Below are 576,716 nucleotides of genomic sequence, written 5' to 3'. Positions count from 1 at the left end.
TGTTGTTGTAATCATTTTTCAAATTTTAAACACTAAACTTCTAAGAGCAGAATAGAGAAAATGATAAAAAAGAAGCACAAAGAGACCAAAAAGTGTCAAAGAGCAGAATGAGGCAGACTGCGGGCTTGCACTCTGTAACAGCTTTCGGAAGATTTTTTAAATGGAGCCATCCGCAGGCCGAATGCATCTCAATGAACAACGAACAAAAAAGAAAAAAAATCCTCTTTTTGAAGCACAGGTGCAGGAGCTGCACTGCACATAACGGGATTGCATTAGGGTGATGAATTCTTATTAGATAAGGTGGTAGATTGTACTTTTCCTCTATTACTGCCAAGGCTATAAAATAATTATCTCTGCAGTTGATGCTCCACTTGGTATTTAACATTCTAATCAATTCAAGCGTGAGGCTTTCAGCCTAGTCTTTATATCCATTAAGAAAATTGATTGAATTATCTCAACCAGGTGGCTGTGGCTCAGGAGGCAGAGCGGGTCATCTACCCAATATATGATCACTGGTTTGATCCTGGATCCCAATCTCTGCAGCTCGGGAAGTTTCTTTGGGCAAAATACTGAATCACGATGCATCTGTGTGTGTGAGTGAGTGTGTGTGAGTGTTAGGTAAAGGACTTGGAATGTGTGTGTCAATGTGCGAATGAGGCTTGTGGTAAGAAAACTGCTTTGAGTGCTCAAATTGAGTGGAGATGTGCTATATAAGTACCAGCCCCCTTTAACATATCTAATTTGCTAATGCACTAAAATGATACTCAATTATTTAACAATGAATGTAAAAGGAGTAGCTTGTAATGACAACTCCCCTCATAATTTTACCAGATCTGCTCAGCGCTTCAGAGAGCTTTACCACCCATGAACTAAATCTTGAAGTGTTATTTAAATTCTCACTAATCTTTTTCAGAACACTGCACGCTGATCAGCACCACACAGCAGCCAGGCAAAGTTAACATCCAGCTATTGTAGTTTGCGAGTGCGTAGGAGATAGCTTAGGATGTTTTACATGGAAAAATTATAAGCGCTCATTTATGGGATGTTAATAGGACTTCACTGAGTCAGCCCCCATGCCTGAAACCATCTTACTGAAATATAAAAACATAAAAATTCTTATGATCCATAAATGTTCCTTCAGGTATTCTTTCAGGGGATCCTGTTGGATTCAGTCATTAAGCCTCACCCAAACAATCAGCAGATTTTAGCACAATGTTGGCGTTTCATGGCAAAAACTAAACATCGTTACTATTCTCTCATAACAAGTCTGACCGATTGTTCGCATTTTGCAAAAGATAAAATAAAGGTTGAGGTTTTTGTCTTAAAGTGGGTTTAAATAGTTTAGTTTCAGACAATTTTGGTACCATGAAGTTAAACTGAACAGTCTCGCAACAACTGGCTCTGGTTGCTGTCATCAAACTCAAGCACCATGGGTGTTTTTCAGCTTCTTAACCAATGGGACTGTTATAAGTTTATATGGGATTAGAAGCCATAGTAAAAAAGTAATAGGTTACATATGCTTGACATTGAGACACTGTTTGTGTAGATGCACCTCTAGTTTATTACTAACTTTCTCTTATATTAAAGAAGCTGCTAGGACGGCCTCCCATGCAGTGGCTGGTAAACATAGTCAGACATTAGAAAATGAAGAGCCAGATTTTTCCTTTAGACGATTTCTCAAATCAAATGTTCATAAGAAAGAATAATGATCAAACTTTAAATGGATATTTAAACTTAACCATCAACCAATCACCCAGTGGTTATTATCTATAACAGGTTTACAAGTTGACAGTATTTAAGAGTACACAACTCTTTCTGCCACTTCAGACACACTTTTGCATATTATATTTGTGCACAGTCATGTGGGACTCTTTTTTTGCCCCTGTATTGCTGCACTGTCGTTCGTGCACACTGCAGAAAGAAAACAGCCAATCAAAGGAGGTGGGTGGCTCAGGCTTTCAGCAGCTCATTCCCCAGCATGCACCAGGCATATTTCCCATCAGCCATCAGTCAGTGAGGCAATCTATTACTGACAGACGGGAAGCACCCACATCTAGGTCTTGGCCTTGAAGAAGAAGCTGTGGGACACAGGTGTAGTGTGTGAAGTTTTGTCTGCTCGGTAGTAATTTCAACACTTCATCCATGTGTCTAGGTGTGTATTTGTGTCTCTGTGTTGATGTTTTGTCTCTTTTACCAACTCTCTATGTGTGACTGTTTATGAATCCTTTACAAACACAGTGTGGTTTTCCAGATTTAAACCAGCTTTCACTGAATTTCTCAGTATCATTTAGTTGGAGTTATGCGTCTGTTCCAGCAACATACTCGACATAACCTGACATGCAAATGCACCTACACATCATGCTGCTGTGATTGGAAAACTTTCTTGTTCCTGTGCATTTCTGGCTGTTTTTCACAGCAGTTGAATATAAAATAAAAAAGTCACTGTCATAGGGAATAATAATCATAACATTGTGGAGGTATGTAAAGACGACAGGAGAGGTCTCAGTGTCTCACTCCAACTTTATTAACGGATTCACCAGAACTCCACATACAAAAAGTGCCAGAATCTCCAACCCAACACTTCCCTTAAACTTGGGTGTGAGTGGAGCCACCTGGTGGTCCGCCACAATGTCAATATAAGGACTCACAAATGTCAGCAAATTCCTGGGCGGGGGTAGATTGTTAGAACTATCCAAAGAAGAAAAGTTTGAGAGACAAACATGTTTGGCCCTGAAAAATGACACATTCACAACAAAGAGCGACGACCCAGAAGAGAAAGAGTCCCAGTTTTTATTTTTTCTATCAGCTGGCAACGAATATAAAAACTGGGACATAAGCACACAGTAATTAGCACATAGTGCACCAGCACAAGCATAAATATCAGCAATGATGTTGTCCACTAACATAGGTTGTGCTAGGTTACGTCGGTCATAGGCTCTACAGAGATTCACCGTTTCTTGTTGGACTTTGTTTCTCATGGCAGTTTCATTTTAAGGACGTGACCAGTACCCACGATGTACAGAGTCCCCCTAATGTGAAAAAACCTCAATTATGTAACACTTCAACACCTGATACCTCATGACAGCTGCTCGTGCACAGATTATAGATTATAGATCATCTGCTGTGTTGTCAGGTTGTCACAGTTAATCTGAGTGTGACTGATAGAAGTGACGACGAGAAGTAACAGTGAAAAAGTAAGTTTGATATTTTATAAATAAAATATTTAAGCGTAAACACGATGTCATTGAACAATAAGACACCAAAAAGTGTGGCTAATTCATTCGCCAAAAAAAGAGCTAAAAAGAGGTCCTGCACACACACACACATGAATAATTTTTATAGCTATCCCAACAACACAGTTGCTGTTAATTCTGTTTAAAGCCACGATTGTGCATTAAAACCTAATACTGTGTCCCCCCCCCACCCAAGGAGAGCAAAATAAAAACAGCTGTTCATCACGATTTCCTTTTTTCATATTCAGCTCATGCAGTAAGCAGATCCTTCTCATGCTCAGGCTGATACTGCAGGACTTAATAACTGTGACAGTGCAGCTGTAGAGTGCACATACTTGGACTACATGTTTCATGAATGGGCCAAAATGAACCAGGAAAGGCAAATTTTGAAATGAAAAGGGCAACACGAGCGTCTTGGCTGCTTTGAAAGGGTTGTTTGTTTATTCAGTTATTGTTTTCATTTAAAAAGTTAATATTAATTGATCACTTTGGCACCACTGCTGATGCAACTGCTGTGACTCCAGCTGCCATCTCGCGTCATCTGCTTGTAGCCTTTTCGATAAGCTGTCTGATTATTCTCTGCAGTTGTGGATTCTTTGGAAGGTTCTTCTATCCTCGCTGTGATCCCAGTGTGAGTTTGAAGCTGCCAATTTCTGTGCCGATAAAGCTTCAAGTGCCCCATATTCTGTACGTGTTGCTTAAATAACAGTTCAAAGTTTGTTTGTATACCAGTGGCAGATGGTCTGTGGAGGCTATTTATATAGTTCCAAATCACAACAACAGTCGTCTCAAGGCGCTTTATATTGTATAGTAGATTGTACAATATTAGCTACAGAGAAAAACCCAATAATCATATGACCCGCTATGAGCAAGCACTTTGGCGACAGTGGGAAGGAAAAACTCCCTTTTAACAGGAAGAAACCTCCAGCAGAACCAGGCTCAGGAAGGGGCGGGGCCATCTGCTGCAACCGGTTGGGGTGAAAGAAGGAAGACAGGATAAAGACATGCTATGGAAGAGAGCCAGAGATTGATAACAGATATGATTCAATGCAGAGAGGTCTATTAACACATAGTGAGTGAGAAAGGTGACTGGAAAGGAAAGACTCAATGCATCATGGGAATCCCCCGGCAGCCTACGCCTATTGCAGCATAACTAAGGGAGGATTCAGGATCACCTGGTCCAGCCCTAACTATATGCTTTAGCAAAAAGGAAAGTTTTAATCTAATCTTAAAATTAGAGATAGTGTCTGTCTCCCGAATCCAAACTGGAAGCTGGTTCCACAGAAGAGGGGCCTGAAAACTGAAGGCTCTGCCTCACATTCTACTTTTAAATACTCTAGGAACAACAAGTAGGCCTGCAGAGCGAGAGCGAAGTGCTCTAATAGGGTGATATGGTACTACAAGGTCATTAAGATAAGATGGGGCCTGATTATTTAAGACCTTGTACGTGAGGAGCAGGATTTTGAATTCAATTCTGGATTTAACAGGAAGCCAATGAAGGGAAGCCAAAACAGGAGAAATATGCTCTCTCTTTCTCTAGTCCCTGTCAGCACTCTTGCTGCAGCATTTTGGATTAACTGAAGGCTTTTCAGGGAGTTTTTTGGACATCTTACATATTTGTTTAATATGTGCGTTGAAGGACATGTCCTGGTCAAAAACTACTCCAAGGTTCCTCACAGCGTTACTGGAGGCCAAGGTAATGCCATCCAGAGTAAGAATCTTGTTAGATACCATATTTCTAAGCTTTTCAGGGCAGAGTACAATAACCTCAGTTTTATCTGAATTAAGAAGCAGAAAGTTAGCGGCCATCCAGGTCTTTATGTCTTTAAGACATTCCTGCAGTTTAACTAATTGGTGTGTGTTATCTGGCTTCATGGACAGAGAGTTGGGTGTCATCTGCATAGCAGTGAAAATGTATGCTATGTCTTCTAATGATGCTGCCTAAGGGAAGCATGTATAGTGTAAACAGAATTGGTCCTAGCACCGAACCCTGTGGAACACCATAACTGACCTTAGTGTGTGAAGAGGACTCTCGATTTACATGAACATATTGGAGTCTTTTAGATAGACATGATTCAAACCACTGCAGTGCAGTACCTGTAATACCTACAGCATGTTCTAATTGGTCTAATAGAATATTATGGTCGACAGTATCGAGTCCACTGTCAGAGGCCATAAGAAGATCATTTGTAACCTTTATTAAAGCTGTTTCTGTGCTGTGATGAGCTCTGAAACCTGACTGAAACTCTTCAAATAAGCCGTTCCTCTTCAGATGATCAGTTAACTGTTTGACAACTACTCTTTCAAGAATTTTTGATATGAAAGGAAGGTTAAGGTTAAGGAAGGTGAAGAAGTTCATGAAGTCATTACTAGTTAACGTTAAAGGGATGGTTGGCTCAACAGTGCTCTGACTTTTTGTCAGCCTGGCTACAGTGCTGAAGAGAAACCTGGGGTTGTTCTTATTTTCTTCAATCAGTGATGAATAGTAAGATGGCTTTGCGGAGGGCTTTCTTATAAAGCATCACACTATTTCTCCAGGCAAAATGATGATCTTCTAAATTTGTGACACACCATTTCCTGTCCAGCTTACGAGTTATCTGCTTTAGGCTACGTGTTTGAGAATTATACCACGGAGTCAGGTACTTCTGATTTGAGGCCTTAGTTTTCACAGGAGCTACAGTATCCAGAGTCGTACGTAGTGAGGAGGTAAAATTATTAACAAGATAATCGACCTCTGTTGGAGTAGCGTTCAGATACCTGCTCTGCTCTGTGTTGGTACAGGGCATTGAAGATGATAACAGTGGGTGGATTATATTCTTAAACTTAGTTACAGCGCTTTCAGAAAGACATCTACTGTGATAAAGTCTACTCTCCACCGCTGTGTAATCAATTATTGTAAATGTAAGTGTTATCAGGAAATGATCAGACAGGAGAGGGTTTTCAGGAAACGCTGTTAAATGTTCAGTTTTTATGCCACATGTTAAAACAAGCTCTATAGTGTGATTAAAGTGGTGGGTGGGTTCTTTTACATTTTGAGAGAAGCCAATTGAGTCTAATACCAGATTAAATGCCATGTTGAGGCTGTCATTTTTAGCATCTACATGAATGTTAAAATCACCCACAATAATTATTTTATCTGAGCTGAGCACTAAATCAAATAAAAAGTCTGAGAAATCAGACAGAGACTCTGTGTAAGGCCCAGGTGGACGATAGATGATAGCAAGTAAGACTGGTTTCTGAGTTTTACAGCTGGGGTGGACAAGGCTAAGCATCAGGCTTTCAAATGAATTAAAAGTCTGACTTGGTCTAGGCTTCACGGAAATTATACAGTGTCATCTCTCCTTCTGCTTTATTTAAAGGGGCAGTTCATCCAAATTACTCAAGCTGGCTGAGGTTTTGCAGACATGTGACTGCTTGCCATGTGACAATAACTTGTCCACATCATGGTGTATTCCCCAACCAGCTGGTAAGTGGTTGCTGGAGGTTGATAGAAGTTGCTGGGAAATCAATTTGCCTCTTCCTGCAGATGGTTACATTGTGGTTGAGTCATGACCACTTTGATTGTTCCTTGCACGAGTTTTGGTTGCTTGCAGACTGCTGCAGTCTCCTGTAGTTTGCATGGACAGGCCAACTTGTCAACAAACATTCCCCAGCTGCTCTCTAAGCATAGTGAAACTGTGCGTGACACAAAGGAGTTTGCCTTCAAAGTAAAAGCTACCCCTTTTTGAAATGTGTTGGCTTTTTTTTAAGGTAAATATTCTTTGTTTCCGGTTTCTGGCACATTTTTTTTCAGGTTTTACTACAGCTCGGCTGGTGGTTGGCAAGTGTTTGCAGACAAGTTGACGTCTTCCAGTCAAACTACAGGTGACTGTGGCAATCTTCCAGCGACCAAAGCAATAACAAGAAAGGTTTGTAGTGCAGCACCCTCTTTGTGACTTTGTTTCACTCAGTGATAGCCAGAAACTTTCGGCAACCGCTCGCCAGCCAGCTGGAGAATACACATTTTCCCGTTGGTTGTATCCTGTCAAATATGGGAGGCAACTCTCAATGTGCGCATGACATCACGTGAGAAATCTCTATTTACAGTCAGGCCTCTTTTTCTTGAGATTTCTCAGCCATCTACTGCAGGTGGCTGGGTGGTCGCGTTACAACCCCCCTGACAGTACACACACTTTCTCTCTCTCAACCACACACACTCGCACACAAACAGAGTAGCTTTTCCTCCTTTCAGAGGACATTATGTAAATAATCAGTGATTGGTATTATGGGAACATTCTTTTTGTTCCAATATGGTGACTCAGTAAACAGATTCATATCTCCACAAGAAGACACATATATGCAAACACACACACACACCAACCCTCTCTCCCTCTATGGCATCAGAAAATTCCTGTGGATTAGATCTAATTCTTGTGACAGATGGACAAATGGTGGTGGTAGTTTGTGTGTGCATGAGAGAGCAGCTGGGAGCACGAGGTAAAACCTGCATCCAACAGGCTGCTGGGGCTGTCAGCAGACACCTGTTTGAACCCCGACCCCCTGCTCCTCCTCCTCCTCTTCGCCCAATTCTTCCCCCCCGGATACTTGATATGTGGGGTAGAGAGAGGGAGAAGGGTGTAAGACAGATGTAGATAGAGGAGGAGGAAGGGGAGCTAGGGAGAAAACAGCTGGATCAACTGAATGTTTCCGTTTTCTGTTTCCTGTCTCAGATTTGTCAGGACTGTTTCTAGGAGGGAGAGACGAGTTTTGCTAACTTCTGTCCACCACAGGATGGTTGATGATTAACACTGACATGCCGTGCTACATTCTACCAGATGTTGAGGTTTCTGACTTAGATTTAGAGCCTTTTATAGCCAGAATTGAAGTTATCTGCTGAATATGTACATGCCGAATATGTAAATTTTGAAATCTGAAGCAAAAATGTGTGTTTGAAAGTTTTAGCCTGCAGACTATAACTTTTCAAAAGATGTTTAGGTCCCAAAAATGATACTATGTTGCTAAAATAAGCATTTAATAGACATCTCTCAGCTTAAATCACCTATATTTGATTTAAAGGTTAAATAGGTACATTTTATTTGAACAAAATGACTAAACAGTGCAGCTCCTCTAACAGCCACTTGTGTCATGGTTGATGGTGTTAAAATGCCTCTGTATTAAAACATGTTTTGGAACTTGTGGTAAAGGAGAAAAATGCCATAGCAACCGTACATCATACAATAACTCACTGATTTGAATTTTGTTAAGACTTAAGTATGCTGACAAAAGCAGCTGTGGTTGGCAGCTGTCTGCTTCGTCTGACCTCGTCTAACTAAAATCACTGAACCACTACATTTGTGCTTTTGTTCCCTCATTGGGAATATCTGACAAATACGAAATAAAATAGGATTCTAGTCTAAGAAGCTTGTATTTTAGTTTTAGCGAGTAAAATTCTAACTAACCTTTAGTGACTTTGTTAGCAGTAATTAGCAAATATTTGTGTCAGTGCAATATTGTAATGTATCTGAATAACCAAGTTAGCGCGCATCAGTGGATATCTTTTTTTATTATCACTTTTTGCTACAAAACTTGGTAACAGCCAAAATGTTTTTTATTTGTAAAAAACATTATTTGAAATAGTAATTGCTTCAACTAATGTCAATTTAAAAGCAGTTTAAAAACATCAGTGTTTAACTGTAGTTGCTTTTATTTACACAATGTGTGTTTTAATCATTTTAATTTTCCAATAAATTGTTAATTAATTAAATAATTGACACCACTTTATGTACTAACTGACTGTGTATAGTTGGGGACTGTTTTTAATTATCTGCTTCTCTTTCTTCTTGTAGACATTAATAACATGATCTGCCTTCCCTAAGATACACTTTGCTCCACTTGTTCAGTCAGTTCAGTCCCTGTTTTCATGATTTATTCAGTGTCAAAACTGTTTGCCGGGAAACACGGGGCAGACAAAGTCAAGAGGAAACTGAGGCGCCCTCCTGACCGCAGAGAAACAGTGCCAAAGCCGCAGTCAGACAACAGGTGAGCGGTTACGCTCTCGGGCACGTCTCATTGATATTCTAACCTATTGCACTTTCCCAGAGAGAGGACTCCCCTGTGGAAACATATTACTGCCTTACAGCTCTCCCCCCCAACTGCAGGCTTTGATCTTCTCAATGTGAAGCAGATCCCAGGCGAGGCTGAACGGCAGTTAATATGACCAGTGAGGCTCTGAGGATAAATACGTGAAAATATATGTCCATTCCTGTGAGTGAGTGAGTGAGTGAGTGAGTGAGTGAGTGCATGAAGAGTGAAAAAGAGAACAGCATTAAAATGTGTTCACCAAAAAAACAAAAGACAAAGTATGCTTTCCAGCAGCATACCGATATTATTTCTGTACCCTAAGCAACTTCCCGGATTCCAGTAATTTACTTTAAAATCTTTTTACAGTATATATATATATATATATATATATATATATATATATATATATATATATATATATATATATATATATATATATAATTATATATATAATATATGTATATATAATTGTACTTATAGTAAATTTACTGTAACTGGATTTTACAGTAATTTTGTTTTTTTTAACTTCACTTTACTTAGTTTGTAGATCAAACTTAAAATACAGACTCTTTTGTATTAAAGAAGGGTAATTTATATTACAGAGTTGTAACTTTGGGTTTTCAAAATCGGCATGTTTTATCATCCTACTGATTAGTACTAGATGAAAGTGAAAACAATCACAAGGAGAGGCAGGCAGGTTTCTCGAGTCATACAGTACAATGGCTTTCTTTCAGGAGGCAGCAGCTCAGAGTTTAGTCAAGCCCTAAACATGCTGTGGTGAAATGAAGCCTCACCTGAATACAACACCTTTGTTTTGTCTGACCTCTGCGTGTTTAAAGACCCATGGTTCACTTCCCTCCCCGCTTTCAGGTCGATGGTCTGCGGACATCCGCTCACTGCACAAGGCATCTTTGCCTCACCTGTGGGTGGAGATATTTTCCTGGAAGAGGGATTAAATGCCGGCGAAATACCTGGAGATGCCACTTATGAATCAAATCCTCAGTTCAACAAGACTTAGATTGTGGAAAGTAACATAAGCAGGTTGTTTTGTCTTGTAGAAGAAGTATTTAAACTGTTCAAATGAGAGAAAAAGACTCCTATCTAAATAAATAGGTTTTTTTTAGTGAAAGCAGGACTTCACAGTTTATAGCTAACACATGAAAATGTAATTTAGAGATTTGGAACTTTTAAATATATGAAAAGGACTGCACAGTCCTTCATGTGTAGTCCTGTAAAATGATTTTAAAGTCATCTGGTGAATATGTCTAAAAAACAAACAAAGCAAGTTCTCCTTTGTGAAAAACTTTACAGATGCAGAGATTTCTGCAGGTTCTCAACTCAAGTTTGTGAAAACGTTTCCCGTCTCATTCAAGGGGCGTCTTCAGTTCTAAAAACAAAGGGTGGAGAATCCCAGGTATTTAACCCCTAGTGGGGGTCGTCCCCTTGGATGTCGTCCTGAGGGTTGTTGACCCAGTATTGATCATGTGCGTCATCACATGAGCCAAGTGTGAAAAAAGGCATGGGTCATTACCATCACCAGGGGTTAAGGGTGAAAGCACTGTGAGACATCGCCCCACTCCATCATATGGCCTCCTGAGGTCACTTGAGGCAAGGTATGAGTGGGGGGTTGAAGCACCTGGGAACTGATCACAAGACTGCATTGTAGGTGGCTGATAGGTGGTGTCATAAGCCGCCTCTTCTCTTCAACACAGTGGATGTAGATGGTCTCCTTTACTCCTCTTTCAAATCTGTTTTTCTTAGTGCATAATGTGAACATTCCCCTCCATAGAGTGACCCTTGTTCTTTAAATGCAGATGTTTTGCTTTTTTCCCCTTACATAAATGGATACCTATGATACCGCAGATATCGAATATCCCATATTAGAGATGAATGGATTCTTAGTGCAAGTAAACCTGCAGAGTCTTTTCAGGAACTCAAAAACACAGTTTGGAAAGAATGATGAAGGTAAACAGTCATTTTAAAGTCGCAGGAGTGTTTTTGAATTCTTGAAGTTGAGCTGTAATGATATGCTACAGGATGTTTAGTCCAGTGATTGAAAAGTGGCATGTCCAGGCTGTATCCCACCATTCGCCTCAAGACAGCTGGGATGCCTTCTATCCAACACCCCCCATGACCTTTAATTTAAGTGGTTAAAAAGATGGATGAATGGATGGAAACCCAGTGGTCCCGATCAGGTTATGTCTTCAACATATGTTGCCATGGTGAAGTAGGATGTGAAAAAAGAGCCACCTTCATGATACTGAAAACTGTGACTTTATGCTAAATTTACCTTGTTAACCCATTAATCTGGCTTAGTAATAGAAAGAAAACAGGTCCACTCGATGCCTCAGCTTTCACTCTGGTTGGTTAGAGTCGGATTTTTCTCCGTCCTCCTGCCAGATTTGACTTTTTATATTGTCAGACCTGTTTGATCACCTGCAGACTCGATGATTAAACTACGTCTGAAAGAGTTTTCAAATCCCAGAACAACAAGCGAGTCAACTTGAATTCCTGCATTTATCTTTAACACTGAATTCCCGTTATCACTCAACAAAAAGTCTCTATGAAGGTAGGGGGGAAAAAGGAAAACACTCAACTGTACTTTGAGAAATTAAGAGCGAGAATAGGATTTTTTTTTTTCACAATATACCTCTCCACATCTCCAGCTCTCCCTCGGAGTCACACTCATGAGACGCTTTTGTGTTTCAAATCAGGAGGGATAAAAGAGCATGGTAGACTTCAGAGCCTTGTTTGAGGGTTTTAGGAATGAAGGGATCTTTTTGCCTTTGGTGCTGATAATCGGCGGCTTCTCTCGTTTCCCTTCAGCACAAAAACCTCCCCTGTCTGCCTCCTTATTCTCAGAGGAGAGTTTTCACCTCCCCGGGGTGAGACTGAGCCACCTGTAAGCTTGGATTTATACTCTAGGAGGAAGAAGCTGCTCTGGTCTTTTCAGCTTTTACCAGTGCCGGTCAGCTGTCATGTGGTTCAGCAGTTCTTTGGTTACTCACTCCTTCCTTTATCTGCAACATTATTTTAAAAAAGTGGGGAAAAAAAACAGTATCAGGTTTTGGAGGAAAGAACTTTGGATTTCTTTATAGTTTAGACACGAGAAAAGAGAAAATCCTCCAGACTTTTGGCAGATTTGTTGTTTCCTTCTCAGACACAAACTTTTTTTTTTAAAGCAGTATGTTGTAAACAGTTTGTGGGCCACTCAAATTCCCTAAACCCCCTCAATAAGAGGCTTATCTTCCCCTGCAAAGACAAGAAGGAAGTAAAGGATAAGGGGCTGGAGAGAGAGAGAATGAGAGGGCAGGAAGGATGAGGGAATCCCAATGTCATGCTCATCAGGAGATCACAGGACTTTACAGGAAAAGAAAGGTGATTGCAGCAGTGAGTATAAGTTTTGTCAGAGGAAAATATGTAGTTGGAAGCACCTGAAGAGGAAGGCAATCAGCGCATTTTTACAATCGTGTCATCCTTAAAATGACCATCAACTAATCTTACAGACTGACCGGATTCTAAAGTTAGTGGGGGGTGACCCATCTACGGCTAAAATCGGGCTTAATCGGCAAAGTGTCTGCGCAGCTTAAGTCTTGATCAAATGCTCAAAAAAGGCTTGTAATCTTACTAGTGCAATGAAGTGCAAATGCAAATGACCTCATAGTAAATTCTTCAAATGCCAAACCCAGTCATACAGATGTGCTAGTACGGTTTTAAGATTTTAAGATGACATTGCTGGCTAATGTGCTCTAATCTGTTCTGGGACAAACTGATAATCTATGCTTGGTCCCTTCCCCTCATCCCCGCTCCAGCCTCCCTCATGCTGACATTTGCGCTCCAGAAACTTCAGGGACAAGATGCGTGCACAGAAAACTGGTACCAGACAGTCAGACGGCTGGGACGGCAGACAGACTGGCGGTGGGTGTCCCTCCATTAACGAGGCCTGACAGCTTCCATGCAGGCTCATGCGACAGTGAAAGCGAGGATCGGGTCAGACTCAAAGCGTTTGATGTTGGGGTGGCGCTTGAGTTTGAAGTCACCGCTCATTTCAGCTCTGTTTGGATTTTTTAAGCCCTGTTGTGTCAGACGGCCCTATCTGACCGGCGCTGGGGCAGGCAAACCGATCCAGTAACTCACAGTGACAGTCAAAAACAAACTACCTACGATATCTGCCCCGCTAACTGCCCATTTAAACCCCCCAAGCAGATAGGAACACCACTTCCCTGGATTGTGGGGATTACCCAACATGCTCGTTTTTCTGGTACATACAAGAGTTTCATTCTTTTTTTTTCTGCAGCCGGAAAAGTCTGATTTTTTTTGTGGTTTAAGCCAGGAAATCCTGGGCTGGCGTGCTGGCCTGGACGCGGTGTCCATTGTCTGGCTGCTCACTCACTGCACCCATTGATACTCTTCATCCAGCTGTAAAATCTGGTGTGGTGGTTAAGTGTGCATGTTTGTGTGTGTGTGTCTATGAGCGGTGTGGGTGTTATGAGGGCGGATGCAATTCACTCTGAAAACAAGATGTAACCCCCCCTCGGATGGGTCAGAGTGGGTAAGAGTATAGAAGCATTGGCACTGAAGGGATAAAAACACGCCGCGTTTGCTTCCTGTGTGCTTCCAGTGCTCTGTGTCCTCTCCCCCCCCCCTCTCTCTCTCTGTGGGCCGCAGCTGTAGGTTTTCATAGTGCATTTCCCCTCTTCCATAGGAGACGTTCTGCAGTGTTTAACAAGGGGGTCAGATTAGCATAACAGCCTCCACAGGAACCCTGTCAGCATTAAAACACACTTCCTCTGGAAGTGGTTTTCTGCATAATCTGGTCCTCCCACCATCACCACCACCACCTTCAACCCTTCACCCTCCCCAGTTCCAGTAAAAAAAAAAATAGAAACAGCAATCCCTCTGCTCGCTGTCCCTCATTATCTACCCCTCTTTGTCTGAAAGCCCTGCAATATCTTTCTTTACACATAAACCTTTCTTCAAAAATAGAGCTTATATAGCTGTAACTGGAAATCACAGTTAGCAGCTGTGTGGCGTTTGCATGTTCTCCCCTTTGTTTGTGTGGGTTCTCTCCGGCTACTCCAATTTCCTCCCACATACCAAAGACATGCAGTTAGTGGGGTTAATTGGTGATTCTAAATTGCCCATAGGTGTGAATCCAAATGGTTCTGCAAATTGTCCAGGCCATGACCCTGATAAGGATGGATGTTTTGATGGATAACTGTGCAGCTTTGGACATATAATATCTTACAGTATTTTTACATTTAATTGCAGCTGATGATGACATTCCTAACAGCCCCTCATCGCACTCCAATATCAAAAGTTACATCCCAAAAAATTGAATATTTCATAGAAAGTTTATGTAGAACCTTTTATTATAATCATTTTTGCCTTTTCTCTGCATTGTTTGATACATTTTTGTTATAGACTTATTTGTTCTTCAGAAACTGGTAATTTATGAGGTCTACTTTATGTCCTCGAAACAGGAAGCCCAAAACTGCATTTGACAGCAAAACACACAAGAAAATACAAGCCAACAAAAACACAAAAAGCGAGCACACGCTTTGTTCTGGGATATTAGAGGCATAGCAAGTCTTTTCATAATTTCAGCTCTGCTGCATTCCACCACAAAACCCATCCGGAGAATAATAAGAGAGACTCCACACATTAAAAAAACTGAACTTGTTTTCCTTGCAGAGTCATCCATATTCTCACGTTCCCACATCCGGATCAGGAAGCAGCTCTGTGCACGAGGAACAGGTGGAAGGCCTGGGAAGGCCTTTGCAGAGGGCTGTGATTTATTCTTTACTCCACTAACTTCTTAGTTTTTCTGCTCTGATATACTTGTCTCTAACCAGCTCTACTCAGTTATAGTCATTGCTTCTTCTTCTTCGTTGCTTTTGGTGTACTCCAGTCTTCACCCAAGATAATAATAATTATTCTATAATAAAAAAAAACTACATATATACTGGATGTATTACTATTGGATGCATTACTGTGCCTTGCACACTGAACTGCTCTAGTCTGTAAAAGGAAACACTGCAGAACATAAACCTCTGTCTGACAAAGAAGTCTGTCTTTTATCAAATGACTAGGAAGAGGAAAGTACAAAGTAAACTGTCACTCTCTATTGCTGCCTGTTGAATCTGCGGCCAACGGGGACAATTCAAAGTCCCCAATAAGAGACTGCAGATTTTTATCGAAGATGATTAAAACTACCTTAATGAAGAGGAAATGCGTGTTCGCTTAAGACTGAGAAACTACTTCTAAATGAGTGAAAACAGCAACTTGTTCTAATGTAAAAGAAAAATGGAAACTGGTTAGAGAAATGGAATGCATGCATGTGAGCTGAGCGTAAGGCTATAGAAGAAACTTTAAGAAACTTTGGAGGAGGGTTGGACAGAGACACAGACAGATAGTTGTTGATAGTTGTAACCTTTATATTTTGTGTCTATTAAACCAAGACATATTAAAATTTGAGTCCACCTTTAAGCATTAGTATAGTTCCAAAGTTCTCTCTGATAAACTCTTTCACGTTCAATATAAATTAGTTTATTGGGAACTGATTAACATATTCATGGCTAACAAAGTACAACACAGTAGTATTTTTCCACAGTACACATGAATAAAACTCTCTACTTATAAACCAACCCCCCCAAATAGTCCCCATACGCTCACAATAACAGATACGTGTGTATAGTATTCTTGCACATACACACTTGCAGTGGGAATTAAGTGCAGCATGCCAGAAGCCGAGAGGGAACAGACTGAAGAAACAGTCCGAGTGCATATTTTGGACTTGAGATTAAGTTTCAGCCTCTCGGCCCGCAGCACCGGATAGATTTGATTACGGCAACAACCAGAGGCTAAATCTAATTAGCACCATTATTCATAGCAGGATGTCAGCCTCGAGTTTCAGTACAAGCCACAGTATCGGTCATCGGGGAAAAAACTGATGGTCTCTTGGCATCACGCGTCAGTGTTTGTATTGTCTTGGATGATTCTAAAGTCTGTAACAAAAACCAGAAGGACACAGTACTGAAATCTAAACAACTTCAATTTATTTTGAAAGTAAACACAATAACATTTTGAGAAAACCGGAGGTACGTCACATTCATTTTAGTCTAAAGTCTAAAGTTGTTTTACAGTAAGAGCTTTGAATTCAAATTCCCTCATAATATAACTGAATTTCTCCTGCAGGAATTATAATCTGAAATTCCCAGTCACATTCTGACAGCTACATTACTCCACTGCTAGCAGCTTGGTAGGATATTTGTGTGTTATTCAGCTAACGTAGCACAGTAGTACAGAAGTCTGGTGAGACATTTTTCACACTGTTAGCCTGAACACTTCTGGAATATCCAGATTGATATAAGAGACAATACAAAGCAAAACAAAAACCAAAAACGAGGAAACCAGATGTACGGCTGGAGAAATCAAAACAGACTAACAAAGAAACATTAGTGTTAGTTGTTCTTTAGTTGCAGCAGCTAATGCAGTGGAGTTGTAGATGTTTAACTTGTCTGTACAACAGTTAATAGTTGTCTGAGTGTTGCTTGTGGAATGACTAAACTTTGTAATAAATGAAGCCAAAATATGTCAGTGGTGGCGCCACCAGGTGCAAGTCTGTGCACCTGAGACTGGAATTGTGGCATCAGTACCATGTCTATTCTTCCATGACATCAGTCTAAGACGTCAAGGCAATTAAGCCTATTAGGAATTACCCTACAGTCATAAAACATACAGGGGGATGTGGGTACAGCCAGGACAGGCTTGTCTCTCTGACAGACAAGCATTTACACTCAAATTAGCAAATTTAGAATTACCGTTTAATTTAACATGCAGGAAACCAGAATACCTGGAGTTACTCACACAGGCACAAGGAGCACAAACACCCCAGCCGACCCTTTTGCTGTCAGATGATGGTGCACTACAGGAAACAAGTTAAATTAGCCAGCAGGTTTCTCTGCAGAAAGGTTTCCTGAAAAATGCGTCTCCTCCTGCGGGATATTCATTTTGTAAATACACCAGATAGAGGCTTTCTGACAACTACATGATGGCATATATCTATCTGAATGCAAAACCATGGCAACTACAAAAAGCTGAACTGCTCAGTGTGTTATCAGTTCTGCTTACCTCCATCTGCTGCGACCTTACACATCAGGGTGTCATTTTGTCGCAGCATCCGCTTTAAAGCCTCGTGACTCAGTTGGCCTATTTAACTGGTCGTATTGGGCAGCTAATCTTATAACACTAGTGTCATAAAGGTTAAGCTGAAATCTACAACCTTCTTTAAATTAGCTGCAGCCTCTTTATGTAGCTAAATGAGCTCAGAGTGCATTTATAACAGCTACTTTCAGCACATGTCGAAGATTGTTCAAGCAATCGATCAATTTCTTCCATTCAACCTTCAACCGAGACCATTTGCAACAAACTTGGTGACAAGGTGACAACTGTTGGTGCAGCATGCCAACAGTTATGGAAGAAAATGACCATCAATCGGCCTCACTCTGGAGCTCAAAGCAAAATCTTCCCTCATGGTGTGAAGATGATCGTGAGAAAGGTGGTGGATGTGCCCAAAACTACACAGGAGAAGCTTAATTCTAAATAAACAGCTCTTATTTATTGCTGTCATGATAGAAATAATAGAATGATCGAAATAAACAATGGCAACATCCAGTGATTTGTTTTTGTTTTGTTTTTGTGTGCAGCGTTAGCTCTGGTGAACTTTAGCGCTCTCCATGTGATCCTGTCTTTCTTGAAGTATAGATTAAAGCCCGAGCTGCACTGATGATGAGGTCATTCTGTCAGACAAAGGGAGCTAAGCCTTGACCTTTAACCCCGTCTTAGCCTAGAAGTCACATGCATTTATATGCTAAGGTCTTCTGACAAACATTTCTTTGTCTGGTGATATCTGCATTAAAAAAAGGAATTTATATTCATTTTGAAAATGTCAAAGTGTGACTGGACCAACAGAAGACAAAATAATTTTGACTTTGCCTGTTTATCTAAAAGGGAAATCAGAGGCAATTAAACATAATCAATCGAATGCCTGGGTGGTCCAATAACCAGTGGAAGGAAGTGACGAGAAAAAGTTCAATTCAAGCTGTTAAGTCAAGCCACGGGGCCCAGAGTGAACAATGAACAAAAAGAAATCCCTCCCAGATCCCCATAATGTTTTGATTCTGTCATGCCTTTTTCCTAGCAGTCTTTGCGTCAGGATATGGCCAAGTCAAGCAGCAAAGCCATACCACTGTGCTCAGTGACTTAAGTCTAAGCCCCATTCAGAACTCTCAGGCTGTGGTCATTATAGTGAAGGCTTCTGGGTCGTGTGTTGGAAGCTTCCTCTTTCATTGCATCTATGTAATGGCCGAATTAAAGGGGACCTAGTACGCTCATTTCCAGCTCCACGTTTTCACTCGTGGACTCTGGCTTTCTGTCATATACTGTCCCTTGGTGCAGCATCTCAGTTCAATCCTCCATCATTTCAGATTCTCACCATTTAAGGCCACTATTTGTCTTTCTGAGTTGTCATAGCTTACCTGATATCCATCCATCCAGCCATCCTCCATCCATCTCACCAGCCAGCCAACCAAAGCAGAGAAGCCGCGATGTCCCTCTCCTCTTTCAGCTCATCTGGGGGGACACGGAGACATCAAAGTGCAGATGCTCCACCGCCTAAAATTCTGCCTATAAAAATTATAAACAGAATCGTGACAAACACCCACTGGGGATGAGTCAGACTTTTCACCAGTTTATCTGTTAGGTTATGACAAATACTCAAATACTCAATGTGTCACAGTCACAGTTTTCAAGATATGCCAGTGTTACATTAAAATCATGCCTCTGCTGTTCTGAACTTACCACTAATTTTAGGCAGATGTATTTGGTCAAGTACATAAAATGTTCAAATAGTGAGGAAGACATTTTTTCAGTCTGGATGGAAACTTTTCTTAATGTTTTGTTTCTTAGTTCTTATAATTCTGCCTTTTAAAGTGCTGTAAGCTCAGGACTTTCAGTTACAATGCCATATCTTGGGTCTCAATAGCAACTGTGACCTCTCCAAAGAAGAAGAAAGCATCGAGCAGAGGCCGGATGGATGGGAAAATTGGGACCATGTCAAACTAAAATGCTATTAAGGGGAAACACATTATTGTTCTGTTCACCTTTGGGGTTAGACCTCCAAGGAATAACTTTCACAAAAGTTCTGTACTCTTACTGTTTTTTGACATGGAGACCTTCCAGCTGCTATATGTTGATTTGGGCCTCCAAATAGCTTCAAGGGACATGTGACCCTAGGTTCAAAGTTCAATGTTCAGACAGGCCAGGCTCACCTTTTCTACCCTGATGCTGAGGACAAAGCTCACATTGAGAGTCAGATAGTGCCTTTTCAGGCTATAGTGATTTTCTGTTGGGACAATTCACCTTTAGCTTAAAAAAACATCACTACAGAAAAAATAGGACTATATGCAATCCTGAAAAACACTAAGTACAAATTCAAAAGGTCAGACTGTGCAATGCTCAGAAAAACTGTACAGAGACCTAAATACTACATCTCAGACTCCACAGGCCTCAATTAGCATGTTAAATGTTAAAGTTAATGACAGTACAATTAGACAAAGACTGAGCAAGTATGGCTTGGCAGACGGAATTCTCCGCTCTCTAAAAAGAGCAGAGTGGTTTAGGTTTGCTAAGCTGCAGCGGAATAAACCATAAAACTTCTGGAACAATGTTCTTTGAAATGACGATATTAAAGTGGACCAAGTGTTTAGAGAAAATCAGACATGACATATCAGCACAAACATCTCAAAGCAACTGTCTTCACAGTATTGGAGGGGTAATGGTTTGGGTTTGTTTTGCAACCACAGGATATGACCATGTTGCTGTCATTAAATCGACTATGAACTCCTCTGTATATCAAAGTATTGTCATGTAACGTGGTGGACTACTATCTCCTGTACACCAACACGTCTTCCTTTCTCCTGAGAGAAATTGGCGCATATTTGTTGTGTAGTGGTTTGTATGTGTGTTTCACAGTTGAGTTGATTGAAGGCAGTTGTATTTGATTGTAGTTACAGTCTTGTCTTGTTAGTTATACACTGTAAACACTGCTCCTTTTTCAGTGCTTCCCTACCTCCCTGCCTTTCAAACTGTTAAGGTAGCAGCATATGATGTAAAAGCTGTCCAGAAAACAGCAGGTATCAGCAGCAGCAGCATTATCTCTGGGACGGAGGAGGGTTGCAATGTGGCTTGCAGATATACAGTAACTGTATACTGTAACCTTAAATAGTATGGAGTATGTGAACATTGCCAATTGGAAGTACAGAACAATATCATCTAAGCCATAAGCAGATGTTGGAAGCTAATCAGAGGGTTTGCAGCTGAATTTCACCTTCTGGCATACCTGCACTAATGCTATGCTTGATTAATGGTAGTATATTTAATAAAATGCTTTCTAAATTGCTTTCTAAAAAAAACAAAAAACCCAAACCTTAAAACATACACCACCTGAATCACAACATACCTTTAGTCCCTTTTTAGAATGTGTAAAACACCCTCAAAAGAAAATCAGAATAATCAGAATGCAATATAAATTAAAAAAACAAAAAACAACAACAACAACATCAACAACAAGTAATCTTTTAGAATGACTCATGCACTTTCTGTTCCTCTTACAATGGCTGCTTATATCCAGGCTGATGACTGTAGAGGTCCTGCCCAGGTCCTGACCTACAGACCTTCTACTCACAGCCTTCAAAACAACAGCTGGCATGGAGGAAGCGTGGGAGATAAGGGAGGGCAGGACGGAAGGAGAGAGAGGGACTGTGAAGAAGTGAAGAAGAGATGTAGATAGGAGAGGAGGAAAGGTTCGGGAATGGAAAGTGGGAAGGGGGGATTATGCAACTATGAATTGTGAAAGAGTGGATGACAGAGATTTTTCTGACCAGCTGAAGTGTTCCCCTATAGACATGTTTTAAAGACATACAATGTACATTCTTAAAGATCACATTTACTCAGTCTTCCTAATTCAAAGACTTTTATCCATTTTCTTCAGCTTATCTGATTTCAGGTTCCGGGCTAAGGAGGGTATTCCAGACATCTGTCTCACTGCCAGCTCTCCTAGGGGAGGTATTCTCAGGCCAGATGAGATACATAATTGTTCCAGCAGCTTCTTGGTCTACTCCAAGGTCTCCTCCCAACTGGACATGCTGTAAACCCTCCAAAGAAAGGCACCCTGGAGATTTCCAAGTCATATACATGAACCAGCTATGTTGGTTGCTTTCAAAACAAAGAAATAGCAGCTCTACTACAAGCTTCCCATGAATATCTGAGCTCTTCACGGTATATGATCCATGTGTTTGCTACATCATACCATCGGTTCTACACATGATCCTGACATTGCTTATGACGCCAACTTTCTGTTTCACACTTGGATGCAGAATGCTCCCACTGTGTGCTCAGGGTCACATTACATATTGACTTTGAGTCAGCTGCATTGAGTTTGTTGAGTGAAAAAATATAAATACACATATTTTAATGTATTCTTTGTCTCCACAGGACAAATTCTACTGTTGTTTACTTCCTCTGAACAACTGCTTTAGTTTTACCCTCAATAGATAAACGTCTTGAATTAGTCACGGAATTTACTACTTATATTTATAGTAATCCCATGACATTAAAGCCTTTCCATATGGCAACTTTGTGAGCTTTCCTATTGGATCACTGTGAAGCTAACAGATCAGGTTGCACAGAAGATACTTTTTTGAATTTGACAGGTTAATTGTCATAAAAATTTGCTATCTCTCTCTCTTTTGTTAATTGGTTGCATATTTGTCTAAGACTTCAGAAAGTTGCATTTCCTAAATTAAAATCAGGAGTGCTGCCAACGCACGCTCCAAGTGCAACACTGAAATCAGTGCAGGTTCAAGACTTCCACACACCCCCACACACACTCACAAACAGACCAAACTCTCAGCTTAGCCCAGCTTAAAGATGTTTTCAGCTGTTGCTGCATGCTGTATAAGTGCCTCTTTGTTCCCTAAGAGTTTTTGAGCTTTTCGTCCTTCCCCTTTTCCTCCCCTATTACCTCCCTCTACCATCTCTCTATCTCCATTTTTAACAACCCCCGCCTATGCCCTAACCAGTGTACCTAACCCTTCCAAACACCACCCCTCCTGCTTGATGATGTCGAAATTTTTTTAGATTGAAAATTTATTAACTTGAAAATTCCACACCAAATGCTAAAGTTGCAAAATGAAAAATATCTGTGTTTACGATACAAGAACAAATGAATCCTCTGTTACTTTTCGTGACACTGAAATGTCAGTAAAAGTGAAACGAAATCTCCTACCTGTTTATAATTTTTTTACTTATCCATTTCAGGGTTGCAGGGAGGCTAGTGCCTACCTTAGCTGCCATAGTTTGGTACTGGGCTGTGAGAGTTGAGACTCGGATGTGAAATTTATGATTTTGAGGGGTTTTATCGGTTTTTCTCGTTATTTTTTAAATTGTTTTTATCATTAACTCTGTTTCCTTGGGTCTTTTCCCGTGTGTTCTGAATAAATCTCCTTTTTTTTTTTTGATACTGGTACTGGTTTTATTTTGTTGTATTTAGCCATGACACCTTAAACGCTGGTCCGTGAAAATATTGTCGGACATAAACCGGTCCATGGCACAAAAAAGGTTGGGGACCGCTGCTATAGGCTATTAGCTACTTATCATCTATCCACTGCATCAGCAGTGAATGCTGCATCCCATGTATTCCCTTCGCTGCAAGAGTGGATGACTGAAGGTAGAAAAACAGTAGCAATCCTTAGATCACTGGTTTGACTCCAGATTACTCAGATTATAAATCAGGAACAAAACTGCAGCAATGTGGTGTAAGGTGCCAACAGCAAAGTCTTCAAAGCATAAATTAAATGGATAATCTTGATCATCATCCATCACTTCCTCCGGTAGCTGTTTCTTCTTTTTTTGTACATTTTAATTTTGTCCGCAAAAAAAGAAAGAAAAAAATATCAAAACTAGCTTTGGCTGTAGATCTCGTTCCCAGTAATCCTAAGAATAAAAAACAATATAGCTTTATCCAAACAAAGGCAAAATTTCTTCCCACAAAATGACTCTAAGTACTGAACTTAGATTTTAAAAAGATTATGTTTTGGGTTATTCATTGTGATCATAAGGTTTTGACCAACATAGCAACAATAAATAAACATACAGTTTGGGTTATGTAATGGTCATGGTTAAAAGAAACAGCGATCGTCTATTGGTTTGAAACAGTAAATATCTCCCATGTTAAAATCCTGTATTTTTCCAAACCCACATATCCACTCCACCCTCCTCCCTCCATGAAGTCTTAGGGGCCTGGCTTACTTTTTTTGGTCTATGAACACTAGAGGGCGATGTCACTTTAATGTAAAGTTTTGGGCCTCTGCTAGACGTCATTTAAAAAAAAGTTACGTTTTTTAAAACTAAGCTGCTTGCGAAAATGCATTGTGGATTATTTTTCACAAAATCATGGGGTGAAAACAATAGTTAGTCATCATCACGTTAGCGTACGATTAACCACAAGCTAAAATGGTTTACAGCGTATCTGTTAACTTATTTCACAGAAACTGAATCAGACATATATGTAGGGTGCTGTGCAAAAGTTTAGAACCACTCCTGATTTCTTTATATTTTGCTAAGAACATGGGAAATGCCTGTTTTGACATCCACTCGTGCACTGAGACCATTTCTGGTTACGCTTCAGTGAACAGTAGATGGATCGGCTGAAGGGCCAGAACCATCCCTCTGGTGCTGTCAGGTCCTTGCTGGATTTTTTTTTCCGTATTTGTTGAGGACATGGCTTTCATATACAGAACATACATCTTGCTGTGATATTCCAAGATTGTGGCTAATACTAGCTCTTTGGGAATCCCCATCATGGTGAAAAGCAGTTTGTACCTATCAAACCATCATATCATTTTTTATAGATTCAACTAAAGAAATTGCAACAGATCTTTCATTTTTCAACAGGCAAGTCACTACATTTACAATTTAAAATGGTAAAACATATGTATTATTATTATGCATATATTTTTTTAAAGTACAAAATAAAAAAACAACAACGTGTTAAATTGTGTCCCAACATTTCAGAAATATAAGCGCTATTTTAACATAAGTCAGAATTTAGCCCTTCATCCTCCTAGTTTTAATTTGGAAAATTATCAAGCCACACTTCCTTATAAATGTGAATATGAATGCTTTCTGTGAGGCGGCGTTCCAGCAGTCATATTTAAAGAAACCTCTGGTGTACTCACACATTGGAATAACTCCAAATCTTTTGTATAGCTGTCCATGTTTCACTCCAAGCCTCCACCGCAGCCTGAGCCAAGTAGGAGGTTTGAGGCTGTGCAATCAGATCCTTGGATCCCTCCTGGCGTTTGTTCGCCGGGCTTGTTTTCACTGTCAACACACCACTTGAGAGAATTAAGGGAAGCCAAGTACCTGGAGCTCAGGAGGTAATAAAACAGTCAAAGCACAATTAAACTTTCAGAAACAAGTTTGGTCAAGATTTCATTCCAATTTGCAAAACAGACATTCAGTTATAATGGATGAATGTGTGCACTTATAAAGCTATCTGATTAAAAGCAGTTATGTTTTCAAGCTCATTAACTTTGCTAGAATGTGATTAGTTGGTTTAATGTCTACAATGAAGGGGCTGTGTTGCAGAGGGGTCTTATTCATTATGCATTTTGCTTATGTTTAAATTTTTTGGCTTTTTTTTTCTCATCTTGCTTTCCTAAAGTGTTTTATTCTTTTACAGATACACACCAACTTTTGCAAGTCATGCAGGTTAATGTACCATTGATTTATTTGCTGACGTCCGTCCGAGAGCCAAAGTGATGCCCTAAATTTTGCAATGCTCCATCAAATTCTCACATGTCAGAGGCAAAAACAAACACGTCATAGCTAGTTTGTGTAGGCACTGTGTTGTAGGGCTTATTTAACTCAATCCCTCCTGAGTGATATTTTTCATTCGATGTTAAACCTCACACTGCGACTTTCACAGTCCTGTTAAATTCCTAAAAGGCTGAGTGTATCTGGGTGGGATCAGTTTACACCACCCGACGATTTACCATGAATGACGGTTTTGTGTATGCAATTGTGTGTAGATGTGTGTTTGTCTGCATGCAAAAGGAGCTGAAGGCCACACATAGAATATATAACTTGTGAAAAAAGGTCAAATTAAATTTCATATGTTTAGATTAAAATGACATTTTCATTATCCAGGATACAGGAAACAGTCAAAGTTTTAACCATTAACAAGTTTAAATAGGAACAAAATCAACACTCCTATGTTACCAGATGGTCTTCAGTATATTAAATAAAAAACAACTATTAAGAGCTGATTATCATGTGGCCAATTTGGATTTTTTGTAAATATTCTGAGGTGAGATTTTGATACCTGGTTGAAATTGCATTTAAGTCCTCATTATTAGATGACAAATAAAGCAGATAAAAGCTGATAGTAAAAATGTTAGAAGTGACCAAATAAAAAATCTGGTACATTCTTTAAAATGCACCGCCCAACTCAGCAACATCAAAAGGCCTAAAAGACTACTGAAGGCATATGACCAAAGTGGATGATGACAGAATTGTTTCCATGGTGAAGAAAACCGCTTTCTAAACATCCTGGTAAATCAAGAATGCTCTAATGTCTAAAGAAGAAAATTGCTGTAATTCCAAAATAGTTCATGTGAAAATTTTGTTAAAGCCCTTTGATTAAAGCTGATTACATTTCAACCACATCTCGACTGGTTGATTTAAAACGTATTGTGGTGTACAGAGGCAAAATGACAAAACAACATGTCATTGTGCAAAACCTTATTAACCTAACTGTATGCTTTTTTTGTGTGTAAAGGCTAGCATTTTAGTTTGTGGGAATTTGTGGGAAGCCTCAAGAGGTCAATAGATGAAGATAGATAGTTTTTCTTTTTCAAGCCACAAGGCTTCCACTTGTTTTTTAGTGCTGTCAAAAGAATAATAAAAAAAACCTAATTAATTGCACATGTTTCTGTAATTAATCGCAATTAACTGATCAAAAGCCTGGTTGCAATTGCAGTTTTTCAACTTTGTATTTAAGCTTGTAACTGAGATTTATGCAATATAATGAAGTAAATGCAGAATAAACACAAAGAATGTGTGCTTAAATTCAAAGAGCATTTGAATAGTTTTCTTCCATCTTTTAGCACAGGTTCTCTCCTGTGAAATACAAGTTTTTATAAAACCTATATACTAATAGGTACATATACACTAATATATAATATATATTAGTGCTGTCAAACAATTAAAATGTTTAATCAGATTTATTGTTCAGTCTTGTTATTTTTTTAATACTCAAATTTCCCATCGAGAGGACCAATGTGCATTTATCATCTTCCATATTGAGTGGATTGGTTCAGCTCCCTGTCACTACCAGATCAACTGCCCATTTGCGCAAGTGCGAAGGTAACTACTTGGACAAACTGCCCGAAATGAGTTGACGGAAAAATTTCAGGGATTTTGAGTCATTCTGCTCCAGATGCATTAATAGCATTAAAAATTTTAATTGCGTTGACCGTGATGGTGGATTAATTTGTGCTAACGTGTTAATTTTGACAGCACTAGTTTTTTTGTTTTTAAAGTAAAACATATAGTCATCCTAGTGTCTTAATGGAAACTAACCAAAGCTGTCACTGTAATATCTGTTTCATGGCATGTGGCTATTTAGATAGATTAGACAGTATTCAGTGTAGAAATTGTGCATTGTTATTGTTTTTTGATATAAATTTACTGTAGATAGTCATTAAAATGACTATCTACAGTAAATTTACAAGGCCAAAATTGAACATATGGAGTTCAGGGTATCTAGAAATATCTTCAGTAATAGCTAAAATTTAAGACTGCTCTAAATCTGGTTTCTGGTAGTTTTTTCTACTCTTGGGTTTGATTTACAAAAACTGGCAGTGGTTTCTTTATATAGTCACACAGCTATAACTGTGGGGCCACCTGCTCCTTCAGATTCAAATGTCTCCACAGCTATCCATAAGTGTGGTCTGCAGAATTTTAGAGGTTGCTAAAAAAAAAGAAGCTAGCTAGCCAAAAAAAGTTTGGGGGGGGGGGGGTTGTGAAGAAAAAGTTAAAACTGGTTTCCTAAAGACAACAGCACAAAATACAAACAACAGTAGATCAAATTTCTTTCTTTTCTAAAGTGTTTGTTTGTTCATGCAGCTCATAGAGAACGTTTTTTGATGAAAGCCCAATATAAGGCTGTATTTTTGGCTAGGCTAATGCTAAAAGATAAAGCTTGTAAAGTCAGAAACACATGTGTTTTAGATTACATTGTTCCAATTATTTTTGCCTAGTATTAAAAATGGGACCAAATAACCTTTGAGCAGAGTTTAGGTGAAGAAAGTTATCCTCATACAGTATTTTTGCATTTAGTTATTGCCAAAGTAGGCAAATGAGGCCATGTTAGTTTCCTTAATGACTGCATTTTATGCGACTATATATGTAAACAGCCTATATCACTAATGGAACCTTGACTGAGGTGTAAATAGTGTAATGACTGCAATTTGTGCTTCCCTGTATGAATTTTGATTTGATGACGAGACAAACTAGTCACTTAGCAGGTTTACACTTACATGATTGGAGGCGCTAGAATAGCTTTTAGCAACAAGTCATTAAACAGACTTACTCTAAACTTACTCTAGTGCAGTCACACAATAAAAATGTGGAACTTTTCATGAAAATAATAGTCCCATTTAATGTTTTCTTCCTGAAGAACACCATCAGGAAAAGCTAAAGAGCGTAAACTCTGGCTGCTCTCCAGTTTTCTATTTTGCTCCACATCTGTCAGTCCATCATTCACTCATTGCACTCACTTTCTCCATGGTTTCCTGTCTCACTCTCTCTTAAAATCATTATCGCAGTTTGTGTTCACTGCGGTTCTTGGATGGCATGAAAACATCCAAACAGGCACGCATGCATTGCATACATTCCACATTTAACCTTTACGAGGCAAATTAAAGCTCGTTTCTAAGTTTGCAGGAAATGAGCAACAAGTGTTGTTGGGGAGTAAATGAGAGGGTGAAATATGAAGCCAAGTAGGTCTGGATTTATAATCTTTAAAGATGGCAGGAGACAGAGAGGGAAGTGAAGTTTTTCTGATGAAGAAAACACCAGTGGCACTACCCACAGAAATAGAAAACAAAGTTAAACATACAACAAAAAAAATTAAGAAATAATCATGTGTTTCTGTTTTATATTACATCAGTATTGATACCAAATAATTAACACTGACTTTAGCTTAAGTTTGGCTAAGCTGGTGACATTTCCATTCTTTTCAAAAGGCATTTTAGCATTATAACTTTGTGGAGTGATAATATAAAAACACTGCACGTCTGTACTAACTAGATGTATAGTGTATGTATTGCGCTATGCCAAGGATGTCAAATTCATTTTACATTGTGGGCCACAGACAGCCCAGTTTGATCTTGAGTGTGCCAGACCACTGTGTCTCCCCCTTCTACCAGTTTAAAGGCGTTTAACTGCACTTTTCATCACTAAGTTTTCTTAATATTTGAAAAGTTCAAAGTCAGCAGTAACAAAGAAATCAAAAAACTGTATTTTTCCTTCTGTTCTCTTGTGCTACAGCCAGCTAATTTCAGTTGGTGAGCAAGAGGATGGCGTGGTCTACAGCTTTTGAGGAGTGACGTTGAGGACATTACTATTTGATTGAAGGTGAAATGCAAACTGCATCCAATGACAGAAACAACTTTGGCTCTTTGCAAGCCTCTGCACAGACAGCATGCTAACACAAACCTAGCCAAGGACCCAGAACCCATGCTGATCCCAGTCAAACAGCCAGATCGTGACCTTCAACAGGTAACAAAGGCTGTAGTCAGGCTACAGCCTCAGTTCATGTTTTTAAAACAAAATCACTGTCTCTTTAGACTGGTTTTCAACATTGTTTTATGGTCATACCTAAAAACTAAAATAAATATTGTATGTGTCCTCATTAGGATAGGAATTTGTGGGGCTGTAGCCTCAGATTTACATTGTTAAGTGGTAATTATGTGACAAAAAAGGTAAAAAGGAGCAGTGTAATAAAAAGCTTTCTCTGGTGAGTAATGTACTACATTCATTTCAAGAGAAACAACAAGTAATGTGTAATATATTTAAAAATAAAATCAACCCCAACACTGGGAGCAGTAAGGGTATAATTAGTTTTTCATGGGACTGAACTGTTCGTAGTCTGTTCATTAATTCTAGTTTTGCATATAGGATTAGAATTTATGTTTCCTATTTAAAACAAAGCCTCATGAAAGCATGCTTGTGAGCGCCAAAAAAGCCTGTTAATAAAAAAAGGGGAAGAATCTGCAAAATAGGTGTTAAAAAAGATGTAGAGAGCCTTAACGTGAACATACTTGTCTATGAATACAACAACTGAGATGTGGAGCAAGAGAGATGCTGAGCTCAAGTTTCAATGTGGTACTTTTCTTTTTAGGGATTTTTCTTATTATATAACATTTCTACAGAACATATTATATAACAATATAATAAATTATTTTAACAACAGCAGTTCTCAGAGAAATTATCACAAAGATGATCAGTTACATGTACAGTTGCATTTACTCATTATGTATTCTCTATGTTGGTACCACACCTGTTTCTTTGAAATGTGTTACGTCCTCATGTTTACCCTCCACCTCAAGTCATTAATATCTAAACTCTGACATGCTAACAAAGAGCCTCTCTTGGGTCGGTTGGTGTCATCCGAAAACTTGCCCAACAAAGTGATGCTTCAAAACCTACATGAGTCAGTGAGTCATGACCCTGGGGGATGCTGGGTAAACCATAAGTGCTGACAAACACAAACTGAGCGTGAATGTCAGAAGCGAGAAAGTTTATTCATTACAGAAATATCTGGGAAATGGGAGGGAATAGGGGGGGATCTGACCACTGAGTACATTCAGCGGTTAGGCAGAGACACTGGATATTTGTTCTGATGAGAGAGCAGAGGCAAAGCCAGAAAAGACACCACGGCCTGCTGCATTAAATTTAAAGATGTATACACATAAATAACACAAAGATTTTGCATGTTGCACTTAAAATCCCTTCAAAGTTTGACATGAAAAGTGGACAAAGATGGAAACGAAATACCAAAAATTCGACTAAAGAGCAATGCAGCATCGTGACTCTAGCATAGTAGTAAAGAAATACCATTTTAATGAAACTAAAATTAACTGACTTGCACTACAAATAGTTGAACTATTAACCAGTGTGCACCTTTTCAAAGTTTAACTTTTCACCCCTTAATGCCTTCTTGGGATAATCCTTGTCTCTCTTTTCTAAACTGAGTGGTTTCTACCATATTTCAGATCTGCTTGCAGGACAAATTGGCCGATTGTGCATCTGAAGTTATAGAGGTGATTGCTGCCTTTAGAGCTTGCTAGGTATACCTTCAGAAAAATCTGAAACCTATTCAAATTGTTGTCAGACTGCATCTTTATTAATATATATACTGTCAAACTCATCATTAAGGGCAGGTGGGGGGGGGGGCAAAGACGTCAAATGTCATCTATATGGAGGAGAGAGCCAGGATTGACAGATTGTGCCACATTTGGGAATTTCATAGCATGATATGCATGTAACCATGGTAACCAGAGAGCATGTGAGAGGTTTGCTGCAATTGGAGAGAATTTTGCTGTTTAATGTGTGCATTTAATGCACAATTTGAATTTCTACTTTCAGTGCCTAAACCTGCAGATTTTTTTTTTATCTACAGGTTCCAACCCTCACCTCTGGCCACGAGCTCCGGCTGAGTGATTGAAAGAATGTGATCAAAATACAAAAGAGATTCCTCTAAAGGGTGTCTTGGCTCTCTCTCCTTCATAGTAGAGCCTCTTCTCGTTCACGCTGTTGAAAGTTGAGGTGGTTTGGGTATCTGACTAGGATCCCTCCTGGGTAACTCTTGCTGAGGTTGTAGCGGGAATCTAAGTGCTAATGGATGGATATTAAAATTTTATAAAATACAGTTCCTAACCAAATGTCAGTATTTCACAGTTGTTGAATACCACATGAGTTTCATTTGCTAATCATAGTCCCACCTAATACAGAATATGGTACTGTTAGTGTAAAGTACAAGAGGCAAGTGGCTACCATATGAACTTGCAGCGTCCTTGGGTTTCACAGCTAGATTCACCTCTCTCTTCACCTTCAGTTTCAAAACATCAAGATGGCGAGCGGCAGCTCAAGGTTGCAAGACGGGAGTCACCAACCAATGAGTGACTTCACGCATTTTATACACACTCTGTGGGTCTCAGAGAAAGCCCCAATAGCCAGACTAAATGTCACCACCCACAGTGCCAAGCGGAACACCTTAACACAGAACTCTGAGTTCATAGCTGTAATATTTTTATTTTGACTGCTGCGTGTGCTGTGATACAATGAATCTCATGATAATCCACAAGGGTTTATAGTCACCGAGTCCAGAAGTCCCCCGGAAATCCCTGGAGCTGTTGATGCAAACTTTTCTAAAGGGCCCACGTGAGAAAAGGAATCCCTTACAGTGTTTTTTAGGAACTTCTCTGCAGAAACGTCATCCCTCACTGAATTTAGTGACATCATTATCCAGGACTAATCTGTAGCTTCCTGCTCACTGTTTTCACTTTGCAGTCAGTGTAAAGAAATGGCACAGAAAACACCTGCACGGGGATGAGGTCATGTGAATTTCTTATTAGCTGCCCATGGACGTGGTGGTCATAGCTTTGAATGGTATCCATGACAACAAGCGTCACAAGGGCCCCCCGTGAAGTAGGTGGCTGTGAACATGGAGAGTGGAGGGGTTGCACTTGTGGCTTTATTTTACTATTATTTTTGAACATATATAGAAAGATATGTTCTTATTAATCAAAATATAATAAAAACATTATAAACCAAAATCTCAACTGCAAAAAAGCCACTTTAAATGTGGGTGCAAAGAAGAGTGCAGAAAAGTGTAAGGCTGTATCTTGTGGGTGTGTGTGTGGATCCCACCACCTCACCCTCAGTAATGTCTTTTGACGCGCAGTTTTGCCATAATTTGCCGATTAATGTGAGGCAGATGCACGTAATGCTTCTGTGTGCAGAGCTGGCCGGCCTCAGAGGAGCGGGAGTGCTCAGGCTATGAGATAATGCCAGACAGAGGCCAGCTTGGGACTAACACTATTGCCACTGCTGTTCTGTGTGTGCGTGTGTGTGTGGCTGTGTGTGTCTGTGTATGTGTACACAGTCTCACTAAACCCCACCAGCGGATGTTTTACATCCCCCTTTCCGCTCAATTACCGTGCTCAAGGTCACAGATATCTGTCCAAGATAACTTTGCGTGTTTTCTCGGCCAACTGCGGCCACAACTTTTTTTACACTTTGTTTTGCATCTTTGCATTTCAACTAAAATGTGAGTCACAGGAGACTATTTGTTTCCTCCCATAAAGGGCCATAATGAGTACCTCTTCTTTATAATGACTGGGTCTGAACCCTAATGCAGGTCGTAAACATTACTGCGGTGCTCTTGGCTGCAAACTCAGGTCCTTATTGTTTCTTGGCTCTCTCTTTGTCCTCCTCACCCCATGATTTTTATTAGATTCACAGTCCTTCAGAGTTTTCCTCGAGCTGTTTGTCCTATTTGTTTGTTCATGAACACTTAATGGATTTAATGAGGGTGTGCGGTAGATTGAGAGAGATTGCATTTGATAGCAATTGTTTAGACTGTTAATCAAGTGATTAAAAGTCTCTCTTTTTCCGTGTGTGTGTGTGTGTGAATGAAAGAGAGAGTGAGCACATTCCACTCGGGGACTCGTCCGGCCTCTCCGGATCTCAGCGCAGCGCGTCGCTCTAATCCTGCCTTCCTGTTTTCCTGCAGGAGTAGTGAGGTGGAGAGGAAGATCAGATCTGATAATTAGCCTGATAACAGTCACAGTCGCTTTACCTGAGAGAGAGCGATTAAGGAGAACGCACAGAGCAGGGTTCAAATCACACTATGTAACATTTTCACTTTTATTAACACTACTGAGAAAGCACGTGTGCTCCATTTCACTAGAAATTACAACATGGATTCATTTAATTGAGCCAAGTCAATAGGAAAAATGATGTCTCCTGCTCAAGTTGGAGTGGTCGGTGCCTTGTTATAGATCTTGGCTTTTTGTAAACCATAAACACAATCCGTAAGGAGCAAAGAGCTCTACAGATGGGATGTTTGTTTTGAGAGTGTTGATGGAGAAGTATAGAGAAGGTCAGAACAAGATGCACCGTTTTCCTGAATCTAGAGGAAGCATATGAGAGAGGAAGGAGTGCGCAGAGAGGGGATAGTGGATATATTGGACAAAAGATGTTGAATATGGAGCTGTCAGGGAAAAGAGAAAGACCAGAGAGAAGATTCACAGATGTAGTGAAGGAGGGCATGCAAGTTGGTGTGTGTCATGGTCCTGGGTCGTGCGACCCAGTGTTTTGAGTTTCATTGTATTTTGTTGTTCATTTATGTTCTAGTTTCATTTTAGCTTATCTAGTTCATTTCTATTATGCCTAGGTTGCTGTTATAGTTCATTGTTCATTAAATTCCCTTGTGTCTTCACCCCTGTGTTTAAGTCTCCCTTCATGTGTTTCATGTCTACATGTCTTATGTTATCTAGCTTGTGTTGTCATGTCTGCATCTCGTCATGTTTCCTGTTTTATTTTGAAAGTCTTATTTCTATGTTCATTGTGCATAATTGTCACTTTTCCCTGTGGCGTCATGATGTTCATTTTTGTCAGCTGTTTCTCCATGTGTTTCCACTTCCCCTGATCACCTCCTGTGTGTATTTAGTCTGTCTTTGTCAGGTCTAGTTTTGCCTTCTTGTAATCAGCCATAATAAAGGCCCATTTTCCGTTTGAAACTTAAGTCGAGCTCCGCTTCTCTTTGTGTCTGTGTTTGGGTCCACAATTCACAGCTCACACAGTCTGCTCATGCAGATTGTAACTGTGTGACAGAGGAGGATTCAAGGGATAGGATGAGATGGAGGCAGATGACCTCCTGAAGACATCAAATATTTAAAGCAAGATATATGGAATTATGTAGCAAAGAAAAAAAATATAAATATAAATAAATATGTCTTTACATTATTTTAGATTGTCTTCTCTCAGTGAGCTTCATGATGTAGTTACCTGAAATGGCAAGAACCAATCAGCTAAGTAAAGAGAAACAACAGTCCATCATTACTTTAAGAACTGAAGATCAATCAGTCTGGAAAATTGCTAAAAATTTTAATATGTCCCCAAGTGTAGTTGCAAAAACCATCAAGCGCTAAGATGAAACTGGTTCACATGAGGACCGCCCCAGAAAAGAAATATCAAGAGTCACCTCTGCTGCTGAGGATAAATTCATCTGAGTCACCAGCCTCAGAAACCACAAGTTAACAGCACCTCAGATTAGAGCCCAGATAAATGCCACAAAGAGTTTGAGTGGCAGACATGTGTCTACATAAACTGTTCAGAGGAGACTACATGAATCAGGCCTTTATGGTCAAATAGCTACTAAGAAATCACTACTAAGGAAAAGCAGTGCTTGGGTCCAATGAGTCCAAATTGAAAGATCGCAGAATGCAGAAAAGGTGAATGGATGGTCTCTACATGCATGTTTTCCACCGTGAAGCATGGAGGAGGTGTGATGGTGTGGGGATGCTTTGCTAGTGACACTGTTGGGAATTTATTCAAAATTGAATTCACACTGAACCAGCATGGCTACCACAGCATCCTGCAGCTTCATGCCAGCCCATCTGATTTGCGTTTAGTTGGACCATCATTTATTTTTCAACAGGGCAATGACCCAAAACACACCTCCAGGGCTATTTGACCAAGAAGGAGAGTGATGGAGTGCTGGGCCAGCTGGCCTGGCCTCCACAGTCACTTAACCAAAACCCATTGTTTGGGATGAGATGGACCGTGGAATGAAAGCAAAAGGGCCAACAAGTGCTCAGCATCTCTGGGAATTCCTTCAAGACTGTTGGAAAACCATTTCAGGTGACAACCTCATGAAGCTCACGGAGAGAATGCCAAGAGTGTGTAAAGCAGTAATCAAAGCAAAGGGTGGCTATTTTGAAGAATCTAAAATATAACATGTTTTGATTTGATTTCACTCTTTCACATCATTACACCACCACTAGCCTGAACCACTGACACAAGGCAGGATGGATTCAAGCTTTTATGTTGTTTACTCCAAAGTCTTTGTTAGCTCACAGGAACGGTACCCCATGTGGTCATCTGATGTGCTTATTACCTTGTATTTGCTATGCACAGGATTTAAATGAAGGGGTTTTTGAGAGTCACACTTTGCTTTGAGCACAATGCTATTGCTTTAAAACATAAGCATGTGAAAATCTTCATCTGTTGAGGAAGACAATCCATAATAATTGAGGGGAAAACTCTGACATGGGAATTTCAGTCAGCAAAAAAAATGACACTAAGGCTTGCTTGAACAAATGTGTAAGTCTGCGGAGACGTAACCCAAGAGCACTGTGTAATTTTTAGACTGAAAGCCACTTAATGTTGAAATACTGATGCTGTGTTTCCTGCCTTGAATTACAGAAAATATTTTGGCACATTGTAATCTACCTCTAAACTTTATTGACTGAATTATAGTGAATTAGGAAAGGGTGAAAGGGATACCAGACGTCAATATTCAGTTTCCTCAATCCCTCAAACATGCCTGTGAGTAACAGAGGTATGTATCCAGAGGTCAAAGCAATGTATTTATCGAATAAATTATTTTGACTTTGCGTGATCTGACTGACAAGCGATTCGGTTGAATCGCAAAATAACCCTACAGCGGTTCTGGATTTCCTGCAAGCTGAAATATCTATCCACCACAAACTGCTCACCCGCTGTGCTTCCCATGTCCACAGAGCGCTGCGGCTGAATCACTTCTTAGCGATGGATTAAAATGTTGCCAAGTTCATTCCTTTGTTTCCACTTTTGGCCAAAAATGATCAGTTCATGAAAGATCCACAAACACGAGGAGAGTGGTTAAACCCGCTGAGAGGCTCGATATAGATATGAAGGAGATGATTTACTGAACAGAGTGCTAAAGAAAGTAAGCTATGTTTATTTATTTTTTTTTAATTTTTTAGCAAGTTGCTGAAATAATATTACAAATATCTAGTGGATGTAAATGAAAGCTGGAAAGGATATTTGATACTGGTCACATTTTCAATGACTACAAAGTAGATTGCCAGCACAGCGTGCAGCAGGAATCGTGTTACTTTTTCTTCTGGCACCACCAAAAAGTGACACTTCTGAGTTCAACAGCTATCAGATTGATTTTAATGAAATTTGTTGTACAAATTCATATCCTCAAGAAGACGAGATTCCGTCAAAATGTATTATCAAGTTCATCAAGTTCATCACCAAATTCCTGTAAATAGTGAGTAAATCTTATCTAAGAGAGTTAAGTAAGATACTAAACCCCAGCTGCTGGTGAATTAAGGCTGTGACTGACTGGATGTTAGCATGTTAAAGTTGCCACAACTTAACTTTAAAGCTGCACTAGTTTTTTCAGCACATTTCAGCACTAACAAGAAAATAGTGAGTAAAACAGGCAAGTCATAAAAAGACAAAAAGAGATTTAAAGCTGCAAAAAAAACCCCAAAACTTTTATAATCCATAAAAGTCTTTTTTCAAACTCAATGGATCTGCAGGGGTTGGTTAGCTGGTTTGCACAGCCACAAAACTAGTGCGCAAATAAGAGATGGAAAATACTACAAGTTTTGTAAAATAACCTCCCTATCATATGCCTCCCGGTCCCTACTATGTCCTTAATACCTTTACTTTGCAAAGGTTATATTACTCTTTTACTACTACTTTTCTAACAAATTTTCCAGTGCAACAAGACTGCATTTTTAAACCTCCACTGAAACTTTTGCTTCAGAGTGGCTGTGAGCAGCCAGTCCATGTTGATTTGGCAAAAGGTCTGTCCACAATTAAAATTGTTATGATCAGATAAAGGTCAGCCAGCAAGATGGTTAGCACTGTTGCCTCAAACCAAGAATAACCAATTAATCTAAACCCACTAATGTGCATGCAGAGCATGTTAGCATTCATTTATTGGGGTTAGATTAATTGATTATTCTAAATTGCCCATAGGTGTGAATGAGAGTGTCTTTCTGTCTGTGCTAACTAATAATAATAAATTATATTTGTATAGCAAATATAGCAGACGCTTTACAGAAGAGTAGAAAAAAAAGAGGCTACAGTTGAAGGTTTTTGCTGAAACTTTAACTTTAACCTAAATGATTGGTACTGCAACTCAGAAAATATCTCCCTATCAGTGCTGTTATAGGAGAAGAACAAGTGAGAAGAGGGCGAAAAGAAATTGCAGAGGTTTTTCAATTTTTTCTCCAGAAGGTGTCATCTTTTGCTGCTGCAGGATCTCATTTAAATGGCGGTAAAGACGATGATACGCTAGTATCGTCTACCTGACCGCGTCACGTGTACCAGGTGACAAAAATCAAAAACAGTGTTTTTTTTGCCTTTCTTGAATTGTGACACAGTGGAGAGAGAGAGAGGACATGCAGGAAAGGGCTACAGGACAGACTCAATCCCAGGGCGCTGCGTTTCAGCCATGTGATTTCCTGCTCACCACTGAGCCAAACGCCCTGTACCAGTGGTTCAGATGCCACTTTTGGTTTGCATTCATTGGTTGACAACAGCACAGATAAACCCAGTGTTATACCTTGCTGAATTTTTAATTAGTTTTTACACAGCTTTTGTGTACACACTGACTTTTGGTGACTTTGTGCTACTTATTTAAGAACAATCTTAAAACTCTCACTCCTCACCTCATAAAAAGTGGGAGACATGCCAGAGGTCTTGATTTTCCCAACCACACATTCATATTGTCACTACAGTATTTTGAAAATTATAATAACATGATTTCTGCTCATCCTACCGTTAATGTTCCACATATACTACAATCATGATCACACTTAGTAACCATCTCCTTTGCCTTTCCCCTGCTGATGTTGTAATAAATTTATAGATGTTCACTTATGAGAGAGAGAGAGCACGTGCAGGATGAATTGTTTTTCCTCCTCTGACAGTTATGAAGTGTCAAATGGAGACCTGTCAGCAGCCTGGAGAGGCTGAAGACCTCGAGACGCTGTGGAGACACAGCACAGACACACATGCACAAATGTCCTTTATACACACACGCACGCCTGTTCGGTGACGCCTGGGCAATTACCACCCACCGCCAATTATTGCAGCTCACACATGGTCGTGGCTCTGAAACCTTTCAAGCATGTGTGGCTCAACCTGTGATGTGGTCACTGGAGCACTAACAGACACGAAGCAAAGTTCCTAAAAACCGCTCGTTGGGGCGTTGCAATAAGTCACCAAAGAGCCATGTGCAAACATATCCTGAAGCTGTAATTTTTTAATCATTTTTAATCATCTTTATATTAATAATACAGTGCCGTAAAATGGATAGAAAGTCATCTGCTCTTTACATTTTTCAGGAGGTTTTTAAAAGTTTTATTCATTACAGAATTCATCATTCAGATTTTAATTCCTCTTGAGGATGATGTTGGTCCACCAGCACTGATTTGGTCTTGGGTCTTGGATTGGTTTCTTATTTTAAGAAGGCTTAAAAAAAGGTCTTGCTTCATGGCCTCTCGGTTAAAAACATCAAAAGCTTCTGTTCTTCTGTCATGCAAGCTCTTCTTCCACATTTTCCAAGCCTTTAGGAGCTAGCATGAGAAAGGAGAATCAGCGGAGTCATCTGGAGGGGGAGGGATGAGACGGACCCCTGTCTGGTTGACATCTGCTGTCTGTTTATCCTTCACACCTTCTCTGCTTCTGCTGCTGCATTATACATGGCTGTTAGCTTGAACATTTTTTTGGTTTATCCAGTTATGGAAAGCTTTTGTAAGCCAGAGGGGAGATGGAAGTTTGTCAAACCACAGAAGTCAATTTGATTGTGGAATTTATCTTGGGGCGCCACTGAGGTTAAAAGGTTTTCAAATCAAAAATGACACAATGATTTATTTTGCATTTATTTGATGCTGATTGCAAAATTAAAAAGAGAGAAAGGGGGTGATGGGCTGACACGCAAAAAAGGTCACTGGTCAGAAATTACGTGAGGAAGCTGCAGTTCTGTGGGGTGTATACTAACCACCTACCAGACTACCAGATAGCTATAAAAACACTGCACATTTCAGGGTGATCTGGAAAACTAAAGTTAAAGGAATATACCTTCAGTGGTACACAAGTGGCCAAGAGGCAAAACATTTGTCTGCTTACTAAAGCACGGTCCAGCCAGTGTTAGCATTTCAAAAGGGATGCACTGTAAGGTGTAATGAAAAGAGTCATGTCAGTAAGAAAAAGAGATGGAAATAAACCGAGACCTTGGTGCAGCTCCAGCTAGAGGTTATTAAATATGCTGCATTCAGTTTTATGCCTTATTATTGATTTCTTTAGATGAAAAACAAAAAAAAACTAAAGTTACAACCTAGTGAGAGTTTAGTTGTATGAGAAGCGCAGAATTTGCAAATTGATGAGGATCCGTCTCATAAATCACGAGACATCGCTAAATAAAATATATCATTAATGTTACAATAATTTTTTCTGATTTATATTGTTTCTTCATAGGGTTATGTGATGATGACTGTAAGAATGGATTGCTGTGTTGACATGATAAATGAGATTACACGTAGTAATACATATTAAACTCAAAAAAATGTGTGACAGTTTTTACCGACCAAACAAATGTACTGAAATGAAAAATCTGTAAAAAAAAAATAAAAATAAAAAATTGAAAAAAAATTGTATTTTAAGAAAAAGTAATTAGTATTGAGTAATAGTAATGAGATACTTGACAGTTGTTGTTTATCAACCCAACATCAAAGCAAAGTCCCGCATAGAGTAGCCCATACAGCTGTAACGTGTAGTTGCACAATCGATATCCCCGTGTTCAGCTTGTTCCTACAACATCATAACAATTTTGGTCCAGGAGCCACATCGCAACTCACCAATCACGTCACCTGACCGTTCAGCTAGCATTAGCCAAGAAGTTAGCTAATGCTATTAACAATTTAACAAGCAAACCAACATGAGTAGCCAAAATTGGCAAGCAGGAAAACCAGCTTGATATTATATTTATTATACTGCATAAATTGATAAAGAAAAAACTTGAAACACAATTTGTTCCATTTTTTTCCTTTCTCTGCCACATTCCTAAACTGTGATGGATGGATGAGAAGCCATCATGATATTTATGATGTTCACTACTACAGGCTGCAGTACAAGGTCTCAAAGTGTCTCTTGTCCCAGAGTAGGCGTGGCTTCCTCAGGCAGGTGCACCCCTGTTACATTAGAACTCACCCGCAGTTTTAAACTCCGGTTCACCTCTTTACTCACTGCCAGATTATTGTCCTACTCCATGCAGTAGACTCGCTTCTCTAGTTACTTTGATACTTACCTTGGCTTGTCTGCCTCAATCTTGGGAAACAAATCTGCCCGCCAGCTTGCTAACATCATTGCCTACGTGTCTCCAGCCCCCTGCAGAGGTAAACAGAGAGAATCTGGGAAATAAAGCTGTGTTAGTGACTGTGGAAATCCAGAAAACGTCCCTGCCTTTGGGCCTTTGCAAACCTGGACTGAAAGGAGAAACTGAAGAGACCACAATTGAATTAGTCATTCTTTGATCTTGACCTGTTGTACTTACCTCATTTGTTTTATTAAGACCTTTAATGAACCTTTCTCAGTGCAAATGCTTCTTTTGAGCTTCATCTTTGGGATTTTATTTATCTTCTGTAATGCTTCAAATCAAGCACCCATATTTTTTACAAGGCTCCAGAAACTTTGTGAAACTTTCATTCACAAAATCACACACTTCATCAACCACCATCGTAACCACCATTTTACTAAAGCTTTCATATTACCGAGGTTGGCTAGATAGCTGGTAAGCCTCCAGCCTTGCACCAGTGGGTTCAGCGCCAGAAATATTTCTTCATTAAACGGTGGCGTTTAGTTTTGGATTGGATTAGATTATTCACACATTCTTCTGCCACTTTCAGGCTTTCTCCCTCTGGAGGAAACAAATCATTTTTCTCTCCCTCCTGTAACACTATATCACAGCACACACGAAACAGACACTGACGCTCTTTTTAACAAATGAGTGTGTGTTTTTATAATTAAACTCGATAAAGTTCTGCAAAACAAAACAAACAACCTCACAGGAAAAGAAATGTTGAAAGAAAGTAAAATAATTTAAATAAAACGTTCTGCTTTCTCGTTAAGTGCTCAGCTGCTGGAGTTAGCTTAACCATAAAGACAGGAATAAGGGAAAGCAGCTCATTATGCCCAAAGGTTAAAATAATTAAATCCGCCTTTCAGCTCCTTTCAGAATCACTATTGTTTAATCCGTGCAAAAGACAAATTGGATTAGTGTTGGATTATATCCTCAGCTGCTGCAGTTATTTCCTGGATTCATTGCTGTGAAGAGATTTTTACTGTCAGAGATAAAGGGTCACATTACTCCTATGTCTATTGTTTGTAGCAGCTAAACACCAGTAAAGATATGTTTTAGTGAAGCTCCTTCAAGGCACTCACTAAAGAAATCACTGCACATGTTAGAATTAATCATAAATGCCTCTTTAAATTGTAATTTTTGACTTTGTGTTGCTTAAACAAGGCTGAAGTCTTGTATTTAGATTTTAAAATAGTTTTATTGCAGCGGATTGATCAAATAAGAACTGAAGATCAATATAAATGTGTCTTTATTGTCTTGATCAAACACAAGCTAGACTAATGCTAATGGGTTTTTTTTTTTTAAGGACATAGGGTTGCGGTAGAGGTGGCGCTTTTCCATCCATCTGCTGTCTGTAGAGTCTCAGGCTAAAATGAGGCCATAGGGTGCAGTTTAACCTGCAGGGTGTGGCAGTGCCCTCTGAAAGCCTTCTGTTGATTTAATTTCACTGGCTGAGTGGGGTAGCTGTTGGCTGATTCTCGGTTGGACAGCAGTTCATTGATGCCTTACTTATTGAGCAGACTGATCTCAGAGAGCTCCTGACCTTTGCTAAGTGCAGTCTGCGGGACAATTTAATTGAATCTCTGACGTGAAGCCACTTAACACGGGGCTATAAATTGCAGCAATCTAATGTCGACCTAATGCACAAACCAAAAGGTTGCTCAGTTTTACTTGTGTCTTGTAAGCTTTATCCCATTTAGTACTAATTACATATAATTAATGTTTACATGGACTAGCTTCAAATTCTTCAACTTCACCTTAAATCAACAGCTGGATGGTTGAAACTTGAACTCAGTTGGGTGTTCTGGCAGGATGATCAGAATTGGCTTTGGAATGGATAAAGCAGGCTATCATTAAGTTTCTGGAACTGACATTTAACCAAATACTAGTGGAGTTGGACGTGTATATATATCAGTGTATACTTTTGACCCTGTGTGAATTACACAAAATGCAAAACAAATCATTTAAAACCAGAAAATACCCATGATATTCATGATGAGTGGATCCTAACCTCTGATAACAACTGTGTGTTTTCACTGGTATTTCCCAGTTACAGAAAATGAAATGAAGCCCTTATAACATTATTGTTGTGAATCAATTTGTCCATTTCTAGCTTTATGTGATAAAAATAACATGCTAGTGAGCTCTGGTGCTGTGGAGGAGTATTAATAATCACCACAGTGATACAGTGGTGGTATGCATGGTATTACATATGCAGCAATTTGAGGGCTGAGATCAGACACAATAAATACTTCTGCAAACATTTATTTCCTTTATTTATAGATCAAACACACGTTGTGTGTCTCTCATCCATCTATTTCATAGCCTGTAAACTCATCTTCTCTTCTTCTACTGTGTTCTCACATGCAAGCCTTTCGTTTTCTTTCTTCTGACCAACTCATTCAATCTATCCCTCTCTACACATGCACACACAAACCCCTTTCTCTTTTTTAACCTCTTGGATGCCTGGTTTCCTGTCTCCCTGCAGCCTGAAAGCCGTGCCAAATCAATTAGTCTGTAGAAATTACAGAGCAATAAATAACGAGGGCCAGTCGGCAGCAACGGAGACGGGCGGAGGGAAATCCAGAGTTATGGGACCCCTCCTGTCTGCATGTTCAGCTCAGGATGCTGCCTCTCACCACCACCACCCCCACATCTCTAACAATGTCACTATGTAAGCTTTTTATGTGCATAGCCACATTAAGTCTACATGGTGACCCAATCTGTTGGGAGTATTTTATTTAATGACAGAAAGAAGAGACAAAGGAGCAGCATTTTATGTGTTTTATGCTTGTATTTAGCGCTGCTGCAAATTTTAAACACACTAAGACTCTGTGTAACTGTAGACGTGGAACTGTATCACGGGGGGGCTTCTACAGTTTAGGGCTGTCTCTGACCTTGGGCTCTTCTGATGTTACCTGATCTGCTCTGTTGCAAACTGTTCCAGTCCAATCATTGCTCTGTCTCCAACGTACTCTATGTTTTGAACATAGATGGCGAAAAGTATTGTTTTTACGCCTTACATAATCCAGGTCAGATCTGATCCATCTTGACATTAAAAAGCAGTAAAAACACCTTAAATGACATTCCTTCAGCTGGAAATTTTTTTACCTTAAATGAAAAAAAACTGAGAAACTGAGGTATTTCCAGCTGCTGCGCTTTTCATATGTAGACACTGTCACGTGTTTATGTATTTTTCAGGTCATCAGATGGGTCAAAGTAAGGTTCATGCTGTACTTTAGCACTTGTGTGTAATTTTATTATTTACTGAAGTAGTGGGAATTGGGTTTAAGGGGTTTAATGAGTTTCTGTGTCTGGCCATAATGTTACTTTTGTATTGCCTTCCATTGGGGAACTATTACTGTAAGAAAACAGAAAACCCCCGGACTGCAAAACAAACACAACTTCTCCCATTTGTCAAAAAGCCAGAGACTATTTTGTATTTTGTACTTTGGTTTTTGTTGCAAACTATAAAGTTAATGTTTTATGTTGTACAAATATTTTTGTACTAAAAGAAAAAAAAGCAATTTTTGTACAACGCAATTAGAGCTAAAGGATAGAAAGCGTGGTACACTGAGCACTAAGGACATTTTTGCCAGGCCTGGAGCACTTGTTTTAATCACTCATACATGAAAACATAGATGTGTATGTTATCTTATCATGTTATTATTTTTATCCTTATTATGTCATTGGCTCCCTGTTAAATCCAGAATTGAATTCAAAATCCTGCTCCTCACACAGGGAGGCAGAGCCTTCAGCTTTCAGGCCCCTCTTCTATGGAACCAGCTTCCAGTTTGGATTCTGGAGACAGACACTATCTCTACTTTTAAGATTAGGCTTAAAACTTTATTTTTTGTTAAAGCATATAGTTTGGGCTGGATCAGGTGACCCTGAATCCTCCCTTAGTTATGCTGCAATAGGTGTAGGCTTCTGGGGGATTCCCATGATGCATTGTGTCTGTGAAGGTTCTCAGTCATCCAGGTCATCGTAGTCAAAGGAGCTTGTAAAGAAAAGCGTCTGGACTTCTTTAAGTTGCTTGAAGACGTTTCACCTCTCATCCGAGAAGCTTCTTCATTTCAGTTCAGTTCAGTTCAGAACTGAAGAAGCTTCTCGGATGAGAGGTGAAACGTCTTCAAGCAACTTACAGAAGCCCAGACGCTTTTCTTTACAAGCTCCTTTGACCCCCATGATGCATTGAGTATTTCTTCTTCAGTCACCTTTCTTATGTGTTAATAGACCTCTCTGCATTGAATCAAACTTGTTATTATCTCTGTCTCTCTTCCACAGCTTTTTTTAATCCTGTCTTCCTCCTCTGTCCCCAACCAGTGACAGATGGCCGCCCCTCCCTGAGCCTGGTTTTGCTGGAAGATTCTTCCTGTTAAAAGGGAGTTTTTCCTTCCCACTGTCGCCAAAGTGCTTGCTCACAGGGGTCGTATGATTGATGGCTTTTTCTCTGTATGTATTATTGTAGGATCTACGCCACAATATAAAGCACCTTGATGTGACTGTTGTTGTTATTTGGCGCTGTATGAATAAAACTGAATCGAACTGAATATACATATTGATAGGTAGGTAGTATTAGCAGCACTGTTTAATAAATACTTACTTAAAGAAATGCAAGGCAGCAGATTCCAGTGATGCCAAAGTGCCACTTCACTAAAATGCATTTAGCAAAATGTATTTACAACGCACATGTAACGTACACGTAAACCTGACACCTTACACGTAACGTAAGCGTAATGTCACTGTTCATTTTGAGATCAGCTGTTACACATAATATATATAATTTGTGAGGAAGTGAGTGTTATAAAATAATTCCCGAAAGCTGTATAGATGTTGATAACCCCTGGTGCTCTTGGCAGTATATATAGTAAGTTTTATCCAGATTGAAAATATGTGTAGGAGGAATTAGGGAGCAGACATACAACATATGCAACAATCATTATAGTACAATAACGATCTCTTTCTTTTTATATACTCGTTTCTTTCATCATGTGACCGTATAAATCTGAATGCACGTCAATGTCATGTTTAAATGGATCCAGTTTAAAGTTTAACAGTTTATGCAGTTGTCATGCTGTTAACCATCTGAGGTGTAAATCATCATGGGAGATAAACTTTACTCTAAATCAACCCTAACTGTGTATATACTGGAAAAAGGGAAAGCAAAATTATTGGAAAAAATGTGAATATTTTTTGATGTATGTCAATTAGAAAGATTATTTTTGTTGTTCCCTGGTTGCCAAGACTTGGGAGAACAATGTAATAAAAACAAAAATGACATATTCTGATTTCTCAATGCAGTTGCTGACAGAAACGGACAAAATTTGATGGCAATATAATGACAGGTTTGCAAAATACGTGGTTTTGTTAAACTCAACTTGCACAACTGGGGGAAAAAAAACAATTTGACCATCTGAAATAAATGTCACCACGACCTCCCAGAAAGGACACGTTTCCACTGCGTGTACTTACAAATATCTACTGTGGCTACTGGGCTTAACCTCCTAGGACCTGGCGTTCACATATGTGGACATCACATTTTGGGTTATTTAGACCAAAATATTCAATTTTGCTCTACAAGGGTCTAATATCCACTTACGAGGACATTGTACTGCTACTGTTCTATCGAAATGTAAAACGAACATCCTCATATGTGGCTCTCATTTTTCTTAGAAACAAAAATAGGGTAAAAAAAAAAAAAATCTGGTGATTCTTTGTTTTTACATTCATCAGGTCCCAATCAGCCCAAATATCAAAGAGAAACTAGAAAAATTTGCATTTCCTGCGAAAATGCTGTGTGGATGCTTTAAAGCTGAAGCTGTCTGCAAAAACTAGCTGAAAAAGCTGAAAAGTTGCAGAAATTGTAAAAACTTTGCAGAAGCAAAGGAACTTTGCTAAAATGGAATAACTTAGCAGAACTGCAATATCTTAGAGGAAACATAATACTTGGCAGAAATACAATAGCATAGCAGAACTTGTTGTAACTTACCAGAAACATGATAACTTCTCAAAAATACAATAATTTAGGAGAAATAGTATAAGATAACAGAAAGAATATATTTAGCCAAAAATACTTAAGCATTACAGAAACACTATGATTTAGAAAAATAGTACAACAGAGCAGAAATACTGTGATTTACCAGAGACACTGTGATGAACTATGAATATTGTAATTTTAAATCAATACTATGTTTTAGCACAAATACTCTGGTTTAGCACAAATATTATAACATAGCAGAAATACAATTATATAGCAGAAATGCTGTATTTAGAAAGAAAAATATAATATAGTAGAAATAGTGTGATTTAGCAGAAATACTCCAATATAGCATAATAACAATGATTTAGAACAAATACTATGATTGAGCAGAATAGTAATAACTTAAGTGAAAATACTAGAAAAGTAAGATGACAAGCTGAAAAAAAAAAACGGAACATGGTTAAGTTCCCTCAAAACTAATTATTGTTCACCTGTGAAAAAAAAAAAAAGAAATAAAAATAAATTTAAAAAACAAGAAGGAACAGCCAACAGATACACACAAAATCAAATATGTGTACACAAATGCACAGAGAGAGAGACACACGTATGGGCAGAAATCTGTGCCATCAGAAACTGAATTTGAATAAGTTCAATTTGAATTTGAATTGCTCAGATTGAATCTGAATTGTAACTTGAATAAATGCTTTTGAAAACTGAATTTGAATTAGTCTAAATTGAAATTGAATTTATATTTTGAAAATGAATTGATTTGCTTTGAAACTGAATTTTATCCTTTAAAAATTCAGCTCTCGAATAATTTCAGTTTCACTTCTCACCATTCAGTTTCAGTTCTACAATTCAATTTCAGTTCCAAAATTCAGTTTTTTGGAACTTACATCCGGTTCCGGTTCAAGCACTGATTAATAGAACTACGTTTTACTAGCGGACCGAAAGTGTTACTGACGGGAATCTACAGCATGTTGAGCTGAATTAAGACTTCAGAAGTCATTCGTCATGTCGAATGACCAGCAGATAAACTCTCAGGTTGGTAATAAATGTATTACATGTATAAGAACAAGCGTCATGTTAACAAATGATGGCCGTAAGGTAACTTTTGTGCTTATTGTAGCTGCTAGCTAAAAACGGTAATTTAGCGTAGTTTGCCCTGAATTCAGCTTTGACAAACAAATATGATCGACTGTTTCTAGTAGAATTCCAAGGTTGTCATCTTGTACCCTCTCAGAGTACCCCCTCTGTATGCTTGCAGAGACCCCTACAGTAGGGAAACATGCAAAACAGTGTCCAAACCTTTGTGTTTTAGCTTTATTTATGTCTTGCACAGCATCCCAACTCTGTAGCTAACTTAATAACTTTAGCTAAAGTGAATAGTTAGTCTAATTCATTAGTGCAGCATTACTGGATCACCTCTGTTTGAAGTGATATACAACTATCACTGTGTTTAACTACCATAATAATTCTTAGGGTACTGAATGCATGCTTAATTTGATTTTTTTAAATTTTTTTTTTAAAGCATACTGCTCCATTAATATGTTTGACAGGCTGAAGTTGTCGGGTCACCTCCTAAATCGACCATCTTTTACAGGTGTTTTGTGCCAGAAATGGAGTGTCCACTGAAGACTGAAGATACTGAATCTCTACGCCTTGCCATTGATCCGTGTTGTGCCTTCATCTAGACAAGAGACATTAACTTAACCACTCTCATATGCTCTGTACCTACACCACCTTCCCTGACAGTTGTAGCTTGGCTCATCTGAGGGTGAAATTATAAGAATGTGTTATTTTGCAAAGTGCTCTCTCGGGTTCCTAAATAAAATATGGCATTGTGGTCATTTCTTTTGAATTAATCCCTTCTTCTGAAATATAAGAACCTCTCCTGGTTTTAATGGCACTTTGGATTTCTTTACTTTCTGTTCCACTTCCAAACCCAAATAGATCCTGACAAGCTGACACAGTAACATGGAAGAGGGAAAGACGTTGGAAAGGACTACTACAAATAAACCTAATGCCTAACAATGAAAAGTGTAAAATAAGAACAATAATAATAATAAAGATAAAAGATGAAGTAACAAGTTTTTTGTTTATTCCAAATGATCATCCAGATGTCTGTGACATGTGATGACAAACACCATAATGGAAGGCCTTAGTCATCACATGCTTAAACTCATCATATATTTTGCATATGCTGAACAGGCAGTCAGACATGCTGTAACTGTGTGGTAGAAAACAGCATGAACACCATACGGCAGGGGTCTCAAACTCCAGTCCTCGAGGGCATGGAAAAGTTGCATGACACCGGCCCTCGAGGACTGGAGTTTGAGACCCCTGTCATATGGAATATGACAGGTGTGGTTGAACTGCATGAAGACTCTGAAGTTTCTCTTCTCTTCTGGCAGGACAAGAATGTGGCCTTGTCCTGAGATCCACTGTAAGGATGTACTTAGAGTAGAACTGGACTGTCACCGGCCTCAGGCTCTTCACCCTTTTTAAAAGACAAAGCAGTCATTTAGATAAAATATTAGATATTGTTTACCTGTAAATGCACAAAGAGAATTTAGAAATGTAATTATTGTCAAGAGTGAACAAGCACTAATAGTGTAATCTACAGCTGTGGCCAAACGTTTAGAGAATGAGAAGTGTTGTTTGCTTATTTACAAAGTTTGCTGTTTCAGTGATAGTTGTATATCACATTATATCACTTCAAACAGAGGTGATCCAGTAATGCTGCACTAATGAATTAGACTAACTATTCACTTTAGCTAAAGTTATTAAGTTAGCTACAGAGTTGGGATGCTGTGTAAGACATAAATAGAGCTAAAATACAAAGGTTTGGACACCGTTTTGCATGTTTCCCTACTGTAGGGGTCTCTGCAAGCATACAGAGGGGGTACTCTGAGAGGGTACAAGATGACAACCTTGGAATTCTACTAGAAACAGTCGATCATATTTGTTTGTCAAAGCTGAATTCAGGGCAAACTACGCTAAATTACCGTTTTTAGCTAACAGCTACAATAAGCACAAAAGTTACCTTACGGCTATCATTTGTTAACATGACGCTTGTTCTTATACATGTAATACATTTATTACCAACCTGAGAGTTTATCCGCTGGTCATTCGACATGACGAATGACTTCTGAAGTCTTAATTCAGCTCAACATGCTGTAGATTCCCGTCAGTAACACTTTCGGTCCGCTAGTAAAACGTAGTTCTATTAATCAGTGCTTGAACCGGAACCGGATGTAAGTTCCAAAAAACTGAATTTTGGAACTGAAATTGAATTGTAGAACTGAAACTGAATGGTGAGAAGTGAAACTGAAATTATTCGAGAGCTGAATTTTTAAAGGATAAAATGCCGTTTCAAAGCAAATTCAGTTTCTGATGGCACAGATTTCTGCCCATACACACAGAGGGTCTATGCCAGTCAACCAGTCTGAATATATTATATTTTTTTCCAACAATGAGATGCTGCCCTAAAGAGGGTCTCTCTCTCTCTCTCTCTCTCTCTCTCTCTCTCTCTCTCTCTCTCTCTCTCTCATGCATGCACACACACACACACACACACACACACACACACACACACACAGGAGAGAGAAGCAAGCTGCTGAATTTGAATCCACCAATCAGAGAGGCTGTGCACTTTTTCCCGCCAAAACAGGTGCACGCAGCACAGAGAGAGACAGGATTTTTGCAGTCTATTTCTCATAATGACGACTCCCCTCAAACAAATGACCATAATTTCCTAACCGTAGGGGCTAGAACGGTCATTCTTACACCGTTTTGTTCAGAAGAGATGGGGGAATCTTAAAGTGTTGACAATTTATCATTAAAATATGAATTATTAAAGATATTTGACTTCTAATGCACCATAACTGAGTAGAGCAAAGCAAAAACTGCCTTGACTTGCCCTCAAACAACGCTTTCTAACTCTAAATCTATTTGGAGTATCAATATCATTCTTTCACCATAAGAGACAGCAGGCTTTGGTAAACAATCATGGAAATTTTCCGGTCTCTGTGGAAATCCATTAAAAAGACATGACGAGAGAAAAAAGTGGTTCATTTCCAGAGTTTGAAATCTGAAGAAATCTGAGCGAAGGACGAATTTCCTACCCTCAAACAAGTCTAACTCATTTCAGAACGGTAATAGGTGAGAAAGAAATTCTTGAATTGTGAGCGTCAGGAGTGTCTGAAGATATACTGGGACAAGCCTCATGTCTTAACTTCGCTTCGTTAAGGAGATATGACGATTCGAAAATGCCTCTCATTACAGAAATCAAGCGGTGATTTTGAACAAACTCTCCATTGACTTTCTATGGAGAGTTTTCCGACTTTCTGTTGGTCTGAGGAGATTTGCCAAAATTCTATAAATTCCACAACAATGATAGTGACATTTTCAGAAAGCCAGCAAAAATACCTACGTTTTGATGTATAATATGTGGAAGTTGAGTGAAATTTGAGCAAGTAGCAAGAAGTTGTTCGGACATGAAGAGAAGACTGCGAAACCTTCAGTGGCACACTGGAAGCCAAGTGCATAGCAACCATAACAACGCATGTATTTTGTGAAAAATCACAATTTTGCAACTCAAAACTTTAGGAGGCATAAAAGTAAAACGGTAAAAGATTTGAAAAAGCTGAATCATACCTGAATAGCCCAATAATTTGAGAACATTTTAAAGTTTGAATGGTTGTTCTACGTGAAAATATGAGGAAGTAGTTAAGTTTCAAAAACAAGCAAATTTTAGCAGAATTGCAGAAGTTTCCCATTCATTTCGAATTAAAGGAAAAAAGCTTAATATTTTAAAAAGTATAATAGTGAAAAATACCAAAAGACATAGCCATCATTAGCAGAAATAGCAGAATAGTTTAAAATTTGAACGGTGAAAATCGGCTGAAAATTGTGGAAGTAGATCCACGGTGAAAAGTGTACGGAAACACCAAGAAGGAACTCAATAGTGTGGATGCTTAAAGCATCCACACAATTAAAAATGCATGCAGTGGAAGAGTTTGGGTCTTATGAGGTTAAGTGCAGTATATTTCAAAATATAGATATTTCATCATATTACCACAAACCATCCAGCTTTACTGTTATGTTTGACCATAACCATGAAGGTCCTATTTCTTAACCAAGCTTCTTTTGTGTAAGTGAATTGTTTTATTCCTGTGAGTATTATTCAAAAGTCCAACACCATAAACAGGCTTGCTCAGAAGACTCACTCATCATTTGGTTTAATGTCCCTTAGCAAGTTGCACCTTGGCCAGATGCTTTTGGTATCTATCACCAAGATTCTGGCATAATTCTGGATCAATATTTGATCACTACTCTTGGCAGAATTGGGTGCTTTTAAGCACAGTTCACAAATTTTTAATAGGGTTGATGTCAGGGGTTTGGAAAGCACCAAACTATGTTCGAGTTCCAACCGTCTAGCTCACTGGTGTCGAACTCCAGGCCTCGAGGGCCGGTGTCCTGCAGGTTTTAGATGTGTCTTGATCCAACACAGCTGATTTAAATGGATAAATTACCTCCTCAACATGTCTTGAAGTTCTCCAGACCCCTGGTAATGAACTAATCATTTGATTCAGGTGTTTTGACCCAGGGTGAGATCTAAAACCTGCAGGACAGTTCGACACCCCTGGTCTAGCTGGTTTAGCTGTTGCTGGTCTAGCTGTTGATTTGAGTAGGTGAAGTTGAGGAATTTAGAGGTAGTTATCTTCCTTCATTATTCCATCTACTGTGTGCAATGTACCGCTGACAGCAAAACAGCTCCAGAGCATGACGCTACTACCAGCGTGCTTGGCAGCTGGTACTGTGTTCTTAGGTTTAAAAGCCCCGCCTTAATTCCTCCAAGCATAGCTCTTGTGTGGTCAAATAGCTCAATCTCTGTCTTGTCTGACCATAAAACATAAAGCAAATGTTAGTTGAGCTTGAAGGTGTTGATTTTGGAGCAGGGGCTTCTTTCTTGGTGGTATAAAACTGGCTTTACTGTGGACGGTGATGCTGTTGTTCCTGCAGTTTACAGGAGCTTGAGCTTCAGTAATTCCTGTGTTGTTCCTAAACATCCTAACAAATTTCCTCTAATGTGACAATTTGGCTTTTTTCAAGACCTCTGCAAAGTTGTGACACATCTGAATGACTTGTACTTGCACACAGTTTGAATCTGGAGTTGTTTAGAAATGGCTCCAAGAGACCTTCTCAGTTTGTGTAAATTTGCAGTTCTCCTTCTTAGAGCTTCACTGAGTTCCTTGGATTTTCCCATTGTTCTGAGTATTTGTCAGTCCAATAGGTGCCGTCAAACAAATCCTTTTTATACTGCAAAGAGAAACTGCCAGCTGCAGTCCATTATGATCACTAACTAGCGGTTAATAGACTTCAGCCTTGTCAAGTTAAAAGACATTGTTTTGAGCAGCACTTATTGAGTGCATGTATATATTTGAGCCTGTAAGTATAATTTTGACCCTGTTTGAATGAGAGAAAATCCAAAATAAATTAAAACTCAATTCTTGTTGTTTGAAGCCATTAAAGATGTATGCTGTGCAATTATTTCACTCTGGAAAAATAACAGTCCAAAGAAGTCATTTAAAAGCCCCAAATGACCATGACTTTCATGCCCATGATGAGTGTATGCAAATTTCAGACAGCTGTTCAACAAACTTCAGACACCACTGTGGATCCACGTGGCTGGCTGTTGTATTGCGGCTGCTTCTCTGTGCGATAAGCAGCTCTGCTGTTGTCCCAGTGTTAACTCAACATCCTGTGTCCACACTCTCTTCCTGGCCTTATCGTACACTGTGTATCTAGACGGAATTACAAATACTTCCGGAGGTCAGTAGATAAAGTAGATAAAGTCGACCAACAAACACTGAACTAAACATAAAATGACAACAGCCAGTTACATGTAGTCCAGGGTTCAGTGCTGCTGCAAACAGTTAAACTTTAACCCGTGATAAACGGAGGATTTGCTCCATGACTCTTGTGTGTTTATTGATCAGAGTGTTACTGCAGAAGTCCCATAAAGAAGTCCAAGTTTTGTCCCATTTAAGGTTTAAGACACTAAAGGCACAAGAAGGAAGACGTAGATCATAAACGGCCTACCTGCAGAGCGCTTAAAACTAATGACCACAAAGTGCTGCAGACTATTAAAAACTACTACAATAAAAAACAGAGACAGCATTATTCAAACTAAAAGCAGCAGCATTCAAATTGCAAATGGTTTACAGCCCTGACACTTGAGCTTTGAGCTGAGCTCCTCTGTCAGTGCATCATATTGTACTGTTTTAGTGTGTCAGATGCATTAAACACAGGTCTGCCTGGAGTTCCACGTTGTTCAGATATACTCAACCTATTGTCTTTCAGAGAGCATCAAACACTGCTCTGCTCTCCAAGGTGTTGTTTGGTCACTCTGTGAAGTAGCAAGATGTGGCAATAGCTAAACAAGCCTCTCACGATCTGTTGGCATCACGTTTAAATGCTAATTCGAAGTACTTTTGGCAAAGGGCACCTTCTGCGAGTAAACATCTGTTAGCCATAAAGATTAATCCAGTCAATTAAATGAAATATTTATGTTTATATTTCCAGTTTTAATTTTACAACAGATTTGGGGCATTAGGATTTAAACAATTTGGGACTGCTGTCGCCGAAGCTTTCCCGAACCAAATAGAAAGCAGGCGATAACAGAGACACAACTCCTCAAACTAAACCAAACGTTGAAAAACTTAGTCAAACATTTCTCTCTTCTTCTTTGAATTTCTGCCCGTCAAAAAAAATTCTTTATCCCATTGAGAATTTGTTAGTTTATATCTCTCAGGTAACCAGGAGACTTTGAAAACTGGGAGGCTGTTTGGAGTTGATATGATACCATTTTTGGGACTGACAGCCTTAAATATTTAGGCTGCTCGAGATGAGAGAAGGTTATACAGATGACGAGTAAAGAAGGGCGAGACAGATGTTGACAACAGTGTAGTTTATTTTGCCGATGAGACTTTTTTTGTCTCCTTGTGGAGTCTTAGTCCCTTCATAACAAATATGATCCTTTGATTATTGAACTTTGCCAACCGATGATAGCTGCTGTTTATTTAACAAATACAGACCGGAATTTGCTGAAAATGTATCCTGAAGATGTTGTGCTTTCTGTTTAAAACGCAGTAACAGATGAGGATGTGGGTCACAGTTGGCACGGTGGAGCACAATCACAGCTGGTCTCTTCAAACGTATGATTTTCCTTACTTGAACAGAAGATCTCTGACATTTCAGGAAAACTGTGGTTTGTGAGGCGTGTGAAACTGGAGAAAACAATAAGAAATAAAGGAGAAGAAAAGAAATTGCTCTGTTTATAAACCACAGAAGAAAAGCTGATGCAAGCTCGACATCCTGTTGAGATAAAATTACAGAAAATTACTGACTGGAATCAGATAATGCGTTAGATACTCAAGTACATTGGGAACAACAGTTGGCAGGAACAATAAACTTCTGTTTGGTTTCCTCTGTCCTTATTTTTTTATATTGCTTATTCATCAACTGACTTCAGGAAACTTCATCTTTCATCTGAGCTGAACTGGTTTCACATACTGAGTAGAATAACAACCCGACTGCTTTTAAAAGTTTGCATGTTAAGTTTTATTGACTGAACTTTCTTGAGTTCAGTTAATTGACTTGGTTTTATATTTCCACGTCATGCAGGGCAACTTTAAATATTGTTTTCTAGTTCACTTACCCAGAGAAAAATAAGACAATAGAAAAGTTTTGCAAGAAAGAAAAATGAACTTTGTAATACATTTCAGTAGCAGGAAGGTCATTCTTTATGAAAGGTTCTCGGCTCTGCAAGCTGATGCTGTGAGCACTGTGTTAGCACAGCAACACTCTCAAAGTTGACTGATGCTGGTTGCTCAAGCAACTAAAATCTCTTGAAAAAAAAGTGACATTTTTGCAAACAATCCTTTCTCTGTTACTAACAAGCAGCGCTAAAGCTGATGGCACATTCTTACCCTTCTGAAACTTCCTAAAGGAAGTCTTTCTACAGCTGCAGCCATTACTTAGGGTAAAAAATTCCTTCATTGGGAGACAGTTATAAAAAATGTTGATTTTATGTAAATAGCTTCAGAACGAGCTTACTGGAATGGAGAATATGTGCTTTAGGGAAAGATGGATGATTTAGAGAAATTTAAACAGCTCTTTTAAAAAGACCCATAATTGCTGGTCTGACACATTCACCTCATGGGAAACAACATGTCCATTGCCCAAAAAATAAAGGGAACACTTGATCATCACAGTATAACACAAAGCCCGTTAAACCTAATGGATATCAGTCTGTCCTTTTAGGAAGCAGAAACTATTGTGAATACATTTTAGCTGTTTTGATGCAAATTAAAGCAATAACAGTGTCCTGGAGAGACAACAACGAGACAATCCGATGGGTTGGCACATCCCTATGTTCCATCAAATTGTTTGCTGTGTCTTCCAGTACACTATAAAGAGTGTGGTAAGCTGGACAGGGACATAGAAGGACACAAACCCAACAGCAGGACTGACCTCTGCTCCTTTTTGCAAGGACGAACATAAGGAGTACCGTCCTACAAAATGACCTCCAGTGGGCTACTCATTTGCACGTTCTTGTCCAAAGTGTCAGAAACAGTCTCCATGAGGGTTGCGTGAGGTCCAAAAGTCCGTTAGCTGCTTGTTGAGCTGCATGGTATTGGCCTGCGTTCACACATCCTGATGAAGTCTCTCCACAGGTTGAGAAAGAACACGCTGAAAAGGGTAACATGTGCTGTAGGGAAAACATGGAATTATAGAAATCTGAACAACTCTTGATAGCACATACACAACAGCTGATCTTTTAAGTTGTTATAAGCTGTTACACGCCTCTTTAAAAACAGGTGAAATGGATTCATAATTGTTTACATAACATGATCTGTGTAATATCCCTGAAATATAACTGACCTGGCGTATAGTGCACCGATCAAGTGTTCCCCTAATTTCTTTTCGAGCAGAGTAGACCTCCAAGCATCCTGCATCTTGCCTTCTTATGTGTTCATAAAGTTAAGCATTTGCTTATTGTAATGAGAAGCCAAGTAACACTGGCCTTGCTTAGCAGCACCTAAAAACATGATTGTCAGTAAAGCTGGAGCCTGGAGCTTTCGCATTAGCAGCATCAACAGTTTATGTGGCTGAATGGAAGCTGGATTTGCTGTCAGAGTAACACAGCGCAAGCTGGACCCTTGCTGACTAATCAGACAAATGGAGAAGGAAGTCAGTCAGCAGATATGCTGCCCGCTGAGTCTAACGCTGCACTCACACCCAGTAGAAAAACCCACCAGCACCTCTATTTCAAATCCATAGTGTTGGTCATGTGGAAAGTTAGACAAGGTGATGACACCACAGATGCCAAAATTATCCATCTGCTCTTTCTGCACTCTTCTAACACACGCTCACCAGGGAACCCCTGAGCAGCAGTGTCGCATATTTTAACTCTAATGTAAATACAGTTGTTGTTTTTTTGTTTTTTTAGATTCAAACGTGATAAACAAACATTCAGTGACCCCAACAGTTTTCCATTGATGCCAGGTCAATGAAGGTTACACTGAAACACGTGTACACACACACACACACACACACACACACACACACACACACACACACACACACACACACACACACACACTCAGATATCAGGAGTTAAGCAACCACAAACCACAAATTGAACAGATTGTACTGCAGTGATAAGGAGTTTCTGTTTGTTTGTAGCAGACATGTAGACGTGTTTGCCTGAGTGTGTTTATAGTTTATGTGAACCCAAACGTGTCACATTGAAGATATTAATGTAGGAACATAATTCAAGAAGTCCTTAACACACCCAGAAAGCCTGAAATGCTGACTTTAAGAAATTTGATTGCATGTAAAAAATTTTGTCATTTTGTTGCACAAAATGTTAAATTTAATGCAGTCTGGTCAAATCAAATGTATACATTTACATCATGTTTGGAGTTCATCTTTGTCCCTAATATTGTGACAAAGAAATAGAGCTAATTGTGCCTTTGCGCATTTGTGCGGTCATATCAAGCAAGCTGCTAAACTGTAACTGTAACCCGATGCACTTTGTGCAGGTCTCAGGCCTGTGTGATGATAAATCTGATGAGATGCTCTAAAAGGCCTCAGCTGTCTTAATTTCTTTCTAGAAGATAAAAATGTGTCATTAGATACAAAGAGGATGAGCTTGACCGCATTTTCTACTATAATGCAATTCTGACTCATCCATTGTTTCCTCCAGCAAAGCAACACATAGATACAATAGTGCTACTTACAGTGGATGAATTTTTATATCTTAATACTATGATGTAGATAAACCTTACACCACAGTGTATTCAGCCCCCTTGAACTTTTCCACATTTTGTCACATTACAGCCACAAACATGAATCAATTTTATTGGAATTCCACGTGAAAGATCAATATAAAGTGGTGTATACGTGAGAAGTGGAATGAAAAGTTCAAGGGGGCCAAATACTTTTGCAAGCCACTGTATGGTAACTTGACCTGCATCTTCATGGAAATGTCACTACAGCTGAAAAGAAGTATAATTCATTGTTATTGGTTCACATGTCTGAGGTGCTTCTGCTGCTTCCGTTTCAGGAACTTTTTTGCAGCCTAAATTTTCTCGTTCATTTGTCTCAGAGATTCATACACAAGCGCTCGCCAGCACTGGCGCCAGGCTCACAGAGCGCAGCAATGGTGAAATGGGTGTAAATTCCAAGTCATTACATAAAGACACTCTTTTATGATCCCTTAGTGTTGCATTTAAATAGACTGGGTATTCTTAAGTGGTAAAGGGGTGTATTTGAATCTAAACCACAATGTTTTCAGAACCCGAACCAAGCACTTTAGATGCCTGAACCTAACCAGCAAGTGAAAAAGCACAAAGCAAGCTCCCAAAATATGTCTCCTGGTTGAAAAAGAAAAAATTTCTAATTCATCTCCTTTAAACAGCTAGAGGACCTTAAGATGACAAAAATAATTTCCACTAACAAATTCCCAATGACTGTTGTCTTTGAAAATATACTAAACAAAGCTTGACTTTGTTCTTGTGAACCAACCACAAACAAGCAAAATAATGCGTCTGTAGTTGGATATATGTTTAAATGCTAGCAATAAGCCTTCAAATCAGATGTGTTCAGTGGAGGAAATGAAACCCCTAAAGACTCTGAACCTTCACAAAGTACTACCCGCTTTGGAGGACATTTGTGGAACAAGGATCTAAACATTATTTAGGTTTGTCCTGTGAAGGTCCTTCAAACCAAGGAGATCCACTAGAAGTGAAAAGAATAGTGAAATAATGCCTCGTTGCTCATAACAGAGCAAACAAATTAATAGTTGCTGTCTAAAGACAGTTTATGCTTTATTTCTTAATATTTTATATGCTAGTATTATATTTATATAAATATATAGGTGGTACATAGCACACCAGACCCTCAACACAGAAAATTTGCTATTTTCTTGTTCTTTGCTTCAAAAACACACATGAAAACCAAATTCTCTTCACAACTAATATCACACATGGATAACAGCCCTTCAGCCAGAGACGCTTATCCTGCAGACTGAGACCTTTATCAGCCGGAGCAGGAATGGAGCTCAGAGATTACAAGAGACTCAACGGGCGATCGCGATTTATTGTACACAGGAGATAAGACGCACAAACACGACTGCATACATGCACGGACCACACACAGTGTACACAGCAGATATCGCACACACTGACACATAATCATGTTCACACTCACAGACACAGGAATCACACACACACACACACACATGCACACTTCAAAAGCCGTGGCTGGATGGGATCAGCGCTGCCCTCGCCTCCCTCCTCTTAACCTTTAACCTCCATCTCTTCATTCTTCTGTCTCGCCGTCTATGTTCCCGTCTCTGTCTTTCATCTTTCTCACATTTGTTTCAATTTGCTGTCGTTTTTGCTTTTCTCAGTGTCTATAGCATATTCCACACCCAATTTTTTTGTCAAAGTTATTACTTTATTTTTTAGTTTAATGAGAATCGCCAACTCCTACAATGATGAGATCAAGACACTCTTACCCCTTTCAAGTTTGCAACAAATTGCACAAATTCATATGGGGATTTGGTGGAAAGTTCTACTTTCATATCAAGGATCTTGATTTAGTCTGAACTAATAAATGTAACAAGTTTATTTCTTTCACCCAGGAATGCAGTGACATCAGTAAAACCAAGCACTTTGGGTTTTCATATAACAAGTACAGCCTTCATCAGAACCAAAAGGACATGAGGATAAAGAGACAAATTTGCATCCAACTGTAGGGAAAAAATGTAACTTTAAAGCAAATGCAGAAAGTCTTGAAAAGAAAATAGTTTTTACAAATGAATGAATTTTATGATTCTGAATCTTCAACACTATTAACGCACTGCACAAGACGAGTGGAAAAACGTGTTTTTTAAAGAATTTATTTAATGCAATGGTTAATACTGACATATTTTGGGTCTCTATGATGTGTTGATGACCCAGACCCAGTTTTACAGTGACTGTTTGAAGTTTTCTTGATTCATTCCACCTTGACGATATTCATGGTTTCAGATGCCCTGAGGCATTCCCACAGCATAATAGTCCCATCACTGTGTTTCACTCTGGGGACAATGTTCTTTATACGCCTCTGGCTTCTTTCTCCAAACATAAGCTGCGTCTCTGACACCAAAGACCCCGAATTTTGTCTCATCTTTCCAAAGGCCACACTTCCAGTATTCATAATCTTTTTCCAGGTTGTCCCTCACATACTTCAGTCTGGCATGAAGGTGTCTCTTCTGCAGAGGTTTTTCTTGAACCTCACAATCCCTTCATGTGCAGGATTCTGGTGACTCTCTTTATTAACCAGTGTCTCTGCATTTTGTTGTGGAGTATTTAGACACATCTAAAGGCCTGGTATGAGACAACAAAATACATCTGCAACTTAAAGCGGGGACAAATGTTCCCTCTTCCCTGAAATCATCTCCAACTCTAAATCAAAGAACTAAACCATTTCTTTATACTCAAACATCTTAAGCACAGTGCTAAATACCAAACATACCAGTGATTAAGCTGTGGGGTAATAGGATTAAAATGGTCAGACTAAATCACTAAATCCCATATAAGATCCAGTTTGTCACACCAAAGGGGCCTTTACTTAAATGTAATTTATTACAATTAAAGTTCTTCCTAAAATGAGATGTGGGAATCAGCCACGTTAGGAATGAGTGAGTGTAATGCGTGGATTTTAAGGGTGTGTCTTGGTGCTATGGCACATGCTACAGAGAAAGCGCTGCACAGCTATCACAAGAATGGAAAAAAACTCATCAGAGCATGGGTCAGCCTTCCTTTGCTCGACCAATTATCCTCCGAAACACTGGTTTTCAGCATTTCTGGTTTTGTTTTCAGTCTAAACCGATAAAATGAGGTTTAGGTATAGTTTGAACTTCCTTTCTGTATATAGTTCCTGTGATTGCATGGATTTCCTCCACTGTCCAAAGACATGTCTTTTAGATCCAAACTGGTAGCAGGTGTGAATGTGAGGCTGTTTGGTTGTCTTTCTCTTTAGCCCTGTGATACACATACTGTCTGGGATAATATCTGCCTTCACCCTGGTGTCAGCTAAGCTCCTTTTTCACCAAAGGAAAGTGATGAATGTCAAACCTAAAATCCTTAATGGAGTTCTTTAAAGTTAAATAAAGAAACGAGCACACAGAGCTGCTTTATTTTAAATTATACTTTATTTCATATAAAAACAAAACAATAAACAAATAAATTAGATATTTCTAAAATAATTCTCTTGAGGAAATGTTTAAGAATGCCATGATTGTTTACAATTGGTATTTGAGAGAAGAGCAGGTAACAGGAATGTAAAAATATCAATGCTTTTTGAACACTTTGTGGATAAAACGTCTTTTCAAAATGACGTAGAAGCTGAGCGATAGCTTAACATGAGAAGAGGCCATACATGAATCCTTTGCTGACAAGATGGTTGTTTTTCTTCAAAGACAATAAAATGATTGATGAATTTACAGCATCTTTTTAAAGTAAAACCCTCCTTTTTTCTATTTGAACATATTAAAGATATGAAGGTTTTGGGCTGGCGATGCAAATATTGTTTAGGTTTGTCTGCAGTCAGCTCCAGGAGGTGGGTTGAGAATCAGTTGGCATTTTAGCCCACAGGGGAATTGTCTACAGCTGGTCCTGGTGGCAGTGGTGGGGCTGCAAATCTGAATTAAGATTTGTAATTTAAAAGATGGAGGCTTTGTGGATAAAGATAGGGAGAGAAGAGGAGATATTACCATAATAAGAGCCTCTTCATTTGCACACAAGCCCAAGCTATGCCCACAACACCACCCCCAAACTCCCTCTGGTCTGTAGTCACACCCATTAAGCCTGCAAAGCTTTCATTGTCCAGCCAGGCTGCGGACCTGAGGACCTATTGCCAACAGATCTGGCTGGGTGAAGGGTTACACGGAGACAATAGGTGTCCCTCCCCCTCCTCCCTTATTTGAAATCAATCACACAGGCTTTCACATTCAGTGTCCCCCACCCTCCCCATGCTGCTCAGCAGTGACACTGGGCTTGGGCCAGCTCCCAACAGAGTCCTCATGCTAAAATCGTCAGTGCTCCTTTCAGAACGAGTCCCACCCTGGACACACTGTCCCTCACGGAGCATTCATGTAAGAGTAGAGCTGTTGTTAAAGGAGCACCACGTAATGTCGCCTCAAAGGTCATGTGGTAGCTTGTATGAGTAAACAAGCCACACTCGCAACCTCTGCTTCTTTGAGACACGTTCAAAACTTATCTCAACTGTCTTCTTGTGGTTTTGAACCTTGTCTTCGACTTGAGATTAAAAACAAAAAGAAAAATTCTGGGAGGGGGGGGGCGGACTTTGTTCCCAAATTTCCCAAGCTGAGGTCATGCTTAAAGGCCCAAGCTATCTATTTTTTTTCTTGCCACAAAAGCACTTAAGGCTTTAATTGTTAATGGATTTTTCATGTCTCAGTCAATCAGTCATAATTCAAAATAAGATCTGCTTTTTTAGATTTAGGGATGCTGTTGGAGATAAATATGAATAAGCTGGTATTTTGGAAAGAAATAGATAGCCCATGACATGACAGGTTTGGCACTTGATTAAATTCCTCTCTTCTTTTGCCCCCAATAGCCTTCACTTGTTGTGTCATTCAGAATAATTTATAAAAGGCAATTGTCTTTCTGTTGTTGATATGTACATAACAATAGTTTAATATTCTAATATATTCACAGGAAATCATCGATTCAGGCACTTTGCTGCCACTACAGCAACTTCTTAGCATGAGAGATCCTGAGATTTAAGACTGTTTTCTCCTTAAATAAGCAACACAAAAGTAATATAATCTTATATAAACAGATTTATATTTAACAATCAGTTTCTTATCTTCTATCATAGCAAAATAAATCTTTTGTTTTTTTGTTTTTGTCAAAATGTCTTTATGACCGAGGTTTTCCAGCCCTGGTTGTGGGTCGAGTTTGTGGAGGAGATCTTTGTCTGCTGCCTTAAAAGAGAGAAAGCACTTAAAGGCATTTCAAGTACCAGGGTCACTTCTGTTGAGCTTTATGCCTCCAAAGCTAAAACTGTTCTTGGGCACTGTTCCACAACTGATAGTCCAAAGTACCGTGATTGGTTTGTCTTCCTTTCTTCTGTCCATGATGTAACACTTCAAAACTCCACCTTGGTGTCAAGCGTAGTGTCCTTGGTGCTCCATGTGCAGAGGTGTGTGGCTGTGCATGTATTTGTGTGTGTACGTGTGTTTACAAATGCTATCTATATTCCAGGGCTTTGTCGGATGCCATAGTGGAGGTCCAATGAACAACATCGCATGAATAAATCTTTAATTTACCTTTAGAAAGGAGCAGCAGTCCTTCAGTTTGGGAGCCAGAGGATGTTACTTCATTCAAAAGCCCAAAGTAGTGTTTCCCAACTGTAGTGTTGTGTTTGTACGTGTGTGGTGTTCGTGCGCCTATCGAAGAGCCGTCTTCGTGTCTATCCGAGAGTGCACGTCCTGGTAGCCCAAGAGGCAGGGGTCGGTGGATAAGGCATCATGGGTAAAAACTGAGTCGTTGTCAGAGGAGCAGGAGCTGGATGTGTCCTCGCATGAAGGAGAGTATTGTTCAAAAGGCGTTGACAGATCCAAGTACTGAGGGGAAGAGGAAGTTGAATTAATAAAAAGAAATTCTAGAGAAATGCACAAATAAATGTTTTTGAAAATTTTCAGTAAAAATCAATAAAGATTGAACTTGACTGGCTATCACACTGCTATTGAACACATTTTGGAGAGTTGTTTTCATCATAGTTTTGGACCACCAGGTCAGCACAGACTGGTTTTGGATTGGTTGCTTTAAAGATTGTTATGAATGTATCTAAGCTCATGAACACCTAAAAGCAAACAAATCAAACATGTTAACTTCTGGCACATCTGCAAAGGAATAACAAAAAGTGCTGCAATTTCAGCAGCCAAACACTGTTTGATTTTGTGTTTATTGCTTTGAGTTTATAGGATCAGAAATCTGCTCAGCTCAAGCAGTCTGCGTGCTGAACATCTGGGCTGCAGATTGTTGGTGTCAATGAAAATGTGTGCACACATCTTTATGGTTGCAGACGTTACTGTGTGTTTGTGAATGAGTCTGAAACCTATAGGACTACCATGAGTTTTATAAAGTGAACAGAAGGATAAATTGTACAACAGCAGACTTACACATAACACAGGAACATTTACAGGTGGATAGATTGGTATATATGTTTGAAACCTACCTCGTCAGAAATGGACAGGAGCACCCTGTCCAGTTCCTCAACCAGCTGTTTGAAGGTTGGTCTCTGGGTGGGAACAGCATGCCAGCATTCACGCATCATCATATAGCTGCAGGAAAAAAAATAGAAGGATTGTTTAAAAATCCACATAATTTACCATAGGGCACATGTTACCACTGCATTCTTTAGAAAAGATCTGGACAAAAATGTGCTACACTAAAGATATGTAGTTACTGGTGGTAGCTTTAGTGGATCCAGTTTATTTACTGCTCTTTACTTGTCTGCTACAATGTTTCTTAGAATAGATAGGCATGTTTGCTAACAGTTGAGAGTAAAGTTTAAAAAGAAAAGAGGGCTTGCTTACAGTTCGTGTGTGCAGTTTGATGGTTTGTCCATGCGATGTCCTTCCTTCAGCAGCTTAAAAAGTTCCTCAACAGGGATACCAGGGTACGGTGAACCGCCCAGTGTGAATATTTCCCACATCAATACACCAAATGACCACCTGAACACAGAAAGGACGCATCGGTGATTTCTTTAGTATGAAGCAATTGTTCTCAACTGGATTCGTTCAGCAGTAACCATGGGATAAGTAGAAAGATTAACTCCACTATTAAACAACTGGGCTCATTTGAAGAGTTAAATATATATTTAGTTTTGGCTGCTCCCTTATTTCCCAAGGGCTCGCCACAGATGGATCTTCGCATTTTGTTTGGTGCAGATTTGATGCCAGATTCCTTTTTGAAACAACCCTCCACTTTATCCAGGCTTGGGATAGGCAATAGGGGTATTGAGGTTTTGCAGACACGTGAGCAGTAACCACATGTGTGAATTGTGACAGCTATGGTGACAATATAGGATCAAGTGAATAAAGCCACAGCCATACATACTTAGAGGCTGATCCATGGCTACCTGTCAGCAACTTGTCTTGAGGGAAAAACAAAGATTCCCAAACTTGTTGCAAGATGTTGCTGGAGGTTGATGGCAGTTGCTGGGAAAATAATTGCTAAAGGCCCAGTTTGTGCCTATTCCCAGAGTCAAAGTAGAGATCTTTCATAGGTAAAGTGAACAGGTTAGCCACTATACCGTGGGCTCACTATAATGCTGAGGAGTTAAAAGTAGAAAAAAGCAGTTGAAACAGCTCACTAAAGCTAGAGATAATGATAAACTGTGAAGACACAGTAGCTAACTACATTTTTAAATAAAAAAATCTTTAGTTAACATTTTTGCTAGCAGTTACATTACTAGCTAAAAATACGTATTTAAAGATGAACAGTTGAAATGGCTGACTAAAGGTACAAACAACATTTTTAAATTAACAGTGAATACAGTTAAATTGGTTGCTTATAGATCATAAATAAAGTAGCAGCTAAAAGTGGCATATAAATAATAAGCTAAAACTTTAATAATTAAAAAGAAAATGTTCTAACTACAACTAAGAAACTTGTAGTTGTGGGCGATCGTGGCTCAAGAGTTGGCAGTTTGTGTCCTTGGGCAAGACACTTCACCCGTTGCCTACTGGTGGTGGTCAGAGGGCCCGGTGGCGCCAATGTCCGGCAGCCTCGCCTCTGTCAGTGCGCCCCAGGGCAGCTGTGGCTACAATGTAGCTTGCCATCACCAGTGTGTGAATGGGTGGATGACTGAATGTAATGTAAAGCGCTTTGGGGTCCATAGGGACTAAGTAAAGCGCTATACAAATACAGGGCATTTACCATTTAGTTGTCCAGATCTAAAATGATTTTAACTGAACACATTTGAAAATGAAAGGTTTTCTTGATGTTGCTGTAAAAACATTGGATATCACTCGTTAGCCTTACGGAGAAAAGGTTTCAAGGAGTTTGAGTACAAGTTTAGACAAGATGTGAGAAGGAAGGTATAACACTGATATTTTTGAGACTTTACTGTGATGAGTTGAACTTACACATCACTCTGGTGAGTGTAGACTCTGTCAAACAAAGCTTCTGGTGCCATCCACTTCACTGGTAGTCGTCCCTGAAGAGCAGACACGAACACGTTAGAGCCTCTCACTACCCAAACTTAACCAGAATCTCATCCTAGTTAGTTGCGCCATGCTCCTGCATGTCTCTCATATGATCTTTCCCCTACTCGCTCTTCATCAACTCTTTTCTAATTAAGTCCCATTAAGCCTGCTGCCAGTCAGAGGAAAACATCAAACATCTGGTTTCAGGAGTATTAAAACTGTAAAGGAAACCAGTCAGTAATAAAATGACTAAGGGGCAGATAGGTTTATAAGCAGCCGTAGATATATATGTACCTACCATGTACAGTACTAACGGGAAAGGGTTGTACAAACTGATTGCTAACAATACTGCAGTAGTATTTCTGAGCAAAAAGACATTAGATCGAGGCACTTAAAAATAGTATTTTTCCTTTGAAACTTGATTTGAGATGTCAATATTTTAGCTAGCTATGCTGGAAAATTTAAAAGAATAACGACAGCTTAGCTGCACCCTAGTCTGGGTGTTAGAGGCGCAAATTCCTAAAACAAATGCTCCTTAGAAATGTTACTCACATTGGTGGTTTTCTTGTAGTAGTCAATCTGGTGGACTCCTCTGGCCAGGCCAAAGTCAGCAATCTTCATCACATTGTCCTCGGTCACCAGAACATTCCTGGCTGCCAAATCTCTGTGGATGCACTGCAAAGAGAAAAGAAGGGGATGAAAAATTCCCAACACGAGCTGTTGAGTCTCCAGATTAAATAAACAGATTTTAAAAATTTGGATAAAAAAAACACACACACACAATATCAGAATCAGAATCAGAATACTTTAATATATATATAGTTTCTAAATATATTGCATGTTTCTTTTGATTTTTAGATAACTGTACGACTTATTTCTCCCAATGCATGACAAGCTCTCAGATTTGTGGCGTGACATTTCCCTGTCTGAAAATGCTGAGGTAGGGGAGGTAAAAATGACTGACTGCAGATTTCCCAAAAAGTTAAAAGACGCGGGAGCCTAAAATCAACACACGGTGCCTCAGTTTGGTGAGGTCCACAAAAATATAATGTCTTTATATAGAAATCCTGGAGTTTTAAGAAAAACAACCCTTTGCGAGGAAAAAAGAAAGCAGTGTTTGCCCACATTGAATGGATGTCATTAAGTTTATTTTGGTTTTCATTTGAAATAGACGTGGGATTTGTGGGGACGTGCGAAATGAGCCAGTCTTGGTTTGTGGGTCTCCCCATAATGGAGGGTTAGATTCAGGCTCCTGCATTCTTCGGAGGCCTTATAGCCAGAAACCTGATGCCTACACCCAGACGAAGGCTCTGCCGGCCTGTTTGCTAACAGATTTATGGCAGCGCTAAAACGGACAAAGCCATGCAATGAAGGGACGGACAGATGGATGGAGAAGAGTAAACAGGACTGAAGCTGCAGCAGCTCTCTGCTGAGGAATGCCTGTCTGGGAAAGTGACTGGCAGACAAGGAGACATGTTGATATGAAGCACGCAAACATGGTGCATGCTGGGAAATTGAAAGGACAAGAAACATGTGGATGGGGGTAGAAAAAGGAGAACCGACAGGAAGGACAAAGAGAGGAAGAACAGCTGGTGCTGCCTCAACCAGACTAATCAATTTGAAGGCCAAGTCCCAAAATACGATGAATTACATGAAGGAACCTGATCCTTTCAATCAAAACCACATTTCTTATATTACAGCCTCTTTGGGGCATATATAACTCTGAAGACCTAAAGAAGTTTAGTTCTGCCCTCATGCCCTCATTTTATGTCTGCATTACTCTGTGGGGATTCAGACACACTCCAATAGACAGGCAACCTGTCCAGGTTATCAGGGGTTAGGAAAATAGATGGATCAATATGGATACACATCAGTTGGCCCTGTCTCATAAAAAAAGATGTTCCAGTACAGCTAAACTGGATTTTCAATCACATTTTGAGGGAAGTCTGTTTTCTCCCGGACTATGACTGCTTGTATTGTTTAACTAATATGTCTGTATTAGCATATCTTTGCATATCGTTACTTTGCGTTCCTACTGTTGCTGTACTTGTGATACTAATCTGGTTAGTGTCACGAAAGTTTCTACTTTAAGGTGAACAAATGTTTTTTTTTAGAAACCTAAACAAACAGCCAGTAGAAATATTACTGAAAAGTTGGGGAAAAAATCCAGAACTACAAAAGAAATAAGCTATAGTTACTACTTCTAGTACATTTCAACTCTTTATAGAGAGCTTACTCTTTTAGAGGCCAGGTACTCCATCCCTCTAGCCACCTGGTAGGCACAGGACAGCAGGTCTTTAAAGGTGAGCTGCTCTTCAGGCACCTTAGTCACATCAAAGGTGTAATCCATGCCTGGAGGTCGTCGGGCTCGCAGGTACTCCCTCAGACTTCCTTTGGAAGCATACTCCACCAGCACATACAGAGGGCCTGGGTGGGGGCAAGCAAAAACAGGATGAAGGGCTGCAACCACCACAGCTGAAACAATCCCTAAATCAGGCAGATCTTCATTAGATTAATGATAACAAAATGACTTGGGAGGAAAATGAGGAAATGTGTTGGTTCTTATCCAAAATAAAGGTTAGACACTCACCATCCTGTGTACAGACTCCCAGCAGGTTGATAATGTTCTTGTGCTTGTCCATCACCTTCATCAACTCCATCTCTGAGATGAGGTCTGCCAGATCTTTGTCTGTGGCGTCATCTGAGAGAGACATGTAGTTTTATTTAGTTGACATGCTGTTATAAGTAAGATCTGCCAAGTTAATCTCAGGAATTATTTCGCTGGTAGTATTCCTTTCTTACCTTTGAGCATCTTGACTGCTACAGTAGTGGCTTGTTCTGGACAGTCCTTGTTGATGCCGTAGGCTTCAGCTCTGACCACCTGACCAAAGCAGCCTTCTCCTAGAGGTTTACCCAATGTTAGGCTAGAAAGAGAAAGGGAGTCTTAGTGAAAATAAGTATGTCCAAAAGAAAACTGTACAAATCCATAATTTGAAGCTCCGGTTTCGAAAACTATAGGTTTGATGGAGCCAAAAATGTCTTGCGGGCTTGTTTCTTTTTTGGTTCACACATGATGCGAGCGCTACAATGTTTAAATGAGTACAGATCCCGGCAGCCAAACTAAACTCAGTGAAGAAATACTTTTAGCAAGGAGCAGACGCTTTAAATGTTGTTGAGACTTAACAGTTCAGATTATATATATATATATATATATATATATATATATATATATATATATATATATATATATATACAGTGTTGGGGAGTAACGGAATACATGTACCGCCGTTACGTATTTAAAATACAAAATATGAGTAACTGTATTCCGTTACCTTTACCGTTTAAAAAGGTGGTATTCAGAGTACAGTTACTTTGTTGAAATAAATGGATTACACTGTGGTACTTTCCTGTTTCATTTTGTCGCGGGTCAGGACTGTTTGGGTTTTGTTTGACAGCTACGTTCTGTTGTTCCAGGCGGCAGCGCTACGGTTGCCATGGTTACAGGGCGACGCTCTCTCTCTCTCTCTCTCTGCGACTGTGTGTTTCCTGGGTGAGAGAGCGCCTTTTCGTTGTTGTTGTTGTTGTTGTTGTTGTTGTTGTTGTGCTAAGCTAACAGGCAGAATGCTACAAGCATAGCTCTAAAGAATGTAGCATCATGGGCAGTGTAGTCCGTGTTGCAGGGAGAATGGACTGCCATACACGTTATGGGTCTGTGAGCGCGAGGAGGGAGAAAAAGGGGAGTGGAAAGGTACGAGTTGTCATCGAGGAAAAATGGGAGCTGGAAGCATCTAAATATAATAATAACCACTTCAGCCAAGAAGAGTGCCTGACGAGCCCAGTTGTAAGTAAGCTATTAAGACTCACTGTACACCGTGTTCGTGTTTTCCTCCGAAAACAATAAGTTCCGTTGGAGCAGTCTTTCAACGCCTCTCTCTGTCTCTCGCAAGAAAAGTTGACCCACACAACAAAGTAAAGCTATTTTTCGGCTACGAGCCAACAGGGACCCCGCCGTTTTAGTCAGAGGTCCCTTTACTACAGTTCGGAGTCGCGGACCTTCAGTAATAGTAATAAATCACACAGCAATAGTACATTCACGTTGTTGTAAAAAGCATGATAATATATTAAGTAATCCAAAGTATTCAGAATACGTTACTCTCATTGAGTAACGTAACGGAATACGTTACAGAATACATTTTGGGGCATGTATTCTGTATTCTGTAATGGAATACATTTTAAAAGTAACCTTCCCAACACTGTATATATATATATATGATACAAAGCATTTGTGATTGATTATCATCCACAGCTCAATAAATAATGACAGATGACTTACTTCTCCCTGGGGAACTCCCAGTCTGGGTCATAGGGCAACTCAAACTCCATGACTCCAGCCAACATTGGTGAACAGCTGGAAGACAGGCGAGCCACCCTCATCAGAGATGCGCTGGACTTCCCTGACGAGTTGGACTCCACTGAGTACTGAAGAAAGAGATAAAGATGTCAGGTTTTAAGAGGTTTGCCTTCAGATGCAGTTGGATCATCCATTGTGTCATAGCAGGTTATGAGACGTACCTGTCTGCGAAGAGGGAACTTGGAAAGCTTCTGCACTGGGAGTGCATCAAATGGCTCCCTTCTGGGGTTGACCTGCATTCGGCACAACACCACGATGACAATGGCCATGATCAGAGCCAGGAATCCACAAGCATAGATAATTATGTCACTATATTTGGTCTCCATTGTTTCCATAGCATCTGCTGCTTCTTCCTCTGCAGGTACAAGACGAAAAATTAGAGGAAAAAAATGTAATTCAATAGGAGAGGGAACTCAAAACAAGAAATGATTAGTTGAAGGTTTGTGGAGTATTTGATGGAAAAAGTGCTATATATCAATGATTAGCTGACCAAAGCAATGCTAAAATATTTTGAAAAGACCATGCAAAGTAGTGTAGAGTGACTTTTTTTATATAGTTACGTTGCTTCGTTCTTACCTGAAATGACAGTGAGCCAGGCAGACTGGTGGGCATAGCCAATTGAATTTCCAGCCAGACAGGTGTACTCTCCAGCATCCTCCATGGTAACTTTGGACAGGTAGAGGACCTCCACCTCGGACATGTTCAGACTGCCAGTCTGCATGACACAAAATGCAATGATGGGGCATGATAAGAGAGCTAGGAAGAAGTTAGGTTTGGAAGCTACCAGAGGAGTTGCTGTTAACAACACGTGAAAGGATAGCATCTCGTTGTATTACCAACCTTGAGGACCTGAACGTAGGGGGTCCCGTCAGGACCATAGCGTCTGCCGTTCCTTTCGATGTGCTTGAGCCACTGAATGTGAGGTTGGGCGTCACTGTAGACCTTGCAGTGGAACTGGACATCACTGCCTACCACTGCTGTGGTGTTGGCTGGCAAACCTGCCTGCAGGATCGGCCTGTGGGGTGAACGCTCTGTTTTTGGAGGAAATCACACGGAAGAGGTAAGCAAAGGGAGCAAAGATTCAGACTGAAAAATTGTTCAAAGATCAAGAGAAACCACTCAATGCCTTTTCTCATCTCAAATAAACAGCAGAGCATATGGAGACAAAGGTTAATTTATCTGTTAAGCATGTATGAAGTTTTAGGCAGGTAATGGGTAATCACCTGACTGCCTCTTAAAGACATTCATTTATTTAGTCATTTAAAGCCCACAAAAATGCATGCTTTGCAAATAAGCTCCTTAAAATAGCCAGCAATTGTCATTGTCACCCTCAATATGTTTCTATGCTGGCAAAAGACCAGGAAATGTCATTTTGGAATGAAAATTGGTTCCATTAGCATGCCTATTTGCCGCTAGTCTCTTTGATCTGTGGTCACTCTCTCTCTCTGATCTTGTTAGCTGCCTCGTTAGTCTTTTCCCCCTGTCAGCAGGGACGGAAACTGACCCTGCGGTGGAGAGATAGCGAACAAACGAACAAACAAACCGCAGCACTGCTCGATCTCTTGTCACAAGTCAGGTAGAAAACTGGAGTGGAAGTCTGACCATCCACATCCTGCCCGCCGCAGCCTGACACCAGGCACCCCTGTCACCATTTGCTCACTCGCTCAGTTATCTCCTCTCTCAGACTGGAGCCTTAAATTTGAAGGAATTCTGCTTTTTTGTGCTGACCAATGCTTTTCAGCCAGATTGTATAATCCAACCAATAAAGATTTTCTGTTATTTATGGCTTTAGTTTAGTGCTTACTCGTGTAAGGGTTGTGTTCTTCACTCTAGATGTCACAAGATATGCTTTTTTGTTTATTTTACTTTTTAAATATGAACATTAAATATGAGAAGCATGATCTTTCATGTCTTACCCAGAACATCAAGAACATAGCTGTGACTGATGGAGCCATACTTGTTCTCTACCACACAGGTATAGTTTCCTCTGTCTGAGGGCACAACACTTTCCATCACCAGGCTCCAGTGCTGGTGTCGTAGCTGGCAGACAAAGTACAAAATGATATGAATAACAGAGCAAATAAAAACACAATCTGTTTATGTCGCACGAGATGACAAACTGAAACCTTCGTCACCTTGATGCCTCCAATGCGATGCTCTCCTCTAAATTCGCGTCCATTTTTGAGCCAGCGGATGCTCGGCATGGGGCTACCCATAGCTGGACAACGAAACTTCACTGTGTTTCCTGCAGGAACAGCATAGAGTTTCTTCTCCATACGCTGGGGATGTGTCCAATACGGTCCTGCACAGACAAAGAACCGCAAATAAGCCGTTAAAGCACAAAATTCAAGAAATGCAGCTGCTAAATAAACAGCAATTTTACCTCTGTAGAAGTAAACTTGGTCATTTTCAATCTCAGCTGAAGAATCCTCCAAGTCGTTGTCCTCATCGTCGTCCCCAGATCCCAGCGAGTCTGAGACGAAGACATGTCAAAAACCATTTACGGCTGCCTCTAATCCTCATTACTTAAAAGCTTTTTTTTAAAACCAGTGACTTTATATATAAAAAAAATCCAGTAAAGCATCAAAACTGCACTGCGGGTGCTCTTACCTGCCACAGTGATAGTGAAGTTCCTCACAGGCTCTTTGGATCCCCGGAGAACACAAACATAAACACCTGAATCTTCATATGTTACGTCTGTGATTTCCATGATGGCGCCTCGCATCTGGATCCGGGGTGTGGGCAGAACACGTGCACCCTCCTTGTACCAGTTTACAGCCATGCCGGGCCGGGTGCTCATGTCACAGCGCAGTTTTAGGACGTTGCCTGGCTCTAACAGGAGATGCTCTGTGGTGTCCTCACTCAAGTCCTCGAGAACATCTGCTAAAAGCAGGCATGGTATTAGCTTGCGGTGCTGAAGGCTCTTCTCAAGTTTTTATGATCAGTCTGAACACCCTTTTCGAGCTCTCCTTCTCCTTCTCTTTATTTCTTTTGTAGCTCTGATTATCTTACCACAGAGCCCAGTCTAATCGCTATTCCTTCAGTTATGACCTTCAGCTCCTCAAACTCCATTATCTCCAGTCCCCACATACACACAAGCACAATGACATTGCCATGGAGACAGGGCCTTACTGACCCGAGCCACCTCCACTCCCCCTTCCCCTCTTCATCTTTTTGTTCCCCTGTGAATTGTTATGAGACTGAGAGCGATCTGGCTAGCTCTGCAAACTCCCTCAAAAAGAAGCAAAGAAAAGAAACAAGAAGGAAGGGAGACTGAAGCTGATGAACATGTCGCAATGTGACAGCGGTCGCAGAGTGAATATAAGGGGTGGTAAAGGCTCACTAATGATCTAAGAGACCAAAGAGAAGCAAAATCTGTGGAGGTGGATGCCAAGTTTAGAGCTCTCACGGTTGGCAAACATACCACTGTATGGTAAATGTATACTTTCACTTCTCACACCCAAATAGATTTTATTTATTTTTAAAAAGCTCTAAGTGTAAAAGCTCCAGAGTGAGGTTACCTGAGGGGATTTTAGTAGCAGGCATGTCCTCAGTTTGGGAAATGATAATCCCTGTGAAAGGGAAAAGTTGTCATTTAAAAAAAGTAAAGATGTGGGATGTTAAAAATTGACACTAAGCATTTCTATCTAAACAACATAAAAAAATCATATGCCTATAAATCCGAAATATTCATATAATGATAAGTCTGCCTTACCAGGCAGGACCTCCAGCCATGCTGACTGCATGGCCTGCACTGTCTGTCCCGCATGGGTGTTCTCAGCCATGCAGATGTACTCGCCAGCATCCTCCAAAGTGATGTTGGACAGATGGAGAGTATTCACCTTGGATGATATGTTCTGCAGGGGCTGCGTGACAGATTATTTTAGAGTGATGAGAAGAGAACACAGTGCAGAGGACAATAAAACTGCTGACGTTAGCAGATCTGTTCTCACCGTCAGAGCCCTGAGGCCAGGGGGTCCTCCCTGGTTCTGACCTGGTTCGCTGACATTCACCTTCAGCCACTGCACCTTTGTGCTTCCTGGTCTGTGGACTTTACACATCAACTTTGCCTGACCACCAACCACTGCTGTGGTGTTTTCTGGGTAACCTGGAACTATCAGAGGCCTAGTGACCCGAAGATCTGGAAACCAAATGTGGAGATGGAGGAGAGAAACTCAGAAAAGACAGATGATCAGTCATATCTTTTTCCTGTTATTGAGATTTGTTTCATTGTTATATTTCAGATCAGTGACAGCCTCCTTATTTACTCTTTCTTTCAATCTTGAACCTATTTCAGGCTTCACAGTACAGCTATTTTGCAGAATAAAGGAATCAGTAAACTGCTACAAGTCGTCGTAGTCTCAATAACCAAGTGAACAAGGCAAAAATTGTCAAAACACATCCTGGCGGTTTCATTTTACCTCTGAAAGGTCCGGCAACAGAAGCACACCATGTTCCTAAACAACCACAGACATTTAATGCTACCAGGAACCGGTGATAGAGTGCCCTGATAACCCAGCCACTATGGTGTCACCCTCAGCTACAGTGCCATCCATTCAGTGGATCACTCACCCACTCACTTGCTGGAGCATATGTGCGCCCTGGCTAGGGACCTCGCTTTCTGCTCAGTCACTCAGAACGAGCAATTTTCCAGGGCAATTTTCTGTCTGATTGCTTCCTGCGAGCGCTTAGTGAAAGGCAATCTGTTTCCCTGTCGGAGTGAAGTGCTATCTCTTTTTCCAAACACCAGAGTACACGCAGGTAATCCTTTCAGGAACAAATATACAGTCACTACCTTCTGAGTGGAAAATGAGAAATGGCAGTTGGTCAAAAGCAAATGAAAGAAACACCTTGGAGGCAAACAAACTCAACACTTCGTTTGTTTACAGGGAGTCAGAAACGTGAAATCCCAACAAGTCACAATTTTATCTAGTTAAAAAAAAGTTAGGAAAAAAACCTGTAAATCAGAGAGCTGAAGCACACACACTATACCCACGCTAATGAACTTGCAGAGACAGCGACGGTGCCCCAGAGATGAACTCGCAGCAGAGTGTGAATTGCCACCCAGAGGCGAGGGGGCAAACAAAACACAACACAACACAAACAAACCTGCTCAGCTGGTGCGAGCCAGCCAGCCAGCCAGCCGGTCGGCCGGCCGGCCGGGCTGGCAGCAGAGCCTCATATGGTACAATGAAGAGGCATTTGTGGCCCAATGCAGGAACGTACAGCAGCAGAGCCCTCAAATATGTACTTTTATCCAATTAGGTTTACTTCCAGCAGGCTAAAGAACTTCCCAGAATTATCCAGTTTCTGATTAACCTTCAAGGAAAATTGCTGGAATTCATTACATTGTCAGTTTGCAGCTCCCACTTATAATTACAAAGCTATAATGGTTTGGGGGCACACATGCATGTAGCATACGCCACCACAGGAAGTATGCATTCAGCATTATTTTATACAAAAGCTGCATTATAGCTACTTCTTATGATGTATAAAATTAATGTCGCTAACAACTGCTGCATTTCCATTTCATAGACATTTGATATATATATATATATATATATATATATATATATATATATATATATATATATATATACATTTTATTTTTAAACAAAATTGATCATCCAGTCATCCTCTAATCTGTGACATGTGTGGTTGAATTATGTCTTATGTTTTATTTTTGGTGATTTACAGTCAAGTACAGAGTTTATAGACAAAAATCTTAACTTAGACTTTTATATAATCTAATGATGTAGCAGGGAAAAAAATCTGGACTGAAAATGAGTTTTCCTTTTGCTGCAGCATACAATTAGCAACATTAGATATATAATTATATTTGACATGCGCTCGGAGCGGGTTTCAAATTAGTAACTGAACATAAAATACCCACAGAATTGTTTCAGGTGATTATTAAAAGCTTAGTTAAAGTTTGTTTATAGCCTACTACAAGATTTAGTTTGGATAAATAAATAAAGTTGGCAGCTTGGAAGGTGTAGATTCTATTATATACCAGAAGTTAGGAAAATGCCGGTCACTGTTTCAAGGCCAGTTGCTGCTTTTACAGCTCTTGTTTTTCTTGACTTTGGACATTATGGTGACCATCAATCAAAGCACCAGTACATGAACTGGTGCAGACAATTTATGCATGTAAAATACAAACCCTGATATCCGGTGCATGCTATTAAAATCTAACTGCTTTTATAACTGTTTGACTATTTACTCACATCTCTTGAGGGGCTTTTTTTGAAGCCCCCTCTTGCACACTGTCGTCGGAACAACAAGTCCCGGCTGGCCTCGACAGCCCTGCAGTCTAAACTGGAGCCACAGAGACGGCTTCTGTTCTCTGTGCCTCAGGGACAACCATCCACCTCGACTTTCATCAATCTACACACATCCTCAAAAAGAATGTCACCCCAAAGTCCTCTAATCTTAAGTATTAAGCCAGTTTATTTTGCAGCAGAAGATAAAATTATTATCACACATAATAGTTTCGTTTTTGAAAGCTGGCTGTATAAAAGGCTGATTGTGGCTTACCTCAGTAGAAACATTTTAATGGCACCTTAAACTAACAGTGCCTGGTGCACTGCATTGGCTTCTGTTTATAAAGCATCAGTGAGAAGGCCCTGCCACCCCCCCCCCTCCCCATCCTCTACAGCTGGCACGCAGCCAGGCAGATTTACACTTCCGTGCCTCAGGGCCCCGGACAGATCGGGTAGCGCCGTTTACAAACGCTGAGAGCTTCCGACTTCTTCGCTCTTTCTGACTCTCGCCTACAAGCTCTCGTAATCATTTTTCTGTCACCCTGCCTCCCTCTGGACTAAACTTTCTAAGGAGGGAAGGTGGACTGGTCCACACAATTCCAGATACATAACATATTTTTAAGAATTTAAAGCAGCTTCACTCCTAGTCAACAGATGAATAAAAATGAGACCTGCTATCTGGCTGTGATCAACCCCCCCCCCTCCCCAGCCATATGCTTAATCTAAGGTTTATGCAAAGACAAACCCCAAGTGATCAAGTTAATACTAACTGTGTGATATCAGAGCAGAATTTCCTGACTTACCTTTTATTCTTAAGCCATCGGTGGTTCTGGCCGTGACTCTGACCACCAAACAGAGCAGCAGAATACAGAACAAGCAGACCCGCATCATCTTCTGTGGGTGACGTGCGTGTTTTGTGGGCTAAAAGGGAAAATTAAACGTTGGAAGCCTATTCCGGGCCTCACACTCCACTCGCTGGCATTGGCAACTTCAGAGACCCCCAAAGTCTGTAAACGTGGAGCCTGCTGGGAAAAACAAACACATGGCAGACAGTTATCTGCTGATCAGAAACCTGATTCTCTGAGGAGATCTAGCAGGGGAGCAGCTAAAGACACAAACTTTTCTGTTCACTTTTAAGCCAGATGGCAAAAACACAAACAATTGTCAGGCCAAATAGTTAAAGAGAGAGCCTGTATTGACTGTGAGCAGCTGTATTCTTAACCAGATGTCCTGCTATCTGTCCCACTCGTATGCCTCACATTGTCCAGGCTCTCCTGCGTGATGAATAAGGAGCAGGGCTGTTACTGCCTGTTGTTTGTCAGTGGATGGTGCTTGGTCTGTCCCGGGATAATGGGCCCTTACTAGGAAAACACTTGAAACTTGCCAGGAAGCTACAGAATCTGAAGGAGCAGCAGAGAGATTGGACTAAAAGTTGATGAGACTTCAGGTTCAGGAGGTGGAAACCCAAAGACAGGAGGAAAACAGTGAAATGGGTGATGGTAGTGGGTTTTCAAAATCTGAAATGCACTGGTGTTCTTACCTAGACCCAGATCTGGTAACAGGGCCAGCTACAAAGGCAGTTTTATGATTGGTCATTGTATTTTCCCTACTTAATCTGTGAATCTATAAAATGCTATGGTGCCTTGAAATGTTTTTTTTAATCTAACAAACAGTCCAGAACCACAGTGATATCCAGCTTACTATTAAAGAAGTCAATGAAAAGCAGCAACTCCTCAGAAATAATGGGGGGAAACAGAAAAAGCAGAAAGTTGATTACTAATGAATTAATAATATTGACTGAAGTTTCAACTCAAATAAACAATTGCAACTATTTTTCAGCTCAAAATAATTTTCACAGTATTGTTAGCTGTGAGTTTTACCTCCAGATGTTGTTATACGTTAGGAATGATCGATAAACCTGTTTCAAACATTTTGACTCGCATAGAAAGTGATATTGAAGTACAGAGGTTATTAAAGCGGTCTAAGCATCTGAATGCGGACAAACAGTAAACTGACAGTCTGTAGGAACGCTAAAGGAATAATACACTGGTTTTCTTTTTTCTGCTGCAAGCACAGCAAACTGAGCACAGGCGCCAGATCCTGGTGCGTGCGCTCCATGTAGGCAGGCCGCGCCCACACACACACAGATACGCACGCACGAACACATACACACACTGTTTAAAGAACCAGCTTGCTGAATGAAACGTATTCTTTCTCAATTAAGGACTGGAAAACATTTTTCTCCTGCTGCTGCTAATTCCGCTGGCACGCAGCCTTCCCGTATTCAGCTGGAGCCAAAACACTTCTGCTGTATTGTACTTCTATATTTCAGTACCATAATCCACGCTCAATAAAGCACCTAAGAGCTGTATTAATGTCACACCGTGCGTGTAGTTTACAATCAACTCAAGAACCGACGAATGAGAATCGTTGTTTGTTTCACAGTTAAACCTAGAAGTTTGTAATTTTGGAGCCCGCACGTGAGCCCCCCCTCAGTCAAAAACTTTGATCTGCAGAATAAAGGAGCTGATAGTGTTTAGATAATGTTCCTGAAAAATACTTTAATTAAATGTTAAAAAGGATGATCAATCTTTCTTTCACGCGTTAATGGCACTTGTGGTCTGATGAAGTTCAAACTCCGCTTTGGGCGATATAAACAATCTTTTCTCCTGACAAGTGGAAAGTTCAGTGTCTACTAATTGATCTGTTTTGCTTTCATTGGGAAACACACATAAAATTATAAATCTTTCGTCTCTAAACCCCCCGATTAACTTAAAATTAACTCGTTGGTGGGTGAAATTACACTGTGTGTTCTATCAGTCCTATTCGGTTTTTTTCATGATGGATGGTGGCATTATATGATCTATAACTCTCTGGTAATCTAGCCCCCGGTCCGCCGTGCCTGCTGATAGGACAAAAATGAATGAAACTCAAAGAAGCTCCAGCTGTCTCTGTCTGTTTTCACCCACCTTTGCTTTGGGTCTGTCCTCGCAGTGATAATTGGCACCGGTGTGGAAATCACTCCTTGTCCCGGTTGATCCGAGCGAATATTGAAATCCTCATTTGGAGAGCCACTTTTCCCGGTGTATCCTTCCCAAAAATCAGTCTGTGAGCGTGTTTCAGCTTATGTGTATCCGACTAAAATCGAAGCTGAGCCTTAAATCCATCAAAAAACAGTGGCCTGTTACACGAACGACAGCTGTCGGGCTCTTCCAGTGACCCGGGGGAAAGCGTTGCGATCCCCGGGGCAAAGTCCACTGCAGGCTGCCGCTCAGAAGGCTAAATCCACGGAGATAAAGAAAAACAGTCAGGGAGCGAGGAACTTACGAGTAAGAGTTGTATGAAAATGCTGAAAATGATCCGATTTATAGAGACGGGTACAAAACAAAAACAAACAAAAAAAACCCGTGCCCCGTAGTTCAGAGTCCCTTCTTGGTTACACTACAACACCGTTTTGGATACGCGCGTCTTTACGCAGCGCTTCTTCAAGTTCCACTGCTCAGTGTGTTTATCCCAATAAGCTCTGCTGATCAAATGTGGGGCTCAGCCTCCCTCCACAGTCCTGTTTCGTTCAACTGCTGAGAGAGAGAGGAGCGAGCGACTGCGACCTTCGCACACCAGCCCTCGTACAGCACCCTGCTGCTCTCTGGACGGCAGTCACAACAACAATGGTCTGAGAGCGGCCAGGGGAGCAGGAGGAGGAGAGAGGAGGGGAGAGGATAAGGGAGGGAGAGAGAGTGAGAGAGGGGAGGGGTACATCCCTGCCACCCCCTCACAAAACAGCCCCATGCTACCAAAGAGCTGGCAAATAAAACCCAAGACTCTCTCCCCCTCTCTCTCCTCTCTGCAGAGTTGAAATCTAAGTCTAACGGTATTCGGTATTAAAATTGCTAGAAGCATTTTTCTCTCATACAGTAATTAGCCACATAAATCACGCCACTGATGAGTTTTTTTTAAGGTGTCATAATTTATTTATTGGGGGTTAATTGCCCTTTTGAAGACACAAATTCAAATTAAGTCGTTTTTGTGAGTGAATGTGTGAGAACTGCCTCCCTGTTTAATTGCCTCAATGAAAAAAAGCTAAACAACACAAAACAAGACAATGGCATTTAAATAAATACAGGCCCTGCTTTAAAAAAAATCTGGTTGTCACACTTTGTCTTAATGTTTCCCCTCATTTGGAAGTTTTGATGCATTTTAGTAAAACATATGTGGTAAATTCTCAGAGTTATTAGACTACAGGTCCCACAACTCTTTAATCTTGTGAAGTAAAATGAAGTATTAGCATGCAGCAAAGAAATAGGGTTTCTCCAGGATCAGCATAACATCAGAATTCATGCAGAGATAAGGATAACAACTGATATGACAACAAAGTCAGAAGATGGGAACATAAATCACACAAGTACGCTAATTAAATCATTCCTTCTTCCAGATGCAGTTCAGTCTTCAGCCTCCGTGTCCTATAAAATGTCTTGTGTGCCCTTGGCAGGATATCATCTGCAAACTTTAAAGTAAAGGACAGTGCGTCACTTGAAGCTTTTTATCTCACTAGCAGCTACATATTCTGGTAAAGTCTAATAAATGTCCAGGTTCTTGGGTGTTAGATCCCCATCACCCTCAGAAAGTTAATGTCAGAGGTTTATAAAGAGGTTTTATCCATCTATTCTCACTTAGAAATGTTAGGATAAGATTTGGAATCCTCTCATCAGGTTTCTTTTTTCTGTTGATGTTGAGTCTGTTCTTTCACCTTTGTGTTTCACTTTTTCCCTGCCATGCCTTTACTACTTATAGCAATCTGTGAGAGGCTCTGATCAACAGGACAAGAAACATGTAACCTGCAGCCCATTCCGATTTGTTTTAGTTTCTTTTGGCCAGTTTATTAAATATATCAGATGCTGACCAACATGCTTTACAGAAAGCAGTTAAAACAATCCTTTAACCTAGTGGAGAAAAATAAGGTGTATGCTAATAACATCAATTTCTAGGAGTAATTTTGTGTGTAATCACAGTGCATTTTTTGCTTTTCACACACCATTGTACACAATATGTTCTAGAGTAAGAAAAGCCTAGCCCTGTCACTAACCCTTGCCATTTTGGATGTCATGCAACAGCCATACCCTATCCTACCCTTATGTGTTAAATCTGGAATTTCAACTATGAGCCAGTAAGTAAAATTTGATGGAAGGACTGGATCAGCAGCAGATTAGACCCCATGGCTTTGGATAATACATATGGGAGCAAAGTTCAGCTGTCTGCATATTTTTAACCTTGCGGAACATGAAAAACTCAAGGAAGAGCCTTCAAAACTCAGTTATGTCTTATCACAATATGCTGTACATTTATCATAACTGGTTTTGCATGATCAGACTTGCAAGCTAGCTAACCTGTTATCCTATAAATCCCCAAAGCACTTAAACTCCACCAATAAATTCATTTCAGCCTCGGAGAAATCCTTTAGAATTACTGTTTTTTTTTTTCCTCTGCTGCACAGTTTTTATTGTGAAGAAAGACAGGAAGGGCAAAAGAATAAGGGGGCAATCGCAAGCTGCGAAGGTCCTGGCCCGATTCAAACATGGTTACATGATACCTGCTTCAGCCAGCAGGATGATTAAAGAAATCTAAGACTTTAGCTGTGCCTCCAAGAAAGCTCTGCCACCTTCAAAATATGAGATCCAAATAAATCACAAACACAAGGAAAGGATCAAGCAGCACACTCCGTTTACTTTTATTCGCAGGTCAAACTCTTCCAGTGGCCCAAATATGAGCGTGTTTAGCTGAAATTTATGTGTCGAAATAAATTCCAGATTTGACCTTTGACACTGCATGCTGCTACGTCAGGTCAGACTCAGCTTTACAGCGAAAGGCAAAGTACACAAATAAACGAGCTAGTGTGGAAGTCATAAAGCAGATAAGAGCTGTGCTAATGCCAACTATGTGGTCAACTGGTGGGACAGCCTCAAAATGTGTGTGTGCGTGTGTGGGGACATAAATCAGTTTACACGGGTACACTGGGTGGGAAGTTTGGGGCACCTTGTTTGGTTTTTGTGAACCAGTAGCAAGTCGGCATGACATAAATCTTTAAATCTAAGTGTAAAGATGTGATAGGATAAGAAGGGATCATGCAAGATCATGAAGGTAGACCTTGAGATAACAAATAAAAGCCAATATAATGTTCTCTGAGGTAGAGGAAACACAACTTTGTTTGTGTAACTGTTAGCTTGCAAAGTACAGCAGCACAGCCCAGATCCCACAAATGATTAATTCGAGGTCGCCCTCCAAGTTTGGCTTGATCTGGGGTCAGAAAGTGAGGTGTGTATGTGTGTGTTTAGGCCTGTGATACCTGTGTTTTGGGAGGGAATAGCAGCGTTAATGATAATGCTCCTTGTTGTTGTGCTAATGAGATACAGTTGGTATTGCTGCCACTTCAATTGCTTCACACACTCACCACACAGTTCTTACAATGAAACCCATTGACACGCCCCTAACTTAGACGCTTTAAGCAAATGCACCGAGTTTGGAGGAGCTAACGTCCGTTTGCTTGGCCGAGCTGCTTCACTTTGAACACAGCACAGTTATCAGTGTCCCCCACAGAAGAAAGAGAATTTGTGGCAAAAGAATTGAGGACTGTTAAATTATAAATAAGACTGCCAGCAGTACACAGACCAAACATTTCAGCCACGTGTATTCTATTTACACTAAAAGTCATTTAAAAGGAATTTAAGTTCTCTCTCAGTTGGCTGTTCTACAGTCAAAATTAAAGTGGTTCAGGTCAAAATAAGAGGCACCATTTAGATTTTAATTGGAATATTTATTATGCTTATATGATTATTCCAACCATTTAAAATGTGCTATATAATTAGGTCAGTGATTGTGGATGTTATTTACAATACATGTGACCTTTGAGTTTGTGGGTCTTTTCCACTTCCACTACAAGAATTAAAATATCTGTGACCTGCAGTTTCCAAAGAAAGATATAATCTTTTGTAATTGTTATATTTTACGTATTGTGTCTTAAGCCAACTTGTATTTCTTCATACTTGAAAACTGAAGCTTTAAAGTCAGTATTTGGTATGACCACCATTATTCTTCATCACAGATTGAACTCTCTTAGGCAAACTTTCTAGCAATTTCTTTAAGCAGTTTTAGGGAATGGTCCTCTGGGGTTCTCCAAGGGCATGCACAACTTTACTCTGGATGTTGGCTGGTTTTGTTCTGTTCTCTGTCAAAATGATCCCACACTGCATCTCTGTGCTTGTCCTGCTCTCACTGCAGTGCTCAGTACTGTTGACCATAATTTTGTACTACAGAGATTAGAGTATGCTGTAGTTATTAAAGGTACTGTGCTGAAGGGATTTGAATAATATCTAATAGACACAGTTTTGCTCATGTAAATGCAGAGTTCTCTTCACACACTTTGATTAATTATGGAGTTCCACAGGGTTATGTGCTAGGAACAACTCTGTTTACATTATACATGCTATGCATCTTCTATGCAGATGATACGCAACACAAGTCAAATGACACACACCAATTAGTTAAACTGTAGGGATGTCTTAAGCACAAAGAACTGGATGACCTCTGATTTCCTATTTCTAAATTTAAGTAAACTGAACACTTTGCATTTAATTTTTAATTAGTGTATCTTTAGTTCTGTCTTCCTCACCTCCTCAGCCGGTCACAGCAGATGGCTGCCCTCCCCTGAGCCTGGTTCTGCTGAAGGTTTCTGCTTGCTCATAGGGGGTCATCTGATTGTGGGGTTTTCTTTGTATCATTTTAGGGTCATTGTGGCCAAATAGTTCAATATTTGTTGTGTGTAGACTCTGAAGCAGGGCTGCTTCATCGTAGTCCCTCACAGTCCATGCGATGTAAAACTGGCTTCACTGTGGACGCGGGCATTGGTGTTCCAGCAGTTTCCAGTTCAAGGTTTGAGCCTTTGTTGTTCCTGGGTTGTTCTTGAAGATCTTAACTAATTTCTCATCTGAGGATGACAGTTTGGGTCTCCTTCCAGACCTTGACAAAATGGCTTGTACTTACGTACAATTGTTTGAACAGATGAACTTGGGATCTGCAGTTGTTTAGAAATGGCTCCACGAGACCTTCCCCACTTATCTTAATCTACAGTTCTCCTTCTTACATTTTTACTGAGTTCGTTGGACTTTCCCATTGTTCTGAGTATTGGTCAATACATTGAGTGCTTTCAAACAAGCCCCCTTTATAATGACAAAGAAAAACTGCTAGTTGTAGTCAATTATGATCACTAATGAGAATTTAATAGCCCTTGGCATTGTCAAGTTAAATGACACTGTAAAACCTTCATCGCCATAAACGATTTAAGTGAGTGTATGGATGTATTGAGCCTGTATGTATACATTTGAAAGGTCGTGTGCAGAGAAAACCCAAAATAAATTCAAACTTCTACACCCAATTCTTATTTTTAAAGTCATTAAAGAAGTATGCTGTGCAATCATTCTACCCAGGGAAAATAACAGCTCAAAGAAATCTTTAAAAGACAAAGTTACCAGGACATTCATGACCATATTGAGTATATGTAAACATCTGACTACAATGCACGCATGTCCTCTCAGGACAACTTTGCACTTAGCATCATATTCAATTGTTTATGTCTACTTTAATTTCTAGACATAAACAAATGTAATGTAACACATTACTCTGAGTTTTTAGTATGCGAATACTCATCAGCTGATAGAATTGGATACCTCAGATAAGGACTCCATCCCCCTACACAAGGAACCTGACCTTCCATACCACCTCTTTATCTGATGACATCAGTGATACAGCAGATCCCTCCCGACTCTCATGGAGCCTCCAGGTTCAGATAACTTTGATAGCCTGTTGCCTGAAGATGTTAATACCAGAGCTGGTTGGTGCCTGACAACTGATAACAGATTGGAAAGGAGGAGGGGCCATGTTGGGGTGAATGCTAATCACTTGGGTGAGGTTAAGTTAGGAGGGTGCATGCGTGTATGGAGGGAAAGTGAGGTGGAATAGAGGTCAGGAGGAATGTGCGAGGTGTGGCTGGTGGCTCATTAGGCTGTTTCACCCAAAAGGGACTCATCATAGGAACATCAGGTCCCATTTAGATTTAAATTTTGGACTATTTAACTGATGCTTCTCTTAAAAAACGACACTCTTAAAAAGATAGTTAACCTTAAAATCAAATTTACATATTTTTCCTTGCAGTGGCGTTTACCCATTTCAATTGTTTTGAGTGAAATGGTCAGCTTTAGAGATGAAAAATGTTTGCCTTCTTTTGAATATAACTGGGATTAGATGCCACTTACCAAAAATACATTTTAAAAGGTCAAAAGAAATCATAGCATAGCTACCCAAGGAAAAGAAGAATCCACAAATTTTGTTGTGAGCATTTCCACAAAACGATACCCACCAAACGCATCACAGTGATGAGACTTTACAGTGCCAAGATGTAAACATTAATGAGGTGTAATAATTGGTAGCTGCATGTTTCCTTCTTCTACATGCCCGTTGAAAAACCATGTATTTGACTCTGGAGTGAACTGCCTCTTTAAGTTGAAAAGCATATCTTTTACTTCTAGGCCCTGCATTCAAATTAAAGGCTGGATCATAATTTCAGGTTAAAAGTTGCTGTTTTGAGGAAAAGTGGAGCAAGAAGCCAGAGGCTGAAAAAGTGTTGACTCAAAGGATAAAAAGATTCGCCCACATATCTGGTCACTGAAGGCTCAAAGTATAAAGTGTGTGTTTACAGTGGAGAAAAACACATTGATGCTTTCTTTTCTTTTAGAACATTTCATAAGAACTTCATATTTTGAAGTCTTTAAACTGTTGAAATGGCAAATATGTTGACTTGTTTCACGATGGTAGTAGAGTGCTGTCATTCTGAAATCTCCCATAGGTGTTGTCATAGGTGACTGCCATGTAGGTTTTCTATTTGCTTAGTGTCTTCAAAAAGAGCCTTGAATATAAAGCTAGAAACACAATAGATGTGAACCACATAGAGAGGATTTCGTTTTTCATTTCACATAGTCTTCAACTAAACAAAGGACTAAATCATACAGAACTGTCGGCTTGCGGCTTCAGTACAGGTCAGCTCCTCTCACTAACTCCCACACTCGTAGACTGCTGAAGCTTTCATTGTTGTGTATTTTTGTTAATCATTACCTGCGATGTTTGCAACACAATGGAACGAGCTGAGAATATGGGCTTTGTGATGCAGGGGGAACGTTGCTTCCAAAACACAGAGCTGAAAGGGAGAGAGAGCAGAGAAGCAGAGAGGGAGGGAGGGAGAAGAGGGGAAGAAGAAGAAGAGAGTGGGCAAAGACGAGAGTCTCTACAGCTTAATACATGCCATCTGACATATTGGTATTCTTTGCAGTTTAAACACATGCTTTGCATCAAAACTTTATGTTGAAAGTGAAGATTAAAAAGTTTATAAAGACACAAAGCTGTGTTGGTTTTGGTGAATCACATGTAGAGTGCTGTGCAAAAGTTTCTTTATATTTTGTGTCCAAGGCGCCTGACGTTCTTGTAATATTTTTAAGGCGTTATTGTGCAATACAGGACAGATATAAATAAATACAGAGATAATAAATTGATCCATTAGAAAATATTTTACATAGTGACAAGGGAAAAGCTAAGCTTAAAAAAAAAGATTGTGGCTGTAGTTCTTAAAACAATAAGATGGACATTTATGCAGCTAAAAACACATGAATGTTCATGCTAATCTGTGCAATATATATGGTGGTCCGAGCGGAAGGTGGCTAGAAATTCACACGTCGCTAAGTCTGTGGTTTCAAGCAAAAGTCATAGTCTGACTTACAATGTGAGAAACACAGTAATCTCATTACTTAAACACAACTGAATGTCTGAATCATATTTCGGGCATTTGATTAGCTGATTGTAAAAAAAGGGGGTAATTTCTGAACAGATTTGAGCTCATTCAAACCAGTTTCCAGACTTTAGCTAAATATAAGTCTTTCTTTAATTAAAAAAAAGAGTGACCAAAACAGCTGCAGTGGCATTAACCTCTTCACCTTATTCTTATTTGAAGCTCAATAGAAGGCTACTCAATGAAGAGCTTTCCTCCTACTCCCCAGCCCCACACTACATACACCCAGCTGTTTACATGAAGATGGATATCAATGACAGCCACTGTTTTCCCTTGCTTCTTCTCCCTTTCTTCTTGGGTTCCCTAATCGCATCCAGCAGGGAACTTCTGTCCTCCCCTCACACACACACAGAAGGCTGAACCCTGCCTGAACCCCGCTGCTTTAATTAATCTCACTGACTTTGTTAATTATTTGTTTGGCTGGCTGACTGCCTCTCTCTTTCTCTGTGTGCGCGCGCCCCTCTTTGAAGTATTTGGGACGTATGCCACAACTGAGAATAGCCTAACCCCGCCGGCCCACCACTGATAACCTCCAGCAGAGGAGGATAGTTTCCACTTTTTCTTCCCTCTGCTCAGGGCCAGAAACAATTGAAACAATTCAATTCAAGCTGGGAATTTGACGTCATCTCAGGCTGCTCTGTCCTAGAGTATTTTAATATGAGAGGAAAGCTATTATAAAATATATTAATCTGGACCAAGAAGCTTATCTGATTCCAGAGTTTTCATGGATTGTTATTACTATGAGTGCACCAGCAAAAAGGGAGCAAGTCATATACTAATGTCACAAAAACACTGAGCATCAAATTAACATGAATGCTTCCTGTAGTCACACAGCACTTGGCCATGTGCACATCTATGACTAGAACAATTTTAGAATCACCACTTAATCCAAACTGCATGTCTTTGGGCTGTGGGAGGAAGCCAGAGCATCCGGAAAGAAACCACCAGGAGAACGTAGAAACTCCCCACAGAAAGGCACCATTAAAAGTCTCTTAAGTTTAACAGAAAAAAAATCCTACCAACGAGAAAATTAACTGCATTTAATCCAGCCTCACCCTCTGTTCCACCGTTTTTCACAAAGCGACGTGTTCAGCGTTACCTTAAGAGATGCATAAGTGGCAGCCTTATTCCCACTCGTCACATCGCTGCCGGTTTCCCACCTTGGAGCCGTCATGAAGGATGTCAAGTGTCTCGGGGTGTTGTGATCTCACAGCATGTGTTATTCTATTAGGTGTAAATTTTGGCACACTGCTAGTCAATCAGGTGACTGAAGAAGCTCATTAAACACACTCTGTATTGTTCCTGTGTTAGAGCTCTCGTTCTCACATCAGGCTGCGACATCGTGAACCTTATAAACACATCGAAGCCTTGCTAACAAGAATACATGAGAAGGGAGGGTTTTCTTATTTAAAAATCATTCTTTGTGGAGGTTGTCTTGATTATTCTCCTCAAGTATTAGAAATATTAACCTTATCTAGCATACTCATTACTCCAGCATTTTAAGACCTCTAAAAGAAGGTTTCTGAAATCAAAGCTGTTTTCATTTTGAAACCTCTAGGTGACTTACTTGCTGCCTAACAAAAGTTAACATTAAATGATTGCTTTAACAGTGTGAATGTTGCCTCACTATCAGGCTTCTCAGCAGCAATCAATCTAGTTATAGTGACATGGAGAAGCAACTACAGAAATTAATTGTTGGTGCAGTTTCTCTTTGTGTTAGGGACTATAGTGTAGTGGTTTACACATTCACCTAACAGGCAAAACATTGCTAGTCTGGTTCTGGGAGGAGGAGACACAAGTCAAACTGCTTGGTTGGTATTGTATAATACACAAACCCCTTTGGCATCTACTGTATCATATTTGTGCAAATTAATATATATATTTTATAAAGTATTACTAAGTTAATGAGGAACTGTTTTATTTCTACTGCAGTGCAGTACAATATTAACTATAAGCATGTCAAATCTGTAAAAACAAACAAATAAAAAACACTTAGGACTGATTAAATTAATAAAATTAATTATTCAATATAAGCAATAAATCACACAGAGGAAGTGCATTATTGAAAATTATATTTTAAGAACAACTCAAGTTATCACGAGCAATTTTTTTCTCGGTGCAGGCTTTAAAGGATTAATGCATTAGCTTACATGATAAGTGCCAGACTGCAGATCTCTGCCAATATTCCCTCCACATGAAGTGACATCTGGATTTGGAAAAGTTCAATATGACATGAAATGTCCAATTACGTCCTGTATTCAGGGCCTGCTCGACACCAAAGCATGATTGCTTCTAAGTTTTGTGCACTGAAAATATTTTTTATATAAATCTTTTAACTTTTTGAATGAACTTAATAAACCGTTAACTTGTTTACTACTTTCAGCAGCTTCCTTATTTACTTGGGGTCACCACAGCAGGTTGTACCACGTGTTTGATTTGGCTGATTTTTTACGCATGATGCAACGCCAAAGGGATCTTTCACTTGTTAGGCAACTATGTAAGCCACTACACTATGAAACCACTGAACTGCTAACCTAGAGGATGTAATTCTTACCATAATAACTCAAATTATTTGAGTTATTAATACCTTCATCCTCATCCAGCCCCAGCACAACGATATCAAATTATAGGCTAACATCTCCACACAGTACTGACGCAGAGCCAGTTCTGACTGGGTTACTAGAGATCCAACATTTCCCACATTTCCGTAGGAAGAAAATCGTGGTGAGCAAAAATGTCCGAGCTACATCTGCAAATCATCTGTGAAGTTCTTCCCTTCTCATTTCCACAACTTTGAGCCCATCAGTTTTATGGTGCCATGCTGGTGCTACTGGTAATTTCTGTACTTTTCATTCCCATCATCCAAAACAACCATCGTCCAAAAACTTTTATGAGGAACAAATGTGACACGCAGCACTTTAACATTTCCCTTCTGTAAATACATGTATTACAGCATTGCTAAAGGCTTGCACACACTATATATGGCTTACTTTATAAAGAGAAATATGCATGTGTGTGTATGTGTTCATATAAAGACATATTTTTATGTAATTAATAGACTGTGTTGTTACTGTTTGGCTGGCAACAGATGGATTACTGTCGCCCCAAACACACACAGTGTGATATACCCAGGATGTACGTGCAGAGACATGTTTGGTTAACCTCAACACTCGGGCTTGAGTGAACGCAGACCCCTGGCTGCTGTATTCTAGAGGAAATCCGGTAACGTGTTACATATGGGAGGTATTATTCATGATTACAGTTCAATAAACAGAAAGAGAGGATGGAAACGGATCTGTGGTCTGGCTCTTCCTCCTGACCTCACTTAACTGGAAATCATTTACTGTCTCTTCTTCTTCTCCTCTCTTTTTCTGACATCCGAATCTTTTTTCTTTAGCAGCCATTTTTCAAAAATATCAAATCATTTTTGTGTCTGTAAGGCACGAAGACATGTTTGAATTATAAGGTGCCCACATCTCAGCTTTACTCAAACTTTAAAGTTAATAAAGCTTATACATTAGGTCCCATTAAACTAAAAACAAGCCTTGCTTTTTGAACCTTTTGTCATGCATGAAGACAGAATCTCCTGTTTTCTGACAGATAATGCTGTGAATTAAAGACACACCAGGTTTCCTCTTTGAAACCTTGCAGGTCTTTTCTCCTGCACCACTGCAGCCTGCTGCTATGAAGACATCAAAGGTGTTGAACACTCGGTGTCACAGTAGCTTTTGCTAATGGGTCCGCCCTCTCCATTGGACCAAGAAGCGAGACGCCCCCTGTTTCACATTAAGAGGCACGCTCTCCAGCCCTCCAGTGAATGACCCTCACACACCATGCAGTCCACGTTGGCCTCCATTGACCTAAAGCCTCAATTTAATACCCAGGATTCATTATTCAAGGAATTTATTTAACTGGTCAGAAAAAAACCTAAAAAAAAATACTTGTAACCAAAGATGCACAGATTCAATTATATCGTTTTAGTATTTGGAGTAACCTTTTGATGAATTCTGTTAAGTCGAACATTATCTTTATAGTTTTATACTGGTTTAAGATCTGTGGATTGCTGCACACTTCCAAAGTATCGAATAGGATGACAAGAATGGGGGGGGGGGGGGGGCAAAATGGCATTTTTGTGTAAAGATGGATGGTTTTAATTGTTGGGAAGAAAAGGTTTGAAACTGAGAGGCTCTGAGAAGAAAAAGGAGAAAAAAAGAGTTGTAGCAGTGGGACATCTGTAACTATTAGGACTTCTTTGTTTTGCCTTCGTGCTTGATACTTCATGCGTGGCTGGCATGATTCATCCTTTGCTCAGTACTCAGAGGCCAAAGCATGCAAAGCACAGAGCTTTTGCAACTTTTTGCAGTTGCTTTTTTTAATGCTTTTGTGCAGAGAAAACTCATCCACGGACATGTAAACACCTGTTAAAGTATTTAAGTGCCTTTGCACTGTAACACTAGGTGTCTTAAAAAACACATTTTGCCATTGTGACACATACACGTATAAACACACTGACTAACAAGGTGAAAACAATACTAGCCACACAGTTGCAACTTATAAAAAACATTAATGCTTATTTTTAATGGTTACACATGCAACCCCAGTAGCAACAAAAACTCTGTATGTCTCCTCACCTTTCTCCTACCTTCATGCACAAGTTAATGACCTCCTGTTAGTTCTAGACAGGTGTTTTCATCCCTGTGCATTTTTTTTACACTGCTAACGCACACATTGTTCTCCGAGAGTAACCTTACACTGCAGCAGGAGACTTAAAACAGCTCTGTTCAACATCAGGTTTGGCAGGTGGTCGTTTCTGCTGCATGCATTTGATAAGTGAAGAGAACAGTAGCCGTTATAATATTTGTTGCACTCCACCAGGAATATTACAGATTTACAGAGCACTAGAAATTAACTCTACAAGTTACCAGGAGCTGTTCTCCGTCTACATGAGTAAGTGTGCGCAGCCAAGTGTCACAGTAAGATAAACTGATTCTAAACATTTTACGTGTTTGTCTAATGGGTGCCCCAAAAGTCCCATGTCATGTTTGGAGTGTGTTAAAGTGTGGACACAAAAGCAGAGACAGATAGAGGCAGATTGCAAACTACAGAGAAAACTAAAACCATAAGGCAGAGACAGGGAACTCCAGAAAAACTGAAACAGTACAGGCATTAACACACTAAGCAGACTCACGGTTTAAATAGACACTCGAGGAACTCAGGGAGATGCGAAATGCCTGGGTAACAAATCCATGATGACAACACAGAGGAAGTGAAACTAAAAACTTGACACAAAAGACACAAGCTACCAAGATAAACCAGGCAATAATCAAAACACTGAGACAATGACACTAACATATTGAACTTGACACCGGGGGGATACCTAAGTAAAGTAATAAAAGATATATCTAAAACTAATCCCTAAGCAAAATATTAAGTGAAACCAATTCACTGAAACTAAGAACTCAAACTAAAGACAGCGTTCAAGAATAGACAAACAAACCAAGAAGCCCAATGGAGCATTAAATAATAAAGAATTCAAAAGTCCAAAACTGAAGGCAGACCAGCAGGTGTTCCTACAACACATCCAGGTGTGGCTCTGCACCGAATCTCTTATTAGATAAGAAGAAATACTGCAGCAGCACAAAGTCGAATACAGGCATGCATAAAATGTGCATTTCATTTAATTTTTAAATTAAAAATTAAATTAATTTTTTCATTTAATTTCATGATTGTAAGAAACTGTTGCTCTGTATATGTGAAAGATTTAAGGCTTAACTTTTTCTTAGCTGGAACTGCTATATATAGTATATTAACTAACTTTAGTAAATAGTTATGTTAAAAAGTATGTATTTTATTTTACAGCACAGCATAGAAAAGGTAAACATTGCTAAAAAAAAAAAAAAAGTATAAAATAGTGCTGAGCAGAATAACATATACAGTGAAAAAATTCTAAAGTAACAGGCTTATGTCATGTATAAATATCGTGGATGTCCATAAAGTACTGCAACTAAAGAATTAATGTGTCTATTTGGGCATAAGATATTTATATGTCTGAATAAAGTTGATGTGATATACCCAATAAGCACACGAAAATTGTAAAAAAAAAAAAAAAAAAAAAAAAGAATAATAATAATAAAAAAAACACTTAGAACTGACTTAGCAACCTAAAAGAGGAGTAAAATTATTTATTCAAAATAAGCAATCAACCACACTCATTAAGTGCTTTACTTAAAAGTACATTTTAATAACAACTCTCAAGCTCTCAAAAGCGAGCACACGTATGCTCTTAGTGATCAGCTTGCTATATTGTGCCATCTTTTAAACATTATTGATCTCCTCTGTGTTCATTTGCAAACGTACATATATAACAATAACTTAATAATAATAACTTAATAATTATTATTATTACCATTTAAAAATTTACATAACAGATCTACCATACCTGAAATGCAAACTGTTATTAGGCTATGACAGATCGGTGAAGCCAACAATACCAAGTGTCCCATGTAAGAAAAGAGCTATTTGTTAACACTTATATCGCTGATACTCTGCTCATTGGCTTCATAACATAGCTGTTTTGAAGAATCTGTAGAGCATGGTTTTGCTAAATCAAAAAGTAATAAGCACCGAGCATGAGGCCCAAGGCAGCTCAGATTCTTGATTTTCTGCAAAACAAACTGCACGATCAAAGAAATTCATCAAACATGGCCTTTTCTTGCATTCTGTGTAATGTACTTCTTTTGTTACAACACATATATCCACCATCACTTCACCTTCTCACACCCTAACACCCCCAACCACCTTCTACACTATTCAGAAGCCCCTCTACAGCATAGATCCTTCTCAGTAATCCCTTGGATCAGTCCATCCACCCCCCTCATCTCAGCCATCCTTTGCTTATTAGATCAGGCCCTCTGTCAAAAAGCAGGGATCTGGGGCCTCATTGTTTGGCCCCTGATTAAGAGCTTCTCACACTGGAGGATCAGGCCTTTACACTGAGTGAAGTAGAAGGAGTTGGGGGTAAGAAAGAGAGAGGATCTTTCTTTCTTAACGTCTTGGGGCGGTCTTACGGGTCACATTGTTGCAGGGCTCAGAAGGCTTCTTTTAAAGGTAGGCTGGATTTAAAGCACAATGGGATGTTAGACGATGAGGGATTTAAAACTTAAGCTTATATTTTTTCGGCCCGAGGCCTTACACTTGTCCAGAGATTGGAGATGTCCCTGTTCATAAATGTGAAGTGAGCTGCTTTGGCAGAAACTGAAGGCAACATCTTAATACAAAGTGATTAATTATGTAAAATCCCGCAAACCGCATTGTTACATATAAAGAATGTAACAACATGGACCACCAACTGCAAAGTATTCATTAAACTCAACAGAACACCGGAACAAGCCAAAGTGTTGGTCATCAGAAATATGGAAGTGCTGGACAAATACTGAGGTCAACTTACTCTGGAGGTATGAATACACATGTGACGTGACACACAACACAACACATGGCACAGTCCAAAAGAACTTCATCTGCATCCGGCAACAATATCAACATAACTCATTGGAATTCTCTTTATGATAATCTGGAACTGAGAACATTTCGATACACAGACCATAATGTTCTAGACTTAGAAAAGGATATAGACCCGGAAAATAATTTCTTCTACAACATCAGCTGTAACTGCTGCTACTTCACTGATGAACAGTTTAAGCACACCATCAACACGGAAAATAAATTATCAATAATCCATTTTAATAGCAGAAGTCTGTATGCCAACTTCAACAATATAAAGGAATATCTAAATGAGTTGACAAATCCATTTGGAATTATTGCCATTTCTGAAACATGGATCAATGCGGAGAAAGGAATGGACTTTGGACTGGAGGGATATGAAGTGAATTTTGTAAATAGAAGGAACAAGAGTGGAGGGGGAGTAGCTGTGTATGTGGATAAAAACCTAAACTACAAGGTGGTAGAAAGTATGACAACTGTAATTGATAATTTACTAGAATGTATAACAATTGAAATTTATAAGGAAAAAGAAAAAAATGTAATAATTAGCTGTATATATAGAACACCTGGCTCTAGTATTCAAGTATTTAATGACTTCATAGAGGAAATATTCTCTAAAACAAATCAAAAAGTTATGTTTATCTGTGGTGATTTTAATATTGACCTGTTGAATCCAAAAAAGCATAAAATGACCGACGAATTCCTAAACACTATGTACAGTTTGAGTTTACATCCTAAAATAACCAGGCCTAGCAGAATTACACCACATTGTGCCACCTTACTTGACAATATTTTCACTAACAATATGGAAAACAACATTGTGAGCGGAGTATTAATTAATGACATCAGTGATCACCTACCAGTTTTTGCAGTTTATGACACTAATTATAAGAAAAATCATCATGAAGAACAACTGAGATACAGACGTGTAAGGACGGAAGAAACTATGACTGCATTTAAGAACGATCTATTAAATCAGGACTGGGACAATGTGTACAAAGAAGCTGATATTGATATTGCATATGGCATATTTTTAAGAATATTCATGGAGTTGTACGATAAAAACTGTCCAACAATAAAATACAACAGAAAGCACAAATATTCAGATAGACCATGGCTCACTAAGGGTTTACAAAATGCATGTAAAAAGAAAAATACACTCTATAGGGAATACCTAAAACAAAGAACAAAAGATGCTGAAAATAAATATAAAAAATACAAAAATAAGTTGACCAATATTATACGTGTATGTAGAAAGGAGTATTATAGTAAAATATTGAACAACAATAAACATAATATGAAAGGAATATGGGATGTTTTAAACGGTATCATTAAAAATAATTCTGGACAACAAAGTTATCCACAATACTTTATCGATAATGGCAATATTATGGAAAACACTGCTGATAAGGTCAACAGCTTTAATCATTATTTTGTAAATATTGGACCAAAACTGGCAGAACAAATTCCTGAGTCACTGCCATCAGTAGAATGTAGTGAAAACCTGATTGATAGGAACCCTAACTCAATGTTCCTCACATCAGTGCAGGAAAAAGAAATAATTGACATTGTACACATGTGTAAATATAAAACATCTACTGATTGTAATGATATTGACATGAAAATCGTCAAGAAGGTCATTGAAGGAATTGTAGGACCTCTAACATATATTTGCAACTTATCATTTCAGACGGGAAAAGTGCCAAACAAAATGAAAATAGCTAAAGTTGTGCCGCTGTATAAAACCGGGGATAGACACCACTTCACAAATTACAGGCCTGTTTCTTTACTACCACAATTCTCCAAAATCCTAGAAAACCTGTTTAATAAACGATTAGACAAATTCTTAGATAAATATAAATTACTCTCTGACAGTCAATATGGATTCAGATCAAAAAGATCAACATCTCTGGCATTAATCGAATCAATTGAGGAGATTACGAATGCTATAGATCAGAAACAGTATGCAGCTGGAGTATTTCTGGATCTCAAGAAAGCATTCGACACAATCAATCATGACATATTAATTAATAAACTGGAACGGTATGGGATTAGGGGGGTTGTACTGCAATGGGTGAAAAATTATTTAAGTGACCGGAAACAATTTGTGAAGCTGGGTGTCCATTCCTCATCATGCTTGGACATTGCTTGTGGTGTTCCACAAGGCTCTGTACTGGGTCCAAAATTATTTATTATTTATATAAATGATATTTGTAAGGCATCTGATATATTAAAATTAGTATTATTTGCAGATGACACAAATATTTTTTGTTCTGGGGGGAATCTAAAGGAGCTGCTGGATACAATTACTTCAGAAATGTGCAAAATTAAAAAATGGTTTAACAGGAACAAACTATCGCTAAATCTAAGTAAAACTAAAATTATCTTATTTGGGAATTCCCTTAGAAATGCACAAGTGCAGATTCATGTAGATGGTGTGGAAATTGAAAGAGTACTTGAACATAAGTTTCTAGGTGTGATTATAGATGATAAATTAAACTGGAAGTCTCATATAAATCATATACATAACAAAATTTCAAGAAGTGTCTCAATCTTGAGTAAAGTAAAACACATTCTGGACCACAAATCACTCCACATTCTCTATTGTTCCCTGATTGCACCGTATTTGAATTACTGTGCAGAGGTTTGGGGCAATACTTACAAATGTTCGCTATCATCAATCTTTATATTTTTTTTTTTTTTTTTTTTTTTTTGCCTGTCCCATTTGGTTCTTTAGCCATCAGAATTGTTGTCTGAAGACCAACAAGGATACCCAATGGATTTACTTTGCCAAATGGATCATCGTGGCATTGCCGTATTGGTCCATTTGGTCGATCTTTGTTTTTATTATTTATTATATTTTATTTTCAGATGTTACAGACGGGACAGACATGAGTGAGGGATAGGAAAGGGAGAAAGAAAGAGGAAGGAAAGGAAAAACAGAAGGGGAGAGGGACAGTGAGAAAGGGGGGGAGAAAAAAAAATCTCCTGGATCACCTGTTGAGAGAAGAATAGAAAACAAGCAAAAAAAACAAAGCAACATACTAAACACAACACCATCGCATTAATCTAGCTAAGTGTAAACAGCAGTAAATACTAAATATTCAATGTTGTTGTGCAGCACGCAGGACAGATGTGCTTCGAAGTAGCAGCCAAGAAAGGTGTAATTTGGGTCTACGAGCAGTGAACACCCGTGTGTATACCTGTGTGGATCAGCGCGCTTGTATTCCAAAGGTTTCTCCATGTAACGATCTGCTAGGGAGTGTGGGGGGGCCACAGCCCCGTCCTCCAGGGTGTGAAGCGGGTATGGAGGAGATCAAAACTCCAGACATCCAGAGGTCCCCAGAACACAAGAGACCAAGGAAGACCAACAGAGGGGCAGCCGCGCCACTGTTCCAGTAAGAGCTGAGGAGAGTCCCAGATGAGGGCTCACTCAGCAGCCGTGGAGCAGAAGCCAGGGGGAGTTGCAGTGACGCGCCCGTGAGCTCCGCCGGCCGCCAGCTGTGCCTGAGTGACCGAGCCCCAGGCCGAGAGGCCGGGGGCACCCCACCTCCGAAGGGGCCCAAGCGAGCCCCAGGCTCCAGGCCCCGACAAGCGGCCGCCAAGGAGTGAGCCGGTGTGTACCTGGATGCCCACCCCCAGACACAAAGAACCACCAACGCACCGACACCTGAGGGAGTCCGCCACTGGCAGGGGAAGTGGTGGTGGGTGGAGATAGTCCTCCAAACCTTGGAGGCCTGAGATGTCCCCAGAGAGGTGGCGTCTGATACCCAACCTGACATATAGACACAGACATACAGGCACACACAGACACAAACATCCATTCCCCCCCTCATGCTCTCATATGCACTCACTCCACACTCAACCAACGTGGAGACAGACATAAAGAGACGCTGTACACACGATCACACTCCCCAAGCGTACTCTACAAACCGGGTCTAGGTACCCTCGCCCCTGGAGGGGGGAACTGCACCCAGACCCAGGTGGTGTTACCCTTTTCCCTGCGGTGGGGAGAGGCAGACCACCCCGACTCCGTAGCAGCAGGGAGGCCCCACACTCCAGACCGCAGTCGGACGGCCAACTCCTCCTAGCCCCCCACTCCAGCAGGCCGCAGAGAATGGGGGTGGGAGAAGACTCCAAACCTCCCTCCACCCGCTCATTGTAGTGTTGATGCATGTGTGTTCTAAGGTGCAATTAAAACCCAGGAGGGCATGGAGCTACCTGCCAGAGAGCAGCAGGTAAGCGCATAGTCCCTCCTGATAGCCCTCAATGTCTAAGTGTATTTAAAATTGAGAGGCGGGCAACGACGCCAGGGGTGAGGTGTACACCCTGATGGTAATTTGGACTCCGTAATTGTGCCCACCCCCAAGATCCTATATGTATGTGTAATGAGAGTGTGAGTAATGTGAATGTCTAAGTTGTGGGATAAAATTGAGGCAGAGGCAGCCAGAAGGGGACAGAGGGGGGGGAGGGTAGCCTCCTCTGCACCCTGGTGACATACCCCTACTCCAAGGCCCTGCATGTGTGGGTGGTTGTGGTGGAGCGGGAAGAGGGAGGCAGCTGGAGATGGGGAGGGAAGGAAGGGAGGGGCAGGTAACCCCTCCCTGGGGCCAGCTCCCCCGCTGACCCCAGTAGGCACTCCCATACTCCGCGACCCGCCAGGGAAAGGGTGCCCAGGCCCATCCAGACCGGGGCCCAGTGCAGCAGCGCCCCCCGGCCCCACAGAGCCCGGGACAGTCCACCCAACCCCACCACAGAGAAAACTGCACCCACCCCACCATCCACTCATCTTCCAGACTACATAAGACAGTAAACGCCCAGGCTGAGATCTTCCTCCACCTCTCCTGTATCTCCCCCTCCTGCAGAGAGAGTTCCTGAAGAGAGGAAAGCTCCTGCAAGATGTGACCATCTCCCCCACCAGTTGAAGAGCCCCCCCAGGTGGCTCGACGCACCGGTGGCACCCTGCTCCAGGGCCGGGCCCCCATGCACCCACCCGCCCACAACCCCGGCAACACACCAACCAGGACCCAAGCCCCCAAGGCCCGGCCCGGGCCCCAGCCCAGAGACGGAGCACTCCCAGAACCTCACGCCCATCCCGGACCCACCCAGGGCCAGCCAGGCTACCAGGTCAGTAACCCACGTCCGTCAGCACAGACCCTCCCCTAGCCCCGCTGCACGCAGCCGCGAGGAAACAGTCACCTGAGAGCCAACAGAGCCCCCAACCGGACATGACCGCTACCCCGGGTTCAATCTTTATATTACAAAAAAGGGCCATAAGGATAATCCATAAAACTGGTTACAGAGATCATACAAATCCACTATTCTTAAAATCAAAAATTCTAAAATTCACAGATCTGGTTCATTTTCTCACAGCACAAATTATATATAAAGCAATAAATAACCTGCTTCCTGACAATATTCTAAAAATGTTTTCTAAAAGGGAACGGGGATACAATTTGAGGGGGGAATTAAATTTAAAACATCCTCGTATCCGTACAACATTAAAAAGTTTTTGCATCTCTGTGTGTGGAGTGAAGCTGTGGAACAGACTAAGTAAAGATATGAAGCAATGTCCAAGCATGGCGCAGTTTAAAAAGCGGTTTAAGGATATGGTTTTTACAGGGTACAGGGAAAAGGTAGAGATTTGATAGGGTGTTCTTGTCTAATATTTTCATGTGTGCGCATGCACGGGTTTGTTGGTATGGGTATATTATATATACATACATATATACATACATATATATATATATATATATATATATATATATATACATATATATATATAATTGTAGGTTGTGTATCCTTGAGGTGTTAATGGGGTTATTGAAAATGTGTATATGTGCGTATGTGTATATACGTATGTATGGATAGATAGAAACATATATGTGTATATATTTAAAAAAAAATTACACATAACATATAATGTAATTGCAAGGAGGTATTTCTGTAGTCTATTGATACTAGATAGTGGAAAAGGGGTGGGATTAAATAAGCTTATGCTTCTTCCTGCTACTTTTTGAACATGGACGTTATTTGGAGTTGTGGTTGCTCGTTTTCCTTTTGTTTGCTTTGTTCATTTGTCTCTTTTAATTCTATTTTTTTTATACTTTTTCAACATGTTCAAAATAAAGATTCAATCAATCAATCAAAGAAGGGAGCTGAAGGCTGGCTTGTGCGTACCATGATCTGCTTTTTCTAATCAAGGCCATGACTTGAAGTATGTCCAAAAAAAACTATAACTTCATAAAAGAGTCAAACAACTAAGTATCGGATTTCTCGTGGTTTTTTATCAGCTCCTTAAACTTTTCCTTAAAATGAAGAGATGACAATCAGGAAGTCACAATGGCGGGAACGTTGTTATCACCAGAGTTTTCTCTCAGAATGGGGACTGTAACACGATTTTTGCTCCTCTTTTTAATACGTCTAAGAATAAAAATACCCTAAAAAAATTCTGCACTTTATATGGACTCATTATTCTGCACAACAATAAACGTGATACAGTTTTAAACCATCAAAGTATAAAGACCAGAGCATAAAGAAAAATGAACATTCAACTAGAAGCCCTGTAGATACCACATATACCATATTGACTTTGTGTTTGCTGTTCAGTAAAGTGAAACTTTACCAATCAATAGCTTGTCTTATGAGGATAGAGGCAAACCCATGATCTTATTGGGGATTAGACCCATATACTAATTATTCTTGAGTGTAAAGAAAGACATTAGTTTGGAGGGACAGTGATGCAGCATTCCAGAGGGATTGGGAGGCTATGTGGGAAAAGCAAACCAAGGTGTTGCACTCAACAGTCTGTCTTCCCTTTATGTTCCTTCAGGGGGATATTCTTAATCTCACAGTCTCTCCCACATATTCTTAAATGACCGAGCCTTCTTTGCTATCACCAGATTTATAAAAGGGTTCATTAAAGCTGGTTATTGTGGAATGATAGTGGATGTTAGTGTTATTCTTAAAGGCTTATAAAGCTGGACTCAAGTCATGAGAAGTGTCTGGTGACATCCCTCCACAGTGTCCAGACTCAAGGTGGCACATCAAGTAGAAAGCACTGCTGGTGAGCACGCATGTCGGGGCACCATAAATTCATCATCCAGGGTGACATCATGGTGGAACTCTTCTGGAATAGATAGAAGGATCTGAGGACCTTTATCTGCCACCCTGCCGTTGATCCCTTCTTACATCACACTGAAAAGGCTGAAGGTTTTGTCAGGTTTATAATTGTAATGTAAAAATAATGATATTCTATTAAAACAGTCAATTTAAATATTTTATTTATTTATTTATTTATTTTTACTTCAGTTTTTTTTTCCAGTTCAGATCACCAACTGATCCTTTGGATGACACGAGTTAGTTGGCCTTGCATTGTTTCTCCTCCATGTCCTAAACAGCTCAGGGCTTACCTCGGGACAATTTTAGGCTAAATTTGCATTACAAAGGCCTTTGTTTGTCTGACTTCTACATTTGTTTTGCAGTTAAACTAATCAGCAAAGGAGTGGATTAAAGAGCAATACAGTCAGTAGCCTTTGTCTTTTGCCTTGTTGCTGTCATGGTACTGGGTTGTTGACCCAGTGTTCATGTTTTGGACCTTTTTAATCTTGTTAATTCATTTTTGATTTTGAGAAGTGAACCTGTTTTCTCTGTCGCTGTTCTTCTCCCTGTGTTTCATCCTTTCTCTCCCCCAGTCTGTTGTGTTTCCATGTTTGTTTTTCCAAGTCTTAGTGCCAAGCCTGCATGTCCTTATCTGAGACTTGGTGTGCATGCTACTTCCTGTTTTATTTTGACAGTCCCTCGTCTCATGTGCATTGCGTTCAGTTTTGCTTCCCCTGTCTCTTTATGCCTAATTTGACCCTCCTGTGTTCCCATGTGTCTCCACTTTCCCTAATCACCCTCATATGTATATATTGTGTCCGTTCCCCTTTGTGTTTTGCCGGAACGTCAGTTTCAGTTCACCTCACGCCATGGTCCATGCTTTATGAGCCATGTTCTGTTCTTAGTTGCATGTTAGGAAAGTCTTCTTTTTGCCTTTTTTTGTGTTTTGTGCAGCCATAAATAAACGGCTCGCCTTTTGTTAAGATCAATTCTGACTTCAAGCATCTACTTTTGGGTCCAAACACACGATCTGCACACGCAGATCATGACAGTTGCCTTTGTTATACTGCATACTAAATGTGTGGCATGATTACAGGGCATATGTCTGTATCTTTCTCTGTTTGTGAGGACGTTCCAAACCATCATAGGGAGGACATTTGTGCATTGTAAGGTCATTTTAGATCTTTGTCACAAGTTCAAAAGGGTTAAAACTACCTGTAAGGCTGAGGTTAGACCCAAGATCAGCTAAGAATGAGAGCATGGTACAGGTCTGAATAAAGCATTGTGTTCTCAAAGTAAAGGTTAAAAGAAGGGAGGTTGTGAACGCATAATGTCAATGAATGTCTTTACAAGAATAGAAGGTCTGTATATCTGTGTAATTGCATTTCTTTAAAACACACACAGACACAGGTGGATTCCCGCTCACTGACAGACAAAGAGTGGGTGACAGAGACAGTAACTCATACAAAGAGAGATAAACACGAAGCAGGATTTCTGTGGATGTTTAGATTCTGCTGCTCAACCAACCATAGATAAATACAGTCCAGAGACACCTGGGAGGGTATCAGAGCCTCCATCAGGTCTCCAGGAGCTACGCTCAGAATCACCTCATTCTCTCCTCATATAACCATAAAGCATGGTTGTAAATACGGTGGTCAGATGGTCAGATTATTGTGACAAATATCACACAGTCTACTAGAATCGCAGCTTACCTGTCTATCTTAGGCCTCAGTTACACAGGCCTAGAGACCAGTTGGTGACCACCTGGCAACAACCAGTTACTAGGGAAAAATGAGTATTCACCAATTGGTTGTGAGTGGGCGCTGGCAATAACTTGAAATTGATTCATAAGTCCCAGCTACACAGGCCTAAAGACTTATCAGTGACCGCATGGTAACCACTGGTCGTTAAGGAAAATGTGTATTTCCCATCTATTTGGCAAGTAGTTGTTGTTGCTGCTAGGTGAAATTGGTTGTAGGTTCCCTTAGAAACTCCTGTAGTTTGTATGGAAGACATTGGCGTGTCTGAAAACTACTTACTAAGTGATTCTTGAATGTTTACAGGTAACTGCAGGTTTGATTTTGATTTTTTGATTTTTGATTTTATTGATTAGCATTCAAATTCAAATCTCAGTGAAAACAGTGAAAAAAAAAAAACAGTGAAAACAGAACAAAAATCTACCATAAAGAAAGAAAGCATGAGACAAGGCTAATCAAAAGGTATTGGCTGAAGCATTTGCTTATTACGCCAACCCTTTTCACAAAATATCTTTTTGTATGCAGCTCCTGTACACAGGGCTTGAAGAAAATAATAAAACAAAGCAAAAACCAAACAAACAAACAAACAAACAAACAAACAAACAAACAAAAAAAAAAAAAAAAACCAAAGAAAAAAAAAACTTTCCACCTTAGATAAGTAACTACATCAAAGCAAAAGAATCAAGAGGTTGTTTTTTTTTCTCCTTTTTGCTCTTTTCATTCTTGATTTATATATTTTTCTAATACTCTATTTTTAAACATGTTTTTAAACAAGGAAAATGAACTACACCTTTTTAAATCACTGTCATTGACTGTGGCCTGATAGTGATTAAAACAACGGTTAGCGCCGTCTTCTGTCTGTACAGAGCGTATTGTCATGTGGTTGGTTGCAGCTAAAAGACTTAGCATAAGCTAGCTGTCACTAGCTAGTGACAGAATCGATAACTCAGAGCAGAATAAGGACATTAAATCTAAAAGTCAGTTCAAGGGATTCACCTCTGGGCTGCCTTGTGTGTGCTTTTGCAGCATTTTTCTTATTGCTGGTGTTTTCTTAAGTTGCAGTCCATTTCGCGTCTAAGGGCCACCGTACCAATAGCTTGTTGATAACACAGAACTCATGGAGCGAGACTGCAAATGGACAAAAGTGCCGTAACAGTTCAAGTGGAAAGTGGATGCGGCTTTGTGACGACGTCATGTCAGTGTGTGAGGTGACCTATGCGGTGAGCATAGACAGACCATAAAGAAGAAAATATCTACTCTCTCGCTTCATCATTCCACGCCAGTACACAACGCATAGCACACACACAAGGGTTACACTATCATGATAAATTAAATTTGTTTAACATATTATACATATACTATATTCTCATAGAGGAGCTAGAATGAATGTCTTTAGGTCCAGTTCACTAACAAATGTGACCTATAGTAGTCCTGTGAGTCCATTTTAACAGATATTTGCAAACTTTTCACTTCCAGATACTTAATGTTCAACTGGACAGCATGAATACAGTATTTCTGTAATTGTAGCCACAGTGAAGCTCCACATGAGCAGTAGGGAGTAAAATACTTTATTCATTTTTTCCCACTTTTCCCTCAATCTATTCTTCTCATGGCTCACCAGGGTATCCAAGCTTGAGAATCATCATTTCTTTCCCATCCCTGACAAAAGAAACCCGTCGCTTCCCTCCACACCACCATCATAAATATCTCAGTTCAGAGGTTGACAGCTCAAGCTTGATTCATTTTCACGCATGTACATATTTGGACTGGATCCCTGTCAAAAACAATTATAATGGTCCCACCAGGATTTCAAACCAACCCCCTCCCTCCTGAGAGGCGTCTGCTGTCAAGACTCCTTGGATGATTTTCCGGAGTCGGGGTGTCCACATCTGTGCCTGATTAGCACAACAATAAGGCCCAGCACCCCCGACTTAATGAGAAGGCATCTTCAGCTTGGACTCGAGAACCCCTCTGACAAAGATGCCATGCAACCACTACACACAAGTGTTTTCCTCCAGATCCATTAGGCAGAAACCTGCCATCGCGGGAAAACAGACATGTAACCGAAGCAAAACACCCTCGAAGTATGAGGCTGTAGTAAATCTCCAGAAAAAAAAAGGTTCTTTGTGCTCTCACCGGACAATAATGTAAACTGGAAAATAAAATTAGGCTACACGTGGGACCAAGTGAAAAATGAAAACATCACCCATCGCCAAAATTAGAGGGGAAACCTGGCTCTGCATTGTGCTACCCTCGGCCTTTTCATTTAAACAGCAGCTTGTGATGCTCTGTTTTTCTAAAACGAAATTACCAAAAAACTTTCCCATCTGTGCAGCGTGTAGTTAAGGCTGCCTGAAATGCCTTTTGTGTAAAAGAGAAATAAAATTACACAGGAGATGCTCGCAGACTCACAAATATACAGACACGTAATGTATGTTTAAATTCATGGTGTTCCACTGAAGCTGTGAGAGCAGCTCACTCAGTGGTAGACACAGACAACAAAGGCCTCTTTTGTGTGTGTGTGTGTGTGTGTGTGTGTGTGTGTGTGTGTGTGTGTGTGTGTGTGTGTGTGTGTGTGTTTGTATTACTCATGTTTGGGAGACATGAATCTTTTTATGGCGTAACAATGCTTTCCTTTTGGGAAAAAGAAAATAACATTAAGGATGAAGATTTGTTTAAGGTTGCAGTTAGAGTCGGAGTATCGGTGGCATGTGTGTGCTGTGGTGTGAGTGTGCGTGGTGGTGAGGGGGTCTCTTTATTTTGGGAGTAAGGCTGCTTTATTTCCTAAAAATTAAATTTCCATTCAGTAAAGCTGAAAAAAGAAGCAAATGAGAGGAAAATGAAGTGCCTAATAAAACCTTCATTCTTTCTAATGACCAGCTGGGGGCAGCTCCTCTTGTTTTCAAAAGATATCAGATTGCATAAAGGTCTATGGGAAAACAATCCTTGACCTGTGACCTCTGCAGAGTATCTTGGTTTGACAAGCAACTCCCACGTAACTGTGCTGTGTCCCTTACTTTCTCCTTCGAACCCATCTCATGCTCATGACAAAAGTTTCAAAAATGTGACTTAACAGTTTAACTTGTGATGTCACTTTAATATGTCATCTTTAATATACAGTTCATGGTTTGAAGGAAAACCTGAAATACGGGGGTTACCTGGGAAAGGCTCCAGCCCTGTCCACAATCCTAAATGGATGGATGGATAGATTCAAGGAAAACATTTTCATTCCCACCAAAAAATCTTACAAGAAGAGCACTTAGAGCAAGGGTTACACAAAGACACTAAAACTTTGAGGTTTATGTTGTTTTTATTACAGTGTGATGACGTAAAAAGATGCATTGCACAGCTTTCTCCATGCTGTTTCATATGTATGTTTTTTGTTTTTAAATTCCAACTTTGCCATTGGGTGCTAACAATGAAGGTCAAGGTCAAATGCTTAGCCAACCATAGGTACTCATGTACCCCCAAGACTTCATATATTCTGAAGTTTGAAGACGATCCATATCGTCAGGTGCAGGCTGTGTAAAGATGCCCCTGAGACAATCCAGTACATAACAGCAGAGTGCGAGATGCTACCAGCGGAGCATACATGTAATGCCATAATCAAGTGGCCGGCATAGCATACAGGAACATCTATGCCGAGTACGGCCTGGAAGTCCCGAGGTCAAAACGGGAGACGCCCCCTAAGGCGGTCGAGAATGCCTGTGCTAAGATCCTGTGGGACTTCCAGATACAGACTGGTGATGGCTAACTAACCGGACATAGTAGTGGTGGACAAGCAGCTGTAGTGATAGACGTAGCGATACCGAATAACAGCAACATGAGGACGAAGGAACCCGAGAAGCCGGAGAAGTACCAAGGGCTCAAAGAAAAGATATACATTATATGCAGACTGTTTTTACATTTGGTGTGGCCTTGACTTGATGAGACTTTCACCAAAATTAAATCAGCTCAATATATGTAGACAAACAGACTAACAAATGGAACCGATTACATACTCTTTCCCTTTGGGGGAACAATTAAAATTATATGTTTTATTTAGTTTTGTGACATCAAGTTAAGTTTAAGACTTAAGCTTAATCTATACTTCTTTGTTTAATCTATGCAGAGTGTGCAATGTAGCCTATACAAGAGGCCAATGCCATTGCCAGTATTTATACATATATGGACAATAGTAGCAACAGTCTCTTAATGTCTGAATTCAGGTGGTTTGAGTCCCATGAGAGTCCCTTGAGAACGGATCTTTGTAAAGAGCTCGGTGAATATAAGCTTGGTACTGTAATAACATACCACTGTGGTAACAAGTTAGTTTGTGAAATATCTTCCCTCCTAAATATTCCACGATCAACTGTGCTGGGTGTTATTGCAAAGTGGAAGCACTGATGAAACACAGCAACTCAGCCACAAAGTGAAGAGGCAGGGTCACAGAGTGCTGAGGCGCACAGAGCGTAAACATCGCCAGTGCTCTACTAACTCAATAACTACAGAACGCCAAACCTCCTCTTCTAGAGCAGGGGTCTCCAACTCCAGGCCTCGAGGGTCGGTGTCCTACAGATTTTAGACGTGTCCTTGATCCAACACAACTGATTCAAATGGCTAAATTACCTCCTCAACATGTCTTGTAGTTCTCCAGAGGCTGGTAATGAACTAATCATTTGATTCAGGTGTGTTGACTCAGGGTGAGATCTAAAACCTGCAGGACACTGGCCCTCGAGGCCTGGAGTTGGAGACCCCTGCTCTAGAATCTCACATAAAGATTAAGAAATACCTCAAAAAGGTTTAGTTATAGTTTGGGTTTAAAATGAGGGTTTGGTCATTTAGGAGGAGGAGCGTTTGCTTCTTTGTTAGTGAATATTTTACAAGGAGATAGCTTTAGAAATCCTCTTTTATAATTTTCCCAGTCTCCTCTGTCTCTGTGTTTCCTAAAAGAAAAGAAAAGAAGAAGAAGAAAGTTGGTACTCCTACTCAAATGAGTACGAGCACAAATATCAAAGGAATAAGGTTGATAAAAAAATTGACAACAGTAACAGTGTATAAGGCTTAATCAGGAAAAGGTAAGTGTGTAGCTCTCTTTTTAAATGACAAATGTAAGAAATGTGTGAATTTGATTTCTCCATCAGGACTGTTTTAAATTATTGGATTCCAGTCATGTTGCATATCAGGTAGACCAAATGTCTCCTGAAAGTAATCTTTCAAAGCTGTAGAGTGTCTGCCTTTACGTCTTCAACTGTACTGACATTCACTGACATGGCAGAAAAGGTTTAGAAAGTGATACATCATGTAATTCTGTATAATAGTACAAACTTCAAATTAGGCTTAAACAATGATACCCTAAATGAAAAGGTACTGGGTAGGTTTGTATGGTGGCAAGTTTGTTTCTGAGGGAACGCACCAAAACAAACCAAAACATCTTTACACAATGAATGTGCACAACCTGCTTTGAATGTTTGTGAAGAGGAAAAGTAAGCTCTGACATCTGTGGTGAATGTGCGAAGGCAAATCGTAAAGAATGGAGACGAGACAAAACGTAAACATGAGTATTATCCCTTAAACTTCCACAAGACGATAAGACATGGAGCAGATTTAATATCTCTGCACTCTCACTTCTGTAACAGGACACTGAATGAATGAATGAATAAGCCATCAAGTGAGCAATGCTTAAGAAGTGAGTTTAATATCTACTATAAAAAATAAAGGTATGAAATTCTTTTTATTGGATCCTTTCACTTTTGTCCCTCTTGGCTTGTAGTATTTTGACATGGTATTTTAGAGGTGAGGAGCAGGGAGCTCAAGTCATCCCAGCTGATTTAGTGAGCAGTGTTTACCCAGCCTGCCTCCTCCCTTGGTTGTAAATGGTTAATTAATCTTACTCTCTCTGTGTTTATTGGTCTCTGTTGGCTAAATGAGACTAGACTTCTCCTCCCTATTTGGGGCTGTAAAATGAAAAAAAAAATGGTGTTAAAAACGAGACTTGCTGATTGGCACTGGCGCCCTGTGTGGCCATGGAGGAATGAAGGGAGGTGTGTGTGTGTGTGTGTGTATGTGTATGAGAGGTGGTGGGGGGGAGGGGGCTTCCCTGTCATAAGGGATTTTTATAAGCCCTTGTAATCACCAGGCGTTAAACTCAACAATTAGGAGCTGCTATTTTGTCGCAGGTTTATGGCAAGAGGCTAGTTAATGGCTCCACCAGTTCAGCAGGAAGGTGGGAGGACTGTCTGAGCTGTAGATGTGCAAGAGGTGAAAACACTCCACTTAATTAATCAAATCTTAGAATCCATTTTAGGCTGTGGTCTTATAAATACACCGATGCACTGATGCAGCACATGCACACCTATTGTTTACTTTAAGATAAATAATAGGGAAATTATTTACTAAAAAATTCCTCCATCACCAACTCTCAACATTAAGACCGGTACTATGTCTAGTCTTACTTATTAGGAAAAATCCTGCAGACAGAGAGGGTTTTATACTTGTTGAAGCTACACTAATCTAGATTTGTATTCATATAGATCCATATGTAATATAAAAAGTGTTATTTATCTCCTAGCTACACATAAATACCACCCTCAGAAAACCCTACGTGAATTTCTAGTGCATTGATTTTGGCTGCCAGGTTCCTCTTCCACTTTCATCAGTGTCATCTGCACACTACCAACGAGGGAGAAAGGTAGCAGTTAGCCTCACCTTACGGTAAAATCATGATTTAGTCCTTCTTAGGACACCAGTCATGCATACACCTTGCCTACTACCCAGTTGCCTTCAGACCTGCCTTAATTCTTTGTTGTGTCAATCCAACAAGGAGCTGAAAACATATCTTAGACACTTTGCTGACTGGTCGTGGACTAATTTTGATTGAGCCGGTGACTGTGGAGACCATTTTGAGAAAAATGAACTCACTGTCATGTTCAAGAAACCAGTTTGAGATGATCTGAGCTTGGTGTCATGGTGTGTTATCCTGCTGCAGCCATCGGAAGATGGGTACACTTTGATCTAAGTCCACAAAGGGATGGACACGATCAGCAACAATACTCAGTTAGGCTGTGGCATTTAAAGAATGCTGAGTTGGTACTAAGCGCCCCAAAGAGTTCCAAGAAAACGTCCTCACACAATTCCACCACAGTCAGCAGACTGAATGGTTGATACAAGGCAGGATGGATCCACGCTTTCATGTTGGTCACACAAAGTTCCGACACTGTTGCCCAAATATTACAAGAAATCAAGACTCGTGCAACATTTACATAATCTTCTATTGTCTCAGTTCCCAGTTCTTAGCCAAGTAGCACCTTGTGGATCTTCTGCTGCTGTAGCTGCTTTAAGGCTCAATATGTTGCATGTTGAGAGATCATTGATTATAAAGACTGGTTAAAAGGGTTATTGCTGCCTTCCTATCATCTCCATGCAGTTTGGCCATTCTCCTTTGACATCAACAAGGTTTTTTCACAGAGAGAACGGCTGCCCACTCAATATTTTATTCTTTTTTTTTATCTCCTGTTAATCCTACAGCTTCAGTCACTTTTCCTTCCTATTCTGCTGCTCAACTTGAACATCAACAGGTTGTCTTGTATACCTAAATGCATTGAGTTGCTGCCGTGTGATTGGCTGATTATATAATTTTGGTTGATTAGCAATTCAGCAGGTATTAAAAAGGACCAAAACGGGCAGTGAAAGTGTGTTAGATGAGATTTATCCATCTAGTAATGAAGGAAAACTGAAATTCTTCTAATGTGTAGTTGTTAGTAACGTTCTTTTGTTTTCCCTAAATTACATTACATGGATTTTGTACCAAACAAAGGCAAATTTAGAACTTTACAACATTTTTAGCTTTTTTATTTATTTGTTTTTGGAGTTTTCTTTATCCAACTTTCTTCAGATTGGCTGCGCCTCAAAAGCAGAAGATTTGAAAAGCAGATGGGTTGGACATGAACATATTAAGGATATCCCCCTTCTCTGACATCACACATGTGAAAAGAAGCAGTACAAGCCTGAAGCCTGAACTTCTGGCTAATATGGATCGCTCGACAGTTGCTTGATTATTTGTTAAATTTTTTAGTGTTCGCATTCACCAAGAAACTAAAGAAAACCATAACAGGCCCCCATTAAAGATAATGCCAGTGTCAGTCTGAGCCACACAGAGGGTGGTGTTATTTAAAGGAATAGTCCCCATTTAAACAGTTAATTACAGGTGTAGTTACCTGGGTTCACTGAGGCCTCGGAGGCAGGAATGTTGGATAATTAGATCTGTCATCGTGAAGGGAGACAATTACACGCAGCAGCTCATCAGGATCAGCTGACTGCCTTTTTAACTTGCACAACTTTCAGATCACCTGACTTCACTTTCAACTTCTAAAGGAAGTCGGTCCGTTTTTACAGATATAAAAGTACAAGGGTTACTGCAACGTTTAAAACAACAAACCATAACTATTTAGACCACAGTGAGAATTTTCCATTGTCTTCAGACTGAGTAGCTGTAGATGCCTCGAAAAGCATGAACAATGCCATGTTGTCCTGCACATACAACCCCCGAACAGAAGCTTCTGTCATCATATTGTTTCCTATTAGCTCTTTTCAAAGCTGAAAAGTGCTTGAATGAAACTCCCATGATGTGCCAGTATTGCGTGGTTGTTTCTGTTGACATCCATCACTGGCTGCCACGCCTTATGTCACCATTCTTCAAATAAAAGTCTTAGTACTGTCTGAACATGCAAAGTGCTGCCAAACAAAAGTAGCATCCAGTATGCAAATTATACTCAACTTTAGTGGAGCACCAACAAATAGGCAAACATGAGTAAGGTGCTTGTGACTTATTTTGTTAGCCTGTAGCTAAACAGGTGCAATATTTCTATACAGAGCAGAGTGCAAACATCTATTAAATATTGTTGTCGGTGTCACTGTCAAATTAATCCGGACACACTGATATCTGTTTTTCATACCTGTCAAATATGTGAAAGGCAAGCTTTCATTATTTGACTAAAAACAGAGTACGAGTTAGCTTTCACATCTTAAATTATTGTTGTTTTGTCTTTTGGTATGGCAGTAATGCAATTCCACAGAAAAATGTTCCTACCTGACCTTTGCTTATCTAACTTGGCCTCACCCTGCCCTGCCCTAGCCCTGCTCACCTGCCTCCCTCAGGTGACACAGCTCATACATCTGTCACCAAAGGGTGCTCTGAGTTAAAGCTAGCTCAGAACTACACCTTTCTTCCTCCCAATAGTCTTGATGAGAGATGAACAGCTGTTGGATTTGTATTTCTGAGGTTTTTCAATACAGAGTCATATGCTCGATGCTGTGTGTTAGCTGCACTGCTGAACTGCGTTTCTGTCGTATTCTCTGGTATGTTTTTAGCAGCTTAAAAGCATGTTGAGCGCATGTTTGCTTCTCATTTGAATGTGTCAATCGCTGTTCTGCCCCACAGTCTTGTTTCTGCATGTGCTTAGTAGTCCATATAAACGGGGACAACACATATGGGTAACACTTTTAACTGAGGAATCAAATTACTTCATTATTGTGAACTGTCAAAAAGTACATCTCCATTAAAGTCAGTGATGTATGATGGAACAGTTAAGAATGATAGTCTGCTAGAAAAAAGGACTAGGAGATACTATTTTGATGACAGTGATCAGGTCCTGGATACCTATGAATCGATCATAGTGATCATTTCTTTTCATATGTGCTTCCTGATCGTTCATCATAAGCAGTGGCTACTGAATTTGAACTATTCTGTTTCTATTTCAGTAATTCTAATTCTGTTTATACCCATCTGCTTCTTAGTGTTATCCTTTGTTTTCAAATATATCTAAAAGCTATAAGTATGTATTAATTATCCAGTACAAAACCTCTTTTCACCAAGAAATCAGGAACACATGAAAAAGAACAATTACGCTGTGAATCACCATGCTATTGGTCAGTGTGTGTGTGTGTGTAGTTGATTGGCTAGAAATGGGAGGCAGGTGCTCCAGGCTGACCAGCTGAACTCTCCCAGGAGGCCCTCTGGTCAAAGAGGTCAGGGGTCAGTGTGCTCTTGTTTGCACATGTGCACTATTCCACGTATTCCACGTATTTTGGGCCATAGTTAGGTGTGTGTGTGGATAAGTGACGTGTTGTCATCAATGTGCGGAGACAGCACAGCTGCAATGCGGCTGATTGGTCCTCTGGGAGAACAACAGGGGAACCTTTTGTTCTGTTAAACAGAGCACACACACACACACACACACACACACACACTCCTCTTGTACATAAAAAAGTCACACACGCTGAGATTTTGCTGGACCACCATTAGCTATGACGACAGTCCACATCCATCAATAAGCTTAAGCAATGTCGCAACATTAGTTTTCATCCAGATATGCATTAACTTTTTGTATTGATGATAGGAGAGGTGGATAGTCTCCTCCAACACATCCCAGACATTCTCAATAAGGTTAAGCCCTCGCTGGTGGCCAGTCCATCAGTGAAAATGATGTCTTTCACAGTTTGAGCTCAATAAATCCTGGTATTGTCATTTTGGAATATGCCTGCACCATCAGGGAATAAGAAATCTATTGATGGAAAAACTTCAGTAAATTCAGGTATTCAGATGACCTCATCCTTTGGACCTCCGTCTCCAGTCCAGTGAAAGACTTACATATTTTGCTTAGTTAAATCCAGGTGGAGACTCTGGATTGGGAGTGTTTTTGTCTTTGAAATAACATATTGACTGCAGTTGGAAGGTGAGTAGCAGCGTCCCATTCAGAGACAGGAAGTGAAAGGATTTTTAGGAAATGTGGTTTTGGTTTGGAAACATCTGAGTGTAAGTTAAGAAGCTATTTTTATATCAGTATCTAAAAATAGACAATCGTGAAACTGAACAGGAAAGGCAAACCTGCACTGTTATATTAATATTAATATTACAGAGACCTGTTGAGGAAGAGATGACGCTCGAAAAATCCTAAATATAAATCTGTGGTATAATTCTGTAACTCCCACTGTCTGAGCTTTGAGTGTCAGTACGGCACATCTGTAGCCCCAAAACATTTTGGATAACACACATACTTGATTTTTTTTATTTATTTAATTTGTCACAGAACCAGAAGCTCCTTTAAACCATTTAGATTTCTAAATTTCTGTCCTGTTATAAATCCTTTCTTAACCATTAGCTTTTTTGGAGGAGGAGTTATTGGCTTTATAATGCTTCAGACACACTTAGGAAAACAGTGAAGACTGCAGCATGACCAAAACGATGACAGAATTATGGGACTGCGTGCAAAGAACAAAGGCAATGAGCCACGTCATTGCCTTTGAAATGCCCGCTTCGAAGATGAGAAGCGTGTCTGCAACCACTCACAGTCAGCTGCCATCTTCAAAGTGAATTTGATGTATCGACAGTGATAAAATGGCAATAACAGAAAGTCAGAGTGCTGTCAGTTTGCGATATAAAGGGTCAGGGCATCAGTTACATGCGATCCATTTGTGATAATATGGCGATCAACTAATAAATAGGCTAAAATACAAATCTGTTGCTGTCCAGCCATAAACCTCATAGATTTGAAGCAGAAATTCCCCCATAAATAGTGATGTAGTTGTTGCAGTATGGTTACACAGGAGTATAACCAGAACACAACCAGTTGGTAACTAGTTTAGTCGCTGTTCTAAAGAGTCACATCACAGATCAGTTGTGCTCATCTGTGCATTCTGACTCAGACTGAATGCCACATGTTGTCATTCTGTGCATTTATAAATTGGCGCCATACGATCAACCTCTTGAAAAAAATCTGATTTTTCCTACTCTAAATCATCCCATTATTACACTAATGTGACTGGTGAAACATGGGAAAAGTTCAACGATATACATAAGTGTGTTTTTATTTCAGGTAGGATAAACTATCAGTACCGCATTTGCAAAAACATGTAGCATGTGTGAATAATTCATTTCAACCATTTACATCCATTCACTGCTCAATTTCACTGGAATGTATTAAGTTACTACACAGTGGAATTGATAGTAACTAGAGTGGCTCTGGTAACATTCAAGTTGGTGGTCGTCCTGCCCTTTCCTCTCAGAGATAATTATAATGGGCAAGTTGGTACGTTTTTGTTGCACTCATGCATGTGCACAGTAGAGTTTCAGTTGTGTTTTTAATGACACCATAATGATGTGAAACTTTGTGCAAATGAAGTAGAAGTTCAACTTAAGAATAAAGCTTTTCAAACATTTATCTGGTGCAAAATCACCCAGAAATGTAAGATGTTTTTATCAGATTTCTCTGATCTACCTACAGCGTTGATGACTTAATGATCACTAAAATGATATTTACAGGGTCATCATTATGTTTTTAATATCTTTGAATGTATATAAACGACTGGTAATAAAAGACTTTCAATACTAAAAATGTTAAGATACAAACAAGAAGTCTGTGTTTGGGGACTTTACCATCAGAAATAACATGAAGTCTCAAAGGTAGCAAGCAACATAATCCTCCTTTTTAAAAACACACTGACAGAGCTGATTTGCAGCTTTCAGTATGGAAGCGGTTTGAGCTCTTGGCCTGAGTGTTGAACCGTGTAGTTTCGTGGTGCCACGCGTCTTTCCTGTGTTGGTTTATGGATGTGTGGCGACATAAGTGATTCCAGGTCTGTGTGGTAGTGCCGTGACGCAGATGCAGCCAAGGAAAACCCTTCAGACAGAAGGTGTGTGTGTGTGTGTGTGTGTGTGTGTGTGTGTGTGTGTGTGTGTGTGTGTGTGTGTGTGTGTGTGTGTGTGTGTGTGTGCTGTGCAGCAAAAAGGAAAACACTGTAGGCAGTGTTCCAGATTGTGAAAGTAAGAACATTTTCTTTGTGTATTACTGTTTAAACAAGGAGGATTTTGTGAGAGGGTCTATTTTTAAAAGTCTTAACATTAATATTATATTTTCAGTTGTTTTCTTATTTTTTGTAATGTTTTAAGGGCTGCAAATGTCACATTTTGGTCAGATGTGCAGAGTGATATAACTGTATAGTGGAGGGATAATTGAAAATCATATCCTGGCTTTATCCTTGCCTTTGTGTGTGGATCACTGTGTTTGTGCATTTACAAGAGCAGTCCACGCTCTCCTTTTTTCCCCCTGGAATTGCAGTCATTATGTCCATTAATTACCTGTGAAATGGCTCTCAGGCAGAGGCAGGCCTTCTGCATTCAGGCTGCCAGCAGGCGATTTGGGTTGGCATTGAGCCACTAGGCCAGATATCCAGGGCAACACATGCATTCACATTAACATTTTAAATTTCAGCCCGTTACCACATAACCCACATTGATATATTTTGACAACGAGAAAAGGGCAAGTTGCTTTTGACTAGGGCGGCACAGAATACGTGTCGAGTAATAAAAAGTGAATGTATTAGGTAACATGTTTATATATAATAGGTTTTTATGCTCAAATGTTTAATTTTATTACATTTGTCACTCATTGTTCTACATTTTGTCCATCTGTGAGTGCAGTTCCTATAATATTGATGCTGAACTTAGTCTTTTCCACACTGAATGCTTGAAACCGAGAACAACAAAATTATTTTTTAACAGAAAATATGTCTAAAAGTTTGTATTGTTAACACTTCATATGATTTTGGGGGGGGGAAGCACAATAACTGCTGCTGTGAAATGCACTTTTGGGGGATCACGACACTGCGATGTGTTGGAGCAAAAATGAAATCTCTTTTAAAGAAGGAAGAAGAAGAAGCCCATAGTCTGCCTGCTGAGATCCAGACATCACGAGAAGAGTTCAAAAAAAATATTTATTATCATTACTATTAGTAGGAGAAGTAGTAGTATTAGGCCTGCGGCACTTTTTAAAATTCTTTATTCTGTATTTAGTAGTAACTCAAATAAAAAATATATTGCTACCCCAGTCCCGATCAAAAGTTTAAGACCACTTGGAAGTAGAGATGGACCGATCCGATATTACGTATCGGTATCGGTCTGATACTGACCTAAATTACTGGATCGGATATCGGAGAAAAATAAAAAATGTAATCCGATCCATTAAATATCACGAAAGCACCTCACAAAACTTGCAACACGCCGTAACTCACCTCAGAACGTTAGCAGTCGGAGCAGTATGCATCACGTGATAGAGCGGCTGTGGCATGCGGGACCTGTCGGTGGTCTGGATAGCATTTGGAGCTTCGCTAGCAACCCGGCATTTCATCTCCGACAAAGTTATCCCGAGAGAAGTAAAGCAAGTGTGTAAGTCCATCTCTGAATGTTTGTAAAGCATTCCTGCGTTAAGCTTACCAAACGATATATGGAGCGACTGCCTCTCCTGCTGCTACTTCAATCATGAAACTGCTTAACGATCAGCTGATCGGCTTTTCTGTCGCGAGTCGTGTCTCTAGTTTGCTTTTGGCCCACTTTGCACCAGAAAGAGGAAACCAGCGGCTGAACAACAGCAGCACGTTTAAGCTTGATCAGCTGTTGTTAGAATGTATTTAATATTACTTTCTACTCCAGGATCTTTTTCTACGTAGCTGACGCTGGTAACTGTGCAGGGGCGGATCTAGCAAAGTTTAGCCAGGGGGGCCGATAGGGCATTAACAGGGAAAAGGGGGCACAAAGACATACTTTTCTTTCTTATTCTCATTTAAAATGTCTAGCTTTTAATAAATAATTATCTGACACCCAAAGTTTTAATTTGATGTAAAATGAATAGAAGTCAATTACTGTATATAGTAACTATTAAGTCTAATATATATATATATACCCTAGTAAGCTATAGTACTTTTTCCTTTGGGAAGGTACCATCTGTGCAGTCTGCAATTTTGTTGAAGAAAGATGTTGAATCTATTTAATATTTCTTGAAAAATAATTGATTTCTGTGCATTTTTTGTCACACTGCATCAAATTAAGGTTGATTACGTCGATTAAGCATCATGAGGTGGCGCGTGAGGGGTGGTTCCCTATTTTTTATTTATTTATTTTTGTTGTTGCTGGGAGTTGGAACCCTATTAGTTAGGTTGCTTAATATTTATGCTAAGTACTCTTTAAAATACCAGAATAGGGAGGATGGTGTAGGTTTAAGTTTATTAGATTGATCAGTATTGCTGAACTATGAAATATTTTTTTTGCATACAGGTATAACAGAATAGCTTTAGTGTAGTTGTTGTTTTAAACTTGAGTATGAACTTATACAAAATGCAGCAAGATATTTAAAAAACAGTTTTGTTGATTAAAAAACACTATATCGGATTCATATCGGTATCGGCAGATATCCAAATTTATGATATCGGTATCGGACATAAAAAAGTGGTATCGTGCCATCTCTACTTGGAAGCATGGAAAAAAAAATCATATTTTGCATGGTTGGATCTTAACAAGGTTCCAAGTAGAGCTTCAACATGCAACAAGAGGAAATGTGAGTGAGGCAAAACATTTTTTTGAGCACAAAGCTTAAAATGAAACAGGCTGTTTTACAGCTGATCAAAAGTTTAGGCCCACACCTCCAAAAAAAAGCCTGCAATACGCCCAAAACAGATATCAAAGTTCCAAACATTAAGTCAGTGATGAGTAGCTCCACGCTTATTGTTGATCACTTCAAAAATGCCTTGCAGCATGCTTGATATAAGCGTTTCCATGAGGTGAGTGGGAAGATTTCTCCAAGTGGTGAAGACAGCCGCACGAAGGGCATCTACTGTGTCAAACTGTTGTTCATTTTTGTAAACGTCCCTTGCCATCCATCCCAAAGGTTCTCAATTGGATTTAGATCAGGGGAACACGTAGGATGGTCCAAAAGAGTGATGTTATTCACTTCAAAGAAGTCCCTTGTGTACTGTAGAATTGTCCTGTTTAAAAACCCAGTCGTTACCACACAGGCGAGGGCCCTCAGTCATGAATGATGCTCTCTGCAACATCTGGACACAGCCAGCAGTCGTTTGACGCCCCTGCACCTCCTGAGGCTCCGTTGTTCACTGTGGCGTGTAGAAAACATCTCAGGTGGGATCTGCTTGTCATGCCAGTAACATTGGAAACCATCATCAAGGTTATTTTTTTCTCATCAGAGAATACAACTTTTTTCCACCTTTCAATGTCATATGTTTGGTGCTCTCTTGCAAAGTCCAAACGGTTAGTTCTGTGGCGTTCAAGGAGACGAGGTCTTTGAGGACGTTTTTTGTTTTTGAAGCCCTTCAGTCTCAGATGCCGTCTGATAGTTATGGAGCTGCAGTCAGCACCAGTAACAGCCTTAATTTGGGTCAAGGATCGTCCAGTGTCTTGACAGACAGCCAACTGAATCCTCCCGCTCAGTTCTGGTGAAATTTTTTGGGTCTTCAACTTGACTTTTTTGTTCCATGACCCTCAGGGTCATTTAAGAAATTTCAAATGACTGTCTTAGTGTCAGTGTTGGGGAGTAACGGAATACATGTACCGCCGTTACGTATTTAAAATACAAAATATGAGTAACTGTATTCCGTTACAGTTACCATTTAAAAAGGTGGTATTTAGAATACAGTTACTTTGTTGAAATAAATGGATTACACTGCGGTACTTTCCTGTTTCATTTTGTCACGGGTCAGGACTGTTTGGGTTTTGTTTGACAGCTACGTTCTGGCAGAATGCTACAAGCATAGCTCTAAAGAATGTAGCATCATGGGCAGTGTAGTTCGTGTTGCAGGGAGAATGGACTGCCATACACGTTATGGGTCTGTGAGCGAGGAGGGAGAAAAAGGGGAGTGGAAAGGTACCAGTTGTCATCGAGGAAAAACGGGAGCTGGAAGCATCTAAATATAATAATAACCACTTCAGCCAAGAAGAGTGCCTGACGAGCCCAGTTGTAAGTAAACTATTAAGACTCGACTGTACACCGTGTTCGTGTTTTCCTCCGAAAACAATAAGTTCCGTTGGAGCAGTCTTTCAACGCCTCTCTCTGTCAAGAAAAGTTGACCCACACAACAAAGTAAAGCTATTTTTCGGCTACGAGCCGACAGGGTCGTAGTTCGGACCTTTACTACAGTTCGGAGTCGCGGACCTTCAGTAATAGTAATAAATCACACAGCAATAGTACATTCACGTTGTTGTAAATAGGGTTGCCAACTCCCTGAAAAATAAATAAGGGACACCTCTGGCCAGGGCCGGGCAACCCAGTTGTCTTCACCCTTCCCATTGTGGTAGCTCTTTTTTGTGTGTGTGAAATTATTTTTTAACCATTTGACTTGAATTTGATGTAAGCAGATGCATATTCTTTGTGATATGACCATATGGTAAACAAATGATCATTTAGCCATTTATTTTTAGCTCAGAATGACAACATTAACACAGTAAAACAGGTCTCTTTCTTAAACAGAAGCCTGTCATGCTTAACTTTTGAGAATATAAGTAAATCTTTCTTTAAAAGAACTCTGTCCTGCTTAACTTAAAATTATATAAATTAATAGAAAGCAATAGAACGAAAAATATTCTTGTAACAGTGCACATATAGTGCATTTAGTACAATTGGCTTCAGTTGAGGTATTATTTCAGCTTTTCTAATGCTAATCAGCTGCTCCTGTTTGTAAACCCACTTGTTCCCATGATTACGCATCTTAACTCATCATCATTACTCATCTATGTATTACTTTTATGTATTAGTCATCTATTTATTGTAATCATCTATCCTTGCAGTTGTTTATTACACAAAATAAATTATATTATCACACTTCTGGCCACATAGCGCTGATATTCACCGCACATGCCCATATTAACCTTAACCAGAGGGTTTAAAAAAAACAAACCAGTGTTTACATACCATATCTGCTTCTGCCGTGGCCTGGCGGACAAAAAATTGGTAAAGGGTTCCCCGAGCTTTCATGCCCCTCGTGTTCTTCATGTGCCCACCATTAGAAGCATGCCTATGGAAAAAGTGCGCCGGCACACAGTGCAGTGCACGTTATAGGTGTTATCGTGCACTTTTCCAGCCAGGTGTTTTCCTTTTCCCATTCCTCCCTGTACTTTTGCAGCCTTTTTTCTTTCTTTCTCTGAGCGAACAAACATTGCTGCTCTAATTCTGGGCTTACACTGTGCGATTTTTGGCCCATTTTGAGCCGATTTTTGAGTCGTGCGACCGATTTGGTGATCGGCCCGATTTTGGCCTTCATCGTGCGTCGTGTAGTATACGTGGGGTAACGAGAAGCGATTAACACCTCACGACCAGCTCCCGATCATCAATCGCTCGTGAGGGTGTCACTCATTTTGTAGCTCAACACTTAATGTATGTATATTCATATTAATCAAGATTCCTGCAATGAAATAACAGCTTCACGTTGTTTAAGCTCTTCTAATCAGTGAAGGAGACATCCATTTCATTCGTGAGGGTGTCACCGCAGCCGCTCACACTGCTCACGCGCAAACACGTAAACGTCGGTGAAAAAGATGATCTGGACACAAGCGATGGAGGCACAACTTGTAGAACTTTGGAAAGCTCATCCGAGCCTTTTCGATGTGGCATCACAAAATGATCACGACCACAACAACCGTGAAAATAGTTGGATCTACACTGCTGCTTAATCACAGCTGCCTGATCATTGTTTTTCATTAGCAATTTAGCAAAGTTGATGGTGGTGGTGTGTCTGTGTGAGTGAAAGACAGAGAGAGCGAGCGACAGATTTTCTGTTATAACCTTCATTTTATGGAGGCACAGTGTGAGCACTCAGGTCGCATCAGAGCATCGGGCGGTATAGTGTGAGACCTGCATCGTGACCTACCAACTTCTAACCCCTGTGAGTCAATCGTGCAGTTTGAGCAGGAGCTGAATAACGTGACTGAAAAAATCGCACAGTGTCTGCCCAGCTTTAGGTGTACTGTCGTCCGAGACTTGCACCGCAGTGTCGGCGTTTGTTTCCCTGTTGGCCATGCTTCTTGTTGTGGTCATCTGTTGTCTTCCGGTATTTTCTCCGCAAGCGACCTTTCCTCGACCAATGAGATAAGCGGTAATCTGAATTGTCATACTCAAATTGTCATAAGTGTGCTGTCAGCTCATTGGTCACAAAGCAGGAGAGGGGCTGGGAATTATGTTTTCAAACAAAGCGTTAATTCCATTAACATTTATAGACTACTTTTGATTCTCACTGTGTTACGGGACAAAGTGCGTCCCTTATTAGCTCAATACGGGACGTGTACTTTTGTTTCTAAATACGGGACGATTCCGTTTTTTAAGGGACGGTTGGAGACCCTAGTTGTAAAAAGCATGATAATATATTAAGTAATCCAAAGTATTCAGAATACGTTACTGTCATTGAGTAACGTAACGGAATACGTTACAGAATACATTTTGGGGCATGTATTCTGTATTCTGTAATGGAATACATTTTAAAAGTAACCTTCTCAACACTGCTTAGTGTATCCCACCTCAGCGCGCTGTGAGAGACCCTACTTATGCAGTTCAACAATCTGACTACGTTCAAAAAGGAAAGTTTTTTTTGCCTTGCCATCAGAATGTCATGACAGTGTGACTATCTGACAGAAAATGACAATGAATCCACCTTTTTGAACAGATTTGACCTTTCAAAGGCATGCGATCCTAAACTTTTGATCAGCTGTAAGTTGAATGTTGAAGCTCTACTTGGAAGCTTGTTAAGACCCAACCATGCAAAATGGGGGGGGGGGCATGTTTCAAGGGGTCTTAAACTTTTGATTGGGACTGTACTAGAACTACAACTACTACAACTACTACTACTAATAATAATAATAATAACAGACTAAACAAGGCATTTTCATCCAAAGAACTGCCACTCACACACTGGATAGTTTCTCTTTTTCCAACCTCTCTGTAAACCTTAGAGATGGTTGTGTGGGATAATTCCAGCAGATCATCAGTGTCTGAATTACTCAGACCAGCAATCATGCCACATTAAAGTGCCATATGGCACCAAACAACTATGCCGTGTTCAAAGTCACACCTTTATTACCGAGTTTGATGCTCACTTGACCATGTCTACATGCTTAAAAGCATTAAGCTGCTGCCATGTGATGCACAGGAGTTATTTTTGACTTGTTAAATCATGTAAAGCTTCTCTAGAAGAGTCAAAACATTCAAAACTGAGCTAAAAATGAACTAAATGCACATAACTACAACACACACATCTGTAGCTCATATTCATGGGTTGGTTAAAAATCACTTTACGTGACTCATTCATGAACAAACACACACACACATACACAAACAGATACACTAGAAAATGACCACAAGTGTTGATTCATCTCTACACAGTAGCCAGCAGCAAATATGTCTTTGATAGTGTGACCACACATGGAGAAACACTGTGGCCCGGGCTACTTGTGTTTGAAGTATCACACACAAACAAAGAGCCACACAGAGACTTGGAGTTTCTCCGTAAAACAATTCAGTCCACCCAAATATAATAATGTAGTTCAAACGCACTGAACCCACAACAAAAGTCAGTGCTTATTTTCTATTTTTAACAGAGTACATGATCTCTCTGTGACAGCTAACAAAATTTAAGTCTTAAATCTGCTCCAGCCGGCTTTAAAAGGCAAATGAGACTGTAACAGTTGAATCAATGAGTCTGACTGTGTTTGGAGGCAAATGAATAAGTAGTGAGGAAGAGCATCTAAAGGGCTGCAACTATTTCTTTTTTGACTTTGTGCATTAAAGAGTGGACTGATTTGAGCTGCAGGCTCTGTGCTCCTCATTTGGACCTAAAGTTGTTCACATTTTGAGTGATATGAAGCTAACTCGCTGCTAACTCGTGTGGCCATTAGGTGTTCTTGTCTCTGCTGGTGTTCCCAAATTTGTCTGAAAATGTTTTCTGCCCAGTTTGTAATTTGTCTCATGCATGCACTTTGGACAAATGCTGCATTTGTGCATTTTGCATCAACCAAAAACAAAGTGGGAAGATGTGATTGCTGAAGGTTTAAGAAAATGCAGGCTGTATGAACATTTTCTATAATGTTGCAGTCTTTTTGATAGGCTTATCATTCTGAAGATAGACAAAAGACCAAAACATATAAAATATATACATACCATAATATTTATTAATAGATATTTTACCTCTCTATTTGGTATGTTGTTAGTGTTCAAATCCAATTAAAGTCCAGCGTTTTTTATTGAAAAGCAGATTATCCCTCCTTTTGTAGAAGTGATGTTTCTGTAAACATGAATCCATGTTAGTTCTTTTTGCTCAAAATCATGCAACACAGATTTTACCACTGTCTGTGTATTTCTAGCTTTGTATATACACTGTACATCACCCAGCATCATAGAGGACATAAGTACATACAGCATCTTTCCAAAGCTATGATGTTCACATATAACTATTTGTCTGTTTCTGTAAATGATCGATTTCTTCAGTTTAATTGATTTTATTTATATAGCACCAAATCACAAATAAAATCACCCGAAGTTGCTTTATATTACAAGTACATAGCCTTACCATATTTGAGGGAAAATTCCAAAAATCAGTTGATCCCTTGTGACAGCCACTTGGCAACAGCAGGAAGGAAAAACTCTGTTTTATCAGGCGGAAGTCTCCGGGGGCAGCAGGCTAAGGGAGGGGCAGCCATCCACCACCACTTGTTCAGGGTGAACGGAACAAGAAAAGAAAAAGAAGAAGAGAACAAAGTGCACTCTATTGGGAAGAGAAGGTGAAAGGTAATGACATCCAGTAGTGATGTACAAACACCTGGAGGGTGAAAAGGGAGAATGAGAAGGAAAACTCCACTGGCAGCCCGAGGCTGTTGCACCATAACTAAGTGATGGTTCAGGATCTCCTGATCCAGCCTTAACTATAAGATAATGACAGCTGAAGGCTCTGCCTCCCGTTCTACTTTAAGAAGCTCCATGAACCACAACTACACCTGCAGTGTGAGAGGAAAGTGCTCTCTTAGGATAGTATGAGGTGGATTCAACAGGTATTTCTAGCCCCTGTTAGTTCTTTTTCTGCAGCATCTTGAAACATCTTCCACAGCTCTTCCTTCTGGGAGGATGCCAAAGCATTCTCAAGGCCAGATTGCACTGTGTCTGCACCACCCAGTATGGCCGCCCTCTTAAACATACCTGAAACACCTTTCAGAGGACACTTGAGGCAAATGAATATCTATGGGAGCCTCCTGAATGACTGAGTTCACACACTGTTTAGAATAACCTAATTCCTATCGTTTCGGTCCCTATCCAATATTTGTGGATTAAGTTGAGGATAAAGTATATGGACCAGGAAATCAACCTTTCCTTCCTACTCAAAGATAATATCTAAATACAACTACACCATACGGTTTTAAAGACATGTAGTGACTATGTCATGAAGTTATAAAGAAAGAAAGACTGAAGTAAAACTGAGGGTAGATTTAAATGCAGTGACAAATCAGACTGATTTTCTGGCCCCTACAGAGTTGCTATCATAGGTTACATATTAGTTTTCCTAATTTCTCATTAAATGTAAACTGATGTAGACTTTTGTCTCAGTTGCTGTCTTGTGAGTGGCCAAGTTCCTCCCAGCATGCAGTTCAATGAGGCCCCCAGCATCATGCATCCTCTCACTGAAAGAGCAGCCAGGTGGAGGGGCCTATTCACAGCAAACTGACCTTGACAGGGTCTGATTGAATCCCGCTTCCTCTGGCTGCTTCCCTCACTGCTGCACAGACGGCAGGAGTTTCTCAGTCCCCTTCACCCCTCCTCCAACTTTCATTCACCTCCACTGACATGTCCGATCAATGTGCTTTTTGTTCCGGGCGGAGAAATCTCTGTCTCTCTATTTCATTTGCTTCTCTGTCTGTCCTGTTTATCTCTTTTCACAGCCTCCCCCTTCTTTCCCTCTCCATCTCACCACTTTCTCTTCCACAACAGGACGAAGATATTTGTTGCGCTTCACTGATTCCTGTCTGATTCCTCTTTTTCTCCCCCCTAAACCTATCTCTGCTTCCTGTTTCGACGTATCCCTGCCTCTCCCTCCTCTGACGAATGAAGACATCTGTGATTCTCAAAGTTCTACTTTTTTAGTTTTCCGTAGAACAGGAAGAAAAAAGCAAATTCAAATTTTATGTTTGTTTGATGTCTACCTTTCTATTCGCTGAGCGTTTAGATAATGGAAGAACTGTTGTAATGCAAGTAACAACATAATTGCAACTAATGTGATTACTAAATTCATTCATATCTTGATTTTGATTTTGGGCCAAGTCTGTAATTGTATGTGTGGAGAAAATTAAAAGGTTTTTAGAGATTGCAAAACCAGCAGATTTGTTGTTTTAAGCTTTAAAAAAGAGGGCCGTTCACCATTTTACACATGAATTAGATTAAAAATTAAGACTGCGATTTGTGGTCTTTTTCCTTTACCAGTGCACTTTCCTGGTGACTCATAACCAATTTTCACACATGCCCTGCAGTCCTGAACGTTTCTACACATTACCCAACAGAGCTGCTTGTTAGAGTGTAAATCTCTCATGCAGTCAGATGGGACATTAGTTGGTCTTTACCCTGCCAGCTCTCTATTATACAGTCTGTGAGAAGTCTGATTGCACCACTGTACGAATAGTTCAGCAAACTGTATGGTGCGTTTAGTAATTGTAGCATGTAGGCGTCATGTGTGCTGCCCCCTAGTGGCTCCATCCAGGCAGCTCATTTACTTGCACGATCACGATCGAGTACCGTAGTTTCTGCTACAAGTGAGAAAGAAAATCTGTGGAAACTCTCCCTGCTCGGGGTACTTTAAGTCTAGGTTTAGAAAACTGGAACATGCCCAGGTTTTTCAGGGAGTGTGTGAACTCTCAGTTGGGTCAGTGTTTGCAAAATCACATGATCTACCAAAGTCCCATTTGTTTTTATGATGTAAGCAGACCAAAAGCAGAGTCTCCAAAAAAGACGAAGTATTTCACATGGACATTGGGAAAGTTTGGGTTCTTTATGCCTCCCTACAGGCCTCTCTGCTGGCTCTGTGTTATCATTCTAAGGAAGCCTTAAAGTTAGACTTTCATTACATTTATCTGCGTTTCTCAGTATCTGCAGTCATGATACAGAGAATGATAAATAGCACTGTATCTCATGACTGCTTATGCTGGTAACGAGTGATGTCATCGCTTTGTTTTCTTTCTTTTTTTTGGCCAAGATAAATCTGCTACGTAATGAAGCAAATAGGTATGGATGTCTATTTCTAGTATCGCAAAAGAAAGTTTGTATATGCACATAGTTACAGTTCCAAAATAAACATATATAGGGATTTTTTTGGATAGTCCATGCTACATGTCAGCATTTACACGGCCAATTTATATGCAATAAAAATTGCACTCCCTCTTTTTATCCTAATATAGATGCAAATACAAAAACTTTTAACATCTAGATCTACAGGTCAAAGTGAAAGGAGAACTTCATATAAGGAACTAAATCTGTTTTTCCATGTTTGCATGGAAGGAATATCCTGAAAAACAAGTGACAACACATATTTTTCATCACGCATTGCTTTTTTTTTTGTTTACCTAACCTAAGCTGCCCTGGCAACTTGCTGCGTATTTAAGTTTGACCAGGACCTATTAGAGTCATAATTGAAGCTCCATTAGTGCCTTTAATGTTATTTTTGTAGTATATTTGGAGCATATTTAATCCAAATCCCAATCTTTTCATAAACCTGACCAAATAGTTGTTGGTATTTAACCTCCTAGGACCTGGCATCCACATATATGGACATCATATTTTGGGTTGTCTAGACCAAAATAATAAATTTTGCTCTACAAGGGTCTAATATCCACTTTCGAGGTTGTACTGCCACTGTCCTCTCATTTTTCTCAGAAACAAAAATCCGGTAAAAAAATAATAATCTGGTAAGTCTTTGTTTTTACATTCATCGGGTCCCAATATGCACAAATATCGAAGAGAAATTAAAAATGAATACCATGGAAGAGTTCAGGTCTTAGGAAGTTAAGTCATCAGTCACACAAGCCAAGAGACTGGTTGGCAACCAGTTGCTAATGGTTGATGGGAGTCATCGCTAAATTGCCAAGGCCTGTGTGACTGCGGCATAAATCTAAGCAAAGAGTGAGTGAGACTAAAGGAAACACTGATTGAAATCAAATCAAAAATTTAGTACAAATACAAAACCAAGAAGACAAACCATTGTCCTGGTTTGCTTGTGTGCCTTTTATTGTCACTGTACACATGTAGAATGAGGTACAGAAATAGTAGATTTCTCAATGCACTGACAACAAAAGTGCATTTTGTGTGTTTCTTTTACTGAGGAAATATGAGAAATCAAGGTCTGACTGGTAATCAGTGTTGGGAAGGTTACTTTTAAAATGTATTCCACTACAGATTACAGAATACATGCCCCAAAATGTATTTTGTAACGTATTCCGTTACGTTACTCAATGACAGTAACGTATTCTGAATACTTTGGATTACTTAATATATCATCATGCTTTTTACAACTACATGAATGTACTGTAGTCAGACTTTTCTAACACATGTATTCAACATTACATGTCATTTTCAGATATTTATTTGAATGTGTTTACATGCAGTATCATTGCTCTAGACTCAGTTATGTTAGTGAGGATCGCTGATGACAAATGTAGGTACGTGTTGTGTTTGAGTTCTCTATCTGCACTCCTGTTATTTTAAGAGTGTGTGTTTGTGGCCCAGCAGTTGTTATCAGCCCTGCCTGTGGTCAGTGATGGTCTGCAGCTGCTTCAACAAGCCTGCTTATCAAAGAGGGCTCGTGTTCCTGTGATGTAGCCCTTCAGGCAGCTATCAGAAGAGCAGATGCCCCCCGCCTCACACACACACACACACCTCCTAAGCCCCCAGCCAAGATGTCCTCAAGGTGGGCAGCTTTATCAAGCAGCATAGAGGTGTGGATGGAGCGCAGCCACTGTGGTGCTAAAATTTGTTCCCTCAAATAATTTCATGTATCTACTTCACATTCCTTTTTGCAGAAACAGAGGTCTCTGGCATTTGGAGAATTTTAAGGATGCTCTAACAAGTCACCCATCACTATCAATGAACTGCAGGACAATAAGCTACTGACATGTTTGGTTTTGTCAGATGTCTTTATTCCAGGAAGAGGCAAAAAAGTTTTGCTTTTGATTCAATATCCTGCAAAATCACAGTCACGTGCAACCAGTGAATAAACTCTATATGTCACTAAAACCAACCAAATCTTCTTCCTACTGCAAGAGAAACTTTAATATGTCATTATGTAGTTTTGTTCCATTTATGCTACAAACTGTGCAAACAATGCCTAATAGGCCTTTGTAATTCCTTCAAAAGCCGGTGGGCAGATTACATAAAACCAAATAACATAATGAGATGGGTTTTGTGCAAATGAAAGATTCTGCAGTGCAATATCTGCTAATAACCTTAATACAGAAAAAGATCACAAGTAAAGGCAAAGCTATGATATTATCAGCATCTACCATCTTCACCAGTATTACATAAAGTGTTTTTGCTGGTTATAGGTAACACAGATGGGTCTCAAAGTGACAATCCCAGTCTGAGTCTGAAGAAACTGGGTTGGTTTTTTTTGGAAACTGGGAAAAAAGGCCGTTAACCCTTACAGCCAATCCACATACAATAGGATCGTAGGACATAGATACAAGCAAGAAAAAAACAATAAAGCAATAATTCAATATGAATGCATCTAATATTTTAGCAACACTTTTTAAAACTATAGTCATGACAAAAACAAAGTTTTCTCAGGAGCCTATGCAGCCATGTGAAAACTAATTATGCCTCATGATTCAGTAGCTTGTAGAACTGCCTTTATCAGCAATAATTTAAGGTAATGGTTTTCCCTCTGACTTTATCAGTCTCCAACATGTTATGAAATAATTTTGGCCCACTCTTCTTTTCAGTATTGCTTCAGTTCTTTGAGATTTGCATGCTTTTGTTAATGCACAGCCCTCCCTAATGTCCCACCACAGCATTTCAATCAAACTAAATCCTGATTTGTTTGTGTTTAATCTGTCCAGCAAAATCATGGTCTCAGTGCTTTGGTGTGCTAAACTAATTTGCTTTGCCTCGAGGATCACTGTTTTATATTTTATTTTATTATTCATACTATTATCTGTGTTGATGTGGTGAAGGCCAGATTGGCAAAAGATAGGAGAAGAAAGCGAGGAGGAGATCATGGTTGACTTAATGAGTCAGATTTATCAAGTAGCATCAGTGCCCAGGTCCTGTGGCTGCAGGACAAGCCCCAACTATCACCCTGCAACCATTAATAGCTGCTATGAGGTGTTTGTGCTCATATGCTGCCTGTCGTCTGTCCAAAGGACATTGTTCCCGAAGTCATGTGATTTGTTCAGATGCAACTTTGCAAACCTAAGACGTGACTTTGGGATGAATTTGTCGAGACATTTATTCTTGTGAAGATGGAGGTAAAATTCCACTTTTATAGCTCTTTCCAGCCCTGCGACAGACTGGCAACCTGTCCAGGGTGTACCCCGCCTCTCGCACTATGGCAGCTGGGATAGGCTCCTGCACCTCCGTGACCCTGAACAGGATAAGCGGATGGATGGATGGATGGATGGATGGATGGATGGTTCTTTCCATGATATTTGTACAAGTGATGATTCACAAGTATCCCTCTCCTTATTGCCACCTTCATGTGTCCCTGTAAGTCTACAGGGACACTAAGAAAGCAATGAAAATGGGAAAAAAAAAAGTAATGAATGCAAACTCTCACTCAGCTGTGATATGTAGTGATGGTCAGCCTGAAGAACATACAGCTGGTTTTTTGAGCTTCCCCTCGAGAAGAAGAACAAAGAGCGATCGTATCTCTCACTCTTCTTTTTGCCAAACAGTTAAGATGCTCAACAAGTGGCCGTTTCCTCTCTGGAACATCTGTAAACAAGTGAATAGCTTAACCTTTAATATCAGATCCATGCTAATCAAAAACACACTGTAGCTGCACCATTTCCTGCTCCTGAGTGTGTAAGTATCAGCCTGGACATGAGCTACTTTTGGCCGTGACCCTAGAGGTAAAAAGAAATACTCCACAGGAGGAAAATCCTAATATTTAGCACCAGCGTTGATTTAGATTTGCTCTTTGTTGGGCTAGATGAGTTTTGTTCTTACATTATTTTCCTTTTTTTTTTTAAATGGCGACAGATAAACCAGGAAGAGGTCTGCTTCACACAGAGATAAGCTGTGGTATGTCCAGCACGCACACACAGAGCTCACAGCGCTGATAGCCCTCTGCTCTTTGATGTGACTCTTGGAGGGAAGACAGAGTTATTGAGAAGGGAACAAGAGAAAAGGATGATTGAGTGTGAGGGAAATTGAGAGAGATTACAGGAATGGCTTCAGGGTTGTTGTTTTGTCCTATGTTAGAGACACACGCAATTTTAATCCTTATCAGCCTCCATTCCTTTCAGGTGGAAATAGACAAAGGAGCTGCTTTAGACAAATTTCAACACTGATGGTGTTTTGTGGCCAAAGGACAGAAATGAGGCTGGAGTCATGCCCTGTCTTAATTTATCCACTAATTTTCCTTCCTCCTCTCTGTCTCTCTCTTTGTCTACTGAAGTGCTACGTTTCGAAACAGATGCAGGAGTTATTGCATTTGTATAAATTAAAATGAGAAAACACAAACTGTTTTCTTAGTTTAGGTCACATTTACCATTTCAGAAGCTCTAAAGGTAAAAAGTATGTATTGCTACTTTTTTGTGTTTTTACATCTAGCAAAGGTAAAGATATGAGGCACCATTTGAAGGAAGACAGATGGGATGTTACTCTCCAGAATAACCAAGCAATCTCTAAAGGAGAGATCTGACACCCTTCAGAGGAAGCAGCTTTGCACGGTTTCTATGTGCAGTCTTATTATTTCATTAACTATGTACAGCGTGTAGCCATAGATGAGGGCAGATCGACCAATAAATCAGCAATCTAAGTTCTCTGTCACCACAGAGGACCTGCTGCGCCATTCAGTTTGTCTTTAATGCTCAGTGTTTCTAAATATCTGCTAAACGCTGGTAAGTAAAGGAGTGATGAAACACACGGTGTCCTGAGCTGTCTGGAAACAGAGCTGTAGTTTAACACTGTGATGTGCTACATTCCCATGAGTCTTCCTTCAGGATGTTATGCTGTGAAATTTGAGCGTAGACATGAGAAGGAAGGGGAAAAGGTGTGTGTGTGTGTGTGTGTGTGTGTGTGTGTGTGTGTGTGTGTGTGTGTGTGTGTGTGTGTGTGTGTGTGTGTGTGTGTGTGTGTGTGAGTACTTCCTGTAGGATGTTATACTGTGACCTCTGAGGATAACCCTGGGGTTAGGGTGGAGGCTATTCACCGCATCCTGACACTAATAAGATGCCTCAGTTTGTATTGTGTGTGGATGAAAAAGCTAAAGCAAGTCTGTGCGTCTGTGTATGAGTGGAGTGTGTATCAGAAGTATCCTGATAAACCTCTGAAACTCAAGGGCCTTTGTGCCTGAGTGGAAGGAAGTCCTTCAGCAGACAGATAGCATCCGTGTGTTTGAGCCCCCCCCCACACACACACACACCTCCGCCTGTATATTGATGTTAAGCACTGCACACTATAGGGTAAACGTGTGCAGCACTTTGCTTTTGCACTGTTGTGCACCCATCTGAGCCCAACCCAGACTACTGACGATCAAAGATTTGGAAATGATGAGCTGGAAAATGGTAGCTAACTCAAACACTATCTAACACAGTGAACACATAAAAGGACTGCATACAGATGCTTCACAATTTAAAGATAGTCAGATTTCAGGAGTCATTAACAGCAGCACTTGAGTCGCTATCAATCACAACTGCTTCTAAGTTGCCTTTAGAACTCATTAACTGAGCAATAAATCAGACAATTTCAGGACAATGAGATTGTTTTCCCTAACATGTAGGACACAGTGGGAGCTACAACCACCTTAGATGCATGTCCAAATACTCTGGCGTTTAGAATATCAAATGTTATAGCACCAAATCACAACAACAGTCATCTCAAGGCACTTTATATTATAAGGTAAAGACCCTACAATAATGCAGTGAAAAACCATAACAATCAGACAACACCCTCTGAGCAAGCACTTGGCGACAGTGGGAAGGAAAAACTCCCTTTTAACAGGAAGAAACATCTGGCAGAACCAGGCTCAATTTGCCACAGTCAATTGGGGATGAGGGAGACAGAACAAAAGACACACCGTGAAAGAGTAAAAAGAGAAAAAGTCAGAATTCTGAGATTAAAGTCAGAATTCTGACTTTTTTTCTCAGAATTCCCACTTTGATCTCGGGATTCCCACTTTAATCTCAGAATTCCGACTTTTTTCTCAGAATTCTGAGATTAAAGTCAGAATTCTTACTTTTTTCTCAGATTTTTTTTCCAGTGGCCCTAATCCTCTTCCGTAGGGTTCAAATCTCTTCTGTGATGAAAATAATTATTTTGACATGAATGGCCCTTACTTCAGAAATAAGATGGCATATCAACAAATTCAAATGTCATTTAATGAAATATTGGATTTTTACATGTTGTTAATATTTTAAATTCTAAACGGTCATTGGAATATTTCAATTTTTATCTTGTTTGTTTGATTTTAAATCCACTGTGGTGGTGTGCGGAGGCAAAACTACAAAAACTGTGTCCAAAGACTTATGAACCTAACTCTAAATACATTTTAGGAGCCTGAGCCACAGTCAAAACAAATATAATACTCTTACATCTAATTTAAATAAGATAACTAAGCAATGAGATATACATAACTCCTTAATATGTTAAAGAGATTGGTATGATCCATATTATTAAGGAGATTTTTTTTTTTTGCTTGACCCTCTTCCTTCCCTTTCCTCTGCAGGAAAAATAAACTTGACCCCTGCATCCTGGCGAGATGTGACCTCTGCACCTCAGCAACCCCTAAAAACACACACACTCACCAATACATAAACACCAGCTTTCCTTTCACCCCCCTTCATTGGCTGCTTCATTTTAGCCTGGATGTTCTCTCCTCTCCTCTGTCAGCAATCTCTGCCACCATAATATTCCTATCTCTATATTCCAAGTGATTTTTTTAAACTGATCTCTCAAAGGGAACAGAAAAGCAGGAGTCAGAAATTTCTAAGCCACTCAAATCGAGGCATTTGAGCCTTAAGCCTTAAGACTTGAGCCTTAAGACACTTTATATTATAAGGCAAAGACACTACAATAATACAATACAATACAATAAGGGGTATAATAATACCCTTGTGGGTAAGCACTTGGTGACAGTGGGAAGGAAAAACTCTTTTTTACAGGAAGAACCAGGGAGGGACAGCCGTCCTCTGTGATCAGATGGGGGTGAAGGGACAGCAACAGCACAGGTGTGGGGAGGTTGAAAAACTGAATTTTAATCCCTGTGTTTTGTACAGAGTGAGTATAAAGTGAGGAAACACCTGAAGAACAAGGTGAGCATGAGACTGAGAAGCAGTGCTTCTTAATCTGAGGGATGCTGATAAAACCCAATTTAGGAAGATGGCAAAAAAAAAAAGGAGTCCAGAAAGGAGAAGGAGGACTGCAGCAACAACACATGGTCCCAATTTCACAGTTGTGGACGGAGGAGTGCCGGCGGATGCGGGGGCAGGAACAAGGCTTGCAATCTGGAGACATTAAAAGCCCAGTAATAGTCACATTCACTTCCACAACCAGGAAACTACTGCTCTGCTCCTAGTATGCACGCATGTGCCTGTGTAAAAATAATCTTCTGCCTTTTTGAGGACCAATTAAGGCTTTCATGCTTGCAATGACGTGCATTTTGACTGGTGGTCATTTCAAGTGTTAGAATTGGGAGTAGGTTTGTTTCGGGGTTAGGGGTTTAGGTGGTATTGTTGAGTTTAGAGTGTGTATGTGTTTTCTCTCACACACTCAATCTCCTTCAGCATCTACACACACAGGCTGAGACAGAGCAGACCATGGCATGAAGCAGGGCAGAGCAGGGCACTACAACAGAACCAACTTCCTGTTGCCTCATATTCTTCCAGAGCTCTTAATGAGACCTGTACAGTAAACCACCACCTCCACTTTCAGTCTGATCTGTCAAGCCCTCCTCTAACCTGTGAATATGATGAGGCTTCCACACTTTTAATGATTCATTTAAAAAGTAAGATTAGTTTGCCGCTGTCACAACTTTTCATTCAATCCATAATGTTCAGCATAAATGGGGGAAAAGAAATACATCCTGCTCCTCTAAAAGTCGAACAATCGGACTTTTATTCCAAATATATATAACATCAAATTGCATTTGGCAGCTATCTGGAAAAATGTTTTCTCCAAGTGCAAGTGTGGATTCAAAGTTTCATGCATCAAATAGGCCTCTGTTTGCCAAACGACTCTTGAAAAACTACTTAGTCATAAACACAGAGACACACACATAGATTCATGGTCTCAGTCAGCACTCTCACTGCGGTGTGTTTAACTACAGCTCCTGGACTCTACCGAGGTGTTTCATCAATGTCAGAGCTGGTTTGAAAACGTCCTCTGTCAGGCCACACTCGCTGGAGACGCAGGCTGCTAAAAAGAGCCACAGACATGAAGGCACGCTGAAAGCGGCCCTTGGTATGTCAATGGGCCACTCACTGGGAGAGCAGGGGGGGGCTTTTGCTGAGGGAAGGAAGCAGAGAGTGGACTGTCTGTAAGTGGGGAGACATCAGTGGATCGCTTTGATAACACTAATAAACAGGCTCTGTTTTATTTTCTACTGCGCTTCTCTGAATTTCTGGTGTTTTCATTTACAAAATCTTGAAGAAAATCACTCGATACAACCATCTAATGATAAATTATTCTAACAATCTTATACGTTTTTAAGTTAATTCACCATTAGCTTTATGAAAGAGTTGGTGTGGTGTTTGTTTTTTGTTTCTTTTTAATGTTTTAATTTTTTCTGAATTCTTATAAATCAAATGATCACTTAGAAATATAAAAATCAAAAATGCACAATTCATTTAATCATATTACAACCTTAGCCTCAGACTTACAGGACATATAGATATTGCCAGGAGATGAATCTTGAATTTTATTTATGCTGGACGGCAACAGAAACAGCAGAGAAGCACAGACCTTTACTTGAACCTTTTTTTAACCTCACACTTTGACTGCCTTCTTCTATCTTTAATAGTAATATTTTAAATCCCCAGGGTTAATAAAGCATGCCGATGGATATATAGATCGATAGATAAATTAACACAAAATACATCCGATTACATTATACTGTCTACTTAAGTAATATGTTTGATGCAGAAATGTTACTTATTGTATGTTTTGAGCATGGTTTTAACTATCAAACTTCTTTCCTTACTGCACAGATTCAGTTATTAATTTTTAATGTAGTTAAAAGAATCATGAATAAATGTAAATGCATTTTTGATTATGTTTTAAACTCAGTTTTTAAGTGTCTAAAGCAGGCAGTGTTTTCTTTTTTGTGGTTATATAATATATATAATTTTTTGCTATTGAAAGCATATGACTATCTCAGGTTGTGTCACTTCTAATTTTTAATTTTCAGCTTAATATATTTGCATTTATGTAGCGCTTTGCTAGTCCTGTACTGACCACTCAAGTCATATCTTACAACCATATCTTGACAGAGCATCTTATTCTATGCCACAATAATTACTTAACACAATTCACCTTTCACCTTTTTATATATTGAAAGCAGTTTCTTTGAAGACTTGTAATGTAAATGTCCCAGTTTCCAAATCACTTTGGGTCAATTTAGGTTGATTAAATGTTCTACAGTCTCTAGACAAAAGTGACAGCCAACAAAAAAATGGGTCCAGACATTTTTCATAGTGGATGTTTGAGGTCTACATTTTCATTTCCAGAAGAAAAATCTATAGGATAGAAACAAAGTATCGATCCTATGGCACTGGTATTGATCTGACGGCATTACCGGCAATATTTGGATTGATCTACACACCCCTGAGGTTCACTGATTAGACTAAAGCGCCTGTCTTTGGACTGTGCAGGGAAGCCAGAATACCTGAAAAAAACATGAAACACCTGAAGGAACCAGACAAACTCCATCCAGAAAGTCTCCAATCTGTGTTCAAACCTTTAATAACCACTTTATAATGTGACAAAACACACTTTCCTTGACAAACAAGATTTATTTACCCTCTTCCTGTGATTGTTGACATGAGGTTCAAGCATAAAATTCTGTGACTGAGCCCATAAAAAAAGAAAAAAACAAATAAAAAATTGGCCAGTCTGCTCTCTGAGGTTGTCTCTCTGGGCAGCGCCACACTGCCTCTAGTGTGGGTCCTGTTTTTTTGTTTGTTTGTTTGTTTGTTTGTTTTTTTGGGGGGGGTAGCTTTGCTCTGTGAAAGTGCAACAATTATATTCCCTTTATAACAACAATAATGGGGATCTGGTCGATCCATTCCTACGACATGTGAGCCTTTTCCAGTAAAGGCACAGGCTCCCTGCATCACTGACATTTTCTGAGAAGGAAAAATGACCACATGACTAAATTTTATTTGACCATTCCCTTGAAAATTACCCCTTACTGATATTTAATAATCGTTCACGACGATAAAGACAAAGTCTTAGGAAGAAAACAGATTAGACATCTATTAGACCATGGAGCAGGCATAAAAGAAAGGCAGGCCAAATTTAAGTCGAGTATCGTTTAAGGCTTCTAGGTTTAGAGTCAAAGAACTTTACACTCGCACCTATTTGCAATACTGATGTTTGTCAAGACATTGCAGTGTCTCCAGTTCTGAAAGTCCGAAAGTTTTATGGTATTTTTCTGTAAGAAAAAAAGATGACAAATTAGATCCAAAGGAAAATGAGGGTGCCTCTTTGTTTTTCCTTTGAGTTGACTACAGCACAGACCATACTGGGCAGTTCTCAGTCCCAGTGAGAACTGTTAAATTAAGAATTTGAATTAGGGTTAATCTACATACTATAATGTGATGCTTTAACATCCCCTTACCCAAAAGCTGCTTCTCCATCTCCACAACCTCCACTCCCCACACCCACCCATTAACCACATGCGCTATGATCTTGGTGTGGTGCAGCTGTGTCAGCCCAGGCCTGTATGGCATCCTGCATACTGTTAGTCCAGACCACGAAACCATACTCTTCAATGGCTGCCCTTCAATCAGAGCACCAACACACACACACCCACAGCACTCCTGAGCCTTTAATGATTAAAATAGCCTCTGAACACTGAGAGGACAGAAGAGGCCGGTGATGGAAGAGGAGCTCTGAAGATTTGTTTTTCACTGTCTAGTTTGGTCTGTCAAAACATTTTCCTTTTTTTTTTAAACACTTTTATGGGTTTGATTTAGGCATTTACAAACAAGCCAATCAGCACAGATGAAATGAAACACAGGATAGAATAAGCCAGTACATTAAAATCACATCAATACTAATCAAGTTGTTTAAATCAAGAGCAATAGAAGAATAAGATAACAGTCATCAGACAGCAGCTCCAGACTCGGTGGCAACCTCCGGGACTGAAAAATGACGCCGGCGTAAAACTGCAGATCTTCTAATGGCCTTTTTTTGTAGTCTGCCGCCAGAAATCATCATAAAATACTCGACTTTAGAGAAGAAATAAACACATTTACAGTCTGGTTGAAAAACAAAAACAGTTCTGGGCCCATAGCCAATTAACCTCTTCATGGCAATTGTAGAGGAGTTGCGTTTTTATATGGTAAAATTATTTTACATTTATGTTTATTAAGGCTCAAAATCATCTGTATAGGGAAATCTTTGAAATGCAGGCAATGCAGGCATTCAGTGAGGCAAACAAACCAGGTGAGCAGCAGGCGATGAGCAAAGCCAAAAGAAAAACTGTATAAAAGTTAATAACTATGTAACAAAATCTATAAAGAAAACTAGAATGAAAAGAAAACCAGGAGAATGCAATCTACGTAGGACAACACAGGAAAAACCGACTGGAAAAGTGTCTCAGTTGATAAGTACATAGGTGAGAATGTACAGTGTTGTCATAAAGTATCTGCCCCCTTCCTGAATTTTTACTTTTTTTGCACATTTTTCAGACTTAAGTGTTTCCGATCAGCAAACAAATTTTATTGTTAGACCAAGATAACCTGAGTAAATACAAAGAGCAGGTTTTTTAAATGATGATTTCATTTATTAAGAGAAAAAAGGTTTCAGAAAAACATCCACTTTACCAATATTATATTAAGGATGCAAATTCATGCAAAGATATTAGTTAGGCTCCATGCAATGCTGTTTGATGAGCAGCAATAATTGGAAACAGAAACGCTAAGATTTGCTTTCACTAGATGGAAATGTTGGCAGTGCTGGACAAATTTACTTCAAAGTGTCTCAACCTATAAATCATTTTGTTAATTCTGTGATTTGTTTTAAACCAGTGCTGCAGTTAGATCTCATCAGTCCTGGATATTTACGCAAAATCTTTATTGGCATTAAACAGAATTATGGCATAAAAACACTCATCCTCACCCACAATGATGAAGAAGCTAAGAAGTAAGCTTAAGTCTACATCAAGTTCAAGTTGGGTATCTTTTCCCTGCATCCTGCAACTGAAGGAGGACCTCTGTACTGACTGACTGACCGTCCCTGTTTCCTATTAAACCAAAGAGGTGTTGGGGTCCTTAAGGACAGTTTGGAGTACAGTTGAACCTCTGTGGAGCTGACACGTTCACAAACATCAGAGGAAGATTTGTGCGTCAGAACTGAAAGCCTCAGTGTGTGTGAGGTAACAGTTTTTTAAACATCTATCTATCCATTTATCTATCTATGCATGAAAGACTTTTTTTTTTTAAAGAGGGGGCGTTACGGAGGAGGGATGTCGGGAAAGAGGTCTGTGTTTGATTTATGGCCCTAATAAATCCCAACTCTTTACCCTCTAACCCCTGAACCAGCCAGGCAGCTCCCTAAAACCTTAATTACTCCCCTGCCGACCCCCTCTATATCCTCATGGGGCGCGAGAGAAAGGAAAGAGAGCGAACAGTGGCCATATTATTCTGCTGTAAAACCGAATGGCGTCCTTGTAATCACCTGACTGCCTCATCAGCCAGAAAGCCAGTGCGGCAGTTGGCCAGTGAGACAGTTCGTTATTCAGTGACTTCTATGGCCGGTGGCCTGGCTGAATGAATTATAGAGGCCCTTCTAGCTTCACCACCAAAACACACACTGATTCATTCTCGGTCCAGACTTAATGGGACATATCTAAAAAGTATTTTTACGTTTACAACCCAAGAACCAGGGCTTTTTATTGTGGGTAAATTGGGCTTCCATTGTGAAGACAGACACAGAAAGTCTGTGCCTTTCTTCAGATTTGCATCCAATTTCAAAAACAGTATTTCCAGACCAGGTTATTTTCTGGCTTTTTGCACAGCTGATTTGAAAGTGGTGTTAAAAAGTTAGCTTATAGTCAAATAAACCATCTTCTCTCATATATGTGGACATGTAACTCTGAAATAATGATAGAAGAGCTGAACAAATGTCAGCTTTATGGCTCACACATCAAGATTTTAACCATTTTCTTTTATTTTAGTGACTTTTATTTTCACACATGGGTGGATAATTTGTTCTTCTTCATCTTGACATTGATTTCAGGTCACTCAAAAACAAAACTTTTCAAGGAATCCTGTCGAGAAATTTGACAGATTGACTGATTTGCAGCAAAAAAGTAGTGTTGTGGTTTTTTTCACCACCAAAGAAGGAGCAAACCAACCACAAACACAACGTTAGCGCAACAATGGAGAAATATTTTTATCGTTCCCAGAAATTGTACAAATACATCGCATACTGAGCTGGATCAATTCAAGATGTCTTGAGGAAAAAACATACCTTTAAATCTGATGTAGTTCAGTTATAGTATATTTTGTGCATCACATATTGTTGAGAATCTATAAAAAAGGAGATTTAGAAACTAATGTAGCTTTCCGAAAAAGAAACAACATCAACAGCCTTTGAGGATTAACAGGCCAGTTATAAGAAAAAAGATTAAAATGATTTAAAATGCAAGTTTCTTGGTGCCTAAATCTAAAAATAAAAGTGACTTAAAATTATGATAAAATAGCACCAGAGAAATAAAAAAAAACACTTGGCACTATGGGGGATTTAACCTACACTCTCCTCTGTAAATGATGAGTGACTCCTATTACCACCACCATCTTTTTCTTAAAGCACTCTTTATTGCTGCATGTAAGCAGAGGGAAATTTGAGTCTGTAAGCATAAAACTCTGTGACCGTCATTGCAAACTTCCTACATAAAAACGTCACAAACTGCCATTTAGAAATGAGGCAGCCATTTTTTTTGTCTATGTGCATGCAAAGAGAGAAAATTGGGATTTTTTTAATGAGTTTATCACACTGCTGGGAGATGTGATTAACTGACTGTAAGTCTGATCAGGGTGATCCTTTTTCCACTGTGCAAAGCAGCACCGTCCAGAAATGCACTGTGCTGGTCTGTCAGATATTAAACAGGTAAAATACCCTGTAGCATGTGCGCTGTAATACTGTGTTACTTTAGATTTATTTATGTTTAAATACTTAGTCCAGATTTAATTTGAGAAAAACAAAATCGTATTCATACAAATAAAACTTGACTAAGATGTTTTTTAGTCTTTTAGATCAGAATCTGTACTTTTTATGTTTAAGTAGAGCTCAGTCACTCACCTTTTCTTCTAAGTATAATGTGGTAAAACTATACAGTCAGCACAGAAGACAGTCCAGCAATTCCCAGGTTGGTCTTCCTGCACCTCAAAACTTGGAGTGCTGTGGAAAAGTATGTGAGCCCTTCCTGATTTCTTAGTTTTTAGAAATCAGTCATGAATCAACCACATTTTTTGGGAAAACTGGGTTCAATTTCACACCCAGACCTATCCAATCAAGAAATCATTTAAATAACATGTCTGACAAAGTGAAGTAGGCCAAAAGAACTAAAGATACAGATGAGCAATAAAGTCATTGACATCTATCAGTCTGGACAGGGTTACAAAGCCAATAACTGAATAATGTCACTCCTTCATTAGCACTTGCTGGTTTTCATCTCAGCTCTAACTTAACCGGCGTCCCAAATCCTGCTCGTCTGGCTGCCCAGTTGTCCAATCAGTCCATTCAGCTGTCAGCTTTGCTGACACACTGGACTCACTCACTGACTGACTCGTTTCCTGGCCAGCAGAGTTGTTGTGTCAGACTAGATTTATGTCTGTGGTGATAACTCATTTCAGACATACTGCTTTCCCCATGGGGGAGCAATAAAACCACTCACTGTGCTAACCTGTTTTACCCTGAATTCAGTGGAAACACTCCGAGCCTTTGTTGCTGTTTACATTTTCATTTTTGGACCCTGGCTGCTGTTTACCGAATACAACATTCCCATAAGCCCAAATTAATCACTGCTGACGCTACAGCAGATATCGGATTCTTATAAGAAGATGGGAATTAATCAATTCTAGCATTACTGGAATTTACACGACTGACTTCCAAGATACAAAATCAGTGACCGCTGAAGCCGAAACACATCTTAAAATATTATATAGCATGTTATAACTTTTAATGTCTCCTGGAAACCTTGTTATCCAACTCTCTGGCCTGTTTTAATAAAATGATAACAAGCAGTATTTCATCTTCTGTTCTCTAATAAATCTCACACATAGTTGGATCCAGCAACAGTTGGAATTTGTTTTACTAAATTTAAAGCAATTTAAAGATCATGACTGAAGACAAGCAGTATTAGAAGCAGGTGAGAGGATAATCAGTGGGACTGCAGTTGCTTTTTCCAGGATCAGACGGCCCGAGTTCTCGACTTTCAAGGACAGAAAGACAAAGGATGCAGCCTTTTAAGTGTTTAAGAGACACTCAGTCGAGACGAAACCACAGCTGTAAAGACAAAAGAAGAACCCAGAGGTCTCATAAATCACTTTTGTTTTTAAAAATGCAGCATTCACACCCGCTTTCAGCAACGACGACAACCACTTCCTTCAAGACGACCACATGAACCAATAACAAGCTGGAAGGAGGCTTCTTTAAAAGAAAGAAACAGATGTTTATGTCAGTTGTCCACAGAGGGTAAACCGAAGCAGGAACACTGGAGAAGTTGGAAGTTTCATAACTTTAAGTGTCAAGAATCCAAAATCATAATAACTGCATGCACAGACACAGAGTCCATGTGACGTGCTTTGGTGCCACCAAAAGTACAACACATAGGCTCATTGGGCACAAACCAATGACAGTTTCTCAGTACGTCAATGTGGGAGGCGCTCCTAGATGCCACATTTCTTCTGACCACCAACACCTATCATTAAGTCAAGAATTTCTCAAATGTAAGCATTAACTGTTGTGTTGACGTAACGTTTTGGATAAGCACTGACCAAATCATCAACCATAACCACAGTTTTAACCTCTGAGGGTAACAACAGCTTCCACTGTTGGTAGAAAATATGCTCGCTAAGACTTCCACTAGTCACTGTTTACAAAAACAGACTAATTAAAGAATAAAAACCTAAAGATGGTTTCAAGCTGGTGTTTATGCAAATGCAGTCCACCTTTTGCTACACACATGAATGGTTTGTTGTCATCCACCAAAGCCTGCTCAAACATTATTAACCAGCTAAACTCTGACAAGAAGTAAAATACCCAAAATCCTTTTACAGCTTTCACATGTTTATATTCAGATATTTATTTATTGAGATAAGTGTGAGATTTGTTTATTTGCTCCCAGCTGATTCACCACATCTTCTCCCAGAACTTTTCTTGCATATTAGTCAAGCACTTATCTGCAGTATCTTTCTCTCTCACACACACACACACACACACACACACACACACACACACACACACACACACACCAAGTTACTTTTTGACACAACACTCAGTATTTTGCACATTTCGATTGCACTGTCTTGTGTTTGTATCGTCCTGTTCTGGCAAGTGTTGCACTGTCTTGTCTTGTTTTTTTGCAATTTTTGTACATTGCACTTTATGTAGTCCTGTGTTGATTGTCTGTTATATGTCATATGTAGCACCAGAGTCTGAGAGAAACGTTATCTTGTTTCACTCTGTACTGTACCACTGCACATGGCTGAAATGACAATAAAAGCCACTTGACTTAACTTGAAGTGTCAACTTTTCCAACTGTTGAAAATTTTGTTGAAATATCTTTTAGTGGAGCGTTTGCAGTTGGAAAGAGTTATTCTGGGACAGTAACATTAACAGATCCTTAAAAAAAATTATATAATTGTACCAGGCTACTTTCCACCTCAGTTACTTACGTATAGCGTAACCACTTTTGAGTGATGTGCTGTTGGACTTTTGCACAGCCTCAGGGCTACTCGAATGGACACTAGTAGGTCATAAATTCCACTTAAATTGTACATATTCACTCTTATGTCCAGCCTCAAGAACTGGAAGCGCTGCAGCTTTGACAGACACACCAAAATACATCTACAATATTTAGAATGCTTCACATTTTAAAAGGCTGTTGGTTTTTTGTTCCTCTTTAGTCTTATTAGCTGCACTACACTTCAGCATTAGTCTGAAACTTTCTTGGATTTATTTTATTTCTTTTCCAACACAGGGCTCGTGTTTACTCTGAATATACTGTATGCTCTCACCTCAGGACAGTCAAACATTTCAAATCTGTGTTTATGAAGGACAACGTTATTGTTCATGTGGGTTTTAAAGTTTAATCACATTAAGAATAATTATACTCATGACATAAGCTTAGGAAAAGTCTCCAAGGGGTTTATCATTGTGAGTTGATGACTAATATATCCTTATAAGGAAGGATATGGGTAAAATTGACCTAATATTACAGCTCATAAAGACTTGGAGCACTTTGGTAATTTGTTTCACTTGGCTTGTTTGGGTGCATATTTTACAACATGAATAAAATATGGCTAAATTCTGGTTCAAGGTTAGAGTAAGACATGAGAAACTGTGCTTTTATAACAGACTCTGACCCACTTCAAACCATACAAAAACAGCACAGTAAGACAAACAAAACTAACTCGCTGATTGAGGAAAAAGGTTTTCAGGCCTCTGAATGCAAGTTGATTTTCACATCAGCAAGTTAATGTATGCGCACTAATTTTACAGTAAATTGTCCAGAAAAAAACTATAAAAGCTGTGTCAACTAGAGCCATGCACCTAGTTTTAAAGCAACCACTTCTTTTAATAATATGAAAAACTGTCATTTGATAACAGGTTGTTGGGGCTTTTTACAGAGTCATTACCCAGCTGATGTGAACGATTACCATCGAGCGCAACCAAGCAGGCCTCTAATTGTTCATGTATGGAGCCCCGAGGATGTGACTGATGGATGTCATTAAGTCGAATTTGCGTCAACGGACGTGTAGCGAGCATATTACAGTCCATCTCCCTCAACCCTGCACTTTCTCCTCAGAAGGCAGCTAATGGCCCAGAAGGTCCAGGTAGCAATTTAGGCCTCTTAAGTTTTAAATGCTTCCTACTGTAAAGCTGAGCTACACACACACACACACACACACACACACACACACACACTCAACGGAATGCTAAAAACCATTTATGATCTTTGTAGGTTACATTTCGACTCAAAGACAACGAGGAAAATTGGAAGCACAAAATTTTTTTATTTTTTCTTCCAGTTTCTGACTCACATTTGTCGATTTAACAACACTTTTTAAAGCAGTTTTTAATCAAATAAGTAGATGTGTAGTTTAAACGAACAAACACAAAAATGAATTTTTTCTGCTCACAGTCTGGTGTGACGCTACTTTCAGCTTCCCTTTTGCCACCAGGGGTTGGCACAGCTTGTACGGCATGTTTCATTTTACACCAAATAGCCTTCCTGATGCGAGCCCAACTGGGATTTTTGCCACAGATGAAATTCTTAAAGGATGCCTATGGTGCTATTCTTTTTTCCTGTCATATCTATACTGGTGTAATGGTGGAAAGATTGAAAATAATGAAGTTGACATATACTCGGGGAACACTTGTGAGCACGTCTGAATCAAGTTACAGACACCTTGCCACAAATTTGTCGTGGGCCTAAAGCAAATTGTATTGATGATCAGTTTTGTCCTTTTTTAATAAATAGATACAATTAGGCAGAAAATGTCACCTCTGATCTTGATCTTGAGATGAAGGTCACCAGTCTTCAAACTCATCTGAGATTTTGCCTTGTTCTCAAGTTATTGCACTCAAGATTTTTAGAAAACTTGACCTCTGTCCTTGAGGCCAAAGTCAGAGATTCAAACTCATCTTCAATTTTTTGTAGATACACCTATGTTACCAGTTTAAAAATCCTGCATTCCCTCAGTCTTCGTGTTATTGCCTTCACAAATCTAGGTGTCCTCAACATCACTTCACTTTTACCCCTCAGAATAATCATCACAATGCACCTTTACTAAAACGTCAAGTCTCTGGTATTAATGGAAACAATGATACTGTGTTTCATGTGTGTCTCCTTGTCTGTTCTCCTTCTCTCCTTCTATCTGATGCACTTGTTCACAGTCCCACTCCCAGATGAGTGATGAGTGAGAGATCTTTCCCTGGGACAAGCGCACTTTTGGGATGTGTCCACTTAGAACAGGAATAAACACATTTTTGTTTCCATCCATCCATTTTCTTATCCAATTCAGGGTCGCCAGGGGGCTAGAGCCTATCCCAGCTACCGTCAGGCAAAAGGCAGGGTACACCCTGGACAGGTCACCAGTCTGTTGCAGGGCTAACAAGGAGACACAGAACCACTTGCACATATGAGCAAATTAGAAGTTGTGCATCCTTGTTGCCAGTTTCATTAATTTTGCATAGCTAGCTGAGCCTAGGTGACATATGGACCGCTGTATTCTACCAATGATAATTTTTCATGAAAGCAAATACACATCCATGTTTTGATAATATATAGTTTCAAGAGTTCTCTCTTGGATGGGCTGCGACTGTGAGCGGACCCCCAACACAGGTTGTTCCTAATGCTTGGATTAATACAGTTTTTTGCAGTGTTTTTAACTGACTGTCCAAACCTGCTGTTTGTGAGGAGAAGCCAGTGCTGACTTAAAGGGAAAGAGGCTATGAGGGCTTCTTTCAGACAATCAGAAGTAATGAGGGGCCCAGTATGAAAAATAAGGATTATTCTTTAAATTGTGAATTTGTGGGCAAAGCTACTCTATTAGAGTCAAAGAACAAAAACAGCATCCAATCGAACTAAAAGAAAAGTATGAATACAGAGGTGGCAGAATTTTTAAAAACTTGAAGCGTTAAACTCCACAATGGTGGAAATGGACTTTTCTGTGAAAACTTTTTATCCTAAATCATTACTTTAGAAATTCCTCAAGAAAAAGCCGCAGAATTGCGATGTCATGCTCATTTATTTCACAGTACAGAGTCCCAAGAAAGAAATACAGAGGTCAAAAAACACATGAGAAGGATGATATTGCGGCCGATGTTAAACTATTAAATGAACGAATATTGGATGAGGTGCCACAATTTATCTTAAAAATGAATCTGTTCAATTGAGTGTTTCCTATGCACACAGATAAGAAAAGAGGAGGACTTTGAAACCTGCGCACTGGAGCGAAGAAGGTAACCGAAGCATTAATCATGAACAGGTCATTTGGTTCACAAACAAATCTAGTTTTACAACCGAGAGCGTTCTGGAAAATATATAATAACATTTTGTCTTGATAGCTGCTGGAAATTGGTCTGTAATTTTCCTTAACAACCTGCACTGAGCAACATCTGTGCGCCTTCGGCTGTTCAGAAATGTGTAAGATAAAATCTCAGCCATTTGCCTCATTGAGTATCAGAGCAGTTGGATGATTTTCAGAAAGATTGCAGCTGCAGGGATCATGCAGTGCTGCGTTCAGGTGCTGTGGTGCGTGGAGAGTTCTCACAGTCAGACCTGAAAGTCTTCGTTCCCAATAAAAATATCCTGTAGACCAGAAAAATGACTTCGAGGCTCCAAACACAAATGATCCATATAAACCTTAAAACACTCAAAAACAATCAAGATATTCAGCAGAGTTTGAATTACTTTTAGCGCAGTAATATTCTTTGCTTCTTTCCTCCTTCACACCCTTTTGGTCCCACATTATAAAAATGGGCTCCACTTCTTAGTGGTGGAATTTATTTGAAAACCATTTGGAAAACCCCGTTAAACTAGCTCGAGCTCCGAGACATCTTGTCTGTGTGTCTGCGTGTGTGATTCGCGAGTGCGGTCATGTTTGCGGGTTATCGCTCATGTATTTGAATTAAATATATGTTCAAAGACAACTGACTTTTGCAGGGGTTTTATAGCACCGTGATTGCATGAGACGGGTTTTATGGGTGAACTTTACAACATGAACAGAACACAGCAAAGAGCAGCTGCCGGTGAGCACTTTGTTCCTTATGAATGACAAGATTACTCAGCTTTTATTGTCATAACAAGACAAAGCATGTGTAACAACACTGTGAAGATTTACTGCTCTGTGGCCGTGCTTTGATCAAAATGCTGACTGCATGTTCAGTACGTAATGTTCAAACTCTGGTGTGAATGAAGGCACAGATAGTTGAAATCACACAGTGACATGGAGGGGATTTCTCATCCAGCAGGCTCCTAAGTAAAAGTAATTATGGGGAAAAGTGCTTAAGCTTCTTTTAAAAATTCATCTTTCTTTCATGTTAGCTTCAAACATAAAAGACAAAAGGCAAGGGAGGTAAATCTGTCAGAGTTGGGAAAAACAAAGTTTTGGTTTATTGTTATATTTCATATACATTTCATATATCTTGAGTCTTTAGAATTTTTTCTGCATTTTAATTATGGTTGGTGTGTTTGGTATGGTTGCTCATGTTATTTCCATGTCAAAGTTGTGCATTAGGGTCTTCTCTTCAAGTAATTACACATACGGAACACCTGCGAAAAGATAAACCAAAATTTAAAAATCTTTTTGGAGGTTTCTTCCAGTTCAAAGGGCGTTTTTCTGTCACACTGTCACCAAAGCGCTTACTCATAGAGAGTCATATGATTGTTGTGGTTTTCTGTGTTTATTTTTGTGGTTTTCTGTGTTTATTTTTGTATTATTGTAGGGTCTTTACCTTACAGTGTAAAGTGCTTTGAGGTGTTGTTGTGATTTGATGCTATATAAATTGAATTGAAAATTAAGTTAAAGTCTATGCATACCAGCAGCATTGCACCTTTGTGGAAAATCCATCCTCAAAAAAACTCGCTCTGTCATAGTTTAAGTGGAAGACACCAACTTGTCTGCAAGCAATCACCATTTGCCCTTAACAAGTGCAACAAACTAGAATTGGAGAACATTTCCCTTAAATGTAAAAGTTATGCCTTAATGCTACCAGCTAACATGTTTGAAAAGGTGCAACTTTTACACATAAGACCAGTATTCTCCATCTTTGGTTGGTGTCAGATAATCCGCCCTCAATCCGTGTCATAGTCAGCAGGTATGAGATCCAAACAGAAAACTACCTTTATTAAAGGCAAGATTCTCCCCCCCAAAAAAATCCCACAGACATACTACAGGTAGGAAGACGAAGCAGACACAACACAGGACAAAGGGACAATTTATACTGACTGACACACTATAGGCTAATCATTGGAATAGGGAACAGGTGGGGTGCAAGGGACAGCTGAAGACAATTAAGGTAATGAAATAAAGGGATGTAAAACTAAACACACAAAACAAAGAGCAAAAGGCTTCAAAATAAAACAGGAAATGAATAACTGACAGGCTGAATACAAGGAAACAGGATGAACAACAGAAAATAAACACATAGAGGCGGGAAACCATAAAACTCATAAATCAAAAGAAATCCAAGATGTTCAAGTTAAAGGCATAAAAATATAAATTTATGATTATAAATACAAACAAAAAATGTGGAAAAAAAATAACAATAACCATGCAGTACTGCAACAATATCAGGCAACAGTTAGTATGAAAACAAAGAATTCCCAGCAGCATGCCCAAAATTTACCCATAAATTATATTTTCCAGTCATTTGTATGAGTAAACACGGATTCCCATCACCTCAGAAACAGAAACAGCTCAGTCTGAATCTTACAAGCGAAAAGAAAATAAACATTTACTTACCATAAATAAAAAAAAATGTGATATCAAAATCCCCTGAGGGTGTTTTAGGATAATTAGCATGAGAACAAGCCATAATTATGTTGAACTAAAAATAGCGTAAAACAAACTTCATTTGTTTCCTCCACTGGCAAATGTCGACTCTATAACTCAATCAAATCATCATCCATGCACGTCAGTTCACAGGTGAATGAGGGGTATTACCCAACTAAACGGCTTGTCAAACACTCCAGTCATCGCCCCAAACATAATAAACAATATTTCTTTAATTGTCAACACGACCCCCCACGTAGCAGAAGTGAATTTTGGCTAATTTGTTATTGCAGCAAATCGCAATGGGGGGGAAAACCTACTGACTTACATTTCTTGGGAGACTTTGGAGTCACATTATTGCACATTTCTCCGTCCTCAAACTCCGTACTCGGAACTGTGCTCCCCACGTGTTTATGTTTATACTGATGTGGGCTTTGGTAACGATTTTAAAATCCTTCAACCAGACTGTTACATTGGATGTTCCAGTTGACATGATTTACAGCTATTAATTAAACACAATATGTCAGCATTGTTTATACAGTAATTCTGAGGGCAACACTGGCGATATATTACAAAACGCAGTGTATGATTATAGTTTCAAGTTAATTAAACACCCGCGGCAGACAAAAGTGCTCATCAAGACTTGAATTTAAACCAAAACATAACAATCAGGCCTCCAACTGCACATGGAAAATGCTTTTTTGTTGTTGTTTTTTGTATTTGCAATGCAAGTTGGGACAGTTAAGAAGAGTTACTGCATGACTGAAATGCCCCTTAAATCCCCAAGAGTGTCTGTGGGCATGTGGACTACATGGAAAAATAAGAAAGAATGTAAAGGGAAAACAAAGAAGAATAATAAGGCTGTCATCACGCGCTTTTCATCTATCATCGGTAAAATATGTAATTATCAGTCCGGAAGAGCGGCACTCCTCCTAGTCTCCTCTTTTCCTCTGTGAATGTGTGTGTGTTTGTTTTCTCAGCCGCCTTAAAACCTCTCTTTCACACACACACAAGGACACAAGTTCATAAACAGACAACTGTGATCCTCGGATCCTCTGCTGAGCTCCGCGCTTTGTCAGAGGCATTTTATTTGTAGGGCAAAAAAAAAAGAGTTGCTTCTTCTTTTCCACCTCCCACAATATCCTAAATCCAGTTTTCCTTTTTTCTACCTCCCACATTTAACATTTTTTTTCTATGCAGTTATTGACTTTCACATCTGCCAGTAGCTGGAAATACCTGGTACAGAAGTATTTAAACCCTCATTTAAGCACATGGGTGTTTTCATGGACTAAAAACATCCTGGCATCATGAAATTGTGTCTGAACATCTTATCACTAAGAGGTTTTTGCTTTTCATGCAACATTTCAGATCATCTCACCATTTGGATTTCCGGGAATAATTTTAATTTGGATTGTATTAAATTACATAACAACCTAAAAACGTGCCATGAAACCAATTTAAATTTTCAGGTCTCAGGGTCAAGCTAATCTACAGTTTCTTAATGGGAAAAGTTCATTTATGGTTCAGTATTTAAGCTAATTCAGCCTACACAATAATGGTGTGCATTTGAAAGCTGTCAGCATCTATCCAATAGATGCTCTATTGCAGGGGTAGGGAACTCAAGGCCTTGAGAGCCGGTGTCCTGCAGATTTTAGATGTGTTGCTGATCCAACACAGCTGATTTAAATGGCTAAATTACCTCCTCAACATGTCTTGAAGTTCTACAGAGGCCTGGTAATGAACTAATCATTTGATTCAGGTGTGTTGACCCAGGGTGACCCAGGTTTCTTGTCATCTTCAAGAAACCACTCTGCAATGATTTGAGCTTTTTGACTTTGTGCTGGAAACAGCCATCAGAAGATGGGCACACTAGGCTGTGGCGTTGAACCATGCTCAGGTGGTACTAACCACCACTGCTAGCTGCCTGAATTGTCAATACGAGACAGGATGGATGCATGTTTTCATGTTTATACCAGTTTCTGATCTCCTGTTGTCCAGTTTTGGTGAGCTAGTGCAAACTGTAGCCTCAGTTTTTTGTTCTTAGCTGAGTTGCTGCCACGTGATTGGCTGATTAGATATTTATGTTAAAGAGCAGTGGAACAGATATACCTAATAACAGTTACTAATTTGCATACAGTCAAGATTGTAAGTTACACCTGTTGTTTTACGCTGCTGTCTGCACTGATACGCTTGGGTGCTCCTGTGTCTAATTTACAGGTATCAACACGTGAGCTTTATCTGGATAGACGGTCTACGTCATGAGATTTCCATACGCCAATTTGTCACAACATCTAACCCAGGTCATGGGAAGTAATGGCAACTTCAAAACTGAGTCAGTCTGTTACTCAGCAGGCAAAAATATGATGCTAAGGCGACCTGCCCAGGGTGTACCCTGCCTCTCGCCCTAAGACAGCTGGGATAGGCACCAGCCCACGAGCGACCCTGAAAAGGATAAGCAGAAGCGAATGGATGGCTAGATGGAGGTTTCAAAATACAAAGTACAAAAACGGTGTAGTGATGTCACAGCAGCTAACAGTGACTTTTTTCTTTTTTAGCATTTTCTTTATTCAGACATATCCAGAAACAGAGATGTTAAATCCATATATGGTTTTCTTTTGTCTCCAGCTTAAAGTAAATAAAAGTATTGTTTGATTTCTTTAAACAGGTGGAGGATGCCAGCAGTGTTTTTTGGAAAACACTGTGAACTTGTTACACAAACATCACCTGATCCAAATCTTCCAAACTGATAGGAAACTCCTTGGAAATCTTGTTTGCTAGAGAGCTAAACAAATAAAGTTAACAGCTATCCATTGTCAAATCAAAAGACTTCAAATCAACATTTTGTTTACATGCCCTCAGTAAGTCAAACACATTGTAACAGAATCACCTCTCCTCCAGCATCCATGAGATAAGGATTTTCCCGGGTGGCCCGACTCCTGCCGGGAACAGAGCTAATCCGTTAAGATGAACAGCAGCGTTTTGTAAACAGGGAACAATGCATAAAAATGGCTGTAATTCCTAAATGGTTAATTTTTTTTAAAAAATTGTAAATCACCTTAAATTAAAGCTGAAATTCTGCACTTCATTCACATATTGATTGGTTTTAAATCTACAACAAAATAATGTGGTTTGGCCCCAAAAATGTATGCATCTGTGCTGCAGATGACGTCTGTGTCCCCTTCTTTATCAGGGTAAAAGTAGAGGACATTTTGAAACTAGGATCCAGGCTCCCCTCTTCAATCCGCGGAGCAGAAACGAGCAGCAGCAGCAGCTCCAACATTCGAGACTAGAGAGGTTCACAGCAGGAGCTTAATTAAAACAAACTGGCAGTGCTGTCGTACACACAGATGTGGGTGAAACAACCGGAGCCGCTAAGTCTCCCGAACGAAATAAACTGGTGCCGCCAAATAAGACCGTGTCCAGACAAATGTGAGGAAAACGCTTGCAATCACTGTTTATGTGGTTTGTGATGTAAAATACACTCATTTTCGGTCTGTCTCAAAAATACACAAAAAGACATCAACACATCTAAAGCTCATAATATTTTGTTTAAAAAACAGGGATGAGTGGAAAAAACTGTTTGTGAGTTTGTATGACAAAGTCTTGAAGACCCCACGACCCCCGTTCCCACCGTTTATGATAAGCCGAGGTAACTCCTTGGCTGTACTCCAAAGTCAGGCATGCCAGGTGAACTGGTGATTCTAAACTGGCCGTGGATGACAAAGTGTTTACAGTTTATAAGTCCTGGATGGATGGATGGATGGTTAAATGTGGCTAAAGTGCTGTTACTCGTCACCAAGTTAGCAAGTGGTTGCTGAAATTGATCACAAAGTTTACCAGTGATTTGCTCTGTTTGTCTTGCTGTTGTTTAGTGAATGGTGAACGCTCGTGAAAATGGTTTAACAGAGGAAACAAAATAAAAACTAACTGAAAGACAATAGAATGAAAATTGAATATGGGGCCAGTTTCTCCCTCAGCCTCAGTTGAAGAAGACATTTTAATCTCAAGGGTCTTACTGGGCAAATAATAGTAATTGGATGATCTTCTGTTTTTAAGACGCCCTTTCCATTAGACATACTGTTTTGACCCACTGTTGACGTGAGATTTTTATGTTAAGTTTAGTGAAAATAAGCATTTTCTGACTTCTTTGAGGCCTTTATTAGTCAGCCAGTTTAGATATATAAAGGGATACAAATTAAGCTGTGGATGTTGCAGATGTGTTATCCAGTTCTGTTTTCAGCTTTGTGAAGCACATTATACATCGCAAAGATCTGCTATGGAAGGTGTTACTTAAAAAAAAAGAAAAAAAAAGACCAGTTAAATGAGAAGAGAAGAACAACGCAGAGAGACACAGACTTTAAATTAATCACTGTGAGCGTAAACATGCACTATCTGTGATAACATACAATATTTGTTTGACTGTGATCTCTCTGGTATGTCAGCGAATGCTGTGTTTGTACCACCAATGACAAATCTGTGCTCCTCCCTCTGTTTGTTTGGCTTTGTTTTGCTTTCATCTACAAACCTCCAGAACAAGACAAGGGCCAGCTGTTCTTACCAGAGGACGAGGAGGAGGAGGAGGGCAGAGAAAGTGACCTCCTGCTCTCACCCAGAGGTCAGCAGGGAGGTTGTGTTTGTCCGAAAGTGATGGAAAATGGTCAGTTTGTTTAAGAAAAGTCATACTGAAGAAAACAGTGTGGGCATATTTCTAGGTTATTATTAGAATGGGAGAGGTTTAATGTAATCCGCGCCTCTTTCACTTGTTTTTATTTGAAAACTGACCTACAAATTGTGTAAAATCTCAAATATTCCTAATTTCACATAAGAACGTCTTGTTTTTTTTAACGTTTCTATATCATCAGTATTTGCGATTATTTACAGATGACAATATGGCAGATTGTTGGTGTGGTCACAAACTAAACTGTTGCACAATTAGCAGAAAAGCAGCATGTTTCCACCCAAACATGAGTTTCTGATCCGTGAGCTGCAGAAACGGTCTGTCTCAAAGCTGTAGTGAGCGCCGTGGGGTGATAGACAGTCTGGCGAGAGCCCCGGTGACCGGGAGGCTCAAACTGTGACCAGCATCTGACCACACAGCTACGGGTCAGTCTACACAGAGACAGACAGGGCGACGGCGGCCGGGGTTTCCTCCAGAAGACGTTAATGATCCAGAGACAAAGAAACGGTCGAGAGAAAAGCACTCTGTCTGCCATTAGAGGCACCGCTGTTACATTTAATTTAACCCAATAACAGACAGTGCAAACACACTATCAGTTAATCAGTGGTGACCTGCTGAGCAGAATCACAGAGATTATAAGGTAGCTGGTCTCATAACCAAAAGATACTCATTCACTTGTTTTCTCAGGAATCTTAGTATTTAATAATATAATTGCATTTCTATTTGACCTAATTAACACTTGTGTATGAGCATCATACATTCTCCTACACAACGACAATGCATGTGAACAATATTGAAAAATATTATTTTTCAAATGCAAGCATGGAGAAAAGTTACCAGCCTTTTCTTAATGTCTCGTTGATTAGGTGATAGTGAGATATTTTATGAGCTATGTGCTGGAAACTACAGCAAATCTCTTAGAAAATGGCGTACTGGAGCTAAAATTATACACTTTTGGCCGATGTCCACATTTACAAACCCATAACTCACGACAGAAATGAGCAGAACAGGTAAGCGCCTGCTCGGTGCTGCTAAGCATGGAAACTACTGCAGACAGAGGCCTTTCTGTCTAAACTGAGGAGGAAACGCAGGCGTCATGCAGCACCAGGACGTCCTGACAGGCAGGCGGCCGCTCCGACCAATTAAAAGGTGAGAGCAGAGGAAGAGCAGGATGTCAGGAGCTGTGCCCGAGCCGTCTGGGCTTCCCTGTAACATTGGGATTACTGTAATTCTCTATTTCAGGCAGTTCTACTACAGCTTATTTCAACTGTCTGAGATTTTCCTCAACCACTTTCAAATGTAAACCTTCACTCAGCATGAAATCTAAACTGTGTCATGAAAAGTCATGAAAGGGAAAATTCAAGAGTTAGCTCGACATCGAAGAGAGAAAAAGACAATGAAACACTCTGAGCCATATATCATAGAGAATAATAGTGCAATATAAAAGTCACATGAGCGGATGTGCTGATGTTTTGCCTTTTTAACTCTTCTTCAGCAGCTGATTATAACAGGGTGTAGCTGAGATTGATGGGTTTGGATATAAAAAAGAATCAAATGACATATCAGTGATATAATGTTCATCATCATGGGGAAAAGACGGCAATTCCTAATTCCTCAGCCAGAGTAATAGACAGACCAGCACTGAGGCAAACAGCAAATGCCTCTGAAAAAACAGAGTGTAGATATCCACAATCTGCTGGAAGTAAACGTGTCATCGCTGAATACAATAAATGTACAGTTTCCTACTTTTACCTGTCTATGTAACTCTACTTTTAACAAAAATATCTAAGAGGAACATTTCTCAGCTGCTCCAACTTTTGGAAAGTCAAACTGAAAAACCTAACAGTGACATACACAAGTTGTTACTTTATGAGGATCATCCTTCTCTTTTCTGAGAAATGCACTTTACATACACTCTCCTCCCTGTGCCACAAGCAGCAGGCGCACCTCGCAAACGGAGGGCGCCCTTACTCCCAGCAAATGGGCGATAGAAAACCAATCGGTGCCTATGCCATTCCCAATATGCGTTGGTTGATGTCGGGGCAGCATGAGTACGAGCAATTTTTTGTTTTGATTTTTTTTGCCGATGCCCATGATGCTGCCCCCCCACCACGATGCCGCCCCGGGCAACCACCCGTGTCGCCCGTATCAAAAACCGCTACTGGATCTAGTGTTGCACTGTGCTGTAGTGCAAAGTTTGCAATGAGATTTTTGTAACTGTGAGTACAAACAGTTCTACCATAGCTATGTGATGGACTGGTTAAGTGCATTTATAAGTAGCTCTGGAATGAAACTGTCTCTGAGCCCTGGAGGTCGGCATCTGAAAGGCTCTGTTTGCAGGCTGTGGCATGGGTGTGGGGGGTTCGTCCTTTAAGACTGGAAGCTGCACCATCATCTCTGTAAATGTACCCAATCACTGCTGTGTCATCCAATTTTATGACAATGACAAAAGCAGGTGAATGCAGAAGTTGTGGCAGAGTCAGTGTAGGGAATTTCGCCAGGTAACAGGTGTGTTTTAATTAAGTAATCACTGAGTATACTAAAAAATAATAAAGATGGTCTAAATTGAGAGTCAAATGCTACTAATGTTTGCACATCTGTGCAACAATGACAGATATATAACCTCTGAGGACATTTGCATGAGCAGGTTTATCATTTCCCATATCCGGTCCAGAACGCAATTAAAACTAGAGTAAGACTATTAAGGATCTTACACAGATTAAAAGCTCATCTTAAATATCATTAAATGATGAGAAAACACTGAACACAGAGATCAGTGGCAGAAAAGTGGATTATGCTGTGAGAAAAGGAACTTATTAAAAACTCTCCTTTCTCCAGTTAGTGGACTTCAAACAGCACGGTGCTGTGAGGTCTGGCATGTCCAGCAGTAATCTCAGTGTTGATGGTGTGCGTTTTTTTGACGGAGGAGACAACAGAGAGGCTCGCGGTCGTCTTTTGATGAGGCCAGATGAGACCTTCAGCCACATTCCTCGTCAGTCTCCCGGGCTGCCGCTCGCCACATTACTGTCTGCAGTCCAAACAAACAAGGCCAGCCTCAGAGGGCCTCCTGAGCCGTGCCAAGCCCAGCCGGGACAAACCGCCCACCTCTGACGGTCTGAAAATATAGATTCTCCATTTTTAACTCCAGTAACAAGAAGTTTTTTCAATAATAAAACAAAGTCGTTCCACACAGTCTGACACAAGCTGTTGTCACTTATGATGTCTAGACGTCAACAACCTGTCACTGGAAATTTGTGTGTTCCTGAACAACATGCATTTAAAAGTTCCCAGTCACTAATTATTTGTTTTTGTATTACACAAAATGTGGACCAGTTGCTAAGGACCAGTTGCCAACAAGTGGCCTGCCAAAGCAGTAGAAATACTCTAGTTTCACAAGCTGTGTCATCTGAAACCAAAACTTGGATACAAATGGCTAACTAGCTCTAATCTCAAAGCCGATTTATTAGCCATAATCTGAGAAAAAGTGAACAAAAGAAAACTAGGTGCTAACCTAAGGATAGCTGTGACACAACTGAACCAAAGTGAATGAAAATCAACTTGAGTACTTGAAAAGCACCAGCCTTCCAGGATAAGAGAGAGCGCCATCTCACAAGGCAACCAGCTTATATAGACTCCCAAGCAGGTGAAGTCACTCCTTTATTTAGGAGAAACCGTTAATTAGGACCTGAAAAATAGTACACGGTAGACATGAGCTCTCTCTGAAGTGTGGCTCTGGCCTCTGTCGTTTGAGAGGTGCTCAGAGCTGCTACTCCACCACATCAAAGGGAGCCCGTTGAGATGGTTCGGGCACCTATGCCTTCTAGGTGAGCTGATCCGGTCATGTCCTTTCAGGAGGAGGTCCCAGGGTAGACCCAGGGCGTCGCTGGAGAGGATTTATCTCTCATCTGGCCTGGGAACGACTCAGTGTTCCCATAGATGAGGTGAAGGAGGTGAATCGGAAGAAGGCAAGTCTGGGCTTCTCTGCTTAGACTGCAGAGCAAGCCCCAAATAAATGGAAGAAGATGGATGGATGGATCGGTTTGGCAAATAAATGCACCAACCCAATCCTACACATACTGTTATACAGCTAGCAGGTAGCTAAAGTTACTTTAAGCCACTGAAAATCTTGATGACTTGCTCTTATTAATGGGATCAATATTCTACATTCAGTGACAGCATTCACCCACCAGGTGACATTTCTTTTTTTCAATGCCTAATTAAGTATATGTGTATATGACAGGTGATGGTGATACATGGTTTGTGCTATTTTGCACCAATGGATAAATCTATTTATGTAAACGGACTATTGTGGGTTTGAGTTAGAGCTTATTTAGCCTCAATATGGACATTTTTCTTCATACATGGCATAAATACAACTGAGAATATGGTTTTTTATGGCTGCTCCACAGTGGCAATTTAAAACAGGTTTTTAAAAGCCAAGTAAAACTTAAATTCAGCTCCTAAAATATATATCTAACAGAAAACAGGTGGTGTTTTTGCATGCAGGTCTGTGTGTGGGCTGTTGTTTTATACTGTACCTCTAACAGAGGCTGAACACAGCTCATAAACACAAGCCACAGGATCCTGATTCAACACAAAGCTTCACCCGAGCAGTTTTTCGTGGTGTCCTGTCAGCCACTTCTTTAAAAAGCAACAGTAAAGTCAGATCTGAGAAGTGAAAACTGAAAGTTTTGGACTTGAAGAATTCAATCATGAGAGAGGAGTTTAGGATATCCGCTGCTGGAATTGAAATATAAAGAAATCTGTCCATAGTAGAGTCTGTGGAAGTCACCCGATTGCTGTTGACTTTTCCTTTTACAGTGCAAACTGTATCCTTCCTCATGCAAATGAACCTCTCCTTCTTTCTTTCTAGCCCTTCTCTTTAGCTAGCTTTGAATCTCAAATGACTGAATTTTACATGTTATACAAATTATGACATTTACATGTAACCAGGCACAGGCTGGACAAACATATATACATTAAATCAGAGTCCTATTGAAAAAGAGACAAAACAGGTATGGGTAAAATATACTTTATGTTATCAGAGCCAGTCTGAGCTGATAATAAAATGTCTAAGAATCACAGTGTCTGCTGTCCTTCCATTAATGCCACAGTTTTAATCTATAGACAAAAGACAAAAAAATATTTTTAGACTTTTTTCAAGCTTTCACTTTGACTGAAAATGTTTTATCTACTCCAATCTAGTCATCTTTTGTAAGTTAACACGATAACTAAATAAAAGTAGCGTTGCATGATGAAGTTTAGCCCGTATGATGAAGAAAACTGAACCAGTCAGGAACTTCTGCCGCCTGCTTTGTCAGGAGGAGGCAGCCTGGGCAAACAGTAAGTTAGATAATGAAGTAATAAGTTAATTTGTTCTGTGTGTCATTAAAACCCATGTGGGGTGGACATTAAATAAATACAAATCGGCTCAGCTCCTGGCATTTGCGTAACACGATGCAGTCTCACAACATTTATTTGACATTGGATTCCTTCTTGTCTCCTGAGTGGGCCTGAATCTGTAAGACTTTATCATGGCTGTCAGAGCAGATTGACACATAACCTTTAAAAGAATCTGTCAGGATGCCAGGCTGCGACCGCTGTATGTTATTATGTGTGCGTGCCTTTGAATTTGCATCCCTGTGACAGACAGACACATCAAGTCGTCAAAGAGGACAATGCGTCTGGTGCGGAGCTGAACTCGGGGAGATGGAGACAAAGAGATAGTGTGACAGGTTGGAGGAGGTGACAGAGAACTAAAGGCCAATGGGTGAATCTGTTTATGCCGCCACCTGCCCCCTCGCTGTCTGAAAAAATGACCATTAAGTCAAGGAAGGGAATTCCAGGAGATGCAGGCCTTCCCTTTTGTCTTCATATTCATTCTCCTGGTGATTTTCACTGAACTATGAGCCAGACTGCACAATGCCTTCCCGTTGAGATTAGGTTAAAGCTCAGACACAGATACCTGCTGATTGGTGTAACGTAATCTACAATACAACAACACTCAGCAGAACTTATTAGGCAAACTATTAGTTAGATTAGCCCCAAAATTGCCAAAATATTTTCCACAAGGCACCAACACCACAAACAAAGAGATTCTGATTAGCCTGAAACTCACAGTCTCCCTTCGTGGTGCCAATCATTTTATGGCAAAGTTATATAAACTATACCTTCGTACACTTCTCGTGAAAGGAGCTGTGAGCTACACAGACCGAGCTGTAAACAAGTTTATTTCTGCTTTATGTTCGGGTGTGTTAAATATCGCAAACCGCTTGTTCAGCAGACGTTATTAGTTGCTAATCAACTTTGAATGAGCCACATGTCTCTCTTGACTGTCTTCCAGTGCTTTGTCCTCACCATCATCCAGTGATCCAGTGTCCAGCCCGCCACAGGGGTTGTATTATGGGCCGGTGGGGGTGTCACTCAACCCTCTGAGAGGAGAAAGCGGAGGGAGGTGATTTAGCATTAGGTCATCCCTACCCCTCCTGCTCGCTCTCTGAGGCTCGCTGACAGGTCTCATCATACAGGGGGACCTGCCGGGCAGATTGACAACTCAATGAGCCGACCAGCGCGAGGCTTTCACAAGCACTATTTCATGGCCTCTGTCTTTGTTTAACAAACCCCCTACACCACCCATATACCCTCCACTACTGCCCCCAATCTTTGCTTTTCTCCCTGGTTTTCTTGCAAACTGTCTTCCGTCTGCTTTGCTCATTAAAGATAGGCTAGAGCAGCTCCACTCGTCTTAATCATTAGTGACAGTGAAACAACAACCATTAATAGTAAATATCAAAAATTAGCAGTATATATCAGAAATTAACAGTTTATTTCAGCGCCAAAATGTGCTCAAATTCTTTAAAATATCTTAATTTCGGGGATCAAGTGTTGAATCAAAGTGCAGGATGCAGAAAAAAATTACTTATTATACACAAAATCTCAGCAAACTACACAATCAAGAGTTGAGCTACCAAAATTTGCAAACTGGTACATCTTAGGCCCTTTAAAGGTTCTTATCTATCTCATATAAATTAGCTATATCATGTTGCCTAGCAACCATCTACTAACATGCTACAATGACCCACTTCTAACATCTATCTACCGATAACACATTATTAAAGCATCATATCATTTTAATATCTTGAAAATAACGTCTAATTTCAGTCCATAAAACTTCATCATGCATGCTGCCGAGCAACCACCTAGCAACGGACCAAAATCACAGATCAAACAATACCGTAACGTGGTGTGTACTACAAAAGAAGGTACACTTGTTTAGCTGCTGGCACAAAAAAATGGATATGCATCCAACAGAAGATAATTGAAACATAAATCAACATAAATCAAGGTAGGATTGTTTTCTCATGCATTTCAATAAAGGCTTCATTTGGTGACAGAGGAGTCGCCCCCTGTTGGCCAGCTCAGTAACTATATTGAATGCTAAAGTCTTCAGGTTTTCTCTAAATTGCTTTAAATCTCCTCTATCTTTAGAGAATTAATGAATGGTAATGAGAGCACAGGTATTTCCTACATGCTGGGCATGAATGTCTCACCTACTACACATCCAGCCACTACCTTGTGGTTCTTGCGAAACACTGAGATGCAGGATTGACTGAAGTACACATGACTGCTCAGGACACCAGGCTGAGCAGTGGATGCAAGGTGAGGCTTGAGCAAAGGAAGCATGCAGGGAGAGGAGGGAGTGAAGAAAGGAGGAAAAGTGGGAGGCTTGGAGGGGAGGGGATACCGTTCCGCTTTGGTGCCTTTCAATATACCGGCCACAAAAACCGGCTCGCTCCATATACCTCATCTTTGCATGTGAAAGGACGGCTCCATTGTCCAGGCCTAACTGCACATTTAACCTGTCTGGAATGAAAGAAAGGGGAAATTTCTCCCCCTGTCTCTCCCCTCAAACCCACTCTCGTCTTAACAAACCAATTAGCCGTACATTTCTCCCGCAAAGACGACTTATTTACACTTGGGCTAAATAGTGAGTGAACAACCAGCTCACGGATGTTTAATTTTTAGCCAGAGGGAAGAACCAAGGCTGTTTTCCCTTTTTTCCCCCTCGTATTTGTGCTTAATTTGGGCCTTGAGGAAAGATGCAGATTTGGTGTCTTTATCAGGGACTGAATGCCGAGTTTGATAGTGATGTCTGTCTTTTCATCAAATTTGGGCCTTTTCAGTTTGCAATAAGTTGTTTTTAACTCTGTGAAAAAGAAACGCTTATATTTTCATTTTGCTGTTATCACTTTTTGAAGCTCTTCTGTATAGTGCTGTATGATACTGCAAATTATGGTATCAATCTAATACCAAGTACTGCCAATACCGTTACCGATACCTTTCACTCATAAAGGCAGCTTATGTATTAAAGATCAGTGTGTCATGATTTATGAGATGAATCATCAGTTTTCAAATTCTAAACACACTTTAATGACCACTAAATCACTGTGATTTTTTTTAACTTTCCACAATAAGGAGTTAACACAACAAAGCACACTTTTCAGCTCTTCATGTATTGTGAAACTGGGTTGGGGGTTTTTTGGACACCTGGAATGTAAATATACAGCTTCTGATGTTATCAATCTCTTTATTTTCAAAATAAAATTAGCCAGCCAGCTACATACTGAACTTCGAGGATAGTAACAAAGTATCGATCTCATCCCACTAGTATCGATCTAATACCGATACCAGCATTGGTATTGATACTTTTGATATTTTGTATTGTTAATGCTAGTATTGAAGTTGCAAACTATTTTGATAGACAGTACCATTTTTAAAACATTACAAGTTACCAATATGTGCATAAGTTTTGATGTGAATGTGCACATTATTTTGTAGACCCAGCCATAAATTTCATTTACATCTGAATAAATCTGATATTTAAAAAAAACACAGAAAAATAGATGTTGTTGTTCAATGTGGTCTAATGACACATTTGTTGTCTAAACCTTAAGGCTCTTATAGTTTTCATCCAAACACTGGTATAATAAATTGATCAATTTCTGTCCTTAAATAGGGGCTCAATTTTGTTTGGTTTTTTTTTTTCACTAGAGGAGGCAAAATGATCCCAAGCTACTCTGCAGCCGTGCCCACTGAGAGTCCCAGCTCATGCTGAGGGGCAGAGTGGGGATCATTTTTTCTGCCAAAGCCCCTGGCTGTGTTTTGAGTTTTAAAAAGGAGGGTTGTTTGGCTCTGAAAGCACACTGACGCAATCCGACTCCAAGCCAGGCAGGCTGTGTGTGTCTTACAGGTGCCACATTAAGCAGTTATTAAGGAGCTGATGGCTTATCATTAAACATCTTTAAATCACTTGTTAATGCTTTATAGATCAGCATTGTCATTTTGCAAGGTTCTAAAAGAAAAAATCCACTCAGATAATGTATTTTTGTCTTATTCCAATATTATTGCATGTTTGAAAGTAATGTATTTACAGTCTTTAATATTAACAGTTGTTATAACACTTAGTAGAAGACTTTGTTCCGGGGACACAAAAATGATCAAGTGAGACGTTAATAATGCCTCAGTGGAAGCCTGTACTGTGTGCAAAACTACTGCGCATAGTTGTTAGAGCAGGGGTGTCAAACATAAGGCCCGGGGACCAGAATCAACATAGCAAAAACAAAGTTCAGCCCACTAGTTGGCTTTGGAAAACGTGAGGAAGGGCACAAAATGTAGGTTTTATAGATTTTCCTACTGATCAAGACTTTCCCCATGGCCGTTCCTACTACACCAAAGTAATTAAGTAATAGATGCACAATGTCTTAAAGAAAATTAAAATGTCACAAAATGGGATTTAAGCAAGTTTTTTTCCCTAAATAATAAAGAGTAATGGAAAGGAATGGGTTGGTTTTTTTTTTTGTTTAAAGGAAACTTTAAAAAGCAGCTTTTTGATAAATGTATCAAGTTACCTACTTACCCAAACCCCTCATTACCCTTTAATTTGCCCACATTTGGATTTAGACAAAAAAATATTTGTAATGACTATATTCAAAAGGATTACCTTATACTTAGTTTATGTCACAATACTGCAGTAAGCTACTCACTTTGGTTGCCTCAATAAAAAATTATTATAAAAAATTTTTTTTAAATTGCCTTAAACTTCACAGTTGGGATGTGGTGGTTCTGTTAATGTTCCTGAACAGCCCTCAGACTTATTTGAGAGAATCTTACATGGACTATATTTCCACTACTTGCTTTCACCATCGCCAAATTATGAAGCAGATTGTCATATATTGCACTAGTCCACCAAACCAGAGGTCAGTTGAGGTTAAGACGCGGTGAGTAGCCGTGGATGTGATTGTCAGTGAGATGCCAGGGATGTGAATGCAGTCCTGAATGGGGAGGCTGCTGCTCCCCTAATGCTCTATCATGAATACGGCTTCCTGAAGAGACCTGGTGAGAGGACGCCGTCTCTGTACCTGTGAAGCCGTCAAGCGGCCGACTGGGGTTTGTTTGTGTCTTCAGTTGAGTCGGACCTCAGCAAGGGTTCTCCCAACACAATGTCCAGTACGCGGGCCCTCTGCCTCTGAAGCTCAGCCGAGGGGCCAGCTGTAAGAGCGTCTCAGCCGGGGTCCCGGGGCCAGAGTGGGTCCAAAGGCCTGGTGCTGGGAGTCTCCGACAGGGGCAGCTGCTTCCCAGCGGCCCCTCAACGCCCAGCTCATTCTTTTAATTAGACACTTGGAGAATTAACTCCCGCGTAGACGAGATCAGCCTCCACTCCCCTGCAGCCTGAGCAAAGTGGACTGGAAGGAAAATAAGGTACACTTGATAAGCTCTTCAGCTTTAAACTGTTCATTTCAATAAAAAGTGGTGGTGAGTGGTTTTAACTACTTTTAGCGTTCTGCAGCCAATGGGGTTCATTTTCTCTGGTCAGAGCAGCATGCTGGAACAGGTTTAATTTGATTTGGGGTTTATTTAGCAATGCCTGTGTTTGTTGAATTGTCTATAGAGCTGGTTGGAAAAATTAAGAGTTCATTCTGTCCTCTATCTACAGTAGTGCTATCATCCCCTATGTATGGAGAGGAGGGTTGCTCAGATCTAATACAACCATGCTTCTGGCAATCCTGTCACAACCTGACCTAACTGAACTCACCTGGTAAAGCCAAATTTACCAACCTTAAACACAAAGTTTTATGCTTGCTACTTCACCAGTACAAAACAAAGTACAGCACATGTACTCCAGTACTAAACAAATATCTCAAGGTTGAGCAATCTTCAGATGACTTCTAATCACAAATTGAAAGTGAAAGTTGTGCAAGTTCCCAGAATTTTTTAATATTTTCTTTTAATCAACTAGAACTAAACTAAATTTTAAAAATTTTGTTGCTAGAAGAATGTTGACAAAAAGCATACAACACAAGGAAGATTTATCTCCTGACCCGTCCGGGGCCAGGTTCCTATGCTGCTGAACAATCCCCACACTGCAGCACACGTGCTGTCCCAGGGACGTACATAAAAACTAATGGTTTGAAGTTCTGTTTTTTTTTTAAAATGAAATATATGTAATTTCTTTATATGATCTTTTTTTTTTTTCTCTAGTGATGGGACATTTGTTGCACATGGAAACATATAACATCAAATATAACTCTGTTGTTTTCACTGTGTTTGCTGCAGTTTATCCACTGTGATGCTTCCCACTAGTTAATACAGTTTACAACGGTGGGTTATACAGTAATTGGGATACTTACCTACATAGAGCAAAATGATTTTTTTGCACCTGTCAGTAACTACGTTGGGTATTTTACCATTGGAGTCCGGGGGGACTGTGTCCTTTTTGGAGACATTTCTGCTTTGGTTTCATTTTCTGCTAATTAATAAAGAACTTGAAAACAGTCCACACAGATTTATTCCCAAACAAAGCTTCACTATGCTGAGCTGTGGAGGGAGTTTTATCTGCTGTCACAACAAGGTCATAATGCTTCCGCAGAGCTACACCTTTCCCAGGATCATTAGAGATTTAAGAAGCGCCGCTTTTGCAAGCTATCTGCAAACTTGTGAGACTACTGCAACACAATGGCTACACTGTTTGTCATGAAGCTGTGCCTCAGGTGTAAAATATTGTTTTTCTTGAAATAATACAGTGTGTCTATGAGTTTCACTGTTTTCCTGTGGGATGTTGAATTTTTCAATTTGGTTACTGTAATTAAAATTGTATTCAATGGTTTTATTATAAAACTACTGCCGTATGGAAGACTGTATGCCCCCTCCCCCACTCCTGCTTTGAGGCTGAAAAGTGACATCATTGTCAAAGTGTCTAAACTCAATTGCTGTCTGTACCGCTTCTTCAGTATAGGATGATTTTCATTGTTTTAAATCACCATCCCAAACATGTACCTGGAAAAATATATCATTTAGAAAAACTTGCATGCTTGAAAATAACTATCTTGCTATCTTGGCCTGGAGGATTAAATGTAAATGTTGGCTCATGCCTTGTGTTTTTTTTTTTCTAGACTTATTGTGTGTGGAATTTCATCCGCTGCTGTTCCTGCCTCACAATCATTACTGTGAATACAGCATCTTAATTAGCGGAGACGGGATGCTGCTTATGGGGGCAGGTGCAGCTTTTAAATGACTTGACATTTTTTGCAGTGTGCAGGAGGTGGCAGGTTGTGATCTTGCAACCCACATCTCATATACATAATCCAGGAGGCAGGCAGGCAGGCAGGCCCTGCTCGTGTTGAATGGGGGGATTCTCCCTTCCTCTGGGGACGTTTCAGGGCTGAAAGAGAAACCTCACCACCCGGCTACCGGGGGACGGTGGGCGCAGTGAGAAAATGAAGACCTCTGCGCCCCTCTAAATCCCCAGGAATTTCTCATTAAGCATAGGTCCCGGTCTGCTGAGGGCCCTCTGGGCCCTCACCCACCCCCCGTGAGGGGTCTCCCTCTCTGGCAAGGAGAATGAAGCTCTCCACTCCACTTTGTGCTGGCTGCCGGCTACCAGGAGCTGTTATTCACCTTTTCTATTCTAACCAGCACAAGGGCTTTCTCCCAATCATGCTTTCAAAGCCCTCAGGACTTCCTCTTCTTTTCATTCAGTTTTTACATAAGTGTGTGTGTGTGTGTGTGTGTGTGTGTGTGTGTGTGTGTGTGTGTGTGTGTGTGTGTGTGTGTGTGGTGTCCCAAAAGAGAGAAAGGCATAATTGAATTTGACATTTTTTAATGGTCTCCTGAGATATTTTTGTCTGGCGGCACCAAAGCTGGAATGAAGCGGACTCTCATTTCAAAGAGTTTTTTTTTCTTTTTTTTTCACACGTTGTTCATGAGTACAAGTAGGATTAATGAGGATTATGTATATGAGGAGAGGTAATGAGTTTTGATGAGAGTAGAGAGGATATTTAGTGTAAGATTTCAAAACATCCCAGTGAGTCGGGATTTGGCAACATTAGCTCATGGCTTTTCCTGTTTTTTGTTTTGAAGTGACTTTCTCCTCATATTTTTCTGACAATATTTGGCCTGAATTTTACAAAATAGCGGGCTGACTGGAATGACAGTGCCGTGTTTTTCACATCATAAAGAGCACAATTAAGTTTAAGAAAAAAAACATGCCGTTTGTTCTTCTGAAAGAGATGCTGTTGCCTCCCCTTTGTGGAGAACAGCTGCCGTTACAACCACAAAACATTCCCAAAAGCACATGCAGCGGACACTCACAAGCCACTTGATTAGGTACTGCAGTTCACGGAATATTTTTAGACCCTTCTATAAAAACTCCTCGAAATGATTGTGTGTGTGTGTGTGTGTGGGGGGGGGGGGGGGGTCCTATTATTTCAGCAGTTTATGAAAGACATTAATAGTCACCTAATTCCCCTTTTTTCCCCATTCTGATGCTCAGTTTCAACTTCAGCAGGTTTTCCTCATCGTGTCTACTTGCTTAAATCCCCTGTGTTGCTTCTATAGGATTGGCTGACTAGATATTTGCACCAACAAGCACTTAAGTGGTACTTAATAAACTATTAGCTGAGTTTATTCAATGTGTCATCTGTTTATTTGGTTAGCCTTCCCAAAGTGTAACATAAATAAGAATTTAAGAAACATACCTAGATATATTGAATACAGTATATCTTCGATTCATATAGAAAATGCTCTGTGGTTTCTAAAATGCATTTATGTAGCATCATTTCTGGGCTTGTTTATTCCTGTTTTAATCTTTTCATAGTCCTTTTATACTGTGCATAGATCATTTTATTGACCCATCACGAGTCGCTCTGCTCAATTTCCTGAGCCACTAATTTTGTGTGTATGTGCTATTGATATCGATAGCGGACTTTTAATGCATGTAAATCCCAGCTATATAAAGTTAAAACATCTAATTATGATATTTAAGAGTACTGAAAACATAAGCTGTCTCTTCAGAATTTCATTTTAGGACACCAGGAAACAAGAGTCCACTAATGTTTTCTGCTGGACGGCTCATCTGGTCACTGCAGTTCATCCATCAGCTGTGCGTGTTTGTGAGTCCGTGGGGAGGTGTTGGAACGATCGACAGAGACTCATTACCTCGACTGTGTCAACATGTGCAGCAGGAGAAAAACTCCATATGGTTCCCTCGTTGATGGAGAGCCTGTGATGGACTTGAAGGGTGACCCTTCTGGGCTGGTGTCCATATCTGTGGTGAAAAGATGATTCAGCATCTGGGGCTGTTGGTTAGCACTGACTCAACTCCAGGTGCTGAGCTTTCTGACAGTTTTCATTCTTTAAAAAGAAATGTTTCCTCTGGTGTGGTGTCCTCAATTTGTCCTCAATGTGTGTTGCTGTTTGGGATGTTTACATAAAGGTTGTGTAGATAATTTATCATTTTGAAAGTGTAAAAATTTGTTTTATCTACCTATTAATTGGTGCTTGTAACAGGTGTTAAATGCTTGGGAGACAATAAAAACAATGGGAGAAAAGAAATTACGAAACATCAAAGTCAACCTCAAAGGACATTTTCTGCTCTTTTTTTTTTTCAGGGAAAAAATTGGCAACTGTGAGGATGTACTTACATGCAGTATGTAGTATAGACAATGGCTTTTGTTATTTAGTTAACACATATTAGTTTATGGCTTTCATCTGGGGTCATCATCAAACATGTTACAGACACTGTTTTAATTAGTGCTCACTGAGTTTTAACCCTGCAATCTTTTAATGGTCACCAGGGGGCGATGGCCGTGGTTGCTGAAAGACTTTCAAGATTCAAGATTCTTTATTTGTCACATGCATAGTCATACAAGTACAACACACAGTGAAATGTGTTAATAAATAAATAAATAAATAAATAAATAAGAGCATAGTCTGTGCTGAGCGGTTAGGAAGGCATCTGGACGTGGGCACGCCAACTGCTAACTTTGTGTCCTATAAAAGTCTCTGTGGGGGAAAAGGCCAGCTGCCAACATTTTCGTACGTAGTTGGTGGGCTGAGTCAATTGTTTCAAGTGATTTTGATTAAAGAGTTCAAGTGAAGTCCACCAAAGATTGTTGGTCATCTTTGGAAAATACTAAAACTCCAAGAATTGAAGCACATAGTGGTTCACTGGGGAATGAATACAGGACATTCTGTGCGTAAAGCAGATGTAATTGCCACTACACTACAGATCCACCACAGAACACAGGAAACCAACTACTGAATGACCTAAAAACTATCAATTACTCAGTCTTTATTGACAGACTTTACATCCATTGTTAAAAAACAAAACAAAAAACACACAACATATAAACCTTAATAAAATAATTTAAAATATTTGTAAAGATTCAAAGAAATCTTAAAAGAAATCAATAAATACACAAACACTTCAACCAGTGCTTCCTCAGACTAGATGAGTAACGGGAGCCATTGACTGTCAGATCTGTGCTAAAATTTAGTGATATCTGATACAAGTGATTTCTCAGGGTGGTATCGACGATACTGATTCGATACCAATACTTTGTACGCACACCCCACTTTTCAGTTATTTATTTGTAAAAAATGTTTGGAATCATGCATGATTTTCGTTCCATTTTGCATTGGTCTTTCAGGTGGAATTCCAATAAAATTGATTCATGTTTGTGGCTGTAATGTGGGAAAGTTCAAGGGGGCCGAATACTTTTGCAAGCCACTGTATATCTTGTCATTTAACATATATATAGCTGCCTGGACATTTCAACAAAAACATTCAACATTCGCACTTTCCCTCATTCATAGTGCTGCTGTGTCACACTACAAATTTTGGTATCGATCCAATAGCAAGTAAATATTGGGCCAGTATTGCCGATATCAGTACCAATAATTGTAAGTTATTCAGGCAGCTAATTGGGAAGAGTAGTGTGCCATGACTTATGAGATGAATTCTCAATTTTCAAATTCTGAAACAGCACCAATCCGTCTGTCGATCTCCGGCTCCCTTCTCCCATCACTCGCGAACAAGACCCCAAGATACTTGAACTCCTCCACTTGGGGCAGGAACTCATCCCCGACCCGAAGTGGGCACTCCACCCTTTTCCGGCTGAGAACCATGGCTTCAGATTTGGAGGTGCTGATCCTCATTCCCGCTGATTTCACACTCAGCTGCGAACCGTTCCAGTGCAAGATGGAAGCCATCACCCGATGAAGCCAACAGAACCACATCATATGCGAAAAGCAGAGATGAGATTCTGAGGCCACCTAAGTGAAAGCCCTCCGCCACTTGGCTGCGCCTGGAAATCCTGTCCATAAAAATTATAAACAGAATCGGATTACAAAGGGCAGCCCTGGCGGAGCCCATCACCCACCAGGAACGAGTCCAACTTATTGCCGGTAATGCGAACCAAGCTCTTGCAACGGTTGTATAGGGATCGAATGGCCCGTAGCAATGGGACAGACACCCCATACTCCCATAGCACCTCCCACAGGACACCCCGAGGGACACGGTCAAATGCCTTCTCTAAGTCCACAAAACACATGTAGACTGGTTGGGCAAACTCCCACTTTAAACTTTATGGATGCACTTATTATGTGGCAGACATCTGAAACAGCATGGTTCCACTGGAGAGTGAACCCAGGACCTCCTACGTGTACGGTAAATCAGACGTGACGACCACAACACTATGGAACCACTACAGCTGACAAATCACTGAATGAATGGCTTTAAAAATCTGTACATGGCTCAATACACATAATTTAAAGGTGGTTTGGTCGTATTGAATAACACTTGAGGTCCTTGTTTTTTAATTAATGTGTAAGCACATTACACATCCTCGAGGAACAATCCTTTCCATCCAATATACATATCCACCAATGAAGTAAACAAAGACTGGATGCCTAAATAGAGTCCTAAAGTCCTAAACGCCTAAATAGATGGGCGTCGATTTGTGTGTAGTTTTGGATACAAAGCTTGTGTTTTTAATGTTTAGAACAAACCAATATTTTGGACTGGAGAAGATGTACAGGGAACAGATTGTCAGTGGTACTAGGTCAAAGATACACCATTTGGTATTGTCTAAAACACTGGTTCCACTGGGGATTGAACCCAGGACCTTCTGCGTGTAAAGCAGACGTGATGACCACTACACTATGGAAACCTCACGCCTTTGTGTAGACACAGTGCTGGGCTTTACCACCAACTTGCACTTTAGACGAGTGGGTTTGGAAACTTCATGAAACATATATGTCTAACATATAATCAGACAGTAAATAATTGTCACATATAAAGCAGACGTGATACCCACAACACTGTGGAACCACGACATATCCTGCCACTAAATGAATGACCAGTGAGCATGTGACAGATGAAGGTGGCCTGGTCTCATGATTAACGGTCATGTCTGATGTTAGGTGATGGCAGCAGGATGCACTATGGGAAACTTTGGATTATGGTATTATTTTGATATCAGTGCTCCATAATGTGATTTTTTTTAAGTCTTGAACAGGAGATTTTTTTCATGTTCCCACCTTGTGTTGGTGTAGGTCACATACACCCTTACATTGAAACAGGTGGCCTCTTTTAGCAGGAAAACACATCCTATCACAGACATCTGGGCTGTGGAGGGTCCAATAAAGGATGGTACAGCCCCGCATTACACCTTCAGAGCTGCTATGGCTGGACTAAGGACGCCTAAGTGATCTTAAGCAGGTGCTGATTGGTGTAACCTTTTATTACACTCTGCTCCGCGTTAATGTGGCAAGAGGATCGTATGTTTCTGTGAGCACTTGTCTAAAAGAAACAGAGATCTGCTTTCTGTCAGTGACCTGCCCACAGCCGTTTTCCTTGACCCCTGGGACAAATTAGCAGCCAGGCTGAGTGGTGGAGCCACATCTAACCTTCTTATTAGATCCATGAGATAGATAGTCCCATGCAGGCCAGGACAGCTGACAGCTGGGTTCAGCTGGGGTCAGAGGTCATGGATTGGCAGCAGTGGGGGAGTGAAGTGGAATCTGAAACAACAGGAAGAAACACACACACACACAGTTCCGGGAGGGAGACAGTCGTGGGCCTCCGGATCTCTCTCTTTTGCTCAGTCAGTTCACTAAAATCTCATATTTGAAATCAAGAGGCTTTGCTCTGTGTGTGTGTGTGTGTGTGTGTGTGTGTGTGTGTGTGTGTGTGTGTGTGTGTGTGTGTGTGTGTGTGTGTGTTTTACAGGAATCTAATGTTATGTAATTTGTAATTTATTTCTCTCCTTTATAAAGGGGGGGCATCTGAATCCTGTCATAAAAATTGCTTTTTCAATGATAAAATATTATTACAGATTGATACATAGTCTGATTTTCCTGACTTGCTTGTTTATGTCTGTATCCTTGTGTGCTCTGTATGTCAGTAACAACTTTGTAACAACTACTGAAGGAATTATTTGAATAAAAAGTATCCATAACGAAAAGGTTCCGGTGGCGATTGAACACAGGCAGAATAAATGGTATTAAATAACAATATACTTTTGTGGGCTAACTGTGAAACACGCAGTTAATTAAATGCACAAACGTAATTTTAAAGCAACTAAATTTTGTGTGTTAAGTATTACATTTTACATAAAGGTTTGTGTGTAACTGATATAAAGCGGGCAGGAAGGGTTAAAACATTTGTATAGTTCAAAACCTAAGGAGATATAGCAAACATTAAACAGAGATTGGGTTGGTTGGTTTGGCCTTACTTTGTGCACAGGTAAAAGTTGCTCATATAGTCATGATCTCATCCGGGATCTGACACTGTTTAGTCGCTTTAGTCACTTAAGACCTCTTTTCTGCGTTGGTGAAACTGTGTGAGCTCTGAGTGTTGGATCCGTCAACACTGGGCGCTGTTTTGCTGCCCCCTGGTGGATTTCTGAAGTCTTTACACTTTTTGTTTGGTTTGTTTTAATGATTATAAAGAAATGTGTTCTGAGGTGATAATTAAAAACATGTATGATATGATAATGTGATGCTTGTTAGGAAAATATGAATAATTCTTATAGCAAGCACAAAGGTGCATGTGTGTGCACACACATACACACACACACACACGCACATATTCAGTATTGTGAATACACTCCTATACTTTTAAGTTGAAGCAGTCAGTAAGATTGTGGGATTTCTGTCTTTGATTTTTGTAATATTTTGTATAAAAACCTTTTAGTGACAAATTTGATCGACGTGGACATGGATGACATTTGTGTTGTATGAGTCTGTGGAAAGATGTTGTTCCAGGTTAATGAATGTACTTGTCGAGATCACAGCATCCACTTTTATTCTCTAAAAACATTAGCAGAGTACTGTCCAAAAATCCTGAATCACTCTTCTTTTCTTTGCATTTGGCTTTCGCAGAACCAAACTTTATTATAATATTTTATCTATAACACTGATCAAACAAATAAAATTGTATTTAATTATAATGTAATAATAATGCTTTATTTAAACTGATATCTATAATACTATTTATTGCATCCCATATAATAATTTTGGGTGTTTGTTTTTGTCTAAAAGAAGTGATGGGCATATGTTAATGTTTATGACCTTTATTGGGAAGCTGACATTTTTCACTTCTATGCTTGGTAGGTTCTCGGGGCCAAATCCAACTCATTTCAGCTACAGGCTAACACTGCAGTTTGCTCAGGTCTATACCGAGCTTCTGTTTCTCTGCTCCAGCCATAGAGTACGTATGAGATGGACACAACCACAGTAGGCAACTAAAATGTATCTTTGTTTATTATGTCTTTTGTCACTTTTTGCCAAAATCTTACTTACAGATGGTAAACTCAACTGTAACGGTGCCAGGCTGTGACTTATTTTTCATCCTTTAACTGCCTCTGTGGTAACAGCCTTTGTCCTGATTGTCCAGGTCACTAGACGTTACGGGTAGAAAAGCAGGAAGACATTGCATGACTTCCTGCGAGATAACGGCTGCATACACACATCTTTGTGTCTCTTTAGAATGCCTCGTAGCGAGACTATGCAGTGGTGAGACTATGCTCAGAGTCCATGCTTGATGGATGTTTGGTGCATGGACTCTGAGAACTCACTGCTGTTGACCTGCGATATCACTGTTTAATTTGACTGTTCAAAGCAGGCCACAGGGAGATGCTCCAGTGTTTCTAACTGGCTCTCTGCCACTAGGTCTGACTGAAACACCAAGAACACTGCTGCCTGTTGTAACTTCTCACAGGACAAGCTTACTCTAACAATGTATCCTTTTTTACTCTAATCTTGACAGTAATCTAAAAAATCATCATCCAGTACCATTTAATGAGACTTGAAACTCAAGAATGAGGCCATAAACTCATCAAGAAAAGTCATAAATTAAGTTAGCAAAAGGATGTTTTCCCATAAACTTCTATACAATCTAACTTGCATCTAAATAAGTCACCCCCTACTGGCTATTAAGAAGAATTCATGGTTTTCCTTCACCTTCCATCTCTTATGCACCGACTATGGATAAAGCCAGGGGTTAAAGTGGACTGGAACCGTTTTCCAGCACCATCAGTTAATGAGTAATCAAATCTGTTAAATAAAAAAAAAAAGTTTTATAAAATAATAAAATGATGTCATCCCACAGGTTCTTACAACCTCAATGTATCCTTTTTTTTCGATATCACCATGATGTGTTCATGCTGCTGATGTCAATAAAGTTGTTGCCAGACTTCAGCATCTGAGGGCTCTGGCTAGCATGTCAAACCATGAGTCAGTGTAAATGGAATAACATTCATAATTGGCAGGTAATTTCAAAAATTTCAAACAGCTCAACAAATATCATCAAATACAATCTAAAGTTTGGAGCACAAAATTATTGATTCATATTTATTGAAAATGAAAAGTTACTTTTAAGTCCACATGTAATTAAAAATTCCAATAAAAAAATAAAGGGGTATGTTAGCTGCCCCATACATCCCAATCTACTACATGTCTTTCTTTTCAGGGTAAGCAGTACCCTGGTAAGCAGGTCAGCAGCCATCAAGTTGTGTGTTATTACTGAGAACTTCCATTCAGCAAAATTCTTCCCTGTTAGGAGCAAGTTTTCCAAATCTGAAGGGAGATATTCTGAAAAGACTGACCAGATCCTCTCATCATTTTCTTTTATACTAGCATCTAATCTATCATGTGGCAGGGTGTTAAATTTCCAGTATCAAAGAGTAACGCTAGTTGGAGAAACTTTGATCCAACTATGTAGATAAACTTTCTGGAGATGAGAAGGAGCTTATAAATATTCCACTAGGTTCCCTGGAGATAAATGTCCAGAACCTGGAAATTAATTTCCACTCCCAGAAGGAGTGCAAATATGTTCCTTAATCAAAAAGCACTAAAAAAAATAGAGGAATTTATCTTGTGCAAAGTCTTGTACAATCAGTGTGATGCATGTAAAGGGGGATTTGATCAGCCTGATTACTGCCAGACCTGATCACTTAAAATTAAATAGAGCCTGTCTGATAAAGTAAAGATCGCTACAAGAGTTCAAAGAGGGACACAACAACTTAAGACCAGTCGAGAAATAAAGTCACTGACATCTATCAGTCTGGGAAGGGTTACGAAGCCAGTTCTAAGATTTCGGGATTCCAATGAACCGCAGTGAGAGCCATTATCTACAAATGGAGAAAACCTGGAACAGTTCTGAATCTTCCCAGAAGTGTCCAGCCTACCAAAATTACTCCAATGTTTCATTCAGGAGGTCACAAAAGACCCCAGAGCAACATCTAAAGTACTGCAGGCCTTGCTTTCCTCAGTTAAGGTCAGAGTTGATGATTCAAGGATGAGATGGCATCCTTGAATCAGAGTTCAAGGAGGAAAAGGAGGAAACCACTGCTTATCAAAAAGAACACAAAGGCTCATCTCACATTTGCAAAAAAGATCTTGATGTTCCTCAAGACTTTTGGGAAAATTTTCTGCGGACTGATGAGATAAAAGCTGAACTTTTAGTAAGGGTTAAGTCCCATTACATCTGGTGTACAACTAGCACGACCTTTCATAAAACGATCATAACAACACTGAATCATGGTGGTGGTAGTTTGATCGCCTGGGGCTCCTTTGCTGATTCAAGAACTGGACGACTTGCGGTTATTGATCAACCAGATCTACCAGAAAATCCTCCAGGAGAATGTCCGGCTATTACTGTGCTCTGAAGCTCAAACTGACTTGGGTTATGTAGCAGGACAGTGATCCAAAACACACCACTAAGTCCACCTCTGAATGACTGAAAGAAAAAAAAACAACAAAATGAAGGTTTTCAAGTGGAGTGGCCTGGTCAAAGTCTGGACTTAAATCAGATTGTAATGCTTGGGTATGACCTTAATCAGGCTCGAAAACCCTCCAGCGCTGCTGAATTAAAATAATTCTGCAAAAAAAGAGTGGGCCATCTATTATTAAAGTTTGGTTGAGGATCTGAAACATGTAACAAATATGCAAAAATAATAATATGTTGTCTTATAATAATAAGAGGGAGGGACTAAATGCTTCTGCACCACATTGTATGTATTTAGTAATTTCGTCCCAGACTTTGATACTAAAGTATGCATTAAAAAACTTATTTTTGATCTTCCCAGAGGCCCAACATTGGCAGAGGACAGCCTCCCTTTGCAGCCCACCACGTCAGCTGTCAGAGTATGCAGGCAGTAATGTCAGCAAAAAAAAAAAAGGAGGGAGGAAGAGGGGGAAATACAGAGATCCCTCCCTCTGCTGTACAGGAAGAACAAAGTCCTGTGCTCAGCCCTGCAGGAAAAAAAGGAAAGGAAGGGCATTTGTTTTATTGTAAACACACAATTTATCAACAATTACTTCATGAGCCTCATATCCTGAAACTTCGATTGCAGATCCCAGTTGAGAGCAGAAAAAAATCCACCAAACCAAATGAAGAGAGTGGAGATAGGCAGACAAAATGCTCCTGATACAGACATCTAACTTTTCCTTGTGAAAAGTAAGATGTCTGTATCTGCCAACGACTGCCAGCGAGGTGAAAAGCAAGCCTGGCTAAGTTTAATCAGCCAATACTGGCACAAGTACAAAAGTATCAAAACAAAAAGTAAAGGAGTCAGGTTGGGGTTTCAGATGCTATCAGCGTGGACAAGAATATCTGTTATTTTATACGTATTAAATAAAAAAAAGAAAAAGTCAATTATGAGCATCACTCCCCATACAAATCTATCCAGCTTGTATACCGGTTTAAGTTCTGTTCCTTGAGCTTCAGAATTCAAGACCAATACTGAAAGAAGTTAAAAGCAGGTGAAACCCATTAAACCTAAAGAAGTTCATTCGGGTCAGCTGACGTGTTTGGAAAAAACTGCGATGACTGTGTGAACTCTTTTATTAGCAGAACAGAAACCACAGAGTCTTTCAGCTGAGTCATGTGAAGGCAGGGAAAATAAATATCTGTAACACACTAAATTGCTCATCACTATTAATCTGCATGTATAGTGAAACTCGAAAACCTCGTGGTGCTCTGCAGGAGAAGCACCCACTCTGGTTGATGCATGATGAACTGCAAATCCTTTACATAAGAGATGATACGTTTAATAGGGGGAAAAAGTGAAGGGAAAGTCTAACAGTCAATCAAATGAAAAAAACAAGAAGAGAAGTTCAAAGGGAAACCATATCATGGCACAGATAAGAACTCATAGGGTTGACAAATGTGCAGACCCATCGGTTTGATTCTTAACAGTGTATCTTAATTACGTGTATACCGTTTTTATAGTTCCCGCTCATTGCACTCATATCTAGCACTAGTTTTTGTGGTTTGTTTTCAGAGAATGAACTACTAAAGCTGTACTTTTGATAACTCACCAAGCACCAACCAGCAGACACACAAAGTCTGAAACTAGCATTTAGTTTTTATTAAGAAGGTGGTGGAGACCAGTAAATGTTGGACTTATTCTCACTGACTACTATATTAGACACACATTGCTAGTATGCCGTAAGACCTTCTTTTCCCTTCAGAGTTGTCCTAATTTCTAATGGCATAGATTCAACAAGTTTTAATATTCATAAGAGATTTTGGTCCAGCATCACACAGTTGTTGCAGATTTGTTGGCTGCACATCCATAACTTGGATCTCCTGCTCCACCCCATCTGAAAGGTGCTCTAGTAGGTTGTAGGTTGTGGTGTTTAAATGATGCTCAGCTGGTACTTAAAAACATAAAACGACCCAAGAAAATGTTTGCATCATCATTGATGAGTCTGTTTGAATTGTAGCCTCGGTTTCCTGTTTTTAGCTGACAGCAGAGGCATCCAGTGTGGCCTTTTGCAGCTGCACCCTGTCTGCTTCAAGGTTCGATTGTGTTGTGTTCAGAGATGCTCTTCTGCAAACCTGTGTTTGTAACAAGTGGTTATTTGAGTTACTGTTGTCTTCTTTGCCTTCAGCTTAAGGGAGTCTGACCATTCTCATCTGAACTCTGGCATCAAGAAAGCATTTTCATCCAGACAACTGCTGATCTGTTCTCTGTAAGCCCTACAGATGATTGTGTGGGAAAATCCCAGTAGACCATTCCATTTAGCACCAACAACCATGTGACATTCAAAATCAATCAAATCACCTTTCGTCTTTATTTTTTTTTAGCTCTATTTGAATGTCAGGAGGTCATCCTGACTATGTCTACATTTTTAAATGTTCTGACCTTCTGCCATATTAATGGCTGATTAGATATTCACATTCAAACTGGTGCACCAAATGAGGTAGCCAGAGAGTTTACATCAATTGACTTTAAATGATTATATAATTTTTCCGTGTACATCCTGCTCCATGAGCTGGAGAGAACACGGCTGGAAGAATATTATTAGATACTTCAAGACACCATATCAAGAGAGATATAAAGGCGCTCATATGCCATGCTGGAGACAATGTGGCTTGACTGTTGCTAATCATTTCCATGTCTTTTGGGACCGTCCCAGGTTAAAAGATTTCTGGATGGGTGTCCAGGCCTCCTTAAGCGCAGTCTTTAACGCTCAAATACCTCTAGATTTTAAGGTTCTATACATGGGTCTGGTGCCTTTTCTGGAACGTAGGAGTGAGATTAAGTTGGTGCAACTACTCTTGGTGGCAAGTAAGAAAACAGTTACAAGAAGATGTTAAGCCCAGTTCAGCCTACCCTGGATGACTGGTTTGGGCTTTAGAGATATTTAGAATGGAAAAACTGACATATCAGTTAAGAAATCAAATTGTTCCAAATTTGGAACAAGTGGATCGTATTCATTACCCCCACAAGAGCTGACTTTACTTGATCTCAGTGGTACTTGTACCTTTGTAACCTACTTATCTAACTGTTGACCATTCTTAATTCATTTATTTTATTTACTTATTTTTCTACTTTTTTTTCTCCCTGGCAGCAGAACGGGCAACCCCCCAGTTAATGATTATAGTTCCATATAATTTGTTCTACCTTTATGTAATATGAATCCCCTCCTAGAGAACATGTGAACCTTTTAGAACTTTATTTATCAGGCTATTCTCCTAGTAATATCCATTAGAGGATAATATGCACCTGTCGATCACTGTGTTTGTCATTTGCTTCTCCAGGATTAACTCCAAAAACCTGGAAGGACTCTGTTTTCATGTCATTCACATATTGCTATGTTGATAGATTTTTCTATCAACATAACACAGAGCACACAGAAAATATTTCTGTGTAACTGTGTCATCTAGTAACTGTTTGATAACAGGCTTTTGTATTAAATTGGTTCTCATCTCTCTCTAACTCTCTGGAATACCCTCAAGGAAGGTAGTGTGAGGATATAATGACAGAGGCGTGTAAAATCAGCCAAACAAACAAATATTTTACTCCCTCTTCATATAAGCAAATCAAAATAATGATTAAATGGCAGCTACGGACACCACAGTGGTGTCATAGCTGCCATAGGAATTCCCCTTTGGGATAAAAACAAGAAGTATATCTTACTAGTAAGTTGCTGTTTAAAATTTGTCTAATTTGTAGTTTAGTTTATGTTTTGTTTGATAATCTCACTATCATATATAATACATGACATCTATGTCTGCTAATAGTGTTCAACTCCTCCTACATGATCATGAGTTAAGCAAACAAACTTGGGACACAGATACATCGAAGTACATCTACTAAAGGTTCTCATCTACCATATCACATATTGTAGCGTTATTGCATTGCCTAGCAACCAACTACCAATCGTGTATGAGTTTATGCACCCACAATATCTTATAAAAGCAGAGTAGCATTTTAATTTCACGAGAGAGGCATCTAATCTATATCCACAAAAGCTGACGTACGCATTGTTACTTCGTAATGCCATCGAGTTGCCCAGCAACCACTTAACAACAGACTAAAACGACAGTGGAGGAGGATCTCAGCAGTGCGTGGAATCCACAAAAATGTGCTAATTCCTCTAATTCATCATAATATATACAGCACAAACAGACCAAACCATACTGTATTGTGACATCGTAATCGTAAAATATTATGTAGTGCTTTACAGTTGTGAAATTGGCTACAGGTTAGCAACATTTAGCACTAATATAACTTGTCAAAAATAATCACAGAACATTTTAAATAAGATAAGATAAGATAAGATAACCTTTATTAGTCCCACACGTGGGAAATTTGTTTTGTCACAGCAGGAAGTGGACAGTGCAAAAGTTATGACGCAAAAATTAGAATACAATAAGAATAAATACAGTACACAGCTGTACAGAATAGAATAAAATAATATACTATATACAGTAGAATAAAATTGAATAAAAATATACAATAAGATAAAAATAGAAATGCAGGACTGAGACTAATGAAATAGTTTTTCTCATTTAAGATGGACAAAATAACAGAAGCACAAAATCCTTCTGATGATTCAATTTCAATGAACTGTAACTGTGCGTATATTAATTCCAGTCTTTTTGAATCACTGAATCGTTTTTCCACGTCTTGCATCTACTGAGTTCATGGGTGTGTTAAATGAGTATTGACAACTTTTTCACACTTTAAATCATTTGCAAACGGAAGCTCTGACTCATAAAGCACCTGAACCTGCAATGATGCAGCGGTGGAAAGTCCGGGAAGCGGAGACTGACCGTGAAACCGAGTTGAGTGACGCCAACAGCGGCTCGCCGGGAGTTGCGCGACCGTGCCGATCCGCGGCGCTATTCTGCGCTGCGCAAACCCCTTAGCAGGCCCTGTCCTTTTTGCCCGTCTCTCCCCTCGCCTTTCTCCTGTCTGTCTCTACAAGTCTGTTTTTCTTTCTCAGCAGACCACTCCTGCCAAGATCGAGGCAGAAAAGCAAAACGCATCCTAAATCGTCCGGGTTTCCCCCTCCCTCTCAAACGGAAAGAGGAGCTCACACCAAGTGTGTGTGACGGCAGAAAGCGTACATTAATCTGACTCTTCTTTGTTCTGCTGGCTCAGAAATGATCTTATCGGACTAAAGGGTGTATTTATTTAACATCAATAGTTGACCCACCCAATGTTTTTTTGACAGAGGAGGGGTTGCGAGTGCTTTTTTGCGGCATGTCGGTTGTAAATGCCGTTTCTCACATCGCCACCCGGTGACTGTGGAGAGGTGTGTGTATGTGTGTGTGTGTCTTTGTGGTTGGGGGGGGGTATTTTTTCGTTTACACCTGAAACAATCCCCCGACCATCCTCCGTGTCCCCAGTCACACATCCTCCCCACAAATCTTCAAATCTGGAGATTTCCTCAGCCATAAAAAACAAACACACCACGGCAGAAATCTCGTATGTCTCCCCGGCCGAGTGAGCTGCAGTTGTTTTCAGCTCTCAACCCCTCCGTGTGACAGAGAAGAAAAGCCTTCCCTTCAGACGTGCACACAAAAAGAAAAACTGGAAGCAAAGCAGCACGGTCGACGGTTAAAGTGCCATTAAATGTTGTGGTTTTTGCTGTCAAGACGTACGTTTGGCACACACACACACACACACACACCAGAGGATAAGAGAGCCTCAGTCCCCCTCCTGTCGTGGCAGAAACGCTCATAAGACAGTGACTTTGGGAGGCACAACATGTTACAGAAAATGTTACTGCCGTGACAAGACCCAAAGCAGCCTGCAGAAACCCCATCAGAGCACGGCAGAGGTGCGCTTTGTGGTTCAGTTTCTCCGTGACTGGGTGAACTTTATATCGAACATATATTAACACTTTGTGGCCTGTTTTTTTTCCCTCCTCTCAGGCTGGAGGACTCCATTTTGAAGGGACCGGGTGTGCAGCCAGAGAGACTACACAGCAACTCGTCTCAGGAAAGGAAACCCTTCTGTTTTTCCGGGTAGACTGCTGCACCATTTCACAGCCTCTCAGACGTGGTGGTGGACATTTTTGTTGATTTATTTATTTTTATTACTACTCGTCTTATCTCCAGGAGCATGTGAGCTTGCCCTCACATGCGGGGGTTGTGGTGGTGGTGGTGGTGATGAAGAAGATGTCAGTTGTTGGCACAAGTTTGGCATATGGCATGTCATTGATGAAGGCAGCCCGCTTTGGGTTAATAATTGATGCTTGTAATTAAGAAGAGGGGCGGGGCGATTTTTTCTGAAGGTGTCGCGTGGTCGTCCGGTGCATTTTTTTGTTTTGTTTTGTTATGGGGTTTTTTGATGGCTGACAGCTCAGATTTTTCTCCTCTCTTTGTGTCTTTTTATATATATTTTTTATTAAGGAGAAATTTACGGCCCCCTTCTGTGCTCCATGCTTTGGACCGGCTGGGGAGGGAGGCAGTGGTGACGACTGGCAGTGCGCACAGTAGAGATACTGACTTTCAAGGGGCAAGGCAGAGTCTGCGGGCAGGAAATAACCATGCAACAGAGCAAACATCCATAGACTGAGGAGGTGAGGGGGGATTATAAAGTTGTAGTTATAACAAAGCAAAGGGGGAGTGTCGCTGGAGGAGCACAACACGCCTGAATTTCTATTCCGGGGGCCGCTGGACCAGGCTTTTTAGCGCATGTTGAGAGGAGGAGGAGGGAGGAGGAGGAGGTGGAGGGAGGCTGTGGAGGGGGGGTAGAGAGTGAGTACGTTTCACAGGATCCAGGCCTAGTAGTATTGCCGCTGGGACTCTCCTCATCCGCTTTCAAAAAATTGGAAATTGACACATTTAAACGCCAAAATGAGCGGGGCGGGGGTCATTTTTGCGCTGGCCGACAGTGGAATGGTAAGATTCTCGCGACACATCCCGTGTCATGTGGCGTTTTCTGCGTGATTTTGCTGTTTGATGCACATAGCCTGCATCTGTCGGAGGGAAGCCCGTGGAAGTGTGTGTGAGTGTGTGTGTTCGTGAACTTGTGTGTGTCGTGGTCTTCGCATGTTATGTATGTATGTGTCTTGTCTCTCGTGCATTCACTGAGCCACTGGAGAGCAGCGAACGACACGACACACACACACTCATGCAGCTGCACACAGACATACAAAAACACACAGATATATGTAGATGCAAACGCGCACACGCCTTTTGGGCACGCGCACGAACGGGTCCATTTTAATTCGCGTTTTCAGCGCCGGCGCGTGAACGCGGGCTTGATTTTCTTTTTTATTAATTATTTTTCCCCCCAACACGACGGGATGTGATAATGTCACCGGGTTTATTGATACTGTAGCCATGCGTGCGAGTTTACAGGCTGACCTTATCGCGCTTGATGTCATTTTCATCATATCGCGATAACATTCCTAAAAGGATTTTGCAGCTCGACGGCGGTGTTTGCGCAGAATCCCCTCTTACAATGACACGTTATTATTTCGACCTTCCCGTCGTCAGTGAGTCTGTTTACGTTTTTTTTTTTTTTTTTTTCCCAAATTTTGACACCACGGGAAGGCAGGCTGTGTTGTCTTTTGCGGATCTCGCCTCTGTGAGCTGTGCCCTTTCTCTGCCACTTTTTTTTTTCAAATATCTCATTACTCATTACTGCTTGGAATAACTTCAGATAAGCTCTTAAGACGTTTAAGTGACTGAAAGATGTGCCGAAACAAAATTTTAAAAAATGTCACAAATAAATCAAAGAAAATAACAGCCTTGAAGAATCAGAATGGATTTTAATGTACAAGGCATCTCCCAAAGTCTTTATGTTTTGGTTTTCCATTTAATGAAAGAAGGCCCTTCATTGATTATTTTGTCTTCATGTTTCAGGGAGGAGTCATGCCAGCATGAGTGGGCCTTACACAGGCCCAGGAAGGGAGAGTCATCAGACCAGCTGCCCTTTGACCCCTGGGTGTGACCTCACCGTCCTCTCCTGCCCCTCCAGACGCCAGGATCACAGGCTTGGGCTAACCATGTCAGGAGGCACCTCCTCACTCAAACATGCTTCCTCTATCTATGGGTTCACGACGCAAAGGGACCACTCCTCCTCATCCTCCTCATCTTCGTACAGTCCTCTCAGGAGGCTCCAGCATCTCACCACCATGGTGAGCCAGCCTGACCTGGTCTTGCCGCTGCGGGAGCCAGAGAGGGGATGGGAGTGGGGGACACATAAGAAGAATAGGGAGAATATGGAGAGGGACTCCTGGGCTGATTGCACTGGCAGGGATCACTCTGGAACCCAGGTTACAAGCCGAGAGGCAACCGTTGTTAACATTGCTTCCAAAAAGAAACAACCTGAGGTCCAGACGGGAAGTAGAGACACACCGGCGCCTAATTATACTGATTCTGTCACTTCGGAGAAAAAGACAGAAAACTGTTTCTCCGGCCCACCCAGTCCGGCCTTCTCCCTCGACAGTAACAGTCCCTTTGCGAACAACTTACTCCACTTTGAATCCTCTTTGTTTGAGGATGACGACAATGACATGGAGCGGAGGACCGTGCCACCTCTCAGTGGCATTCAGGAGAAACGGGAGAAGGTGGGGAATGTACTTCAGTCCGCCTCCGGAGACGTAAACTTGCACTCCAAAGACTCTTCTCTGACGACAGCCAAAGTCGTCACCCGCTCCCAGTCCTCCGGTCAGCGCAGGAGATACTGGGATGGCTCAGAGGACGAGTGGGACAGCGACACCGAGTTACTGCTATTTGAGGATAGCCCCTCAAGGCATTCAATGGCAAGTTTTTCCCCTTCTAAGTTATCTCGTCATGAAACAGCAGCAGTTCAGAGGTTTTTAGAAGTAGCAACGGCTTTTGGGTCTAGCCAAAGGATTGCTGGCATTCACCTGGCTGGGAAATACTTTCTCCGGAGCTGGATTACAAAACTTTTTCCACACACAAACCTTGACCATGACATGCAGTGGCTCACTGCTTGTAACCTGTCATAACAAATCACTGGTTATTTTAAATGCTGGCCTGATGCAGACAAACGCACAGCTCCACGGCTGTTGCCCTGCCTTTAACAAACCGCAGCTGTCTGTTTTTAAAAAGCAGCAAAGGATAATTTTCACCTCCGCCATAGGTGTTCAAGCTGAGGGCAGAACTGAAGGGAGGGCGTGGAGGGTGAAATATGATGCCAGCGGTGCCGATGGCTTACTGACGGCATGCTTAGCTACAGGGCCTGCAGTTTGAGCTGTAGCAGAGGACACACAACAAAGGCTATGGAGGCAAATTACTCAAAAGCTCTTATTTAGTTTTTTTTGCGATTTATAGTAAAAAGTGACAGTTCTTTTACAAATCCGATTTTAAAATACTCCTTAAAACTGCAGAACCTTTCTAAGAAGTTGCCTTTACCATCTCAGCAGTCCAGTTGTACTCATCAGTATCAGTGTGAATTTTACATACTTCTACGATGCATATTTCCAAAGTGCTAAACAAACACTGAATAAATAGTCCACAGTTAACCCACTAAATCCCCGGTACCATTATAACCATCCTATAAAGCACACGATTGACTGTAGGTACCAGTTATCCTAAAATCTATGACAAAATGTCAAATTTCATATTCATATTAATATTAACTTTACTGTTTGCACTGTTTTACATGTTTTTATGATGGAAAGCCTCTGTGGGCTGCCTTCTTTAGGACACCGATAGGCTCACATAACAATCGATATAAATACAACACAGCGGATGTTTTCACTCAGTACAGTATATTTAAAGTAGGATACAAACAAAGTCCATACCATCCTTTCACATGCACAAGTTCAAAAGCATGACCACAAAATCCATTTGAAGGCACCGTCTGACCATCAACCAGCATCTGGACCCTGAAACTGAAGCATCTAAATGAAATGCAGGCATCATTCAAGGAGGTTCCTTCCTGCTATAAGGGAGTTTTTTCTTCCCACTGTCGCCAAGTGCCTGCTGATAGGGGGTTGTCTGACTTTTGGTGTTTTCTCTCTGTTATTCTAGCATCTTTACCTTTAGAGTATAAAGCACCACGAAAACAGCTATTGTTGTCATTTGGTGCTTTATAAATAAAATGTTATTTAATTCCTACAGTGACCTATCAGAATGTCTTAAAAACCCATAAAAGCTTTTTGTTTGTAGACATGATGGGACATTGATGGCAGCCTCACAGGAAAGCCGTGTTCGTGAAAAATTCAGTTTAGTTTCCTGTAGTTTAAAGAGTTTTCCTCAACTCAAAGGAGGTATTTGAATTAAATAAATTATATAGTACATCATGTGTTGTTACCTTTAGAAGTGCTGGTAAAAGGATTAAAAGGCTACTTTGGACAGAGCTGGGCTAGCTGTTATCAGTAGGCTTAGCTCTCATGTCCTGGCTTTACCCCTGTGAAACTGTGTCAGACATGTTGGATGGTTATTTAACTAATAAAATATTTGGCTAGTTGTAGTTATGGTATCTTAACCTTTTAGTAAAGTGACAATCTTAGGGGTTTTCATTTAAGTAGCAGTGGTTATTGAGCCTCTGAAGCTATTCCCATATTTTATATATTTGCAGCGATGTGAACTAGGTGTCAACAAAAACAAATAAACAAAAAATGCCATATTGAGTTCATGCTAATTTAAGCCAAGCCAAATCCTTCAGCTTCAAATTAAAAGCATTTAACGGTTAAAAAACACATGATGTCAATGAGTTGAGCTTTTAAAGTGGTCACTTTCTGCATTTCAGAAGAAACATTGGAGTATTTTGAAATTGAGATGCCATATCCATCTGCGGTGGTGAAGAGAGAGCTGAGTGTGAAAGCAATGCTGTTCATTTACTGGTCAGTTGTCGTTCCTACCCTTATTTACGCCCATCAGGTCAGGGTAATGACCGGAAGGCTGAGATCCCGGATTCAAGTGATGGGAATGAGTTTCCTCCAAACAATGTCTGGGCTTAACCTTAAAGATAGGGTAGGGAGTTCAGTCATTTAGGAGAAGAGCCAACAATCTGCAGCAGTGGCTTGGGTAGCTGACGAGGATCCCTTCTGGACACCTTCTAGGTGAGGCGTTCCAGTCATGTCCTAATGGGAGGAAGCCTCAAGGCAGGCCCAGGACACAGAGATTACATCTCTTGGCTGGTCTGGGAACATCTCTGTGTCACCCTGGTTGGAGACTGTGGCTGGGCACAGAGAGGGCTGAGCATCTCAGCTCATACTGATGTCCCAGATAACTTGCAGAAAATGGATGGATGTGTTTTGAAATATTGCAGGGAGTAATAAAACAAGAACAGCCACAATGACCACAGTGTGGTTGGTTATCTCCACCAGGTAACCAAGTATTACTTTCACTATTCCCTGTTGTTCAAACTCATGCTGCATGCAGCTTAAAATCAGGTCACAGTTGGACTGCAGAATGATGGCAAAAGACAGGCTGCCTGTCAGCTTTATTCAAATGCCAGTAGTTTGTTTTTGCTGGCCAAGAAATCTGTGATCTATAGCGTAAAATCTGCATTTGCTGTTCCTACTATCACCCGCTGCAGTGATTCTCACACTGTGAGGTGTAGCGCCACGGCCGGATGGATGGGGATGACCAGGGGAGGGAAATATGACAAGAAATTCGATTCTTTTTCATTTTCAGTGATTTTTTTGTTTTTTGTTTTTCTCTCTTAGTCTAAAGTATGTCATGCCAGAAAAAGGTTGAGAACTAACACCCAGGCTTTTAGATTGACACCTTAAGTGAGCTTGTCTCCAGTGCTAACAGCTTTTCTGGTCACACAGCTCTCTCTGGAGCCCATAAAGCTTTATGAGACTTTATAGCCATACATCCTATAAAGTCTCATATGTGAGCACAGACTAATAAAAAAACAACTTTGCAAACATTGCAAAATACAACTAGTGACAATTTCTGAATGCTATATCATTTTATTTCACAATAATCCAAAATAAAATGCGTAGAATACTTTTTAAAGTGAAATTCTTGGTCACAGAAATGAAGAAAATAACTTTTTCATTCAACACTCATTTTGAATTGAGTAAGATATGAAAAGTTGTATCAGAAAAACAAAAATCAGTAGATGGAAGCAGAAACGTAAAATTTAATATAGTTATATTACAGGTCTTGCAGTCTCCCGTAGCAGTCGTAGCATTAAAGTGTTAGGCTTGTATCGGACTACTGATCATGCAATGTGGACACGGCGTCTTGGCCTTACAAGACACTCACGTGAAATGAGGCACTAATCTCATTTTTATTACCCCGAATTATTTTGTTGTGGTTATTTTTATTTATAAAAAGATTTGCATTGGTGCTTGTTGCATTTTGAATGCCTCTCGGTATATTTTAGGCTTAACCTGAATCATTAGACTCATCCGGGGCAGTAGGTCTAAAAAATGAGAAATATGCTCATGTTTTTAATTTTGTGGTACAACTTGTGATATTTGCTCAATCCAGCATAAAAGGTTGAATGATAATAGCATTTTGTTTAATTTTTGTGATAAAGAAAATCAAATATGGGACTTTGCAGAAGTCCTTCATTTTTTTTTTTTTTTTACTTTCTTTTTATTTCAACTAGCTTATACTGAGAGCTTTTTTAGTGCACCTGTCCCAAACTGCAGATACTGATTTAATTTTGTGATAAGAGAAGGGCAGTGAACATTTCAGGCTTTAATCTTTAATAATTTCTTATATATTCATGTTCAAACGTGGACTCAGATTGTAAAAAAATTATATCTATTTATAAAAAATACATGTTTTATATAAGCTAAATTATGTCTAAATTTCAAACTGTGACATTTTCAAGAAAAATCAGAGCTGATTAAGCAGAAAAAATTGATGACTTGAGATGCAATGACCCTTTATTTTTACACAGGGTTAAATCATAGCAGCTCCCAATGTCAGCCCTCTGGTCAGGCCTGCTACATGCCAGTCATAATTCAGGCCTGCTCATGTATCTCCAAGTTCAGCCTGGTTACATTTACACAAACAATCCAGCAGCTACAATTGGTACTGGGTTTTGGTGTTTCCATGCTGAGGTTTGTGTCACGGTTTGAACTGGGCATGATGACAAGTTAAAATTAGACCACAGAAAAGGTTTTTGGAGGCCGTGAAACTGAAACTTTTGGTTAAAATATAAAATGATAGTAAATCCTTTTCATATCTGTTTGTGTGAAATATTTGTACACTTACACAAGGTCATATTTTATCTTTGCTCTTGTCTGTTATATCTTCTGTACTGTTCTGTTAAGTGAAAATAATTCTTTTACTTATATTTCCCTCTTCATTTTTCTGTTGTCAGCCTCAGAGCAGCCTCAAGAAAAAGTCTTTGCCACCTGTGAAGTTTGTTGAGGGTGAAGTCGTTTGGGCAAAGTTCAGCCGGAGACCATGGTGGCCCTGCGAGGTGATTGTTGACCCCGTACAAGGAGTCTATCACAGAGCGAAAGGTGGGCCTGGAACATTGTTGACTTACTGTGATAACCCAAGCCGGTGCTTGGTAAATGAGTAGCTTTTAATTGTTCTGTGCAATGGTTTGGTCTCTTAACTTCAGCTGGTGGTTACAGAATGAATCCGTGAGTCAATTAACGGTGATTAACAGCACATACACAGCCTGACGTTGAGGCTGTTTGAGATATATTTGATTATTTTAACTTCTTATACTGGGGTTGCCAACTTAAAGTACAGGTTGCAGTGAGTGTGGGGATTTTGGGAGAAAATTATGAGGTGTGGTAATTTGGCTACACTGCAACTATGTGCTTCAGGAGAAAACTTTGCCACTTCTGTAAAGCCTGAACAATAATACCCTTAATAAATAGTGAAAGCCCAAATCTGCAGGTGGTGTTCTTTACAGAACAATTATACTGGTTTATGTTTTAATGGTTTCTAAACACAGTTTAGCTAGGTTCCCCAGTCATACACGGTAGGTTAACTGGTGAATGTGACTGTGAATGATTGTCTCTCTGTTATATGGCCTGTTTATGCCCGCCGTTCTCACAATGACGACAAAAGTGACGTCACATCAACTGGCGCCGCTGCTGTCATGTCTGTTATTACTGCCACTTGAATCAGATATCAGTGCAGGAGCTCAGACGTTCCCAGATTAAATAGAGATGAAAAGGGGGGAAAATGTCGTGACTTCTCCTCATAAACCAGCACTGATGTGGGGATTTTGGCTGAGTGGCGACACTTATCGTTCGGGAGTAAACTGTAACAAGTGGTGATGTAAATGGGTTGGAGATATGCTGACGTTACTGTTCAAAGTGACCAATGTGGTGAGCATAAATTGGCCATTAGTCCTATAACAAACTGGCAGCCTGTCCAGGGTATATCCCGACTCTTTCCTAGTGACAAGCGGGTTAGGCTGCAGCTACAGCCACGACCCTGAATTGGTGAAGTGGAAGAAAATTGATGGATGTACACAGAACATTATCTCCTTATGTGATGCCAGGATGATGCCTTCCTGCTTTCTCTGGACAAAATATGTGTTTTTCACATGAAGTACACTTAAAAGATTACTCTCAAATTCATGCTCTCTGACATGAAAAGACAATTGTATGTATGTGTGTAGTTCTGTACAGTTTCATAAAATGTGTTTTCAGAGTTACTAGGCTACCCGTTTCCATATCAGAGGCATTCAAGCGGCAATAATAATTGGTGAATAAAAGCAACTGCTGTGTTTACTTACAGTAAAATAAAGATATCTGACATTATAAAGTTCAGGAATGAATTCGAGGGCTATGCGACTATGTATCGAGTGATGACTGCCTGAGGGTTTAGGGATATTGTCTTATTCTGTTATGTCCTTACTGTCCCTTACTGTAATTCTGTGTCTGGAATAATTGGTTTACAAATAATTAAAGAAGCTATCATTGTGCCAAGTGCATGCTCTCACTTTTGGGACGCTCATATGGATCCTGCTGCCAAATGTTATCTTAAGTGACGGATGACAGTCCTTTTCTACACTATGTTATCATTGGCTAGTTTTTCTTCACCTTTCACCATTTTATCAATGATGAACTATGATTGTATGCAGCTTTCTTAAAAGCTGTCATATATTGAGAACCTAAATGATTATGTTGGCTATGTGTTAGCCGCACATTAGTCTTTGTATACAAAGAATTGTTATTCACAAACAGTAACAATAACATTTCAAATTGCTCATTTATAGCAAATTACAATGAGTTTTTTTTATTTATTTGGCGCGTTTCATTTCACGTAAACATAATGTGCCTAACATTAAAGATATAAATTAAAAACCTATGTAGGTGTCCTATGTCTTAAGGGAATAAAAACAAAAAAAACAAAGAAAAAAAGCATGATTATTGAATTTTTTTAATGGTTCTTGGAGTGTTTTTATGATTCTAAAGTCACAGCGGGCCTCCTGCTGCGCCTGTTGCACATTTTCTTTTAATTTTACAGTACCTCCATAATCTGCAGCATATATGGTACTTTCCTTTCCCACAAAGAAGAAGTTCCATATAGAGCCATTTTTTTTCAGTTGATAGCATTGTGGTCATTTAGCAATATGTCATGCTCATAGTTCTGACATAAAGACATCATGTATTTCCATCAGTTATGGGTTGTTAAGACTGCTGTCTTCTTATATTTTCAAGTTCCCTTTTCTTCAGGTGATGCACTGATCTGACTGGACTGAGAGTAATTTTTGTTGTTGTCTCAGAGCCTAGCGACCGGCCCTGTCGGCTCTACCATGTCAGGACGTTTGGGGAGCCCCAGGAGCTGGTTTGGGTGGAGGAAAAATCAACTCATACTTTCCATGGAGGCTTTGAATTTGAACAGCTCCTCCTACTACGGCGGAGGGGGAAACAAAGGGAGCAGAACAGCAAATACACCGTAAATACCATTTTATTAATAGCAGGACAACACTTGCATGCCTTGAGTTAAAAAAAGAACCTTCCTGGTAGATAACAAAGGAAAGCTTGCACGTCCAGAAATAAAAGACTTGCTAAGGCCAAACAGGTTATTTCTGTAAGCTGAAATATGCGCAAAGATTGAGGAGTCTTTGCTTATCTTTCTCTAGATTGCTAAGCGGTTTAAGGAATCCTGGAAGTCCAGTGTGGCAGAAGCTGAATCCATTCTTCCTGAGAGACCCAAAATGGCGTCTTCCGTGTCTTTGTCCATAGCTGATGCCTTCCATGATGCTTCCCCACTGGAAAGAGAGAATAAGACCCATCAAAACTTTCTTCCTGTCACTTCATCTGTCTCCACCCATACTGAGACGTCACACATAACCAATGGATCCATTCCATCCCCAGTAATTACACCCCCTGTTACAACTCCAACAAAGCCAAGCACTTTAAAGAAATCTTCTGGAAAGAAGAAACAGAATGAAGCATCAAAGGATACAAAAAGTAAACACTCTAAAAAGACATTGAATAATAGTCCTGACAAATCGGATAGAGACAGTGAGGAGTGCCCGTACTCTGACCTTGAGTCAGTCCCTAAAATTTTGTGTCCTAAAGCACTTGAACGTCAGCCTAAGCTAGTTCCAACTCAGCCGTCTGTTGTGGTTGTCAAAGAGGTAAAGAAGCAGCCTGAGATTCAAAGTGGTCTTTGGTTTAGCAAATCGAGCAAAGACAGGCGACCTAAAACAACCAGTCCAATGCCAGACCGCAGTCTCTTCAGTAAGGTCCCCTGTAAGAAAAAGAGCTCATCTGTTATTAGTAAAAAGACACCAGCTTCTTGTGCCTCCTCCTCTGTCAGTGCCGCCGCCAACGAGCAGTCAGGATTGTCGGACAAGCAGAAGACCACTGAAACGAATCTGCCTCCTGAACAGTCAGGAAATCTAAAGTGTAAAAACACTGTTGCTGCTAATGGGCACTTTGGTACAGCTGGTGGTGTGGGTGAGCAGAAGTCTCTAGACTCTGAGGATAGTGGTTGTTCAAAGGGTAGAAAGTCATTTGCCAGTTCAGTGGATACCATCAGTGGCACATGTGGCCAGTTAAGTCTTTCAGACATTAAGAAGTCCTTAGAGGCCACCGTGAAAGATAATTTGAGTGATCTATCCAGGTTTTCAGAGAGTGCAAAGATTGTCAGTCAAACTGAACATTCTGATGCGACATCTACTAAAAAACATTATACAACTGAAAACATTGCTGAGGAGGAAAAAGAGAGCAAAAATGCTTCAGCATCCTGTTTACAAGATAAAACTACGGACCCATTAGGGTGGCTAGAAACTCAAACGAGTCTGGTCTCTAAATGTAGGCTACCCTTTGTCAAATTAATACGCAAGGACATAAAAGATAAGAAGATCTCAAACTCCAATACAACTATTCATTCCAAAGACCAACCTGGAAGCACAAAGAAAGAGAGAAGATCGGATACTAACATGACTACATTGTCATCCAAACAATCAAACTGGATGGATGGTCAGGGAAGAGCCTCAAAAGACGAGGTAGTCGCCTCCAAAATAAAAGTCTCAGTTAAGAAATTAAAAGCACGCGGCAAGTCAAGTATGGTTAATTTCTCATCAGAATCATCACATGAGAATATCATGACCTCAAATGTTTCCACTGAGGAGTTTGGTAGCCCAGAAACAGAGGGAATACCAGTTTCAAATGGAAGTCTGAGTACTGTGAGTTACTCATCCTCGAACCAGTCAGATCAGTTTGAAGGTAAAAAGACACCCGACTCTAATGTAACAAGCAAGTCTTCTGAACAACTGGTCAGACCAGACCAAGCAACCACATCTGTCACATCACATAGAACGACCGTTCCACCTTCTCACCAGCGTGCAAGGTTAGCATGTAGAAGAGCTTATTTTCCAGGACGTCCTTCCTCTGAGAAAACCAAGAAAGTGGCCTATAAATTAAAGCGTGGCCTAGATGAAGTGAATAAAGTCATGCAAGAGCAGCCTGCCCACCTCCCGGCCAGCAGTCGGCTGATGACTAGAGCGCTGAAGGCCATGCAAGAGGCTGAGGAAAAAAAGCGTGAAAAAGTCAAAAAGGAGGCTGAACAGAAACAACCCTTGAATAATTTTAGAAAATCTGAGGACCTGAGCTGCAGTCCCAAGGCCAAATCGGACTTTTGCACTAGTAAAAAATCTCCAAAATCACATTCTAATGACAGTGTTGAGTATGCGCCTGACAGTTTTTCCAGTTGTAGCAGCCCCCATTTGATTTTTTCTGATTCCAATGACTATGACACAGATGTTAAGAGTGAAGATGAAGACCTCTCAATTCCCTCAACTCCACCGATGGACTTTATACCTCTTACTTCTAAAGCAAAGGCAAAGAAGGAGGATTGCTCCTCAGATGCATGGTTATCGCATTCACCGTCTTCGTCATTTGCTTTTATAAATGCCTTTAAAAATGTTGAAGAGGTCTCTTTTCAGTCCCTGACAAATGAAAGCAATGGTAAACCAGTTTCTTTCAAGCCGGACACCAACTACAAGTTTAGCACCTTCCTTATGATGCTGAAGGACTTGCATGACACTAGAGAGCGAGACGGTGCGCCCTTAGAACTGGAGATTGGGCCACCAAGTGCACATGTTAAGGAAGAGCCTTTAGTGATGCCAGGGGAGGCTACGCCTGCAGGACAAGATCAACAATTAGATTTTGTTCATAGCATCTCAAACTCAAGTCCAGATAAAACCATAGTCGCACATAATGAGGAAGGTCCGTATCAGATGTCCAAGAGGCCCTACAACAGACGGGGTAGCTCATCCAGGTGGAAAAAGAAAGCCAATCGCAAAGTGCCTTGTCGTCGCGCCAGGTCTGGGCCTGGTTTCCCAGGACTTGAGTCAGGAATGTCGTCCATGCCAGCAAAGGACTCTTCATCAACAGAGGATTGCTCATCAAAAATGCCGGGCATATGGGAGCAGCCTGGAGGTGGTGAAGGAGCAGTTGTGGTGACCGAGGAGGACAGTTGGAGCAGAGTAAAGGAGAATCTACAGATCATGGTGCCTTTGGAGCAGAAGGGTCGTGACATTGCACTGTCTTTGGAAAAGCCTAATGGGCTTGTGGACTGCACTAAGAAGAAGGCGAGCTTGACGCACAACACTGGAGAAGGTGACAAGGATCCGACAGGTAAGGAGAATTTAGTGTAGAGGCCCCCCACGGAGAGACTAAGCTGATGGGTGTAATGTAGAAGAAAGATAATGAGAAAAACTGAATAGAAGCCAGGGAGGCAAGGGAGAGCTAAAAGCAATTGTTTTTAAAGAGGTTTTTGTGTGTCTCAAGTGCTCCCACACTAGCACCGGCTTTTTCAAGTGTATAAATGCATTCATATTAGTGTGTTTACATAAACTGCTAGAACAAGCAGAATGGTCAAAAGGTTAAGAGTAAAACCCTGAACTCTTCTCTCCCTCAGTGGTTGCCATCTTGGCTTAGTAGCAGAAACATAAGGATAATTTCAGCCAGTTGAAGGCTACATCATCAGCGTTAATTTTGATTAATGACAATTAATGACAGTCACACCATGTTTAGAGGCCATTTCTCCATCTCTTGTTTATTTTTTAGAATTTTGTTTTATTCGTTGTTATAAATGCCAGTACAGATAAACCGGCTAATCACTAAAATCCTCAATGCAAATAACCAAAATATAGATGATGTTTGTCATGTCTTTGCTGTTTTTTTTGTTTGTTTGTGGGGGTTGTTGTTGTAAAGGTTGTGTCGATCGGATTAGCTTCATAACCGTGTGTACTCGTTACCCTTTGATTACTCAATTACAGAAGTACCTCATTCTGTTTAGATTAAATATTAAGCACTCTGGCAAATACCTCCTTAAAAAATAAATACTTCAGCCATTTTCAACTGCAAATTGCTAAACGTGGCCAATATCAGTTTTATACAATACGATTACGTCAAGTAAAACAACACTGTAACTAAAACCTGCCATAAATGTTGCCATGAGACAGAGTCAGACTGATATCAGTGTGTGAGGCAATTACATGCAGACGGTTTCTGATAATACAACAATTAATTGTGATAAATCACACATCTGTCACTGACTACATAGGTAGGAATTTCTGTTTATTACATTTGTTCTCAGCAATAATCAGAATACATCCAGTTCATTTGAGTCCCCTCAAGTTGTGCTGATTGGGAAAGACTCCTTCAGACTGATGGCAACATGTTGGCAATGTGTCTGCTTTTATAAAGTAGGTGGTGAGTCAGTCCAAATTGGATTGTGACTGTTTGCAGAAAAGTTGCCTCCCATCGGGCAACCTGTGCAATCGCCTTGTGATTAGAAGTGGCCATTGGTGTGCAACAGCCTTAACGCTGGGACAACCATTTAGTCGCCACTAGTTGCAATTAGTCACAGAATATGAAAAAATTTCAATTAAAAAAAAATCAGTACAATTATCAGGCAGCTGGAGATGATAATCTTATTTATTTGGTTATTTGTTATGATACATGGATACATGCTGTCCTATTTTTACTTGCACAACTGAGCCATTAGCTTTCACTGAATTAGGGGGTTGTTTTGTCAAGCTGAGTCTTGGTTGATTTTTTTTTTTAGGTTGAGCCAATTCACAAGTTTGGTCGGCTAACATTATCTGCATGTGATGAGCCCTCTTGTTCGTAGTATTCCCAGCAGGGGCGAGTCTACAGAGGGGGAGACAAGGGAGGGCAACTGCCCTCCCTGCTGTAGTGCCTTGCCCCCCTAGCTTTTGTTAACTCCATTTACACATAGGGGATTTTCAAATACTTCACTGAAGAGTGAAGTATTTGAAAATACTTACGCCTCTTTTGTGTCCCTGTAATGGTACAGTATCATCACGCAAAATATCGTGATGCTTTTCTGCATCTGTTGTTTTATTTTTCCCCAACCCTAGTTTATACAATAATGTGTATGAAATGAAAAATCTGTGTTTCTGAATAGTAAATCCTTTAACCACAGGTGTAAATCTGTGTGCACATTAAACTGCAGGTATAAAAGTAACAGTACTTTAAACTGTTATGTTCAGTTCTGAATTCTGACTTGCCATTGAGGAATTTAAAAAAAAAATAGCAGTCTGTTTCTGCTCATGTAATGGGTAGACTACTAACATAGTTAGTCTACCAGTTGTACAAATACTAGTGCTCTCAGTGTTAATGTCGTTAAAATGACGTTGACGCCATAACCGCATTAACACGGCAAATCTCCGTTAGTGAGTTAGCGCGAATCGCCCCGTGCGTGGGGCTGCACGGCGTCAATGCATTAGCGCGGTTAGCTCGTTAACGTGTTAGCGCAGTCCAGCCACACACACGAGGTGATCCGTTAACGACATTAACGCTGACAGCACTAACAAATACTGATGCTGTCAAAGGGCTAAATAGGTCAAAAATAAATGTATATCTATAATCTTTTTAAAAATAAAATAAAATTTGTCCCCTTAGCACATAAACGAATAAGAAAACCAAGCAAGAGGATGCTTGAATGGACTGAAGAGTACGACCAGATTTTCTCCGTGAGGAAGAAAACGAGAAAGCCTCTCCAGTTGATTGGAAAGGTAAAAATCACACAAAGTAAGCTCTTTTGTAAGTACACATTATTATATGAGCATAACAGTTTAGTATTAACCAGCCAGTGTAACTTTATACTGCTTCACACAACTCATGCAATCTGCTCTCTCAGGCCTCTCAACCCATTACCTCCATATCTGAACCCTCGGAGTGTGACAAGAGCATGCAAGTCCAGCCATCCTTGAACTTACTTCCCGAAATACAGACACCACCCCCTGAGGAAATCTGTGCAACGACGCCCTCTGACCTACAAATTCCCTGCACTGAAAACACACCTTCACAAGATGCACCTGTTCTTTCCATCGACACGTTAACCCCTCCTCCTGAAGCAGAACCTTCGCTACCAGAAAGCATCGTCAAAGACAATGGTAGGACTATGTTTGTGTGCTTTTCTTTCTGAGGACACAAGTTCAGGTCAAGTCTCTGTGTAGACTGTGGTTGAAATATTATACGGTTAACTTTAAGATTTTCCTGCATTGGCGCTAAGAAGCCTGAACCATGACCAGAAATATGCAAATGTGTTGTAGACAGCGTTGTGGCCATAGGCACGGGTATCGACGTGCTCCTCTGCCATTTCAGTACTCATACCTTTCACACAGGGTCAACTTATACATGAACTCTTTTAATAAGTGCTGCTGAAGGTTCTACAAGTTAAAAGGTTCTTTCACTTGATAAGGGCAAGGCTTTTAAACTTCTCATTAGTGGTCATGATTGCCTTCAAATGGTAGTTTCTATTTGCCAGCATAAAAATAAATGTTTGACATCAGACAGAAAAGTCCTAGGAACTCAGTGAAGCTGTAAGAAGGATAATTGTAGATTTATAGAAGCTGTGGAGATCTATTGGAGTCCTTTCAAAACAACTGCAGATTCCATCATCAGTTCAAACAATTGTACATAAGTACACCTTATTTGGTTAAGTCACCACTTTGGATCTTCTGCTAGACCTTGTCAAACTGTCAGCCTCAGATGAGAGGAAGTTGGTTAGGACGTTCAGGAACAACCTAGGAACCATCAAAGGCTCAAGGCTGCTGTGAACTGGCAACTGGTGGAACACCAGTGTCGCTGTTCACAGTGAAGCCAGTTTTACATTGACACGGAGTGAGAGGATGCCGATCAAGAAAGAAGACTGGTGCATGCATGGTGGCGGTATCATTGTGCTCTGGGGCGATTTTGCTGCCTGTAGTACATTGCACAAAGTGGATGGAATAATGAAGGAGGAGGACTTCGTCTTCACCATCAACAGCTAGACGCTTGAACACACTTGGACACAGTTTGGTGTTCCAACAGGACAATAAACCCAAACACACATAAAAACTGGTTTTAAATGGATAAAGAAGGCTAACATTAGGCTTCTGGAATAGCCTTCTGAAAGTCCCGCCCTCAACCATGTTGAAAATTTGTGGACTTAAACAAATATTAGTGGAGACGTATTTATATATTTGACCCTGTGTGGATTAAAGAAAATTAAAAATAAATTCAAAGCCCAAAATTACCGCGACATTCATGCCGCTGATAAGCAGTAATAAACCTGTAAGCACAACTGCACTTAAAGAAAGGCAAACAGAAATGATACAAGAACTTAGAGCTGGGCGATAGAACGATAACGATATGTATCGCGATATAACTTTTACTCGATAGAGAAATTAAGCTATCGCGATAGACCTCGCCGCTCTTGTCCTCTTAAAATAAAAAAAATAAAAAATAAAAAAAAGGTCAGCCAATCCAAATTAAGTAGCGCAGAGCCGAACCAATCACAGCCGCAGCGTCACGTCGCGTGACTTGTTACGTACAGCACAAGTGCCAAGCCGCACGTGTGTTTGTTTGGGAAGCAGCCAGCGGGTAATGGAGGAAATGAGTGTGCCAACTAGAAAAATCAACCGAGCGTGACCGAAGAGAAAACAGATGATGGTTCCAATGCCGGAGAGATTGTCGAACGGAAGAGCCATAGAAGTTCCGTAGTGTGAAGGTATTTCGGCTATTTCAAGTCTGACAAAAAACAGAGTAGTGTGCACTGTAAATTGTGCCGAAAGCAAGTCTGGAAATACAATAAACTGGTGCATGCGTCACACTGCGCCACGTTATTGTTTCGGTGAAATGAATTTCTACAATACTGTTACTGTTAATTCTACTCTCTGCAGTGTTTAAATGCTTACATATACACACAGTTACTGTCCCTCCACACATACGACTCGGTTCTGCTTCTATGCCGCAGCTTTGTTTACTTTTTCCCACCGAGGCTTCTAGACTTCTGATTGGCCAACATTTCTGCACGGTTAGGAATCTAGCGCCACCTGCTGCTTTGGCATGTTCATAGCAGCGTTTTCCTTCATTTCTGCCTTTATGTGTGGACGGGATTATTTTTTAAAACGAAAACGGAAAATCTCCGTTTTCAAAAATACCCGTGTACGTGTGGACGTAGCCTCAGTCTCTGACTGGAAGCGCTAATTCGTCATTCGGCTTTTGTCAGACTAAAGTAACTGTTAAAACTGTTTGAAAAGCTCAGCTATACAACAAGGAGAGATTGAGAATTTCCTTTTAGTTCTCAGTTTATTTGATATTGACAAAAGTTAGTCAGTTTTGTCTGTTCTTCTGTAAAACAAACTAAGATTTATTTTTAGAATTAATATTTTGTTTCTAAGTGGAATTGACAATTTAGTAGTCTGTTTCGTTTGTTCTCTTTTGAAACTTAAACGCTTTAGCGGCTGCCTTTTGTGTAGTTTGCAATATTTGCCTTTATTTATCTGAAAAAGTCTCATGTTCCTTGAGTACATCTACCCTGTTGAACTTATTATGGGAAATAAATATTTAAATAAAAACAAGCTGCTGATTATTTCACATTTTACTTGTGAGCAACGGCACATTTAAATCTTACAAATATAGTTATTTGGCTTATATCGTGATAGATATCGTTATCGCCTGAAATGAAAAAAACATATCGTGATATGAAAAAATCTCATATCGCCCAGCTCTACAAGAACTGGAACATGACAGGAATTCCCAAGAATTTGTAAGAATGAAGTTTGTGTTTTGTTTTAACAGGTTACAGTTCAGCGTGCAGTAAGTTAAGTGCTTAAAGTAAATACTGTCAGTAACACTGTAAAATGAGACCAGCTTAAGATGACTGGTTAAACAGGAGCTTTAACCAAATGAAGAGTAAATATTGTATTAAGCTTTATTCTTGTGCCAGTGATCTCATTACTGTAAACTATCAGTTATTATTAATAAAGCACTAGTTATTCACATATTTACACATACACAAGTATTTTAAGCACTTCCTGTCGAGCACACATAGATACAGTCAGAAGAAATGTGGGTTCATGCAGACCAGGGGAATAAACCACTGATGACCTAACCTACCTCCTGAGCCACACATAGCTGCTGCAAATGGCTTTTTAATGTAGGAAAAACCTTGAGAGTATTCCACAGAGAACCAGTCACTTTCTGTTTTGTAGCAGGCTGATAATAGTCAGTTTTTATCATCACTTATGTTATTTGGTTTGTATCCACTGCTCCTACAAATGTGTGACGGAGCAAACAAAGTCTAATGCAGGCTGTCAGTGTTTCCACACATGGACTTAAAAATTTTCTAAAGCCACATAAAACTTTGATTTACGGGTGTGTTGAAAACTTGTGATGGTTAATGCTAATCTGGCTGTGACACTTGTTTTTCCAGGAAGCGCTCCTGTGCTGGAGAAGAAGCGCAAAAGAAAACCCACTCAGAAGATCCTGGAATACTGCCTGGAGGCCGAGGCATCAACAGGCCTCAAGAAGAAGGTACAGCATGTTTAATGAGTGTACATTTATTCGTTTGGTGTAATGTATTTGTACTGTGATGTGCCAGCTTATAAGATAGAGCTGTACATTTTATTTAGCGCAAAAAAATCCATTTACCTTCATAAAAGCATTACATCAGATTAGATTTTACTGAGTTAGCAATTATAATTAGAAAGAAAATCTTAGTTTCCTCCTATAGTATCAGTAGTACAGTGCCATGAAAAAGTATTTGCACATTTGTCATACTTAAATGTTTCAGATCATCAAACAGATTTTAATATTAGACAAAGATTGACATCTGTCAGTCTGGAAAGGATTACAGAGATATTTCCGAGGCTTTGGGACTCTGGCAAACCACAGTGAGAGCCACAGATGAAGGAAACTTGGAACAGTAATGAACCTTCCCGGAGGTGGTCTACCAAGACACTAATGACTCCCCACGGATGTCACAAAAGAACCTGGAACATCATCTAAGGAACTGCGGGACTAACTTGGCTCAGTTAACCCTTTAAAGCCGGTCGGAGCGGGCACGCTCCGTTTTGCCTATTTTTAAATCCCTGTAGAACCGGAACTAGCGCAATAATTTTTTTTGCATATGAAACCGGAGGAGTTGTACTTACATCTTATGCCATCAGCTTGTCCTAGGTCACGGTTTCCTTCCACATATAGCTTTGCAAATATTGCATAAAAAGCGCTTGCAGGAACAAAAACATAATATTCCAGAAACACGCTTTGCCGATCCGATCAGCTGTTCGTAACACTTCCCACATTGAAACAGACGTCAGCGCGAACGATCGCATGTCCGCTATTTCCTGCCCGAAATCGGAAGTGACGTCATTTTCGTGGAAAATGTAGTTTTTTACTTGTAAGCCTTAAAAGCCTATACTGGTGTTTTTAGAAGTCATGTTTGACTTTATGCTTTTCTGAATAGTTTCTGGGATGCTTAGAACTCGAATTGCACTGCTGGAAATAGTTTATTTTGATACACATGCTGTTTTCTTTGCAAATTTGCATCATAGGATTGTTTTTTCGTTTTTCCTGCAGTATATAAAAATTGCTGTATCTCAAAAATAAAACTATGAAGACACTCAAAATAAATTTCCTGTTGTTGTAAACTATTTTTTGCAACTTTTTTGTATTTAAAATTTTGAGGGATAAACCTCTTAAATTTCTCCAAGTAGAAATATATGTAAAAAACAAAAAACAAAAAGATTTTCAATTTTTTTGTAGTTTATTGCACTTTTTTGCAATTAATGTAGTTACTATGGACTTAATGCATACATATTATTAAAATATGGGCTATAACAGTTGTATTGATGTATAGCAACTTGAAATGCTCCCAAAAATGGCTCTACAACATGTTAAAATATAAAGTAAGCTCTGGCAGACTTGGTTCTATGGTAGGTCTTAAAGGGTTAAGGTCAAAGATCTTATGCAAATATAAGAAAGAGACTGGGTAAAAATGGCATCAATGGGAGAGTTCAAGAGACACAGAAAACCACTGCTGACTAAACGGAACATAAAAGCTTATGACTCATTAAAAGTACTCTTATTATACAGGAGGATGATCCAAAACATGGCAGCAAGAAATCCTCTGAATGGCCAAAAAAGAAATAAAATGAAGGTTTTGGAGTACCTGAGTGAGTTCAGACTTTTATCCGATTGAGATACTTTGGCCTGACCTTAAACAGACCATTCATGGAATTGGAATTAAAATTCTGCAAAGAAGAGTGGACCAAAACTCCACAGTGATCTGAAAGACTGATTGATAGTTATCACAAAGTACTTTACAAAGTAGTTCTTGCTGCCAAGAGTGGCACAACCACTTGTTACGGGTTATTACTTTTTCACACAGGACTTAGCAGGTTTGGATAACTTTTTCTCCTTAATAAAAGAAATAATCATTTAAAAACTGTTACTCCATGACTCCAAGACAAAATTAGTAGTCAAAGCTCTCATTATGTTATCCACGGTCAGATTTAGTCACTCCTGCACCAGCAAGACATTGTTTTTATTGCAAGCTGTAAAGCAAATAAGTATAAGGAAAATTTTCAAAAATGCACCAGTGGGAATGGAAAGTTCCTTGGGTGATCTACTAACACTAACACTTTGTGTATGAACACTAATTCATACACAAAGATGCAGTCGGTTTATTGCGATAATTGTGAGCAGCATGGATTAGTGACTTGGAAACAAGCGCACCTGATGAGGGAGTGCAAGGGAGCGTTTAAAGCCCTAACAAAAATGAATCGTTGTAAGTTTGGATTTTACAGGTTTTTCTCTCTGAAAACAGTGTGGCAGTTACGATAAATGAGAGGAGGCTGAAGGAGAGAATGCTTTACTATAACCGTGAACTCATTTGTTAGAAATAGGTGGGAACTGTGTGAGGTCCTGAGGCCTGAATCTCAGTTTGGAGTATAAGATTTTTCTGCACACCATTCAGGTCAGCTGTAGCGCAGATTTCAGGTTTATAGGGTGGAATAGTTTCTCCTCTGGATCAATCCTGCCTCCACCTGAGCTGTGAGAGATATCTCTGATAATACAAAGTGGAGAGAGTTGTAAGCAGCATGTAAGAACTGATGATCTGATGGTCAGACAGATGTCTTTACCTTCCTAAATTCAGTCTGATGCTTGGTCATAGTTGATGTTCAGTTATAGTCAAATAATAGAAACTTGCCACTGTGTTGAAAAAACCTTAGAAACACCAATGTGCATGTAGGCAAATGCATGACCGATGCACTGTGCTACTTAAATAAACAGCACTGCACCACGGGCATTAGAAACATTAGAATCCTTTTTCAGTCCAATAAAAACAACGTAGGGATGTTTGATTGGCCTCCGGTCACAAACATAAGCACCGGTTGAGTGTTTCCAGTCATTCCAGCATTTAAGAGATGATGGAGGGTTAATCCTCCCACACGTGTTTAGTTAAGATGTTTAGTTAAGCGCATCTAAACACGCATTATGTTAAGAGCTTCTTAAAGTCTGGGGCTTTCAAATAATGAAGTGTATTTCATTTTATGTAAGCTTTGCTTTGAGTTATAAATAACAAACATAAGTATAAATAATACAAGTAAAGGATTTATGCTGTGGAGATGAAGCTGAGACTATGAGATGATCAGATTATTTCAGATTATTGTGTAGTTAAAAAACAAACAAACAGATAAACAATTTTATAGAGCCAAAAGTGCCTTTAAAGATTAAAAGTGTTTGTTTTTAATTGAATTTATTTGTTTTTAAATATTTTATTTTAAACATCACTCACCTTACATTCAATCTCAGCTAAGAAAAGAAGTCAGTGACTTTCAAAAACAAAATAAAACTTTGACAGCGTGTAGTTCTTCCCTGATCCTCTGTGTATCACTCCTAAGAATGTCTTTAGAACTGATATCGTGTAGATGAGCACCCCCAGTTTCCCCAGCAAGAGATGCGTGGAGCCTCTACTTGAGGTTGAAGTTTCTCTCAGAGCTCCCTCGTGGTCTTGTTCACAAGTGAGACAAGACGGAGATGGAGATCAACAGATGGACTGGTGTATAAATCCAGTTTTCTGTGGTGAAGCGAGAGCAGATTAAGATCACAAATACAAGTGTTGAAAAGGCTCTGAAGAGAGGCTGGGCTCACCTTTAGAGACAGGACTCAATCACTCAGGAGGGGCTCAGGGTACAGCTGTTGATTCCTCCACATCGAAATGAGCCAGTTGAGTTGGATCAGCCATGTGACTAGGATGCCTCCAGGACATCTCCTAGATTAAGTGTTTTGGGCTTGTCCTACATGCTGGAGGGATTATGTCTCTCCACTGGCTTGGAATCTTTGTGTCCCCCGAGAAGAGCTGGAGGAGGTGTGGGCATTTCATCTCAGACTGATGCCCTTTCCAACCTGGCTGGAATAAACGATGGATGGATGGGCATGGATGGAGGATTCTAGCCTTAAAATGCTTTTGAGAATTGCAGATAAGAGCTACAAACAAAGCAAAAAAAGAAACTTTTTTTTGTTTGATAGACTAAAACAATGTTGGTTTAACTGCAGTCATTTTTGAAAGTGTTCCTCTTTGTTCCAGGTCAAAACACTGAAGACTAATCCACCTCCAACTCCTCAATCTGGTCAGTGAGTTTTCGTAAAGCCTTCTAAATTACACTGTAGTGTGCGGTATCTCATCCAGGACTACTTTTATTTAACTTAACAGTAGGTAGCAGGCCTATATCTGTATTAGAGGCAGGCTTATAAAGACATGCTTGATCAGAGGATTTTTACTCATCTGCCACTTTTTCTTCTTCTCCTCCACTTGCCCAGTTTTCAACTCTTTGGGAATCACATTAATAGTGTAAAAATACAATTTTATGTCTGTGTTATCTTTGGTATTTTCCATAGTTTTTATTAAAGAAATGAGAACAAATAGTGTTTTTGTGACAGACCGCTAGTAACAAAGTGTCCAGAAATACAATTTAGAATTAGTGCTTTACTAAATTATCTGTTATATGTCGACACGACACACATCATCCCTTGAGTTTTGTATATTTATGCTTGACTGACTCATAGGTCAGTGTTAGTGATGGCTTAGAAAACAAAACAAACAAAACATGAGTGGAAAAGCAGCAGATTTAGAAAGGAGAAAATATAATAGGTAATTAAATGTTGTAAATGAAATAAAATAATCATTGTGTACATGTTAAATCTATAAAGTGTAATTACATTATTTGTTCAGTGGGTTTCAAACATTTTATGACACAGAAGAAGAAGAAGTTAACATAAAAAAAAAATCCAAGTCACCAGATTTTCTTTTTTCCTTGTAAATTAAATTTGGGAAAGCAGCCAACTAAAATACGCTCTGAGGAGTCCAGATGAATTTACAGCCAAGCGTATTTAATCTGCACAGTTAATGTAATTTAATATGATGCTAAGAGGAAGTCCTTGTTGTTATGAGTTGAAAATCTTGAAAAGCTAGTTTTTCTGTCTTACTGTTTCAAATATGGTTTTCTTCCACATAGACTGCTCAGCACCACCCCTAAAATCAAAGAGTAAGCCACTTCCAGCATCAGAGTCCACACCGGCAACGACCTCTGACCTCTGTACACCCACACCTTTGGTTCAGACCAGCACTCCTGCACCTTCTGCTCCAGAGCAGTCTTCGCCAGAACCCGGACAGGAGGAGACGGCACCAGCCGATGTCGACGATCCTCAACCGGACGACGGTAAAGCCGAGGACATCAAAAAGGACGGAGCAGAGTCAGAGGTTGGTCAGCTTTACTTTTTTACGTACAGCAATAATTAAAATTGTTGCTATGCAACAGCAAAGTCCTGCTTTGTCTCCTCAGGGTGAACCATCCAGCCTGGACAACAGTTTCTGCTCCATGAAGGACGACTTGTCACTGTGTGACGACTCACTTTTACCTACGAGGAAGATCATAGGGGACCGAGGAGGCCCGGCTTCCATGAAGGAGAACATATGTCAGGTGAGCTTTCAGCAGTTTAGTGACAAAAAGATCCCTAGAAATGTGTCCAGAAGCTCCATAAGAAAAGGTTTCATTTTAGCAGTGATAGATTAGAACGCTACTTGTGTCTTTACAAGAAGCTCTACAGCGACTTCTCTGCTGCTGTATTCAAACATTTTATCACAGCTTCCATTTCTGTTCAGTTCATTACTTTATGGTCAGATCTAAACAACAGTTAGCAGACATTAGATGTTTTCCTCTAAAAACTCTGAAGCCTTCATATCCACCTCGCAAACCATGCATACATGAGACGTAAAGTTCCCTCTCTCTGAGTCATTCTAGTTATGCTATGATCTCTGCTCAGGTGTGTGAGAAGACCGGGGAGCTGCTGCTCTGTGAGGGTCAGTGTTGTGGCGCTTTCCACCTGCCCTGCATATCTCTGGCCGAAGCACCGAAGGGGAAGTTTGTCTGTCCAGAGTGCAAATCAGGTAAAAACTAAACAGCTGTTCCCTGATGTCAGTAGAGCCTATAATTTAATTCTTGATGTGTGAATTTTCCAAATGTAAAAATCACTACAAAAGGTCAGACTGTAAAGTCTAAAGATGTTCTAGCATAAGAAATATCCAAGCGTTTGGATTTTTCTTCACTCCCCATGTTGCCTTAATCCACAACGGGTCACCGCAGTGGGTGGACTTTTATTTTTTATTTTTTGTGTCTGCTCCCAGGATCAAACTGGGAATCTATGTAAACCACTACACATAGACCACTACGCAAATTTATTTATTGTTATTATTTATTTATTATTTTTAGTTTTCAAAAATTTTCTTTATTTTTGGTTTCAATTTTATTTCTGTTTGTAAGACTTTTTAGTCTGTTTTAGCAATCATTAAATAATTTTTTTTTTAAATAATTTTTAAAAAAAATGCCTGTCATGTTTGCCATTTTATTTATTTTTGTTCATACAATGGAAAAACATGTTTAGTATTGAAATCATGTCTAGCATGGGAAGTTTTAAACAAATAGTTCACGATTAAAAACAGATTTAAAATGAATTGTTAAAATAATCATAGTTTTATTAGGAATTATAGTTTTATTTATATATATTTTCCCAGTCATTTGTGTTCATTGCATTCTGGAAGCGATTAGAGGGAGAATTGAGGCCACTTATTATCTGCTGTTTTCATTTTGTTAAATTAATATGAAAATATATTTTTTTAGGTGATCATTTAAACCTGTGACTTTTCCTGTGTCCAGGACTCCACACCTGCTTTGTGTGTAAAAAGCGCGGTGAGGATGTGCGGCGCTGCATGATCCCTGTGTGCGGGAAGTTTTATCATGGCGAGTGCATCGCCAACTACGCCCCGACCGTACCCGTGAACAGAGGTTTCCGCTGCTCCATCCACGTTTGCCTCACCTGCTTCATCGCTAATCCCAACAGCTCCAACATCTCTAAAGGTAATCAGAGACCGCACCTTCGCTGTAATCACCCGTCTTGCGCCGTGGCATTTACTCTCCTCTTTACGTCTACAGGTCGGCTGGTACGTTGCGTGCGCTGCCCGGTTGCCTATCACGCTACAGATCTTTGTATGGCAGCGGGCAGTGTTGTACTCTCCAACAACAGCATTGTCTGTCCTAACCATTTCACCCCCCGCCGCGGCGTCAAGAATCACGAACACGTGAACGTCAGCTGGTGCTTCGTCTGCACTGAAGGTACAGATGCGAAAGGAAACTCCAGACCAGACTAAACTGGTTTTGTTGCTGAGCTGTTTTCTTCACCTCAGATTTATATTTTATTTCACCTTACGGTTACGAATTACAGTCAGGTGGAAAATAAAGTACCGGTAAGGTTTTATGTCAGGATATTAATAAATCATCTGGTTCTCACAAAGTATTTTACGATCACCAACACGTGGCATATGTCACTGTCATTATTTATTTAACAAAAACTGAACCAAAATCCAGAATTACTGTATGAAAAACTTAAGAATACCTTTTATTGTTTCCACAAGAACTAAGATTTTTGTTTAATTCATCATCATCGTTGTTTCAAAGGCTAGAGCTGAAGACCAAATTTCTGCTCTAAGGTAAACTTTCAAACTGGTCCAAAAACATGCAAAATCCACTGGAGATGCAGCCTCAACAGGCAGAAAAGCGTTTAGTGAAATACAGTTTTAATACATTTAAAAACATGGACAAAATTGAAGTAAAATAGACATAAAGCACCCAGAAAGGGTTAGGCCATAGACTCATTTGGACATAATCAAAGACCCAAGGCTCTTGGGAGCTCCCACTTTTTTAGGAATGGAAGTTTCCAGTTTTGGTCTGCTCTGGCAGGTGTTCTGGAAAATTTGGTATTTTCCAGTGTCTCATTGTTTACTATACCCAGTGGGATAGTGCCACAGAGTCCAACGGACTCCCACAAAATCACCACAGAGTCCCGCAGACTCTGTGGCAGCCAAGCCAAGTAATGATCTTAGAGAAGCAGTTGTTACTGCCTATCTGTCTGGGAAGGGTTACAAGTAGATTTCCAAACAATTTAAAGACCATCATTCTACCGTGAGAACGATCATTCACAAGTAGAAACTGAACACAGCTGCCAAACTTCCCAGAAGTGGACATTCCAGCAAATTTACCCCAACGTTGTTTAGCAAAACTGCAAAAAGCCCAAGAGCTGCATGTCAGACTCTCAAGGCCTCACCTGAAGTTCTTGATGGTACAATTTGAAAAAAAGAATGAACAAGTATGGCTTGTTTTGAGAGGTTTGTAGGAGAAAGAACATGGCACTACAGCTCAGTTTTCGCACAAGTCGGATCTGAACAAACCACAAGACTACTGGAATAAAGACCTTTGGATAGATGAGACCAAAGGGGAGATGTTTGACTGTAATGCGAAAAACGAAACAAGCCAATCAGCTGGAACATCTTATACCAGCTGCTGATGGTGGAAGTGTGATGATTTGGGCTTGTTTTACAGCAACAGGACCTTAAAGTCATTGAGCCAACCATAAACTCCTCTGTATACATACAGAGTACATATAGGACTAAATGTGAGACCAGCCGTCTGACAAGCTTTAGCTGTCAGACGGCTGGCTTCATGATTCATTGATGAGAGGTTAATGCAATGCTGTCCCTCCTCCTGTGCTCCAGGGGGCAGCCTACTCTGCTGTGAGTCCTGTCCTGCTGCATTTCATCGGGAGTGTCTGAACATCGAGATGCCCAAAGGCAGCTGGTACTGCAACGACTGCAAGGCCGGGAAGAAGCCTCGCTATAAAGACATTGTATGGGTCAAAGTTGGGCGCTACAGGTCAGCTATGACCCACAGAGTCTTTTAAATCTGAAAAGTCAGACGCACGTCATCAAATCCTTTATTCTCCCATTTTCTGCTCCATAAGGTGGTGGCCGGCAGAGGTCAGCCATCCCAAAACAATCCCAGAAAACATCCAGAGAATGAGGCACGATGTCGGCGAGTTCCCCGTTCATTTCTTCGGCTCCAACGACTACCTGTGGACCTACCAGGCCAGAGTCTTCCCTTACATGGACGTGGACGCCAACAGCAAGGAAAAGATGGGTAAAGGGGTTGATGCGACCTACAAAAAAGGTAGGCAAAAGTAAAATTTGTCCTTTGATCGGTTTGATATCATGGTTTGTGTTTGCGATCGCTGACTTTTGACGTCCTTCCTCAGCTTTGGAGGAGGCGGCTGTGCGGTTCCGTGAGCTGCAGGCAGAGAAGGAGCTTCGGCAGCTTCAAGAGGACAGGAAGAACGACAGGAAGCCTCCTCCATACAAACACATTAAGGTAATGGAGGTGCCTTTACTTTGAAATCAAGCTGCTTAAATCACAAAGAAACTGTAAAAAGCTTTCTTCATAAGTTGACTTAAAAAATGAGGTTTGATTGTAATGCTCGGTGATGAGTGATACACACCTTTCTGACTCATTCAGGTTAATCGACCAATAGGAAAGGTTCAGATCTTCACTGCCGACCTCTCAGAGATCCCCCGCTGTAACTGCAAGAAGACAGATGATAGTCCATGTGGGATGGACTCCGAGTGTATCAACCGCATGCTGCTCTACGAATGCCATCCACAGGTACCGAAACACCTTCATCACGCTCATGCACAGCTACAGATGGATTCACTGACTGATCCAAATCATTGAATTCAGGTGTTCCAGTCACTTCGATGGCCACAGGTGTATTAAATCATACAGACTGCTTCTACAAGTATTTTAATCCAGTTAGTTTGGTTTCATTTTTTTCTAGAATTTTATTGTACAAGGTGCATGATCTAAGTGTTTTTAGTTATTTAGTGAAATTTTCTACTTTCAGGATGTTAAGAAATGCGTTTAAAAATCTACTATGCTGCCACCAATAGCTGTGCTTGACCAATTGGAGTTTAGTGGGGCTAAGACGTAATAGTTGTATTGCTCCAGATCTTCTAAAGTTGAATCGGGAACTTTAGCGGCTGCCTGCCCTGGACTTTGCAGCCAGGTGTCGAGTATCTGACCGAGGCCGCTTCTTTACTTGCAGGTTTGCCCGGCGGCCGAGCGGTGCCTCAACCAGGCGTTCACCAAGCGTCAGTACAGCCAAGTAGAGATCTTTAGGACGCTGTCTCGAGGCTGGGGGCTCCGCTGTGTCCATGACATTAAGAAGGTAACCGCAGTGCTGCTGCTGTTGCTGCTGGAATTCCCATCATAAGCCAGGAGTGAATGATCCACGTTTCCCGTATGTGTTTGTTCTCTCAGGGTCAGTTTGTGAGCGAGTATGTCGGGGAGGTGATCGATGAGGAGGAGTGCAGGTCGAGGATCAGACACGCTCAGGACAACAACATCTGTAACTTCTACATGTTAACTCTTGACAAGGTACGACTCAGAGCCACGTGTGTTTTTAGGGTGTTTTCACATTAGCCTGTTACGTTCAGTTCACTTATGCAGGTGTGTACACATTAATCGCAAAACAACTGCACCAAGACCCTTCGGAGGAGGAGGTCTCATTCAGTTCCTAACCGATTCGTTTATGGTGTGAAAGTGATCAGACCTCAACCAACTATCAGGTGAACGTTGGAAGTTTAAATTAACATCTTCCCGTAGCCACATATATTTTGCATTCTGGGATGCAACAGGGTAACTTCGATGTACAAAGGTCTGTATGGGCTGGCAACCAGCTGTAAAATGTAAATTATCGTTTCATCATATCTTCCCTAATAACTAAGTGGAAAGAAACCAAACCACAGGAAAATACTTCAAGTTTACAAACCCATTAACTAGGGCTGTGCGATATGACCAAAATCTCATATCCCGATATAAGACATCTATCGTCCGATAACGATATAAATCACAAAAATTTAACATTTTCTGTAAATTCTGTGAATCTCGCGCAGCTCGACTTGCGGGAAGTGTTTCCAGCTGGGCGTCATGTACCTGGAGTCGAGTGTTGTAACCGATGCATGAAACGATACATTTTTAGACATAAGTTGTAACAGCCGCCGTTTTCTTTGTGAGTATTTATTACACAGCGTGCTGCGTTTGAGTCTAAGGTTTATTTTTTTTAGCACCTGACGGCTCTATGTTGCTTTTCATCGGAAAACACTCTGCATCGTCTTTCATATGATTCAGTTTATTTTGAAAAGTCTCAACAGGATCTTGAGCTTTATTGTGAAAGGTTTATGTGGAAAATAAACAAGCGGACACGTGATGCTGTTACCTTGTTACTAACGACAAGGCATTAAAACAAGCGCTTGTCTGTCTGTAGTGTGGTTATATTAAATATAAGAGAAAGAGAGAACTTTAAGAAAATAATATAGCCACTACAGTGACCATCAAAACGATGAAAAAATATTGCCATAAACAGTTTATTTTGCGACACCACGAAACAAATGATAGCGTAAAATGAAACATTAGACGTCATCCGATACATATCATTATATCGAAAAGCCCTACCATTAACTGATTTGGACCAGAGTAAATGAACTATAACTGTGAAAACGCTGCTAACCTCAAGAGCAATCCTATTCAAGACTACAGAATGCACTAACTGAGGTTTTGCAGCTACGTGGCCGCTTACTACATGACATTAACTTGTCAGTTATTATGAATGTGTGACAATCATGGTGGCCATGTTGGATCAAGTGAATAAGGCCCCAGTCACATTGGGTCAGAGCTCAGTTAGTGGCCTCCCCAACTTTGTCTAGTAACTGGTAGTGTCGTTTTTCTTTTTGAGCGAGTATAGAGGATAAAGTGGTCAATGTAGTTCTGAGGAGAAATAACAAGTGCATCAACATTAACCAAGGACTTGAGCCTTAACAGGGAACACAGAAGAGTGTTTAAAGCAGTCCAAATTATGGTTTAAGAAAAAAAAACAGTAGCAAACTGCCACATGGTTAGATTAAATCTAATTAAGATCTAAAATTATTCACTTACACAGAACAGCTTTGGAGTAAAGCCTCTGAACATGAATGGCTTTCCTACATCTCTTGTTTCCTGCCGTCTCTTTTTTTCAATCAATACCTCCTGATAGGTATGAATGCACTTCTAACAGAATCGTGTGTTTGGTAGTTTTAACCTTGTTACCAGCAGTAGATGCTTTCTTGGCACTTTGGAAATTTCATGGCCAGACCTGTGTTTGAGTACAGGTTATAGCTACAACTTCAAACTAGAGACCTATACAGTAATTAAGTTTAATTTAATTTCTTGTTGGATGACTTTGTGTTTTAGGATCGGATCATTGATGCTGGGCCGAAGGGGAACGAGGCACGCTTCATGAACCACAGCTGTCAGCCAAACTGTGAGACGCAGAAGTGGACGGTGAACGGTGACACCCGGGTGGGACTGTTCGCTCTCATCGACATTGCCGCAGGTTCGCCGCCTCTTACAGATCAGAAGATAGAAGTTGTTTCTATCTTGATGTTTGGTGATGCCAGCAAGCCACTCTCACTCATTTGTGTTTATCCTTTCAGGCACAGAGCTCACCTTCAACTACAACCTGGAGTGTTTGGGCAACAGGAAGACAGTGTGTAAATGTGGAGCATCAAACTGCAGCGGCTTCTTAGGCCTCAGGCCAAAGGTGAGAGGAGGGACACGCCACAAAAATTAATAACCACCTGTGTTTGTTTGGGAATAACCTACTCCTCTGCTCTCTGAACCAGAACAACCCCCCGCCTGATGATAAAGATCGCAAGCTGAAGAGGAGAGGTCACGGCAAGAGGAAGAAAAAGGTGGTGTTGACCAAAGAAAGGGAGGACGAGTGTTTCATCTGCGGAGACGGAGGACAGATGGTGTCATGTAAAAAACCTGGATGTCCCAAGGTTTACCATGCAGACTGCCTGAACCTCACCAAGAGGCCTGCAGGTCAGTGACTTAATTTATTTAGGATTTTCTCTAATCCACACAATATCACCCAGTTTTTATGAAAATAAAATGTAGGATGGTCCCAAAACAGATCTATGCCACCAAATGTTTATTACAGCTGGTGGAAATGTTGTTGTGGTCCTCAGTGAAATAAAGATTCCTTAATGTTCTTGCATTTGTTGTAGGTCGGTGGGAATGTCCGTGGCACCAGTGTGACATATGCAGTAAGGAGGCTGCGTCCTTCTGCGAACTGTGCGTCAGTTCCTACTGCTGCCAGCACCGTGACGGCCTGCTCTTCATCTCCAAACTGGACGGCAAGCTGTCCTGTAGTGCCCATGACCCCTGCGGGGAACCGCTAGAAGCAGGCGAGATCCGAGAGTACACACCCGAACCCACAGCCCTCACCTCAGGGCTGGGCATGGCGGTCATTCCCTCCTCTGCTACTAACACTACCTGCAACGTTAACCCGACTGCCAGGAGGGCCTGGGACGTAAGCACCGGTGCCGGCATGTGCGCGTCAGAGTCCTTTCCTGCTTTTTCCATCCCAGTACCTATCACTATTCCCGTCGCAGCTCCTGCAACGTCGCCTCCTCCCAGTAGTTCTGATGCTCCCAGCAGCCCGCACGTGTTCGACCTCCCCCACTACTCGCCCATCTCCTCATATGAGGAGGAGAGGGATGTCTTGGAGGAAGACCTGTTGGCTGAAGAAGAGGAGGAGGAGGAGGAGCTGTTGGAAGAGGGTGATGCAGAGAGGCATAAATCAGACACTAGTGAAGACGACAGAGAGACGGTAATGGAGGAGGAGGGGGTCGAATACCTGGAGCTCAAAGATGAAGAAGAAGAAGAGGAGGAGGAGGATGAAGAAGAGGAGTGACGCACAGAGGATCATTATTTACAGAGTCACTACAGTGAGGAAGCACATGGAGGTTACTCAGTTACAGTCACTGTTAATGTTCAGTATTCAGTTGGATGTATGGAGGGGCTTTTAGGAGAAAACTACATTTAAAAAAATAAACAAATTGTGAGGTTTATAAATAAATAATATAATATAATATAATTTATGTATACACTGACACACATCCAACAATTTTGCAGTTTATTTATGCTTGCATTACATGTAGTTTTACCCTGGTAATCACTCCCTACCTCCATCTACACACCTGCTACGAGTGCACAAAAACTATCCGGACCCGGGACATCAATCATGAGACTTGGAAACACATTTCATCTTTTTTTGTTTTGTTTTCTCACATGTTTGTTGGAGGTGTAGGTCAGGTGTCCTATCAAGCTTTGTGCGGTTAGAGGCAGATGTTTTATGCTAGAAAAGAGAGTCACAGCTGGGCTCGGTTTGTGACTTCTACTGAGTTAAATCGGGATTATGTTTACATCCGTGCAGTTTGAGGCCGTGTCAGAAAAACGTTGTATTTGTCTAGAATTAAACTAGCTGAAGTTCTCTGTGTCCTTTTTAAAGCTTTTCTTTCTAATCTGAACACTGTTGAACCACCACAACCAACTCGCCCTTGTGGTCCAGTTGTCGGGACGCACGATGCTGGCAACACCTGCCACAAAGGCCCGAGTCAACGTACACGCAGGACTCCATATCCTGGGAATATTAATTGTTGCTTATATTAAATCCACTCTCCTCTCCATTTCCAGTTCTTCATGATGACTCACATCAATTAGTTGGTGCTTCAAGATCCAGGACTACCAGTGAAGATATGACAGGCTGCCTGGAGTAGTCTTAACCATGCCAACTTTGTCTTTCCTGGTGTTGTTGGGAAAAACAAAATGCAGTATAATGGAATCAACTGTTTTTTTAATACATGTAGATTTGGTTTGCAGCTACAAATAGACTCTAGATTCGAACATTTCATGCCAAAAAAAAAGATTAACTGTTTGAAAGTTAAAGTGTGAAAGATTTCGTGCCATCCTGGGACATTCAGCTCCACTGTTGTTGGACTGCAGGCTCACGTCGTCCAACAACTAATGGTGTGCAACGCGAAATGAACGCTCAGCCTTGCCCTTGCAGTCGGAAAGAAAAGGTAGCACTCAGTTGGCTCCAGTGTGTGTGCTGTGCTCTGTAGTCATTATTTATTCGCTGGTCTGTGACGCACAAACGGTGACGAGGGAGGGAGGGAGAGTGGCGGGGTCGATGCCCTCCTCCCTCGTTCTTGACCCCCGCACTTCTCGGGGAAACAAAAGTCTTTCGGAGGGAGCAAAAACGTTTGAAACGGCGGACTCCTGTCACCACGCTTGCACTTGGGTATGTGTTCTTGCCACGTTTCGCTCTGTCTTCAAGCTTAATATTGTCTGTGTGTTATCTGCCAATGCCTTAGAGTGTATTTCTTTGGAGATATTTTTAAGGAACAATGTCGCCCCTGTGAGAGCCAAGTTTCCCTACTAATGCCTTTTTACAGTTGCCCAACAAGAAATGTCTCATTCCAGTGTAATTATGTTAGATCTCAACCACTGACCTGTCAAAACAACTGCTATATAAATATATAAGAAGACATGAAATAAGCATCTTGTGGCTCGTATCTTTTTTTTTTGTTTTGAGATTAATAATTATAAATCTGAAAAGAGATCTGTGAGATACTTGGATGCTTTTTAAAGCCAATAATGTCAATTTTTAAAATAATTACATTATACCACATTATTATTTAATTAAAATAAATCACACAAGTCAAGGATCCAAATTAGTATGTTTTCACTACTATAGATATATAGAAATAAATTTTTTTTTAATGATATTTTGTGAATTATCAAAATTTTCTTTTTTATAACGACAGGACAGTCTGGGCAATAAGTTACAACTTTTTCCATTATTTTCCATTTATTTCTTACAATTTATGCCCAAAGAGTCATGGTGACAGATTTCCTTCATTGCAGCATTTTTTTATGCTTTTGAAATTGCACTTATTTTTCTAATACTAAAATATGTCATGGATTAAGTGTGTAGTTAAAACTTATTTATATCAAGAAAAAGGAGTTTCACTGGTCCGATCCACTAAAGTGGGCTGTAAGTGTGGGATAAAAAGCCAAACATACCAACCTGAATCAAAAAGGTTTTTAGTATTCCTCGAATTCACTTCTGTAGGCAAACGTGCAAAGATTTATGCTGATATGTAATCCAATGCCAAAATTGCGCATATACAGTATTTTTGTCAGTCTTTGCCAAATATTACACACAAGCAAAATACTGTGGATCAATTCAAACTTACAATCTATCTGCGTTCTGAAACATTCTTGGAATGAGCCTTTTATTTTTCAGAACAGATGTGGACATCAGTTGTTTTTTAAAAAATATTTGCATCAATATTGAACATCAACACATCAAAGCAGCAACCTACAAGTCCATTGCGCAGTACAACTTAAAAGGCAATAAATTAGTGACTCGAATCTTAAATATAGCTTTAAATGTTTGTGGGACATTACAATGTTAGCCCACGAGGCTTTTCGCTGATCGTCCTTCTGCAGAAGAGCTTCTTCCTGAAATCATTTGAACATTCCAAGATTTTCCTGCTAGAAATCTGTCAGATATATTTCTTTCTTTGAGAGATGCATTCAAACTTAGAAAAACAGTAGATTATTTGTAGAAAAGTAACATTCCCTAAAAATGTTCTTTTAGGCAGCTCAGGCCATGCAATTTAATTACAGATATGTGGGCGTGTTGTTAGTCACCTCCTTAAAACCAGCTTATTTTTCGGACATTTTTACAGAAATTGTAGCTTATGATGCAAAACAGATCTGTTTTAGCAGCATTTAGTGTTCTTGCTGTGTTGGACACAGCAATTGGACTTCATACTGGATTTTTTTTTGGGGGGGGGGGGAATTTATACCCAATTCAGGCATTATTATTTAAATTATTTTGTCTTTGGGAATTATGCTTTTTGGGCCACAGTTTTTGGGGGGTTTTGTGGGTGTTGGTGCACTACCTTGAGTGGCAACTAGGACAAATGCACAACAAGTCTGAGTAGTGGCAGCGTACGGCGCTTTCGTGGCTGACACATGGCAAAAGATGTACTGTTACTGTAAAGGCCTCTATAAAGAAAAATGTCGTGTGTTTTGCCAGTTTTTCAAGTATTTCACTTAAAAATGCAGCGGGTAGAAAACTAGAAAAGACAAACCAAGATTGTGCCAGAATCTACAACCTTCATCCTGAAGCATGAGCTTAGTTTGGTCTCCACACAGGATTCAAACCCTACTCTTCTGGGTAAAAATTCTTCTGCAAAACCCAATAAGCTACCACATATGAATTCTTACTCAGGCTTTTTCTTTTTTTTAAACTTAACTGATTGATTTCTTTTAAAGCCTAAAATCAGAGCGTAGAGGAGTTGCATGAGTCTAGCGCCCTCTTGAAAGGTTATTATGGGTCATGTTGCCTACCCCGGCTTTAATTAAGAGCAGGAACACAAGTAGTTTTCTGACACACTTCATCCTAGCTGGCTTCTCCATCTGTGTAGCCTTGACTGAACATGAGCAGGACTGACAGATGTGTTTCCACAACAATGTTAAATACAGTTGGAGGTAAACAAAATCAGCATTTGCAAACAAACAACTCCCCCTCCCAAAACACAGCAACCGCTAAAACACACAGCATCAATCGAGTTCTCTTTCAGTCTGGCTTCAGTGAGGATCCCACACCCTTACCACTGCAGGCTGTTGTCCAACCACAGTGTTGCTTCTGATTGTTTAACACTGTGAACTTGGGGAGGCTTATCGCCCTGTGGGCTGCAGGAAAGTCACAAGTTGATATGGTGATAAATATGAATAACTTGGTGAAAAAAGTGGGCGTGGTGGTCTTTAAGTCCCTCACCACCCAGCAGTTGAGGATCCTCTTCCCCAAAGTCTTGCAGCTCTCAGTTCATTATGGCACAAAAGAAAAAAAGAAACATATCCAACAAAGTATAAAGAGTTTTGTTTGATTTTCCTTTTTGTGATTTGGTACCACATTCATAGATGAGTTACAGCTTTCCAGCATTTCCAGGTTTGACTCCAGCTGAGGGAATGCAAACACTTCCTGTCCTGCTCCTCAGCATCAGTTGTTGTGACAACAGGAGTAGAAATAAGAGTCCTTCTTCTGGCCTAAGTCGACGCCCGTTTCCTCTGCTATGAAACAAAAGTGATAGGACTTTAAATTAGTTTGAGATCATTTCCAGGAGATAAACACATTGCATATTGCTTTTACATTTTGATAGTTTGTATAGATTAGAGAAAGTCCTGCCAAACCTAAGGAAACCTGTTTCACCCATTTCCCATTTAAGTTAATTAGCTGAAAGCTCTAACTTTATATTCACATCTAAAAGACTGGTACTGGTCTTTTTTCCCCAAAATTTTAGCAACAAAGATAATAGATATATTTCTCCAAAGTCTAAACTTTTCTACAAGGTCCCGCGTCTACTATATTATAGGTCAGTAATTTGTAACTTACTCCATTTTATGATGGTGTTCCTCAGGGATCATTTCTGGGACCACTGATATTTTCTAAGTATGAATGGCTACTTCATATCACTTGTGTCACAGTTAATTTCTGCTTTTTTATTTTGGATTAATACTATTTAAAAGCCCAAAATGTGATCCCTCATGCACCATCCCATCTGAGCACTAATACTGTAGTGTCTAAATCTCAGCTATACATTTACCAAACAGAAATTCTTGGACCCAAAAAAAAAGAAAAAAAAGAAAGAACAATTGGTCTCAGCATTGTTTATTTATTACATATTCTGAAAGGATTTTTATTAATTTCTGTGCAAAAAAGTTTTGTTTTTTTTAAATCCATGAATTTTGTTTGTGAAATGTTATAACTTGGTTTCTTATTTTTTTTATTTTAAAAAGTATTTGTTTTAATACTACTAGAAAAAAATCTTTAGATATAAAGTATGTTGACTTGTATTCCATATAACTATATGCTAGTTTAACATCATAATATAGATGAACTATTGATTTTGATGGAGTAACAACAAATTGCAATAAAGTAAATTAAATATAAAGTCATTAAATAAAAGTCAAGGGCTTTTATTTGTAATCCTTTGTTACTTCCATGCTTTTCTTTAATTCAAACACGTTTGTGGATGTGTAACATTTTTAATATTTTCTGCACAGATGCTAAACCTTTAACTTTAAAAAATTAGATTTTCCTGAAAGTTCTGCAGTAAATTCTGCTACGGATAACATAACTTCAAACAAATTTCCATTACCCTTGCCACATGAATTGATATAAAGATAACAAAAACAATCTGTGTACATGAACGACACGCTTACCTGTCATATACTGGAAAGCAGTGCTGTTGTAATCCTCTGCAACTTTCTGGAATAACTCATCTGGAAAGCAGAGGAAGAATGAGGCCTGTCAGTTTCCATCAGTTCGTATCTGTCATGGCCAACAAAAACAAGCCAACTCACATTCCTAAAACCTGGTGTACAGCACGCAATAGCTTCTTTTAGTGTAAGCAGGCTGATAAGGGATGCTCCAAAACCTGCATCCAGCGAGAGAATGCTAAAAGCCACAAAGGAGACAACGCTCTTGTTCTAATTAGACTTTAATCATCAGATTCAGCCATGGCCTCACACTAGAATACTGGCAATAATCTACCAATTAATTAATCCATTCATTAAGCTTCTTAGATTAAATATTTTCTCTTGTCAGGAAGTAAATTAAATATGTCTGGCTGTGATTAGCGGAAAATTATGGTAACACTCTTTGATCACACTCGCATAAAAAAAGAGAAACACTCTTAAGTGCACAAAATTTATCAGTACATATTAAAACTATGTGCTAATAAGTAACTTAAAAATAACATTTGTCCAGTTCATGTCAGCTGTTTTGTTTGAAGAAGGGTGTGAAAATATGCAGAGATTCTCTTGGGTAAACAAAAATAAAAGGTGGACTTGGGTGAATCAGTAACCTACTTTTTATGCCATTTTGGTGGATTTTGTCATGTCAGTTTGTCCCTGTTTGATTCTGGCTACACACACCAATTCGAAAACCTCATGATGCACTACTCAGATCTTAAGCGGTCACCCTGTGTAACCTTCCTTCTGCCTCCTGTTTTTGTGAAGAAATGTGTCTAAGTTTGACCCCTGTGTTGCATTTTTACAGACAGAAAAGCTGCCAAAGAGCAACAGTTTTGATACTCTTGAAATGTTTCCAATCAAAAACTGAAAGGCTTTCATTTGCACATACAACACTGCTAAGAATACATTTAATCCAAAACTGAGTGGGTATCTGCAGCAGCTTCAAGCGTCTTTTATGAGGAGCCAACTTGTATCTGCCATGCTGTGTTCTGACCATCCTCTGATCATCCTGCATGTTAACGAAAACATACCCATATTTTTAATGCTACAGCTCACTTCCTCACTCATCAAAACCACGAATGAATGAATGAGGCTGCGGTCAGAGCCAACAACCTGTGTTACATGAAGTCTTCCGGTGACTCGAGGTCGAACTCACCTACATTATTCCCCGTTTTACTGGAGGTCTCAAAGTGCTGTGCACCAATCTCTGTGAATATTAACCAGAACATTCAGGTTAAACATCAGTCAGTCTGAAGGACAAACTTATGTAAGTGAAGAGAAATTGTGTTTGTGTTGCAACTCGGGCTGATCACACAGAGAAAGCAGACAGAAGTTAGAGATTTCTTAACATCCTTTTAACAACATCCAGAGTGTTCACAAGCTCTTCAGTATACAGTCTTTCCCCCAGTTTCAAACATGACAGCGCACGTGGAAAATCCTGTTTCTAAGGTTAAATGATCAACTTTGTCAACACATCTGACTGGTCTCTTAAAGCTGTCTCGGATACAATTTTCAAGAAAAAGACAAGAAAATATCAGAAACATTCAAGGAATCAACTATAAATCATTTTTCCACAGCTGAAGAGCATTTATAGAGTTCAAACACATATTTACAGTATATAAAGTAAGGAAAATGACTCATGTACTAAACACTCAGGGTATTTTTAAGTGACACTGTGGATACAACTGAAACTGTCTGTGATCGTCTATAAATTTGTTCACATATAAAAGACAAAGTTGACTAGCTTTATATCAATAAACAACCAAACTAGGTTTTTTTATTCTTCCATGTTTTATGTATTTATGTTTACATTTTAGAAAATTATGAATGCCTCAACTTTAGGAATTTGAAAATTTCGAAAATCAGAAATCAGTAACCTGAAAGAAACCACAAGACTATTGCTCAACTGTTTTCATAAGTAATGCATACTGTTAAGCATACTGATGTTAATTCACTTCTGACCAGGCCACCGTCTCAGAAAGAAAACATGTTACAGCGTAATCTTTCTGCATGTCTACACTCCACTGGGCTCACCTTCAGCAAAGTCCTGAGCGTCGTGGTAGTCGATTTTGCGAAGACTCCGGTCTTCCTGGATCAGGTCGCTCTTGGTGCCACACAGGTAGATCTTACAGTGCTGCAGTGCACAACACACCAGAATAAAACACAATGTCCATTACTGACATGATGGAAATGTCAGAAATCCAATGTGGGACTTCAGCTTCAAGTAAACCTCGCTGACAGCAGACTGTGCGGCCACAGATAGTAATAACACATACATTTATCTGGATCAATAAAACAATCAAATAAAATAAAAACAATCTTCCATAAGGTTGTGGACTGAACTCTTATATTTTTTTTACTACAAACTGAACCATCTGATCACATCCATCAAGCTGAGTCTTATTTGATTAGATATTGCCTGCTTTAAATATATGGTACTTTCAGCTGTGTAAAGGACTGAAATAGAGTTCAGAATGAGACAGTGTTTTTTCAGTGCTTCATTATCCTAACAGATGCATATAAACTGACTGCTTTACAAAATGGAGGCCGGATTACCTCAGAGGCAATTACACTGAAACCCCAATTTAGCAACCAACACAGCCAACTAGCAGAGTTACACCATCATAATATAATTTTATTGTATAAATCGGCTATTGTATAAACGCAATTTGCTAACTTTACTTATGGTGTAAAACTGAATGCCCCCAAAACCCTTTTGAGCTTCCATATTAAGATGACTGTTGGGCGTGTGAAGAAAAAAAAAAAAAAAAAAAAAAAAAAAAAAATCACATATCAAATGACGTGCAATCATTTCAATGAAAGAAACCATCTTACCTCCTCGTAGTTTTGCAGCTCTTTGACCCAGAAGCGAGCTCGCTGGAAGCTGCTGCTGTCAGTCAGATCTGAAAGCCAAAAATATACAGCAGACTTTTCAGTATTCAACATCCTTGTCTAGACACACACACTAGGGCTGCCACGATTAGTCGACTAGTCACGATTACGTCGACTATCAAAATCGTCGACGACTGATTTAATAGTCGACGCGTCGTTTGAAGCTTTGTAAGATCACAAAAGACGCAGGAATAAGTGGCAGGATTTAAGAGTGTAATAACGGACTGAAACAGAAGATGGCAGCATTGCATGTACAAGGATGTCAGCTACCGTTAAACCCCGAAGAAGAAGAAGAAGAAGAAGAAGCAGCTGTGTCCCAGAATTCATAGCGCGGCCCAGCGCAGTTTCCAACAATGGCGGCAGCTAGTTAGTTTTAATGTTACTCTTATTATTCTTTCTGGGTCACAAAATAAACGTTTAACATATTTTCAGGCGAGAATGTAGCTGTGTAAACCTCAAATATCTGCTCAGTTTATCAGGACACCACATATTTTCAAAAGCGCTCCGACGTTTTCAGAGACGTCTGTTACCCACTAGCTCGTTAGCGAGCCGGGGGCGAGGCTCACTAGAGCCGTGAGAACACCGGACTCCCCGCAAATCGTTTTCAAACCCACCGCTGTCTTTCGCTACTCAGGTTGAATATATATGAGTCACTTAGATAACTTAAAATGTTATTGTTTGGCTTTTTTTTTTAGTATTTTATTTGTTCCTGAGTAAATCAGTTTGTCTGAGATTAAAGTTATAGTTTTTACACAGCTGAATAAACGTCAAGCAGACAGCTGATTATCAGAAGTGTGAGATGCTCCAGAATATACTCCAGTGTCCTGTTATATTTTAGATAGCAAGGAGTTTATTAAACTCCACCGAAACAATCTGAAAACTTCATTAAAATTTAATAAACTATCATCTTGTCTTTATTTTTAGTTAGCACAGACCTTAAACACTTAAAGCTGTAAGCTAATGATAGTTATATAAGAGCAGATGCTGCTGGTGCAATAAGCTGTAGTTTTACGTCTAATGGATGATGATCTGATTAGTCGACTAATCGCAAAAATAATCGGTGACTAGTCGACTATCAAAATAATCGTTTGTGGCAGCCCTAACACACACACACACACACACACACACACACACACACACACACCAATCCATACAGAGCAGGCACCCCATATTCGTCACACATTAAAACTAACAGCCAATCTGTCCATTATTTGTTTGATAATATAATTGATTAAATATGCTGAAAGATTAGGCTATAAGGTGAAATACAATCCAACTTAAGAAGGAGGAAGTTAAAGAAGAAAGATGTTAAACTAAACATCACAGCAGTGTGACTAATCTGCTGGGAAATGACTATCCACCGACTATTTTTACAAAGTTCCCCAATGTGGAAAAAAGACACAGATCTGAAAGCAGTTCAGGACTGGACAGTGGCTCTTTGGTTAGAGGCCAACACCACACCAACTAGTTTGCTTCTTAACACTTAAGCCAGGATTCCTTGATGCCGATTCTAGGAAATGGGGTAATACACTGAAAGAAAAAAAAAACTGATAATGCATTACTGCCGTTTAAAAGGATTGAGAAATATTGTATCCCTAAACTCAATTTCTTTTGCCATTGACAGATTTGATATTATAGATTGCAAAGCACAACCGTACATATCTTCTATCAGAAAGCTGTGGTTTCAAATGCCTAAAATGATAGCCGTTGTTGCCACCTGTGGTTTTTCCAAGACCTTAGATAGATGGAAATGGGACCTTTCTGTCACAATAAATGATACTGAATAGGAAGATATACAGAGATTACAGACTGGAATTGAAAACCGGTGCTGCTTGAGAACCGGTTTCAAATTTTCCACAGCACTGTCATATGTGCACAGTTGAAACAGCCCAAAGCATTGGTAGCTGTAATCTTGTAATCTGTAACATGATTATTTAAAGTCGGATTAAAATGCCCACAACATGCTGAAACATTTTTCTACACAACAGCTCAAACCGGACATCACAACACCAGTTTGATTTACACGTCACCTGCTGAAATCATCACCAGGTCGAGTCAGTGTACCTGCCTTTGAAGGATTCTCCTGACTGTTTTACAGAGTGCAGTGATGGGCAGGACGTCTCATTTATGAAATGGAAACTGCTGCCTCGAGTGAGCTGTGGTAGCACCGAGCAGAACTGGTACTGAAGCCGACCCACACTTTCGTTTTGACCCTCATAACTTCAGAATTTATAATAATAATAATAATAATAATAATAATAATAATGGATTGGATTTATATAGCGCTTTTCAAGGCACCCAAAGCGCTTTACAATGCCACTATTCATTCACTCTCACATTCACACACTGGTGGAGGCAGCTACGGTTGTAGCCACAGCTGCCCTGGGGCAGACTGACAGAAGCGAGGCTGCCATATCGCGCCATCGACCCCTCTGGCCAACACCAGTAGGCGGTAGGGTAAAGTGTCTTGCCGAAGGACACAACGACCAGGACAGAGAGCCCGGGGATCGAACCGGCGACCTTCCGGTTACAGATGCGCTTCCCAACCCCCTGAGCTACAGTCGCCCAAATGAGGGTGGGAAAACAAAATCTGAAACTAAGAAAAGAAACGCAGGCCAAGCTGACTTGTCACAGTTCTTGTGGTCCCCTTGTAACACATTAACAGTCACGACTCACCTATTAAAAGAACGTATCATGAAATTCAACCTGGCTGTGACTGAAAGTGAGTGAACACCATCATCTTTATAAACCAGATATGCGCGTCATAATTATCAGCAACACTGTGCTAATTTGCACACCGGCCAACCTGACATTCTTGATACTGATACTCAAAGCTGCTTAACAAACGCGATTTTGTTGCAACACTGAAGTGGTTGTAAAATTGCTCTTAAATGTGTTTTTCAGCCCTAAACAAATTATTGTGCTAACTCATGTATTTAGGCTAAGTTTAAGTTACAAGGCACCAAAAACAGTGGAAAAACAAGGATAATTAAGAAGCACCAACTTTCAACACACACAACAAATATCAGCTGATTTTGACAGGAGGTCAGGGTGAGTATCCAGTGAAGTTATTAACGTAGGAATATCTCCTCTTCACTGTAAAAGTATAGATTTACCATAGCAGACGATGGCGGCTCGAGCTCCTCTGTAGTAGATTCTGCTCATGGCTTCGTAACGCTCTGATCCAGCTGTGTCCTGAGTGGGAAACACAAGAGAAGAGATGAACTAACTGGAACTGGAACCTAAACAGTGATGAAATGATCAGGAGAGAAGCCTTAACTTTTTGTTTAAAGCTATCATAAACAGCTCAAATGCTTTATCTTTATGCCGCAACAGGCTGTGGTTCCAAAATTTTACAGGTCAAATTAATATTATGTATTTTTTTTTACCTCTATTCTTATTACCATTTATATGAGATATGATAAAAACTACTTTCATTAATAACTATTTGCATCCACCCACACACACGCCATCATTTTTACATAGTTTCCACATTCACACAGGGAAACCATTTGTTTAGCTTCGGACTTTTAATCCTTTAGCAGGTTGAGTCAGGACAGCTATGCAGAGAGTTCTTCTAACTGGCACTAACATCGACTAATTTAAATTAAAGTTAAGATACATTAATACTGGGTACATGCTGATGACATTAATCTATTCTGAAAGGAAAATTCAGAATCATCAACCTTCAGTTAGGTAGTAATTTAAGTATGATTATACCGGTATTAAAGATATAAAGAGGCTGTTGTTTTGGTTATTTCCTAAAACAGAAACCAGGTAGTCAGTTAAAAGCTAGGTCTTTGGAAATGTGATCAACACAAACAACACAAAGGCCTGTAGGGACAAAAGCACAACATGGGGTGGAGACCAGTCAGCTTGGCTGATGGTGCACAAAAAGGAAAATTCTGGACCGTTTATTGGAATACATATGGTACATAAAGTTTTATTGTGTTGAGGAAGTTTTGGTTGTGACATAGCAAAGCTTAGCAATATTAGTTCTCTTGGTTCCAATAACTTTGAAGCTGTGACACCATGAGTGCAGTGGGTAGTTGGGTTTGGAAAAAATAGACAGAGTTACTGTTAGTATGAACCTTTTAACAGCATAAAGTAGCAACTTCAGCAGGACAAATGACATCGGACTGGCTTTGCTCTTACTCATGGCTATTTTCCGGTCTTCAAACAGAGGAAATTTTGAAAAAAGGAAAAAAAAAAAAGGGAAATATACAAAATTCCTTTTTGGGTTTATGAATCTTCCATCAGCTCATTGAACTGCAAGAAAGGGATCAAATGTGAAACGACTGACTATCACAAAGCACGTGCATTTTAGGCAGCCTCTAACTCACCCATATTCCAAGAGTAATCACTTTCTCTCCCACCTGGATTGGCTTGGCAACAAAAGCAGCACCGATGGTCTGTCAGAAAGAGAGAAGCAGTGGGGTTAGACACTGCAAACATATGATATGACTGCTTTCAGCCATGTTAGATTGATATTTGTCAGATGATATGTGGATTTCGTTTTTTCTTAAAGCTTTTCTCATTTCTCTAATTTGTGCCTCCTCGAAATGTACGCAGGTTTTGACACAGAAATCAATCTCATTGCGTCATACTGAAAGACTTCGTGTCTCCTAAAATCCATCTGGAGGACAGAGGAAAGGAAGAGAGATGGCTTGATGGAGGAGCTTTAAGTAAAGATCCACAGGTGTTTTCTACATGAGTGTTGTAGGAAATGTAAGCAATATCTAGATTTTCCAGAAAATCCTAAATATGCACTTTGAATACCATTAAAAGCTATTTTTATCATTTTGACGTTAATTGTTTTTTGTTTCCATTTGTAGATTTTAAACATGATGTGTGTTTACTTACGTCTTCTATTTTAGTGTTTGTGTTTTTGGAGACTTGGAAGGCTAACAGGTTTGCCTAAACCAGAAAGCATTTTGGGTTAACTCCTGCGGCTTTAAAGAGGCTAATGACTTGTATAAAACGGGTGTGACACCTAGCTGGAATAAACGAACCATGGTGGGAAAAATACTTGATTATTTGAGATGATTAATTGGATCATCAAACTTTCTGCACCTCACAGTATTGTCACATGGTGCAATTAGAAGTGGTCCAAGATATAAAACAAGTGCCATTAATCCTGTTGGGTCTAAGAAAACAATTTATGATGCAGTCATATTTAATTGGAATCACTTTAAAATAAGGCTCATAGGTGAAGATGGCTCACTTTGTTAAAAGCCTGTTGCATTGCCCACACCTAAACTCGAGGAATCGAGAATAAATAAACTGTTAAGTGAGAACGAGGGAGGTCAACACTGTGAGGATAAAACCAATACTTTCACACTCTCACATGGAGAAAGTCATCAACAGAGCAGCTTCCTTTACAAGATAGAATTGAGGATGTCTGCCTCATAGGCCTACAGCTGCAGAAATGAGTGAGCCTTAAATCCTTAGGTGGGGCCTCCTGGTTGTTCCAGACCTACATCTGAAGGTGCCTACTTTGGAATTACCTACCTGAGGAGATTAGGCTTGCAGAGTGGGTAACCACCTCTTAGAACTCTCTTTTACTTGATGTCTTACCTTATACTTTTGCCTTCTAGGCTCCCTTTATTCTTTTCTTATACATGTATAAGTTTACATTTTTTGTCCAACTTTAATGTTTAGATCTGCCATTGATTGGTCTGTGTTTGTCTGTTTGTCAAAGCCCTTTGCAAAGGTGGTATATATAGAATGTTTACTATACTGTTATTATTTATGGAAAATGCAGCATTAGCTTGCAGAAATGTACTAAAACATTACTGCAACCCTACTTCCTGTCAGAGCTTTGACGCATTGAAACAATCACAGACTTGATCTTCTGTTACCACAGCCTCCCTTGGGCTAAAGTTAAAACTGAAGCCCTTCATGGAGGCAGCAGACCAACATGGAAAATTGAAGTGGAGCAGCTGACACTCACATTCTGGTACGGGCCCACCAAGAAGCGATGGTGAACATATCTCTCCACCAGACTAGTCTTCCCCACGCTCTCTTTTCCTAGCATCACCACTTTGACGTCCACACGCATTGCGGTCATAACGACGGCGTCTGGAAAAGCCAGAGAAGAGACCACGGCACAGCAAACAAGGGAGAGCAGAGGGGAGTTGATTTATAAGGCAGCTGAAAAGAGAAAATACACGAGTTAGAGACTGAACTTTATAAATCATGCACTGGAAACAATGAGAAATTACCAACTTAAATCCTCACCCGTTCTGTAAGAGTCTGTTAACACCATAGTTACTTCACAGGGAATCTCACAATCATTTTTTTACGATTTGAATCTCTGGATGCATTTCTTTTCTTATTTTTTCAAAGATGAAAGTGAAACAAAACTGCAGCAGTAAGACCCAACCCTCAAAAACCTACATAAAAGTGGTAAAGAAAAAGGTACAATTGTAGCCTTAATTTCTAGTTTAATCTGACTAACAACATAAAACACGAATTATTTCCTTTAAATTTATAGCTACTACTGCATAACTGCTGCACTTGTCATTGAAAATAACCACTAATTATCATAACGTAGATTAAATATTTATACACTATGTACTTTACTATATTATTTTAAGATAACCTGAATTTAAAAGGAAAGTCTTACTAGGTGTGTTTCTATTTCTGAGATATAGAGTTAGCTTTAATTAGAGTTTTACTAAAGTCTCTTTCTTTTATTTTCTCTTAATAAAAAAAAAAAGCAAAGGTGTGGTTTTACTACCTTGCATGAAGCTAGAAATGATCCAGCTAGCTTACTTGCTCAAACACGGCCGAGCATTATCTTTACAGGGTTTCAGGGCTCCCGAGTTGGGCTAGGCTACATATAAAAACATCAAAACTCACCGGGTAGCTAGCTTGACTCAACAAATCTCTCGTAGCATCAGATCTCCTCCCAGCAGGAACCAAAACCAAGGCTGAGCCCCGTCTATCAAATCCGCTTTAAAGTGGACACAGCAGCCGTCGGCTCGCTCTTCATCTCTGCTCCCAGCCTCGCAGAGCCGGGTGGTGTTAGTACTGGTAGCGCTGGCGGTTAGCTCGGTTAACGTTATTATTGTTGCGCAATGAGTGAAATTATAAACAAGCCTTCAGTCAGCTGAGCGTGTTACCGGGACACACGGGAGCCAACTGGTCATGGTTTCTGGTTATCAGGAATCCAGTCCTCTGAAAACAGGTTCAGGTTACTGCCGCTGGGGCAGACACGAAGCTAAGTATCGTCTCTGTGAGGAAAAAAATCGCCAGCTGAGCTTTGTTTGGGTGGGTGGGAACCAAATACCGGAGAGAGGCGGTTTCCAAGAGGAAGTGGACCGAGTTCTATGACACAATCGACGGATGTTGAGAGCCACAAATGACCCTACCACAACCACAGCTTTTTACTGTTATTATTTAATTCAGTCTGCCTGTGTGCACCTTAATCTCATCAGAAAATCACCCAGAAGTTTAAAAAAAGAGACTTAAATCTAGAAGAATACAAGATTACAAGTTGCACACATAATAATAATATGTATTGATTTAGCATATTATACAATTAATTATGGATATATTTATCTCAAGCATTAATTATTGAATGAGACCACCAGGCACAAGAAAATGATCCACTTTTTTAAACTTTATTTTATAAAAACATTTTTATTCAAAAGTAACAGAGAGTCACAAAAAGACATAAAACAACCAAAAACACTTTCACACCGAGTCCAAAGAAGCGCTTTTCTGTCATTTTGCGTCTCTGTGTTTGTTTTATGTGTGTTGCTTTGTTTCATTTGTTTGTGTTTGACTTATAATAACATAACTTTGTTGTGGTGGTCATTTTTATCTCTTTTAATAGGAATATGTAGCCATTATGTAGTTGTGCTGGGACCTTCTAAACATTTTAAGCCTGTTTTTGTTTACATTTACTCTTTTTTTTTCTTTTTTTTAGAAATATATCTTTAAAAGGTTCCTTCATGTAATAATCTGCTAGAGGGTGAAGGAACCTTTTAAAAAAACAAAAAACAAGCGCGTCCATGCTCACAGGTGTACACACGGGTGATCACACCCACAAACTACACCCTTTTTGGCTCCTACCTCAAAGCACACTGTGTTCTGTTGATCTTATGTGCTGCACAATAATGTTTAACATTTAGTATTTACTGTCATATTCCCATATATCATTGTGATGCTGTTTATTCTATTACTCTTGTTCTCTTCTGCTTGCTTTCTTTTTTCTTTCTCAGCGGGTGATCCAGGTGATTGATATATGCATTTTTTTTCTCTGCCCGTTCTGTTGGTTTTTGTCTTTTGCCCCTCTCCCCCGTCCCTCTTCTCAGCTGTTTCTCTTTCCCTCTTTCTTTCTCCCCTTCTTTCCCCCAGTCAAGTCTGTCCCGTATTCAGTAAGTGAAAATAAAATAAACAATAAAAGGTGAATCAAATGGACCATTACGGCAAGGCTGGGATGGTCAGTTTGGTAAAGTAAATCCGTTGGGCATCTTTCTTTGCCTTTAGACAACAATTCTGATGGCAAAAGAGCCAAACGGGACAGGTCAAAAAAAAAAAAAATATATATATATATATATATATATATATATATATATCTTTATTTACTTATTTATTATGTATTTATTCTGTTTTGGAACTAATTAAAGACTTATCATATTAATCATTTCTAAAACAGAATTATTGTTAGTTTTTTGTGTAAAGTTATCAATATAATTATTGACGATATCCACCACAGGACCAAGGACATTAATTTAATTCGGGGACCAAATGAAGAAAACAAAGACCACATACACAAAAAAGACAAGATGCAGTCAAAAACATCCAAAATGAACACAAAGGAATTAAGAAGCATTTGTATAAATTTGCATCTCTGTATTTATTTTATGTGTTGTTTTGTTTAATTTGTTTGTTATATTACATAACTGTTTGTAGTCTTTTATATCTTCTTTTAGTGGTGGTTTCATGTCGCACCGTAACTTCCTTGTTGTTTTTGACGCTTTTTAGACTTTTTTTGGCCTCCACAGATGATTGTTACATGGACAAAGTACGATATCTATGGAGGCACTTAGAAGACGTTGATTGGTCCAAACAGCGGACTGTAAGGGTGAGAGAGAACTGTGATTGGTCCAGGGATCACAAGCGCTGGCTCGGCCCTAAGCCGTTGAGTAGTGTGAGGTCAGGCTCCACCAATCCCACCCAGCACACACTGTTCAGGGGAAAGAGACGACAACATGGCCGAAGCAGAGAGTAGCGAGTTAACTTCTGGTGGAATTTTTCAGGAGATCTTCACTTCTCCGCTGAATCTGACCCTGCTCAGTCTCTGCTTTTTCCTTTTGTACAAAATCTTCCGCGGGGACAAACCACCGGAGCTCAGCGAGGAGGACAAACCACTGCCCAAAATGAAGAAGAGAGATTTTACGCTTGCGGAGCTGAAGCCCTACGATGGGCTGCAGAACCCGCGGATCCTCATGGCCATCAACGGAAAAGTGTTTGACGTGACCAGAGGGAAGAAGTTCTACGGACCAGGTAACGTTCGCGCGTGCAGTGGTTACTAACTGTGGTGTCCTCGTGCCACGAACAAAACCAACGGCAGTTAGTTTAGCGTGGGTTTTAGTTTAGTTACTATCGCTAAATGCAAAAAAAAAAAAAAACTGTTGCTGCTTGGCACAACTTTTAGTTGACTTCTGTGTCTTGGAGCTGGCGCCACACCCCCTTTAGTTGTTTAACTGAGATCCCGTTTCATAACAGAGGGGCTGCGGTGGCCTTGGAGCCAGAGATCGTCTATGAAGACGTTGAGTTCTCCTTAGAAAAAGGGCTTGATCCCTGCAATGTTTAAAACATACCCGATGCTTCTTCTGTCCATAGAAGAGTCCAGTCTATTAGGGGTTTAAAACTGCAGTAGGGACCATTCAGGGTTTTATATGAGCCCCGGGGCATCCAGGTAATATAGTAAAAGCACAACAGTATGTACTGTGCGGATGGAGGACATAATATAGGAGTCAAAATATTGGTGCCTTCAGAGCTTGACACAAAGTAGATAGACTCTCTGATTGGTCTGAATGTGCTGTTAACATGTAGTTAATGTCTTAATAGCTGTTATCTAGATTGTTCTTTTTTATAGCTTTACATTTGGACTACTTTGAATTAATTTGACTATGTTTTTTTTGTAGTGACTAAGCAGAATTGATCTAAAACTCACTGCACCATCTTATGGTACAAACTGTTATTACACAAAAGTACAACCCAGCCCTGGTTCAGTTTCACTTGATGTCTCATCAATGCAATACACAACGCTTTGGACACAGATATAGCAGTTGTTTCTGATGATAGCTTTACAGAAAATGGACAACAATACGTTTAAACCAAACAAAATCACTTAAGCTGCACATTCCCATTTCTGAAAACCACTTTCTAAGAGGATGAAATGAAAGAGTGAAAACCACCAGGACTGTCATCTTTAACAAGTTTTTTTTAAGTTCCATTTAATTAATAAAAGCCAAAAATATGTTTAGCAAATGGCCAAAAATCTAAAGAAAAGTCTGAGGCCGTGAAAACACAAAATTTAAAAATTAGGTAAGTAAATTAGTTAGGGAAGTATCTGGATGTGGATGATATGATTTCCTGGACACAGTCAATTTTCTCTGTGACTTTTCACTTCTGTGGAAACGGGCACAGAGTGAGCACTCTCGGGTTTTGTCTTATCTAAGAATGTAACCTCTGTTGCGTGTAACCTCTGGACAACATGATAGTCATCTGTCACGCAGATTTTCTTAGTGCATTCCACACCCTGCCCTGTAGCCTAAATTCCACGGTTTGTCTCATTTCAGGAGTTTGGATCACTTATATTAAAATTTGCCCTCAAGTTGAAAAAGCTTTGGCAGCTCTCGAGGAAAACCTTAGGACTGGCTGTTGTTTGCTGTTGGGGGGGCAAATAAGGCTGATTAACTCTATATGCTGATCTTTTTGTTATATCTTTTAAATAAATCCAAACTGAGGCAGGTGGTCACTCACCTAGTTCAGTATACTCTGGGATAAGACAGCATTCGTTAGGAGTTTTAAACACCCTCAATGATATGAACCACATCTTTGGGGGGGTTTTGGGGAAAATGTATCATTATCTGTATTTGAAATAACCTTTCTTTAACGTCAGATTTTTCCTCAGCGCGCTCTGTGGTTTAAAGACAAATATTCAAGATATTTTCCCATGCACGATCATCTGATCGTATGTCTTCCTCACCTTGCAGATGGACCGTACGGAGTGTTTGCAGGCAGAGATGCATCCAGAGGTCTGGCAACCTTCTGCCTGGATAAGGAGGGCCTGAAAGATGAACACGATGACCTGTCGGACCTGAACTCCATGCAAAAGGAGAGCCTTTCTGATTGGGAGTCTCAGTTCACCAGTGAGTGGAAGATAAAGCACACTGTCAGGTTATTAGGGTCCAAAAATGCCACAGAAAAAAATTTAAAAATGTTTTACAATTCTTGTGTATTTTATAATTTACTAAGCATTTATAGTAAAATAAAGCCTGTACTTAGATCAACCAGGGTTTCAGTCAACAAGTATGTCGGGCAGTTTGATTTGCCAGCTCTTAATCCATTATCTCCCTTTACCCTTTAGCCACAAATATTTATTTTCCTCACTGTCAGTAGCCTGTTATCAGATTAAAAGGATATCAGATTACAACTGGATTGCTTTAAGATTGTTTCCCATCATGCTCATAGTGCAAATTTGCAAAAACCTGTTGGAACCATGCAGGTGAAAAAGGAAGAGATTTTGGCCATCTCTGCCATTTATGTGTTCAGGGCTTTTTCCTGAAACAGCCCAGAAGCACAGAGAGAGAGCGATCAGAGAATGTCACTGCTTGTATGAGCTTAAACAAAATTGCAGTGATAAAATGTTTGATTTTCATAAGAAAATGAGAAAAAGAGTAACTTGAGGCGGCTCTGGATGAGTTTCATGGCCACCTCACGCAGGTGGCCTTGGTGTGAGGTCACATTAATAAAGTGAGACAGCTGCAGATCGCAACGTGCAGACCTTGGCTGTTTTCCCTTCGGGTCTTTTTTCTTTTTCTTTTTTTAAATTAGATTTTTGTTCTACGTTTCAGTGAAGTACGACTACATCGGCAAGCTTCTGAAGCCAGGAGAGGAGCCGACGGAGTACACCGATGACGAGGAAGGAAAAAACAAGAAGGCGAACTAAAACATGAACCGTGACCACAAGGGGGAACAAGATGCCTTAATGTATATTGGTAATTTGATAACCCTAATAGGGTCGCTGGAAAACTCCTCCACCTTCTGACCATCTACCACTACTTTTGGACCAATCTCGGCTTGTATACAATGACTGAATTCAGTTTATCTTTATTAATCTCGTCTACAGGCATTAACGGTTAGAAATGCAGCTTTCTAATGTAGAGTTCTTTAATTGTTTAGAGCTGTTACTGTAATCTCTCAAACACTGATCCACCAACCAATCCCAGCGTTTTGTTGAGCTCCTGGTAGTTATGTGGTGCTGAAAAAGGTGATCAGCTCATCTTGATGGTTGCCAGGTTTCGCTGTAGGGTCTCAAGAAGCGATTTTTGGTTATGATTGGCTGCCCATCAGAAACACCAGGCAGAGTTCTGTGCCTGAGATAACCATATTGCTGACATCCCCTCTCTGTGACCTCACAGAGACCCAAAAGTAGAAAAAACTGTCTGAAACTGAGCAGTGTAAAGTCTGAACCTTTGGCTCATAGGGGTTAGTTGTACATTTGAGTCTTTGGGCCTGTGTGATAAGAAAATCCATTGCTGTAAGATGACATAAATCACAATAATAATACACTGCCCTTGACACAGACTTGCGTCATTAAATCAAGGCCTTAAAGGAGGTAGTCTAAACACTGCTGGTGTCATTGTTCTGTAGCCGCTACATTGTGCAGTTCCTAACATGATAAGTTAAATCTAAAACTCGTCCATTGTCACTTTAATTATAAGAGTAAGTACATTTTCCTTACAAACTACATCTAACTTTCACATCAGGCCTGTTGTACTGATGATCTCTGAAGATTTGTACCTGCATGCATGTTCAAACTGTAAGAGGATGATGATGTACCATAGGTCTGTTATCCCTACCCTTCGGCTTACTCCTAACAGTTCCTGTAGCTGGAAAAAAATATTCCAAGTATAAAGGTCAAATTTTGCATGGCATAATTAAATACACTAAATCTGTCCCAAAAATGAGCTGATTTTGAGGGGATTTGGTGGGAACCTTTAACATATTTGATTGATCTTATATCAATGTCTCCATAGTCACTATTAACAAGTGAAAGATCCCTGGTTTGACTCCAGGAAGAGACACAGATCCCTTTGGGGTTCTTTAAGGGTATCTTTCAGGAGGGAACAGCTGAAAGTAGCTTTATAATACTACTGTGACAGTGCAGGTTGATGTGTTTCCTCTGCATGGAAAGGCCATCTTCTCTCTCCCTCTGCTGTCTCCTGCGATCTTACCACAGAACAGCAGTTAAGCATTTTAGCATCTGGATTCAACATCCCAGACAAAGGATTTGCTGCTCTTTTCATTCTCAATTTGCTTTTTGACCTGTAAAAGCAGTAGACATGTAAAAACCTTGTCAGTAAATGAATTAGAAAAAATGCGTAATGGTAAGTGCGGTCACCGTGGTGCTCCTTTAAACGAACAAACATTTGGAAATTATTTCCCCCCATTTATTCTGTTTACCTTGATTTTAACACTAAATCCATGATGACAGAGAGACCAAAACCAACCCTCAGATCAGCTGTCATGGACGTAACAGCTAAACTTTGAAGCGTTTTCAAGCCTTCAGACGTGAGTTCATTTGTAACTCAGGAGTTGTTTCTGACTGTAGAAAAATGTTTTCTTCTATGTAACTTCCATTTAAAACAAACAAAACATCCAATATGTTGACATTCCTGGTATGCGTATATATATTATTCATCATACAGTCATACTGTTATAATCCTGAAATGATGTTTTGATTTAAATAAAAAAAACTACAATATGAAGACTTGACTGTCTTGTGTCTTTCTATATCTATATTTAGATTTTTATTGAACATGTTTACATGCCTTTATGTTTATGCCCAATTCCGACCCTACCATCTGAATGGCTCAGCACAAATTAAGACCCATTAGACCATGTGATGTTTTTCCAGTCTCCTATTTGCCGAATCCACGCAAGCTCTTCTGACAGGAGTGGCACCCAGTGTGGTCTTTTCCTGATGTAGCCCATCTGGTTTAAGTTTCAGTGTGTTGTGTGCTCAGAGATGCTCTTCTGCATACCGCGGTTATAACGAGTCGTGTCATGGTGTGAGGACAACAACCTTGCCTTCAACACTGATAAGACAAAGGAGATAATAGTGGACATGAGGAAGAACAGCAGCACTACTGCTATGGACTGCCCTCGAGATGAAGGTTCAGAAGTGTGAAATCTAGAACATCCCGACTCAACAACTCCTTTTTCCCCACTGCTATCAGACTCCTGAACAGCTGACCTACCTCAACTGCAATTTTGCACATCAGGTTGCTTTGCACATTAAGCTCCTTTGTACATCCATCTAATCAAATCAAATCAAATCACCTTTATTGTCACATCACATGTGCAGGTACATTGGTACAGCACATGTGAGTGAAATTCTTGTGTGCGAGCTTCACAAGCAACAGAGTTGTGCAAAATACAATAATGTAAACAAGCAAAATACAAGAATGGCTACATCTGAAACTAATAAATATATGTACAATATATAATAGTATATGCATTTCTGGATGTGTATACTAAATATTTTTCTATGTGTGTGTGTGTGTGTGTGTGTGTGTACACATATTTTACAAATTAAATAGAGTAAACAATAAATAAAATATATAAAATAAATAAAATAAAATATACAGAGTGACATCAACATCTGCATACCACACTTTTCTTTGCTTACTTATTTGTAATTATTTATCTTTATTATTTTTTTATCCGTATTTTATCTTTTTATTTATTTAATTTTATTTAATTTTATTTTTGTTCTTTTACCCCTTACCTAACTTGGCATTTGTGAATGGACAGCAAAGGAAGAGTGTCATTGCACAGAGAATGCTATTTCTTCTGTACTGACAATAAACACTTTGAATTTGAATTTGAGTTTCTGTTACCTTCCTATCAGCTCGTAGGAGCCTGGCTATTCTCATCTGACCTCTTACATCAACAAGATATTTTCACCCTGAGAACTCACTGGGTAGTTTCTCTGTTTCTGGACCATTCTCTGTAATAGTTGTACAGGAAAATCTACGTGGATCAGTGTTTTCTGCAACAGTTTTCTACACTTCATTTACATCTGAAAAGCACTCTGATTTTAAAAAGTCCTGGATTGTGCCTGACAAACACACGATTCCTACAAAATGCAGAGTGAGTACTTGTGCAGAAAGCTCAGAACATTAGCATAAATGTTTGAGCTGGTAAACTTGTTAATTAGTTCTAAACTAATTTGTAGAAATTAACTAATAACCTACTCAGCCTACCCTAATCATTTTGTATCATCGATTTTAACCAAAAAAACTTATGTGTCAGAAGTGGGATTCGAACCCACGCCTCCATTCGGAGACCAGAAGTCCCGTCTCTGCGGAAGGAGATTATCCTTGAGTCTGGCGCCTTAGACCACTCGGCCATCCTGACACGGTGCTCAACGATGTTGTTAGTAGGGGTCTTAACCCTAACACTGTGTAGCCTATGATTTGATTCGATTGTAATATATGTCGTTATATTTCTTAACAAAAGCAACTGCCAGTTATGTGAGCGTATTTTACAACTTTATCTCAGCTTAAAGTGCGTATTTATCTTCTGTATTCACTTTTAATGTTAAGACTTTATCTGCGCATGCTCGTTTTAAGACTCGTGATGATGCTGCGTTCAGGGAATAGAGAAGAGTGGGATAAATATGAAGTCATTTATATTATCTTTAGCGGATATCCGTTTAATTTGACATAACTAAGCATCAGCATTAATTCCACAGGTTTTAATATAGTAGGTTGATGTGAAAATTGAAAAACATCGTCACGAGAACAGCTCGTTTGCTAGCGGAGACCAGAGCCTTTTTATGGAAGGTTGAATGACTTACTCAAGTACATTGGCGGGGACTATTTTACTATTGAACATGAACGCAGCATAACTTCCGCTTTGTCTACGTGCGGCGGCCATATTACACTTCCGTGCTTCAAGGGTATCTGAAGACATCAGGCTAGGCAACATGTACCGGTTTGGTAAAGCTGCAGTGAACATTAGCGGTAAGAAAGCAGTTATTTTCATATAAACTCGCCCTAAATGGTTGCGTTTTTAGATCGGTGTGCTGTTTAATACTAGTTGACCTGGAGAATGACAGTTTGATGGGCCGGTGACCGCAGTCAGCATGCAGACAGGCTAACCTTAGCACCACTGAAGGAGGAAATCTTAAAAAGCTGTTTTCCCGATTAATTTAATAACCAGAGTTATATCCCGTAAGTGAGAGTCATTATTAGGTAGTCGTTTTAAAGTGCTCCTTATTCAATAAACATGTCGTTGTCCGACCCTCTGACCTGCGTAACTCGAAGACGTGACAGGCTAACACACTTGCAATGCTCATTTCTTTATCGAGTATTTATCCTAGTATGCATTCATTTTTGAAAGTACGCGAATGTACCCGTCTGATGTGAGAGTGCGATACTGCAAGGGCAAATAAGATTAGTAAATCTCTTGACTTGCCCTTCTAAAAGAGGCTAGCAGAAAGCGAAATTGATTGTGGAAGTATTGAGCTTAACATTTAATACAGCGAATTGTACTCACAAATACTATTTATTACAGGAGAGCAGAATGTACGTGCTTATTTTAAGCATGTATTGGTTTCTTTAAACCCCACTTTAAAAATGAGTTACTGTGTATGTTATGAAAGGGGACAACTGTAAAAATACACAAAAACACATAGTTTAGATAGAAAATAGAAGCGCTCCATGAATACCTCTACATATACATCAATAATAAGATGAAGTAAAAAAATTAAACAAAAAGATGTTTGTTTAGATTTGTTTTGTTTTTATCATTAGTTTCTGTTACTGATTGATTTTGTTCCCTTTTTTTTTTTTTTTTTTTTTTTTTTTTTAATTGATTGTTTTCAGTAGTTTCTGTATATCATCTCTTTTCATTCTGACAGCTCAGTCATTAACATGAGGACTGTTTCTTCTTGTCATGTAGGCCAGGCCATGCGGCAGGTGAGGCATGGATCCAACCTCCCCCAGAATTTCCACTCAAAGTACGGTGCCGGTGTGTTGGTCAGTGGAGCCATCTTCTGCACAGCCGTGTGGGGATACGTAAGTTTGATCGCATCACATTCAGTTATGAGCATGACCTGAACAGACCTTAACATTGATAATATAGTCAGTGTGGTTGGATGTTTGGTGTGGGGGGAGGAGGAATAATCTATTTTTAAAGATAACAAAAAACATTGCGGTTAGTTTGGTCGATACTGAGATCACATTTGTTAAAACTATACTTTGGTTTAATTCAGTTTAAAACAGAATAAATGATTTAAATAAAGCAATTGCCAAGGTTTTGGGGACTGAATATAGACTCCCTACTGTATTGAGACGTTTGTTTCAAAATGAAATTCTACAGAATAACCATGTTTTCTGTATTGGTGTTTTTATTAAATGGCAAAAGTAAAAAGTAATTAAAAACAAAGTTTGATACTTCACACTCGCATTTTCCACTGATATGCAAATTTTTCAGTTTTTTAAAAATTGGTTTCATATTTCCAAACTTGTCTGTTTTCTCATTTTCACCAGGCAATACTGAAAAAATAAATTTGACTTCTCTTGCTTCAGGTGCTAACTTCGACTGGCATCACCTGGAATCTGTCACCTGTCGGGAAGATCCAGCCCAAACCGTGGAGAGAGGAGTGAAGAGGTGCCATGACAGAGCTACCTTCCATCCAACCCTTCTGTTTGTACAGATGAATAAAATATCTGCGTGTTCAGACAGCAAATGCTCTTGTTTATTCCAACATGTTTCTTTGTCCAAATAAATTAAGTGTGATTCTACTGACTCCATCTGTTTGAATAAAGTTATTAGTTGGCTTGATATCAGACAGAACTGTTTTGAACTGAGGAAAAGTGAGTTGCTGAAGGGCATTAAAACATTTAAATAATACAGATTTTACTACCTGCCGTGTGTTTTTATTAGGCTTTTTAACAGAGGCTTAAGACATTTGAAGGGAGCAATATGGTAATCTAAAATTACAAGGTTTGTGTGATCATGAGAAATACTGTTACATGAGAAATACAGGCCTGAAAAACAAAAATAACCTGGAAAGCTTTGAATACCAATGTAGTCAGATTTTTAGTACACTCACTGGTACCAACCCATGTAGTTGACTTGAGATGAAGTTGAAGAATTTGGAGGTCATCCTTCATTATTCCATCCATTTGTGTTCAATGTACCAGTACCACTGTACCAGCCCCAGAGCATGATGCTATCTCTTTTGGGACCTTTGCAAAGTGGTGACACATTTTCTAACTAATGTACTCAGTACATCAAATATATTCATCCAAGGATGTGTATACAATAATAGAATAGAATAGCCTTTATTGTCATTGTACAGAGTACAACGAAATTGGAGTGCCACTCCCTTGGTGCAAGTTTCAATAATAAATATAAATGTAAAATATAAAAAGTACAAAAAAAACAATCGTAAGTACTCAAACAATAGTATGTACAATATATACAGGATAGCAGCATAATATAATGACAGTGACGGTATGGAATAGGTTCAATTGTTTTTGTGCTTATTTACTACGGTGATAGCTCTGGGAAAGAAGCTATCCCTGAATCTAAATAATCTGTTAAAAGATTTCTTAAGTTTTAGTTACTGGTATGTTTTTAAAATGTATTATGAATTTCATTCATTTATTCAAAAGTATTAATCGGTATTGACAGTTTTTACCTTACAGATATTACTTTCCTTATTATTAACCTAATTATATTTTTCCTTCATGTGCTTATTTTTGCAAAAATAATATCCTTGATGCTTTTGCCAGGGGTAGATCTAGAGAAATGTCCTTAGTTTTTTTTTTTACACATATGCAGCTGTTACTTTCTGTAATATGTATTATATATGGTTAAAATACATCAAAGTATACACATTTCATTTAAATATAGTCTAACACACAAATCTAACTCAAGCATCACACTCTTTTTTTAATAGAAAAAATAAAATTGTAACATGAGGTTTGTTACATTACATGAGAACACCACAGGCCTAAAACCTGCAGGTCTAACAATGGGAGGTGTATTGCTCCTCCTTTTTTCCACTTAGAGACAGCATTGCCTACTTTGACATTCAATAGTACCCTAATTTTTTTAACACACAAAACCAAACAATGACTACACTACACACTGACTATACTAGACAATGCTACACACTAACTACACCACAAAATGCTAAACTTCACAAATCTCTCACATTTCAAAACTCGCTCTCTCTCTCGCATTAGTCACACAAACCTCATGTGCTGCCATATCATTTTTTTATTGGTCGACACAGTACATTTTTCGTGGTAGCATTTTTTTCCTTTTTTTGTGCTGTCATTTGAAAATGACGTTTTTACCATTTTTTTCCTGCACTAAACGTGATGACAGTATTCAGGAAAAAAAAGCATCAGTATATATAGTTTATTTTAATCATAATTATGGTTTTAGTGGCTATCAATAAAATTTAAAAAGAGCATATAGGCAGGGGCCGATCTACAGGGGTGGCATAGGGTGGCATGTGGAACCCTAAAATAATTTCTTGTCCCCCTTAGTGCCACCCTAGTTTTGCAGATGACTGACTGACTGGGGTGACAAAAGACTATTATATGGCGGCACATGCCACCCAATGCCATGACTGTAGATCCGTCCCTGGCCTTTGCTATATCTTCTAAAGTATGCAGGAGGGGAGGGGGGTTGAATGACATCCACTAAGTTCAGCTGATGCAGTAATCAGGAAGCATCAGAAGATAAACAGCAAACCGATCCAATCAGCGTGGAAGCTCTCCTAATGCATTAGCCAATCAGCAGCGGCGGGTGTGCGATTTGCCCTGCCCGGTGGTGTTCCTCCGCTGCGTTAAGGTCACCGCTGTCATTCGGTAGCTAACCAACAGCCGAAGGAGGCGGAGGAGATCCAGCAAAGGAAGGTGCACGAAAGAAGCAGCTAAACTCAGCAAAATGTCTCTGTCTAACAAACTCACCCTGGACAAGGTGGACGTCAAGGGGAAGCGGGTCGTTATGAGGTGAGCGTTAATTATCGCCTGGCAGTTAGCTTCTGCTGGCACCGTAGCGGCTAATCGGAAATGAGATTATTGATGAGCTTCTCCAAAATGTCGTGTTTGTTCTTCCTGCGGTGGCAGACTGTTTGGTGCTCACACACAGTGATGTGAGGGCATTAAAGTGATGGCTAAATGGTGTCTGAGTCGGTTTAGTCCGACGGGCAGACGACAGGAAGTGAACTCGTCGGTTGTCACGTTTTCCTTTCATGTTACGTGCCTGTGCGGAGATGCTGCATGGATGGATGGAACCACTGGCATCCGAGTCAGTCCTGTAAAATACACCAGCATCCCTCTAATAATAATGAGTTTGTCAGTTTAAAAACCTGAAAATTGATGATGAATGTTATTGAAGTCTTCAGATTTCAGTTTAGGCCTCAAAGGAGATTTTAAAGGTGATGATTCAGACAGCACCAGGAACTATTTCATATATAGAGGGAAAACTAGCAATTGTTGGCGTTATCTATGAAAGGGATTATTAATTTCATAGTTAATGATAATCGGCAAAAAATAGCTATCGCAAATATCCAGATTCACATTTTGACATCCATTCTCAGTAGTTTAGGAGGCCCAAAACAACCCAAAAAAGTTGAGTGATTTTTGAGCTGGGATATGAAGGTTGAGCCAAAGAAACACTTTAATTGCTTGAAAACTGAATCAAACAAGACTCTGACTTTATTAATCAGCCGACTGATCCACTTTAACAGGTAATGATTAGGTCACTGGCAATTCAGTCCAATTTGTTTGTTTTATTTTATTATTATTCCCATCTTCCAGTGAAATCTCTCTAGCAGAAAAGATGCCCTGCATCCTAACTGGACAAAACTGAAGTCAAATTTATATTAGTCTAATTTGGCAGTCATTCACTTTATATTTCTGCAGCCCCCTCCAGTGATCTTGAAGGCACTTTTGAAACTGACACCATGTGTGAAAATGTCAGAGGGCCATGCTGGTTCGCTCAGTTTGGTGATGCAACACCAGGTGGCTTAGAACAAGGTTTACCCGTATTGCTGAGTGTTAAAAGGTCAAAATTCACCACATGTTGAGTTATGTGAGCGAATGTTGTGCCGGTCTAAGACAGTTAGACAATGGGTTACGTCAGATCACACCCAGGGCCTGTCGTGGCATGACACATGGTGGTGGTGGGTTTTTTTTCCCCCAGATTCAGATGGAGGCAGTGAATCGGTGTTTCCTTACTGAACAAGGCTGGCCCTGAATTTAAAAGGGGGAGGGGCTCTTTATTGAAAAGGGGAAAGGGCTCTATGTTGCTATAGAGACCTGAAGTGGCTGACAGAATTGAAATGTGTTCAGCAGAGACTTGCAGCTGGCTTCCTCTGTCATGTAGGCTCCTGCTGCAGCAGCATGAAACATGTCAGTTTTAGGGTTGCAAAATTCCAGCGAACAGAAAGATGAAGGCAAAAATGGAGAGTCAAACACACTAGTGCTTTTTGGGGCTCTGTACAAAAGTGAGAAATACCCTCACATGTTAATGTACCAAACTTTACAGCATTAAAAAAAAGGTTTAAAGTTTTACTTGATGGATTGCAGTAGTCTTGAAGTCTACTGCAATCCAAGTCTTTATTAAGTGACTGAAAATTCCCATGAAAATCAGCTGCTGAGCTGCTGTTAACTCCTTCATTGAGCTTATTTCTAGTTGTAAAGCAGCTAAAAGAGCTTTAGAGTCCACTGTGCTATAAACCGTATAAAGATCTGCATTCAAGAGCAACAGGGGGGGAAATGCAGAAATTTACAGAAGTAGAGCGGAAAACTATCACAGCTTTTGGATGAGTGGCACCTGTGAACAAGATCCTACTGTTGAGCCTCTGAATTGCTGACTAAGACAGTGGATTGCTGTAACAATGACGGCAGGTACAGAGTGCGTGCAGGCTGATCACATCTCAGAGCATCAGTTCCCCAGAGGGAGGGAAAGGAGAGGCAGTTATGTAACCGGCTGGAGTACGAGGGACACGGCGTGTACTCTAAGCTGCCAGTGTGCATCTATGAAAAGGAAAACGGTTTCAGTTCCTGGCTCAAAATGGGCTTTTTTTTTTTTTTCCCCACCTTTAAAAACAAAACAAAGTCGACCAATTTCATGCATGAGTAAAAAAAAATTTATTACTGTCCTGATGATTTTTGGGGGGATTCAAGGTTAAAACCTTGAAGGTTAAAACGTATGTTCCTCTCTACATAGGAAATAAAAATAAAGCGTGCTAAAAGTCATTTTAGAGGAAAGCTTCTCAGCTAATGGTATTGACTGCTTGGCATCAGGGGACTCGAGCTGTGTATAGCTGACTCCAGGAGTCAATAGAGGAAGGAGAAGGGACCAAACACTGAGCTAAAAATGGTGCAAGATTTAAATCAAGACCTCCTGTCTCAGCTGCCAGTTACATCTGGTTTCTAACAAATGGGTAAGGGGTATAGTCTTAAAGCAGGGGTGGGGGAACGCCAGGCCTCTAGGGCCGGTGTCCTGCAGGTTTTAGATGTGTCCTTGATCCAACCCAGCTGATTGAAATGACTAAATTACCCACTCAATATGTCTTGAAGTAATCATTTGATTCAGGTGTATTGACCCAGGGTGATATTTAAAACCTGCAGAACACTGGCCCTTGAGGCCTAGAGTTCCACACCCCTGTCTTAAAGTCTTGCCAAATTCCCTAAAATTTTGTAGCACTTTGTAGCATCCTGGTTTTATTTTCTGATGTGAAATGTTTCTTCTCTTTCAGAGTCGACTTCAACGTTCCAATGAAGGACAAGGCAATCACAAACAACCAGAGGTAGCATCTCTTATTCTGAATCTTTTCAGTCTGTTATGTGTTAAGCAGCTGGGATTTCTAGAAGAGGAGTAGCAGATTTAGATTTGCTGAGAGCCTTCCTCGGAAATGAAAACTGAAAAAATATGTAGTTTCCTAGCATGCTTTAATTCTGTTAAAACTCCATACATCGATGTCAAGATCTCACTGGCCTTGATTTTTGACAAACGTAACTGTAGTCTTTTAACAGAAAAGGGAAGAATGTAACATTCCTAAAAGCAAGAACATTAATATTAAGTTTGAGTAAGTGTGACTTGATTCTTTTTTTTTCTAAACACTCCTGTTCACTTGTGTGGTGCCTTCAGGATCAAGGCAGCCGTCCCCAGCATCCAGCACTGCCTGGATCATGGAGCCAAGTCTGTGGTGCTGATGAGTCACCTGGGCCGTCCTGACGGAAACGCCATGCCTGAGAAATACTCCCTGGAGCCCGTCGCCGCAGAGCTCAAGACCCTCCTAGGGAGGTGAGATGATGGCCTGAATAAGTGGTGTTTGTTAACAAGGGCAGAGGTGGTGTCCTTGTTATGGTTGAAATATTCTGGTATTAGTAAGAAAGATATTAACGCTATTTTTGGTTGCTTCTAGCAAAGGCAGATTTGTTTCGTTTAAAATGTATATATCTGTCTATCTATACACTAAAGAAGAGAAGATCTGCTCTAAGAACCAATCATAATCACACTCACTAATTCTGTGACTGTAGGGACGTCACCTTCCTGAAGGACTGTGTGGGCCCTGAGGTGGAAGCTGCCTGTGCTGACCCCACCTCTGGATCCGTCATCCTGCTGGAGAACCTCCGCTTCCACGTTGCCGAGGAGGGCAAAGGGAAGGACCCCTCTGGGAACAAGGTGAGCTTCTGAGGTTTGAGTGTTAACAGTGGTTAGACTCGGCAGCGTTATGTGTGGTTTGGGCTTCAGTTTTTGTTTTGTTTTTTTGTGTGTGTGTCAGTTTTCCTAAAGACAGAATATTGGTCTGTCATCTAAGACTACAGTCATATTAGAAAATTGAATATTTAGTCTCTGAACTGCCATCGGTGTGAAGAAGAGCACGATAACTTACAGCTGCAATCAAGTTCCTGTTATTTTCAGAACTTGCATGTAGTCCTACAGTTTGTCTCTTTACTTCCAGTCCTCTACTTTTTTCTTTTTGCCTCCATCTAAAAGAAGTTTAACATTAACCTCTCACAACACACTGAAGTGAATTTTTCAGAGATTGAAATAATGTAGTTTGGCCAAATTGGTTTTTCTCTATTTGCATCACATGGCAATTTGCTGCATCACAAATGTAACTGAGCAAGTTGTTATTTGGCAACCAAGCCGTACACGGAGGACAGACCAGGCTCTATCCACGAACATGCTGCAGTTGAATTTTCGAGCACAAAAGACACGGAGAATGAGAGCGTCAGTGCGAAAGGGAATGTGGCCCAATCATTTTGTCAACATAATCACTGGAATTGGGCAGCACGGTGGTTAGCACTGTTGCCTCACAGCAAGAAGGTCCTGAGTTCAATTCCAACATCAGGCCGGGGTCTTTCTGTGTGGAGTTTGCATATTCTCCCCGTGTTTGCGTGGGTTCCCTCCGGGTACTCCGGCTTCCTCCCACCGTCCAAAGACATGCAGCTTGTGGGGATAGGTTAATTGGATAATCCAAATTGTCACTAGGTGTGAATGTTCGAAGGAATGTGAGTGAATGGTTGTCTGTCCCTGTGTGTTAGCCCTGCGACAGACTGGCGACCTGTCCAGGGTGTACCCCGCCTTTCGTCCTATGACAGCTGGGATAGGCTCCAGCGCCCCCCGCGACCCTGAAAAGGATAAGCGGAAGCGAATGGATGGATGGATGGATGAATCACTGGAAGGCAAAATTGTATTTGAAAATATGACCCAGGCCTCAGACAAAGGTGTCTTTTTATAGTTTAAAAAAAGTGTGTTCTATATTTTACACACTTTCAATAAGACCTAAAAAGATGCAAAGTGAAGCAGAAAAATGGCCAACACCTTGTCGGTTCAGCAGATTTTCTTTGTGCTCGGTCACATGGAGGAAGACTCAGTCACTCCAGCTGCAGCTTCTCCTGAAATTGCTGCATCACCATCTGACATCACAGTGCTGGTGCAGAGACTGTTTTGTAGCACACTGTTAACCGCACTATGTTCGTAGGATAAACTAACTGTGAAAATGTGACTAAACTTTTCTAAAACCAGCTTTTCTAAAAAGCCCTAATGATGCAACACACACAATAATAGGCTTTCATTTACCTATTTAAGATAAATTTGGTCATTTGTGTTTTTATTGAGATTCATATTCGTCTACTCATAAGCCATTTATGGTGTGGTTTAGTAAGGCTGCTGTAGGAGCAATTTCCCATCTCTGGGATAAATAGTCTGGTTAGAGAATGCCTGGTCGCACTCCCTAATCTCCTCCTTTATGCTGAGGCATAAATAATGTAGCATATTCAAACTCGCAGACAGACGCTGTCTGAAATGAGCATCGGTCTGAGCCGTGGCCGAGCACCACTTTTGACCTGTTGACATTTATCTTGAAGGTCTGTGGGCTTTTCCTGTCCTGTGAGGCCTCGTTGGTATGCTGGTTGGTTTCTACTGTACCGCTGTAGTGTATACACCACGGTCTCTTTATTTTTAGCTCATTATAAAAACATGAAATGGTCTCACTTTCTCACTTAAATGGGCGCTCCACTGCTTTTTACACAAGGATCGGTTTGTCGCCAGGAGGAGGACTCGGCCTGTGAAACTGTAAAGTGTTTTCTGTAGCTGTGACATTTCACTGATGAACTTTCACAGAAGTTCATCAGGGTTATTTCAGCTTGGAGGTCTGGCTATTAAAAGCATCACTGTGTCAAACTATGGGGGAAGATCCATATTTAGTTTTACCCAGTTTATTTTTTGGCCTGAAGCAAGTAGTTAGTCTGGTCAAGTAATGGAAAACTAATCTGCAGCTATTCAATTATTTTACAAAAATTGCTAACTTCTGTTGGTTTCTGAAGCTCATACTCTTTGGAGGGGGGTAAAAGTTTAAAGCCTGAAACCTGTCCCTTGGAAAGAAGTGACCTGGGCTCCCTGGCATTTGGTCGACCCCTAAAGAGCTCTCTTGACCTTTACTCTGCCTACAGTCTCACAGTTGTGACCTTTCCCTGTTAAAGTGCATCAGAAACCTGACCCACAATGTACTGACTGAATCCTGATGGATAAACTGAGTTCATATTGACAGCAGTCCGATTATACCTGGACACAAAACGGAGTTGAGCTTGAAGATATTTGGGTATGTAGGTGTTGCCCTCTGCTCATTGGTGGCAGGTAGATTAGCTTTTATTTGTATGTGGACAGTGGAACTGGATTGGAGCTGAAACAAGGAAAAACTGCTTTGAGATCAGGATGATGAGACATGCAGCATCAGTTCACAGGACTTAAACGAGTCCCTGAATTTAGGCCAACAGTCTTGTTGAAGTAAAATGAACTCTTGCTTTTGCACTTTGCAGCCTTAACAAATGGTGTTTGTCTTCTCTTGTCTTTCCAGACGAAGGCAACCCAGGAGCAGATTGATTTCTTCAGAGCGTCTCTGTCCAAACTGGGAGACGTTTACGTCAACGATGCCTTTGGGACGGCTCACAGAGCCCACAGGTGAGCGCCACGCAGGTCAGGTGGATACAGTGATGATCACTAGGTGAAATCTGCGGTCTCAAAGCAGATGGTCTTTGAGAAGTTTCAATTCGATTAGTTTAATTAAATGGTATAATTCAGTAGTTTGTAACTTCTTCATCCTTGTCGCTGTTAGCTCCATGGTGGGAGTGAATCTGCCTCAGAAGGCAGCTGGTTTCCTCATGAAGAAGGAGCTCGACTACTTCGCCATGGCTCTGGAAAAACCTCAGAGGCCCTTCCTGGCTATCCTCGGAGGGTGAGAACATCTCTTTTTAACAGATGAAGTTTGAAAATGTTGGCTGGACAATATAAAAAAAACTACGCAGAGCATGGTCACTAGTTCTGATTTGTGTCCACTTTAGACATTATTTTCTTCTGCTCAGTTCTTTAGGAAGGGTCACAGGGTGTCCAGCCAGGAATAGAGGAAAAGCTCATTATATTGTCTGTGGTGTCACTGTGCACTGCTTTATTCAAGGCTCAGTGAGCAGGCAGATCCAGGATTAAGATTTAAGTTGATTTTGATTTATACTCTAACCCCTGATTTATGGTCACAAATATTTGGTGGTCAACAAGCAAAATTTTATGTTTTAAACCTTTTATCATGTGTCTGCAAATTATGCTCAGAGAGAAAACTGCCCATTAACCTTCTGTGCACAGAAGTAAAACTACAGTTTCCATCATTAAGTGAGGACTTCCAAAATAAACAACTTTATTTTCTAACAGTTGCTAATCGTGTCAAAGTCTTGTATAAGGTAACCATTAGAATGTATTTCTATTTAATTGTATAGAAATTGCTTCTATACAGTGAGAATAAGAGCTGCTTCTCAGGAATAATGACTTGATCAACAGTTTTAGTGAGACTGTGGCACTGTTTCCTGTAGCTTTGTACCTCTGTCCTGCCGTGGTTTCATAACCCTTAACTTGCTTGGTCTGCTGCCAGCCAGATGTGGCAACATGCCAGAGTACATTGTGCAACAATTGCTGGCAGTCGGCGTCGACTGCTGCAGCCAATCAGCTCCTCTGTGAGGATGCTGACCATTAGTGTGTAAATGATCTGCGTCGACTGCTGTTGTTAAACCCCTGACTTACAACATTACACCTGCAATAGGAGACTGCAGACTTTTCTGCAGCTCAAAGTCATCAGCGGTGAGGTTAATGGTACAGAGGTGCAGATAAATCGATTAGCAGCTTCGCTTTCTGATTTCACTGACATAATTCTTTTTAATAACTACAGTTGAAATGTAATAACAGTGCAGATCTATTGATAAGGGTTTGGTATAATGACAGAAGGTTGTGTTCGAATATTGGAATAAAAAAACAACAACAACAAAAACCAGATTATTCAACCATTTCTTGTCATTAATGGTTTTCCTGCACTGTTCTGTGTGGTGGGATGCAATACAATATAATATCTAAGCAGCTCCATGAGCCAATATTTAACAATAATGGAGAAATAATGCACTGCTAAAAGACTTTGAATTACTAAAGTTTGTCTCAGTGTAACTAGATGCTACTTTACAAAGAAGAGTTTCATTCAAAGCCAAAGACTACAGCAGCTGTCACGAAGCCTACATGAAACCCTTAAAGCATAAAGGAAGAGGAGGAGGCCCTCACAGAGAGCCAGTGAATATTTTTGCTTGAAATGCCTAATCTTATATAATCAAAGACTTAATTGAATTATTGACTCACAGAACTTTGCATTAGGAGGCAGTGGGTTCACCAGATGCCCTGCGGCGAAAGACTGTGCAGTTTTGATAAAGAGAGAAAATCTAAGGATAAAATTTGGCTATGACATCTTAACTAATAAAATAAACCAGTTTTTAGCTCCTGTATGTACAGATGAGTGAATTTCAGGATTGTCACTGTTTGTCTGTCCTGACGTGTTTTCTCTGTTTTAGAGCAAAGGTGAAAGATAAGATCCAGCTGATCAACAACATGTTGGATAAGGTTGATGAGATGATCATCGGGGGTGGCATGGCTTTCACCTTCCTCAAAGTCCTCAACAACATGGAGGTGAGGAGGAGGATGCGTCGCCAAAGCAATTCGAAAATCAAACCGTTAAAAATGGTGGCTCAAATGACTTCACCTGATGGAGGTCGCCTGCTCTGTGCCTCAGAAAGCTTTGAGCTTCAGCACATTGTTTAGCTGTACATAGTTTGCATTTACACTTGCTCCCCTTGTGCTGGATGAACTTCCCAAAAAAGACGACTCGGTTAAAAAAAACAAATCGCATACAACACACTATTAAGTTAAAACAGTGATGCTTTTTGAGTCTTGAGTGGATATGTTTCTTAGTTTTCCATGAGTATTCATGTTTTAACCTCAGTGTTCAGCCTCAGGTAGATTAATAAAATAAAATTTCTCCTTCTAATGGAGCTCACACTTGGACTTTTGTAGTGACGAAACGGTCTTGTGAAACAGTTTTGTTTGCATCACTGCAGAGACCGAAAGTCACGATTGTGACCTAAATTTGACTTCTTGACAAGCAGATTTTATTCAGTTTCCTCCTCCTGGTTTTATTTGCCCAGTTTATGAAATGAATAGCTACCACAAACCCAATAATAGTGATAAGTTGCTGCCTGCCTGGGCAAAAAGATTCCTAATCTCACTAAGCTCACAGTTGAACTATGAGGCAAGAGCAGAGGTATGAAGACAGAGTGGGTGTGAGGTGAAAGAAGCTGGAGCTCTTAAAAATGACAGGCCGTTACTTATTGTGATTTGTGCCTCAATGCAAACAGTTACAGGTGCAGCTATAAAATTCTTATCCCAGTCATTTGTGACATTGCATAACTTTTTAGATTTAGTAAACTTGGAAACTACAAAAAGGTGAGGTTATTTTGCACCACAATGGGCAAATCTGCCCTGTGAAACGGGCATCCTCCTACTGTTCCTGTTTGAGCGGTAAGTGTTGTGTTGTGTACATTCCTAAATGATCTTGATCCATCTGAGGCTGCAAGATATCAGAAAGCTGTTGTCACTTCCCTTTAAATGGCACTGAGCGTCTCCACTAGAAATGACACAAACTTGCTCAACACATGAAGGGCGTGAAGTAAAATAAGTTTCAGCATCAGCTTAACTCGACAGTTTTCATCTCGTGGGGTAGCTTCGGTGCAACTTCCAAACATTAAGTAGGACTTGAACACAAAACCTCTTTGAGACTCGTATAGAAGAAAACCCAAAATATGAATCATGCAGTGATAAATGTCTGCAGATTTGAGTAAATGTTTTTTCTTCTTGCAGTCCTGTCTGTATCATAAAGAAACATCAGATTTCAGAGGGCTGTATATTAATTTATTTTTTAAAGTAATAGTCATGGAAGTTTACGGTAAATCTTAAAATGTATAGCTGAATATAAAGTTTTAGATGCAAAACTTAGGATGTTCAAAAGTGTTCAATGTGTCCCCATTCTGAATACTCTTCGTATATAGTTCCTCAGATTTACTTGTTTTTAATTGTGTCTTTGCTGGTTTCATGTAAGTCACAAATCTTTTCTCCCGTCCTCCTGCTCCTGTCAGATCGGTACCTCCCTGTATGACGAGGAGGGCGCCGGCATCGTCAAAGACCTGATGGCCAAAGCTGAGAAGAACAAAGTCAAGATCACGCTGCCCGTCGACTTCGTCACTGCTGACAAGTTCGACGAACATGCCGCCACCGGTACTGCAACAGTTGCTGCTGGCATCCCCGCCGGCTGGATGGTGAGAAAGGACAAGTTATTTTAAATTAAAACTACTTAATGGACTATGAAGAAAGGTTAAGCATTCTTTCCTCCTCTGCAGGGTCTGGACTGTGGACCCGAGAGCTCTAAGGCCTACGCAGAGGCGGTCGGCAGGGCCAAGCAGATCGTGTGGAACGGTCCGGTCGGTGTGTTCGAGTGGGACAACTTCGCTAAAGGGACGAAGAACCTGATGGACAAAGTGGTCGAGGTGACCAAATCTGGCTGCATCACAATCATCGGTAAGAAAGAGGAGACGAATGGGGAGCGTGTTCCTTAGTTTCACTCAGTTTCATCCCTCGCTCATCACAAGGAGATTTTACTGTGATTTATTTGTAGTCTGGTTTATGGGACACAAGTGTTTACTGGAGACACACAGGGACTCGTGCTGCATTCAAGAACATTACGTTTACTTATAGTGCAGCTTTACAGTTCGGACTTTTTTTTTTTCTTTTTTTTTTTAGATCTTGTTCTTTTACTACTGACAAATCGTAATAAACAAAATGTTTGAGTATGCAAAGCTGAGGAGAAAAGCTTTGTTTCCTGTCTCTCTGCACCTTTTAAACTGTCAGATAAAAGCAGATCTTTCATAATGAGGTGTGTTCTTACATCTGGTTTGTTTGCTGTACAAACAGTAGCACCACATGTGCAGTTAGTCCAAAAATGAGTCATTTATGATGGTTTTACTGCAGCCATGTCACCTTCTTAATAACATTCAGTGATCGTAAATGTTATGAGGGGGTTTACAACGAGATTAAATGATGAGGCTGTTTGATTGGGTGAAAAAAACAAAACAAAAAAAACATAAATGTGTGGAATGTGCACAAAGAGCAAGTAAAAGTATAATTTAATGGTGTTTTTGTACCTTTAAATCGTTCACGTGTGTTTGTTCAGGTGGGGGTGACACCGCTACTTGCTGCGCCAAGTGGAACACAGAAGACAAAGTTAGCCATGTCAGCACGGGAGGCGGAGCCAGCCTGGAGCTGCTGGAGGGTGTGTGATGGGAGAAGCTGCCCCATGTTCACTCACAGAATAGAAAACACTGTTTTTAACATGTTGAGCCTGACTGAGCATCTGCTCTTTGTGTCCTCAGGTAAAGTCCTGCCAGGTGTGGACGCCCTGAGTAACGCTTAAACCTTCATCAACTGGAGAGCGAGTGTGTGTACGAGAGGTGGTTAGCTACACAGCCAGACTCCTGTTTACTCCCAGAACATCCCCAGAAGTGAAATAAGACAAATCCCATCTTTACCCTGCAGCCGTTTCATGTTCAGTCTTTGTTTTTGAAGTTGTGACTCAGAGGAGGAAAACGTTACCTCACACCTGCTGTCATTACTGAGTAGAGCGCCCTGCCTTACTTCGACATGCTTCTCAAAGCCACTCTGCTGAAAGTAGGAGCCTTTACTTAACGGTTAGGACAAAAAAGATCAACCTCATCGAGGTGGAAGTCGTTTCTTTCTGCTGAAACACAAACTGCCTCTGCAATGACTGAATCTGGGTTCAAACAGCAACGTCTGCTTCACTGTAAACTTCCTCAGTGGCTCGTGTGTGTAAATGTTTTGCTGCGTCACTTTTGCCTCCCTGGGAACGTCACTGCACCACCCTGAGTGTATATACATGCAAAGTATATATATTAAAATGTATGAGAGAAATGGTAACTTGGTGTGTTACATTTTGTCTGTTGGCACTAATGTTTGCTCTGGTCGTCTGTCCTCTGTGGTGGTTGCTGGTTTCGAGCGGCTTCAGACAGATGTCTCGGCTGATCTGTTCAGGCTAATAAAACTGTCTCTGTGTTAAAAACTCTGCTGTGAACGACTCCTCCTTTGAAGGTGTTACTGTCATAGAAATGCAGCCATTTACTGGTGAAACTGATGACGCGATAAAGCTTATTCTGGGTTATCTGCACTACCAGGAAAGGAAACAAAGTTATTTAACTTTTTGGTGAACAAAGGTTAAAAAAAAAAAAAACGGGGTGAAAAATTAAAATAATTATTTTGTGAACTTTTAAAACTGAATAAGTTAGCAGAGCTATTATTGTTTTGTTTTCCATGTTTCCATTATCTAGTAAAGCTCAAATATAAGCATTCAAACTTGCATGGACTTCTATTGATAAAATGTATGCAAAGAGTCTCTGTATTTAGTGTTGATCCTTCATAATGTCTCCAAATCTCGGTGGCATGCCTGACTTCAGTGTCAGGGTTCAAATCCTGATGGTGAGACACATTTTTGTGGTCTTCTGCTGGTCTACCTATATTATGAGTAGCTCATGACTTTTAAAGGTTACCCTTATTAACCATAAATAGTAGACTTGAGTCGGCATACAAACTATCATGAGAGTAATAGGGGCTCAAATTCTGGATCAAACAAGTCGTACCAGGATTGACAACAAATGTCTCTTTATGATGTAATTTTGATTGGATGTTGTGCATCACAGTGAACAGGTGATGCTCCCATGTGGTTGGGCTGGAGGTTTGAGAGCCACAATCCTGTACTATTGTGTTTGACCCATAGTCATGTTTTCTTTTATTTAATCAAAGAGCCACTTTAGAGGCTTCTTATTTTTGTTTTCAAATTTAAGAATAACTGTGTGAGATGATGCATGAGCCTGAATTTATGACTTTATAATCAGCTAATCTGACACAGAGCCTGAACCCACCGAGGACTAAGAAGCCGTTGACTCGGAAGTTATTAATGAAGACTTTCACCAACATGTCAAAACAATCCATTAAAGATGAAATGATTTACATGACTCTGGCTTTGTTAAGAAGAAAAACCTCTCTGGCTTTATTATTTACCGCATAGAATCACTGTGTAAACATAATGTACTTGAACACCACGGTTATTATAATGACTAAAAATAGGTTTGAAAAATGTCATTAAATGGAACCAAAATGTTTAAAAAAAACAAAGTAAAACTGAAACACTGTTGCGAACTTGCAAAACAAAAATAAAACCAAAAAGAAGTTAATCAAATAACTTTATTTTATTAACAATAAAATAAGTTAATTACTACAGAGAGAGACATACTTGGAATCAATCCTTTGTGTTTTTGTTGCACATATAGTTTTGGTGAGAAGTTTACACACAATGATCATAAATGGGCATAAATGTCATGGGAATGTCTTTGATCTTTTTCCAGATTGTACAGCATACATGTTAATCTTTTGGATTTTCTTTATTCCACACAGAGTCAGAAGTATACATACAAACTGAAATATATACATATACTCAAATATTAAAAAAACCCTCAAACTTGTGTTCCAGCAGGACAATGATCCCAAACACACATGAGAACTGATTTCAGAATAGGATAGAGCAGGCTAACAAAGCTTCTGGGATGGCCTTCCCAAAGCCCCGACTTCAGCCCTATTGGAAATTTGTGGACTGTGCTTAAACGTCAGGTCCGTGCCTGTGCCAGGAAACCAATCAGTTTAAATGAACTCTACCAATACTGCCAAGAAGAGTAATCAAATATCCAGGAAATGTATTCCAGAAGCTTACCAATGGATATTTAACCAAAGATTAGTGGAAGTGTATGTATATACTTGAGCCGGATTAGAGAAAATCCAAAATAGATTCAAACTTGTGCACCCAGTTTTCTAAAGTCATTAAAGATGTTGTACAATCATTCCACCCTGGAAAAAGATCAGTTCAGAGAAATCATTGAAAGCCCCAAAATACCATGACCTTCATGCCCATGATGAGAGTATGTAAACTTCTGACCACAACTATAAATTATTGCATGTATATAATTTAATAAAGTCTACTTCCTCTGTAATACATTATACTTTTTTCACAGGGATCAGTGTCATAAATTTGAAAAAATTCTAGAATATGAGCAGAAAAAGCAAATAATAGCCTATGTGTGGTCAGTTTCAGTTAATTTGATCATGTTTTTTTTTTTATCATTTTCATCACTCATTTTTTTTACGTATACAGACTGGATTAAAAAATGGAAACCTTTTTTTTTTAAGAAAAAGGTTTTTATCAAAGATTTTAAAAAAAGCAAAACACAAATTTGTTTACACTATATTTAAATTGATTTATTTCACCACCAGGTGGCAGACTTGGTTTTCACTTTCAGTGTCCAAAAGCATCTGTGCATGTTATTTGCACATCAGTCAGACAGACATGAGAATCTTTTTTTAAAGTAGCAGTTTTCAGCTTCAGTTTTCCACCAGATAACTTGCAGAGCTGTCCAGGATGGTCACATCTTCTCACCGATGCTTCTTTCAACATCTTGATTTACGTAATCTGCCTCATCTGTAAAACATGTGCATAAGTGGTTAATGATGAAAACACGTCCAGACCATTGACACATTTGCATAATGACTGAAACTAGCACCACTGACAAACTGGGCTGTGAGGTCAACTAAAACCTGGGCAGCTCTGCTTAAGCACAGCTGAAAGCAGGCCTTTAAATGAATGTTTTCACAGTCACCGTACTGTGGAAAAGTCTTAAGCCACGCTTATATATATTTTTTTCCAAGGAGCCACATTTCTTATTTTTGAAAGTGGTCTTAAGCAATAGTTTTCCAGGCTTTCTGGTGGTCTTCATCAGTTGTGACACTTATTTCCCATTTTCCTGACAAAATATAAAGAAATGAAAGGTAGCACAAGACTTTTTCACCGTGCTCTTTGTTCCTCTGTTGCATTTAAATCATATATCTGAGTGCTTGAGATTTCCAAGCAGCTGCTGTAACATGTTGGCTGTTACTGTATAAAGCAAATGCCCCAGGTAGTCAGTAATATGGCACCACATTTACTGTTGGTTGAAAGCTGTGTGAAGTAATATAGTGAGGCAGCCAATTAGACGTTCACAGGACTCTGGAACCTATAAGCATCCTCAGTGGGCCATTTTCTGTTAGTGCTCCTGTGATGTTATCAGCCAGAAAAGTTAGACATGTTATATATCGTTAGCTTCATAGCATAATTGCCTAAGTCATTTGACTAAGTCAATGACTTAGGCACTTATGCTATGAAGCTAACGATATGGCAGTATTTTGGTCTTGTGGTTATACTGGGTGAGTATGCAAATAAAGACGTCCAACGCCATATAAGTGCTACTACTTATATGGCGTTAAAATAATTACGTCTTTTATGGTATTTAATCAGCTGGAAACACTCTGGGTTCCCCAAAATGCCCTGCTCACGTCATCTGGTTGATGTTACTTGACGTCAGTGTTGCTGAGCTTTCGTTTGAAACTGTTATGAATGCAAATTATTGCGTGGAATAACTTTTAGTGGCAGAATCCCTTTGATCTCTGGTCTTCTTTATGACATCAGCACACGAAAACCTATAAATAGGGGAGAGGTTCTCACTCTTGTCAGTCTTTCAAAGATAGTGGAAGAATTCACTAGGCAGGAAAACACTTAAACTACTCGAAACTTCCGTTTCTGACACAGTTGACCGTATTTTTAAAAAATCTTTTAGTTGGTACAGAGATTTAGCATCAACTTCAATTTGAAATATGAGTCTGTCAAATCCTGTTGCATGCAACATGAGAGCCGAGAACGAAAAACTTCAACAGCAAATCAAAGAGCTGAAAAATGAGAATAAAACTCTCAAACAACAAAACTCTACCATACGTGACCTTAAAGTCGAGAACGCCGACCTTAAGGAGCAAAAAAGAGAGCTCATAAATGAGAACAAGATTCTCCAAAAAAACATTGAAGTTCTCTTCAAACGAAGTGGGTTCTCTAAAAACAAGAGGAAAAGAGACCTGCAACTAGAGAATGAAACAATTCACTTCAAAATTCAAGAGCTGGAATATTGGAACCAAATTCTAAAGGATTTAAACAGCTCCAAAACCAAAGAGATCCAGCAACAGAAAGAGGTGATGCAGGAAATGGAGGCAGAAATCAGAGAGTTGCAAAGCAGCAAGACAGGCTTGGTTATAAAAGTGGGAGACATGGAAAAGGACAACCAGTCTTTAAGAGAGGAAAATGATGTGACGGTAAAACGCATGTGTGAGCTGAAAAGGGACTTTGAAAAGGAAAAAGATGACATGCAACAGGAAATACAGGCTGTTAAAACTGAGCTCCATCAGGCAAACACAGCCTTTAAAGAGTTACAAGAGAGTGAAGAAAGAAAAAGGATCATGAATGAGGAAAACAAAACAACGGACAGTGAACAGCTCAGACAGACCCTGGAACGCCAATGCTTTGCACATGAAATTGACATATTGAGGCGGCATAACGAACTTCTTGAACAGGACCTCCAGGAGCTTTCCAAAAGGAGTGGTGATTCTCAAAAAGAACTGAAACCACACGATGAGGGTGTGAAAGGAGAATCACGGATCTCCAAAGCCACTGAGAAAGACTCCCAACATGATTTTAACGTGACCAACAGAGAAAAGGAGTTGTTGTGCCATGAATTTGAGGAAATGAAAAGAGAGCTTGAAGAGGTCAAGAAAAATCTGTATGATTTACAGGAAGCCTTGAAAACAGAAGACATGGCGTTGCAAACCCAAGCTCAGACTCCCAAAGTTTCACAGGAAGAACATAACAATCTGATAAACAACTACGATGTCCAAGTTGACATACTCAAACAACAAAATAAGGCCTTAGAAAATACGGTTAGTGACCTTACCAAAAAGATGTGGAATGGACGGGAAGCGATGAGACAAATGGAAAAGAACTTTCAAGAACAAAGGAAGCTACTCGAAAATCTCCGAGGAGAATTCGAGGAAATTTAGCACAACTACGACTTTGGCCCTCCCTATTAAAGCTGGTTAACGCAAGTTCAATAGGGCTATAACTTAGACAATGGAAGTTCATTTGATTTAATTGGCCCAAAATGAGTGACTGCACCCAGACACTCAGTAGCAAAAAAATTACAGAGATTCAAGAGAGAAAACTGTTTCTGCATAGACTCCTATAGTACTGCAAGTCGTGTCATCGCTTGGTGTCCTGCATAGAGTGCAGGTTTAAGGTATCTACGTATCTTTCAGAATTAGAAGCTATGCTGCGTCAGGGGTTATAACAGCTGTGCCCCCCCCAACCGGTCGAGGCAGATGGCCGCCCCTCACTGAGCCTGGTTCTGCCGAAAGTTTCTTCCTGTTAAAAGGGAGTTTTTCTTTCCCACCGTCACCAAGTCTAAGGATCTTGGAGAAAAGCGCCTGGACTTCTTTAACTTAAAGAAGTCCAGGCGCTTTTCTTTCCAAGCTCCTTAGACTACTATGGCCTTGATGACTGATAACCTTCACAGACACTGTCATCAAGGGTTTGCTCACAGGGGATCATCTGATTGTTGGGGGGTTTTCTCTCTTATATTGTATGGTCTTTACCTTACAATATAAACAGCCGAGAAGCGGCTATTTTTGCGATCCGGTGCTTTAGAAATACATCTTAGCTGAATTGAACTCCATAACATCTGGACCGAAATGCCTACACACAACAGTAGGCATTTCAATCAAGAGCTCTGTCCAAAACGTTCAATGACAAGCATCAGCACCAGGATTGTTTTTTAGCTCACCAACAGTTTTTTATTGTGACTGCAACTTTGTAAGACTGGGTTGGGAGATGTTCTTGTGGTGAGCTTTTATTCACATAATTGGTTTCTTTAATAGTGAAATAAAATAAATTTGTATAACTGGAAACAGCGTTCTCATGTGTGATTATCACATTGTATTCTTTAAACCATGTAACAGAATATATAATATATATAATTTACTCATAGTAATATTAATATCTAATGTGATTGAGTTTCCTCATCTCTACTTATGTGCTGATGTGTTCACTGAGGCCATTGTATGGTCCATTTTGGCTGCATTTCCATGTTTTAAACATGAAATTTGCTTATTTAAAGGGTGTCTCATGTATCTCTTATGCAGAAATATGTGTTGCCTAGCTGGACAAATGTAGCACAGGTCTACTATTATTGGCCTAATGTGAGACACTACAATGACTGGTTTTTACGGAGCCCCTCTGATGACATGGTCCAAAAAAATAAATAAATTGTGGCCACAAAATACTACTTCGTGGGCACGAAATAGGTGTAACGTGCCCACGAAATGCTAATTTGTGGGAACGAAACACTTGACCGTGATCCTTCCCAGGCCCTTGCAGTTGGTTGACAATAAAATCTATCCCAGCGTCCGGGTCGTATTTACGTCTGCAAAGCAACTGGGCTCTCAATATCCTGTTTAAATGTCTCTCTGGAATAATGGTTCCTTGCAGTGCCAGGCTTTTCAAAATGCATTTGTAGCTCATTCCCAGCCTAAAATTGTCAGGGATCTGAGTGACCTAGAGTCCCTGAACAATTGTGGACTACTTATTTATTTTTTGGACCATGTCATCAGAGGGGCTCCGTAGGTTTTAAGCAATCATGGTAAGTGTTACACAAAACCGATGTTTACTAATATTAGGAGACGCGAAGACCTCCTGTGAATCAGTGTGCTTCTTTTTCTTTCGAATTCAAAGAGGATGGGCTGCAGCAGCAACAGGCCTCATCAAGTGCTACTCCTGTCAGCTAAGAACAGGAAACTGAAGCTACTATTTGCACGCATCACCAAAATTGGACTACAGAAGATGGTGTGATGATTTTTTTTCGGTCTGATGATTCTCGATATCTGCCGTGACATTTGGATGTTAGGGTCAGAATTTGGCATAAACAACATAAAAGCATGGATCTATCCTACGTTTAGGCTTCTGGTGGTATAATGGTGTGGGGGATATTCTCTTGGCCCCCTAGTATAAACTAAGCATCATGTAAACGCAACAGCCTACCTGAGTATTCTTGCTGATCATGTCCATCCCTTTATGAGCACAGTTTACCCGTCGTCTAGTGGCTGCTTACAGCAGGAAAATGCACCATTTCTCAAAGCTCAAATCATCATAAACCTGGTTTCTTGAACACGACAATGAGTTCACTATACTCAAAGAGCCTCCACAGCTAGATCTCAGTCCTAATCAAATCCCTGAGTGAATATATACACTCAATAAAAGATTTGAGGAGTTTGAAAATGATGTGAATCATTTGCTTTGCTTCACAGCAAAGCAAATTATATTAATATAATATATATAAATTATATTATATTACTAATTACTAATATTTTTGTTTTGTTTTGTTTTGTGTGTGTGTGTGTGTGTGTGTGTGTGTGTGTGTGTGTGTGTGTGTGTGTGTGCTGACATATCGGCTAACATTAAAGAGAAACATAAATTAGCTAACATTAACTGTTTTCAAATTAGTTAGTCAATGAGTTAGTTAAGATGGTTGTAGTATTATTTTTGTGTGAGTGTTGTTAACTGAGTGTAACAAACTTGCGTTAGTGTCAGTATGTTAGCATTTAAACAAGCTAATGTAAAATGGGTAATATGATTGGCTTGTCTTATTATGTGTCTATTGCCACATAATAAGACAAACAACATACACCTAAGGTCATAGTCATTTTGGGATATTAAAAAAATAGATTTAGTTTATATTTTTCCACTAAAGACTGCTGCAGCTCCTTAATGTTGATGTAGCTGGTCTCTTGAAAGTGTGTAACATTAGTAGCATGTAGCCAAAGCCTCTACAAATGTGCATACAGATAGGATGATGTAGCTACTAAAACTCTGCCATGAACTCATGAAGGGGCTGCAGTGATAAAGAAAGGCAGTGAAATGCTGTAGTTGATGTAGCTGGGACCTGGACTTCATCTTATTTTGTGGGATAACAAGAAAACAAAAAGCTTCTATGCAAAAAACCCCCCGAGTCTTTCGGCTGAGGAAATATGACTTTTTACATGCTAGATGGAGCTTCTTGTCCCACGGGTTACCTACATCTGATAATAAAACTGTTCGGGAACAAACAGGAAGAGTAAACGGATGTAAGTTACTGATGTGGTTACATGGTGGAAAAGCAGGGCTTTAAGCAGCTAGTTAAAAAGTGTGACCTAAGATATGATATATAGGTAAGAAACATTTTTCATTTTTTATTATGTGACAATATTGTGCAGCTCTTAAAGCGTTACAAGGTTCATTTACTTTAGTTATTGTTATTAAAATAAAGCGTTAAGCAATTAGTATCCAGTTGTTAAGTGATGACGTATGAACCTTGCTTCCCGGTCTAAACTACTCTGCATTTATTAAGGCTGTTGTGTCTTTAACTTGTTTTAATGCTTTGTATCTTGTTCTGTTTAATCTGAACAATAATCCATCCACAATATCTCAGTTGTTCTCCTGACTGAAGTTTGGTCTGTTTACAGCATCCTGCCATGCAGTTGCATTTGTCCCAAACCCTCACGTTAACTTTTGAACTTTTTTTAACGTTCGTCCTCCAGCTTCACTGTCTTTATATTATGCTAACCATAGCTGTGTAGCTAGCCACCACATAGCAAATCATTATTACGGGTGGGTTTCGATAATCGGTTTTCCAATTAAAATCGATTTTAGCTTGAATAAAGCGATATAGATTCATTAAATACTGAATCGATTTTTAAATATAAATGTATTTTGCCAGAAACGCCAGAATTTCAGGTTAAAGCTCACAAAACTATTTCAGCAACCACTAAAGAGCTAAAAAAGCAAATGAGAGTAAACGGATTCCACACAAAGACGTAAACACAAAGCGCAGACCCGACGCATCAGAATCTGCGAGATGTCGGCATCCTCACCCAACAGACACGCCATCTGGGCTGAAAGCTGACAGCTCACAGATTCTGAAGCTGCAGGTTTCATCATTGTGACCAAAATTCACCGAACCGGAAGCAAAAGAAGATCAAAGCTACACTTCACGTAAACATCGTCATGAATTCTCTCTTACTTTTGCTGTTTTGCTTCCACCACGATGAAATCACATTTCCTGCACAGTTCTCTCTCTCAATGTATTTCCCATCTCAAATCTCTGTTTTCTGCATTATTTGCTAGCTTATTGCCCTCCAGTCTAACGTTGTTTACAGCACTGTCAGCCGCTGTCTTTTTTTTAAAAAAATGACTTCCAACAAGAAATGTCAAACTTTTTAAAATTATGCCGAACTGCAAAAGGCTTAGCTGTGTCTCTAGTAAAACCTCTGTAACTTTGCTCTGCTTCACTTCAGCAGCATCAGGTAATGTTCATATGCTGATTCATGGTTTTCTTCAGTTTTTGTTCTACTGCAGAATATTTTTAATGTTATCTACTGTAAAAAGCCAGGCCAGGAAAATCTCCTTCATGTTTTTCTGTTTTATCCTCAGTTACTTTGACACAAAGAGCTAAATCTCTGCTAACTTCAAGCTCCACTAAACTTCATAAATTCTGTTTTCACGGATGCCTGGATGTTAAACTTTATTGTTACACCTGGTAGAGCAGCCACACTGATCATTTTATAAAGATGAAAGATTTTAGACAGTTTGTAACTCTCAGTGATGACGCAAAATTTTCCATGGAAAAAGAGTACCGAGAGTATTATTGCTAATTGTGTTGATTCAAGTTCCAGTTCCAGTTTTGTAACTGTAATGCTGAGAAAATACAGACACTTGATTAACAAAGTATGTTTGGTTTATTAGATTACTACTTTTAAAATATTTAGAACTGATATTATAGGTAGTATTAGTTAAAGAAGAGCAGTGTACAAAATATATTTATCATAGAATTAAGTCAGCATATAATACATGTATTTGTAATTATAATATAGAAGTAGTAGTACTTGCATTTTAGCCATAGCAGAAGTAGTAGCACTTTGCTTCAGCAGTAGCAAGAAATTAAACTTAAAGTACCTAAAGTAAAAGTATTCCTGTGTACTCAGAACATAATACCTTTGAATAATTTTGACATTAAGAAATAAAGTTGCAGTTACAGGTGAAAATCCATTACCCTAAACACGATGAAATCACTTCAACATGAGACAACAGATTTGTGTTACAGGAAAAAACACAGATCATGTGGAATCAACATGATTCTTATGCAATCTTATATGAATAAAACTAATAAAAATTAGGTCAGGGAAAAAAAATATTCTTTTTTGGCAAGCTGGACTCTCCGCATCCATCATTAGAACATAAGCGAATACTTTTTTGAAGACCGCTGGTCCATCTCCCCTGCAAAGGTGAATTGGAGAATCAATGCTGAGGCACACTGAAACTGTTTGTGTTGCCCAACACCTTCATAAATTAGCTGTGTTATTTTGGTTATTCCTTTAATTTGTCACATGTGTGTGCATAGCCCCCTCTAATAGGCACAAGAGCTTGACAGTCAGGGCTTTTCATCTTCTTTAATAATTAAACAAAACATGCAATCCATATACACCGATTAGATTTAACATTATGACGACCTGCCTACAGGTATGGATTGTGGTGTGGTATCTGCCACCAAGATGTTAGCTAACGATCCTTTAAGTCGTGGAAGTGGTGAGGTGGGACCTCCACCAATCGATCTTGTTTGTCCAGCACATCCCACAGATGCTTGTTTGGATTGAGATCTGGAGAATTTGGAGACCAAGTCAACACTCGTTGTGCTCCTCAAATCATTCCTGAACCATTTCTGGTTTGTGGCTGGGCGCATTATTCTGCTAAAAGAGGCAACAGCCATATATGAATACAGTTTCCATGAAAGGGTGACCACAGCTTGCAACAAGCTTAGGTAGGTGTTATGGGTCAAAATAACATCCACATGATGGCAGGACACAAGTGATGTGATGCACTCTGTATTCTTACACCTTTCTATCAGAACCAGCATAACCTTTTCAGCAATTTGAGCTACGTTGCTCGTCTGTTGGTTTGGACCGAATAGGCCAGCTTTTGCTCCCCATATGCATCAGTGAGCCCTGGCTGCACATGACCGTGCTGCTGGCTCACCATCGTTCCTTCTTTGCACAACTCTTGAGGTTTGATAGATACTCCAGACTGGGAACACTCAACCCCATCACAATTTGGACCTCATCAGATTCACTCACATCTTTACTCTTGCACATTTTTGCTGTTTCTGACACGTCAGCTTTCAGGACAAAATGTTCACTTGCTCCCTAATAGATCTCACCCACTAACAGCTGCCACGATAAAGAGATTATCAGCGTTACTCACTTCAGCCTGCCTCACCTATTTTTTCCTCGTTTTAGATCTATTATTGATTTCAGTGAGTCTTTTGTTTTTTCTGTTTTGTTTTTTGCTTCTTTGGACTCCTGGGCCCAGAATGCCCATTGGATAACCTTGCCCAGGGGAAGTATGTATTACCTCTTTTGTTGCTACATAATAATTTAAACCTCCACTGGCTCACAGGTAAGTATGTATCACTTACAAGATTCTTCTCACTTAAAATCCTTCCTCAGTACCCGTCCAGACTCCTTCACGCATACACACATTTTGGGATACTATGGTCCTCAACCACCGGTCTGCTTTCTGTTATTTTTTCTTAGTCAGTATAATCCACAAGTTATTTGTCAATCAGATGCTTCGTTTTCACGTCTACTTGGACTCTTGATTTCAATTTCTCGATTAAGTGATTACAAAAAAAACACAGAACAAAAGCACAAACTTGACAAAAATGAAACTGACCTGCATCTTTCAGGAAGTCTGAATTTTCATAGTCGTCGTCGTCTGTTTGGTGAAACAATAGTTTGAATGAGTTGAACTCTTTATTCGTCAATCGACTTCTCACATCTCGAATGGAGTCAGAAAATATAAGGCTGGACGTACCGTTTGTTAATTCTATCGATGGGAAAACGTTTCCATACACTCCTGGAATGTCATCTGCAAAAACACAAAATACCCACGTAAAAAGTGTTAAGCAAAAATCAGTCAGCTTTTTAAAAATCTGTGATTATTTTAAAGCAAAATCACTCACCCAGTCCGTTGTTAAGGGTTTTTTCATTTACGTACAGCGACTCACTGATTGGATTGCTATAAAATAAACAAACAACCAAACACTCATCACTTTATCGCTTTGTGTAAACATATACAAAAACTAAAGTGTATGCTCTTTAAACGTTTTATATTGACAGTTTCATAAGTAATAACAGGACTTGGTTAACCGAGGGACAAAAGCTCCATGAATCCAGCTCAAAATGCAAAAAAAACTGCAGTTCCTTAAATGGCCACTTGAGGCGGGCTGCAAAAGTAAGCCAACACCAATGGACTCTGATGTTAAAATGCCCGCATTTCCAGGATTAAACTGCATGTTTGCAGCCTGTTAAACAACTCTACATGGGGTGAATTACTTTATCGTACGTCTATTTTGAAACTGGTGAGGCTGTGAAAGGTTGTGAAAGCTTTGATTGAGAGGCGTTATGACACGGGAAGCTGCTAAGAACACTGAACAGCTGTCAGCTCTGCCAGGAGAAGTCACTAAACAGTTGTTGAGTTTTGGTGCATTTTTAATGCAGTTGTCTGAAAAGTAATATGGCTTACTGTGTGGTACAGATCCTTTAATTAGCAAATAGGTGTTCACCTGAACCTTTTGGTCTAAAAAAGCTGTAAGACTGAGATTTCAATATGTACCAGTGGTTGACGGCACCATCTTTTATGTATTTGGTTTTATTTCCATTTTCTCTCTCCTTTTTCACATAAATAGTTATACAACTGTAAATCACCTTTAAATACTCACTATACAAGAGAAGTGCAAACAAGCCAACATAACCAATGGTGAAACCATAACAGGACAAATGCTCTATTGTGGTCCACATTCTAATTGCTTTCTCACAACTATGTTATACAGTTCTACATTACCATATGAATAAAAACTCATCTTTATGTTTGATTGTTGCACCTTTCTGCAGATGAATTACTCCCAGAATTGGAGTGTAGTAGGGCTCCAATGATTTATCAAGTAATTCGATTATAAAAAATTCTCGACACAAATTCTTTGCTTCAATGCCTCGTTTAATTCATGACTCTGTCCCATACCGATGTCCTAAACTATGCAATGAGCGTTTCACCCACATTTGCGACTGAAAACAGACCTGCAATACAAACTTATTCAGGAGCAGCGTGTGAAAAAGAGGTTGACAACATTAAGCCAAAGCAACACCCAGTTTTAAATAAAAACACAGTGAGGATGACGCTGGCACAGTTAAATGTGAAACCAGTGTTCCAGATTAACTGGTTTTTACATTAACTGGTCATAAGTGTCCATGTATTCCACTCTGCGTGTTGCAGATGTTGGATCCATTGCAGATGTGCAAAAAGAACAATTACACTAAATTATATAAGTTATTTACAACACAGTATACGAGTAGGAATATCAGTATTTTAGTTTCGGCATCATAACTGCAATATAGCAACAACAATTGTCTTTAATTAGTTTTTGGCTGCTGTGTCTCAAGTAATAGAGTGGGTCATTTACTACTTTTCAATATCCGTATGTCAAAGTGTCCTCGAATAAGAGCCTGAACTCTGAGCGATGATCGAAGTGTGTGTTCGTCTTGTAATCAGAAGGTTGCCGGTTCGAGCCCCGGCTCCGACAGTCTTGGCTGTTGTGTCCTTGGGCAAGACACTTCACCCTACTGGTGGTGGTCAGAGGGCCCAGTGGCGCCAGTGTCCGGCAGCCTCGCCTCTGTCAGTGCGCCCCAGGGCAGCTGTGGCTACAATGTAGCTTGCCATCACCAGTGTGTGAATGGGTGGATGACTGAATGTAGTGTAAAGTGCTTTGGGGTCCATAGGGACTAAGTAAAGCGCTATACAAATACAGTCCATTTATCATTTAAATGAGTTCCAGTCCAACTACTAAAAAATATTTGTAAACTTTTTTTTTTAGTCGTTATTTTTTCAAATTCAGGAGGTAATTCTCTCTCTTTCCTTCTCAAAAAAGAGACATTTTATCTTTTGAAAATAAGTTTAAATGTCAAATAACTAGGTTCAAGACATGAAAAAACAAAAACACTGAGTCTGGATTGGCTCTGGCTGTTCGTGAGTACACATCTAATAAAGCAGGTCCATAAAAAGAAGGTCAGTTAAAAAGAATTTGAATACTTACACATAGTCACGTTCCACACTTCCGCAGACTGGTTAAACAGCAGAACCACATCAAAGATAAGACAATAATACAATAATTTAATTTAAAAAAAACCACCAAGAATTTAAATTTAAAAGCCATCCAGATGTGTGTGTGTGTGTGTGTGTGTTAACTTATTACCGTCAATATTTATGTAGTCTGACTGTTCATCTTCTGCAGGTGTAACACAGCACAGTTATTAAACCTCAGATTAAACACTGCAAACACCATGGCAAGTTATGCAGAGCGTGTGCTCTTTAAGCATAAGAAAACACGGGGGGCTTACCTTCTGGAGGTTCAGATGGCTCTCGAGTTTCACTGAAAAAAACAAAACAAAAAAACCCATTTGAACTGTGAAGTTTATTTGGGATGAAATGCCACAGAGAAGCAGATAGGAAGCTGATATTATGGTGATAATATTTGCTCATCTAAAAAAAAAAAAGAACATTTTCTTTTTGTTAACAATAAGTTAAAAATTTGGATTGTTACACCAAAAAAACTGATAAGTTGAAATTTTGAGATGATAAATCAATATTTTGACTTCGCTCTACCTGGCAACCCCCCCCCCCCCAAAAACAAACAAACAAACAAACAAACAAACAAACAAACAAACATAGTTTGTTTGTTTGTTTGTTTTTCAGTGGTGGAAACAAGCATCCACATGGAACTGTTGACAGTAGCTAACTTCTTGACTTCTAGAAAATTACCTGTTTCTCTGATAATTTCTGTCTGAAATAGGCTCTGCTTAGTTGATCCATTTTGTGCAGAAGAAAATGATGCATTAAATACGTGGTTTTTAAGAGAGCGCAGAGTGTGAAGCAGCAAGCAGAACAGAGAAACTGATAACCATCATTGTGTTATCTCTGAGTCCGGTTTTATGGTTTGTTGAGCCAGCAAATGCAAAAAAAGAAAAGAAAGCCTGATTATGTTCTCTTATTTGGTAGTTCACCCTCAGGTGAACATAGACTGGAATTATAATAAGTCTGCAGGTGGTTGTGAAAGATGTAAAGAAAGAACATCGCACAGTAGTTTTTTTTTTTCATTTCTGTTTGTGAGCATATAAAGAAATAAACAATAATTCTAATGTTTAAGTTAGAATGTCTTTGAGCGGCTGTTAGGTGCATTTTTTTTTTATTCTAAGAGTTTCCCCTTGATTCCATCATGAGTTTATTTGTTTCTGTTTAGCTGAGCTCTGAGCTGCACACACACACACACACACACACACACACACACACACACACACACACACACACACATATATATATATATATATATATATATATATATATATATAGATAGATAGATAGATAGTGTTAGATTATAATATTATTTTATGCCATGTTATACCCCTAATTAAAGATTGTGAATTATTATGTAGTTTTAGTTTGCATTATTCTCCTGAATCAGAAGAAGCTGATAACTATTGCATTAGTTAAACTGATTTGCATTACATTAAACTGCTGACTTGTTGTGAATGAATGATATTGTTTTATGATGCATTATACTGCTGAGTTATAAGAAATCTAATTTGTCTGAGTAGAAGAGAACAGAGTGTGCTGGAGTTTTCTGCCCTATTTCAGCAGGAGCAGATAAACAGGGAGCCAAGGTCGTAGCTTAGGCGCTGTGTGAGAGAAAGCATGTGAATGTTTAGGCTTTGTATGATAAGGTGGAGGCACCAGAGGCTATAAAAGTTTGAGCAATGCTCCACCATTTTGAGATTTTGAGGCTGTCTGCATCAGTGTCCATCTCCCACGCGTGTGTTCATTAAAATCATCGTTTGACTCAACCCGGCCGGACCAGTGTTGTTATTGTGGTTTTTTCTCTTGTCTCCATCCCCAATATTTTGAACCTTAACAATAGATAGATAGATAGATAGATAGATAGATAGATAGATAGATAGATAGATAGATAGATAGATAGATAGATAGATAGATAGATAGATAGATAGATAGATAGATAGATAGATAGATAGATAGATAGATAGATAGATATACACACACACACACATCTTCTCAAGCTCCAAGGTTCTCAAGCTTCTTGTGTTCCTTCTTTCTGATTTTGCTGTCACTTGGTATAGCTATAATGTTTTGTATCATTGCCTGGTACAGGTCATTTGTCCTTGATAAATAAGACCAGACTTGGTAACCTGGTTAAAGTGGCTGGTAAGATTTCAGGGGGGACTCAGGTCCAGGTCCAACCTCTGCCATGTTATGTTCAGACCATCCTCTCTTTAGAAATTTTGAGCTGATTCATATAGTGCCTGCAGTGAAGACCAAGAGACAGAGTCTCTTTTATACCTACTGCTATTGTTATGCTTAATAACACTAAACCATAAGCTTTTGATAGAACGGGATTTTTTTTTTAAATTTTTTTTATTTCTTTGTTTTTTTAATACAATGTATCTGTTGTTTAATGAGTAGATATACTGCAAATCAATTTCACATTGGGAACAATAAAGTTACCATTGACCACTGACCATCTATCACTATAGCCCTCCTCTGCTTGTTCACCACTACTATCTCCAGTTGGTTAACCATCACCAGTTTATCTGTCTGTATCTGGAAGTCCAACAGGCTCTTAGCTTGGTCATTCTCAACCACCCTAGGGGGCATATCCCACTTTGACCTCTGGACTTCCTGGAAATAATTGGCACAAATGTTCCTGTATATTATGACAACCACTTGGATATGGCATTGCATGTGCACCTTCTCTACTAGCATCTTGCACCCTGTTTGACTCTCTAAGTGGCATCTTTGCACACCTTGCACCTGCGGTCTTGACTGGCGTGATAGGCCCCATCCTCTGTGGATCTTGTTCTCTGAGCTTGTTCCTGTGCTGCCATGATTAGTGCCTCTGTGCTGTCTTTCATGCAGAGGCCTGTCCTTGTATAATGGTTCCCCTTCTTGCTCATCTTCTTTCTCAGTTTTCTGCTGCCTGAGGTATTCACTAAGCCCATCTTCCTGATGTACACACGGATCTTTGTTGTTTTATCGTGGATAGTGGTTCTATCATACAGGGTGCTAGATTTGACACTCCATGCATGGTAAGGAGCTTCCTTATCTTGATGTCAATGGCTTCTGTCTCTTTTTTTTTTTTTGTCAGCTGATTATCCCAGCATAGTATCTGATGACCGGCATGACATAGATATTGACTGCAGCTTTCCTAGGGGCCTCTTCATAGTTTCCATTTACCAGTGGGATTCCTGTCTACTTGTAGCTATCCTCAATGTCTGCAATGTTGCTTTCTGGTAATGCAGTCCCCTGAGTTCCAACTACCATCCCTCTCTTTGTGACTACCTGGATACACTTCTCCAGTCCGGATGACATTCCATTGTCATTTCTGTAGATTCTAGTGGTGTGGATCAGTGAGTTGATGTCTTGTTCACTCCTGGTATGCAGCTTGATGTCCTGCACTTAGAAGAGGTGGCTGACGATTGCACCATTCTTTAGTCGGTATTGGCAGCCAGTCTTGTCAATCATCTGGTAGAGGAGGTTCAGGCCTGTCAGTGGGGACAGAGCATCTACACACTTGATGGAGACTTGTGCTATTGGCTTGAACTTGAACTTCTCCATCTCTGTCAAATTCCTGATGAGGGTCTAAAGGTCCTGTTGAACTTCTAGGCACAAGTTCTAGGCATTTCAGGATCCATGTGTGAGGCATTGAGTCGTAGCGTTTCTTGTAGTCAATCCAGGCAGTACACAGGTTGGTCAGACTGTGGTAAATGGTAAATGGCCTGTATTTGTGCTGATCATTGTCTTTTTGAGAGAAAGTTTACTCTTTTATGGCCCAGCATGCAGTGAAAATCATATAGTGACAGCCCTAGCTCACAGTCAGGTTGAGTTGTGTGTTCAGTGTGCAGTTTAATACATTTTACTGAGGGGTGGGCACTCTTTAATCTAAAAAAAAACCCCAAACAAAACAAACATTTTTGAGGAATTTGCAAATTGTGTGGAGCCAAAAAACATATAAAAAACATAATAGCTTAAAAAAAATGCAGTTTATTGTAGTTTAAAACTTTTTTACGTATCACCTGCTTTTGTTTGTGTAAAATAATTTAAATATAAACAGCCTACTTTGAAAAAACCCTGCCAAAAACATATAGTAGTTTTATAGCTTTCAAACATAGTAGCAGTAAAGTTAAAAAATTAGGCAGTTTAATTTGAATATTGGCTAAAGTGTTACATATTTAATTTTCTTCTAACTTTGCATTTGAAAATCAATAGTTAAGTTAAGTAAGTTAAGCATGTCCATCCATGTTTGCCATTGCTATTTAGGTTCAGCAAAACTAAGAGGACACAGAACCAGTTGAGGTATTAAAGCACATATTAACATGCAGTGTATAGACTTCAAACCGGAGAATAAAGAATCACCTACGGCATTGATTAATAAGAAATAAAATATTTGGGAGCTGCTGGACGTGGGCATATTTAGCAAATAGAATTCACTCGTATCAATTCTCAAATCAGCAATAGCTGATGGAGGATACATCTTATAAACTCAAGCTGGAATCGGGGGGGAACTGTTTGCAGATTGAAGTGCTTTTCAGCAGTAACACCATTAAAGCTGAGTCTTTGTACTTGACCTTTAACTGATCTGGCTTCTGTGTTATGTGCCCTGATAAAAAGCGTCTCGTGTGCGCAGATATGCATAAGCACTGCATGAAACACATAACCAAGTGCGGTTAAATATCGTGCAGAGTCTTGCAAGTGACAGTATCTCACGCTGTACGTACGCTGCTGCTGCTTCAAATGATGATGATATCTGGTTGGTTTTGGTTACTGAAAAATAAAACGAGGATTTTAAACAAAGCATTAAAGCTCGTTTCACAGAGGCGGTATCTGAGGTACAGATTTGATTGGTTTACTTTAGCCTACCTGTTTTTGATCGCATCACTGCAAACTGACTCCCCCCACGTTGGCTGTCGAGATAGAGTTTTAATGTCAGGACTTTTATGAAGTGATTAAAATATGCTGGTATTAAATATTTATGGTAGCCACACAGTTTACTACTATTACTACTGTTTACTGCTTAAGGCCTTTAGAGATGCTTAACTATGTTCAGTGATGTAATTTTAAGGCTTTATCTGCAGATTTATGAGACTTTCAATAAGTGAATGAAACTAAACTTGCAGGAAAGCGATGGACACTTTCTGTAATTTTCTTTCTTGCAGTCACTTTGCTCATCTGACACATGTCACAAAAAATATATATCTATATATATTTATTTGTTTTTATCAGACATTTTTACAGCTGTCTATAGACTGAAAAGTTTATCATCATGTAAGATATTACTTACAACGTTGGTGGATTGTATATTTGACGGTCCTCTTGAATGATCTCTGCAGGTAAAAAAAGACAGAAGAAAGAAACAGGTTGAAAGAATTCAACCTCAATATTTATACCAGTTGACTGCAGCTGTGTCTTATGACTATAAATATACGATGTGTGTGATTCCACAAGTCTGTGCTGAGCAGAATGAAGTGTAGGCTACAATAAGGCAATAACCAATGTCTCCATATAAGTATGCAGGGTCTCAGGAGGTTATGGTGGTCTACAAGATGTTAATGAATGTGAATATTGCCATATGGTAATCTATGGCTCACAGTTGTGGTTGTGGGTGCAGAAGCCCCACCCACCTGCCGCTCAAATCCTTTGTTTGTGAGGAGCAGCCAAGCAAAGGAAAGTGGCTTAAAGGGGAAGGAGTTTAAACTGGGGGTTTTTCAGATAGAAGATGAACTAAGGGTTTGCACCAAGAAGTATAAGATTAAAAAAAGGATTATTCTAAACTGACTCATGCAAAGCTACTCAAGGATAAAGGATAACAATGCAGAAAACATGTTGAGTTGATAAGCAAAAATCTTATGATTAAGAAAGCAGGCTGCATGAACAAATGAGAAATCTGTGGAGGTGTGACTCATTTTTTTCTTTTGCTGGGATTTAAGCGGCACCTGACTGCAAACTTTGCACCACCTGTTGTTTCTCTCGGCAAACTAATAGCCAGTAATCTCATAACAACGATGAATGGAAAGACTTGGTGGTGGAAAAACTGATAGAGCACTGTATCGCAATATTTTGTATCGATACAAGGGACACTAAATACTGATATTTTAATAAATAAATGAAAATAAATACATTTATGAAATTACTCTGGGAATCTCCTGCATCACCATTCTGAGATAATGTTAGCCAATAAATTGGCTCAAAAGAAAAAAACATCCAACACTGAGTATATAATTGCCAACTTCAGCCTATCGCAGACTGACTCCACGTTATGGCAAAATTTATGGAAAACTGATCTTCATTTGTCCCCGTTATTTGTCCCTAATTTCTTTTTTGAAATCTAAGTTGATATATTCAATTTCGAGGTTCAGAGTCCTGTTTTGATTTCTTTGTTATCCACACATTGCAAGTCTTAGTCCTGGCAATGTTGAGTCTCTTTCTTTTAGTTTTAACTTAATGGCTTCAAGAAATAAGTTCAGTTTTGTGTTTTGATCCTTTCTATCATTAGTTTTAGTCTATCTCGTGTTTCTTCTTGGTCCCTCCCTTTGCTTTTGTCATCTTGTGTTAGTGTTCATGTCTTTCAGTGTCTTTGGGTTATTTCCTGTGTTTGCGATGAAGGATGTTTTCTTGGGTATAAGGTGTTAGTTTTGCTTCCTGTTTATTGTCCTTGGACTCCCTGATTTTTTTTAACCTTTTTGATAATGTGTTTCTCCTGTTTTTCTTTGCCTGTCAGACTTCTTTGTATACAATCGCTGGTCACTTTATTAGGAACACCTGTTCAACTGCTCCTTAATGCAAATATTCCAGCCAGTCACATTGCAGCAACTAAGTGCATTTAGGCATGTAAACAGACGACCCACTCAAGCTCAAACCGAGCATCAGACAGGGAAGGAAAGGTTATTTAAGAGACTTTAAAAGCTAGTCTATGTTCCCACATAACCAGCTCAATGGTTTGCAGACAATGGGCTGAAAAATAGAAAATATTCTGTGAGCAGCAGTTGTGAAAATGCCTTGTTGACCCCAGAGAAGAATGGTCAGGCTGTTTTGAGCTGATAGGAAAAAAATATTAAACTCAAACAACCACTCAGGAATGATTCCAACACTTTGTCGAGTCATGAAAATTTACAGCAGTCATGAAAGAAAAGGCAGTTCAACCCTGGTAGTAGCAAGGTGTACTTAATAAAGTGGCCAGTGAGTGTATATAGCTCTGTCTTCTACTCAGCCTGCTGGCTGTCATCACATGTTCCTATTCAGTTCCTGTGCAGCATGTTTGATGATCTTCTGCTTTCATCCCCCTTTTAAAGTGACCTTGGCTCTTCGTTAAATAGAATTTAAAATCCTCACATACAAAGTCCTCCATGATCAGACCCCTATCATAGCAAGGAATCATTATTTTGTGAAGTCATTAAGAATGTATCACATAATGAGAGTAAAACTTGTTATTTTCCTCTGAGCCTGCATCTGAATCATCTTCAGTGTAACGTGCTTCTGACTGAGAGGCATCACCCACGACCTGCCACACCACAGTCTGGTTAGATTATGCTTCTTTGTTTTACAACAGTCACATATCTTTGAAATGACAGAAGTGTATAAAACATAGTCACGTATTCCTCAAACTGTAGTTATTTTCATCTCTAAGTCTATAAAGTTTGATGTTTTCAAAGTGCATCTGTGCTTCTTTGCACTGAAAGGAGCACGTTTAGGTTATTATACAATACTTTTCTAGCCATGTCAAATCTAATTAAATTGCATGTGCCCTTCAGATTAAAATGAGTTTGACACCCCTGTGCTGGACTAAAGGCAAAGCTGAAAAACATGATCTCATCTCTGAGAAATCATCACTTCTGTAAACTATTAGATCTAAAAAAGCGAGAATGTAACTGGCTTTATTTGTACCTGACTTTAAGCATTCCTTTATACTACAACACAGTTTTGGGGGGTTTTTGAAATCTGAGAGCTTTTTCGGTGGTTCTGACTTCTGCCCTATTTTATTGTCTGTCCTCGCTCTACGCTTTTCTTTCGTCTCTTTGCTCTCTGCTCCTGCTACGACGGCTTGTGGGGGCTGGGTGCTCGCTCGCAGCGGATCACTGTGCTGTTAACATTTGTTCAAGGGTCTTTACCTTGACAAGGACAAATGTGGTAATGGAACGTATGTTATTACAATGATATATCTATAATCGCTAAATTTTTAATTCCCCCAAATCCTGCCTCCATGTCTGGTCTGTGTGGATGTGTAAAAAAAAGCAAGGGTAAATTGATTTTTTCACATCTCTATCTTTGCTTTGAAGCGGCAGGGTGGTGCCAGCCTCTCTGTAAAAAGTATGCAAGATCTCCCGCGTCTGCATGGTTTCTCTCTGACAGCCCAGAGACATGTATGTTAGGTGTCTTTGTGATTGTAAAATGCTGTAGGTGTGAAGCTGAATAGTGCTCATATCTGATTAAAGAGATCAAGATAATATAAAGACTGCATGTGGTTCTTCTGCAGGGGACCAGCATGCTCCCACATTGTCCTCAGCATTGTGACCCACATACAGCGTGTGGTGTTGCTGATCTTTCAACTCATTTGTTCTGCAGCTGTGCAGTAGACCTCCCTATGGAGGACGTACTTACTGTGCTTGACCCAAGAATGGAAAGCGGGTAGAGACAGCGTGAAGAGCTGCCTCCCCCCAAACTGCTTCATGTGGTTCAAGCAAAGTAAAACAAAGCCCGCATGTGTCTCCAGTTCAGTTGTTTGTGTATATCACTATTCACACCTGAAATCGGTCACATCGGTCCAAGCTCTCTGAGAAATGTACTTACTGGGTTTCCTTTTGCATCGCAGACACAGCAGCGTCAGCAGACTCAGTAAAGCCACTGACGCAACAGTCAGGACTGCGGGCAGCGGGCCAGAATTTCCTATCATACCTGAGAGACACACAAAGGAGAGAGAGGAAAGACTTTAGAGCAACTCAAACTAACCCCTTCAGTTTGTTTAGTTATATTAATGCAGACATTACTGGTCAACAAGCATTCACACCTACATGGCTTAAGCAGCTGCTGCTGCTGCTTTCCTGTTAACACGGCAAAGAACCACAGGATGTGGTCAGCCAAAACAAAACTGAAACACTGCTTTGTGTATGGGACTAACACCTGCCCACACCCTTTATGAAGCATCAAACACCCCAATGCAAGAAAACTGTTTTTTTTCAAGGACACATTATTTTATAGTGTGATCTCAGAAAGGTCATTTCCTATTCATCTGCAGCAGGTGACTAATCAGGCTCGTTTTGGAAGACGTTTTTTGCAACTTTCTCATGGAGCGCATTTCTTTTAAAGTCTGGTCAGCCCTCCTTTTCCAAGAATAAACAAAAGGCAATGATCTCTGGGGTTAAGGTTAAGAGAGTTCAACAAATGTGCAGATTAAATCAAATTTTAAGAATCTGATTTTAAAAAAATGTAACGTAAATTTATTTAAGAGGAGTGTGAGAGGTCAGATAGGCTGTGCAACTGGGTTGAAAAGCTAAAACTACTCAAGTATTACTCACAATATGTCGCTTCAGTTGTGTTTTCATAAAATAGAGAATTTTTACATTGAATTGAATTTAAGTTCACTTTAAGTTTAAAGTTGTTGCTGCCCTTGTGTTCAAAGAAAAATTAATTATCGACTTTTTTTAATTGAAAATTTGGTATAGCTTATTCATTTACAGGTAATAATGATAAATATTAAACTTTTGTGTCTGTACGAGTGCTGGTGTTTGTGATTAGCATGCAACCCCAACAGTCACCGGCCGCTTTGTTAGGGGCACCTGTTCAACAGCTCCTTAACACAAATGTCTAGTTCAGCCAATCACATGCCAATAATTCAGTGCATTTAAGCATCTAGACATGGTCAAGACGATCATGCGAACTTCAAAGCACAGAGAGAAAAACTGCAGTGAGCGGCAGTTCTTTGGCTGAAAATGCTTTAGAGGTCAGAGCAGGATGGCTAGACTGCTTCAAGCTAATAGGAAGACAGCAGTAACTTAAATAAGCATTCATTACAACCAAGATACACAGAACATCTCAAAGCAGATGGGCTAAAAAAACAGAAAGCTATACCGGATGCCACTCCTGTCTACTAAGAACAGGAAACATACGATAAAGTTCACGCAGGCAAAATTCAGCAACAGAGGATTGGAAAAATGTTGCTTAGTTTGATTAGTCTGGATTTTTGCTGCAACCTTCAGATGGAACGGTCATAATTTGATGGAAACAGCATGAAAGGGTTATGCTGGTATGCCATCCTGCGTTGTATCAACGATTCAGGCTGCTGGGGGTGTAATGGTGTGGGAATATTTGTATCTGACCATTGTTCAAACACTACAGCCTCCCTGAGCTTTGATGCTGATCACGTCTATCCCGTTATGACCACAATGGTAAATGGTAAATGGCCTGCATTTGTATAGCGCTTTACTCAGTCCCTAAGGACCCCAAAGCGCTTTACACTACATTCAGTCATTCACCCATTCACACACTGGTGATTGCAAGCTACATTGTAGCCACAGCTGCCCTGGGGCGCACTGACAGAGGCGAGGCTGCCGGACACTGGCGCCACCGGGCCCTCTGACCACCACCAGTAGGCAAACATGGGGTTAGTATCTTGCCCAAGGATATTTGGCATGCAGCCAGGAGGCAGCCTGGGATCGAACCACCGACCTTCTGATTAGCGGCTGACCTGCTCTGCCACCTGAGCTACAGCCACCCCTACAATGTACAATGTACCCTTCTTCTGCTTGCTGCTTCCAGCAGGATAAAATCTCATATCAAAAAGCTCACATAATCCCACACCGGTTTCTTAAACATGACAGTAAGTGCACTGTACTCAAATGGCCTCCACAGTCACCAGATCTCAATCTAATAGAATAGAATACCTTTGGGATATGGTGAACGGGATCCTGTCGTGGATGTGCAGCTGACAAATCTGCAGTGACTGTGATGCTATTGTGGTAACATGGACTGAAATCTCTGAGAAATATTTCCAGCACCTTGTTGAATCGATGCCATTAAGAATTAAGACCGCTCTGAAGGCAAGAGATGGTCGAACCCAGTAAATGTAGCCAATAAAGTATTCAGTTTATTAGCTACAGTCAGACATTATATGACTGGTCTTTATCAAAGTCTACAGGAAATGACCCCTGCAAGAGTCTGTATATATTAGAGGCTGAATAAGATTTAAATAAACAAATTAATTAATTAAATTAACAAATCGTCACTTCTCTTCAATTGTCTGAACAGGTTTTTCCTCACCAGGCTTCATAAAATTGTAAATCTTTGTTTACTGTGGAAAGGGATGTATAAATATGTAAATATTTAACACCTTTAAATATCATCAGCATCTCAGTGCTGGGTTAGAACATGACTTATTCATTCTACATCATAGTTTATTATTTCCATCCATTGTGAAATGCTTTGGTTTCAGGTCTCAAGTTGTGGTCTCATTGGAAAGTCTGTCTTTCCAGCGGGCGGCAGTTTTTCCATCACAGCCCCACTGCAGCACCTACTGTTTCTCTGTGCGCTGATGAATCTTTGTTGCTATTTGTAAAGATTTTGTGTCCTGCTGCAGAGAAACGTGGACGTGTTCGGTATTTGGATGATGCCAAACATCGCTCTATCCGCTGTTATTCATTTAACGCCTTTGGTCCAAGCACAGTAGAGTGAAAATGCCTGTTATCTAAATGAAATCTGTGCATTCACTTCTCATCTGATAAACAAAAATCCAACCGTATTGAGTCATTTAAACCACAATAATAAAAAAATTTAATATTACAGCGGCAACAAATTTCACATTGCCGCGCCAAAAATCCCGATGAAGGAAAAACTTGGATCTATCGCCATGAGCAATGGAGTGAACATATGCTAGAGGAAATTGGTGTAAAAATCTTGCAGTGTTTATAAATCTGGCAGCAAAAGCATGCATTGATTTTCAGAGCAGATTAAAAGGTTTTTAATGATCTCCAATATGAATATAGCATATAGCAACTTCCTGACTCTCAAAACTCAATGTAAAGTTTTTTAAGGAACTTTTTTCTAATGATGTAGGACTGCTGTCTTTACTGTTTTTATCTAAATGAAGCTTATGTCAAGCCTTCTCACTGAATATTTGCATATGTACATATTCACCAACAAATAGCTGTCCACTACTGCAACAAACAATACACCAGCTCCTATCTTCATTCTGTACATTTGGATTAATGATTGCGTTTTCATATTAATCTTTCATTCTCACTATCGCAGACCCTTATTTTAATTTCTCTACTAAAATTTAAACCTGGGACAAATGTAAGCTCTGAATCCTGAATGTTAGCATACTTTATGTCGTAATATTTAATAAGTTCTGACACTGTAATCTACATCTGAAGTGTTTTTTTCTTTATCTGGCCCATCTGTGTGTTTTTATTCATAAAAATTAGCTGCTAAAATGTACGTTTTTTCTTCGCTTTCCTCCTGTTTGTATCCAAATGATGAATTTGTATACTTTTACTGTGTAAAGCTTATCCCATTACTTATTTCCCTCAGTTGCCAGCAGATACCCAGACATAAAGTACTTTACTTACTTTTTGGCACTAAATACATTTGGTACTTTCAAGCAAGCAGTTTAAAATATTTCCATTGACTTACTATTAAATTAATACAGTCTTTGAATAAGCAGAAATAAAACCATATAAAAATCCTAATTGTGATTTTTTTTTTAAAAATCATAAGCACCTTATTGCACTTAAAGCAGCAGTAAAAGTAAGAGAGTTATATCCTGTCAGAGAATTATAACTTTGGACCGTCATTAATAATGTATTCATTAATGCCTGTGATATTTTTTTTCCAATCTTTTAGTTGAGGTGCAGATTTTTTTATTTTTATATATATCCATTCTTTAGCGGTTTAAGGAGCAGCATTTCATTTTTAGGAGCTGGTCACATCTTTTGCAGGTAAAATCTTAAACTTTCAGATAAATGTAGAGGATGAAACTACTTTCAGCTGCTCACTTATTCACAGCAGGTGGTTCTACATGTTTGATTGGGCCGGCTTTTTATGCCAGTTCCCCTTTTGGACACAACCCCAAAATCAAATGGGGATCTTTCGTTTAAGCATTACACCATTGAGCCACCAGAGAAATGTAGAAACCAGTGAAATCATGATTTGGATTTTTTTGTTCCAACATCTCATCAGATAAAAAAATCCTTTACATATCGATGTTATACAGCCTTAATTGTAAAAAAAAAAGAAAATAAATAATAATGTGTTTTATCTGCTGTGTTTCTGTGTTACCTTCTGTGGTCCGTCTGTCTTCATTCTTCTGCAGTTTCTGGTAGCAGCAGCACAGTGACGACAAGCTGCGCTTCCTCTTTCAACACCCCCCACATCCGTCAAGCACTCAACTGTAAACTCTGTGTGGTTTGAAGTGGACACACATGCAAAAACACTCTCTTCAGCATTTTTTATTTAGAAGCAACAACTCTCATTGATATTTTTAAGCCGAATTCTTCAGCTGTTCTCACACTAAATGTAATCTTATGGTGGCACAGCAGTGCAATGGTTAGCACTTGCAAAAAAGTTAAACTTTCATCTGAGCTGGAACCTTAATGTGAAATTTGCATATTCTCTCGTTTCCGCCAGCTTCCTCCCACAGTCCAAAGACCTACACGATATGACTAAATGGTTGCCCCTCTCTCTGTGTTGGACCTGCAATAGCCTGGCAACCTGTGCAAGGCGTGTGCAAAGTGCACCCCTCCTCTGACCTCATGTCAGCTGATACAGGCTAAGCCCAGCCACATGACTCTGAAACGATAAAGAAAAAGGATTGTGGCTACCTCCAATGTCACTGGACCGTACAGTGGTGTGAAAACGTATTTCCTGATGGTTTTTCTTTCCCGTTTTTTGCATATTTCTCACATGCACTCTCTAATAATTTCCCTTGCTCTCAGGGAAGACGAGTAGATCCTGCCTTTGACTCTACCCACTAGTAGATCGTGCTTGCGTCCTGCCCTGCTGTTACTTAAGGACCTACTCAGGTGAAAACTTGCCTGAGTTAATGGGATCCTGCAAACAAAGGAATTGTGTTTTCACCTACTAAGAATCTAACATGACCCCCCGCCCTTTCTGCCACCCTATGCATCCATACCATGTAGTGATTTAAAATTAATCAGTATAATCTAAAATTGAATTGCACATTAAATAAACAGTATCTGGAGTAACATGTTCCCTACATGGAATATTTGTGAGTATCCTTGCTGCTGAGTATTTCCACCAGCTATAAATGTTCAACAGCGACTTGTACTCTTCTAATGAGGAAACAAAGGTGCGGATGAGTGGTGCAGTTAAGGAGATAAGGAATGGAAACACTGTTATTCAAAGACTGTGTCCTCTACACCAACCACTCAGGTTTTGTATCTGGTTTTGAGGTCAGTTACGACATCTGACTTTATCTTCTTCGGAGTCATTTTCATTAATTGCTTCTCGCTTGTTGTGCCCAAAAACCCATTTAGAAAATATTAACAGTTTTACAGTAATGTATTTATTTATGTAGTAATATTTCAAATAATAGCATTTATCGACATTTTATGTATATATTAAAGTAGTAATGTGAGTCCTGGTGCGAGTTATTTTGGATTTTTTTGCTTGTTTGTTTGCCATGAGTTTCTCATAGTATTAAAATATATTTGTTGTTTTATTAGTAAACCAAAAAAAAGACTTAAACAACTAAAAACGTTGGAACAGAACTTCTGTGTGGTTTTAACAACTTGTTCAGCTTGTTTTAATAGCTTAATGCAGCCGTCACCACCTTGCCATCCATGACATCATGCAGCAGCCACACACACTGAGTCAACACGTGTTAATCATGTGCCACATTTCCCAGAAAGGCGACAGGGAGGCAGAATCAGGGCAAAACCGTTTCTTTAAACTAACTTTAAAATGACTTAAAATAACTTTTAAAATGGCTTTTGTATATTTTGGGGTTTTTGAATTATTTTAAATATACCTGAGTTTGCCTTTATTACTTTTCAAAGTGTTTAAAGTTTTGTTTTGATTTCATTTTCATTCTTGAGTTTCAATTCTCGTGTCTGAGTTTTAGTCACCAGGTTGGTTTCTAAGTTTCACGAGCTGTGAAACTCGTTCACTAACCCGCCTCCTGCAAGAAAGTCGGTCAGTAAGTCAGTAAGAATTTTCCCCTTTCTATGCAGAAAGGAGATAACCAGCAGGCGCTGAGCTAAATTTTGCCCACAGTCCTGCCCCCTTTTAAAGTTTATTGCCCTCTGGGAAATTCCTATTTTGGCAACTATCAGACATCAGTTATTAAAGACATCGACAACAAGTGCAGCAGTAATGTCAACACAAAAAATAAAATAATACTATCTGAAAGTGACACCTATATCATACCTGTATTTGTTCAACAGAGTTATGCTACAAAGTATAAAAGACCAGTGACAAAACAGACCCTAGCTTTAGCATCGGGACAGGAAAAAGCACAGGTCAGAATAGGAAAATGCTGCCTCAGTAACAAACACAACAGCAGATGAGAGGAGGTGGGGATAAAGAGAGAGAGTAACACCACACCACAAGACCATGGTAGCTCTGCCAGGGCTGTCACAAGTCTTTAACAAGTCAGAAAATCAACAGATCCTCTTTTATTGTTTGGTGAGGGTCTTTGTGAGTTCCTGATTGGAGGAGTGACTTGCTTGTTACTGGGGAGTGTTGCTCTGAGCCTATTTCTAACCTGACGACACAGTGTGAGCTGGTTGAAGCAGTCACATAACCAGTGTTGGTCAAGTTATTTGAAAATAGTAATTACTTCTCCAAGAAAGTAATCCAATTACTTTACTGGTTACTTATTTTCAAAAGTAATTAGTTACTTAATACTTAGTTACTTTTTAAAAACATGATACACAAGCTGAATACATTCTAAAGCAATAGACCTTTCATCCCAATTCTACTTTTTCCTCATAATCTATCATATAAAATTCAATCAACAGTCTCTTTTAAAAACTTGTTTTATTAGTTTTAATCTTTTAACTTTATGCACATTGCATCAAGCAAAAAATAAATGTGATATGAATGATATAACAGTCTTTGACTTGAAGAAATTTGTTTAACATTTAACCTATCTTCGCATATTCAAGCATATAAAATAAAATAATTTTTTGTGTTTACACTCACTCTTTCAAATAAATGCAAGTAAAACAGAGCAAAAAATAAATAAAATAAAAGATTCAGTGGCACTAAGTCCTGTTGCTCTTAAATCTATTTTCACCTGTTTAGCGGGAGTGGGGTCGGTGGAGGTTTGCCCGGTGCCTCAGCGGGTCATGTCAGTGGGGGGATCTGGGGGCTTGCTAGGTGCTTGCTCAGATTTTTCGCTGTTTTTGGCACTTTTTAGGGGAATCAAACTCAAAGTAATGTTCAAACGTTAAAAGCTGCATGGTCGTACTTTCTCCCGCACTCCATATTATCCATTGTTGATCTAACACACGTCTGTTGCTGCCACGGATGTCGCAGGCTCGTATGTCATTCTCATGAGACTCTCACAAACAAATCACGGTTTAGTAATGCAGTAATAGTAATCCTTTACTTGAAAAACGTAATCGGATTTCAGTAGCACATTACTTGTAACACGTTACTGCGCATCTCTACTCATAACTTTCTAGCGGGGGTGGTAATCATTGGTAATAATAGTGGAATGACACCATGGTAATATGGTGAATAACATAGCCTGCATGGTCGTACTCTCTCTCAATATGCTGAACTATGAATTATATATTAATCATTAGTTATTATTAATATCACCTTCGAAAACAATATATAAAGATAAACTTCAATTAGCTTTCAACTTTTATAAAAATAAAATAAATTAAACTGCATTTTGCATTTTCCTTTTAAAACGTCTTCTCATTGACTCACAATTATCACAGTTATCCAGACATTACACCAAGACTCAAAAATGTTTTATAGTTTCATCTTTCATTTGGAGGTCCTTATTTTATTTACCATGAATAATGATTCCAGTGTCACTATAATATGTTGCTATATTTGCTTTGTGACAATTCCCAGTCTATGATTTATCATTCAGTGGTTGCGTCACACGTGTGGGTTACTTTCAGATTCCACCAAGTTGTCAGTAAAAGCAAACAAAATCTCTAGACAGACCAGTTAATCATGTTAATCATCAATCCAATTAAGTTGCATTATCTATAAAGATGCATCTCCTTGGCAAATGGCCTGTATTTGGATAGCGCTTTACTTAGTCCCTAAGGACCCCAAAGTGCTTTACACTACATTCAGTCATCCACCCATTCACACACTGGTGATGGCAAGCTACAGTGTAACCACAGATGGGTTGGGGTGCACTGACAAAGGCGAGGCTGTTGGACACTGGCGCCACCGGGCCCTCTACCACCAGTAGGCAACGGGTGAAGTGTCTTGCCCAAGGACACAACGACCGAGACTGTCGGAGCTGAGGCTCGAACCGGCAACCTTCCGATTACAAGACAAACTGCCACGATCGCCTCCATCTCCTTGGACATTTTGTGCTGTTACAACTTCAAATACATGCTGGAAACAAGATAGCGTCACGCGACGAAGTTAAACACCTTATAACAAAGGAGAGAATGGGTGAGAAAGGAAAAAAGAATCTGGAATCGTTGCTTCTATATCATATTGCAAAACAGTGATTGACATTGATATTTGACATGTCATATGTGGGGAATGACACTAAAGGATAAGCAGAAAGTAAAAGTCAGGGCTTGAATACTCACACTGAGGTAATCGAGGGGATTGGACACAAGAGGGTAACTGGATGCAGCTGAAACCAATAGGGATAAGGACACAAGAGAAGCAAGACTGAATGCATGACACAGGAGATGAAAAGCTAAAATAAACTACAACTCAAGAAATTAAATTGTAACCAATAAACCAAGAACTGGACAGAAAGCTAAAGATAAAAAACAAAAAGCAAAGCCAAGCAGTGGCAGTCCTTATCTGGGGCACCAGAGATAAGAAACCATGAGCGCTTACCTTCATCTAAAGGAAGAAAGTAAAAGAAGAATATGCACAGACAAAAAAATCTACACTGAAGAAATATGGAAGAAATTAGCTAAAACAGGAGCTGGAACATGAAGGTGCTGTTAGAACTGTGGCCTGTTCGACCATGTCTCAGGGAGTGAGGGGTGTTGTTATCCTTCCTGCTGTTTTGACCAGATTAAACATTTTCCTTTGAAAAACTCTTGTGGACTCTATTGATTTTTTTTTCTTCCAGAGATTAATATTAACAAATAATGAATGCAGAGAGGTGTATAAACACATAGTGAGTGAAAAGGGTAACTGAAGAAGAAACATGCAACGCTTTATAAAAAAGGAAAGTTTTAAGCTTGATCTTAAAAGATGAGATTGTTTCTGTCTCCTGAGTCCAAACTGAAAGCTGGTTCCACAGAAGAGGGCCCTGAAAGCTGAAGGCTCTGCCTCACATTCTACTTCTAAATACTGACTGGTCAGTCAGTGAAAAAAAACAACAACAACAACAAAAACAAAAACATTTTAAAGAAAGTACGTTAAATCCCATTTCTTTTTTGAAAACTAACTAGCTAAAAATAAATAAAATATTCAAAGAAAAAACTTCAAAAACAACATGTAAAGATGAACTTCAATTGGCTTCCAACTTTTAAAAATAAAATTTAAAAAAAATTAAACATAAATAAATAAAATATAATATTAAAATTAAAAAATAGTAAAATTTGTAAAATAAAATTGGCAAAAATCCAAGGTTCAAAAACAATATTTAAAGAAAAATGTGAAATATTTTAATAGATTTTTTTCCTGAAGAAATGTTTGACATATAGTTTCAGTTACATTTATAAAAATAAAACTGCAATCAACATTATAAGTTTACTGAAAAAGTGCTCATTTCCAATCTCAGCGTATTTCACTCTCTTGGCGTGATGACGACGTGGAACGTCAGAGTACGCACGCTCCAAAAACCTCACGGTCCCCGTGCTGCTTGCTAACGTCGGGATTAAATTTTCATCTTTTTCCTACCTACACGTTGCTGTCGCCGGAGGCGGGGTGCCGCTTCTTCCGCTTTCGCTCCGGTGAAAGCCGGACTGGCAGCTGCTCGGGCCACACCCTCCGCTCCTGCCCTCTCCTTCTTCTTGTTGTTTTCTGTACCAACAGTCGCGAGCTCTGCTTTGTGTCGTACCTGCCTGGCTGAGAGCTGGCCCGCCGCGCGCATGCAGCAGAATGGCTCGAGCGGTTCCAACGGCTCTGACGGTTGCAGCAGCAGAGAGCGCCAGTCTCTGTCCTTCAGCCCGCTGCCCGCCGCTACGCGGGTGAGACGCTTCATTCAGGAGAGACGGACGCTGCCTCTACCCAGAGTGATGGTGGTATTCTCGGCCGCTGGGGACACCGAGAAACCGGGCGATGCCATGTCTAGCTCGGACTCTGTGGAGGACGAGTTCCGAAAGCCGGCCTCCCCTTCGCCGAGCCTGACTCTGAGCACGCCACTCCGCTCCTCGCTGAACACCCAGGAACAGGAGGTAGGCCTCTTTTCCATGAAAAAAAAAAAAACAGTGGCACAAGCCACCAAACAACACAGCTTCTAACATAAAGAAAACTCATTAAACACCAACTGCAGGTACACTCTCATAAACATCCCATTAATTATAACCACCTTATTACTACCAAATAACAACACCGTGCTGATGGGTATACATATTTATCCAGAGGTCAGAGGCTGGTTGAGCTGCTGAATCCTGTGATGATTGGCTAGCAATTGTGTCACATGACTGATGGAGCTAAACACAGGCACAGCAGGTTAATCATCTTAACCACAGGCTGCTGAGACCTGCTCACACAGCAAGATTTTCTTAATCTGCAATAGAAAATAAAGTAATATTCATTTTCTTATTGCACTTAGTGAAAAGAGTGTTCTTGCTTTCATCACACCAGCCCTCTGCAGTTTGTCTTTCATTACATCAATAAATGTTCTCCGCGCCTTCTTCCTTTGCTCTTACCTGGCAGCTAAACATGCTGTATCTGTTTTCCAGTATATCCACTATCCCTCAGCTGCACATACCCAAGCCATCTTAGCCTTGCCTCTCTAACTTTGCCTTTTATGTCATTTAAAGCGGCTGAGAAATATTTTAGTTTCAGATCATCAAGCAAATTGCATGTTAAATAAAGATAACCCAAGTAAATACAAAATACAGTTTTTAAATTTACTTCAAACTATCCAAACCAACCTGGTCTTATGTGAAAAAGAAATTGACTTCCTCCCAAAAATCATAAATTAACTATAATAGTCAAAGATGTCAAAGTCAAGAACATCCGAGAAACAAAGTCACTGACATCTATCATTCTGGGAAGGGTTACAAAGCCTATTCTAAGGCTTTGGGACTAACCACAGTGAGAGCCATTATCCACAAATTTCAAAAACTACTCATCCAGCAGGTCACAAAAGAACCCAGAACAACATCTGAAGAACCGTGGGCCTCACTTGGCTCAGTAAGGGTCAGTAGTTGATGGAACCATGAATTCTGCTCTCTACCAATAAATCCTGAGGGAGAATGTCCAGCCATCAGTTCATGCCCTGAAGGTTAAAAGCACTCTGACTTACAGCAGGACAATGGTCTGAAACACCAGAAAGTGCACCTCTGAATGGCTGAAAAAGGGCAAAATGAAGGTTTTGGAGTGGCCAACTGTGGACTTAAAACAGATTGAGATGCTTTTGCATGAGCTTAATCAGCCTGTTCATGCTGGAAAACCTTCCAGTGTGGCTGAATTTAAAACAGCCACACTGGAAGAAGAGACCCCAAAGAAAAGTGGGTTAAAACTCATCCACAGAAAGACTCACTGTCAGTTATCACAAACACTTAATTGTACTTCTTGCTGCTAAGGCTGGCACAACCACTTATTAGGTTTACTTTTTAAGACAGGGCAGGCAAGTTTGGATAACTGTATTTCCTTCATAAGGGAAATCATCATATTAAAAAGACATTTTTACTGCACCATACATTTTAAAAATAAATCTTCATCAGCTGGAAAGAACGTGATTTAGAAAGTAAAGCTGTTGATGGAGACTGAACCTGACCAGTAAATTATTAGAAGATCTAAACAAATGTAACTGGAATCTCAGATCGGTTCCAGTACATTTTTTGGTGTAATATCACATTTACCTTGGCCTCTTAAAGCCTCTTAAAATGCACGTGGCAAATTTCACTGGAAATATCTTAAAACCTACTTATGATTTGCTTTTTTGCACCGTAAAATATGCATTTCATTTTAAATCTGTCGTATTTCTCCTTTTAAGTTTCCAGAGGTCATCTCTCTAAACGTTGGGGGCACATACTTCACCACTCGCCTGTCCACACTGCGGCGATATGAGGACACCATGCTGGCTGCCATGTTTAGCGGCCGTCATTACATCCCACGCGATGCAGAGGGGCGCTACTTCATCGATCGGGATGGAGCTTACTTTGGGTGAGATTCAAGCAAAGATATTACCATCATTATCAGTGCTGCTGCCTGCAGTGATATCTCCTTATGAGTTTGAGGAAGAGGAGGGTTATATGTGGGAGTACAAAGTTTTTAAAAGGCAGCTTAGTGGAGGACAAACTTTTAGTTTTTGAAAGGTTCACGCTCTGTGATCTGAAGATTTTCAAGCTGCTGCAGACAGCTCATTATATTCTGACAGGTCTCGGTGAATCAGGTATTCTGTGAAATAAATTGGTCTCTTCTGCTAGCACTCAAAGTTGATTTACGTATCTATTTCTGTGCCGCTGCTTTTTCTTATTTGTTGCTTATTTCCGAAGATATAATGTCCATACTGAGATTGTATTTGTGATAGGATGAAAATTGCAGCCTCTGTCACAACATAACACTGTGGCCTTTAGTTAGATTGCTGTCATTTTAGATTATGGAGGGCAGACAAGTTGCGAGCAAAGTCAGCAGAAAAGGACTGAAAATGTCATGGATGAGTGGTGCAGAGGGAACCGAGATGCATTAAACAGAAAGAAAACCTTTATTTATCCGAAGAAACAAACTGGAATCAAAAGTGAGCATGAAGGGTGACACTTTCAATAAACAGGAAACGGCAATGGGGGCATAAACAGACCGACAGAGTCACACTGATTACACAGTGAAATCACTAAAGCAGTGAGGCTTAGCTTTTACTTTGAAGGTGAACAGTCTCTGCAGAAGAAGTTTTTGGTTTGGCCAGTTTCCCCACCGACTGGCCTCAAGCCCAGGCAACCATTTTCCAATCAATTAAGGAATACATATTTTCCCTAGTGACCAGAGGTTGCCAGGCCAGGTCAGTCACTGGTCAATAAGCCTGCCTGAGTGGGGCTTTAACAATTGAATTTACAGGCAGTAGCACCCGCTAACAACCATGGACCAGCTGGCCAGGAAAGACATAATTTTCCTTACCAATCAATAGTTGCCACAGGGGCTGGGGTCACCAACTGGTCTCTAGGCCTGTGGCGACTGGAGTCTTAATTAGACTACCTGATTGGTGAGTATTTTGGTGCCTATTGGTTAGCTAGCTGCCTGCATTTTTAGACTAGTGATAGCTGTTAGTAAGTATTTTATCTGGCTGTCAGTAATCTGTTTTTGCATTAAAGAAGAGTTTGATGTGATAACTAGGGTTTTTTTTTTTGTGTGTTGTGGAGAAAAGCAGGAAGGCGATGCTCTTTGTACAGGACAGCACAAGCATGTTATTGGCATTTGCTGTAAGTGCACGCAGACTGTGAATGTATGCAGGAGCACATGTGGGAATGGAATTATTCGCAGATACAGTCCAAGTAACCTGTTTTTTGGGGAAAAAAAGAAAAACAGGCAGTAATAAAAAGCTCAGTGACACAGTAGCTGGGAATGTAACTCTGTCCTAGTTTTAAGTGGAGCTGGAGCCTGTCCTCTCTGACACACAGTGAGCAGTAAAGAGGCAGAGCTGTGGCCAGGAGAGTCCTTAATAAAACCACCTGATCGACAAGTTTACCTGTTTGTCTTGAGTTTAAATCTCAAGACAAACTGAGTAAACAGAAAACACATTTTTAATTCTACAGTTGGAAAGCCCAGCAAGAATGCAACGAGCATTATCCAGAAAAAAAAACCACACAGGGAAGGGCAACTGACACTGTGACAAAGAGCAAAGGATAACTGAAATAATTTTTACTGACACTTAAAAAGGGAAATAGGGAACAGCTGGGTCCACAAGTGAGACTAATCAGGGATAATGAGACAAAGGAAGTAAAATTAAACACAAAGCACAAAGGACACATGACTGCCAAAATAAAACAGGAAGTCAGTGACTAACACTTAGAGAAGACATATATATATATATATAGAAGAAGATGGGTCGGAAAAAGCTAGGAAAACTAACATGAGTAATTATACCAAATAAAACCCAACAAGAATTCAAGTGGAGAGAAACCGAAACGGAGAACTAAAGGCTCAAGAGATATGAAAATCCAATCTAAAATCCAATTTATACCACCAGGAGGGCGAGAACATCATTAGACCCAGTACACACCCACAACCTCAGCTGTTCACACTTCTACAGGAGTCTAAAACCGAAGTCAAAAAGAGCATTAGACTCATGAGTAAAACAGTCAGTACTCCCCCTCCTTCACCTCATCACGACTCACTGTTACTGTACTATTATTGTTATTATTATCTACTGTCACAAAAATCTGGACAGACCTGTTTTGCAAACTTGCACAAGCATAAATACAACTCGGGTTTTTTTAAAACACGTTTCTCTTTAACTCATTTTATTTTTTGTATAGTCATTACTTGTACTTTCTCTTTCCAATGTTTGAGTTCTTATTTTTTAATTTATGTTATTTATAATGACTTTTTATGACTGCTGTGTGAAAAGAATTTGGCAAAATAAGAATTTAATCATACAGTATAAACCCCATGTTTTTATTTACATGCACGTATGACCATAAAAGTACTTCTGTTATTTCTAAATATAACAATAAACAACCTAAGAACCAAAATAAAACCCTCAAATAATGAACAAGAATTTAAAGGATTACACAAACTTTAAATTTGCCGTGATACTAAAGCTACAGCTATTTTGCATATTTACAGTAGTAGTAAAATAAAGCAGGAATCGTTGAAACCAATAGGCTTCATCCTGAATGTACAAAAGGTATTTCAGTGTAAAAGACGGCGCACCAGCACTATCATCCCCAGAGCCGTCCATTGCTACAATGGAAAAGCTTTAAATATGAATACAAGAGCAAACGGAGTAGATGTCTTATGTAAGAAGTGGGTTGACCTGAGCTCAGTGCTGAAATGTGTGAAGAGGTGTAATTAAAGATTTAAAAACACAACTCGATCAGCTTGAAAGGCAGAACATACAGTAACTGCATAAAGTAATAAAATGAAAACTTCAGAGGGTGCTGGCACTGCAGGCTGCACACGCTCAGAAGGAGCCTTTTCATTTGGGATGTTTTTAGCCAATTCTGTGCTCTAGTTCCTATTGTCTCGCTGGAAAATAAATCTTCTTCCAGGCTGCTGTTATCTTGTGCACTGCAGCAGCTTGTCGTCCAGTATTTTTCTGCATTCAGTTTATCCTCTTAAGTTCACAAGCCCTCCAGGCTCTGCTGCAGAGAAACAGAAGGAAACCAACTTTTCTGAGTCAGTGTCTCTTAGTGAATCTACATAAAATATGCAGGATGAGTAAAGGAAAAGACATACAGCTATATGAAGAAGGCAAACAAACATGTATGTCTCAATGGCCTGACACCTGGTGTGTGATTACTAGGACATGCTCCAGCACTTTAAATTGGATTCAAAATTCCTGTCAAGATTTCAGTATTGCTAAGGATTTTCTTGACTTGGTACAGCAGTGGCACATCTGGCTGAAAGGAAAGTAATGATGCAGTCACACAATCATTTTCCTCTGCTGTGGAGGCGTTTCTGGTCAACGATTTGAGTATTGTGCACGACGTTTTATTCCAGAGGAAAAGATGCTGTGTTCAGCATCTCCAGGTGATGATGAGAGGTGTGCTACGATCTGTCTGATTTGGATCAGGTGTCAGTGGTTTTTAGGATCACTCAGTAACACCAAGTGGGTTTATTTTAGTTTGATAATCACTACCTAGATCACACATGGGCAAAGTATGGCCTGGGGGCTGGGACTGACCCATGACAGTCAAGATAAGTGACTACATGAGTCTTTAATGCTTTTTAGCTATGTTTCAATGCAGTGTGTTTGATCAGGGCAGATTAATTTAAAGATGTATACAATTATTTTAAGTGTAACCAAATTTTTCTTCAGTTGTCGACTATGTGACCCTTTTGCTTTGTATGGTGTTGCTACTGGAAGATTTCTGATTTCCTTTGCAGTCCACTCTTACTATTTGTATTTGCCACTTGTGTTTGAGCAGGCCTTGGTTACACAAAGCCTGTGTTTGCATTCAGTGTTTGCATTCAATCTCACAACCCTCAGCTATCATGTTTACCATTTAGAGTATTAGCTTTTAAATGTATCTGCATTTGTAAGCAATGACCAGTTGCACAGAGCAGATCATCATTAGACATTAAGGTTGACGTGTTCCTAGACTGGATACCTATTGGTAAATCTCATACAGGGACACTATTTAAGCTACATTAGCCTAGCTTGAGGTGCTGCAAGCTTCTTTGAAACCCACCTCCACCTCTGCTCCTTCTTTTACATTGTTTATGATATTAGTCAGTGTCACATCTGTCAAATAACCATAATAATCTTCTTCTGATATGTGTTGTCCTGACTGAAGGGCATTCAAGAACACTTTGTGTTTCTTTTTTTTTTCTGCCTTTTACATTATTCCAACACCTGAAGACCTCATATTCAGGAACTGGTCACCTGGATGCAAGGAAATAGTTGCCAGGACTGTGTTCAGACAAAATGAGTTTTATGTTTTGTCTCTGATTAGTAAAAACTGATCTTAAAATAATAAAAATGGCATCAGGATGTGCCAGACTCAGCTGAGGGTTACACATTGCTTTCACAGTTGTTTATGTGAGCAGGATGCTCATTTGCTGTTTCAGGCATGATAACCTTAATATTGTCTGCTTTGTGCACAGTGCTCCAGGCACAGCAAGCTATTGGAAAAGGATTATTGAATATTTTTCTGCATAATATTTGCCATTTTGTACATTCATCGTTTAACAGATTTTACCCAGCAGGGCTAATCAATATTAAAAAAAACAATAGTTTCAGCTTTCAAAAGAGGCAACAGTGACAACAGAATAATTACAGCCGGCTGTGTACACCATTTAAGTTGTGTCAAAGCACAGAAGGTGATCAATAATCTATTTCAATCAAGTGTTTCTTCCTGTGGAAGAACACTCTGCATATTGAAAAAGCTCAAACATAACCAGTGACTGCTGGGATTTAGTACTAAGGCTTTTTATCAGTTTATCAATGGCCTTTCCATCCAAAGGGACATCCTGAACTTCCTCAGAGAAGGCGAGCTTCCTCACCGTGACAGAGTGAGAGCGGTATACAGAGAGGCTCAGTACTATGCCATCGGCCCGCTGCTGGACAGCCTGGAGGACATCCAGCCACTCACAGGGGAGAAAGTTCGACAAGCTTTCCTCGATCTGCTGCCCTACTACAAAGGTATCTGGGGAAGTCTGTCCTTCACACATGCAACCTTTGTGAAAGAAAACTTTTCAAAGATGTTGCAGACTGTAATAATGCTGTGACAGCTACACACTTAACTTTTCAATGTGTGTGATGTGCACACAGTGTAAATTATATGCAGTGGAAGCACATTCTTGGGTCTCTGCGACTTCTGAACCAAATAATTACATTTTAGAGCCTCAATATTTAAAGTGTTGTTGTGTTTTATTTCATTGTGTTGAAGTCACCCCATGCTCTTTAGATTAACCTGGCTGTCGTTAGCATTTAAACCCTCAGGTTGTTATAAGTAAGCTGATAGGGGTGTAAAAAAAACAAACAAGTAAATGAATCAAGTCTAATATGAAATTTTTATTTGCTGAAGGCTGAAACAACTTGATGAGATGCAGCTCCTGATAATGAGTTTGGCATATCCTGTGTGAAGTGTAAAGTGTTGTTCGATTAATGGAAGCGAGAATGGCCTCATACCAAGGAAATGGTTTATTTATAAGATGTGAATTAAGGTTCATGTAAAATAAATACAAAATATGACAGGAAGAGAAAAGGAAGCGGAGAGGCTGTACTCGGGCAGATTTATTTAAAAATGGAAGAAAGCAACTAGATTAGACAGTGATTTGAGTCAAGACTGGTTGTGTCCTTAATAAAACACATGCTTTCATAAACACATAAAGTGAGCTATTTATCTGTGGTGCACACAAAAAGCAAATGAAGTGTCTAGAATAATACATATAAAAATAAAAATCCATAAACTCTACAGACTAAAGACTCTATTCATTTTGAAGTTACCGTGTACCATGGGGAAGTCATGGTAACTCTTGAGTCTTAATACGTCATAAATGTTCTGTCCTACAAAAGCCCGCTGTTAAAAACACATGAAATATTTACACTGTTAGGGAGTAGAGTAAAACTTTAATGTCCCCTTAAGGCATTTGCTTTGTAGGCAATAGTCCAACACAATACATACACACTTACAGTACATATGGTACAATGTACAAAGCTGTTACCATGAATCACGAGGGAGAGAATTCAGAATCTGAACCTGGTGGTGCTAATTTGATGAAAGTCAAACCTTTGCACTGATGCAATCGTCTGAAGCTCATCATATAAAGGATGCTAAAGGTCGTTAATGGTGGCTAATATTATAGCACATCTTGACGAGTTCATCCAGTTTGTGCCGGTTTTTGCACATACTGACCCACAAAGGCTGCAGATTACTTTGTGCAAGTGCGAGTCATTCAGCTGTTATTATTGGTATTATAATTGGTATTGGTATTATAATTATTATTATTATTATTATTTAGATTGAAAAGCATCACAAAAGGCACAGGTTCATGGCAAAAACAAACACAGACATTGATTTTGGTGTTCATAGCTTTTTCTTGTCGATAAGAAGAGGTTAGGGAGTGATAAAATGCTCGTGTTCTCGCCTTAGTCGACTTAAAAGAGCTCACAGATGCTGTTGCCAAGTGACGACTAAAACCAAATGACGTGCTGACAGTTTTCCTCCTTGAGGAGTCTAAATGCTCTCACTTAGAGAGTTAAAATCACTTTAAGAAAGATGAAAGATGGCAAAAAATTAAAGACTCTCCTGCTGTGGAGTAAATCATCTGCTGTGGCGTTGCCTCTGACAGCGAAGCAGTGGTCACGACCCCGATCACAGAGGAAGCAACAGTCTCTCAGTTCAGCCAGCTCAGCAGTCGCTGTTATAGAAACATCAGATGCAGCCGTACAGCAGATGAGAACATGTATGATACATGTTTATCATCCCAACAATACACATAAGGAAATAATTAAAGAATGGGGGAAGAGGGAGACAGGAAGCAAAATTAACGCAGGACACAAAAGATAACTAACCTTCAAAGTGAAACAGGAAATATCCAGACAAACACGAATAGTAAGACTTAAGGGACCAAAGAGGTACAGAGACAGTGCAAAGAAATGAACTACTACAAATAGTTATTATTTCTTTTTCTAAAAAACTGTAGCTAATTATCTAGCTCCATCCTGTGTATAGATAAATGCTTCTGTTCTCATTTCAGACAATCTGGAGCGTATCGTGGAAATCGCTAAACTGAGAGCCATGCAGAAAAAGGCGCGGTTTGCAAAGCTGAAGATCTGCGTCTACAAGGAGGAGATGCCCATCACGCCGTATGAACGCCCTCTTTTTAACTCTCTGCGCTTCGAACGCTCGGACAGTGAGGCCAAGCTCTTTGAGCATCACTGCGAGGTGGACGTTTCCTTTGGACCGTGGGAGGCGGTGGCGGACGTTTATGACCTGTTGCACTGCATCGTCAGTGACCTGGCCGAGCGCGGCATCACCGCCGAGCAGCAGTGCATCGGCGTCTGTGATAAACACCTCATCAACCATTACTACTGCAAGAGGCCCATCTACGAGTTCAAGATCACATGGTGGTGAAGCTCCATGGCTGATAGGACCAAAGAGCAATGGGATGGATGTTTCACTTTTAACTCAGCCGATACTGGTTTTTGTATTGACGTTGCCAGTGTTTTGTGCTGATGTCTTAAAAATGTGACCCTTTAAATCATGCTGTAAGTATTCAGTTTCCCCAAGATGTTTTATATTTTCCTTCTTGTTCAAGATCTATAGCGTCTTAAAAGTACTGTAGAGAGTACCATAACACACCTAACTCTGGTGGCCTCTAGTTTAACCTCTTACCTTGATTCAGTGGTGTGCAGGTGTGCTGCAATAGATCACCACAGGTGCGCACGTGTGATACACTCATTAGCCTTCAAGATGAGGTGATGCTTTCAGTTAGATCAGTTAGATTACTGTTCAGCCTATTAATAGGTTACTATCCACAAATTAAATTAGGCTGTTTCTAGCAGTCTAAGCAGACATCCCCAGACCTACCTCTCTCCCAGCCACCTCCTCCAGCGCTTCCTGGGGGGACACAGATTTTTCCAAGCTACCCGAGAGACATAATCTCTTCCATTTGTCCTGGGTCTGACCCGGGGCCTCCAGCCTGTTGGACATGCCCAAACACCTCACCTGGGAGGCGCTAGTGAAATGCTGGAACCATCTCAGCTGGCTCCTTTTGATGTAGAGTAGTAGCTTTACTCTGAGAAACCCACCCGAGGGTCTCAGCATTAACATTGAGTGAGAGACGGGGTACCCTTGGACAGGCAGTCAGTGGATCAGAGGGATAAAACAGAGACTTATGCTCACATTTACACTTACAGCAAATTTAGAATCACCAGCTAAGTTAACAAGCTTGTCTTTGAACTGTGGCAGGAAACTGGAACACCTATGAAGATGTCACACAAAAGGCCCCGTGAGGTTGCTCTCAGGTGGCAGCACTGACCATCGTAGCACCAACCTGCACTTTGGTCATTTTTGGAGTTAATGTATTTAATTAAATGTCAAAGCAGGAAATGTTTTGGCCACATACATCATACCTATTGTTTATTGCATGTATACTCAGAGTTATTAACAAATGATGAAGGAAATGCACATCATGCACAAATGGCATGGGTGAAAGGCAACCTGTGTAGCTGAAGCATATCTACTCTGTTAGACACATGCGGATGGATGGATATAAATTTTCTGATGGAAAGATTCACTTCACTTTAAATGACTAAAGTAATCAACCTACCTTTAAAAAGGAGCACATTTAAGTCATGCAGGAACTCTGAGACCAATATGTACAATTATGTATTAAACATAGAAAAATAGAAACAGTAGTGCTTCACGATCAGCTGTGCACATGTAGCATGCGAGCAGGTGGATTCCGAAGGAAAAAAAGCATTGTTTCCTAACATGGATCAATTTGAAAGTACGGCTGCTTCTGATGTAAACCGCTGATCGCTTCATATTTAATCCACATGGCTTGCCGCATTGTCTGTTAGACTTACAGTTTTAGGAAACATCAGCCAATGAAGTCACAAGTACACCTGTTGTACTCACACCAGGTGAGGGTGAGTCCAGTTTGTTTGCTGCGTGCTGTGCCAAGGTGCAAGTAAGTGAGCCATCATTGCACTCGGGCACATTATGCATATAGTGTGATCACCTATCTGCACTCCAGCACAGACCTGTCAGTGCTTCCTCAGCGACAGCTGCATCCATGTGAGGACAGCCTGTCACCACTTTCCCAATTATGCCACCAACAGTTTTACTTGTGCACGGTGCCCCTCGCGTTCTCTGCAGCCTTGCTTCCAAACACTGTATGGGGATGAAGTTTCTCTTTTACAACAGAAAAAGACGTTGGGGAAAAAACGTAGGATGAAATGCTGGTAGTTAAGGCGCCAATTACAGTAGTCTGCATCTGTGCAACCTGTAGTTATATTTCTAGGACACATATATCACTCGATTAAGGTGCGTCCCCACAGGATAAGAATGTAGAAAGTCACTGACATTCAATGAGAGCGAGGGATAACATTGATTTAGTTGTGACAGGGAGCATCTGAAGCCTTGTTATCACCCATCAGCTACAAAGCGATAGACAGTGAGGAAACTGTTTCCTGTGTGGACGACCTAAAAGATAGCAGAATTTCACTCACCAAATCTAAAACCCAGACGCGGTCTTGGATTAGCAGAGATTATTTAATTCTATTAAAAATGCTCCAAAAGCCTCTAGAACAACACAAAGACCTTTAAGAGGTCGAGTTCAGTGAATACACTTAGTGAAGGTCAAGCCACGCCCTGTACAGTTGATATGAAGGAGGGAAATATCCACAGTTAGTGCCAACCTGTAAACATATTAATGCTGTGAAAGTGGGTATTTTATAATGGGAGTCTATGGGGACTTTTTGCCTTTTGGAGGCAGCCTCAAGTGGCCACTTGAGGAACTACAGTTTTTTTCCACTTTATGTTTTTGGTTCATTTTTCAGCTCTAAAGGTTGCTGCGTGATTTTAGCTCAGCTGAAACTCAGCACTGTACTTACTCAGGTCCACAGAAATTTACCCGCCAAGTTTAAAAACAGTTGAGGACATGCAGAGATTTCTTGAATCATTAGCTGACTTTATCCACCATGTACAGAGGAGTTAAAGAAGGTCAGGAATGCCATGGTTTTATAGAAAATCAGCCCCATTTAAAATCTGATAATCTCGACTCTAAGTGTGTGATTTAAGTTTGAAGGTTGTTGGTGTATATCTATGATGACTTTGTGTCCGAGCCACCAGCAGTGCTGTGGTTAAGCAGACAAGCTGTAAGAAGTCAGTAAGACGTCTGTGATGTAACCACAGATCGACTTTAAAGGCCAGCTCTAACCGTACCATTATGTATGTTTATGCATTAATTCATTTCCTGATTTATCAGTCTGACTGTAGCTTTGGTCTGACCTGTGTCAGGGTTCATGACCCACCACATTTCCAGAGCCATCATTTGAACACATGCCCTTATAGTGGATATTGTATATTGTGATTAAACTGAAGTCAGATGTGTATATTTTAAGACTAACTTGCTTCAGGTGTAATCTAGACAGAGTATATTTTCATTAAGCTGCAAGTTTTTAAAGCTATAAGGAAGCTGGGGCTGTATCCATATTGCCATTCACAGTGTGGGTTGAAGGAGTTTGTTTTATTGCACACTAATGAATATTTGTAGTTAATGCAGCAGATGTGAAGCTGTCTAGAATTCAGAAATATTTGTTAACAACCTCAGTTGTTATTTTTCCACCTCTTTTAACACTGCTGTACTTTATAAAGTCAGAGCACCTTGAAAGTTTGACATCTCCAAGTTTCACCTCAGTGTCGCCTCACTTCAGTTATCCTTACTAAGAAATGCAAACATGCTTATTTTATTGATTATGCAGGAGCGATGCTACATTATTTCCTGGAGCACTACTTGTAACTTTGTTTTTACAACATTGTGTTTGTTTATAGTGTTTTATTTGGTTTCTTATCTGTTTCTGTTAGCTTCCAGGAAGCTCTGGTTATATATTGTCGACTTCAGTTTGTTTGTATTGTGAAAGACTAATGTGTCATTTTTATTATTTATGGTAAAATTAAAACTGTTAAGTGCATCCACAACTTTGTTCCTGTTTTATTGACCATTCTGTGGTGAAGATTTGTAGGAATAAAGTTAAATAAAATATTGTATTTATAAAAGAGCGAATAACATTTTTAATGTTCTTACACAGCTGTGTTCAGAAGTTTACACCACCATGCTTGACAGTTTGTACAGTGTTCTTATGTTTGAAAGCCTCACCTCTCCTCCAAACATACCTCTTGTCACTGTGACCAAATAGCTCAGTCTTTGTCTCATCTGACCATAAAACTTTTCTGCAGAAGGCATTTGGCTTGGCCTCTCAGTCCATCACAGTGGACAGTGACAGTTTTGGTCTTTTTCCAGACCTTGGCAATATGGTGACATGTCAAATATATAGGTATATACAGGTAAATTTATATAATTATAACTTCAATTATGCTTCTTAGATCTTCAGAGTTCCTTGGACTTTCTCATTAATCTGAGTATTTGTCAGTCCAGTGATGTCAAACAAATCCTTTTTATGCTGCAGAAATCATTAACAGCCCAAAATTACCACGATATTGATGTCCAGGATGAGTGGAATGAGGGCAAGCACCTTAAACTACTGGATGCTACTTCAGCAAGTCAGCTCAATCCTGCCAGCAATGGTGAGTTATTGCCTGGATTTTTCCAGCAATGCGAGTGGAGACCCGGAGGATCCAGGTTCAGCACCATGGAGAGCACCGAGGCATACATCCTGAGTGTAAAAATAACAAAATCAACATGCTAGCAAAATATATTTACATTTTTCCTCTTACTATATGTTCATTTAATATATAGAGGATTGTTAGTCCTTGTTGCCTCAAACTGAGCATTTATTTATGATATAGCCCAGCAATTCACACGGGTTTCCAGCATTCGACGATAGAAGACTGGAAAAAAGTTGCCTGGTCTGATGAGTCTTGATTTCTGCTGTGATATTCACATGTAGGGTAAGTATCTATGTAAGCAGCTAGTATGTAATGCCAGAATTGGCATAACCAACATGAGAACATGGATCCATCTGGCCTTGTATCAGTGTTTCAGGCTGTTGGCGATATAATGGTGTTGGGATATTTTACTGGCGCTCCTTGCCCCACCTAAATATTGTTGCTGACCCTGTTCATCCCTTTGTGGCTTCAGTGTAGCATCTTCTGATTGCTGCTTTCAGCAGGATAACGTGCCATGTCACCTTAAACTGGTTCCTTCAACATGACAGTGAATTCGCTGCACTCAAACGACCTCCACAGTCATCAGGTCTCAATCCAATAGACCGTCTTTGGGATGTGGTGGAACATAAGATTGATATCATTGTTGTGCAGTAACTGCGTGATGCTATCATGTCAACATGGACCAAAATCTCTCTTCTTCCAGCGTCTCGTTGAATATAAGCTGAGAAGAATTTAAGCAATTCTGGAGACAAAAGGGAATCCAACCCGGTACCAGCAAGGTCCAGCTAATAAAGTGGTCAAGTGTATGTATGGTATAGCTTATGTCCTATAATGACGTCCTTTTTATTTGACCAAAATACTGCAGCTCCTGTAATGATGCCTCTTTTATTTTTTCAAGTTTATTGAATTATTGGCAAACGAACTGCTGAGAAATTTAAAGCGACCTCGTTCACGAGTCTAACAATGATGTCAGAAAGGCTTCTGCATTTACTTTGCATTGTTTTACTGATATATTGCTTATTTCTCCTGATGTTTCCATGCACTGTGTATCCGCACTGTGTTGTATCACCTCCCATATTTCCAGTCCCCCTCCTTCTCCTCCCTCTCTCTCTGCTTACTCTTTCTCTCTTTTTGCTCAACCTTCCTCTTCCTCTCTCGCTCTCTCCCTCTCTCTCCCTCACTGCCCACCTATGTCTCTCTCCCAGCTGAGAGGGGTGGAGGCTGACGGCCGATGGTTTTTAAACGGATAGGGGATGGAGGAAAGGGGGAATTAGTGGCTCCTCTTCACTCGGTCTTCGCAACAGCGTCCCGGTAATCAGAGACCAGCAGCCTCAGCGGAGATTTTTCATGGGAACGAAACGGCTTAAAATGAGCCGGGGAGTGATCGCTGATCTGCTGCACAAGGTAAGAGCCTCTCCTTCCTGCGCGGCTCCTTGCGGCGATGCTGATGATCGGCTTGTTAAATGTAATCATGTGTTTTATATGGAAGGGGGGGAGGAGGGCAGTGGGGGTGGATAGTTACATAACAGGGCATATCAGAGATTAATTAAGACAATAATAATCAGCATAAGAGAAAGACAGACACACAGAGGGAGAGAGAGATAAGGGGGAAAGGCGCATCTCAGATGGTGGAAGCTGACTGAGGAAGCTCCCGGCGGCTGTTTTGTGCGCTGACATGATAAGGAGAGGAAAGCAGCCGCTCGGATGGAAGAAACTGGAAGGTGTTGAAGAAAATGTTGCAGGCTGTGAGCGCCTGCAGGCCTCACGTCACCACAGGACACAGATAAGGCTAATAAACGAGCCACACTGCAGCACATAAAGGCAGCAAATGAAGCAACGACAGGAGGCCATCGTCATCATCATTATTATCATTATTATTGCTGTTATAATCGCGATCACCTACACACCCCCACACCCGTGACAGCGGGGGAAATATCTCCTGCTTGGTTTGCTCTCGAAATCATTTAGCCGGGTCGTAATAAAAACCCCTGCTGTTATATTCACTTCACTTTTCCCTGGATTACAGGTGAAGCTAAACCTCCCCCTCCCCTTAACCAGCCCACTCTTTAATACATATAAAAGTTTTTAAATAAAGGTTGAAACTTCCCCTAAACAGAAATTATACTCGCATATAAAACTGAAATGAACTGTAATGATGATAAAAATAAATTATAAACTAACAGCTCCTCACACTTGAATAACCTCAGGTCGTGACACAGCCCCTTCTAATTCATTCATTCATTCATTCATTAACTTAATTTCATAAGGCAGCCAGGTTAAGATGTGTGTCCAGAAACATTTATAAATCTGAGATGGTGCAAAAGCAAGCACGAAGTCCAGAAATGGTTCATTTCCTTTCAGTCGTGCTTTAGAAATGTGCTGTAGGGGTTATAAACTGGGCAAACTGGGATGTGCTGGAGGTTTTTCCAGAAAGGCGCTGAAATGCAAAAGAAATGCAGTGAAAAGCAGGCTCTGCCGGGGTATAATTAACTCAAATGGAGTGGTGTAATTAATTATTTATAAGTCATTTAATCGGGTGGTCCGAGAAACATTAATAATTCTGCACAAGCAGCAAACAAATATGCAGCAACACAACCACAACGGACAAAAACCATTAGGCGACACCACATAATAAAGCTTTTTAGGGCAGTCGGCACTTTAGTTATTGGATTGTACCCTGCACAATGTAAAAGAGAAGAAGAGAGACATGATTTGGCAACTTCTACAGCCTGTTTTCTTTTTCTGTTATAAAATATAATGTGAATGGGAATTTAGTGTCCACTGAAGTCCTTTAGGGCTATAAATCTGACGGCTGTAATCTCAAGCAGTTAATGAAACCGGTAATTCCTTGACCACTTTCATTTTAAAGCCTTAAAATGTAGAATTTATGAAGATTTCTTTCTTCTTTCTTTCTTTTTATGAAGATATTTGCCATTAAAATCTGTTCAGGTGTAAATCTGACTCACAGTTTCCAACTGCAGTGATTTGTCCTTATGAAATAGCATAGTATAAATAGTTTGATCCAATAGACAGTGAGTACATTGGATCCCAGCCTCCTTTAAAAAAACATTTTCTTCTGTGTTGCTCATTTAAGTCGGTTACCTGAGGCTCCTGCCAGTCTCCACTCTGTGGTCCTCCTCTGGAGTAACGCCGTTTTTGTGCTGGTAACACGATTCAGCAGAATTCACTCTGTGCTTGTTTTCCTGCTGATACTGTGTCTCAGTTGATATTAACTCAATCCTGTTCTGTTGATAGTCACTTTGCATTTGTCTGCATAAAATGTATGTTTTTTGTTTGAGGCTCATTTTCCTTCCCTGGACTACCACCCTGGCTAGACATGTCAAAATATCAGAAATCAGGTCATTAGTAACAATATTCTTGTTCTTGTGGCGTAGACCAATCCACCGGACTAATAACATGCAGACCCCTTCTCCCCTTGTTGCTGCCAAAGCAGCTCTGACCCTCTGTCCTGTGGTGGCTGGCATCAGGACGTTGGCAGCAGATCCTGTGGGTCCTGATGGCTGAGGCCTCAGAGCTTGATCCAAAGTAACATCATATTAGAATCCACCTCAGTCTCACAGCAGTTTCTAAAATAGTCACAACTGTTATTCTATTATTTAGTTTCTCTTGGCACGTGTGCTGCTTTTCTGTCAATGTGCTCAAAATCAGTATTTTCTCCTTTTAAAGGGTGAAAAAGTCCACATTCTGAAACTGATGGAAGTCATTTAGATTTCCTCACTTCGGTTGTGTTTTTTTAAAAGCATTTCCAATCATAAGAAGCTACTTGGCTACTTATATATGTCGCAATTTGGGTTAAAATATAGTTGCCAAGTTGTTTCTTGGTTGCTAGGGTGATGCGTTGCCTTTGAAGAGCCTGGACACAACATATGCTGCAGACATGGACATATACTTCCTGCCCATGACTGTTTTTTCCTGACTATTTCATGTCCTGCGCTGAGGCCTGGAGGAGGAATTCGGGAGTTTGAAGACCAGGCCATAAGCTTGGCTTATCTTTCCTGAGCAGTTTTTTTCTAAGTGCTATAGAAGAAGATGCTGTTGTGGTGGAGGAGGCTGCTGCTGTTGGAGAGTGCAGGTCTGCAGCAGTGTGTAGGTGGAACAAGCATCGAAAGGTTGCACTATAAACCCAGTTATAAGTGGCCTTAGGTAACGTGTTAAAGAAGGTAATAAGTTGTTTTTTGTTTACAACAACAGCCTGTATAATATTAGAGGGAGAACCCCAGCGATCAATGACCTCTGCTGTGAGAGTGGGGAGGAAGAACTCCATCTTTAACAAGAAGAGACCTCCAGCAGAGCCAGGCTCAGAGAGTCGTAGCATACTGCCTCAGCTGGTTGACAGAGGAAGAGAAGAAGAAATGACTAGAGGTTCATAAAGTAATAATGTTATATTATCAATGTTTTTCAGCATAGCTTCACATTTTTGCTGCTTTGCTGCCATCGGAGGCTGAAAGCATTTTGCTGCTGGCATAAAGTTTACGATGGGTGTCTGTGTTTTGTTTTTTTGTTTTTTCATTTTTGATGGAGAAACACTGAAAATACTGACAATAACAAAAGCTGTTTACAGTAAAACTCTCTAATTTAGCTTTTTGTTGCCCAGTAGCTGTCGTGTCCTGCCTCTAGAAACTCAGTTAGCAATTTTAATGCGATTACTGTTTTTAAAATTATTGCACTTTAACAAAAGTCATTACTTAGAGAAGTTGATTTAACAGTAAAATACAGGTTTAAGAATTACTCTTGCACTAAAATTCTTTTCTCAAGCTGCACAGGTTAAATGAAGATATTAAGCGATGGCCAGATTGCTTAATACCTTCTTACCACAGTTCCCAAAAGGCTGCTTCCTTCTGGGAACTGTGGTAACATGCTGCCAACATGGAACTTGTACAGTCGTGGATGGCTTGATGCTGAACAAATGTAAAACTGATTAATAAAGCATAAAATGCAATTGAAATATGTTTTGTTAACCCTAACAATTTGGAAATTTCTATTAAAAAAAACAACATAGATGAAACGAAATAGCTCAGAAAGGTGAAAAATTAATGCTTGAAACATTTTAAAAATCTAAAAAAAAAGTCTAGTTCTGTTGTTGTGTGCAGAAACCCTGCAGAAAACCAGTCTTACATTCTTTATGAGAACAAAGATGATGTGAGCATGAACACGTTTGCTCAAACATGAAAGGTGTTTTTTGGCCTATCTTTAAAGGATGTCAGGTTTTAATGAATACATGCATGTGTGGTGTGTAACCCAAAATTAATACATAAAATCAAAACCGAGGGCCGGAAAAAAAAATACTACGCACACTCTACTATTAAAACTGAACATCAAAGCGACATAATACCCAGAAAAACACACACAGACACCAAGCCTAGACTTCTGGGTGGCTGCATATCAACGATGATCAAAATGTGCACATGAATATTTGCACAGATGAGCTTCAAAGCCTGAGGGAGCTTTTGACATTTACACATTTTTAAAAATGTGTTTCAAAACTTGCTTACTTTAAGATTACTAAAGGCTTTGCGGATTTCATAACCCATTAATAAAGATCCTTAAAAAAAACTGTGACTGACACCCAGAGTTCAGCCCACGTGGTGATGCCCTCACAAAAGTCAATTTATCAATAATGAACAAACCCATTAGCCTTTACAAATGACTTCTGGTGATTAATGCAGACTTGATGAATAACCTTAAATTGATATACCTGAACATTCTTACTGACCAGGCCCACACATTTCCTGTGAAAGAGTCAGCTCAATTAAAACACACAAGGTTAGATCCAGATCAAATCTGTGCTAGGATGTGAAAATTATTTGCATGTGACGTCTATAGTGCCTGTCCTCATCTGTTTGTGTGGCTAAAAATAGCTGGAGTCCCCATGCGGCTTCTGCCGGATTTTAGCCACATCTGGATGTTGCTACCTGGTCAACAATCACCCCCAAACGGCAAAGACACAGAAAGAAGCTGAAGCACCAATAACACGATTGTCTGCTGCTGCTGTTGTGTTCACGCATGTCATCAGTCGATGTTCATCCTACACAGCACGTCTACATGCATCCTGCTGCAGGCCAACAAACGATGTTCAGCATCGTTGCACTTGTGTAACCATCTGTGAAACGGACCATCTTGTGTGTAATATCCTCCAGTGTTTCAGTTTAGCACCGTTTGTAGCTTCATGAGCGGGATATGGTGGGATGAGCTGTTTTGGGGGATGCTTTCCTGTAAAAGTCATCTTTATCTACCTTTAGGCCTCATGAGGCCATATACGGTTTATAGATGGGCTTGTTAATTTCACGTGTAGCCTAATGTTTAACTGAAAATCTGTGGGTGTACAGATAGACGGCCTACAACCAAAGGTTCACCATATTAAGGTTCAAATAGGACAGGGGCCCAGAGACCAGTTTGAAACCACCTGTAAAACCAGCAGTCTTCAAAATAAGGGTTCTCCAACCAGTTTGTGAGTGGTTGCCCATAGTTTGCATTGTCTGCAAACTACTCATGAAGAGATGGTGAGACTGTGAAAACTGAGACATAAACCATCCAAACCAGCGACCACGACCGAAATCTGCCAGTAATGAAAGCGATCAGGATGAGGTCTTTGGTGCAGCACAGTCTTTGTGAGTGATGCCATGTAGCAAATGTCAGTAACCAGTCTCCAACCAACCAAAGAACACATTTTTCCTGGCAACCGGAGGTCATCTGGGGGTCACCAACCAGTCTGTATTGACTGAAGCCTTATTTGGATGAACTATCCTCAAGGGAGGGGTGGCACAGTGTATACGAAGGGTAATGTTATTATAGTTAACTAAAACTAAATTAAACCCCTCCCCCCCAAAAATTTATTAATTTAGTATATTATAAATAAAATAAAATAAAAATTACAACTAACACTAACTGAAAATGAAGTAAAATAAAAATAAAAATAGAGACGAAATATTAAATATTGACAAACGTTAAGTATGTGTCAGTTTGGTAAAAATTGTTACATGTTTACTGAGACTTTGTCTACAAGACTGCGTGTGTAATACCTGTGTTGATTTTCCTAAATATTACTGATGACATAGAAGATAATATTTTAGATATTAATAAAATAAAGACTAAAACTAACACTGAAACTAATAAAAACGAAACATTTTAAAATAAAAAAACTTACCCAAACTAAAATGAATTGAGAACAAGAAGTCAAAATTAAATAAAAATAAAAACTAATTAGAAAATTCAAAGCTATAATAACTCTGACGAGAGGAACAGACTTCCTGCTTTGAAGCTTAAAATCCTAGAGTTCAATAAAACACAAATAATTCATTAATAATCAGCTCAAATCTGCAGGCTGATGAGGACGCACACATAAATGTTCCCCCGTCAGTGTATTTATGTTGGATGGGACTATCCACAGAGGCTGTAAACATGCTTTTTAATGTTGTGAAGTTTTAACATTTTAACACGGGAACATATTTGAAGCACACTGAACACTCAAGTGGCCACTTGAGGAACTGCAGTTTCTGGCACGTAGTTTGCTTCCTTTTCCAGCTGTGAGCCCATCAGCTTGTCTTGACTTAGCCTTTAGGGGCAACAGACAGTATTTGGAGGCTTTCAGTCTTAATATCTACATAGCAGCTTATTGGTTCATGCACCAGTCATTGATTCATTTATAAATAACTGTAGAAAATGTATTTGCTGTCAGATCTCCTTCTTCTTTGCAGTCCTGATGGACGGGATGACCAATGAGGTCACGGTGGATGATGTTTGCAGATGATACTCTAGTGAGAGCAGGGAGCAGGTGGAAGAAAGGCTGCAGAGGTGGAGGTATGCTCTGTAGTGAAGAGAGATGAAAGTAGAAGCAAGAGAGCACACGTGTGTGAAGGAGAGGCAGGCAGGTGTAACAGGGAAGCTGCAAGGAGAAGAGGTAGTGAAGGTTTAAAACAAGGGACGGTGTACAAGATAGGTAAAGATGAGGAGAGTGCAGGCAGGGTGGAGCAGGCGGAGATGAGTCTCAGGGTGATTTGTGACAGAAGGAATATAAAAAATAGACAGGAGAGGCTGAGGTGTTTTGGATATGTGCAGAGGAGGCCTTGAAGAAGAAAGAAGGAAAAGAGGAAAACCTGTGAGGAGGTTAATGGTTGTAGTGAAGAGGGTTGGTGTGACAGGGGAGGATGCTGGGGTGAGATGGAGGTCGATGACCCGCTGTGGTGATCCCTAAAAGCAGCAGCTTTTTCCTTTTTGGAAAATTTAACCCCTTTTTTGTTCTCCACGCCGTCTGTTTACCTGCATGCTGCAAAAGCCCGCTCAAGCATGATTGGTCAGCAGCATCCAGACACTACGCCTGAGAACCAGAAAGTTTCTGTTACTAAAAACCGCTTCCCATAATCACAGATTCTGAATGTTCATAAGCAGATATTTGTTTACAGAGATTGCTTCGTGTGTGCCAGCTCTCTCTCTCTCTCTCAGCTGTTATACAGATAATAACCACAAAGCCTTTCTGGAACCACTCAGTTTTTAATATGTATATTATGTAATATGTATATTTAATATGTATGTAATAGCTATTTAAGTCATCATTTGTCTAGAGATATTTACAGCAGCTACTTGGAGACTATAAGAGCCATGAGAATCAAAAGTGGTAAAGTGGTGGGTTATGAAACCAAAAGCTCAAAGATGCTGAAAAGCTCCACTGAGCTGAGGGGCCGAGTAGCAGTATAGTGATAACAGCTGCTGTAATTTGTTATCAATATTTACTTATTGATTACACAAATGAGATAAAATTCATCCCGTGAGACTTGGCAGCACTAAACTTTTATTTCATTATCTTGGGTTTTATTGTTTTCTGTGCCAAACATCCTCTTAATAAGCCGGTGTTATCAGATATTTATTCACAGATATTCAGCATTAGAATAAAAAAACAGATGTCACATGAATGGGAGCTCTGTGCACAAAGCACATGCAGCACATTGTTCTTCCTTCGGGCCCCGCTGAAACGAGATGAAACAGACAAATGTTATCCAACGCCGTGGCCTCATCCAGTACATTCCTGCTATATTGTGAGCACTTTGGTAGACTGAGCTGTGCGTTGCCATGGAAACCAGTGCTGCTCAAGCTCATAATATTCCCCCGTGAATGGAGAGCAGAACGGCTTCAGCACAGCCATTTGTTCCAGTGGTAGGAACGCTGATGGTGGTGGCTTAGGATCGTATGTGCGGAGTAAAGGAAATCAATGCTGATCTCAGGACAGTCCGAGGCGCAGGCTCGGGCGGAGGGGTGGGAGGTGTGGGAGGTCGGGGGGAGAAACTCCTAATGTGACACACTTATCAGAGGGATCACACAACAAGCCCCGCTGTGTTCAGTTTTCAGCACAACACGCAGAACAAAAACGGACAGGACGGCGCAGCAGGGACCTTTAAGGAGGAGAGGTCAGGTTCAGGAAGTTTAAGAGGCTGAGGGGTTTACAGAGTGCAGCCTTCCTTAAATCTGACTCAAGGTTATTTTTTTCCTATTTTCTTTTTCTTTTCTTTTTTTTTTTTACCAAATGCAATTAGTGTCGGTTCTTATCTGCAGCTCTGTCCGAAAGGATGATGATGAGGCCCGATTTCAACATTTGTCCTGGATATCGTATTATAGACCACTCTCTGGCCAAGCAGTCAACCTTTTTTCACACAATTTGTTTTACATCTATAAAAACACAATATGCACAGCCTCAAGGAAGTACAAAAAATTGGGATGATATAATTTTAATTGCCATGGCTATTTCAAGGGCCCTGTGATAGGATGGCGAGCTTTCCAGGATCTGCCCTGCCTGGCATAAGCTCGAGCTCTCCCATGACCTGAAACTGGATGGATGGATTTTATATCACAATATTTACCATAAACCACCAGAAAAGAATTTCAAACTAGTGTAAAATAATTAAATGATTGGGCCTTAAATTATAGGCTAGATGAGGGCAGTTCAATAACATTGACAGACTCACTCCTCCTAACTAAACTCCACCTTCAGAGCGAGCAAATGAAATAACAAAGCAACTCTTTCATTTCTGTGTCTTTAAAAGTTCTATTTTTATGTGAAGTTTAACCTTGCAGGACCAACTTTATAACTCCCCGAGTTAATTTTGTGCAACCACAGTGTGGATTAAAGAACCAGTTCAGTTGAGAACTGGTTCCAAATTGTCCTCAGAGCTCAATTTATTTATTTTTGTCAATGTGGGCATGTTTTTCTGACAGTTGTGCATTTCATAACAATGACGTCAAACTCGAGCCAGCGGAGCTTTTTGGACACCTGAGTCTCATGCGAGCCTTTTATTCTGCTCTTTTTTTAGCGTCCATACTCAGAGATCATACAACATGTGTAGGCTGCAGGAAGCAGATCAGGGATCATTAAGAGATTCGATATCGAGAGCATGACCCATGGATAGAGTGAATAATGACATTAATATCTTAATAATGTCTGTCAAACAAAATGACTCGGGCTATAGACCCCCTTTTTTCTCCTAATCCTCAGAGGTCCTGACATGAACCGAGTGATAATTCTTCTGCTCTAATTTAACCTTGTGAGGTCTCCCTATGTGACCCTATGTTATCTGAATTTCCATACTGATGCTTTATTTTAAAATATACTCCAAAGTCTCAGTTAGATTTTGTTGAATCTATTCTTCATGCTTCAGTCTTGAGCCACTCCTTATTTCTCCAGGCTTCCTGAAGGTCCAACGTTTGTCTTTGGACATTGGCTCCTTTTTCACTCAGAAGAATATTTTTTTGTGTTATTGTTTCATAAGCCATTTAATGCTGACCTATGAATCATTCAAGCATAAAAAAGACAACTAACTTAAGGGATGAACCAGTGTTGAGTTTATGGTATCTTTAGGTGTTTTGTTACTTAGTGTTTCTTTAGTTGAATCTCTGAAAAATGCCAAAAGTAACAGTTTGACAGACATAAAATTCAATTTTTGCACCAAGAAGATGATTTCCAAACGGTGGCATATCTCAGCATGCTGTGCGGTTTGTTCTTAAAACTTTTGAAGAAGCTGGACAAGTGGAAGACAAAAGAAGAAGTGGCAGGGCTAAAAAGCTATGAATAGCAGAGGTTAAATAGCATCACCTTATTTTTACATCGCTTGAAAGCCGGAAATGTCATGATCCAAATGGTGTAACTATTTTATAATAGCAATATTGCAGCAGCTGCACAAATTCCTCATTTTCTTAAAAGAATGTTTCAGTTTTTCTGATGTCATTTGACAACTCTCATGTCACATACACACAGTTTTCCAAGCTTTTAGTTAAAAAAGAGACTGGATGGTCTCTGGTGTAGCTCACTGGGTTGACTACGTGACCCACTGCCATAAGACTAATGCAGAGGCTATTTAATGCCTGTCTTCTCTGTACTATCCTGTTGCAATGACTGAAAAATCCCAACAAGTGCCCAACTTTAAAAGTGTTGCTTAAAAACTTATGTATGAGTATTTTGTACATGCATGAGTTTTCCTGTCCAAGCCTCTTTGCCACAACAGTACAGCACACACAGAATACTCCACTGTACACAATGCTTTGTTGGGAAACTAAGTTAAATCTCCAACCTGAGCTAAAAGTGCCGTCTTAAAAGGGCTGTCAGGATACGAAGTGAGTTTGGGTGATGGCTCTCAATCTCACTTCGCAGTATGGCTTCCTCGTGGCTGCCGGGGAGCTCCTCAGCACCCACGGAGCTGAATTACAACCTGAATTCGGTGTTACACACTTGCTCTGCACTGGATGAGTTACTGTGACAAAGCGTAGTTTGCTGTTGGCAGCGTAGGCGGTGACACGTTTTCCCTCAGCTGCACCCGAAGCTGCACGGATTCACGCTGAGCCTGTTTATTAGCGGTGGTGAATCTGCGCACTAGGCTTTAAACAATGGCAGAGTAGGAGGTCTATTGTTTATGATATTATTTGCATGCGTGCCTTGTTTGTGTAGCTGCCACTCACACTGTCCACACTAAGTTGGTTTAATTTGTAAATGCATCTGTAAGCACTCCTTCCAGACATTTTCCTTTTTCACAAAAGCAGCTTCAACTGAGAGAATGTAAAGAGCGGACAACCTGTAGACTTCGACGTGATCTTTGAGAGGCTCGATAAAGAGCCTGCCTTGTATTACTGTGACTAAACTGGATGTAGCGTTTTGTTGTGTTTCATTTCTGCCGCATCTAATTTGGTAGAGTTGCAGTTGAGAATTTATAGAACAGCCTCAGTGTTTACTGACTCATCGAGTATGGCTGTTACTTACTGAACCTCTCTGGCCTCGTGTTGGCAATCTGTCTGCATTTATAAATTCAACAACAATTATTTGCAACTTTTTTACTGTCAGCAGAAGTCAAACCCGAGTTGTTCAGAGACAGGTTGTCTTCCACTCAGTGATGTGCACAATCACCCTGAATGTGATTGCACAGGTTGAGGTTGAGCGTTGGTGCACGCTTGACCTTTGGGTGTCCAGTTAGATCACCATAGCTACTTTCAGTCTGTCTCTGAGCGTGAAAAATTCAGTGCAACAACCGATTTAGTCTGAAGGATGACTCTGTCCTATTTTCACTGTAGTGTGACTGAGACATTTGTCTTTTTTTGTTAGTCCTCTGTAGTGTGTAAGTTCTAGTTTAGCGTTTTGGAGTCTGATATTTGAGTTAGGTCTTTGTATTTGGTTTATTATTATACCTGCCACAGTTTCCCATGTTCAGTGAGTTTCCTTAGTTTAGTTCTCTTCTTATTACCTGTTTCATTTTGTCAGGTGTTTTGTGACTGATTTGACAATGAGGACATTGAGTGTCCTCAGTGTCTCCACCTGTGACTCATTTCCCCAGCTCCCTCCACTTTGATCATTACCATGTGGTTAAATAGTCCAGTCCTTCACTTCAGTGTTTATCAAAGCATCTGTGTTACCTTCCTACTCTGGATTTTTCTGTTTATTTCCCTTGTGGACTTAACCTAATAAAAGGTGCATTTTTGTTACTTCTGCCTGCTCTTTGGGTCTTGCATTCAACAAACTGTGAGACAAGCTCAGACATCAGACTGCTTTCTTCTATTGGCTCTATATGATGTTTTCTGGGGATATCCCTAATATGGTCACATCAATGCACAAATGCACTTGCTGCCTCTATTTGCGAGCAACGTGTGATTAAAGGGAGAAGAGCTAAAGCCCCAAAGCCCAGTAATAGAAATAAAGATTATTTTAAACCATGAATCATGCAAAGCTACTATAGTAGAGGCCAATAAAGAAAACATGCAGTTGGGATGTCCATTTAAGGGTAAGATTTATGACAGAAGCTGTACATTTAAATTCAGTTTGTGGGTTTTAATCGGGGCAGCATAGCAGCTCAAGAACAAGTGTTGATTAATGTGTTGTTTAGTACAATCTGTAGTAGTCTGGGAAGTGAGACGGAAGAAAATATGCATTACAAAAATGTCGATTTGCATTAATTTAATTTGTTGTTAGTTTCTTTGTGGGCAGAGGTCAACGGAAATACGATCAGGAACGCTAATTTCCACACACAAATGGTTTCATTGTTATTGCAGATGGCGCCGTGGAATTAAATTTAAATTGCTAATCTAACCAAAGCAGTAAAAAGTATGAATTCAGCACTGATGTACGCACAGCAGTGAAAGCCATTTAACGTTGGGAATAACAATATACTATTGCTTAGTTGTAATTGTTTTCCATAATGAATCTGAGCTGAGTGACGTGTTTTCCAAAGCTACTTCTGAATCGTATTATTCGAGTGGCATTTTCATTAAAAGCCCCACTCTTGACAGTGTGGATAATTCATGTCCAAATGAAAAAAATAATTAACCCTCTGTGCCAACCAAGCCAGAGGAGCTTTCTTCTTTTTACCATAATTCTTCGATTGTTTATGCTTTCAAACTAATTCAGACATCTCCGTGAAAATAGCCCACCACTGCTCCACGTCAAGTACAATTTGTTATGGTGATGATGTTGTTTTGGGCGAGTCGTAGCAGCTCCAGGAAACTGAAGGGGGGAAGGGTTGAACAACTGGAGATGGCTGATTGGTGAAAAACCCAGTGTGAAAAAATGACTTGTGCAGGCTCATATTATCTTGTTTTCACCGTAATTAGACAGATCTAATATATTTAAAATTTAAGTTCCAATTACAAACGTAAACAACTGTAAAATATTTGTTATTTTATATGTGTGTTTTCTGAAAAGAAAAAACAAATACATCTCAAATTATTTATGCTCAAAATGCTGACTTTAAGTAATTTGTTTACATGTAAATTTCCTGCGTGATTTTGTTACACTTACACTGTGAAACATTGAAGTTAATGCAACCTGGTCAAATAAATTTCTTGATTGGAATGCATTCAGTTTATAACCAGCATATTTTCCTTAATTAATGATTGTTTGGAAAAAAATAAACATTTGATTTGATATATTTTAGTTTATGTAGCTGTAGACTAATGACATGTGATTGACAAGTTGTTAGCCATCCAGACCATCTAGACCATCCAGTCTGAGCATGTGGTTTGATAGTCATAGTTGCAGTTCACTTATCACATGTGGTTACAAAACACCAAGGTGGTATGCTCTTTTACGCTCCAAATGTGGATTTGTTTTTATACTTCCTTGTCTGTCAAATATTATTCTCTAAAACACCACACTGCATCTAAAGTAAAATAACGCCAAATGAGGTACCCATCGTATTGATTGTATTGAAATATTAATAAGTTAGATCCTGAACAACCGTCTAGATGTGTCACCATCATCTTAGAGTTCCTGCACTTGCTAACTCATGATCACTGCTGTGTTCTTCCTCTTGCAGGCTTGAATCCACCGAGAAACCCCATGGAGCAGGATGTGGAGAGCCCAATAATCAGAAAGCCCAAGTTGCCAAAGCAGGCCAGGGAGGACCTGCCTAAACACCTGGCAGAAATCGACCGGGTGAAAAAGATTCAGCGGTATGTCCAGAAAGATGGGAAGTGCAACGTCCATCACGGAAACGTCCGAGAGACATACCGCTATCTGACAGACATTTTTACCACACTGGTAGATCTCAAGTGGAGGTTTAACCTCTTCATCTTTGTGTTGGTGTACACGGTGACATGGCTCTTCTTTGGCTTCATGTGGTGGCTTATTGCCTACCTCCGGGGTGATCTGGACCATATAGCAGACAACCAGTGGACTCCGTGTGTCAATAACCTCAACGGGTTTGTATCAGCGTTTCTGTTCTCCATTGAAACAGAGACCACCATTGGTTATGGATACAGAGTGATCACGGACAAATGCCCCGAGGGAATAGTGCTGCTTTTAGTTCAGTCAGTGCTGGGATCTATCGTGAATGCCTTCATGGTGGGTTGCATGTTTGTTAAGATCTCACAGCCCAAGAAACGGGCTGAGACACTAGTGTTTTCCACCAATGCGGTCATCTCCATGAGAGATGGTCGGCTGTGCCTGATGTTCAGAGTTGGAGACCTCCGAAACTCGCACATCGTCGAGGCTTCAATCAGGGCCAAGCTTATCAAGTCTAAGCAGACCAAGGAGGGGGAGTTCATCCCTTTGAACCAGACAGATATAAACGTGGGTTACAACACAGGAGATGACAGGCTCTTCCTGGTATCGCCACTCATCATCTGCCATGAGATCAATCAAAACAGCCCCTTCTGGGATATCTCACAGGCCCACCTGTCCAAGGAGGAGCTGGAAATTGTTGTGATCCTCGAGGGGATGGTGGAGGCCACAGGTGAGTCATCAGATTCAAAATCTCAGAGGTTAAGGTGTACAGTAATTGCTGTTTATTGGATCTAATGTCACACAATGACTTTCTAATGCTTTATTTATTGCAGAGAACTGCTTCACCATATCTCTGGAGTAGTGCTCAGTTAATTTTGTAATTTTAACAAAATGATTACAAACATGTTTTCAGTGCTCAGCCTGACCAATGCCACCAGCTGTGCTGGATTTCAGTATGTATGTTTGAATAATAATTGTTAAAATACTTAAATCTGCCGTTAGAATTTCAGCTTTTTTCTGATAATAGTGAACTGGCTGCCATTACGCTGGATCTGCCATTAAAGGCACATCTTGAGAGAACACCAGTGTATCTGGCCACAACTTCTCATATATCTCAGAATGTTATCAAAAAAACATCTCTTCAAGTTTATTTGGATTTACTGTATTGTTGCTGGATTTGTAATACATAGAAGGCAGTGGACTTCAGTACAAAAGCTCACCTGTAGTCAGAGCTTGCTGACCTACAATGAACCACATCTTACCTTAAGACACTGGAGGGGAATCAAATACTGCTTTGCACTCTGCAGCTTTAATGCACTACAATGTCCTTTGAAATACATTCATTTTTAAGTCACTGTAACATTTTTAAGTTTCACTGACTCTTCTTCTGGCACAACCGTAAGGAATCTTATTTTGAAGGGATTTCCACTGAAAGTTGGTGCACACGTCTCCCACAGGGTCAATCTGGGAACCCATCAGTAAGCCTGACGACAGCCTCAGATAATTTTAGGGTGGCAGGAGATAACTGGGACAAGACTTCCTGTTCCACATGCCACTTGTCATTTACTAATGCGGATAACTCTTTTATAAAGCCAGTAAAATGCTAAAGAGTAGACAGGGGATAGTCAGTGGTTTCAAGATCGCTTTTCAGAGGTATTTAGCCATCTTTTGGTCTCCATGTGGTCTGCTTTTATGTGGTGCACAAAAATTAGTTTTTGCAACATTGTTTAAGGTTTAATTAACCTCATCACACCACATATGCAAACAGGAGGTGCAACACAATTTTGTATATGTCCAGCATTAGTGTTTTTTCTCATATTATATCAGAGCAGTATGTGTCACGTGATAAAGCAAGTGTGTAAGTTCATCCCTGAATGTGTGCATAGTATTTCCACGTTAAGCTTAACAACCGATATATTAAGCCACAGCTGGACTGGCCATCGAGTTCCATATTGAGGTGAAAAGGAAGCGATTTGTCCCGTACTTCAGCTAGAATTAAAAAATAGACACAAAGCTGGAGTTATTCTGTCTTTGCTGCGCAGTTGCATCTACTTCTCTCATTCACTCCCCCTTCCTCTCCTGTTATTACTTCAAACATGAAACTGATCAATGATCAGCTGATCGGCTTTTCTGCCGCAAGTCCCGTCTGTCTTGATTGTTTATCGCCCACTTTGCGCCAGAAAGAGGAAACCAGCGGATAAACAACACCAGCACGTTTAAGCGTGATAAGCTGTTGTTAGAATGTATTTAATATTACTTTCTAGTATAAGCTGAGGTTTGCTGGAGCCACAGCTGTAAAAGCTGCTGGTCATGATATCCGTTTGGATATGTAGCGAGAGTGAAACATGAAGATGAAACCAGGAGATGTCCTTACTGAACGGGTGAGTTAAAGGAAAGTTATGAACTGTTTCCGAGAGACAAATAACACCAGGATCCTTTTTTACGTAGCTGACGGCTGGTAACTGTGCAGGGGCGGGTCTAGCAAAGTTTTGCCAGAGGGGCCAGGTTGGGCATTAACAGGGAAAGGGGGGCACAAAGAAATACTTTTCTTTGTTATGTCATTTAAAAACTTTGAATAAATAATTATCTGAATCTTACAACAAAAGTGGTCATCTGATTAAATGTATAGAAATCCATTATTGTATATAGTAAGTAATAAGTCTAATATATACCCTAGTAAGATATAGTACTTTTTCCTTTGGGAAGGTACCATCTGTGCAGTCTGCAATTCTGTTGAAGAAAGATGTTGAATCTATTTAATTATTGTAGAAAAAGAATTGATTTCTGTGCATTTGTCTTACACTTGCATTAAATTAAAGTTGATTACATCGATTAAGCATCATGAGGTGGAGGGTGGGGGGTGGTTCCCTAATATTTTTGCTGGGAGTTGGCAACCCTATTAGATAGGTTGCTTAATATTTCCACTAAGTACTCTTTAAAATACCAGAATAGGGGGGATGGTGTAGGTTTAAAGTTATTATTTTATAGTTCAGTGTTGCTGAACTATAAAATGTTTTGGGTGCAGTGTTTTTTTTGCATACAGGAATGACAGAATAGCTTCAGTCTCTTGTTTTTTAAAACTTGATTATGAACTTTTACAAAATGCAGCAAGATATTTATTAAAAAAAACAGTTTTATTGATTACAAAATATCGGATTCATCTCGGTATCGGCAGATATCCAAACTTATGATATCGGAATTGGTATCGGACATTAAAAAGTGGTATCGTGCCACCTCTACTTTAAAATGTGTCCCAATTTTCCTTTCAGTCATGCCGCAGCAGTCAACACAATTGATGTAGCTCTTTTTAATTACGCTATGTTTTCAATTCAGACACACATCATCATCGTCTATCTTAAAGAAGGCCCCCGGGATGAGGAAACGCTAACAGAGATGTATATAAAGACAGATGTAAAGCGTTAGAGTTAGATTTAAAAAGATGAGGGCCTGTGCAGAGCACAGCTGCACAGCCGAGAGCAGGATGACCAAAACATCTGGATGGGCAGTAGGAGACGTGAGGGAGATACCAACGATTTGCGTCACCATCCCAAAAATCACTCGATTTTCACATCATCATGTTAGATGAGATGGTTGCTGAAATGCCTGAATTCTGAACTGGTATTCGATCATTTGTCTCACTCTCAGACTCAATGAAACAAAAAGAACCAATTACATAATCGTTGCGTGACGTGTTTTGAAACAGCTGCTGGAGGCTCACTGAGGACTCTGTTTCCTGCAGACAGCTGAGCCAAAGAGCTCACTGATGAATATGAAAACACAAGTAAACGCTGCTGGAAAGTGATTAGGACCCACTCCTGGTTACAGTTAACTAACCATAGAGGAAGTGTGTTTAAATCACCTGCAGTAACGATGCTGTAAAGATTACAACAACACGCCTGTACATCCAGGGGAACGTTGAGGGATAAGCCTCATTTAAATCCAACTCTACCTGCTAGTACCATCGTTAGCACAGCTCAAGCAGGAGAAAATAAATGCCACCAATGCCCATTTTTCAGAAATCATTCTTCTGCCCAACAAAGCGGGAAACTGGAATATGCTGTCACTTCTTGCTTCGATTTTTCAAAGATAGGTGCAAATGTAAGGTGAAAGGGACAGGAGCTTTGAAAATAACAGAAAGTTAGTTACTGTAGTTGTAATGCAGAGGGAATTATAGCACTTAAAATGCACTTGATCGCAGCAATTCAAAGGGAAGCAAATGGGTTGTTTGTGGAAGATAAAATGTGTGAGCAGCATCTGGCAGATGGGGATGGTGACGCAGGGTGATGACAGGAGCCTCAGGGAGGCTTCAGGATAAATCTACTATTGCTTCTGAGCTGTGAAGACCCCCACGGGACCCTGGGAGTGATGACAGTGGACAGAGGGAGGGAAGGGAAAAAAATCACACCTTTTCCCTGAGTAATTTACACTTTCCGAGGATATCATTATTCCTGCTGTTTATCGCAAATAACCTGCCATAAATCTGCTGAGTGTTTATAGAAAAAAGATGCTCCTTATAGCTGCCGACGTTGCCTGAGAACTGTCACATTTTTTAAATCTGTCTAAATAATCCAGTTATTTGTGATAGTTGCTGTTACAGCAAACTAAATGGTGCCAATTTGTAAAACTGTAAAACAAAACAACAACAAAAAAACCATATATATATATAAATCTACTTGGTTAACCTCTATAAGAGCAAGTGTTCTGGCAGTTTACTGGTGTGAAACATCCAGATCTTTTCAGGAGTGACCATACCAGCAGATTCACCCAAGGTCAGACGATGCAGTGCTCAGAGAAACTGCAAAAACCCCAAGAGCTCCATCTTGGCCTCTACAGGTCTCAGTCAGCACGTTCAGTGTTAAAGTTCGTGACAGTACGATTGGGAAAAACTGAACAACAAATAGCTGGTTTGGATGGGTTACCAGGAGGAACCCTCTTCTCTCTAAAAGAACATGGCAGCACAGCTTAGGTTTGCAAAACCGCAACTGAACAGCCCTTTGGACAGATGACACCACATGTCAGCACAAACACTCAAACCAAATATGAAGCATGGTGGTGGAGGGATGATTAAGGTCACTGCGTCTGTATAAATATTCTAGAACAACCTGTCCAACAGCTAAAAATTGGCAGGAATTGGGTCGTACAAAAGGACAATGACACCAGTCCATACGCTCTATACCTCGTACTGACAGTTCTCTGATGGGGTGTGCTATTTAAGCTGCTTTAGCGTACATAAAGTTGATGCTGCCTCTGCAAGCTGCTTTGCAACCCACCTCCACCAATGCGTTTAATGCTAGATTTTCTGTGTCTGTTGCTGCTCTTTGGAGCCTTACAGCCAAAGATAAATTACTGCAATAGACTAGGACTCCCATTTTGGCTAAAGATTGCTAAGACTACACGAGTCCCACAGTTTCTAATGGTTTTCTTTGTTTTGTCTCTCCAGGTATGACCTGCCAGGCAAGGAGCTCCTACGTCAGCAGTGAGATCAAGTGGGGCTACCGCTTCACGCCCGTCCTGACACTGGAGGACGGCTTCTACGAGGTGGACTACAACAGCTTCCACAACATCTACGAAACTGACACACCCACCTGCAGTGCCAAAGAGCTCGCTGATATGGCCAACCGCGCCCGCTTGCCCCTAACTTGGTCGCTGGCTAGCAAGCTGAGCCAGCAGGGGCTGCCAGAGTCTGAACAGGAGGGTCAGGAGACCAAAACCAACCTGGACGAGCAGGGGAAGAGTGAGAAGACCGAGAGGAACGGGGACATTGCCAATTTAGAGAGTGAGTCCAAAGTGTAGCGAGCGTGGCAAGAGGCAAGCGTGAAGTCGAAACGAGATTAATGGACTGTACTGTTGGTCTCCCGCCGAGGAAGGCCACCCATTGAGGACCAATGAGCACAGTAGACCAAGTACCCCTGCACCACGAACTGCTTTTTTCTCAGTGATTTACATTTACCCCAAAAACGAGAAAACACGTAGACATGTGGCCCACCGCTGGAGTGAAAACCCCCTGCGGCAAGTGCATGTTTCAAATATAATGTGATGTCCTCCTGACAAGATTCCTATTATTTTTTCTATTAAGATATTCCTAGGGGCATTTGCTAAGTATTTTTGTATATATTACAAAATGTTTTAAATTCTTTGTTTTGTTGCAGTATTTGACACATGTTTGATACTACTTCCTTTAGGTTAGTTCTGTATATATTCTCTGCCTTACTGTATGTATAAAGCTTTCATTATTTGTTTTTCAGGAATATATAAGCATGTATAAACATTAACTGCAGTTGATTTATCTTGTATTCTGTATATACTGTATGATGATATTATTATTATTATTATTATTGTTATAAGGAACACATACAGTTCAATGGATGCAAACTCTAGTTTAAACCAATGAAAGATTCTTCCCCAATGATAAGTGTTCGTTTAAAGTAGTACGACACGAAGCCATGACTTGCTGTTTACAGCTAACTGACTTCAGACAATGGCCCTTTAAAAACTGCATTTTGTCACTTTTGCACACTGGAGTCTTCTGATGAAGGTTAGTGACTGTTTGAGTCTCCAGAAATAACTCACCTGTCACCTAAAAGTATCAATAAATAAACAGTAAGTTGCTTATTATGAACTTGGTGAGATGTTGTTTTTGTAACACTTTTACTCAAATCCAGAATCTACTGACGTACTTTCAGGACACCTTTTTGTTTTTTGTCTGCTTTTCCTATAAGTTTACGAATTCTGAAATTTGCACTTAAAATTGCATACAGTGGTCCCTCGCTATCCGGTTGTTCAGTGATGACGCCACGAATCCTACTTCCGGGCCTAAAGTAGTCTGCGTTTAATATGGCTTTTGTGTTGTTAACATGTTTAATGTTATGTATTTTCTTCTATTTGATCTCAAAAAGCTCCTAAAACAGTCAGTGATCACTGTTGACCTCCCTCGGCTTTTATTACCGCTAATCATTTATTTAAGCTCAGTTTTTAAAACCTTAGGATGTAACTACAGCCCAGCCCATGCAGCAGTATATGAATGACTAACCTCGTATTGTGGATGGATTATCTCAGTTGTTCTCCTGGCTGAAGTTTGGTCCTTTTACAGCATCCTGCCATGCGATTACATTTGTTCCTGACCACCGAGAACACTCACGGTAACTTTTATCGAGTGGAGAAAAAAAAGTTAGCTTGTTTATATTATGCTAACATAGCTGTGTCGCTAGCGGTCACGTAGCACATCATTATATTCCAGCTAGCCCAACTTCAGTAACCCTACTGTACAAACGTCACTGCTGTTTAGTTTTCTGTCTTCATTTATGCTGGAAGTGATAACAGAGCTGTACGTTTTAATTTGTTTCTAAAACCCCGCAGTCAGGACATGCTATATTGTATTTAGATAGAAGCTAGCGAGCTAACTCCCTGCTAACTTCTAACTCCGTTAAATGTCATAAATTCCGTTTTCATGGATGCCTGGATGTTAAACTCAATTGTTACACCTGGTAGAGCAGAACGCTGATCATTTTATTAAAGATGAAAGACTTTAGACAGTTTTTCAACTCTCAGTAATGCCATAGTGATCGTTTGATATATGGACGTGCAGCGGAGTTTAGGTCCAGACACGGCTAGTGACGTCAGACTTAACGACCGGATAACGCGCCTTGCTGATTTTTATTGTGCAATTTTGCTTGATTTCTTTTTTTTTTTCACAGCGCATCGTGTTCTGCGTCCTGATTGCCTGTAGCCCATTGTCCAATCTCCTCCATGCAGTGTCTCCTGTACGGTACAGAATGCGTTCAGCTTGTCAAATTTATATAAATCTTCGATCGCTAGCAGTGTGACTCTGAAGTGCTGTACTGTATGTTTGTAAGTCCCCCCCCCCCTCAACAAACACAACAATGTCGATGAAACGTTTTGCACCGTTAAAGGCACTTCCGGTGGCACCCAAAAGGCAGAGGAAGATGCTACCCATCGCACAAAAAAGTTGGACTTCTGGATATGCTAAAGGAAGGTAGAAGTTACTGTATTTTTCGGACCATAAGGATAAGTCAAACTTTACTCAACTCATTCTTCTTGCTTCCTCTACTTCCGTACCATTGATTCATTAATGTTGCTCTATTCGCATGTTCTGGACCTGAAAACAGGGTTTGATCTTTGGTTTAATTCTATAATACTGGACTTACTTTTCTACGAAGGGTTGAACTTTGAGAGTGTTTAAACAAGAGAGAAAAGTATGAAAATATTAATGCCTGTCTGAGAAAAGTGTATAAAGTGTGCAGTGGGGGGTTTTACAGCCTTAAAACATCTATAATAATTGTAAAAAATAAAGCTGGCTACAAATTTCACCTATCGCGGGTTATTTTTAGAACGTAACTCCAATAACAGGGACCACTGTAACTCATAAAATGTTTTTGTTTCTTATGAATTAAAATCAAGCAGCAACTTTATAGACTACCATATAAAAAGCAAACATGGGTCCTCGCCAATCAGATCCACGTCACATTTGTGACTCTGTCCTCCCAAAACACAGATGGTTACAAACAAAATGGTGAAGTCTTCCACAAACCACTGGTTGACATCGCAAGTAGCCAATGTCCATCAATGTAGCGCATCAGTCCACAGACTGCTTTTTTTGCACACCCACATAGGTGGACAAGTTTCGGTGTGAGTTTGTTAACCCACAACCAAAGCCTGCATCATTGTAACGTGTCCTTTTTATCTCATAAATATGTTTCCAAAAAATAAAGCTCTTATTAATTTACTATGATAATCTAATGCTTAGCACAAACAAAAGTGAGGTATCAACATAAGTAACGATTATCTTCATTTATTTTCTTGGTTAATCCTTGTTAGTTTGTAACTTGACAGAAGATGAAATATGAATGTCCCTGTCACAGCACTTCAAAAGTGTGTAAACAGTACATCAAAATTAGTTGATTTTAGTACTTTCAGGCTTTTAAATCTGAGATCAAACTGGCAAAAGTAGAGGCTGGAGTCTTTTGTGCAAAAGTTAGCAAGCAACACAGTGGCAGGTGTAACTCGCTGCCCAGGTGTTTCCTTTTGAATCAGTTCTTCACAGCAGGTGAGAGCAGTGGGCGTCCAGCCTTCATTTCATTATTTCACATCTTTTCATCTTGCATCAGTTGGAGCCAGAAGGCTGCACGAAGACCAAAGAGCTGAACATGACAGAAAAACAACTTATCTGTAAGAAGAGGAAACAAAAAGTAAAGGATTGACATCAAGCTCAGAAAACAGAAAAGAAACTAGTGATGGACTTCAAAATAAACTGTATCCTCCAAGCTTTGAAGAATAACCACAAAACAAGTGTGACATTGACGGGGAGATTTTATAATGAAAAAGTTTGTGTTGTGCACCCAAAATTGGCCTTGAAGCAAAGTTATGAGACAGATGAGAGCATAAATGCAACCTTTGCCAAAGTCAGGGAAAGCCAACAGTGTGAAGAAAACCACAAAGTGCCCTTGACTCAAATCATTCCCGCTCCTCAGCGAAGCACACAGCAGCAAAAACCGTCATCCTCGACAGACTCGGATAATTCATTCTCACTGACAGAGGAACAGATGACAGCAGGGGGGAGCAGCAGGTGTTGTTTAGAAGTGTAAAGATTATTTTGGCAGGACCTTCATCCTGCAACAAGACAGTGACACCCACCCCCCAGCCACACCGAGGTGCAACCAAAGCTTTTATCAGCCTCAGTCTTAAATAAAGTGTCCACTTCAGGCTCCAGATTTAAACCCTACTGAACATTTTCTCTGCAGCAAAGGAGAGAGAAGGTAAACATCACTAGAAGGTGTTCTAAAACTTTTCCTTTTGACATACATCTGTTCACTTGCACATGTGGAAAAGCTGACTTTGACCACAAACTGGCAACAAAACATAAGATTCGGCTGTCCCGAGACAGTAAAATAATTTGTAGATGTACATTTAGGTAATTTAGGTAAATGCTTTTGATTTTGCAATATTAAAGTAAAAATAATGAGAAATGTAATTTTACTTTGAATTCAGATTTTAGGTTCATATTTCATGGTTAAATTAACCGTTTAGTTTCCGTTTACTGCAGCTCTAATTCTCACCACGACTACAAAAAAAGCACTGAGTTGCTGCCGTGTGATTGGCTGATTAGATATTTGCATTAAGGAGCAGATAAGGAGGTGTACAGTGTATTTCTGCTCCTGTTCACAGACTAGATAAAGTCTGGTGTGTTAAAATCATTGTTGTTGTTTTCCTAATAACCTTTTTAGTGTGTAAAGTTATTCCTTTTACCTGATGATGGACAGCCTGTTTTTTAACCACACATACTGACACTGGCAGCTCGTTACCTGCAGTATGACCCATAATTAAAAGAGAATTTTATTTGTTTTTTTACTGTGTGAATTTTCTGGCGTTTAACGGTTCATCTAGCAGAGGCCACAGAAACAGAGACTGTTGTGGAGGGCTGCACCCATGAAGAAATATGAAGAGATAAAATTACTATTGAGCAGAACTGTGTTCAGCTCCACTGGAAAAACTAAATAACCAGCATTGTTATTTTATGCATTGCTAATACTAGGAACAAAAACTTAAACCCTGATCTCTGATACATGAGACCTCTGTAAAGGAAATTGCTGATAAATCTGAAACTGCACAAAAATAGCTGGATTTGGCCAAAATGATACAATTTTAAATTGATGTTTCTTTTGTTTTTAAATTGCCAAATTGTTCAATAAACACTCCAGATTTAACCATTAAATGATTACTTTTTGTAATCATTTAATGGTTCAGTCTTGACAGGGTTAATGCTTTTAACATTTTTGTGTACACGCCATCGGTGAGGTCTTTGTCAGTATGGTGGCTGTAAAACTATCCATCCATCCATCTATTCGCTTCCGCTTATCCTTTTCAGGGTCCCGGGGGGCGCTGGAGCCCATCCCAGCTGTCATAGGGCGAGAGGCAGGGTACACCCTGGACAGGTCGCCAGTCTGTCGCAGGGCGGCTGTAAAACTAACAATGATTTAAACCTCTGGCTCAGAATTCATTAACAATTTCAGCTGTTTTTATGTCCTATTATTTACAACAAATAACATTAAAAGTCAAAATTTCCTCACCGATTAAATTTTTATTTTTTTCAAAGTCACCCAGTGGGCTGTGCTGGACCCTTTGGTGGGCCTGTCATGGTCCCTGGGCCATATGTTTGACAACCCTGGAATAAGGAACAAGACCAAAACATTTGTTTTTGTTTTCTTTATTCCACTCAGAAAAAAAAAAACAAAAAATAAAAAAAACAAAATAACATCATCCATCACTCCAATATTTATTAACTGTGCTAATTTTTTCATGTGATTCATCTGAAGTTTTCACTTTAATTTACTTAAAACTTTAGTTAAGTATTAGTTAAAGTTAAAGTAGCAGATTTACTTCACAAGTCTGGCTCATCACACATTGTTTTTCAATTTCAATTCAACAGATTTCATTATTTTTCATACACACTCAAAATATTTCAGTTACATCTTAAGGCATAAATCAATTTTTTAAAATCACAAACATATAAAATTTATATGAAATAGCTGGGAACTGTAGCTTAGAGTGAATAGTGAAATCGCATGGGACTAATTTCAGCTGTGGATTAATACACATTTGGCGCTGCTGCTACTGCCTGAACATGTCGCTCCGATATTAGAGCTCTGTGGCACAGAGAAAAAGAAATGTACAGCAAAAACCTTTTCAAGATCAAGCGGTTGTTACTGAGGATTAAACAAGCCACACGTGGCAAATGGAGATGCTTTTTGCAGCTGAGTAAATTTACAGTAATCACACATTTTATAGGCTTTTATACGATCCCTTTGCTTTTATTTCAGCGACTAGCAATGTTATTGGATTTGACAGTACTTAAAAGATCCTCAGTCAATAAATAAACACAGAAACAGGACCAGGAGTGATTTAAAGTGGCAGACACTGGACTGTTTTAACAATATACAGTACACAAAATGAGATTTAAAAAAAAAAAAAAAAAAAAATCTAAAATACATTAGTAATAGTATTTTTTATCATGTAACATGCGTATTTTTGCAATGGTTTGTTACTGAGGCCGGTATGTGGTGCAGAAAGCCAGACAAACACTGTAAATCTTTAAAAACAAATAAAAAAAAACCACACACAGTACAATATTGAAACATAAATTACACAAAACCTGAAGTGTGTATTCAGGGTAAATTCATGCTTGCAGGATAATTGTAAGCGGTTCTGTGTTAGAAATGTGTAAGACCTGAATTTCTTTTCTCCACAAAATGACAAACGTGAAACTGTCCTCAGACTAAAACATCGATCTGCAGGCCTGCAGATGTTTAAACTTCCACGGCAAAAAAAATTCAAGACTGTGGCAGATAACAATGGCAGCTGAAGGTGTTACAGGGAAACCGTAATTGCGCGCGCGCGCGCACACACACACACACACACACACACACACACACACACACACACACACACACACACACACACAGGTTTAACTGCAGTAGTCTGCTTTTTAATTTATTTCTCTTGCGGGATCGCTTTTTAGTGAAATAAAGAGTGAACATGTAAAGAAATGTGGGCAAACAAGCTTATCATTTAGGAGCTTATTTTGTCATTAATAAGAGCAAAATCAAAATCACAGCTGACAATAAGTGATAGTTGTCTGAAGCTGGTTGTTGTATTTGCGCACTTAAAATCTATTTTAATTGTTACGTAAATTTAGGTACGTTTATTTCATATCATATCATCATTTAGTACTAACACGAGTATTCTCTTCTCCAGCCTGTCAGCATCATCTGCCTGTAACAGCAGCTGGTGAGTTTAATATGTGCTATATTTTTGCCATTTCTTTCTCATAAATTTGTTTGTTTTTGGTTACATAATTACCTGTTATTTTTCATAAACATTTTTACAGCAAATTTGCTATTTTTTCCTTGCAAACTTGTCCAGTTTTTCTCATGAATTTCTTTCTTAAAACTCTTTTAAAAAATTGTTTTTTATTGACAATTTTTTCCTTGTAATTTGACCATTTATTTATGAGAAATTAGCCATTTCTTTTCCTCATAAGTTTTTAATGCAAACCAGCCTGTTTTTTCTCACCACTTTACAAAGTTTTTTTTCCCTAATAAATTTCCTATTTTCTTCTAAAATGACCCTTGACCACACCTTTTTTGATGAACCTACTAAATTTTGTTTCAAATTTATTTGTTTTTTCTTTGCTTTGTTTTGTCCATTTGGTGTTGAATAAAAGTGAACTGTGCAACATAACTGCAGAAACCTCGACAGCTAAAAGCCAAAACTGAGCTGCCAAATACAGTTCCTGCAGTTCCATAAATGGCCACATGAGGCAGTCTCATAAATGGAGACTGTCAGCATAAACTTCCATGTAAAATGCCCCAAAATACAACTAACTTATACAAAAAGAAATGTTCCATAGCTCATGCATCCCTTGTTAACAGTTGTACGTGGAGTGTGTTTTTATAGTTACAGTTATAATAATAATAATCAAATAAAAGCAGCTTCTCCCTGTAGCTCACCCCTCTCTCTTCCTTTTTCTGACTGAAATGACTTCACTTTAAATTTAAGGTGCAGAGGCTACTGGGAAACTCCCATTTTCAAAGTAAAGTACCTTCATGGCATGCGAAATGCTTCTTCTCCCTTTACTGACTTTACTACCCTGCGAACACCTGGGGGGTCAGCGGCGGCGGCAGGTTGTCGTTGTCTATGTTGTTGGCATCAATGGCAGAAACTGTGCAGGTCAGCGGATATTTTTCCAGGATGTCGTTCACCTCCCGCTGGACGCTCTCGGTCCAGGAGAGCATGTCAGCCTGGAGGCTCTGAGCGGCCTCCATCACCTTCTCCTGCCGGCTGCTGATGGTCGACAGCTGCTCCAGATTGTGGTTGAGCTGGGCCAGGACAGGGTTGGTGGCAGCCACGCCAGCTCCTGGACCGGTGTGGGGCCACTCGCCCTCTGCGCTGCTGCATCTTGGCGAGGCTTGGCCCGACATGTAACGCTCAAACTCCTCCGGGGAGAGATTGAGAGACTGAGCGTCCAACTTCTCGATGAAGGCAGCTGCACAGCACTAAAAAATATAAATTTATTAATTAATTAAAAAAAAAAGAAAACCAACTGAAATCATGGATGATTTTCTGACAGCACGTCAAACTGAGTCACAGAGAGCCAGATGGCCTTATGTTACAAGGGTTAGTCCAACATTTTGGGGAACAAGAGTGCCATGACGTGACAGTTATGCTTCTCTAAAGAGTCACATAAACGTCTCTGCAGGCCTCATTTAAAGCCTGTTAGGATGCAGGTATAAGCACACATGAAAATTAAACCAACTCGGAAATATACTCACCGGCTACAATATCAGATACACCTGTTCAACCACTCGTTAATGCAAATATCTAATCGGCCAATCACATGGTATCAACTCAGTGCATTTAGGCATGTAGTCAACCTGCCAAGCATCATAATAAGGACAAAACATGACATAAGAGAAACTGAACGTGGCATGGTCGTTTGCCCGAATATTTCAGTAACAGATTATCTGCTGGGATTTTCCCACACAGCCAAAGGAAGCGGTCAGTTCTCTGGGAGAAAATGAGGAAGCCAGAGGTCAGAGGAGAATGACCAAACTCCTTTGAGCTGTTAGGAAGGCAACAATAACATAAATAACTACTCATTACGACCAAGATGTGCAGAAGAGCATCTTTAAATTTACAGCACATCACACCTTGAAGCAGATGGGCTACTGCAGCAGAAGACTACACCGGGTGTCGCTCCTATCAGCTAAGAATAGAAAACTGAGGCTACAATTCACACAGGATCACCAAAATTGGACAACAGAAGATTGGAAAAATGTTGCCTGGTCTGATGAATCTCGGTTTCTGCTGTAACACTTGGATTGTTCCTACTATGCCGTGAAGATGCAAGAATGGGATCCTAGCAAAGTATAACTAATAAAGTGGCCTTTGAGTGTGTTTGTTGTTCTGCTTAGCTTAGTGAGGAAGAGCTTGTGTGGCTCTGTCTGAAGGCCATGCGATTGCACCTATCAGTGCCTCTAAAACTGGCAGATAAGAAATAACCTTTTATATAATGCTTGTTTCTTTAAAAGAAAAAAAAAAAGCAGATAGAGACATTTAAGCCCTTCAAATCTGAAAAATGTATTTGTCTATGACATAACACTCATTAAATACTCCATACTCCCACATATATTTGGATATTATTCATTAAGGGGTTTAATTACATTTGGACAAACTGTGCCGTCAGTAAAGGGAACTAAGTGCACAAATAGCTCAGCAAAGACAATAAAGAGGCGCTCCACATTCCCAGCATTTAAGGCACATCTTGAACAGTGGTCTTATGTTATGTAAATTAGCAGGTTTGCTAGGTTTGGTGTATTGATGTTTGTTAACATGTGTTGGCTGCTAAATAACCACTGAAATCTTTACTCTGATTTTACAGTTATAACACAAAACTTATTTCACTTTTCATTATCTGGATTTATCAATTTTTACTGTAAAATCTCTCAGAATCCTCCAAATTTAACTTTCAGAGACTCAAGTAAAAACTACAAATAAATAATTAATCCGTTCACAATAAAATCCAACAGGAAGAAGCAGAAATTTGTCACAGTTTAGAAGCTTTGACCAAAAAATGTTCATGCATAATGTTTGCCAATTTAGCTTAAGTATACAAAAACACATTAAATCGGCTTTTCTGCCACCTGAAGCAAACACACTTAAGTAAAACAACACAAATCGATTCCTTATAATGAATCCTGGAAGGAAATTACCGACACTACAACTACACTTTTTTTTCTCTGTGCATTTTTTGTTAGTTTGGGTTTATTTACTCAATGCACTGAATTCTTTCAAGTAAAGCAGCTCAGACTCATTGCCTTTCTCGTGCATGATGTCATTGTGCTCTCATGAACAATCACCCCTCAAAATCTGTTGGTGAGGCAGGAGAAACACTATTACAGACATGTTAAACTACCCTCATTGGACCCCAGGTCATCAGCTTGAACAGGCTTTGAAGTAGGACAAGAAGAAAGAAAAACAGACCAGGTTGGTGAAGTAGTATCCATCCTCTCCGGTCATCAGCCTGCTGGGGTTGCAGAATCGGGTGATGTACTGGATGTTGGACTGAAGTCGTGGAGGATTAGCCTTCAACACGATGTAAATGAGCGCGGGGAGAAAGTCGTCGGCGGACGCCGGCTCGTTCTTGGTGATCCTAATAGCGCTGAAGATGTGTTTACTGCAGTGTGTGATGCAGGCCAGTTTGTCCCGAGGAACCCTCTTCGAATCCATCTCAATGATATCTGGAACAGACCAAGATTCGCTCATGAAGGCTGAAACAAAGAGCTAATCAGGTCACACGTTTATTAAGTAAAACTTATTTGTTCTGCTCTGGAGGTAAAATATATATAAGGATGATTTACAAATGACTTATTTCCATCCTGGCACTTAAAGAACATTATATATTCACAGCAGAGCGTCTGTCTTCACCATCTGCAGCACCAGACGTCGCACGGCGCTGCCAGATCAAATCCATTAGCAAGTTAAGCTCATTTCTACACATGAAGGATGGATGGAGCGACTGTTTGAAAGCCATACAGCTCAGTTTTAAAGACTACAAAGACAAGAAAAACCTCTTCAAAGGCAGACAAAAGGCTGCTTATTTCTCAAAGGAGAACATAGAACAAAGAGCAGATATACACTCTTTTTCCACAATATTAAGAACACCTGCCTGAAACAGCCTATGTCCCCTCTGGGCTACAAAAACCATCAGGAGGTGTCCTGTGGCTCATATCCGTTGGGATAGGACCCTGTAGATAGGCAGTGGCTGATAGGCTTAACTTAACTGTGTGAAACTGTCTCTGTTCTTTGGATTATTGAACTTTAGTAAATGATTAAACTTCAGATAAAAACTCACTAGGTTTACAAGAACAGCCAATCAACTGCAATGCACACAGCATTATTGCCTCAGGCCCAAGATGGAAAGGTTGCCAGCGTCATTAAAGGGGGCAAGTTTCACTGACCCTATCGCCCTTCTAGATGTGTGTGGATGCACTGAGCGGGACAAAATGTTGTTTATTTGGAGTTTAAACAACAGAAATGGTTAAAATGTTCAATAAACTATATTTTCTGACATAATTTTGTAATATAATGTATACTTTATTTATCCCTGTATAGAAATTACTCTCTGCATTTAACCCATTCACTCTAGCGAAGCAGTGGGCAGCCAATCCAGCACCGAGGGAGCAGTGTGTAGGGACGGTACCTTGCTCAGGGGTACCTCAGGATAGCCATTCAGTGGATTTTAACCCCCGACCTTCAAACCACTCTACCTACTCAGCTATCCCTGCCCCTAATTTTGATAAATATTTGCAGACATTGATGTAAAGATGTGCACAGTCAGGATTTCTCAGTCTGCACCTTTTCCCATGCTGGATCACTTACAATTTTAATAAAAGACTCATAAATGGAGTATATGAGTCAAACTAAATTTAAGTGAGTCTAAGCAGTGAAGGTGAACCCTCATGGACTGCTGGCACATCTGTGTGTGAAGTTATAGACATGTTATAAAAAGGCATAATTCACAGAGGTCAAAGCCATGTTTTGTAGGTGGCTGTAAATATGGTTTTTAATGCTGTTAACTTTTAAGATTTTAACATGGGAGTCTATGAGGACAGAGCCACTTTTGGAGCCAGCCTCAAGTGGCCATCAGAAGAACTGCAGTTTTTAGTTTGGGGTTCTAATTCACATTTTCAATCACTTTCAGTAGCAGGGTTTCAGACCGTCAAGGCCTTTGCCTTTGACTGCAACGGATCCCTACAGGAGAGATGGCCCATATTCAGGTGGATTTATACATTTCGCTTCTGGAGATGGATGGATTGCAATTCTGGGAGCTTGGAAGCTCTTCATTGTGTTTCTCGAGCTGTTCCTCAATATTTTTCTGCAGAATGGCGGGGTCTATTATCTTTCTGGGGTAGGCCACTGTCTTTAAAGGGTTGGGAGTCATTTCTAGGTTTCCAACAGCATGTACCAGGCGGGTGACAGATGTCCACTTGACTTCCAGCACCCAGTGACTCTGTGGTTTGTAACCATTTTCTGTACAATTTTACTTGGATTTTTAACTCCCCGAAACTGTTTTAATGAGGACACATTGTGTGTGGCAGAAACAAGTGAGGACAGCAGTGATACTCATGACCAATCATTTATCTGATGGAGTAAAACATTCACTCTTTTTTAACTCAGATTTTGGTCTCTGTGAAGTTCACGACAAAACTGCAAAACGACAGCACCGCTAGGATCAAGCGCAATCAAACAGCGCGTCTGAGTGCTCGCTGACCTGTTATCGCTTTCACCACATTCTCAGAGACTTCCGGGATTTCTTCATCCATGGACACACAGAGCATCTGGATGGTCACCCAGTGCAAAGCCCTGCAACACAGAGAATCAGAATCAGAGACAAAAAAAAGGCATACAAACATTGTGTTCATTCACGTAAGCCTGACACTCTTATTTTTTGTATTTTGTGTGTCTACATATGATGTAACCATACACATTTGTTACAGTCACTTCGCTCCAGGGTGACAAACACATCAGACACGTGCAGTCAGCAGCTGCCACTGTGCTTCCAAATGTAAGAAAAACACAGCTAAAAATGGCTATTGTGTAATCAACTGCACAGACTCAGAAAGCATTCAGACTGAAGTTTTCACAGGCGGATGAAGATTAAAGGCGAGCGCTGTGCACTGAGGCTTTCTATTCACCAGGCACACACAGCTTACACATAAAAACCCCATGTTTGCACAAAATCTAATGCCAAAGCCAGGAAAATCCACAAAAATGACAATGTGACATAAAATATTATATTCTAAAAACACCAGGCTGTGCTGAGTTGTTCAGTCCAGGAAGAACCACCTTATCCTGTTCTGTGTGGCCAAGTCCTTCCTCTCGTCATCAGTGGTTTCTGGACAGAAAACGCTCTTGTACAGACGAGTCATGATGTACTTTTCCACTTGGTCCATCACCTGCTCCACAGACTCAGAGGAGCCTGGTGAACAAAGGCACATTAGAGCATATAAAATACTGCTTGTGCTGCCATCTAGTGGCTTCTCAGACTGTTTGCGTTGAGAATGTCTTAATGATTGTTTTAAATACTTGAGGTAAAGTTGCAACTTCTGCAATCCTACCTTTAAAGTGAGTCATCAGGCGGTCGGCCAAATTCTGGTAGAAATCTTGAACGCACTCTGACAGCTCATCGGCACCCAGGTCCTGTTGACAAAAGACCTTAGAAGGTTCTTCGCGTGGAAAGTCATGGAAACATTCAAAAGTAAACGACTGGTGTCATTGAGTCAATGAGCGTCAGAGTACGTCGCACCTTCTTGCTTGACATGTTCACGAGGAAGACTCGGCACTGCTTGTGGATCTCCCGGCCGGGCTTCTGGAGGTTTTTCAGGAAGTCCACAAAGTCTTTGGACACTTGGTCCGTATCGAAGCTTGCGTGGCGGCTGATGGACGGACTGGTTTTACCTTCTTGGGTTTCTAGTTAGGGAAAAAAAAAAATCAAGTTTAAAATAAAACAATAATTCTCCCCCCAATAGGTGTATATGTGTAGGTACTTCAGATAAACATGTATTACTTACTCTCATCATAGGACACATAACTCCCTACGCAGCTGTCATGCCACTAAATAATTGCAAGAATTACCTCTTCAGAGCAAAATTTTTAAATTTCACAGCAAAACACCAAAAAATGTTTTTGTCATTTGTCACAAGTTATTATAAATGCTGTGCAACATCAAGTGTGGATGAAGGAGTGCCCCCCCTTACACCATCAGAGGAATTCAGGACACTTGTAATGTCCATTCACTGAACACTGTATTAAGTACAACTTAACTTAAAGAGATTAGACTGTGAATGGATGGAAGTAATTGGCAACAATACTCAGCTAGGCTGTGGGCTTTAGATGATGCACAGTTGGTACTAAGGAGCCCAAATGTGTGCCAAGAACATATCCCGGACACCGGACACATCCTGAACCACTGATACAGGGCTGGGTGGTTCATGCTTTCATGTTGTTTACACTAAATTCTGACCTTACCACACGCCACAGCAGAAATCAAGACTCACAGACCAGATAACATTTTTCCAATCTACTATTTTTAAATTTTTGGTTAACCTATGTGATTTGTAGCCTCAGCTTCCTGCTCTTAGCTGAGAGAAATGGCAGTCAAGGTGGTCTTCTGCTGCTGCTGCAGCCTATCTGCTTCAAGGCTCCACATGCTGTGAGCTCAGAGATTCTCTTCTACAATAACTATTTGAGTGACTGTTGCCTTCTTATCAGCTCAAAGCACTCTGGCCATTCTCCTCTGACTTCCTGCAGGATTTTCTCCTTTTCAAACTATATTTGTTAAACCCTAGAGATGCTTCCAGCAGATCAGCAGGGTCTGAAATACTGGCTCATCTAGTACCAACAACCATCCCACGTTTAAAATCTTTTAAATCACCTTTCTTCATCCTTCTGATGCCTGGTTTGAACTTCAGTTGTTGTTATCCTCTGACCAACAACTGCATGATACCCCTAGAACAACAACATCTGTTTCCACCTTAAGATTTAAAAACAAAGGAAAGCTATAAACATTTAAATATTACTTTCAGGTTCTTTTAACTGAATGGACTGAGAAAAACAGCAATTCTCCTCAGCTTTGGCAGCCAAAGCAAACTAAGCTTTATGCAAACTAAGACATTTTTTAATGTGGCAAGCAGCTGGGTGCTCTGATGACAGGGGAAGAATATAGATGTTGTTCTTAGGACAGAAACCACTTTCTAAAGTCAGCATGTGCTTCCCGAAGTCTTCATTTTTCTTGGGACCTCCAGCTGTATATTAAACCACCACTGATGACTTATCATCAGTAACCATCCTCATTTGAAGAGCTGTTATCACCACAACCTTCCACCGTAATTTCTTTTTACAACCTCCTGCAGTTGCTTATTATTGGCATGGACGTGGTAAGACACTAACACCAATATACACCTAATCCCAACCCCTGACTATTTCAGGCTAAAGCATGCAGCTGCGAGTTGATCAACAAAACACTCACAAAGCACCCCAAGTGCACACACATTGATGTTAATGAATGTGATACCTTTTTTAGAAGCAGTTCGTGACGAAGGGCTGAAGAACTTCTTGACGGTGGTCACTTTCCGAGTCTTTTCATTGGTTTTCTTCTCCTCAAACTTGGAGAAGGGACCCAGCGAGGCATGTCCAGGCTGCGGGGGCGTTGTGGACTGAGTCTGCACACCGTGACTGCTGGCATACGCTGCCTCCTCCTCTCGTTGCAGCCTGGAACCAAGCAAAGTTGATTAGAGGGGAAACAATAAGCTTGCAATGAGCACGTCTGTTTCTTTTCAAATGAATGCACCTGGTGATTTATAAAGTGGTTCATTCATTAATGGAGCTATTTAGCACAATGTTCTGTGTTTCTGCTTTTAGCCTCTCTCACACTTTGCTTTCCTCTGGAGATGTTTGAGGACTGCTAAAGGTCTTACTTTTCTGCCAGTGCCCAGTCATCCTGGATCTGTTTCTGCCGTACCCGCTGGTACTCCTCCCTCCAGCACTTTGAGCACAGGCCCTGCCAGGCTGCGTTGCCATAGTAACCACATCCTTTTTTGCACAGCAGGTCTGATTGGTCCACGTGTATCCCCCGTCGCTCCGTCCGCTGACTCATAATGCTGGACGACACGGGATGAAAAATTCATCATCTGATTTATTAGTGTGTTTGTATGCGCTGCTGGTCAGACCCATCTCCCCGCTGCTGCCTGCTTATGCAGCTCAGATTATTAAACAGTTTACACACACAGTTAAGGCAGGAATAACATGCCAGTCCAGCAGCGCTACACTAATAAAACTCTGCAATAAAAATGGAACGCTCTAATTATCGAGTTCTTTCGTAACACTCAGACACAGACTAAAATAAAAACAGTCTTAATACACACTCTTCGTAACTCAGTTTCACTTTGTCTTTCTCCTCTCCTTACTTCCTAGCATCCATGATTTCTTCCACCTTTTCCTGTATCTTAGTCCATCACAGGAAAGTTGAGAGAAATCAAAGGATGAAAAGTTATTTTAGCACCCTCTGGTGAATTTTTGATAATTTACAGTTTCTATTTTTACCCATATATAATAACTTCTAAGCATTATTTTTAATTTTCTGTTTGATTAGTATTTGCTTATGCAATTAACCATAGACTGTATATAAAAGATGGACCTGAACCCTATGGCAGAGTGCCTTAAACCTGCAGCTCTTCTAACAGCCAGCATGACCTGCAATCTGTGTCTCAAACTCGTCTATCTAACAGTATTATTATTCATGATACAGAGAATAAAAGCCTTGACTTGGATGAATGCTAATTATTTTTTCACTGCAGTGTGGTTTCAGACCGTGCTTTGAAAAGATTTTCTATAACCGAGACTTTAAGTGGGGATTAGCTACTCAAGAGGTGTGACTAAAGGGACACATACCACATTTACCACTGTAACAACTTCCATGATGGATCTGAGTGACTATCAATGTGTCAAATGTCAGCATGTACACATTTCTGCTTGTTGTTTAAATAGTCAATGTATAGTCGCACTAAGCAGCAGGCAACCATAATGGGGTTGGCGTTGGTGCCTGAGTTTGTATAGTAAAACATTCTGAACTTCTTAAGAAGTTCAGAATGTATCAGAATAATTAAAGTAAATATTCTGCATGTCACCTTGATGGGAATCAGTCTAAAATTGAGTTTCACTTTTAGGACCTGCGATCCTGACAGCAGATAAACCCTAACCTGCCTTTAATTCATGGCATTGTTCAAAAGAAACTTTGGTCTGTGACGCTGTAGAACACAAAGCCAGTTTCACTTGTTTATTACCTCTAACTATGATCTAAGAGTTACCTGCTCCCCAGTATGAAGATTTGCATGTCCTATTCATAGTTTTACAGCTCCAAGAGCAGCAGGTGAAAAACAAGCTTAGTCAGCATCTAATGCAGCGAAAGAATAGAGAATTATAAAGAACAAAATGTGAGAATACACAAGGAGGAAAGCCAGAAATCACTAGAAATACAAAAAGCTACACAGACGACACAACAAAGGAAAACTGAGAATAAAACTGAAATAAGATTAACTTGACTTGAACGAAGAAAGAGGAAGGCAGGGGAACGCCTAAAGTCAAAAGACAAACAGACGAGAGAAGGAGGAAGTGAATGAAAACACAAAATGGGAACTAGCTGAATACGACCCTCAGTTACAGGTAACTAAAGCTAACGAGTCTAAACAGATGTAAGAATACAGCGTAGCTCAAACCATAAACAGCCCAAAGAGCAGATCAGAAAATAAAAAAAACACATTTAAACTTCTAGATACAAGTAACTAAATTAAAGCAACAACTCTACAAGCAGTAAATTAAGTACTACCTGGAGCAGTGTTTCCCAACCACTGTGCTGCAGCACATAGGTGTGCCATGAGAAATGATCAGGTGTGCTGTTTCCACCTGATTAGTGCTCTAAGCGACCGGCGTGAGTAATGGGCAGAACAATTACACTGTCTTCGACTAGAGGGAAGCACAACTGAAGAAGATGAAGAAGAAATTACATAATAGTCATGCTGTGAGTGAGACAGCACAGCGTGTAATAGCAATAGATAAATATTTGAAAAGAAAAAGTAGTCAATCTGACCTGGGTCCTTTGCATGAGTAGCGGTCAAAAGAAAAACAAAAAGGTATACTGGAGACAAACCGAGTCAATTCCGCTATACCTGATGCGCAGGGGGAAAATGATCAATATGCTTTTTGTGATATTATTGTTTGGTGGTGTGCCGTGTGTATTTTCTAATGTGAAATATGTTCTGTGGCTCCAAAGGGTTGGGAAACACTGACCTAAAGCATAGATATACAGACGACCCACTCCAAAGGTGAACCTAAAATGCAAGGCTCTAATGACAGGTTCTCAGAATCAGTAAGAATCATGAGCTCCCAAAATGCAGGGAACACGACACTGCAGGCAAAAGATGGCTGCAAATGACAATATGCAGCAAAGTGGAAAAACACTCATCAAAGCAGGCTGTTTTGTTTGCTATGTAGGAATCTATTGTAGTGGAATATCTATTCATTCTTTTTTTTTTTTTTTTTAAACCAACTGCCTTTTGTTCTGTTGCTTTTTTGACATTATCTACTAAACTAGGCGGTGCTCACGCAAGGCAATCACACTTTTAAGGTTGTAGCACATAAACTTTGGAACAGCCTTTCTCAGCCTATCAGGTTCTATCAGGAATGTTAAACTTGCTAAAAACTCGTCTTCATAGGTTAGCTTTTCTTCATTACTGTCAGTTAAGTCAAATGGCACAGCAGGCCAAATAGCACTAAGTGGAAGTGGAATTTAATAATTTAACCAGTATTATTACATCTGATTGAATTACATCAGTCTGAAAACATGAGATCGAGAATATTGCACATATTACAGCAATTTTATTTGTTTCAGTTCTCACTTTGTTCAATTTAACTTCATAATTATTCTATAAATGTTGCATGAACAGCAGTAATAAATGATAATGGGATCGCTGTGTTTCCTGAATTATTTCTGCATAGGAAATAATTCTTTGGGTTTTTTTTCGTTTAGCAGATGATGCAAATACAGAAACTACTACAAACTAAATTAAAACTAAAGTGAAACACGTGAACTCACACAGAACCTAGCTGAAACTAAGAAGATGTAAAAGCAAAGATTTTAATAATAAAAATTAAAACTAATGAAAAATGCAGTGTTCGAGTCCTCTGAGCAAGCATTCAAATACATCAGAATTACTGTTACCTATGATGTCATGTACTCAATTATCTATATTAGTCTAAGCATCCACTGGATTATTGTTGGTGGTGATGTTTTCCTCCAGTTCACAGTTATCGCTCTGAGGAAGTACAAACACCATAGGAACATAGTAACAACTGCCAATATCCCCGGATTATTGGACAGGCCCAGAATACATGATCCCCAATGAACCTGCAGCTCCTCCAATCTTTATCTGATGCTGAGACCTGAGAGTCTCTAAAAACTCTAATTTATTCTTCCAATCAAAATTTTTCCCATAGATTACTACTAATACCTTTGTGACAATTCATACACATGTCCACCCGGGCGCTGTCCTCAGTGGACACACTTAATCCAAGCTCGAGGTCTAAGGAGCTGGAAAGAAAAGCGTCTGGACTTCTCTAAGTTGCTTGAAGACGTTTCACCTCTCATCCAAGAAGCTTCTTCAGTTCTAGGGTCAAATGGTGGAGAGTCCCAGATTAAAGCCCTATGCGAGTGTCCCCCCAAGACAGACATGGGCCCCCTGTTGATCCTCTACTGAATCACAGGAGTCCAGGTGTGAAAATGGGTGTAGGTCACAGTCAGCTAAGGTTTCAGGTGAACCCGCTGTGAAACCTAGCCCCACCCTATCATTAATCCAAGCTCCCACTTTTCTTTTATATTGAGGCTGTTTTCTATTTATAGCACATCACACATGTAAGTGTCCCAAGTCCCAAGTTGAAAGTGTGTGTGTGTACACACAAATTAATAAATCATATTGACCTACTAATAAGAATGAGTACTTTAACTCTTTAAGTATATTTTGATGCTAAGACTGATTAGCAGGGTGTGACTTTTACTGGACTTCTTATTGCACGATCTGATATCGTGGTATTGGTGTTGTTCCCAGATCAACATAGTAAATGTTGTTCCAGGATCAACATTGCAAGTGACCAATCAGAATGTTGTGACGTCATACTTTTGCGACTTCAGGAAAAACCGCCATAAAACAAAAAACTGTACTTAAGCTGCGAGAAACCGCCTCTGTCCGCTGATCAACGGACCCTGACCCTAACCCTTTAATAAACGCTAAGCAGAATTGATATTGTCCTTGCAACACTGGAATTTCATAAATGCACGAATGGCTTGGCACGCCAAAGAATAACGTCACAACAATGAGATTAGTCACTTGCAATATTGATCTTGGAACAACATTTACTATGTTGTTCCAGGATCAACACCAACGCGACGATATCAGATCATCCACTTCTTATTCAAGACAAAACAATGTTTAAACTCTTCTGCAGGACACAGGGCTGCAGCGGTTTCCACATCTGTTTTTCTCCTGATCAAGCATTTTGATTTGCTGTGGGCCCCCCACTGCCGTGATCCTGGGCGCTGCCCTGTCCATTACAACCATAAGAGGGCCATGAACGCTCTTGCAACTCCCGACACCCCCCAGCTGCTTCTTTGTTCCAGCTTCCAAAAGACGGTTTGTTAGTATTAGTATTTATTTATTTATTGTCATTGTCAAGAACAATGAAATTGCGTTTGGGGCTTCCATACAACCCCAAAAAAAGAAGAAAATAATAAATACCCCTTAAAACCCAAGTGTACATATTTAACCCAGTGTGACTCCAATGCAATAAGACAATCCTTAGCAATAATGTTCGTAGAAATTCAGACAAAGACCTGAGAAACATGACAAAATACAACAATGCAACCCATTCAATATTATTGTACTGTGAGATATGATATCAGATATGATAGTTATCTATTTAAGAAAGAGGGGGGGGGGGGGGGGGGGGGCAGGAGGGGGAAGAGAATAAAGATATGATGCACCAATGCAGACCAGTTCATTGCTATTAAGAAGTTGGATATGGTTATTGTCCGTGAGAGGGGGGCAGAGAGTTCAGGAGCCTCACAGCCTGTGGATACAGGCTGTTGGCCAGTCTGGATGTTCTGGCCTGTATAGACCTGTACCTTCTCCCTGAGGGCAGCTGTAGCTGGAACCGTTATTACGTTCCAGCTACAGCTTCAGGGCAGATTTAAAGCTCCCGAGCAGTTCAAACAGTGAAGAATGACCCGCCTTATGAAAATGTTTCGCTACCCTGTATTTTTGTATCACCCAAATCTCTCACGGGTGGTCGATTTAGCTAAGATCGGACCGTCGCAAATACACACAAAACAAGTTTTAGCCCTCCTTCAAGTCCTTAAAGCTTTCAATCAGGTTTCCCTTTCAATTTTTCTGGAGTCTGGAGGTCATCGAGCAGCCAGTCCAGCTGTGTTTTAACGGCCGTCGCAGGAAAATAAGGCAGCTAAATAAAAATATTACTTGTTTTGTTACTTTTTGAACACGCCGTGTGCCCGCTGTGCCGATCAGGTACTCACCTGTTTGTGATTTCACTGTCCAGGAGCTGGAAACAGACCTCCGCCTCCGATGCGTTTGTGCCCGGTATGCTGACCAGACCGTGAGGGTCCGGACGACTACGTCATCACGCAGACAACACGGAAGTCCGGCAGCTACGCGATATCTCATTTTAACTACCCAGAGCGGAAGTAGAAACGTACAAGACTCTCCTAACCAAGGATTGTGGTTAGAGTGCCTTCGGTTTCAGATGGAGGACTTATTTTAAAGGATGGGTTATTGTTGTCATATTGATGAACAGGCTGAGATCATACACAATATGCAGTTTCGACTTTCTCACTTTTCGCGCACCCATTGACTCTCTCGTCCTTACATGTTCATTGTAATTTACACCTCCCAGAAGAAAGGCGCAAAACCTTCACATAAAGTGTTCTTGTAAGTTAACAACAGATCTGAAACTAAACATTTTGAACTTGGCAGACCCCTGGGGTACACGTCTGAAACCGTTTACATTCATGTTTACAACAGTTTCCTCAAAGCGCGTTAAGGCAACTGTTGTTGTGATTTGGAGCTCTAAAAATAAAATTGAATAGAATATGAATTCAATATAGAAACGAGACTCTGCATGCTTGTGGAACTGTTATGTATAATTTGTCTGGAAGAAAGCTTCTTCTCTCGAAAAAGTACATCATAACATCTGAGCAAACCGCACGACTTCTTGGACGTCGTGGGGTTTCTTGGCCAAACCATTGAAGATGTTTGGCCATAATGTACAGCACCATATTTGGAGAAAACCACAGCATTTCAATGCAAAGCTCTTATACTGTTCCTCTGTTATCTCACTTCCCATTTTATTTTGGTATGGGAAGTGAGATAACAGACGATCTCTCTTCCACTTTGTCCTCAATTTTATTTCTAATGTCTCATTGTCTTTGATTAGTTTCACCTGTCCGTTGTTCTCCAGCTGTGCTTCATCGTCCGGATTAACCTTAAGTGTTTTCTGTGATTATTAATAGCCCTTAATTCCCCCTTGCCAGTGTCTTAATTTACCCTGCTTGTTGTTCTTGTGTGTCCCTACTCAACAGTCATGCTTTTGCCCTGGAGAAGTGTATTTGGGACTTTTACCTTTGATCTTTAATAAAGGTTTGTTTTTTTTGTTTATCTTGTTTACTTTGGAGTCCTGCATTTGGGTTCTGGACTGCACAGAGTACCATAAAAACTTTAAACTCAAGACTTTGAATATTATAAACGGAAAGACTGAAGAGAAATTTAATGTACGGACTGTATAGAGAAAGTATGCTGTTCATTCTGTATATAAAAAATATAAACAGAATCTTGAGGAGCTTAAACAAATGGGCAAGAGTCTGTTGTCACTTTCCTAGGCCCAGCCAAGAAGTGCTGTTAGCTAAATATTAGGACTGAAAAATGAGCTTGGTGGTCTTTGGTATGGTCTTTTATTTGAGCCTCAGACTTTGCCGAAGGGCAGCACAGTAAATTCATCCCAGTGAACCTTGTTTATTGACATCGAGGTTAATGATCAGTGTCTGTGTCTAAATGTCGATCTAATTACAAAAGAGCTCAGATTTTGATTACGTTTATTTATTGACCTTTAAATAAACCTGGCACTTCTGACTTCTGGAAGGCTAGATTTAAGTTTATCAAAGCTCTCAGGCATTTTATCATTTTCAGCACTTTCAAACAAAGCAGTCAGGTACAAGGAATTTAAAAATATTTGTCTTGAAAAAGAGAAAAAGAGACCCAATCTGAAGCTAAAACAAGACCAGATGGACAGAAAAATAAAGCCTTATCAGACTCCAACAGTGAGATAAACACGGCATGACATCCACTTAAGTAATCTAATCTATTAAAGAATATTAATGAGATATTGGTATAAAGAACAGCAGGATGATGTCATAACAAAATGAAATTATTGGCTTATATGCTTTAACCACATTGATTCCAACATAAAAATAATTCAACTATTCTTTGTCTACAGAAAAGATAAACTTTCCTCTGCCTTGAGGCAAGTGACTGAAGAGACTACCAATGAGAGTGAAGGGTATGATTGATTGACACATGAAAGGATGGTAGAGGGTTACCTAGGCCCCCACTTTCGGTGGGGATGCCCTGACAGGCATTTAATAAATATTACTCTACTCCTCTACTGCTGCCATGTCTTCTTCTGTCCCTCATTTGTCCAGGTTCCACAAGTGTTTTTAGGGACACAGTGCACACCATAGGATATGAGCTAACAGATCTTGTGGAATCACCTTGCTAGTCCAAAAATACAATTTATCCCTGTCAAATGTCAAATCTTTGGAATTTCTTGTAGATTCAACTAAAGAAATGTGAACAAAGTTTTTTTTTTTTTGAAGGAAGCAAAATGTTAAGAAATGAGATACAGTATACTGTGTGTATGTAGATAAAAGAGAAACAGCTCAAGCAGAACATTATATACAGAAAAATCACATTTAAAGTAACTTATTCTTTTTATACTGAATTTATACCTCAGCTCTTCAAAAGACACAAAAACCTCAGAGTTTTGATCATACAAATCTTAGATACAAACCATGAGAGGTATGGACTCCTTGCTTCTCTCCTTTTTGCCCCAGCAATAAAATCTATGAAAGATTTTTGACTTCAGTGATTGACTGAACATGATGAGAGTGATCTGACTACTGAGGTGAACCAGACTCAAAATCTTCAAGGATGAAGGGAAGTGAAACCAACCCACTGTTATGCTTCTCTTTAAGGGTACAGAAACTGCTTTCTTTGTAGAAATATAAATAGTTTGATGCTAAAATGAGCACCAAACCACCTGCTTCTGCTGTTCCACTCCTACTTCTGCACATTTAGAGACAGGAAATTAAAAAGCACACAAGAGAGTCACTGTTTGACTCAAACAGCTTTGCACCAACATAAAAAAGCTTTTTGTGCAGCTACATGTATGTGTGTAAAAACCTTGTTTTATTTGAGCAAATGGTTCGCTCATTAGTGTTTTTGCTCATGAGTTCTTTTATAGGACTGGCCGTGCTGATAACATCCTTCGGACTGGGTCAAATAAACACACAGTGGGTTAGAAACACTGATAACACTGAGCACACACAGACAGATTCAGCCATGATCCTGACGGGCCGCAGTTTGTGTCTTCCTTCTCGAGCCACCGTCCAGGAGCTCTTCTCGGTGACTCAGGATGCCAGTATCATCCCTGATATCTCCTTGGATCCTGTTCTCACCACCTTCCTGTCGCTGGATTCGTCAGCAGCGTTGCAGCATCAGTACAACTTCTTACAGCGGAGCATGAGCATGGAGCAGCAGAGCACGTTCAACCTCAACCTGACGGCGAAGCTGGGGGGCAGCAGGGTAACCTGTGGAGGAGTGGGGGTTGTTGCTCTGGCTCTGTCCATGCTTTTTGATCAGGTTGCTCAACAGGTATGTAAAACTGTTGCATTTTGTCTAATGTTAGTGTGAGATTATTTTTTATTATCATCACTTTCCCCCCTCTTTGCTGTGTCTGTGTTCCCACTTTCACTTTACATCCTGTTTTAGTTTGAAGGTCCAATCTTCATGTGGTTTTGTTGCCTTTTTACTTCCTACACTACCCCCAATATTATACCTTTTACATCCTTCTGTCTCTTTGGTATATCATCCTTTCTCATTTCACTGTTTGTACAACTATAGAACCCTCCTTCCACCACAAAACTTTATTTTATTCATATATTTTTTTATGTCATACATAATTACAAATGTTGACTTCCTAAATGGAACTTCTGACTCGAAAACAAGAAAATGAAATGAAATTTTGAGGTATTAAGTCAAAATTTTAGGTTTTGTTTTTAGGATTATAGTTTAACATTTTCAGTTTTGTTTTGCCCACCATAAATAAATAAATACATAAAATGAAAAACATTTTATTTTGGGTTAGGACATCTTAGTTGGACAGTAGTGCAATATGTGACCATTGCACTTTAGAAATGGCTCATGATCAAAGTAGCTATTCATTTTACTTGAATTTCTTCCTTCCTAAAAACTGTCCCTACATCTAGTTTCTTACCTCTTACCCTGAGCACACAGGGGAAAAGGGGAAGCGCCAGTTGTTTTAAGAGATTTGATCAGGCAATCCCATGTCAGTAATAAAAATGAACCACTGGGCTGCTATCAGTGCTTGTAGGGTGGGTGCACAGCAGCCGGCCTGCAGCATGTTTAGTTATATCGAAAAAGAAAAAACAACTATATTGACCCATTGGGCAAATGGCCGGTATGCCCGATTAACAGTCCAGCCTGGCTTCAGCCACCCAGCCCATGACCCTAAAGTGCATAAGTGGAAGAAAATGGACCGCAGACTAAACAGGGAGTGAGCAGAGGACTAACCAACCTTATGTGCTTGATAGTGTAATTAGATTACTTACATGAGTTAGCTATAAATATACTGGCAGTGGTTTAATGGTCTTGCAGCAGGAAGGTTCTGTTCTAAAACCTGTGGCATCTCCAAAGGGACAAACATTCAAATTCTGGGGCTTACATCTACTTTTGGAGAGTATTTTTATTTCCCTCCTGCACCAGATGTCTCAATTCCTAAAAGATATCTTGAGGACGAAGGAGAGTGATTGTGGATAGAGTTGTATCCTCTATGGAAGCTCCTTTTCTAAGCATTTGGAGAATGTGTGTCACTCTTTGCTCAAATGATGACTGCCATGCAGATACTTTGGTGTCATTTCACTCTGTTAGAAACCTCTCTAAGCAAAATGGACTACTGGAACGTACCCAAGGAGTCACAAATTCATGAAATAAAAAAGCCTTGTGTTTTTTCCCATTTTCCCTCTTTCTGGCTCTCTGTGTTTGGAGTTATGAGGTGTCTTTCTTTAATGTCTGAAGTACTCTATTGACACAAATACTACCTCATTTTCTGTCCGTGTTTGGGCCAGCGTGACAGTTTGTGTTATAAACTGTGCTTCGTATTCCAAACAGGTCCGAGCACAAGGATCAACAGAGGGTCCCTCGTTAACTCAACCATCCCGGCTTAAGAGGATTTTTGGCATCAGCAGCTCATCGAGAATCGGCTGGATTATCCACAGCTTCCTCACCCTTATCCCAGGCATCGCCAACAACCAGGATCAGATGGCTGAGACCACAGAGCTCTACGATAACTGGCTGAAATTTGAGCTTCTCGACCATTATGATAGGATGACCACAAGGAAGAGAATGAGTTCAGCGTCGATGCAGCAGTGGCTGACAGGAGCTGCAATTCACCTGCACATGAGAATCCACCAGGTCAGAACAGATAGATGAAAACACGTCCAGCTCAGGTTATGATAGTATGTGTTTACTCTAGTGCATCGGTACGCCTCTACATTGTAAAATCTGCTTCGTATGTAGGTAAGTGTTTACATCCCATATTGTAGGTTCTTTCTCTCCCTTTAGATGATGGCACAAAACCAAAGCTACAGAGAGCTTTGAGTGGGAGGTATTGAGTTGATTTTAAAGCACTTTCCTCTTCCCACAGGCCCGTCTGCAGTCTGTGCCATTAGGATCAGTTGAATCAATGCGCATTTCTTATAAGACGGGGTTAGGTCACCTGGTTCGGGGCTATACAGCCTACCTACGCGCAAACATCCAGGAGACTCCAGCTCCTGGTCCACAAAAACCAAGAACCAATGCTGCCAACAGACCTAAACATGCTAACACATCTACTATAACCAATATGACATGCTCCAACAGCCTCCTTGTTAATGGTAGCCAGGTTGGTCCAAGTAATAAATCTGCCACACCCAGTTCAACTGCAGGAATTAACAGAGGCTGTAAAACTGATGAAGCAGGTGGAGACTTTGGATTTAATGTCCTAAATGGAAGCAATGACACCACGATGACAGGAGACACCCTCTACACTTCATCCAGATACAGCAGGACGGAGGATGGCAGCATGCTTGGACTGTTAGTCATCGAGCCCTCGAGAAACGTGAGTCACAGTGTGCAGCATCACCCCTGTGAGTCTCCAGCCATACAAGAAGCTCTGGTGACTCGAATAATCAACGTGCAGGACCTGGAGAGCAACGGAAATTTTTTCCTGTATGCTGACGGAGTTTTTCAGAGCCTGCTAAGGCAGAGGGATGACTTCGAACTGAGGACAAATTAGACAAAAACAAATATCTGATTAGTCAGCCACAAAAACTAACACAACATTGTTACAGCCAGAAAAGCACAATTGTGTTTCCTATTTTCTACCAGTGTATTAAACTGGGTCAGTTACCACATATATAAGACCCTTTCAATACAAATTTCGCATGAACAGTATGAAATTTTTCACATAATTTAGGAAACAAATGAAAGTGTTTTCTTCAAATCGTCATCAAATGTCAAATGTCATTTCAAATTTGAACAGACCCTAATAAAAAACCTCACATTTGGAAAAAAGAACTAGTGACAGTTCTTAAATGGTATTGATTATTTTTCACAATAATGCAAACACAAACTATGTAAAATACTTTGAACATAAAATTCATAAAATTCTTAATCATAAAAACTATGGAAATGCAATTTTAATTCAGCTCTATTGCTGGATTGAGTAAACATGACAAGTTATACCACAAAAGCAAAACTATTAGATACTAGTAGATAGTGTAATCCAAAGAGAAGACAATAAAAAATATAGCACACATTGTAATAAATGAAACTGAGACTAACCTAAACAAAACGTAACATTGTATACGAGAAAATTAAACTGAAACTTAACATTTAATTAGAATTAAAACTGAACTTCAATGAGCAGTTTCCCACTGGAGACTACCTGAAATGAAACTGAACTAAAAACAAAACTTAACAATTAATAATAATAAACGCAAATAAAACTGAAAAAGATAGTGTGAAATTTCATTATCATTTACTGAGTTACTTTATTTTTAACGTAATTTGTTTACCTAAAAATATAAATTAATAACAGCGCGTACATCTGTGGAGGGGCATCACCACTCCAATTGTACAGTTGTAGTTCAGCTCCGGATGCAGCAGGAGGCGCTATTCAACAGTGAATAGTAGTGAACGCAGCTAAACGGGTAAAATGATTTTTCTCTCCTTCTAGACAAAAAAAGTGCACATTTTAGTTTAGTTTATGTAAGCATAGTATTCATAATATTATTATAATATCATGACCGGTTTTGCTTGTAAGACGCTATGATTCAGCTAATGCTAATTTCCCTAACAGGTATTTTATTACAAAAAATTATTTTTAAAATAATTATATTTAATTTCGTAAGCTCTTTCACCAAATCAGGAAAAAAACCAAACAAACCCTGAAATAACAAAAATGTTTGTTGCAGGAAATTTACGCAATTCATTCGCGGGATCCGCCTACTTTGACGCATGCGTGTGTTAACCGCGCCTTCATTTCCGTACACTAGCATGAACAGGAGCAACGAGGGTTACTGTGAAGCATCCATACAGCAGTTATCATAAGGTACGTGTTTGAATTTCTGCTGTTTGTTATTTGTCCATAATATTTTATTTCCCCCCCAGTAAAAAAACAACACCCAGCTACACTACGAGGCTGGCTGAGGCTGATGCTGGGAGGTGTCGCGCTAAAACAAAGTAGGAGAAAAAGTGTCAAAACGTTGTTGTACAGTCATTAACGTATGCCACGTTGTTAGAAAGTATGTGTAAGCTAAAGCTAATGTTGCTTACACTTACTGCATTGTGTTATATTTCCGCGACCAGCCGTTTAACATGGCTCTGTAAGCCACTACGTAGGTTAGCTCATATGCTACAGTGCTAACATTGTTATTGGGGCAAATTCCTGTGAGATTAGGTTTCAACTAGTAGGACAGTCCTCCATCTTTTTTGTTTTAGGTCGGGGCACCATGAGCTTCAAGCATTTCTAGTAATAACTCAGACTGTACCTGGGGTTGCCTGCATATATATTGGGCATCACCTCATGATTTTCAGGTGTCTTACATGCCCGCTCTCTGCGTAATGGCCTTACTATGATGGAAGACTAGTTCACCACACCCGGTAACTGGATGTTCTGGAAACTGCAGTTTGGTTCTCAGTATATTCCCAAGTTGTGTAAAAAATGAATCCTTGAGAGGAGACTGCACGAGGAAGTCTGGTTCTGTTAGATAACACTGTCAATTGTATGTGTGGGTGTGGTGTTTAAAATCTTACTGAGCAAACAAAAGGGCAAACTCAGCCAGGGATGGCGACAGAGACAGTACAATATTGTCAAAAAGTCCGCTCATTCATTTCTATTTTGCTGGTAACCAGACTTTTATTTTTAGAGTTGTCTTGAGTAGTAGTTTTCCAGGTTTTTCTTTGGATTATTTTTTTCACTCATATTCAGTCCAGTTCTTGTACCTGACCACAGTGATATTTGAGAAGTGAAATGAAGTTTATTGGATTTACAGAAAGTGTGCAATGATTGTTTAAACAATCAGGCAGGTGCATAAATTTGGGCACCACAAAAAAATTTATGAAATCAATATTTAGTAGAGCTGCCTTTTGCAGAAATTACAGCCTCTAAATGCTTCCTGTAGGTGAGAGTCTTGTGGTTGAAGGTATTTTGGACCATTCCTCTTTACAAAACATCTCTAGTACATTCAGGTTTGCTTCCCAGCATGGACAGCTCTCTTTAACTCACACCACAGATTTTCAATAAAATTCAGGTCTGGGGACTGAGATGGGCACTCCAGAGCGTTGTACTTGTTCCTCTGCATGAATGCCTAAGTGGATTTTAAGCAGTGTTTCGGGTTGTTGTCTTGTTGAAAGATCCAGCCCCGGCGCAGTTTTAGCTTTGTCACTGATTCCTGGATATTGGTCTCCAGAATCTGCTGATACTGAGGGGAATCCATGTGTCCCTCAACTTTGACAAGATTCCCAGTCCCTGCACCGGCCACACAGCCCCGCAGCATGATGGAACCACCAAAAACCAACCACCAAAAATTTGAGACAACTTAAGTAGTGGAATAAGAAGTGGCAAGCCTAAAAAATATATCTATAGCGGATGAAGAATATCTGAAAGTCTTGGAAAACATCTGATTGGCAACGGCTTTATTTTTTAGTATGACAATGATCCCAAACACACTGCCAGTGCTGTAAAAATATACCTGGATAGTTTTTCACTTTGTGGTTTTCTATCAGTCTGCCAGTTTGGCCTTCCCAGAGCCCGAACCACATTGAGACAGCGTGGGATTATTTTAACAGAGAACAGAACAAAAGGCAGCTGACATTCAGTGAGATTGCAGGTTATGGTGTGATAGATTTTATTTTTTTTAAGAGCTTTTTTTTTCACATAATATCTAAATAGTTTGAACATTTTATTGCAGAGAGGTGGAGCCAAGCTTCATTAAATTGAACTAGATTTTCTCTTGTATGGTCAGTTGTGTTGTAGTTTCACTGTAATATAGACAGAAGCTTCTGCTTGTTGATTTGCATTCACTGAAGTAAATTCAAATCATCGGCAGAAATGTATTTACATCTTTTTAGCATGTACTGTAAAATTGGCTTTGGTGGTTGATGTGAATGTTTTTACAGAGCTGAACAAAATGTCAGATTCAGACTCTGATTCTGATAGTGGTGTCTTGGGCAGCACCAGACCACCTTTGGTGAGTTAAAAATCTTTTAATAAAATGATTTACTTATTTTATTTTTCTTTCCTTTATGTCACTGATTAACATTTCCCCCCCTTTGGTCACTCAGAAAATGGAAGATATGATCATCACCTTTCGTCCATCAGGTAAGAAGCTGCCCAAACAGTTATAAGGAATTAACCCTATAATACTAATGTTGAGTGATTTATTTTTTTTCACCCACATGATTTTCATTGTTTTTTCTTTTTGTGACAATGTACATGGGGAAATGAGTACTTTTTTTTGTCAGGTATTGTTGTAATTTAATATACTTTTATGGGAAGTGTGTTTTATCAAGTAAATTATACGTAACATTAGAGGTAATGTTTCAGAACTGCAAATTGGTGTTCTAGAATTAACGTTACATACTGGGTCATCATAATAATCTGATAATAACTGTGTTCTTTCATGTCATATACCAGCGGATAAATACAACAAAATAAAACTAGTACAGGTACCGAAAAAAAGAAGATTTATTCATAACACACGTGAAAAGACCAGGAAAACAGAGTTAACGATAAAAACGATAACAAAATCGTGGCTCAAGAGTTGGGAGTTCGCCTTGTAATTGGAAGGTTGCTGGTTCGAGCCCCGGCTCGGACAGTCTCGGTCGTTGTGTCCTTGGGCAAGACACTTCACCTACCGCCTACTGGTGTTGGCCAGAAGGACCGATGGCGCGATATGGCAGCCTCGCTTCTGTCAGTCTCCCCCAGGGCAGCTGTGGCTACAACTGTAGCTTGCCCCCACCAGTGTGTGAATGTGTGTGTGACTGGGTGGATGACTGGGTGTGTAAAGCACTTTGGGGTCCCTAGTGGGGACTAGTAAAAGCGCTATACAAATACAGGCCATTTACAAAATAACGCTGAAAACCGATAAAAACCCTGAAAACCATACATTTCACAACTGAGCCTCAACTCTCGCGGTCCGGTACAAAACGACTCACGGACCGGTACCGGTCCGAGGCCCGGGGGTTGGGGACCGCTGTCATATACAATCAGTAATTTATTACATTTAATGTTGAGCAACCCTTTTAAATGACACCTTATGCAATAACTCAAATGTATAATATCATTGCTAATGAATAAAGTTCATGTTTTTACTTGCGTAAGTAAAAACATGCACTTACATTTTTTGACTCACTTGCATATTGCACTAATCTTAGAGCAAGGGTCACATCTTTGGTCTGCAGCTGCACATAGCCTCTTTGGTGTTAAAAGGGTGCTGTTTACTAAAGAGAGACTGTTAGTTTTGTCACTGAAAAGAATGAACACAGGTGATTTGACACTGACCCTTATATGCATTTGTAGGACTCTTCCTTTGATGAATTACTGTAGAATAAAGCAAATTCATCCCACCTGACCACCTCAGTTTTTCATAGAAAGATTTGGAGGCCTATAGAAACAATGTTTTCTCAGATAGAGGAGTGATGTGATATACCCGGAAATTATATACCCCGATGCAGCTGTTACAGTTTGCACCAGTTTATTTATCTAGGATAAGATAGGAGATGCTATCAGGACAGCTGTCTGGCTGATGTGGGTGGATGACTCAAACTGAGGGCGAGATGCCTCAACTTTGCATCATGTAGCTCCCCATTGAGTCCTCGCCCTGCATGTTTAAAACACTGCTGGTGTCGTAGTCTTCAATTCTGTCTTTAGATAGTAGAAAGCAGGATGAGCCTGTACCAAAACGATGGGAAAATTGGAGAGTACACAAAAGAAGAGAAACAGCTTTTGATCTGAAGCATACCACATTGTCTATCAAACATTATGGACACAATGTTATGTTTTGACCACATGTGACTGCCAGTGGAAATGAGTCACTAGTGTGTGCGATGATGTGACTACTGATAGAAGTAGCAGTACAGGGCTGTACTTTTAGGTCAGATTCAGAGAAATGCTGTAAAATTTATTGGAAGTGCTTCACAGTGCAAATGGCTAATGACCGAGAACATAGTGCAAAAGCAACCCAAGAGTCTCTCAAGGAAAATAAATTGGATATTCTATACTGACCAAGTCAGTCACCTGATCTCAGCTCAACAGAGGAGCTTTTCAGTTTCCGAAGCCACAGAGTGCCAGAAAACAATCTTCTTCAGGCAGTCACAGACTGCAAAGGAATTTTACACAAGTATTGAAAACAACACATATTCAGAAGTTTGTTCAAGTAATTTTGAGCCTGTGATAATCAGGTCCTGTATATAAAAAAGTAATGCAATACTTTTGTCACATCTTAATTGCTTGATCCACAGCGATGGTGCTCAGAGGCAAAATGACAAAGTTTTTGTCCAAAGATTTGTGGATCTGACTGTATAAAGCAGTGTCTCCAGTACAGATGTAACAATGAGAATGATAGAGGAAGCTTTAATAATATATTAAGTTCAATCACTGTAGTCCTATGTTGTGACCTAGACAATTACTGTAGATATATTTTGTTACATGTACTTTTCTGAGTTCTTTTTTTTTCTCACTTCTTTTGTAGAGTGAGTTTTAGTTTGGTTACAAACTTTGGTTACAAACTCCTCTTATATATGCATTAGTTGTGACTGGATTTAACAGTGAAGTAAGTATTTTTGTTGAGTTTAGTTGTTCAAAAACAGTAATAATCACTAAAAACATTTTTTTAATGTTTTATTTCCCTCTTTTAAGAATAATAGAATAATCATCCTATAATGTGCCATCTTCTGTTTGCTGTTGCTTAACACCTTGCATTGTTTTCTCCATGTGTTTTTTTTCCAGAGGACATTTTTAATCGATGGTATGATATCCCTGTTGACAAAAAAAGAGAAGCAGTGCAGAGGATGAAAATTTGTTCCTTCTGGCTTCCCATTCTGCTGCAGCGTGATGAGTGCAGTACTGTTCGCTGGGCTATTGAAATAGGTCTAATCAGCGCAAAGTAAGCACAGTTATAATTACCTGCCGTTAATACCTCTTCATCATCAGTGTTTAAACTGTTAATAGAATGTGTAATGGTCTCTTTTCAGTGAAAACAACGATATAAATCTAAAGCACATAAGAAGAATAGAAATAGTAGAAACAATCTTCAGGGCCTTGGAGAGAGGATTTGTAAGTTAAATATGTCAGTCAGACACAGATAAGATAAGTCTGTAAGTCTCATTTTCTTTCTAACAGGTGCTTGTTTGTTCTCTCTCCCAGGTAAAAAGGAATGATTCAAAATATATTGTTCTACTTAGCAACAGGCTTAACTTGGTAAGTTTGGAAATGAAGAGCTCTAAAAAGTGACCAGTTTTTCATTTGATTTCTGACACGTGAATGTCAAAAGTCAGAGTTATTCACCAAAAATGTATTTTTGGTAGCAGGGTCTCACCTGATTACCTGTGTGTTTTCTGTTATTTTTGTTATTTTGTCCAAAATGGGTACAAATGTAATGCAGCTGTACAAACAGTGCTTATGTGTGATGGTGTGTTGACTTTGTTTGAAACCAGCGCAGTGCAGAGGTCTTGGATGATGCGTTTCGCTGGTTGCTGCGAACAGGAGAACCTGATATACAAAAGCAAATAACTGAGCTCAACTCTGGGCACACCTGCTTCACAGCTCTCCACTTCATCTTCACAGAGTGTAAGACACAGTATCTGCTTTTGAGTGCTCAGCTCTAGTAATTCCTGTGGGTATCTTTATGTGTTGAGTCTGTGATATTCATAGTTTTTTTTTTTTTTTTTTTTTTTTTTTCCCTTTTCTAAACAGTGAACTGGTTTGTTGATAATTTTCTTTGACTTCGGTGGTGGTGTTTTAAAAGCTGAGACTTGTCTTTTGTTCAGATGCCAGGCTTATTCAGGATCTGGGAGGCAGCCAAGATAGGAGGATGAAGGAGCTGATGGCTCCACCGTTGGACTTTCATGTTGAGGTAAGAGCCACCACACTGTTTCTCATAGTCTTTTTTTTTTTTTTTCCCCCCCACTGGTGCCTGCTCAGCTCAACTGGACTCGCTTTTTAGGGTTTTTCATTAAGTGGTAGTACTTGGTACCAAATACTTTTAAGTACCTTCTTGCGCCGAAGTTCCAAGGAAGATGGCTCAATCTGGAAATGTGATGTCAACAGTCTGCAAGCCACTGTCTGGGCAATCAATAACGTCACTAAATGAGTCATGAGAGCTTTTGAAACCCGGCCATGAGAGACATGGCTGCACAAAAACCAACACCTTGGACCCAGAGTGTGACAAAAAGCCAGAAAGTGAGCAGTATTTATACCATCGATTCGACATCCTCCATTGCCACTTGTATCTCATTCAGATGACGTCGTGGGATTTTCGGTTGCGTTGCTATAATGACCAAGAACGAGTAGAGTTGAGCTGATTAGGTAGTAATGATAAATAGAATAGAATAGAATAGAATTCAACTTTATTGTCATTGCACATGCACAGGTACAGGGCAACGAAATGCAGTTTGCATCCATCCAGAAGTGCTTTAGTGATATAGATATATTACAATATATATTAGCAATAATATAGATATGTGAGTATATTACAGAAATGGGTCTATTATGGTATGTTATAATGTACACGGTATGAAGTATGTTGTGAATATTCTATAACTATAAGTATGTACAGGCTGTAGTGAGTACAAGCTATGTACAGGATATGAACAGGATATAAATATGAAAAACTATACAGAATATGAAATAAATAACTTTACAGAATCTGGGATATACAGCTATACAGAAATGGGAACTATGCAAGTTGTAAACAGTTGTAGGATTAAAAATTATCGAATGTACAGAATGATTATTTACACAGAGCTATACAGTAGTGCAGTTAAGAAAGGGGCTTCTGATACTTTGACAGTGTTTACCAGGAGAGGTGACAGGTTTGGAATATCAAGGATATTTTTTTGCAAACCAACAAAAGGAGAACCAAAGACCACAATGCAAAAAATGACTTGAAACCCAGATTAAAACCTATTGATGGTCAGACTATAAATTCCCAGGTCACTTCTACCCTCTCTCCCTGCCCCACTTCTTTTGGGCCTGTTTAGCTGATGCTACTAAGCAGATTTCTGATGTTGTTAAATTTTTACAGTCATCAGTGAGTTGCTCTTTAAAAAATTTAGTGGTAGTAGTAATAGTTTAACAAGGTTTCTAACTCCATCTTTATGGTGTTTTGAAAAGTATCCGAGTGCTTCACAGTTTGAATAAAAGCTACACATTAAAGATAAGTATCCATCTTCGAACATGGACATAAAGGCACATAATTATTCCAAGTTTATAACTTTAAACACAATGAATGTTGATCATATTGTGGCATAGCAAGTAAAACATCAAATAATTTAGATTGGGGACAAAAATCAAAAAGCTTAAAAATAAGCTGACACTGAATTAAAGGTAATCTGAAACTGAAACTTGGTTAATATAGAAATGGATATCCATTACCTCTGACTGGGATTTAAACTTATGTCAAGCTAACAGTCAGCTAACAGAAAAGAAGCCTGGTTATGTCGAACTTATTTCATACAGGACACCAATGTGCTGCATGCGTGTCCTCACGTGACCTTGCTCAGCTACAAATCTTGCTTCATTAGTAGAGCCCAGCAGGCAGTCTACTTGTTGTAACATGCTTGAAAACAACCTCAGACGCTCAATAACTTTAAAGTGCTTCCTCAATGGATTTAATGCTGTTTAAAAAAAAAAAAAAAAAATTTCCTTCCTGTGTTTGAATGCATTTCTCTACTGCCAGTGGAAATAAATATATTCCTCCCCCAGAAAAGTGAAGAGATGAAGAAGAAAGGAAACGAGCACTTTGAGAAACAGCACTATGAAGAAGCGGTGAAGTATTATTCTAAAGCCATCGAATATTAGTAAGTAATACTTCTCTGACATTACATTTTAGTGCCATGCCTTTACCTTATGACAACTGTGATACACTGCAGCACCATCATAGTGAGATGGATAAGGTGTCGGTCACATATGCCAAGAGACTGTTCAGTAACCACCGGCTTCTAGGGAAAAATTTATATTCACCTTGACTGGTTGGTGAATGGTTGCTGGCTGTTGACACCAATTTTTACCTTGTGACCTCCAGTAGCCACTGTCCAACCAGTGTGGGAATGCACCCCCCCGGCAACCACTGGTTGCCAGGGTGTTGTTGGCCGGCCATTAAGCCCATGTGACTGTGGCTGTACATTTCTTAATACAGCCTAAATATGTTGCTTGTCACTGAGTGTATTTAATCCATGGAAATATGTCAAAAAACATGTTCTACATATCTGTCCACTAAAAAGAAAAGTTGTGCCTTTTGTAGTTGAAATTAATTTATTTCTCTTCCCAGCCCTGACAATCACAAACTTTATGGAAACCGAGCCCTATCCTTTATCAGGTGTAAGAAATATCAGTAAGTACCACTCATTCTGGAGCACTTGCCACAGTTCTGTTTGATAAAAAGCAGAAAAAGCAATGCTTAATAAATTGATTATACCACCACCCAATGTAAGGTTGTAAATTTTAACTCACAGCTGCCCTAAATTAACAGCATTGGGAATTTTTATATTTCTGTAGTAGTTAATCAATAAGGGTGCGCAGTCTCATTAGTCAAAATCTTATTATTAATGCTAAAACATAATTTTTGTTAATCGTTTTTTTAAATTTTCTGTTTTACAAAACAGCTGAGAGGATATTAAAACACTTTTTTTTTCCTTTTTTTTTTTTTTTTCCTTAATTGTTCACTTACATCCCTGAACAGAAAAATAATTTCAGTGGTTGAATGTTTTGCTTGATTAATTTCTGACTCCTCAGAGATATCCAGCGCTCCGGCTCAAATTTGGGTACAAAAATATGAATTTGGTTCATTTCTAATATATTTTGTGCTCTTATTTTTATGGTGAGTGGCCTAATAGGTTTGTTAAGCACTGTACGTTTCCTGTTGATCTTTGTGTCTTTGTGTACTTTCTAGCCTACTTGGCACCCTATTTAATTAATCTTGAGCTAAAGTCAATATTTAACTGAAACTGGCCTTTTTAAAAAGCTGTTAGGCTGACAGATGTTTTAATACCAACTTTCTTTGTGTAGGAAGTCACTTTTGTCTTCAACCAAGACAGAAGTGACCTAAACCAAAGAATAAGTGGACTTTCTATTTATTCTCAGCGAATAAAAAAACAGACATGTTCTAAAAGGTTTGCCATCCATCTAGTTCAAATACACATGAGGACATTATTACCCTTATCTGATACTCCAAAAAGTATTGGAAGCACTTACGCATAACAACCACACGCAGAAACACATTCATCAGATTTTTTAAAAACAAGTTGTTGTATGTAAAACCAGCGTTGCTGGAGCTTTAACCTCTCCACATTTGATCCTCTTCTCTGTGTACCTGGATAAGTTGAAGTTGTGCCCGAAACTTACTGAAAACAACTTGTCATAAATGCTTTCACTTTGCACCTGTGATTGTTGTAAAACTATGCCACACCCATTCTGAGGCGTGTTTGCAGATTGTTTTTGCGAAGCAGAGCAAGTCACAAGCTCGTGGATCTTTCGATCCAAACTTTTTATTTTTACTTTTCAGAAAAGCGGTCGGCGATGGAAAACGTGCCACTCTGATTAAACCTGTGTGGGCAAAGGTATTTGTCTTAATTATAATCTTTGTTTGTAATGTTCTGAGTTCATATTCAGTAAAATAAATTTCTGCTCCACTGTTGCTTTCATTTCTGTTGAGTTTCTGTTATTAGAGTAGACTGAAGTCTGTGTCACAACAGATTTTGATTACTTTTCTTTGGATTAGTTTTGTTTTTGCAAGTTGCACCGTGACCAGATGCCTTTAGTAGTCATCAACAAGTGCATAGCATAATTCTGGCTGGGTATTTAACCACCTCTCTTGGTAGAGTTCATTTAGATTGGTTGGTTTCCTGGCACAGTACCGGCTTTTAAGAATAGTCCAAACATTTTCAATGGAGATGAGGTTGAGGCTTTGGGAAGGCCATTCCCAGAAGCTTAATGTTAGCCTGCTTTATCCATTCCAAAACATTGTCCTGCTGGAACACCCAGCTGTGTCCAAGTTTCAAACATCTAGCTGCTGATTTGAGGTGAAGTGGAAGAATTTGGAAGTAGTCATCCGTCTTCATTATTCCATCCACTTTGTGCAATGTACCAGCAAAACAGCCCTAGAGCATTATACTGCCACCCACCATGCTTGTAACTTTGTGTTTGGCTTTAGTGTACAGTACCTTATCTGAACAGCAACACTGAGCATTATTATGTGAACTGTGTGAGCAAACAGCTGCTGTGATGAAGAAATCCTCTTTCTTGTTTTTGTACAGGGTCACTACCGTTACTGTGAGGCCTTGTTCTCCTTGGGACACTATGAAATGGCAATAAAAGCAAATAAGTTGGCCCAGATGCTCTGTAAAGATGACCACGAGGGAGTCAAAGATCTGGAAACGCAGTTCTGCAAATACACAACGACACATCCAATGGCTCATCCAGGCCCACCTCGAGGATATGTCTCAGGTAAACTTAAAAACCCTGTCTTCTTACAGTGGCTAATGGCAAAGGGTTATTTCTTTTTTTGTTTTGTTGTTGAATGTTTCCACTTTTTACCTTCCAATTAAGATCCTGTTATTGGTTTTAGTGAAAAAATAATCTGTCATATCCCTCCAAATTCAAACTGATATTTCTGTTCTCTGATTTCAGCTGGACCACTAGAGCAAGGTCAAAGGTATGTATGTGCTTTGTGCATTTGGTAATAACCGCTAGTAAAATTCTTATTTCATGCAGTTTTATTTTTTCTTCACAGTTTAAGACTCGGCCTCGTGACACCATCTCATAAGAGTCATCCAGCTGCCAGCACGTCCCCAAAGGTTTGTAACGCATCATTTGAGGTTGTCAGTAAAGCAGAATAATAAATTAGTTTGTTAGGTAAGGATAAGATTTTTAAGTATTTTTGTCGAAATATTAAGTGAATTAAATCTTTAATAGAGTGGTTTAATTGATAAACGATTAATAGTAATTCTGATAATCCAGTTTTCAATCAAAAATGCTGAACAAAACCTTAATTCAGGTTCTTTTTTGTATTTTGTAATCAAACTTTAGTTTTCAGTCTGTTTGTCTAAGATAAAAGGGGAAATGTCAAAATATTGATATTTTAATACAGAAGAGCTTATATGTGAAAGAAAAATGGAAGTGGCAAGAAAGAAAATGAGTAACAGTATTTGTAATGTTTATTTGTTTTTTTTCTTTCAATTAAGTTTTTGTTTTAAGCGTTTACATTTAAGTTGACTTTGATTTCGGTTTTTGTTTCAGTTTCTTATTTCAGTGTTCTGTTTCTTTCCTTTTTTTTTAATTCTACGATTGATTATTAATTCCTTTTTATGCATATTTGTAAATGTATATGTATTGATAACTATGGTCTCATGATCTTCAGCTATAGATGTTCTTTGGTATCGATTTAAATTTTAATGGTGGTGGTTTTAAAAGAACATTCAGATGATGAAAATTTGCAGCTTTAGTTTTGTCACATTTTAAAAGTATGACTCATGTTTTGTTGCTTAATTTTAGAGTTGATATTTTATTTGTGTGTTAACAGGTAGTAAACATGGACAAGCAAACAAGTGAGTGTGTTTTCATCCGTTTGGTTTTTATCTTTCATCATATAGTTGCACTTTCCAGTATGGAAAACTAACCCTTTGAGGCTCTGAGGCTTATTTTGAAGTTTATTGCTAAATTGCCACATGACATGAATATGTATGATGACCATGAAGTGATACAAATTTAGGCTTATTTGCAGTTGATGACATGAATAGAATCAAATTTGAGTTGCTGTGAATTCAGATATTTGTTGTTCAAATCAGTGAAACCCATCAGCTGTGATTCTGACAGACTGTTGATTAACTCCTGACAGCACTCACAATCAGAAATTGAGGCCTTTTTGATGGTGTTCGAGGGCAGCTGGCTCAACTTGGCTTTAAAAAAAGACTTGGAGAAAAGTGAAGAAAGTTACAGGACCGTTTGGTCACTTTTATAAATGTTTTGATATCTGGAATATAGTTATATCTCTTCTTGTTGCTGTTACTCAGCTGCTCAAACATAACTGCATTCACATGAGTAAATCAAGGTGAAACTTTGCTTCCTCTTAGGAGGATCAGAAATCAGATTAGGCTTTACTTGAGTAACAATTGAATATATTCCTTATTTAACATAAACTGGGCCTTGCTGCAGCCACTCGGTCCATATTCTGGCTGAAACAAACTTGTTGACTCCCTTTCTGTCCCTGTCAGTTTAAAGCAGTCTGAGGCACTGAGCTCTGGGACTCAGAGATTACCTGTATAAACACTGATGGCCTTAGTTAGAATTTTGTATGTTTAATATGAACTTTGTAAGAGTTTGTGTGTGTAAGATAGGAAATTTGGAAAAAGCAGAAAAGGTCCACTTTAAAGTCTGATATTCTCTCCCAAGGAAAAACTGAAAGGACTCCACAGAAGAACAGCAACAGTAAAGACCTTAAACCATCTAAAAGGTTGGTGAAAACACTACTATTAATAACCCATAAAAACTGTCTCACTTTTCTACCACAACCTTTGGCTCCATTGGACAGTACTGTCAAGCACAGAAAAACAACTTCAGCAGGGGAAATGTTTAAGCATAATTTAAAACTTTTGTGTTCTGAAGCGAGCCGCTTTCAAAGAGTGAAAAGGGAGAGTCCAACGCCACAGCAAAGAAGAAATCAAAGAGCAAAACTAGTCATCCTGGAAAACAGGTAAGTTTCTCACATTTAGCACTGCTTCAAAGTCATCAGCAGTACCGTTACATAAAGTGGCCATCCTCTGTTCAGAGCCAGGTAGTGGTTGACGGTAAAGCCGACAGATTGAAAGAGTTCAGATCTCTGGTGGAAGATGCTCACACTGCAATGGCTGACCTCCGTACCCGCAACGCAGAGCAGGCCTTCAGCAGGGCGCTGACCTTACTGGAAACTGTAACAACCAAGGTAATATTAGTTCTTACTGTGGCTAAACTAAAGTATGCTAAAGGCTAAAGTATGAATCCCAATGAACTCCAAATACAAAAAAATGTGTCAATAGTTTTAGTTTGTCTGCAGATTTGCAGTGTTGTGTACAAATTTTCGTTTTTTCCACATTTCTCACATCATCATCATCATCATCATCATCATCATCATCATCATCATCGTTTATTTGTATAGCACTTTACGAACACACCAGGCAGACCAAAGTGCTGAACAACACAGATCAAAACAACAACCAAATTAAAAATACCATAAAATCATTACATACAATAAAATAAATAAGGTGGTGTCAGTTTCCTACAGAGTTAAAAGCCAGGGAATAAAAATAGGTTTTCAATCTGGACTTAAAGACCTTCACTGATGACGCTTGTCTAATTTGGAGGGGAAGGTTATTCCAGAGCATCGGAGCCGCAATTGAAAAGGCACGGTCTCCTCTGCATTTCAGCCGCGACTTAGGGACCGACAGCAGCAGCTGCTCAGCTGAACGGAGCGAGCGAGGAGGAACATGTGGCTTCAGCAAATCAGATAAATAGACAGGAGCCAGACCATTTAAAGATTTAAAAACCAATAAAAGGACTTTAAAACGAATCCTAAATTCAATGGGAAGCCAATGCAAGGAAGCCAGAACCGGAGCGATGTGATCGAATTTCCTACTACCGGTTAAAAATCGCACCGCCGCATTTTGCACTAACTGCAGGCGTGACTACACTGATCCTTTCTAGAGATGATGACATAACACTGAAACGAAACTTAACTGGATTATTTGTCTTTATGTACATAGCACTCTTCATACGCACATACAGACCAAAGTCCGTCAAAGTGCAAGATTTTAAAAAAGAAAAAAAGGATGGCAGTAAATAAAATCTTGCAGAAAACTTTGAGAAATATTTTTGTCTTTGTAAAAGTCAGAAAAATTAAAAGATCTGGCCTAAGATGTAAATTGAGGATAATAAATGTTTTTTATCTTTTTTTTTTATTTTTTTTATTTAAAATTGGGATTAAAAATGAAAAGTTTCTGTTTGAAATTAGGTCGAGGTTCTTAGATTTTGCCCCAGTGAGTTGTTCACTGTGGTTAATTGCTGATTTAGAGCAGGGAGCCTATTCTGGCGAGTCACTTCCTTCCTCTTCTACCATGCTTCCTCTCACTTTTCATTATAAACAATTTAAGAAGAAGAAAAACCCAATAGTTGGGTTGCGGTCACGTGGTTCTGATGACGTGCGGAGGCAGCGCGATTTTTGAGTGGAGGGCGGAAGTAAACATGGAGGACACTGTGGAGAGTCAGGAGAGCAGCTATTGTGCAACTTTAGACCCCGTTTCTCGGGAGAGATATAAACAGATAGTTAAAAAATATATCGGACGTGATCCGTATTCTTTGAAAATGTCCGAATACACCACAGAAGTAAAGGATTTGCCTACTATCGAGGCTGTGGATATCACCAACTACTTGGTCCTCCAGACTTCTTACTACACTAGGCAGCAAATGAAAGCTTTCAAGAGTCTGGAGGCGTACAATTTTTTTTGTCAGCGGGTGGGTCCACAACCTTAGAACAAAACGTCTCCGTGATGGATACAGTTTGGTGTTTGCAAGGGTGAGTGTTTGTTCTTATATTGCTTTATCTTAAACACGCTAACAGTTAGCGGTAGCGGCTTTAACGTCAACAAACATGCCACATCCTTAGGACTTCGTTAGAGTGACAGTTGTTTGTTTCAAGGTAAACCATTCTCAGCGGTCTAACGAGACACCTCTGAAGACTTGGGTAATTGCAAAGGAGGATGGAGAAGTGATTGCAGCTCATTGCAATTGTATGGCAGGGTTAGTAGCCTGTTCTCCACTGTCACTAGGCTCAAATCCGGGCTCTCAGCCGTCTGTTGCATATCCAAAATCGCCTCTGCACATCGATGCTGTTCTGCTTTAAGCTTCATTCTTTTCTCTCGTTTGAGAACTGATTCCAATCTGGGTTTTCTTTCGTAGCCGAGATTGACCGTCGGAGCCCAGTCCTCCGACTCTTCGTCATCCAAAGCACTTGGGCAGCCTATAGTCCCAATCAAGTCAATATTAGACTACTAACTTAAAAGCACTAAGTAAACGAGAATTTAACGACTACCTAATGCTAATAAGTTCGTTTGCAAACATAACATTACCTCTGACGAAGTGGTCGCTGCAGACACGGGCATTGGCAGACTCTGCTCCTCCCGACTGTAAACGTAAATTTAAAATCCATTTTTTCCTACGTTTTTCGGTTAGAATTTTCCATTTTTCTCCTCTTCGTTGGGCTATTTTTGGTACCCTAAAATACCGTTTATCAGTTTCTCTGGTCGACCTACTGGAGCATCCGTAAACACAACAGGACATAGGCATTTTGCGTACTGTCTGTCTGTGATTTTGCGCTTATCTTTTTCACTTCCGACCGCCAGTCAGATTTCGCGCTTTACGTCGACGTCACGTCTACGTCAAATGAAACCTAGCTATAGGAACCTGTGAGATTATTCAACTCTTCTTGTGAGGAAGAAACTAAGTTTCTGCTCCCCTAAGCTGTACAAACAATTACTTTTGAAGCACTAAGTAAAGGTTTTAATCTTAATCCTTTTAGGTGATTTACAGTTTCAACAGAATGATTAATGTCCTTTCTTCTCCTTCTTCTCAGGAACTTGGACTTTCAACAATAGATGAGCTGTTGTTACTGTTTGGCCATGCGTCAGCCCTGATACAGATCGGCCGGCCGGAGGTAAGTTTTAAGCAAAGTGGTCAAATTTTATTTTTTGTCAGAAGCACAACTCTGCACCAGGGACTACAGCTAAGTCACCGTACATCCTTGTTGCAAAAAGAAGTCCTGATTGATAGATAAAGCAGTTAAGGCAGGAAATATTTTCAGTAGCAAAGTGGAACAAGGTGGACTTTGTTGCATTCACTTCATATGTGGTTGTCGTTCATATGTAGGAACTGACAGGAGCAGAAAAACTGCTGGAGAAGATCAAATCATACGACGAGAGGACGTTTCAGTGTCTAGTTTACTACGCCTTTGGCAAGCTATATCTCAGGGAGAACAGGTACACAACTAACATCAGTTAACAGCAGTTTTGCCACTGATTCTGACTTTTGGATTTTCAAACTGTACAATGTGTGGATTCTTCTGCTTCTGGCAGGTTTGCAGTAGCTCTGGAGCAGTTTTTAGATTCCCTGCAGATGGTCAAGAATCAAATAACACCTGGTAAACTCACCTGGCCTTTGACAAAAGAGACTGTCAAAGAAACACAGCCAGACTGTTTCAAGGTGAGTCTCAGGTGCTTTATATTTTAACAAATGTGTGATGTGAATCAAGCATTGCTCATGTTTTCTTTCGTTTTAGGAAATTCTGGAAGATGCTATAGAGTTGTGCAAGTTTCCTCCCCTTCCTGATGCCATTTGTCGCCTTGACAAATGTCTTTGCCCAGTGAAAGCTGAAATCTACTTTACTGACCCAGATTTTAAAGTAAACAGCATCCAGTCAATTTTTCACAGTTTAAAGAAAGATAGAAAAGATGGAAACCATAATGTTTTTTTCTACTTTATGAAGGGCTTCATTCGGATATGCTGCTGTGAGGACTGCACAGTTGAATATCACGTCACATGTTGGAAGACCCTGAAAGCATCAGCCTTCTCAGAAAAGAGTGAAAAGGTGAATTTAGACCTTGTTACATCATCCTTCTGTGTATTCTGTTGCTTTCTTGTTATCATGAAGCTACAATTTCCAGCTGTGAACAAACCTACTTGTTTTTGTGTTGCAGGATTTGCTGCAAGAAGCTTGTTTGACTCCAGACTGCATCGGTCAGATCTGTAGTATAACAATCTTTTGTCCGACGGGCGTGGTGAAGTGTAAGGTGAGAGGCGAAAGCTCTTTGAGGGGGTGGCGTAGAAACTCTGGTCATGAGTCACAGAGTTGTTGTTGACTTGAGTTCTTCTGTCTTTTCAGTTTGAAGCTGCAGTCCCCAAACCGCAGACTGTGAAGAAGCCAAAGGTGAATCAGAAATGTACAAGGTGAGGCTGAAGTTACAGAGTTCATTCTAGATGTTTGTGAACTTAAGAAAAAATTAACAACTATGTAGCTACTAGCTAATAATTACCAGCTAGATGTTCTGGTTATTTCACACTCTTGCTTATACTTTAGTGTCAGCAGCTGTTTTGGCTGTAGCAGGGACTCGGTAACTCCCTCTTGAATTTATAAAGTGACAGTGTGTCCGTCTCACACCTACAAGCAGCTGACTCCTCTGCATGCCTGTCCTGTGTGTTCACTTAAAGCCAAGCTCAAAGATTTCCCTGACCAGTAAGGGCTTTTAAACACCCAAATTGCAATGACTGCCAAAGATGCTCGTTCAGTCACGTGTGAGACCGGTGTGCTGATTTGTTTTTTCTGACATTCTTAAAATTTGCGTCACAGTATCTGCAGAGCGCTTCTATTTCAAACGGCTCAGCTACAAAGTGTGATTCAGTGTAGGAGTTACAAGTTAAGTGTGTCTACTAAAAAAATCTTGGACAGGTTTGAGTCTCAGTGAACACTGGCCGTCGCCAGTATTTTTATTATTTTGTGTTTAACACTTGGCCTGATGTTCACACGCACAATGAAATTCCAGTGAATGCATCAGGGACTACTCGGAGTTGATTCTCTCTCCTAGAATACTTCAACAAGCAGATCGGAGAACCTGGGGATCGAACCATGACCGGAGTTTTATGATTCACATTCACGTGCAGCTGCTTTCTGAAAATCTGTACTACTTCTTGCTGTTTTTCAGTCTGAAGAAGTTCAAATCAAAGGAGGAGCACAAGCTAAGGAGGAAGCAGCATAAAGTGTCTTTTCAGGATAAGGAGGATAAGCAGATTCTGCAGCAGCAGCAAGACTCAGCAGCTCCGAGTCAGCAGAAAGGTGCCTCCTGTAGCTTTTGTTAAAATTTTTGTTAAAAAGGTTTCCTTTAGTTAGAATTTAACATTTTGACTTTTCTCAACCCAAACACTTGTTGATTCACCTTTTGTCTGTTTCCCTTGTTTCAGTCTGGTTAGTGTACAGAGATCGAGTTCTTCTGCAGATCAACCAGAATGTGGAGCTTCTGAGGGGGGAGAATGGCCTCCATATTTCTGTTCTCTTCAGCAGTCTGAAACCCTGGTTGGAGCTGGACTTTGCTAGGGGGAACCAGCTAGCTGGAAGGATGCTGAACTGGCAGCAGGAGCAGCTAGAGACTTTAGGACAAGTTGCTGAGCTGCTGCTGGAGAGGAACAACCGGGTTTTGGCTCGTGTATTTATCCAGGAGCTCAGTAGCTGTGTGAACATAAATCCCAAACTCAGCAATTGGGCGCACCGGCTCAATGATGGAGGTTGGTGTTTATCCACTTAATCTGATACTCTGAAATACGTGTCAGAAGAGTTTCTGTTGCATTACAAGTGGCTTTTTAAGGTATTCATACTGTTAAATGGATTACTGTTTCTTCTGCAGGTCTGAATGCTGCCCAGAGCTTCATTGAACGCTACGCAGGACGCTTGGAGCAACTGGACTTGTCTCTTCTGCTAAAATTTGGACCTTTGCAGGATATGATTATAGAGAAGTTGGGCACGAGCCCGGAGTTATTTTCAAGCATTGGCTTAACTGTGACTGAATACCTTAAACAGGCCCCGCCACATGACATGAGGCTCTTTATCTGGACTATGGACGAGCATAGGGATGAGTATGTCTCCTGCCACACTATTCTGGATGAATATTTTGATATGTTGGGTGAGTATTTTGAGCTCGACTAACTTTTGATTGGGAGAGCCTTCATTTTACCTCATGATTTTATTTTGTTTGTTTTTCAGATGGGCATTGTTCGGTCTTAAAAAAGTCAGATGAAAGTCAAAATGTAAGGTTTTTGGAAATCTAAAATATATCTGGCTGCAGGTCTATAAACTTAAAGGATTAGTTTGACGTTTTCAGAAATACACTGGTGGTGAGGAAAGTACTAAAACTATATTTTAGGGTGTTTTGAACAAGCACTTGGTGAGAGTGGGAAGGAAAAACTCCTTTTTAGCAGGAAGAAACCTCTGGCAGTACCAGGCTCAGGGAGGGGCAAACATTTGCCATGACCAGTTGGAGTTGAGGGGAGGGTAAATGGGACAAAAGGCCTGTTTGTCCTCTGCCTAAAACAGTACATTTGAGCTCCTCCCCTTTGAACCAGATTTATTCTGATTGGCTACCCCTCCCAAACTGAAGGTTTAAACAGCAGATGGGACTCGTGTGTGTGTGTGTGTGTGTGTGTGTGTGTGAGAGAGAGAGAGACCGATATTAAGGAGGTCTTTACTTAGTACTATCACCATAGATGATTTAGAGCAGGGATTAGTTGTGGATTCTCAAAATGAGCACACAAGGACTTTTCGCCATAAGCCTCATATACACATTAATATAAACTTTTTCTTTTCTAAACCTTTGAGTGCTTTCTAACTATCACACACACTCAATTGGAGGCACGGTTGAGTAATGGCTGCCACAACGTTCCTTTTGTCCCGTCTCCTTTCCCTTACCTCCAGTTGTACATGGCAGATGGCTGCCCCTCCCCGAGCGTGATTCTGCCAGAGGTTTCTTCCTATTAAAAGGGAGTTTTTCCTTTTCTCTATTGCCAAGTGGTTGCTCATTTTTGGGGTTTTCTCTCTGTTATTGTAGGGTCTTTATCTTACAATATAAAGTGCCTCGAGGCGGCTGTTGTTATCATTCGGCTTTGTATAAATAAAATTTAATTGAATTGGGAGCACATTTGTAGTAGTACAATTAAGTATTTACCTGGTCATAGGTAAATGCTGCATTTAAAGAGGTAAATACAGCACTTTATTGGAAGTCTTGGCTGAAACCTTCAACTTGGTTTGTCCACACAAGTAATTTCCTCAAATGTCAAACTATTCCTTTTAAAGTGAACTGATTTTTCTCAGTAACAAACATGGAGTAGACAACACCAAACTGGAGCTTTAGTTTTATGCTCATCACACTTGTTCTTCCTTCAGAATTCTCCTATCAAAGCTAAGAGTCGAGGCCGGAAAAAGAAACAGAAAGAGCCAAAGGTCAGAGGTTGCAATATTAGTTGTTGCATGTAAGAGGAATTAATTTATGCAGCGTCACACTAAAATGTTTCTTCCTTGTTTTCCTCTCAGGGTGTTATTGTTTTGTCTGGGATGAGAAGTGTTAATCCAAGGGATGAGTGGGACCAAGAGTTTTTTGAAGATGATTCTTTGTAAGTTCCTTTGTCTTCATGGACATGCAGAGACTGTTTTAGCTGAAACTTGTTGGTAACAATCAAGCTTTCTGTCTACAGATCATTCCTTGACACGCTCGATTCGTTCACTGTGCCGAGCCACCTTCGAGACCAAGTGGCGGAATTTGAGGATCAGTATGACAGCAGGAGACACAGAAGTCACTATAAACATATTTTGGACAACAACCCTGACTCAACAAAAGAGAGTTTGTATGAGTAAGTGCAAACACATTAAAGAGGTTACATTTACGCTTTCTTATGTGAGCATATGTAAGTGCGAGTAATATTTGGACTGTCTGTCCCCCTGCAGCTACTTTGCTCAGATCTTGGACGAACATGGTGCCCTGGTAGCTGAAGACCCTCTGCTGGTGGGTGAACTTGAAAATTTCCCTTCTGAGGCTAAGCGAAAGATCGAAGCAGCTGGGGGCTTCGAGCCGTTTCTCCTGGACTCCCTTCGCTTCATAAAGATCGGGAGGTGTATTGGCCTGGCGAAGCATGCAGTGTCTCTGCAGCAGGCTGAACGTGGAGCCAGCCTGGACGATCTGGACGAAATAGCTGATCTGGACGATAACTCTGAATCTCCTGTTTTGTATACAGGCGATGAAACTAGTTTCACAAGCTATATGCATGACTATTCATCTGCACAGACTGAAGGCTATACAGTGCTCCCAAATCCTTATGCATCTGGTTTTCAGCCCCTATACCAGCCAGTGATTGGGTCCTACTTTGCTTGGAGTAACGGTGATGATCAGGAGCCAGACAATAACTTTTCACCCAATGGCTACGAGGATCTGTATCTTGATCCCTCTGAGTTTAACCGTGGAGTTTGGGAAACTAATGCAACTTTGGGGACATCGGTGACAACCAATGAGATCTTTTTGAGCCATGCAAGCCATGCAGCAGTGCAGGTCAACACCAACATATTTGTTTCTTTTAATTAACTAAGTGGAATATGTACATAAATACACACTGCTATGTGTCTGTCTGAAATGTTGTGTTTGCTGTGGCCTCAGACATGCCAGGAGGCCATGAGGAGTGTAGCGGTGAATACGGAGCTTCATGAGGGCTTTGAGAAATCCCAGGTCAGTCACAGTTTTTCCCATAAAAGGAAAGCCTCCAGCAATGTGATTCATAGCAAGTATTTTGTTAGTGGAGTTTTATTTACTGAAGCTTAAAATATTCAGTAACACTTTACAATATGGCTAAGACTAAGAGCGTAAATCCCCTGTAATTAAATGTAATTTTGAGGTATATTTATAAATAATAATAGACAAATATTTAAAGGTAAGTACACTAGAAAACAAGACAGTTGTTACAGAAAACAAAGAAATAAATAATTATACTGTGAGTAAATATAATTAATAATAATAATAGTAGTAGTAGTAGTCTTATCTACTGCACAAATTATAAGTGCTTAACATCTGTTCCAGTCTCGCACTGAGAGAGACTATAAGTCACTGTACTTGCATGGATTCAATGTAAAATATGAAGATTTACTAGTGTTACTTCAGTATTTACAGTAAGTTGTCGTTTACTGTTCATATTTTCTCCAGGGTGACATCAACAAGCAAGAGAAGAGCAACAGGTCGCTGGAGCAGCAGATCAAGAAAATGACAAATGACAAAGTAAATGTAGGCGAGAGAGAAGACGTCGTTTTACTACAGGAGGAAGTGCAGAAGATCACAGCCAATATTCAAGTAATTTCAATACATTTGACATTTACAAATGTCATTAGCTGAAACTTAACGTGTCTGTATTTTAATTGATAATTTCTCTCTCATCAAGGTAACCAATAAGGAGCTGACACTGTTCCAGCAGAAGCTAGAGGATGAGGTGAAGAAGGACCAGAAGGAGAAGAAAGCCAATCAGGAAGCACTGAGGTCCCTAAAGCAGGAGATAGAAGAACTGTTGGAGCAACAAGGGAGGTAAGACTTTAAATCTTATCTTAAATCATTCTCTGTGTCGTGGCTGCTCTTACATTAATCTCTAAATTTCCTCAATTTTGTGGTCTTTTTATTTGTAGACTTGCCCAAAGCATCCAGGAGAAGAAAACCAGCTATGAAGCCAAGCTGAATGATTTCTTGGAGCTAAGGTAAGACAGGACAATGAAACTTAAAGTGAAAGTTTCTTTTTCTTCTTTTTTTTAAGATTCTCTCTCACCTTTTTTTCCCTCCAGTAATCAGTTAGCAGCTGAAAAGATGAGTCTGGAGGATGAGATCAAACGATGTAAAGCCTTGATTAGCTCGGCCACCAGGAGGTCTCACACAGCTCTGGTATTGCCTACACTTTGATACATCTTATTTCTGACTACATATGTTGATGTTTTTCAAGTCCCTCACAGCTCTCTTTTAGCAACAAGAAATGTTTATTTTAATGTATTATTTATTGCTGGTAGAGGTTTTTTTGGGGGCACGTTGTTGACTCAAAAACTGACTTGAAATAATGACGACCCATCCTCCGCTTGTGTTACTTCACCAGCTGTCGCTAATGGAGAGCAGTCGGGATCAGAGCTTGCACGGCCTCTACAAAGAGCTGGCAGACGCCAAGGCTTTGCTGAACAAACTGGATGAAGCACTACACAGGTAAGAGCAGGAAAGAGTACGCGTCAGCCAAGTCATTTAAGAAACGGAACTAATGCCTCATAGCAGCCTGAGTTGGCCTCGAAACGTTGAAGTGCTTTTGCTGTTTTTAAAGTACCAAAAGTAATCTGTAGTAGAGCTGGGCGATATATCGAGTTTTTAAAACATATCGATATATTTTTATACGAGATATAAGATGTGACAATATCCTTTATATCGATATAGTCTATGTTACGTTATAATTATAGTTGTGGAGCCGCAAGTTTGCCTCTCTTTCGTCCACTTTTGTCTCTACGCAACGTTACTCCGCCTCGCCTTCACTGAAGACAACTCCCCCTCCTACCCCATCGCTTCACGTGCAGGCAGCGACAAGACGGACACGGCAAATCTCCGTTAACGAGTTACTGCGCATCGCCCCATGCGTGGGGCTGGACGGCGTCAACGTGCTAACGAGCTAAACATGCTAACGAGCTAACAGCGCTAACCCTAAAATCCTTTCATTCTCTCAAAAGTTGATAGCGCGCCTTATGTATGAATTCTGGTTGTGCTTGGTGGCCGCGAACCGATTTTATGTGGTACACGGCGTTCAGCAATCTGTCAAAAATGTTTGAGTACGACTTTGGTAAGCTACGGAGCTGCACCGCTTGATAGATTGTCGGCGCATTACGGCTACCGAGGAGCTTCGCGGAGTGATACGTACTGTGCATCAACGTAATATTACCGTATTGTGTGTGTATAAGGACCATAAATGGCACCTGTAAGAGACGTGGTTATGAAGCGGATTTCAAACTCCAGGCTATCAGTCACACAGTAAAACTTGGGAACAGAGCAGCTGTAAAATCTGTCTGTCTTTGTTATTACGCTCAGCGTCTTTTAGTTTACATTTTGACTGCACAATTGTGAGCTCTTTGTTTAGCACAAAAACAACCTTGTTTTCTTTTATTTATGGAGCATTATTATTTAATGAATGCTCATAATTTAATTTTGAGTAATTTTTCATGTACATCTGTGCTGTATGTTAATAAAAGTGCCTGTGTGACATCTGGGACACAGCTTTGACTAAGAACTCTTTTTGTTCTTACTTTATGGCTTAAAAAAAATATCGAGATATATATCTTATATCGCCATCCAGCTAAAAAATATCGAGATATGAATTTTGGGTCATATCGCCCAGCCCTAATCTGTAGCAAGACACTGAGTAAAATCTGCTCAGTCAAACAATGCATGTAATTAAGTAAAGTAACAAAGGGGACTATACTATATTGTGTTTAAAGGTCCAGTGTTTGCAAAAATAAATTAAGTCTGCAGCACTCTTTTATTTTTTGCATGCACCAGATGAAAATTACTTTTTAAAATTTCTTTATGAAGCTTTTCGCAGCAGTGATGTGAGTTAAAAAGAATGGGAATTTGTTCCTGTTCAAACTAAATGGATTTTCTTTAAAGCACTGGAGTGAGGTAGGGCTATGTCTGGTGCCATAAGACCAGACTGCATGCCGGCCTGGTATGCACTCCTACACCGTCATTTTACTGAGCCAGTGGAGAGTGGTTGGCTCTGCCTCGGTGAGCTGAATCTTATTAAGGTCTTGGTGCTTTGGGAATGTGAATATTCCCAGTGGCCGGTGTTGATGTTGGAATGGACCGGATATAGCTCAGATGTTTTCAGGCTTATGTGTGATATCTGACTTCTTTGCAGATTCCCAAATCAAGACCTGGAAGCAGCGAGAAACAGCTGCAGAGACCAGATCAAAGAAGTGGAAAAGAGAATCTCCACTGCTGAGGTACAAGAACCCTTCAGATCAGACGTATGTTTGTGGCGCAGGTGTAAGATCGGGCAGCTTCATAAGCAGCAGGACTCGACAAAGATTTTGCATATAACTGCGATACTAAACTCAGGCCTCATACAGTCATTTAGAAAAATGTCTCCATCAAATGTTTAGCTGTCATTGCTTGAGAGGTCTTCAGTCCTGCCCATCACCTCGATGGGTGGACTGAATTTAACGCAGCAGCTTATATTTTACCTGTGTGGAGAGATCACCGTATGACATCCCACACCTTATGACACTCCAGAACAGCCTGATAAAATAAAACCACGCACAGTCAGTCTGTCTTTAAAAGAATCAGAATCAGAAAGGGTTTTATTGCCAAATGTTGAGCAGGTTTACAAGTGCAAACATACTGTCATAAATTACGCTTAAATAGACATGAAAATAAAAATAAGAATTAAAAGTGCTAAGTAGATAGATATATACATGAGTGCAGGTGGTGATCAGTGCCAAACATGGAACGATGCAGTGAACACAGCGTAGGGTCATGTGTTAGTGGTGGGAACAGTCATACGGTTATTGTTCATGTGTCCAACAGCAGAGGGGAAGAAACTGTTCTTATAGCGAGAGGTTCTGGTGCGAATGTACCGGAGCCTCCTGCCTGAGGGGAGCAGGTCAAACAGACTGTGTCCAGGGTGAGAAGGGTCAGCTGAGATCCGAGCTGCACGCCCCAGTGTCCTGAAGGTGTACAGGTCCTGCAGAGATGGGAGTCTGCAGCCAATCACCTTCTCAGCAGAACGCACAACATGCTGCAGTCTCTGTTTGTCCCTGATAGTGGCTCCAGCGTACCACACGGTGATGGAGGAGGTGAGGATGGACTCGATGATTGCGGTGTAGAATTGCATCATCGTCCGTGTTGGCAGGTTGAATTTCTTCAGCTGCCTCAGGAAGTACATCCTCTGCTGGGCTTTCTTAATGACGGAGGTGATGGTGGGCTCCCACTTCAGGTCCTGGGTGATGGTGGTACCCAGGAAGCGGAATGAGTCCACAGAGGTGATGGGGGTGTCAGTCAGGATGATTGGGGGGGGTGTGCTTCCTAAAGTCCACAATAATCTCCACTGTCTTCTGGGCATTCAGCACCAGGTTGTTGTTGCTGCACCAGGACACCAGACGTTCAACCTCCCTCCTGTAGGCAGACTCATCCCCGTCCGAGATGAGTCCAATAACGGTGGTGTCATCTGCAAACTTGATTAGCTTCACAGACTGGTGGGTGGAGGTGCAGCAGTTGGTGTACAGGGAGAAGAGCAGAGGAGAAAGAACACAGCCCTGAGGGGAGCCGGTGCTGATGGTCCAGGAGTCCGAGACATTCTTTCCCAGCCTCACATGCTGCTTCCTGTCCGTCAGGAAGTCAGTGATCCACCGGCAGATGGGATCAGGCACATTCATCTGGGAAAGCTTGTCTCGGAGATGGTCTGGAAGGATGGTGTTGAAGGCAGAGCTGAAGTCCACAAACAGGATCCTGGCGTAGGTTCCTGGGGAGTCCAGATGCTGCAGGATGAAGTGTAGGGCCATGTTGATTGCGTCGTCTACAGACCTGTTGGCTCTGTATGCAAACTGCAGGGGGTCCGTGAGGGTCTTGAGATAGGAGAGAACCAGGCGCTCAAATGACTTCATGACCACAGATGTCAGAGCCACGGGTCTGTAGTCATTTAGTCCAGTGATCCTAGGTTTCTTGGGGACAGGGATTATGGTGGAGGACTTGAAGCAGGCAGGCACGTGACATGCCTGCAGTGAGGAGTTGAAAATGCCAGAAAACACTGGGGCCAGCTCATTTGCACAGTGTCTGAGGGTGGCAGGAGACACACCGTCTGGGCCGGGAGCTTTTCGAGCATTCAGACTCTTAAACTTCTTCCTCACACCTGCTTCATGAATATGAAGAGTTGTGGTGGTGGGAGGAGGTGGTGTGAAATCCTCTTTTGTGTGAGGTGAGGAGGGGGGTGTTGTAGGTGAAGTGTTTGAAGGTGGTGATGGCTCTGTGGAGGGGGGAGAGGTGGGGGAATGAGTGTCCAAAGTGTCTCTATTGTTGGGACCGTTGGAGGTGTGAAGGCTGCCTGATGGCTCGTCAAAACGGCAGTAAAAGTCGTTGAGGGTGTTGGCCAAGAGCAAGTCATCAGTGGAGTGGGGGGTTTTAGGCTTGTAGTTTGTGATATTCCTAAAACCTTTCCACACAGAGGCCGAGTCATTCTCTGAGATCTGCTGCTGTATCTTCTCAGAGTGCTGATGTTTAGCAATGTCCACTTCTTTAGTGAACCTGTACTTGGCCTCTCTGTAGCAGTCCCTGTCTCCGCTTCTGAACGCCTTTCTCTTTTCCAGCCACAGCTTTTTGAGTTTAGGAGTAAACCAGGGTTTGTCATTGTTATAACTCACCCTGGTGCGTGATGGCACAATGCTGTCCTCACAGAAGTGGATATAGGAGGTGACAGTGTCCGTAAACTCGTCCAAGCTGTTAGAAGCAGCCTTCAGTGTGTCCCAGTCTGTAGACTCCAAACACGTGCGAAGCTCCTCCACAGCCTCGTTGCTCCACAGTTTTTTGGTCCTCACGACAGGTTTGGAGAGCTTCAGCCTCTGTCTGTACGCGGGGATTAGGTGGATCATGACGTGGTCAGAAAGTCCGAGTGAAGCGCGGGGCACCACACGATAGGCCCCGCTGATCGTGCTGTAACAGTGGTCTAATGTCCTCTCCTCTCTGGTCAGGCATTTAATATACTGCTTGTATTTGGGAAGCTCATGGCTCAGGTTGGCTTTGTTAAAGTCCCCAAGAGTAATGATGAGAGAGTCCGGGAATGTCCGCTCCATGTGCAGTATCTGCTCCGCGAGTGCGCACTGAGCTGCCTGCGCATCCGCATCTGGCGGGATGTAAACAGCGGCCAGGATGAATGAAGCAAACTCCTGTGGAGAATAAAACGGTTTGCAGTGAATAAAAAGGTATTCCAGAGAGGAAGAGCAGTGCTGAGCAATCACTGTTACATCTGTGCACCAGCCACTATTAATGTAGAAGCAGACACCTCCACCTTTGGTCTTACCAGAGAGAGAGGCCTGCCGGTCCGCGTGCAGCAGATGAAAGCCCTCCAGCTTGAGCGCGCAGTCCGGGATGTCCTCACAGAGCCACGACTCCGTAAAACATAAGACACAGGAGGAGGCAAAATATACATAATCTGATATCATTTGACCGTCTGCATGTTTATGAGAGGCTCTGCATGGATGTTGTGACATTTTGTCTCCACGCGGTCCACAGCGGCAGTACCAGGATCAGATGGATCAGGTGAACACCGGCAGGCCAGTCACTGAGATGCATGCGGTCAACAGCCATCCTGAACCTGCAGCTGCTCCAGTAAAACCAGTACAAAAAGTTAGTTTACTCACAGCACTCAGAGCTTTTTCTCTAGGATATATATTTTAAAAATAAAATTACACACTCAGCTGAGCTTTATTTATATCAATAACTTGGGCTGATCACATGAGCAGCTTTGCAGCTGTATGTGTATTATGTTGATTTATTCTTCATTTATTATAAATTCTCTTTAGCTTTTGTGCATCAAATAGAAGTCAAAAATAGTTTGCTTCCTTTGCACTGAATGAGACAGCATTTATTTACTTCATATTTATTACACATTCAGCTAACAGTCAGATGGTGAACTGGATAAAGGGCTGAACGTCCTGATCAGGATCTCTCTGTTAGCTCACTTGTAACATTACATTTCTAACTCTTCCTACTCTTCTGTGTGGATGTTCCAGCTTTCTGCAACAGCCAAAGAGTTTACTCTTCAGTCTTCAGCTCAGGCCTCACGCGGCACTCCTCCACCCATCCACCACTCTGCTCCCCCTGCAGCTGAGGCACCGGCCCCGCCCTCTCAGCACAAACATCCAATCAGGACATCGGAGCCAGGACAGCAGCCAAACACAGTGTTCGGCAAAGCCATGGAGACGTTGTCCACCATGTTCCCTGACTATACAAGGTAACACTGGAGCAGCTGTTTAAAAAGAAAAGTGTCATCCTCCTGCTGCAGACTCACATTTAGACCATAGTGTTCAAACCCACTTAATGAAATGTATTAACTGTGTTTGTGTGCTCAGGTCGGAGTTGATGAAGTTTGTTCAGGAGCTGCGTTCATCCAGCGGTGGAAGTTTTAGCAGCATGTCTTTACAGGATGTAGTCGGAGGTGTGACCCAACTGATCCTGGACCATCAGGTAGACGCATTCTTAAAGTGGTTTTAAGGGTTTGCAGTGAGGTTCCTGGTCGAAGCTCAAATTGGGAGATGATGCAAATACTGGGTTCAGACTACACCATATCTGTCCAATTATGGACTGATCTGTTGTCTAAACCAATGGTATATTTGGACCATCATTATGCCCTGATAGAAAGACTAGCATCTCAAAATTGTTGGACTGTTCTGACCAATGTGAGTAAGGATAACGGCTTCTGGCAAATGAAGGAACAACACAAGAGAAGGAGAGCTGAATAATAGAATAATTTCAGTCATTATGGTTACATAATCGAGTGTGATGCATCAGGAATGAGAATTACCACCTCCAGCTCTGAGGTCATGGTTCTCAGCCAGAAGAGGGTGGCCTGTTCACACTTTTTAAAACTAACCAGTAAAAAGCATATTGCAGTCTACTTTATCACACAGGTCCCGTCTCAGGTGACTGATACCAGGATTTGCGGAGGCTTGCAGAAAGTATTTTCTTGACTATTTGACTTCATTTCTTCCTCTCAGGAGAGGTTTAACTCGACCAGATCCAGCGTTCTGGGTCGTAGGAGTCCAGCTCAGTGTGCTACCCCTCCGTTGATAAACCCAGCACCGGTGTGGCAGCCAATCGGACAACAGAGAGTCAGAAGTTCCAACGCTGTGAGTCCAAAAATCATCATTTAGTAGTGTTCAAGTTTGAAGCTGCACATTTTCATCATTTCACTGTTAGTGTTGTTTTCCTGCTGTCAACTTGCAGTGCTGTTGTAAGCCTTGATCAGAGTTGTAACTCATTTCTAGTGACCAGTAAATCTTCGAATTTACTTTAAAAAAATCGATTCCTTTGAGCAAACATCAAACAAAAGGAGTGCATTTATTGAGAACTAGTTTCATTTGCTAATTAATACAGCCTGGTATGTGCAGCATTGATAGGGTTGGGTGAGCGTTTAGCAGGGCCTGACTGTGCATGTCGATTGCAGCTGAACATGGAGGATCCCTGCATCATCTGTCATGACGAAATGAGCCCGGATGACACCTGCGTGCTGGAGTGCAGACACAGCTTCCATAATGAGGTGAGCAGCGATACCAGAGACTCACGGTAAACTGTTGGGTCTAAGGTGTGGAACAAGCAAGGTGCAAAATATGGCAGCAGATAAATAGTTGAGTTTTGCTTGGAGAGATTTGTAGCACAGTATCTGTGTGGCAGCCACAACAGGAGCTATTTTCCTTAGTGTTTAGAAAAAGGTAGGGTACCTCAGTGCTTCCTTTATTGCCTCCTTTAGCAGAGGACACACTGCTGGCTACAGGACGTCAAACCCAAAGGTTAACTATGAGCATAATGCATCTTCTTATCAAGTTATTTCCTTGTGTTAAAAGCTTATTTACATATAAAAACCTGTTAAAGTGAATTTTAAGGTCTGTCATGAGTTAGTCGGCATTAGTTACATCCTTTGTAGTACTGCCAACATTGGTGTTATCATTAATTAAGCTTGAATAGAGTCAGGGTTACAAGCTGGATAAGCAACATGTCCTTTTTCTTTATAGTCTGTTTATTCTTGTTTATTTAAAATCCAGACGTTGGTTATTAACTAATATTTTCTCTCATGTGGCCTATGAAAGTTGTTGTAGTCCATCTTCAGGACATTCTCAACTTCTGAAGTATTGAGGAGTCTTGTGTCTTGAGTGGAGAAGCACTGTGCTTCTTTTCCTACCCCTGAGGAATTTTCCTCCACATCATTTTCCACTGAGGTCAAGGAAAAGAAGGCAACTAGAGGATGGTGTAACCATGTTCTGCACAGGCGCTGGGATATTAACCCACAAAGAAAGAGGGCTGCTGCTAAATCATGTGAACTGCATGATTTTCACTTCATCAATTGGTTGTAATATTGTGGCTGCACTATTGTGGCTGCACAATGTAATACGAGCTAAGCTTGGTTTTGTTTTTATAAAAAGGCCTAGGAAATGGAAGAAAGCGTTAACACCACACACTGGATTTTTAGTGAAAAGCATCCAGATGTGGCGTCTGGTCTAGTTTCAGGCTTTAAAGTGCTGTTTTCTGTGTTCAGTGCATCAGATCGTGGCTGAAGGAGCAGAGCACCTGTCCAACCTGCAGGACTCACGCCCTGCTGCCAGAAGATTTCCCCATGCTGACTGGCCGGAGACGTCCAGCTCCATGAAGTCTTAACCTTGCTTCCTCTCACTACTCATGTGTACGGTTTTATCTTTTTGCTTTTCTTATTGCATTAAAATCTAAAAAGGCTTTTGACTTTTCTTTTTTTTTTTTTAAATGAAAGGTTTCATGTAATTGAAAGAAATAACTGTTCCGTGTTTTTTTGCTTGGGATTATTTTATGGTGGCTAAATTTGCCATAAAACAAGGGTTATTTTAGATTTTGTGGACAGCTGCTGAGACTCCTGCAGCTGGTGAATGAGGAAGTCCCGGTAAATCCACAATGTGCCGCTTTCACTTGATTAAACAAGTCTTCATCTGTGAGCTTCAGAGCAGCTACCAGGGTGAATGTTTGGGATTTTTCTTTTTTAAATTTCTCTATTTTTATCTTCGTGCAAAGCTGTGCTAACCAAATGCTGGTTATGTCTTTCTTATGTGACTTCTGGAAATAAAATAAGAGGAAAGTGTTGGTTTGGACTCAGAAATGCTGACATTAGAGCTGAAACACTAGCTGTACTGGAAAAAAAAACATTAAAGTTATAAAACCCACTTGCATTCTGACTGACTCATTTAATCAAGCTGTACTCTCAGATGACTTCTGCTGCAGCTCTGAGGTTTTCAGGACTAGACCCACAGAGCTGCAGCTGACTGGATGTCAGCTGGACTTCTAAACCACCAGGTCCTGAAAGAACAGTCCCTGTGATGCTGCACATCCTTAAAAAAAAAACAACTTGGAAATATGAAATAGTTTCAAAAGAGAAATTTATTAAACTGAAATAAAACTTTAAAAAGAAAAGAGTTTGGTCACATTAACATGATGTATTATTAGGGAGGTCTCTGAAGGTTTGAATAATTTCTCCAGCTTCAGTTGCATGTTGAAGAATCTGTTCAGGCAGACGAGTTTGTTGCAGGATGAGAAGTGTGAAGGTCTCTGAGCTTCTCTCAGAAATGATAAGTTCAGAGTCTGCACAGCTTCAGAGGAAAGCTCTCTGTGATCAGGTGATCATCATGGAGCACGACGACAACGTTGACTTCAAACTCTGAAGGAAAGAAACACTCATGATCGCACTGCACAGAGAAGTTTTTGTTTTATCAAGAGCATGTCAAATTTAAGTTGGGGTTTCATTGAGTTCTCCACAGTAGCACATAATGTCCTAACTCCTGGCAGCAGTGAGGACTTTTTCCTTTAGATCTGATATTTGTTTACAACTGCATCCTGCAGAACAGCCAACAATAACACTAATGTCTCACCTACCTGATCATCATTTGAGGGGCAGAAACAATTAATGACAGAGGCCTCTGTATAATGTTCACCCCCATGTTCACTGAAAAAGAAGCCTCCTGTTCTAATTTTCTTTAATGTAAGCATTTTATATGCCAACTACCTGAACACTGATGCCACAGTAGAACAGTGGGTAGCACTGTCACCACACAGAAAGGTGGTTTACTGTTTGAAACCCAGCTAGAGCCTTTCAGTCTGGAGTTTGCATCCCTCAGTGCTACCTGGGTTAACTGGTGATTCCAAATTGGTTGTGGACATGAATAAAGTGTGACTTGTAGTCTAAAGCACTGTACAAATGCCAGTCCAGTCCAATAAATCTCATCCTGCAGATTAACTATGATTTTAGAATGCAGGCCATAGTCCTTGTTTAGCTCCACCTGCTGCAGATGGAGACTGACATGGTCGTGATCCTGTCTGAACATGGAAGCAGAAGTCAAAATGCCCTGAAATTCTGTTTTATCAAGAGACTTCTAGATGGGGGAAAAATGTTTTTCCAGTGGCAGAAAAAGATAGTATACAAAATCAGAAAGCTGTGGAAACTGGTTATCAGTGTATACAATAAAACAGCAAAAACAAGAACATAAAACACCCCATAGTGAGGTTCAACTGTTAGTGGGTTTATAACAAAGTGGAGCGATTTGCAGCGGTGTAAAGAGGTGGAGACCAGCTCTCTGGAGAAATGAATAGCACTTCTCTATCTGGCAATCTGATGGATCAGACTGAATTTGGCAGTTGCCATGAAAACGGTATCACTGCACTGTGCCAAGTGTAAAGTTCGGTGGAGGGGGGATTATTATGCAGGGCTGTTTTTCAGGAGTTCGGCCCCTTTAGTTCAAGTGAAAGGACCTCTTAATGATCATCATATTAAACCCCCTAAATGAAGAATGGGACATCACTCAAGTTCATATTAATGTGAAGGCAGACAAATGAATAACTTTGGCAATATAGTGTGTCTCTTTGTGATGAGTGTTTTATATTGTTTTAATGTCATCATTGTAAATAACATGAGCAAACACTCTCTAGATCTGAAAAGATTTAAACGTTCAAAGTAAGAACTTGTGGTTAAAAATGCTAAACTATAATAAAATTAGTCTGCTGAACTTTCAAAATAAGAGCCACAGGCTTGTTAACCAGTAAGTCTAGTAAATAAAAAACTAAAATGAGCCTTGGAGTAAATTGTTTGTGTGAGAATCACAGGAATGGATTTTACTGACCGACTTTGAAGTTTGTTGTCTCCAGCGTGGGGCAGGTGAACAGTCTGGGGAAGATCATATAGATGGGGATGGCGAGGCTGTGGCAGACGTCACCTTCAGCTATCTGGATGTTCTGGATCTCTGTGGCGTCTCTGGCGTAACCCTCAGCGCAGCCTGAACACAGCAGATGCTCATAAAACCTTGGGCCTTGCCCAATGAAAGTTAGACTGATTGCCTCACAGCGTGCACTTACCGCAGGTCTCCACCCGTACCAGCTGCAGTTCAATACTCTTTATGGGGACGTCCGAGTTTTCCACCACCACCTCTCCAGTAAGCGGCAGGCTGATCACGCAGTTGGTGGCATCTAAATGTCCTCGGATGAGAAACTTGGGAAGTGAATTTTTCTGAAAACACAAAGCAAGTTCATCCATTGAGAAGAGCTTTAAACTTTAAGAAATCAAGCAAAAAAATAAAAATAAAATAAAAATGAAGAGATTTAACACGTCTTCTGACCTCGCGGCTCTGCAGAGTGTCCGGAGTGATGGTGAAGTTCACCGGTGTGGGGATGACTTTAGATTTCTGAGGCTGGAAGTCAAACAGAAAATGATGTGACACAGTTTAACAAAGCTGAAGAAAAGATAACTTTTCAACAAAATCAGGAGGTGAGGAAACAGAGAAGTCTTTTTTTAGATGCAGATACTTTCTTCCTTAAAACAAACAAACAAAACAAAACAAAAGACAACCTGAGCACAGATTTTACAGGAGCTACAGAGCATTGGTGAGCATTAAAAAGGTTAAATTAGCTTTTTTTTTTTAATGTAAATAAGTCTGTAACAACAAGTGAGTGGCACAAAAATGAGAGAAACTAATTGTTGGTATAAATGTCGTTTCTTTTGTGGCTACCAATATGTCAATTTTATAGAAACAAAATATCATCATCCAGCTGCTTTTAAATGACTCAGTATAGTCCTAAAAAAAGTCCCGTTAATACAGTGATTCCCAAAGCACGGACTACTGCCCCCTGGTGCACTGAGAGAGCGCTGCAGGTGAGCCAATGAAAGTTTATTATGATTTAAAAAAGTTAGAAATGACAATCAAATATTTATGATTAAATATTCAAAGGTAATTCTGATCCATAAAAGTGTTATTAAATAATTTATTTACCATATTTGACCTGATATGTTTTATTACCTATCAGTGATGGAAACAGGGTAAAATGGAAAAGGTTTGCTGTAAGCTTATTCACACACAGCAGATCAGATAACAATAACCAGGTGTGTTTCACTCACCTGGCAGTGCACGATGAATTCGCAGCTCCTGCTCAAATCTTTGGCCAGCAGGGAGCGCTTCATGTCACAGCGGAGGGTGTACTGAGGAGTGAACAGAAAGGTTTAAAGCCAGGATGCCACGACATTATACTCTTTACAAGGTTTACTTAAAAGAAGCATGGCAGCGTGATGTCTTAAAGATATGTAGGAGTCTGTCCATTCTTTGAACTGAATCTGGTGAGGTTCATTAAAGGGACAAAACTTTTTTTACCCATGTGAATCTTTGTAAAGCTGACGACGATGCATGATATTTTCCCTCCAAGTGTCCAGTCACTGAGTTAAATGTCTGTTTCGAAGGTCCAGAGCTACAAAAACGCATGTTCTTCTTTCTTTTGTCTGGACCAAACAAACTGCACTGCTGCCCTGAAAGCAACAGAAAACCCTGACATACACCATGTTCTTCACACTCACTTGAATGTTGACAAAGACTCCGTGGTAGGTCTCGTACAGCACTTTGTTGCCTTTGGTGTGCAGAGGGAACTCAAAGGGAATCTCAGTCTTTCCTCCAGGGATTTTTCCAGCCTTGGCCACTTCAATGTTACTGCTGATCAGCTGGATGGGCTGCAACATGTTTCAATGTGATTATTATTAGGAACAATTGACTAGCAGTTAGTCTGACCTAGCAGTCAAACATTTTAAACCAGGAGTTCAATGATTATAAACGTATAAAGTGAAACTTGTATCCTGTAGGTAAAATATAACACAAAATCAATGACAGATAAACACTATTTGATGAAAAGTAAGGACTCAAACAGTAAAACAATGGGTTAAACAGTTTATGTCGCTTATTAAGAGTCTGTTAATTATATTTTGAATTAATTAAACGTTTACTTAATACAATATTTCAAAACAAAAGGCATGACTGATGCTTATAATAGTCTTGTTTTGTTTGAAAGTTCAGCTCAGGTAAATAAAACTTCTGGATGATTAATTTATGATGATTTTATTTACTTTTTTCTTGTTTTTTTTTAAAATACTTCTGTCTCATATTTATGCTGGTGAAACTTCTTTGTCAAATGGTAAAGGAAATGACCCTTTTACTAGTCTTTATCTCCACTCAAAGTGATTTTAAAACAATATCTTAGACGTTCACCTTGACAGAGTTGTAGAAAGCCTCAAAGACACCGACACTCTTGGAACTCAGCTGCAGATTCACGACTCCCTCCATGCTCAGAGAGATGCCATGATGCTGCAGTGCCTCCTTACAAACCAGCAGGATGACACCAGCCACTGTTTCCTGCACACCAAGCAACACGGATGAGCTACAGTCTATCAGTTTTTTTTTAATATACACAGTCCCACATTATCAAAGGCTCAAAAACAATTGGTCAAACTAAGATCATTTTAGCAACATTTTGCCGAATCTGATGGAGAACACAACCATAAACACTTCACAGTTCATCTTCCTGCTTCTATCAGCAGTCACATGATCATACCCATACCATAACTATCTCCATCATTGCTGGAACTGCTTGGCAGTCAAATGTCCAGTTACTTTTGGCTTCTAAAAATGTAGATGCATTAGTCTCTGCTTGAGGTTTCACTTATATTTTCCATCACAAACTACGATGTTATGTGTATATATCTGATCAATCTGTGAGGATTTCTGTGGCGAACCTCACAACAGACACATTTCGCCGTCACACCGACAGTCAGGTGCCCGATCGTGTGACGCCGGCGACTGGTAGCTAAATAACTAGCTCGGGTTGTTACAGTACATTGGTTTAGTAGCAGTTACATAGCTACATTATTCATAAATAAAGAAAAATACTGTATTATTAACGTTAGCTGACGAGGTTGCAGAAGCTGCTGGTGCTAGCTAGCTGTGGCAACTTACCCCTTCTAGATAAACTTTGTTTGCTCTTTTCAGCCTTATATCCAACGTGACGCTCATTTCTGATCATTACACGGCACACAGTCAGTTAAAAAAATGCTACCTCCTCTCCGGCCTCCACCTTACTAATCAAAACACACACTAAAAGCGCTAATTTTCACATCTGTTAGCCGAGTTCATGTTCCGTTTTGGACTAACAACAACACCGTATCCGGTCGGTCCGATCCTTCACAATAAAGCGACAACACGAAAGACGATGGGGATTTCCGGTCCAAATGATTCAAAGTAAAAACCGAAACAATCTAAAGGGAGAGAAATAATTTACAAAAGGGTAAAAAACAAACAAACTTGAAAACAACGTTAAACTCTATGGAGCACTCTCCATGAAACAAAAACACTGTCTTCATAGCTTTGCTGGTGCCTGGAGAGAAAAAAAGATTTTGGTTTTGTGTGCTCAGGTCTGTTTTTGCAGCTTGCGTAGAACAGTACAGTGGAGGTGACCCACCAACTGGTACTGGAGCATATCGGGATGTCTTAAAGTGACATCACTTCAGACTAATATTGAGATAAATTACTTTCATGGTTTTGTGTGTTAGCCAATCACCAACATATATGTTGAATATTTGTAGACCTGGACACATTTTCTTTAATCCAGCAGCAACTGAACTAGATATGCTAAATTTGTGCATTTATTTATGTATTTTTTTTAATGTAAATTGGTGTTTAACAGTGTTTACCTTTTTGTTGCTTCTTATTTTGGAAATTTTAAAGTCACTTTTAGATTTTACCACTAGATGGCTACATTGGGCTACTTTACACAAAACAAATACATAAAAATCTTATCTTTACGTTTAGATTTTAATTGTTCAGAATGAGATATATGAGGTTGTCCCTTGTTTTTTGATTTGATGCACTTGTAACAGGTGTTATTGTGCGGATATTGTCAATATTCTGTACAAACCAAACAATTAAAGTCCGTTATTGAAAATTTAATATCTCTCAAATCTCAAAGTTATGTAATTCTGAATGAGGTTACACGTTTTATTTGTTTTATATAAATCCCCTTTTATACCACAAACATCCATCTTCTTGCGCTTATCTGGGGCCAGGTTGCAAGGGCAGCAGCCTAAGCAGAGAAGCACAGACTTTCCTCTACCCAGTCACTTCCTCCGGCTTATCCTGTGGAGCACTGCAAGCTGAAAGATATAATCTCTCAAGTGAGTCCTGGGAAAACTAAAAGCAAAAAGGTTAAGAAAAAGAAGAAAAGGCAGGAACTAGACCTCATGACAAAAAACTGCTTTTCTTTAAGAAAATAAAAGTGAATAAACCCTTAATTTTAATAAAAATGAAAATAAAGTCCCTCTTTGCTTACTGGAGCTGGAACTGGATACTTGTAATATCTCAGATTATAGGCAGAAAACATCACACAAGATGTCACAGCAAATAAAATCCTTTAACAGGGGCTTTTGTGTTTTAGTGTGTGGCTCATTATATTTTCAACTTTCATTTCAAATCAGCTCACATTGAGCCTGTGTGTGCATTGCAAACACAGGCTTCAACATTTATTTCATGTGAAGGGATGTTGCATCAGGGGTTGTGAGTTACCTCCAGAATATCTCACCGGTGGTTCTCACATTATTTGACATCTTGAGTGCAGCTTTAATGCTTTTCAAGCTGAAAGAAAAATTCTGCTGACATGTTACTGCTTTGTCTGTTACAGTAAATATTAGTTACTTTGGACCATATTGTTTGGACCAGACACAAACGCCACCAGCCATCTCAACTTCAGTGGCTGCTCCACAGTGTTGCCACAACACAAGGCTGACAGCTAAAGACAACTGTGTGCAGGCTGAGCCTCATTCGTCCTTTGAAAGGCTTTAGCCCTTCATCTTTCAGTTACAGTGCTACTTTCTTTACAGTGAAGAAGTTGTCGCTATGCAAATTTGCTTGCAAGTATTTTTTTATAGAGAACTCCCACATTCATTTACTATTATACAGATGCCCTGACGTTAAAAAAAAGAAGAAGCATTTTCTCCATTCATTATATATAACTACTTGTATATAACAACTAGTCAAATTAACTGTTGTGTATACTGAATGAGTAAATATACTTTCCACTATTCCACCATGGGGGAGGACAGCGGCTGGGGGGAGGTGAAAGCAGTGGATGATTTAAACACAACACTTTGTTTTTAGCTAAAAAGAAACACACTAACAAAAGGGATTCGTTTTTATTACTTTTTACATAACATACCCCTGTATCACAATCCCTGATTTATTATTATGATACCATAACGATATTTATGTCTAAAACACAACAACTAAAGGTAACATTTGTTTTTTTCCAAGAATAACACAATCAACATTAGTCATACGAATACACTAACAACTGTAAATGTGTAATAAGCTTTAACATTTTTCTGATGATTCAAACATATGTAGAAATATCCTCTGGCAGGTGCAATATTACTCAAGCTGCAGAGGAACTCCTTATTTAAAGAAGAAATCATAGCGCCGACTAAAGATCACAGCAAGTTTTCTTTGAAATTTATTTTGGTGGTGTTTGTCTAATCCAGTTATGTATTGACGGCCACAACATCGAAACCCTGCAGATATTATGGAAACTGAAACGTTACATAAAGCATTTAGGACTAATTCTTCTTCACCTACTGCTGTGTTTAAATACATGTGGCACTATAGTGCCAGATACACTGTAGAGCCCATATTTATGTTTTTGAGCCAATAATAACTTAAACTGATGTGTCACCATAATGATATAAATACAATTCTGCAGCAGGTGTCAGCGAGAGAGATGGTGCACAGCAGTAGGATTCAAAGATTTGTACCAAAGCAGGCACATTTACTGTGGTAAACAGACTAGTATTGATACACCACTCAACTCATTTTTATACTACAAGCCAGATTCACACTCACTTACATCCCTTTATTTGAGCCATTTTAAAATCAGAAAATCTGGGGGTCACCCTGCCCTGAATATAAAAGTAAATTTTTCTTTGGTATCATATTGGTTTAATTTTTTATTATTTTTTTAATTTCTTGCACGGCTACATGTAGTACCTTCACAGGCCACTAGGACCACACTTTGAAAATCTCTGCTTTATTCTATGTATCTTTGCCTGGTATGCTTAGAATGAGTGGATCAGTCTAAATTGTGGCACTAATATCCAGCTCAGTCACTTTCATTGTATCTGGTCTCACAGGAAGGTCTGATCAGCCCAGTGCTGAAAGCCTGTTAGGAGGGCCTACATTCATAGAACACGAGCTATATTCAGTAACTACTGTTTTGTGGAACTATTTCTCAATGCTTGCAAAATTTCTAAACAGAGTTGTAAATGTCTTCTGAATTTTAAAAACATCTGTTATGTGTAACAACAATTTTAAAAATAAAACTTGAAACAAGCAATTATCGATTGGTGGTTACGTAAAAAGCTTATCATATGAGAGTCTTTGTGGTTTTCCACTAAAAAATTTGTTCGGATCTACTGTTGTTCAGATGAAATGCACAAACACTATGAGCTGTTTGTGTCATCACTAGTCCTGCAAGTGAAAACTCTTGCCATGATCTTTAGGGGGCTCTGCAGGAAATGTTTTAATCACAAGTGAACAATCTGGGATATTTTACATCTTTACACCTCGCTTTTTGGGAGCGATTAGAAAGCAAGCTGTAAAGTGTTAGTAGTGATGTTTAGAGAAATATTTTGACAGGACTACTTGAGCACTGTTTTTTCCATCTCAACTAAGCTAAGCAATGGCTTATTCTAGCTTCATATTTAAGTACAGCTCAGAAAGAAGTATCAGTTACTTCATCTAAATCTTAATAATAAAATAATTCTCCAAAACACGTCTTTAAATACTAAACTCTTACTTTATCGGTGTATAACTTAACATTCTATTCATTCTAAAAAGGTCTTCAAAAGCATTTATAAAGAGATCCATTCAGTGTTGTTCAAGTTACTTGAAAAAAGTAATCAGTAACTAATTACCTATTTTCTGCACAATCCTGCACATAAAATAAAATAGGTTTTTGTGTTTACACTCAGTCTTTCAAATAGATGCAAGTAAAACACAGCAGAAAATAAATAAAATCAAAGACTAGTGGTCCAGTCGCTCTATTTTCACCTGTATAGCAGGAGTGGGGTAGGCGGAGATTTGCTCTGGTGCAGGTGTGCCGCAGCGGTCAGTGGAAGAATCCGCGAGTTTCTCTGTGAATTTCCCATTACATCGTAGCGTACTCGGTGCTTGCTGGGAAGTTAAGGGGTTTTTTGCTGCAAAAATTTTTATTCCCATGCAGTGAACAGCGGACGCTAATGTTTTTGTCACTTTTTAAGGAATCAAACTCAAAGTAAGGTCAGTACTTCCACGCTTTAAACGTTGCATGCTCATACTCTCTCCCGTACTCATTATATTATTCATTCTTGATCTGCACACAGCTGTTGCCAGGAACGTGGCACTTGCTTACATCATTGTCATGAGACACTCACAAAAGAATCACGGTTTTAGTAACGCAGTAACGCAGCGTTCTTACGGGAACGTAATGTTAATCTAATTACCTTTTTTGCAATAGTAATCCCTTACGTTACTCATTACTTGAAAAAATAATCAGATTACAGTTACTTGTAACGCGTTACTGCCCATCTCTGCTCCCATTATTAAAACCCAAATGAAAGAATCATACAGGGCTGTTAGCCCTTCATTCTGGTAGGGGAGACCGGGGATAGTTGTAACATTTTTGACATTTCTGTCTGTAAATTGAAGCTCTTTTAAGGTAGTGGATTCAAAATGTAATGCAAAGTATTTACATGTCTCTGCTATTAAATAGTGCAGCTATTTTCTCTGCAGCACAATTACCCATTGCATGGTATGGTCTCAAACACGAAGAGTGAAATGTTACAATTAACCCCATAGTCTGGGTTAGTTGTAACATATCCTGGGGTAAAATGTAACACAATGAAAAAAGGGTACTAACAAAACATTAACATGTAATCTTTGTTTATTCAACACATGAATGCATTTACATCCATTTATGTAGCTGTGTGTGTGTGTGTGTGTGTGTGTGTGTGTGTGTGTGTGTGTGTGTGTGTGTGTGTGTGTGTGTGACAGAATGCAGAAATCTAGCTTTTGAACATATTCCAACCCCCCAAAAAAGACAAGTTATGGAATTTTCTGCAACTGAATATTTCATTAATTTTGGTTGGTCTTCCTTGAGTTTGGCCTCATTGGCTCAGTGGGCATTATAGCCTACAACTCTTGCACCAATTTTGAACATAACAATGAAGCTGAAAAAATGTAGTTGTTCACCAGCATCGCAATTCCATTACTTTTTATCATGGCTTACCTTGGTGTGGTTTGCAAAGTGCTTCAGAAAGATGAGGAAATCTGTTTCTTGCACCCATCCTGATTTATTTCCACTACCAGTACTTCCTACTGGTCCATCTCTGACACAGTGGTCTGCATAATGTATGTGTGGGAACACAAACAGTGGAGGAATTGTGTTGCCAATGGCATTAACCGCATATACAAATGCGACCAGTGAACCTCTCTGTGCTGATGTCGTTGCCCCAACTTGTTTAATATAAGTTAAAGTAATAGTGTGGTAAGTTGCAACATCTGCATTATTGTTACAACTAACCCAGACTGTTGCTGTTACAACTGACCCAGACTCCTATAGCCACGAACTAGCTAACATTACAGCCAACGGCTAAAACATTAGCACTAAAGACCTACGCAGAATATATCCCCATAGACATACAAATAACATAATTTAAGTTTGATGAGTTTAACTGCAAAGCAGATGATGTTATTAGAAATTGAAATAAAGTAGAAAAACTTACTTTTTGGCATACAAATTACTTTTTTTCATGTTAAATTGTCTGTGTTTGACAAAATGTGCTGATTTTTCACATGTGATAGCAGAACTGAGTTGGGCATGCACAGGATGAGTCACATCATTTGAAACTTAGCCCTGATTGGAGAAATTGGAAGTGTTACAACTGACCCACGTTACAACTATCCCCGGTCTCCCCTACATTTAATTAATTTAACTTGAATATTAATACAAAAAAACATCATAATGATTAAACGAATAAACAGAATTTTACAGTGAACACATGTCAGGTTTCTAGTCTTCTTAAAAGTGTAGATAAAAAATCACTTTTATATGATTCAAAATAAACGTTTTACGTGTTTAAATCAAAGGTCATAGCTGTAAGGGACATTAACACAGTGGCTGAGCCTCAGGTCAATTAACAGTAATTAAGATCCTCTATTCCTCCCTGAATTCCCTCTCGAGTTTCAGCTTTTCTGAACTGTCGCTGTGGATGTCTGGATCACTGCTCTTTTGCACCTTGTCAAAAAAGTTGAAGTCTGCCACAAAGCGTCCACTGGGGGTGCTATACAGCACCGGTTTGAACTCATAACCCCACAGGATCTCGTCAGGGATGTAAGAGGTACGTCTCTGACACGTGGCTGCCGTCGACTCCATGGTGGCATTGAGGGTGATGAGCAACTCAAACCTACGCGTTTCGAGGTTTTCTGCCGTCAGTCCTGCCAGCGGGCTGTGCTGGTCTAGGACGTGATAGAAGGTGAGAGGGAGGATAAGGAAGGGGCACTCGCCACCGGAGTACATGTTGAAATCAACAGAGCTCTGATGGACTTGCGTCTTCTCGCCCTCCTCAGTCGCGTAGGGTTGCAGGAGCTTTCCTGTTAGCTGGCACTGGATCAGGAGGCTCTTCCTCATGTTGGCCACCCTCACCATCAGACACAGCTTTCCTTGGTGCTTGCAGATCACCGCCACCTGGCTGAACTTGATGGTCTCTGCTCGCTTCTTGGGTCTAGCTAGTTTGGCCAGAAAGGCACCGGTAACGAAGATCTCAGCCAGTCCAGTGATGACAAGCTGAGCCACCAGAGTAAAGATGGCCAGAGGGCATTCTTCAGAGATGTAACGAAAACCATAACCAATGGTGGTCTGTGACTCTAGAGAGAAGAGGAAGGCTCCAGTGAGCGTTTCCACGTTCATCAGGCATGGAGTGTGGGTAGAATTTAAATCTGGCTCAAAGTCACCATTGCCCATTCCAATGAAGTAAAAGATGACCCCAAAGATGAACCAAGTCATGACAAAGGTGGAGGCAAATAAGGTGAGTTTGTAGCGCCATTTCATGTCCACCACAGTCGTCCAAATGTCGTGCAGGTACAGCTTGACCATGCCCTCCACGTTATCGATCCTTACCATGTTGTGCCCATCCTTGGACACAATCCTTCGCTGGAAATCTTTATTCCCTTTAGCCATGATGCTCTGGGTCAATTCAAACTGAAGGTCACGTCTGAGGTTTTAGTTTGGCATTGCCAATTGAAGGTCTGGCAAAAGAGATAAAAGATATTAATTAATATCTCACTTTGAGCTGTAGCACCAGTCAAATCAGTGGAGATGGCAACCAATTCAAGGGCTTTTACTTATTTATACTATTTTCTGTAATGTGGAAAAAAACCCTGAAGGCTTGTTAAAGCAGCCAGGTTGTCTTGACCTCTTGCCCTAATCTGCCTCATGAAAGTGGCACCTAGAACAGCTTTGAGTTAACAGGTGAGTCTTACTCCTCAGTTACAAAAGCCTAAAGACCAGTTGGCAACCATCTAACATCTACCATTCACAAGGGAAAAATGTGTATTCCTTAACCAGCTAGCAAGTGGTTGCTAGAGTATTCTGGTAGTCACCATTAGTGCTCCATTCAAGCAAGCCTTTGGACCTTTCAGTGATGCTCTGGCAATCTGGTTGCTAGGCAAAAGTGTGTTCTCTGACAAGCTAGAGAGTGGTTGCTGTAAAATCCTGAAGGGATATTCAATACTCCTTTGTTTGCGAGGAGATTGCCACAGTTACCCATAATTAGCACGTAAGACACCGACTTGTCTGCAAAAAGATGTTGAGCAGTAGTAAAACTGGAAATAGAGAATGTTTTCCTTCAAAGTAAAAAGTTGTGCCTTGTGAGATGCATTGTCTGCAGCAGTGTGCACAAGGAAATTCGAACGGCGCAAAACCCAACTGAAATAATTTTTCAGTTCAGTTTTATTTAGATTTAGAGGGAGTATCATAGCGATCTGATGGTCGCTTATGTGTTAGAACTTGATAATAAGGTGTACAGAGTTGTTATCAAAGCAACTGTAAAGCTTTTGAGATTTTATGTCTATACTTTTTTATGAGCTATACTTTACCAATTGTGTTATCACTGACAGTATATAAAAGGTTGACATAGCTTCCAGGTCTGAAAAGCGAGGCCAATGTAAAGTCTGCTTGTATTGAAGTCTATGATAGAACGGTTCTATCTTCTAGTTGTTTTATGGCCTTAGCACACACTTTCTTAATGAGTTTATGGCCTCTGTCGGTACTTCTAAGTTTCGCTAAAAATAACACAGTGTTCTTTCTGTACAGGTCACCAGGTTTTGACTGGAACTGATTAAAGAACAAATATCCATTTATGATTTAAACATTTAATATTTTAAGTATCAACTAACATAAAACTCCAAAAGAAATTATCCCTTCACTGTGGTCTGTTGATATAGTTAGGGAACACATTCAGTACTATCTAGTTGTGGTACAGCCAGTAAGTGCATTTGGTAAAGTACTTGTAAGTATAATTGAGGTACTTTAATTTTAATTTCATGCTACTTAACACCCTAACTTTACTGCAGATAAAATAAAATTGATCTGCAAGCCTATGTTTGGAGTTATAGTAAAATAACACAAATATGAAATGTAAATAATTAACCGCTAAAGGTGAAGCCATTTATTTCAAGCTTTTATCCAAAAAAGTTGGATTAGAAACTTATTACATTAAAAATTTCAGATACAAGTTACGCATCTTTAAATTTCTATTTATGAACTTAAAATTTGAACTTACTCAGAAATAAGATAATTAGATATATGTAACTTTTAAGTAATTCATCACCTTTTATCTTTTTATTTTTAATTTAATAATCAAAATGACTTTTTTAACAGTAAAATAGTAACCAGATAGCTTTTTTCAGTTTCCTGAATCCCAGCTAAGCTAAGCTATGGCTATGTGTCGCATATAGATATGAAACTCACAGCTTTTTACCCAAGTCTAAGTAAATATAGCATAGATAGTTCATGTTCCAGATTGTATAAGAATCTTATGTGTTGATTTTAATATTTTTTTCTTGTTTGTTTTTTTACGTTTAGATAGAGATAGGTAACTGTTTCTCCGCTAGGCTAACTATCTATTTAGCATTCAAATAAGAAGCTGTTATCAGCCCTAATTCTAGGCAAAAAGAATCAGACACAGAATTATAGTCATTTGCTTATTCTTAAAAAATAATTTGCAGGCAAAGAACTGACTTGGATCATTGATCACATCTAGTTTTTTTTTTCATTCTGAAGAAAATGTAAAGATAACTTTTTTCATTGTGAGCCACATACAGCCCACTTTGACTGGACCAGGCGACTCTGTATCAGTGTAAAGATGTTTAACTGCACAACTAATCCCTGAGATAGTATATTAATGTAAGGAAAAGAAGTGCAATGTCAGTAGTATATCATAGTTTTTGTCCAGAATGTAATAATAACACAACGTTTTTGTTAATTCACAGTGCTGTTTTTTTTTTACTGTAGTAATTCAAGAAAGAAGAAAAAAGGAAGTGTTCTGTTATTTCATCTATTATATAATTTATTTGGTGCAATATGGATGGCCATGGGGATGATCTTTATCAGAAGCGAAAGCTGTAAAACTATAAAAATATAGTTAAAAGTCAAAAGACTACTCCCTCCTTTTAATGCCATCAAATGGGCCAGATTGGTCCTATTGTTTGAAACCCTTATCCTAAAAGATATTTTTTTTATCTATATAAGTATAAATTAGGGAAAAGAATAGCCGACTGAAGTGGAAAAAGTCACGTAACAATAGCAGACGAACCTAATCAAGTCATAAATGAAGTAGATCTATCAATGGATGTTGTATTAAGAGTCAAAGGTAAACAGATTGCGAAGACTGGTTTTAATTTAACTACTTTAAAGCTGAAAGCTAGTCTGAATAGAGGTCAGTCTCAATGGGAAAATTACATAATTAATCATTAAGGAAGTGTTAGATATTTAAAACAGTCTCATGACAAGTGTAAAAATGAAAGAGTAGCTGTGAAATACAGGAGAATATAACAAAAACACTCCAGTTCCTCAAAAATATACAGTTTTACATTAATTAATGGACTCAGTTAGTCTCATAAGGCAAAGCATGTAAAAACCCTGGTATGCTCTTTGAAAGTTAAGCATAATTTGTATTCACAGTAGAGTACAATCCAACAATGTGACAAAATAATCATTTAATGAATGGAATACACATATATTTTTTAAAACCCCACATGATGTATAATAATATGCTGCTATTACAGAGTACTGCTAGACAAGGTTGAAAGTTAACTTGGTAGTAAACCATTACAGAAGCCAGAGAGCACCTGCCATAACTTTAAATAATCATTAATTACTTCATAAATCTGTATTTTACTCACATCCTTTTGTCTTGCCTTGTTGAATAGTCCCAGATATTTGCTTTCACTTGTCTCTGACACAATCTGCAAGATGAAGCTGCCCGAGAACATGTAGTTCAGTGTCTTCTTTCGCCTATTGTGCCCACCTGTGAGATCTGAACTTTGGCACAGTGGTTTTCAGTGATAGAACAGAAATGGGAGACAAAGCTTGGCTGTTAACTGTGATCTGAATGTGGGCTGGCTTTTCCTTTCCCCCTCGTCCGCCTCCTCTACCTGTCCGCAGGTAAGGACAACATTCAAGTTTGTTTTGCTGCTTTTATGTATGTTGTTGCTTTACACACATACCCAGATTTACTGCTCGCAGAACTTCTCTGAAGGACATTTTCAGTTAAAACGAATAAAAGGTGGTCTGTCTAAATCCAGCCCTCAGGCTGTAACTGAAAATAAATAGTGCTAAGGAAATTTGACACCAAATCAGCTTGTGTTAAAACAGTGCAGAAATGTCAAAATACTGCAAACAATTAATAATAAGTGGCTGTCAAATAAGTAATACTCTCGTCAAAGCGAAAACTGTTGTACATTGTTGTCACTTTATTAACCCAATGCCGCATCCTTTGTAGTGCAACACAAAAACAAATCCAACTGTTACAAATGTTTGCACCTGTTGAGTCAGTAAACCTTTAAACATGTCAGCCTGGGATGGATCAGTGCCCCCTTGTGGACATTTTCTAACATTAAAAAATGAGTTTTAACTTTTTTCCCTTCACAAATTTATATATAAATATATAAAAACTTATATATTTTAGACTTAGACTGCAGTTCCACTGGTGGCCATTTGAGACAGAATCAAATAGTAAGTGAATTTTATAGACTGTAAAAGACCTCCAGCTTGTTACTCCTACAGTATAATACTCATAATAAAAGTACAGCAACAGTAATGTTAGTTAATGATTTGGCAGATACAATGGCTTTTTTGTGTTTTCCATAAAAGTCATTTCAGTGACTCATCGTCAGGTGTCTGCTGCACATTTTAATAACAGTACATTCAAAGCAGCAGAGCTAATGTCTGCACTACAGCACTGACTTTTAATTTATAATCAAGCATGAAAGACATTTTAGAAAACACACTTTTAAAAAGTGCAATGCTGATGCCTCGGAGTCAGTTATGTTGGTTTGTCCAGTTTACTGCAGAACACCTCACACTGTCAGTGGTTATGGAAAGTAAATGTTGGATGTCTCAGCATCTAGCTGCAATTCCTGATCAAATGTCTGACATAAATACAACTGATATACAACTTAAAGTTCTGAAAAAAAAAAGACTCAAAATTGAAACCATAATCTGAAATGTCAACATATGGATGCAAAAATCGTTTTCATACAATTTATAAAAAATCTGTATAAAAATGTTTTTGACCCTCAAAAAATTTAAATCCTTCTAAAGGTAAACATACTGCGATAGCTTCAATTAGTATGCCATAGTGGCATTTTATTCATTGTAGCACATCCTCATGGTCAGTTATTTATCTATTTATTTTATATTTCTCAATAAATGGGAGCCAGACTTCATGCCATAGACTGTGTACAAAAGATGGCATCTGTCACGTCACGCACTGATAAAGCACAGTAAAGCATTCAAGCTGAGCGTTTTTGTAGTAAATTATGACGTTTTCATAATAATTTACTAAAAAACCATCATACTGTACTCAATAAGGACCTGAAACTAATGATTAAGATCATAAACTCATCGCATTTGAGTTTAATGAGGTCACAGAGTAAGAGAGTCAAAGGAACCTATAGACTTGGATACAACTTGATGCCCTTTTGTCAGCAGAGGAGTTGCCCCCTGCTGGCCATCAGAAAGAATGCAGTTTCAAGGCACTGCCACGTACACTTCTATCTTTTATATACAGTCTATGTGCTCCACGTACCAAGTCTTGTTTTGATGGATCAAAATGCTTTGGAAATATTCTTCACTTCCACTAAATTCGACCAGCTGTGATGGACCAACTGTTCTCATACTCATATGGAAAAAGGAGAAGACATCAGAAAAACTGTGGATGCTTCTTTAAGTTTTAGGATTGAGGGACCACATCACTAGTCTGGTTAACTGAGCTAAAGGAAACCAGACTTCTGCTGTTTAGGCATGACATGAATCAAAAGCAAAATACTCACAGGCCTGACTCTGCATCAAAAGAAAAGTTCAGGTGACTGACTTTGTTATGACCTAATAGCCAATCAAAATTCAAGCAGGTGAAGTGTGAGTTAAAAAGTGAGACAGCAGAAGGACAGAGAAAGTCCTGAAAGGTTGTTAGGTGTCGGTTAAAGAGAGAAAAAGTAAAATTGTGTTTAGTTTCAATTGATGTGTTATCAGTGAGATGAGTTTAAAAGGTACTGTTAAAAGTAGCAAAAAAATTTAAGAGTCACTTGAAATGTAAAAATCTGTTAATGTGTCAGTGAATGTAAAATTTAACTGAACTGAAGTGGTCAGATTTGAGTGTTCCCTTGAGTCTTTATGACCTTGAATCAGCGTCTTTGGCTTTATTATTAACCTCCCTGTTAGTGTGCACATTCCTGAAGGTTATGTGTGTGAGCTAGATCGCCCATTAACTTCCTGGTTCTCTGTTATCCAAGAGAAAATCTGAGAATCAAAGTGTGTTCAAATGCAGATGAGATTCCCACACACAAAGAAAACTACTGTTTTTAACCTGTCATCTGCATGCACCTGCATTCTTTCTGTGAAGTTTAAATACAGAAATATTGTCAGAAACACATGTAAAACTGTCTTTAAGAAACTTTTTTTACTGCTACTTCTGTGTCCACCAGACTACAGCATGATGCCCTAAAGGGCCATGAGATCATTTTCAGAGGTTGTGTGATGATTACTGGGAAAAGAAAATTCTAAGTACTAATTAACAAACCTGTCTTCGTACTTTTGTCCGAGTGTCTGGGAGTGATTTAAATTAAACCACTTGAAACATTTAAAAGGCATTCTGACAACTACCAACTCACAAACATATAAAATGTGTTGAAGGACACAAACTACGCACTGATTTTTGTGAAGCCGAGTGGTCTGATTATACTAGTGTGCTGTCTCTGTTTTATAAGCACATCGTGTTTTCTTTTTGTAAAGTTTGAACTGTGTGGAAAAAAACATAGTTAAAAGTATAAAGAAACGTATATTGAAGAAAATTATGGATTTGACGTCCTAAATTCTTCTGTAAGATGAAGCACATAAATTGTCCAAGTCGCTTTTTTTTAATGTGTGGGAACCTACAGTTAAGTGAAAATATGTCCCAAAGAATCCAGCTCCACCTAGTGGACGTAAAGTGTACTGCTATTCATGAAACCAAACACAACCTACCTGGAAAATTAAGCTTCTCTTCTAAAGATGTTAGTCTTAGTGGTATTCCTGACATGATCTATCATATCAGTAGTGTGCAAAAGTCTAATTTCTTTATATTTTGCTTCCGTGGAGACAGCCTTTCTCATCAATTTAATACTCTTTACCCCTTGAAAGTCAGCTAGGAGTCATCTTTGAAGCTCCTTTCTGAGCTTTCTGTCAGGTTTCTGTTATATTTCAGACCTGCTTATAAAACAAAATGAAGTATCAGAAGTTAGTGAGGGTGGTCTCTGCCTATGCAGCTAACATTGTAAAAACCCAGAAACTATTCTAATATTGTGATCTAATGCACTTCCCTTTGACATAATACTGAGGTTGTCAAGTGTCATTTTTATGAGGGAAAGCGTTAAAATGTTCCATATCTCGGCATGGTGTGCACTGTATCCTTAAAGAATTTGAAGAAATGGGAAAAGTGGAGGACCAAAAAAAGAAGTGGCAAGCTTAAAATGAACAGTGTCTGAAAGTCGTGTTCTTTTGAAACAGGAAAAAGAATCCAACAAAGACCTCACACAGGACCTGAGAGATGCATCTGGCCCTTTAGCTGATCCATCAACTGTTCACTGAAGCCTCATCAGAAATGGTCTCAGTGGAAGGGTGGCTGTCAAGAAGCCATTCTTAAGAAAGGGAAACAGGGAAAGTCTGAGGTATGCGAATTTACACAAGAGCTGGACTGAAAATCAGCAGCAACAGCTCTGATGGAGTGATGAATCCGTTCATCCATTTATTCTCTTCTGCTTATCCTTTTCAGGGTCGCCAGGGGGGCTGGAGAAGCCAACAAAAGGCAGCCAAAATTCAAAGAAGAGCTTTGAATGTCCTTCAAGAAGCCTGGAGAACTATTCCTGAAGACTGCTTAAAGGAATTACAGGAAAGCTTCCCTAAGAAAGTTCAGGCTGTGTTGAAGAATAAATGTGGTCATTACAAACACTGACGTTCAATCTTAGAATTTAGACAGATTCTGTTTTACCTTATTTAATTCCTTTAGAATGTTTTCACCTATTTTCCTGGTGAATTGTAAAGAAGTTACAGGTGACTCAAGAAGTTCTGTTTTGACATCAAAGAGGAAATTAATACTTCTCAAAGTGTAACTGAGGATTTTTTTTTTGCACTTGCTTTCTTGACATCTACAACACTGAGGAAAAAAAATCACCTCCAATAACATGAAACAGAATGTCCGAGTCGCTTTTATTTACACAGAAAAAACAAAAAACGTCTTTCGGTTTAGTTCGAGTGTATTAAATCTTTGTTTGTGAGCAATAGTGTGTGTTGTGATATCTTTACAAACTGAAACAAAAGAAACACAAGTTCAGACGTACACAGTCGACTCTAGTCTCTGCTCTAATGAGAGCTTCACTGTTTGACCAGTGACAGGAAAATTTACATCATTATTAAAGCCTGCCAGCGTGAATGTGCAGGGATGCTGGTACTGGAAATTTAGCTTAGCTTAGCTGCAAACAGCTACCACAGGATCCACGCCCCCTCATGTTAACTTTGAAGGAAGTTTTTCCTGGTGCTATTATTGTGCTCAAGCTTGAAATGTGAAGATTAATGTCACTGCAACATTGATCTGTCTTCTGGGGAGCAAAAAAAAAAGTGAAAATAAGTTATTTTAAATCACATTTTGCAATTTTTATTTACTGATAAAAATATAAAATAATCCAAGTCTTAATTTAAAGGCTTTTTTTCTGTGCTTAAATGTGCCTCACAGTCTGAGAACCAGTGGTCCAAATCTGTAGGTGTACAAAGCTGTTGTCACATATTCACTTGAGACAGATCAAATTATTTTTCACACTTGGGAAATAGCCCACTTCAACACAAACTTTCTCTGTGGTTTTGGTGAGGAAACATTCGACCACACCAGCATTTGCGTCTGCACTGGGAGAGGTAAATGCAACACAGTATTGCATGAATGGATTTGACACTAAACATGGTTTAGAGAGCAGCTAATACGGTCTCACATACACAAGAGCATGTGTGCAAATGCTTATCTGTGGAGACCATGCACGCCCGCATGTCATTTCATTGAAATCCAGAGTAAAAGATGTCAACAAAAAAGGAAATATTTGCAGTGTCTGCAAATATACAGAATGTACAGAAACAACACTGGGAGGGTCTGCGAAGGTGGAGTCTTGAATAAAACCTTAAGGGTTATTGTTGTGGAGAGGTGGCGGTGGTGGCTTTCAGGATGCCTCGCAGCACCTTGTAGTTGTTGAGGGGCTGGTTCTCTTTGGGGGGGTAACAGGGACCACGTTCTGTGGCGTAGGAATAAGGAAACCGCAGCACCCAAAGGCCATCAGATGGCAACGATATTTCAGTCTGCTCTGGGTGGAAGATCGGACAGGGAGGAGGGCCTGGCTGTACCTGAAATCACAGCAGAGGACAAAAGACGATGTTATTCAGTGCTGAACCCTAATAATTTAGCCACACAACTGAAAATCTAGGCTTCAAGATTGTCACTTTGACAGGTTACAGGTGGATACTGGGGTAGTGGAGAGGTTCAAACAGGAGGCAGCAATGGAGAGATGGGAAATTTTGCTGCTTTTTTGGTCAAGAATGAGGCATGTAGTGACCAAAAGAGTAAAGTTGTTTATTCACTTGAGTGTCTGGGCTTGGAGTAGAGCTGTGTCAAAAGAAACCAGCTGAGGTGGTTTAGGCATCTGCTTAGGATGCCTCCTAACTGGGAGGAAACCCTGATGCAGACCCAGAACTTACTAAGATCTTGGCTGGGAAAGCCTAGGATCACCCAGAAGAAAGTGGAAAGTACAGCTGAGGATGCCTGGAATGACCTGCAGCCTGACCTCAGATAAGAGCAGGATGGATGGATGAGGCAATTTAGTGTATGATGCAGAGCAGCTTGAGTTGCCTTTATTAATCATTTGGCAGATTTCACTCCTCTTTGTTATATATATGCACCATATATGTGTTAAAGGGCAACAGAATCTGCAACTACAGCCAAGTCTGAAGGTTTGTCTTTGTTAAAACTGTGACATGCTCATTTTAGTTTTCATACCTGCCTAAATAGTGACATGCTGCAGATATCTTAACCTTTTCTTTGCACATTTTGTGATACATTCCTGTTGTTGAACAATGAACTGAACAGTGCAATAGGTTCTTGCTTGGTTTGGGTCTTTAAGGGAAACCCCAGTCACCCTTCAAAGGAAACTCATTTCCACGCCTTGTATCTGCGACCTCATTTTTTCTGTCTCTACCCAGCGCTCGCAACTATAGGTTACACTCAGCTCTCTCTAGACTACAACGGACCGGCAGAGCTCCAATCCGTCTGTCAATCTAATGCTTCACTCATTTGGGAATAAGACCCTGAGACACCTAAACTCCTCCACTTTTCGTGGCAATTTGTCCCCGACTTAGATTGCACACTCCAACCTTTTCCAGGCGGGGAAAAAAAAGATTAAAAGTTTAGCTTTGAACTGTAACTTTAGCTTTTACAGAGTCCCAGACATAGTGATCATGGACATATTGCTGAAAGAATTAGCTGACTCACTGAAAACAGACAGAAAATGAATCCCCCTTTTTAAAAGAGTTTTTGTTTACGTCGCTGAAAAACATCTGAGAAAATAAACAGTAGATAAGAGTCCATTAAATCATCATCAGGTGCACCCCTGTTTGGAGATGACTTGGAGTCTCCTCCTGCTGCTTACCTGTGGGTTGAGGGTCACCTCCAGCGGGGCGTCAGGCACTACAACAAAAAGGCGAGTCAACTGGGCGAAGTGGGGCTTCAGGCCACGGCCCTGGGAGGGAGAAGGGATGTGCAGCGGCATGTCGGTGTTTAGCACCCTGGTGGCAGGATCTTTAGCACCCCCCGGCCCCAGCACCTTCACTACTTTATCAGGCCCGCAGCTGATGAAGCGTCTCCCCCTGCCGTCTTCATACTCGAACCCCACGAAGATGCGAGCCATGTCTTCCCTCCTGCGACTCCTACCGAGCCCACCGGTGCTGCCTCGCTTTCCCACAAGGGTCTTGTTGGGCACTGGCCACGAGGACGTGCCTCCGTCCAAAGGCTCCGTTAGTCCTGTATCTTCCTCCGATCGGGAGCGAATCACCAAGTCCCACGGCAAGAGGAATGAGGAGCCAGGGAGGAAACCTGGCTGCTCCAGGCCCGTGTGGCAGTTATACGACTTTGCTGGGCCAAGTTTCACCAGTGACCAGCTGGAGAATTTAGGGAGGAGACCTTTAGGGCAGCCAGAGTGCATCATTCCAGGAAGGTACTCCACAGTGGAAGGCTGCCGGTCAACAAGGCTCGGCCTCTTTTGCTGGACTTGTGTTTCGGCTCCGTCTCCGTCCCCGTAGGGCCCCAGGCTGTCTGTAGACTGGCCTAGACTAAGAGCGAGGCTAAGGCTGGTGTCTCCAGGCGTGTGGCTCTGGGCAGTGCTGGGCTCCTTCAACCTCTCTGCATCACCCGATCCTGAAGCCTCACAGGGGTTTCTCTGAGCCTGGTTTGCCGGGGCCGGGTCAGGAGTGCTGGGCTGGAACACTGGAAACTCAATCCTCTCCAGCTTCCCACAGCATTTCTCCTCCAGCATCTACTCAGGAAAAAGACAGTTAACAAGCAAATACTTGTGAGTGATTAGATGTTGTGTTTTAGATATACAATTTAAAAACACAGTGTTTTTATAATGACACGAGAAAACTGAACAATGTGGAGGGATAATCTCGTAGCGAAGAACCATAAATCTGCAACCGGATGACATTTCTGTTTTTGCTTCACTCTCGTGGCTCTTAGAGGCATTTTTGACAATTTTCAATAAGAAAATCTCTAAAAGCGCACAGCGTACTACCTGAGCTGATAAAGGAGCTGTTATCAGCTACAGAGTGAGACATTTCCCTCAAAATTTTGTGTCTGACTGAGTCTTTCACAGCTGTATGTAGAAATACTGACAGAGCAGAGAGCCTGTGCCCCTCTGTGGTCCTCAGCAGGACCCATGTGGAGTAAATCCTGACCTGGTAGAAGTCGTAATTTGCTGCCTGGATGTCAAAAGGATCCTCACGGGGAGCTTGCTTCCGTCCACAGTTACAGGAGCTGGTGGAGCGCCCTCTACTGTTGTGATTCATGATTGGTGGGTTGTGATCCATGTCAGGCTTCTCTCCTGTGGAATTAAGTGTCAGATTTCACACTTTTGGCTTTTATTTTATTTCAGTGTTAGAGCTACGACAATTATGTGAAATAGTCAATGAAAAAAATTGCATTAAAGGGGCCCTCCTCAAACTTGTGCAGAGGAAGATGATGCGCTCACCTGGCTGAGGCAGCAGGTGGAACTTGTGAACACAGTGCTGGTCAGTCAGACTTCGCTCCTCACACAGCTGGTGTCCGTTGCTCCAAAAGTTGTAGCAGTCCTCGTGAAGCTGTAAAGCGTAGCGTTGGAAAGCCACTCCTCGAGCGTGCTGGCTGTACACCCGCAGAGCGTGAGCCAACTGGTTTTTATGGACCGTGGTGGTGTAGTTATGGGGGAGGTTGGACTGGTAGGCGCTGTGAGCCAGAGGCAGCGCTTTTTGGCACCTGTTCTCAGAGAACTTTGTGTCAGCGTCAAGAAAACCCTCCAAAACCTTCACCTGGCTTTGCACTTTTGTGGCTAGCTCAGCCATTTCTTCATCTGTGTTTTTGATGAGGACTTGGTGGAGTCTGGAGGCGACCTGGACCCATTTGGTGTAGGTCGGCAGCTCAAAGTGCGAAGGCTGCGGGTTGCGGCCGACGCTGTCATCAAAACCTTTTTTGGTGAGCACCAGGTCGACATGCTGCCAGAGGAATTCCTTTAAGCTGCAGTCCACCAGCTGACTGCCTATCGATATGCTGCCTGAGTCTCTGCTGCTGCTGGGGTGCCGAGCTGAATGCCGCATCTGCTGATAGCGCCTCGGCCCCGACACGGGCACGGAGGAGTCCTGCTCAGACAACATGCAGTTGGACCGCAGCTGACCGAGTAATGCACCTAAGGGGTCCTCATCTAGTGCTGGGATCACGTACACAAATGCTTGGTTGGCGGGCACCGTGAACAAGCAGTTGCTACTCTGGTTGGTGAGAACTCGGCTTTTACGGAAGATGCGATAAATCTGGTCTTCCAAGGCGTGTTGAAGCCTCCGCCTGGGGGAGTGCTTCTTTGGTTTGTCAGGATTTGACTCTAAGCCGTTTGCAGAAACCTTTAGAATAACAAACAAAGACAACATCATTTGTATTCATATGGCTACCCTGAGTTCTTATATGGCGTGACCATTTATTAAAGAAAGATTTGACAGTTTCTGAAATATTTTTGCAAAATTTCCTATGGACTGAACTGTCATTATTTTACTTAAAGTCCAGATTCTGTGTTAAAAGAAAAAATAAAACAGTTCCATCAAAACATATTGACCTGATTTTCTGTTTTTTGCATGTTTGTCACACTGAAATGTTTCAGATCAAACAAATGGTTTTATAATTGGTCATTAGATAACTCAAGTAAAGACAAAATGCAGTTCTTAAATCATGATTTCAGTTATTAAGGGAAAAGTAATTGTCCCTTGTTGACTCATTAATTAACTGCAATTAGCCACATTTTCAGCCACACTCAGGCTGAATTACTGCCAGACCAGAACCTGTCTGACAAAAAAAATAAGCAGGCTAAAAGATCTCAAAAAGCAACATGTTATGCCAAAATCTAAAGAAACAGCTGAGAAACAAAGTCATTGACGGCTATCTGTCTGAAAAGAGTTAAGGCTTTGGGAGTCCTGGGTGGACTTCCCAGGCGTGTTGAATCTACCAAAATGAATCCAAGAACACGTCAATGAATCTTCCAGCAGGTCCCAAAAGAACCCAGAACAACAACTAAAGAACTGCAGGCCTCACTTACCTCATTTAAGGTCAGAGTTAATGATTCAACAGTAGGAAAGAGACTGGGCAAAAATAGCATTCATGGAGGGCTTCAAAGGAGAAAAACACTGCTGAACAATGAAAACAATTAAAGACTCATTGCCAGTTATCATAAATGCTTGATTGCCGTTCTTGCTGCAAAGGTTTGCACATTAGTTATTAGGTTTAGGGAGCAATTCCTTTATCACACAAGGCCTATGTAGGTTTGGATAACTTTTTCCCCCCTTATAAATGAAATCATAACTTTAAAACGGCATTTTGTGTCAACTCGGGTTATCTTTATCTAATGTTCATTTTTTTAAATGATCTGAAGCATGTAAGTGTGACAAATATGCCAAAACCACCCCCAAAGAAATCAGGAAAGGGGAAACGATTTTTTCAAAGCACTGTAACTATACTAAAACATATATCAATATTTCAGTTTTAATATAAAGTGCATATATGAATGAGAGCGAATAAGGACTTGTTAGAGAGCAGACCTTCAGAGTGACGTTCATCTGGAAGACGAAGAGGAGCCGTGGAGGGCAGGGCCGGCAGTTCAGCTTCCACTCTTTAGATACCGGGGAGTCTTTGATGGCAGCCCGGATCAGAGGCAGAACCTTCTGCCGCAGAGCGTCCAGAGCTCGGAAGAGCCGGTCGTAGGTCACGTCGAAGGTCTGGTTGGGGTGGACGAGCAACAGGACGTGACACACGGAGAACATGTAGAGCAGGTGGAGGCAGTGCTGCCGCTCCAGGCCCTTCCAGAAGTCGTGGGCGTCCGAGTGTCCGTTCCCGGTGTCCAGAGACAGGCAGGCTCGCAGTAGCTGTCGGCTGTCGCAGACGGAGGAGAGCAGAAGGTACAGCACCCGGTTCTCCTGGTCGTAAAAAGCCTGGATGTGGCTGCTGGGCGTGCCGCCGTCCTCCGGTCCGCCGAACATCAAGAAAAGGTGTTTGTCCGCCAGTGTGTTGATCAGAGATTCCTTCAGCGCGCCGGGCTGCATGTTGCTTTTACCGAAAATACCGACCACACACAGCCCCTCTTCCCGGTAAGCAGCGTCCTCTAAGAGCTCCGCTTGTAGTAGATCCCCCACACTGACGGGACGAGCCATGTTTGCTTCCTTCATGTTGAAAACCAGGGGAATGAAAACAACCCCGGACTCTTTTCCCCTATCATTTCCGGTTCCTTGTACTAAAATGTCCGAGTCAGTGCAGCATTAGCTTCAACGTTCCTCTTCCCAATTTAAACCACAGTTTGTGTCACAGAGTTATTAAATTGTGGGTTTATTTTATTTTATTTTATTTTATTTTATTTTATTTTATTTTATTTTATTTTATTTTATTTTATTTTATTTTATTTGTTCGGTTTCAGCTATTGTCCTAGGATGGGAGCATACCAGGAGGAAGACGATCCACTAAAAAGGAGCTGCTAAAGAAAGAAGAAGACAGTAGTTTTTTTTTTTAACTTTATTTAACAAACAATGAGTATACATAATACGAACAGATGAAGTATACAAAACAACAGAACATGAACACCAAAAGGCAGGGGTAAAAGAAAAAAATAACAATTATAAGAATACACGCAACAATTCACATACATATATTGTTTTGAGAGCCTTTTTGTTGGTGGGGTCTGATATTGATTGTATGTACATTTCCACATCCTTAAAAAATGACAGAAATATGGTGTTTTGTTAGTAAACTTACATTTATGGATAAAAAATTTAGCTAAAAGTATTAACAAATTTATCATAAAAACACATTTATCATACTTCTTGGGGAACTTAAAGAAACAGAATAAAACATTTTCCCATCGTAAAGAAAACTTCGTTAAAATATGGACAATAACAAACCTGCTAAATTCCTTCCTGAATCTCTGTGTAAGAGAACAGTACCAAAAAAGATGTGTCACAGTTTCTGGATGATCCCCACAGAAAGTACAATTATGTCCCTTTTAAATTTTACCATGTAGTGACTGGCTGGATAACATTTATGTAGAATTTTAAATGAGACTTCTTTCACCTTATTTACAATCAAATATTTATGGGGGACCATCCAGACTGTCTTCCACTTGATATCTGGAACATATCGGTTCCAATAAGATATTATATATGGGAGAGAGACGATATCTTCTTGGAATAAACTACGTATTCTCTTATTGCTGTTACCAAGTTCCTGTGAAAAGCAGATTTTTCCTATTGGTGACTCAGCTGGATCAGGGAGAGTGACTGAGGTAGATATTGAGCTGTCAGTGTTTTTATATAACATTAAAGTCCCTGACGGTATGGCACCAAGCACCATTGAGAATTCCTGAACACTGATTGGAAAATTATATAGTGCAATAAAGTCGTTGTAAGTAAGTAGTTGTCCCTCTTTGTTAACCAGCTGAGCCACCAATAGGATCCCATTTTGGACCAGGAAAAGTGATTTATTTTTATATAAAATATCTCTGTTGTTCCAGATAAGGTATTTGTGAGGTGAGAAGTTGTGTTTATAAATGAGGGTCCACGCTAAGAGGACTTGCTTATGGAAGGATGAAAGCTTTACAGGGAGTTTCTCAACATTGTAATTACAATTTAAAATAAAATTAAAGCCACCAAAACGAGAGAAAATATGATATGGTATAAAGTTCCAGATAGAGGTAGGGTTTTTAAGAAAATGTTTAGCCCAATTAATTTTGAAAGTGTTATTTAAAGTAGAAAAGTCTAAGATGTTAAGCCCACCTGATTCGTACTTATTCGTCACAACAGTTTTTCAGTAGTTTAGGTTTTCTTTATCATCGTACGGATGCTCTTTGTAGGATCCTAAGACTTAAGAAGTTAAATAGAAAATAGACATCCCAGTCTTATTAAACATTCACCGCAAACTCTCCTAGTGCTGTTAGTGACCAAAGACTAAATTAAAAAAAAATTTTTTTTAATTTAATTTGAGTTATTTTGATAATAACAAGATGTGCTTTCAGTTGTTTTTGTTTCCTTTTTTCTAATTTCTTTTTCAAATTAATTACTATTTTCCATTAACTAAACAGTTTTCTTTGCGTGTGTTTTTTATTTTCATACGTGGTTTTAGTGTTATTTTTTTAGTTTTAGTTAATTAGAATAACCTTAATTGACATAAATATTAATTCAGATGTAAAAATAAATAAATAAAAAAAATAAAAGTAAAGCAAAACCATACTGTCAAAATATAAACCGTAAGAATGATGTGAGACTGAAATTTTAATTTGTAAAAAAAAAATAATACAAATTTAAAAAATTAAACTGCCCATTTTAAGTAGTTAACATAAACAATCATTAAAGTTTTGTTCTAAGTTTTTTCTTTAGTAAGTCTCATGTTTTAGCTCTGCTTTTGTTTTGCATTTAACTGTTAATATCTTTAAGCGACAGCAGCTGTCACATAAATGCAATGAGGTTTTTTCTTGTACTGAAATTTTGTTTACTTTGGAAAAATGTGTTTTTAGTGTTATCAATGAAAAAAAAAAGTGTTATCAATGATGAGTGGATTGACCTAAAATACACTTTCAGATGAAATAACATATTCATTAATGTTCTGTTTTTTATTCTACTCGAATTGATCAATTTTATATATATAGACAAATAGACAGCTGTGTAATTATCTGGATATACACTCATGGCCACTTTATTAAGCACACTCTGCAAGTATTGATTTGAACGCCCCTTTCGCCTTCAGAACTGCCTTAATTCTTAATGAATATGAATGAAGCTAATGTAGGCTGCAAAATGCAAAATATACTGTGTAGAGATGTGTGTGCTTGTGTTCTGTGTATGGCTGGGTGTGCTGTGACATTGAGGTTATACCTGCAACTTGTGATCATGTACATCACTTCTGACCGTTATAACATTTCTCCTAAGCTCTGTAAGCTGCTATTCTCTCCATGGAAATGTACTCTGTAAGTAAATTAATCCAAAATTATCGCTAAGAGGGAAATCATCTGGGAATTCCGGACTTTAGCCAGATGTGTGTTCATGGGGAAAGGAAATAAAGTAAGTAGACAAGTATTAGTTATTTAAGACTTTGAAACAGTTTGTTCAAATCCAGATAAAAAAACTAAGTCATAACTCCTGTTTGAGGTATCAGTGTTTAGTAAAATACATGCTCTTATCAGTCCTGCTATTTTCTTTATCAAGTGGATATATACAGTATATCGTTTCAGTCTCTAGGGCTAACACAGAAAGACAGACAACCAGTCACACTCACATTCACACCTATTAGAACCACCAGTTAACCTAACCTCACTAACTGCATGTCTTTGGACTGTGGGAGAAAGGCGGAGTACCCGGAGAGAACCCACACACACAGAAACTCCACACAGACAGGCCACGGCCAGATGGTGGATCCAAACCCCAGGACATTCTTGCTGTGTGCGGAGTGCAGAGTGCTAATGACGACGCCATCGTGCTCTCCTCAAAATATATTAATAATTCTGTAAATTGAAACATAGTCATAGTACTGTTCCCAAAAATACTGCAAGAATACTACAACCTAAGAAAAAGTTATATTTAAAAAAAAGCACTAAAACTAACTCACAAAATGAAAACACATAAAAACTACTACATTTAAATAGTATAATAAAGTTCTCTGTATAAGCTGTAATAAAGTGTATAAGCTTTAATAAAGTGCTCTGTGTGTGTGTATATATATATATGTTGTGAATCCATTCTGACTGTGATATGTTAGTACTGTTGTACTCGAGTTAAATATCTGAATTCCTTCCTCCACTCGTGTTTACTTTAAACACCTATCACCTTCATCGTGATGGCATGTCTTCAGAAAGGTCTCGGGACGTCAGGAGGCAACGTTGCGTGCGCGCTCGCGACCCCGCTTTGGCGTCGTCTCTCTGACGTCACCGCCCTCTGATCATCCGAAATCCCTGATAACACGGCGCGCGCTCCCGCTCTGCTCTGAATGGGGGCTCAGTCCAGCTTGTGACAGCTCGTCCTGTAGTGTAACCGTAGAGGCCACGGTCCGCTCATCCAGTCGGGTCCGCTGCTTTCAGACGCGCCGGTAGTCCACGGCCCTGCTCCTCCGGTAGTACACATTTATTCAGGTAGTATGGTACTGCACTGTCAGTCCAACTAGTTCGGTTAGTGTACTGACTCTTCTCTTCTTAGCCCGGCAAGTTAGTGTACTGACGGGCGGAGCTGTCTCTGTCTGTCCAGGAATGAGAAATGATGGCCGCAGCAGAGGAGAAAACCTTCCGACGGTTCTTGGAGCTCTTTATTCGGGAGATGAGGATGCCTCTGCAGGAGGGCGACCCGCTGCCGATGCGCCCCTTGTCGGACCTGGTGTCTGAGGACGAAGTGGAGGGGGAATGCCTCGACCTGTGTCTCCAGCACCTCTACAAATAGTTAAGTGTCCACTTTTTGTTCGTGGCATGCTGTCATTTCCGTGTCTCTGTATAGTCAGATAATGTCAGTGGCCGTGCTTTTGAAATGTGGGTTTCTACTTTGTGGAGAGCTGCGCCAGGTGAGCGGAGCTGCGACCCCGACTGGGTCCAGAGCAGGATGAAGCGGGATGCCCGAAGCCTGCTGCCCTCCCGGGCGGCCAGCCGCCTGCTTCTGGGCATACCAGGGTGTGCCAGCATCAAGTTTAGACAAGTGCCGTTACAGATGCGGAATTAAAGCTAAAGCAGAAGTTAAAAGCCGCCTCGCCTCGGAATGTGTTCGTGTTGTTCTGCGTGTTTTATTTGCGCACTTGCGCCTGTTTTGTGCCAGAAATTTACGTCGGAGCTGTAGGTCCACAAAAGGTGAACCCCTGGTTTTGCGTAACAGCACGACGTCATTGTGGTGTAGGAGGAGGAGGAAGCCATCGCCATCACTGCTGAGCGCATCTTCACGGGCTAAAAATAACCCACCGGTTACGTTATTAGCCTGAATCGTTACGCTCTAAAATCCAAGTCGCAGACTGAATGAATGGCCGCAGACTGAGATTACCACATTTATATCAGTGACATTTAACAGATGTGTGCTGTTTACCTCAACCTCAATCCCATTGCGAAAGGAAAAGAAGCAAAGTACAGATATGTTTATGAGTGGACTCTTCTCTAACATGCACGCTTTTAACAGCTGCTCAGTTAAATTAGTAACAATCCAGCTTCTGAGGCACGAACAAACTTGGCATGAACGGTAAAGCTGAGACAGAAATGTACGGCTGCCCTGAGCTCTGCTGCCTGGCCTGGTTTTTTAATCCAAAATAGGTGCAGAAACTGTGCTGGGAAGAAGAGGGTGGAAGGACTCATCTAGGGCACCGAGTGGCAAGGGGACTGCATGGTTGCATGTTGAAAATGACTGCACCGACCGGTCTGCATGCATGCTCTTCCAGCTGTGGTGAAGATAAACTCACGCACAGCCCGGAGTGCTCACAGGGGCTTTCTGCAGAGCGTATTTAACCTGTTGCAGCAGCAGCCACATCCAGATCAGTGTCACCGCACATTCACGCTGTCTCTATCGCAATGTCCAGGTTTGTTTGGCTGGCGGATACAAGGTCACTGACCGTTCAGCACTTAACATCTAGCGCAGCTTGCCACCTCCTCCCTCTCCCTGTCTTCACATGCAGGTTAACCCCAAAGGACAAAGAGTGGGAACAGTATGAAAAAACCTGTAGATTTTTCTGTTTAACTCATGCTCTTTAGGAGCAGCTGCATCGGCTGGCGTGCCTGTGCCTGATGGTTTTAAATATTCAAAGAGCAGGAGCTAACAAGTTATTAGCAGGTACAATACATAACCACTGAGTGTAAAGGTTTCCAAACTGAGATGCACAATAGAGGAGGAATTAGCTACTACCCACTCTAAATTTATTGAGCTTTTTTTTTTAATGTCTTCTGTATTTGAGAAACCTCCACAATAACCAAAGAAAGCATGAAAGATAGAAGTGCCTTTAACCTTAAATCAGTATTTATAATGACCAACAGGGGGCGACTCATGTGGTTCCAAAAAGAAGTCCAGATTATAGAAGTCTATGGGAAAATGACTGTGGGCTCCTATGATCCATGACCTCAGTAAATGCCGTCCTGATGACTTCCTAGGCCCAATCACTAGTTTAAGGTCATAGATTAAAACATGAAGTCAATTTTGTAAAATATAGTTATTATTAGAGTTAGAAAGGAGGATCATCCAGCATAAAAATCCAGCCAATGAGAATGCAGTGTCTTTGTTTTCCCTTCGGACTGATCCTTTCGTCACATTTTGTATCAAATATCAAGATGACGATAGTGAAAATACTAAGTTTGAGGCTTCATGATGCCACTTTTTTAACCGTTCATCTACATTCATCTTTTGCAATGTCACATCACACTTCCATCTTTTCGTGATACTTTGATACCCACAGTGAATGCTAATCTAGTGAAAGCTGTAATGTTTAAAGATTGTCGCTCACGATCCAATCACAAACAAGTGATTGGGACTGTATTGCAGATATATATATATATTTTTTTTAACCCACTGTTTCAACGCTTCACAGTAGGCGTGCCTGATCTTTCAGCAACTGATCAACCATAAGGTGGGCTTACAGAGTTTTGATTAGCCTTTAGTAAAACTGTGCAATTAATCAAATTTTAATCTAAGCAGCAGTTTTGCCTTACACTTATTAATAAAACAAAACAGCCAAGGTGATTATTGGACCACGTGATCACTCCCCACAACGATCAGCTTCTCCCTTAGTTTTGTGTAGAACTTCAAAAGCGGCCAGAATTTTTAAATTTAGCAACATATTTGAAAACTCAAAAAGTAGAATTTTTCTCAACATTACAGCACAAGTCTCAAGTCTCAAAATCTCTTGGTGTTGCCGGGTTCAGCTAAAGTCACAAAAGGGAACACAACCCAAGTTTACTCCAAGCTTGTTGCACACTTACCTTCGACAAGACGTTGAGGGAGCTTCACAACCTCAACGTCTGGGAAACCATTTAAATGCAATCGCTCACCAACCATGTTTTTTTTGTGGTCACACGGAGGTTGATGATCTATTTTTTCCTCTACTGTGATTGAGGCCTTAAGCAGTCACTGCACTTCACACTGTGCTTCGTGTACTTTATAAACCTGGATACGACAAAACATGTCGCCTGTACGAAGATATCACCTACGGAGATGCACGTCTGCACTATCCTCCCTCCTGCATCGTGATAATACAGAGGTGGAATACACAGGGAGGAGACATCACACAATCTTTGTTAAAATTTCAGATTTGCACTGTAGATATGCACGTTTCCTATTGCTTGGCTGGTTAGTGGATCAACAGCTGCCATCTTTGATCGTATGAGCGACCAAAGACATTGCCAGGAAAATTTCAGCATGCTTATCTTTAGTCTTGGGAAAGCCCGAAATCACACATCATATATTTTATCTAGCTGCCCATATGGACACTAAAACAGGTTTGGTTTTCTGTGATGATTCCTCCAGTTCATACTGCACATTAGGAGTCTACTCGCTAATGCGCTTCATACTTTAATCCAAAGATGTGTGACTTCGCTCTGACTCACAAGTCTGAGCTTTCAGCTGGGTGAACGTGAGCTTCCACCCTCACCACCTGGTGCCAAACCACTCCAAGGAAGCAGAAAGTTGAGGCCCGAAGCAAGAGTTTGAATCTGATGGGTTTCTATAGAAGTGACTGTTAGTTCATACATTCTTGGTTGTATTCAACCGATTTCAGAGCTGACAGAGCTGCATATGAAAGTACAAATGTCTGATGTGATGAAATTGGACATTAGTTGATCTTTAACCCGACAGCTTACTAGTAAAAAGTAGCACACCTAATCTTTCAGTGGACTAGTTACCAATTCAGGCACCTTGCTTAAGACAACCCTGGAAAATATCCCAATCTTTAATCAAAAGGTATTCCACATTGCCTCTTTATCTGTTTCTTAACTTTGTAATAATTCTTTGATGATATAAATGAATTAAAATACTATCAATAATAATGCAAAATAATTGCTGCACACCAAGATTATTACATAAGACTGTGTTTTTATAACTAAAGCTAAACCAAAAAGTAAAAGTAGGTGTGAAAAAACATTTTAGCCAACTGCCACACAGCATGTTTGTTCATCTGTAATATATAAATGGTAATATAACAGTGAACTAGGCCATTTGGAGAATGATATTAGTCTTAGATGCTGTTATTGCTTGAACTTCGTTTTACTACAGCCCTCGGAAACTTCATGCCCTCTGAAACAGGTGTGAAGGTGAAACAAGGCAGAAGCATGGCTGCAAGATGTGGGTGTTTTATATGTACTGTAGTAATATTTTTGCGCAGCTCTGTGTGATTCATCGTGTGAGAGTTACTGCTGATCGGATTCGAGTGAAAAGCTAAAGTTGTGGCAGTCATTTTAAAAATAAGAGTCCGTCCAATCTGGATGTGTGAAGCATCCTTTAGCCAAGCCTACCAAAATAACTGCAGCTCAATGCACAGGCTTACTTTGTAAAATATCCCACTGTCTCTGTTTTCTGGCAGAGGCACTTTGTTGTACATTTGGCTTGTTAGAGGCAATGAATCACTCATTGGCCACTCTCCATGTAACACTATATTTTCAAGGGAGACAGATTTGAGGAGCTACTGTATGAAGGTCAAACAGGGCCATTTATTTCTCCCATCTTATATACCCAAGGCAAAATGTTGGAGGCGTTAAATTATTAATTAATATATACTGCTTAAGGAAAAGCCAGTTGGTTCCCAAAAACCCAGAGGACTCGTCTTCTGGGAAACATGAATATCCCAGATCGGCTCTCCAAGATAAACAAAAGCATCAGTCATTTCAGCCAGCGGAGCAAAACTATATGTTTAGAAGCCATGACGCTGGTCAGTTGGGAGCAGAAGTGGGAGTAATTTACTGCAGAGCCATAAAATTTACTAACAGTTGGACGTGTGAAGCAGCCCGGGTTGATGGATGGGTCAATAAAACATTTAACTGTAGAGACGACCTTTCATTTACTATTTCAGATTCACACGCTACTTGGGTTTGCTTCAATAAAATCCACAATTTCCCCCCCAAACCTCAATGAACTTATTATTATAACTAGTTAGACTTAGCAGAGAAGATGTTTAAACCCCAATGTTTCACTACATTTTTAAATTACTGTGCACTGAATGGGTTGAATCAGTGAATGATTGGATGAATCTGATTTTCGGCTCAGTTTTATGTGATTTAGGTATGTTTTATGTCGCTCTTATTGCTCACATTGTGCTGTGTTGGGCTGCTGCAGCTGTTTTCAGAGAAAAGCTCTTAAACTCGTTCTGTCCAGACCATTTGGCAATATTTACAAGTAAAATAATCAGTCAGGGAGAAAGTTGGAAACAATAATATCCGTCTCACTGTTTTTCTCACATGCAGTGACGAGTGGGTGCTCACTCTCAGAAGTTGTGCCTCAAGGAGAGTTCTTGCAAGAGAGCACGGCCTCTGAACAAACCAACAAAAACAAGCTGTATATCAGAGATGGTAAAAAACTAGAAAAATACACATAGATACACATCAAACCATACTATTGCTGGGACGACAACAAGCCAAATATGATAAATATTGAAAATGAAATGAGCAGCATGCACGCTGCAGGGCTCCAGTTTGACTGTTTTATCGCACTAGCAAAATGATAAAAAGCGCTTGTGCTTGAAGACGGTAGCAGTAGTTGACAGAGACAGTATAAAAGATGGGACATAGCTACTGTGACCTCACTCCAATCGGTTTCTGAAGTCCCGTTTTGAAGCCTAGAGATGAGCGTTTTCTGCCAGAAACATTTTGGCTGCACAAAACAGATTTGGTGAAACGTCACAGTTTTCATGATGTAGTTTTCTATTAAAACTAGAGCCCTGCAGTGTATGAGCCTGAGCAGAGCATTTTCTCCAGTGTCATCTCCATTGTATCTTAATTTTTGACCATATTGGGACAATAATTGACAGAAAAAACATCATCTTGTGTTGAATAATACTTAAAACTAATGACTGAGACTATAAGCTCATAGATCAACGGAGCTAAAGGGTCGGTTTCCCATAGATTTCCATACAACCGTTTACAGCCAGAGAAGTTTCCGCCTGAAGGGAAAGAGTTCAGGTTAAAGCCTCACTTTTCAGTCCCAGAAGTAGGTCCTTCCATTTTATATCGGGAATTAACACAAAAACTGTCTAAACTTTCATCAGATCAAAATGAACAGAACGCGTTATGAGATGGTTGAAACCAAAATTATAGCAAAAAAGAGAGTGAATCACATTTGCAAAGGGATCAGAAAAACTTACAGCTCAAACTAAAAAGTGGATGATGTGTCAGTGTTGTTTCCTCAACTTGTTTAAAATCTGTTATTTTACTTGAATCCAACCAGGAAAGTTCATCACTTTAGCAGCCGATCTTGCAGATTTAAGTGGCGTCTGGTTTAAAGTGTTTTAACATGTAAAATGAGCTCCCTCAGTATTAGGCTGGAGGCAGTCCTGCAGGTACAGGAGAAACAGGCAACACATAGATCACGTATCACCTCCAATTCAGACCCGATACACGATCTAATGTATCACTTAAGCGCCCATTAACCTTGGCTGCAAGCTCTTAAAGCTGGGCTCTTTGTGCATTAAGGCTGCGAGTGGAAATGCAGAAGTATTAGCTGCGTGTATTATTTGTTTTTGTTTTTTTACATAATTTACAGCACTTATCATTGTAGCAACCCAGGTATCCTCTTGCTTAGAGTAACAATGGTCAGTCTGAGTACAGCAGGCAGGAACAGCAGCAGATTAATCATGTTTCAATCAAGCGTCTTTGTATGTGAAGTTTGATAACAGTGCTTCAGACAACAACATGGCCAATCAGTATGCCTGGTCCACTCTCACTGTATTATTTAGCTCCTTAGTTTTACTTGTTTGAGTTGGCATGTCCTTAATTTCTGGTTGTCTGAGGACAGTGTGTTCAGATCAGTGGGAAGGACATTTTATAGCAGAATGTGGAGCCTAGTTTTATAGTTTACTTTGCAAAATAAATAAATAAACATTAACTATAACATAAAATCCCTTTTCAGTTTAACACAGGGTCTTGGTCTTTTGCTTTTATAGGGATGCAGTAAAAGAATTAAATGAGCGTAAAGGGACGCGGGGAAGGAAAGCTGAAAACAGCTTCCTGCTCTGGCTGTTTGGAATAATGGGTAGAACCGGAAAAACTATTTTTCTGACCCTGAGTTCCTCTTTTACATTTCCATGGGGTTATCCCCAGTGCTAACCAAATAAGCAGCCAAAAGTAGCTGTGTTAATATATGTAGCAGCTATCTTTCCTCTTAAATGAGATCAATGGGTTGTATTGTGCTGTGATATAATTTGGGCTCTCTTGAATCTTGTTTTTTTTGTATGTCATGTATGTTTCTTTATGTATGTCATGGTATGTATGTGATAATCATCACCTTATGGTTTAAATTGGGTTTGTGTGAATGGACAACGTCCTCACGGGGTCGAGGTGATGGGCAATTTGCTCATTTCCCTGCTAACTCATCAGTTTAACATTATTATTATAACAGGACTGATAACAAGTTGAGTCTGCCTCGCTGTAGTTTCATGTAGCCATCTCCAGATATGATTAATGCTTGTAGATCTCGAGATCTAAAATGAAAAAAGTAAAGAGCAAGGGAGATGCTATAAGTTGATACCATTTAAGATGCTCGGCTGATATCCGTCCACTTATCACGGCAGGCTAAATCGTGCAAAGAACAGGTAACCATGCAAAGAAGTCTCTCATCTCTCTAATTTATAGAGGTTTTCTAGTCTTAGTGACTCCTCAAAGCAATTTAGACTACATCTAGCTATACAGTCATACTGCACTTTATTCTCTATGCTTTAAGCTCTTTATCTTCCTCACATTCACAGCCACATTAGAATCCCGAGATAACCTGGGAGGAAGCCACGCAGGCACATGGAGAACATGCAAACTCCTCAAACCGGGAACCTTCTTACTGTGAGGCAACAGTGTCAGCACACGTATGTGCTGCTGAGAGAGAGCAGTGTTGTCTTTTTTGTGTTCGGGGCAAACATGAAGGGTTGGAAGCACAACCTTAGGCAGAGTCCGGTTTGAATGATCATCTGGTCACAAGGGAAAAATACGTAGTCCCCAATTGGTTTGTGAGTGAATTATTTTGAGGTTGCCGTCAAACGCTAAAGATTGTGCTGCATCAAAGACCTCCATGCGATTTGTTTGACTGAATTCTCTTTACTTGAAAACCAGAAATAGAGGACATTTGCCTTCAAAGTAAAAGTTCCGCCATAACGTGTTAGAATAGGCTTGACTTATTTTGTAGGCGATTTCCATTCGAGTCGCACTTTTCAGAGTTTCAGTACTGCTTGGACAATAACTAGCAGGGGGTTGTAGACAAATCATTGCCCGTGGCAACCTGCTAGTGACCAAAATTATTGCAAGGAGGTCTTTCAAACAATTTTTCCACCAGCAGCTCGTGACCATTGGTGACCAGTCTCTAGGCCTGAGGTAGCATGCCTACCTGTGCTTCCTCTGCCAACCTGTTGGTGATGGTATTGGTCATCAGAAGACGATGACCCTTTGGAACAGGTCACCCGAAACTAGTTTAAGAAAAATTTATGAGCAAAGCACTGTAAAACAGTTAAAATTGTTTAGGCTTAATTTTATAGGACAATGGGGAGAGGAATCAAGAAAGGCCTTGGGGCGGATTTGAACTTCTTATGGTGCATGCGCGCCTCTTATTTTTCTCTGCAATGCAAAAGAAATCTCCTTTCCCAGATGGAAGCTGTTTATATACCTCACTGCCTGGATAATTTTAATGCACGGTAACAGGAGGCTCTGCTGTGGCTGTTAGAACTGACTGATCATGTAACTGAACTGTAATGTAATGAAGATATTTACAGAGAATACGTGCTGAGTGTGGAGTTTGGCTGATACCTGATCGGTCTGAGCATTGAGGCTGAGAGATGCTAAAAAGCTTTGCAGGGGTTATTGACAAAAAATTTTAGGATATGAATCTGTCAAGCCATCGACACAGTAATGAGGTTAAATCCTCAGATGGATTTGATATGAAATAAAACAGTGGGTATTTGCTGAATCTAGATTTGTACCTGCAGACACGTGGGCTTCGGACGCTAATGGACGAGAAGCTGTAGCAGTTGAAGCAGACTAATGGTATGAGTGTGTTTATATTTGTGGTGGCCAGCATCCTACATGGATGTCTCTACAGTAGCTCTGCTGTGAGTGTAATGATAGTCGGAGGCAGCAGCTCTGGTGATTCATCCCAACGTGTCATTAGTTTGTCTCTGGGTTGAACAGCTAATAATAGACTTGTGCAAAAAGAGAGAGATCCCCTCTGCGTGTGAATGTGTGCGTTAATAGGGGGTGGGTGAAGCACTTGGTGTGCTAGAACGTGATTGGAGGTGTGGACAGAGCTTGTGTGTGTGTATTAATCCATTTTCCTCCAGGCAGCTGGGAGTCACATCTGAAAAGAAGAGGTTGCGGTTTACTCTCTCTAAACACAGTTTGATTTGAAATGTACGTGGATGGCATTATGCTGGTGCGTACACCCATCAGCCACAACACTAAAACCACTGACAGGTAAAGTGGATGACTTCATCTCATTACAATGCATTATTCTTCTGAGACATTCATGCGTGTGTTACTTTGAGATGTACCATCCATCCACACACCAACACTAACAATTCAGTCCCAGAATTCAACTCCATCCCAGGTCATCCTGTTCATGGAAACCAGCATAGTGCTAAATCTGAGTGTTTATTGGGGGCTTTCACAATATGTGATTTTTGTAGATAATTGATACATTTGTTGAAATATCTACAGATATTAGCGGGAAACACACACACACACAAACAGACTGGGTAATATTTGTAAAGTTGCTTTTTTAAACTACTCTTGTCCAGAAATGTGTCCAAACTATAATTTCGAACCTGTAATTTAGTATTCAGTATCTTTATATAAGTAGAGATACTAAACAAAAATAATCAGCTGCTGATGTTTACTTCATTTCTATCAGACAGCAGTAAAAAAAAAAAACCCTGATGTGCTGCACTATTATTAAACGCGAGGCTGTGGTTAACTAAGGAAAATCCTGCACACTATCTGCTTAAATAGAATTACACACAGATATAAGTATCAAGTATCATTTAGCTTGGAGCGGGTGGAGCTGCTGACAGAGCCTTAAGCTGGTGATAATTATTCAACTAAATATATTGAAATAAGCCAGCAGTGTTTCCTTACTCATATAATTTACTTGGGCGGGTCACCCAAGCATTTTAAACATACACCACGCAAGTAAATTTCAGCTCTGTAAAGCCTGAACCATGAAATAATTCCCTGAAAATTCAAATTTTTTGAAACAGGAATGGTTATTGATTTTTTTTCTAATTACAGCATTTTTGTGCATTTTATTGTTCGCAGTAGCACTGCATGTGTCTACATCAGGTTTTTAAAGGATAAAAAAAAATCACACTGATGATGTAGAGGCATCAAAAACTCATGTATCATATATGATGAACTTAGTTTTACAGGGTTAGGATACATTTTTATCCTTTCATCTTCCAAAACTGGTAAATGGTAAATTGTACTGGTTCTTATATAGCACTTTTCTACTTCTACTACTTTCATAAACACACTTTTTTGTGGAGGGGTATTGCTCAAAATTTCTACTGTAAAAAACAAAAAGGTAGGAGCAGAGTCTACATCACTTGGTCACCACCTTTGTTACCAGTTGAAGATCAGGCTCTGGCTGCTGGGCTGGGGTCAGCAGACATTTGGCTGTGTCATCCCTTGAGGTTCTTGGCTCTGTGTTGACTGCCCAGTACGGAAAGGACAAGTTTTGATACTTTTCTTGGCCTGCTGTTAAGATAACTGAAGAACTTCATAATTACTTTAATGTATTTACTGAATGTAGTACAGTAAATCATTACAATACCAACTGAAAAATGTAATGTGACTATTGTAATGTGGTACTTTAAAACACACTGCACCCACCAATGTTTAAAACAGTGATGCAATTTGTTTTTGGTATAGCCCCTAGTTCTTATTTTGAAAGTTTAATCACTGAAAACTAGCTAACTCCAGTTAAATAGTTAATAGACTGTTATGTACAGCATATAAGGTGCTTTTCTAATATAACTAAACCCCACACTCACAAAGATTTCATATGCAGCTTTATTCTGGAGGATCTGGGAAGCAAACCACCTTAACCAGAGTCACACAGTTCTTCTCTTCTAGTGTTTCCCTAGATCAGGGGTGTCCAACTCTGGGCCTCAAGGGCCGGTATCCTGCAGGTTTTAGATGTGTATTTAATCCAACACAGCTGATTTAAAAGGCTACATTACCTCCTAAACATGTCTTGAAGTTCTCCAGAGGCCTGGTAATGAACTAATCATTTGATTCAGGTGTTTTCACCCAGGGTGATATCTAAAACCTGCAGGACACCGCCCCTGGAGGCCTGGAGTTGGACACCCCTGCCCTAGAGGTAGGTCAGCTTGCTGAGTCTGTCTCCATCATTTTGGACTCCATCTATTGGTGATTGCCTTTTTCTGCTCTGGGATCTGGAGGGCTACTCTGAGGACCTCAATGCAGGTAGCTAACTTCAGTCTGCAGAAGAAGTGGCTGGAGATACATCTGATTATTGCTCAGATGTCACGAAGTGTATATGATGGCTCAGTGTTCAGAGGCCAATGATGTGACTTGTATCTCCCTAGGAGAGCATACGGTCTGAACAGTTGACCAGTTGAAACTAGGATCCTAAATAAATGCTCATGTTTGCCAGGAGATTATCGACTGAAGACAGTTTCTCTGCACAACGCTCCGGGTGAGCTGTCTGCCCGCTGATCTCTTTCTTGTTACTACATGTAGCACAGTTAAGCAACCATACATTTCCAGTGAAGAGATTATTTTGTTTTTAGAGCAAATGAAATGATCTGTTTGCACCTGATTGTTTTCATGTGTATTTGCACACATTTGATCCTTTGAAGGAATTCCCTCAAATTGAGTCCTTGCTAGATTACAATACTTTAAATTATAAATTTGTTATCGTCCATGAACTGTTAAGTACTGTCCTTTGTCTAATAACTGTCTAAAACGAAAATAAATGTAAATCTGGCCTCATCGGGCACAATTTAGCTTTTCCGGAATAAAGAAAGTGGGCAGCAGTCATCACTGTCAGTTTGTGCTGAATGTTGATGAATTGATGATGACTTGAAGAGCAGGAAGAGGGGGAGTTAAATAACCCCTTCTCTCTCTCACACACACGCAGCTGATAGATAGTAATTGAGGGGAAAGCCTTTCTATACCTCATTAAACAGAAACGTCTCCCACAGCTGTAAAGAACCAGGGGGCAGGATCCGGCTTCCTCCTGCACACAAGCACACACACTGTTATAGAAGAGTGGGCGGTGAGAGAGGAGCTGCCGTTGACGGCTTTATTAAAGGATAAACCACAACGTGTGACGAGCCGCTGTGCACATGTACTGTATGACTCCATGACGAGCGTCTGATAGCCACAAATCACCTGCCTCACATCACAGACAGTTCTCTTCTTTCCTAACCTTTATTTAGCACTAACCTTTACAGTTTAGGACTGCCTGCGCCTCAGTTATTATATAACGCCACAATATGTTTGGCGTAAATGCGTCAGAGTATAATGTCAAAGCCAAAGTTTGACTTCACATGGATTTCATTGCAATGATTCCTGTTTTAATTGACAACTGAACTTGTCTTCTTCTTAAAGTTTTGCAGTAAATGTAGCCCACTGGTGAAAAACCAGGGCTTTGTAGATGCCTTGCAGTGGTTCAGGCCCATTATACTGGGAATTTACAAAAAAATTTTGATGTTTTTTTTAAATCAATGTATTAATCAAGATGATATTTATCTAATTAACTGGCACTGAGAAGAAGCATTATTTTCTTCATTCTTGAGGACTTGCGGTCTAATTTTGTTTGTATCAGTAAATGCTTTAGTCAGATAGCTGTTTTTCATGTGCAATAAAACGAAAGCCGTTAAACATTCAACCATTTTCTGCTTTTTGTGCATTAGCAACAAGACAGTGAATTCCCCATAACGCTTAATTAAGACAAACAGGTGTTTCTGGACTGCTATAACAACTGTAGGAGGAAGAATACCCTTATTTTGTGCATCTGCTGGCGCTGAAGTCCCAGAAATGCCGTTCCCTGAATGGCCAAAATGGTTGACAACAGTGTTGGGGTGAATTTTAAATTACTTTCCTTGTATTGTATTGAGGCTTTTTCATTATTAGGGGTGTGAGAGATGTACCGATTAAGCCACTATCTCCCCGAAGGTATCACCTCAGCTCATTCAATGACCTCAACTGGACCTCTCAATGTGGTTGTGGCCCCTTTAGGAGTCTTTGTAACACAATGATCTGACAAACAATAAGCGTTTGTCAGGATTTCTTTGTGTACTTTCTGTCCAAGTAGTCAGCTTTCTAGTTCAGGTGAGTGCAATTAAAGAATTAGCACAGTAGCAACTGGGGATAGTTGTAGTTCTTAATGCCTAGGTTAGGGAAGGTAATTTTCCAGGACAAGATGACTGTTTAGTGACGCAATTGTTTGCCTAGTTATGGTTAGTTGCCATAGTTGGCTGTGCGAATGCAAACTTCATAGGTTTCCTATACAAATCCTGTAAAGTTTAAAGTTGACAGCATTCAAAGTCCTTGGTGCCAAACGATACCATACTCAAGTTTTTGCTTTTTGTTTGCTAACTTCGCTCAAGGCACTCTTATTTGAATAGTTCAACTTTTGCTCCAACGCTGTGGCTGTCGGTGTGTCTTCTTTCTTTAATCAACCAAAATGCACAAGGGTCCAACATGGCGACGGGGCTGCGGACACTGACGCTCAAAGTATATAGTTTCCTGGTGGTAGGTCAGGAATCAAGGCTATAATAGGTAGCTACAATTAAACTAAAAAGTAAAACTTGATGTGAAAAATCATTTTGTGAACTTTGATAACCGAAATGAAAAAATATAGAGGAAGTTTTAGTATTTGTGAGTTTGGTATAAATCTTATTTCAACTTGTCTGATGAGGTTTTGATGGATGCATTTATTGAGACTTTGGATGTCTACAAGGCTGTGGGTCATAATACCTGCACTGATTTTCCTAAATCTTGCCTCTGACATATGCTGTCCATTTAATGGTAATAATTTAAAATGACTAAAACTAACACTGAATCTAAGAGAAACTAAACTTAAACCGGTTCTGGAAACAAACTAAAGTAAACTAAACATAAAAGCAAAAAGTCAAACAAAATGAAAATGAGAAAATACAAAACTATAATAACTCAGTGAGGAAATTAGTAACTCTTAACATCTTTACAAGAGAAAGAGAAGAAAAAGGTCACGTGGGAGATCGCAAATGTCCCAAACTTCTATAACCATCCAAGTTGCAGGAAGCCAGCGTCCTCTTCATCTCAGGTATAGGAAATCCATTTCCCCGTAAAATCTTGGTGTGAAAGTCATGGTCATCATTAAGATGGGAAGCATCAGGTTTACTCCAGTTCTGTCCGTCTCCTTTTTTTTTTTTTTTTTTTTACCAAAAATTTGTAATATTTTAACATATACCATTCATTTTTTAACAACACTTTCTTTTATTAGCCCAAGGTACAATACAATGGCACCTTTAAAGTTTTCATACCCTGGGTCCTTCTTTAAAACATATATTGTCCCAAAATATTAGAATTTTCCTGTGTGGTTAAAATATGTGTGAACGGTTAGCGCCCATGTGGCGGCACTCCCTCCACTGTAAGGTGTAATAAAAACTAATCCTGTGTTTCCAACCAAATTCTCTTCACTTCCTTAAAGAGCTTTAAATGCTAATAATAGTATTTTAAAGCTAATTCTTTGCAGTACAGGGAGCCGGTGTGATATGTTCAGCTGAACGTGCAAAAATCCAAATAGTTTTAAACCACTGTGTTTAATAAAGCTTTATTTGGACCCTGGTTTATTTGGTGGAATAGCAGGAAGTTGTTTGAAAGGTTCCTCTTCCTGCTGCTGTTGGTTTGTTCCTTCAGTATCAGTGCTAACAAACCTCTGTCTGTTCTCAGCTTGTGAGCTACAGTTTGTAGCGGAAGTTAGTTTACACCTATGCTCCTGCCAGCTTAGTTGTCAATCACACCGGAACGGTTTCACACCCACACTGAGGCTAGCAGGCTAAAGGCCTTCTGATGTCTCTCCAAAGACCAGTTTCTTCCTTTCAGTAATCAAAACTAAAATAATTAAATGGTGGGTATTAATTTATCAGAAATATATTAACAGATAATTGACAACAGATGATGAACTTTACTCATACTTAAAGAGAGTGACAGCTGCCACCCTGTTATAGCCTGCTGTGATCAACCTCTTTGACTTTAACTGACTGACATTTGCCTGCTTCGGGCTGGGCAAACCTCTGCTTTTATAAGTCATGTCCGCAGGTCAAGGACAAGCTTAGCTTTGTTTAGAACAAGCATACCTCTCAAGGGCTTTTTTTTTTAATGAGGACTTACCTCAGGCTGTGTCGATGAAGTACAAGCCCAATTTGAAAAAGGCTGGGACAATGTAAAATAAAACAGAATGATTAATCTCTAAAAAGTTGTGACAGGGACATGTGTACCTCTGTGTAGCATCCCCGTTCTTTTAACAGCAGCCTGGAAACTGAAGAGACCAGCTGATGGACTTTTTTGTCTAATATAGGATTTTAGCTGTTCAGCAGCTTCTTTGTTGTATTTTTTATTTCATGATGCACCAAACATTTTCAGTTTGTGAAAGGTTTGAATCACAGACAGGCCAATTCAGCACCCAGACTCTTCTACTATGAAGCCCTGCTGTGGTAATAGAGCCTCAAAAGCCTGAAAAAGACATCATCTGGATGGGAGTGAGTATATACCTTTCAGCACTCATGGACCCTTTCTAGCTGCATAAACAGTCAGTTCCATAGGCACTAATGTACCCCCATACCATCAGCAATGCATGCTTTTGAATTGAGTTCTGATAACAAACCAGATGATCTCTCTCCTCTTTACTCCGGAGGACATCCATGTTTTCCAAAATTCATTTCAAATTTCCAGTCGTCTGAGCACGGCACAGTTTTCCACTTTGCCTCAGTTCGTTTTAAATGATGAGCGTATCTGTAGCATGTTTACATATGGCTCCTTTTTTTGCATGATGCGTTTGTGGATGGCACGGTCTGAAAGCGTTCCTGAGCCCTTGCAGTGATTTCCATGACAGAATCATGGCTGACCAAAGATCGTTAGTGCGAAATACAGATTTTTGCCTTCCTCCCTTGCTAACAGAGATTTCTCCAGATTCTCTGAATCTTTTGATGGTATTATGATGAGTTATTCTAGGTCTACAGAATTCTGCACTCAGGAACATTACTGTGAAATGATTTCACATTTGTAGAAGTTTTTTTTTATTTTTTTTATTGGTGATCCTCTCCAAATCTTTACTCCTGAGAAACGCTGCCTCTCTAAGATGCTTTTTATACCCAGTCATGTCACACTGACTTGTTGCCAATTAATTAGTTCCAAAATGTTTCTCCAGCTGTTTATTTTTAGTATCAATTACTTGTGTCTGTGAAGGTTCTCAGTCATCCAGGTCATCGTAGTCAAAGGAGCTTGCAAAGAAAAGCGTCTGGACTTCTTTAAGTTGCTTGAAGACGTTTCACCTCTCATCCGAGAAGCTTCTTCAGTTCTAAGGTCAAATGGTGGAGAGTCCCAGAACACACCCGAAACTCTGGCTGATTGGGACCCACACCCAGTTTCCCACCTTGGCTCAGGCGATTAGAGGATCATCAGGGGGTCCTTTTGTCCCTCTGTGGGGGGTCACTCCCACTAGGTTTATATCTGGGACTCTCCACCATTTGACCTTAGAACTGAAGAAGCTTCTCGGATGAGAGGTGAAACGTCTTCAAGCAACTTAAAGAAGTCCAGACGCTTTTCTTTGCAAGCTCCTTTGATCAATTACTTATCCAGCCTTTTTTTTTTTTTTTTTTTTGTCCCTGTCCCAACTTTTTTAGTCATGTCGTGCAGTCATCAAATTCAAAGGGAGCTAATGTGAATTAAATATGTTATATGAGATTTACAGATACAGATCTGTTTTTATTTACATTTGAAAAAACAACCCAACTTCCTACCCCTCAGCAGTAAAAAGTTGATGGGTAGTCGTAACCCTGTCCCGGGGTTTATCTACTGCGAGGCTGAGGGGTAGCACCGGCAGCTTCTGGTATTTTTTTGGACCTGGGGTTGTAGGATGCTGCAAATGAGAGAGAAAATACTGCCAGTGCAGGCGTGTGTGTGTAGCAGCATTGATGTCCAGCTGCCCACACACAGTCTTCCCACCCCTACACGCCAGGAGATGTGTTCACACATAGCTGGTGCATCGCAAAAATGAGTGACCTTTAATGTGTAGTAACACCGAGCAATCTGCACGGAGCGATAACGGTTAAATTAAGGAGCAGTAAAAGCATTTTTAACAGTAAATCGGCTTTAAAACTGATAACAAATGAAAACATTCTGTACAAAGCTGATGCTGATTAAATATCAGGATCTTATCCTGGGATACAAAATTTATTTCCTAGTGGGAGATGAAATGGTGTAATATTATGTGCTATCAAATGATTTTAATCCTATCTGGAGCAGTTGGACATGTTTTTTTTGTTTTGTTTTTTTAGGCCCAAACATCTACTGTGTGTGTGTGTGTGTGTGTGTGTGTGTGTGTGTGTGTGTGTGTGTGTGTGTGTGTGTGTGTGTGTGTCCTCTGCTTTTTTTTAAGGTCAAGTCTTTGTGCTCGTAATGCGAACACACACAGTTTTTCATGTGAACACTTCTGTGGAGTTTAATGAAAGAAGACACACTCTGTGGTTTTATGAGCACGCAGGGGATTGTCTTGTCTCATATGAACAATCTCTCTCCACTTGGCGCAGCCTACCTCACATTAATTGTCTCTGATGTCTCTCCTGAGCACAGTTTGAAATGTTTTATTATTTATCATTTTGTTGTGACGATAAATAAATGTCTTAACAAGAGAGACCCAATGTGAATGTAATCCAAACATAATTAAGTTGAATCTAAGTGGCAACATGATGTGATTTTAGTTAACAAGGAGCAGTTTTAATAAAAGGAAAAGTAATCCACTAAGAACATATTGTGAAGTAATGAAATCTAATTCCAAAACCAGTCGGTGCTCTTTAAAGAATAGTTTATATTAGGAATGTAACACTTCCTGCAGAGAAGAAGGACAAAAGCTTACTTCATCTTAATTTTTTAGTATGAATACAGACTGTGAACATGGGCCCTTATGATCGTCTTGACTTATTGATTTCTAAGCAGGAGCTGTCAGACAAGATCCCACCGAGGTAACTGACTTGTGGTGTCTAAGCGCTCATAGCAACTCAGTGGGTTGATTTCTGTTTTGGCTGTGAAGCAGAATTCACCAAACTTTGCATTGTTTACTCAATAGCAGAGAAAGTGACCCAGGTTTAGACCTGAGACGGGTTCATTTTACCCGCCTGATGATGTGTTGTTGCAACAGTAATCCTGCTAAGCATGAGAGGAACTGCAGGTTTAGACATTTGGTGTATGCACTTGGCTGAGAAGCCAATGGTGCTAAGCTACCATCTGCCTCCAAGGCAGAATCCTGTTGTATGTATCCACAGTGACATTAACCATTTCTAAGCTTCACTGTTGGCGCTTTGGCTGCTACTATTTCATTTTTGTTTGTTTCTTTCACACCCGGAAGCTATGTCCATCTTTTATGGCACAGACACACGTGTTGGCAAATTGGGCCTATATAATGGACTGATAAAACACTCGAACTTCATCCACCAAAATGAAAGTGCAACTTTTTTGGATGGTGTGTACTGCACAGAAAGAAATAACATTAGTCTTACAATCCATTGAAAAATCTCCAACAGTGCAAACACACCAAAGAGATTTAGTTAAATTAGTCAGAGTAGTGGATGAGGCCTAGCAGCAGTGTTGGTCAAGTTACTTGAAAAAAGTAATCAGTAACTAATTACTGATTACTTCCCCCAAAAGTAATCCGGTTACTTTACTGATTACTTATTTTCAAAAGTAATTAATTACTTAGTTACTTTTTTAAAAACACGATTTACAGCCTGAATAGGTGATAAAACGATAGATCTTTCAGCCCAATTCTACTTTTTCTGCATAATCTACCATACAAAATGTAATCAAATGGAAAAGTCTCTTTTTTAAAACTTGTTTTATTAGTTTTAATCTTTTAACTTTATGCATCACGCAAAAATTAAATTATATGCAACATTCTCTGACTTGAAGAATTTTTTTAAACATTTAAACCTATTTTCTACACACGTTACTGCTCATCTCTGCCTAGCAGTCACCAATGTCGGGACACCTGCTGCCACCATCCGAACGTACTTATCCAGGTGGAGGAGTTAAAGCAAGAAAATTCAACCCCACTGGGGAAACTATACATATAGTTTCATTAAGCCTGTCGGGTTAGTGCCATCGTACTGTGCTTCTTGAAGGTTTGAGTCCCAGTAAACACAACATTGCACCATAAGAACATGTTGCCCACAGTCAAGCATGGTGGTGGTAGTATGATGGTCTGGGACTGCTTAGTTTCCTCACGACCTGGATGACTTGCCATGACTGATGGATCCTCTCTACCAGAAAATGCTGAAGGAGAATATCTGGCCATCAGTTTATGCCCTGAAGTTCAAGCTCACTTGGGTTATCTGATCTGAAACACAAGTCGTCATAAGAGCTTAAAAAGAAGGCGACTGGACTTCTATGTCCATCCCAAAGGTGAACGACCATCATTGAACAGAGGTGGTGGCTGACACCAACTCAGCCACTTACAATGCCGTCTCGAGATGCCTTCTCAGAGACCTTAAGCTTCCATCAGGTGACCTCAAAAGGTCACATGATAGGGTAGGGCACAACCAGTAACGTTTTCACCCTTAATAAATGAAATCATAATTTTAAAATGATATTTTGTCTAATATTAAAGCTGAAACGTGTGACAAATATGCATGTGGCGTGGGTGTGGTCTCTGGCCAGCTGCAGAGGAGGGGTGACGCAGTGAGCTCCCGGGGCGGCGCAGGGGCGGGGTGAACAGGTGTGCTGGGGATCTGTCAGTGATTGTCTCTCTTTATATGTTGGCAGTGACAGTCACTGACAGATCCCCAGCACACCTGTTCACCCCGCCCCTGCGCCGCCCCGGGAGCTCACTGCGTCACCCCTCCTCTGCAGCTGGCCAGAGACCACACCCACGCCACAATGCAAAAATAAGAGATCAGTAATACTTTAACAGCACTGTAACTTTTCTCCACCTTGCTGATATTCTACCTGACACACAACATGTACAATAGTGAAAGTGGACCAGCAGTTTTATGCTGGTGACACAGAGAACCTGTGAAGTGCCAATCACTCCTACAGTGCGCAGAGGGGGCTGGGAATCAGTCGAGAGGTTGACAGTAGAAACATGACAGAAATCGAGTGGAGACATGCAACAAAGATTCCTCACATTGTAGGAGGACCTTGGTTTTCATAGTGGAGCAACCCAAGGCGTTCTGTTAATAAAAGAAGCCCATTCACCTTCAGAGAGCAGAATGAAGCTGTATTCATTGCACAGGCTGTCGAGCACAGCTGACAATACGTTCTTCTTTCTGCTTTAATTAGAACATCATAAAGGTCAGAGAGCCCGAGAAGATGTGTCAACAACAACAGTACTGCAAAGTCACAGAGGGAATGTATTGTGTGTATTACCATAGCAATGATCCAGAAAACAAGGCTGCGGTCCAGAGCTCAAAGTGGATTTTACTGACAGTGAGCAAATGTTAGTTGGTTTTGTCACTTTGCAGCAGACAAATCAGAACATCCACCAAAGTCCCACTTGCACTGTCTCAGAATGAAGTGACCTCCTTTTGAGCTGAACTAGTTTCAAAGACAGCGGATATCTTCCTCACCGCACACACACTATAAAACAACATCAGGCGCGTTCGCTGCTTGTGTGAAAGCCGCCGCTCACCATCAAAAGTCGTTATCATGAGCTTTAAAGGAAAACTCAAGATCTGCCCGAGCACAGAAAGTGCATTTGCCTGGAATGTTTGAAGTCCTACTTTTTCATGCTACCATCTGTCTGTCCGCTGGCTTCTCTCTGTTTAATCAGAGCAATATGATGCCGGGAGAGTTGATCCCCCTGGAGATGTATATCCATCGAGGCTTCTGGGAAGTAACTGTATGGCTTTCTAGAGCAGCTCTAAAAACTAAAGATGTGTTTTTTAGGCTGTGAGAGCCTCCCTCTGTCCTTAAAGGGGTTTTTCTGTTAGTCTGAGGCATCCTGCCTTAGAAAAACACCAGCCTGGTAATGTATACCAATGAAAGACAGTGCTGGAAGCTTTTAGAGAGTTATCGGTGCTCTTCTTCGACACGTTTAAGGGCTGTTTCGCATGCATCCCCATCCTCATTCTCTCATTCCTCCCACTCTTTTTCCTCCAAGCGCTGCTCTGGTCTATCCCAGCCTTTGAAATTAGTTTCAGAAATAATCCTTTAATCAGAGAGTCTCGCTGGGATTACCACAGAGGGCAGCCTCAGTTACTGCCCTCAACCACTACTGGCAATTGTTGAACCTGCAGTATTTGATTTAGGCAGCATCACACATCCAGCACCACCATGAGGCAGCAGGGATGCCTCATGGTGGCAACTTTTTCACACCCGTTTCCGACTCTTGCACGTACACATGCGATAACATTTCTCCTTCCTCTCTTTTAAGCTGTTAGTAACACATTTGTGTGGACTCATCTGAGCTCCAGATGTCAGCTGGGAAACTAATGGCAGCATTTTCCAGGCATCATCTGTCTGTTTCTTGGCGTGTCACACAAGTGTAGTCAGAGCATGTATGTGAATTTGAAACATTCGTTCCACTCAAATCGCTGCGTTCAGATGAGCTGTGCTATTAGAATAAAAGAGCAAGAAACAATTTTTATTCTAACATAAATAAAAACACTAAATAAATAAGGTTTTGCATAGGGGTCGGCAATGTTCAGTGACTGCTTAAAGTTTATTGTGGTTACTGTGTAGCCTGGTGGCCCATGGGAAGAAGCTCTGTTTGAGTCTGCTGGTCATGCCTTTTATTCTTATATAGGTTTAATGCAACGTGTATTTGCATAAACCATTTGATTTCTGACTATCTCAGTATCTGGAAATCATGCACATCACTTCTATAGAGAAACTACAAAGTCTGAGTAATTGTTTTGAGGTTAAACCCCTCTTTATTTTCTAATATTAAGAGTAACCGGTGATGCTAATGATAATGGTAAGCCTGTCTGGGCTCACATCAAACATAGTAGTCATTCCTGTCTGTGAGAAGTAAATGGAGTTCCTCTTTATGAATGCATAGTTAGTTATGGATTTATGTGACATGACCCGGGAGGACTGGGGAGGGAAACCAGCACAGGCCACACAGTCATGAGCGTGAGTGTCCGGTTGACCGAAGCTGTGGGAGGAAAGCAGAGCACGCAGAGGCAAAACATGCAAATATGGAAAGGACATGCAAACTGCACGCAGACAGGAACCGGAGTCTGGCTGTCATGTGCTACAAAGCCAGTCTTCTTCACAAACACACAAAGTGTTTCATTTAAGAAGTTCTTCTGCTTTAAGGGACACATTCAGCACATCTGTGGTTTTGTGTATCATCTCAGAGATTTGTGTACATCACCAAACTTCTCTTCCTCTTTTTTTAAGATGCTCTCTCATTTTTATTTCAGCTAAAAAAACACTACCCTCTCTGTCCTTCTGCCCTTCCCCTCGTCTGCCGAGCTGTAACGTTTAGCCTTCTAGGGCTAATAGGAAGTGGAGTTAGTTAATGGCAGCTCTAAATATAAAATTTGAATAAACAGCATTGGATTGTTTTCATCATCCTTATCTGAACACATCAGTGAGACATTTGGAGCAAACCTGTTCATTTTGCTTTCGTTTCTCGTGCACAGGATCCAGTCATTTTAGAGGACAAGGACTTACTGGGGCCTTCATTTCTATTTAGTATTTGCCTTCCTCTGTGTATGTAGTTTAACTGCCTGTACTGGGAATAGCTTCGCAGTCATTCTGTGACCCAATTATTGAGCTTCTTTTTACTCCTGTGAACACAGTCTCACTAAAGCAAACACTTCTAATGATCCTAATGATCACTTACCTGAAAAAGTAAGTGAACTGCTGCATTTCCCCTGCCTTAAACTGGGCCTTCAAGGTGTTGTTGAAGCAGATATAGTTATTATTAAGGTAATGTGTCCAATTTAAGTTCACTTAAAATGATTTTTTGCCACCTCATGGATTTTTTTAAAATTAACTACCTCTTAAAAACTCCTTTAACCACAACAACCTCCATCATGCATTTCCTCTAGCTTCTTACGAGACAAGGAGATGAGTTTTGAACCATTCTTCCTGAACTTTCATCTTTTAAAGCCTTACACTTATCATTTTACTTTTTCATTGTGTAGTTCCATCAGTAGCCCTCTTTCAGACAAACATAATGTACCTAGATAAAGCTACTTATTGCTTTTCGTTGGGCTTGTGTGAGTTAGCGGAAAGAGGCCCTGTTGGGTGACCTTTCTACCTGATAGGTGGATTTTTGTATTTAGATCGTGGTCACGCTGCATTTACATGTGGCGAGATCTAATCGCAGCAGCGTCCTGACCTCCTCCAAATGTGGCCTGTGGAGGTTTTTTTTTCTTTTTAATGGAAGCAAACAAAGCTAATCTTGATATTTGTCACATTGTGATATCTTTGATCGCACACGAGTCAGCAACATTTCTAACATCCTGCATTGTTTTTCCTCGTGTTCTCCAGATATGAAACAAAACATCAGAGACTTGGTGAAGAGTTCACGGCATACATTTAAAATTTCATATGTCCAGATAAATGATCTTGCCGTGTCAGGCTTTTAAGCAAACATCTCTAACCACACCTTCAAAAAATGTAAAAGAAAATAAGTTTTTTTTGTTTCAAAATTAAACTAATATATTCAGTATCCTTAAGCTTTTTGGCTTCTGAAAATATCAAAAAAACAATTAGATTATTTGATTATTACCATGTTCTTCACAAAATTGTTTTCTGATATTTTTAAGCATCAAGTTAATCAACTGGAGCTTCTTACTGTGTGAAAAGCACTTTCCCTTTTTGTGTGAGAGATGCAACATAAGTTTCTTCTTTGAAAAGAACTCAGTGAGACATTTCTGTTCTAATGTGTTTGGTATTTCAAAAAGAAACACTTTTTACTGACATTTACAAGAGGACAACTAAAAGTTGGAGCCGTGTTGGTTTGAATGCTTAAAAATAGAAATCTTTTATGTGAAGCTGCAGAAATTTCTGAAGATATTTTCATTGCTTTTCTTAAAAGAAGATGAGCTTCAGGTTAACGGAGGAGCATTTACTTACAGTCCAGTTTTACAGCGTGGCAGGTTCACGGTTTGTGACTCATACTGGGCTGTAAAGAATGGAGAGTCTTTCCAGCAGTGGCTCACATTGATGTCTCTAAAACAGGCGCCTTAATTAATTTCAGCTCTGGAGAGGCCCCATTTTTGGAAGTGCAATGACCTTCAAAAGTGTGCAGTGTCCTCCTTTTTCCTTTTGCAGCATTATGGATGCTTTTGCAGAAGCTCTTCCAGCCTGCTGCTGCTGCTTGAAAGTGCTGGGCATCTTTGTTCACACAAGGTGCCCATAATTCAAATGATGAGTCATATGTCTGTGGCAGACGAACTGAATGCAAAGCAGTTCATCTCATGCTATAGTCCAGAATCCCTGCCTGTCTGACCTTGAAAAATGTGCCTGAAAGCTGCTGAACGAATGCCCCCAAAGCAGCCGTGCACAAACCGACATTGTTTTATCTGAATCTGAACGAGCACCTGCAGAAACAAACGGCACAAGTGCAGTTATTGTTCCTGGAATTGAATCGATATCAGGCTTTTTTCTGTATGCTAATGCAGGGTCATACAGAGATAACTGAGGTTGTGAATTTAATGTTTGTACAAATAAAAACTGATGGGCAGTGACAGAAGAAAGCCACGGTGACTTTAAATGTCACTAAATCAAGTCCTAGTTAGCAGTGAGTTTGCAGAAATCTTGAAATGTTGCAAAACACTGAAAAATGCTCTCAATAAATTCTCTAAAGTCAAATGTCTTATTTTACCAGTCCTAAATGCCCAAAAATGTGAAACCTAAAACGTGCAAACATTTGTTTTTTTATTTGGTGATTCTTTAAACAGCAGTTTTAATCTTTCTTCTGCCCAAAGCACGCTAAATGGGGAAACCACAAAATCTGTTCATGTCTGTGAGGGATAGCCTCTATATGTCATCTCACATGCCATTAGACTGTATCTGTGATGGCTCATTTCCCTCATCCAGCCCTAGCATGACGTTTTTTATGCAAGAGTGTTACCCCGCTACAATAAACTTGCCTCTGGTGCCTCATTGGGCTGTCTTGCTGCCTCTGGTTTAAATTAGTCTGTAGAAATAGGCCTAGCTTCTCTTTGAAGGCATGTTTGGTTTATTGCACCATACCGTTAGCCGGCTTCCCCGACAGATGACACACTCAGACTTGAGGCTGTTGATATTTGTTTTCTTAAGGTAGATTGGCCTCTGATGTGTCATTATCCAGCAGCTGTGCAATCAGACTGGGGTTTCCTTTGAAATTAGTTTTGTTTATAGATTAAATCATTATAGTAAATGAACAGTTCATTTATAACTGTACATGGATAATACCATTAAAGCCTCATTCTATTAGCAGGCTAGGTCTAATAGGTTATCATTTTGCCCCATAACTGCTGGGATAGGCTCCAGCTCAAGTTGGATGGATGGATGATTGCACACTTTGACAATTGGGAACCAGTTTTTAAATATTGAGATTTGGCTTCGGTGACTAAGAAGCACATCTTAAAATCCAGAATAGTGATTTTGGAAAAGATTAGATTTCGATGTTTCAAGGTGTGTCGCAAGAGATAAGCGAGTTTGAAATTGTCTTCAGCTTGAAATTTTAGCCTCATTTATACCACAGAAAATGTCAGGGGAGGTCACCAAATACACGAGGATTGAGTCTCCCTGCAGACTGGGAACATCCGCGGCTAATTTCATGGGAAGTGAAATGAATCAGAGTTTCAGCTTCAGAGTAAAGGTCGCTGCTCTTTTTGTGGCCTTTAATACAATTTAAGTCATCAAACATGCACGAGGGCTTGTGGTGACGACACAACGTTTAATGGATGAAAGCTCACAATAACGAAATGATAAAATACAAGGAAAATTTGAATTTAAATTTTGTCACGCCTGGTCGAGGCTGGATTTATAAGTGAGAGGTTTCACAGCTGTTTTCTGAGCCACATCAGTATGCAGGGAACGCTTCCAAATCACCAGCATGTCATCCTCTGAGCGATTTAAAAATGTGTTTTAAAAAAACAGATCTACGAGATATGATCATCCACACACTCAGGCTTGAAGGGACACTTCATTTTGCACTATTCGCTTCCCTTTGGACAGCCTTAAAGTCAGTATCTGAGTCTCTTTTTTCAACTATATCAACATAAATCACTTAGTTAAAGAGAAAAAAAAATATTCTAGAGGTGAGCAGCAGTGCTGATATGATGTTATATTGTCAATAAATCTAAAAAAAAAACCCAGTAAAAACAACAATGATTATCTTACAACAACTTAAGAGGATGATTAAAAAATATTCAAGAGCAATTTTTCTGCTTGGCAGCCTCAGTGAATTTGGTAGAGAGGTATGAATCACACCCTCGCCTGCTGTAGGCTCTGGTTGGAGTGCACCTCACAGATTGCAGCACCTTAACATCACTTTCGGTCCTCTCTGCATGGAGCTCCAGCCCGAAGGTGACTGATTGTCATTTTCTATTTCTTACTTTTCTGAATAATCACAGCAACAGTAGTCACCTTGTCACTGAGCTTCTTGCTGATGCTCTTGTAGTCCACTCCAGCCTTGTGCAGGTCTACAATCTTATCCCTGACATCCTTTAAAAGCTCTTTGGTCTCGCTTAGGGTGGTGGAACGGAAGAAATTGATTCCTTGGACAGCTATGCACATAACCAGAATTCTGGGTGGGTTGTAGGATAGCAAATACTTAACTTTTATGTAATTTTTTTCTGGACTTTTGGTTGATATTCTGTCTTTCTCCATTAAAATGAAATTACCATAAAAAACGTGTGACTTTTCATTTCAATGTAAGTGCGCAAACTTACAAATTCAACAGATGATCAAATAATTATTTCCCCCATGTGCACAGCATGTTGAAATGGGACATATTCCACTTTTCCTCATGTTCTGCTACATTCTTCAAATAATTAGAGCCAAATATGTACAAATAAACCTTAGCTGCTTTAAACTCTTGGATCGCTGTGATATCAGAGCTCCAGCTGTGATCACAGCAGCTCCAACCACACTGAGATCTTCTGTTTGTGAGGGGCAACCAATCAGAAGAAAGTTGTCTTTAAGAGGAAGGAGCAAAAACAGCTTGTTTCACATAGGGGGTGAACTGAGATAAATCAGGATTTCAAGATAACTGTGACTCATGCGCGGTTAGAGTAGAGTCAAAGAGTAAAATCATAGAGCTGGAAATGACCGTAAGAGGTCTCCTTTAAAGCATGTGTCATTCATATACCTAACAACATAGAATTATGTCAAAAGAGTCTCTTGAAGTGATGAGCCCACACACAATGTTCCTCTTGGCTCTACTGACAGTTTTAAAACCTTGCAGCTCATGGCAGAAACAGGTGGAGATGTCTGCGGTGCATTTAAGCTTTCTGGCAGTGTGAGCACCTCATGTTCACCTCGGGGTAAAGCCCAACTAAACTAAAAAATATCTTCTTTGACAAAAAGTTAAAGAATGCACTCAAAAAACTTATCAGGCAAATATCCCCCCAAAACATCCAACAACAGAACTTTAAGAAGCTTTACAAGAAAGATATGAAGACCAGATTAAATGTAAATGCTGTGCCAGTTTTAAAATTAGTTTAGAAACTAAACTGTTCCGAGCAGCTTTTATCCACCCTTCTGACTGACCTTTTCTCTGCTGCAACAGCTCTTTTTGTTTGTCCAGATTCCTCATTAGCTGCCACTGGGTCATCATGGCCATTGCGATATTTAAATACACATTGCTGATGTTTAAATAATGCTCTCACCATGCCAAACTGATGCACAAACGTAGAACATCAGCTAACATGTTAAAAGCTGGCAGTTGTTTAGGGTTATTAATGTATTTGTGAAGGGCTTGTTTTTCTGTGTTAAGTAACTGAGGATGTTTGTTACGGGATTTGAGATGGAAAACCCCTCCCACAGCCTGCAACTTTCAGCTCCATCGCTTCTCATTATACTTAGTGAGCTCTAGAGGGGTCGTTAGGTGTGTTTTTGGAGGGCCAGACCAGCTGTTGGCCTCCAGTCTTTATGCTAAACGAATCCAATGTCCGGGCAGTATTTAGGGCAGAGACACCACAAAGTGGTATCGATGTTCTCATCTCAAGAAAGAGAAGTATGTTTTCCCGAAACTACAGCCCAGCCATCCATCTGTGCATTTAAGCTACAGCACCACTACAGCAACTAAATCAAATAAACTGCAGGTCTGTCTCTGTTTTGTGATTTGAATGCAGAGCAGAGGCTGAAATATCTGCCAGCTCAAAATATGCTTGATCACTCCCTTGTCTCAGATGTCACTATTGTTTATGAGAAAGCGGATCAATTAAAGGATACTCGAGGTCAGGACATGATGTGGCTTCCCTGTAGGCTCTCACCAACCCACCAACGATCCAGCTGGTGGATTACATAATGCTGCCTTAAGGCTTTGTGCAGCGCAGCGCTGGGCTTGCTCAAAAACCTCACAGGGAATTACATGTAAGTTCCCCAGTCTTTCTGCAGAGGCTGAGCACAGGCTTGAGGCTTATCTGAAAACTGACTACACTCAGCTACTACAGACACACAACCACTTCAACGACATGACACATGCAGAGCTGTACGGCTCATTTTCCTCAGAGTGTGTCACCTTTAAGTCTCCACTTACTGCCATGTCTTGTTGAAGTAGTAGAGCCGCTGCCTACACAGCAGTCCCAGATGTACCGTAGGCGGTTGTACGAATTCTGCGGCTCTGAAGGGTTTTCTAATTTTATGACAGATTAGACACGCCTCTCTGCAGCCAACATTGTGCAATTCATCGTAAGTGGAACATGCCACTGCGAGTGCGTGCGGCACCACTGTGTGACGTCTGCAGTCACAGTTGGTCCATCATTTCCACTCTGTTTGAGGCACACCATGTTACATCAGCAGAGCTCTGAAAACACCCGGAGGGGCACGCAGGTTATGAGGTAGAGCTGCTGAAAGGGCCAAACACAGCACACTTTCTTCTTGACTGCAGCTTGATGAGAGCCGATGGCAGATCACACTGCTCAGGTTGACTGTGGATGGGCAACACATCTGCACAGAACCACCTCTGTTTCACCGCCACGCACAAAGAGTCGCTGTAGCTGAGGCTCATAGTGTCACTGTGTTATCAGATATGGTGCTGTTACACAACATCTAGGTTTTTATCATTAATTACAAATGCTGCTGCTTCTAGTGCATATTATTACTTTAGTTTTGTTATAATTATTAAGAGTGAAGCCAAAATATTGCAGTAAATCGCCGCTGCCATGTTTCCCTGGCGATGTAATTTGTAACTGGAGGCCACAGACTGGTTTCCAGGAGGTGGAGATGGGGTACTGATGTCCCATCTCCTGGCTGACACAAATATGATGGACGTAGCTTCCAGGTCTGAAAAGCGAAGCCAACATGGAAATGCTTTAAATCTGCAGCGTTTTTAAAGGCCAGCAGGGGGGCATACCTGTGGTTGGAAATGGATTTCGGGTCCTGATTAGTTTTACAGTCAGATGGCGACAGTTAAAATACTTATTGCTGTAGCTACATTCAACTTTACATTGTCTATGAGCTAGCCATGAGGTAGTAGATCATTATATACCAGCTAATGCATTGTCAGTAATCCTCCAGACATTTCTGGTATTCAGCTTTCCAGCTTTGTTTGTGTCCAAAATTACAATAGTGCTGCACATTGTTGTTTTGAACCTCCTTAGCGTGCACGTCATTCTGTCTGCAAATAAACACAACAGTTCAAAAAAAATTGAATGAATTCTGGTAAAACCTTGTAGGAGTGTGGCCGTGTTAAAAACCCACTAAAATTTGCCTGAAATCCACCAAAGTCTTGAAGATCAGCTTAATGATTTATTGGTCATAAAATGGACAAAAAGTTGTATAACTTAGAAACTATGATACTTGTGGTGTATATTTTCAACATATAGAAAGTATCATATATGATTTCAAATATCATATCAGATTTGACCTTTGACCTTCCTTTATAGTGAGTAGATTGATCTAAAGATCAAAGTCATGCTAATGCTATATAGAGCCATTTAAAAGCTTCTTCACCAGCTGACGCAGAGGTCGTCCCAATGTCTGCGGTGAATGACTGTAGGTAATTAATGAATCCAGACCACCCTCTAAACCAATTACTGTGCAGGCAGCAGAGAAACTTTCTGCTTCCACAAGGACAAATACAGACAGCGCCTCCATTTATAATGTTTAGATTTTACTTATTAAGCTACTTATTGGCTATTAGTGTTTAGTTTTTTTGACCTCTTAACTTTTTGTCTTTTTTTTTAATGTTATTATTATTATTTCTTAAGGTTATTTTTCAGGCTTTGGCAGCTGTATTCGAGGAATTTCCCAACTTTTGGAGTAACTTACAAAATCTTATCTTATCTGTTAGAGTCACAAAGAGAGTAGGAAAGGTTGGATGGATAGCCTCACCACAGGTTTCATTTTAAAACAGGAGGCTGCTGCACCTTGATTGTTTCCTGACTTGGTTTCTTTTAATTTGAACCAAAAAATTTCCAACATTTTAGTCAATACATGATCATTGCAACCATGAAAGCTCCTCTAAAACCAATTCAAGCGTCGATATTTCCTCAGCTCTGTTTACTCTAACTACAGAATGGAAAACTGTGGAAAGACTTCGTATCACCTGCAGTAGTATCCTGGAGGTGTGCATGCTCTCACCACACATTCTATTTTATATTTAAATGCCTGCTTACATGAAGGAAATTGCATATATCCAACCTCATTGTATCCATCCTTTGCTTTGCAGCCACAGCACCAAATGTCCCTTAATTCACGGCTGAATGTAGTCCACAACAAAAGAACGATTTAATCTGTTTGTTAACGTCTGCTAAAAACTAAAGTGCTTTGTGGTTGTTTTAGGGAATCATGCAGCAGTTTGATAAAAATGAAACTATAACATGTCTGACCCATTTTTAAAGATTTACGAGAGCAAGATGGCTTTTTAATAGGATTTGTCGATAATGCGGAAATGCACAAGCTTTATCCTTTAAAGAGGAACAAAAACAGTAATTACTGTTAAGTGTTTATTACCAAGTGATTATACAGTGCTTAACTTGTACATGCATGTTGGGTTATTATATTTTGGCAGCTTTATTTATATAGGTAAATTAGAAGAACAAAAGGGGTGATTTATTTATTTATTATGTTGTTTGTTTGCTTGTTTTTTTGCTTAATAACACATATTAAGACTACGACATGGTGTTATTTTAAAACATGAAAAAATCCTGAATGGAAAAATATAAAACGCCAAGCTTTACCCTTGATTTAGCAGAAAAAGATGTAATGAAAGCGAATTATTTGATATTGGAGCATTCAGAAGAGGCATCAGTGGATTCCTGCTACTCGCCATCAAATGCCAGAAGGCCCCAGTAACTGACTAAAGCACCACATGGTGAGTGTGGACTGAGGAGACAAATTAATTCATCAAAGTCATTTGAAAGCCATCTTAAGGGAGAAGCAGTACTAAAATGCCACGATTTAAGGCTTCCTGGCACACTTTGTGTTATGTAATCCTATCAGGTCCTCTTGAGAATACTGTGTTCACATAACAGTAGTTGTTAGGGATGGGCTAATTCAACATTTCCTTTGGAAATGTAAGGCTGGGAATAGCCTGAGGATTTTCTCTCTGTTGCTAGAAAAGGCTCTGCCGTCTTCCAGGTTTAATATGAGGGATGCCTGCTACAAGGGACCGGCGGCCAAACCAGAACATATCGATGGAGCCCAGTGAGTTCCCGTGGATTTCCACTCTCACCTCCACTTGGCACAGAAAAGGTTCAATATTTAGAATAATGAAGTGGGAGCTTGTTCTGTGGGCTTGGCAGCAGGACGACTGACACCACCGACTGTCAGTCACTTGCTTCCGTGTTGCTATGGAAACAACCTTGTTGCTCCGCTGCGGGGCTAAGAAAAAGCTTGTAGAAAGCATTGGTAGAAAAAAAAAGAAAGAGAAAAAACATGGCTGCATGCATGAGTCATCTGCTAACACATCCACCCAGAGCTCTCCAGTTTTATCACTGCGAGCAGCCTGTCAGAGCTCCCTGCACGACTGTAGCTAAACACAGCCGCAGCAGAGACCACATGAGAGAACAAAAGCAACCACAGACTGAGTTAAGGACCACGGGGGGAAGCCAGTAATCACCTTTGACTCAAGCATACCGCCATACCAGCTGCAAATCTTTTACTCATTTCTAATCACAGTCCAGCAACAGCAAGATGAAAGGGTTAGAGGGGAAATCCAGTCAGCAACAGCCAAAGTCATTTTTAAAGGAAATACAACAAATAGTCTCCAGTATATTTGCCTTTATTACTAGGATTTTTTTCTTTTTTTTATATCATTATGAATAGAGTTAATTTTGAATAGCCCGTATGAAGTCTAAGGAGCTTGGAAAAGGAAGCGTCTGGACTTCTTTAAGTTGCTTGAAGACTTGCTTAAAGAAGCCCAGACGCTTTTCTTTCCAAACTCCTTAGACTACGATCACCTGGATGACTGAGAACCTTCACAGACATATGACTCATGAAGAAATTTTAGCACTTTTGAGAGCTTCAGAATGCTTTCAGTACATTTACTAGGTGGATTCTGTTTGCTGGGCAGTCTCAGGCTTTTAGCTTTTAACTACTGCTTCCAAATATTATTTCTTTTACCCTCAGCTTCCCAAACCTGCAGCTTTATTTACTTGGACAAATAAAATCAGTCCAGGATGTCCTTGCTCTTTTCTAAAGTAACCAAGTATCCACTGAAAATCACACACATATTAAAGCTGTAATAAAACTGCAGTTCTTCTTCCTCAAGAAACCAGTTTGTCCTTTACAAAGTCTCGAGGTCACCAGTAAAGTGGCAAGCTCAGTACCACAAACACCAGTCAAGGCACTCTAATCCAAAGCACCAGCCTTCTTTCTCAGTATTACTCTGCTCCAATTGTGTTGGATGATTTTATCTATGTATTTGTTCCTTTCAATTTTCAGAGATTCACACTGAAAAAACATAAGATAACATAAGAATAATGAGAAGGAAGGATATGTAAACTAGGGCAGAGCAGCGCCTGCAGATTGATTTTAAAGAAGCATTTTTTAGCCCGGCTGAACCGGCGCAGGTCGAGTAACATGTAGTCAGTCGTGCCGCTGCAGTGTGATGGTGTGAACTGAGATTAAGCCCTGCTTTAATCCTCCTCCGCTCCACATGACCTCACTGTGATGCATGAGCCACAGGGAACTGTCATTGGTGCGTCACGTCTTCTCCTGTGTGACCTGCAGCCAATCAGAGCTCCTCAGCTCAGCATCCACCCCCAACAGCCAGCCGAGAGTGAGGGAGGAGAGAGGGGAGTAGAGGGGAGAGAGAGGGAGGGGAAAATATGGGTTTCTATGAATGGAAACATGGAGGAGAGGATGCTGGTGATGGAGAAGCCCAAATAGGGACAGTCCCATACTGTCTAATTTCCTGGTGTCCACCCTCTTCTCTGTCTGTCTTTATTTTACCTAAAAATTACTAGATGCATAATTAAACAGTGGAAAGCAATCAAGAAGAGTTACTAAAGTAAAAGCACATCTCTCTGCTTTACTGCATTAACAGTGTTTTCAGCCAGGTTCTGACACCTTGATTAATAATCAACCATCCATCAATTAGCTTTTCCTGCTCTATCTTGCAGACAGTTGCCTACCCTCAGCTGACACTGAGCAAGAGGCGTCATTCATCCCGGACAGACAACCATGCACATCCACACCTACGGCTAATTTGGATTCACCACACTGTGTGAGAAAACCCACACAGTGTGCAGTCCCTTTGAATATTAATTACTTCAAAGAGCGTGGAAGAATAAATCACAAACAGAAAGGAAAACAATCCTAACCTTGTTTTTTTTTCTTTATGTCCATTAAAATCTCCTTTAAAAACCTTAAAGAGATAATTTTTTGTTTAAACCAGTAATGGAGTATGCTGTATGTTTACGCAGCTTTGAAAGCAAAAAGCAGAACAGAGGAGCTGTTATAACACAGACCTGGGCACAGTTTGTGGAAATACTGGATGAGTTTGCCCTGGAGGGAGACAAAAAACATATTCTTATCGCTAAATGCCTGTGTGATCATGAAAATACCTCAGTACCAGATAAGAGCCCCCCCCCCCCCCCCCCCCCCCTCCCCACCTCATGTTTTCAACAAACACATTATTATGTCTCTAATGGGAGCTGACTGTGTAAAAGAAAGGGGGGAAGGCGGTTCTTTTTTATGTTTGGTGGAGAGCAGCCAAGAGAAAGCAACATGGGGGTCAACAGAGTCAAAGAATAACAGCTAAAAAGGCATTTATTCATAGCAAAAGGATAAAATGATATTAACAAAATTCAACATTGCCATGCAAGGCAAAAAAAAAACCTAATAAAATTCTGCAGAGTAAAAAGTGATAAAAGCAAAAGACTGAGTTAGTGGCTAATCAGGTGAGGGCTCAGGTAGGAGGTAAAACTAAATGAAATAAGCCGTGCAATGAAATTGTGAAAATTAAAAGCATGCAACATAAAACAGAGAGCAAAATTAACTGCTAAAACCTACACGCTAAACAAACCACAGCCCCCCCCCCCCCCACACTCCCTAGCAGATCATTACATGGAGAAACCTTTGGAATGCAAGCATGCTGATCCACACAGGTATGCACACATGGGTATTCACAGACGCGGACTAAAGCTTTCTTGGCTGCTGCCTCAAAGCACACTGTGCGCTGTTTATCTTGCGTGCTGCACAATATCGTTTATTATTTAGTAAATATTGATATCTATGACTAGCTAGTTTATTGTGATGGTGCTTTGTTTTCTCTATTATTATGTTGCTCTTTGTTGTTTGCTGTCTCCTCTGTTTGTTTTTTTTGTTTGTTTGTTTTTTTTTTTTTCTCCATACAGGTGACCCAGGAGTTCTTTTTTTTTTTTCTCTGTCTTCCCCCCCGCTTCTCACCGTCTCTTCTCCCCTTTGGTTTTCTTTCTTTCTCTCCCCCTCTTTCTCTCATTCATTCCCCCTGTCCTATTTATTAAAAAAAAAAAAAAAAAATGACAAAGGATGAACTGAAGCTCTGCCATCACGTAATGTCGCATACTGCTGTTTCTGATGTCATTTAAAAAAAAAAAAAAAAAAAAAAAAAAAAACCACAGCAAGTATAAAAACAATAAAAATATTTGTACTGGATTCATTGGATCCATTCCTCTAACAGTAACCCCACTTCTAAAAGTCGCTGAAAAGATAGCTTTGGATACGTCGCAAACCACATTGAGATTTGGTTGAAAGGGTGGTTCTTTTTTCACCTTTTCAGGCAAATTTAGTGGAAAGGGACCAATCTGCAAAGATGGCTTTTAACTTTCCAGGTTTCAAAGTTAATGAGATATCTGCCTGACTTAGTTGAACGTGCTATGATCATCGTTTTCATGGTTGTATCTCCGTGATCCAAAAAAAAGATGCCGATCTTAGGCTAAATTGGGACAAAATCCGATGTCAGTGACTAAATAAATGCAGTGACAGGCAGATTTAACCCAGAAAATGTTCGGTGCTTGGTGGGACATTTACTAAAGTGAAACAGCCCACCGCTACTGCAGAAAGTTAGATGTGATGGTGATATTTTGGGAGCACTTTAGAAACATTTCTAACTCAAAGACCTCCTTTTCAAGGATATCTTTTGACCTGATGTTGGCAGCAGGCTTAGATGACTAAATTCACATTACGGCTTTGCAGACAGACAGTGTTGTTCTTTCCTTTGATCTGCGCTTTAAGAATGAGAACTAGATATTTCACCAATACAGCGTCTACACTTTCAAGGAGAAGTTTACCCATGAGGTTACAGTGGATGCTGCTTTATGGGAGCAGGCGTCTACTACTCCTTTCGTCATGTTTCTAGGCCTTGACCCAGTTTGAGAGCAGCATCAAGGACCTAATGTAAGACAGGTTTCTACAGGAGGACATGTAATATAAAACTTTTTTCTTTGTCAGGCAGATAAAGAAATATGATGCTGAATGAAAACCAAAAAGATTTAAAACACAGTAAAGAGTTTCAAGCTACTTTGCCTTTTTATTTCTCCTCAGTGGTGTGAGTTGTGGACAGAAGCATGAGGTTTTTGGGTTATCTGTCCATTCCTCCGCTCTGAACTCATGGACACGATATTTCCAGGATTTCTCAAGAAAATTTCTTCAAACTTTCCAAAACATTCACCTTGATTTGGGGATGAACGTATTTGGTTTGTGGAAGTCAAAAGTTAAAGGCTTGTTAGCTTTCTGATGGTTCGTCTGTGCACCTGTGTTTCACCCTGTCACCTTGAATATGCTTCAGCTTCCTACCCCCTACCTCTTTTGGCCTTTGACCTCAAAAGAATTTTTACAGCCTTTTTTACAGCATCTGGTCAGTTAAACTTCTGTGATATTTATCTGTCCACTTAAACTGTTGTGAATCCATTTCAGCTGCTTTGGTGCAACCCAAAGTGATAATGTTTTCTCAGGTGGTGGCCACACATCGTTGCTCTCTTTGCTTTGTGCTGGTTCCCTTGTCACTGTTAGTAGCATGAGATGATGCCTGTAGGCCATTCAGGTTGGACACGTTGCCCAGCTTCTCCAGGGTGATGCGAGAGGGTTTGCAATGTCTCCCAGTGAGTGGAGGAGATATCAAGAGACACGAGGAGAGCTGGACAGCTAGAAGGGATTCAACCCAGCAGCAGTATGAGATATTTTGTGCAAGGAGTAACACGTGGAGTGCTGACGGAGCTCTGCCAAATGACCTCCAGTGGATACTCCTGTGCATGTTTCTGACCAAACTGTCAGGATCAGACTTCATCAGGGTGGAGCTGGCCTGGCGTTCGCTACAGAACTGGTAGGTTGCACCGGTGGCAGCCCCATCTTTTCACAGAGGACAGAGTGACACTGAGCACATGTGACTGATATAAATGAGTTTTGTTTTTTTAAGTGTATATACCAGGTGTTTATGCTGTAATCAATCAAAGAGTTGTTGTTTTTTTCCTCCTTCCAGTCTCTCAAATATTGAAGTGAGATATAGTGATTGGAAAGGCCATAGCATGTGATTCCATTTGAGTCACTCTGATGATAAATTATCAGTGAAATACAACCTGTAATTTGTGTAAAAATTACAGGTTGAATGAACCTGTTAAACTATAAAGTAAACAGGACTGTGATCCTAAAGCTGCTGCAAGATATCACCGATTCTGGACTGTCGTGTTAGTACAGTAAAACACAAATAAAGTTTCCCTTTTGTTGAAAAGTTCCTGAGGTTCATGAGGGTTCAAGTCTGTCGTGAAGCTACAGGAATACGTCATACTCTAACTGGATATATTCAGCTCAGTGTCAGGAGGGGAATGAGTAATTGCCTTTTCAACATATTTAACTATTTCTGTAAAGATGATCGTCAGTGAAGTTATTTGTAGTTTTTGTGGTTGCCATGGCATGGCTCTTTCTCCAACACTGTAAAGTATTGAGAGAGCAGGAAGAAAGGAGAGACAACAGCAGGTTGTAACTGCAAATGTAAAAAGCAAATTAGAGCTTCTTGTTGGCAACATGAAATGTAAATTAAGACTTTATGCGCATGGTGCAACTGTTTTCATCTAATCTATAAATAAACTGCTCCAACGTGATGGATGACAAATAATAATCAAGGGAATATCTCATCATAAAAAAGTGGCTGCAGAGTAAATGCAAAAAACTGCAGCTGCTGTGGCCACTTGAGGAGTGTTAGTCCAAAACTACACCTGCAGCTTCATACAAAAAAGTAGATATTTTGCACCTTTATAACAAAAAACTCACCCACTGGGATTTTATTATGTTTTAAATTAGCTAAAAAATAAATAGCTTGCTGTGTGATAAATTGCACTAAATGCCTTTGCAACAAGACAAATTCTACTCTTTTATTAATGCGTTGTTTCACACCAATCCAACTCAGCAGGTTTAAGTATCTACACCCCATACCTGCACAGTCAGTGAATGCATCAGCTGATACCTTAGCATTTTTATTCATTTATAGCCACTATTACAAAAACACCACAGCGATGGCCAGAATACTAAAACATGGCTCCATGAACCACTGGGAGACGTGCTTTTTTCTTTTTTTAAACTATGAGTCGTGCAAAGCTACTCTAGAAGCTCTCATTTGAGTCCATGAATTAAAATACTTTAAATAAAGCTACGTCTACTTAAAATCAAATGTATTTAGGACCCACCCATCCACCCTGACCTCCTCTGGTTGTGAATTTGCATTGTCATAATTAATCCCGCAAGAAAGCTTTGTTACTTTAAAGGACACCATGTTGCCATGGGTACGAGTAAAATGGCTCATGCTGTTGATGTGCTTGGGAGGTCAGTCTTGCGATGAGACCACGCTTTGTTAGAGTCGTCTAATGGTATTTGCTAGTAAAAACACACATCTTTTCAGTCGTACATGGAAATTAACTCACTTAGCTGTCTCTGTTAGCAAGAGTACAGCTGAATTAATTAAAAATGTTGAGGTTGGCTGCCGCTGGCTTTGAGTTTTCATTGATTAAACCCATGCTATTTGACATATGAGCCACAGAGGCCCCTTTCACGCTGACTGTATTTAATTTTAGAATATGTCCCTGCGTTGTACTCAGCCAACCCAGCTCATTTATTAGGGGGAAATTAAATGCAGTGCACTGAGTACTGTACTGAAAGTGTCCAACAGAGATTATCTGTATTCAGTTGCCCTAGTGCTACATTTTAAATTAATATGGAACATTATGCAGTATATCTGTTGAAGTTAAAATACGATGGATATATTGTGCTCCAAAGAAACAGAGTTCAAAATGACACATTGCACAAGCAGGATGTGGTCAAAATCAGCCTTTGGGAGTGATTATATATGTAAGGCTGATATAGGTAAAGCTAAGAGTCTACACAGCAGACATTTTATAAACAAAAACATATTTTCAGCTTAAATAAATCAAAGGTTATTAAAAAGAAACATAGTGCTGGTGATTTTTCTCTGGTGAAAGGTCAAAATGCCTTTTCGGACACCATCATTTTTTAGATGTAGGAACAACCCAGCTGTAAAATGCTGATCGAGGTCTAGACTAAAATCTACTGACATCTGGTACAGATGATGTTGTTGTTGTTCTGCAACTGCTTTTGGCAATCCCAGTGATGCTGAAATATTTTTGTTTTGAACAAAGTACCTGACCATAAGTGCTTTTAGATTTAAATCTAAGCACTAAAACAGACACAAAACCTATTGTGTTTAGCACTAATTAGAATTAGTCAATTTTCTACGTGCTGAACTAAATAGTAAACAATGTCCAGCCACAGCAAGTTATCATTGTGGTAGCGATGTGCAACAGATTTTTTTTACCCACTAGTCTGGGGTTTGCCTAACATCTAAAAACAAAACTTTGAGTTAAGTGTTCTCCACATCAAGACATTTTTTAAATTATCTATCTGAAGGACCATGGATTAACTGGTGGACAGTGCCCTCGCTCTTATTTTGAAGGTTCAAGTCATTGTTAACCAACCAGCCCTGGACTTTTTGTTTTTGTTTCACTTCTGTCAGACAAAGCCAGTCACTTCAGATGCCTCCCAAAGAGTCTTTGGTCCTGGGGTTGATCAGCTCAAGTGCTTACCTGTTATGCTCTTGAGTTCACTGCAAGTTGAATGGCCACTCCATCCAGAAGTGGATGAATTTGCTGAGATAACTAAACATATTTATGTGTCCGAGCAACTATTAATCATATTATTTAATCTTTAATTTATTAAAGGGTTAGTTTATCTCGGGGCAGCACGGTGGCACGGTGGTTAGCACTGTTGCCGCACAGCAAGAAGGTCCTGAGTTCAATTGCACCATCAGGCCGGGGTCTTTCTGTGTGGAGTTTGCATGTTCTCCCCGTGTTTGCGTGGGTTCCCTCCGGGTACTCCGGCTTCCTCCCACCATCCAAAGACATGCAGCTTGTGGGGATAGGTTAATTGGATAATCCAAATTGCCACTAGGTGTGAATGTGCGAGTGAATGTGAGTGCGAATGGTTGTCTGTCCCTGTGTGTTAGCCCTGCGACAGACTAGCGACCTGTCCAGGGTGTACCCCGCCTTTCGCCCTATGACAGCTGGGATAGGCTCCAGCGCCCCCCGCGACCCTGAAAAGGATAAGCGGAAGCGAATGGATGGATGGATAGTTTATCTCCATTTCCATTCACCCACACATATGCACAGCATCCCCCAAAAAATTATTCAACTCTTTGGGAAACAGTGTCGTTAGTGTTTTTTAGACCTACTTTGATTCAATATTTTCACTTTTCAATGATCTTTGTCAGTTTTTAGTTGCAGCAGAGTTTGGCTGAGGTACCAAAACTACTTGGTCAACTTTAGCAAAAGATAAGGTTTCAGGTTAATATAATCCAGTGTCCTCAATCATAGGTATAGAGACCAGTCAGCAACTCACTCGCACCTCTAGTTGCTAGGGAGAAATGTGTACTCCCCAACTGGTTGGGGAGTACACATGGAAGACACTAACTTATTGCTTTTTGAAACATGTTTGGTTGCATTGGTAAGGCACAACTTTTACGTTGACGAGAAAGCCTCACTACAGCTGATCGAGCACTATCTTTTTGCAGACGAGGCACTGACATCCATTCAAACTGAAGGCGACCATGCCGACTTGCTAGCAACCAAAGCAATCCTTGTGATTGCTTTGGTTTATTACAGCCTTACATAGCTGGTAGTCTGGGTGTGCTGTGTATATTCGGTTGATGTAAGCATAGGGTGTTAGAATATGTTTAAAATATAGCATGACATTTTTTTGGACACATATATACTTCAGTTTGTAAGTTTCTCTTTCAGCACAGTAACCTCTGAACACTCGCTGCCTCCCATCTGTTGTCCCACTTAATGAATCACCCCCAGAGGAGTGCACAGCCTCAGGTGCTGTTTCCTGGTTTGAACCTTTGTTCGATCATGCCCTGCTTTCTTTAAAACCAACATTACTGCTTCATTAACAAATCATGTAACCAAAATCAGAGCTTCTCAACACACCTGCCGGAAGTTTTAGATTGTGTGAATGCTTGAAGGATTTTCAGGTGTGACCAGATCAGATTATTGTATCAGTCCAGTTCAGGAGAGTCGTTTTTCACTGCTTGTGGCTCCTTAATTAAAAAGCCATTGAGCTAGCATCACTTCAGTTCAGATATATTTTCAAGTTAATTTGAGTGCTATGGAGACTATCCAGACATTAGGTTACTATGGTTACCTGCATCTGGATGTGGCCTATTTATCGTGGTGACTCATGTACAGCAAGCCTTCAGTCCTTCAAACGACCCTCCTCTGCTTCCTCCCACTCCTTCTCCTCCTCCTCCCCAGCTCTCGTTAACCTTAAGAAAAAGGCACACCTCCTCCAGCGTGTGCAGATGTGGCCAGATGTTGTGATATTCTGCTGCACTAAGCAGAACTTTGTGTTATAAAATTTTTAAATCCTTCAAGGCAAATACGCACGTGGGCATTCCGCAGATGACATGCATGATATCAGAATTCAGGGAGTGCCCAAATTGAATCATGCTGCAGCCACACGCGCACACACACACACACGCACACACACACACACACGCACACACACACACACAAACCAAAATGAAGTGATTTCTCATTTTTGATTTGTTTTTTATAATTTTTTAGCTCTAAAAACATGTAATTTAAATTCCATGGCTTTGTTTAACTGTGATTATTTAGAAATGGTTTCTGTATTTAATATTTGATTTATATTTTATACCTATATTTTAAGTATTAATGTTAATTTCAAACAGAATTACAAAGTGTAAAGTTAAAGGTGTTTTGTTTATTGTGAAATATCTTGTACAGCTCATCAGCAGTGTCCATTAGGGGGCGGTACCCCACACTTTGAGAATCACTCATGTAATAAATTCTGTTTAGGTTTTTCATGTGATGTCATATTTCTCAAGAGTGGTCCACCATGTTGGACGTGATACAACCTCTGGTTTCTAGAGAAAAAAAATTTGTATTCCCTGACCCTTTGGCAAGTGTTTGCTGTGAAATTGGTGATTAGCCTTGTGTATGTTAAATGGGCCCCGACTGATTTTATGTGTTTGAGCTCTTATTCATTGACCCTACAGCACCATGTGCCTAGAAGATAATCCATGACTGAAAAACCCGAATAGTAGAGGTGAGGCCTAGCACATAGCTAGCAGTTACACCACATATGTCAATCAAGAAAGCCATATCCAAGATTAAGCCTCACCGGTATGCAAATGGATGTGTGGATGAAAATGGATGAAAAATAAATTGCCTACCTTACAGTTAATATAAAGGAAGAAACTGTGCATAGAGACCCAACCCTTTTTTGTACCAGGCTGCAAACACGTTCATTAACATGGGAGTCTATCGGGACTGACTCGTTTTTGGAGCCAGCCTCAAGTGGTGACTAGAGGAACTGCAATTTTAGATCATCTTTCAGCCTGCCAGAGTGCGGGTTTGCCTTGTTAAGTGAATGGCATGACTTATTATAAAAATGTAACTTTTAATAATTTTACTGCTATGTAAAAATGTGATTGCTCTGAAGCAGAAAAATGACCACAGATGTATATTTCTGAGATCTGTGTGCTGTCATTTCTTATTACTTATAATCAGATATGCAGTATCTGTGCTGATGCCCACACCTGTGACGAGCCAAAACCAGCCAATAATACCTGCCAAAACTTGTTTGTGTTAAGGCTCCAAGAAAGCATCAGTAATGCTGTTTATTCCAGCATGTTAGTATTGTGGATCCTTGAATATATTTCCTAATAAACCTAGATCATGCTGTCAGTCGATGATGTAAGATGATTTTTCTTTCTGACCCATTCTTAACTGTGTCGTCTCTCCTCATCACAGTAACTGCCCGTGCTCCCTGGCTGCCGCCTTGGCCAGAGCCACAGCAGACAGCCTCCTGCAGACTGACCTCTCTATTCACCACCTCAATAAGACTGTAGAAGATGGAGCTGACCCATTACCACGTGAGTCCCCAGGGAGCCCACGAGACCGCTCTCTCGCACAAATTAGGTCTCTCTCTCACTTCATCCCACACACATGCACATAGGCATATAACCACCAGGGCTTTGTCCCAGTTCTCCCCCACAAAGCTGCACGGAGAGGTGTTTGACCGCTAGAGGGCACAAAGTAAACTCCGAAGCACACCCAAAGCTGTCAGCCAGGATGTGCTAAATCCAACAATGGCCAGCATATTTACATCAAAATGGCTTTCAAGCTACATGAAAGCTGTATACTGGAGAAAACACAGCATGCAAAGATATACAAATTACCTTCAACAGTCAACATCTGCTCAAACTGCAATTAGGCTGTCAGTTTGTCAGCTGTCATGTTTTGCAGAGGACGAGATATGTATTAGTCAAAAATAGTCCCAAAGAACTGCTGTTTGACATGTACATTGCCAGCTGTTTTCGAAGGCAACTGTCTTTTTGTTTTTTGTTTTTTTAAATAAGCTGAAATGATGTATTTATGACTTGTTTTTTAACTTAATGACTTCTTTGGGAACTAAAGTAAAGGAACCCGTTCAGTATTGACAGTCTAAAGTGTTGCTCTGTTAGCCCTTTTGATCAATTTGTGAAAAATCAATGAGGAAAACAGTTTCATTTCAAAGGGAGTCCTTCAACTGTAGCTTGCTCTCTTAATCCTGGTGGTGGGGTTGTTGGTGCCAAACTGGTCTGAGTATTTCAGAAACTGCTGATCTACTTCACAGCCATCTCTAGGATTTACAGAGAATACTCGGAAAAAAGGAAATATCCATTGAGCATCAGTTCTGGAAGGGAATAGTAACTTAAATAACCACTTGTTACAACCGAAATGCAGAAGAGCAACTCTGAATGTTGAAGCAGATGGACTACAGCAACAGCACTAGTTGGTCAGCTAAGAACAGGAAACTGAGGCTACAGTTCACCAGGCTCACTAAAATTGCTGTCTTGTCTTGAGTCTTGGTTTCTGCTATATTTGGATTGTAGGGTCAGAATTTGGCATAAACAATATGAAAGCATAGCTCCATCCTGCTTTGTATCAATGTTTCAGGCAGGCGGTGGTGTAATTGTGTGGGGGATATTTTCTTGGCACACTTTGGGCTTCTTACTACCAACTGGGCATCATTTAAACACCAGGTCCATCCCTTTATGACCACAGTCCACCCATCGTCTGATGACTGCTTCCAGCAGGAAGACACACCATGTAAAAAAGCTTAAATCATCTCAAACTCGTTTCTGCGTTCACTGTACTCAAATGGACTGGTGGTTTCCAGCATCTTGTTGACTCTGTTGCATAAAGAAATAAAGCATCAAACAATGTACAAACAGTGCGTACCTAATAAACTGGCCGTTGAGTGTATGTTCTAATGTAACTTATTGTGGTTTTTAATCATTTGTGCAAAAAGGAGATGAAAAATCGCACAAAATTATCAAACATAATTACTTATATTTAGACAAAAAGATACTCTGCTACTCACAGTCTGAGCGACTTATGTGCATATAAGTTATATATAGCTTTAAAATATAGCTTTTTCTATTTTCCATTGTGGAAATTGTCTCTATGATTACAAATTATTTAAAATGTTAACAGGCATCTCAGTTTAATATTTAAATATTAAACTGAGATGCCTAATTATGGAATTATTAGCACCAAATTCCAATAAAATCGAATCTGATAATGTTAAAAAAAAAACATAGAGGTATTAACTGACAGCCATTATCCATGCCACAACAATGGACCTATTTCTGCAAAATACTAAAAGTTGTAGGAGAAGTAAATTCAGAGGTTCATGGTAGGAAACATTAAGAATATTGCACGTGCAAATATCAGTTAATTAAAAATGATTTATTCTTTGAAAACAAATTTTTAACCATTTTTGATTTGTCGTGCAGCCAATCATTTGCTAACAGTCACAAAAATCTAGTATTGCTAACATATGTCAGAGATGTTGTTTTTTTTCTTACAGTGAACAAGAAATTATAACTTTACGTTTCAAATTAAAATTCAAAAATGCTTTATTTATTCTCAACAGAGCAGTTATAAAGGAGCAGAGAACGTCAGCTGAGATATACAACATTGAAAAAAATTAAATAAATAGAAAAAGTACAAAAATATAAATGCAATCCAATTACCAAAAACACTCATTATTTACTAAAACCATAAAAGCATAAAGACTGGGTTTGTTTCCATTACATTACACCAGTTTCTCTTTAGTTCTCCTGCTTTAAGCGGGCGAAGCGCATACAGTGAATCCAGCATCAGGAGCTGTAGAAAGGTTGTAAATGTTCTGCTCTTGCTGGAGTTGTAGTGAGGCTCAGAGTGCACCACCACCACCATCTCTCTGCTTGTGCGTCTTGTGTTGTGTAACAGCCGATCACATCCTGTTTGATGCCGCTTCATTGCACGCCACAATTCTCTTTTTTTTCCCCCTCCAACTATTTGCAAGGTGTTATGAATAGACCTTTACAACATCTCCATTTGGAGCAAGACAGACGGGAGGAGAGCGTGAAACATTCGGCTCACAAAGTGCAGTTTATTACCAGGACATTGGGTTTGATGTGCACATACTTTTAAAAAGGAGGATGAGTGGATGCAGCACCAGCTGGCTCTCCATCTCGCTGATGCCATATTTTTCAAGCAAAGTGACAGTGAGAAGAGAGAGAAAAATCAGGATAGACTATAATACCAGCAGATAGCATTAGTAGGTCACGCTCACATACTCGCACAGACGTGGTTATTACAGCGAGCGCATATTCTGCTTACAGGCTCGCCTCTGTTCCACTAACTTGTGTACCTGAGTGAAATCTGCCAATGACTTTGCCTTTCTGACAAAGTAAAACAGGCCCCTGGAGTGCCTCTGTTCACAAGGGTGTAATTTCCTCCGGGGGATGAGGAGTTTTCAAATGTCATTGTTGGGTATTTTTTGACACAGCAGAAAAATTTAGACAAGAACCTTTTAGTTTAATTCACCCTGTAAAATCTCTCTGAGAGGAAGATGTGCAGGGACTACCCAGGGATAAAGTACTTTAATTTGACCAATGTTTCTTTAATTTTTAGATCTCGCAAAGCAGTTCTTGGTAAATGTTACTGATGATTTGTCTTCTGCTATCTGGAGAAATATTAAACCTTGTCCAGAAAACTGTGCTGTAAGGATGAAATGGCAACGGTGCAACCAATAAATTGGAACTGTGATCCACATGAAGCAATAAAAAGGTTTATTTATTCAAATACTTACTCATTAAAGAAAATACTCTTGTTGTAAGCTGAATGTAGACCAACCTCATGAAGGTTCGAAACTCGACTCATTAACTTTCTTTTTTCCTCTCCATCTGGCCAGTACGAGCAAAACCTGCCAGAGGAAAATATAGGAACAAAGAAGTAGCAAGATAACAATGTTAACACATAATTATTTTCAGCTATTAAATCCCCCCCCTTTCAACTTAACTGAACTTAACTACTGAGGTTTTGTTGAAGACAGAGTCGGTAAATTAAAATAAATTGATATGGTGACAGACACAGACGTCACACCCCTGCAATGGCTTATCCTGATCAGTTACCAGAAAATGTATTTATGCTCATTTATGTAATCACTTAATGCACTGCTCAAATGAATTAAGGGACCACTTGATCATCATAGTATGACACACAAACGTCTGGGATATTAATCTCTCCAGTCGGGAAGGAGAAACCACTGCGAGTCCATTTCAGCTTTGATGCAAATGAAATTGACGACAGGTGCACTGAAAGGCAACAACAACACAAGCTCCAAAAAGGGAGTGTTTTTGCAGGTGGTGGCCACAGATCATTGCTCTCTCCTTCTCCTCTGTGGCTCTTTTTTTTTCTACAGTTTTGCTTTTTGCCAGTGTCCTGATCACTGCTGTTACCACGAGATGGTATCTGTTGCACAGGGAGTCCAGCTTCTCCACGATCAAAAGGTTTCCTGTGTGAAGAGCGTGGAGGAGATATAAGGAGATGGGCTGTGGGAGAACAAGACAAGGGCTCAAAAGGGCTGAGATCTCCTCCTTTATGTGTGAAAGAACAGGAGGAAAACTGCCAAAGTCCAGTAAATTATGACCTCGGCCAGGATATTCACTTGCATGAGGTCCCAACGGCCTAGAGTGGGGCCTGTGCTCATAGATGAGAAAAATGCACTTCTACTGGCTTTCACCAGGAAACAGAGCTGGCAGGTCTATACTGAGCTCATTAGACAGATGCTGTCTAAAATCCTGGAGAAGCTGGTCTAGCTGGATAAACAGAATGGGCTGCAGGTCCCGTCCCCTGTTGCCAGCAGTGACAAAGGCACCAGCAAAAATCAGTCAGGAAGGAGAAAGAGAGAGCGATGCCCTGAAGCACCACCTGCGAAACCATCCCCTGTTTAGGGCTTGTCTTGTTGTTTCTTCTCAAATGCACCTTTAATCACTTTGATTTCCACTAAAGTAGCTGACATGGATTCAGAGTGGTTTCTGCTTCCTAACTGGACAGATTGATAACCCTGAAGTTGTGTTATATTGTGACGATAAGTGCTCCCTTCATTATTTTTTGAACAGCAAAAACACCAGGTGTTTTCTAATTTCTCAAACATGAATCTTTGCAGTTTATATATAAATGTAAACTGAATGTCTTTGAGTTTTAGATTAGACATCTGAAAATGTTGCCTTGGACTCTGGGAAACTACACTGAAGATTTTCTGTGTTTTCCTGACATTTCATTGAGGAACAGCTAATTGACATAAAAAATAAATGTACTTTGTACCTCAAACAGTTATTGCAAACCTACATTAAACCTTTCCTTAAATGAAATAAATAACTATCATATAAATTTAAATGGTCACAAAAATGATCAGATTTACAGATGTGCCATTTCAGGGTAACCGAAATATTGTTTTACTTTCGCTATGGTAAGAAAACTGGATTAAACTGTAAGAGTGATTCATGCACATTTTCTTTATCTTTCCAGTACTCTGTGTCACTATTAGAAGCTATTGTTACTGCAGACTGAGCGATCACCTCTCAGACAGCTTTCAGAGGCACCTAGAGACGCACTGTTTGATGTTCAAAAGATACATCTCTGATAGAGTATACTTTCAAAAGTGCAAGCTCTATAAACTGAGCTCCAAACCAACAGTGGAAGCAATGAAGCTAAAATAGAACAGCCTGGCTCATCGCGTGTGTGTGTGTTTGTGTGTGTCAGAGATGGAGTCTGTGAAGCTGGCCCGGCTGGTGTTTAATAGACTGTTTGAGACGTGCTGCCTCTGGCTGAAGGAGCTCCCCTTCCGCCGTCGTCCACAGCCATATTATGAGACGTCCATCCACGCCATCAAGAACATGCGGCGCAAGATGGAGGACAAGCACATCATCATTCCTGACTTCAACACACTCTTCAATATTCAGGTAGGGGTTAGTGTCAAAAACACACAAAAACTCATGCATTAAATATGTTACGTTAGGCCAGAGGTCAGCAAACTGCAGCTCATGAGCCATGGGTTAGAATTACGGTCAATCATAACCTAATTAATACACTATCCTGGATCAACACAATAATGATTCCACAACACTGGAACTGACCAATCACATTGTTGGGATGTCATAGCTTTGCGACTTGCAAAAAAACTTGCTGATGTCCACTTAGGAAAAGGTTAGGTTAGGTTTAGGATTACGGGGCTATAGGTTAGGGTTATGAGATCAGGGTTACGGTTTTGTGTGTGGTGGGACGGTCTTTCCACATCGCAAAACAATGACATCACTACAATGTTGAACCTGGACCAACGTTACTTTTGTTTATCCAGAAACAACACTAACATGACAATATCAGATCAAACATTAATACATATTAATGTTTGATCACATTAATCACATTAATGTGATCACATTAATACATCATTTCTGGCCCCTTGTTTCTATTTTTGTACTCTGTTAGCAACAACAAGCCTTTTCAAGCTATTTTTATTTAATTATTTATTGATGAAATAGGGCTCGAAAACTTAGGACCATAAACTCCAGAGTAAAATGTTTTCTGAAATCAGAGGAGTCGCCTCCTGCTGGCAATAAGAAAGAATGCAGTCGATTTGGCACAAATCATATTAAACACCCAGTTTCTCTCTCTCTTTGTTTGGTTGCCCCTAAACTACATGATCAGACCTTGAGCAGCCAGGTACATCTTGGGCCCCTGAAGGATCTTATTTCATCATCATGGTGCCTAGCAACTACCCACCATCATGCTAAAAGGACCCATATGTAGCATTTAAGTACCTGTAATTCCGTATATTTTATATAGAATACCTTAGCAAATATTGCATATAGTAACTTTTGATATATCCAAATTGTGATGTTTGCAGTCTCAATATTACATTACATCATTTGACCAATTAGGCCATTAAGTCATTTGAGTTTACTGTATTTAGGGACTACATCAAAAGTTTAATGCCAAATAGATAACTGTGGAAATTTGTTTTTGTGATATGGGAGTTTCACGCCATGCAGTCCAGCCTACAAAATCATGTTTTTTCCTGTCTGCCAGGATCAGGAAGAGCAGGCTTTCTTTGCTGTGTTTGACGGTCATGGAGGTGTTGATGCTGCCATTTATGCAGCCAATCACCTTCACGTGAACTTAGTCCGGCAGGAATCCTTCAGCCAGGACCCCAGCGAGGCGCTCTGCAGAGCCTTCAAACTCACCGACGAACGCTTTGTGAAGAAGGCCTCGCGAGAGGTAACCACATAATCCAAGGACGAAACCATTTAGTAGTATTTACTGCACAGTATTCCTAAACTATGAAGTACTGTTAAGTTTACTCATGGTGAATAACACTATTTATTTATTATATTTATGCTATGAGTATAATTCCAACAGCTAGTCCAATTTTAATAAGAATGAGACAGAGGTGTCTTTCTAAACAGCTCAATGTTGTCAACATTTTTTTCTGCTCGTTTCAAAGTATTTGTGGTGATGCAGCTGCTCTTGAGAACACTGTGACATGTGTCTGTCTGGCAGAACCTACGTTGCGGCACAACAGGGGTGGTGACGTTCCTGCGGGGCCGGACGTTGTACGTGGCCTGGCTTGGAGACTCCCAGGTCATTCTGGTCAGGAGAGGGCAGGTGGTGGAGCTGATGAAACCACATAAACCAGACAGAGAGGTGAGATAACTCAGTCTCCTCATACCTCAGACATGATGAGTCCTTTATGAATTTCTCTGTGGATTGTAGAAACTCTGTTAGCAGCCACGCCTACCTGCTGTTCTGACCTTCTGTTTGTGAGGGGCAGTCAATCAGATGTAAACTTTCTCAAATAGACAGTGGCAAGGATAAGACAAATGACAATAATTTATCAACTTTAATAAAGAGTTGTTTTATACGTTGGTGCATTTTGACTTAGATGGATTTCAGATTAATCATATTTGCACTTGCATTATGTAAAGATCCCGTTACTGTGTTGTGTTGATTTAATCGGCAAAAGTACTGAAGTGTAAAAACGTCGAGTTTCCATTTTACGGCGTTATGTGGCAAAATATTTATTTTCTCTGAGCAGTTGGCAGGCGGTGAGAACTTTCGTAGATTAATAGTTACAGCCAAAAAAATATTCTGGCACCAATAAACTCAGATAAAACAACACATTGTTAATTTACACTTCTTTTAAAAAAAATGAGAACAAATGAGATATAATGTGTTATTTAGTGATATTTTAGGGTGATTTCTGCCAAAGCTTTATATTTCACAACCAAATGTGAGAGCAGTATTATACCACCTGCCTGCTGAGTACCTGAAAGGTGCACGTCGTAGTCAAACAACTGAACTCCCTTAAAAATCTGTATATAGGAAAACTTGTGCTTCATGAGCTTTCCACTTCCTGTTCATTATTGTAATTTGTCGCAAAATTTCCACTCCATTATTGCTCACCATGTGTTTCTTTGTTTAATTCTGCAACAACAATAGTAACACAGGACACCGTCCTCCTTCCTTGCTACATCCCAGCCTGTTTCCAGCATCATTAATCTAGAAACAGCACCAGCATTTCAGATTTTAAGGGCACAGCAGAGGCGGGCAAAGCATTGTGCTTTAGTACTGAGCTTTCTGCTGCAGAATGGCAGCACAAGATGATTCCAATCATTTTGTGTCTGCAGGATGAGAAGCAGAGGATCGAGGCTCTCGGAGGTTGTGTGATCTGGTTCGGCACGTGGAGGGTCAATGGCAGCTTGTCTGTATCCAGAGCGATAGGTAAACTTTTCATGCACATTCTTTTTACTGCACAATTCTCATACATTTTTGTAGCTTCATAGATGACCCTTAAACGTGTCACATTGAGTTAATCATAAAGTTTCTCTTTTGAAAAGAGAAATATGTGTAATTGTGGGCAGACTGTGGGCAGGTTGTGGGTGGTACCCTTCTTGAAAACTGCTCATCCAAAAAGAACGACAGAAGTCATTTGCTACAGAAAAGACAAAAAACAAATATAAAATGACATTAAAACACATCCGTAAAAGCATATCCAAGTTTAGCAGCTTACACGTTTACCTGGCAAGGAAAAGACTCCCTGGTTCAGACCGAGGAATACAGACAAATCCCTTTGAGGTTTTGAGTCAGGAAGTAAAAAAAATCGACCAATCAAATATGCAGAGCTACCTTTTGTGGTGACCCTTTGTGAATAAGGGAGCAGCCAAAAATAGCTTCCTTACAGAAAAATTGATCCAGCTATCTTTTTGAGAACCAGACTTAGTTTTAGAGCTGCAGAGTGAGGGAAAGGAAAAGTTGCACCTAACCCTAATGTATCGGTTCACTCTTATTTTTTTCACATCCCTTCAAGAACTAACATGAGAGTTAAAGATTTCCTTTAGGGTTAAAGTTACAATTTAACCCTAAAACAGAGTTAGATTTAAGGTAGGGTGTTAAATGTAAGAGTACAGAGAACTTTAACACCCCCACCTCACCCCAACCCCACCCCAACATTTAAAGCAGCACATGTACATATGCTAATCCCACTATTAGAAAGCAGTTATTATAAATATAATGTTATTATTTTAGATAATTTCCTACTAGATTCCTTTTCCTGATTCATGAGATGTTCCTGGATGTTTTTACCTTAGTCTGAGCAGATCCTCACAGATTAAACTGTTACCTGTGTTGACAGGTGACTCTGAGCACAAACCCTACATCTGTGGCGACGCAGACCATGGCATCTTCCCATTGGATGGTTCAGAAGACTACCTGATTCTGGCCTGCGATGGCTTCTGGGACACGGTGAATCCAGATGAGGCGGTGCGCGTGGTCAGTGATCATCTCCAGGAGAACGCTGGGGACACCACCATGGTAGCTCATAAGCTGGTGGCCTCAGCCCGGGATGCGGGCTCTAGCGATAATATCACTGTCATAGTGGTCTTCTTGCGGGACCCTCGCTCGCCACCACCCACCAGCACCGAGGAAGAGGAGGAGGGTGTGGTGGAGGGAGAGGTGGCGGACGAGGAGGAGGTAGCAGAGGTGGAGGAGGAGGAGCAAGAAGAGGAGGAGCATGAGGAGGAAGATGAAGCGGTCAGGGTAGAGCGTGATGGCGGAGAGGGAGGAAGCAATGCGGACAATGGGGGGAAGAGCCGTGGAGGCTGGCCCCTGCAGCAGTGCTCAGCGCCCGCTGACCTTGGCTACGAAGACCGAACTGACTCGTTCACGGACAGAACTAGCCTCAGCCTGCTGGGGCCATCGCTGGAGGGCCGCATCTCGCTGACCTGCGGCTCTTTCGGCCTTAGCCCCGACCTCTTTGCCGCCTCTCACATCTTCCGAGAACGCGCACTGAGGCGCAGGTCCTGTGTCCCTCTTCAGGAGTCCAGCATCTCTAGCTTCACGGACCCACTGTGGCCCCACACAGCCATGCTGTTAGGCCAGGCAGTGAGGCGAAGCCGCAAGCTCGGTTATGGTAGTCGCCGGTGGGGGCGGAGGTTGCCAAGCAGATCCAGGGAGCTGCTAGGCCTGTTACCATCTGGCCCCCTGCTGCCCCACATGCAGCGCTACTCCAACCAGAAATCCGAAGTGGCAGTGCCTCAACTGCCCCATGATGCCTCCATCTGAAGAGGTGACCCAGACCAAACCATCTCCTTCAACCCTCCTTCCTGCCCCGCAGTCCACCCATCCACCTTTGCCTTCAACAACACGTCAACATGTCTTTCTTTGATAGTTGGTAGTTGTAGCTCCTGCAGTTGTTATGTGATTATTGAATCTCTGTCAGAGGAGTGGTGCTCTCTGTCCTAAGCTGAAATGTTTCCAATTGTAAGCTGGCCCATTAACACAAGCCCCACTCCTCAATGCTGTAGGTAAAGCTCATAACTGCATTCTCCATTGGGACCACTGACCAGTCAAAATGAAGCCAGAGCTGGAAGTGCAGGTTAATAAGATGTGTTCAGACTGAAGGACACAGCTTACCGTAGGCACCTTACATAAAGTTTACGTCTGAGTATTTCATTAACGAGGATATAAGTGAAGATTTAAAGGCAAATAACAGAAAGAACTGGACACCAGAAACATTTAGAAGCAGTTTTGTTGATGAGAAACATATTCAGTCTGAACACATTTAAGATTAATTTATGTGCTTGGTCGCTCTACAGACTATTTTGAAGAGACCATTTTAAAAAGAAAGAAGATGCAACACAGAAAAGATTAAATCTGGTACTTGAAGAAGGAAAAACTGAGGATGAAATAAAGAAAAAATTGCTCGGCTTGGTCAAAAGTATGTGGACAAAAGTATCATGTACTGCAGGGATCTGATCCCTTTTAGCCATCTTTACCGTCATTTCTTGTTACTCTCTTGTTACAATATATAAAATGTATAAGCCACCACCAAACTACTTTTGCTGGTTTGCTCATTCGCACAAAGTGGACAGACGGGGGGGGGGGGGAGTCAAATCTATCTCCGTAGCTCTAACTGAACTTCATGCTTTTAAGTGTAATCATCCACAGACTGTTTTTTTTTTTTTTTTTTTTTTAAATTCTGCATCTCACTGTGCAGTCATACCCAGGTATAAATGCACGGCGAGGTGTCACATATCATCTTTTCTTCTGAGTAAGCTACTGAGAATGTCGAGCGACCCAGCATTAAATTAAGCTCTAATAGCGCAGCCTGCCTCTCTGTCTCCTCAACAATCCCTCGGTGGCAGATGAATAACATTCGTAAACGGAGGCCGGAACAATTGTTGCTCCTGGTTTCTCGGACTGGAAGCACACACTGTTCTGCCCCCTCCAATTCAGTCAATGACCCAGCCATTATCCAGCCACATTTGTCTACAGATAAAAGCACTTAGCACCGGATTATAAAAGATTAGCAGTCACTTACCTGAATAAATTCTTCATGTAGTCCAGATGGTGATATGCTCCTGAGATAATGGGGTTTTTAGAGCGGGTTTTTAAAAAAAAAACAAAAAAACAATTTCATCATAGTTTTGGTTGTTTTTGTTTTTTACAGAAAACCCAGTAAAGAAAAGCATTTTTCCCACAGGTATTCCATACCTTCCATATTACTGAGTTACTGAGCTCCATGTCCTTTATGCACACCCAGTCACTCATTGTTTCCTATCACCATTAAAGACAAGTCTGGCTTGTGCGTTCAGCCCAGTCATATCACGAGGCTCTAACAGCAAAAGAGATTAACATTTTTATTTTGCCAAAATAAAAGTATGGATACCACTCTCACATCTGTCTGATAAATATGAAGCTATTACCAGCAGCTGATTGGCTCAGCTTACTGATGCTTACTTATGGATAACACCGATATCTATCACCGCTATGTCTATCAAGATAGGATGACCATGCAATATTTTCCAGCTGTATTATTTATTAATTCAGAGAAACAGGAAATTTTCTAAACGTTTTTAATAAGGTGGGGTCTGATACAAGTTTTTCTAGACTGTAACGTTAATATTTTGCTACCTTTCGGCAGACTATTATGTTACTACCCAACAAACATATTACATAATTCCACGTTGTTACATTTTGTCATAAGAACTTGGTAAGTTTGTATGCTTCTCTTGTAGCAAAATAACCAGACTATTTTGCAACGTTATAGTAACATTATAGAAAAATGTGGAGGTGATGTCATACATGTGAGGTACATTATAATGTTTTATAATGCTGCTTTGACTGGGCTTTCTCTTTTATGTTAGTATTGTGTCATTTTTAAATGTCGAGCAAATGTAAGAGACCAGGAGGAGGCGTTGCCGCTACACTGCCCCAAACAGATTTTGTTGTAGGGTACCTGCTTCCAGTCTTCACGCTAAGCTAAGCTAATTGACATCTGGTTTGCAGTGGCTTCTTGTTTAACTAAGTGTACAGATGTGGGAGTGGTTTCAACTTCTCATGAAGAAAGCGACCCAGCCAGTGTCCCCAAAAGTTAGGAGCCTAAGAGACAGCTATCAAAATGTAAATAAAGAATCACTGCATAACAGTATATCATCTACATTACATAGTGCAGCTACTACTGTGCATTCACATCCTCCTTAGATGGTCCCAGTTGGGAAAATTGTTCTTCCGACTTCCGCTGTTCATGTAGCCTATAGCATTTAATGTGAAAACAACATGAGTGCTACAAAGAAGACATGTTGTATTTTCTTACTAAGTGCTTTAAAAAGTACACACATATTCATAGCTATAATGAATTAATATGGATTTACCTGACTTGTTATCCAAAGTTATGGCAAATTAATAAAGAAAACATTTCCAAAATTAATTTTCATCACAAATGTGTATGAAAATGTGAATTTGCACCACTAATCAAAGATTTCTCAGTATAAGCCAAACACTTTGTTTCATTTGTCTCGTAGCAACATTTTTGCAGACATTCAGAGTTGTTGTAACTTCAGGGCATGTTTTGCAGTTGGTAGCTAATTTTTCCAATTCCTTTCAACACCACATGAATAGACAAATAGCTGCCACTGTCAGAGAAATCCACTGTGGCTGACTCCCATGGCTTCACAGAGCCTTTATAATTGGATCTGATCTAGATTCTGCAATGGACAGGCCCTCTGTGCTGTCCAACAGGCTCACTTCAGGTATCTTATCAGGCCATAGAAATCTTCAGTTTTTATACCACTTTGCCTGAATAGATATTCCTCACATTTATGTTTGTTTTTTCATGTCTTATCCCAAATATCCACTCAGTACAGATCCTATAAACAATAATTCATAATCATAAATACCAAGCAACCATGTAGCCATCAAACAATAATCCTCTGACTGACTTTATGTGATAATACTACAAAGACAGTTTTTTTCATATTGGACTCATTAATCCCTTTCTAATGACACTAATAACACTTAAACCCAATATAATCTCACTTTGCATTAAATATATTACCTTTTGTATTTCACCATACTCTATGGCTATAATCTAATATTACTGAAAATTTACTCTGAAAAATATTTACCTTTATACAGAAGCGTGCACTAATCTGATTGATTCCTGGCCAACAAACTTTAGTTCAAACAACAGCTGTGGTTAGTATTTTTATGGGGTCATTCAATTTTGAAACAAAAACCTTGTAAAAGGTTCTCAAATATACCCTCATAACTAGCTAAAACAAGAAGTTTACCATCCTCTACAGCTACTGAGAATGCTAACTTTTTCACAAAAGAAAATTATTTTTGTACTGAGGGCAAAGTTAATTAGTTCCAACAAAAATCCTGTAAAGCGTTAAAAGTAAAAGGTATTTTGATGCAACCCTCTTTAAAGCTTGGGGGAAAAAACACATGGAATCAGTATAAATCCTATCTGACATTCAGCTGTTAATATTGGACTTTTAATGTTAGCCCACATGAGAGAAGGCTCACATCAGGGCTAACCAGTGTTTGGTGATTTTAATGTTTTTAGTGGCCGTGTTTTAAGACCACTCAGCAAAGACTTTAAAGGGGGTAAAGTGGGTATTTATGTTGAATCATTATCTAAATTATCTTAAGACATTAAAAATCACCTGTAAACCCTGATTTAAAAAAAACTTTAAAACGTTTGTTGATTTTTGCCACAAAAATGGGATTTTTGTTCTCCATTAGCCACCATTGTTTCTGTTTCTCCCACATACTCTGGATTAATTTAATGCCATCTGTCTCTTAGTCTGCTTTAATACTAGTAAACTAGTTATCCAGCTGAGCAGATATATAAAAAAGGTGGCACACCTATATATTTTTTACATATTCGCCATGCTTTATTTGTTATTAAAGTCCAACTTCAAATCCAGATTATCAAGGGTAACCAAACGAAACAATAGCCAGCGAGATTGCAGCTATTTAATGAGGTTACAATACGAGCAAGTGCACAGACAATATAAAAGATGGATGTAGCCACCATGACGTTACGAAGCCTTAGGCGGAACTTTTTCAGTGTTTTGAAACTCGATGCGACAACTGATCAATCAGAACTTGTTAGCCAGTGAGTATACCCTGGATAATTCTCCTTTCTGACAATTAACAAAGTGGACCTGACGGTTTATTTGATATGACCTGAAACTCTGAGCTATATTTTTCCATAGGCTTCTCTAGGGCCAGAAGTCCTTTTGCAGCCAGAGAAGTCACCTCCTGGTGCCCTTTAAAAAAATGTATCTTGAAGGCACTTCCATGCTGGCTTCAGTTTTCAGGCCTGGAAGCTACACCCATTTTTTCATTGTCTATGCTAGCATACAGAAGCCCATTTTGAAGATGTAAGCCACCTGTACCCCCTCCTCCAACCCTCCAGCCTGTGAGTCCATGCACTGGTCCAAGAGGCCTGCTCACCATGGGATTACTTACCTTTGTTTCTTGTGTTTTGAGGTTTGGAAAGGCTAAAAATCTGGCTGCTACGCTTTTGTGTGGACATATTAATTCTTCCTGTAACACTGTACCTCCACTCTTTCCAAATGTTAGTGATAACCTGGATCTGTAAACAGTTCATCCACTTTCACTGGCTGACAAAACACCCAGCATCACTAACCCTGTTGCTGTTGTCTCCTGTAACCATCCTGTGGACTGAATAGTGACGAGCACGAGCAGAATGTACCTCATGTCCCAGAATGTCCTGACAGACTTGGTGAAGAGGGTTAACATGAGGTGTTTACTTTGTTTTTGTTTTTGTGAGGGTAAGAATAGTTTTTTGAGGAATGTACCGTCCAGACACTCAACAAACTACAGCCACTGGATCGCATTTTGTGGGACTGTATCTGCAGTGTTTGTCTCCAGAAGCGTGAAGACGATAGGCAACCAAGGAAATCAAGTCATTCTAAAAAAATCACTTAGGAATGGATGTGTGTATATTATGAGTAATGTGAGTTAATTGGGTGCTGGAGGAGTGTACATATAATAATTCTGTCTTGTAAATCAATGGTTTTAGTCCATCAGCTGGTGAGATATCTACTTGAAAAAGTCATGAAAACATACATTAAATTATTGGCTTAATCTTCTGCAATAGCTTTGATTTTTTTTATTAGTATCAGCCTTAAAAAATGCCAGTCATATCAGTAGGTTTGCGTTACAAACACAACCATTTTAGCTCAAAGATTAGAGCTTTCACAAAGCCTCGAACTCCGGGGAAGCAGAGCCGCCATTGGGTGACAGGGTCTTGTTATAATGATAGACATATGACAATGTTGGAAATACATTACAGGGTTACCTTGGCAACTGGAGCTTGGACTATCCACCAGCTGTTAGCTAAAAAGGCATGGGTGTGCGTCCACAAGCGACTCGCCTATAATTCCCAGCCAAAATCCTGCAAATGCATTGACAGGTTCCCAGATTATTGCCGAACATCTCTGATCCAAATTATGTCACTAACACCAAAAGGCAGCGTCCATTTCTATTATATTTTGTTTACTGCAGGGGAGCACAGTGGAGCAGTGGTGCAGTGAGGACAATGAGACAGTCCTGGGTTCAAGCCCATGAGCCGGCTGGGGTTTTCTCTGTGCCTCAGCTTCCCGTCACAAAGACATGTACGTTAGGTTAATAAACTACCTGTCAGGGTGTACCCTGCTTCTCACCATGATGGCTGGGATTGGCTCCGGTCCCACTGTGTGACACTGAATTGGATAACTGGAAGATGGACAGATGGATGGTAGTGATAGAGGGGAAATCATGGGTCCACCAAAGTTGTTAGGGTTCATCCTCTGGAAAGCATGAATTTCTGAACAAACTGTGGAAAAATAGCAGTAATACTATCAGAGATCAGTTGTTAGTCAAAATACAAATGCATGGAAGTGATGCAATGGTCTGTACAAGACCATACAAAAAGGAACAATCGCACCATTATTCACTACTTAATGATTTTTGCATTAAAGAAATGGTCCAGATATTCTCAATTAAGAATTAATAACTCTCCTAGGAGTTATTAATAACTCTCCTAGGCGTTATTAATTCTCAATTAATAACTCCTAGGAGAGACTCGAAAATTTCATTTTATTTACATTCATTTCTCTAATGCTTAGTTTAATACAGTTTTACTTTGGTTTAGGGTTGAAATATTGGACTATGGTGACATATCTGTCTCTTGAGTGAGCCGCTCACAGCCTGAATACATTTCAGATGCATTATTTTAGATCCTGAACCCATATCTGTTCAAGCAGAGAAACACTAAATATCCAGCAAACACACAGTCTGCACCATCTACTCCAACATAAAATTGTATTACATTAAGTTTGATGGTTTTTCATTAGAACGAGATCTCCTTTGATGTTAAGAGGTTTTGATATTTGGTGGCAGTTCTGCTCTGCTATAGGAAACTGCTGTGTGCACACTGACACTCTGAAGCTCGTTTTACTTGTGCCCACTCCAGCTTTGCAGTGCAGTTGTAGTTTTCGGTGTCCTGTTGTTCAGTTTTTCAAACCGTGACAGCTCTCAGTGACCAGGAATCCCCGCTGGCTGCATTCATGTGAATACAGTGTTACCCATCATACTGAAAAACCACAGAAGTTGTCACTGTATAAGCAAAGAAAGCATTTGCCATCATTCCCTGTGGTAAATCCTCCACCTTAGATCGAGAAACCCTACACTCCCGACCCGCTCACACTCTGCTTGCTCTTAATAAGTTCCTCCGAGTCGGACGTGTCCCCGCTCTCATGATGAAAGCAAGCAGAGGTTCGGCTCTGCTCTCCCATGATCACCGTCCAACTATAGGGCCCTCTGTGAATCTGCACTGTGTCTATGTACACAAAAGCTTTTTCTTTTACTCTGTAAGCAATAATGACATTGCATTAAAGGCTCTCTGTGGGTTTGTCTTCTGCTGAAGGATGCAACAAAATACAGTTGTGTTAAGCCATACTTGAAAGGGCATAATGGGCGAGTCCATGAAGTCCGTTTCCCATTCATTTTATCTGCAGATGAGTCCTAATATGTCTCAGATCAGCTTTAGCATTAGATAGAAGAATGAATGTGAAGCTTTCTTCTATAAAAACAAAAAAAAAGGAGCTGGGATAAAAGAGGCAGGATGTTTAAACTTGTATAAGCCATCTGTGTGCGTTAGAAAAGGAGTCCGGACTTCTGAGACCTATGCACTGCTCAAATGTAGACCAGTGGATATGTGGTGAGTTGGGAGTAGGGCTGAGAGTGAGAGCCTCTCCCCTTCTTGTCCTCCAGGCTTGAAGACAAACCCCATGATTGGCACTTCTTCAACATGCAGGTTAGGTAAAGAAAAAATTATAATAATAAAAAAAAAAATGTAAAACACACACTGAGTACCTGTATTATCTGTGTTCCTGTAGTATATAAATATGTGTATTGTAACTGGTGACTAATTATGTATATAAAGATTAGACCAAGTCTCTGGCTGATGCTTTTTCTTTAACTGTGACTGTCTGACATCGCATAAAAGACTGTCGGCTTATTGAATCTAATAGCTGTGAAGCATTTGCATCAATAGGACCGTCTGCAGGCATGTTTTTGGGAATAAATGTTAACATTTGGCAAGTAAAATTATCAACTACCTACAAAATATTGCTATTTAAGTAATTATTATATAATTTTTTCTTTGCCTTCATTTTTTCACATTTTGTCTGGTTTGGCCCACCAGAAAAAACACCAGGTTGGTTTTAAAAATACATCTATAGAAGATACTTTCGTTGGTAATTAGACACATAACAGGTTTATAGATTCACTAACTGATCAAATTTTATTATTATATGATGCTTAAAACATTATACCCATCCCAAATGGGCTTACAAGACACCTATGATAATTAACCAGAACTAGAGTATCACAATAACCTATAAGTTGCCCTATAAACAACCTTGAATCAAAACATTTCTGGGTTTAAAGATTTTAACAAAGATTAAATAAATGAGAACGGCACAAAATAAAGTTTAATTCATGCGCAGCTTCTTATTCACATAATTCAATTCAATTTTTATTTATAAAGCGCCAAATCACAACAAAAGTCGCCTCAAGGCGCTTCATAGGTACAGAGAAAAACCCAACAATCATATGACCCCCTATGAGCAAGCACTTTGGCGACAGTGGGAAGGAAAAACTCCCTTTTAACAGGAAGAAACCTCCAGCAGAACCAGGCTCAGGGAGGGGCGGGGCCATCTGCTGTGACTGGTTGGGGTGAGAGAAGGAAGACAGGATAAAAGACATGCTGTGGAAGAGAGACAGAGGTTAATAACAGATATGATTCAATGCAGAGAGGTCTATTAACACATAGTGAGTATAAAGGTGACTGGAAAGGAAAAACTCAATGCATCATGGGAATCCCCCAGCAGCCAACGTCTATTGCAGCATAACAAAGAGAGGATTCAGGGTCAGCTGGTCCAGCCCTAACTATATGCTTTAGCAAAAAGTAAAGTTTTAAGCCTAATCTTAAAAGTAGGGATAGTGTCTGTCTCCCGAATCCAAACTGGAAGCTGGTTCCACAGAAGAGGGGCCTGAAAACTGAAGGCTTTGCCTCTCATTCTACTTTTAAATACTCTAGGAACAACAAGTAGGCCTGCAGTGCGAGAGCGAAGTGCTCTAATAGGGTGATATGGTACTACAAGGTCATTAAGATAAGATGGGGCCTGATTATTTAAGACCTTGTATGTGAGGAGCAAGATTTTAAATTCAATTCTGGATTTAACAGGAAGCCAATGAAGGGAAGCCAAAACAGGAGAAATCTGCTCTCTCTTTCTAGTCCCTGTCAGGACTCTTGCTGCAGCATTTTGGATTAGCTGAAGGCTTTTCAGCGAGTTTTTTGGACATCCTGATAATAATGAATTACAGTAGTCCAGCCTGGAAGTAATAAATGCATGAACTTGATTTCAGCGTTGTCAGGATATTTCTAACTTTAGAGATGTTGTGCAAATGGAAGAAAGCAGTCTTACATACTGTATTTGTTTAATATGTGTGTTGAAGGACATGTCCTGGTCAAAAACAACTCCAAGGTTCCTCACAGTGTTACTGGAGGCCAAGGTAATGCCATCCAGAGTAAGAATCTGGTTAGATACCATATTTCTAAGCTTTTCAGGGCCGAGTACAATAACTTCAGTTTTATCTGAATTAAGAAGCAGAAAGTTAGCGGCCATCCAGGTCTTCATGTCTTTAAGACATTCCTGCAGTTTAACTAAATGGTGTGTGTTATCTGGCTTCATGGACCGATAGAGCTGGGTGTCATCTGCATAGCAGTGAAAATGTATGCTATGTCTTCTAATGATACTGCCTAGGGGAAGGATGTATAATGTAAATAGAAATGGCCCTAGCACCGAACCCTGTGGAACACCATAACTGACCTTAGTGTGTGAAGAGGACTCTCCATTTACATGTACAAATTGGTGTCTATTAGATAGATATGATACAAACCACTGCAGCGCAGTACCTGTAATACCTACAGCATGTTCTAATCGCTTTAATAGGATATTATGGTCAACGGTATTGAACGCTGCACTGAGGTCTAGCAGGACAAGCACAGAGATGAGTCCACTGTCAGAGGCCATAAGAAGATCATTTGTAACCTTCAATAAAATATACTCACTGTACACTTTTTAGGTACAACTAATTTAACTGGTTGTTAATGCAAATGTATAATCTGAAAATCAGAGGTCACAGGAGAATGGCCGACTGCCTCGAGCTGCGGAAGAGCATCTCTGAGCACACCACACAATTGAACCTTGACGCAGAAGCATTGGGCAGCAGAAGATCACACTGGGTTCCACTTATGGGAACAAGAACGCAATGGTAAAATTTGACTCAACATTGGAAAATGGAAGAGTGAAAAAAATGGTTCCTCAATTTCTGATGCAACATTTGGATGGGAAGGTTTGGCATTAGCACTATGACTGTATGGATCCATCCTGCTTTGTATCAATGGTTTTGGCTTTGGTCTCCAACTAAGCATCATTTAGCCACTACATACAACTCGTTGTATTGTTGCTGACCACATCCAACCATTTATGGCAGCAGTGTGTCCATCTGTATCTTCTGATGGCTGCTTCCAGCAGGAAAACACACCATGCCACAAAGTTCAAATAATCTCAAGCTGGTTTCTGGAACATGACAGTGAGTTCACTGTACTCAAATCACCTCCACACAGTCACCAGCTGACAACTTGGGAATTGGAGTTCATTATGTTTGGTTTAGTTAGGTTTTGTGTGTTTTACCCCTTCTCCTGTTTTTGTGGGCTGATCAGCCACTATTTAAGTTTCCCCTTTGTCTCGTTAAGTCAGGTCAGTTTGAATTATCAGTTGTGTTGTCAACTTTGAGTAGAGTTTTGTTAGTTTGACCTCTTTTATGGGCCCAAGATTTTGATTCTTTTTGCATGAGTTAACCAATTATGTTTTTTGGGTTAAATAAAAAAATCATTTTTTGGACTTTAACCTGTGCCTAAGTTTCCTTCACTGCTCGGTCCATCACAAGTGGTGTCAGGAGTGGGATCGTCATGTTGCATTTCAATAATATTAACAGGGATTTTGAAACCCAAAGGTAACTCAGGCTCTGTGCTAGGAGCTTCTCGAACAGCAGTATGTAGAAACTTCTCTTGCCTTCTCTGTCCACATGACTTACGAGACTTCCCGGGTGCAGTCTCTATGTCCGCATCATAGAAGGGCAAGGCACGGAGTGGGTGTAGGGACTCCTCTTTCTTCTTAGCTTGAGCTCTTGCTACTGCAACATTGCATGTATGACTAGGATTCAGCAAGTCAAACAACACAGGCAGATCTCAACCCAGCACTACTGGAAATGGCAGATTCTCTGCAACACCAATATTTAGAATATACGTTTGTCCTTGTACCTTGATGTACAGATCTGCTGTTGGATATGATCTCTCATCTCCATGAATGCAGCGAACAGGGATTGTCTCCACATTAACTTTATTTGCGGGTACAAAGTCTCGGTGCACAAGAGTCTGAGTACTTCCTGAGTCAACAAGGGCCTTTAATGGTTTCCCATCAACCTCAACTAAGGTCATTTTGAAACCATTCTCAAACTCCACTTTAGGCTCCACACTTTGTCGGGGCACAAAACACATCTGAGTTATTTTTGTAGAATTCTTTGGGCACATAGGTTTTGTGTGGCCCTCCATCCCACACAAATAACAAATCACAGTCTTGGGTGGAGGTCTTGACGGCATATTGACAGACTGGCTCTTTGGAGGTTTACTCACCCCTGCTTTCTGGTAGTGAGGGACAGATTTTGAACCACCTCTCATTTTCCATGCTGTGTGGCTCCATGGCTGTCCTTTTCTCCGTGCTGCCACAAACACATCAGCCAGCTCTGCAGCCGCCGCAGCAGAGTTTGGATTGCGTTCTTTAATCCATATCTGTAACTCAGGAGACAGCATTCTCAAGTATTGTTCTAAAATTAATATTTCACTAACCTCATGCACCGTTTTTCCTTTTGGCTTCACCCACTTCTCATATAACTCTTTCAATCTTGCATATAGTTCTTTTGGATTCTCATCAGGTTTTACCTCCAGTGAATGGAATCTCAGTCTATATGTCTCAGGATTAATGTCATATTTTTGAAGGATAGCTGCTTTAATTTTGTCATAGTCTAGAGAGTCATCCATATCCATATGAACATACGCACCTCTTGCTTTGCCAGTGAGTAAAGGAATCAGATGAAAAACCCAGTCCATTTTTTGCCACCGGCAAACTACAGCCATGCGTTCAAATGTTGTTAAAAAAAAAATGTTCAATATCATCCTCTGTCAATTTTTCCAGCCTGGGTTCATAAAAGCGAGACTGACCTGACTGAGGATGTTTTTGCTCATTACTGGAGCCAGCACAGGGAGGATCCTCCTCTTCAAAGGACTCTACCTCTGGTTGTTCAGGTTCCTCCATTTGAGGCTCAGGGACCGGGGAGGTACGAGCTTGCACTTCTACCTGCAACAGCTGAAACTGATGTTGCAGTGTTCTAAAGCTTCCTGCTTCCTGGGCCTCCTGCTGACCCATATGAGAACGAAGCATGGAAATCAGTTCTGACATTGTCAGCTCCTTACCTTGGCTCTCAGTACTATCCACCCCTCCAGAGGCTCCATTTTCCTCTCCTCCTTCTACTTGCTCTACCACTCCAACTGGCTGGTTTTGACAATCTCCTTTTGCTCCTCTGCCACTCCTTCCCATTCTGTGCATGGCTTGATGAGTGAAGAGGGGAAAAAAGAGAAAAAAAAAAATCCTGTGCCTTCAACTGCTGATCCCACTCCTGACACCACTTGTGATGGACCGAGCAGTGAAGGAAACTTAGGCACAGGTTAAAGTCCAAAAATTGATTTTTTATTTAACCCAAAAAACATAATTGGTTAACTCATGCAAAAAGAATCAAAATCTTGGGCCCATAAAAGAGGTCAAACTAACAAAACTCTACTCAAAGTTGACAACACAACTGATAATTCAAACAAACTGACCTAACTTAACGAGACAAAGGGGAAACTTAAATAGTGGCTGATCAGCCCACAAAAACAGGAGAAGGGGTAAAACACACAAAACCTAACTAAACCAAACATAATGAACTCCAATTCCCCCCCCATGGTCCTGAGTTATGGCGTGAACCAATTTGTAGCCTTCCTTTAAACCTCGCTCCGCCCCTTTTCCACCTCTTGGCTCCTTAATCAAGGGACTGGAACAGCTGCAACTAAGGTAACTCAGAAAACAAAAGATTAATCATACATAACAGTGTAAACTAAAATGTGCGCACTTATTTTAGAATGCAGTCTATGTGGATATGTGAATTACCTCCAAAAAAGTCGAATTTCCCAGAGGAACCCACCCGAGGGATTAATAAAGTTCTATCTTATCTTATCTTATTTTAACCAAAACCAGTTATTTATTGTCCTGTCAATAAATTCCTATATTTAAAGAAAGAAATGTGAATGCAATGTTACTTATAAGCCTCTACACTAACATGGTGATATTACCACTGTGTGGCTGTAAGTGCAGCCATCACACAACTATAAACCCCCTTAGTTAGTTTTGTATCTTTTATTAGTTTAATTCTAATTTCATTTTTTATTTCAGTTTCCTGATTGAGTTTGATATAATTATTTCTGTATTACTTTTACTTGTTTCTTTATTATAATATGTTTGATGACGCCTGACTCACATTCATGTAAACATCCAATTTGCAATAAACATATTAATCAAAATGACCACAAAAAAACATTAAAGACTAAAAAACATTCCATCTCTGTTGGATTTACTATACTTTAGTTTTGTGCATAATATACACTGCTTGGTCATAAAGTAACACGAGTCAGTAAACTGTCAGGGAAATCAAAATGCCAACAGGTGCACGAATGGTAGCATTGAGGTGTAGGTCCCACTGCGGGACGCTGGGTCCTCGTGTCATCCTCATGGAGTCCATCTCTGGCCAGAAACATGCACATGAGCAGACATCTGGAGGTCATTTTCAGGAACTCTGGCAGTGCTCTTCCTGTTCCTCCTGCTGCTAGGTTGTTGCCCTTTTATGGCCCCTGTCTAACCCATCTCCTGGTATCACCTCCACACTCTTGAGAGTGATATGAGAGAAAAAGCAAACCTGGATGGATCTGCCATCGCAACCCGAATGGGCTGCAGGTATCATGCCACTGGTACCAGCAGTGACAAGGAGACCAGGGAGGAATAAGAAGAGAGAATTGGTCTGTGGCACCGCCTTGGGTTTGCTCAGCTGAGACAGGTTCACAGCGGTTTCTGATTCCTGATTGGGCAGATAAATATCCCTGAAGTTTAACTGGCTCTGTGTTACACTGTGATGACCAAGTAGTCCCTTAATTATTTGAGCAGTGTACCTTCAATCAGTTTGTTTATTTCAAAAGTCTAGTTAGTTTTTATTGTATTGTATCGTGGTTGAGAGCCAGACGATCACTACACTTCTGTTTCACTACATTTCAAAAGGAAAAAACTGACACTTTTCAGTCCCCTACATACAAGTGACTTAAGCAGTGGTGAGGAGGACTAAGGTCCTCTACTGAAGCAACACCACCATGTATAAACCAGGCCAACAAAACACCACAAAGCTATTGAAAGTTCTTCATTTGAAGCCCTGAAAAGGTGACTCATCAGCTACATTTAATTAAATATCAACAGTAAAAGAATTAATTTACTTTGTAATTATTAATACTAATATCTAAGTGATAATAACCAAACAAATGAGAGGGCTCAGTGCTAATAAAATACTGAATTTTGACTTTGTTTCTTTCTTTTCTGTTTAAAACAGGGAGTTTTAGCTTCAGGGGAATTTCTTAATGTAAAACAAGTCAGGACTGTAAAAGATGGCAAAGAGTCATAACTAGCCAGTATTGATTTAATCTTCACAAAAACAACCTCTGTTGTCTTAACCCTAACCCCTAATACCTGACCCTTTTTAGTTTGGGGAAATTCTACTAAGTCCTGGAAATCAGGACAAAATGACTTAATTTTCTGAATTTATTTTTAAGGATTTAGTTTTGTTTTGTTGTTTTTTTAACAGTGTAAATAACCTGAAGGTGAAGTGGAGCTTCTCTAGATTTTCAGTGAGTTTTAGGCTAGGTCTAATACTTATGTTTAAAGCTGAGTGCTCCAGTTAGGGTTAGATCTCATAGGGTCAGTCAGTGTTGAAATATTAAAAATAACTAAAGCTGTGTGAGAAATGTGAGAATTGAGCATTTGCCTTTCTTATGCAGTGAGGAAGAAGCAGAAAGTTTCTTATATTGCATTAACTTGAGAAGCAAAAGGCTTTGAGTTAATAAATATGTAGTTGCCCTCCACGACTGCTTTCGCTACTTGTCACAGGTCTGAGGCAAAAAGGTTTGGATTGGTTTAATTAACCTTTTCAGGCTGAAGCAGGTCACATTCACAAAAAGCGAAGGTTGATTTATTTTTCCTTTCCACTCCGATTAATCGTCTCACACCTTTTGGCCTCCTGAGCTACAGATGACGAGGATTTTCTAGCTCCGGTTACTGACTGAGCAGTAAAGCCGGACCCGAGGGCTCAATCATCCCTTTTGACTCCCGTGGGTGACCCCACAGATGGTCCCTCTTTTGTTTTCTTATGGCCTAAAATTAAAAAGCAGCCATCTGTGTAAAGGCAAAGAAGGTGAAGTCACTAATGTGGTCTGGTCAAACATGGCCCGAGGGATATAAAATCCATCCACAGAAGGTCTGACATTTTTTGTTCATTTGCAGCAGAGAATAAGAGGAAACCTGCACAAAGAGTTTTCACGTATGGCGAAGTGAAGCCACGGTGTGCGGAGATGTGATGCCGTAACAGGGCTTTCATGTGGAACGGTGCTGTCTGCTATTACATAAACAGCTTTACAAAAGTGAGCAGTCCTCCACATTCTTTCTATAAAAAGACTCATCACTTCACCCCTATCATAATCTGGCTTTATTCTCTCCATTCCAGCAGTTCAGGCTCCGAGGAAAATGAGAATCAGAGGTAAAAGGGAGAACGCGTCAATGTTTCTGTTCCTTATTCCAGTATGGAAACAGGAAAAGAACCGGGTTCGAGTATGGGAACCAGCGCGCGAATACTGTGTAAATAATGTGTTTTACACGTGACATTTAAAGATGCTCTGCAGTATTAACCCGTACCAGAGTGTAATAAATATGATTACTGATTCATTTCAATACACTGAGCATCTAATATCAGGGGCTCAGGTCTTTCAATTCAGTGAAAGCTGCTATTTGATGCTCCAAATCGACACCGCTTCCCTCCTGAGATCCAGACTTCTACATTTTGTGTCTTTCTGATGCACATTTTTGTCTTTGTTTAGCTGATTTGCATCAGTTTGAGGTCTCTTTGAATCTTTCTTGTATTTTCAGTCATTCTCAGTCCTGCTTTGAATCCATCTGATCTTCTTTCCACTGCTCACTTCCAGGTTGACTACAACGAATAAGGAGCATGCCCCTTCTCTCAAACCCACCATGTGCATGCTGTTCTAAACAACATCCATAAACCCTCTCGTTTTTGTTTTGTTTTTTTTTACAATTACAATTACAGTGACAGGAGAATTAAACATAATTAAGTAAAAGGATGAAATACAAGCTGCACATACAAGGGCTCTGAATTCAAACTCAGGACCTCTGTAGTCTTGGGTTGACAGTGTATTACGCCTGTTTCAAGCCTAATTTTTGCACATCTCATTTTTGGTAATTTGCACTAATTCTTCCTCTTGCCATCATTTTGTGAGTCGCTTCAGTGCCACTGGATTTTTTTGTTGTTCCAAGTCTTTTAGTCCTGTTAGAATGTAAACCCATGATGAAAAGGTCACATGTATCAGAATTTTTAAATCACAAAAGGCTTTAGTCTGTAGGCACTGGGCGGAGCTATGGTGGCGATGTCCTTTCAGCATGTAGATGTCTCAGCCCTGGAGGTTTATCAACCATGCCAAACTCACAAAGACGTGAGTTCTGATAACTTCCAACGCTATGGCGGATAAATGGCATTCTCCAAGCCGCCACAGACACGCCCGTTAACGAAGCTGCAAACGCTTCACCAAGCTTAGCATCACCAAGGTCTTTGGATGAGATTGAGAAACAAAATTGATCAAATTGAATCCCTAGTAGTTGGTTGGAACATAACATCCTAAAATAGCATAAGAAACAGGGCCAAAATTGAGTCTTAAATTCAAAATGGTGAACTTCCTGTTGGGTTTCGGCTACGGCTCCAAGAGCTTTACGAGCATAAGTGAGCTGTGGAGTACACAAATAAGCAACCGTGCTCTTTCTCAGTATCATAAAACATTTTATTTATTACACTCACAACAAAAAGAAAATATACACATAAAATTATAGACTGCAACTTCTGGAAATGTAAAACAAAAGCAGCTTTTGACAAAACAACATGTGAAGAATATGAGCTTTTCCATGTTTCGGTCATGTATGTGAAAGTGCGCAACAGTGGAACAGACGAAAAAGCAGAATTTACAAGATGAGCTGCAATGGACTTTTTCAATTATTAGTGTAAAGACTTGGTGCGCACAAGAAGTCCATCTTCTTTCAGTCCAGCTGTTAAAGCCATGTGCATTCAGGCACAGCCTCAAAAGAACATACTCCAACATATTTACAACACAAACTCCCGATTATGGGAAGAATAAGTGGCTTTTAAAATGAGTTACAGCTGAGGGGTGAAGGAGAAAGGTCTGACAGAGTGCTCGACATGTTTTCTCCCAGTGAAGTGCAGCAACAGCGTTTCACTCGTGTTCGCTCTGTTTGTTCAGAGAAGTGAGGTGAGAAATAATTAATCCATCAAGAAAAGCCAGCAGGGCAGCAGAGCACACGTTACATAATTACAGCGATTCTTATTAAGCTCTGCTGTCAACTCCTCAGAAAACTAAATGTGCCTCGACTTTAAAGGGTCAGTTCACCCAAAATTAGAAACACACTTTCATTCTATGCAGATTATTTTTGTTTAGTTTACTCCCCCACCCAAAAAAAAAAACAAAAACCAAAAACCTTCCATCCTGGGAAGTTTTCATTAGAAGGTCCCCACATATTTCCAATTAAATTATCAATGGTAAGAGGGTCTAGAAGGAAAGTCATTTTTCAGAGCTCCCCAAACTAATTAGCACTCACCTAGAGGTGCAGCAATTATTCAGTAAATCTAGATAAAGAGGAAATTAACGGGCAAACTTTCTGATTAGCCGATCGTTTTTTTCTGCGACAGTCATTTTTCACTCTTTGGAACCATTAAATAAGCCAAATGAAATCCTGAGAAAATGATCCGTAGGATTAATCGAGAGAGTACTAAGTAAATGCCCTGCGTGCCCCTCCATCGTGTCCATGTAAGAACAGCAATCTCACTAATAGATAACACTACGTAAGCTTTTTAATTTGGGTGTACTAGCCCTTTAAATTTTGCACTTTTGTGCCTGAGTACAGCCCACATACAGAAACTCTCCAGAGCAGATGTGCTGACACACCACATCAGGAACACAGGTGTTACTAATAATTTAAACAGAGCTACTGCCTCAGTTTCAGCTTTTCAATGCTCGCTCACTCACTGCAGACTTAAAACATGGAATAAAAATAAATAAATTTAAAAAAAAAAGGCAGTTGTTTTAGTGGTGTTTGAATCTGTGGGAGTGGAGAGGAGCAGGTGTGGATAGAGTCCAGTAAAGCTAACAAAGATTTTTACAGAATCAAGAGAAGACCCAAACTCAGACTGCTCCTTTAAATTAATAATAACTGATGAGCTGCCAGGTGTGCTGTATGTGTGTCAGTCTCTGCGGGCAGAGGCCCGTTGCCCTGCAGTCACTGGTGTTTATGCAGATGTTGAACTGAAAACACCTGCCTGAGAGTGAGGGTCACCGCGGAGGCTGCAGTGTGCTATGAAGTTTCAGCCCACAGACTGCAGCGGCAGCTTCATAAACCACGTTACTCAGTTGATCGCTTAGCCTTTTCAAATGTCAAATAAAGTCTGACGCGGCTGTTATTAAGAGCGAAGACATTTACATGACTTACAAGGAAAGCTAATGGTTCACCTTGAGAAAAAGAACAAAAAAAAAAAAAACTGTGTGTCTGAAACGAAGCGTTTGAGCGGTGGATAAAGAGAGCCGAGTGGGTGAAGGAAGAGGAGAAGGTGCTGGGCCTGAAGGGCAGGAAGACTGAACTCAGCATGAACAGCACAGCAGTAGAAACACTAAACTCTTATTGACAGGCTACATATTATTTACATATATATGCTGTAGACAGGCCAGACTTAGAAAAGCATTTATACACAAGGAATTAAATAAAGTGACTAAAAAGCACTGCAGTCCTGCTTCTATGCACCTAACACTGTTAGAAATTCAGTCATTAAACAAACAGCAGTGTCGCCATTAGTACGTGGCTATTAAATAATGAGACTAACTGACTTACGTAAACCCAGTGCTGCTATATAACAGCCACACTGACGAGCAAAAAGCAGCACCGAGGGGTCAAACCCCCGAATGAAGACAAACCCAGAACAGAGAAAAACAACTTTAAACGCAAACGGTGATGTTGTTTGTCTTGAAGGGAGCAGCTCTGTTGTTTCTGCACAACATGAAGTGACGCTCTTAACAGTTATTTCATTAACTTCTGCCATGGTCCTATAATAAAGACATTCAGGAAACTCTAAGAAAAAAAAACAAGTGTTTGTTTTCAGTTCATGCATAACAAATAGTTTCTACTCTACAGCTGTGTGTAACTAGCATGTGTGTCCTCTCCAGCCATTATTGCATCGTTATTATGGCGTGAAGCTGGCGCCCTTCTGCGCTCACCTGTCAGCAGGTAGACTCATGTCATCAGACAGGAGCTGCTCTCCTGGAAGAAGTAAGGAGGAAAAACACGCCAATCTGTGTGTTACTCATAACACTATTACAACACAAAATCAGCATCTGAACAGGAGACAAAAAGTACCAGGAAATTCCCAAACATCTGACTATTAAATTATTTTAGCTATCAGTAATCCACAAATATACAGATGAGGGAAAAAAACAAAACAAAAACTGCCAGGGTCGAAATCATTAGTCTCTCTGATGATGTGCATCCTTTTTGCTGGATAACAGTCTGCTGTCTCACACACCACCCCTGTGGGATCCCACTCACCTCATCCAGTTGTTCTCATGTTTTAAAAAAAGTAATAAAAAGAAGTGGTACTAATACTCATCAAATATAGTCGCCCCCCAAAATCTGCGGGGATTACGTTCCAAGAGCACCAGCGAACTGTGAAAACTGTGGATTTTGGATGTGGTCAAAGAAAATGCCTATAAATGCCTTTAAAATAGTTTAAACCCTAAATATGCATTTGGGCAGCATCATAGGGCTTTAAGAAGAACAAAATGAAAAACACAAGAAAACTGAGCAAAACACTCGAGATGGCTACACGTGGTAAACTGATGATGCAGGAATGCTGGACTCCATCTGCCAGAGACGCAGTAAGGAGAAATGAATAACACCCCTGGACTGGCTACCTTTAAACCTCCTGCTTCTGAATACAGGGGTGGTACACCATCCCAATCTGCCTTCTCCTTAAAAAAAAAAAAAAGAATAAATAAATAAAAAATAGTAAAGGATGTGCAAGGCTGTACATGAACGATTATTATTTAGAGTCTAAGGAAAAGTCTGCGAACGACTGAAGCTGCGAACTCTGTACATGACTGTACATGTATACTATACACGCACATACCAAAAAAGCGCTAGAGCAGAAAGAGAGGGAGGAGTGTGTAGAGATGATAACCACCAAAGAAAAAAGGGAAACATTAACAGATTCTGCAGAATCTGAACAATGATTTTAGTATCTACATCATGCACCTTGGCTCTGCCTCATTTCATGATGTGTGTGCTGGTTACCTGTGCAGGGTGGAGTGTGGTTGTCGTAGCGAGAGTTGTTGCTCTGCAGGGCCTCGTCCTCAGTGTCGCTGTCGCTGCTTGTAGCCGTCACCAGGACAGATGCCGGCTGATCTGCAGACGAGACGAGAAAGAATGAGACTGTTACACGTGTGCAGAACTCTTTAAGTTCCAACTTCTCAGGCACGCTCATAATTCAGTGTTACAGAATTCTTATTGCGGGAGTATAGGGTGTCTGGCCCATTGCTACGGGCCATTCGATCCCTATACAACTGTTGCAAGAGCTTGGTTCGCATTGCTGGCAATAAGTCGGACTCGTTCCCAGTGGGTGATGGGCTCCGCCAGGGCTGCCCTTTGTCACAGATTCTGTTCATCATTTTTATGGACAGGATTTCTAGGCGCAGCCAAGTAGCGAAGGGCTTTCACTTCGGTGGCCTCAGAATCTCATCTCTGCTTTTCGCGGATGATGTGGTTCTGTTGGCTTCATCGGGTGAGGGCCTCCAGCTCGCACTAGAACAGTTCGCAGCAGAGTGTGAAGCAGCGGGAATGAGGATCAGCACCTCCAAATCGGAGGCCATGGTTCTCAGCCGGAAAAAGGGTGGAGTGCCCACTCCGGGTCGGGGATGAGTTCCTGCCCCAAGTGGAGGAGTTCAAGTATCTCGGGGTCTTGTTCGCGAGTGATGGGAGAAGGGAGCCGGAGATCGACAGACGGATTGGGGCTGCAGCTGCAGTAATGCGGACGCTGCACCGGTCCGTCGTGGTGAAGAGGGAGCTGAGTGTAAAAGCGAAGCTCTCAATTTACCCGTCGATCTACGTCCCTACCCTCACCTATGGCCACGAGCTGTGGGTAGTGACCAAAAGAACGAGATCACGGATACAAGCGGCAGAAATGAGCTTCCTCCGAAGGGTGGCTGGCCTCTCCCTTAGAAATAGGGTGAGAGGTTCGGCCATCCGGGAGGGGCTCAGAGTAGAGCCGCTGCTCCTCCACATCGAAAGGAGCCACGTGGGGTGGTTCGGGCATCTGACAAGGATGCCTCCTGGGCGCCTCATGGGGTTGGTGTTCCGGGCATGTCCCACCAGGAGGAGGCTCCGGGGCAGACCCAGGACACGCTGGAGAGATTATATCTCTCGGCTGGCCTGGGAACGCCTTGGTGTTCCCCCGGATAAGCTGGAGGAGGTGGCTGGGGAGAGGGAGGTCTGGGCTTCTCTGCTTAGGCTGCTGCCCCCGCGACCCGGCCTCGGATAAAGCGGATGAAGATGGATGGATGGAGAATTCTTATTGAATTGATGGATTTCACAGACCATCAGTCAGAATAGGGGAATGATTCCTTTTTTAAAGTATGCTGAGTGCCAGATGTTCTTTTTTAATTAAAGAAAGTATCATCAAGCTTCAATTTTGCAAACTTGTACCAAGACTAAATTAGACTGACTGACGGGGACACGGCCTTGTAGCATGACGCACAAAACCCTGCCTGGTATACAGAGAGCCAATCCAAATCATCAAACACAATCACTCCTGAGGCTCACAGTTAGAAGGTGAACCAACCTTCACATGACAGCAGCTGTGCAGACGGCACCTCCGGCAAGGACTGATGGGAGTTTCCTGAGCTCTCAGATTCACAGTCCAACGCAGCTGCCCTGCAGCGGGAAGAAATGAAAGACATATGGGACCCTGGCGTTCCATTACACGGCTGTCTCTTGCAGATATAATTTTTCTTGTGCGTGAGGAGTCTCTGGGTCGTACCCCAGGCTCCTGCTGCCACAGTTCTTGCTTGAAGCCATGTAGCTCGATGCTGCCAAGGTGAAGATGTCTTCCCTGGACCCCGAGGCCCCGTATAGCTGTTGCTCCATCGTATATTGCTGCTTAGAGGTGGAGGGCTGCTCTGATGCGGTGCTGAGAGACACCAGGGGTCCCTGGAGGCTGTCAGCCTTCAGCACTCCTGGAATGAAGACAAAAGCCAAGTCACGTGATGGAAAAGTGGGAATGTGCTAAGAAAAGATAAAACAGGGAGCTGAGTGGGTGTGACCATAAAGTAATATTGTGTATTATTTTTCTAAAAAAAAAGCCCTGCTGGCGAATCCCAGAACCCATCAGTCATTAAACTGCAAATCAAATCTGGAAGCACTGAAGACACTGTCATAATAAGTTTCCTTAGAGCCTGAATAAAAGAAGCACTAGCGTAAGCATCGTCTTGAGGAGTGTGCAGAAATCTCTAAGTTCGACCTTTTTCAGCATGGCTTGCTCGTGATTCATTAAAATCAGAAGAGTTTATCTTCTTTGGAACATGAAAAGTGTTTCTTGGGAATCAACGTCAAAGATCGTGGGACGTTCAGTTTGAAAATTCCACTATGAATAAGTTATAAATGCCTCTGCAATGAAGCAGGATTTTGTCTCATCCAGGTTCATCCTGGGTTTTCTGTACCACGGAGGAGGTTCACACTTCTTATCAGGGTATATCAGCTTGGTAACTTAAACTGCGAGCATAATTAGAGATCAACAGATATGAAATCACCGCCTGCTGATTAATTCCTTGGAAAACAGCATCACCATTCCTGGAAAAACCCTCGGACCACTGTGTGCAGACAGTAATATCTAATTTCTTTCCATTTCCCTGATGATCAGCAAGAAATACAAATTCTCGGAGACAATTTTATTGTTTCATTATTTTTCTGTTGGCTGTGAATAATTTTTATTGTTCTACAAGCAGAGCACTTCTTTGTATTTGTTGACCTTACATCCAGTGTGCATGCAAAACCAACTTAAAAATTTATTTAATAAAATAATTAATCTTCGGTATCTTTACACATATTTACACAGTTGGCGCACTTTCTTTCCAAGCTTCAAATAAGTTCAATTTCATTAACATAGTAGCTCTTTTATTCAGAGCTGTATGTATTAAATTAATGTAGAGTGATTGGTTATCTCACATCGCTGACTCATCTGGAGCAGCTGTGTTACTTTTATTCTGTATTATGGCTTTACTTGCTGATACACTTAACAGTGTGATTGTTCAGATGCTGGCAACGCCAACCATTTTTACGTAAACGTTCATACGCAGATCAGGAAACCCTGGGATAACTAAAAAAAATTCATAACCAGCTTTGTGTAACCACTCATCGTGATCGCCAGTGTTGGGGTAAGTGAATCCCTTCATACTGCAGGTTTAGGAGAGTGTATAATGTCTTTGGATATCTATTTATTTTGATCAGATGGTGGTGCTACAGAATGTTCAGTGGATAATAAAAACCACTGTGATTTGCTGCCTTAACTTTATACCTCGTGAAAACCCTACTAGCAGTAACCCTTGTTTCCCTTTTCTGAACCAAACAGTGTCTGCTTATAGAACAAAATGACTGGGTTTACTGCAGGTGGTCTCCGCCTATACAGTTACCCCTGAAAAAAAAAAAACTATTCTAATGGTCATTAAACTAGGTCGTGTCAAAACTAATCATTATGGGTACAGGGGAGGTCATCACATATTGTCTGTATTGGGAAGAGAGTTACGATGATTTTTTTTCCCCAAATGAAAAACCTCATTTAAAACCCTTTAAGGGGTTTTTTTGTTACCATGATATTCAGAGTGTCTTAAAGGTGAACTAACTGCAGGCCACACCATAATACTGATATGAAAAGTTTTAAAAGCTCAACCTCTTAAACCACAATATATAATTTATGATGATTACATGACTCATAAAGGGGAGATCATGAACTGCACGTCTGAAGGCTAATCTAATAAAGTCACCTATAAAAGTCAGGAATCAGATTTTTTTTTTAAATTCTTATAAAAGAAAAGTGTTACTGTTTTTGTGTCGATGTTAAAACATAAAAGCAACTAAAGAATCACAAACTATTTTAAGTCTTAATGAAGCAGTACAGGGGAGAGTAAATATAAAAATCAACTGCAGAAACTTCAGGATCCATCAGGTGGATACTTGACTGAGTAAAGTGCACTCAAGCAGTCAAGCTCTGCACCCTAAATTTTCAGCACAATCACTGTTGATTCTCTAAAACAAAATCAAAAAAATAAATAAATCAACCCTTCTCTATCCATATTTTGTCTAAACAGTTGTAAATGTTCACCTGAAGTGACGAAGTAACAAACAAATGATCACCTGACTCTGCCGTTTGTCTTTATTGCACTTTAAAGATCAGTGTTTCGGTTTTACAACATCTACTGTTCACGTCATTCTCACAGATTTGAATTCGGTTTTTTAGGACAATGTTACACCTTGGCTGTGATTTTATGCAGGTTTAAAGGAGAATAAAAAACAAACAACAACAACAAGAATACACTTACCCTCTGCTCCTCCCATCCCATCTTTAGGATGCAGGCTGAGCTCCAGAGCAGCTTCTGCTCCCCTCAGGTCTTTTTCCATCTCCTCTGGACTCCTCCTCTTCACAACCAGAGAGCTGCTGTCCAGGACAGGAGACAGAGACTTCCTGGCTGCACACAGAACACAGACACACAAATGTAATAATAATAATAATAATAATAATAATAATAATAATAATAATAATAATAATAATAATAATGATAAAAACCATATTGATTGTGCCAGCAGAAGTCCCGTGAGCCTTGTTATCTGGAGTTTAATCTAAAGATAGTGAGGCAGGCCTTCCTGGCTTAGTGTAATAGGGGAATATGGAAAGTAAACTAATCCATCTCTTCCTAAGACTGTGCCAAAACAAAAACAGCATAATCTGTCCTGACAGAATAGAATCTCAAAAAGTCCAAAATTTCTCTGGGCACATTTTTCCAATGAAAAATTAGCCTGAATATCATCCACTGATGTTTCCCAGAGCTAGCAGGCAATATTACAAGTTTTATGCAATGATTAGGGTTTAAAAGAGTTTATTTCCCTTATAAGCTATAAATAAAGCTACAAATGATGTAAGGTTAGTTGGATCCAAAGAAGCAGCAAATATTGACTTTCAATGTTGTAATTAAATGGTAAATGGCCTGTATTTGTATAGGGCTTTACTTAGTCCCTAAGGACCCCAAAGCGCTTTACACTACATTCAGTCATCCACCCAGTCACACACACATTCACACACTGGTGATGGCAAGCTACATTGTAGCCACAGCTGCCCTGGGGCGCACTGACAGAGGCGAGGCTGCCGGATACTAGCGCCACCGGGCCGTCTGACCAATTCCCAAAAGACACAGAAAAAAAAGAAACTGAGGCTATGCCAACCTGTTAACTTGCTTCAGTCTCAGCAAGAGCATGTTAACCTGTTAGGTTTTAGCTTAGTGGATTCTGAGAGTATACGTATATCTGAGAATATAATGTAAACATCCTGTTCAAAAACAGTAAAATTTAGACCATGTAACATGTAACATATTGGAATCATATAAACACTTGGCAATAAATGAGTAATAAAAAATACTGGTGGCTCCCAGTGCTGTCCCTTAGCCTTGTAGTAGATACACTTGTGGTAAAATCCTATGTCGCCTTATTCTAATGTCATTGCATTCAGAATATTTTCAGAAAACTTGACCTCTGACCTTGAGGTTAAAGTCGCCAGGCTTTGAAGTTGTCTGAGATTTTTAGTAGATGTACCTGTGGTATCAATATTTGAAAATATTAGGCAACTTCCTTCTTGAGTTATCACGTTCACAAACTCGGGTGTCCACACCGCCCACCCAGCCCACAGCAATAGCTCATCAGCCTTTTGCAGCTGATGGGTAAAAACGATATGTGTCAATTTAATATTTTGCAGTATTTTATGTTTCTGACCAAGTCCGCTTAAAAATGCTGGCCATCTGTAGTGCATTAATCTGCACTCTGCAGGCGAGTGCGATTTTTGCGACACTCGAGTATAACTTGGAAAATATTAGCTTATAACCAACTGCTGTTGTTGTTTAGCCAATTCATACTACTTCGCATGTGGCCGCTTTCTAAAAAGATACATAAAACCTGATTAGGTAGAACGGCAATGTCCAACTTGTCACTGTTTTCAAGATTGCAGGGCAACATGGTGGATTTTTACAGTGATGAACAGCTATACCTATTCAATAGATTTACTGTTCAAAAGCTAAAGAAAAAAATATCTGTAGGTCATCATGTACATTTTCTGTGATCTCCCAGCACAGATACGATGCTCTCTCTCTGTTATGTTCATTTGCTTTTGCAAAGCACCCCCCCAAAAAATTTTTTTAAACAAAAGTATTCGGGACAGCCCTACATATGAGTACCCTTGACAACTGACAGTGTGGCAACCCACACAGATTGTCCTCTCTATTCCGGTTTGCACATTTGCTGTGTACTTTGTCCACCAGAATAACATGCCATGCAAAAAGAAGCAGCATAGTTTTCACACAGCTCTTCATTTCTACAATGTTTTTTTCTTTTCAAAAAGAATTCAATAAATTCATTTCCTCAGGCAGAGATTGAGATAATCAAACGGACCAACTGTAGCGTGGGTAACCAGATAACTCAGATTCCCTGTTTGGTTGAAACTGTCACTGTTTACACATTAATACTGAACAGCTTGCAACAGCAGTCCTCACCGGGGCGGCAGGGTCTGGCTCGAGTCGCAGCTGCTCTCCCCACCAGGTCAAGCTCGCTGGGTTTATGACAAGCTGCCATCTCTGAATCGCCGTGATGAGACGGGAGCTCTTCAGCACCGAAGGCCCCAGATGGGCCAGGCCTGGGCTCCGCTGACCCCCGCACCTCCAGCACTTGACTCTTGACATCGGCCATCTTGCTGCGAACCTCAGCCATCTGAGCCTTGAGGCGGATGAGGACCCCCGAGTCCGGAGCTGATCGTCGCACCACCTGCGGACGCCGCTCTCGTTCCTTCCTCGAGTGAGGATGAGCTGAAGACACAAGAAACAAGTTAGAGAAGCAGATAAGGTGAAGCTCCAAATATACAGCTTAAAACTATGTTTGGGGCTATGGTCGCAAGCTGCATGGTGGTTCGGGGACCAATCAGAAGCTTCCCTGTTGGTACTGAGAAAAAGTTAAACATCAAATGTACCTAAAGTCTTTTCACAAACTGCATGGCAGTTATGCTAAGTTCGGTTTAAATTCTCCAGATACTCAGGAAAACACTTCAATATTTCCTTTATTACCTCCTTTAGCAGAGGATAGCGTCCTATAACTCACAACAAGTGGTGCAGATCACATAAATGTTAATTAACAGTCTGTTTCCTATTTCACGTAATAAACTGCTGAACTAAAGGTCTCAATGTGGCAAACATCTTATTTTACTTTATATTGTTCTTTTAATGACCTGCAAAAGTACGTAAGATGAGATTTTTGTAGTCCTTCAGATCACTGTCGTTTCAGACTTAATAACATCAGCTGTTACAAGGTGAGAGGGTAGTTTGTTGCCCTAAAAACTGTTTTTCTCTTTCCACCTTTCTTCAACGCTTTTAATCGAACAGGTCAAGAGAAAGTGGTTACAAAAGGATGCTGGTGGTAATGGTTTTGACCAATTTTTAAAGAAAAAAAAAATCCACAACAAATTAGCTCCAATGTTTCTCCTAGCAGAGGTGCTGGGACAATATTAGTCCCAAGAAAACTGATTTTGGTCTTTTTCTTTGTTCTTTTCACAAAATTCTTGGCGTTCGCTGCACCCTTCTTTCTGATTCCTGTAAGTTTAATTTTCCCACCCTGAAAATGAAAAGTTTGGTCTAATGTATTTCTTCTCCATAGAAAGCAGCAAAACCGATTCATATCGAAAGCAAGTTCAAATCCATCAAAAGAGAAAAAGGATGAGACTGATAAGAATCAGCATGAGGCTCTCTGGTAATCTTGTGCAAACACAGCGTTTATCCCCAAAGCCTACAGAACATCCTACATGTGTTTTCTATACTTAAATATGTTGAAACCAGTGCTGTTTACATGCTAACCTGTGACCTTACAAAGTGTTTTTTATTTTGAGGAACCCCTGTGTCAGAGTTTGAGTAATGACTCCCAGTTTAGTGGGACTGATATTTTGTTAGCGTGCCTACAGACCTTGGCTGTGGAGGAGAGACACCGGAGGCCGAGGCTGAAGACCCCACAGGGATTCCACGCTGCTGCGCTCCTTCAGATCCAGCAGCTGGATCAGGATGACCGGGTCGATCTCCAGGAGGCTGTTACCACCTGGCCCAACAGCACCGGTGGCGGTGGCGGCAGCAGCAGCAGCGGAAGCTCCACTGCCACTAGTACTACGACCGGCAGCAGCTGCAGCACTACGGTGTAATGATCGCACACTGGAGTTGGAACCGCCTGCAGATCAGACACAAAAACAGGGTTTATATGGTTCATGTGTGGCTGTGCTTAAATTAAAAGAGGAATAAGGGGTTATTTAAGTGATTATTGCTCCATTTCTCCTTCCAAATATTCATGTTTATGTGTTATTTGAGCTGTTTCTTTATGTTGGAGATCTGGTGCTCTTCATTGTTACTATAGGTAACTAAAACTAAACTAAAAGGCATTGTGAAAAACCTTTCAGTTAACTGAAATAAAAACTTGATTCAAAAGTAAACGTCTATAGGATATATTGTGTCCTTAAGTTTTTAATATGGTTAAATTTGCCAACAAAAAGCCTGAGGAGGTTTTAGCTGTCTGAACTTCTTAAATTTTTTAAAATACTTTTTTTCCCCCTTTTTTCTTTTTTTAATCTTTAGACCTACTGAATCTGGGATTCAAGTTTAAGTGAAGCTCAACAGAAACACTGATCTGGTTTCAAGCAGCAGTGAGACATGTTATTATCTGTACAGCCCACATGAGTTTCTGACTGGCCAGTTTCCAGCTGCTGGGAGAGAAAATTCTCTAAAGGTTTTCCAGACAAAGAAACCTGCATCAAAAACAGAGTTACAAAACAGGCTGGAGTCTCTCGCTGAATTGTAACCTAATCATAAAAAAATAAAAATTACTCCAATGTGGGATGTAAACAATATGCAGCAAAGATATGTTCAACTCTGACATCTAACACCCCCTCCCCACACATGTACACACACGGACACCAAGTGCTTCTATATCGGCAGGCTGCGAGGGGCATGGTGCACCAACACTGACTCATCCTCTTCATGCCTTTCAACACCAACACAGTCAAACACGCCTGAAGGAGCCGCTTTGAGGTCCACCATCATATTGCTGTGATCTGCCTCTACAGTTGTCAAACAACACAAATAGATTCCTAAAATTCTCAAACAGAGGCTGACTTTTATTTGCCTCAACTGAGGAGACAACAGGGCCTTTATTTGAGAAAGGACAATAAATATTTGATGGTTACACTCCGTAAATGGAGGGAATTGTTCAGTAAACCCACTGGGCTTTTGTAGCAACTTTTAGATGAACATTTTTGTCATGAAAATAATCAGATTTAACGGTTTAACTGCCCTACTGAGTTACAATGAGAACAAACACCATATTTTATTTAAATAACTGAAACATATTCATTTATACTATTAACCACAAGTTACAGCCCTCTAAGAAGAACTCAAGCATTTAGAAATCTTTTTTTTTCCTTTTTTAAAATCATGCTTTCATGTAATATGAATTAAGACTGGCTAAATTGCACTTGTATTTTGATTTAAGAGCTTCCATTTGATATTTCTAAGTAAGAAATAGAGGTTTATAATCAACTTTAATGTGTGAAAATGTCCTTATTTAGAACATCTGCTGTAAATGGACAACATTAAACCTTGAGTAATGTGCATATTTAATATTACTTTAAATTGTGTTCTGCTTTATAGTCATTCATTATTGATTTCTCCTCCTGCTGATTTATACTTAAGAACAAATTAATGAAAGCTTATTTCAGGACACAATTTGCAGGGGAAAAAAAAATAAACAGTTCTTTGTTGTTCAGCAGCATAAATCATGTGTTCACAAATCATGGTTCTAAGTTTGTTTCTGTTTGCATAGGTTAAATAATCCTTCAAGAACATAACGATAAAACTGACATCTGACATTTTTAACACTGCTGTGTGTTAAAAAAACAAAACAAAAACATGTCAGCTGTGGGAAACTCAAATCAAACAGTTTTATGAATGTTTTAAATTATACCCGTGGCTCCAGCCAAGTCATCAGGAAGCTCTCCTTCTTCTGTGTCCAGGTTGCCGATGAAGTCGACATCATTCTCCCCGGACCTGTGAAAATATTTCTGTTAGTATCCATTTCTTCGGCTTACCAAAGAAACCAAAGCCTTCATTATCAAATTACCACCAAGCACATTTTTTGTAGAAAGTTTCACAATAAAGCCATTTGTGCTCACATTGTCTCCTCGTCTATGTCATTCTCCTCAGTGTTGCTGGTGGCTGTGGAGCTCCCTGAAGTGCTGCTGCCATCCAGAGGGTTCACCTCCTCTTCTGTCAGACAGTCCACCTCCAGGTCACCGTCTGACAGCTCCTGGACAACAGAGGAGCCAGGCAATTAATGAGCTGTATCTCGTACAGGAAGACGCTGGATCCCAAAACCTCCAGCTCTTATTCATTTGATTTTTAATTAAAATTCAATGAAATGCCCCATAAAAAGAAAATTTTAACACCAATAAATTAATAGCTTAATAAATAAAATACCCAAATAATACTAGATAATTAGTAGTTTTTGACATAGTCATAACACCTCCAGTGAAAACATGATGCCCATCACCTAAGAAAACCTGTATAAGCTCAGCTATGCACAGACACCCTCTCGAATAAGAAAACATTAAGAAGCAATCAGCTGTTTTTTCAAAGTCAAGCAGTATTTTCCATCCTCACATTAGAGTCATCGTGTTGCGTCCTCTCTTCTTCTTCTCCTTTCTTATTATTGCTCAAAGTGGTCTGAATCTCATCGTCACTCTTCACCGAGCGAGGGTCTCTTTCAGAGGTCGTGGTGCCCGCAGCAAGCCTCAGGTCAGGAGGCGAGGAGCTGCGTGAGGTCTGACGGCGAAATAGCTCGATAGCGAGCCTCTGGAATCAGAAATACAGAGATTCGGGGAATATTATTTAGCTCAAAATAAACAGACACTTAATTATGGAAGCAACTCCAACTAGATGAGTCAGAGTGACTCAGAGACTTTGGCATCTTTGAAAACTTTGGAATCTGTTTACTCTAAAACAATGGCTGACGAGAGTCAGTGAATCCTAAATTCAACAAACAGTAAAAAAACAAAACATGCCTATAAATACAGAACACAAACACGGACAGACAGAGTACCTCTTTGAGATTGTTGATCTGCTGGATGTAGCCACTCTGGGCCGACTCCAGCTGGCTGATGTACCAGTACTGATCTCGGCACTTCTGGAAAAAGGTAGGTGAGCGAACCTGATAGCTGAGCAAAGAAAACCAATGATACTCAGTCACACTGGGATAAAAGATCTCCAACTCAACCTGATTCTACATGATTAGAATTGGGCGTGCGTGTTCTCACCGGAGGACCAGTGTGTCTGTCTGCATGTTCAGGTATCCCTCACTGGCTAGAAGATCAAGCCTGAAGAAGCGGTTGTAGCCCCAGCATTCACCGACCTCAAAGTCAGAGGCAAACTCCCGAATTATGTTCTTTGTGGGGTCACTGGAGGCCTGATGGACCATCTCCACACGGTACTCATATCTACGCATATCAAAGAGCATATCAACACACAGGAAATGCAGCAAAAGCAGAACTCATCCGGGACTTTTGAGGATGTATTTCTTTAAAGAACTAAAAGACAGTGAACGGATATTTAACACACCAAACTAGAAGTGATTAGTTTTTCAAGCCACAAGTATTATTGAGTCCAAGTAGGATCACCTGATTTTGGTATTAATCGGCTAAAAATGACAAAATTTGATGCAGTTTTCTCGTTAAATATTCAATCAGGGGTTCCCCTGTTGCTCCCCTGGTTGAAGTGGTAACACGTCTTTAAAACATGAAAGAAAAAGTATTATCTCCTCACTGATGCCAAACTCATTTTTCAAATATCCTATATCATGTAATGTAGTGGTTTTTGTTATACTGTGCATCTATTAGGACCAGATTTTCATTTCATTTTAAAACAATCTTGACGGTTTTATGAAAAACACTGGCTGCATTATAACTGAACATTTTTAATCTATGTGTCTTCCTGCATGTTAACTGTAAATTATTCAAATTGGACTTGAAAATAAATCTTTTACGCAAGTCAATTTAGCCCCAGGCTTGACTGTAAAAAAAATAAATAAAAAATTGTCACAGAAAGAAAACAGAGCAGAGGAGGAATTTATTGAAAGAGCAGTCAATGTACAACAAAATATTACATACTTTGATGTTTCGGGAAGTCCTGCAGACAGTTCGAGGAACACAGACAGATAGTTTCCACGAACCACACCGTTACCGTCCTGCAGAAACACAGAGACATGTGCTGCTTTAGCAAAGACAACGTGATTTCTGTCTAAATTACTACAGTCACAATAACCAATCGATGTCAGCTAGAACTGCAGCCAGGTTTTAAAAGGCATACATCAACTCACTGGGTAGACTTTGAGTCTCCAGCAGAGGCCAGAGATCTGCAGGGGAGGGCTGTAGACCGGGTCAGCCCGCTGCCTCAGGGTGCTACAAACAAACATATATCAAACGAGCTGAAACCCTATCAGGATGTTTTGATAGATTTCCCATTTGAAGCTTTTAACTGGTTATTTTTACTCTGACTCATTTTATTTTGCATTTATATTTGAGTTTAACTTGTAACATTGTAATAGTGTGTAAAGAGATTTTAATCTCAAGGAACTTAGTTAAATAAAGGCTAAATAAATTTTTAAAAAGTACCTTACATTTTTCCATAGTTTATAAAATCCTCAACAAAATTTAAGGATGGTGTTTGAAGATAGGAAGAAGCTGACAGTATGTCAGAGTGAGAGTTCCTTGTTTGTCTTCTCTATGACCAAATGCAGCCTCAGAGATGATTTACCTGAAGTTGACTAGAACAAAAGTGCTGGAGTCATAGGCAGGAACCAGCTCACTGAAAGCACAAAGAGGAAAGATGACTGCACATAAAAGCACAATAATTAACCTGTAGTTTACAGTCACTGTCAGGTTATTTCCTTTAGTATTATGAGCCATAAAATTTAATCGATTGATTAAAAAAAACAAAAAAAAAAACAAATGGGAATCTCCTGCCACATAACATTTATTATTGATGATAATTTTTGTTATCCCTAGTAGCTAAGGCATTTCGTTGCATCCTCCCTGGACCGTGAAAAGCGTCTGGTGTTGCAGCTGAGGATATTACCTAGTGAAGTCTGGAGGGACGGGCGTGGTGACGAAAGACTGCATGGGTTTCCGGTGGACCTGCTGGAACATGAGGAGGATCTCTGGGCTCTTTGAGATCAGTTCGCTCTTACTGCAGGAGTGAAGCTGTTCAGCATACACACAATTCAGGAAAATCATCTCGTTACTGCCAGCAAGCAGCTGAACAATCGATGATGTGTTGATTTTTGCTCAGAAAAAATAAACAGTTAACTGAAATTCAACTAAATGTTTTACTTAATTCAGTAACAAAAGAAGCAAAGTCAGAATATAAAAGTTCATTTCTTAAAACAAAAAACAGTCTCCCACCTGACCCCCTCAAAATCTGATTCTTTTGTAAAAAAAATAAATTGTAATTGTAATTCAGTAAAATGTTACATTTATGCTATGAATATCTATGAAAAATAGTAAAGTGCAACTTTTTTGGAGTCATTTTACAAAATAACTTCAAGATGGTAAATGAGATGACCCATCCCTCAACGCTGCCAGTATTTCTGTATTTAATGTGCTGTAATATTTTCTGGCTGCTACTCTTAGTGCAGAAAAGCTCATGATTCATCACATCACATTGTAAGAAACAATCGTGCAAATGCAACATGCCTGCTCGCCCGATTTGTCGTGCAACATGCTCTGCTACTCAATAATGAATAAAAGAAGTTCCCACAGTGTAAAATAAAGCACTTACAGTGAATTCTCACCAGCTCTGCAGCCATTACATCATACTTTTGGTTTTATAACTTGCAGATGTATTGTTTGGATAGACCTCAAATTAGTCGTTTCCTTTTTAAAAACAGTTAACAGCACAGTTGAAACTTTTAAAATATTGCACCAGACACTTGCTATAAGAGAGGATTTAAAATATACCTTGACCTTAAAGACTGGAATAGTGTTGAATCAATGAGACAGCATGTATTGCTGTATTGTGTGTGGGGTTTCTCAGCTTTAATATTACACAACTAACAATATGCAGTAGGAAAAAAATGAATGGAGGCTTTGATCTGCTGCAGACGACCAACCTGATGCTCCACCTCCTGCAGCAAAGACTCCAGCAGCTCCGTCTCCTGGGTCAAGGACGTCTTCTGGCCTGATGGGGAGGAACGCAGTTCTATTTTCAGTACTCTTGTGCTGAATGTCAGCCCTGATGGAAGCTGCTGAGTGAGAGTGTGTGGGAGTGCAGGTTGTGTATGTGGGCGCCAAGTGCACGGATCCACTCAGTCCAGATAAATATTTCATATGTATATTACCCGCAGCTATAAAGGGCGCCTCTCACTGCTTTCAGTGGGGAGTCTGCGTGTTTTGTTGGGTGAAGGTCTCGACCTTTAGACACATTTAAAGCCAGTCTTGCAACAACAAGAAAACTAAACACTGCCATATGTCTTTAACCTGTTAAAATGATGCTTATTCTATTGGGAATGCATAACCAGGTGGCGACAGAACTGGGATTAATTTATTTAACTGCTGAATATTAATTAATGACTACAGTTAGTAAGGGTGACCCTAACGTACCATTCTCTTCAGATAACTCTAAATATGTTTTTTCAGCAGTTTCATCTCTTATTTTTTGCAAAATACTGCTGAATGCTCCTTAATTCATGTTTAATGATATTTTAATGGTAAAAAGATTTTATGTCACCCCGTCAGCAAAACATTCATTTTTTTAAAAATACTCCTGGCTCTGTATGATAGCCGAAATCTGGTCATCTCAGACATGCAGTTCTGTCTGTGAGTGCCCAAGCCCCACCCGCCTGCTTTTCAGCCAATCGGAAGACAATTGTTTGACCTTGTTCTAAACAGAGTTTGAACCATCTAATGGGCTGCAGGACATTTTTTTGAACAGTTAATCGTGCAAAGCTACTCTAGTGAAGTCAAAAAAATGCAGGTGAAAATGAGAATAATGTGTCCTCTCCTGCAGCCTAAAAGCCAGTCATTCAATTCAGCTTACCAGAGTTCTTTCAGTATTTTTACATAAAAGTAGGCAAGGTGTTCAGACATGGAAATAATGAGCTTGAAAGTGGTCAAAAATGTTTTTAAAATAAGATTTGAGGTCAGCTCTTTTTCAGATAAAAGCAATGCACTGAAATGATGTGTAATTAATTAAATTGAAGGTTAAAATGTATATAAAAAGCTAAAAAAAGAAAAAAAAAACATTTATCTGGACATCTGCTTTTGACAGTGAGTGTGTGCACAGTGTGAGTCCTACCCATGAGGGTGATGAGCTTATTCTTGAGCTGGTTATCCAGACGAGCGATCATCATTTCCACGGCGTTACGTATCTCTCGGACCCTCTCGTCTTTTGCACCCCTAACTGCCTCAACGTTCCTCTCCTGAACCATCAAACAAAACACACAAACACACTGTGTTAAATATGCGTTCACTGTGTCAACTTCACTGACAAGCTTTTATTAAAACAACAGTGCCATCTGCTGGATGTCAGCAATACAGCACGCCCATACTGTAGGCTGCGGATTTGATATCATTTTGAAGTCTAATCCTGTGTGTTGATTAGGACTGTTGTTCAATTCAATTCAATTTTATCTATATAGCGCCAAATCACAACAAAAGTTGCCTCAAGGCGCTTTATAATGTACAGTAGATACTTTATTGTTGTGGTCGCTATATCACAATGTCACATCTATCGTTGGATGTGAAGCATAGGAAATTGGGGGTAACAAAATAATTCAACTTATATGATTTATCAAGATGATATTTCATTTTCGAATGGAAGTATAATCACAATATACCTAGAGCTAAAATTTGACCACTATGATAATCTGGGATATGGAATTCAGATTAATGCAGTCCAAAGTTTTTGGTCTAACAGACAAACATGAAGGTATCCCGAGGCTATAGAAGCATCCTAAAAACTCTCAGGATACATCATTCAGTAGACACACAAACCAACAAAGTCAGGCACAATCACAGAAAGCATTTAGCCTTTTAAACAGGAGAGTGAGCTCATCCTCTCGCAGGACGTATTATATTCAAACAAAAAGCAAAAGCAGACTCCACAGACACTGAAACTGAACACAAGCTATGACGCAAACAGACTGAGTGTTTTTGCCTTGTAACTGACTTGCACTTATTTCAGCATTTATGGGCATTTTAATTTATTGTGTTATAGTTTATTATTATCTATTCTTTGTTTCACCTTTCGTCTCACTCTGTCCATCATGTCAGGTGACACGATACGTGTGAAGAAGCAGTTAGAGAGTGGATGCTTTCATAAGAGAGATAGAGAAACAGGCAGTCTTCATACAACTCATCTATGTGTATCTTTCAGGAGTATCATGATAACAGTTCCCTGAGTTCACTGCTGTTTGCTTTAATGTCACTGCTCAAATTGAGAAGGCCAGAGTGACCCTCAGGTGCTCCTGAATCCCACCACCGAACTACAATAATGTAGCAGTGTAATCACACAAATAATGACCAAGAAACACTGCAAAGTGCTTTGTCGGGACATTTCATGCTGTACCCAGTTGACATTAATAACCTGAAACTTTAAAGTGGGCCTCAGAGGTCCTAAGTTAAAACAATTTCCACAGGCTCTTTGACTTAAGCTTTCCTCTACAAGTGGGTCATTAATTGGGCTCTATGGATTATGGAGCTGATTTTATTTCTTTGTGCAAAACAAAAATGCTAGTTATTTTTTATATTAATGTCAGAAAATAAAAACATTTATGCATTTTCTGCATCAAAAAATGAATGTGTATAAATTCCTATGGCAGACAGTGTAACACATTGGCTTATCATAACAGTGGCATGTAAGATACAGCAATACATATAAAACCTATTCCTTCAGCAGAGAATCTAAACTCTACTTAAAGCAGCATAACTCATCGTGGTAATCTAGACCAGCGGTCCCCAACCTTTTTTGCGCCACAGACCATTTTATGCCCGACAATATTTTCACAGACCGGCCTTTAAGGTGTCGCGGATAAATACAACAAAATAAAACTAGTACCAGTACCGAAAAAAAGAAGATTTATTCATAACACACGTGAAATGACCCAGGAAGACCGAGTTAACGATAAAAACGATAACAAAATAACGCTGAAACCCGATAAAACCCCTGAAAACCACACATTTCACACCTGAGCCTCAACTCTCGCGGCCCAGCACCAAACGACTCACGGACCGGTACCGGTCCGAGGCCCGGGGGTTGGGGACCGCTGATCTAGACAGCTAAGAAAGGACACCTTTGTAATACTGAAAACTGAGTTTGCCTCAAGATAACTCGCCAACCCATTAATAATTCTTCATAGTTGAGGGAGAGAACATCCCTCAAGTCCCATGAATGTCAAGAAGAATTCAAATATGTACTAGGATATGAATCTGCAGTTAAAAAGATTTACTGAAGAGGTGAAGGTGAAAAGTGATGAGTGCACGAAACAGAAGGAGTTTGATCTGACAGGACAGTAAATATCAAACTATTGAGCATTTGTTGTTCATAAGAGAAAAAGCAGTCCTCACCACTTCCTGCACCAGACTGATGAGCTCCATGAGGCGGCGGCGCAGCTTGGCAACCTCCTCCTTCACCTTGGTCACATGCTGCTCATAAATCTCCACCAGGGGCTTAAAGGTGTGGCCGCCGTGCTGGAAGCAACCAAAACAGCAAAATTCACCGGACGCCATCTGACTTTTATGTAGCGGAAAACTCATTAATGAGAGCGTTTCTGACTTTGCCAACTATTATATAAGTGAAGCATTACCATGCCTCCCCACAGGGCACACTGGTGACAGATGCATTTCTTACAGGTCCAACAGAAAACACTCAGCTTCTCGTGATGGTTCTCACATCTGCAGAGCAACAAGACAACCACTGTTTGTTTCCCACAACTGTACCAAATTTGATTGTTATTCTCTGAGTTGAGCATCACAGAGCATGTATAAGTAACCCCAACCAAAAAAAAAAAAAAAAACCAAAACCCTGACAAATATAAAACAATGGTGACACAGAATGAACAAAACTTCTTAAAATAACTTTTCATAGTTCTGGCATTAAGATTTGATTTATGAAGAGAAATTTAAGGAAGACAGGGATATAAAAATGACAAGAACACTTTCAACTCAGAAAACAGGACTGGGACTGAAAGACACTTGTCAAGAACTCACTTGTCTTTATCGTTGTCCTCATGCTTGGTGAGGCTGCAAAGCTGCAGGGTGTCCAGCTGCTGGGTGACCTCCTCCGCCCAGCGACAGTTGACAAGCTCCCTCAGCTGAAGTGGAGCCCTGTACAAAAGAATGCACACACATATTTTAATAACTGCATAGCTATTCTAACATTATGAAGCAGATCAGAAAGTTATCTTGAGGCTTTTTGTCTGTTTCGCTACGTTTCATCAGTTTTATTGGTGTTCTCCTTGCCCATAGGATATACTAAAGAAATAATATGCTTATGTCTTGCTGAATTAACTCACATCGAATTCATATGTATTCCACGCTGTTACATTGTGAGTTGTATAGCTCTTACACACTGTTTTTAGTCATTACTCTGGTCTTACCAGGTACCTTATGAGTTCAAACAAAATTCACATGGACCATGAATTATTCCACCAAATGTGATTAGTTATATGAAGTGTGTGTGTTAGCAGGTGCTTACCGACAGTGTGGACACTGTGCTCTCTGCTCCGTCAGCCATCGCTGTTACACAGGAGAGATTTCAGCTTAAATACAAGCAGCACAAACAGTCTGCCAAAGATTCATGATTCAGGACATTTTATATTTTTTTCTTATTTGTACATTCCTTATAAAGACCAAGAAAAACTAAACTACACAAACTGATCCTACTGAGTGTGAGGATAAGCAAAGACTGACTCATGTGAATCATCGGCATCCCACTGCTGCACTGTTGACCAAATATTATTGAAAGGGAACAGTAACAACTGTGGTTACTGTTGGTGGTTATTAACTTGATAAGTCATCTCAGTATTTATCAATGTAGCTATAAAACATGAAAGAAGTAGCGGTGGCAGCACGTGACCGATCCCAAAACCAGTCACCATCAAATTTTACAAAGATAAAAATAACATGTATAAAATAAAAACGAAGATCTTACACACATAACGGTGGGCTGAAAGATACACAGGTGTGCTGGACAGTGTGTAGTTTATTATTTTTTAAAAAGTGCTGTCTGAATGTTTGTGTGTTCTTTAAGGGTTTGGATAGTAAGACTGGAAAAGCTCTACATAAATCCCAACTGTGTGATTTAACAGACTTATCTGTCTCATCGCTTTATCATTAATGGCTCAATCACATTAGAGTAAAAATAGGACATCAACCTCATTTCAAGTTGGAAAAAAAAAAAAAAAAAAACCAGCCTAATGCCTGGTGACTTCCATTATTTTATTTATTTATTCCCCACATTCAGTGATTGATTTCAAGTAGTTGCATGAAAACAGTTGGTTGCCCAGAGGCTGAGCGTGAAACACCCTCAACCAGCAGGTGACCACTTTTAATCACAAGGTGGCTGCACAGTTTGGCTGCTTGGAGGCAACCTCTCAAATAATTGTGGTTTAAGTCTGATTCTATGATCACTCACGGACAGGTTGGCGAAGTTTTGCAAAATCTGCTGTCTATAAAAACGGACTAGCAACATGCTGCAAGCAATCTGAGTCAGTCTGCGCTAATAAGCATTTGCAACATGTGTTTCTGTAACAGGGGACTCGACAAAAATTGTTGGCAACTGGTTGCATTTGGTTTATATTCCTCTATAAAACCAAGGTTGTCAAGTACGTATGTTGTTTTGTGGCCCTTGTCTTTGAAACAACTATTAGAAAAGCAACAAGACTGTACGTTCATTGCACATAGTCGCAGTAATTTTGGTCACATCACAAAATTGATTAGATAAAAACTAAGATACTTGTAAAAACTGAATGCAGAGTTGTGGAGTGAGGAGAACATTTTCTGATCGCTGCTATGTCTAAACAGACTCACTCGTATACAGCTGAAGCAGCAGAGTTTGGAGCAATGTGGACAGAGGCGAGCATCCCTCAGTTTCTCCATGCAAATGAAGCATCGAAACACCTCAGCAATGCTCTGCACAGGGACAGAAGAACGTTTTAAACCGACTACAGCCACAGAACTCAAGACCACAGATTATGAAGATTAAACCATGCACATTACATGAATTTGGTAAGTAATACACTATACAATACAATATATAATGTAATACATCATAGCAGTCTAACAGTGAAACTGACCTCAACACTTTGCTCATCCATTTCAGCCAGTTTGATGTTCTGGGCCTCACAGACAAGTCAAACAAGTATTCTAAAAAAGAAAAACAGTATAAGGATATATCAATAAACAAACTGTGCTTTAGTTGGACAGTTGAAAGTAGGCACCTGACATTTGAGATCAAGGTTTGCAGGATTTGAAACCTCACAAGCATTTCAGAAGGTTTACAGATGTGATGTAGAAACTTGATGGCTTTACTGCAAGCACACTGAGAATGGACCCCTAATTTTTGCTTTAATTACTTACATTTCTTAAATAAAACATCACTGTATAGAAATAGTTTTTTAATACAATTTAGTAATTTTAAGTATTACTAAAACAAATAATATTACTTTTTAAAATAAATACATCACTTAATTGTTAAGTTTAAATCTATACTCACAAGCCACTTCATTATTACCCCCATTCAACTGGTAGTTAACACAAATATCTAATCAGCCAAACACACAGCATCAACTCAGTACATTTAGGCATGTAGACATGGACAAGACGGCCTGAGGAAGTTCAAATCGAGCATCAGAATGTGGAATAAAGGAGATTTAAGTGACTCTGAAGCATAGCTGTTGGTGCCAAATGGGACCTATGACTGCATAACACGTTGAACCTTGAAGCAGAAGATCAGATGACCACACCGAGGACCACTATTGACAGCCAAGAACACGAAAATGAGGTTCACCAAAACTAAACAGGACAACAGAAGATTGTTGAATTTAGTGTAAAAAATTGGTGCTATAAAGATGTGGGGGACATTTTTTTTGGCACACTTTGGATCCGTCATACTATGTGAACGTCTTTTAAACACCACACTTAGTATTGTTGCTGACTATGTTCTAAAAGGTGCTTCTAATGAGCTAATGTGCCATGTGAAAAAGGTCAAATCCCCTCAAACCCGTTTCTTGACCATGACAACAAGTACTCAAATGTCATTTACAGTAATCAGTCCAGTACAGTACCTTTGGGATGTGATGGAACAGGCGATTCACATCATACATGTGCAAATGAAACACCTGCAGCTGTGTGATGCCATCATGTCACTATGGACAAAATCAAAGGAACGTTTCCAGCTATTTATGCCACAAAGAATTAATGCACTGCTGAGGGCACAAGGGGGTCAAACCTGGTACTAGGAAGGTGTAATGTAGCTGGTGAGTGCATATGGTCCGGCATGTCTGGAGCCTTTTTTGCAACTTTAAAAAGCAATTTACTCAAATGCTTAATAAAGAGAAAGTAGCATAAGTTGTATTTATTTATTTTTATTATCATTTAATTATTTCTTGTGAAAGCAAAAATGGCACATCTTTTACTTTGACATATCGTATATTAAATGGGGTTTGGAAGGTCTGGCCACATAAAAATCCAGGAATGTGCGGTAGTAAACAGCAGTTTTTTTCAGGTATTTTTTTAATATTATTATTATTTTTATTTAATATCCGAGTAAATGGGGAAAACGATCAAAATTGTCACCCCTGCAGCTCTAATCGATACTCAATAGTTGCACGTGGTGAAGATGAATGTAAACCTCAGTAACATCAGTGCAACTGTGTCTGTAGAGCACAACACAAACAGCGGGCTCGCCTACATTAGCAACAACATGACAGTTGTTGTGAACGGCAGCCTGCAATCTGTGCCAGAGGCCCAGCATCAGCAGACACAAAACCAGTCCGACAGCAGCAATGGCAGCAGCTATAGATGGAAGGAAGATATACCCTGACAGCAGCATATAGCAGGATAGCCTGAATACAAAAACATATATAAGTGCGTGTATGTATATTTATATATCTAGAAAGAGAGAGAGAGCTTTCATAGCTAGCTTGCTCGCATTAGCAGGGTCGTTCACTCACCTAGACGGAGAATCGGCTCTGTCCACCCCGCTCGATAAACAAACCACGGCTAACGGCTACATTATAATATATTACAACACCTCCGTCGCGTAAAGCACCGCAAAAAAATAAAAAAGACTAAAGTGCTACTCAGATTTAGCTGCGACAAAATAGACCTCACACTGTGCCGCACCAAGGATGGTATACAGCTGCCTTTCTACCTAAGCTGAAGATGTAACAGTGGTTGGTGAGAGGCTGTTTGTCCCCTAGCAATAACCAATCGAATGGCTTTTTTTCTTCTTCTATTAATTTTATGTGTTTGCAAGTGACAGAAAGTCTGTGGGGCTTTGCCGCCCCCAAATGGAAAGTTTGGGAAAGTACAGCGTAAACCTAAGGCAGGGCAAAGCACAAAGTGTACACTGTATATCGTAAACTGTATCGTATACTATATATAACTGTCCAATATATATATATTAGTATATTAATAATATATACTAATATGAATATATATATATATATATATATATATATATATATATATATATATATATATATATATATATATATATATATATATATATATATGTTAGAGTGAGACAGTTCAACTGCCAGACTGGGAGTAGAGGAAAAATTTATCTTAAAACCTTCTCTTTAAACTGCTGCTGTGTCCACAGTGTTCGGTCTACAGCTATTATTTGACCCTCAAGACGTAGCCATCGTTATTCTCTTTCCAACAGTGTGTCTTCCAAAGCTCAGAGATGTAAACTTTTTGAACTGTGTGGATCCAAGTAGGGGGATCACATTTCAGTCATTCAGTGATTAAAAGAATATGAACTTTTAATATTCTTTCGGTTGTTTTCTGACTCTATTTTCGTTTGTCATTACTCAGCTTTTTCTAATTTACATTTTAAACCTGTTCAGCTACTTTTCAACTTCTTCTGTGTGAACGTCAGCTTTCAACAGTTCTGCACTTTTTTCAGGTGAAAAATTCAGTATTTTTCAGCTCATTCAATATTTTTAACTTAACATTCAGCAAATATATCATTTCAGCGCGAAACATTCAGTTTCTTCATTCATTCATTCTTCAGAAAATGCATTTTCTAGCATTCATACTGAGAACATATTCATACTTACTTCATCACTGGATTGTTATTAACTTCATAGCTGGGAGGCAGTGATTACACTGGAACATTATTAACAATTCTGACACATAATAGTTTGAAAAAATCCCCTGGTTTGTTCTCGACACCCACTCACAGAACCGTATTAATTTTCATGGCATAGATAAAAGAAGGTGGTGGAAACATTCCTCCAAGATTTTGGTCCATACCAACATGATAGTATCACACAGTTTTTGCATTTGTTGGCTGAATATCCAGGATGGGAGTGCCCCTTTTCACCACATCCAAAAGGTGCTCTATTGTAGTGGGATCTGGTGACTGTGGAGGCTACAGTGGGGCGATCGTGGCTCAAGAGTTGGCAGTTTGTCTTGTAATCGGAAGGTTGCCAGTTCGAGCCCCGGCTCGGACAGTCTCGGTCGTTGTGTCCTTGGGCAAGACACTTCACCCGTTGCCTACTGGTGGTGGTCAGAGGGCCCGGTGGCGCCAGTATCTGGCAGCCTTTCCTCTGTCAGTGCGCCCCAGGGTGGCTGTGGCTACAATGTAGCTTGCCATCACCAGTGTGTGAATGGGTGGATGACTGAATGTGTAAAGTGCTTTAGGGTCCTTAGGGACTAATTAAAGCCCTATACAAATACAGGCCATTTACAGTGAACTCATCATTATGTGCAAACCAGTTTGAGTATATCTAAGCTTTGTGACCGTGCTGGAAGCAGCCATCAGAACATGGGTACTCTGCTATGGATGAATGGATCCATGCTGTTGCTGTTGCATATTTTCGTTTTCGTTTTCTCATCAGTCTCTATAAATCCCAGAATTGGTTGTGAAGGAAAATCCCAGCATACATCACCACCTATAACGGCTTCAGCTCTTCTGGAAAGACTTTCGGCATTGTTTAGGAGTATGTTTCGGGGAATTTTTGACCGAAAGCACATTTGTGAGGTCAGACACTGATGTTGGACGAGAAGGCCTGACTCACAGTCTCCGCTCTAATTCATTCCTAAGGTGATGACAAGTTCTCCTGGGAACTGCCAATCCCAGACTCATCCGTTGGCTCATCAGGCAGAGAAGCATGATTTGTCACTCCAGAGAACACATCTCTCCCCTGATGCCCTGATTTTTTGGCTCATGATCAAGAAAGCATCTACCTTAATGCATTTCAGTTGGCCTCTTTTACCTTTCTTTGAGGTTAACGATTAGTTATGTAAACTAAAAATGAACACCATGTCAGGCATTTTTTTCCTAACCCCCTTTGTTCTGTTGTTGTGTTTAAGTATCTGCTGTGGTTTAATGTGCTGCAAGGAGATGTGCCACTCTCTCAGAGATATAAAAAACAGTCATCCCACAGAACAAGAGGGAAAACAAAAGGAGCTGCGCAACTTAGCAGAAGCACATGACTAAAGACAACAAGTATGTGAATGAATCTCGTAAAACCCAGGGAGTTGAGTCAGATGCTGTCTAACTGCTGGGTAAAAAAGTAAAACAGCAAAAATGTTAAACATGTTGGATGGTTAAATGCATTTGGGGATGAGGTGTTTTATTATTGCTTAAATTAAACAACAAAAAATAACTAGCTGTGAACATCAGCAGGATCTACTTCTCATGTTAAAAACTGTGACAAGTGTCATCAGTTTCTCATATAATGTTGTTACAACTGCTGTTGTAATGTTGTCTAAATATGCAAATCTCAGTGTGCAGGTGCCTCTCCGGGATTGGTGGATCCAAAGGACTGACCATACAGACTGGCTAAGTAGTTGGACACGACTTATTTAATGGCAGTGCATCAGGAGATCTTTTGTTACTTGCCCAGTGCCATTCGCCTTATACAGGAGTAGTAGGGGTGAACTACCATTCTGTTTGATTATATTAGGTTTTCCATAGTTAGGGGGGCATGTTGCTGTCATTTGGTTTCATTCTTATGAGCAGGTAAGTTTGTTAAATCGTTGAGGTAGGCCCCTTTTTGTTGTTGTTTTGGCATTAGGTCCATCTTGAAGTTATAACCACCTCCTTCTTTTGTGAAAAATAACCTAACGAATCAAATTATGATAAATAAATCATTGTCAAACTTTACCAGTTGTGTGATGTGGCTGCTGACGAGGATAGATCACCCCTGTGTTGTGGTCTGGCCACCCCTAGATGGGCCATAACAACGTAAATTTGCATGTTTTTCTGCTATTCCTGGGTTTTAGATGAATTATTGTATAAATGCATTCAATCAAAACCTACAGCACAGATCTAGATGTGCAAACATGAGCTGTTGAGTTAAACATATATGTGCTCCACCAAGCAGCACCTAGTGCTTTCATAGGTTACTAACATACACTAATACTATAAATGGCTCCTGCTTAATGAGGAGTTTTCTAACACGTTTACATGAAACTTAGTATTTTTTATTATTATTCCCCATTTAGTTCTATCGTTTTTTCAAATTGCTCGATATTTTAAACTTTTAAACTCATTTCAGTCCTCCTGTTATAGCATACAGAGCCAGGACAGAAACGTAGGACAAACACAGCAGAAATAAACAAAAAAAAACAAATCAATTATCAGCGCAGGAATCTAACGTGAGAGCAAACCAGGAAATAACACAAGTGCAAAGCTGATATGAGCATTACATAAAAGAGGAAAAATGGAAACAATCCAACAGAAAGTCTGACAAAGACAGGTGAGGACAGGATAGACAGATGAAGGACAGATGGTGAGAAAGAGTTAAAGAATGAGGTGCATGTAAACATAATCCTACAGACGTGAAGACGATCAGTAAAAAATAGACAAAACATGTGAGGAAAACCCCCAGCAAGGTAATACAGGAAGTAACCAAATGAAATATACTAAATACAAGATGATAACAGAAACATGTAGGCGAGCATGTAGATGGGACAGGGTTACCATCAAGCTTCTGGAAAGGCCTTTCCAAAGCCCTTACCTCAACTGCATTGAAAATTTGTGGACTATGTGTAAAAGCTGGGTCCCTGTAATGAAACCAACCAGTTCAAACTAACTGTGCCACTTCTGCCAAGAAGAGTGGCCAAAATGTTCAGCCAGAATTATGCCTGGTGGCTACCAAGAGTGAATAGGTGAGATGCAATTTGCAAAGCAACATTTAACCAAATATTAGTGGGGATGTATGCATATATTTGACGCTGTATGACCCTGTGTAGATTAGAGATTACGTAAAGTTAAACTTGCACCCAATTCTTGTCTTTTTTGTTTTGTTTTGTTTGTTTTTTAAGTAATTAAAAATGTATGCTTTCAAATCATTTTGCCCTTGAAAAAGAACAGATCAATTAAACAAAAAATCATTAAATTACCGTGACATTAATGCCCATGATGAGTATATGAAAACTTCTGACCAAAATTGTATATACTGTTGATTTGACACACTCAACAGATATCAAACAAAACACCGTGGTTGGATGGCAGCAGATGACTTGCAACAGGTGGTGGCTAGATTATATCTATCTATCTATCTATCTATCTATCTATCTATCTATCTATCTATCTATCTATGCATATATATATATATATATATATATATATGTGTGTGTGTGTGCGTGTGTGCATAGCGAGAGTGAGTACTCAGTACTTTGGGAAAGCTCCATGAAGGCAACAGAAAGCAGTGATGAAGATCTGACCTGTAGAAACCTTTTAACAACTTTTAAATCTATTACATCAGTATTGCTAACCAAACACTCTCTTTCTGGCATGTTGGATGATCTCTAAGCCAATATAAAAAAAAAAGAGCAGGGTGTAAAACTGAAAATAAAACATAATGGAGTACATCCAATCAGACCCCACCCCATGAGATCGTACAAGTCATCATTTTATGTATTAGTATCAGTGTTTCTTTATCAGCCTCTCACATCATTATGGAGGAATTTTGGCCCACTCTTGGTGTTTGTGGTCATTTGATTATTCATAGCTCTCTTACAGTTTTTCTCAGTCGCTTTGGTGCGTTTCTCAGAACACCATTAACATTTGCACAGCAGTTAGTGCATTTCCCAAAACAATTAGTGCAAACTGCAAAACCTAGTGGATAGCCTGCAAAAGCACGTCACATGCACAGAATTGATTATCCATACCTCAAAAGCAAGTATCCATGTCAATGAAACTGTCAGTGCCATCAAAATGAAAAGTCTTGACACCATCTTTATGAACAAGATAGTCAAATGGCATTGTCATGTTTCCACTATGACAGTTTATAATTTCAGTGTTTCCCATTGCAAAAACAATTGGTGACACCTGAAAATGCTGACGACAGCACTATGGCCTACCTGTACAGCCATCTGAAATGTGCAGTAAAGTCACTGTAGATGTTATGGGAGTCTTGGGAGTAACTGAGACACTGAATACGTACGTTTCACATTTCCATTGTGTAGAAGTGTTTGTAATCCTACAGAATTGTGCAAAAGAAAAATATGCTACAGTCACTTGTTCACTGTAGAATACATGTAAACATAAAATCACCCATTTGGTAGAGCTGTGCACTAATGTGAACAATAAACAGCACATGTAACAGTACAGTAAATCATTCTGGCACATCCAGACGTTCCTGTCTGTCTGGCCACATATTTTCATCTACATCACAACAGATGTTATCCCTCGCAATGCAGCGAGGAAAGTATCTCCTGGAGTGGCGAATCCATCCTCTGCAGGACCCTGCTGTGATGTCGTCACATGCTGCATCCATGGCTGCTAGCAGGGCCATTTGCTCATGTGGATTTCATTTTTCTTGAGTACTCTGTCAATTGTTGAAATTGAAACAGATTCAATATTGCCAAATACCGTGTAATTCTCTATGACAGCGCTTTGTATTTCTCTCAGCTTTATTGCATTGTTTGCAATGACCATTGCACAAATGGCTTCTTCTTGCTGTGGGGTAAAAAGGGGCCCTCTTCCGCCTCCGCGAGGTTGTCTTACAATCCTATGTGGTGCAGAGTAAACTTTTTGTGAAATTGCAAATACAGTACAGTAACATGTGATGTGTCTGAGATGGCACAGTACAGTACAGTGTATTACTGTTTGCATACCTGTTTTCCCTACGGAATGTTTGAATGATTGAACTGACAGTAGTTCTTCCAATATTGGGTTGCACCCTTCGACCAGCCTCCTCCATGGTGAGGCCGTGATTGACAACATGGTCCACAATTGTAGCCCTTATTTCATTAGGAATCCGCCTATATCTGCCTCTTCTCCCTCTTCCCCTTCCCCTTCCTCCCCGCATCCTCACCCCTCTTCCACGGTGCTGACCTTCCATTTTGTGTCACAGAAGTGTAGAAATGGTACACACTAGCTCCTGCGCAGTTTATATATGCTTGCCAATTGGGGATTCACAGGATTCATCCATAATTGACAGTGAACAAGTTGTTTGTCATTGGTTACAACTAAACTTTCACACGCCTCCTCATGAGTGACAGCTGTAATTCACTTCAATTTCGGAGACATTTCCAGGAACAATGATACAGAAAGGTATAGGATTTGCTTGACAGATGGCCAATATTTGGCATGTGATAACTAGTTCAACAATTTTGTGTGTGATGACTCAAGCAATGGATGTATGACTATTAGTTTTATTGGGAACGACTATTCAGCATCCATAGGTATGATTACTGAAGGAAATTGCCTTCCCGGGTTTCCTCCGTGGCGTGAGCGATAAGCAGAGTTTTGTCCTTTCCTTCTAAGATTCCTAATTATTTAAAGTAACACTCAGGTATGCCGTTCAGCTGGGTTAGTTACAGCGCCGGGAGCAGCTTGGGAGAACAAGGAAACACAGACTGCTTCAGGTTGCCTTCCCAAATCAACTCAAAGGTTTATTTGATACACAGCAGTTTATATAGATGAAAAAAAAGGTTCGTGTGTCAGCTTTCCCAGTTCAAACCGGTACAGACCAAATAAGGAAACGTCTTCCTGCCTTGTGAGCAAAGAAGTATCCTGTGTGTAATTTATCAGCTCAGCTACAATTTATGATCATCCCAGCAAAATACACTCCTAGACATAGAATACAGAGTTCTTTCATCAGTGAATTCTGAAACAAACCACCTAGCCTTTAACGAGCCTTTTCCAGGAGATAAAGAAAAAGGGAGGATGGGAGTAAGGAAGTGGTCTCATCTCTGTGGTGTTTTCGACCTTGGGGTACCAGCTTGTGAGTCCTACACATTAATTCTTGGGTCACAGAGAAAGAGAAAAACAACTAGTAGATGGGCCTTATTGAGCAACTCTTTTCTGTATAAAACAATCTTCTGTAAATGCTAACCGTGGTACTAAAATACCTAACAGTTCCCCTCTTTTATTATTTTTTAAAAATAATAACTCAAATAGAAAGGAAAAATCACAAATGTAATAACATAATATAAAAAGCAAATCATAAAATGTAATAGTTCACAACCTAATGTTCAATATACACATCAGGAACATCATTGGTAACATCTGGCACATCCTCAGGATCAATTTGTGCTAATTGCAAATACATTGAAGTGGCTGTACTGGTAGCTATATGGGTTATCATTGAAAATGTGGCTTGCAGAAATGTGAACAGGGTTGCACTTTACAATATGAAATAGTAAATAAAAATCCTAAGGTTAATGCAGTAGATATGATTAATAACCTAAATATATAAAAAAGACAGTTCTTCAGTCGTCTTCTGGCCTGGTCCCAGGTTCGAGAGACACAGAATAAGCGTCGTATGATGACAATGGGCATTTCATTTTCTCCATTATCAGGATGGAATGAGTCTGGCTTTATCAGGTTAGACATCATGTGGTACTTTTGGCTTTCTGTTCCTGCTGGATGTTTGAGTACCTTGTTGTTGTTCTTTCAGACGTTGTGTGTTAATCAGTGATTGCGTGTGTGTACATTGGATCCGGGCGCTGGCTCGCCTGAGATGTCATCTACCCGTGTGTGTTTATTTGCTCTAGTTCCGGGCGCTGGCTCGCCGGAGATGTCGTCTGCTTGATCCGACGCCTGAGATGGTCCGATTGGGCTGGTCTTAACCCTGCTGGCATGAATCCACTGAGGTTGTCCGTCTGTGAGGATGCTGGTTCTTCGTCACTGCCAGTACAGTCTGGGGGCTGGAACACGCGCGGCCTCCCAGAGAGTCCTTGGTTTTAGTGGCTTCTCCAACATGCATCTCCTTGTCTCCACTGGTGGAACTGTGGAGGGGAAAGGCTGAGAGAGACAAACTTTCTGATAGTTATTATTCAGTTTTTCTATCAGGTTGTGAACATCAGTGGACAATGCAATATACATCACCTTCTACTAGCGGTGCCCCTCTGGAAGCTGACCATGGTGTTGGAAATAGTCTTATTTCAAATGGAGATAATTTGGTTACTGCAGATTGAGTCCTTCTAATCTCACACAGGACTTGAGTAAGTAATTTGACACAGGTCATTAAAGTTTTAGCACACTTTTGAATTACTTCTAATGTGAATGAAGATCCTCTATCACTGTTAATCTGGTGAGGTATTCCGAATCTGGGTATTATTTCATTGCTCAACTTTTGACAGACTACTTCTGCAGTTTCTTTTGAGGTTGGATAAGCTTCTACTCATTTACTAAATTGATCCATTATTACCAGTAAGTACTTGATGCTTCCTTGTGCTGGCATATGTGTGAAATCAATTTGTAATGTATGAAATGGAAAATCTGGTTGTGGTAAATGCTGATGTTTCGCTTTTGAGCTACCTACATTAGTTCGTGCACATGTTAGACAGGTTGCTAATATGCTTTTTACTGCATGTGATGTTTTCTCAATTACAAATCTTAATTTTATTGCCCCTATTACCCCTCCTTGTCCGACATGACTCACACAGTGAAAATGTCGGGCAAGGACTGGCATCAGGGAATATGGGAGGGCAATCAAACCCTTAAGATTTTTGTATAGGCCATCTCTGTCTTCTAAGGTACAGTCATTATTCTCCCAATAGGTGTAATCACATGCAGAGGCTTGCTCTTGTATGAATTTTAAATCAACATTTGTTTCGAAATAGTCTGGGAGTGTAACAAGTGGCAGCTGTAGGGGCACAGATAATACTTCCTGTGGAGGTGGGAGCTGTGATGCAGCTGCAGCCTTGGCTGTCACGTCTGCTAAGGCATTACCTGTTGCTTCGTCTGTGTCAGCTGTACTGTGTCCTTTCGTTTTTACAACTGCAACGGCCGATGGCAGCTGTATAGCCTGAAAAAGTCTTTTAACAAAATCACAATTTAGCAATTTATTTTCCATCAGCAGATCTAAATCCTCTCTGTCTCCACAATGTGCCAAAGTCATGCACAACGCCAAATGCATAGCGGCTGTCTGCGTAAATTGTCACATGCTTATCCAAATGTAGCTCACAGGCGCGTATTAAAGCCATGAGCTCTGCTTTTTGTGCTGAGTGAAATGGTAATGAGTGAGCCTCTAGTATGATGTCAGGCACTGTTACCACTGAATAGCCACAAAGAAATGAGTTGTCATTCGGCCTTGAACAGGACCCGTCCACATAAACCGTGGCTGAGTCTGAGATAGGTGTTTGCTCTAAATCTGGACGTGGTGCTGTGGATTCCTGTATACGTGTCATGCAGTCATGATCGTCAAGCCTGTCTGAGCCATCCTGTCGGTCAGAAGAACACAGCATAGGATCAATAAATGTGCTGGCGAATCAGGTGTGCTGCTCGCTTTTATAGTGAGATTTGCATATGTTGTTTAGTTATGTTTGCTATAATGGTCGTGACCTGGTGATTGGTGTGTAGAATAGTGTCATGTGAGAGTGTGAGCTTCTCGCAGTCCCTTATCATGATAGAGCAAGCTGCTACTGCCCTCAGGCAGGCCGGCATTCCCTGAACAATTCAGGCAGCACCTTTGAGTGGCGGAGGTCAGCACTCCCTGTAATGCATTGAAAGAGGCAGTCATTTCTGTGGACCACAGTATTCGAGGAGGCTTGTCTTTTTTACAACAGTCACGCAGAATGTGGTCATGAAAAGAACAGTCTGGTATCCACTGTCTGCAATAGTTCACCATGCCTAAGAAGGACGACATGTCCTTCTGTGTAGTGGGACGAGGGACGGAGGTCACAGCTTTGACCCTGTCTGCAGTCATGGAACGTTTTCCGTGAGACAGTGTGAATCCCAAATATTGAACAGAAGTCTGACAGTACTGCATTTTCTTTGCATATGCTTTGTGGCCAGTCTTTTGGAGGTGCTGGAGAAGCATGTGTGTAGCAGTTTGACATAGTTTTTCACTTTCAGCACAGAGGAGGAGGTCATCCACATGTGGATCAGGGTGCAGCCCTGGAGGAGTGAAGCACCATTGAGAAAGCAGCAGAGCTGTCTATCATGCCTTGGGGCAAACGAGTCCAAGTGTACTGCTTATTTCTATGTGTGAATGCAAATAACGGCTGTGTGTCACAGGTACTGAGAAAAAGGAGCGGAGCATAAATCCACCACGGTAAAATGTGTATGCAATGCATGTCAATATGCTGTGAACATCTGAAACGAGAGGTGGCAGAGGAATGTTGACTGCATTAATTTGCCTTAAGTCTTGTATGAAACGCCATACGCCAGGTTTGTTAGGCTTTGGCACAGGATTGACAGGAGTGTGGGCTTTATTACTCCTGTAGTCAATAAATCTCCTATCATGACATCTAGGACTGCGGCTTTTTCCGTGGAAATGGGATGCTGCTTGACATATACTGCTTGTTGTGTTTTAATAGGTGTACGTGATAAAGTGTACAGTCAATGAATCCTATATCATTCTCACTTTTAGACCACAATGTCATATTCTGGTATTCAGCTGGCAACGTAAGTGCAGAAATAGTACAGTGGATAGGGTAGGTTAGATCTATGTGACGACATATTTCGTAACCTATGTCTGAGTTATGTAACAAAATCACTGTTTGACCTTCACTTGTGTGAGCAGTTATCATGTTGTTGAACAGTGTGAGAGAAACAAAAGTGTGGCTCCCAGTCATGGGATTACCTGGTAGTGGCGTCTGTACACGTTTTTTTTTTTTTTTTGGCACAGTGTGTGACATAGAGTACCGGACAAAAAGGATGTTGAGTTCATTCTCTGCTGAGGGTCCAGCTGACACAGAGGATGTTCCTTCTCCATCATGTCGGTACATAGGGCAGAGAAAACATAAGCTGTTATCAGTGTCAGCAAACATTTCACCCTTTATGTTAAATGAAATACACAAATTCATTTTTGCTTTGGGTGTCTGCGGCTGCTGGAAAACTGAGCTAAATTTGCACCTCTAGCTTGTCCAACAGTGCATAAAGCGTTTTATGAATACTAGGATAGATTCATCAGGCTTCTGTTTACACATAGTTACTGCATTTAAGTCAATTTTGTCTCTGGACATTGTTAGCAGGAATTTCTTTAGATTCTTAAAGAAATCGGCGACTTTGTCATTATTTACCCTCCTTTTGTCCATAGCGGTAACATTTGATGCATCACGTCGCGGCATTCTATCATATATTTTCTACAGGACTTTTTAAGCAGACTACTTTTCTTATCACAAATGATATTCAACATTTCTACTGACCTGTTTTCTGGCGATAATCGTTCGGGATAAGGCTCCGGAAATAAATTAGAATGCATTGAACTTCTTAAGTTGTAAACAAAGTCAGTCACATAAGCACTCCCGCATGTTCTGGATACGTGATCATGGACGTCTTCACCGATTCGCGGACGTAGGTTACACGTAACCGGAAATGGGAGTTGTACTGAGCCGTTATTTGAGACTTTATTTTGTATTTTATTAATTTTTGGTTTTACAGGTACTTTAGATTTTTTATCGGACCTGTCTGTGGTCTTTGAATTATTCTGACCCATGTTCAGTGATTTCCAGAGGGGTTTACACGCTAGGAGGATTTATGTTAGTATTTTCGCTGCGGCACAGCTGAGGTCACTTTAAATTTATTGCTAGCAATTTTTTGTTTGTGTGAGCAACTCTCACTTAGCGAGCAACTTCTCGCTTAACGAGCAACTTCTCGTAAAACAACAGGCAACTTCCTGTGTCTTTCTGCTTTTAATTTACTGCTTTTAACCCTTGTATGGTAATCGGGTCTGTGAGACCCGTTCAACTTCTCCCTGTGTCACTCTTTGGTGAGCAACTTCTCACTTAACGAGAAGTATTTAAGACAACAGGCAACTTCCTGTGTCACTCTTTGGTGAGCAACTTCTCACTTAACGAGAAGTATTTAAGACAACAGGCAACTTCCTGTGTCACTCTTTCTGAGTGAGCAACTTAAACAAAATTAAAATATTCAAGACAACAGGCAACTTCCTGTGTCCACCAACACCACACAAGGGTTAATTTACTTTATTCGGGGACTGAGGAAGTCGTCAGTGTATCTCTCTGGATCACTAAGTGAAACTTCGTCAGCATATCCCGTTTCTTTATGGATCAATCACTGAGAGAGGTATAATAGGTCTTTATATAAATATGAAAGACGCATATTTACCTTCTGTCAGGGATCCCACTTCTGACACCAAAATTGAAGGAAATTGCCTTCCCGGGTTTCCTCCGTGGCGTGAGCGATAAGCAGAGTTTTGTCCTTTCCTTCTAAGATTCCTAATTATTTAAAGTAACACTCAGGTATGCCGTTCAGCTGGGTTAGTTACAGCGCCGGGAGCAGCTTGGGAGAACAAGGAAACACAGACTGCTTCAGGTTGCCTTCCCAAATCAACTCAAAGGTTTATTTGATACACAGCAGTTTATATAGATGAAAAAAAAGGTTCGTGTGTCAGCTTTCCCAGTTCAAACCGGTACAGACCAAATAAGGAAACGTCTTCCTGCCTTGTGAGCAAAGAAGTATCCTGTGTGTAATTTATCAGCTCAGCTACAATTTATGATCATCCCAGCAAAATACACTCCTAGACATAGAATACAGAGTTCTTTCATCAGTGAATTCTGAAACAAACCACCTAGCCTTTAACGAGCCTTTTCCAGGAGATAAAGAAAAAGGGAGGATGGGAGTAAGGAAGTGGTCTCATCTCTGTGGTGTTTTCGACCTTGGGGTACCAGCTTGTGAGTCCTACACATTAATTCTTGGGTCACAGAGAAAGAGAAAAACAACTAGTAGATGGGCCTTATTGAGCAACTCTTTTCTGTATAAAACAATCTTCTGTAAATGCTAACCGTGGTACTAAAATACCTAACAATTACTTTTGACTGACATGACATAAGCAAATGGAAATGTCAGAAAGCAGCAGGGAAATGTATGGAAGCAACTGATTCATGTCCAAAATCATTTGCAGTTTGTTCAGAGAGAGGAGAAATTGCTACTATGATGTGCACAAATGACTGAGTGTTGTGGAGGTTGAACTAATAGTTATGAGAATTTCAATTCTGATCTGAGAAACGCACCAAAGCGACTGAGAAAAACTGTAAGTTCCTGCCACACAATTTGACTTACAGTTTTTCTCCATTGGTTTGGCTCATTTCTTGAAACAGAAATTACATTCTCAAAACTCTAAGATCATTTGGCAAAACACTCTTACAGTTTAGCACAACACTATAGCTCACCTGCAAAAGCTCATATCTCTTCCAAAACTGTTCACTCAGGCTTCAATCTAAATCCCTTTCTCATTTAAACAGTCAGTGTCTCCAAAATGGCAAAGATCCTTTTCAATAGCTTTGGCTCATTTCTCGACACAGATCGGACATTCTCATCATTCTTGGTGCTTTTGTCAAAATAAACCTGGATGGTTGATCACAACAACATGGTCCACCTGCAAAAGCTCATATCTCTCCTAAAACAGTTCACTCATGTGTCAAAACTACATTTCTTTCTAATCTGAATAGTCAGTGCCCCCAAAATGCATCGTCCCCTTGGCATTGTGTGAGTGCTGCCATATAAAATGTTTAGATGTTTTGTCACTATGGCAGAGGTCCAACAATATACAACAGAAAAGAGTAGCCTCCAAGGTTTGACATCACAGATTGCACTCACACTACCAAGGAAATTATAACCATTTTTTATTCACACGCAAAGAAAGTTTCATACATATGTAAAAAAAAAAAAAGTACATTACAGTAGTAAATTGTATGAACACAAAATCAAAAAACAAGGACTTATTCAGTGGTCGCTGTACTCATTCTCCCTCTCTTGTCCACTGTCTTCACCCTCCTGATTATTTACACGCTGTTGTCCGTCTGGCCACAGATTCTCGTCCACATCACAGCGGATACTTTCTCTTGCGATGCAACGAGGGAAGACACGGCGTGCATGCCGCAACCATCCCCTGCGTCCATAGCATGGAGCAGGGACGGCTGATCCTGAGCATGATGCTCATACACTCTCCAGCTCCAAGCAGAGAAAAACTCCTCTATCGGATTGAGGAAAGGAGAGTAAGGTGGTAGGAACCCCGTGATCATCCTTGGATGCATTGCAAACCAGCCCCTAATGAGTGGGCTATGGTGGAAATTGACATTGTCCCACACAATTACATGAATGGGTAGGTGAGGCCCTATGAGACCTCTCTCATTTTCAGTATAAAAATCGGTATAAAGGCGATCCAAGAAGATGAGGAGCTTGTGTGTGTTGTATGGGCCAAGACTGGGGATGTGAGTGGCCACACCATTCTCAGAAATGGCAGCACACATAGTTATATTGCCCCCTCGCTGACCTGGGACATCCACTGTGGCCCAGTGGCCAATAATATTACGGCCACGTCTTCGGCCCTTGGCCAGGTTGAAGCCAGCTTCATCCACGAACACCAGGATGTGAGGGGTCTCATGTCCTTCCAATGACATTATTCTCTAAAATAGAGTAAAGAACATAAAATCAGTCATACAGAAGAGTCATATACTACAGTTAGACAATTACATGTTCTCCCCCACAGGTTCAATATACCACAGGCCACTACTCCAGTGGTTCTAAACTAGTGATAGGCCTATGAGGAAGTACTGCAGGGGTATTTGATAGAAAGGGGAGTGGGAAATACTGATGACTTACTGAGATGTTACAGTAAAACCTACAGTAGTAGATAGATTTGATTGGGAGACAATAAAATAAGGATTATAATGAGAATTGTTTCATACAGTAAACTGCAGTTTTCTGTTGAAATTGTTAGTCAGATGAAGCAAATACTGATTCTGAAATCAGGTAAAGGAGGTATTGAAACCAAATAAGTGAACTACTGCTTACTGTGATTACAGGTAAGGTTATAATGAGAGACAACCAGTAACTGACTTACATTTATATACTGGTAGCGCAGCTCCTTCACTCTGTCAGAGTTCCTCTCAAATGGTACCCTGTAGATTTGTTTCATTGTCATCTGATGCTTCTTCAAAACCCGGTCTATTGTGGAGATGCTTAATGTGTTTATATTCTGGAATATATGATTGTCCTGAAGGATGGCATCACGGATCTGTCTCAATGTGATGGCATTATTTGCGGCCTCTTCCCCCTATTCCTCCACCACGCATTCTCAGTCCTCCTCTTCTTCTTCTTCTTCTTCCTCCTCTTCCTTGAGGAAGAACTTCCCCTTGTCCGTTTGCTTGGCCTTGTCTATCCATGTTCAGAGATCGGACTGGCTCTGGTCAAGCTCTATATATCTGTGTTTGGCAGCACACAATCATGGAACACACCTGTGTGTGACACTCCCCCTTCGTTAGTCTAGTTTCACCTGACTGTCAATGACTGTCATCAATTTATCAAATATTCAAAGAAATTCATATATGGTATTCATGGTATTATGTTCTTGACCAATTTTGACAATTGAACAGACAGTTGTGCATGCGAGTACTTATACAATGAAATCATGCTGACATGTTTTGGAGAGAATGATCATTAGACTGAGAATCAACTAATCAGTTTAGATCTACAAGATCTATTCATTTGGAAAATGTGCTAAATGTGGGCTAACTGTATAACTGTAGGCTACGTGTACTTAATCATTTGCAAAGATGCACTGAGACAATTGAGACATGTACTAAGGCATTTGCCATTTGATAAAATGAATGAGAAATGCCATTCTGTTGTGAACATTTGCCAAGAGGTTTGGAGGTTTGTCCATGTTATTTTGAGAATGTAATTTCTGTTTCAAGAAATGAGCCAAACCAATGGAGAAAAACTGTAATATGGGCTCTGGGCTATTGCAACACCTTGACTCTTTTCATTTTCTCATCTCATCGTCATCCATAGGCTTTCCCATGGCAGCCTTTCCAAATAAGGCACATGTCTTCAGTTTTCTAATTGTACTGTCATGACTTTTAACATTTAACATGCTCATCGAGGGCTGGAGAGCCTGATATGTAGCTCTTGAGCTTTTTGCAGTTTCTGACGTCTGATGAGGAGCAAGACTTGCTTCTTTAAGATGATTGCTGATGTCTTTCTTGCTTGGCACTGTGTTAACACACACTTGAATGCTGCAGACCAGCAAACTGCCAAAACCTCTGTTTTTTTGCTGTGTGGTTGTTTTTTGTTGACAGTTAAGCCAATAAACTCAAAGCAAAACTGGTGTGATGATGAAGACAATAGCGAGCTACTATCTTTATTTGCTTATTTGCTTTTTTAAGATGTCAAACACATGATGAGGTTACTTCATGAAAGCGCAAATAAAGAAGAAATGCATGCACTCCTTAAGGCAAAACAGTTGTTTACTCTTAGGCCCACAAGATCAGTTAAGTTTTGGCTCAGGGGAAAAACATATGGGGAGTTTTTTTTCTTTGTCTATCTTCACCTGTACAGCACTACAGGTAAAGAAATATCCAACTGTCGTATTTTGTGGAGAAATGCAAATGGTAACCAGTACACCAATAATAACATTTGTTTATTCTGGTTTGAGAAAAGCAAGCAACAGTATATAACTATACAAAGATTGTCCTATATGAATATTAATATTACATATTACATATTAATAGATGTATAACACCATGCTACTGCTGTTTGTGTAATGCTTCAGCTGCCAATATTCCAGTAGGGGGCACTATAATCTTCATACTACACATTAAATTAGTGAAGTAATAAAATAACATATGATAATATGTTATACTACTCCCTACCCAATCCTACTCCCAAGAACAACTACCTCCTAAAAGTTCCACTCAACCGCTTTTGTTTAAAACTAAACTTACATTAAATTCATTTGGGATTTTCTAAGTGATTATTATTGATCAATGAATCATTCTCAATTATTTGTTTTTGCTTTTATTGGCATATATACACAGGCAAATAGTTTTAAGTGCTTAAAAGTAACTATCAAGCGAAAGCAAAAGTAAAAAGGGGGAAAAAAAAGATAAACAAAGTGCAAAGCATGAAGAGCGAAGCATGAAGAGCCCAGCAACTATGGTCTCAGACCTCTTATTGTAACAACATGACAATTGACAACAACTCTAATAGAAATCCATGTGCAAAAGAGTTAAAATAGGAATGTCATCCTTTGGTGGTAGACATTAATATTGCTGCACAAATGTCTATACTTGCAGTAGATGGCATTTGACAAACTGGTATTGTGTTGTGCTCCTTGATGAAAATACACTGCATGTCCTCTAATGCTCTCAGGTCCAAGACTTATTCATGATTCCTAAAAGTAGAATGACAGGTAGAGCCTTTAATAACAAAGTTATTAAATCCGCCCATGAAATTTAGCCCAGTTTAGTTTCGTTTTTGTCAAAATTTCCCCAAGTTCTTTTTAAACTGAGGGAAACAGCATTTCTAAACATACTAGTTTTCTTTAGAATCATAAATGACTTCTATTTGCACACATTAACTGACAGAATTTCTTGAGAACTATCAAGAAATTACAAAGTGCAAAATAGTACAGATCAAACCTGGCAGACTTTGGAAGCGAAAGATTTCAGAGACTTTGGAAAGAAAACTAGTAAGAGATGTGTCTAAAGACCCCAGAACAAGTGCCAAGACACTACTGAATAACTTGAGTGAGGTAGTCTCAAAGAAGATGATCACTAGACCCTTGCACAGCTATGGACTGCGAGTTTGTAGACCAAGAAAAATTCCACTTCTGCAGATGAGACACCTTCAAGCCAGACTGAAGTATGCTAAAGACAACCTAGAGAAAGATTGTACAAACTGAACTTTGGTCAGATGAAAAAAAAAACTAGAACTCTTTGGCTACAGAGATGCTGCTTATGTTTGGAGAAAGAAGGGAGAGATGCACAACCCAAACACTGTCCCAACAGTGAAACACGGTGGGAGGAGTCCAGTGGGTGGAAGGAATCATAAAGAAAGAAAGACGTGAAGAATTGAAAGAAAATGTCAATCAGTCCACAATAAAAAAAACTGAGTCTGGGTCATCACTTTGTCTTCCAACACAACAACAACCCATGCATACGTCGATGGAAGAAGTGCCTCCAGAAAACCAAAAAGAATGTAACTCACTAGCCTGCACAAAGCCCTGACCTGCATCCCATTAAAAATCTGTGAGGTGAACTAAAGACCAAGCACCATGCCAGATCACCAAACCCAGAGGACCTTCAGAGATTCATCAGCGAAGTGTGAGCTGGGATTGCTGAGGAGACATGTGTGAGACTTATCCAGCAACAAGGATACATAACTGACACTTAGCATCAGGAGGCCTAATGATTTTTGACCCTGGTAGTTTTTGATTTTTGTAAACGAATTTTGTCTCTGTGCAAAGTAAAAAACATATAAGCATCTAAAATAAAACTATGAAAATTTCATTTTTATTTTATTTCATTCAGCCTAAAAATGATTTTTTCTTCTGCATCCAGTAGAAAAGAAGGTAACCCTTCACCATCTCTTAAGTTGTTGGGAGACTTCCCATGATGCACTGAGTGTTTATCCTCCACTCCTCTCTTTTCCTTCCGTGTTCCTTCCTCTTGTCTTTCAGCTATTTGTCTGTCCCTTCCTGAGCATGGTACTTGAGGTCTTGTCCTGCTGAAAAGGAGTTCTTCCTGCTCACTATTGTGCTATACCACATTACATGTAAATAGATGTACTTTCTTTTCATAACTTGGGATGTTCCTAACTTTCATGTAGTACTGTAAATATAAACTTAGGATAAATAAATGACTAAAATGTTGGATGTCTCAAATAACCTTAAAAACACTCTATATTTTCCAGCTAGTGGCAAGGCGATATGCCACAGTCACCTTTGTCTCTAGCCCTGCACTTTTTAATTCACACGAATCTTGTTTCTCACCTAGCGCCTAGGACCCCTTCAGATGTAAACACAGCTCCAAGCTGCCCAGCTCCTAATCCTCACAGCTGCTAACTACTGTGCAGGCCCTGCAGCCTTGAACTGTTCCCATTATCTCAACATATTTTAATGTTCTTTGAATTTCAGCTCCTTGACTGACTCATTTTTAAAAGGGTGTCATTTATTCTCTTATTTCAGTTTTGATTTGGTGAATTATTTGTTGGAGGGCTTTCAAATCTCACTCTGGAGTAGTGACAGGGTCAGTGAAATTTATTGCATTTCAGTACTCTCCCAAATGTCTCTTGTCCATGGAGCCTTGGCATATTTTGTTTCTATCTTATAGTTTTGCAGCTGTTATAGATTACATTTGTTTTTTTCAGCATGATTCAATTTTTAGTATTTGTTGCATGATATGAAAATATTTTTTTTCTCAAGACAGCCAAGTTAATACCTTCATGAAGGAATCACACAAATATCACTTAGTTATTCAAAACATACAAGGATAACTCCACATGAGGTTTTGGTACACACATGCACTCACACACACACACACACACACACGCATGCTCTAAAATTTAAAGCAAGCCCATTGTTGTTTTATGCAAAGTGTCTGAAGCTGGATAGGTCGCACAGAGACATATGCAAATCAGCCAGAGTCATCAGCAGGGTGTACTGCTGAGGTGAATGCTTTCCCACTTAGGAAAATCCTGATGAGCAGCAGTAAGAATTACAAAACTTCTTATTCCAACATTCACTTGCTTCCTTTTGAATACTTAGAGAGTGGAGGAGACAGCAACTGGAGCAGCACAGGCTTTTAACTCAAGGTGAGTCACTACTCCAACACCTCTGTTCATCAATGACATTTTAATATCTTTATTTCATTTTAAACGCACGAGTTGAGTTTTAAGAAGCGTTCCTGTGCCGCGTGGTTACGCCATATGGAGATGAGTGTTGTATGGGGCTATCGGCCTTGCTTATGAATATTACAAGTAGGGATCACACAGGAGTGTGTAAAGTTTGTGCGGTGGTGTGGAGGGGAGGGCGCATTAGAATAAACTCAAGATCATTTTCCTGGGTGGCCTGAGTGCTTCATTGTCCTGGTAAAGTTACAATCCTGTAGGAAAATCAGCTATATTTATCATTACAGATATTAAGATGAGCGCAGACACGGCAGAGCACACGGAGGCTCCAGGTGAACAGACGGGTAAGGATATTTTACCTTCTTCATGGTGCACGGATGGAGTTTGGAGTCTAGAAAGCTGTAGTTTTGGCCACTGCAGCTATCTTTGGGGAAAGATAGTGGAAAAGTTACAGGTTTATTTAATCTAATGTTAACATGGCGCCAACAGCTTATTAAAATCTCTTTAAATGAAAATATTCTGAAATTTTAGGTACTTTTTATAAAAAGGTGAGGATCTTTAATCTGGCCTTTTAATGTGTGACTTTAAGGTCACACATTAAAAGGCCAGATTGAAAACATAGATGGGTCTATGTTTCATCGTATTCAATAATATGCGGTGCAGAAATGTTTTCTGCTTTTAAAACAAAAAAAATGTCATTCATGCCTCATGCGATGCATGTAAAACATTATAAAAGCAACATGCACCTGTCTGGAAAAGGTGTATTTGTGTGGGGAAAATGTGACAGTTGGTTTCGCTTGAGGATGCCCAGAGGCTGAGGATGCCAAGCAGCCACGAAACAAAACCAGGAACCAGCAGCAGCAGAAAATGTGGAACTTTTACTCAGACAATAGCTGTGCGAGAGAAGTGAACAGCTCAGTTTCGTGGAAGTGACAAATGTCTGTACTTTTGCCAACATATGGTCAGGTGCACAGCTGCGTTTGTTTTCCCCACAGAAGATATTTTGATGCAGCTAATCATTTCATTAGTCATGTGATGATCTATTTTAAATGGATGAGTCACCAAATTAGTGACTACACATTGGTGTATCTGCAGATATTTCTATTTGTCTGGATGTTTCGAGTGGATTTTAGCCTCCACTCAAGCGCTCAGAAACTGAGTGTTTTAAGAGGTGCTTCTTCCCAACAAACACAAAAATGGGGACATTTTCTCTGGAAATAAATTGCTGTTGACGGTTTTGACATTGTTTTCAGTGTTGTGGGCAAACAGAAGCCCCATTGAGGTGGAGTGCAGATAGCAATCTCAGAGACAAACCTAAACAAATCAAAAGTATCTGCACGCTAACAGAGATACAACTAGATTTTCTTTTTTTTCCTATGTGAACTTCATAGTCAGGAGAATCAGGATGGGACAAAGTTGCCCTTTCTTAAAGGGCAGAATCCACCACAGACATGTTTGGACTATTGGATGGAAATGCTCTATTTACATTAGGCGCGGGAACACAAGTTTGAGTACAGCTTTCAAGAGGCATCATATACAGCACCTTCTTGCATGCTATGAATTTTCACACAGCTGGACTTCAAACAGACTTCCTACTTGAGAGATGAGATGTTAAAGACTGTTTAAAGCATGATATGGGAATGTGTGCTCTTGTATACAGCTTCGCCTGGCAATGTCTAGAAAAGTTCATCTGTATGTGAAAACTGCTCGCTTTGAGATAAACTAGAAAGCAAAAAAGGCAGAATATGAAGTGTTCTTATCTCAGGAGGATCTGCACCTGCACCTGCTCACTTACTGCAAACCTGTTGCTAAGAAATAATGTTTACCTTCACGCTGGATGCATTCCTTATGTTCAGAGGCGACTTTTATTTTCAGTGCAGGCCTGTGACAGCGAATGCTGTTGCCTGTATCAGATCCAAGTGTGATTAGACAATAGAAGATTGCGGTGAAAGGACAATAACCTCCTCTTTCATGTTTGTACTATTAAACAGGAAATAAAACATTGGTGTTTTTCCCCCCACTTTTCCAATTTAATTAAGCCCATGCTCACTTCATTTAAACTGGGTGCCTCACAGACTTGCAGGATCAGAGAGAGGAATCAGTGGGAGGATGCAGTTTTACAACCACACTCCTCACTGACACAGTTCCAGTAAGGAGTGAACATTATTGCCATTTTCCTTTGTTTATCTTTCTTTAAAACAAAGTCTTCCAGATGTCTGAAATGCTGCTCGTTTTTAACCTTAAATGTCACCCAGTTTCACTGAAAAGCAGCAAGCAAATATAGTTTTCCTGCAAATATCTGATAAAGTATTGACTTTAACAATTTTTTCAGCATCTTTAACTTTAAAAGGACAACTACTGTACATAATCTATATCTTGCAATAACATTCTAGACTATGAAACACAGTGTGCCAGGCATTTTTTTAATGCTAATTTATTGTTAGTTAAAAAATTCTGTACATAGCAGCAACATTTAACACTTGTGTTTTAGCCAGTTTCATTTAAACTGCAGTTGTTCTATGCAGAGAAACAGGCTCATGGGAAACACAGGACTCAGACTTGTTGAAGGACTATTTGGTAACTAGATAAGATTAATAAAGAGAGGAGCCACGAAAACCATAAGAAGAGAGTTGAAGAAATTCTAAGGAAAATGAAAACAGAAAAGCGAAAACCCTACAAGAGCCAGCTTTGGAGTTTACATGGAGCTTGGGTGAGGAGCAAAGGGGCAGGGCAAGGTGAAAAACACTGAAGCTTGACGAATATTTGACCAGGTGTGCCAGGAGGGGGAATTGTGTTTACAAAAATGTATATAAGTCACAGGAATATAAATAATATGATCTTATGCTCTTTGGTCTATAATTGTAAAGGGTTTTTTCATGGGCATGGAGTGTGATTATTTGTTTTTAAATTTATTTAGTTTCAATTTAAAAACATTTTTTAAATTAAGTTTTTTAATTAAGTAGGTAAAGGTGTATTGCATGTGGGCCCATGTGAAGCCACACTTGTCAAAGCAGTTCTAAAAAAAAAAAAAAGGTATATTTGGACTGCAAAAGAAAAAAAGAAAAAATAAGGCACATGTGCATCATTAAAAGGCCTTGAAGCACAAGCCACAGAAGTAATGGATGATCACAGGATCCTTTCCACTGTGAAGAAAAACTGTCAGAACTTCCATCCAGTGACACAACGAATCTAAAATGCCAGAGCATCTCTGAAACAGCACTATTGGACAGATGAAAATACAATCAACATATATCCAAAACATTCAAAATGTGCTTTGCTAAAAAGGTAAAATAATCGTGTGGGTGTATCCAAACATATATGGACCTAACTATATCTCATTAACTATATCTCTCAAATAAGTTAACATGTTCAAAAAGGAGCAGGAAAAGGTTTATTTAATTGCTGTCCTTTCCAACTGTTTGGTAACTAATAATTATAACTTGTCTTTCCTGTTTATGCCCAATGCTATCATAACTCCTTCCCTGCAATTTGCTGACCAGAGCTCCATATTTAGGCTTTTTTGATGCCATGATTTTACAGGGCTTCATTATGGAGACAGTGCAGGTGGAGCAAATTAGTTTGCTGATAGGAAAACAGGGAAAATCAGAGTGACTGATTATTGTTAGAACACTTTGTCCATGCTTCACATGTGAACTTGTGACTATAAGCAGATTTTTAGGTCATTTGGAGAGTTAGGCAACAGCTGATGATACTCAAATATGTATGCTTTTCTTATCTGAAAGACCAAAAATCAACAATGAACACATTCATTAACTGTCAGATATTTAAAATACAACAATAGTTTGTTTCTGTCAACATATTGCCACAAATACTCACCAAAGCATCATAATTTGTGCTATTTGTGCATAAAAATAGTCCCCAAAAGGTGCACTGTGTACTTGTGTTTGAGTAACAGCGCCTGTTTTAGAATATGAAACTGTGAACATGTCACTTATTTTTAAAGCCTTCTCTTCATTTGGGCCAGAGCCAGGGTAGAGAAGTATTTTCAGATGAGCTAACACATCACTGCTTCTGGACCAGCAGATTATTCATAGTGTTAAGAATGTAAGGAGGGGGAGGTGGGAAACCTCTCTCTATATATAATATATCAAATATTTAAATGAGTAGAGTTTATTTTGTCCCATGTGCTCCCTGTGAAGTTTGTAATATCTTAGCTGGATTCTGTTCATTGTTTAAGGACTAACAGATGTAACAGATGAAACTTTTTTTCTTCTTTTAGTGTGCGTGACTTTTTGTGTCAATGCACGGTTTGCAAACATCGAGTATCTATGTGTGTGCGTAGACACAGGCTTCCTGCGCTCACAGCTGATTTGCATGTCTTGGTCATTTCCATACTGGAACCTAGGCTGTGAAGCTGGCTGTGCCATGGGGGAGGAGGTCTGGTTGGGAGTAGGTGACATAGTGATGGTGGTGAGGAGTTATGGGTGTATTTGCATTGTGTGTCTCCAGCAGCTCACTGCCTCTCTTTTCCCCAGTGCGCGCACACACGCAGTGCAGAGGGATAAATTTGACATTCAAATGATGTGAATTTATCCAGCACACCTCTGTGCTCTCCTCCCCTGTGAGATCGCTCTCTGTCCATTTAACATACGTTTAAAAGTGAGTTTTCTTGAAAAGACTTCAGACTTCTGAGCATCTGTGTGAAGAGGGGGCATCTAGATACTTAAACACCATTTAAAACATTTAAATATGGGATAAAATAATGAATATTAAGCAAAAGATTAAAAATAAAAAATCTAAATTAGTTTTCTTTCAATATCATTTAACAAGGTGCCAATTTTATTATCATTAAGTTGGTTGTTTAGTTTAGAAAACCTTAGAAATACAATAAAAACAGTTAAATGCGTACATACATGCTACCAAACTGATTCTTTCAAGTTGTATTGTCTGACTTATGATGTCTTCACACTTGCACTGAAGCCCTAAAGTTTCTTGTGAGAACATAAATGTGTGAGGTAGCGGCGTGTACTTTAAACAGTCTTTAATATTCTCACCAGCGTGAGAACATAGCAAGCAGTTGTCCTGTGAGTGTGCAGCAGGTGAGTGAGCACCACGGTTCCTTCCTGCTGCTCTACCCAGGAACAGGTCTGAAGTGGATGTCACGTCGTGCTGTGTGTCACACGTGAGGAAGGGCAACTGCAGACAATGTCCTGACATTTTTCTTCAACATCTTAAAGTCAAGAAAGTCAAACCTCAAAAGTGATATTTTCTTCAGCAGCAAATTCTCACTTTATAAAAACCTGAAATATCTGATGTTGTTGCATCATAAAAAGCTAACCCTACAGCCTCATACCGATACATTTAACCTAACTCCAAATCTGATTTTGCTGCATGCAGTACGACTGCCACAGAAACTCCTTTATTTAACAGCATTATTTCACTTTAATTTACAACAAAAGTTTGTCACAAATCAAAGTTTGATTAAGTCTGAATTATTCATTTTTTTCTGTTTTGACTTTCAGAGCGAAACGGAATCGACTTCAGTCGTCAGGTGAGTAGGAGCGCTCACGATATCACTCCCTGTGCTGAAATTTCCACGAACAAGCTCTCTGTTATCAGCAGCATGACTTGTATTGCTTTAAATACAGTAACGGCTTTAAACTACGATGTGTGTGTGAAGCTTACTGGTGCCTTTTAAGGACAAACATGGATCAGATTCACATTATTGACATGCACACATTTACTCAAACAACACATACATATGCTAAACAAATAACTGAAGAGCGCCTGTAACGTCTGACTGAGAGTAGCAGGGAGTGGATAACAAGCATCAAGAGGAAGCAAAGATTAAACTCAATCTCCAGGATCATGATATTGTTATTATTATTACTATACTGCTTTGGATGATTAAGTATTTTCTAATATTTTCATATTAACAGCTGCTCTCTGCAGCACCACAGTCCAGCTTGACATTGTAGGTTTTTAGCATTTTGGGACATATCTTCAGTGGTGAAAAAATAACATTTGCTGTGCTGTTATTGACTTTGTTCCCAAACTCTGTGGTTTGGGAAAAGCAACACTACTTACAGACCCAAGATACAGAGCCAAAAGTCAATAATTTCCCACTTTACTGATTCCCAGACTGTTGTCGTCACTTTTTGGAACAAAAGCTGACTGACCTGAGCTTTAGGAGTAGACAGAAGAAATAAAAAATGATTGGTGATTGTTAGTTATTTGAAAATTTCCCTTTTGCTTATTCTTTTAGCAAATGTCACTCAAATGAGTAAATGGTAGATTTAGACATAGATATAGACAGTTTTGGTCTTAAACAAGTTTGCTGATGATAGGAAAACTGTATAACTTTCTGTAACCTTTGACACTCTAAATAACAAGGCTCATTTGCAAAATAAATATCCTACAGGCATGGGAACGGTGCTGAACTGACTAACTTTTTGACAGTTAACATCCTCAGGAAAATCTGCCTGCTCGCCAATGTGAATATTACTGTAATCTCTTTTGAAACAGTCTGCGGCTGTTTGGATACTTCTCCAAACGTTCTCTCTGGTAGAGGAAAACAGGTCTTTCAGTTCTCGAGCTTTCAGGAAGTGCCATCGCTCTCAGGGGTTAGTTAGTGGGGGGTGTGGGGGAGGGGATATTTGCATACTGACTTACCCAAAAGCAGGCAGAGAGAGTCTATCGTTCTTTGTATCGTGTTTAGTTACCAAACTGGTCTTGGCAAAGGTTCACAGGTTTTCTGTTTATGTGGTCTGTCTCTACACCAGTGGTTGCTAAACTTTTTCTAGCAAGGCTTCTTTTTGATTGAAATTATTCACAAACCCAACTTACGTGTTTTTGTTGGCCAGAAACAATTAAATAAAGAATTTAAATTCCGTTAAAATGAGATTAGATGTCAGATTCACTTATGTTCACTCCCATGGTTCCACATGCCTGGTGGCTCTGTGCCACAGGGGTCTCACACAGCTGTATGAGGAACGGTTTTTAATATCCTCATCAGAAGTTAATAGTTCATTGTGTTGTTTGGCTTTGTTTTCCACGTCTTAGATAAAAACAGAGGACATTCATGACTCACCTCATTCAGGCTCCACCGTAAAGACATGCCACCTGACACAGAGCTCTCCAGTGCACGGAGGTCAGCTGACTGGGGTAAGATATAGACTCAGATTTAAAAATGGGAGTGTATTTTATTTTCTTATAGGGCGTACTATAGAGTAACTCTCAGGGAATCAGTGGCATACTCTTATATTAATTTGATTGTTATTGCAGATGCATTCATTTGGAAACAGTTCTGTATTGAGAGTGCAGGAACTTTACTTACCTAGAAAACAACATGTTAACTAACATTATTTTCTGCTTTTACCTTTATTTCATATATTGGATATTTATAAACTAATGAAACCAAAGTGCTATTACAGATTAAACAACCCAACACTGATTGATTAGTACCATCTCAACCAGCTACAGAGGAGAATTGTACTTACATAGTTATGTATCCATTATGGTAACGCAATCTCTGTTTCTAAATGATGTGTAGAGTTTTACTATAAATACAAAAATCTTCAGCTTTAACAGAAACCTTAGAGTGGAGGAAAACTTTAAGAAATGCTAAAATCATTGTGCTCTTAGGTGATTAACTGACAGAAAAATATGTTTTTGTCTTAATACTTCAAATTCCTACTTTTGCATGTATAATTTTAACGATTTTGTATAATTTTTTAAAAAAAAATTTAATTTGTGAACTTTTTGACCAATATTTTGCATTTTAGAAATCTGTAGTCATTATCAAAGTACTTCAGCACATTTTATTGCTTTGGTAATTAGCATTATTCTTTAAATTGTGTCTTTGCTTTTTGTAAGGTAAGTGATAAAATAAGAAATCAAATGCAGTTTTTTTACTACTTCATCTCGTGTTTTATTTTAACACAATCATCAGGAAAAAGTAGCAACAAAAATCTAAATATAAAGTACAAGTAAATTAAAGTTAATTGACTTATTAATTTACTTCCATCCATCCATTCGCTTCCGCTTATCCTTTTCAGGGTCGCGGGGGGCGCTGGAGCCTATCCCAGCTGTCATAGGGCGAGAGGCAGGGTACACCCTGGACAGGTCGCCAGTCTGTCGCAGGGCTAACACATAGGGACAGACAACCATTCACACTCACATTCACTCGCACATTCACACCTAGTGGCAATTTGGATTATCCAATTAACCTATCCCCACAAGTTGCACTTCTCACTCATTTTTCTTGTGGTGCTTTCTGCTCCAGGAGCTCACATCTCTCCACCCCATGCAGCAGCTGGTTCTGATGCCTCCTTCTCACCTGCCATCTCCCTCCCCCTTCCTGCTCTCCCAGAGTTCCTCCAGTCACCAAGGTGAGGTATCATAAAACATCCAGTCAGATCACAGCTCTAGGAATAGTTAAGACCAGTGCTTTCCTTTCAGGGGTTAAAGGCACCATTACATATTAGAACAGACATTTAATAGACAGCAACTTTGCACACCACATCTACACATCAGCTGGTTAGCTTACCACAAAACAACCTCTTAACGTGTTATAGCTTGTTTTATAGCTTGCTATCAAGCTTGTATAAAAACAGAAGCATAAAACCAAGCCTGCAGGAGAATTTCTTTCGTACCCAGGCAAAGTAAGTTAAACAAATGTCTTAAAGGAATAGTCAAACATTTAAAAAAAATAGGCTTGTTTTTTCTTTAAAATTGTTCAACAGCAAAATACTCTTACAGCTTAAAAGATCGAAAACAGCAAAAGCATCAAGTTTGCTAGCAACCATCGTGTGCATTTTAGCTGACTTGTAAGCTTATCCAAAATCTAACAGATGGCTGAAACCAAGAACAGTTTACCTACTTGGCCTTATGTGGACACCTTAGGCTATGTCAAATATTTAAATATAAACACACAGTCACAAACAGTAATATTATTATTCTGTGCTGTTTTTCTTTGCAGCCCTTCTGCAGCAGAACCTGCTATCTCTTCCTAGCCAGAGCCCAACTGGTCTTCTTCAGCATCAGCCTGGTCTGGCTCTGACTCCACAGGTAAGTCCAGAACACTTCCAAGTGTGCTGCACCAGAGGCAGACAATAAGACTACAGGTGTAAAACTGCTTTATTTCTGTGGAAGCACATTTGACAAACAAATGAATTGTGGTTAAGCTTTGGCTAATTTTAGATAACGGACAACTTTGTTGAGGTTTGGGAGACATCGAAGTCATAATACATTTAAAAAAAAATAGTTTACATCATCAAATCTGAAAAATGTTTCCACCTCACCTCCTCGGATTTAGCTGATTTTTATTGTTTAGTAACGTCGGTCTGTTGATTGAAGGCATGCAAAATTTTACAATGCCTTCAAAGTTAGGTCCGAAAAATAGAATTTTCCAACAAAGTTCCAAGTCAGAATTTTCATCTGCAACTTGGAGTCCCAACTTGGAAAGTTGTAGCAGCCTCACTAATCTCACATTAATGGTCCAAGATGGTGGCGGTGAATGTAAACATAATAAAACTGCAAAACTTGTAATCTGTCCTTCCTTTGTTGTATATTTGTAACTTGCAAAAAAAAAACCATATAAAGAGTGCTGACCAGGATCTGCACATGAACATGGGGCAGCATTGTGTTTAAGCACCAATAAAAAAAACTACTAGTGCTACATAAATTGCTTCAGCTTACTTAGCTGAGTTTAAATATGTCAAATTAATTTATATAGCCATTTTCACAGATGAAATTCGTAAAGTGCGTCACAGTAAAACACAAGAAATAAAAGTATAACATAACTTTACTACTGGAACAACTCAGGAATTACGTCACTCCCACCTCCAACATCCGGTTTCCGAGGTATCTGGAATGTGGAAAAAATAATAAATTAAAAAATTAAAACAATGGTATTCTCCTTTAACACACGCTACCCACTCTCAAGCTATGTCTTCAAAGCTTCAAAGGAAAAAAAAAATCTACTTATGACTCTTTGTTTTTTTTACTTGAGATATTTATTGAAAAGTAATCATTTCAATCTATGAAAATCTTCCATTTCCTCCTGCGTGCGCCAGCGCATCACAAACTTCTCCAGCATCTAAACATGTTTGATCCAAGCTGTCATAAAGCAAATGTGAACACCGGTGATGTTTCTCTATTTCACAACCTTAAGTTAGATTTGCATATGTTAAATTAAGGCTATATTAGACATTTACATTGATGCAGAAGGAATCACAGCTGGAAAATGAGCCTTTTATCAATATGTAGGTAAAAAGGAGACCTTTCATGTGATATGATCAATTGTTTTGACCAGCCACCTATCAAACAACATGATGACATTTTAAGGATTCATGCCATGAAGCTCCCGGCGCACAGTTTTTGTGCTGATGTTAATGCCAGAGGATGTTCGGAGCTCTGCAGTTACTGAATCAGCAGAGCGTTGGTGACCCAGTGACCCTGCTCTGTAACTTTACGTAGTCGCCACTTGACGGCTGACTTCTGAACGTTTCCACTTTGTAATAGTGCCACTTACAGTTTATCGCAGAATATCTAAGTGGGAGGAAATTTCACAAACTGACTTGTTCCACTGGTGGCATCCTCTTACAGCACCATGATCGAATTCAGTATGCTCTTTAGAACAATACATTATTTCACTATTGAGCTTATTTTGTGTTGTCTTTACCTAACCTTGTATAATCTTCAGGGATAGTGTTGCTTTTAAATTGGGAGAAAAATGAGTCAGTGAATTCACAGCAAGCCAAGTCAAATGTTCTGCATTTTGCACACTCTGTCTAAGGAATCATCCTTAATTTGACCAGTATTTCCAGTAGAGAGGAGACTCTAAATAGTCAGAAATTTGTATACGGGCTTCACATCTTAACCTAAAACAGAGCAAACTAATAATGCACTAAGATACACTGCCAAATGGAGGTTCAGAAAGCAAAAGAAGACAGTTGTTTGATTAAGTTTAGATATATAATAAGGGGGAACAGTTACTACAAAGGATAATCCTCCTTTCTGACTCTTAGAATGATCATATTTTACAAAATGAACATGTTTTATTTATCGTGGCCTGGAAGTAGTTACCAATCACAGAAAGTCATCAGGAAAGTGTTTAATGAGGGTTGCAAAGGACTGTTTTTCCACAGACTTCTCAACAGTCCAAAGTCCATTAAACTCATAGCAACTCCAGAGAAGTCGCCCCCTGCTGGCCATTAAACAGAATGTGAGTTGAAGGCACCTCAGCTGGCTTCACTGTTCAGCCCAGAAAGCGATATCTATGATCCTGCCAGGAAACTAAACAGTAAAAGCTGAAGTTGAAGCTTTTGTCCCGCATATGCATAACAGTCGTTTTTTGTCTCAGTACAGTAAAAACTTGTGTTGTTTTTTTTTTTTACCTTACATCACCTGGAAACTGAAGATTTCCCTCTGTGATGTTTCTCTGATCCAGGCTATGGGTCGCTCGGGTCTGGCAGGACCTTCCATGGAGAACCACATGGACATGTCCCACCTGCAGATGCCCAAACACATGTCGGTGCCTCCACAGGAGGAACCTAACGAGCTGGAGGATCTGGAGCAGTTTGCTAAAGCATTCAAACAAAGACGGATCAAACTGGGTTTCACTCAGGTAAATCAGGCCCTATAAAAAGACCTGAAAGACTGTATTCACTCAGTGCATTGACTGTTTTCTCTTTTTATGCTGCAAAAAATATAGAGAAAGTTACACAAGACTCTGGGTGTTGCAACATGCTCATGAAAACCAGATGGTAGTTGTGAGGTTTTGGCCTGTGGTGACCACGCTTAATTTATTCAGTTATGCATCAGAGTCCAGATTTTTTTTAAGACCATGTTTACATAATCTTATAATTAGAAATTAGGAGGCTGGAGCCTATCCTAGCCCATAATCCACCAATCATTCCATGATTTAGGTTTACACTGTATCTAGCTTCACCTTTATCTTTAAGTAATTAGCCTATATCTTACAGATTTGTTACTGCTTTTGCTTGGATACTTAATAATAATAATAATAATAATAATAATAATAATAATAATAAAAACATATATGGTCACAGTTAAGCAGGTTAAAAAAGAGGGCAAAGAAGGCCACATGTCCACCCTCATGATTTTATAACCACAAGTCATTTGGGAGGGATTCAAGTTCATGTAGATAAACGATAATCAGTTCCAGAAGAGTAAAACAAGACTCTGGCACCACTAAGTGTTTATTCAATATTGCTGGTTTGCTTCAAGGGAATTTCCATAAACCTTGCATGAGAAAATAGAGGGGCGGATGGATCGTTTCTGACAGAGTATTTACAAATTCGCCAGTACACCAGGTCTTGCATAACCCCCTGCAAGTCCTATACAGTTTTATTTATTTATTTTTTATTTAAAAGCTACAACTAATAATTCAGCCAATGCCTCTTTATAGCCTAGTGTTACCTGTTAAATCTCATTAATTGATTTTATAGCCTTATAAAAACAGTTTAAAGAACTTTAAAGAAAAAAGCTACAGATCCAAATGTAATGACCATTTTTCACAGTTTCTAAACCTAACCAAGTAGTTTTTAGTACAAAAATTTAATGACGAAGTTCATAGTGCATAAGTCCAACTAAGAAGTTGTATCCGAATAGTGATGAAACTTATTTAGCAAAGGACAGCGCAAGTGAGAAAGAGATAGAAAAAAATAAGTTAAACAGAGTGCAAAACTCAAAGTCATTAGGGAGGGATTTTAATTTGTTGCAGTGAGCCATGATCAGTTGTGTAGGAGAAAAACTAGTACTTGGCAGTCCTGAGTCTTTTTTTGGTTTGTTTTTTGAGAATCTCAAATAGTGCAGAAACCTTCCATGGAAGAATAGTTTGGCAAAGGGATCGTTTCTGCATTGCAGGCCTTGGTTGATCCCTAAATGTAAACAGTTGTAATTAGTAGATAAAGCTATCTAGCAAGTTCCCATGAAAGTCAAAAAAGATGGAAGTTGGGGAAAAAATAAGCAAAACCAATTGTAGGTTGAAATCAAACACAAACGGTGGTCTCATGGCTTAAAAACCACGATTTGCTGATTGAATTGCTTTTGCATGAGAGATCCATCAATGTTTTGTGTTCTGTTGTGTTTGTACTCACAGGGAGATGTTGGCCTTGCAATGGGAAAACTCTACGGGAATGACTTCAGCCAGACCACAATCTCTCGATTTGAGGCCCTGAACCTGAGCTTCAAAAACATGTGCAAACTCAAACCTCTGCTGGAGAAATGGCTGAGCGATGCCGGTACGCAGCAACTCTTATTATGTTTCCTATACTACCATTAAAATTGTAACAAACTATTCTTCCTCATCACAACAAGTTCATATAGTACAGCCACTGCTGATCACAGAAAATCAGGATCTGAAAATCTGCACAGTAAAACAATGTTTAACTGTTAATTATAACTGTTAATCCACCCGTACGTGCAAGCTTTTTAATCAAGACGATATTTGTAATGCTAAAATATAATTATTGCTTTGATTCATGAATCTACTGTTTTAAAAAACAGAAAAATAGTAAATCACAATTCTATTTTTATTTTTATTAAGATGCTAAACTACACTTATTTACCTTCTTCCTTCGTGAATAGAATCATTAGTTTTAGTGGTTGAATGTTATGCTTGATTAATTCGTGACTTCTTAGTGACATCCTCAAATTTGGGTGTGAGTAACATGTAACGTGAGTTTTTTGCCTGTATAAATAGCAATATAATTTTTAGTTTTTAACACATTTTAGTTAGATTTCTAAAATGTGTGTTTTCTAAATCTAAATAAATTGAGCAGTATATTTTTGAGCAATAAATAAATTGTAAAAAATGCAGGATGCTGCATGGAGCAAATGTGGCAAATTAAACTCATGTAAGCAAATTAATGTTTTTGTTTTTTTTTAATTATCAGAAGATTCAATAAATATTCAATTTTCTGGCTATCATTTCGCAGTCCAGGCTTTACAGGGTGAAGCACTATTTTATTTTTGCTATTTATACCTGAATTGGCCCTAATAAAATATGAAACGCCTGATCAGTCATTACATGAGCTAACATGCAGACATAAGAAGTCTGGATTTAACACTAAGGAATGCAGATATGACTGATGTTGTTAATCACACCCGTGGATTTACAAAAATGTCTGCTACAACTAAACCCATCAGATATCATCTTCTCAGAAATGTTGAATATGTAAAATACTAACACTGGGACACAAAATATGTTATAAAATCTAAGAATCTCATTTTTTACATCAGAGAACTCACCTTCTGACTCGATGAGCAATTCCAGCTCTCTGCCGGCCCTGATGGAGGGCTACGGGCGCAAACGGAAAAAGAGGACGAGCATTGAAACCAACATCAAAATGACTCTGGAGAAACGTTTCCTGGATGTAAGACTCATTCATTACTTGTCTTGTTTTCATGGTGAGCATGGTGAAATCCTTTATAACTGAATAAGCGTTACACGTTAATGAATAAAACCTGGAAAAATCTGTCCTGTAGAAGGAGATATCTAAAACTTGGGTTAGTAAAACACAGTATGATGCAAACAAACAACATTGTTATAAGCTCTCCTCTGTTAGAGGACTTGTATTGTGGGAGGGAAGGTAAGAAAAGAGGTACATCGGGAATGTTAAGATGGTGGATGACTGTAGACATGAGCTGGCTGAATCCATGAACACAAAGAAATTAATAGGATAGTCCTGACAGTTGGCCTTCAGCCTCCACTCTTTGTTCCCTCTGCTGCCGTGCAGGCGTTCTAGTTTATGCAAATGTCCAACTACCATTGGCTGCAGTTTTGAGATGGGCCTCTCAGTCAAGAACATCCCCCGTGTGGACCTAACTGTCATCTGCTTTTATATTTGATTTTTATTTACAATTTAATTTTAATTTGATTGAGTTTTAGAATCTTTTTAGTGACGACCAAGTAATTTTCTTTTATCATTGCTTAATACGGTGCTCATTCAATAACCTTGGACACTCATTGTTTGTCAGGCAGATATCAACGTTATGCACCTCCTGTGCAAAATTACAAGGTCAAAATCGTGCATATTTTTGAATTTCAGAACCCTAAGCCCAACTCTGAGGAGATAACCCTGATCTCAGAGCAGTTGTCCATGGAGAAGGAGGTGGTTCGAGTTTGGTTCTGTAACCGTCGCCAGAAGGAGAAGAGGATCTACTGCCCGACATCAACTCTACCTGTCAAGTCTCACACCTACAACTCCAGGATGGTTAGCCACCTGATATATGCTTTCTTTGACTTAGGTGGCGGAGCACTCTTATGTCTGCAGAGAGGAAATGTTTAATTATCTTCAATTATAAAAGTCCAAGTATAGTGTGTAAGTTGTTAGCCACGCAAAGTAAACAGGTCTTAAGTTGGACTTTTCTTTGAGCCAAGCACTTTAAACGCTTCCCAAGAGGATTGGTAGATATATTAGAGGGTTACCTATAACCTGCTCTTTGTAATGCCAGTATGTTTAACCATCCTAACATCCATTTTATTGTTTCAGGCCTCTGCATCCAGGTCCTACAGCCCTCTGGCTTCAGGTGGAGGCAAGTCCCATCCAGCTTCAATAATGTGCCTTTCACTGTCATGTGTATACAGTAATCATCTGTATATGCGTACATGTTAAATAATATTTTAACCTTGTTTTTACAGTTTCTTCAAGTTCATCCCCAAATAGTATGAGCCGTGAGGCATCTCCCAACGGTCTGTCTGCAGCCTCCACCTCTCTAACCTCTCCAGTCAGTGCAGCTTCCTACAGCACGTCAGGGTAAGAAAGAGTCACACAGACATCCCGTTTTTCTGTAAAAGATATTTTTTCCTTCACTCCAGCATCAATATTAGTTTTAGGATGTCAGTTCAGGACGTTGTTACCATGGAGAGAGTGTTTCACAAGCCGTTATCAATAACTGGCTGCTTCACATCTACTCCAAAAACAATGGAAACTGTTTGTTTAACTTTTCCTCAGAAACTGAAAAAATAATTAATTTGCTTAGATATCCAATCCGTCAGCACTTAAATAACGTCTGTCATTTGAAATTTAAATGAGCAGTTTGTAATTTTATTGGCACAAGTTAAATGAGGAGAGTGATGCCACTTCCAATAAAAATAAAACTAAAGCCAATAAGCAGTTAGCTCAGACAAAAAGGGTATTTGAGATGGATTATGTGCAGGAGTTTAACAGATATGAAAAAGTGGCATTGTTGTTTTTGTTTAAGACTTTTCAGCACTCTTTTGCAACACACACAGACGTATTGTCAAAACTCTGATTATTACGCAAGCCTAGGAAGTATTTCCTCATAAATCGGCTGTGTGCCAGGCAGGATATGGACACACCATGAAAGATTCGGGGATGGAACATAAACTGAAGAACTGCTTTAATGCTGAAGTCTTACAAAAATAAAAAGAAACAATGGCAGAGCAGACAGCCGAGAGAGAGGACGCAACAAAGGGAAATAGGAACACTGAAGTTATAAACACACACGAGGTGACAAGGGGAGTGGATACACACATGACAGCTGAACCTAATTGAGAAAACAAGACAAGGGAAGTAAAATCTAAAACAAGACACTGAGATTCAAGGAATAAAACACAAGCCAAACTGAAGTCATGATGAAAAGCAAAACCTCAGAATATAAATGTAAAGGAACAAACCAGGAAACACTGTAATAAGTGAAATACAAAACTCAAAACAAATAACTCACAAGGAAGAGTCGGAGACCATGACAGTTTCCTTGTTTGTGTATTAATTTATTCAGTTTATTCTTCAGATGATTTGCTTGTGGAGCTTGATTTTCTGTATCTATATATCTATGTGGAAAAACACTGCGCTTGTAGGTTTTCCCCTTGACTGATGAGCTATTAAGATGAGTTCAGGTTTAAAAATAGGTCCAAAAATGAAGGACAACATATGTATATTTAGAATAGCATGGCTTTCTTTCATTAGTTCTGCTCTTTTTTACATATACAGATTTAAATGCCAATATTAAAAATAAAACTGTGGACCTTTTTTTTAAAAATTTATCAGAATTGTTTCCTGTACTTTTTAAAGACATTTGCCTAAGAGCTTGCGATCTTCCCTCTGGTCTTTCAGGTCATGGTACCGCACATGGAACCATCCCACATATCACCATTGAAAAACTGTATGACATGAAGTTTTTGAAGGTAGTTTTCTTCTAGAAGGATGCATGGAGTCGCTCATTGTCCCGTAACACACATGGTTACAGCTACAGGTGAAAGCTCACACGGACACATGAGACAAAGAAGCGGGAGCAGCACAAGCAGAGGACTGCGTGCCACCACTCTTCTGTCAACACTCACTTCATTGCTCATGCAAGTCCCAACAGCCTTCAGCTGTTTGATTTGTGTTCAAGTGACTCTTTATTCAGTTGCAAATATGAAGAACACACACACAAATCACACACACACAAATATCCTAAACAATGGAGGGAAACGTCCTGTCTGAGCCTGTAACTGCCACCACTTAAAATAATTTATATTGCGCATCAGCCTGTTTATAATGCCATCTTTCTCCTCTCATCTGTTGTTTTTTTAATGTTTATATTGTATTTAGTGTTGATTTCAGGGTGTTTTTAGGGATTTTACAGGTTTCATGTATGTTTGTTAGTGCTGCAACTTACTACTTTTATTCAACACTGTACTCTCGCTGTACCTGAATAAGATCTGGACATGTCACATGAAACGACTTTATTTCAGTTAAAAAACACGTATTAAAACAAACAGAAATGCCATGCCCTGTGTCAAGCTCATTACAGATGAAACTTTGAACCATAATTTGAATTTCATCGTGCCATCTGGCTCTTATCAAAGCTCTGAATGGGCTATTTGCACGGTTCGTTAACAAATCACATATGTGTTAGACACTTTTATGGATATTGAGTTTTATGGCAGATGTGGAGGTTTCTTCAAACCGTTTAGACCCTTTGCGGGCAACTCAGTGAATCCTAGCAGTTACATTACCTACATCCTGAAATAATAACTGATGGGGATTTTTTGTGCCATTTAACACTCAAGTTTTCCAGAGAAATAAACAAATCTCCTTTGTATCATAATTCATACATAAAAGGCTCTTTTATATTTCAAACAGATTAGTTAGAATAACGAGTGTCTGGATCACACTGCTCTCCATTGTGTCCTATAGCTCTTCTCGAGAATGCCTGCTTCTTTTGCATAACTTTGCAGCTTTGACTGTTCTGCAGGGCATTGCAGAGCACAGTGCGGGAGTTTCTCAGCTGCTAAACTCTGTTGGTTTAGGGCTATATTAAAAAGATACTCAGCTAATGGCTGAGAAACACCATCATTGTGTTTTGCCTCCACACTGTGTTTTGTATTCATTGTGGAGGCAACAGCGGGGACTACGTGCCCAATCAGATCTGCTTAGAGCTGGCTGATCTCTGCATTAAGCACATACCCAGTTTTAAATGTCGTCTATGCATAACACACTACTTTAACAGCTGCAGTCTGAATGTTTGAACTTGGTTACGACCTGTAAGTGTTTCATACTGACACTTTCTTGTCACTTTCTGTGTTTAGCTAACCTGTCATTTCCTGTTATCGTCAAGTTAAAGAAAATAACTCTAACAAATCACATCAAAGTAGCAAAACTGCCTGCAATGCGCCTTCTGACATGAATCACATCACAGGAAGTACACACAACGCTTATTGCTGGTTTTTGGGGTCTTTGTGGGATTTGTTGACGGTTTGTTGACAGTTGTAAAATATAAAATATCACCAGACCTTTTTTTTTGTTTTGTTTTTAGTTTGGAAGTGGAGCACTTAAGCAAGTGTTGACAGAGTTTCTCTTTATTTTGTAGCTCGTAGCTTGCTCTGTCCTCAGTTCACTTGTGTTTGCCTCTCTGCAGTTTCTGTTTTGAGTGTCCATTGTATATTTTTTGTCCGGGGTTAAAGTTTTGCAGTGGGACCAAACTCCAACTTCAGCCATAAAATGAAAACAGCCACTATATTTACTGTATGTTATGTAACGTTACAGCAGAGTCATGTTTTTACTGATGTAACTGAAGCTACCACTGTTAAGGTGAAAATGGAAACAGTGACGTGTGATCCTCTGAGTCTCAGAGAATCGTTTGTATTTACCTCATACTGAATGTTTATTAACATTTATTTACTTTCTTTCAATAAAAAGAGGTTGAACTTCTGTGTTGTTGGGGTATTTTTGTCATGACTGACAGTGTTTCATACCCAGCATTGGCAGTGTGTTCAGGATCGTTGTCATGCTGAAAAATGAAGTTGCTGCCAATCAAATGTTTTCCATATGGTATTACATGGTGGGGGGATCCAAATCTGATTTCATAATCCCATCAATTTTGACAAGATCTCCAATAGCACTGGCAAAGATGTTGCCCAACACTATGGCAGAGCCTCCACCATGTTTCACACTCACTGTGTCTCGACCTCCTCCACACACACTGATGAAGAATTGAACCAAAAGTTTAAAATTTTTTAATCATCCTTCCATCAGACAGGTTGCCACTGAGCCCATTTCTGATGAGGCTTCAGTGAAAAGTTGATAGATTAACTGATAAGTGAAAAGTAGACAGTGTCCAAAGAAACACTTTCAAGGATACTTTAGAAATGACATGTCTAGTTTCTTGAACACAAAATATAAAGTGGTGAGGGGTGACTCAAGACTTTTGAACAGTTTATTTTTATAATTAATTACCAAAAAACAAATTCAAATTTCACATTTTTTGAGATGCACTGAATTTTAATTTATTCTCTCCAAGGCAGGAGGTAAATATGCACTCACACAAAGAAATAAATAACATATTATTAAAATCACCCACATCCACTGCACAGTAATATCTTTAGTTAGACCATATCTCAGTCTAATATCTTATACTCAAGTTTCCCCAAGTCTCAGAGTGTGCATAAACAACTGACGTGTTCAATTCCATGAAATCTTACTGTAACCCACATCTGAACCTCCCAATTAAACACCAAATGCAAACATCCAAAAACCGGAAAATTTCCAGTTTGAGCTCCGGCTTAAATATCGCATAATTTGCACAGATTGTTAAAAATCTCAGATTTCCAGTTTTGCCTCAGGGCATCAGGCATCGTCATCTCAGCTGCAGCTTTTATGTTCCTGTCATTCACCACCCTCATATATCCCCATGAGTAAGGAAATCCTATAAAATCAAATATTTATTTTTAACTGGCAGTGAATGAGGCACATCCATTGTGGTTTAAAAACACTTTCATGGTATTGATTCTTTAACTCTGTAATGTCAAGTTATTCATATTTGATACATGGCTTTTACATCAGTGTGACTTTTTTTCACCTGAAAAGCCTGACGTATACAATCAGACACATGCATACTGTAAGCAATATATTACACAGAAATGCCAGATGTAGCAAAATCATGTGCAAATTTCTTTTTTTATTTGTCAGGAGGCTTAATAAACATTCAAGTTTCAAAAAAGTTTGCATTTCTGGCGGTTTAGGCTTTACAGTGTTAAGAAACAATATTTTAAAAAAATAATTTTTCTGTTTGCTGTTCAATAATCTACACTAGAAACCAATCGTCTCTTTTAGTTTGAATCTACCACATACAGCAGTAGAACTGACAGCATTTTTATTCAACTTAAAAAAATCTTCCTTCAAAAAGTTAACATGAAAAGCTTCAGGGAAGTAGCTTCGTGACCCCATGCCTCATGCAAGACTGGTAAAACCATCTGATCCAACAGTCTCTAGCTTTAGTTAACTACAAGTAAACTACTTTGTAGTTAATTTCTTGGTAATTTTGTAGAAAAACAATCAATAATTCCCCAGCTTTCATCATAAGTACGTCGTACTATGGGCCGTAGATTGACATGACCTTGCCTAACTTTCAAGAAAATAAAGGAGACACAAATTATATTATATTATTATATTACTTACTTAGCTACTTAAAAATTGTATTTGTAGGTAAGTCATTTTTAATTTTCTGGAAGCTCTGGAAGGTTAAATATGACCAAAACACTGAAAAGTACAACGTATTTGCAATGTAACATACGGAAATATTGTTTGTTTTTCTGCAAAATTATCAAGAAAAATGTTAAACAGTACTTAAAATTACTTATTCACAACTTAAATTTTATTACAGTGTACTTATGCCTGTAGTATTTAAAATTATTTACAGTATCACTTCTCTCCTTTCACACCACTGATTGTACTGACTACACACGTGGCATGTTACACGAACCCTGTTAGTCACGGCCACATTATAAAGTGTTAGCCAATTTCCAAATTTGAAATCACAAAACTTTCTTACTTAGTTCCTTACACTTAGTTTTCAGTTACACGGTGACTTTCTACTGCATGTAAAACCCTCTGAAGCAGTTTCTGACTCAGCCAGTGTTCCAGCTTGTTTGCCTAAAATGCCATTGAAAGGGTACAAACACCAAGGAGACAAAAAAAAAGACCCAATAAGAAAAAAAACAGTGTAAACCATTTAATGCTAAAAGAACATTAAAAACAAGTAAGAATGAGTGGATTAGTCCTCAAAAAGACATTTGTCTCCTTATAGAAGCATACTGTCGTACAGTTAGAAGGCTTCAATCATCAGCTCAGCAGAAGATTGTCCAAGTTGGAGGTTAAAAAAAAAAGAGTTAGTTGGTTGTACGGTGAGGTCAGTTTCATCATTGTTTCCTCCCTTTGTGTGTTTTGGTTTTCACTTTGATTTCAGAGCTCATTGAACCTGCAATAAAAAGTCACAGTTAGTTTAGAGGATGACAAAATTCCTGCAGGTAGAGGCTGATCAGAAAAACCGATACTATAATCATATGCTACACTGTTAGCTTAGCAGCAAACAACAGAGATGCACTGATTTCAGATTATTTCATTTCATTCTGTGAGTATATTCTGAAGAATAAATGACTCATGTTTATAATAAAACACCTAATCTGGATTACTGTGCAGATGTGTTCAGGTTTACAGAGGAAAACAAATTACTTCAGGGTTGGATTAAACTAGCACAATATAACTAATTCCTGTGCTTTACTTTTTCTCAAAAGTGTATTTTGTTGCCTCAGGGAAGAGCCAGGATAGTGGCTTCCACCTGCTTCCAGTTATTATATTAACGATCCTAATACATTTCCCCAGCTCCCTTTTTAATGCACAGGCATCCTTCTTTTCATGCAACCTCTAGAGAAACTGAGGCTTTTTTGTAAAAAGCCTTCCTATTGTGTTCCATCTTTACCGGCTGTGTTAAACATATTTAAACATCAGTCTTTTCTGTATTGGCTTACTTAATCTCTAGGGTTCCCCGAAATGAATGTAAACAAAGAAGGTAAAGGTCGAAAAAAGAGACAGTGGCGTTGACGATGATACTCACCCTCTGGCTCTGGGTCCACACCCACACCATCTCTGAGCTTCCTTGTAAACAAGCCTGGACAAAAACTGGAGCCAAACAAAAGAAGTGTCAGTTGGGGGTTTGAGTGGTTCTCATAAGTTCTCTGGCATACTCACAAACCACAATATTTAAAAATCATTAGGAATAAAAAAGGATCCATGTGGAGCTTAGTGAAATAAAGGTCCACAGGACAGCATTGGCAAACTATTGTTTGCTCCTTTTCTCAACATAAATCAAGTGAATTGAGGTTAGCTTCGCGGCGGCAACGTCTCGACTTAGGCACCGATATTCTGCATTGCACCAGTAACATACCAGTAATGTTACACAAAGACTCGTCATGTAACTTACATTGCCAATAATGGACTATTATGACATGAGACTGGTACCATGTTTGTGGTAAATATAACCGACTCTGCAGAATTGTATGTTCAGATGTTTCACAGACTCAGCTGGCTCCTTTATTCAAGACGCCAGTTTCACCGGTGCCAATTTATTTTTAAAGTAAACTATATAGATATACTATATAAGAAGTTCTGAGCAGTTTTTCTTTAATGTCCATTTTGTACCAAAGAAAGCTGTTAAAAAAACCTTCCAACTGCAATAAGTTACCTTTTCATTTTTTTGCCTATTCAGACATGCTTTGTTTTGCTACCTCACACCAGTCTGCTTATGTTTTCAATGTGAACACTGTACTGCACGTTATTTCTTTGTTAAATGAATGAATTACTAAATTTGTTTGTAAGGTTGTAATTTTGTTTGTTTGGTAACTTTAGCTGTCAATTTTGTTGTCTTTGTTGTGTTACACTCACCCACTTTAGTAGGCACACATTGGTAACAACCACGTTTATGTTTGTGATGCTCGAGTTGCTGCTGTGTGATTGGCTCATTAGATATTTGCCTTAATAAGCAGCTGAACAGGTGTACCTAACAAAGTGGCCAGTGAGTGTACAATGTTTAATATTGTTTTCTCGTATACATTTGTATCAGCGGTTTTATGCTGACACAATAATAAATTTAGGATGAACCACCACAACAATCCTTAAATTAACTGGTTGGCATTTGCATTAAAAAGGAACAAGTTTATTCTATGTGAGTGAACAGATAAAGATTGCTCTCTGACCAGGCAGGCTAAGACGTCAGCAGAGATGAGCATGTAGAAGACATTGTTCCAGCCAGTTGGTGAGATCACACCGGCCAGCAGAGGACCCAGTGCAGCTCCTGCAGAGAGCATAAAAATAAGTCATTAAGTGTAAACGCATAAAGTCGTCAAGAATTATTCAGACTTAAATGAAAAAGTCAGGAGGAAAAACACAAAATGGAAAAATAGCCATTTCCTTTTAAATCACACATTAAGTACTCAATTTTCTAGTCTCTCAGGACTTCATCAGTTTCCATCTTCTTTTTTACAGTTACACAAACTGCTGTCCTGAGTACAAAAGACAAAATAACTGTTTATGTTCTATCTACGCTTTTAATTTTAATTTAAACCATGAGACAAATGTGGACAGAAATGCAAGGATGCATTAATTATATTAGAACGAATAGTCTCCGTGTTTTATAAAGAGTATGATATGAATACTAGTACATGACCACGCTACAGGACTGTTTAGTCTTTTGTTATGTGGTTGCTAGGCAACATGATGACGCATCAAGCCTAATTAAAGTTTTATGGATATACATTATAGATGTCATTTTTGTGAAATTACAGATCATACAGTGCTTTTATATGGTGCCATAGGTAAACTATGAGTAAAGTCCAATGTCTACCTCATTGGCAAGTGGTTGCTGGGCAACCTGATGACATCATAATAACATCGGATATAGAAAAAAACCTTGAGGGGAATAAGATGTACCTGCGTGTCGGGTTTCGTTTCTCATCTCCTGTTCACACAGGAGGAGTTCATGGGCAAACAAACTAACAGTAAGATGTAAGCTCTATTTTTAGTGTCCACCAACTCCTGAGGGCAATACAAACACTTTTAAAGGCTAAATGGTTCCACCATGATCAACAGATGGGTGCTAACTTTACCTGTCTGCAGTTTGGTGCTGAACAGGTGACATCTGGAAGATTTTGGGCTTTTTTGAGACAAAAGAGGCTTAAAATCCTCTGCTGACTTAACCAACTCGTTTGTTCCTTAGTTATTATGATAATTACAGATGAAAGAGTTAAGCTCAAGATTTTTTAACGTTTAGTCATGATATGCATACCTATTGATCCTGTCCCATCAATAATTGCGGTCACTGTCGACAGCGCCCTGGCGTTTCCTTTCAGACTCTCGTGTGTCCCCTGTGGCAACGGAAGCATCATTATGCCAATGGCGGAGACATTTTTAAGTAAAGCAAAGGATTTCCTATGATGCCTTAGACCTTACCAGGTCAGCAGATACAGCAGTTGTGATAAGAGCATAAGGTCCATTCACCAGGGCTCCACACAATAACAGCATACCTACACAGAAAGAAAAAGTATAAGTGAGGGCTGAATCCACAACAAGTCTATCTAATCTATTTTCAGTTCGAGCTAAGTTCAGGTCAATGTAAGCAAATGTAAAGAATCTGTGAGTTATCTATGCTCAAATAATGAATTAATAACTCTGAAATCTTTCTTTCTACTGAAAACATGATCAATAAATCAATGAAATCTTGCATCTTGTGATCAATTTCTAGACGTCTTGATTATCAAAAATGCTTTACTGTGCAATACTTCCTGTCTCCTCTTTCTGTCATATTCTTGAATTTTACTAGTGACCAGTTTACAATCATGACCATACGCTACATACACTCCATAATATTGTGTCATAAACTCTTAAACATTATACAAGAATGTAATTTGAGTAAACATTTTAACAACAAGGTGTTTTTAATGTGATTAGTATCAAAGTTAAAAATGACAAAATAAAGAAGTCTTACCGATTGTAGTACCGAGGCTCCTCTGCCCAATGTTATTATAGAGGAAAAGCTGAGAATAGAGCAAAACAAATAATCAGCCAATCAACTAATTGTGGAAAATCTGCACATGGGTGACAATTATTACAGCCAGAAACCTCTCTCACATCAGTGTGAAATATCATCCTGTCAAAAACATTAAATACACTTTGACTGAGAGAAGCTTCCTGAACTCGGATGACAAAACTGGTCAAAAAAAAAACTGGTCAAAATGATTAATAATTTTTACCCCAGTGAGAGAAATAACCCTGCTTTTGGAGCAGGCGTTAACAATGCTGCTCAGGATGTTTCTGTGTCATTATTAGTTAAAACCAGCAGATTTTTAAAAAACAAAGACAAAAACAAAACACTTAAATCTCCTTATCAAATTTTTTTTTTCTGTTTTTTATGATTTGAACTGGTCAAAAACTGTGGTCGACATTTATAGCAGTGCTCCATCTGCAAGTCCATGCTATGAATAACGCTGGCTTTGCATTCAATGTTACAGTGTCTGAGATCAATTATCATTTCTTCTATTTGTGTTGTTTTTGGTAAAATTACCTTATTGTGGTTACACTAACATGGAGCCAAAAACACCAGCACACACTTGTGATTGACTTTTGTGAACAGCAGAATATACTGTCTGTATATACTGTATACACCTATCCTTTTTAAACAGCACTCTTAGACTGGGTGTTGATCTTTCATGAAGCGTGACATCACAGTGTTGCTTTAGTCACACCTCCCACACACTGAGTGATCTTCTGTAAAAAAAAAACTTGAACTTATTTGAACTTTTTACACTTGTTTTTAACAACTTCAAACAGTTTCTTGAACATAAGAATGAGCTCACTGTGCTCAAATAGCCTCCACAGTGACCAGATCTCAATCCAATCGAGCACCTTTGGGATATGGTGGAACGGGAGAGACACATCCTACAGAAACTGTGTGAGGCTGTCGTCTCAATATGGACCTAAATCTCAGATGAGTGTTTCCAGCACCTTGTTCAATCGATGCCATGAAGAATTAATGCAGTTCTGGAGGTAAAAGAGGGTCCAACCCAATACTAGCAAGATGCATTTAATAAATTTGAGGTTTTTTACCCATGATGAAGGCTTGTATGCAGAAGCCTCTAACCATGGCAAGTGTTAGTTATTTAAATGAAAGTGTTGTTGACCTCTTGGATTTTTAAAAATCAAGTTTACACCAGCCACCCTCCCCCCCCCCCCCCCCCCCCCCCCCGTCCATTTTCACTGCTCCACAATCGTATTATTAATCTAATATAAGAGGTGACACTCACCATGGGGGCAGCAACAACCAGCATGACGCAGCACGTCGACGCCCTCCCCCCAGTGTAGTCAGACACAAGGCCCGCCAAGATGCCTCCTGCAGACACAAAGACAGTTCAGTCAAGTTTTTCCTTCTTCCCACAAATATTTTCAGAGTTAGTCTCTTGAACTATACGGGCGGGTTGAAAATTTGAAACCTTTTAATTTGTCTTATTTTTTCCACAATTGTTGAACCCCCATAACTGCTTAAGAGCAGGAGATACCTGCATGAAATGTTCACAGCTGAAAAACTTCACATCTACCTCACCGTCACCACCCACTCAAACCTCACAACCTGAAATCTTGCCTAAATTCAGAATCCTTTTGTTCTATCGCTATCACTGAGCATGGATATTATGCGATATATTATACTTTGAATAGTAAAAACTGCACAAATTTAAAGGTTAATTCAAGGTTATTTAAAGGTTAAAAGTTAAGATTTTGACTGCATAAAATTGGGAGATTTTAATATTAAGAATTCATTAAAAACAAGTGTTCAAAAAAGTTTTTAGTTTTAATTTTAAAGATCTTTGTTTCTACAGAAGACTAAGATATCACTACTTATAATTGTTTATAATTAGTTTAAAATAACTATATATGTATTATATATTTATTATATTTTTACTTACTGCATAGTTTTCACCTTTGTATATTTCACTTGTATTTATTCCCCGTTACAGCTGTTGTTGTTTGTACTCAGAGTTTGGTCTTCAGGTCTCCCTCATGTTTCCCTGTACCATATCTGACCATCTGTCTCTGTGTTAGGTATCCCTGTTTTGCTTTTTCGTAACCTTTGTCTCATGTGTTTAACATTCAGTTTTCCTTTCCTAGTCTTGTATCCCAGATTTGTACCAGCTGTGTTCCCAGGTGTTTCTGATCTTCCTTATTATCTTGTGTTTATTTATAACCCCAGTTCTCCCTTTGCCCTTCCTCATGTCGTTCCTCAATGCTCTGCACCTCCTTCTCCTGTGTTTCATGATATTTCTGATATTTTGGTTTCCTATTGTGCAAACATTTTTACTTTCAGCATTCCTTTAGGGTTACAGGAATAAAGCTAAAGTCTTGAGTTTATTTTCTGCATTTGTGTCTAAATCCCGCCTGTCACACAGCCATATGTGACACAGTCACACTGCAGTGATGCATTTTTGCATCATGTTCTGCATCTTTATTTCTGACAAAAACTGAACTGACTGAGTGATTTTACAAATCAAACAAGACTCAAAGCTTACCCAAGATTCCTCCGACATCAAATAATGTCGACATATCTCCTGCTTCTTTTGCCTCAAAATGTGCTAAAAAACAAAAACAAAACAAATGCATTAACTCTAAAAACTGCTTTAAATCACATGAACTGATCATTAGGTTATCTTAATAGTAAAATGATGTGTGTAAATACTGACCAACATTTGAGATGTAGAGAGGAAGCCAGTAGAGGAAGGTGTAGCTGACCAGTTTGGCAAAAAGCAGACAGAGCGAGAACTCCACCACGCCCTGAGAGACAGAAAACATCATGAAAAAACCCCAGAAGCAACTTAAAGTGTCTGTCATCCTGTAATTCACCGTTAGCCATCAGAGAGGTGCAACACAGGTGGAAATCAAACACCCTCCCCTTCTGATACAATGACAGGAGCAGAGTTGCGTGTCAAATCCATGCACGGTTTTCAAAACAGCTCTGACTCTTTCTCATGAACCCACAGTGAGGACATCGCTTAATTCCAGTTTATTCAAAGTCATTGGGAAATGACTGTGAGTCACCTCATGGGTTCTGAATTTCTTAGACCTTCTCACCTGCATGGGCCTTTCCCCATGCATAGAATAATTTGAGGTGATTAAAAAAAAACAAAACCTTTTTTTCAAGTGCACATATTATTGCAGATGACTATGATTTCTACTAGTTCCCTAGGAGATATACATGAACACAGGTACCTATAATGTATTTAATGTGTATCCATGTATCTATGCTTAACTCATTCACTGCTCAGGACCTGTTCATGCAAACCTGTCTTCATACCACTGATGAATAGCTGATCACAAAGAAAGAGGTGACTCATAGAAACAGTTTAACAGTAACAAACAGCAGAAATTCACCATGTTATCAATAATAATAAAACCCACTGGTAGTGTTTGTTAACCAGGCATACTGAAGAGTGGAAAAGAGTTATAACTCGGTTTTGATCAGGACTATTTGCACTTTATAGAGTTGTAGTTAAACTGCAACTTTATAACTCTTATTTTGTCTTATTTTTCCTAACATATACTTACGTAAATTCCTAATCATTATCTTTGATTCACATTTATTATTCCAACAGAATCATTGCTGTTTCCAGCAGAAACCTCCAGGAGGGCGGGTCTTTGTGACAGGCATATTTGTGGGAAAGTAATTGTTTCTCATACATGACAGGTTCTTTCCTAAAGTCATAATAAACACTGACTGGAAAAATCAACTGTTTCTTTGACAGTTGAAGAAAAAAAAAGAAAAAGCGTTAAGTGCCCCCAGGCGATTTCAGCTCTTCGTGCTGTCTGGCGGATAATTTGCTCGCTGCTGATTGGTTGGAGTAAAAAAAGAAAAAGAAAAGAAGAGGTAATCGCTTAACAGCAAAAACGATCATCATCACGGGAGTGATCAAGTCAAAGTGAGTGAAGTAAAGGTGATAATAAGTGACGCATGAATTGGTCTCTAATTGTTGTGTCAAATGTGACTTATTTGTTACTAGGCAACAGTCTCATTATCAGCAAAGTAAACATAACAATGAGATTAAACGACCAATCACTGTCCCTCCCATCTTTAACAGGATAAACACACAGAGCCGTTTTCACAGGAGCCGCGTGGGTTTGTGACTTTCGAAGAAACAAAAGTCTCGTTAATAACATTAATAACGGCTCCTTTTCATTTAAGTGACCAGTTAAGACAGACAGCTGTGACAAAAACAGTCTGACAACCTCAACTTTAATAATATAAATATAAAAACAATTTGTGAATATTTTTCATTGTTAAAGAAACTTTAAAATAGTTTTTATAACGTTTGTTTGGAGTGATATTTTTAATTAGCCACTAGGTGGTGCCAAAGTTAGCAATTTTCAACCCTTGAGTTAAACTAAGCGTGATGGGAAAATTTTACTGTAAAATATGGCACAAATATCTGCACATTCAAAGCCAATCAATCACATTTCTGTGATTAAAGGTGCCATTTCCACTCACAGGTATGCGCAGCGCTCCGAGGAAGCTGATGGCCTCGCTGTGCTCCTCAACAATCACGTCTGGCTCAGTGGAGACGGCTCCATTGATGGATGGATCAACAATGGATGAGTCCCGCAAGAGAGGCGCCGTCTCACCAACCTCCTGACTCCTCTCCTGACCACTCTGACACACAAATAAACAGCTCAAGCAGACTTTTTCATGGAAAGAGGGGAAAGGATGCGTTGCTTTTGTAACTTACATGATGCTGAGGAGATGAGCAGTTCACGTCTTCAGGTTCTGAAAAGAGAACGGACGAAATGGGATGGGAGACATTAAATCTTAAAGCTCACTTTGGGGAAGTATTTTGGATTTTGTCTGACAAACGGAAACTCACTCTCAACCAGGAAGAAGAAGCACAGGACCCCAGTGCAGGCGATGATGATTCCAGGGACGATGAAGGATAATCCCCAGGCCGTGGAGACGAAGACTCCCGCAATGAGGGAGCCCAGGATGTTTCCCACTGAGGTGTGGGAGTTCCACACACCCATGATGAAGCCACGCCTGGCAATCAAAACAGAGAAGGTCACGAGAAGTTCTCCTGCTGAAAGTCAGTTTTACAAAATGGATTCATGAATGCTGAGCTGGAGTCTTGAAGCTTGTCAGCATGCCTTTATGTTGTTTTATGCACTGAAGACATTTGGGGAAGTAAAAAGTAGGCAAGAACTTAATTAGGGCTCTGGTGCATTAAAACAGAGATCACTACTGGGGTTTAAATGGGGCCTACTATGCTTTGCTTCTGTTATACATGTAAACAATGTGGCAAATGTATAAGTAATGTCTGCGAGCCACAAATTAAGGCCTAAAACTGTCATGTGTGTGTCAGCTGTCACCGCTTTTGTGAGTGGAAGGCCAGTAAAAACACACATTTATAAACGTTATGAATTTAAAAAGGGAGAAAAGAAAGAGTTTTATCTGTTTCCTGTTTCTCTAGAACTATCAGACACTGTGCAGGGTCTTGGATAAAGCCATCAGGGTGTTTTCCAGGTTTGTGTGCGCTTTTTTTTGGCTGACCTTTTGCCTTTTTATCTGAGAGAGCGTGTGTGCTGTGATGATTCACAATCATTTCTTGTGCTCTCTGATACTCTGAATCCTGGAGCACAAGAGATTTGCAGGACCCAGACAATGGTTAACATATCTTAGCATGACCACTGGGAGGCAGGAAAACAGGCTTAGCCAGATTACAAATGTACATATGAATGAACAAGCTGATTGTTTAACTGACTAATAAGCATGATGTCCATTTTCTCTCACGGTTTGATTAAGGTAAAAAAAAAAAAAAACGTAACATGTTTGTTGATATGGCCAGAAAAAACCTGGTGAAATTGACATTTGGTGAACTTTGCAGGATTTTTGTGCAGGTGCTAGAGTATTCAGTATCCAGTTCTGAAACATGATGTATGTCCTTCTCATGCACCGCCTGTGCAGGACTTCCAGATGCAGCGGTTCACACAGGTTATCTCTCCACTCCAGATCTGTCAATCTGCTAACTTAGTTCCAACTGACATGTCTGCCTGAAACTTCATATTGAGATTTTCTTTGGAGTAAAAAAATCATTATGGTCGATACAAAGCTGCAGAGGTGCCTCTACTTGTAAGCTGAGGGGAGTCATTGAGAAATTAATACAATGACAGTAAAATGATGAGTTTCAATTCTCAAATATGGTGATTTTTCGACAGGTTTACTCTGTCAAAATCCTCGTATTTGTTACTTGTCTGGGTTTACAAAATGATATTTGAGTTGAATGACAGGTTAGGGATCAGTTTTGGGTTAAAAAGCAGTCATCTGCCAAAAACTGATAACATGTTTTTGTTTTTTATGTCCATAAATATCCAGGTTTATATTGTTAAATAGTTTGTAGTCATGTAGCCACGTTACATGGGAAAAATGTCTCAAGCTAAAGTTATTCACAGTTCAGCCAGCCACAAGCCGGGAGCCTCAGTATGAGCAAAGATCAAAGCAGTGACAAGCAAAATTATGGAGATGAATGAAAAAGAGAACAGTCCTGTTATCTGTTGAAGTTAAAATTTCATATGTACAGTGGGGCAAAAAAGTATTTAGTCAGCCACCGATTGTGCAAGTTCCCCCACTTAAAATGATGACAGAGGTCAGTAATTTGCACCAGAGGTACACTTCAACTGTGAGAGACAGAATGTGAAAAAAAAAATCCATGAATCCACATGGTAGGATTTGTAAAGAATTTATTCGTAAATCAGGGTGGAAAATAAGTATTTGGTCAATAACAAAAATACAACTCAATACTTTGTAACATAACCTTTGTTGGCAATAACAGAGGTCAAACGTTTACTATAGGTCTTTACCAGGTTTGCACACACAGTAGCTGGTATTTTGGCCCATTCCTCCATGCAGATCTTCTCGAGAGCAGTGATGTTTTGGGGCTGTCGCCGAGCAACACGGACTTTCAACTCCCGCCACAGATTTTCTATGGGGTTGAGGTCTGGAGACTGGCTAGGCCACTCCAGGACTTTCTTACGGAGCCACTCCTTTGTTGCCCGGGCGGTGTGTTTTGGATCATTGTCATGTTGGAAGACCCAGCCTCATTTCATCTTCAAAGTTCTCACTGATGGAAGGAGGTTTTGGCTCAAAATCTCACGATACATGGCCCCATTCATTCTGTCCTTAACACGGATCAGTCGTCCTGTCCCCTTGGCAGAAAAACAGCCCCATAGCATGATGTTTCCACCCCCATGCTTCACAGTAGGTATGGTGTTCTTGGGATGCAACTCAGTATTCTTCTTCCTCCAAACACGACGAGTTGAGTTTATACCAAAAAGTTCTACTTTGGTTTCATCTGACCACATGACATTCTCCCAATCCTCTGCTGTATCATCCATGTGCTCTCTGGCAAACTTCAGACGGGCCTGGACATGCACTGGCTTCAGCAGCGGAACACGTCTGGCACTGCGGGATTTGATTCCCTGCCGTTGTAGTGTGTTACTGATGGTGACCTTTGTTACTTTGGTCCCAGCTCTCTGCAGGTCATTCACCAGGTCCCCCCGTGTGGTTCTGGGATCTTTGCTCACCGTTCTCATGATCATTTTGACCCCACGGGATGAGATCTTGCGTGGAGCCCCAGATCGAGGGAGATTATCAGTGGTCTTATATGTCTTCCATTTTCTGATGATTGCTCCCACAGTTGATTTTTTCACACCAAGCTGCTTGCCTATTGTAGATTCACTCTTCCTAGTCTGGTGCACGTCTACAATACTTTTCCTGGTGTCCTTCGAAAGCTCTTTGGTCTTGGCCATGGCGGAGTTTGGAGTCTGACTGTTTGAGGCTGTGGACAGGTGTCTTTCATACAGATGATGAGTTCAAACAGGTGCCATTCATACAGGTAACGAGTGGGGGACAGAAAAGCTTCTTACAGAAGACGTTACAGGTCTGTGAGAGCCAGAGATTTTCCTTGTTTGAGGTGACCAAATACTTATTTTCCACCCTGATTTACGAATAAATTCTTTACAAATCCTACCATGTGGATTCATGGATTTTTTTTTTTCACATTCTGTCTCTCACAGTTGAAGTGTACCTCTGGTGCAAATTACTGACCTCTGTCATCATTTTAGGTGGGGGAACTTGCACAATCGGTGGCTGACTAAATACTTTTTTGCCCCACTGTAAGTGCCTCCTGATGCTTTTCTTTATCATATAAATATGTTGCACCTGACATATGATTACATATGTCAGGTAAAGGCAGGTTTACAGCAATTCCCCTAACACAAAGACTCCAGCAAACTTATGACAGCTTTTGCACACCTAAGTCACATAAAGGCTTATTTTGAAATGGACACCGTGTTCAGACTCAAAGATATCAATAGTTTTGCACTCAGAATTGATGAGGAGTTAATAAGGGAACTGCTCGAGAATCCAACCTAAAAGCGGAATTGATAATGGCAGTCAATTAGATCTTGTCAATACTCATCACCTATGTACACATGCAATCTTCTTTTTAGTGTAACCTAACTTCTTTGACTGGCTGAGGTGGACATAATCAATAGCAGCAGTGCAAACACTGACAGACATGTGACTGTTACTATAAATATTGTTCTTTTTTCTGTTCCCTGCCCCTTTCTTTAGTGTATTTTTAGAGCCAATTATATATTCTTAATATGTCTGTCTGCTTGCTGTGCTTGTAGTTCTACTTCAGTGAGAACCAGTTGTTCAGGCTCATAACTTTAATTTATGATGTGAGTGTCGTCTGACCTACAACCAAGCCTGGTTTGACAATGTGCTTGTGTTTCATTCTGCTGCCATCAAAAAAAGAAAGAAAAAAGAAGGGAAAAAAGCAATTTCTAATGCACATTCAGCATGAATTCTCCCCCACTACTTACTTCCCCTTTCCAAACCAGTTGCCAACACAAGCCACCACTGCTGGCCAACCGGTGGTCTGCACCAGCCCGTTCATGACCTGCAGAATGAAACAGAAAGAGAACCTGGACTGTGTTAACGTTCTTCGTGAAACCCTGTAAACTCCGCATGAAGAGGAAAAGAAGAAGAGATCAACGAACATAGATTCTCAACATTCCTACACCAAACTGATATAAGCAAAGCTCTGCATGTGCAGTCATGTGATGCAGCTGCGAGTCATGTGATAAGTGAGATCTAAGAGTGACTAAGCCACCATGTGCTCTGTGCACGTTCAAGTGGAAAAGCTGCTAAGAGAGCTCTGCACTGACCTGCAGAGCTCTCAGTGGTCACGCCTGTAAGAGATGCTCAATATCCATACCTAAAGTGCACATGTTAACAGGTTAAAATAAACAGGATCATAAATGAAATAAATACTGTTGACCCAGTTTTTTAAATACTTCCGGTCACAGATTTCAATTTCTCTATTGCCATAGACGCCTTTTTTTTTCTTACAAACTCAATTCAATTCAATTTTGAGGTAAAGACCTTAGAATAAACTCATTGTCCATTTATTGAATGAATCCTATTTTTATTAAAAATTAACTTTATTAATTTTAACTTTATTTATTGATTGATTAACTTTCCATGCTTTCCTGAGAAGTGCTGATGGAATTTGACTGCTGGTCATGTGACACGTGTGAAGCTCATGTGATACTTGAGAGGTGTAAAACAATACTGCAATCTGGCAACTGCACAAAGGTCAGAAAAATTAAATAAATAAATATTTTCCTGCATTTATAGGCGGACAAACTCATGACAAAGATAAGGGTGTGCAGCTTTTCTGCTTTTTATATATATATAAATCAAATATCTCCAGGTTTTTTTAAGCTGAGGTTTCAATTTAAAGACTTAAAAAACAGACTAAATAGTCTCATTACTGGCATCCCTAATTTATGGGAAGGCAACTAGCCTAAGCTGTGGCTGAAGCTAATTTTTTCACTTGTTTCTGAGCTAATCCAACCCATTGGCGTGTTATTATTAGTGGTCAAAAGGCGTGAAAAAAGCCCTGAAGTGAAATAACACTTTTCTGACAGCGCCTGTGTTTAAGACGAGGCACTGAGTGAGAGAAAACATTTCTACAGACCTCAGCGATCAGTAAAACCTGAGGTCAGCAAGAGACAGTTCATCTGATCACTGCACTTCCCTTATTTTTTCCACCTAATGCAGTTTTTTTTGTATGCTGCAGTTGTTCCCGAAATGGACACAATTTTGTTTATAGCAAATCAAAGTTTCCTCATTCTCAGCAGAGAAAGAGATTCAAAGACAATCCGTTTAGAAATGTAAACAAAAGGCTTGTGCAACATAAGATAAAAGGATGCAAATCTACTTTCTCTCTTAGACTAATACAACAGCTAAACTTTACTTTATGTCACAAATTGAACTGTAAACACAGTGTATTTATGCAGCATCTCTATCTGGGTTTGTGTCTCTGAAGGAGCACTGATAGCTGATAGCTCCAGGGAAGTTCTCCACGGTCACTGCAGCTGGCTGCTGTTCAGTAAAGATGAAGTTAAATCGTGTAAAACCGCACTTTGCTTTTCATTTGTGTCCAAGTGTTAGATTAATCAGCTTCAAAGAGAGTCTATAATTTCAGTTTAGTTCAGTCAGGGCAGGCTCAGTGTTTTAACTGCTCAGTCAGGTGAGAGCAAAAGTCAAACTCACTCCTTTAATTTTTTAAATCAAGAAAGTGTCAAAATGTTTCTACACTCTCTTCCCCTGTTTTTGTCTAATAGTGGATTTTTAACATTAAAACAATTACAGGACATTTACCGATTTACTTTCTCAACTGTGTGGCTAACGAAACCACCACTTTCTGTCACAGTCTGGCGAGGGCAGACTGTATGAATTGAAAAAAGGACCCAAAATGCAGACTCCAAGGAACAGGGAACAAAACTTGAATGTTAACAAAAAGCGAGCCGTTTAATATGGCTGGTAAAAAAGGCACAAACAAAGGGCAAGGCAAACTGAAGCAAAATTAACACAAACCTAAACTGGGAAATCTAAACAAACAATAAGAAAAACCTAGACAAGAAACTTGGAAGCATGGCATAGGAAACATGGCGTGGACAACAGACGACCTGACAATCACACACTGAAAATAGAGGACTTAAATACACAGCAGGTGATTAGGGGAAGTGGAGACACATGAGGAAACAGCTGACTAGGATAGACATAATGATGCACAGGCAAGAGTAAAACTAACCGCATGAGCACAGAACACAAGACCCCTTTTCAAAATAAAACAGGAAACATGCAGACTTAGAAACGACAACCAGAACTTGACAATGTAAGACACAGACATGAAACGCATGAAGAGCAGGGGAGATTTAACATTGTTGGAAACACGAGGGGAAAATAATAACTAGAAACACTTAGGCATAATAATACAAACTTGATAACATAAGACACGCAGCATGAAACACGAAGGCTGAGGGGAAGCTTAAATACAGGGGAAGAAAACACAAGGAGTCTAATAACCAAATGAACTTAGATAACCTAATGAACAAAATAAACTCAAACTTAAAACGCTGGGTCAAAAGACCCAGGACCATGACACTTTCATGCTAGCAACCTAAATCAGCTAATGTGTGGCTGATGAGCTCACATTTCAGCTCTTATTTATAAATGATATCACAGTCATATGCCCCACAATTGAAATAATAAAAGAGAACAGGATACATGAATCAGAAAGTAAATTAAAGGTCAGGTTTGTGGATTTGTTTCTTTACCTGGACGAAGGCGTAGTACCCCAGTGAGTGGATGTTCCAGTAGAAGCCGAGGCCAAACAGACATGTGAACAACCCACTCATCAACATCCCAATACTCAGGTAGTACCGCAGAGGGAGACGCTCACCAAATATCCCACTGAGAACATGAGAGATGATTATTATTCAGTGCAGCACATGCCCTCTCAGACAAAAACACAACAAGGTCAGCCAAAAACAGCAAATACAAACCTGAAAAACATCCCGATGGCATAAGCAACCAGAAAGCAGTTATCCAAGACCCCAAACAGTGTCTGATAGTTGTCCTGGTCTTTAACAAGAAAACAGAGAAAACTGTTACTTTTCTCCGCATCGGCGCGTATAATTTTGTGAGGTCTTCGTCAATTAGTACGGCTCACACACACAAAAAACTGCAGCAGAGTTCTGGACCTGTTAATCTCATTACCAGCTCCTCATTGTATTCCTGTCATCAATAAAATAATTCTTGTTTATCTTACTACCACATCCCTATGCTACAATGTTGTTTGGTCAGTGAACCTAGTCTGTTGTTAGGTTGTTGCTAAACAACATCATAATATATGCCTAATTAATATTATTAATAGCTCTTCTATCTTTAGCGGCCCCCTTTTTGTCAACTTTCTTCTGATTGGTTTATTTGCAAAAAAAATGTTTTGAATGAACTGATGGGTGGGACGTCTGTGAACACAGAGTTGTCTGGCTCTCTGGTCTGACCATATGATGGACTATTAACCTATTACAGGCTCTCACACAATCACAGCTGGACTAGATTCAAGCTGAAAACTTAACCCCAGACTTAAAGTTGCTTGACAAAGAGGAAGGAATGATAGTAGGACCCTTTTAATATAATCCCTGTAATTTAGTTGCTTTCAAACTTGCCAGAAAAGTAACCACAGAGCACAGGAACTATGACAAGTGCAACTGGTGGTAATTCTCTGTTGTAGAAGATGTAATTGTATCTATCTTATAGCCAGTATTCTTCCAGTGCAGCTTCAAACACTTATCTCTTTTCTGTGTTTCTGTAACATTAACTAAAAGTTAAATATTTATCAGCTGCAGGTCTCACATGATCAGCTCAGTTTCACAGCAGCTCACAAACACAAACAACAACCTTGGCCACGACAGTGCAGCCTCTATGGATTTAGAGCACTAAGCTTAACTCTCCACCAGACTTTTCCCCAAAAAGTTCCAGGTACTGCAGATTTCATCAATTAACCTCAACTTCTGGCCACAGTGTAGCTGTGTATGTGGTTTAAATGACCTATAATACTAATGCCAACAAGTAAAGACAACTATACGTGAGTCAACAGCAGCTGGTGGACTTTAACCAAAAACTCTAATATAAAAAAAATATAAAAACACAAATATAAAACCAGAGCAAAACCACCAGTTCATTTTATAGTATCTCATAGTGGCTGATTTTAAAGTTTTCATCATAAAATGATCTAGAAAAGGTGTAAAATTTACTTGAACACCTCTATAATGTGGCCTCCAGTCTCAGAGAAAATCTACACCCACACTACAAACTATTTAGTTATCAGTGTACAGCATGTCCTTCGCAGTAGGTAATCATGCATCAACATACTTGGAATTTCTGGGGTACTACAGACGACAAACAAAGTCTCCCTTTTCCTTGTTTTTTTTTGAGTTTCAGAGCTTCAAGAAGCTGCTTCACCACAGCAGCTCCTCCTATCCATGCATACGCCACTTTTTCCACTGCAAACACCTAACCAACTGATAAATCATGTGTAGTAATAATTTGGTACACTGAAACTTTCTGAGAGCTGCAATTGTCCAAAATCTCATCTACTAGAAGTTGTGTTTCCAAAGCGAGCATTAATGACAGCATTTAAAGGACTTACCAAAGGGTGGCCAATCACACCAGGTAACATTATTGGTTATATTAATGTCTTTTGGCTGAATGACGTTGGAGCAGTTTCTGTGCAGTTCACTCTGAGTGCGAGAGAAGAACGTGGAAAGAAACCAATTGAAATGACTAAAACAGTAGTTGACACAAGCAAATGAAGAACCAAAGATTTAAAAAATTTATCTTCTATAGGTGTATAAATGTATAAAGATACAGTATAAGAATATGCCAGGATACCACTATTACCACAAACAACACACTGCAGCTCTCAGGGTGACAGGATCACAGCCTATGATTGTTTTATGACCACTTCATGAATACTTTGTAATTTAAACAATGAGGGGCTTTTACAGCATTTGACTTTAAAAGCCTTCATTTGCAGACCATTGCTGTATCATGCAAACACTTTCAATTGTTGCTTGACTATCTTTGATTGAAACAACAAGAAAAATCCCTTTAGCATATTCAGCAGACGTCCTTTAGAGCCGTTTGCTTTTCTACCAGCTTTTGTGCTTCAGCTGTTAATTTCTATGAATTTGTAAAGACACGAATACCTTTAATTGTGGCTGTGTCTGAGTTATATGTAGATAAAATTATTTTCTTAAAAGAGCGTATCTTCTGTTGTCTCCCTGATCTTGTGACAAGCTAAAGATTGAATGTTAGAAATTAGATTTAATCAATATATCTGTAAGGAGATAACAAATGAGCAGTGTTAAGGTAAAGATTTTGTCCATTTTTGAGGGTAAAAAGTACAAGACAAGAAAGACATGTTCTGTCCTTCTAGAGAGCATTTGATCCTGCAAAAACACTGTTAATAGTGTTCATAAAAAGAAATTCAACTGTTCCAGTCACCTTAACAATGCTGATAGGTTTCCGTGACAAGTGATAGGCTGTGTAGAACAGGAAGGTGAGGATGAGAATAAAACCACGATACCTGCAAAAACAGACACATTAGAACCAAAATCATTTAAAAATGACAATCAAATTATCTTTATTATTCAAAATATCAAAACAGAATAATAAAAATAAACCTACAAAGAGAATAACTAAGGTATGCTTATTAATCATGCAGTGACATCAATTAAAATGCCTCCAGCACAAACACATGACACAAAACAGTAAAACTTTCCACTGACGTAGAAATATTTGTTTGGGTAACAAACTCACAGATCAGCTGTTTTCATGCTGGCTAAACAACACAAGTTAATAGGTGGAAAAAGTATTCTCAGTGCTCACATTATACTTGGAGTGTAAGGTGTTAATTTGAGATGCAAGAGTGTTAAATAATTCAAAGCCTACTTTTATTTGGTTTATGACCCTTGAAAGTTTATCTGTCTGTTTATCTTTTCAAAAGGAACGTGAACCTAAAGTTCTTTTAGTCCAGTGATTTCACCTAAATTGTTTGGAATTTGAGAGATACAGTACGAAGGTGTGTTTAAAGAATTAGGAATCAGGACAAACACAAATAAGACGCACATTTGTCTGAATTGATAAATAATGGTGAAGACTGTGCATACAAAAATGCTTGCAAAAGGTGGTAAACAAACATAAACACTAACTATCATCATCATTGTTTATGAAACATTCGGTTTTGTCTTATTATCATCATTTGATTATTTAGTTTGATCTTTGTTTTTGGAGAAATTTATACTATGCTGTACATTCAGGTCATTGAATGGTTTTCATATTCCGGCGTTATTATCATGGCAAACCATTCCAAGAGTGTTCCAAGCAGATATGGCGGGAGGAGTTAAGGGCACATCCTTTGTTAATAACAAACTGTGTGTGAGACAAACATTTTGTTTGTCCAGCACAATGTGGGTCAATAATTCAATCATTTGCTTTAATTATTTCAATGTGACCTTCTCAAAGTATATGAAACTGAAATAAAGGGAAACTGAAGTTGAGTCACATGATACTCTTCCTACTCTCGTGTACTCTCCTTTCCTCAAACATTTTAAGAATTTAAAGATGCTTTTTTCCCAGTTGCTGGCTTTTCTTTTGGTGGGGATCCATCTATCAGACTGGTCCGACTCATTCTGAGCTACACAATCCTCATGAGACTCACCGATGAAAACTCTCTTCAAGATTCACCCAGTTAGTTTCAGTCTTTACTGCAGCCGCAGTTCCTTTTTTAGTTTTTTCATTGTATTCCATAAAATCTGTGCAATTTGTAACTTTTTGGTGGCTTGCAGTTTTCCAGCTTGGTAACCAGCAAAAACACCCTGCATTTACAAAACATACCTGAGGAGCCTGAGTTGTCTTAAGAAAAATTTGTATTTTCTATATTCAGTCAGATTTAGAAAAGCAGGAAATATAATGGAATGGCTCTTTACTGACACTTTATTTGCTGATAAATCTGGAGGTATAAATCCCTTTCGACAGTTTTCGGTTATTGCAAAATAACCCAGTGGTCGACACTGGAAACTGTGGCCGGCCACCTCTTAAAATGTCAATTTTTTTAATGGAGTTTGGTGGGATTCTAGATTCGCACAGGGGAAACCAGACGTGCCGGGTACAGAAAACAAGAAGTAGTAATACATTTATAACAGGAACTGAGACATTTAAAACAATAGCTGGTTACATGATAATGTCTCTGGATTTACTGGTCCCAGAACAGTTCACATTCTGACGGTTTATCGACTAGTTTGAGTCAATCATCTAACAGAGATATCAATCATTTAGCAGAGATAAGAAGCAGCAATCTCCATTACAGGGCTGCGTGTGCGCCAAGAGGACAAAAAGAATGGAAACTTACCAACTATCCCGAGAAAAGTTGGTGATAAGTCTTATCCCAGGAGCCAGAGACGACTTCATTTTCATTTGATTATTTTAAATATTGTGAGAAAACAGACTCTCAGCAGTGGGTCCCGGACATGTCTTCTTGGAAGCAGACGGATGTTGAGCAGGTACAGATGAATAAACGCAGAGAGAGGCAGTACTTGTGCAGTACCGCAAAATAAAAACAGACCTGTGCGCCTGCTAAAATAGAGGCTCACATGGGGTAGCTACGGGAGCTGTAAAGCAGCTCCTGTTGGGAGGTACCCGCAGTGAATCTCCAGCAATGCTCCATAATGACCGGCTTTTATACTTCAAGTACGCAGTCAGAAGAGCCGGCCTGCCTCTTAAACGCTGTGATACAAGTGTAAGACACCGCTGCTATTAATACTCCAATGTTGGTTTGGTTTTCCATAAGATTTTCCAGCCTCCCGGCGACAGCCTGTCCACCAGCCCCTATGCATGCGCAGTTGCGTACTTGTGTCAAGCCAGCCTCCAATTCGAGACTTGCAGTCAAGCCAGCCTCCAGTTGATTTTACGTTCCCTGTGTATTCAAAGTATTACGGGAATGGATGTGGAAACCGGATTTCAAAATAAAAGCCAACTTCGAGTGAATTAACAGATATGTTAAGAACATAATAACATATAATTTAGGCTTTTTTTTTTTTTTTAGAAACTCTAATGTTACATCTACATGACACAGCCTTGTACCCTAATTGTGCCCTGTCAAGGCCATCTTATTTTGGATTTCAAAGTAAAAGCCCTGTGAATCTTCATTTTTGAACTACTCTTTCAATGAATTCATAATGCTCTTAAAAGCAAAAGTCGTATTTCCAAATACTATTTGAACTTTGTATCAACACTTTCCAACCGCAGTCTTTTTCACAGTAATACCATATCAAATAAATTCTTTCTGATTTTGCTTTTCATAGTAATGGCCCTTTGAAATTGCCGATATTTGACTTAATCTCCTAACGATTCAAAATGCTCTAAAATGAAAAATTCCTGTTT

At 39.9% G+C, this 576,716-nt stretch overlaps 20 protein-coding genes and 3 long non-coding RNA genes across 50 annotated transcripts; 11 read left to right on the top strand and 12 right to left on the bottom strand.

Annotated features, from left to right (window-relative positions):
- Nucleotides 1–16,151: 16,151 nt before the first annotated feature.
- LOC309716052 lies at nucleotides 16,152–24,643 on the bottom strand. The gene is made up of 3 exons (XR_014279359.1): nucleotides 24,593–24,643; nucleotides 18,833–18,980; nucleotides 16,152–16,300 (listed from the first exon to the last, which is right to left on the bottom strand). It is a non-coding gene; the product is annotated as an uncharacterized lncRNA (long non-coding RNA).
- Nucleotides 24,644–61,600: 36,957 nt separating this feature from the next.
- fgfr4 (fibroblast growth factor receptor 4) lies at nucleotides 61,601–81,059 on the bottom strand. 2 transcript variants are annotated; one of them, XM_082549969.1, is made up of 21 exons: nucleotides 80,282–81,059; nucleotides 78,116–78,337; nucleotides 75,003–75,190; nucleotides 74,765–74,915; nucleotides 74,571–74,621; nucleotides 73,660–73,929; nucleotides 73,433–73,522; nucleotides 73,185–73,351; nucleotides 72,966–73,089; nucleotides 71,890–72,080; nucleotides 71,626–71,764; nucleotides 71,211–71,404; nucleotides 70,972–71,117; nucleotides 69,441–69,562; nucleotides 69,229–69,339; nucleotides 68,875–69,065; nucleotides 67,191–67,313; nucleotides 66,579–66,649; nucleotides 65,025–65,162; nucleotides 64,664–64,769; nucleotides 61,601–64,049 (listed from the first exon to the last, which is right to left on the bottom strand). In XM_082549969.1, exons 2-21 carry the CDS (start codon nucleotides 78,201–78,203, stop codon nucleotides 63,873–63,875), a joined length of 2,838 nt encoding a protein of 945 aa, XP_082406095.1. In that variant the 5' UTR covers nucleotides 78,204–78,337; nucleotides 80,282–81,059; the 3' UTR covers nucleotides 61,601–63,872. The 2 variants fall into 2 exon arrangements, with proteins under 2 accessions (XP_082406095.1, XP_082406096.1); XM_082549970.1 differs by having other exon boundaries at nucleotides 78,116–78,334.
- Nucleotides 81,060–184,489: 103,430 nt separating this feature from the next.
- Nucleotides 184,490–219,264, top strand: nsd1b (nuclear receptor binding SET domain protein 1b). 10 transcript variants are annotated; one of them, XM_082549620.1, is made up of 26 exons: nucleotides 184,490–184,597; nucleotides 184,692–184,784; nucleotides 185,172–185,341; nucleotides 186,633–187,534; nucleotides 192,037–192,181; nucleotides 194,413–194,585; nucleotides 194,773–197,779; nucleotides 200,075–200,187; nucleotides 200,313–200,568; nucleotides 203,874–203,974; nucleotides 208,032–208,074; nucleotides 208,960–209,204; nucleotides 209,287–209,424; nucleotides 209,768–209,891; nucleotides 210,658–210,858; nucleotides 210,934–211,113; nucleotides 212,550–212,706; nucleotides 212,795–213,000; nucleotides 213,086–213,198; nucleotides 213,343–213,489; nucleotides 213,929–214,051; nucleotides 214,144–214,260; nucleotides 216,112–216,253; nucleotides 216,354–216,460; nucleotides 216,543–216,744; nucleotides 216,930–219,264. In XM_082549620.1, exons 4-26 carry the CDS (start codon nucleotides 186,650–186,652, stop codon nucleotides 217,616–217,618), a joined length of 7,614 nt encoding a protein of 2,537 aa, XP_082405746.1. In that variant the 5' UTR covers nucleotides 184,490–184,597; nucleotides 184,692–184,784; nucleotides 185,172–185,341; nucleotides 186,633–186,649; the 3' UTR covers nucleotides 217,619–219,264. The 10 variants fall into 10 exon arrangements, 9 of the variants coding, with proteins under 9 accessions (XP_082405746.1, XP_082405748.1, XP_082405747.1 ...); XM_082549622.1 differs by lacking the exon at nucleotides 185,172–185,341; XR_014279358.1 differs by lacking the exons at nucleotides 184,490–184,597; nucleotides 184,692–184,784; nucleotides 185,172–185,341 and adding an exon at nucleotides 185,818–186,262 and having other exon boundaries at nucleotides 216,930–217,670; nucleotides 218,401–219,264.
- A 533-nt stretch (nucleotides 219,265–219,797) lies between these two features.
- rab24 (RAB24, member RAS oncogene family) lies at nucleotides 219,798–233,251 on the bottom strand. Of its 2 annotated transcripts, none has more exons than XM_082549083.1 (9): nucleotides 232,795–233,251; nucleotides 231,884–232,083; nucleotides 230,274–230,342; nucleotides 229,047–229,125; nucleotides 225,874–225,941; nucleotides 225,073–225,172; nucleotides 224,195–224,245; nucleotides 223,006–223,065; nucleotides 219,798–221,850 (listed from the first exon to the last, which is right to left on the bottom strand). In XM_082549083.1, exons 2-9 carry the CDS (start codon nucleotides 231,998–232,000, stop codon nucleotides 221,783–221,785), a joined length of 612 nt encoding a protein of 203 aa, XP_082405209.1. In that variant the 5' UTR covers nucleotides 232,001–232,083; nucleotides 232,795–233,251; the 3' UTR covers nucleotides 219,798–221,782. The 2 variants fall into 2 exon arrangements, with proteins under 2 accessions (XP_082405209.1, XP_082405208.1); XM_082549082.1 differs by having other exon boundaries at nucleotides 219,798–221,853; nucleotides 232,795–233,248.
- Nucleotides 233,252–235,083: 1,832 nt separating this feature from the next.
- Nucleotides 235,084–239,945, top strand: pgrmc1 (progesterone receptor membrane component 1). Its single transcript, XM_082548463.1, has 3 exons — nucleotides 235,084–235,449; nucleotides 237,168–237,323; nucleotides 238,029–239,945. Exons 1-3 carry the CDS (start codon nucleotides 235,155–235,157, stop codon nucleotides 238,121–238,123), a joined length of 546 nt encoding a protein of 181 aa, XP_082404589.1. The 5' UTR covers nucleotides 235,084–235,154; the 3' UTR covers nucleotides 238,124–239,945.
- Nucleotides 239,946–242,083: 2,138 nt separating this feature from the next.
- Nucleotides 242,084–243,996, top strand: cox7b (cytochrome c oxidase subunit 7B). Its single transcript, XM_082549631.1, has 3 exons — nucleotides 242,084–242,207; nucleotides 243,148–243,263; nucleotides 243,777–243,996. The coding sequence occupies exons 1-3, from the start codon at nucleotides 242,171–242,173 to the stop codon at nucleotides 243,852–243,854; spliced, it is 231 nt and encodes a 76-aa protein (XP_082405757.1). The 5' UTR covers nucleotides 242,084–242,170; the 3' UTR covers nucleotides 243,855–243,996.
- Nucleotides 243,997–246,012: 2,016 nt separating this feature from the next.
- Nucleotides 246,013–258,217, top strand: pgk1 (phosphoglycerate kinase 1). The gene is made up of 11 exons (XM_082549952.1): nucleotides 246,013–246,221; nucleotides 248,978–249,028; nucleotides 249,370–249,525; nucleotides 249,762–249,906; nucleotides 252,587–252,690; nucleotides 252,845–252,964; nucleotides 254,607–254,721; nucleotides 256,224–256,403; nucleotides 256,485–256,662; nucleotides 257,315–257,413; nucleotides 257,514–258,217. Exons 1-11 carry the CDS (start codon nucleotides 246,157–246,159, stop codon nucleotides 257,552–257,554), a joined length of 1,254 nt encoding a protein of 417 aa, XP_082406078.1. The 5' UTR covers nucleotides 246,013–246,156; the 3' UTR covers nucleotides 257,555–258,217.
- A 979-nt stretch (nucleotides 258,218–259,196) lies between these two features.
- Nucleotides 259,197–291,430, bottom strand: LOC309716261 (uncharacterized protein). 8 transcript variants are annotated; one of them, XM_082549967.1, is made up of 14 exons: nucleotides 291,342–291,430; nucleotides 290,062–290,108; nucleotides 285,584–285,702; nucleotides 281,102–281,206; nucleotides 277,599–277,641; nucleotides 277,178–277,221; nucleotides 277,036–277,081; nucleotides 272,590–272,621; nucleotides 272,445–272,477; nucleotides 272,286–272,313; nucleotides 270,159–270,214; nucleotides 270,011–270,064; nucleotides 269,870–269,911; nucleotides 259,197–260,680 (listed from the first exon to the last, which is right to left on the bottom strand). In XM_082549967.1, exons 4-14 carry the CDS (start codon nucleotides 281,202–281,204, stop codon nucleotides 260,625–260,627), a joined length of 537 nt encoding a protein of 178 aa, XP_082406093.1. In that variant the 5' UTR covers nucleotides 281,205–281,206; nucleotides 285,584–285,702; nucleotides 290,062–290,108; nucleotides 291,342–291,430; the 3' UTR covers nucleotides 259,197–260,624. The 8 variants fall into 8 exon arrangements, with proteins under 8 accessions (XP_082406093.1, XP_082406092.1, XP_082406094.1 ...); XM_082549966.1 differs by having other exon boundaries at nucleotides 291,338–291,427; XM_082549968.1 differs by lacking the exon at nucleotides 290,062–290,108 and having other exon boundaries at nucleotides 291,338–291,416.
- An 84-nt stretch (nucleotides 291,431–291,514) lies between these two features.
- Nucleotides 291,515–302,191, top strand: kctd7 (potassium channel tetramerization domain containing 7). The gene is made up of 4 exons (XM_082549956.1): nucleotides 291,515–291,834; nucleotides 293,607–293,776; nucleotides 298,735–298,913; nucleotides 300,974–302,191. Exons 1-4 carry the CDS (start codon nucleotides 291,529–291,531, stop codon nucleotides 301,348–301,350), a joined length of 1,032 nt encoding a protein of 343 aa, XP_082406082.1. The 5' UTR covers nucleotides 291,515–291,528; the 3' UTR covers nucleotides 301,351–302,191.
- Nucleotides 302,192–305,416: 3,225 nt separating this feature from the next.
- Nucleotides 305,417–327,172, top strand: kcnj6 (potassium inwardly rectifying channel subfamily J member 6). Of its 3 annotated transcripts, none has more exons than XM_082549953.1 (4): nucleotides 305,417–305,529; nucleotides 305,752–306,975; nucleotides 320,370–321,287; nucleotides 325,998–327,172. In XM_082549953.1, exons 3-4 carry the CDS (start codon nucleotides 320,393–320,395, stop codon nucleotides 326,348–326,350), a joined length of 1,248 nt encoding a protein of 415 aa, XP_082406079.1. In that variant the 5' UTR covers nucleotides 305,417–305,529; nucleotides 305,752–306,975; nucleotides 320,370–320,392; the 3' UTR covers nucleotides 326,351–327,172. The 3 variants fall into 3 exon arrangements, with proteins under 3 accessions (XP_082406079.1, XP_082406080.1, XP_082406081.1); XM_082549954.1 differs by having other exon boundaries at nucleotides 305,417–306,374; nucleotides 306,777–306,975; XM_082549955.1 differs by lacking the exons at nucleotides 305,417–305,529; nucleotides 305,752–306,975 and adding an exon at nucleotides 319,460–319,599.
- A 63-nt stretch (nucleotides 327,173–327,235) lies between these two features.
- LOC309716262 lies at nucleotides 327,236–332,557 on the top strand. The gene is made up of 2 exons (XR_014279397.1): nucleotides 327,236–327,696; nucleotides 328,252–332,557. It is a non-coding gene; the product is annotated as an uncharacterized lncRNA (long non-coding RNA).
- Nucleotides 331,821–344,279, bottom strand: rabgef1 (RAB guanine nucleotide exchange factor (GEF) 1). Its single transcript, XM_082549951.1, has 9 exons — nucleotides 344,016–344,279; nucleotides 342,109–342,291; nucleotides 341,706–341,902; nucleotides 339,939–340,102; nucleotides 339,751–339,832; nucleotides 339,479–339,611; nucleotides 338,904–338,995; nucleotides 336,614–336,870; nucleotides 331,821–334,626 (listed from the first exon to the last, which is right to left on the bottom strand). The coding sequence occupies exons 1-9, from the start codon at nucleotides 344,051–344,053 to the stop codon at nucleotides 334,216–334,218; spliced, it is 1,557 nt and encodes a 518-aa protein (XP_082406077.1). The 5' UTR covers nucleotides 344,054–344,279; the 3' UTR covers nucleotides 331,821–334,215.
- Nucleotides 344,280–350,868: 6,589 nt separating this feature from the next.
- LOC309715642 (uncharacterized protein) lies at nucleotides 350,869–353,881 on the top strand (the record flags this gene model as incomplete). Its single annotated transcript, XM_082548910.1, has 3 exons — nucleotides 350,869–351,180; nucleotides 352,717–353,019; nucleotides 353,252–353,881. 3 exons carry the CDS (start codon nucleotides 350,869–350,871, stop codon nucleotides 353,879–353,881), a joined length of 1,245 nt encoding a protein of 414 aa, XP_082405036.1.
- Nucleotides 353,882–355,088: 1,207 nt separating this feature from the next.
- Nucleotides 355,089–386,873, top strand: ttc3 (tetratricopeptide repeat domain 3). 3 transcript variants are annotated; one of them, XM_082549948.1, is made up of 46 exons: nucleotides 355,089–355,198; nucleotides 357,268–357,338; nucleotides 357,433–357,469; nucleotides 360,098–360,254; nucleotides 360,343–360,424; nucleotides 360,515–360,568; nucleotides 360,805–360,937; nucleotides 361,138–361,223; nucleotides 363,074–363,168; nucleotides 363,639–363,701; nucleotides 364,872–364,926; nucleotides 365,623–365,812; nucleotides 365,996–366,020; nucleotides 366,099–366,162; nucleotides 366,888–366,912; nucleotides 367,757–367,817; nucleotides 367,970–368,057; nucleotides 368,133–368,285; nucleotides 370,968–371,048; nucleotides 371,261–371,370; nucleotides 371,467–371,593; nucleotides 371,670–371,792; nucleotides 371,877–371,978; nucleotides 372,088–372,180; nucleotides 372,273–372,337; nucleotides 373,090–373,220; nucleotides 373,346–373,666; nucleotides 373,786–374,061; nucleotides 374,142–374,185; nucleotides 375,318–375,374; nucleotides 375,465–375,544; nucleotides 375,626–375,781; nucleotides 375,876–376,473; nucleotides 376,579–376,647; nucleotides 377,119–377,262; nucleotides 377,351–377,490; nucleotides 377,589–377,657; nucleotides 377,742–377,838; nucleotides 378,044–378,147; nucleotides 379,838–379,922; nucleotides 383,203–383,316; nucleotides 383,703–383,923; nucleotides 384,042–384,156; nucleotides 384,687–384,818; nucleotides 385,136–385,228; nucleotides 386,222–386,873. In XM_082549948.1, the coding sequence occupies exons 2-46, from the start codon at nucleotides 357,279–357,281 to the stop codon at nucleotides 386,330–386,332; spliced, it is 5,286 nt and encodes a 1,761-aa protein (XP_082406074.1). In that variant the 5' UTR covers nucleotides 355,089–355,198; nucleotides 357,268–357,278; the 3' UTR covers nucleotides 386,333–386,873. The 3 variants fall into 3 exon arrangements, with proteins under 3 accessions (XP_082406074.1, XP_082406076.1, XP_082406075.1); XM_082549950.1 differs by lacking the exon at nucleotides 383,203–383,316; XM_082549949.1 differs by lacking the exon at nucleotides 357,268–357,338 and having other exon boundaries at nucleotides 355,101–355,198.
- LOC309715461 (uncharacterized protein) lies at nucleotides 380,078–383,196 on the bottom strand (the record flags this gene model as incomplete). Its single annotated transcript, XM_082548614.1, has 3 exons — nucleotides 382,991–383,196; nucleotides 381,940–382,856; nucleotides 380,078–380,132 (listed from the first exon to the last, which is right to left on the bottom strand). The coding sequence occupies exons 1-3, from the start codon at nucleotides 383,117–383,119 to the stop codon at nucleotides 380,078–380,080; spliced, it is 1,101 nt and encodes a 366-aa protein (XP_082404740.1). The 5' UTR covers nucleotides 383,120–383,196.
- A 196-nt stretch (nucleotides 386,874–387,069) lies between the features above and the next one.
- Nucleotides 387,070–392,204, bottom strand: vps26c (VPS26 endosomal protein sorting factor C). Its single transcript, XM_082549957.1, has 8 exons — nucleotides 391,965–392,204; nucleotides 391,221–391,364; nucleotides 390,539–390,688; nucleotides 390,089–390,169; nucleotides 389,313–389,384; nucleotides 389,053–389,203; nucleotides 388,821–388,973; nucleotides 387,070–387,364 (listed from the first exon to the last, which is right to left on the bottom strand). The coding sequence occupies exons 1-8, from the start codon at nucleotides 392,019–392,021 to the stop codon at nucleotides 387,282–387,284; spliced, it is 891 nt and encodes a 296-aa protein (XP_082406083.1). The 5' UTR covers nucleotides 392,022–392,204; the 3' UTR covers nucleotides 387,070–387,281.
- A 4,481-nt stretch (nucleotides 392,205–396,685) lies between these two features.
- Nucleotides 396,686–402,769, bottom strand: kcnj15 (potassium inwardly rectifying channel subfamily J member 15). Its single transcript, XM_082549304.1, has 2 exons — nucleotides 402,492–402,769; nucleotides 396,686–399,335 (listed from the first exon to the last, which is right to left on the bottom strand). The coding sequence occupies exon 2, from the start codon at nucleotides 399,265–399,267 to the stop codon at nucleotides 398,245–398,247; it is 1,023 nt and encodes a 340-aa protein (XP_082405430.1). The 5' UTR covers nucleotides 399,268–399,335; nucleotides 402,492–402,769; the 3' UTR covers nucleotides 396,686–398,244.
- Nucleotides 402,770–407,023: 4,254 nt separating this feature from the next.
- On the bottom strand, nucleotides 407,024–413,875 carry smg8 (SMG8 nonsense mediated mRNA decay factor). Its single transcript, XM_082549303.1, is given in 6 exon segments — nucleotides 407,024–408,042; nucleotides 408,044–408,228; nucleotides 409,527–410,408; nucleotides 410,827–410,972; nucleotides 411,120–412,017; nucleotides 413,203–413,875. Coding segments are annotated over 6 exon segments (2,769 nt in total). The 5' UTR covers nucleotides 413,827–413,875; the 3' UTR covers nucleotides 407,024–408,008.
- Nucleotides 413,876–417,480: 3,605 nt separating this feature from the next.
- On the top strand, nucleotides 417,481–478,804 carry ppm1e (protein phosphatase, Mg2+/Mn2+ dependent, 1E). Of its 3 annotated transcripts, none has more exons than XM_082549545.1 (8): nucleotides 417,481–417,748; nucleotides 417,880–418,067; nucleotides 460,928–461,049; nucleotides 466,256–466,455; nucleotides 467,582–467,770; nucleotides 468,053–468,196; nucleotides 469,180–469,273; nucleotides 470,184–478,804. In XM_082549545.1, exons 2-8 carry the CDS (start codon nucleotides 417,889–417,891, stop codon nucleotides 471,110–471,112), a joined length of 1,857 nt encoding a protein of 618 aa, XP_082405671.1. In that variant the 5' UTR covers nucleotides 417,481–417,748; nucleotides 417,880–417,888; the 3' UTR covers nucleotides 471,113–478,804. The 3 variants fall into 3 exon arrangements, with proteins under 3 accessions (XP_082405671.1, XP_082405672.1, XP_082405670.1); XM_082549546.1 differs by having other exon boundaries at nucleotides 417,832–418,067; XM_082549544.1 differs by having other exon boundaries at nucleotides 417,481–417,767.
- Nucleotides 478,805–488,149: 9,345 nt separating this feature from the next.
- Nucleotides 488,150–514,260, bottom strand: trim37 (tripartite motif containing 37). The gene is made up of 26 exons (XM_082547856.1): nucleotides 514,000–514,260; nucleotides 512,122–512,191; nucleotides 511,856–511,957; nucleotides 510,522–510,562; nucleotides 510,035–510,151; nucleotides 509,632–509,719; nucleotides 509,393–509,515; nucleotides 507,123–507,246; nucleotides 505,939–506,006; nucleotides 504,906–505,030; nucleotides 504,585–504,635; nucleotides 504,148–504,229; nucleotides 503,939–504,015; nucleotides 503,090–503,269; nucleotides 502,876–502,990; nucleotides 502,437–502,628; nucleotides 501,950–502,083; nucleotides 501,742–501,824; nucleotides 499,702–499,956; nucleotides 498,249–498,557; nucleotides 496,035–496,181; nucleotides 493,481–493,676; nucleotides 493,283–493,374; nucleotides 491,740–491,850; nucleotides 490,668–490,710; nucleotides 488,150–490,521 (listed from the first exon to the last, which is right to left on the bottom strand). The coding sequence occupies exons 2-26, from the start codon at nucleotides 512,140–512,142 to the stop codon at nucleotides 490,512–490,514; spliced, it is 2,886 nt and encodes a 961-aa protein (XP_082403982.1). The 5' UTR covers nucleotides 512,143–512,191; nucleotides 514,000–514,260; the 3' UTR covers nucleotides 488,150–490,511.
- Nucleotides 514,261–520,893: 6,633 nt separating this feature from the next.
- Nucleotides 520,894–527,235, bottom strand: LOC309715391. Its single transcript, XR_014279203.1, has 2 exons — nucleotides 526,533–527,235; nucleotides 520,894–522,260 (listed from the first exon to the last, which is right to left on the bottom strand). It is a non-coding gene; the product is annotated as an uncharacterized lncRNA (long non-coding RNA).
- A 6,634-nt stretch (nucleotides 527,236–533,869) lies between these two features.
- On the top strand, nucleotides 533,870–553,207 carry pou2f3 (POU class 2 homeobox 3). 3 transcript variants are annotated; one of them, XM_082550120.1, is made up of 13 exons: nucleotides 533,870–534,020; nucleotides 534,344–534,400; nucleotides 539,540–539,568; nucleotides 541,080–541,181; nucleotides 542,302–542,407; nucleotides 542,998–543,086; nucleotides 545,470–545,646; nucleotides 547,144–547,285; nucleotides 548,286–548,419; nucleotides 549,095–549,259; nucleotides 549,539–549,581; nucleotides 549,688–549,802; nucleotides 551,126–553,207. In XM_082550120.1, the coding sequence occupies exons 2-13, from the start codon at nucleotides 534,352–534,354 to the stop codon at nucleotides 551,166–551,168; spliced, it is 1,194 nt and encodes a 397-aa protein (XP_082406246.1). In that variant the 5' UTR covers nucleotides 533,870–534,020; nucleotides 534,344–534,351; the 3' UTR covers nucleotides 551,169–553,207. The 3 variants fall into 3 exon arrangements, with proteins under 3 accessions (XP_082406246.1, XP_082406244.1, XP_082406245.1); XM_082550118.1 differs by having other exon boundaries at nucleotides 545,440–545,646; XM_082550119.1 differs by lacking the exon at nucleotides 533,870–534,020 and having other exon boundaries at nucleotides 534,236–534,400; nucleotides 545,440–545,646.
- Nucleotides 553,208–554,433: 1,226 nt separating this feature from the next.
- Nucleotides 554,434–576,369, bottom strand: slc37a2 (solute carrier family 37 member 2). Of its 2 annotated transcripts, XR_014279274.1 has the most exons (19): nucleotides 575,686–576,369; nucleotides 573,780–573,861; nucleotides 572,923–573,013; nucleotides 571,274–571,352; nucleotides 571,046–571,181; nucleotides 568,241–568,317; nucleotides 564,229–564,395; nucleotides 564,094–564,131; nucleotides 563,856–564,017; nucleotides 562,057–562,147; nucleotides 561,886–561,948; nucleotides 560,629–560,714; nucleotides 559,314–559,362; nucleotides 558,779–558,852; nucleotides 558,615–558,693; nucleotides 557,527–557,624; nucleotides 556,389–556,453; nucleotides 555,258–555,752; nucleotides 554,434–555,218 (listed from the first exon to the last, which is right to left on the bottom strand). XR_014279274.1 is itself a non-coding variant. In XM_082549081.1 (18 exons), the coding sequence occupies exons 1-18, from the start codon at nucleotides 575,748–575,750 to the stop codon at nucleotides 555,737–555,739; spliced, it is 1,518 nt and encodes a 505-aa protein (XP_082405207.1). In that variant the 5' UTR covers nucleotides 575,751–576,369; the 3' UTR covers nucleotides 554,434–555,736. The 2 variants fall into 2 exon arrangements, 1 of the variants encoding a protein (XP_082405207.1); XM_082549081.1 differs by having other exon boundaries at nucleotides 554,434–555,752.
- Between the last annotated feature and the right edge of the window lie 347 nt (nucleotides 576,370–576,716).

The sequence above is a fragment of the Aulonocara stuartgranti genome (genome assembly GCF_965226115.1).
Source record: "Aulonocara stuartgranti genome assembly, chromosome: 10".
Classification (NCBI taxonomy): domain Eukaryota; kingdom Metazoa; phylum Chordata; class Actinopteri; order Cichliformes; family Cichlidae; genus Aulonocara; species Aulonocara stuartgranti.
The sequence above is the reverse complement of the archived record's forward strand: the minus strand, read 5'-3'. Positions and strand labels throughout refer to the sequence as shown.

What these genes read in the sequence shown, in the direction of transcription:
- cox7b (XM_082549631.1), top strand. Translation starts at nt 242,171, where the DNA reads ATGTACCGGTTTGGTAAAGCTGCAGTGAACATTAGCG. An exon ending in AGCTGCAGTGAACATTAGCG is followed by an intron (nt 242,208 to 243,147) that starts GTAAGAAAGCAG and finishes CTTGTCATGTAG; the next exon opens with GCCAGGCCATGCGGCAGGTG. An exon ending in GCACAGCCGTGTGGGGATAC is followed by an intron (nt 243,264 to 243,776) that starts GTAAGTTTGATC and finishes CTCTTGCTTCAG; the next exon opens with GTGCTAACTTCGACTGGCAT.
- pgk1 (XM_082549952.1), top strand. Translation starts at nt 246,157, where the DNA reads ATGTCTCTGTCTAACAAACTCACCCTGGACAAGGTGGACGTCAAGGGG. An exon ending in GCAATCACAAACAACCAGAG is followed by an intron (nt 249,029 to 249,369) that starts GTAGCATCTCTT and finishes TGGTGCCTTCAG; the next exon opens with GATCAAGGCAGCCGTCCCCA. An exon ending in AGGACCCCTCTGGGAACAAG is followed by an intron (nt 249,907 to 252,586) that starts GTGAGCTTCTGA and finishes TTGTCTTTCCAG; the next exon opens with ACGAAGGCAACCCAGGAGCA.
- kcnj15 (XM_082549304.1), bottom strand. Translation starts at nt 399,267, where the DNA reads ATGGCTAAAGGGAATAAAGATTTCCAGCGAAGGATTGTGTCCAAGGAT.
- nsd1b (XM_082549616.1), top strand. Translation starts at nt 186,145, where the DNA reads ATGTCATTTTCATCATATCGCGATAACATTCCTAAAAGGATTTTGCAG. An exon ending in GTGCTTCGTCTGCACTGAAG is followed by an intron (nt 211,114 to 212,549) that starts GTACAGATGCGA and finishes CCTGTGCTCCAG; the next exon opens with GGGGCAGCCTACTCTGCTGT. An exon ending in TGATGCGACCTACAAAAAAG is followed by an intron (nt 213,001 to 213,085) that starts GTAGGCAAAAGT and finishes GTCCTTCCTCAG; the next exon opens with CTTTGGAGGAGGCGGCTGTG.
- rab24 (XM_082549082.1), bottom strand. Translation starts at nt 232,000, where the DNA reads ATGACCGCAATGCGTGTGGACGTCAAAGTGGTGATGCTAGGAAAAGAG. An exon ending in TGGTGGGCCCGTACCAGAAT is followed by an intron (nt 230,343 to 231,883) that starts GTGAGTGTCAGC and finishes TCTTTCTGACAG; the next exon opens with ACCATCGGTGCTGCTTTTGT. An exon ending in TGATTACTCTTGGAATATGG is followed by an intron (nt 229,126 to 230,273) that starts GTGAGTTAGAGG and finishes TTTCCCACTCAG; the next exon opens with GACACAGCTGGATCAGAGCG.
- vps26c (XM_082549957.1), bottom strand. Translation starts at nt 392,021, where the DNA reads ATGAGCGTCACGTTGGATATAAGGCTGAAAAGAGCAAACAAAGTTTAT. An exon ending in CTTTCTACAACTCTGTCAAG is followed by an intron (nt 390,689 to 391,220) that starts GTGAACGTCTAA and finishes AACATGTTGCAG; the next exon opens with CCCATCCAGCTGATCAGCAG. An exon ending in ACACTCTGCAGAGCCGCGAG is followed by an intron (nt 389,204 to 389,312) that starts GTCAGAAGACGT and finishes TTGTGTTTTCAG; the next exon opens with AAAAATTCACTTCCCAAGTT.
- kctd7 (XM_082549956.1), top strand. Translation starts at nt 291,529, where the DNA reads ATGCAGCAGAATGGCTCGAGCGGTTCCAACGGCTCTGACGGTTGCAGC. An exon ending in TGAACACCCAGGAACAGGAG is followed by an intron (nt 291,835 to 293,606) that starts GTAGGCCTCTTT and finishes TCTCCTTTTAAG; the next exon opens with TTTCCAGAGGTCATCTCTCT. An exon ending in TCTGCTGCCCTACTACAAAG is followed by an intron (nt 298,914 to 300,973) that starts GTATCTGGGGAA and finishes TTCTCATTTCAG; the next exon opens with ACAATCTGGAGCGTATCGTG.
- fgfr4 (XM_082549969.1), bottom strand. Translation starts at nt 78,203, where the DNA reads ATGATGCGGGTCTGCTTGTTCTGTATTCTGCTGCTCTGTTTGGTGGTC. An exon ending in CCAAGTTTACTTCTACAGAG is followed by an intron (nt 73,352 to 73,432) that starts GTAAAATTGCTG and finishes TTGTCTGTGCAG; the next exon opens with GACCGTATTGGACACATCCC. An exon ending in CTATGTTCTTGATGTTCTGG is followed by an intron (nt 72,081 to 72,965) that starts GTAAGACATGAA and finishes CTCCAAAAACAG; the next exon opens with AGCGTTCACCCCACAGGCCG.
- rabgef1 (XM_082549951.1), bottom strand. Translation starts at nt 344,053, where the DNA reads ATGTGCTGCAGCACAGTGGTTGGGAAACACTGCTCCAG. An exon ending in CCTGATGACTCACTTTAAAG is followed by an intron (nt 339,612 to 339,750) that starts GTAGGATTGCAG and finishes TTTGTTCACCAG; the next exon opens with GCTCCTCTGAGTCTGTGGAG. An exon ending in GATACTACTTCACCAACCTG is followed by an intron (nt 334,627 to 336,613) that starts GTCTGTTTTTCT and finishes TATATTTTTTAG; the next exon opens with TGCTGTGCAGCTGCCTTCAT.
- trim37 (XM_082547856.1), bottom strand. Translation starts at nt 512,142, where the DNA reads ATGGATGAGCAAAGTGTTGAG. An exon ending in GCTGCTTCAGCTGTATACGA is followed by an intron (nt 510,563 to 511,855) that starts GTGAGTCTGTTT and finishes CCTGTGTAACAG; the next exon opens with CGATGGCTGACGGAGCAGAG. An exon ending in TGCAGGAGGTGGAGCATCAG is followed by an intron (nt 505,031 to 505,938) that starts GTTGGTCGTCTG and finishes TATGCTGAACAG; the next exon opens with CTTCACTCCTGCAGTAAGAG.
- pou2f3 (XM_082550118.1), top strand. Translation starts at nt 534,352, where the DNA reads ATGAGCGCAGACACGGCAGAGCACACGGAGGCTCCAGGTGAACAGACG. An exon ending in GGCTCCAGGTGAACAGACGG is followed by an intron (nt 534,401 to 539,539) that starts GTAAGGATATTT and finishes TTTGACTTTCAG; the next exon opens with AGCGAAACGGAATCGACTTC. An exon ending in GAGTTCCTCCAGTCACCAAG is followed by an intron (nt 542,408 to 542,997) that starts GTGAGGTATCAT and finishes TTTTCTTTGCAG; the next exon opens with CCCTTCTGCAGCAGAACCTG.
- LOC309716261 (XM_082549961.1), bottom strand. Translation starts at nt 281,455, where the DNA reads ATGCTTCATAAAGGGTGTGGGCAGGTGTTAGTCCCATACACAAAGCAG. An exon ending in AGACTACATAAATATTGACG is followed by an intron (nt 272,314 to 272,444) that starts GTAATAAGTTAA and finishes CTGTTTAACCAG; the next exon opens with TCTGCGGAAGTGTGGAACGT. An exon ending in AGTGTGGAACGTGACTATGT is followed by an intron (nt 270,215 to 272,285) that starts GTAAGTATTCAA and finishes TTTATTTTATAG; the next exon opens with CAATCCAATCAGTGAGTCGC.
- slc37a2 (XM_082549081.1), bottom strand. Translation starts at nt 575,750, where the DNA reads ATGAAAATGAAGTCGTCTCTGGCTCCTGGGATAAGACTTATCACCAAC. An exon ending in GGTACTACGCCTTCGTCCAG is followed by an intron (nt 568,318 to 571,045) that starts GTAAAGAAACAA and finishes TTCATTCTGCAG; the next exon opens with GTCATGAACGGGCTGGTGCA. An exon ending in GCTCATCTCCTCAGCATCAT is followed by an intron (nt 564,018 to 564,093) that starts GTAAGTTACAAA and finishes TTTGTGTGTCAG; the next exon opens with AGTGGTCAGGAGAGGAGTCA.
- pgrmc1 (XM_082548463.1), top strand. Translation starts at nt 235,155, where the DNA reads ATGGCCGAAGCAGAGAGTAGCGAGTTAACTTCTGGTGGAATTTTTCAG. An exon ending in GAAGAAGTTCTACGGACCAG is followed by an intron (nt 235,450 to 237,167) that starts GTAACGTTCGCG and finishes CTCACCTTGCAG; the next exon opens with ATGGACCGTACGGAGTGTTT. An exon ending in TTGGGAGTCTCAGTTCACCA is followed by an intron (nt 237,324 to 238,028) that starts GTGAGTGGAAGA and finishes TCTACGTTTCAG; the next exon opens with TGAAGTACGACTACATCGGC.
- kcnj6 (XM_082549953.1), top strand. Translation starts at nt 320,393, where the DNA reads ATGGAGCAGGATGTGGAGAGCCCAATAATCAGAAAGCCCAAGTTGCCA. An exon ending in GGGGATGGTGGAGGCCACAG is followed by an intron (nt 321,288 to 325,997) that starts GTGAGTCATCAG and finishes TTGTCTCTCCAG; the next exon opens with GTATGACCTGCCAGGCAAGG.
- ppm1e (XM_082549545.1), top strand. Translation starts at nt 417,889, where the DNA reads ATGATGGCCGCAGCAGAGGAGAAAACCTTCCGACGGTTCTTGGAGCTC. An exon ending in ACACACTCTTCAATATTCAG is followed by an intron (nt 466,456 to 467,581) that starts GTAGGGGTTAGT and finishes CCTGTCTGCCAG; the next exon opens with GATCAGGAAGAGCAGGCTTT. An exon ending in GTCTGTATCCAGAGCGATAG is followed by an intron (nt 469,274 to 470,183) that starts GTAAACTTTTCA and finishes CTGTGTTGACAG; the next exon opens with GTGACTCTGAGCACAAACCC.
- ttc3 (XM_082549948.1), top strand. Translation starts at nt 357,279, where the DNA reads ATGTCAGATTCAGACTCTGATTCTGATAGTGGTGTCTTGGGCAGCACC. An exon ending in CTAGTCATCCTGGAAAACAG is followed by an intron (nt 368,058 to 368,132) that starts GTAAGTTTCTCA and finishes TCCTCTGTTCAG; the next exon opens with AGCCAGGTAGTGGTTGACGG. An exon ending in AGGGCTTTGAGAAATCCCAG is followed by an intron (nt 376,648 to 377,118) that starts GTCAGTCACAGT and finishes TATTTTCTCCAG; the next exon opens with GGTGACATCAACAAGCAAGA.